At 37.2% G+C, this 576,716-nt stretch overlaps 3 protein-coding genes, 1 non-coding gene and 2 pseudogenes across 9 annotated transcripts; 2 read left to right on the top strand and 4 right to left on the bottom strand.

Moving 5' to 3' along the window:
- Positions 1-1,672: 1,672 nt before the first annotated feature.
- On the top strand, positions 1,673-5,054 carry FEZF1 (FEZ family zinc finger 1). Of its 2 annotated transcripts, XM_030825803.1 has the most exons (5): positions 1,912-2,414; positions 2,565-2,786; positions 3,044-3,178; positions 3,424-3,556; positions 4,006-5,048. In XM_030825803.1, exons 1-5 carry the CDS (start codon positions 1,986-1,988, stop codon positions 4,362-4,364), a joined length of 1,278 nt encoding a protein of 425 aa, XP_030681663.1. In that variant the 5' UTR covers positions 1,912-1,985; the 3' UTR covers positions 4,365-5,048. The 2 variants fall into 2 exon arrangements, with proteins under 2 accessions (XP_030681662.1, XP_030681663.1); XM_030825802.1 differs by having other exon boundaries at positions 1,673-2,786; positions 4,006-5,054.
- Positions 5,055-47,982: 42,928 nt separating this feature from the next.
- On the bottom strand, positions 47,983-48,361 carry LOC100581018 (annotated as a pseudogene).
- Positions 48,362-109,473: 61,112 nt separating this feature from the next.
- On the bottom strand, positions 109,474-131,782 carry LOC100580692 (annotated as a pseudogene).
- On the top strand, positions 130,996-199,871 carry AASS (aminoadipate-semialdehyde synthase). 2 transcript variants are annotated; one of them, XM_012512117.2, is made up of 24 exons: positions 130,996-131,119; positions 141,837-142,054; positions 146,034-146,210; positions 149,475-149,559; positions 157,288-157,355; positions 157,465-157,611; positions 158,952-159,030; positions 159,145-159,272; positions 160,696-160,844; positions 162,212-162,334; positions 162,707-162,818; positions 174,514-174,573; positions 174,755-174,822; positions 177,325-177,446; positions 177,615-177,741; positions 183,192-183,302; positions 183,399-183,507; positions 184,524-184,664; positions 190,197-190,364; positions 194,766-194,861; positions 196,643-196,758; positions 197,405-197,493; positions 198,341-198,517; positions 199,743-199,871. In XM_012512117.2, the coding sequence occupies exons 2-24, from the start codon at positions 141,845-141,847 to the stop codon at positions 199,859-199,861; spliced, it is 2,781 nt and encodes a 926-aa protein (XP_012367571.1). In that variant the 5' UTR covers positions 130,996-131,119; positions 141,837-141,844; the 3' UTR covers positions 199,862-199,871. The 2 variants fall into 2 exon arrangements, with proteins under 2 accessions (XP_012367571.1, XP_003261304.1); XM_003261256.3 differs by having other exon boundaries at positions 131,006-131,119; positions 141,830-142,054.
- Positions 194,586-194,647, bottom strand: LOC115838119. Its single transcript, XR_004033164.1, has one exon. It is a non-coding gene; the product is annotated as a U7 small nuclear RNA (small nuclear RNA).
- Positions 199,872-214,000: 14,129 nt separating the features above from the next.
- Positions 214,001-409,130, bottom strand: PTPRZ1 (protein tyrosine phosphatase receptor type Z1). 4 transcript variants are annotated; one of them, XM_003261255.3, is made up of 30 exons: positions 408,698-409,130; positions 351,357-351,422; positions 309,198-309,377; positions 304,647-304,798; positions 301,001-301,096; positions 300,410-300,476; positions 293,781-293,938; positions 293,486-293,636; positions 280,702-280,886; positions 279,272-279,398; positions 272,595-272,641; positions 263,454-267,009; positions 258,063-258,207; positions 248,848-248,939; positions 245,921-246,006; positions 243,376-243,396; positions 243,113-243,209; positions 239,720-239,802; positions 237,539-237,673; positions 236,840-236,974; positions 235,498-235,661; positions 233,731-233,866; positions 231,907-232,053; positions 224,836-224,929; positions 224,423-224,496; positions 222,317-222,445; positions 221,272-221,418; positions 217,089-217,231; positions 216,138-216,273; positions 214,001-214,956 (listed from the first exon to the last, which is right to left on the bottom strand). In XM_003261255.3, the coding sequence occupies exons 1-30, from the start codon at positions 408,753-408,755 to the stop codon at positions 214,816-214,818; spliced, it is 6,948 nt and encodes a 2,315-aa protein (XP_003261303.2). In that variant the 5' UTR covers positions 408,756-409,130; the 3' UTR covers positions 214,001-214,815. The 4 variants fall into 4 exon arrangements, with proteins under 4 accessions (XP_003261303.2, XP_004090259.2, XP_030681373.1 ...); XM_004090211.2 differs by having other exon boundaries at positions 266,034-267,009; XM_030825513.1 differs by lacking the exon at positions 243,376-243,396.
- Positions 409,131-576,716: the final 167,586 nt, after the last annotated feature.

Here is a 576,716-nt window from a genome sequence, read left to right as displayed (position 1 = left end):
TTCGCATCTTCGAGTGAAATTGCTCAGGGACTTAATAATGCCAGGGTTTCTAGTCCGCCGTTATCCAGCCTTCCGGGGCCAACCCTTTTCAGAGCTCTAGCAGAAGGACGCCCCCACTACACTTGGCCCAATACCTGACACCCGCCACCACCTGTCTCACAGCCACGTGGGGTTAACTCACCAGGCAGATGGCACCTTGAGCTGCTGCGGTCGGCCACTCACTTCAGGGTCCAGGCCCCACCGCCCTTTGCTTGCAGCTCTGCGCGCTCCTTTGGACTCCTCACGCCAGCTTACAGCTGCAGTGTCTTCCAATTCTGTGCAGCCCTTCCTGCGCGCCTTGCTCCGGGGTTCAGCTCTGCGTGATCGCCGGCTGGCAAGGGACTGGGCCGGGAAAGGTGCGCGCCGCAGCTTCCAGCGCGCTCCTGGTCGCTCTTGCCTGGGCGGCGGGAACCCGCACAGTCGGAGACGCAGCCATAGGCGTCTTCCGGGAAACCTCCACACGCTCCACCGAGCCGCCCCAGGAGTTTCGGCCGAGGTGCCACACCCGGCGGGTGCACGGCTGGGGGGCGTTGCAGGGGAAATGGTCTCTACGCGCGCTCTTTGGGAGGCACAAGTGTACCTGTGGACACAACTCTGGCGCCGGCAACTCTCCTTGATGCCCACAGACATCCAGGCTGCCGCCTGCGCTGCTTAGAGGAGGCTTGCAGACACCGGCAACCGGGGTGGGGATTAATACACTCTGTTTCCCTTCTCCGCTCGGCATTCAGTATTTAAAATGCTCCGGGAGAGCTCTAGCTGAGCGCAGGTACTTAAGAAAGAAATGCTCTTTCCAGACTCTCAATGGAAACTCGGAAGCGTGCGCGCGCGCGCGTCTGTGTGTATCCTGGGTGGGGTCCGATCGAGTCAAGGTTGCTTGCGGTGTGACACCCGATTATTCCTTGCAACTCCTCAACTTTGTGGATGAAAGTGCGACTTTCCCAGGCCTATTGCCGCGGGCATTGCCTTTATAAAACCACAAACACAGAACAAGCCTCCTAAGGCTTTTAATTCTAGGGGCGTTTTGGGAGGCCAGTTACCTGCCGGCGTCTTCTAAATGGTCCAGACTCGGTTCGGGCCGCGGAGACTCCGGGATTCCGGGAGCGGGCAACCCCGAGCCCCGGAGGAAGAAAGAGGTCTAATGAGGTGGCACAGATCTGACCCCGGCCCAGCCAGGCCCAGTGGAACCAAGCAGCGAAACCTCGGATTTCGCTGCCGAGGCTTCCAGGCCGAGGCTTTCTGGAGCTTGGCGTTTGATAAATATAGCCTGGCGTTTGCCCCTGAATTAGACTCCGTTTCCTTATTTAGCCCTTGCACAATGATTTTAGATGATGTCACTTAGAGCTAAACGAGAAAATTGATCTCAGATTTGCTTGGCCTCTAAAGCCTGGTTAAGCAGATTGAGAATTAGAAAGGCAGAGGAAGCAAAAGGGGGGTGGGGGTGGGGGGGCGCGGAGGGTAGTGAAGTGTGCGCGGCAGAGTGTGTGCGCGGAGGGGAGGGCGCGCCAAGCGGGTGAAAGCGCCCCCGCCTTTTCTGGGCGGGGAACCTCACTCACCAATGAAAAGTAGTTACTGACTGCAGATGAAAAAAAAAAGTTTTCCTGTTGACTGTTGGAAGCGAATTGAGCAATTATCTAGTTTACCTTCTCCTCTTGGAAGTTAACGATTGGCGAGATCTTGGCTGCGTTATTGACACAACACTTTCTATTGATAGAAATAAGTAGTGATTGTCCCCGAGTCATTGGTGCGCCAAGAACTCTGCGATGGGCTGGCAGGAGTCCATTGGGCTGGGCAGGCAGGTTCGGCTGGTGATGCTGGGGAGGAGGAGGAGGAGGAGGCTACTGGTGGTGATGGTGCCCGTCCCCCTCTCCGCAGGTCTGTGACAAGCAGGGAACAAGGCAACGGACGGCGCAGCCCAGCCCCGGCTGACGGACGCTGGCGACTCAGACATGGACAGTAGCTGCCACAACGCGACTACCAAAATGTTAGCGACTGCTCCAGCTCGGGGCAACATGATGAGCACGTCCAAACCCCTGGCTTTCTCCATTGAACGAATCATGGCGCGCACCCCAGAGCCCAAGGCCCTGCCAGTCCCCCACTTCCTGCAGGGAGCCTTACCCAAGGGGGAACCCAAGCACTCTCTGCATCTCAACTCGTCGATCCCCTGCATGATCCCCTTCGTGCCTGTGGCCTACGACACAAGCCCCAAGGCAGGAGTGACGGGCTCCGAGCCGCGGAAGGCCAGTCTGGAGGCCCCGGCGGCGCCCGCGGCGGTGCCCTCGGCGCCGGCATTCAGCTGCAGCGACCTGCTCAACTGCGCACTGAGTCTCAAGGGCGACCTGGCCCGCGACGCGCTGCCGCTGCAGCAGTACAAGCTGGTAAGGCCGCGTGTGGTCAACCACTCTTCATTCCACGCCATGGGCGCCTTGTGCTACCTGAACCGAGGTGACGGCCCATGCCACCCGGCAGCCGGCGTGAACATCCACCCGGTGGCCTCCTACTTCCTCAGTTCCCCTTTGCACCCGCAGCCAAAAACGTATTTAGCCGAAAGGAATAAACTGGTGGTCCCGGCGGTGGAGAAATACCCTTCTGGAGTAGCTTTCAAAGACCTGTCCCAGGCTCAACTGCAGCATTACATGAAAGAAAGCGCCCAGCTTCTGTCGGAAAAAATCGCGTTCAAAACCTCGGATTTCAGCCGAGGCTCTCCTAATGCCAAGCCCAAAGTTTTCACTTGCGAAGTGTGTGGAAAGGCAAGTACAATGCAAAACGGAGATCCTTTCCTTCCCTCCCTCCCTTCCTCCCTTCTTCCTTTCTTCCCTCCTTCCTTCTTTCCTTCCTTCCTTCCTTCCTCCCCTCGCTCCTCCTTTCCTCCCTCCCTTTTTAGTATTTTGGGGGTAATTATTTGTATACACTTTTTGTAAGATTCTCTTCCTCCTACCCTCTCTCTGCCCGGTTTGATTTCAGTTACTTGTGCAGCTAACCTGTTCTACGTGTGTTTAATTTTAAGGTCTTTAATGCGCACTATAACTTAACCCGTCACATGCCAGTGCACACAGGAGCCAGACCCTTCGTTTGCAAAGTGTGCGGAAAAGGTTTCAGGCAAGCAAGCACCCTGTGCAGGCACAAGATCATTCACACGCAGGTGTGTTCATCTGTCTCAATTTCACCTAGTTTGCTTCCGAACTATTTGCAGAAAAACAGCCGATAAAGCCTTGCTCTTTAGGATAAGGTTCGTTTAAAACGTGCTAGCTGAACAGGGTGAATGCCATGTATTGTTTGCTTTTGTTCTGCTTGAAAGTGTTTAAGCATTACTGTGTTTTGAGCTTGCAGAACTTCACATAATTAGAAAATATCGAAATGTCTCTGCTTTTCCTTTCTCCTGCTTAGGAAAAACCTCACAAATGTAACCAGTGTGGCAAAGCATTTAATAGAAGTTCCACTTTAAACACTCATACCCGAATACACGCAGGCTACAAACCGTTTGTGTGTGAATTCTGTGGCAAAGGGTTTCATCAAAAAGGTATGGAAACCAGGAAATGTTGTCTCTCATGGTTAGTCTTATGAAAAGCCATACTTAATATTTTCGGGGTGTTTTAGAAGACGATGTTTAAAGTGTAGTTATGTGGCACATTTGTTGCCATTCTAACCCCCTACTCGAAGTCTGATTAGTATTAGAGAAAGGCATGATTCATAAAACAAGGGTATATTTTTTAACTGCATATTCTCATTCTATGTAATTGGACTGATAAATGTGTATTAAAATTTAAGGAAACGGCATCACTGTTGATGTGATGCTTGAAAATAAACTTAGGGAGACAAGTGCAGGCACGGAGAGTAGCCCTGCACTGGTTGTGGGACCTGTGGCGGCTCTTCTGCTTGCCAGGCGCTACCTTCGACGTGTCTGCTCCTCCCTTTTTAAGCTTTTTTTTTTTTTTTCAGAACCACATCCCTGTCATTTGTGTGTTTCAGGGAATTACAAAAACCACAAGTTGACCCACAGCGGGGAGAAGCAGTTCAAGTGCAATATCTGCAACAAGGCTTTCCACCAGGTTTACAACCTCACCTTCCACATGCACACCCACAACGACAAGAAGCCTTTCACCTGCCCCACGTGCGGCAAGGGTTTCTGCAGGAACTTTGACCTCAAGAAGCACGTCCGCAAGCTGCACGACAGCAGCCTGGGGCTGGCCCGCACGCCAGCTGGCGAACCAGGCACTGAACCACCGCCCCCGCTACAGCAGCAGCCGCCGGTGACGCTGCCTCCTCTGCAGCCGCCGCTGCCAACCCCGGGGCCCCTGCAGCCCGGGCTCCACCAGGGCCACCAGTGATCGAGGCTAAGTGTCCTCCCAGCCTCAGCCGTGCCCCCACGCTGAGGCAGCGGCAGACTGGAGCTCCTGGTCCGAGTTCGTCTGCACCCCCCAGGGCATGTAGGGCCCCACACTTTAGGGCCGACCAGAAGCCTCTGCAGCCCCTGGCCTTTCGCCTCTTGCATGCACCTGCTAAATGGTTTTGTGTATTATATTCTATATAGGCACTAACAATTATGAAAAATTTGGAGAGTTTTGCTTGTTTTCTGTTTTTCTTTTTTTTTTTAATTTGGAAAGACTTTTCATCTTGGGTGGAGAGATGGTGTTTGTTTTGTTTTGTTTTGTTTAAGCAAATTTCTGCTATATTTATTGAGATCTGTATTATTCTACCCGGGAATGCTGCATCATTTTAATTTTATTATTGTATATATTTCCATTGTGTTGATTCTCCGGTCTCAAGATGTCTGCTGGATGTTGATCATTTCCTCTTTCCCCGAAGTAACAAAATACTGTGTGTATGTCATATATACACGCATAGATGTGTGCGCCCATAGGGGTACATTCCACATTCGTGAGCACACACACATACACATTAGATAAGGGTGGTTCATTATGGATGATTTTGAATTTTGGTTTTGATTATTGCACGTGAAAATTGATTCATTGACTGTTGGAAATAAATACTTGGAACATGCTTATTTAATCAACAAACTTTAGGGCTCTGTTCATACTATTCAGCTAAAGATCCCTGACTCAGACTCCTTCATCCATCCGCCTTTTTAAAATCTAAAACCCTGGATTAGTAATACTTAATGTTTTGGTCTGAAAATCTATCAAGTGCAAATAGTCTCTTCTAAATGGTTACACCTTTGGGTAAAGTTATGAAATCTGGTAAAGTTCAGAAGCAGAAGACATGGAGTTTTCCAACAGAAACATAAATTTGGCTTGGACCACCTGATACGTTCGTAGCGCACAGTTAAATGGGAACAACATATCTAGTAGCTGCATGCCATGTACATCTCCTCAAACGCATTACAATCATAGATAGACAGGTATCTATTGTTTGCATCCTGAAGGCACATACTGACTTGTACACAGCTGGCAAAAGGAGCCTCCGTGTTTTTACATGTGTATATATGTTTATAGACGAATATACTTCCATTCAAGGAGGAAACATGGATGAAAACCAAATTGTGGCGGGTGCCAGGTCCTTGAAATGCTTCAAGTGTTAATCAGCGGCTCCGCTGTGAGCTTGGGCTCTGGTGTTTCTAACTGCAAGTCTCTCCTGTTTTCTTGCCAAAACAATGAAACAACTGCTAAAGACTTTAATTAAGAGGGGTAATTAGTTCAGATTTATCAAAGCCGGGTTGTTATACTATTAGCTGCTCAGTAGAAGCTGCCAGACAAACAGCCCAGCACAGTAGTGCTACTGCAGCGGGGCCACATCCAGGGAGGGCGACTGGGGGGGAGCGGGCCCAGGGGTCCCCGCCTCACCGCCTCGGACTCCACCACCCCGCCAGGCCCGGGGCCAGTGCAGCCAGCCCCGCAGGCCTCAGGGGCCCCGTGGCCCCTCCCCCGGTCCACGCTCTCCCTCCAGGGCTGTTGTCGCGGAGAATCCACCATCGGTCCACACCGCAGGCCCAGGTTCTACAGAGTCCAGGGATCTCCTTTCTGCACCCACCGTAGCGCGGCCTCACCAGCTCCGGGACCGCCCCGACAGTTGCGGGGAATAAACTTAAATCTGTGGCCCCGCCTCACTTCTATGCGTCCTGCGGCGCCCAGGAAAAGGCGGCACAGAGCTGAGAAAGGCGAGACCGAGACCGGAGATGTGCAGGGGACACTGCAGGGGCGCGGCGGCTGCCACCCGAACTCACATTTCATGGCGGGGAAAGACTGACGGCTCTGGCCACCGAGAGTGGGTGACCTGAGTGCTTTTCAAGGGCCTAGGAAGCAGGGAGATTACTAACAGCCCCTGTGGGGTGATCGCGGACGGGTGGGTGACCCGGCCCCGCGGGGACCCTCACGCCAAGTCCGGCCTGAGCTCCTTCCGCGTTGTGGAGCGAGGTTGGGGGAATCTAGAGAGCATGGACCTGGTGTGGGCTGGGAAGGTCCCCAGAACCGGGAGGTCCTGACACTTCCTGCAGACGTCGGGTCCAGACCTTTCTCAACGCTTGTGCCAGGACGCACGCCCTTTGGACGCAGGGGACAAGCTCCAGCCCAGCCATTTTCAGATCGAATCCCGGTGTTTCTCCTTTCCTGACCTCCTCACGCCCCGACCTTGTCCATTGTTCATGCCAAATCCATGTTAGATTTGACTTCGGAAAGCGATGGAGCGTCTTGGAATTCCATAGTTGGCTGGAATCTATACGGCCCTAAGTAGCTCTATCTCTCACAGAATATCACAGCTGATTTGATAATCTTGTCCCAGGCTCTGGCCACATTCCGTGACAGCTGCCTGTCACGAAGGAGTTTTGAGAGATGCTGCAGAGTTTATGAATCACCCTTTCCAAAGTAGCTTAGTTGGATTTTTAAAGCATTCGGTTTGAGTAAATGAGAATGAGATCAGGAGTCATTATAATTTGCAACCTATACATTTCAGTGAAAAAGCAGGAAATGGCCTTTGTTTCTTGAACTTGTCAATACATATTTGAACTTATTCTCAAAACTCAGGGTGTAGATTCTTCTAGACATTCGAGACGACACGATCTTACTGGTGGAAAGCAAAATGAATATTATTGAGGAAGATTACTCAACCATTAAATACCCCAGGCCAGTGTACTTTGACATATTGGGGGTGGGGGGACTCTTCTATGGAATAATATAATTCGTTTGTTTCAATCCAGAAAAAAAGAGAGAAAGGAGCGAGGATAAAAGAGAGGAAGGTTGAGAGAGAAAGAGAGAGAGAGAGGAGAGGGGAGGGAGAGGGAGAGGAAGAGGAAAGGAGAAGAGAGGGGAGGGAGAGGAAGTGGAAAGGAGAGGAGAGGAGAGGAGAGGAGGGGAGAGGAGGGGAGAGGAGAGGAGAGGAGAGGAGGGGAGAGAAGATGAGGAGAGGAAAGGAAGAAAAAGAAAGCCTGAGAAGAAAAGATGAGAATGAATAGAATAAGAGAAGGAAAGAAACAGAAAAAATAGAGAATCAGTTATCATACATTCCACATTGTAATGTGGAATGACTTTGTTATAAGGTCTGATCTGGGATGGTGCAGTAGTTCCAGTGAAGGCAGGCACAAGCAAATTATTGTCTGCTCACATGTTTGAGCAGCTTGGAGTGTTGGTGATTAAGTTGAGGAGGCCAAAAGGAAATTCTCTAAAATGAAGCATTCAAGAGAACTACTTTTCAGGAGGTAAATTATCAATGAACTTTGATTTATGATAAAGCTGTTAGAGCTTACATCAAGGAGAATCTTCTTAAAGAGAGTATGAGCTTAGGGATTAAGTTTATGGGAGAAAAAAAAATTGATGAAGTGGAACACTTATCTAATAGTCAGGGAAAGACCTTACAATTCTCTCGCCTCAACTAATACTGAAAGGTGATTTTTTTCCTTCAACTGTCTAACCTCTGCATGTGTGTATGTCTCTGTGTGTGCATGTCTCTGTGTTACATGTGTCTTATATAGATTTTTATGCTTGCTCATGAAACAGCTTCCCTAAAAGTATGAATTGAAACTTCGTTTTGTCCCAGTCCACCTTCTTTTGATCAGACATTAGCCAGCAAACTCTCTCATGTTTAGTGAGGAAGAGAGGCCACTGTCCAGATTATCTGCTGAGGGAAATGGTTTACCTTCAGCTCCCCCCGTTGGAATTAACTTTTGGTATAAGGAAGATGGCCTTCCTCTGGAAAGAGCAGCAGAGACTAATTTTAGAAACTTGGTAATTCACTGAGACCTTATTTTAGTTCAGTTTTGGAAATCAGAACATAGAACATAGCTCACATTGTAAGTAGTGATTTCTTTCATGCGTGTCCGTGTGAAGAGACCACCAAACAGGCTTTGTGTGAGCAACATGGCTGTTTATTTCACCTGGGTGCAGGCGGGCTGAGTCCGAAAAGAGAGTCAGCCAAGGGAGATGGATTATCATTCGGTCTTATAGGTTTTGGGATAGGCGGTGAAGTTAAGAGCAATGTTTTGCGGGCAGGGGTGGATCTCACAAAGTACATTCTCAAGGGTAGGGGAGATTACAAAGTATATTGATCAGTTAGGGTGGGGAAGGAACAAATCACAATGGTGGAAATGTCATCAGTTAAGGCTATTTTTACTTCTTTTGTGGATCTTCAGTTACTTCAGGCCATCTGGGTGTACACCTGCAAGTCACAGGGGATGCGACGGCTTGGCTTGGGCTCAGAGGCCAGACATTCCTGCCTTCTTATATTAATAAGAAAAATAAAACAAAATAGTGTTGAAGTGTTGGGGAGGCGAAAATTTTTGGGGGGTGGTATGGAGAGAGAATGGGTGATGTTTCTCAGGGCTGCTTCGAGCGGGATTAGGGGTGGCGTGGAAACCTAGAGTGGGAGAGATTAAGCTGAAGGAAGATTTTGTGGTAAGGGGTGATCACATTGTGGGGTTGTTAGAAGAAACATTTTTCATATAGAATTATTGGTGATGGCCTGGATACGGTTTTGTATGAATTGAAAAACTAAATGGAATAAGAGAAGGAGAAAAACAGGTATAAAAGGTCTAAGAATTGGGAGGAGCTAGGACATCTGATTAGAGAGTGCCTAAGGAAATTCAGCATAGTCCTGCCAGCAAAGATTATTTATTTACTTCAAGAGCTAAGAGTGGCAGTTTGGGGATAGCACGAGGAGATATCAGCTGTGACGGCTTGGAGAAACAGTGTAAACCAGCAGTGTAAACAAGAGCAGGGCACGTATGAGTAGTTGAGAACGGTGAATAGGAGTATGACTAGACAGAAAATAGTAGGGATGACAAGTTTTTTGGGGACATAGTCTAAGTTGGTCTGGTGTCTGGAATGAGACTGGGGCCTAATAAAAAGAGCTCAAATGGGCTGTACCTTGTAGCATTCCGAGGACAGGCCTGAATTCTGAGAAGCGAAAGTGGTAAAAGTATTGTCCAGTCATTTTTAAGTTGGTGGCTGAGCTTGGTGAGGTGTGTTTTTAAAAGACCTTTAGTCTGTTCTACTTTTCCTGAAGATGGAGGACTGTAAGGGATATAAAGGTTTCACTGAATACTAAGAGCCTGAAAAACTGCTTGGCTGATTTGACTAATGAAGGCTGGTCTGTTATCAGACTGTATAGAGGTGGGAAGGCTAAACTGAGGAATTATGTCTGATGGAAGGGAAGAAATGACTGCAGTGGCCTTCTCAGACCCTGTAGGAAAGGCCTCTACCTGTTCAGTGAAAGTGTCTACCTAGATTAAGAGGTATTTTAGTTATCTGACTCGGCGCATGTTGAGTAAAGCTAATTTGCCAGTCCTGGGTGGGGGCAAATCCTCGAGCTTGATATGTAGGGAAGGTAGGGGGCCTGAATAATCCCTGAGGAGTAGTAGAATAGCAGATGGAACACTGAGAAGTTATTTCCTTGAGGATAGATTTCCATGATGGAAAAAAAATGAGAGGTTCTAAGAGGCGGGCTAGTGGCTTGTACTATAGCATAGCCTGCCTTTGCTGGTGTGTGGTGATTAGGCCTGGTGGAACTGACATCAATAAATCAAGCGTGATCAGGGTGAGGAACAGGAAAGAAGGAAATATGCTGAAATGGGGTGAATGTCAGGTGGATCAGAGAGATACAGTCATGGGGGTCAGGTGTGGTATCAGGAATAATGTGGGAGGCCAGATTGAGGTCCGGGCCAGGAACAGTGGTAATTGTGGGACTTTACAAAGAGTGAGTACAGCTGAAGGAGCAGGGGAGCAGGAAGTATATGTGTCAGGTGTGAGGAAGAAAATAGATTTTGGAAGTTATGAGAAATGTAGAGAGTGAGTTGAGCATAGTTTGTGATTTTTAGGGCCTCTAAAAGTATTAAAGCAGCGGCAGCTGCTGCACACAGACATGAGGGCTAGGCTAAAACAGTAAAGTCAAGTTGTTTGGACAGAAAGGCTACAGGGTGCTGTCCTGGCTCTTATGTAAGAATTCTGACCGCACTAACCATGCCTAGGAAGGAAAGGAGTTGTTGTTCTGTAAGGGATTGAGGTTTGGGAGATTAACTGGACACGATCAGCAGGGAGAGCACGTGTGTTTTTATGAGAATTATGCCTAGATGGGTAACAGATGAGGATGAAATTTGGGCTTGACTGAGTAATGGGAGCTGCCTGTGAAGCCTTGTGGCAGTACAGCCCAGGTGATTTGCTGAGCCTAATGGGTGTCAGGGTCAGTCTAAGTGAAAGCAAAGAGAGGCTGGGATGAAGGGTGCAAAGGAATAGTAAAAATAAGCATGTTTGAGATCTAGAATAGAATAATGGGTAGAGTAGAGGGAGGTATTGAGGATAGGAGAGTATATAGGTTTGGCACCACAGGGCGGATAGGCAAAACAATTTGGTTGATAAGGCGCAGATCCTGAACTAACCTGTAAGTCTTGTCCGGTTTTTGGACAGGTAAAATGGGGGAATAGTAAGGAGAGTTTATAGGTTTTAGAAGCCCATGCTGTAGCAGGCGAGTGATAACGGGCTTTAATCCTTTTAAAGCGTGCTGTGGGATGGGATATTGGCGTTGAGCGGGGTAAGGGTGATTAGGTTTTAATGGGATGGTAATGGGCATGTGATCGGTTGCCAGGGAAGGAGTAGAGATGTCCCATACTTGTGGGTTAAGGTGGGGGGGATATGAGAGGAAGACGTGAAGGAGGCTTTGGGTTGGGGAGAAGGGTGGCAATGAGATGTGGCTGTAGTCCAGGAATAGTCAGGGAAGCAGATAATTTAGTTAAAGTGTCTCGGCCTGATAAGGGAACTGGGCAGGTGGGGATAACTAAAAGGAGTGCTTAAAAGAGTATTGTCTAAGTTGGCACCAGAGTTGGGGAGTTTTAAGAGGTTTAGAAGCCTGGCCGTCAATACCCACAGCAGTTATGGAGGCAAGGGAAACAGGCCCTTGAAAAGAAGGTAATGTGGAGTGGGTAGCCTCTGTATTGATTAAGAAGGGGACGGACTTACCCTCCACTGTGAGTTACCTGAAGCTCGGCATCTGTGATGGTCTAGGGGGCTTCTGAGGCAATCGGGCAGCGTCAGTCTTCAGCCGCTAAGCCAAGAAGATCTGGGAAGGAGTCAGAGAGCTGTGGGCCAGAGTTCCAGGGCCTCTGGGAGTGGCTGCCAGGTGAGTTGAACAGTCCGATTTCCAGTGGGGTCCAACACAGATGGGACACAGCTTAGGAGGAATCCCGGGCTGCGGGCATTCCTTGGCCCAGTGGCCAGATTTCCGGCACTTGTAGCAAGCTCCTGGGGGAGGAGGTTCTGGAGGAATGCCTGGCTGCTGCGGTTCAGGCATTTGGAAGTTCTTGTGTGCTGGAGATGTGGCTGGGGTTTGTCTCACAGTGGAGGCAAGGAATTGCAACTTTTTTCTATTATTGTACACCTTGAAGGTGAGGTTAATTAAGTCCTGTTGTGGGGTTTGAGGGCCAGATTCTAATTTTTGGAGTTTTATTTAATGTTGGGAGCAGATTGGGTAATAAAATGTATATTGAGAATAAGAAGGCCTTTTGACCTTTTAGGGTCTACGGCTGTAAAGTGTCTCAGGGTTGCTGCCAAACAAGCCATGAACTGGGCTGGATTTTTATATTTGATGAAAAAGAGCCTAAATGCTATCTGATTTGGGATAAAGAACAAGGAGCATTAACCTTGACTATGCCTTTAGCTCCAGCCACCTTTTTAAGAATAAATTGCTGGGCAGGTGGGGGAGGGCTAGTCACAAAACAAAACTGTAAGCCGGACTGGATGTGAGGAGGGAAGGTGATAAAAGGATTATAGGTTGGAGGAGCGCAGGCTGAGGAAGAACTGGGACCTAGCTCAGCCTGGCGAGGAGGGGAGAGGTCAGATGGGTCTGTAGAAAAGGAAGATTAGAAAGACTCAGTGACGCTTGGGGTTGGGACTGAGGGGACAGGTGGGAGGGAAAGAAGGAAGATTTGGGATGAGTTGCATTGGGCACAGAAGCTAGGAAGGGACTGATGTGTAAAAGAATGCCTGCATGTCAGGCACCTCAGACCATTTGCCCATTTTACGACAAGAATTATTTAGATCTTGTAGGATGGAAAAATTGAAAGTGCCGTTTTCCGGCTATTTGGAACTACTGTCGAGAGTTTGTATTCGGGTCAAGCGGCATTGCAGAAGAAAATAAGATGCTTAGATTTTAGGTCAGGTGAGAGTTGAAAAGGTTTTAAGTTCTTAAAAACACAGGCTAAGGGAGAAGAAGGAGAAATGGAAGGTGGAAGCTTGCCCATAGTGAAGGAGGCAAGCCCAGAGAAAAGAGTAGACATGGAGAAGGGGTGGGGGGTTCTTGCCCTCCAGAAGACAGAGAAGGGGTCACGGCGCAAAGACATAAGAGGTTGGGGCATGGAAATAAGGGATTGGGGTGCAGAGATATAAGAGGTTGGGGCACGGAAATAAGGGATCGGGGCACAGATATAAGAGGTTGGGGGGCTGAAATAAGGGGTCGGGGCACAGAGATACGAGGTTGGGGTGCAGAAATAAGCAACTGGGGGGTTCTTGCCCCATAGAAAAGCGGGACTTGCCGCTAAGGGTGAAGGAGAAGGGGTTGAGGGGTACTTGCCCCTGCCCCAGGAAAGCGGGACTTGCCGCTAAGGGTGAAGGAGAAGGGGTTGAGGGGTACTGCTCCTGCCCCAGGAAAGCAGAGAAGGGGTAGAGACACGGAGAGAAGGGGTTGGGGTACTTGCCCCTTCCCCAGAAAAGCGGGACTTGCCACTGAGGGTGAAGGACCAAGGCAGGCGTCCCTGCGTGGTCTGACACCTTTGAAACATGGGTCATTAATCAGAGAGGCATCCCCGCAATGATTAAACACCAAGGGAAGGCTGCCTTCCCAGTCCGTGACCGGCGCCAGAGTTTTGGGTCCATGGATAAAACGTGTCTCCTTTGTCTCTACCAGAAAATGAAAGGAATTGGAATTAAGAGAAGGGAGAGATTGAAGTGTGGCACCAAGATTGAAAGGAGAAAGAGGTTGAGGGATAGTGAGGGAAGTTGGAGAAGAGAGTAAAAAGAGGCTGCTTACCGGATTTGAAATTGGTGAGATGTTTCTTGGGCTGGTCAGTCTGAGGACCTGAGGTCGTAGGTGGATCTTTCTCACAGAGCAAAGAGCAGGAGGACAGGGGATTGATCTCCCAAGGGAGGTCCCCCTATTCGAGTCACAGCACCAAATTCATTGGTGTCCATGTGAAGAGACCACCAAACAGGCTTTGTCTGAGCAATAAAGCTGTTTATTTCACCTGGGTGCAAGTGGGCTGAGTCCGAAAAGAGAGTCAGCCAAGGGAGATGGATTATCATTAGTTCTTATACGTTTTGATATAGGCAGTGAAGTTAACAGCAATGTTTTGCAGGCAGGGGTGGATCTCACAAAGTACATTCTCAAGGGTGGGGAGAATTACAAAGAACCTTCTTAAGGGTGGGGGAGATTACAAAGTACATTGATCAGTTAGGGTGGGGCAGGAACAAATCACAATGGTAGAATGTCATCAGTTAAGGCTATTTTTACTTCTTTTGTGGATCTTCAGTTACTTCAGGCCATCTGGGTGTATACGTGCAAGTCACAGGGGATGCGATGGCTTGGCTTGGGCTCAGAGGTCTGACAATTTCCTATCTTTTTATTTTTTTTATTTTTTTGAGACGGTGTCTTGCTCTGTCACCTGGGCTGGGGTGCAATGGCACACTCATGGCTCACTGCAGCCTCTACCTCTGATGCTCAAGCGATCCTCCTGCCCCAAGTAGCTGGGACCACAGGTGCACGCCACCATGACCAGCTAATATTTGTATTTTTGGTAGAGACAAGATTTTGCCATGTTGCCTAGGCTGGTCTTGAACTCCTGGGCTCAAGTGATACTCCTGCCTCCAAATCCCAAAGTGCTGGGATTACAGGCATGTTACATGTATCTTACCACACCCAGCCAAATTCCTATCTATTTTATTTTAACACAGAACCCAAATCCTGATTTCCAATAATCTCTTCCAAAGGTAACAATTTGTTTAGATTTCCCAAATTTTAGTTTAAGAACCAGTTATTATGCAAGAGTAAGACTAAAGTGTCAATTTTTAATAGTAAATGAAAGCATTGCATATGGGACTCATCAAAGCTGTTACTTGTTAGTGATATTTGAAGCTTAGTGAGCTTCTTGTGGAACTTTGCTCCTCTTCAAGTATGGAAGAAATTAATCTACAAGATGCAGTGAAGTCATAATTCCCAGAATCTGTGCATCCTGTTTGATAGATTTCTCCCTCATCAATATCAGAAATCCTAATTTTGCTAGAACTGGTAACAACTCAGAATTAACTAAAGTATAACTGTAGTGGGTATATTTTGCCTTGTAAAGTATTTATTTTAACACATGCAGTATAAAATACAGTGATCTCAAATTCAAAATTGGAGCAGAAACAAAAATGTTTTCTTTTTCACTTTATAAACCTACGTACTGGGTAAATCTTTACTCATGAAGTTTATGATTTTAAGGGCCCACAACTTATTGTTGTTACCAAAGACAGCACACTTTAAAAAGCATTAAAATTAAAAGCAACCTAAATTTCAGTGGGTAAGAATATGAAATTGTTGGCTGTTGAGATAAAAAGTAATTTTGAACCCAATAAAACTTTGTCTTTTTGCTATATTTTTTGCTAAAGCCACAGATTACTCTCACATAAGAAGTTATTTGTGTCCACTGGGTCAACTAAAATCTGAATAACAAACTGTATTTGTGAGTAGAAAATACCTTGCTATGAATTTCATTGCTGGCTGGGTGCAGTGGCTCACAACTGTAATCCCAGGTCTTTGGGAGGCCAAGGCAGGTGGATCACCTGAGGTCAGGAGTTCAAGACAAGCCTGGTCAACGTGGTGAAACCCCATCTCTACTAAAAATACAAAAAATTAGCCAGGTGTGGTGGCAGGCACCAGCTACTTGGGAGTCTGAGGCAGGAGAATTGCTTGAGCCCCGGAGGCAGAGGTTGTAGTGAGCTGATATTGCACCTTTGCACTCCAGCCTGGAAAACAAAAACAAGAACAATGCTCCATCTCAAAAAAAAAAAAAAAAAGAAGAATTTAATTACTTCTAGAAATTAATGCATGTGTCCATTTCAGCTTCACGACAAACTAAAGACAAATAGTGACATACTATTCAACACACTGGTTATTTGTATAATTTTGGTGTTAAAGAAATTGCCAGTTCAAGCTAGCCTAGGTTATCTCACTCCATGCAAAAGCGAAGAGGATGCGTAGTGTTTAAATGACCTTGATATGAAAACCTACCTCTGTTATTGTACTTTTCTCCATACATTGCCACATGTTGCCTATAATGAACTTAGAGAAAAAGTCAAAATTCGTCATGTAATTGAATGAGTATAAAGTTATTACAAATCATTATGCACATTTTCTGTTCAAGACTGAGGTGACACTGGTGTCAAATGAAGTCATGTCACTGTTGGTCTTATGGAGATTAAGTTACTAAGTAAAGATTAAATAAAATTCTGCCAATACAGGTCTCCAGGGTTAATATTTTGCTGTCAAACAAACAAATGTTGCTCCTGGGTACAAAGGTGTGGGAATGGAGAAAGAAAGCATGAGGTATCAGTTTCTAACTGGAGCTAGAAATCTATCACAAAATGTAGAGCAGATCATCAGTTTGATTTAACTTTGTTCTTCTTAGTAGGAATAATGAAGACATTTTTTTTTGTCTGAGAAATCTGAAAGTTTAGATCAATGCATGACTCTCTAGTCACAATAACAAGGTGAAGTCTTTTGACAAGCCACAATGGAAATGTAACTTATCAATTAAATATAATAAATATGATAACCAAATCTGTGTCTTAGTTAGCTCAGACTGTTGTAATAAAATATCATAGACTGGGTGACTTAAACAGCTGAAATTTTTTTCTCACTGTTCTGGAGGCTGGAAGTCTTAGATCAGGATACCAGGAAGGCCTTCTTCTGGTGAGAGCTCTCTTTCTGGTTTGCAGATCTACCTTCGTGCTGTGCATTCACATGACCTCTTCTTGTGCCTCCTGGGGAGAGACAGAGAAAGCAAGCTCTTGATTTTCTCTTTTTATAAGGGCACTAATCCCATCCAAGGCTCCACCCTCACAACCTCAACTACCTCTAGTTGCCTCCCAGAGGCCCTATCTCCAAACACCATCATATTCAGTATTAGGGCATCAACAAATGAATTTTGAGGGGACACAAACATTTAGTACATAGCAAACATACACTATGTTTGTATGTTTGTAGTGTATGTTTGTGATATAGCAGTGGGTGCAATATTCCAAAAGTATACCTTGTTTACACAAAGCTCTTAATAAAAGTGGACTTACATTTTTAAAATTTCAGCAAAATCTACATTTTGGGAATCTCTAAAGGATAAACAATGCAGCAACCCAGTTTCTTCAACAAATAATTGTAAGGAAGAGAGAGAAGTAGAGGCATAGAGAAAGGGGGGGAGAGAGAGAGAGAGAGACAGAGAGAGGAGAGAGAGAGAAAGAGAGAACAAGGAAACCTATTTTTAAAAAGACTTAAAAAACAGAATAACCAATTATTACATGTGAATCTTATTTTAATCCCAATTCAATGAATAAACTGTAAAAATAAAGTCACATATTACATCTAAAATTACTGGGAATTTGAACACCGGGCATTTAATAAAATTAAGGAATTATGCTTAGTTTTTAAGATGTGAAAAAGGTAGCATACTTGTGCGTTAGAAATAGTTTTTCAGAGCTCTGTATTCTGTTATTTAAGTGTAAAATGATAAGATGACTGGGATTTGTTTAAAAATAATATTGGAGATGGGGAATGGGTATACCTATAGATCAAATAAGAGCTATAACATTAATCTTTTGATAATCATGAAAGCTGGATGATGATAAAGATTGTATTATACATTCTGAATATTTTCAAGTCTTAAATTTCATACAACAAAAAGTTTTAAACAACTCTTCCAGCGAATTGTACCACGTCACAAAACATTCTTCCCTAAACACTCATAACCCTATAACCCTGAAGCATTACTTGTATTTTTTACGTTATTTTTTTAATCCGATTTCAGGAATAATACCATTACTATATAGAGCTTTGAACATTTGTGAAAAAGTTTAAAAATTAAGTAAAATGAGATATGTAGAAATATTTGAAATGGGAAAGGAGGTAGAGACATAAAAGTTGCCTTTCAATAATTATCAGTTAATGATATAAAGGAAGAGACCAATGGATCTCTTACTCTAGTGAGAAGGGAAAATTGAGGGCCGATGACAACAGAAAAATTATATTTATGAAAGCTATTTCAGATAGTAAGGAAGAAACATGTAGGTTCCACCCTATAAATATGTTTAAATATCTTGAGTAACCACCTAGAAGTGGGATTGTTGGATCATAAGGAAAATATATATTTAATTTTATAATAAACGGTTTTCAAAAGGGATTATAACAATTTATACTCCATCAAAAATATTTGTGAGTCCCAGTTCCTTTGCATTTGGCCAATATTTGATGTTGGCCGTCATTTTAATTTTAGCCATTGTGATGGGTTGTGGTGGTATCTCACGTCCTTGTTGACTAATGACGTTGAACACTTTTCCATGTGATTATTCGTTGTTCAAATATTCTTTTTTAAAAATGAAATGTTTACTCAAATATTTGACCTATTTTTTATTGTGCTGTTCATGTTTATATAATTAAATTGTAGGGGCTATTTATATATCCTAGATATATATTCCAGTCCTTTGTCAGATATGTTTTGCAAATATTTTCTTCCAGTCTGTAGCTTGCTTATTAATTTTCTTAAAGATGACTTTTAATAAGCAGTTTTTAATATTGATGAAATTTAACTTTTAAATCCTTTTCTTTTATTCATTCTCTCTAAGAAATGTACTCTTTGTCCCTAGTTGCTAAAGTTTTCTCCTGTTTTCATTTAAAAATAATATATATGTATATATATATACATATATATTTTTTTCTCTCTCATTGGATTGCTTTGGTGCCTTTGTAGAGAATCGAATAACCATATAATTGGGGGTCTATGTCTGGGCTTGGTGTGCTATTCTTTTGATATATTTGTATATCTTTAACACTATACTGTCTTGATTATTATAGCTTTACCTTTACTATTACTTTGCTATTTTTAAATATTACTTTTAATGATTTTAAAGGTGATTATCAACATTCTAAAGCCTTTGGATTTCCACACACATTTGCAAATCCACTTGTCAATTCATAAACATAATTCTGCTGGAACTATAATCGGAATTGCGTTGATCTATAGATCAGTTTAGTAAGAACGGACGTATTAACAATATTAAGTCTTTCCAAAATAAACTGATTGTAGATACATAGACAGGCAGAACAGTGAGTTGACTTGTTAATTACTATTAATTTGGGGGATTGTTCATCCTCGAGTTGAAACAAGTAATTATAGTATAATGACGAGGAAAAAAAATTCCTTATTTTGCACACCACCTACCATCTGGCAAGTTTTTATCTAATGTCTTCTAAGCTGATCCTGGAATTTGGGCATGAACTTAGTGGTTTTGAGAGTCCATGCAGTATGCCTTAAAATTGATTCCTTTCCATAAATTTCAAACATGAAAAAAGATCAGCAAAAGTCCCGAACAACTTTTAAAACAGCTTTAATAAATAAAAATATAAATTTCAGTAACTCCCAAGCTGGAGTTCAGTAGCATGATCATAGTTCACTGTAGCCTTCAACTCCTGGACTCAAGTGATTCTCCCACCTAAGCCTCTGGAATAGCTGAGATTACAAGCAGGAGCCCCTGCCCTTGGTTTAAAGTAGCTGAATTGAGATGCAATTCACAAATCATACAATTCACTAAAGTGTACATTTGTTTAGTAAATTCACAGATTTGTGTAACTATGACCAAAATCTAAGTTTAGAAAGTTATTGTTCCCATGGAAAGAAACCCTATCTCATTTTCTTCTTCCTCCCCCAAGCCCCAGCATTCTCACCCTTGTGGCACCTGAGGTGGAGCTTCCACCCTATGCGTCAGAGCTGCTTGGGGGATGATAGGCCTGATCCTCTCAGTCCTAGAATAGAGTTTCTGTAATATGAGGCTGGGCAGGGGCAGGGAGGGGAGAAGAAATGATGGCAGCTTGTGCCTTCTAAGGAAAATTGGAGCCTCAGGCTGGGAGCTGGAAAGAGAGGGAGACTTGTCTTCTTGGCTGCACCTGCCTGGAGTAGAGCACCCAGGGTAGAGCTTTGAGCTTTCCTAACATGGAGCTGAGAATGGGTGACAAGGGAGTGGGTCGTGATTCAAATACCACAGACTCTCACTGGTATTACAAGAAAATTTGGCTGATTTTCTTGAATGAGTGTTTCTCCATTTGCTGTATGCCCTTAAGGACAATTTCCAGAGATTTTAACCATTTTAAAAAATATACATGTATACAATTTTTACCAGTTCAATTGTTTTGCTGAAACATGGAGGCCTCTGAACTCCTTACTATGTGATTCTGAAGTCCAAAAATATTTCTTGGTCATTCTTAAAAGATTTCTCTGCCAGGTTAAAGGCTAACTAATCATGCCTAAGTCTTTTACTAAATCCCTGCTCCTTCACTCCACAACCCTCACAATGGTGTGTGTGTGTGTGTGTGTATATATATACACACACACACCCCATATATATACACCACATATATATACCATATATACACCACATATATATATCATATATATACACCACATATATATACACCATATATATACCATATATATACACGCCATATATATACCATATATATACACCATATATATACCATATATATATACACCATATATATACACCATATATATACCATATATATACACCATATATATACCATATATATACACCATATATATACCATATATATACACCATATATATATACACCATATATATACACCATATATATATACACCATATATATATACACACCATATATATATATACATACACACACACACACAGTTATGCGTGTTATGCTATGCAGTTAGCCAGTGTTGTTTAGGACTGATGCTGTCTTGGGTTAGTGAGGAATCAAGTGAAGGGCAGTACATTCTTCACTGTCAAGTTTTTTATTGTTTTTTTTTTGGTTTGTTCATTTGTTTTTGATGATGCTTGTCTCCATCTGCCTGCTTCTATTTGGTTTCCTACATATTTCAATTCCTATCAATCTCCTGCCTTCTAGACAGCTGCATAACGTTGAAGTTGGTCTGTCTTTTGATTTCTGTGGGCATCTCTAACTTTTGCCTGTCCTCCTTCACTAAGCTGAGCCTCTGGTGCATTCTGCTTTTCCTTCTCCTAGCTTCTTGCTTCCTTTACCTTGACTGGCAGTCACTAAGAGCCCACTTAGACAATAGCATTATGAGATCATCTGGCAGCATTTGGCCTTAGGTACGGAACAGGGAAGTATATCATGGTGGAGTGATGCAATGAATTGAACAAAAGGTCAGGTCACAAAATTGAAAAATCCTGGGGAAGTATAGTCAAGAATAATATTTTGTTTAGCATTACTCTTGCTATCTAATTAATGTCAATCCATATCAATTCCATTAAAATGGTCCCCCATAGGCTAGGGGACAGAAATCCCTAGCTGAATATGGAGAAATCTTTAGAATTATTTGCTGCTGCCAGACCCTTTTTCAATCCCTCATTTACTTCCCCAGTATTTGAATTAATGGATGTGATTCATCAATTCTGGCATTTTGAATTGGCAGATGTGGTTAAAATTAATAATCTGAAGCTCTCCTACTTTGAGTCTAGTTAGCATTGACTTCCCTTTGGACTATGCTTCTTAACTAGTCTTACTTATGGTTAGCAATGATTTCAAACCTTCTTTTAACGCACACCCCTATTATTGATTAACGCTAAGATCTGCTTAGTTTTCACTTATCGGTGATCGCTTCTGTGGCCTGCAGTGCTGAGCAATATTTCTTGAAAATTTATAATGGGAAGGATCAGACTCCTGAAGGATGCTAGGCAATTCTAGAACCATATTACAGTACTTTGATCTGCAACTTCTAGTGCTCTTGGGAAAAAGTGAGACAAGTGTGTCATTTCCAATTCCTTTATTCAACATATACTTGGTGAATATCTATGACTATAGTAAAAACTAAAGGAAATAAAAATTTGGACAAAATGTGAGTTTTGCCTTCATGAAAATCACAGCTTAATATTATATTTATGCAAAAAATTTATAATGGTATGTAGACTGTGTTCGATTCTATGATAGAAATATAAACAAATGCTTTATTTACCAGCCTGGGCAACATAGTGAGACCCCATCTGTATTAGTTCGTTTTCATGAATAAAGACTCCGAGACTGGGTAATTTATAAGGAAAAAGAGGTTTAATGGACTCACAGTTCCATGTGGCTTGGCAGGACTTACAATCATGCTGGAAGGTGAAAGAGACGTCTTACATTGGCAGCAGGCAAAAGAGAAAATGAGAGCCAAGCAGAAGGGGTTTCCCCGTATAAAACCATCAGATCTTGTGAGACTTATTCACTACTGCAAGAACAGTATGAAGAAAACCACCCCCATAATTCAATTATCTCCCACCTCATCCCTCCCACAACATGTGGGAATTATGGTAGCCACAATTCAAGATGAGATTTGAGTGGGAACACAGCCAAACCATGTCACCATCTCTACAAAAAAAAAACCAACTGGGTATGATGGTGCACATCTGTAGTCCTACTTACTTGGGAAGCTCAGATGGGAAGATTGCTCGAGCCTGTGAGGCCAAGGTTGCAATGAGCATGATTACCCCACTGCACTCCAGCCTGGATGAGAAAAACAGACTCTATCTCAAAAAAAAAAAAAATTCATTCATTCAATAAAAATTATTGAGTGTCTACCAGAGTCTGGAGATACTACTGTGAATAAATAAAAGTTTTGTCCATGAGACCTATTGGTAAGGGAGAGATTGCTTACATTTGCAAAAATTAGAGAAGACTTCTTTAAGAGGTGGCATCTAAGAGGGTCCTTAAAGAACAAGTAATATTTATCCATGTAGAAAGGCATTTCAGGAAAAGTGAATAAAGATAGGCATGAAGATCAGACAGGCCAGGAATGTTCACCAAATGGCTGCCTGGTTTTTGAGTTTGAGTTTAGAGAAACAAAGAGGCAGAACAGGAGGAAACCCCAAGAAATTACGTTGAGGTCAGAGTATGGAAAGACTTATTGTCTGTCCATTCATCTATCCACCCATCCTTCCATCCATCCATCCAGTAAACAACCTGATGTGAAGCTGCCATCAAAGAAACTCAGATTACAAGCAGAAAAGGAGCCAAATTTGTAGTGGAATATGTGAATGTTTTAGAATATGTAGCTTGAATTAGATGTGGCTGAGCAGTGTTCATTTTCAAGGGGGTGAGATGTCTTACCTTTACTACTTCAGCCTGTGTCCTCTTTGGGGAATGGATGTTCTTCACGTTTGAAAATGAAAGACTCAGACTCATAGTCAATGCAGGATGTTGCCAGTGTTTCTGAGAAATAATCAGCTTTTCTCAAGTGGGTGAAAAATGGGCAGTCTCCAATTTCAGACTCTCAAAAATGCCAAGTAGTTTTTCATCATCCTTTAATTTGTGACACCAAACAACAGAGACAACCTGCTTGGTGAGATTTAAGGTGGAGAGAGAACAGTGGCTGATATCCTTTAAGGTTTACAGTGACTCTGCTTAAAAGCTCAGACTCAAGGCCGTTCGGCCTTGCTGTCCTCCATGCTTCAATCCCCTGCTACACTCAAAATGCAAACTCCCCCAGGCAACACTGCTCTTACACCAAGTCATCCTCATCCCTTATGCCACTCTTCAATTCTATTGCTGGCCCCCCTTCGATCTATTTTTCTGAGACCTGTTTTACCTTCTTTTCATCCGTGTCATTGCATTCTTATGGCCTTGTATTAGTCTGTTTTCACACTGCTATAAAGAACAACCTGAGACTTGGTAACTTAAGAAGAAAAAAGATTTAATTGACTCACGGTTCTGCAGGCTTAACAGGAAACATGACTATATGGTCTCAGGAAACTTACAATCATGGCAGAAGGCAAAGGGGAAGCAAGCACCTTCTTCCTGTGGTGGCAGGAGAGAGAGAGAGAGTGAAGGGGGAAGTGCCACACACTTTTAAACCAACAGATCTTATGAGAACTCACTCACTATCACGAGAACAGCAAGAGGGAAACCGCCCCCAAGATCCAATCACCTCCCACCAGGTCCCTCCTCTACTTCGACATGAAATTTGGGTGGGGACACAAATCCAAACCATATCAGACTTCAACTCTTTCCCTAGCTAGGCTACACATTCTAATGGCTTCTAATGTATTATGTCAACCACTCGAGTGCCACTGTGTTCAGCATCCTAATTTCCTTCTATTTCGCCTGCATCCTTACCTCAAACCTTAATCTTCAATCAAGGCATATACTTGCTTTCTCTCTTTCTAAAGTGCTGATGAGAAAAATCACAAAACTGGGTGGATTTATGCCACTGTATATATCTGGTTTCCAGCCTTTAGCTGGGGAGTTCCGCTTTCCTAAAGGTAGAGTATCAACATAAATTATTTGAAATTCTGCTTAGGAGATTTTTCTTTTCTCTTTTGTTAGTTTATTTATTCAACCATTTATTTATATCACTATAGACCCATGGATGTTTGTTTTGCACTTTGGGTGATAATCCAATACTACTTAATTTTGCTCAAATTGTTCTGGCTTTGGCCATTGTGAGCTCTTTTGTTTAACTCCTGGGTCCCTTTGACATACACCCATAATTGTGTGTGTTTGTGTGTGCATATGTTAGAGTGCTTCTTTACATACTGGTATTACAAGATGTTACAGATTCATCTGGCATATTTTCTTCCTTACTCCTAGATTCAACCATTTTTCCACAAGGAGCCATTTTATTCTTCCTTTTATTGGAGAATTGTATTAGAAATCAAGATTTGGGCAGTTGGTGTGCTCTCTGCTACTGGGCTATCATGGTTTCCAGGCTCTCTAATCTGACAGAGCATGGGCGCGTGCGCACGCGCACGCACACACACACACACACACACACACAAATTGGTGTATGTACACATACTTATAAATATTTCTAACGTATCCGTATGTATCTATGTTAAGGTAAACATGAGTTCATACTGATAGTCTCCAAGGAGCCAAGTACCACATGGTTAATTCCAGTCCTCCCCCTTTTTTTCTATAATCTCCCACTCCAAGAGTGAAAAACCTGGTTTCTGCTATCCATCATCTATTTATTTGTTTTTGTATAGTGGTTTCCAAACTGGTAACCTATACGCTGGTTGGAAAAAGCTTTATCCAACTACAGCATGGTGCTTGTGTACCATTTATTTTGCCTTTTGTTTTACAGCATCCATTTATTTTCAACATTACTTAGGTCAGAACCTTTTCCCCATCCTATTCAGTAAGTTTTTTTCATTTATTTGTAATGCAGTTTGATTCTCTTGTCCCAATCTGCCTTCTTTTCTGAAATTCCAAGATCTTCTAAATGAAATTTTTTTTAAAAAATTGCACAAATTAAACTTTACTACTTGTGCTATGAAGTCCAGTGTGTTTTCATGAGTGCATGATATCATATATCAACCATTATAGTACTGTACAGCATTGTTTCACTACTGCCAAAATCTCCTGTGCCTCATGGATTCAACCCTTTTTCCCCTTGAATTCCTGGCAATCACTGATCACTTTCCAGTCCATGGACACAAACTAACTTTCAATTTGTTTAGGCTTCTTTAATTTATTATGCCAATGCCTTGTAGTTTTTTTAGCTACAGATTCTGTATCTATTATGTTATGTTTTTACTTAGGTGTACACTTTTTTGGTGAGATTGTAAATATTTAAAAAAATTTAGATTACAATTGTTCAAGGCTGGTATACAAAAAAAAACTTCCCTTTGTACACTGACCTTGTTTCTAGTCATCTTGCTCCCCTAGCTTATTAGTTCCAGGATTTCTTTGTAGATTCTTTAGAGTTTTCTCATAGACAATCATGCCATTTGTGACTAAAGACAGTTTACTTTCTTTCTTTCCCATCTCTATATCTTTTAATTCTTTTTCTTGTCTTACTGCACTTGCTACGATGTTAGTACAATGTTGAATAGAATTAGTTACAGAATAGCCTTGCCTCATTCTCAATCTTCAGGGAAAAGCATTTAATCTTTACCATTAAGTTTGATGCTAGCTGTATATTTTTTGTAGACGTTATTTGTTAAATTGAGGAAGTTCTCTACTCCTAATTTACTATTAATTTTTTTTAATCAGAGTGAGGGTTTTAAATATTGCCAAATGGTTTTTCTGCATCAATGGCTATGATCATATGATTTTTCTTCTTTAGTCTATTGACATGGTAGATTCTACTAACTGATTTTTGAATGTTCAATAAGTCTTGAATCCTTGGAATAAATCTCACTTGGCTATGGCATATAATTCTTTTTATACATTGTTGGATCATGACGCACTGTTAAAAAATTTGGGGGATACAACAATGAATAAAACCATCTCCTACCTTAAACAATCTTATAGTCAATTAGAGGGAAATAAACAGATAGACACACACACTTAACTATAATCCAAGCCAGAGCATAGCAAGTGTTCTAAAAGAGGGAAAAAAATCTTACAAGTTTTTAATGGAGGGGAAGATAACATCTTGTTTGGAGGAGTTAGGAGGAACTACTATATATTTCTTTCTTTCTTTTCTTTTTTTACATTTCTCTAACACTAGACCCTAGGAGGCACTGATACATAAAATGTGGCTAATATAAAATCAAAAATTGAGGCCTGGAAGCAAACTCTAATAATTGAATTCAAACCTTTCTCTTCGTTTATTTATTTATTTTTTTGAGACGGAGTCTTGCTCTGTCACCCAGGCTGGAGTGCAGTGGCGCAATCTCAGCTCACTGCAAGCTCTGCCGAGTAGCTGGGACTACAGACGCCCGCCACCACGCCCGGCTAATTTTTTGTATTTTTAGTAGAGACGGGGTTTCACCGTGGTCTCGATCTCCTGACCTCGTGATCCGCCCGCCTCGGCCTCCCAAAGTGCTGGGATTACAAGCGTGAGCCACCGCGCCCGGCCTTCTCTTCGTTTATTAATGAGGCAGCACACAATCTACTTCTCTGTAGAACCAGAATTTGATCTCAGATACTTCATCCTCTTGTCATTTAGCTTTACTTTGCCTCACACAGTCACCCACTTAAATTGGAAACATGAATCTGTTTTACTTGGTTTTTAAATTGCTTATTTAGAAAATGAGCATAACTTTTCCTTTGAATTTCCTCATTCCTTCAATAAAGAGAAAACTGGAGTTACTAGGTGGGTATGGAATTGCCTAATTCTGCAATTGAGTAACTCCATCGTGTTCTGGTGTCTCAGACCCATAAAGCCAAACAAAGAAAACATAATCCCCATCTGCTACAGTCTGTAGTTACCCTGCTCCCCGCGAGGGAGGCGATTGGCGGCTGATACAGTCATTACTGTATGTTGTCTGTATGGACTTGCTTTTAACATGTGAGTTACCTTTCTTTTCCCAGGATTTGAGCCACATTTTTTTTTTCACAGAAAAACTCACAGAGGAACTTAAGTGGAAGTTCGCCTGTGTTTGTTCTTTGCAATTTCAAGAGATAAAATTCACATTGCCCTAAGGACATTATAAATAAGAAATTTGCAGTGGCTTATTTCAACAAAGGTGTGATTTTTAAAGTTGTTCAAGATGAAAACAGCAGGTGTCAAAGTTTATTGATGATAATCAGATTTTTATATCATAGCCATGTACAATAGTGGTTGGATATTTCTATTTGTCTCATATAGAGAATGCATTTTCTGAAATTATTATAATAATGAAGATAATAATAGTGGCTAGTATTTATACTTTATCTAAAAATGGTCGTGTACTTTATATAGATAATTTATTTATTTAATCCCCTCAACCACCGCATGAATTGGCAATTGTTAATATCATCCCTATTTTAGAGAATTAACTTTGCGTTAAAACAGATAAGTAACTTGCTAAAGGTTGCACAGTTAGTAAGTAGCAGAGCCAATATTTAAGCTGTACTCTGTCTGACACTGGTCCTTAGGTTTTCATCATGGTGCTCTAACTAGTGCCTCTTATTGGCTATCCTTGGTTTTCCCAAGTCCTTGGACAACACTCATCCATTTCAAACACACACACATACTCTCTCTCTCTCCTCTCTGTCTCTCTTTCTCTCTCTCTCTTTCTTTCTCTCTCTCTCTTTTTCACTCTCTCATCCTAGTGGCTTCTTCCAATTTTCCTAATATTCAAATGCCTTTACAACCTGCCTCCTCTCTATGATGACTTCCCCACAGGAACCCTTCAAACCAGCCAAAGGACTCACTTCATTTCTTCCCTCTCCGTGAAGTTTACCTTACCTTTGCTCAAAGAGCTCCCTTCAGCTGCAATGCCCACCCCCACCTCCTCACCAACTGTCTATATTTTAGTTGGGTCAGATCAAAAGAAAAATTTCCAAGGATAAAAAGAAGATAGGCAGTGGGTGGCTGAGCCCAAGGTGAAATACAATAATGTTTTCTTTTATTGATTTACCAATGTTTGTCTTTTAATTTCTGGAGAGCCTCTATTGCATGCAAAAATGTTAATAGGAGTTGAAGGTCTTTTATTCATACAGTTCCAATCTATTCGGCAAATCAAAAGCAGTGCAAATGATTCATACATGAATAATTCCCCCAAACCTTTGCTTATTGAAATGGATCAGAGATAATTACTAGGTTGGAGAATTTGCATCCACACAATTTTCTGGTCTCACAAACATAATTTTCTTTAGAATGAATAGACAATATTTGCTCTTTTAAAAGCTGTTGTGAATTGTGAAACTGTTTTTCCTGTATCTGCAGAAATGTGGCTGTACCATCTGCAGCTGCTATTCCTCATAGCTGGGGATTTCTGTCTCCCCCCCGGTCTCCACCATTGTGGAGTTTAGCTGGTTTGTTTTAAAACTCTTATCTCTATTCATCTCAGTGTGGAGATCTGCATGTTCTGTTGCTCATTACATCCACTAAGATGAAATCAGTGAAATCTTAAGTTTGGGTGTTTATAATTTCTTCCTGCAAAATGACTTCACATTCACACGCAAGTTGGGAGGATAAGAGTAATCTGTCACACCTCAGGGATTTATTTGACTACTTAACTTTTAGTATTTAGCCGAGAGTCACAGGAAATTTTAATGGGAGTTGCTCTGAGAAAGGGGTGGGGACGAAGGCTTTTTGTGTGTGATCCTTCAGAACCATCTGGAATACACATGAGATTTGTTTTCTGCCATTGTCTCTCCAAACCATCAGGCTGTTGTTCCAGGTGTGTGAAGTGCCTGTGTGGCTTAGGTTTAATACTTGCTTTTCTTTATGCCCAACAGCTTGGTCCTTTATTCTCTGAGGGATGTGTTTTCAATACCGCAGGAGATTTCTTTATGCCCAACCAAATGAATCTTTACAAACAGCTCAACTGGTGTAAGGCCTCAGGTGGGCTTAAGGGACCCACAAGAACAAGGTTTATGTGTAGGCACAAGGGGTATTCAAATGCGGCATTATATTAAAGGCATTTTGAATTTCTCGGTTCCAGTTTTCTAGAAAAGGAAGCACTGCTCCTTCTGAGAATAAACAAGAGATTCCAGGGTTCCTTGAACTGTGCTGGAGAAAGAAAAAGCTAGGCGTGTGAAAGACATTAAATAATGTAAATATGGAAATTGTGGAAAAAGAGAGGAGGAATAAAGAAAGCATTTTGTAAAAAAATTAAGAAATAGATAAGGAAAAAATAGTGATGTCTATTTTTGATGAATTTCCAGAAATTGATGAAATTTTTGTATTGCTTAGGGTTAACATATTATGTTTAAAGTAGCAAGAAAAAAAGGCACTTAGCAGAATGAATGAATGAATACAGCTGCATATGACCATATGGGTGAATTTTAGGAATATAGTTTTATGTGAAAAAGTCTCTATAGCTTATATCTTACATGATACTTTAAATAATTGTTCTTTACTGTGAAATATAACACACTAAAAGTAGAGAAAGATACTCTTTTTATAAACTTAAAAATAAAAACAAAAGTATATATTATTAATAAATACATATAAGTGTAATAAAACTACATCAAAAGAACAATGAGGCAACAACAAACACAAGAGTTAAGGTGGAAGATAGAATAGGATGGACAAAGATGTTATATGGATGTAAGTTGCTGTCATCAGTTTTGTTTTCTGTTCAGTGATAATTTTACAATTGTTCATTGTATTATTAAAACCAACAAACAACAAACAAAAGAGAGCCTTTTATGTACAAGTGATGGAAGCCTGTTATGAATTTGGGATTATGATTAATGCAGTTCTATGCACTTGAGAACCAATAAGAAATAATTTGTCAAATAAAACAGGAAAAGAAATACTTGCTTTTTGAGAAACATCCTCCAGGTGTGGTTGTTCCTATACTGTGTATGTCCTTTCCCCTCAATGTTGGATGTTGATTACCCTCCTTGCCTTTAAATGCAGGTTTATATAATAAGTGGATCTCTAGAGAACTCTTAATTCCACCAGCAAGCATTAGCCTTTTGGGAGCTACTCAATCCTTGCTGCAGAAAAATATTGAGAAAGTAATTCGTTCTCACATGTTCCAGGCGAAAGTGCCCTCTGCTTTCAGGTAGTGGAGTGGCAGGTCCCACTTAAAACATCCCTATCTATGCTAGAGCTCAAGGTGCCTGTTTCCACCTCCAGAAAGAGGATAATGAAAAGAGCAAACCCTGGAATGGATAACTTGAATTTACAAGCAGGATTAACATTCCTCCCTGCCTCCCCACAAACTTTCTAAACAGTAGAACTTTTAATCCTCACTCATTACATTGATTATTTTTATTAATTTTTGCAGGTTGGGTTTCCTGGGAAAAAGACTGAAATTGAGATTTCTAGGCAGGTAGGTTACTGGGATGTGCTCTTGAGAATACTGTCTATAAGGATGTGAGAAAAGCAGGATTGGGCAGAGGGAGAGGCTGAACTGTGATGTAGTTGCAACAGAGGCCTCAACCAATCTCACAGTGCACTGTGAAGCAGGAATAGTTCCTCAGAGATGTCCCAAACTGAGGCAAGGGGGCAGAGCTTTTGAAGATTCCTTCTTGCAGGGCTGTCCCTATCCGAGGCTGCTTTCGGAGGTGATTTTCCTGTCATAATTTTCTTTCCGATCTCTTCTCCCTACACCCTTCCCCTGGGTGAGGCAATAGTGCAATAGCAGCCAATTTTTGGCTGGCACACACATACTGAGCCAGCACACCTGTGAACTAAGCTTGGACTTTTTTTGCCTCTGTCCTCTGGTGTATGGCACCACCTGCTATAGGTGTGAGCTGAAGGAGAGGCACGTTTGCAACACTGGTGAGCTATGATCATGCCTCTACACTCCAGCCTGGTGACAGAGCAAGATGCTGAAAAAGAAAGAAAGAAAGAAAGAAAGAAAGAAAGAAAGAAAGAAAGAAAGAAAGAAAGAAAGAAAGAAAGAAAGAAGAAGGAAGGAAGGAAGGAAAGAAAGAGAGAGAGAAAAAGAGAGAAAGAGAAAGAAAGAAAGAAAAAGAAAGAGGAAAGAAAGGAAGAAAGAAAGAGAAAGAAAGAAAGGAAAGAAAGAAAGAAAGAAAGAAAGAAAGAAAGAAAGAAAGAAAGAAAGAAAAGAAAGAAAGAAAAGGAAGAATTTCTGTGACCTCAAAACAGGTAGGGATTTCTTCCCAGCAAGCAAGCAAGCAGTTTTGCAGTGTATGCCAGCTGAGTGTCCTCTAATTCAATTGCAACATTGTCTACCTGGAGATAGTGTCAGATCCCACAGGTTGAGAGCTAGGTCCCCAAGATTGCCACCACCTTCAGAAACATGTTGTAAATCCAGCCCTCTGGAACTTCTGACCAACAGGCTTCAAACTGGGGTTCCTATGACCCCTACTCTGGTTTTGATTAATTTACTGGAGCAGCTGACAGAACTCAGAGAAACACTTATTTGCATTTACCAGTTTATCACAAAGGATATGAAAAAGGATACAAATTAATATATGCATATAGTGAGGTATGGGGGAAGAAGCACAGAGCTTCCATGCCTGCCCTGGCCACGCCACCCTTCAGGAACTTCCACTTGTCCAGCTGTTCAGAAGCTCTCCAAACTCTGTTGTCTTGGGCCTTTTATGGAGACATTATAGGGTAGGAGTGACTGACGGTCATATAGAAATATGACTGGACAAAAAGGTATGACCTAAACCCAGCAAGATCTGTCTGTACAGATTCTTCTTGGCCTTTCTGTGCAGTATTCCTTCCTCCAAGATATGGAGCAAGACACCCTCTGGAATGAGGGTCTTATGACCCACAGTCAGATTAGAGTCCTGCCTTAGAGAGGTAACACGAGGGCAGGAAAAGGTCACAGAGAGAGATTCTGTTTCTGAGACCTGCTTCTGATGCCTCAAGTGCCCCAACATTATAAAAACCTATACATGTATATAATATCACACTGACCTAAGGATCCCTTGATGAAAGATTGGAAGAACTATTATCATATTTACTTGCCAGAGTTTGCAAGGCTCTTTCTCACCATATTCTCTCTAGGCTACATTGCACTTTAAAATTATAATAAAATGGGAAATTCCTAAAACACGTTAAAGAGTTTCACAGTCCATTTATTCCCTATCAAATAGAATACCATGCAATATTGAGATGTTTTATTGCTGCTTCAGCCCTTTGCCTGAGGTGGGATCCTTTAATTGTTGAAGGATGCTGGGCCATGAAGTGATATGATCCTCTCAGGATTGGGGATAGACTATCACAGAGATTCCTGAACCCTCCAACTGAGTCTCTGCTGTCTTGAAGTGCTTACCTCCCAAAGGAGGAGATTTATGACCTCTTTTTGTTAACTTTCCTTGGGCTGCCTAATTCAAGCAAATGCTTTATGTAACCTAGTAGTCTATGAGCACTTATTTTCTTTGGATAATTTTTATTAGATAGGACACTACAGGCAAAGTTTCTAACTTTTCTCAAGAAGAAACCCAAAGACTAGGTTATTGCATAATTTTAAAAATATGTATAAAAATGTATAAAACAAAGAAAGTAATAGGAAATTTGCAAACATATATTCTCTTCCTTTGTTGCAATATGTAGCTTATTTCCTGGAAAAGAAGCCCACAAATCTTACAGCAATAAATCTTAGTCCTGTCCCAATCCATTCATTCCATTTCCTTCTCATGCATGGAATGACAGTTATATGACTGTCAGAAGACATTCACTCATTAACAAATATTCATTGAGAGTCTACAATCACCTGTGCATTTCCCCAAGTGTTGGGAGATACTTTTGTTCACAAAAAAGTTCCAGCTGTCATGGAGCTTACATTCTGGTGAGGGGAGGCAGTCAACAAAAAAGCACATATGTGAAAGGGTGATAAGTGCTCTGGAGAAAAATAAAGCAAGGATGGAGGAAAGAGCTTTCTGGAGCTGCACGTGGTTGTAATTTTAAGTAAAATAGTCTGGAGATGACTCAATAAAAATGTAATGTTAAAAATTCTCTGTGTGAAGGTGTCAAGGAGTCTGAAGGTCCCATGAAGAGAATTCTTCTAAGCATCTCCCCTAATACCTAAATTAGTAGCAAATTGGGACCAAAACCTAGGTATTGAGATCCTCTGTCTCATGCTTTTCCCATTTTGTGACACTGTAAGAAGGACTCATAAGGGATTCACCGAAGCACTATATCCAGCAATGTGGTGAAGCTGCAAACTGTTGGCAAACAGGAGTGGCAAACAAATTAGCCTAACAAGTCCTTATTGATTACCTACTGTTCAGAGAAGATTACCAGTCCCCCAGGGAGCTCAGAGGAATACGCACTGGATTTCCTGCCTCCAAGAAGCTGACAACATGGGGTGGGGGTGGGAGTAAATCATAAACAAGTAAAGCAGATGTTTTGAGGATACCAACTGAACAGTGCAGATGCAAAAATACAACCAGGGATGCTCTTAGGACAGTGTCTTTTGCCAGAATCCAAATGACATTCTTCACAGTCTTGCTGAGTAAAAGAGAATCCCGCTCAGTCACTTTCTTTTCAGCATTGCCCACATATGTGGATTATCATACTGTCAATGGCATAATCTAATAAGAAGGATGGCAATATATTGTCTTTTGTTAGCTGGCTGAAACCCAAGGACTGTGGCTGTTGAATACGGAAGGGCAGACAGAGAGAAGTTTCATGCTGTCCTGTAATTGTAAAGTGGCCTTATATTTGACAGTCCTTTACAGAACAGCATCTATTACCTGTGGATAAGTTGGGATGGTACATTTTAAAATAATATGGAACAGACCTACTGGTACAATGTGTTACTGATTAGATCTAGCAGAGGGAGAACTTACATCAGGCACAGTGACTTAACTGATTGGACTACAGAAATAAAACTGTCATTATATTCAGAAGTGGTAAGTCTGTCAATATATTTGGGAAAGCAAGTAGTTGTTTTAGAGGTCAGGTTTTACACTGCCTGAAGAATAGGGGCTAGAAACCAGGCATTGTATCACCACCCTGTGCTGTGTACCACGGTGCCAGAAATAACACATAGACAACTCCAAAGATATTAAAAAGTAGTTCCAGCTAAAAGCAGAAATATTCAGAAATACGTATATCTATTCAGAAATAGATATATCTAGTTTGCAGCAAACCAGGCTGTTAATTTGATCAAACAAGTCATTTAAGGAAATTTTCAGCCAAATCAGCTATTTATCCTTGTATTGTCATAAAAACTTATAATTAAGATGCCCTGGTATTTGTTTTTGATACTTTAAAAGAACTCAGTCTCAGTTTTTAAAATATATTTTTGTTATTTTAGCTTCACTTTCTTCCTCAGTTTTAAAGAAAATATACATTTAAAATATTTCATGATTTTATTGCCCATTTGAACAATTCCCCTTTCATCATGTTTCTTGTCTAGTAGGAATTATCAAAAGAAAAAAGAGAAGTGGCTATATTCAAGCTTACATAAAGCATTTGCTGGAAGGTGTTAAGAAACTAATATTTGGGATTTTAAGCTTAACTCCATCTTTGATTTTGTGCTTATTCTCCAATAACATAAAATGAACCAATTGGGCATTCCTACAGAAAAATAAATACATTTAATTTATATATACTATTTGTACATATTATTATATATATTATATATACAGGTATATGATTTTACATATGCATATACATGATTTTTTACCATATCACACATTACTTACTTGTGATATGTCTATGGTCTACTAGGTTTTCCTATTATTAAATTATGTGCCTGCCTTTTAAAGTCTTTTTAAAAAGTCTTCTAAATTCCTGGAACTGTTCATTTGAATTAAGTATAGCATGTTGGACTTTGGAAACTTTAGTTAATTGTTTCAAGGTAATCTATTACAGGTCTCAGAAAAGGTGATTTCCGACTGCATTCAGATCCGGTCAGCTTCAAAAAAGATTTATCTATGTTTTATGGAATCAGATACCATCAAAAGACTCGGTTTATTCTAATTCCCTATAGGCTTTGGATTTGTAGGTAATCAGAAAGACCAGCTCTACCACCTCTAAAATTGTCTTAATTAACCATGGTGAGTTGAAATAAAGGATTGTTTTGGCCTCTCCTGTTGAGTCACTCTCTCTACTTAGCAAGTAGAGGGAGGTAGCTTGGTGGCCAAGTCAGGGGCTGGTTAGAAGCAGAATTAGGCTGTGTTGTAATTAACAAGTCATAATCAACATGTTTAGCTGTGGCATGTTGCTGGTGGTGAGTGTGTTATGAACTGGAAAAAACTGTTGTTTATGGTGGTGGTAGTGTGGGATCGGAGAGTTGGTTAGGGGAAGACACAAACATCAATCCTAAAAGTGAACTGTCCAGCAATTCCTCCCTTCCTCCACCCCCAAATGCCTAGAATGGAGTGATGGGCGTGGGCATAGTATAGGGCTATGGCATCACAGCCAAGTAAGAAACTTTTTATTTTTTTTTCTCCATTCTCTTTTATTAAGGCTTTGGAAAATAAGTGGTGGGTTTCAAGTTAATCCAAGGAACCAAGAACCCTGCTGAGGGCTTGAAAACATGATGTTGTAGTTTCCTAAAAGAAAAAGAGGTGAACCCAGGGAAATGCATGAGGGGCTAAACAATTGCTACTAGGACAGACAGGAAGAATATTCAGAAGAGGGAGATATTGGTGACACCGGGAGTTTTCACTTCTGATGTCAATAGCTTAGTTAATGTAATTTGTATTTTCTCTTAAAGAAACTTTCTTTTTCTCCCTAGTGGACCTGGAATAATAGTGGTAACAGGAAGATTGGGTAGGCTCTTCCTATCCCATATTTTAAGTCTTTCTGAGCTGGCAGGGTGAAGTTGGAGACAGGAAAGGGTTTGTGAAGTTAAACATTATAGCTCCACAGAGCTAATTAATTTGAAAACTTGTAGAACACACTTACGTGATTGTTATAGGAGAGTGCTAGTCCACTAAGCCAATGAAGAAGTATCATCACCAGCATCACCAGTGAAAAGTTGACAGAGACAGAGACAGAATGGCATACGTGTTTCATCACTAATTCTCTCCCAGAATACTATTTTACCAGCATCATGCTATGGTTTAGTTCAAGAAATCAGCCTTTGGAAACTTTGAACTTCTGTTATTTATAACATGCAATAGGGGAAATTGCCTAGATGAAAGAATAACACAGAACAGTCTTAACCATATTGTGAGTCTCTCTTCCATACTCACCTAGTCACAGCAACACTTTGGTTAAGATTGTGAGTGGGCATATCGTTAGGGGGAAGGTGAGGAGAGTCAAAATCAGGCAGGGCTTATGGAAAAAGTTAGTGACTTGGGAGAGGAAGGAAAGAATGTACGAGAATAAGTTAATAATTGCTAATGCTTGCTAAGCACTATTCTCAGTGTTTTATGCATATTAACCCATTTCAGCTTTCTAACAGCAATATAGTGGAGACACAGTAAGCAGTATATGCATAATCTCCATTTTCCATATGCCAAAGTAGGCACAGAGAGGATAACAAACTTGCCTATAATCACACAGCTTGTAAATGGTAGAGTCAGGATTAGAAGCCAGGAAATCTGGTGCCATAGTCCAAAGTCTTAGCCACTACACTACACTGCTATGAAGCAGCAAGGTAAGGATGTGGGTGAAAGGCTAAGACAGTGGATCTGTCCTAGGGTAGAGACAATGGAAGATGGGTCAGAGACGAGCCCAGCAAGGGTGCAATATATATCCATCTCTCAGGGCTGTCATATACAGGTTTCTTGCCCAGGCGAAAAATTGCATCTGAGGGCCCCCCAGGTCCCTCCTGACCCCAAGGTCCTTGGACCCTATAATGGACTGAGAAGACAAAATAATGCAATCTAAAGTGAACAGGGGCTGGTGAAGTGGGTGGGAAGTATGTACTGGAGGTGTCAGGCAGAAATTATGGTCAGGAATGAGTGACTTGCAGATTTTATATTCACAGAAGTCTTATTCTCTGTGCATGAATCTTTTCTCAACCACCCCTGGCAAGGAGTTAAAAGACCCTGCTGAAAATGCCAACTCCAGGGAGAGCTCTGTGTTTTCTGTTCCAGGTATTTTGCATAGCTCCAATGGCCACCAACTGCCTCTTTGATTTTAACAGTGATTGGTCTCTCTGAAACCTCTAGCTGCTGGTTTTGGCTCCACTTCTCAGGATCATCAAAACAAGTCTAATTAATTTTCTATGTCATGGCCTTTCAACCTTTCAGTTCTGTTTTTTCTGGTAAATTCTTCCCAGTTTCTTGGGTTTTCTTCCCCATGTGAAATGATGTAAGGTCTTTTATCATTCTGGTAGTTTTCTTTGGAATAGTCTCTAGTTTGGCAGGAGTCTTTGAGAATGTGGTACCTGAATTGAACTTAACACATTAAGTGTGGTTTGACCAGCATGAATTAGAGTGAGACAATCACCTCTTTCCATTTGGACTTCATTAACGAAGGCTGAGGTCTCATTAACTCCTGGACATCTCTTTACACAGTGGACTTCTAGTGAGCATGAGGTCAATGAAAACTCACAAGTCATGTTTATTCATGCATTTCTCATCCTACACTTAAACTTCTTTTAAACTAACGACATGACATTACCATTTTGTGTGATATATTTCATCAGTCAGGTTTTAGCCCATTGTTTAGTGTGTTTTGGATATTGATTCTGTCACACACCAATTAACCTTCCTCCACATTTTGTCTTTTTCAAAGTCTGGTCAATCTGACATCAATATCCTCATCTGAATTATTAAAACACATGGTGAAGAGGCAGATCAGAGCCTTGTGATATGATTCCAGGGAACTTTCATCAGAAGCTTCTTTCCTCTCTGTTCTGAAAGATGAAGCTCTCTATATGCCAGAATAAACAGTTTTTTCTTAAATTTTAGCTTTTTCCTGAATTTTAGCTAAAAAGAGTCCTTGCAGGTGTCTAACTCCTATGGCTTCTCCATCTTACCTCTGTGCCTGTGGATGAATGTGACCCTGGGATGAATCACCTAGTTGTATGTGGGTTTGTGGGTCCTGGGTAAGGTCCCTTTGGTGGTGTGTGCCTTTGGGCCTCTGGATGAATAATCACAGCTGCTAAATTGATGGGACTGTGGGTCTTAGCTTTTCTTGCCTATTTGTGAGTTCTCCAAAGGAGGGTTGGAGGGCAGCCCCACAGGAAAATCTCTTTAAAATACACTCTCCCCTTTGCCATTCCTGGGCCCCCAGCACTTTAGTGCCCCCTGAGAATGCTCAATTACCTTAAAATCATTTTCAGCCTCAGATGCCCTTGGGCATTGACACTCTTGAAGGCAATAGCCAGAAATTTCCCTCCAAACTTTGTTCGGGGCTTTCTCACATTCCTCCTGCAGCGTCCATTAGAAGAGGGTCCCTTAGCAATAGTGACAAAATACTTCTTGCTTTGCCACCCAGCTTTTTTTTTTTTTCAACCAGCTGGCAGCATGCTGAGGGGAAAAGGGGAAGAAGAAACTTTGTTGGGCTTCTGTGTTTCCAGGCGCAACCCCACACTGCCCCGTCCAGATGTCCTTTTGGCATTTGTACTCCTTGTAAAGACATTTTTTCCCTCTGTTTTCCATATCCATTAATGCAACCTGGTTTCCACTAAAGTGTCTTGAAATATATCACTCTTGTCAGTTCTTTTATGATTCCCCACAGGAATCTTTCATTCCAAGCAAATCAAGAGATGTATACAGACCTCTTTTCAGAACACCAAGTATTCTGAGACATATGTAGAGGACTCATCTTCCCAGATTCTAGAGAGAACCTGTAGATGGGCACTGTCCAGTAGAAATATACTGTGAACCACAAATGTAAGGCATGTTGATAATTTTAGGTTTTCTTATAGACACCTTTTAAAAAGTAAAGGTAGAAAAGTGACATTAATTTTAATATTTTTATTTATCTCAAATACCTCAAATGGTGTCATTTCAATATGTAATCAGTGTAAAAGTTATTGAGATACTTTGCCTGATTTTTTCCTCTTTTTCTTCAAAATTCAGTGTATATTTTACAGTTACCACGGATTTTAATTTAGATCAGCCATATTTCAAGTGCTCAGTAGTTACAAGTGGCTGGGAGCTACCATATTGGATGGAGCAGCTCTGTACTGTGGTTTAACTCAGTTTTTATCTATGCCCTATTTATTCAACTTCCAACTGATTAATGAAGAATCCTAGAGACTTCTCCCAAAGTGATGTACTTTTTCTTCTTGCTGTTTATCCAAATTCATTTGATCTAGTCCAGAATTCCATCTTTAGGCTCAGAGTTTTCAGGTAATCATATCTTTTGAATTTCCATCATAATGCCATGTCACCTTTCTCCATATGTAAAAAAGAAGTCTTTCATTGCTCTTTACAACCAATAATTTCATACCAACAAATATAAGTTTGCTAGGGTTGCTGTAACAAAATAGCATACACGGAGTGGCTTAAACAACAGAAATTTATTGTCTCACTGTTCTGGAGACTAGATGTTGAGATGAAGGTGCTGACAGGGTTGGTTCCTTCTAAAATCTGTGAAGAAGAATTTGTTCCTTCCCTTTTCCTAGCTTCTGGTAATTTTCTGGCCCTCTTTTGTGCTCCTTGGAATACAGAAGCATTACCCAGATCCCTGCATTCATCTCCACATGGTGTTCCCTCTGTGTGCACCTGTTTCCAAATTCCCTCTTTTTAAAAGGACATCAGTCATATTGAATTAAGGGCCCACCTTACTCCATCTTCACATGGTGTTCCCTCTGTGTGCACCTGTTTCCAAATTCCCTCTTTTTAAAAGGACATCAGTCATATTGAATTAAGGGCCCACCTTACTCCATCTTCACATGGTGTTCCCTCTGTGTGCACCTGTTTCCAAATTCCCTCTTTTTAAAAGGACATCAGTCATATTGAATTAAGGGCCCACCTTACCCCAATGTGCTTTCATGTTAATTAATTACATCTGCAATGATCCTATTTCCAAATAAGGTCACATTCTGAGGTACTGGGGGCGAGGGCTTCAACATATAATCTTTAATAGAATACAACTCATCCCATGACATGTGGTGAACATGTGATGTGCTGCCCAGACCCCTGTTACCTGCTGGAAATAGTGCTGGGAAAGGGTCTGCAGCTATCAAACCTCTTTGGGATTAACTCAACTGAAGAAAATTGCCTTGCCAAAGATCTGGGCCCCTTCCAGAGCAGCCTGTCTCCAGTGACTGATCAACCAGGAGGTATAATTTCTCAGCCCCGTTGTCACAACTTGAGATAACACAGAAGGGCCATCCCAGCTCCAGAGCTCCCTGTAAATTCAAATGAGGCCTTCATTGGGACTGCATCAGAACCACCAACTTCTCCCTTTGCCTAATCTTGCTTTCTTCCCCTCCCTTCCACTGGTGTTGATCCTAAGAGCATTCCCTGAAAAACCCCCTGCAGCTAATCACAACCTGAGTCAACTTCCAGTTTGTAACACAATGTAGCATATGTCACAGACTCCTAAAATTTCAAAAAATCTTGCTCATGAGTCATTATCTGAGCATAGCTATAAAGCTAGTCTGGGCCACAGATAATTTTTTCTATTACTTTACTTGGTATTTTCCACTGCAAATTGCCGACTATATTAGTCTCTTATCCTGCTTTCCTAAAGTACTTCATAGCATTAGGTTTTATCATAAAAGTGTGTGGATAGTTGATGGAAAAACACTGTATAAGGAGAGTGTACAAGTCCATTTTCACACTGCTATAAAGACATACCTGAGGCCAGGTAATCTATAAATAAAAGAAGTTTAATCTAATCACAGTTCTACATGGCTGGGGTGGCCTCAGGAAACTTATAGTCATGGCAGAAGGAGAAGGAGAAGCTAGTACATTTTTCACAAGGAGGCAGGGGTGGAGGAACTCCCTCACACTTTTAAACAATCAGATAGTGAATGAGAATTGCAAGTCTGAAAACCAGCTGGGCAGTCATTAAATCTTAAAGCTCCACAATAATCTCCTTTGACTCCATGTCTCACATCCAGGCCACACTGATGCAAGTGGTGGGCTCCCACAGCCTTGGGCAGCTCCACCCCATAGCTGCTTTCACAGGCTGATGTTGAGTGCCTGTGATTTTTCCAGGCTCACCATGCAAGCTGTTGGTGGACCTACCATTTTGGGGTCTGGAGGATGATGGCCCACTTCTCACAGCTCCACTAGGCAGTGCCCCAGTAGGATCAATGTGTGGGTCTCCAACCGCACATTTCCCCTGTGCATTGCCATAGTAGAGGTCCTTCATGAGGGATCCACCCCAGCACCAGACTTCTGCCTAGACATGGAGGCATTTCCATACATCCTCTAAAATCTAGGTGGAGGCTCCCAAACCTCAACTCTTGTCTTCTGTGCACAGGCCCAACACAATGTGAAAGCTGTGAAGGCTTGGAGCTTGCACCCTCTGAGGTAATGGCCCAAGCTGTACCTTCGTCCCTTTTAGCCATGGCTGGAGCTGGAGTGGCTGGGGTGCAGGAAACCATGTCCTGAGGTGCTGCATAGAGCAGTGGAGCCCTAGGCCTAGCCCACAAAACCATATTTCCTTCCTAGGCCTCTGGGCCTGTAATGGGAAAGGCTGCTGTGAAGATCTCTGAAATGTCCTTGAGACTTTTTCTTCATTGTCAGGTTACTTATGCAAAGTTCGGCAGCCAGTTTGAATTTCTCCCCAGAAAATGGGTTTTTCTTTCCTACCACATGGTCAGGCTGCAAATTTTCCAAACTTTTATACTCTGTTCCCTTTTAAACATAAGTTCCAATTTCAGATCATCTCTTTGTGAACATATATGACTGTACGCATTCAAAAAGAGCCAGGTCATCTCTTGAATGCTTTGCTACTTAGAAATATCTTCTGCCAGATATCCTAAATCATCTCTCTCAACTTCAAAGTTCCACAGATCTCTAATGCAGGTGCAAAATGCTGCCAGTCTGTGTGAAAGCATAGCAAGAGTGACCTTTCCTCCAATTACCAAGAAATTCCTCATCTCCATCTGAGACCACTTCAACCTTGTCTATATCACTATCAGCATTTTGATCAAAACCATTCAACAAGTTTCTAGGAAGTTCCAAACTTTCCCACATTTTCCTGTCTTCTTCTGAACCCTCTCAACCATTCCAACCACTGCCCATTACCCATTTCCAAAGTTGCTTCCACATTTTCAGGTGTCTTTATAGCAGTGCCCCAAATTCCCTGTACCAACTTTCTATATTAGCCTATTTTCACACTACTATAAAGACATACCTGAGACTGGATAACTTATAAACAAAAGAGGTTTAATTGACTCACAGTTCTGCATGGCTGGGAAGTCCTCAGGAATCTTGCAATTATGGTGGGAGGAGAAGGAGAAGCAAGTACCTTCTTCACAAGGTGGCAGGAGACAGAGGGGCACCGCCTCACACTTTTAAACCATCAGATCTCATGAGAACTCACGCACTGTCATGAAGGCATGGGGGAAACCACCCCATAGCCAATTACCTGCCACCAAGTCCCTCCCTTGACATATAGGGATTACAGTTTGAGATGAGATTCAGGTGGGGTCTGAATCAAACCATATCAGAGAGAAAAGGTAGATTGGTGGAGAGCATGGCAGGAAGAAATAAAAATACCAGTTTGTTAAAAACTGATCAGCTGGATCACTTTTTTAAAATGCCACTGGTGAAATAAAGTGTAATTTTCTTTCTAAATTATTACACAAATTACATTTTAGGCTGATTTTCAACCAAGATGAAAAACTAAGATTTATACACCAAAAATGGTGGAGGATGCATGGGACAATAAAAAGACTTTTGAGGTGGTCAGACTCAGGTTCAGAAAGCAGCGCTGTCATTTTCCAGCAGTGGAACTTTCACCAGGTTACTTAATTTCTCTCACCTTTCATTTTCTCATAAAAGAATTGTAATTCTATTGTGCAGACTAAAGAAAGTGTATACAAAACACCTAGAAGAGTCTTGGCTCATGATATCCTCAATAAATTTTATTTCTATAATAATAATTACTTTATCTGGAAGTAGAATGATTATCTTAAGTGGCTTCTGTGTATATTTAATATGTATTCTAAAGTATGAATGTAACAATGTATAGATTATTCCAGAGACAATATGATGTTATAGCTAGTTAATACTTTTAAGATCCTTTTGCTGAAGTCATATTGATGCTAGCAGTGCCAGGATTTTGCTGAAGGATTTAAATTTTGTGGAGTTTTTTTTTTTTTTTTTTTTGGAGTGTTTCAAATAGCATCTTCACATCAAATTTCCTGAATTTTTACTTCAACAGTTTGCAGTGAAAGAAGTAAACTGTCACTTGAAAATAATGTATTATACAAAATGTATTTCTAAGAAATGTGGATTTATTAAAAATTCTGTTAGCACTCCATCCGCTAGTAAGAAACATTATTTCATGTAAGTAGCTGTCTCAAGAATGGAAACTTTTCCATTAAGTGCTAAAGATTTTATATAGTACCAGAATATTAAAAACGGATTTCTAAAAGAACACCTAAGCACCAGTGACACAGCTTATTCTGCCTGTGCGTTCAGAATTAGAATAAAGCTTTTGATAATATCGTCAATGTGCTGAAATTATTATTAAAGGTCCTTAACCTTATTGTGGAACAGTTGAACAATACTTGTTTGTTCATCACAGAATTATGTAGGAAAGATTGTTGGGTTTCAAGGCTTTCAGGTGCATTTTTTCCCTTTTTCTTTTTTTAAGCTAAAAGTGATGTTGGCAAAGACAAAGAGTAGAGTGACAAAAGCTGATGGCACCTGCTAAGTTCTGATGTTATCGTTAATAGTGATAAGAGTCTCTATCCATGGGTAAAATTTTTTCATACACATTATTTTTAAGTGAAGTACTTGCATAAAGTTGCTTTTTTCCTCTTGGAACTCACTTACCCTTTGAGAGGTTGTACAATAACCTGTTATATAAATGTTCAGTGGATATTTCAATAGTGTCTTACATTGCCTTAAGTGAGACACATGTGAGTTTCATCAAGGGCATTGCTGTATATAATGTGTTGTCACACCCCTGTGTGGGACTGGGACTCGTAGCCATTATATTTTTGGGAAAGTCACATTCTGATCCACCTCCCCACTTTACCTTATTTTTTGGTTCCTTTAAAAATATTTAGGAAAACACAATAATGGTATAGTTGTATCAGCCAGTTGAAATTTTTAATTAAAAAATAAGTACAACATTCACATGTTTTGAAGTTTATAATGGAGTATTAATATAGATGTAATAGTATTAGCAATGTTTATGTTTTTAAGCTGAGTAATTCTCAGAGATTTATTTTATTGATATGCTTCAAAATGTACATATAGTCCTTTGTATGCATCCAATAACACATAAAAAGCAATATGTAACTCCCTCCCACTACTAAATAAATAACAAAAAAGAAAAATAAAAACTAAAATCCTCTTTTCATTCCTAGTCATTCTCTGTAAAGGTAACTACTATTTTGATAATTTCTAGTGTATCCTTTCTAAAAAAATGTTCTGTGCAACTAAAATTATGCATTTTAAATAGTTCTTTTTTTTAACTGTAAAGACAGAATATTGCTGCTAGACAGGATCTAGAGCTAGAAAATTTGGGTTGGAATTCTGTCTCCTCTGATGACCAGTTGTACAACTTTGAATAAGTTTTTAAATCTCTCTGTGCTTCAGTTCCTTTATCTGTAAAATGTGGCCAGTATGCTTCAGAGGGTTGTTTTTAGGATTTAACATATCGTTCATGTAAAGCACACTCCTGGCACACAGCACTCAGCAAATGTGATCTCCAATTAATATTTATATATTAAAAAGATTATATTTTAACTCTTGTTTCAGTTAGCTTTGTGTGACTGTATTTATATATTCTTATTTTTAATCTTTTGTGAATCACATTGTTTTAGATGTCTCATATACACAATATATAATTTAAAAATTTTACCTAATATGAGAGTTTTTCTTTTAGTAGATGAGTATATGCCATTTATATTTTTTGATACAATAAATGTATTAGGCTTTATTTCTTGGTGACAGGGTCTTGCTCTGTCACCCAGGCTGGAGTGCAGTGGTGTGATCGTAGCTCACTGTTTCTAGGCTCAAGTGATCCTCCCACTTCAGCCTCCCAAGTAGCTGAGACTACAAGTGTATGTCACCATGCCCAGCTATTTAATATTCTTTTTTTTTTGGTAGAAACAAGGTCTCGCTATGTTGCCCAGGTTGGTCTTGAACTCCTGGGCTCAAGTGATCCTCCTGCTTCAGCCTCTCAAAGTGCTGGGATTATAGGCATGAGACACTGCACTCAGCCTTGGATTTTTTTTTTATGTGTGCAGTTTTTCTTTTTATAAGTTCAACAATTTTTGTCTGTTTTTAAAGCTTCTACTTAACTTTATAGCATTTTATATATTACCGTTAATCTTCTATTTTTTAATTTAGCAAGTTTAAATGGTTCTATTCCTTACAGAAATAAATAAGTAAATGAGCAATTCACACCTTCTCTTAGCTCTTTCCTTATCCAATATCAGCTTGACCAACCCGCAGTCCACAGGCCACATATGGTCCAGGATGGCCTTGCATGCAGCCCAACACAAATTCGTAAACTTTCTTAAAATATTATGAGATTTTTATTTTATTTTATTTTTTGCAATTTGCTTTTTAGCTCATCAGCTGTCATTAGTGTTAGTGTATTTTATGCATGGCCCAAGACAATTCTTCTTCTTCTAATGTGGCCCAAGGAAGCCAAAAGTTTGGACACCCTATCATACCTTAAAAATGTTAGTTACATGGTGAAACCCCATCTCTACTAAAAATACAAAAAACTAGCCGGGCGTGGTGGTGGGCACCTGCAGTCCCAGCTACTCAGGAGGCTGAGGCAGGAGGATGGTGTGAACCCGGGAGGCGGAGCTTGCTGTGAGCCGAGATCACGCTACTGCACTCCAGCCTGGGCAACAGAGCAAGATTCCGTCTCAAAAAAAAAAAAAAAGTTAGTTACATTCTTATTTTCAATATCTTTTGGTAGTTTCTTATATCTTTTATATATAGTTAAATCTTGATTTATCAAAATAGGTATGCTGAAATGATAGAATTTCAGTTTGTTTAGTTATGTATATGAGTAGATTCAGTGAACAAAATATTCTAACTCACAAGTCACTTAGAATTGTGGTTTAAATGATTTGAGATTTTATTTACTTTTATAATCTTTTTCAACTTTTTTAAAAGTTTCTTTTCTAGTTTTCAGTTTGTTTTATTTATTTATGTTTTTATGTATGTATGTATATATTTAATAGAGACAGGGTTTCACCATGTTGCCCAGGCTGGTCTTCAATTCCTGGGTTCAAGCAATCTTCCTGCCTCACCCTCCCAAAGTGCTGGGATTACAGGTGTGAGTCAAAGTGCCTGGCTCAACTTTTATTGTAGATTCAGTAGTAACATGTAGATGGGTATATTACATGATGCTGGGATTTGGTATACAAATTATCCTGTCACCCAGGTACTGATCATAATACTTAACATTTAGTTTTTCAACCCTTGCCTCCCTTCCTCCCTCCCCCGTCTAGTAGTCCCCAGTTTCTATTGTTGCCATTTTTATGTCTATGAGTACCCAATGTTTAGCTCATACTTATAAGTGAGAACATACAGTATTTGGTGGGTTTTCTGTTCCTTTTTGAATTCTCTTGTATTAGTTCATTCTCACATTGCTATAAAGAACTGCCTGACACTGGGTAATTTATAAAGGAAAGAGGTTTAATTGACTCACAGTTCTGCATGGCTGGGGAGGCCTCAGGAAACTTGAAATCATGGTGGAAGGTGAAGAGGAAGCAAGGCACCTTTTTTACAAGGTAGTAGGAAAGAGAAATGCTGAGCAAAGAGGGATGAGCCCCTTATAAAACCATCAGATCTTGTGAGAACTCACTGTCATGAGAACAGCATGGGGGAAACTGTCCCCATGATTCAGTTACCTCCACTTGTTCTCTCCCTTGGATTAAGGGGATTATAATTCTAGATGAGATCTGAGTGGGGACAGAAAGCCTAACCATATCAGGCCTGCAGCTGCATCCATGTTGCTGCAAAGGGCATGATTTCATTCTTTTTATGACTCCTTCGTATTTCTTGTTGTATATGCACCACATTTTGTTTATCTAATCCACTGTTGGTGGGCACCTAGGTTGATTCCATGTCTTTGATATTGTGAATAGTGTTGCAATGAATGTGTGAATGCATATGTCTTTTGGTAGAATGATTGATTTTCTTTTGGATATATACCCAGTAATGGGATTTCTGAGTTAAATGGTGGCTCTGTTTTAGGTTCTTTGAGAAATCTTCAAACTGTTTTCCACACTGACTGAACTACTTTCCAGTCCCACCAATAGTGTGTAAGCAGTCTCTTTTCTCTACAGTCTCACCAACATGTGCTGTTTTTTGACCTTTTTAATAATATCCATCCTGACTGGTGTGAGGTGGTATTTCATTGTGGTTTTGTTTTGTATTTCTCTGATGATTAGTGACGTGGAACTTTTTTCATGTTTGTTAGCTTCTCGTATGTCTTCTTTTGAGATGTGTCTGTTTGTGTCTTTGGCCCATTTTTTAATGCAGTTGCTTCTTCTTTTTCAATTTTTTAAGTTTTTTATAGATTCTGGATATCAGAACTTCGTCAGATGTAACTTTTTGGTTATTAATTTATAACATAATTGCATTGTCATAAGAAAATATAGTCTGATAGCAATTTTTTAAGTTTTTTTGACTTAAAAGTCAAGAACCTTGCTTGTGGCCATTTTTTAAAAATTGTTTCCTATGTGCTAGAGAAAACTTTGCATTCTCTATATTTTAGGTGGAGGGTTCTGTACATATATAGCCTATTTCATTGTTCAAATCTTTTCTATCCATTGGCCTCTCAATAATAGAGAGAGCTGTGTTGACATCTCTCCCTTTAATGGTGATTGTCCATTTCCTCTTTTTGTTTTTTGCAATTTTTGCAATTTTTTTTGCAATTTTGCAATTTGATGATCAGTGATTAGTTCTCATCCACATTGACTGTCTGTAGATTTTTGAAAGTGGTAACAGGTATGTAGGTAACCAAAATATAGAGCTTGTTTGGTGAATCTTCATCCTCATTACGTTTTCTGGACAACCACATGCGGATACGGTATGGGTCATACCTTATTCCTTTGGCCCAGACCACTTTGTTGCACCTGGTATCAATAAGCACATCTGGAGTTCCCATCTCCTTCACGGCAAATTGCCAAATCTCTTTGAGTTCCCCAGGGGCACGCTTCTTAAGCCCACTCCATGGATGCACTTGTGAATATATTGATAGTGTATTCTCGGGTCACAACCTCGTTGATGGCAGAATGGCCCTTTTTCTTCTCGCCACCCTTCTTTGCGGGAGCCATTCTCCCGGGTCAAAGTTGGAAAGCTGTCCATTTCTTATTATAGTTTTAATTACCTTTTCCTTGAGTATTTTGAAGCTATTTAACTATATGTATACAAAGTTAAATGTTTAAACAACCTTGATTAATTGAACTCATCTTCATATAGTGATTTTTAAAAAAATTAATGACAAATAAAGCTTTTCTTTTGTCTTAAAACAGCTGATATTAAAACAGCTATCCAGGTTGTCTGATTATTAAAACAGCTCTCCAGGTTGTCTTTTGCTGATATTATTTGCCTGTATAATACTGAAATATTTTACCAGTTTCTACCACGTAACTTTTTGCTTTATATTTGTCTCATTTATTTTTCTTTTTTTCTTTCCCTTTGGCTTATTTTGCTTTTGGTTTTTTTTTAATCACATATTTTTTGTTTACTAATTTGGAAGTTATATGCCCTATTTCTATTTTATTGGTTAATATCTTTAAAATTTTATAGTGTACTTTTAACGAAGTCCAAAATTAATTAATTCCTAATCCCCATTTGAAACCAGGATCTTAATTCTAATCACATCTTAATTCTAATCAATACTTCTTTAGATTTACTACAATTATATATTTTTTCAATTTTCTTTCCTTCTTGCATTCGAATCTTCTTTTCTGGGCTTCTTTTTCCTCCTGAATTACATCTTTAGGAATTTCCCTAGTGGAGATCTATCATTATGTGCTCATTTTTTCTTTATCTTCCGACAAAGGTGAGAGCAGGGGCCGGCATTTTTTTGAGAAACTCCTGAGGTCTCTACAAATCCAGGTTGTAATTTTTTTTCTCAATAAGCTCTGCATATATTATTCTATTGTTCTCCAGCATCCATGTTACTGTTAGTTTATTCATCTTTTCTTCCTCCCTAGCTGTTTGACAATTACAAAGTTTTAAGTTGAAAACGTTCAAGCCAGGCATGGTGGCCTGTGCTTGTAATCCCAGCTACTCTGGAGGCTGAGGTTGAAGAATCGGTTGAGGTATGATACCACCACTACACTTCAGCCTGGGTGGCAGTGTGAGAACTTGTCTCTAAAAAAATTTTTTTTAAAAAAAGAAAAAATGTGTGGTTCAATCTTCTTGTTCTCAGTTTCATTATAACATTTTAGGTATGAATTTCTATATAATTGGCTTTGGTTTTATTGGGTTTTTAAAATACGATGCTTGATACCCTTTATCAGTTCTGAAAAAAATGTGAGTCATTACCTCTTGGTGAGTCATCACCTTTTCTCCATATTCTCTATTGTCTTTTTCTTAGACTCCATTTAGGCCACCATATTTGAAATTTCTTATCTCTTAAATTTCCTTTTATATTTTCCTTATTCTTCTCTCATTGTCTTGGAATCTGCTCTCTCTTTTGATTCTTTAATTCTCTGTCAAATGTGTTTAATATGTTGCTAACCAATCCACTGAGATATTATTATTATTGTTGTTGTTCTTATTGGTAAATGTTTAAGTTAACTGTTAGTATTTTAAGTTCTCAGGTTTGGTGATGAGCTGAAGTTTGGTAATGAATTTCCAAGTGTTCATTATATTTTAAAGATAAAATAAAACAGGCCATTCTTGGGTAAATGACTCTACTGTGTCATAATTCAAGGGTCATGATTAAGCCAGTTTTATGCACCTAATTTCCATTAAAAAATAAATTTCAAATAGTCTCAAATTTTATTTTATTTTTTAAGAGATGGGCTCACTCTGTTGCCCAGGCTGGAGTGTAGGGGTGTGGCCATGGCTCACTGCAGCCTATAACTCCTGAGCTCAAGTGATCCCACCTCAGCCTCCCACTATCATGCCCAGCTAATTTTTAACTTTTTTTTTAGAGATGGGATCTTGCTTTATTGTCCAGGCTTGTCTTGAACTCCTTGGCTCAAGAAATCCTCCCACCATGTCCTCCCAAAGTGCTGGGATTACAGTCATGAGTCACCTCCCCTGGCCTATTTTTTAAGTATTTTCCATCTAGTAATTTTATCTCACATATCTTAGCCTATGAAGCCCTTAATTGTCTCAATCTGTTGTTTGTTTCTAATGTTGTTACTCATGTGGCTTGTAAATAAAAATGAAAAAATTGGTAAATTAGACCACATTAAAATCAAGAACTTCTATTTATTTAGAAAAGACATTAAGGAAGTAAAAGACAAGGTTCAGAGGGAAAAAATTTACATCCGTATATCTGATAAAGACATCCAAAGTACAACATATTTAAAAAATAGCTGGGCATGGTGGCTCACTCCTGTAATCCCAGAACTTTGGGAGGCCAAGGCAGGCAGAACACCTGAGGTCAAGAGTTTGAGACCAGCCTGGCCAACCATGGTCAACACAGTGAAACCCTGTCTCTAGTAAAAATCCAAAAGTTAGCCAGGCGTGGTGGCGTGCACCTGTAATCCCGGCTACTTGGGAGGCTCAGGCAAGAGAATCACTTGAACCCGGGAGGTGGAGGTTGCAGTGACCTGAGATCGCACAACTGCACTCCAGCCTGGGTGACAGAATGAGACTCCATCTCAAACCAAAACAAAACAAATCTACAAATCAGTGAGAAAATGATCAACTAATAGACAATTGGACAAATAAGTTAAACAGGTACTTCACAAAAGAGGATATCGAAATGGTCAATAAGCATATAATAAGGTGCTCAAGATCATTCCAACCCAGAGATATTAAAATTAAACAATTAATTTAGAAGTCAGAATACTGATTACCTTTAAGAAGGTGGTAGTGACCGGGAGAAAGAACAAGGGAGTGGGCTTCTGGAACACTGCTTCTAGTTCGTGATTTGGTTATGCGGGTGTGTTTATATTTAAAGAATTTATTGAGCTATTGAGCTACGTGTGGTTATGGAGTTACATTTATGACTTGTGTGTTTTACTGTATGTATTTCTCAATCAGAAACTTACTTGAAAAAATGACCTGCATATTCTTGAGTCCAAGGTATGATATTAACACATTTAACATTTGGTTTCAATTTTTATATGGCTCAAATTGACCATTGCGGGTTATATTCCATCTCACATTCATTCTTTGCTAGGTAGTGTACTAAATATGTTATATTCATTATCTTACTAAATCTTCACAATAATCCTGTAAGTTGGAAATTAGGTCCATTTTGTATATGAAGAATTAAACTCAGAGAAACTAAATCATTTGCCCCAAATCACACAACTGGTTATCCTGCTCTAGCAGTATTTATCTACAGATTAATTTTTAGAACACAAGAAGTTTGCGGATTGGAGTCTTGCCTTATGCCTATTTGGAAAAAATGAGAGGGAAGAGAATGCTGATGACAAATCACAATTGGATGGTCATGGAGACACAGATAAGTCACTTAATGGGTGTCTGTACTTACTAGCTATAATATGGAATACCTTTGACAAGCAGAGGAGTACCTATTTTCCTCTCTTTGAGTTTTAGAGCTTCGAAGAATGAGAGAAAAGTCCTAAATAACTACTAATAATGATAAATATTTTACTTGGACATGCTCACTTTGAATTGCATTCTAAGTAAAAAACCTGGAAAATGAACATTACTCTGCACATGTCCTTTGTTAAGCAAAGACTTCCATCTAACATCTAGGCTTCTGAGGCTGTGATAAATAATTGCTATTGTTTGTATTTTGAAGTCTTATACAGAGAGGCAAACTGCCTAACACTCCAAAGGGATTCTCTTTCTATTAGGAAACATATTGTCTGACATTACATTAAATAGCTTGAAAATACTGTATCCACCGATGCACAGTTGTTGTTACAGTATCTTAGAATCAATGAAAGAAATTAATAAATAAAAAACCCAGTCTTAAGACTGTCTCCTGGTTTTCTAGCAAAGAAAAAATAAATTAGCACTCTCAGCAGGGGGAAAGCAGTAGATTGTGTGGAACTCTTTTGAAAAAGAAGAACTCCACTCTCAATGTTAATTTAATTTAACTGAAGTTCTGGAGAAGTCATTTATCACCTTATTAAGCATGTACCTTGGATAATATTTATGCTTCGATATAAGCTTTTAATAAAATATGTTACTATCTCTGGAATACCAATTCGGAACTGGTTAATATGGGAAATATCTGAAGGAAAAGTTTGGTAAGAGTTTGGTATAACCGCCTCACATGTCATCTTAGGGACTATTCCATTAGTGTTATGGTCAAAAACTGCAAACAAGGAATCTTTGATTGTATTTGTCCTACCCTTGTGTTATTTATGATGCCCTGAGCTTTTCTTTCATTCCCCAAATGCATGCTGTTATCCCTACACTGACTCTGTTTTCAGTAGTCATTAATTTGGATGCTCAGATGATGTAAAAAGAAGACTAAAGCTGATTTGCCACGCAGAATCTGAGCAATGATACTGATGACAACATGAACGAGGGTTTAAATATTCTTAGTTTAGCTCCAGAATGGATGTGCTGAGGAAATAATCATATCAGAAATTGAAAACCCCTCCACATTCTTATCATTGTTTGTTTCACCCCTGACTGGGACTTGCTGTTGTTGGGATGCCTCTCCTGTCTTGCTCTCTTCAAGAACTTGTAAGCACTCAGCTCCATGGTGCTCTTTGCTTAAGCACAGGGATCTAGTCTTTGCTAGACATCTTACTGCTTTAGTCTCCTCTCTCATGTAAATTGTGCTCCTAGAACCCACCTCATCATAATACTCTCAATCAGTAGATCAGATTATCAAACTTACTTCCATATTTTATAGGAAAAAGGTGAAGACCAAATATTATATTTGAAGATTAAAGGGACTGTGTATGTTTACTATATACAAAAATAACAGAAGACTGGCCGGATGCAGTGGCTCATGCCTATAATCCCAGAACTTTGGGAGACTGAGGCAGGTGGATCGCCTGAGATCAGGAATTTGAGACTAGCCTGGCCAACATGGTGAAAACCCATCTCTACTAAAAATACAAAAATTAGCTGGGTGTGGTGGCGCACACCTGTAGTCCCATACTTAGGAGGCTGAGGCATGAGAACGGCTTGAAGCTGGGAGGCAGGGGTTGCAGTTAGCCAAGATTGCACCACTGCACTCCAGTCTGGGTGATGGAGTGAGACTCTTTCACAAATAATAATAATAATAATAATGATAGAAGACAAATAATAGAAGACAAAGAGAAGGCTGTGACATTGCTGTCAGAAGCACAGTTTAACAGTCAAGAGGGACTTAGACCACCTAGGTTTAGCTCTCAATACCTCCACTCATTGGCAGTGAGACCTTGGGGGAAGTTACTTAACTCTTTAATTCTCAAAGTTATCATCTATAAAGAATAATACCTAACTATCGGGGATGATGTAAGGATGAAAAGCAATCCTATAGGTAAAATGCTTACTAATTATAGCGCTTGGCACATTTTTTTAAGTGCCCAATAAACATATTAGTTAGTTTTCTTTTCTTTTCTTTTCTTTTTTTAAGTTAGATATGTTTTAAGGTTTGTTTAGCAGCCCTCTCCCTTCATCTGAGGGGGCACATGACTTTGGCACATGATTCAGGCTCAGTCAATCAGAGTGTCCCATCCTGGGCCAAAGTGATTAATTTAGGTTGGGCAAGTGACTACGGGGCTCTATTATTCTGGATCTTTTTTTTTTCCGATTAATCAATGTAGTTGCTTTATACAGCTTTTATCATTAATAAGTTACCTAGTGTATGCCATAGCGATGAATAATTAGCTTATATTTTTATAGAAAATTCTGGTAAATAACAGTGAAGTAATGTATCACATTTTATAGGTTAAAATGACAGAATGGAAAAGCAGGTCCAGGATTAAGTGAACATTAGTTTCTTAAGACACTAATAATTATATGGATTTATATAATTCCTTTTGTTTTATTTTTTAAGCTGGTTTGAGTCAGAGTTCTGACTCTTACTAATAGAAGAGTCGTGACCAATATTAATAAATAGTAGTTGTAGTTTATGTCGAGAGACATTCTTCAATGGGCATTGGGAACAGTGCCCAGAACAGCTTAATCACAGAGTTGGGTGAAAATAAACTGAGGGACAGATCTGAGTTTGTAATAAAACCAGATAAGATGACAAGTTTGGGCACTTCAAATTGGAATTGACAGTGTTTCCCTTGGGATTTTAATCACTTTCACAAATCAGGTATAGAAAATATCAAATGTCAGGATGCCAGGATAATTAATAATAGAGGTAAGATATTGCAACTCCTTCCTTTTATTGTAAAAGAGCTGCTCCCTGCCCCCCTTCCCTTGCGGCAGGCCTCAGATATTACGGGAAAGTGTCCTCTTTGATACAACCTGAAATTCATCATTTTAGCGTTCCCCAGTGTTCCTGACAAAGGTTTTAAAAATTCTGTCTCACAATCAACTGTAATGTAGTGTTTGTCAGTTCCTTAATTTTAGATCTTGTTCATGTTTTTGCATCTAAAGTTTTAAAGAAAAATATAACTTCTAATTCCAGTTTTTAAAAATTCAGTGGTAAAGCAGTTTGGGCTGATGAACTGATTGACTTGCATGAAGAATTTTAAACCTCCTAAATTGTATTAATGTCATCTTTCACCCACTGGTGATCATCTTCATCTAATCTTAGCTTTTAGTACTCCATTCTTAAAACAGTGCTTGCAGGATATCTGATGTCTTGATGATCATGAGACTGGGCAGTAACATTTAGCAATTGTGACTTTACCCTTTACCAAGTTTTCTGTTACAGTCACGCCCATGTGGTTTCATTGGTCATTCCAATATCTAGTCCATTCGTGTTTTTTTCTCTAGGACAGAAACTTGCCTGTATTAGAAAATGCTATAAATAGCAGTGGGCTGTGGGCTCCTCACTGCCTTTTGAGTAAATAATCTTTTTTAATAAAAAGATTGTGTGATTTAAAGGTCACATTATAACAACTCACTTTAGTCTTTAACATCATCAGTGTTCAGAGATGGAGTTAACAGTGGGATCTGGATAAAAAAGATACACAGTTCTGTTTTTCATCTCTTCCCCTTGGCAATACTTCCTGAGAACAGTGTGAATGAAATTCCAAGAGTAAATAACCAATAGCGTAATACACTTTCCAACATGCTGTGAACTAGTGAGTGAAGAAAATTAGAGCTCCAATGGTTTCCTATGAAGGATTTAATAAATTATTTTCTAGTACAAAAATGAGGTTGAAATAGCTGTCATTGCATTTTTATACTTGTACCAGGTTCAGAACTATAACAAAAATCCAAAATTATGAAGGTATTCACATTTACAGAATACATTTAAATATGACTAAATATAATTTTAATTATAATTAACATGTATTGGATAGTTACTATTTTCCAAGTACTGAGTTGAATTCTTTATAGCTTAAATGAGTGAGTTAGCTGATGTAATTCTCATAATAATCTGTATGTGGTAGGTATTATGAGGGTTCCATCCCTGTTCTGCTGACTTCAGAACCCGGGCTTGTCTTAACAATGCTATTTTATGGAACTATTACATTTCTTCATTTGCTTTTCTCCTCTACAGGTACCCACATATTTATCATGTCCCACAACTAAACAGAAGCTTTGAAAAATTGTTCTGCAAATACCCACTGATTTATTTTTATTTTTTAACTTTTTATTTTGAAACAATTACAGATACACAGTAAGCTGTGCCACAAAATACACAGAGATACTGCGCACCCTTCACCCAGCTCCCACCAGTGGTAACATCTTGGGTAACTAAGGTAACAGTATCAAAATCAAGAAATTGACATTGGTACCTTCCACATAGCTAATTCTGATTTCACCAGTTTTACAAGCACTCTTTGTGTGCTATAGTTTGTTATAGGTTTGTAATTCTTTCCAACAAATGAAAGCTCCTTGTTTTATCTAGGCAAATATTCCAGTCTTTTTTTTATAGCTCTTTCATGACTTCCTTACAAAGAGTTTCCCCACCCCCAAGTTATAACAGTATCTTTTCAATATTTTCTTTTAGTATCTTAGTTCTTCTAGAGTTTACTTTTGCGTATAGTGTGAGCAGAATCTAATTTAGTTTTTTTCCCCAAAATGTATCATCAGGTTGTGATAACACTATTTATTGAATAGTCAATCCTTTCCTACTGATTAGAATGCCACTTTTATCATATACATTCATCTTTTTTCTTCTGTATTTTGTTATATTTTTCTTTTTGTCAGTGACTGCATCAATACTATGCAATTTAGATGTAATTTTCAAAAGTATAATTATTGTACTTTTAGCAAGAAAATCACACTCATGCAAGACAACAGAGCACAAATAATTTCTTCTTTCTCTAAATTCAAGTGTGCTCTTGTGCTGGGCCCAAACTCAAAAGCTTCTGGACACCGTGCAGGTATCATAAATGTATGATAAAGTCAGTGATAAGTCAACGAAGATTGGTTTTTATCATAAATAGGTGATTACATGATGCTCCTGAAAGCATGTCAATTCAATATTTTAACATATTTTTCTGTCCAAACAAGTCTCTAAATGTCCACCTCCAGTCTAGAAATAATTCTGTATTAGAATCAAACAGCTCCTCAAGCTTCATCATTTATTAACTGTGAAACTTTGAGCAAATTACTTAACCCGCTGAACCTCAGTTTCCTCTTTCGAAGAAATAAATAACAATAGTTACCCACAAGATTGGAGTAATTATCACATGAAATAATATGCATTACAATACTGAGTATAGTGCCTTATACATGACTTTTACTCAAGGATGTTAGTGTAAATTAAACAGCAACTTATTAAGGGAAAGCAATGTATCTTTTGACCTAGATAAAGGCCACCTTTAATACACTAAATCGAGGAAGCTAGAAAATGTGTAAATATGAGTTTATTAATGAGCTTTTATATATAGCATTGTTTTGGGTATTATTCAAGGAATAGATGTTATTAGATGTGGCCCTTGCTTTTGATAAGTTACAGTCTGATTAAGACACAAACATTGTAAAGTCCTTTTTTTTTTCTTCCTGTCCAGCCTTCTTTCTTACCTATTGAGGACTTGACCACTCCACTCTCAATTCATATGCTGCATTGGGGTTCACCCACAGGCAGGCATACAAGTCATAGGCCTGGCCTTTTGGATGTGTTCACATTCTAGATACTGCGATTGCTTCAAATCTGGGCATGAGAACAGCTCAAGGAATTCTGAAACTTTTGCTAGAGCTACTGGGGAAAAAAATGTCCATGAATTGTTACACTAGCAAAATTTAAACCTGAGCTGCTCATCCCTTGGATCGTCTCATAAAAAATGAATGCTTGAGAAGGAAGCGAACACAGAAGGTGGCAGAGGTGAGAGATGGTAGGAGAGACGTATCCTGATGCCATCACTGGAGCCCCTGAATTCAGGTGTACCTGTATGGTCATCCCTTGAACTTCCAAATTATTTTTTTTTAAGTTAGTCTGAATTGTCTTTCAGTTATTTTCAATCAAGAATCCTGAACAATATAGAAATACAATACAGACATTAAAGAAACACGTGAGGGAGCTTACAAAGCAACATAAAGCATCCATCCTCAAGAAATATGAAAGTCCATTTCTCTTTCTAGGTAGAATTATTCCAAGTTAGATGCATACAAACTGGAGAGGACTTCTGGGAGGAGATAATAAGCACAATACAATTAAAAAAATCCTTGAAGATTGAGGTTTCATTGACCCTCAGTTATAATACAGGGGGAGGTCCTATTCATGACTAGCCTGCGTCATGTAACCTGAAGTTTCATCATATTTTCTGAACACTTCCAGCATATTTCTGGGGGGTCAGGAGATAAATGGAATTGAATAAAAACATGGAGTAAGAAAGTTGATTTTGGTGCAGTGCTTGGAGTAAGAGATTGATTTAGTGGGGCAGTGTTACAGCAAGGCAAGAAGAGGCTTGGGGTAGAAGTGGCCTGCAGAGGGGGGCTTTCTTCTGCTGTTTCCTCTGCCCCTGCTTCCTACCTTCTCACTGGGAATGTCTTTTGAACATTGTAAATCTGTCTGCCAGACATATCTCCTGGCCACAGAGCTGAAAGCCTCAGCACCAAGGCTGCATTTCTTACTTCAAGACATTACATGTCTTTCATTACTTCAAGACATTACATCATTACATCAAGACAATTATATCAAATACGTATAATTGTGTTTGAAGCAAACATTAGAATCACTAACTGAATACACTTGGGACCATGAGATTAGTTAATAAAACTTCTCCAGCCTAGAGCTAAGGCACAGAGCTGGCCAGTTCCTATCCGAGTGAAGTGGAAGGCATGGAGAAATCTGGAACATGGAGAAGGACAAGTCCTTGTGGCCTCTGGCCTCTTTGGGGGCAACATAAGAGGGCATTATGAGAACAAGGGCATTAAGAATCTGGCTGATTTAGATTTCAGTCATGATCCTATGTTTATCTGGGCAGTTACTAGGAACTCTGTATTCTCTTCTGTAAAATGAGGGTAATAATGATACCTGTTTCATATAATGTTAAGAATATTTGATAAGGTTATGGCCATAGACCATGGTGCCTGGGCATAACTATAGATGCTCAGTATATGTTAACTCTTGTTATCATCATCATCCTTATCATCATCTCGTGTTGATGCTGGTTTTATTATAACAGGAAATATATATACTTTAAGAAAGGGGCTGTGTTGAAGGCAGATTGACTCACTTTTTAGGTTTGCTCCACACGCAATACTGTCTGCTTGAGAACCACACGGGGATTGGATGGGTAAGGTTGCTCCAGACCACAGTGATTTCAGAGAAGAGTAATAGAAAATTTTGCCACAGAGAAACAAACTTCTGTCCTTGAAACATGTCCCATGTAACACAAGGAATTTCACAGCCTTATTTTTGCCTTATCACTACAACTATATTATGGTTTATAAGTATCAACAGTATCTGAGTGCTTTATCTGGCCCAAATAAATGAATGTTTCTATTGCTACCAGTTTTTCTTCCTTGAATTACAAATGCCACAATTAACAGAAACATCTCTCTTGGAGCACTGTATGTGCTCAGTCACATTCTGTTGTTCTCCACCACCCCCAAATATCCAGATGAAATGTAAAATATTCAGTCCATGGTTTATTACAAAAATCCAAATGTCCACATATTGGGTAAGCACTGATTTGTATTACTGTGAAAACAAAATATTTAGATGCAAGGGTGGGGACTTTCTCCTTTGTTCTTGCTCAGAAATGCACAAACTTAACCAGAGTCTAGATCCCGAGTCCCATAGAAGCCAATTAGCTTCCATATTCAGATGTTTTCAACAGAATTATTTATATATGTATAAAAGCAAAACACAGGATAATGAATGCAACTTTTGTGTTCATATGGACTTTGATTTGACTTTTATTTCATACACTCACTAAACATGTGGAATCTGTCAATTTACCATAGCGCTTTGAGACTCATTAATCTCATCTATAGGATGGAGAGAATCAACTCTGCCATGGCCAGGGGATATGAGGGGCATATCAAAACACTGTGATTTCCATGTAAAACCTGAGAAGAACTGGGAAGAAGAGGAGGTTTTCCTTACAAGAAGGACTGGAGAATAGATATGGCAACTAGGAGAATTAAGGCAACCACACTAATTTATGTCCCTTACACGCTGTGGCCCAGCAATTTCACTTCTAGGACTTTACCCACAGACATATATTCATGTGTGTAAAAAAAAGCTTATGCAGTGATGATCACTGCAGTATTAAAAAGCTTTCTAAACTAAATCCAATGTCCATATATTGGATATTGGTGAATTAAATCATGGCAAAACCATTCAATGAACCACTATGCTGCATCTAATAAAAAGAGTGAGGTAAGTGTGTGTGTGTGTGTGTGTGTGTGTGTGTGTGTGTATAGTGGCATAGAGCAACGTCTAAAGATATAAAGTTGAGCCAATAAAGTAATTTGTAGAAGAATATTACAATCCCATTTGTATAAAATGTATATCCATATCAATCTATCAACAGTAGTATTTACTAGGATGAGAAAGTTACCTGGGAATTTCACTATATTATCCATTTTAGAAATGATGGATTTCATTATAATGACGATGCATATTTTTGCCATAAGGAAATATAAAGATTTAACCTAAAAAGTCACATTTTTTCCAACCAATGAAGATGAGAAAGCCATTGGAGGACTTTGAACAACAGAGCGATACATCACATTTAACAGGATCACTGTGGTAGCTGTGTTGACAGTGGATGGGGGAAGCAAGGTGGTAGCAGCAAGACCAGTTATGACACCATTGAAATAACCAAGGCAAGAAGTGATTGTGGCTTAGACTGGAGTTATAGTAGAAGGAGTGGAGTGAAGTGACATGTACTGTACATGTTTGAAGACAGTAAATGAGCTCTGCTAGTGTACTGGGTCTGCAATGTGAGAAAAACAGAGGAGTCAAGGCCAATTACAAATATTTTTGGTCTACTTGCTTGTTTTATGTTTGTTTTTAAGACAAAGTCTTGCTGTGTTGCCCAGGCTGCCGTGCTTTGGCATGATCTCGCGCTCACTGCAACCTCTAGGGCTCAAACGATTCTCCTGCCTCAGCCTCCTGGTAGCTGAGATTATTGGCATCCGCCACAATGCCCAGCTAATGGTCTGCCCAATTGGAAGAAAGTAGTAGTCTCACAAGGTTCTTATCTTGCCTTCCGTTGTATTATACTCTTCTGCTTTTCTTCCTTCTCTTGCGCACTTATTTTTTGAGTGGTAGTATGTGCGAAGACTGGTTATGATGCACAATCAGCCAGCATATACAATTTGGGATTCAGTGTGTAAATTCCCTTCAGAGGGAAGAGGAAAGAGGAAGCCTGAGCCAGGAACAACTGCATCTTGAAGGCTTATTACCTTCAAGTGAAGGCCACACTGATATGAAAATTATAGACCATGGCAAGACTAGAAAACTCGCCAAGGGCATGAAACATCAGAGTGAACTCTCAGAGTAGATTGTCCAAGAAAATAGATGGTTGCAGTAAGCTTTAGATATTCTCCAACCTGAAATCTTGTGACTGGAGCATATTTGCATTACTTTCTTTGTCTTGATACTGCAAGTTTCCTAGCATTTGCTGTGACTCATGTATTTGAATAGTTTTCCTTTGGTTTACACAATTTCAAGTTTAAACACCCATTGATGTTATTACATACGATACACTTTCAGTCAGCACTTTAGAATTGTAATCTTCATTTATGCACATAATTTGTTTCTTCAGTTACAAACATGTGGCGCAATTATGTTGGTTTTCCCTAATTCATTGACTTGGGAATTAGGGTTTGTATTTATGTGATTAAAGTATTCAGTTTTTGAGTAAGTTCTGTAACTTAAATATTTACTGTGCACCAGTCTTAGTTTCAATGGAAAATCAACTTTAAAAGGTAAAATTTGGTGCCATCCAGTGTCATCATTGTGAATTGCAGCATAAGCACAATTGCGAGGAAAATAATTTCAAATTGAAACTAACTACAATTCACAGAAATACCAATAATGATTTTAAAATAGTATAAATTTGGAATTAAATTTAACTGCAACATGAGATAATATAGAAAAAACCATGGAATTAAGAGAATTGAAACATGTTCTGGAATTGTTTTATTTATAAAATGGGAATATGTTACCTACATGGTAGACAAGAGCTAGCAAATTTTTATTTTTATAAGGTCTAAATGCCAAACACATACTATACTTGACATCTACTACATTAGACATATTATCTTCATATTAAATAAAATATGTATTGCAAAGAAATTAATATTTGGCTCAACTTACAGGGCATTACACAAGTCTGAACTTTTGAAAGTCATTCACAGGACAAAATATGGGGCACATTTCCGTAGATGCTAAAATTAAGAAGGAAAATTTCTACTAAGTACAGACTTTTGGTCTTCTCACAGAAGTTTTCGGTCGTTCAGGTGCAGTAACAATGGTATATATTTAAAACACTTAATTGAATATGAGATATTCTGTTAGTAAGACTACCTGGTCATGACTTGTGTTAGTTAGGTAATAGGTTTGGCTGTTGAAAGAGACTCTGTAATAACTATGGTTTAAATGAAATAGATAAATTGTTCTCTTTCATTTTTTTTTTTTTTTTTTTTTGAGACGGAGTCTCGCTCTGTCATCCAGGCTGGAGTGCAGTGGCGCGATCTCGGCTCACTGCAAGCTCCGCCTCCCGGGTTCACGCCATTCTCCTGCCTCAGCCTCTCCGAGTAGCTGGGACTACAGGCGCCCGCCACCACGCCCGGCTAATTTTTTTGTATTTTTAGTAGAGACGGGGTTTCACCGTGGTCTCGATCTCCTGACCTCGTGATCCGCCCGCCTTGGCCTCCCAAAGTGCTGGGATTACAAGCGTGAGCCACCGCGCCTGGCCTCTCTTTCATGTTAAAGCCTGGGCAGGCAATTCAGGACTATGAGACCCACAAAATTATCTGGGACCCAGGCTCCTTCTACTTGTGGTTCTGGGGCCTTGAACATGTAGCTTCTCTCTCATGTTCCATGATGACTGCTCTGTTCCTCTTCTCATTCACAGCTTTATCTGCACCTACCATTCTTAAAACCATATGAGGCAAATGGGCAGAGGAGGGTGCTCAGAGCTGATTGTATGGTTCACATCTTACTCTGCCCCTAAAATTTGTGCCCCTTTTCTGTGAACATTTCTGCTTCTGATGGAATATCTCGTACAAAAATAATATTCATATATTCTTCTATCAATGAAACATACATACACTAATTTATTGGTTTATGCCAATATTAAGAAGAAACATAAAATAATACATCTTATTTAGTTAGCTATACATAGTAATATTAAGGGAAGTAAATCAATGCAATTTGTTCCATTAGACCAGGCTCCAAAGCAGTGGTTTTCAACTTTGGCTATATATTATAATCACTTGGGGAGCTTTAAAAATACTTGTACCTGAATCCAGCAAGCCAAGTTTCTGATTTAATGGATCTAAGATGCAATTTGGTCTGCAGCGGTTTCCTCCCCAGGTGATTCTAAGTACAGCAAGATTGAGAATCATTGTTGTAGATCGTGGTGCAGAACAGGGTCACCTGAGGAGCTTCTGAGCTTCATCTGTGCCTTCCTACATCCCCACTCCCCATTTCATTATGCCACAATTAACCTGAAGTGGGGTCCAGGCAGCAATAGTTTTAAAAAATTTCCCCAAGTGAATCTAATTGTAGTTGGGGCAGAGAACCAGTGCTAAATATGAAAGAGTTTATGTTTTTTTTTTTTGTTACCGTATGTATTGGCACTTATGCTTGAATTTATATAGCTCTTCTGTCAAATTAAATGAGCAGTTTCTGGTATAGGAAAACTACAACTATATTGAAATTTAGCTCTCCTCATATGAGCATCTCATTAAAATCTCAAATTTTACCCAGGTTTAACTGGAATGTTAAACTAATGTCAAAATAAAATTAACTATCATTTTACACATTTATGTTTAGATAGAATTTCCTAACATTTTCAATTGCTATGTATTTTTAAACAACTTGATTACATTTAAATGCAAAACTTTACTTTGTCATTTGAAGATCTCATAAAGAGACAATTTTATTGTTGGAAGGACTTCTCAGCAGCCATAGCCTTCTCTACTATTGCCAACACTTAGACTATTCTGGGTTGGGCCGGGAGTTCGATATTCTTTTTGCCACTCACATTTCTTCTTTACATATTCTTCTATATCAGATAGCCCAGATATAGTATCATCTGACTGTTGCAAAGCCAACTGTACTGTACTCAGAATCTTGACCCAATCAGGAGTTTAGCCACGAAGTTGTTGGCTCGTGTCATCTTTGTACTCCAGACAGGATTAACTTGTATGTTTGTGTGTTGCAATTATACAAACAAGGTGAGTCATGGATTACTTGGAGCATTTTCAGTTTTGGGGCTTTCAACTTCAGGCCTTTGTGTTCAAATTCCCTTGTACTGTAGCTCCAGCTCTATGTGATACCTAATATATGGAAGTGTGACTGATGAATGCATGAGGACAGTCTCTGAAGGGACCCACAAGGATGTGCTCCCTGCTAGTGACCGATGAATCAGGTAACTCCAACTGAGTCAAAAAACAAAAATTCAGATACATTTTTAGAAAACACTTACCAGAGCCTATGATTTCTTTGTGCCTTAGATTTGCATGTTGGGGACCAAGGATTTCTTTTTCTGTTACAATAATTAAAATGAATCCCGTTAGGGACTTTTGAATATTTGCATAAAATTGGATGGGTTCTTTAAGAACTATTTTAAAGAAATCCTGTAGTATGGTGTGCAGAATGCATATCCCATTGGGGGCTTATTAAATGATGCCACATGTTAGGGGAACACCTACCCCTCCTTTTCATGTTTTCGGAGAAGGAAGGACATATTCAACTATTCCATTCCTAAGGAGAAAAAGCCCAGAAAAGAGATACTTCCAGCTTTTCCCTGCCCTTTTGCTTTCTTCTCTGTACTGGAACTAGGTTGATTTATCTGACCACTTTCTTTGAAGAAGAAATTGAATATGGTTGGCTCTACTCCTTCTGTTTTGTTTGTTTGTTTGTTTGTTTTTCAGAGTTGTGTCCTGCTCCTCTCTGCAGTGAGATGTACTGAGATAGGCTTTGTTCTTAAATCCATGTCTACCAAACTCAAGTGCTTCCCAGCAATTTTACCTTTTTTCTAGTCCATCCACACTCCTACTCTCCTAGATGAGTATTTCTTTCTTTATCTTCTCTTATTAAACTCCCTTCCCAAACCACGTTATTAGCTGAAAACCTTGCTCCTTTCTTCACTGAGAAAATAGAATTAATCAGCAAAGAACTTCCACAGATTCCCATTACCAAATCTACTAATCCATCTATACCTAAACTCGTATAACTGCCTTTCTTTCATTTACACATAAACAGCCTACATTCCAATCCAAGACCTATCTACTTGTGCTCTAGATCCCATTTCATCTTTCCAAGGGCATTGCTTTAGCAGTTTCCCCCAATCATTAATTTCTTTTATTGATCTACTTAATCATTTATATCAGCTGACATACTTTGTACATTCATCCCTGCCCACATTTCATGTTGAATTGTAATCCGCAGTGTTGGAAGTGGGGCCAGTGGGAGGTGGTCACAGGGGCAGATTTCTCATGAATGGTTTAGCACCATCCTTTCTGTGCTGTTCTTGTGATAGTGAACTCTCAGGAGATCTGGTCATTTAAAAGTGTGTGGCACCTCTCTCGACCCACTGGCTCTCTCACTTGCTCCTGCTTTTGCCATGTGATGTGCCTGGTCTCCCTTCATCTTCTGCCACGATTGTAAGCTTCCTGAGGCCTCCTTAGAAACCTAGGAGATGCCAGTACTATGCTTCCTGTACAGTCTACAGAACCGTGAGCTGATTAAACCCCTTTTCTTATAAATAACCCCGTCTCAGTGATTTCTTTATAGCAATGCAAGAATGGCCTGATACATCAGCATATAAACATACTGTAACATTTCCCATCTAAAAATAAAGGTGTTTTATATCCCATATCTCCCACCAGCTTCTACCATTTTCCTGCTACACTTGACACTAGAATTTCTGAGAAAAGTGGACTGCATTTTTAGTCTCCACTTTCCTGTCCTCTCATTCTGTAATGAGTCAGCTCTAGTTAAGCTTTCACCTCTATCACTCTATTTAAAGTTGTTCCACTCAAAGTCAGAAGTGACCTCTCCATTGCTAAATTCAATGTTATATTTTTAGTCTTCATCTATCAGGAACATTTGACATAGCTAGATACCGTTTTCTCTACCGTATTGGCTACTCCTTCTTAATCTCTGATGAATCCTATTCATTTTTCTAATTCTTTTTCTTCTTTCATTTTTTCCTTCTTAGATTATTTTCTTTATTTTTCTATATTCACTTCCTAGGTGCCCGCATCCATTTCCACAACCTTAGCATTATCTATGATATTGAGGTGACTTCCCATTTTTCCTTTAGTTATGTGCTCTTCACTGAAGCCTCTAGACTTGTAAACCCAGGTGCTTACCTGAAACCCCCATCTAGATGTCTAGTAGGTATTTTAAATATAACATTGCTACACATTTTTAATTTTCTCCCTTAAACTCTTTCAATTTCAGCCTTCTCACTCTGTAGTTTCTCAGTCTTCTAGTTTCTAGTTTCCAAATGACACCTTGAAGTCATTTTTGACCTCTTTCTTTCTCTTGTACCCTAACTCCAATATGTTAGCAAATTCTTTTGGCTCCATATTTGGAATATATTATATCAGGGTTCAATTAGAGAAGCAAAACCACCACAAGATCTATAGATCTAAAAGGATTTGTTGTAGGATCTATAAATCTAAAGATTTGTTGTAGGATTTTGTAAAATCTACAAAAAAAGAAAGATTTGTAAAAGGATTTGTTGTAGGGATTTGACTGTATAGAACAATTGTGGAGCTGATCTGGTTAGGCAGTTTCTGTAAGACAGTTTTCATCACATTTAATACTAAATGTTGAGTTCATAGCTCTGGTAGTTAGAAAGGGAAGATAGATATAAATATATCTATATATGGATATATTCAGAGATATCTCTATCTCTGTTCAGATACATGAACTATCTGAACTATCTCTGTTCAGATATCTATTCTATCTGAACAAGGACAGAGATATTTCTGTCTGTATGTTTATCTATCTACCTATCTACCTACATGTAGATATTTAAATAAATCATTCTGCCCCATAGTCTTTTAAAAGAAGGTCTTTCTTCTGACCCTCCCTAATGGAAAACTTACATGAAATAGAATTCTGAAAAATGTAATTCAACCTAGTCAAGTTGACAAGATACCATGGTCCAATTCTTGCTAACTTGGCATCTATACATATCTCCTTAAACCATACTTCATATGAAATAACAATAACAAAGTCATATGTCTTCCTACTATGTTACAACTATCTCACATGCAACTGAAAAGCACACTAACCCTTTCCCCAGAAAAGACAATACATCCTTTTTTGTCTTTGGGTGTTATTCATTCTCCTCCTGGCTGGTTGACACTCCACTTTGATATCCTGTAACTTAAATACAGACAACCACTATTAACATGTCTTATGTTAAATTATAAAGGATTAAAGAAGCAATAAAACAAAAATATTTATATAAAAATAAGAAATAATTCATAGTTATGACAGTCCTCATTTCTACAACTGGTCACATAGCATAGCCAATATTTATAGTTATAAATTGTAAGCTTCCTTAGGCCTCTCTAGAAGCCGAGCAGATGCCAGCATTATGCTTCCTGAACAGCCTACAGAACCATGAGCTGATTAAGCCTCTTTTCTTATAAATAACCCAGTCTCAGGTATTTCCATACCTTCTTCTATGGTCCTTTCTCTATTTCCTTTGCCCTAACCAAGTCCCTCAACTGGTCATGATGTTTTTCCTGGGTGAGGTGGTCCTGACCATTACTCTTGAGGGGTCTGAGATTTTAGCAGTTCTGTTTAAATTGGGTTGTTGCAGTTTTCCATGGACTTTGCTCTCAGGAATGTACTAAGAGGTGTCCCAGAGCATCTTCTGTATTCCAACAAACTTCCTATTTGTCTCATTATATAAAGCAACCTCAATTCCTCTCTTTTCACCAGTCAGAAACTGACTTTTAGCAGTACAGTCACCCCCTCTTTCACCTGTTGATTCAGTGTCATGCAGAGTTGAAAGTGTTGAGAGCCAGTCTCAACTCCCAGTTTAATGGATTGTTTTATCTCCTAGTAGGGGCATTACATCCTTTGGAACAAAGACCTCTAGGCCAGCTAAACCTAAAGTCATGGGGGCAGGAAGCAAAAGTTTTGCTCATGGGTCACTAAGGCCATTAGTGAGAGGAGACAGTTCCATTTTCACCTCTTGATTCTTGGACCCACAAATTCTGTCTATGAGAGAAACAGCACCATATAATGGTGTTGATTTAGGGTGTTAATGAATCCTGGAGAAAAAAGCTTACAATATATCAGCTCACACAGTAACTGAGTCTTCAAAAGATCATTTTACTATTCTAACAAGTCAAGTTATTCAGAATAAAGGGGAACACGGTAAGTTTCACGAATTCCATAAGCATGAGTTAATTGCTATGCTTCCATTTGCCATGGAATAAATTCATTGGCTCCTTGTGATACTGTGTGGTCAGAGGTGATGCTGGGTAGAATACAGGAAATCCATGAATTGTAGTTTTGACAGAAACATTGCAGAAAGGAAGGAGGATGTCTATCAGAGTAAGTTTCTATTCTAGTAAGAATGCAGGGGAACATCAGCCACCTTATAGCTCACATGTGGTTTCGCTGGCTAGCTCATCTTCATAGTTGCTGGGCCTGCAACTGCTCCCCTTCCTCTGTATCTTCCTTTAGCTTTTTAAACTTGTATGCGGGTGCGTATGTTCAGAACACATCTTCCGAACATCTATATTATTGTGGTCAGAAGCAACAGGAGCTGTCAAGAGTTTTAGTCCCTCCTCATGGGTTCCATCTTGTGCTTTGGGGTCCAGCTTAATCTTGTTTGCCCGCATTTACATTTACTGTCCCTTCTCTAGTGACTGTCTTGCAGACTTCATACTCTAGCTTCAGATATGAAGACAACAATCTGACAGAGACTGTGTGTGGCTGCTCCCACGATTATATAAGATCAAATTCTGGCCGGGCGTGGTGGCTCACACCTGTAATCCCAGCACTTTGGGTGGATCACTTGAGGTCAGGAGTTCGAGACCAGCCTGGCCAACATGGTGAAACCCTGTCTCTATTAAAAATACAAAAAAAAAAAAAATTAGCCAAGCATAATGGTGCATTTCTGTAATCCCAGCTACTCGGGAGGCTGAGGCAGCAGAATAGCTTAACCCAGGAGGGGGAGGTTGCAGTGAGCCGAGATCGTGCCACTGCACTCCAGCCTGGCGACAGAGCAAGACTGTTTCAAAAAATTTTTTAAAAAGATCAAATTCCTATAACAAGTGTCTAGATAGATAGATAGATAGATAGATATTCAAACAGACAGATAAATAGATACATAGGTAGATGTATATATAGATACATGCCTCCAAGTGGGTCTGCTTCTCTGACTGAATCCTGATAACAGAATTGCATACTGAGAGTGGTTCCAGAGAACAGAATCTCAAGGATGAGTTATCTGAATTGGTTTTGGGTTTTCTAGCATTGGATCTCTGATCTAATTAGATTTAAAGGCACTAATGACCATGTCTCCAGTGGTAAAGGAAGCACAAGTAGTTCATGGCATGTGGTAGTTCATGGCCAAAAAAGTTACTCAAATTATCTCCTTTAGATACCTGCAATCAAATGCTTATAAAAGGCATTTCAGGTCTTCAAGTATTTGCTGCCAATAGAATATTTTAGTGAAAATGAGCAAGATAGAGTTGGTTGGTTGCTTCTAACAATACCTGAGAACTTAGGGAAAGAAAATTATAAGCTCCGGGCTTTAAATTCTTAGCTCAACATTCTCACAAGGGACCTGGAATCTTCTATGTCTACTCTGAAATAAACCAATATCTTCTGTAGGCACAGGGCTGAAGTTTATGAAAATGAAAGCAAAAAAGTCTCACCGTGTGGGTGGCTGAATTACAATGTCAACTGAATGCCCAACCACACAGGGCCCCTTTGTTAAAGTTATGGCATTGATTGGAAGGAATGGCATTCTCAAAAACTGGAATCAAGACATATGGGCAGATTCTGATGAAGCTGGTGTCTTAAACCTGTAAATGACACCAAGCCTTCTTCACCAGAAGAAACAACCTTACCACCTCTTCCTCAGGAAGTTAGTCTCACTTTGCCTAAAACACCTGCAATGGTTTCCCCTGAGGTAGTCGCCTTCCAAGATATTGTTGATCTTTTTTAGGACCTACCCCCCAAAACTCTGCTTTCCTCTAGATCTGCAGCCAAACTCAAGTCTTAGCAGACTCAAGACCTCCTCACGATTTAGAATTTGAACTCCCTGGGTGCAGTGACTTTTTGAGTTGTTCACTGTTGAATCCTCAGCACCAAAAACAGTATCTGGCCCATAGTTGACATTCAATAAATATTTATTAAGTGAATAATGAGTGTCTCTGCAGGAAAGGCATACAGTTGTTCATTACTGCCTGTAGGAAAATTCAATATGGAGCAAACTGTTAGGAAATCTATTGAGGCTGAACATTTAAGCCACATTCTCCATTCTAGCTTTTATCAATAATGTTCATGCTTTAATCTCTATCAGATTCCTGCATCTATTGTGGTAGGAAAGCAAGGAGTATTATTTGTTAGCTCCCTAAAGCCACAATCACATTTTCCAGAAAAATAAAATAAAGTATTTTGTTACATTTTTAAATTTTCATTTTCAATTTTTGTGGGTACAGAGTACATGTATATATTTATGGGGTAGATGAGATGTTTTGATATAGGCATGCAGTGTGAAATAAGCACATCATGGGGAATGGGTTGTCCATCCCCTAGGCATTTATCCTTTGAGTTATAAACTATCCAATTATACTCTTTAAGTTATTTTAAAATGTATGATTAAGTTATTATTGACTATAGTCACCCTATTGTGCTATCAAATACTATGTCTTATTCATTCTTTCTATATGTTTTTGTACCCGTTAGCCATTCCCACTGCCTTTTCAGCCCCCGCCCCACACTACCCTTCCCAGTATCTGGTAACCATCCTTCCACTCTCTATGTCCATTCTAATAGTGTGGAGAACACTGGTAGTCTTTGGTGTGAACTGTTTAAAGAGTTATGCAAAATAAATTCATTTGACATACCTGATTCACCACTCGTGAGAGGCAAGGAGTTTAGTGACTCTACACATAATACCTTTGACTATATGTGGAGAACCGAGGAACAAAATGATATTGGTTGGTTGGTTGCTTCCTTCTAAGTTCACTGGACAAGGTGATGAAAGAAAATGATGAACTCAGGGATTCTAACTCCCGGTTTCAGAAGCAGATACTGAGCCTCAAATCTGCTAATCTTGCCCTGAGTGAGTCTTATCTCTGTAGAGAAAGAGCTGAAATTGTGGAAAATCAGACACAAGCTCTTATCATGCTAGTGGCTGACCTGCAATGAAAGGTGCATGCACAGCCTCACCAGGTGTCTACTGTTAAAGTGAAGGTATTGATTGAAAAAGAATAGAACCCTGCAACTTGGAATGGATATATGGGACGACCCTGATGAAGCTGGGGACACTGAGCTTGTAAGCTCTGATGAAACTTTTAGCCAGAAGAAACAGAGCTTCCCCATCCCCAGTAGTGGCAACATCCCCTCCCTGATCCATGATGCCATCAGCCTTTCCACTTTTGCCTGAGGAGATAAACCCCGTGCTGCCTGAGACAACAATGATGTCCTCCCCTGATGCAGTTGCCAGGCAAGATAATGTTGATTCTCCTCAGGAGCCACCCCCAACACTTCTGTTTTCTTCTAGACCTATAACTTGACTAAAGTCCCAGTGGGCTTTAGTTGAGGTTCAGAGTATGACCCATGAGGAGGTGGACTACACTTGAAAAGAAAAGAACTGCTTGAGTTTTCTGATTTATGTAAGCAGAAATCTGGAGAACGGACATGGGAATGGATATTAAGGGTGTAGGATAATGGTGGAAGGAACATAGAGTTGGTTCAGGCTGAATTTATAAATTTGGGCCCACTAAGTAGTGACTCTGCATTTAATGTTGTAGCTCAGGAAGTTAAAAAAGGTTCTAACAGTTTATTTGTTTGGTTAGCTGAAATATGGATTAAAAGATGGCCTACTGCGAGCAAGCTAGAAATGCCTGATTTTCCTTGGTTTATGTAGAGGAAGGAATCCAAAGGCTTAGGGAGATTGGGATGCTAGAGTGGATTAGTCACTTTAGACCCATTCATCCCAGCTGGGAGGGTCCAGAAGATACAACCTTGAACCGTGCTTTGTGAAATAGATTTGTGAGGGAAGCACCTGCATCTTTGAAGAGCTCTGTGATTGCTCTTCTCTGCATTCCAGATCTAACAGTGGGAACCATAGTCACTCAACTACAAAATTTACATGCAATGGGAATAATTGGATCCCAAGTTGGCAGGGCCCAAGTGGAGGTACTCAACCATCAAAGGTAAGGTGGGCATAGCTACTGGAATAGACAGCAGAGGCAAAGCAGCAAGCAGAATAGTCTGACTCGTGTAGAGCTCTGGCATTGGCTAATTAATTGCAGTGTTCCTAGAAGTGAAATTGATAGGAAGCCTACTGCATTCCTACTTAATTTATATAAGCAGAAAACTTCCAGGTTGAGTGGACAAAAGACTAATTTGAATTATAAAAGCAGAGCATAATGGCCCCTCAATCAATTTCCAGACTTGAGCCAGTTTACAGACCCAGAACCCCTCAAACGAAAGGGAGGCTGGGTCCCCTTGAGGAAGGACACCCTCCACACTACTGACAATTTATGCTGTTAATCTTTCTCCCATCCTTTCCCAAGGAGACCCCTAGCATTTTACCAGGGTAGCAGTGCACTGGGGAAAGGGAAACGACAAGACATTTCAGGGACTACTGGACACTGGCTCTGAGCTGACATTGATTCCAGGGGACCCAAAATGTCATTGTGGTCCTCCAGTTAAAGTAGGGGTTTACAGAGGTCAGATAATTATGGTGTTTTGCTCAGGTCTGACTTACAGTGGGTCCAGTGGGTCCCTGGACACATCCTGTGGTCATTTCCCCAGTGCCAGAATGCATAGTTGGCATAGACATACTTAGCAGCTGGCAGAACCCCCAAATTGGCTCCCTGATTGGTAGAGCGAAGGCTACTATGGTGGGAAAGGCCAAGTGGAAACCATTAGAGCTACCTTTACCTAAAAAAAATAGTAAATAAAAAACAATATCACATCCCTGGAGGGATTGTGGAGATTAGTGCCACCATCAGGACTTGAAAGACACAGGGGTGTTGATTCCCACCATATACCCATTCAACTCTCCTATTTGGCCTGTGAAGAAGATATTATGGATCTTGGAGAATAACAGTGGATTATCATAAGCTTAACCAAGTCATAACTCCAAGTGCAGTTGCTGTACCAGGTGTGGTTTAATTGCTTGAGCAAATTACACATCTCCTGGTACCCGGTATGCAGCCATTGATTTGGCAAATGCATTTTTCTCCATTCCTGTCCATAAGGCCCACCAGAAGTAATTTGCCTTCAGCTGGTGAGGCCAGCAATATAACTTTACTGTCCTACCTCAGGGGTATATCAACTCTCCAGTTTTGTGTCATAATCTTGATCACTTTTTGCTTCCATAAGATACCACATTACATTGATGACATTATGCTGATTGGATCCAGTGAGCAAGTAGCAAATACACTGGACTTATTGGTGAGACATCTGTGTGCCAGAGAATGGGAAATAAATCCATAAATCTGACTAACACTTAGGGACCTTCTACCTCAGTAAAATTTCTAGGGTTTCAGTGGTGTGGGGCCTGCCAAGATATTCATTCTAAAGTGAAAGATAAGTTGCTGCATTTGGCCCTTCCTACAACCAAGAAAGAGGGACAATACCTAGTGGGCCTATTTGGATTTTGGAGGCAACACATTCCTCATTTTGGTGTGTTACTCCGGCCCATTTATTGAGTGACCCGGAAGGCTGCCAGTTTTGAGTAGGGTCCAGAAGAGGAGAAGGCTCTTCAACAGGTCCAGGCTGCTGTGAAAGCTGCTCTGCCACTTGGGCCATAGGACCCAGCAGATCTAATAGTTCTTCACGTGTCAGTGGCAAATAGGGATGCTGTTTGGAGCCTCTGACAGGCCCCCATAGGTTTATTACAGTGCTCTAGGATTTTGGAGCCAGGCTCTGTCATCTTCTGCAGATAACTGCTCTCCTTTTGAGAGACAGATCTTGGCCTGTTACTGGGCTTTGATGAAAACTGAACATTTGACTATGAGTCATCAAGCCTCCATGCGACCTGAACTGCCTATCATGAACGGGTTGCTTTCTGACCCATCTAGCCATAAAGTAGGTCTTGAACAGCAGCATTCCATCATCAAATGGAAGTGAATATACACGACTGGGCTCGAGCAGATCCTGAAGGCACAAGTAAGTTACACGAGAAAGTGGCTCAAATGCCCATGATCTCCACTCCTGACACCTTGCCTTCTCTCCCACAGTCTGCACCAATGGCCTCTTGGGGAGTTTCCTATGATCAGCTGAGAGAAGAGAAGGCTACAGCCTGGTTCACAGATGGTTCTGCACAATATGCAGGCACCACCCCAAAGTGGACAGCTGCAGCACTGCAACCCCTTTCTAGGACATCCCTGAAGGACAGCAGTGAAGAGAAATCTTCCCAGTGGGCAGAACTTTGAGCAATACATCTGCTTGTGCACTTTGCATGGAAGGAGAAATGGCCAGATGCGTGATTATATACTGATTCATGGCCTGTAGCCAATGGTTTGGCTGGATGGTCAGGGACTTGGAAGTATAATTGGAAAATTGGTGACAAAGAAATTTGGGGAAGAGGTATGTGGGTGGACCTCTTTGAGTGGTCAAAAACTGTGAAGATATTTATATTTCATGTGAGTGCTCACCAAGGGTGATGTGAGCAGGAGTGTTTACAAATCAAATGGATAGAATGACTCGTTCTGTGGACAACACTCAGCCTCTTTCCCCAGCCACCACTGTCATCACCCAATGGGCCCATGAACAAAGTGGCCATGGTAGCAGAGATGGAGGTTTCACATGAGCTCAGCAACCTGGACTTCCACTCACCAAGGCTGACCTGGCTACAGCCACTGCTGAGTGCCCACTTTGCCACAGCAGAGAGCAACACTGAGCCCTCCATATGGCACCATTTCTTGGGGTGATCAGCCAGCTACTTGGTGGTGGCAGGTTGGTTATATTGGATCACTTCCATCAGGGAAAGGGAAGAGGTTTGTCCTTCCTGGAATAGACACTTACTCCTGATATGGGTTTTCCTATCCTGCATGTAGTGCTTCAGCCAAGACTACCATCCGTGGACTCACGGAATGTCTTATCCACCCTCATGGTACTTCACACAGCATTGCCTCTGACCAAGACACTCACTTTATGGCTAAGGAAGTGTGGCAGTGGGCTCATGTCCATGGAATTCACTGGTCTTACCATGCTCCCCATCATCCAGAAGCAGGTGGATTGAAAGAACGGTTGAATGGCCTTTTGAGGTCACAATTACAACACCAACTAGGTGACAATACATTGCAGGGCTGGGGCAAAGTTCTCCAGAAGGCTGTGTATGCTCTGAATCAGTGTCCAATATATGGCACTGTTTCTCCTGTAGCCAGGTTTCACTGGTCCAGGAATCAAGGGGTGGAATTGGAAATGGCACCATTCACCATCACCCCTAGTGATCCACTAGCAAAATGTTTGCTTCCTGTTCCCATGACATTATGTTCTGCTGGCCTGGAGGTCTTAGCTCTGGAGGGAGGAACACTGCCACCAGGAGACACAATAACAATTCCATTAAACTAGAAGTTAAGATTGCCACCTGGACACTTTGAGCTCCTCCTACCTTTAAGCCAACATGCTAAGAAGGGAGTTACAGTGTTGGCTGGGGTGATTGATCTGGACTATCAAGATGAAATCAGTCTACTATTCCACAATGGAAGTAAGGAGGAGTGTATGTGTAATACAGGAGATGCTTTAGGGTGTCTCTTAGTATTACTATGCCCTGTAATGAAGGTCAATTGGAATCTACAATAGTCCAATCCAGGCAGGACTACAAAGGGTCCAGACCTTTCAGGAATGAAGGTTTGGGTCACTCCACCAGGGAAAAAACCATGACCTGCTGAGGTGCTTGCTGAAGGCAAACGGAATACAGAATGGGTAGTAGAAGAAGGTAGTTATCAATACCAGCCTACAACCACATGACCAGTTGCAGAAACGAGAACTATAACTGTCATGAGTATGTCCTCCTTCTTTTGTTAAAAACATGTTTGTGCATGTATACACTTGTACTAAGAAAATATTTTCATTTCATTTCCTTTTTCCTTTAACATGTGACATAATATTTATTGACTTCATATCAGCATTTAAGTGTTGTTAACTTTATGTAATAGCATTTGGGTTGGGAATTGGTGCGCTTCTGGTTGCATGAAAGATAGTTGTATTATGTTAGGCATAATTACGACCTTATTATTGTCTTTATTTGAAGATTATATATGATCTCAGGAGATGTGTATGGGTTCAAGTTGACAAGGTGTGGACTTGTAATAGTTAATACTGAGTGTCAACTTGATTGGGTTAAAGAATGCAAAGTATTGATCCTGGGTGTGTCTGTGAGGGTGTTGCCAAAGGAGATTAACATTTGAGTCAGTGGTGTGGGAAGGGCATACCCACCCTTAATCTGGGTGGGCACAATTCAATCAACTGCTGGCATGGCCAAAATAAAAGCAGGCGGAAGAATGCGAAAAGACTAGACTGGCTTAGCCTCCTGGGCTATATCTTTCTCCATGCTAGATGCTTCCTGTCCTTAAACATCAGACTTCAAATTCTTCAGCTTTGGAACTTGGACTGGCATCATTGCTTCTCAGCTTGCAGATGCCCTATTATGGGACCTTGTGATTGTATGAGTTAATGCTCCTCAATAAACTCCCCTTCATATATATATATATATATATATATATATATATATATGGTTCTGTATATATAAAATCAAATATATATATCATATTAGTTCTATATATACAAAATAGGATATATATTATATATAATAGGATATATATACACATATATAATGGGATATATATAATTGTTTTTATATAATGGGATATATACACACATATATAATAGGATATATATATATATATATACATATATATATATATATCTCCTATTAGTTCTGTCCCTCTAGAGGACCGTGACTGATACAAATGTCATTGGTATTTTGATAGAGGGTGCATTGAATCTCTAAATTGCTTTGGGTAGTATGAACATTTTAATAATATTGATTCTTCTAATTCATAAATATGGAATTTTTTCCATTTTTTGGTGTCCCCTTCCATTTCTTTTGTCAGTGTTTTATTGTTTTCATTATAGAGATATTTCACTTAGTATTTCATTTTAAAGTTATACCCAGTCAAGCCAGTGCAAAAACGTTTAATGTCAATGTTTAGGGAGATGTCCTTTTAGGACTTGTGCTTAACTCATTGAAGCTCTGAATTTCCAGGGAGCCCCTTGTTCATGTTTGTGTTCTTTATTTTGATCCAATCAAGTCCTTATGCAAACATAGCTGCTAAAATCTGTGAGCCTTAAACCCTCAAAATTGCCAGAACTCAAGTTCCTTGTGGCTGATAGTTGTAGTCTTTCCTTAACTTCAATTCATTACAAAGTGTTTTCTTGTTTAACACAATGTAAGGAATGTTGCCTCACCATACGTTATGCATAGAAAAAACATGATTTGTTAGGGAAAAAATGTACAGTGACAGCAGTCTTTTGAATTCAACCTATAGAGTATATACTATATCTGAAATATTTTATACCATTTTTTCAGTCATACATACTTTCTACTTTCAGAATACTTTGACAATTATAATCAGGGAGACAGAAAGGATAGAAATTTTAAAATAAAATTGCATTTATAAATCATTTGTATTAGAATATAATGAATTTCTACTGAAGTCACTTATTGTGTTGTTTCAAAAACTACTGCATATATTAATTGCTAATAACAAGCTACATGACTGAAACAAAAAGATTATCTAATCCAATCTAACTTCCTTTCCAAGAAAATCAATCAATGATGTTGCTAAGAAAATGGAATAGAAAAACTGTTCACCTTGTAGCCATTATTGCATATTCAGTGCTGAGACTTCTGGTCTAGTTGCCATTGAGGGATTTTTTTTTGAAAATGTGAAAATCAAGGTAACCGTTTATTGTCAGACTTTTGTTGCTATGGAAGTATTCATTATCTTGGAACACCTAATGCGAAGGAAACAAATAGAATTAGTGGAGGCATAAATGGAATATAAACTTGTGACCTCCTACATTGCAACTAGAGCAAGTCTCCTTCCTTATTTTGCTCAATAGATGGTCTGAAGCTGATCTGTGAAAATACCAGATGGTAGTTGGAGGGAGTGTCTGTTCAGCAATGTCTGGGATGGGGTGGGGGAGGTGCTAAACCAGGACTAGACTGCCTGTTAGTGCTCATGTAAAGTTTCCAGTCTAGAGAATGGAGAGGCAGAGGGACAAAAAAGGTGACAAGTTTGGGGATTTGGTTTGGCAATGTCTATGTGAATAGAGCCTGGCCGTTGTGTCTTTAGAAACTTTAAGCAAATGATCCAAGCTTCAGGTTTGGTCATTTCCTAGGTCCTTTAAATGGATCCAGGCAACAAATGAGACATGTCATAAAGATCATGTGAAAGCCTGATTGCTGTCGTTAGTAACTGTTTCCAAAATAATTCAGACAGCATCCCATTCACTCTTTTTAACTAACCACCTCCTTGTTATTATCTTATCTGACTCCTGGCCTTTGGGTCTGAATTCCAATCTCAGTACGAATCTTAGGTTTCACCTCCTGATTCTGAGGAACCATTTTGGTCATGCTTTTGGTTCTCTCTATTAAGTAGAATTTTGGAACTTGACTTTTAGCTTGTGTAGCTTCAGAATTTCTATATGGGAAAAGCACAGGAGTGGTAAGAGTGTGGGAAAGCAGGGCCTGAGGGAACTATAAAGAAATTGTTATGTGCATGGCACACATATTTTTATTCATCTTGTTTGTTAGAGAGTAATTAAGATGCCAAGTTTTAGAAAGTTATTTTAAGCATAGTTAGGATAAAATTGAGAAAATATTCTTATTAAGGAATTTTAATCTTTCTTAATTTTGTGATGGTTTAGAAAAGAACAATTAATGGAGATTTTATGGAGAAGGGGAATAAAGTCCTGGCATACTCCAGACTTTCATTTTCAGGTATTATAGCTTCTGGCAACTTGCTTTCCACCGGAATGGCCTTGACTCACCATCAGAAGGATCTGACACAACTACTAGCTGCACCCAGAAGTGGCAGGATATTGCCAATACCACAAAATCTTCTACGATGCAGTAGTTAGAGCTTTTATAGTTATGGGTGGCAGAAAACCCAATCCAATTGGCCCAAGCAAAGAGGAATTGGTCTACTATAAGAAACACATATAGGGCAGTGCTAACTTCAGATCCACTTGGCTTCTGGGGCTGAACATCATCTATCTCTGTCTCTTGGCATTGTTCTATTCCACAAGTTGATGTCATTTTCTGACAGGCCCTTATCTTGCAGAAGTGACATGACTACATCAGTTCTAACTTTACTTTCATATCCCGAAGAGACCAGGAACATTACTGAAGGTGGGAGAATCTGGACTTATCGAATATAATTGTGGTGATATTTCTGTAAGGATGGGGAATGGATGATAGATGGCAACTCTGCAACTGTCCACCTCACATGACTCTTTGAAACTCAGACATTGAATATTTTCCTACTTTTTATTTCTACCTTGCTCTTAATTTACACATCATCCATTCTATCACTTCCCCTCTCACTCTAAGTAACTACAATACATTAGATAGAATGCGCCTGGGATTCTATGCAGCACCTTAAATGCCTGTCTTAGCCTATCATTTTAAATTCAGTAAATGTGTATTAGGTGCCTTCATGTAGGGCATTGAATTACATAATGCTTGGCTGTGGAACAAGAAGAGCCAGACTATTTTTTTTCCAGATAGTAAGTGTTTATCTCTGGGTAATATATTAATTTGAGGAATGACATTCCTAGTTGGCTTTTACCCATGCAACAAATCACGTAGCTAGACTCCTTCCATCTTGTGGCATCATCATTCCAGAGACTTATAGTCATCTGACTCTAGCTGGTGGAAGGGAAAAAAGAGATAGAGAAGTTACATGAGGTTCCTAAAAGTCTTGGCTGCAAAGGAGGACTCTCCCTCTCATGTTTCATTGGTGAGAATTAGTCAGACAGCCACGTGTAGATAGGTGCAGGAGCATGGGAAATATCATTCTTAGCCATCTCTGCATTCTCACTGCACATATCACAGTGTGAGGAAACACGCAAAATATGCAGTCTCTGTTTCTTTAGAAGGGAAAGCCAATTCCTATAGATACATAGCAGACAATAACTCAGAGGAAGAAGTTTCACAATTCATTTTAGAAAACCAAGCATTTTGGTGTTGTTTTAGATTTTAACCCCCTGAGTGTTTGTTATATGATATGTTGAAATTTCTTGGCATACTGCCATTCCCCAAAATATGCACAGATGGAAGCTTAGTAAATGCTACTTGAAGGTAATATTCTTCTTTCTCAGGGCAGGATCTGATTTTTTTGAAACTCCCTATATGCCTGATACAACAGTCTGCTCACAGCAGGTACATAGGAACAGTTAGCAGGTACCTCTGGGACAACTCTGCTTCCAAGATCTTAATCTCCTTTCTGACCTTGCCCCCTCTTTCCTACTGGAGCTGCTCTTGGTTCTCACCATGAGCTTCATTCCAAAGACTATCACTACAATGCTGGGTTTACTTTCCTGCTTCTCAGAGCAGCCATTCAATGACACACAAAGTGGCACACTAAGATCTGTCACTCCCTTCAGTAAGCACTAGCATCAAAGTGATATTGCCTAAGTATTACTTAGAATAAGATTCCTATTGTGTGGGGATCTATCTCATCATATTAGAATAGGTTAGACTTTTTCAGTACCATATTCCGTTAACCACTTCATTATCTCCATGATCATATTTTTTTTAAAAAAAACAACAAACTTCCCTCCAAACCAGAGCAGATATCATTTCAGATTTTTACATATAGTAGAATGTTTGCTTTTTTTATTTTTTAGATCAGTACCATTTACAGGCGCCATTTGCCCAAGGCAAATTTATTCTTATAAAAATCTCATAATTCTAAAAATAATGACAGATCTTCATATTCTTTAGATGTGAGTTGTTTGGAATGTTATATTAACATAGCACACATTGAGGCTTATTTAGCTTTGAGTCTTTAGCTCAAACTGTTTTATAATTTCTAGCAGAGAAGATAACCCTAAAAGAATGCATATTAAAGAACAAGCTCTAGGAATTACAGAAATCTCGTTTCATATAATCAAGTCCAAACACCTTATCAATGCTGGATCACCTGATTGTGGAGCTCCCTTTTGTAATCATCTTTGCAATTCCAGCCCTGGAACTTTTGTTGCCATGAGGTTTTGACAATGGCATGAATAATGGCTAATCCTTCCTGTTTGGGGAAGAAAAAGGAAATGGGAATTAAGGAAGTCAGAGTATGTTCCCAGTGGGAAGCTCTGGACAGTGTGATGAAGCAGGGAAAGTGTTAAGGGACACCAAAACAAACACACACACAGAGGTGGGTGGGAAGATCTCGAATTTGTGAGAATTTAAGATTATACAATTTGGGCCAGGTGCGGTGGCTCACACCTGTAATCCCAGCACTTTGGGAGGCTGAGGCGGGTGGATCACAAGGTCAGGAGGTCGAGACCATCCTGGTGAACACGGTGAAAGCCCGTCTCTACTAAAAATAAAAATAAAAGAATTATATGGGTGTGGTTGTGGGCGCCTATAGTTCCAGCTACTCGAAGGCTGAGGCAGGAGAATGGTGTGAACCCGGGAGGCGGAGCTTGCAGTGAGCCGAGATGGCACCACTGCATTCCAGCCTGGGTTACTGAGCAAGACTCTGTCTCAAAAAAAAAAAAAAAAAAAAAAAAAGATTATACAATTTGAAGAGCTCTCTTTAAGGAAAGAAATTTGCAATTATAAATTCATGATTTTGTATTCACAAAAATGAATATCTATCTAGAATGAAAAAGAAATGACAAGTTACAAATTTTTGAAAGGTGGTAAATTCAACAAATGTCACAAAAATCAAGAAAAATTGCATAATCTTTCGCTATCTAACACACTTGTCAAATACTTTTTTGTCTGGAGTTTTGACCCTGTGATCACTTCTTCATAAGAAACATTTTGCAGAAAGAGAATGAAATGATAATTCAATATTTCCTTAGCATGATTAATTGAAGTTTACCTTTTTATTACTGACTGTTGAAAGGCAAAACATAGGAAACTTTAGACACTATTTACAGTGCTGCTACAAGTTCATACTCTATAAGCATAGAGATTATGATAAATTCTATGTATGTAATTTCCATCAAAAAAGAAAAAAGTTTCACTATGCACTCATGATTGTACATACAATGTGTTATTTAATATGTTCTTGTTTTCATAAAATGTTCATGAGCATCATCATCTCCTTTGCTTACATTTTACATGCCTGACAACTGGAAAACTTTTCCACTGACCAGCTCTGGCTCATGCATTTCAACTTTTTAAAATTTTCACTACCCACATATATCTGGCCCCAGATGCTCTAGGACATGTTCATATTCTGATATGATCTCTAGATACTTTGAATCAAAACCCAGGTGTATTTTCACAGTGATAGTAATAATATTTCTGGAAGGTATGGCTAGAAATAATTATTCATGGATATGACTGTGAATTATAAATAAATTCTAGTAAACTCAAACTAAATATAGCTCTAACTCAACTTCTTCTGAGCAAGATCCTCAGAATATCTGTGGCCACTGAAACACTACTGCACAGGTGTGGCAGGGGGCAAGTCAGAGTGGAAAGGAATAATCTCAATTCACTGAAATTAAAATATCTTACTTTTGTGAATTAAAAAAGGAAATATATTGACATATTGTTGGGCCTGTATTCATCAGAATTCAGCCAGAGAAACAGAACCAGGAGGAGATACAAATTAAGAGGTTTATTGCAAGGAATTGATTTACATGATTGTGGCAAGTCCAAAATCTTTAGGATAGACTGGAATCTCAGGCATGGGTAGCAAAATCTGCTGTCCACAGGTGGAATTTCTTCTTTATTAAGGAAGTATTAACTCCACTTTTAAAGCTCAACTGATTAAATCAGTCCTATTCAGATTTCCTAAGATAATTTCTCTTACTTAAAGTCAACTGAGTATGGAATTTAATCAAATCTACACAGTACTGTGATAGCAACATCTAGGTTAGTGTTTGATTGAATTTCTGGTGACCATAACCTAGCTAAGTTGATAAGTGCAACTAATCGTTATAGGGATGTTTCCAGGCTTTGTAAATGGTCTGTGCAATAGAAGAATGTTTAAAATGCACTTGTTTTAGGAAAATCTGCACCTGGAGAGGGCACAGGGTATGAAAGGGATAGTTTGGAGAATACCTAGAACTGCTTCTCAATTTTGCATCAGATACATCTTACAGGTTTCTCTTTCTTTCTTTCTTTCTTTCTTTCTTTCTTTCTTTCTTTCTTTCTTTCTCTCTCTCTCTCTTCTTTTTCTTTCTTCTTTCTTTCCCTCTCTCTCTCTTTCTTCTCTCTCTTCTTTCTTTCTTTCTTTCTTTCTTTCTCTCTCTCTCTCTCTCTTCTTTCTTTCTTTCTTTCTTTCTTTCCCTCTCTCTTTCTTTCTTCTCTCTTCTCTCTCTCTGTCTCCTTTCAGATGGAGTTTCACTCTTGTTGCCCAGGCTGGAGTACAATGGTGCTATCTCAGCTCATTGCAACCTCCGCCTCCTGGGTTCAAGTGATTCTCTTGCCTCAGCCTCCCAAGTAGCTGGGATTGTAGGCACAAACCACCACGCCCTGGCGAATTTTTGTAGTTTTAGTAGAGATGGGGTTTCACCATGTTGGCCAGGCTGGTCTCGAACTCCTGACCTCAGATGATCCACCCGCCCTGGCCTCCCAAAGTGCTGGGATTATGGGCGTGAGCCACCGTTCCTGGCCAGACCTATTTCTTTATCCTGGGTTACATGAATTTCAAAAAGTCTTCAGGGATTTCTCTACATTGAATTTATAGAAGGAACTAATTGGATTCCTCAGAAAGATTCAGTGTTTGACCCCTGAGGAATGGAAATTCATGGCTGTATTAAGTAGCACATTACACAATAGGAGCATAAAATTACTTGCTTCTATTATTATATATGTAAGAATAATAAGGGTCAATACCTATAAGTAACCTACTTATGAGAAATTGTGTTCAGTCCCAATGCTCACGAAGTTATCTACCTGGGTCTTAGTGTGTGTGTGTGTGTGTGTGTGTGTAAGGATAAAGACTTTTAGATGTGAAGAAAGCAGTAACAATTACCAGGTTTTTGAAACTAATGCTTTTTCAAAACCAACCTATTTGACAGCATTTTCTCAGAGTTAAGAAAAATATTCTTTTAAAATAAATACCAGAGACATAAATAATGCTTTTGAAACATTGGACATTGAAGGTGAGACACTTAATAAGGTTTTTTTTGTTGTTGTTGTTGTTTTGTAGATAGACTGTAGTCAGAGTGATGTTTTGTGAGAGCCACAGAAATATTTATAAGTGGCAATGTTAAATATATTTGGACCTTGGCTTTGAAATATTGGTAAAAGTGTTTGAAGGTTTAAATTTTGTGCCTTTCGTTCAAGGGTAAATATGCTCTGGAGCTGCTATGCATGAAAGGGAACAGCATCATTGTTATCTAGAGTATGTCACGGAATCTTTATGTGCATTTGTAATATCAATTCTTTTAGTTTGTCAGAGTTTGTTTTTGCCTTGGGTTCCTAAAGCAGGGTTAACTTTTTAAAAAACTGTTTTTATTTCCAATATTTATTAGCTTATTTGACTTTCTTTGCATTTAAATGTATATTTTGGGGTCGCTCGGTCAATTTCTGTAAAAAGACAGGTGGGATTTCAACAGGAATTGCATTGAATCTGCAGATTTATTTGTGGAATATTGTGATCTTGTCAAAATTAAATTGTGTTATCCTTGAATTTAGTTGTCTTTTCATTTATTTAAATCTTTGATTTCTTTTAGAATTTTTTTTTTTAACTTTACAGTGGACAAGTCTCAACCTTTTATTTTCTTCCAACTTTTATTATAGGTTCAGGGGGTACATGCGCAGGTTTGTTACATGAATAAATTGCATGTCGTGGGTGTTTCTTGTACAGGTTATTTTGTCAGGGTTAACTTTCTAATGTTAGGCTTTTCTTAAATCTACATGAACATGTATTTATTACTGTTTTGGGAGGAAAAAGTATCTACACACATGTGTCTCTAAATCCAGATTAAGACTATTACTACAACAAGATTCCAAACATTTCTTTAGTTGTAACTAGACGCATATCCCAGAATCTGCAAGACGGAAAGAAAAGGCATTGTTTGGGTCTATAGCTATTTTTCAGGTTGAAACTGTCAGGAAGTGAGATTCTCCCAAGGTGAAAAGATTAGAGTGGAGTGAAAGTGGTGGCAATAGGCAGTAGTATGCTGATCAACTAGCTCTCTCAAAAAACAGAAAAAAGAAAGAAAAGCCCTGATTTCACAGTGTTTGCCCATTTTCTTGATACAAATTTGATACAAATACACTCATCATAATGAATTTCAAGATAACAACCATTAAATATGTAGTCTCTCAAAAATCCTATTTAACAATCAGAGACAGCAACAGTGCGTTCCAGTCAGCTCTCGCACCACTACTCATTTCTTCCTCTCATTAATTCAACAAACATTAACTGAGTACATACTATGTGTTAGCCACCATCCTATATTTTAATGAGAATAAAAATACTAATTAATATGACCTTATTCATCAGGAGTTGTCACCCACTCTCTCTTGAAGTGAAGAAGTTGCTTAAAATTTGGGGCACAGAACTCAGGAACAAAAAAAGAGTAGCATCTTATGATATGGGAGATTTATACTAACTCATGAGATGGAAGATGGAAACCTTTATTTGTAACATTCAACAACAAATTGTAATAAACATCTGGTTACTATTTTTATTGTTCTTTTACACATTGATTTCCTTGAAACCCATGTTTGCTAACCTTGATTTCACTTTAAAAAGACTAGTACCCAATAATTAATTTTTATTATCTTGGTGCTTAAAATGAGCCTACACCCAGTGCTCTTCCTACTCCAGTGTACCTGTTGAAGTCCTTGGGTTGGTTAGCTGCTGCAGAAGAGTGAAGCATTTCTGCTTCTCCCATTTCTGCCTCTGTTTAAAGGCAAGATAGTTGTCTGCCACAGCACACCTCTACTTCAGAGGAATTTTGAAGCAAGCCCTTTTGACCTCTCATTTTGTTCACCCCTATACTTATTCCTTTCCGTAAGAGAAAGGGTTGCAAACTTGATGCACTGGAATTTGAGTCACTGTGCTAAATCAATGCCCTTGGGTAGCACAGTTTTTTGACTGTTTACATGCTGTTGGATTTAAATGATAATCAGAAAGATTGGTGGACATTTGTCCTCACAACAAGCAGAAGATTGTGAAGATGAAGCAGACATATGCTTCTCATTCATGTGGCTGGCTGGGTTAGTAAATTACATGTTTGATTTGCACATCATCCTTTCCTTCAATCATCCTTCCCTCCCTTCCAATACTCTTAAGAGAGTAGAGGATCTCACTTTACCTTTCAACTTAAATTGTATTTTCTAATCCACAGTTTAACATTGAGATATAGGACAAATACACTTGTATTAATAAAAATGACAATAAATTCTTGCTTAGCTATTGATTTTTAGAATATATTCTTTATTAGTCGGGGTTTTCATGATGCTGATAAAGACATACCAGAGGCTGGATAATTTACAAAAAAAAAAGAGGTTTAATGGACTCACAGTTACACGTGGCTGGAGAGACCTCACAATCATGGTGGAAGCTGAAAGGCACGTCTTACATGGCAGCCAGCAAGACAGAATGAGATCCAAGTGAAAGGGGTCTCTGCTTATAAACCATCAGATCTCAGGCTGGGCGCAGTGGCTCACGCTTGTAATCCCAGCACTTTGGGAGGCCGAGGCGGGCGGATCACGAGGTCAGGAGATCGAGACCACGGTGAAACCCCGTCTCTACTAAAAATACAAAAAATTAGCCAGGCGTGGTGGGGGGCACCTGTAGTCCCAGCTACTCGGAGAGGCTGAGGCAGGAGAATGGCGTGAACCTGGGAGGCAGAGCTTGCAGTGAGCCGAGATTGCGCCACTGCACTCCAGCCTGGGTGACAGAGCGAGACTCTGTCTCAAAAAAATAAAATAAAAAAAATAAATAAACCATCAGATCTCGTAAGACTTATTCAGTACGAGAACAGTATGGGGGAACCGTGCCCCCCCACCTTGATGATTCAATTATCTCCCACCAAGCTCCTCCCACAACATGTGGTAATTATGGGAGCTACAATTCAAGATGAGATTTGGATGGAGACACCAAATGGTCCCCACCAATGGAGGGACCATTCCACTCTGGTCCCTCTCAAATCTAATGTCATCACATTTGAAAACAAATGATGTCCTCCCAACAGTCCCCCAAAGTCTTAACTCGTTTCAGCATTAACTCAAAAGTCCATAGTCTAAATTCTTGTCTGAGACAAGGCAAGTCCCTACCACCTATGAACCTGTAAAATCAAAAGCAAGTTAGTTACTTCCTGGATACAATGAGGGTACAGGCATTGGGTAAATACAGTGGTTACAAGTGGGAGAAATTGGCTAAAACAAAGGGGCTACAGTCCTCATGCAAGTCTGAAATCTAGCAAGGCAGTCAAATCGTAAAGCTCAAAGATGATCTCCTTTGACTCTATGTCTCACAACCAGGTAACGCTGATGCAAGAGGTGGGTTCCCACAGTCTCGGGCAGCTCTGTCCCTTTGGCTTTGCGAGGTACAGCCTCCCTCCTGGATGCTTTCATGAGCTGGCACTGAGTGTCTGCAGTTTTTCCAGGTGCATGGTGCAAGCTGTCAGTGGCCTACCATTCTGGGGTCTGGAGGATGGTGGCCCTCTTCATGTATCTGCACTAGGCAGTGTCTCAGTGGGGACTCTGTATGGGGACTTCAATCCCACATTTCCCTTCTGTACTGCCCTAGAAGTTCTCCGTGAGGGCTCTGCCCCTGCAGAAAACTTCTACTTGGAAACCCAGGCATTTCTGTACATTCTTTGAAATCTAGGTGGAGGTTTCCAAACCTCAATTCTTGACTTCTGTGCACCTGCAGGCTCAACACCACATGGAAGTTGCCAAGGCTTGGGGCTTGCACCCACTGAAGACATGGCCCAAGCTGTACCTTGGCCCCTTTTAGCCATGGCTAGAGCAGATGGGATGCAGGGAACCAAGTCCCTAGGCTGCACATAGTGGGGATGCTCTGGTCCCAGCCCACAAAACCATTTTTCGCTCCTAGGCCTCCGTGCCTGTGATGGGATGGGCTGCTGCAAAGGTCTCTGACATGCCCTGGAGACATTTTCCCCACTGTCTTGGCAATTAACATTTGCCTCCTCGTTACTTATGCAAATTTCTGCAGCCAGCTTGAATTTCTTCTCAAAAATGGGCTTTTCTTTTCTATCATATCATCAGGCTGCAAATTTTCTGAACTTTTATGTTCTGTTTACCTTTAAAACTGAATGCTTTTACCAGCACCCAAGTCACATCTTGAATGCTTTGCTTCTTAGAAATTTCTTCCACCAGATACCCTAAATCATCTCCCTCGAGTTCAAAGTTTCACAAATCTCTAGGGCAGGAGCAAAATGTCACCAGTCTTTTTGCTAAAACATAGCAAAAATCACCTTTACTCCAGTTCCCAACAAGTTCCTCATCTCCATCTGAGACCATCTCAGCCTGGATTTCATTGTCTATATCTTTATCAGCATTTTGGTGAAAGGTATTCAACAAGTCTCCAGGAAGTTCTAAACTTTCCCACATTCTCCTGTCTTCTTCTGAGCCCTCCAAATTGTTCCAACCTCTGCCTGTTATCCAGTTCCACAGTTGCTTCCACATTTTGGGTATCTTTAAAGCAGCACCCCAGCCTACCAATACCAATTTACTGTAATTAGTCTGTTCTCATGCTGCTGATAAAGACATACCTGAGATTGGGTAATTTATAAAGAAAAAGAGGTTTAATGGACCCACAGTTCCACATAGGTGGGGAGGCCTCACAATCATGGCAGAAAACAAAAGGCACGTCTTACATGGTGGCAGACAAGAGAAAATGAGAACGAAGTGAGAGGGGTTTCCCCTTATAAAACCATCAGGTCTTGTGAGACTTATTTACTACCATGAGAACAGTATGAGGGAAACGGCCCCCATGATTAAATTATCTCCCACCGGGTCCCTCCCACAACACGTGGAAATTATGAGAGCTACAATTCAAGCCAAACTGTATCATATTCTGTCATCAAGGGGCCTGTGAGGGGGAAGCTATAGAAATTAAAATGCCACAGAAAACCCTAAGCTTACTTCTTACCACCTTTCATCCTAACCAGTTTAGTCTAATTTTTCTTGTGCATTCTACTCAGGTCTGTATCTCCTTGAAACTTTCCCCTGACACCAACTTTTCTCTTTCTTTCAATGGATATTCTCATGTCACCAAATTCCCAAACATTTCAACAGTCCCTTTACCTTCCTTATAAACAAAACCTTGGCTTTTGTCTGATGAAACCACATTTAGATTTTACAATATCCCATATGGAAACCATTACAGCCATTATACAGAATGATGAAAAAAAGAATATTGGGTAACTTTTGTTATTCCTCTTAACCAACTACAGCAGTAGTTTGCAACCCCTCATTCCATTTTTTTGGGAATATCATTTTCAAATAATAAATATCATTTCCATTTTTTTTCTTTTTTTTTTCTGTGATGGGGTCTCCCTGTGTCACCCAGGTTGGAGTGCAGTGGTGTGAACAGGGCTCACTGCAGTCTTGACCTCTGAGAGTCAAGTGATCCTCTCAACTCAGTCTTCCAGTAGCTGGGACTATAGGCACATGCCATCAGGCCTGGCTGTTTTTTTTTTGTTGTTGTTGTTTGTTTGTTTGTTTTTGTTTTTTTGTAGAGATAGAGCTTTATCACATTGCCTAGGCTAGCCTAGAACTCCTGAGGTCAAGTGATCTGCCTGCCTCAGCCTCCCAAGGTGCTGGGATTACAAGCAGGAGCCACTGCACCTGGCCTCAATTCCAATTTTAAAGGGTTTTCAGAACTTTCTAGGGATCAGGGAGAAACAGAAAAAATCATGGGTGTGATACATGAATAAAAAGATGATATTTTGGAATGAAATGCTAAGTTGGAAAAAAAGAAGAAGAAAACCATATATGTATGAACTCCACTGTGCTTAAGAGTGAACCCGGTTTATGAACATGGTATGTCTTTCCATTTATTTGTCATCTTTGCAAACTTATTTCAGCAATGTTTTGTAATTTTCAGCATACAAGTTTTTGCCTCCTTGGTTAAGTTTATTCCAAAATTTTAAAATGTTTTTTGAATTCATTGTAAATGGGATTGTTTTATTTCCCTTTTTAGATTGCTCATTGTTAATGTATAGAAACACAACTGATTTTGTATGTTGATTTTGTATCTTTACCACTTTACAGAATTATTTTATTAGTCCTAACAGGTTTGCATGTGTTTGTCTCTCTCTCTCTCTCTCTCTCTGTGTGTGTGTGTGTGTAATCTGGAGGGGTTTTTATATATAAGATGATGTCATCTGCAAACAGAGATAAATTTACTTCTTCCTTTCTGATTAGAATACCTTTCTTTTCTTCTTCTCTAATTGCTCTGGCTATTACTTGAAGTAATTTGAATAGAAGTAGAGAAAGTGAGCATTCTTGGATCTTGGAGGAAAAACTTTCAGTTTGTCACTGTGAAATATGAGGTTTGCTGTGAACTTTTCACGTATTGCCTTTATTATGCCAATGTAATTTTATTCTACTCACGACACATTGAGTGTTTTTATCAGGAAAAGGTGTTGAATTTTGTCAAATATTTTTTCTACATCTATTGAGATTATTATATAATTTTTATCCTTTATTCTGTTAATGTGGTGTATCACATTGATTAGTTTGCTTATGTTGAACCCCCTTGCATCCTGGTGACAAATCTTACTTGACCATGGTATATGATCCTTTGAATGTGCTGTTGAATTTGGCTGACTAGTATTTTGTTGTGGATTTTTACATCCACGTTAGCCAGTGATATGACCTATACTTTTCTTTTCTTGCAGTGTCTTTGTCTGGCTTTACTATTAGAGTGATGTTGGTCTCATAGAATGAGTTTCAAAGAATTCTCTCTTCTATTTTTGTAATTAGTTAAGGATGATCAGAATTAAATTTCTTTAAATGTTTGGTAGGATTCATCTAGGAAGCCATATTGTCCTAGGCTTTTCTTTCTTGCAAGGTTTATAAATACTGATACAGTCTCTCTATTTGTTATAGGTCAGTTCAGGATATTTATTTTTTCTTGATTTAGTCTTAGTAGGTTGTATGTTTCTGGGAATTTGTCCATTTCTCATTTGTCCAATTTTTGGTATATAATTGTTCATGATACTTTTTATGATGTTTTTTATTTCTGTGGGATCATTTGCAATGTCTCCTATTTTATTTTCTGTTTTATTTATTTTAGTCTCCCCTTTAAAAAATATTCTAGCTAAGGATTTTTTAATTTTGCTTATCTTTTCAAAAGAAAAAACAACTAGTTGAATGAAATCAAGAATCAACTACCTTAATGAAATTGAGAAAATAATGCAATTTACAATAGCTACAAAAAATAAACTACCTAGGAATAAATTTAATCAAGGAGGTGAAAGGCATGATGAAAACTACAAATAACTGATGAAAGTAGATGAAGAGGACAATAACAAATGAAAAGCTACTCTATGCTCATGAGTTGAAAAAATTATGACCATTCTACCCAAAGCAATCTACAAATTCAGTACAAACCCTATAAAAATACCAATGACATTATTCACAGAAATAGAACAAAATTCTAAAATTTTATGAAGCCGCAAAAGACCCTGAAGAGCCAAAGCAATATGGAGGAAAAAGAGCAAAGCTGCAGGTATCACACTATCTGACTTCAAAATATATTATAAGGCTAGAATAATGAAAACAGCATGGTATTGGTATTAAAACAGATACATAGACCAATGAAACAGAATAGAGAACCCGGAAATAAATCTTTGTATTTACAGCCTACTGATTTCCTTTTCTAAGCAAATTTTTAATTTTTGTGGGTACATAGTATGTGTATACATTTATGGGGTACATGAGACGTTTTGATGCAGGCATGTAATGTGAAATAAGCACATCTGGGGAATAGATTAAACATTTAACCTTTGTGTTACTATCCAATTATATTATTTTAGTTATTTTTAAATGTACTATTAAATTATTATTGACTACAATCACCCTATTGTGCTAGCAAATACTAGGTCTTATTTTTTCTATTCTTTTTTAGTCCATTAACCATCCCCATATCCCCCTTTATCCCCTCTACCCTTCCCTTCCTCTGGTATCCATATTTCTACTCTTGGTATTGATGAGTCCAATTGTTTTTATTTTTAGAGCTCACAGATGAGTGAGAATATGTGAAGTTTGTATTTCTGTGCCTGGCTTACTTCACTTAACATAATGATCTTCTGTTCCATCCATGTTGTTGAAAATGACAGGGTGTCATTCTTTTTTATGGCTGAATAATACTCCATTGTGTATATGTACCACATTTTATTTATTCATTCATCTGTGATGGACACTTAGGTTGCTTCCAAATCTTGGCTATTGTAAACAGTGCTACAACAAACATGGGAGTGCAGATAGCTCTTTGATATACTGATTTGCTGTCTTTTGTGAATATACCCAGAAGTGGAATTGCTGGATCATATGGTTGCTCCATGTTTAGTTTTCTGAGGCAACTCCAAACTGTTCTCCATAGTGGTTGTACTAATTTACATTCCCACCAATAGTGTACAAAGGTTCCCTTTTCTCCACATCCTCACTAGCATTTGTTATTGCCTGTCTTTTGGAAATAAGCCATTTTAACTGAAATGAGATAATATCTCATTGTAGTTTTAAATTCCATTTCTCTGATAATCAGTGATATTAAACACCTTTTCATATGCCTGTTTGCCATTTTTATGTCTTCTTTTGAGAAATGTCTATTCAAATCTTTTGGCCAGTTTTAATCAGATTATTAGACTTTTTCCTACAGAGTTGTTTGAGCTCCTTACATATTCTTGTCAGGTGGGTAGTTTGCAAATATTTTCCCTCATTCTATGGGTTGTCTCTTCACTTTCTTGATAGTTTCCTTTGCTGTGCAGAAGTTTCTTAACTTATGTCCATTTTTGCTTTTGTTGCCTGTGTTCATAGGCTATTACTCAAGAAATTTTTGCCCAGACCAATGTGCTAGGGATTTTCCCTAATGTTTTCTTGTAGTAGTTTCATAGTTTGAAGTCTTAGATTTAAGCCTTTAATCCATTTTGATTTTATTTTCGCATATGTCGAAAGATAGGGATCTAAATTTCATTCCTTTGCATATGAATACCCAATTTTCTGAGCACCATTTATTGAAGAGACTGTCTTTTCCCCAGTGCATATTCTTGGCACCTTTGTCGAAAATGAGTTCACTGTAGGTGTGTGGATTTGTTTCTGGGTTCTCTATGCTGTTCCAGTGATTTATGTGTCTGTTTTTATGCCAGTAATGTGCTGTTTTGGTTACTAGAGCTCTGTAGTATAGTGTGAAGACAGGTAATATGATTCCTCCAGTTTTGTTCGTTTTGCTTAGGATAGCTTTGGCTATTTTGGGTCTTTTTTTGTTCCATATACATTTTAGGATAGTTTTTTTCTATTTCTGTGAAGGATGTCACTGGAATTTGATAGAAATTGCATTGAATCTGTAGATTGGTTCAGGTAATATGAACATTGTCACAATAATGATTTTTCCAATCCATGAACATGGAATATTTTTTTCATTTTTGGAGTCCTCTTCAATTCCTTTGATCAGTGTTTTATAGTTTTTATTACATAAGTCTTCCACTTCTTTGGTTAAGTTAATTCCTAGTTATTTAATTTTACTTGTAGCTATTGTAAGTGTAATTACTTTCTTGACTTCTTTTTCAGATTGTTCACTGCTGGCATATAAAAATGCTACTGATAGTAAATATTTTGAATGTCTTAAGACTTGTTTTGTGACCTAACATATGGTCTATCCTTGAGAATAATCCATGTGCTGAGAAAAAAATGTGTATTTTGCAACCATTGGATAAAATGTTTTGTAAATATCTGTTAGATCCATTTGGTCTACAGTGCAGATAAAACCCAGTATCTCTTTTTTGATTTTCTGTCTGGAAGATCTGTCCAATGCTGATAGTAGGGCGTTTAAGTCTCCAGCTATTATTGTACTGGAATTTATCTTTCTCTTTAGTTCCAATAATATTTGCTTTATATATCTGGGTGCTCCAGTGTTGGGTGCATATATATTTATAATTGTTATATCCTCTTGCTTAATTGATCCCTTTATCATCATATAGTGATCATCTTTGTCACTTCCTTATAGTTTTTGTCTCAAACCTATTTTGTCTGATATAAGTATAGCTATTCCTGCTCTTTTTGGTTTCCATTGGCATGGAATATCTTTTTCTACTCCTTGATTTTCAGTTTATGTGTATCTACAGGTGAAGTGTGTTTCTTGTAGGCAAATCAATGGGTCTTGTTTTTTTAAAAATCCATTCAGCCACTCTATATCTTTTGATTAGAGAGTTTAGTCCATTTGCATTCAATGTTATTATTGATAAGTAAGGACTTACTCCTGCCATTTTGTTATTTGTTTTCTGATTATTTTGTTGTCTTCTCTTCCTTCTTTCTTTACTTTCTGTTTTTCTTTTAGTGAAGATAATTTTCTCTGGTCATATGATTTAGTTTCTTCATTTATATTTTTTATGTATCCATTGTATGATTTTGTTTTGAATACACCAAGAGGCTTGCAAATACTATGTTAAAACATATGATAAAACTATGATAACAACTTAACACTGCATAAACAAAAAAGCAAAAAAAAAACTAATAACAACTCACTTTAACTTCATATCCCCACTTTTGAACTCTTTGTTGTTTCTATTTATTTTTTATTGTATTCTCTATGTTTTCAAAAGTTGTCACAGTTATTATTTTTGATTGATGGATTCACCCTTTAATCATTCTACGTAGGATAAGAGTAGTTTACACACCACAGTTACAGTGTTATTATAGCCTATGTTTTTCTGTGTACTTACCCTTACCAGTGAGTTTTGTACCTTCAGGTGATTACATATTGCTCCTTAACATACTTTGGTTGAAATACTCCTTTTGGCATATCTTGTATGACAGGTCTGATGTTGATGAAATTCCTCAGGTTTTGTTTGCCTGAGAAAGTATTTATTTCTCCTTCATTTTTGAAGGATATTTTTGCCAGATATACTATTCTGGAGTAAAAGTTGTTTTTCTTCAGCACTTAAAATATGTCATGCCACTCTCTCCTATCCTATAAGGCTTCCACTGAAAAGTCTGCTGCCAGACATATTGGAGCTCCATTGTATGTTATTTCTTCCTTTTCTCTTGCTGATTTTAGGAGTCTTTCTTTATCCTTGATCTTTGGGAGTCTGATTTTTTTTTTTTTTTTTTTTTTTTTTTGAGACGGAGTCTCGCTCTGTCACCCAGGCTGGAGTGCAGTGGCACCATCTCAGCTCACTGCAAGCTCCGCCTCCTGGGTTCACGCCATTCTCCTGCCTCGGCCTCCCAAGTAGCTGGGACTACAGGCGCCCACCACCGCGCCCGGCTAATTTTTTGTATTTTTAGTAGAGACGGGGTTTCACCATCGTCTTGATCTCCTGATCTTGTGATCCGCCTGCCTCGGCCTCCCAAAGTGCTGGGATTACAAGCGTGAGCCACCGCACCCAGCCGGGAGTCTGATTATTAAATGCCTTGTGATAGGCTTTCTTCTTCTTTCTTCTGCTTGATCAATTCTGCTATTAAAAGACCCCAGTGCATTTTTCAGTATGTCAATTACATTTTTCAACTCTAGAATTTCTGCTTGACTTTTTTATTATTTCAATTTCTTTGTTAAATTTATCTGATAGAATTCTGAATTTCTTCTATGTGTTATCTTGAATTTCTTTGAGTTTCCTCAAAACAGCTATTTTGAATTTTCTGTCTGAAATGTCATATATCTCTATTTCTCCAGGATTGGTCTCTGGTGCCTTATTTAGTTTGTTTGGTGAGATCATGTTTTCCTGGATTGTCTTGATACTTAGGGATGCTTGCTTATGTCTGGGCATTGAAGAGTGAGGTATTTATTGTAGTCTTCACAGTCTGGGCTTGTGTGTACCTGTCTTTCTTGAGAAGATATTTGAAGAATGTGGGTGTTGAGATCTAAGCTGTATCAACTTTACGGGGAACCCCAATCCCAATTACTCTATGGTTTTTGCAGACTCGTAGAGGTACCACCTTGACAGTCTTGGACAAGATCTGGGAGAATTCTCTGGATTCCCAGGCAGAGACTCTTGTTCTCTTCTCTTACTTTCTCTCAGACAAATAAAGTCTCTGCCTCTGTTCTGAGCCACCTGAAGCTGGGAATGGAGTGATATAAGTACCTCTGTTGCCACCACCAGTATGACTGAGCTGGATGAGATCTGAGACAAACAGAGCACTGAGTTTCACCCAAGGCCTGCTATAACCACTCCCTGGCTACTACTTAAGGTTGCCCAAGGCCCTGGGGGCTCTACAATCATGATGTGGCAAAGCTATCCAGGCCTGTCTTTCCTTTTGGATTTGGTGAGTTCCCTTGGGCCCTGGGCATATCCAGAGGTGCTGTTCAGTAGCCAGGGACTACGGTTAAAATCCTTAGAAGTCTACCTGGTGTTCTGTTGTACTGTGGCTGTGCTGGCACTAAAACTACAAGATGCAGTCCTTCCCACTCTTTTCTCCACTTTCCAAAGGCAGAGGAGTCAGTCCTTGGCCACTGCCATCATAGGCCCATGGGGGTGCTGCCAGACTATTGCCATTGTTCCCTTAAGGCCCAAGAGCTCTTCATTCAGTTTGTGGAGAATATGGCCTGCCCTGGGACCCACCCTTTAAGGCTTTAGACTCCCCTCTAACCCCAGGCAAGTCCAGAAATGCTGTCCCAGAGCCAAGGCCTGAAACTGGGGACTCTAAGAGCCCACTTGGTGCTCTACTCTCCTATGTTCAAGCTGATACCTAGGTGCAAGACAATGTCTCCTTTACTTTTCTCAAATAGAAGGATTCTTGCTCCACAGTCACCACAGCTGGGGAATGTGCTGAATCGCAACTGAAGTGAGGAAGTCTCAGAGTCTCACCCAAAGCCCTCAGTGGAGTACTTGGGTATTGCTGCTGGTTATTCAGGGCCCAAAGGCTTTTAAGTTAGCAGGTGATGAATGGTGCCAGCACTATGTTTCATTCCCTTTAAGGCTGAAGGTTCCTTTCTGGCCCAGGGTGTATCTAGATATGTTGTCTGGTGGCTGAGGCCTGGAAAGGGAGCCTCATGACTCTGACCCATTTCCTATCTTACTGTGTTTGAGCTAGTATCCCAGATGCAAGACAAAGTCTTCTCCAGTTTTTCCCCTCCTCTTCTCAGGCAGAAGGAGGTGTCTTTTTTGGAGCTGTGAGCGGTGTGGCTTGGGGTTAGGGGAGGAGTGATGCCAGCACTTCCTTAGGTGCCCAGTTGATGTGTCAGTAGGTCACATGCCCTCCCATCATCAACCCCTGTGTACTAGCTATGAACCCAGTTCAACACGAGAACTCACCTAAAAATTGCAGTCCTGTGGCCTAGACCACCTTTCAAGTTTATTTAGAGTTCCACAGCACTTTAGCCCACAGTGCCAACACTTGCAAGGACTCAAGTTCTCATTACCTCTATTGGCAATTTCCCTCTGGCTAGTGCCGGTTTAAATGCTCCCTCTTTGGGTGTGTGTTAGCTGAATTTGGTCTGTTTTTCCTTTCTGCTATAACCAGACAGCACTGAGTTCAATCGCTTCATGATTGCTGTGCTCTCCCTCCCCCAGTGCTCAGAAACACTCTCTGCACCATGATGCCACTGGAGAGGAGGTTGCATCAGTGATTCATGACTGTTTTTTCTCTACCTCTTTAGTTCTGTTTCAGTGATATGAAGTTAAAATCAGGTACTGTGATTGCACCTGATTTTAGTCCTTATGAAGGTGCTGTGTGTGTGTGTGTGTGTGTGTGTGTGTAGATAGTAATTAAATTGCTTTCCTTGTAGGGGGACTATTAGTGAAGTCTTCTATTCTGCTGTCTTGCTCTGCCTCTAATTTTCAGCCTACTGATTTTCAACAAAGTTTCCAAGAAAATACAATGGGGAAAGAATACTCTCTTTAATAAATAGTGCTGGGAAAGCTGTATATCCATATGCAAAAGAATAAAACTAAACCTCAATCTTTCACCATATTAAATAAGTCAACTCAAAATAGTCCAAAGACTTAAACATATGACTGGAAACTATAAATCTACTACAAGAAAACATAGAGAAAATGCTTTAGGACATTGGTGTAGGCAAAGATTTTCCAGCTACGATTTCAAAAGCGTAGACAACACCACCAACAAAACTAGACAAATGAGATGATATGACACAAAAAAAGCTTCTAACAGCAAAGGAAACAACACAGTGAAGGAATAATCTGTAGAAAAGGAGAAAATATTTGCAAACTATTGATTCAACAGGGACTAATATCCAGAATATACAAGGAACTCAAACTACTTGACAGCAAAAAAAAAAAAAAAAAAAAATTCCATTAAAAATTGGGCAAAGTATCTAAATAGACATTTCTCAAAAGAAGACATCCAAATGGCCAACAGTCATGTGAAAAAATGCTAAACAATACTCATCACCAGGGAAATGTAAATCAAAACCACAATGAGATATCATCTCATCTCATTTAGAATGGCTGGTATAAAAAAAGAGAAAAATAACAGATGTTAGCAGGAATGTGGAGAAAAGGAAATTCATACATGCTGTTGGTGGGAATGTATATTAGTTTAGCCATGTATAGTACGGAGGTTTCTCAAAAAACTAAAAATAGGACTACCATACAACCCAGCAATCCCACTTCTAGGTATTTTTTGAAAGGTAAGCACTCCAAAGTTTACTGCATCATCATTCACAACAGCCAAAATACAGAATCAACCTAATCAATGGATGAAAAATAAAGAAAATTGGGCATACATGTATATGTGTGTGTGTGTGTGTGTGTGTATGCCCAATTTTTGGTATTGTGTTTATACATATATGTGTATGTGTGTGTGTATATACATATATATACACACACACACACAATGGAATACTATTTATCCATAAAGAAATAAAATCCTCTTACTTGCAGCAACTTGGGTGGAACTGGAGGTCATTATGTTAAACTGATAAAAGTTGGGCACATAAAGACAAATATTACATGCTTCCAATCATACATGAGAGTTTAAAAAGTTGATCTCATGGAAATAGAGAGTAAAATGGTGGTTATCAGAGGCTGCAAAGGGTGGGGAGTAAAGAGACAAAGAGAGGTTGCTTAATGGGTATAAACGTACACATAGATAGAAGGAGTACTTTCTAGTGTTTGATAGTATAGTAGGGTGATTATAGTTAAAAATAATTTTTTAATATCTAAAAGATTTGAAATGTTCACAACATAAAGAAATGATAAATATTTGAGGTGACAGATATCCTAAATATCCTGATCTGATCATTATACCTTGTATGTATGTATCAGAATATTACGTGTACTCCATAAATATGTACAATTATTATGTATTAATAAAAAATGAGGGAAGCAACCATTCTCCACAGGATTTAAATAAGACCCAGAGTTTTATAGTTTAGTACTCAAACATTTAGGATATAATTCAAAAGTACTTATCGTATAAATATCTAGGAAAATCTCAAACTGCACAATAAAAGAAAAATAACCAATGTCAATGCTGAAATGACATAGATGCTAGAATTTTCTGACAAAACCTTTAAAGTAGGTATGATAGGAACACTCCGAAAACTAATGGGAGAACTGTCTTAAAAAGAATTGAAAGAAAGTCTCAGCAAAGAATTGAAGTTACAAAGATGAACCAAATAGAAATTTTAGAATGAAAAATGTAATAACCTAAAAGAAAGAAGTGCAAGATAAGATCCATAGCAAAATGGAGATGCCAGAGGCCTTATAAGCTTGAAGCAATAGCAATGAAAATAATATAATCAGAACAGAGAGAAGCACAATTGAAAAAATAAAAAAGATATAAACCTATAGATTCAAGACAGTTACTCAGTGAATGCAAACAAGATTATGGGTTAACTTTTTTAGATGTCGTTTGAGTGTTTCATTCATTTTCTTGACTTCTCCTGAGGATTGTGGCCTCCAGGCGCAGTGTAGGTGATATTGTATGCCTAAGGCCTGGGATACTCCTTGGGTTACTGCAGCCTTGAAAGTGGGGCAATTGTCACTCTGTAAGCCTCGGGGAAGTCCGAATCTGGGAATTATTTCATGAATTAGTGCCTTTATTACCTCTTGGGCCTTTTCTGTCCTACAAGGGAAGGCCTCTGCCCAACCAGTGAAAGTATCTACCCAGACTAGTAGATACTGAAATCCCTGAGATTTGGGCATGTGGGTAAAATCTAGTTGTTAGTCTTCTCTTGGGTAATGGCCTGTTCTTTGTTCTGCTGAAGGAGCTTGGCGATAAGGCAGTCAAAAATTATGACTTATCACTCCGTATATATAATCATACCTAGAACTCCCAGTCAAGACACAATCTTCCAATCAGCGTTCATTGAGTTGCTTAGCATTGATATGACATTTCATTTTTATCACATTTCCTGGAGAACAGGGTTAGAAAGTTTTAAAACAGCAAATTCTCATGGAAAAGAAAATAAGAGGTTTTAAGCCATTTACCCACATCCTTGAAGCATCTTCTTCTCTTGAAGTCCATTGTGTTGCGCTCTCCTGGTGCGCCTTCTCTTTACTTCTTGGTCTCATCTTTCCCTCCCATGTAGGCTTTTACAAGGCTATGTCCTTAACTCTCTTCATTTCTCCTTCGTGCTCTCTCACTATCTTCACTAGCTCTTTTGGTTTGTGTCATCTATGCAGACAAATGCCAAATCCTTACCTGTAGCCTTAACTTTTCTAACAACTCTAGTTTTGAATTTCCCAGTTCCTCCTGTGTGTTGTCATTTAAATATCTTGCAGGAACACTCAATTCAATTTATCTAATACAACTCCTCAATACTACCTATTGTATTTAATCACCATCTTCTCATTCAGTCATTTTCAATTATACCATTTCTCTCTCCCCTGTTTTTCAGGCATCTTCAAAGTACTATAGATTCTACCTCTGTACTATTTTTCTTATCAATATGGTCCCTCTTTTTCATGTCTATGCACTCTTTTTCTGCCTCTGAAATGCTCCAGGCTCACCATGCTGGTTGTCATGAAAACTGTAAAAAAAAAAGAAAAAAAAAAAAAACAAAAACGTATGCTTTGCTTTGCTTTGGAAACTTCATCAGACCCTCTCTTACTCTTCTTACTTCAAACATTCCCTTGTATTAGCTCCTCTTGGTTTAGGATTGCTGTGGTTTGACTATTTGTGTCTCCTTCAAATTTCATGTTGAAACTTAATTCCCAGCACAACAGTATTAAGAGGTGGGGCTTTTAGGAGGTGTCTGTGCTCACCAAACACCAAATCTGCTGGCACCATGATCTTTGGCTTCCCAGGTTCCAGAATTGTGAGAAATAAATTTCTGTTCTTTCCAAATTACCCAGTGTCAGATATTTTGTTATAGCACATAAAAAATAGACTAAGACAATGATCATACTTTCCTTGTACCTTTTTTTTATTCTCCATTACTCCAGCATGTGCTGGTGTTTCCCCAGAATTTTATACTATCTACACAGACTTTAGCTTCATGTCAATACACCTGTTACTAGGTGATTCTTAACAGGTATCTATACATCCCAAAACAGTTCCAGAAAATTAATTATTATCACTAGGCAACTTAATCACTTGCTTCAACAATAAGAATTATGTCAGTCAACTTTGAACATGTGCCAAGGAATGGAATAAAAGAAGCATTGAGGTAGAAGCAGGAATATGGTTTGTACGCAGTGCAAGCCTGATGTTGTAGTATAAGCCTACCGTCTATTACAGGCTGAATCGTGTTCCCCACTCCACAAATTCATATGTTGAATCTCTAACCCTGAGTATCTTAGAGTATAACTGTATTTAGAGCTAGGCCCTTTAAAGAGGTGATGATAGGGAGGCCATTAGTGTGAGTCCTAATTCAAATGGACTGTTGGCCTTATAAGAACAGGAAATTTGGGGAGCTGGGTGCAGTGGCTCATATTTGTAATGCCAGCACTGTAGGAGGACAGGAAGGCGGATCACTTGAGGCCAAGAGTTCAAGACCAGCCTGGTCAACATGGAGAAACTCCATCTCTATAATAATAATAATAATAACAATAGCAAAAATCAGCCAGGCGTGGTGGCATGCACCTATAATTCCAGCTACTTGGGGGTGCTGAGGCATGAGAATCACTTGAACCCAGGAAGTGGAGGTTGCAGTGAGCCGAGATTGCACCACTGCACTACAGTCCAGTCTGGGTGACAGAGCGAGACTCTGTCTCAAAAAAAAAAAAAAAAAAAAAGAAGAAGAAGAAGAAAAGAAGAAAGAAGAAGGAGGAGGAGAAGCAGAAGAAGAAGGAGGAGAAGAAGAATAAATTTGGGCACCCAAAGAGAGAGACATCAGGGATTTGTATGCACAGAAGAAAGGCCATCTGAAGACACAGTGAGACATTAGCCATCTGCAAGCAAAGGAAAATGGCCTCAGATAAAACCAAACTTGCCACCACCTTGATCTGAGGCTTCCAGCTTGCAGAAGTGTGAGAAAACAAATTTCTTTGTTTCACTCAGTCTGTGGCATTTTGTTATGGCAACCCTAGAAAACTAACTCACCATCAATAAAAATGCATTTATGGCACAAACTGTCAACCTGTGTAAATGCTAACAATAATGTTTAAGTGAAAGAACAGACCCTGAACAAATTTTGTAACCACAATGAAGTGGGAAAAGAAAGAAAATTCTATTTCTACAGTTTTATCTCTTTTCCCCATTTATTGATATTAATATTTATTAATATTATGTGTAATTTAATAATACACATAATATTTATTAATATTATGTATAATTTAATAATACACATAATATTTAGGTCATGCTAATGTCCTTTAAAATATACATACATTGAAATAAAGCTAAGTTTATATCTTTGTAGCAGCAGCAGCCTCTGAACACAAGCCCCCTCTTTCCTTTTCCCTCTCCTTCATCTAAAATGGACAGTTACGAGGAACGAGCAGATGTTGCTGGTGAGATGCTAGTAGAAAGACATGTAGGAGATAAAGCTTAGGCTAGGTGCAGTGGCTCATGCCTGTAATCCCAGCACTTTGTGAGGCTGAGGTGGGCAGATCACAAGGTCAGGAGTTCAAGACCAGCCTAACCAACATGGTGAGACCCCGTCTCTACTAAAAATACAAAAATTAGCCGGGCATGGTAGCATGTGCCTGTAATCCCAGCTACTTGGGAGGCTGAGGTAGGAAAATCGCTTGAACCCAGGAGGCAGAGGCTGCAGTGAGCCGAGATTGTGCCACTGCACTCCTGCCTGCGCTACAGAGGGAGACTCCGTTTCAAAACAAAAACAAACAAACAAACAAAAAGCTTTGTGTTTACTCTTCCTCAAATTTCTCTTTGGCTCTATGAAGTGGATATAAATGGATGAGAGTAAAGGCACCCCTGGCTGGGTAGTGGGAATCCTCTGCAATGCCTCAAGGTAGTTATTAAACCGTTAAATTCAGCTGCATGAGAAGCTGACAGCCAAGAGCTAAAATGTACCCAGACATTGCTTATTCTATCCTTTATTTCTGAACTATCACAATCAGTCTTTGATTTTTTAAACTAGTGATAGTTTCTTATTTTTTAAAAGTCAAAAACAGCAAATACTCCTGCTGGGGATGGCAGTTTTAGTGAGGGTGAAGGAATAGGGAAGTGGAGTATGTTGGCAACTTACTTCTATAGCAAAGAGACTATTTCTTATGTTATCTGCTTCCCCTGGCTCCTGGAATCTGACAAAGATTTTTTCTTTAGATATTGTATGAAACTAGCTTTCCATGTTGTGTGGGATTTAGAAATTAGATACTTGAACAAGTTGTATAAAGGAAGTATATATGAACACTGTTTAAAATGCCAAGATATGTCAGCATTCAGCTTGGAATCAATTACAACCTTAAAGCAGGTCTGCCACACTGCCAATTTGCTCCTCATTCTTTATGTCAGTAAAACTGGACAGCTCATAGAGGTAGAAAGTTATGGACATCATATCTGGGGAGATAATTTGAATTGAGCAAATGCATAGCTATTTTTTAAAATAAAATGCTATATTTGTAGACTCATATATTCTGTTACTTCAGACACCCTGATAAAAAGACAGACAGACAATCTTTTAATCATTTGAGAAATGAGAATTTAAGAAAAATTATTCTTTCTGATTATGAGAGAGTGACTTCTTCCAACTCTATGGAAATCCACTCAAATGATAGGAATATTCCATCCTATAAAAAATGTTGGTCTGGGTGTAAATTGTTAATTCATTATTTCAAGAAATATTTATTGAGTACTTCCTCTAGGTACTGGCTGCACATCAAGATAGACAAAGTTTCTACCATATGGAGCTTATATTCTAGCAGAGGAACACAGATAGTAAACAAGCAAATAAGTTCAGATACTGTTAAGGGCTAAGAAGAAAATATAACAGGATGAGAGTGGGTCCTCACTGAAGACCTCAGAGAGAAGGTAACACTGAAGCTGAGAACTTGGTGACAAAAAGAAGCCAATCTTGCTCAAGTCTTCTAGGGGAAGAGCTTTTCTGGAGGAGGAAATGGCAAGTGTGAAGGCCCTAACATGAGAGGAACTTGGCATGTTCCAGGACAAAAAGAAGGCAGTGTATCTGGAATATTGTAATAGGAGAGATGCGATCAGAGAGGGTGGTCAGGGACCAGCTCTGGTAGGACTACTAGGTGAAGGTAAGGTCAATGAGTTTTACTCTAAGTAGGAAAGGAAGCCCGTGGTTTCAGGCAGAAAAGCAACAGGATCTGATTTATATTCTTAACACGTGATTCTGACTACTATGAGGAAAATCAGTTTTACACAAAAAGAGAGGTCAACCAGGAGGCTGTTGCAGTATCCAGATGGGAAATGATGGTACTTGAGATAGGGTGGGCATAGTGGAGATGAAGAGAACCAGACTGATTCTGTATGTTTTGAAGTTGAGACTTAATAGGACTTGCAGAGAGATTGGATGTTGGAGATTAACGAAAAAGGGAAATCAAAGATGACTCCTGGATTTGGGGGTTTAACTATCGATTGACAGTGCTTTTATTTTCAGTGAAATATGAAGGATAATCATTAGATAGATGACAGGGTCAGAAAAGGGAAAGGAGAAGACTTATGGGAGGTTTGAGGAGAGAGGAAAGGTGTAAAAGAGTTATGAAGTATAAGAGAGAATATAATAGTAAGTAAAAAAGAATTGTTGCAAATAGTTTTATCTCCCATTTGGGATTAGCTATTAGACAATACAAGATTTCCTAATGGGATCCTTGTCATTGTGACTGTCTTATCTAAGAGAAGGGATGGTCAGAAGACAGAAATACAAATAGAAAATGTCATTTTACACCACTGTGCCTCTGACGTGTAGGGTGCTCAGTCTGAAAACCAGGTGGCCTTCTGCCAGACACAAGAGAAACATTATTTTAGAAAAAAAAAATCTTCCTGTAACATGGAAACATTCATATGAGTCTTACTAAACCTGAAAGAATTTACAGCAGAGATAAGCCAAACAAGTTTACTAATAGTGGTAAGAACCTTCAGCCTAAATGTACCATTTCCCACATTCCAGAATCTTGTTGAATCTAGGAAATGAACCTAATCCTATTTACCCATCTCTCCATCCATTTTTCCATTGATTCATTGATTTATTTAATGAATATTTACCGAATGTCTGCTATGTGCTGCTGTGTGCTAGTAACAAGGTAGATGCAGTCTCTACCTTCATAGAGCTAATATTCCAACAGAAGAAACAGACAAGAAACAAGTAAAGGAAATGAAATGATGAATGGTCAGGGAAAGTCTCTTTGAGGAGATGAAACTTAAGTCGAGGCATGAAAGATAAGTGTCGATAAGCTGTACAAGAACCTGGGCGGGAGCATTCCAGACAAGTGTTAACAGGAAAGAATCTGGCATGACCAGAGGGATGCAAAACAGAGAAGAGTGACAGGGGATGTGACACCAGTGCCAGGCAGGGGCCAGCTCACTTAGGAGAAATCAGAAAGATCTTGTAAATTTTACTCTTGCTCCTCAATCAAATTTATCCAAAAGTTGCCAGAATAAGCTTCTTAAAAATGTTGATCCCAGCAATCATTTATCTGCTTAAAAACCTTCAGTGGTTTCTCATTGCATTTGAAATTGCATCTAAATTATCCAACTTAGCCTACAGGACATGGAATGAATCGAGGATACGGCTTAGATTTTTGTCTTCTACAACTGTATGGTGCACCAATGATAAACTGGAGATGACTAGAAGAAGAAAAGTTTTTTGGGGGGATTGGGGAAATCCCATTATATAATACTTTCAATTCATGTGTAAAAAAATTCTATGAGTATAATTAATTAAGAAAATCTTTGGTGCACTTCTATTGTCTACATTAAAGAATTCAGGGCCAGGCACAGTGGCTCACACTTGTAAACTCAGCACTTTGGGAGGCCGAGGTGGGAGGATTGCTTGATGTCAGGAGCTTGAAGCTGGCCTGGACAACAAGGCGAAACCCCATCTCTACTAAAAATACAAAAATTATCTGGGCATGGTGGTGGGTACCTGTAATCCCAGCTACCCCGGAGGCTGAGGCAGGAGAATCGCTTGAACCTGGGAGGCGGAGGTTGCAGTGAGCTGAGATCACACCACTGCACTCCAGCCTGGGCAACAGAACGAGACTCTGTCTCAAGAAAGAAAAAAAAAATCATATTTGTGAGAAGTCCTATGATCAAAAAGTATCGTTATTCAAGACTTCTATTATGCATACTTATTATGCATACTTATTACCCATTGGCTATATTCGTTTAGCCTATTGGAAAGTATTGTTTTTTTTTTTTTTAACCCAACTCCTCCAACTGCTTTGCCAGTCCCCTGTCTTCTTTCCAATCATTCCACCTCTCCATAAATTTCATATTTGATATGCCCTAAGTATAACCAAAGCTATTATCACATCTGGGATTTCTCTGCACCCCTCCTTAGCTTTTTTTGTCTCTTAGAACTTTAATTTCACTTTGCTTTGTGCATTTTTTGTGATCTTCAAAACCTTCTACTCTTTCCCCGCATGTTTCTCCAAAGGTCCTTGTTGCCAGTTCAGAATTTCTCTACCTTTTTGTATATCTATAAAATAATTCCTTCAGAGTATTCTAGGCACATTCTTTTTTCCATCCCTGATCCAGGGCTGCCACTTTCTTTTAGTTTAGAGTATAATGTCTACAACTAAGCCTTGGGAATGAACAGACTATCTTTACACAGAGGGACTGTATTTTCCATTGATTCTGAAAGTGAGAGACACAAGAACCCACAATCAAAAGGGCTACCACCTGTATAGGATAAAGTCTCTCGTGTTGCAGGACCATTTGTAGTAGGCAGATTCTACGAAGGATAAAAATTTCGTAGAGGCCGGGCGCAGTGGCTCACGCTTGTAATCCCAGCACTTTGGGAGGCCGAGGCAGGCGGATCACGAGGTCAGGAGATCGAGACCACGGTGAAACCCCGTCTCTACTAAAAATACAAAAAATTAGCCGGGCGTGGTGGCGGGCGCCTGTAGTCCCAGCTACTCGGAGAGGCTGAGGCAGGAGAATGGTGTGAACCCGGGAGGCGGAGCTTGCAGTGAGCCGAGATTGCGCCACTGCACTCCAGCCTGGATGACAGAGCGAGACTCCGTCTCAAAAAAAAAAAAAAAAAAAAAAAAAAATTTCGTAGAAAAACATTTCCTTTACTAACACAACAACAAACAAAAAACAACAAGAAGAAAACACAATCTACTCTCTATTCCACTAATTATTTTTCCGTGAAAGAAGTCATAGCATAGTGGTTAAGAGCGCGAGCTTTGGAGTCCACCAGAGTTGACCCCAGCTTAGGCTTTAAGCAGGGGTGTGAGTGCTATCACTTAACCTTTTTAAGCCTCAGTTTCCTCATGTCAGTGGAGACTATTTGTATCTATTTCATGGATTGTTGTATGGACTACATAAAATATTATTGGTTTATCACTCAAACCTAGCATATAGACATTTAAGTATGGTAAGTTTTCTTATTTTATACTATGTAATTAGCTTATTGTTTGTGTTTTTGCCGTTTCATCGCTGTACTCACATATAATTTTAAATCTCTTCCTTAGAACTTTCTAAAATATGCACAATATTTTTAGATTCTGACCTATACTTTCCAGCCTTTTATTTCACCACTCTGTTGCTCATACTCTCTTCCCCCTAAGAAACAGTTAGGAATATGGTTTTGAAATATTTTCTGATCGTTTGCAGCATATTTTTCACTGTCTATGAAAAACTTTTAGGAACTCATTGATTTCCTATAAATTTTTTTGTGCTTATATACATACACATGCAAAAGTTATACAGATAACTGTATATTTAAACACACATACAATTTATATATTAAAAATAAATATGTACATTCATTTTCATGATTTTTGTGCTTATATACACATATACACACAAATTATACAAATAACTGACATATTTAAACACATAGAATTTATACATAAATTATATATGTGTTATTATATATATTACATTCCTGCTTTTAGGACCTCAGCACAAAAATCAATCTTCCCCATGGAATGAAAGAAACATAAAACAATCATCAAAATATTGTTAGGAATACTATACCAAGAACTAAAGTAAAATAACTCAAATCCCTAGTTACACTGAGGTATTTCTACATATCTATATACTTTCCATCATGTTTGAATTTCCAGAAGCAGATCATAAAGTTATCAGTGTCATCTTGTGATGATCTAGATAAACTCTTTCAAATGGGAGTGTTGGCTTTTAGGCCAGCAGATTGAGCCTCAACAAAATCCTATCTTGGTGCTCACACAGCTCCTCCAATCACAGTATCCCTTTTTTACCCAAACCCTTCATTCCCTCACTCCTCCACTCTATGTTTATGCTTAATATAATCAGTGTTTTAAGCTTGCTTTTCATTCAACAATGGCAGAGGTCTATAAACTCTTCAAATGAAACGCATTAGCAACCATAAATATTATTTGGTGTTTATACTGCATTGTATTTTTTTAAAACTCTTTGTGTTATTTAAATGAATATTCCATACTTTTGGTTCATGGTTTTGCATGCCATCATGACAGATCCCACAAATTCAACAAAAAGAAGAGTATCAGTTCCAAGGTCTGCTACCAGTATAAGGATAAGACTTGAGTATTCATCAATGTTAGGAAATTTTTAAAGTCCACACACACTCTGGTAATTATGTCTGCTCCAAATGACACTAGCAAACATGTACAGTATTATTGAAGAATATTTGTAGTTATAATTATATTAACTATAATTTATAATAATTTATATTCTAAATCTAATAAATTCCATTTTAACAAAATAACATCTGCAAATTATTCAAACTCATTAAACCCCCAAATGAAAATATAATCAAAGTAAAATAATTATAAGGCATGTTGGCTTTTGCCAAGTAATGTTTCCATTTAGATAGTGAGGTCCCAGTCTCTACAACACAGAGTCTTACATACTCATGTTCATATAGTATTTTTTTTTTTTTTTTGAGACAACGTCTCACTTTGCCACCCAGGATGGAGAGCAGTGATGCAGTCATGGCTCTCTGTAACCTTGACCTGCTGGGGTCCAGTGATCATCCCCCCTCAGCCTCCTCAGAAGCTGGGACTACAGGCACATGCCACCATGTTTGGCTAATGTTTAAAAACAATTTTTGTAGAGATGGGGTCTTGCTATGTTGCCCAAGCTGGTCTCGAACTCCTGGCTTCAAGTGATTCTCTGCCCTCAGCCTCCCAAAGTGTTGTGATTATAAGTGTGTGCCACTGCACTTGGTCATATAGTCTATTTAAAAAAATAAACAACTGTGCAAAAATATTTAATATTTGAACTAATGATACACATAAAATGGTATTTAAAAACATTAAAACATATAATCACTTTCAAAGGCTTAGGGTTTTAAATTTAACAGAAAAGACAATGAAACAATGTTTGATGAAAATGATGCAAGTGTTCATGCACAGATTAATTTTCTCTCAAACAGCAGGATACCTTGGACCCAGTATAATGGACTCTGGTACACCATCATACAATGAAGAAACAATACTTTTAGATAATTATCTTTAGGTGAAGAAATTAAAAATGTCAGAGTAAGAAATATACTGTACATAAACATACACATGAAAAACCTAAAAATCCAGCTGTGACAAGAGACTTACAGCTGAATCAAATGCAATTTGAGAAAAGCTACAAAACACTTGCTTTCTGTAATCTCTACATGTAATTTTAGAAACAGATTTTTGCCCTGGACTGGTATAACTAAAACACCCAAAACTTTTACTAACAGCATTTAGCGTAAAGGTGCTGATTTCCTTGGCATATACATTTTTTGTCTTATTTTCTTTTTCTTTCCCAAATCCACCTATCTGATTAAATATAATGAGTAAATTTTAATTTTTTTTTAACGCTGCTTTCTGAGTGTTCTTAGCTATAAGTCCATCTTGTTCTGGAACCTCTGTTTTGATATCCTGCCCATAATTGTTTTCTCCTTCATATTTTCCTTGATTTGTATTTAATCAGTATCTTAGCTCATGTCTACTGAAATCACATGATCTAGAATAAGTATGTTTTTTGTATCTCTCAACTGACCTCCAGGAGTGATCTGAGCTTGCTGGTGAAGGGAAATACCTCACAGAACCTGGCTTTTACCTTCTCTAGAGCTCTTTTCTTCCCTCCTACAACCACATCTCCTACAACCATATCCTGTACAAATCTACAACCATAAATTTTTGTCTTGTTTCTTGAATTCCTACGGAAGGAATCTGAGGAATTTCTTCTACTGGAAAAACGTCTTTCTGATTTATATGGCTTTTCTGCTTTGCTACTACTTGCCTCGGTTTTATCAGTATTACAAAAATCTCTTGGCTCTTCAGGCCTGTCTCCAAAATAATACAGTATTTCACCAGAAGATGGAGAGAGTATCTATCTTTCTCTTTTACTCATGTTTTTTGATATTGTAATTTATCCTGCTTTTCCAGTAGTTTTTCCACTTCTTGCTTTTGCTTAAGAAAAGATGCTAAAGTATTAGTTGAAACTGGGTTTCACCTTTCCTACTCTATCTATCTGGTTTGAGGATACCCTAAGTGAACGTCTCTTCGAATTTCAAGCAGACTTTGAACAGTTCCTCTTATGTTTCTTATGCTTTTTGTGACTAGAAGAGAATGAGGACGATGCAGAAACAGATTCATCAGCAGAAGAAACAGGAAGAGGAAGTAGTTGATTTTCTTTTCTTCTTTGGCCTTTCTCGCTCCCGCTCTCTCTCTTTTTTTTTTTTTTTTGAGATGGAGCCTCACTCTGTTGCCCAGGCTAGAGTGCACTAGTGCAATCTCGGCTCACTACAACCTCCACCTCCTGGGTCAAGTAATTCTCCTGTCTCAGACTCTCGAGTAGCTGGGACTACAGGTGCACACCACCATGCCCAGCTAATTTTTTGTATTTTCAGTAGAGGCGGGCTTTCACCATGTTGGCCAGGCTGGTCTCAAACTCCTCACCTCAAGTGATCTGCCCGCCTTGGCCTCCCAAAATTCTGGGATTACAGGCGTGAGCCACCGAGCTTTGTCACTTGTTCTCTTTTAAGAGCTTGTGTAACTTTCTTCACGTGTTTCTATTTTCTTTGTTTTCTGCTTTTCTTCCTTTTCAGCCTGTTTTTCTCTGAACTTATTTATGAAGTTTCTGCGAAGCATTTTTTACGTCTTTCAAAGTCTCTTCTAAAGCCCAAGCTTTCTTCCAGTGACTTTCAGCATTTAAAAACTTTTCTTCTTCTAACTACCCTCTTCTTTCTACAAGTGTCTGTGAGTTGGAGAGTTTTGTAATGCAAGCTCAAAATCTTCCGTTGCTTTGGTCAGGCTTCCCTTTGGCGTATTTAATCCTCCATGAACTGCCATTGTTTTGTTTGTTTGTTTCTAGAGCTTTATTGTATTCATTCACAGCATCTACATGGCACCCAATCTTAAACTGTAATCTTCACACATTTTAAAGCCCAAGTTGCATATTGTTTCTTTCTTAATGCAGAAACAAAATTGTCTTAAGAGAAATTATTGCTCTGCAGGCCTTTTATTAAAGATGGTGGATGGTTGCAGCAACACGAACGGAACTGGAGTACATTATCCTAAGTGAAATAACTCAGAAACAGAAAGTCAAATACCGCATGTTCTTCCTTCTAAGTGGGAGCTAAACAATGTGTACACATGTACATATAGAGTAGCATAACAGACATTAGGGACTCAGGAGGGTGGGATGGTGGAAGGAGGGTGAGTAAAAAAAAAGAGAGAGAGAAAAAAATTACCTATTGGGTGCAATGTTCATTATTTGTGTGATGAGTACACTAAAAGCCCAGACTTCACCATTGTGAAATATATCTATGCAACAAAACTGCACTTGTATCCCCTCAACATGTTTTTGGTGGTGGCGTTTTTTTTTTTTTTTGGTGTTGTTTTTTTTAGATGGAGTCTCGCTCTGTCCCCCAGGCTGGAGTGCAGTGGCACACTCTGGGCTCACTGCAACCTCCGCCTCCCAGATTCAAGTGATTCTCCTGCCTCAGCCTCCAGAGTAGCTGGGATTACAGGCATGCACTACCACACCTGGCTAATTTTTGTATTTTTAGTAGAGACGTGGTTTCACCATGTTGGTCAGGCTCGTCTTGAACTCCTGACCTCGTGATCCGCCCACCTCGGCCTCCCAAAGTGCTATGATTACAGGCATAAGCCACCATGCCTGGCCCTAAATATGTTTTTTTTAAGGTGGTGGATTAGATTAGTCTATTCCTACCTTTTCTAGAAAAAAATTACTCCTGGATTAACAAATCCCACTGAACTCTGCATGATATTTTTATTGGCTCCAAAGAATTGTTATTTAGTTCAACACGCCTCCTGTAGCACAAAGGAAGTTCTTCAGGGCTAATTACACCTAATTTAATACCAGATAGGTGTGGTGGAAGAGACGAGGTATCCAGAGACAGTGCAAGCTTTGCATGGCATCTATCAATATCCTTAATTCCAGCTTGAATGATGTCACCAGTTTGATAGTAAGATAAAGAACCCCTATGGTTACTGCGAGAAGACACGTTTCTTAATGGACAAAGACCTGTGATTTCTAAGTGGAATGTATCTCCTATGATGCCACTTCATCAACAAATCAACACCATGAAAAATTAAAATTCCTGTATAAAACTAGTTTTTCCAATCACTAAGTCACCATGCTCAATAGTTTGGAAAAACAGCTCTCTCCAGTCTATACTAGGTATCTCCATAAATAGTTTTAAAGGCGGCATGGCTGCATAATAATCTTCATTGTCTTCATTAATTTCAGAAGTTGCAGTTGTCTCTGCTTTCCAGGGGTGCAAAAAGCAGATCTGCCTTTTTGAAGAAGAATTTTTGCATTTTATCGTTGTCAACTCTCTTCTCTTTTCTGCTCTATAGTTGCTGCTGGGGCAGAGGGCCCAGGCAGCCTTGGCAGCTAATACCAGGACGCTCCACCAGTGCAGACTGTCCTGCTGTTTGCTCTGGAGCAAGGATAGCAACAATGGCCCTGTAGCAAATCAGAGACTGCCACAGAAGGTCTCAGCCAATGGCTAGAGATTGCTGGGCCTGACAGCCAATGGGAAGCTGAGGAGGAAGCCTGGAGACCACTGGAGGCACAGAGCACAGTCACTTAGATGATCTTTCACATTGATTTAGAGGGATAAGTATTGCTATTTTTACTCTGTTATAAAGATTTGTCTTCTCAATCTTAAAATTTCTAATTCAGGAGTTATAAGATAAAAAAAACAAGCATTTTTTAAATGCCAATGTGGCCAAGTATGCTGATTATTATCTAAGTGCTCTATCACATCCATTCTCCAGGTTTCTCTGCCTTGTTCTTTGTCCTGGAGGCTAACCTCTATTAAGTGCATCTGCATAATTTGCCTTAGAATTTCCTGTTTGAAGTTGAGTTAATGAAATGTTCTGGCCAATGTTTGGAGTACGGAAAGAAAAGATGCTAAGGGATCCTTTGAATGAACCATCTTTTTCCTGCTGAGACCTTGGCTGATGTTTGTCCTGGAAGTGGCCTCACTAGGCAGACTCTCAAAATAGGATTCCAGGATTACGGTGCTCACAATATTTACATATTTGAATGCATAGGTAACATCTTGATGCCTCACTAGGCAGACTCTCAAAATAGGATTCCAGGATCAGGGTGCTCATATATTTGAATGCATAGGTAACATCTTTGCTGGGAGGAAATAGTATGCAATGTATCATGCAATGGCATCACGTTACTCAAATTCCTACTGAAGGTGACAAGTGATGAAGTGCAGGGAGAGGATAAAGTGATGCCAGATCAAATAGATGGGGCACTTAGCAGTTATGGCAACAATGTGGTGGATTGTGGGGGTGGTTCTGGCTACTCTGGGGAGTGTATATAAAGAAAAAAGATAACCTTAAAGTCTAGAATACCCAGCTCAAAGCACATCAATGGAAAACTAATAGCTTGAAAATGTCAGAAGCACCTAGGAAACATATTTTGTAGGAAGGAAGGCTTGAGTAACTCTACCAGGTAAAGAATTCTGTGCAGATAATGTGCTGGTGAAGGATAAGAGAATGGATGTTGAAAGTAGGAAGCTATTGTTGTCAGTTTAGGTCTTGTGACCAGCTAGTTTTAAGTTAATTGTTCTTCCCCTTTTCCATCATACATTTTTTAAAGAGAACTAATGGTAGCTAACATTATGATTTAGGTTCCAGTAGGAAGTGTGACAGAACTGACAACACTCAGCAATGACACTGTGGCTGATAAGACTTTATGCTTCTCCTGTGTTGAGGTCAAAAATTTTTATTCAGGCAAAGGTCAAGAACGGATGCTGAGTGGCAGAAGAGGTGAACTGTGCTGGTTATTCTGTTTGCTTCCCCTTACTCATGCCTTGATTCATAGCATGCCCTTTACCCTGGGTATCCCAGGACACTGACCTCTATAAATTCCATTACCAGGGTTCTCTTGCCTTTTTGCTTCCAGTTGGGTTTGACCAAAGGGACGCCACAGCAGGTTATTGGATGGCAGGAGGAGAAAGAGGATGGAGTATTTTCCTGTAACTTCTACCTTTGCTTGGCCACAGTTTTGGCAGTGGCTGCATTGTATGTTCACAGCTTCTATCGAGCAATTTCTCTTCTATGGCTCCAAACTTTTTCCAGGCTCTGGAAACACTATTTCCAATTCTTGCCCCTTTAGTTTTGGGGTGACAATGATTTCTCGCTATTGCTAGTCCCTAAGTGTTACATCGCACGTTTTTGTTTCCTTAACCTTGTCCATAACTCTTTAGATAATATTTTTATTAAGCTCACTCAGTTACAGCCTTTGTGTTTGCCATTTATTTCCTGCTATTCCATTGACTGATACATTATGGAAAGGAGGAGAAATTGGGAGGGACCAGATGAAGGCAACCATTGGCATTGGGATGCAGTTGCAAGTGGTGGAGCAGATGCAGCTAAGAAGGCAGAAAACAGAATTCAGAAAACATGGGCACAGGCTCGGTGCTGTGGCTGATGCCTGTAATCCCAGCACTTTGGGAGACTCAGCAGGAGAATCACCTGAGGCCAGGAGTTCAAGACCAGCCTGAGCAACACACCAAGACCTCGACTCTACAAAAAATTAAAAAATTAGCCTGGTGTGGTGGCACGTGCCTGGAGTCTCAACTACCTGGGAGGCAGAAGCAAGAGGCTGAGCCCAGGAGATCGAGATTGTAGTGGGCTATGATCACACTACTGCACTCCAATCTGGGTGACAGAGAGAGACCCTGTCTCAAAAAATAAAATAAAATAAAAATCTTCTTGAGAAGACAATAGGGTCTCCCGAAAGAGACCTGGGAAATTTCTTAGTACCTTCAGTGATTGATTTAAAAACAATTTGTAAAGTTGGTCATTCTTCCCTCTATTTTGTTACTGTTCATCTGTTTCATTTGAGAGTGATATCTTTTGACTTTTCCTTACACTTTGGAGGTTTTTGGGCCCAGTGTACCCTGCATAATAATGACAATTATGCTTCAAGATATGTTTTCAAGATAGTGTTTACCGACTTTTTGATAAGCTTTTTGTCAGCCTATCTAATGAAGAACCACGAGTTACAGACTTATCAGGAATCAGGTAATCAAGAACAAGTTTATTCCCACTACTTTATTTTCACATATTTATCGTGAGATACTTTTGCTAAATGGGTCTGTAGAAATTTCAGGCTTTGTGTCCCTTTCTGTCTTTAATAAGACATGTTCAATAGATTTAGAGCTCACCCAAATCCAGTATAATCTCACTTAAAAAACAAACAACAACAAACAAAAACAAACAAACAAAAAGAAAAGGTCTTGCTATGTTACTGAGGCTGGAGTGCAGTGGCAAGATCATCGCTCACCACAAACCTTGAACTCCTGGACTTAAGTGATCCTCTTGCCTCAGCCTCCTGAGTAGCTTGAACTACAGGGATTCATCCAGCTAATTTTTTATTTTTTGGTAGAGACAAGGTCTTGCTATGTTGCTCAAGCTGGTGTTGAGCTCCTGGCCTCAAGCAATCCTCCTTCCTTGGCCTCCTAAAGGGCTAGGATTACAAGCATGAACCACTATACTCGGCTCTATAATCTCATCTTGATTCTTATATCTGCAAAAATCTTATTTCCAAATAAGGTCACATTCTAAGGCTCTGGGTGGGCATGAATTTCGCGGGCATGGGAGGGCAGGGTTCTCTATGAACCTGTTACAAGGCCACTGAACTTCATGAGGTGCTAGGTACAGGGTTGCCTTCCTGTCAGGGGAGCTGGTGTGGGCTCAGCAGGTAGTACAGACAGGCTTCCACAAGAAGCAGAGATGCCTTTTCCTTTGTAGGGACATGGATAAAACTGGAAAACATCATTCTCAGTAAACTATCGCAAGGACAAAAAACCAAACACTGCATGTTCTCACTCACAGGTGGGAATTGAACAATGAGAACTCATGGATACAGGAAGGGGAACATCACACTCCGGGGACTGTTGTGGGGTTGGGGGAGGGGGGAGGGACAGCATTAGGAGATATACCTAATGCTAAATGACGAGTTAATGGGTGCAGCACATCAACATGGCACATGGATACATATGTAACAAACCTGCACATTGTGCACATGTACCCTAAAACCTAAAGTATAATAATAAAAAAGAATAAAAAAAAAAAAAAAAGAAGCAGAGATGCCAAAGCAGCCAAGACACTGGGGACTTAAGGAGGCAAGGGCAGCCTGTGTGCAAGAGAAGCAGAAGCAGCAGACGTTGTTTTTAGCTGTGAAAGATTTTCTGAAGTGAAAATTAAACAGAGGTATTCTAAGATTTTGGTGGGGTTTTTTTGTCTGTTTGTTTTGATTTTTTTTCAAAACCTTTGACTTCTTTCCCCTTTTGAAACACTTTGTTTTCTGTTATCTATTGAAGCTCATTCTCCTTGCTTCTCTCACATTGGATCTCAGACTTCTTTCCTGGCATGTTTGCCTACACCAGACTCTAATGGCCGCTGTCCTGAACCCACCTTCCTCTTTTCATGATTATAAATTGTAGCAGATGACACATTATATGAATGTATCATAATTTACTTAGCCAATATCCTACTGAGGGTCATTCATATGTTTTGAATTTGGGGCTATTGCATATCATACTCTGGCGGACAAACATATATGTATACACACACACTGTACAGATCATATATATTGAAAATAAATATATTATTACACATGTAATTATTTTCTTACAGTGAATTCCTAGGAACGTCTACAGACATTCCTGTTTGTCACACCTGAGTTGTGATCTAGTAGGTAGAACCTAGGGAAGCTGCTTAACATTTTGCAATGCACAGAACATCCACTCCCCACTCCGCCCACAATCCCAATGAAGACGTTCAGGCCCAAAATATCAGTAGTGACGAGGCTGACAAATCCTGTCTATATCCCTGCTCTTGACAGGCACTAGGGGAAGCCTAGGAATTTCAGGTCTTTGTTTCTGTACTCTAACGCACATATGGTTTTGCAAATAACCTTTTTTGCTCCATCTCCTGCCACTGCCTATGTCCTAAAACCCATTCCCTGTGTCTTCTGGAATTCATCAATTATCAATAAAATACTCCTTTCTTCAAGATCTTTTCTGAATGGTGTCTTCACCTTCTTGCTCTCATTAAACCTGGCTTCTGGTAACACTCCTAGCCCTGCAACCCTCTTAAGCAGTGGCTGTTTTCTCAGCTACATCCGTTATACCACTGGGAATGGAGTAGTGGCATGTTACTTGCTGTTCTCTGAAGCTTCCAAACCCGTATCACTCTATCCCTAAAAACACACAGCTTTTCATCACACATCATTACATCTTAATATTTACTGTTTCTTTTTGGGGGTAGGCTCTACCTCAACTCAAGTCATTGCCCTTAGTCTATTAAAGATTCTAGTTCCTGGTTCGCTGTAATTCCATGCAATAATATTCTTGTTACAATTATTGGTTATTTTAGCACCTATGCAGATAATCCTTTTCACAACCTGGTGTCTCATTTCCTTGACCTTTTCTCCTCTCTATCTCAGTTACTCACTCTCTGAACTTTGTCATTGCCAATAACAGCGGCTCCTCCATTATCTTCCTTATAAAGATCCCACTGTCCAACCCAACAGTCTCTTTTCAGCATTTTTTTTTCTCCAGTACTTCAGCTCCAACAATCCTTTGGCCCCACTCCACCAGAAAAAAAGCCGCTCATTCTACCAGTTGTCTCCATCTCTTATCTCTCTCAGGTCCATATTTCCTTCTGTGTCTGGCTTAAATTGCATAGTGAGTCATTAATATCTTTCTTCTGCATGTACGCTACACACCCTTGTTCTGCTTAATATTTATCTTCATCTACTCTATGCCAACATCTGAGAAGCTGAACATCGCTGAAGAAAAATCATACTGTTATGATTGGTCTCATCTTTATTTTTTTTTTCTTTTACCAATACCTCCAATGGGCCCCATAAAGCTTTCTAGGAATTTTGCTATACTTTACTAATTTATTCATTCCCCTATACTCCTAGGTCACTGATTCGCAGCTATGGCCTGCCCCATGACTTGTAGCATCGGCTTTACTTGGGAAGAATGTTAGAAATGCAAACTTTTTGCCCCACCCCAGACCTATTAAATCTGGGACTCTGGGTGTGAGGCCTACACATCTTTGCTGTAACAAGCTATATCAGTCCCTTTTCACATTGCTATAAAGAACTACCCGAGACTGCACAATTTATGAAGAAAAGAGGTTTAATTGACTCACAGTTCTGCAGGCTGTACAGAGGCATGGCTTGGCAGGCCTCGGGAAACTTACACTCATGGCAGAAGGTGAAGGGGAAGCCAGCATATCTTACATGGTGGGAGCAGGAGGAAGAAAGAGCGAAGGTGCAGGTGCTACACACTTTTAAACAACCAGATCTCATGCGAATTCAGTCATGAGAGGGCACTAGAGGGATGGCACTAAACCATTAGAAACCACCCCCGTGATCCAATCACCTCCCTTGAACATTGAGAATTACAATTCAACGTGAGATTTGGATGGGGACACAGAGCCAAACCATATCACAAGCCCTCCTGGTGATTCTGATGCACACTCAGGCTGGAGAACCCAAGTGCTAGCTCCTACCAGAGAGTTAAATCTGACTCATCACTGGTTTTGCTTGTTTTAATTTTTTAAGTAGTTGAATTGAGACATAACTCATATACCATAGAATTTACCTATTTAAAGTGTACAATTCAATGGCTTCTAGTATATTCACAGACTTGTGTAAACATTACCAAAACCAATTTTAGAACATTTTCATTACCAAAAAAAAAAAGAGAAATCCCATGCCCTTGAGCTGTTATCTCTCAATCCCCTCATCTTTCCCATCTTTAGGTCTAAAGTTGATTTTGAATTAATTTTTATGTACAGTGTGGAGTAGGGGCCCAAGTTCATTCTTTGCTTGTGCTATTCAATTGTTGCTGCCTGTTTTCATAAACAATGTTTTACTGAAACTTAGCCACACCCATTCATTTACATATTATCTATAGATGCTTTAATACTACAACTACAGAGTGTGTAGTTGAGACAGAGACTGTATGGCTTAGGAAGCCCAAAATGTTTGTTAGCTAGTCTTCTGCAGAAAAATCTTGCTGACACCTGTCCTAAAGGATGACTTTGTATTTTCTTGTTTCCTCAAACCTCCAATACTTTCTTTGCACCTAACTCTCAGCTGAAGGCTCTGCTGGTGACTTTGTGAAATTTAAAATGATTATTAAATAGAAGAGCATTTCCACACGTTCCCATCACTAGATGTATCAACTCTGTTACATCTGAGCTCATATTCTTTACCTTCTTCCTTGCTTCTACTTAAGACCAACCCTCCACTTGCATAGGAGGTTGCATACCATTAATTTTTCACTCTCTTGAATCATTCCCATCAGCATACAGACATGCTATAATATTAATCATCATTAAGAATAACTTTTCCTGATCTCACTTTTCTTCCTGCAGTAACCACTATGTTTATCCCCCTTTACTATAATACTCCGTGGAAGGGATGTCTCTATTTACTGTGTAATTCTCTTTATATCTCTTTTTAAAACTTATGTAAGTTTTATTTCCATGCCTGTTGATTGAAACTACTCAACTCCACACCTCAAAGCAATAAAAGCCATCTATGACAAACCCAAACCAATCATATTGAATGGGCAAAAGCTGGAAGCATTCCCCTTGAAAACCAGCACAAGACTGATGCCCTCTCTCACTACTCCTATTCGACATAGTATTGAGAGTCCTGGCCAGAGAAATGTGGCAAGAGAGAGAGATAAAGGGCATCCAAATAGGAAGAAAGAAAGTCAAAACATCCCTCTTTGCAGATAACATGATTCTACATCTAGAAAACCCAATAGTCTTGGCCCAAAATCTCCTTAAGCTGATAAACAACTTCAGTGAAGTTTCAGGGTACAAAATAAACATACAAAAATTACTAGCATTCCTACACTCCAACCACAGTCAAGCTGAGAGCCAAATCAGGAATACAATCCCATTCACAATTGCCACACACAAAAAATAAAATCCTAGGAATACAGCTAACCATGAAGGTGAAAGATCTCTACAATCAGAATTACAAAATTCTGCTCAAAGAAATCAGAGATGACACGAACAAATGGAAAAACATTTCATGCTCTTGGATAGGAAGATCAATATTGTTAAAGTGGTCATACTGCTTGATATGGTTTGGCTCTATGTCCCTACTCAAATCTCATCTCCGATTGTAATCCCCATAATCCTCACATGTCAAGAGAGAAAACCGGTGGGAGGTGATTGGACCATGGGGGCAATTTCCCCCGTGCTGTTCTCATGAGAGTGAGTGAATTCTCATGAGATCTGATGATTGTATAAGTGGCAGTTTCCCCTTCTCTCACCTGCTGCCATGTAAGACATGCCTGCTTCCCCTTGTGCCATGATTGTAAGTTTCCTATCACCTCCCCAGCCATGCAGAACTGTGAGTCAATTAAACCTCTTTCCTTTATAAATCACCCAGTCTCAGGCAGTTATTTATAGCAGTGTGAGAATGGACTAATACACCCCCAAAGCAATTTATAGATTCAATGCTATTCCTACCCAACTGCCAATGACATTTTTGACAGAACTAGGAAAAACGATTTTAAAATTCGTATGTAACCAAATAAGAGCCTGAATAGCCAAGGCAATCCTAAGAAAAAGAACAAAACTGGAGGCATCACACTACCTGACTTCAAACTATACTACAGGGCTACAGTAACCAAAACAACATGGTATTGGTACAAAAACAGACTCATAGACCAATAAAACAGAATAGACAGTCCAGAAATAAGGCCACACACCTACAACCATCTGATATTTGACAACGCTGACAAAAAGCAATGGGGAAAGGATTTCCTAGTTAATAAATGGTGCTGGGATAACTAACTAGCCCAATGTAGAAGATTGAAACTGGACCCCTTCCTTATACCACATACAAAAATCAACTCAAGATGGATTAAAGACTTAAATGTAAAACCAAAAACTAGAAAAACTCTGGAAGACAACCTAGGCAATACCATTCTAGACATAGGAACTGGCAAAGATTTTATGATGGAGACATCAAAAGCAATTGCAACAAAAGCAAAAATTAACAAATGGGATTTAATTAAACTAAAGAGATTCTGCACAGCAAAAGAAACTATCAACAGTGTAAACAGACAACTACAGAATGTGAGAAAATTTTTGCAAACCATGCATCTGACAAAGTTCTAATATCCAGTATCTGTAAGGAACTTAAGCAAATTTACAAGAAAAAAAAAACCCATTTAAAACTTGGCAAGCCATCAATAACAGACTGGATAAAGAACATATGGTACATATACACCGTGGTATACTATGCAGCCATAAAATCAATGAGATCATGTCCTTTGCAGAGACATGGATGGAGCTGGAGGCCATTATCCTTAGCAAACTAACACAGGATCAGAATACCAAATATGGCATGTTCTCACTTATAAGTGGAAGCTAAATGATGAGAACACATGAACAGATAGGGGGAATAAGACACACTGTGGTCTTTTGGAGGGTTGAGGGTAGGAGGAAAAAGAGGATCAGGAAAAATAACTAATGGGTAGTAGATTAATACCTACATGATGAAATAATATTACAACAAACCTCCATTACACAATTTACCTATGTAACAAAGCTGCACTTGTACCCCTGAACTTAGAAGTTAAAAAAAAAATGGACAAAGGTCATAGGCAGCCACTTTTCAAAAGAAGACATATGTGCAGCCAACAAGCATATGAAAAAAAGCTCAACATCACTGATCATTAGAGAAATGCAAATCAAATTTTATTTCTTCGTTAGATTTCCAGGAAACTACATTTTCCTGAAAATGTGGTTCTAAAGCCTCTTAAAATAAACTTCTACTCTTGCTCTGAAACTTGCTTCCGTCTCTTTTTATTCCTGATGCCTCTCAGTTGAATTATTTCTTCTGAGAAGGCAAGAACTGAGGTTGCTGCAGACCTATAAGGATTAGCCACTGGTAACTTGGATATTATTTACTGGTTAACATAATGAGAATCTCAAACCTGAGTTGTTTCTCCCACCCTGCCCTTCAAATGTCTTCGCCATTTTAGTTAAAGGCAACTTATTGCTTCTAAATCGTTGAGGCCTAAAATCTTAGTGTTACTATTGACTCCTCTTTCTTTCAAATTCCACATCTGAAAGTTGGCTGGGAAAGTTTTAAGGAGAAAATGTTTTTTTTTGTTTTTTTTTGTTTTTTTAATTTTCTGTCTGGAGGGCAAAGGCCTAGCTGCAGGCATTCTGGAAGCAAAGAAAGGAAGGAGTTTAAGGTTCCCTATGCAGTAAGTAAACTGGCTCAATCCTCCTATTGTCAGCCCCTCATCCTCCACTCACTGTATTTTTATCCACCTTCCCTCATTTTGTTCCTTTTTCATTTCTCTGTTTTCTCCAGGTCCAAATCTACTTCTCCCCATAACTGCACAGATCCCTCAGACCCCCACTGTGTGTAGGGCAGCTAGTTGATCCTGGTGGATTTCAAAGACACAGAACTCAAGTCTCTGACTTTTAGAAATAAAAACATTAGGGCTGGGAGTGGTGGCTCAGGCCTGTAATCCCAGTACTTTGGGAGGCTGAGGCAGGTGGATCACCTGAGGTCAGGAGTTTGAGACCAGCCTGGCCAACATGACAGAAACCCCTGTCTCTACTGAAAATACAAAAACCTAGCCAGACGTGGTGGCGGGCACCTGTAATCCCAGCTGCTCGGGAGGCCGAGGAAGGCGAATCATTTGAACCTGGGAGGCAGAGGTTGTAGTGAGCCGAGATCATGCCATTGCTCTACAGTCTGGGCAACAAAGCGAAACTCCATCTCAAAAAAAAAAAAAAAAAAAAAAAGAAGTAAAAATATTAGTGATTAGTGTGGTGTTTGTCTTGACACATCTTTGGCATATTAGGCATTCAGTTTCTTAGGATAGAAGGAGTATTTATCTTAACTATGTTCACAGAACAATTAACAAACATTTTGGAATTAACCTGTGTATATAGGTGCAGACAACACTCTGTTTATTAAATTCTTGCCTTTTGTGTATGTGTGTGTGTGTGGCTTACTGTTGTTTTGTTTTAGAATCTTGGGGTTGTTCAATAATAGTAAATAAGACAAAAACGTCTGTTTCTATCATGGGCAATGTCAACAGTTTACCATCCAATGAGAGCATCCTCCTCTGCTTTTCTTTTTCTGTCCTTTTTATATTCTATTATGTTTGTTTCTGAGGAGCTACACAGATGGCAGTTATCATGAGAGTCAGTTGAATGTCGGGGATCCTTTCTCCATTTTACTTTACATTTTTTTGCTGTGGTCTTGCCTATACTTCAATTGTTTTTCCTAGCTGCTACTTCTTACATGGCTGTATATATATATATAGATATGTGTGTGTGTGTGAGTGTGTGTGTGTGTATATGTGTGTATATGTATATATATATATATATTTATGTTCCCCCTATCTGTTCATGTGCTCTCATCATTTAGCTTCCACTTATAAGTGAGAACATGCCGTATATACATATATATATATATATATATATATATATATTCTTTTTATTTTCTTCTCCTCTCAATAGTGAAATAACTACTGTAAAAGGTTGCTTTCATTCAGTTGATCCAGACTGAGACTGGAAGGAAAAATCCTGACTCGTCTTTTATTTCCTGAGAAAAGGAAAATAGTTCAGAGCAGTCTGAGGAATGTGAGCTGTGCAAAATTTATCAGGCCCAGAGAGTCATGAGTATAGTGGTGGTGGAGGAGGACAATTATTTAAAGCAATTTTGTTCCTAACTAGCTGCCTTATCCATTATCTCCATGTTTCTGGGATTTGTTATACAAAGAACAATGTATGGCCAAACAATAGCAATAATGTAAATTATTGGTAAAGAACTTAGGAACTGCCTTTTCCTTTCCTTTAAAAATTTACTTGTACCTGCTGCTAATGGGAGTGTATATTCAGGGCAAGTTGAATATATGCCCTCTGGTTCTAATCCTCAAACTTCAACCAAATAAACTCTTCACTTATTAAGTTTGCCTCCGTTTTTTCCTTTAGGTCGACACTCCTAAACCTGTTCTGTTAGCTGTCTCCAGCTCAACCCCCAGAAAGATTACTTGTATGTTTTATTTGTGCTTTAATTTTTTCCCATCTTCTTCCCCAATTTTTTCTTAGTTCTTTGAAGCATCTTTTCTTTTGAGACTTTCGCTCAAAAGAGGATGGGGAAGGGAACTGGATTTTCTTCCTGGATTTGCATACATTAGATCCATTATGTCAGTGAGATATATCCTGAAATTTGCATTCCCCAAATTTGCTTACATTATTATAAAATATAACTGTCATGCATTCATTACAGTGAAGTGTAACTGAAAATTCAAAAGTCCTGATAGACTTGTGGTAACAGTTACTAAGCGGCCAGTTACGAGCAGCAAATCTGCTGAGTGAGGTGTACCACACCTGTAACTCTCAAAAGGAGCCACAGACTCTTGGGAAGTTTTTTTAAAACATTAGAAGCCGATAAAAGTTGGCCCTAAAATGTCAAGAAGCTTGGAATTTTCTTGAAATTTTTTCAAGAAGGATTCCCTAAATATGACTAATGACTAATGGCAGAGGAGGTAAACTAGGAATTCATTTTCTTTCCTTCTTTCATCTAAGGGTGGTGGTCGTGGGGAAGAACAGTCCCGGTTGCAGGAAGTGAGATTTAGATTTACCTGTGGGTGGTTCCTGCTCTTGTTTTACCTGAATTGATTTTTAAATTCTTTGCAGGTAAAAAAGGTGTATGTCATTTACAAGATAATATGGGAGTTAGGCAACAATAGTAATTGTCATTTAAAAACTTTTCTTTCCTAAATTACTTCTTATTTTGAATTTGCAATTTCTGCCTATGAGAAAGTTCTATTTACATTAAGTAGAATAATTTATTAGGGTGGACATATCATAGATGATATTGTAAAAATTGCTGTTCATTTAAGAAATACAATTAGTCTTGACTTGATGTCATCCATAGGTTCTTGGAAACTATGACTTTAAGCAAAATGACATATATATGTATGTAACAAAACCATTTTTTCTCATCAATGTTATAACAAAACTATATTGAATAAAATTATGTTATTCAATGACCTGCTGCATGTTGTTTTGCTTAAAGTCACAGTTTCCAAGAACCTGTTGATGATGTTAAGTGAGGACTTTACTGTATAAAATTTTGAGAAATAAATGGAACACATTTAGGAGCATGCTGGATTTCTTCCTCCTTCTCCTCTCAAATACCTACTTGTTTTATGTTTATAGAAAAACTTACTTAAAAGTGAGACTGGGTTCTGAATGCAATGAAAGGTGAGGGGATGATAAAACAGGACAAACTAGTAAGCTTTAACATTAGCTCACATATATTAAGAACATGGCTCATTTAACCTTGACAACCCTATGATGTTCTCCACTGTCCCGATGGGAGAAAGCGAGACTTAAAGAGACAAAGTGACTTGCTAGTGAGAGGCAAAGAAGGGATTAAATCTAGGTCCCATTCACTCCGGTGCTCAAGTGCCAAACCTCTACCTTTCAGGACCTCACAGGAAGAACCAGACGAAAGTAGAGAATGACTGGGGAAGAGAGAAAGCCAAAGTAGGTGGGAGAAAGAGAGGCAGCCTGAGTAGCTAGAATCAACTTTCCAATTTCAGGAGCATGGACTCAGCACCCAGTGTGGATGGAAGAGGTCTCCCTTATTAAAAACGTTTGAGGAGTTGACTGCAGGAGCTGACCTGAGGGGTATCCAAGGTTTGTTTTTGTCTCTCATCTGTTATCCCTTTTCATTATAAAGAAATTTCTGAGATCTGTCACACTCATTACAACAAATGTCACTACACTCAACAATGTTCAAAATTCCTCATTTCAAGAACCAGTATTTCTCATGTGCATATTTTGCAAAATTCCTAAAGTAAAGCAAGAGAGAAGCACACTGAGCCACAGGTCCTCGTTGGAGTCATGATGGTCCAGGGCCCTTTCCCAGCTTTTCCTATTTAGGAATTAAATGTCAGCAGTTTTTCCATGAGTGTTCAACCATTTGCAGTGAGATTCACAGTGAGCAGTCATACGATTCATTCATTTCAACAAGTAGTTGCTGAAAACATTTTGTGTTGAATATTCTCCTTTGAACCCTCTAGAATTTCTGTCCCTTTCTGCACGTGCTCTGCCCCCAGAATGGGAGATGACCTTTTTGGACTTCACTAACAATCTGGCTCTATTTATGTTCAATTAGTAGAAGCCACCAGCAGGAGATGAAGGGGCAGGAGGAGAGTGAAGTAAGATTATTCCTTCCCTATGGAAGAACAGGGGTCTGCAAACTATAGCCCAGCGGCCCTATCTGCCCTGCAGCCTACTTTTGTAAATTAAGTTTTATCAAAACACAGCCACGCACATCCATTTAAATATGGCTTATAGCTGCCTTTTACACTCCAGCCAGCAGAGTTGAGTAGTCATGACATGACAGAGATGGTATGATCTGTGAAGCCTAAAATATTTATTTTCTGGCCCTTTACAGAATAAAGTTTGTTGACCCCTGCCTTAGGTAGGTTCCTCTTCAGGTAGGATTGATCTTTTCTTGTTTGTTTTTGAGATGGAGTTTCGCTCTTGTTTCCCAGGCTGGAGTGCAATGGTGTGATCTCGGCTCACCGCAACCTCCGCCTCCCAGGTTCAAGTGATTCTCCTGCCTCAGCCTCCCAAGTAGCTGGGATTACAGGCACATGCCACTGCGCCTGGCTAATTTTTGTATTTTTAGTAGAGACAGGGTTTCACCATGTTGGCCCTGCTGGTCTCGAACTCCTGACCTCAGGTGATCTGCCCACCTTGGCATCCCAAAGTGCTGGGATTACAGGCATGAGCCACTGTGCCCGGCCGGCAGGATTAATCTTTAGGCAGTTTTATTCCTGCCAGAAACTACTACTGTTGGTTGAATGGCACTCTCTACAGCTAGAGCTACAGCTACAGCTACAGTACAGGTATAACTATTCCTAAGTTCTGGTAACTATTTCTTTTCCTGGCCCTGTTTAGGCTTACGAGTGATTGTCAGTGTTGCTAGTCCCAGGGACTACATGACACATATACTGCCACTTTCCTCTATCCCTGCATACACTCAGTCCTTTTGTGTCTCCTAATTTAGCCAGTTGGATTGTGCCACCTATTTCCTGCTAAGACCCCGACTGACTTATTACACGCATAGCATCGTACTAGAAGCAATGAAAAAAAAAAAAATAGAAAAGAAAAGAGGAAGTCCACGTACATATTCTTATTTTATGGTGGTGATGACAGGTGAGCTGAGCAATGTGGATAAGGTAAGTATGAATAACTATGATAAAAGGAAGACTGTGATAAGTACAATAAGAGAGGCCAATACACAAGGGAGAAGGGGAACAATCACATCTGGTTGAAATATGCAGGGAAGTTTTCATTATTTAAGTGGCATTTGAGCTGAACCCCAAAGGGCTGATTAGTTTTAGAATGGTGAATATTTTTGTAAATTAGAATTACAGATAAATGTACAACATGAGGTATTTGGAGGAAAATAAATAATGATTTCCAGTTTCTTCAGTGAGACACTTGACAGAGCACTTTGGCCATTATCTCATTTTGTTCTCATGACTCCATGAAGTAGTTGCTATTATTAACCCATTAACAGATAAAGGAGCACAGGCTTCTTTTGAAAACTGAGTAACTTGCCCATGATTTACAACTCGGAGGAGAAGAGTAAGGATTCTTACATTCTTACCCAGATGCTTAATCCTTAGGAAGATAGCAAGGCATAAATTGTGTTTCAGTGGTGGTTTCAGGCTAGTTCTGCTGCAGAAATAAAGCTAAGGTCATTGATTTTGGCCACATCTGAAGCAACTAACATTATGTGAAGAACTTTGGGCTAATGTTCCACAAGTACTGGGTAGCCTCTGAGGCTTTCTGCTTAGGCCAATGAGACAATTGGAGTTGTATGCTTAAAAAAATATGGTCTACGTTACACATATAAAAAGGGGTTTGAAGCAGGGTGATAGTAGTGGGGTTTTTAAAGGACAGCATCAACACCAAGGGTAAGGCCAAGGGGCCAGAGGAAGAACTGAAGTGACCGTGACTTTTTAAGTCTGGATAGGTGGTGAGTAGGAAGGCAGTGATATTAATAACAGAGCTGGTGAACACAAAAGGGAAGGCTTTTTTTTATTTTACTTTTTGAGACAGGGTCTTACTCTGTCATCCAGACTAGAGTGCAGTGGCATGATCACGGCTCACTGCAGCCTCAACATCCCCCGGCTCAAGTGATCCTTCCACCTCAGCCTCCTGAGTAGTTGGGACCACAGGGATGTGGCTTTTTAAAATTTTATTTATTTTTTGTTATTTTTTAGTAGACACAGGTCTTGCTACTTTGCCCAGATTAGTCTTAAACTCCTGGGCTCAAGTGATTCTCCAGCCTCAGTCTCCCAAAGTGCTGAGATTACAGGTGTGAACCATTACACAGCCTTTGGAAGACTTTCCAAGAATGACAAGGGATCCGATTTTGGAAACGTGAAGCTAAAGATACAGAAGAAAATTCCAATTCTACTTACAGATAAAATTCTAATTTGGGGTTGGGCACAGTGGCTAACACCTGTAATCCCAGTGCTTTGGGAGGACGAGGTGGGAGGATAGCTTGAGGCTAGGAGTTCCAGACCAGTGGCCTGGTCAACACGGCGAGACCCCATCTCTACCATAAATAAATAAATAAATAAATAAATAAATAAATAAATAATTTTCTTTGCAATTGGAGATATGAGTGGAGTCTCAAGAACGTTCTGGCTATAGATTGTTGACATAAGAGTTCAGTAGCTAAATACATCTATGGCAGGTATAAGAAGAGTAAGTGGTGGAGAGAGTTGTAAAAACAGGAGGGAAGATTAACTTCTGACCATTGACTCCTTGGGGGATCACAGCTGGGCTTCAGATGATTCTTCAGTTCTTAGTGCTGGGGCTAGTGTCTATGAAATACGTTTTCCCCCTCCCTCCAGGCCTCCTACGTAGTTAGGACTTTTCAGTAACATTGGACATTGCCATATGCACATGAACACACTCAGATTTAATTTCTCAGATTCTCCGCTTGCTGGCTTCTAAAACCGTTGTAAGAACTGTTATCTGGCTTCATAGGGTTGTGACAAGGCGGTGAAATGCTTTGAAAAGTGCCTATAGCTAAACAAACGTGAGGTACCGGCGTTCGCAACTTTTCCCCAGGAGATGTGCACCTCTATTTAGCGCGTAATGCCCAGACTATTTTCGTTGCTCTCCGTCCCCGCCCGCCTTCTGCCACGGACAGTTACAAACCTGGTCGATAATTATCTTGGGAGAACTCGACGTCCCAGCTAAGAACGCAGGTCAGAGATCGGAGAGACAGAAGGATCTTGGGGAGGAGCAGGGGCCGGGCATGACGTAGCAACTGGCAGCGCCTCCGACTGGCGGAGGAGAAGGTTGTTCCCTCAGGGCGTCTGCTGATTGGCTACGGGAGGCAGAGGCGTGACGCCCTCAGAAGTTGAGCAAACACCTCCTACTTCCCGGCGTTCCATCCCAATTTGTGCTAGGAATTCGGAGCCTCCCCAGCAGCGACTCAGAAGAACCGAGGCGGCGGGGGACAACTCGGCGCCCCAGAGCGGACGAGGTGAGGAGAGGAGAGGTCCCCGCGGAGAGCTGAGCAGACGCACGGGTGGGCTCAGCCTGTGAGATGCGCTGGAGATAGCGGGCGGGGCTCGGGCTGTAGCTGGGAGGGGCCCGCGAGCCTGGCCTTCGGGTCCCGGCGCCGCAAGGCGACGCGGGCCGGGCCGAGAGAGGGAGAAGGCGGCGAGCATTCGGGCCTCCCTGCGAGGAATGGAGGGAGAGCGGAAACGCAGAGCGTTTCACTGCGAGGAAGGGAGGGAGAGCGGTCAGCGCAGCTCCAGCATTTCTAAGTAGGAAGGCGAGGGATTGCAATTCGGATTTCTTTTCTTTCTTTTTTGGCGGATAGTGGTGGTGCTGTGGCTGGGAAATAAAGAACTGATGAAGCTGCGGAAACAACGCCTTGTTAATTTGTGGACCGCGTGTTTAGAGGGGACGGCTGGCTGAGGGGGCGGTGGATGGAGATTTCGGGGTGGTTCTTTCCCCCTTCCCTCCCCACGCCCAGCGTAGCCAAACTCATCACAAACTTCTCTCCTTGTCCATCTTGGGCTGCCCACTCTCCGAGACACAGACCCATTCTACAGCAAGGATCGGAGATGAGTGGAAGTTGGGCGCCTTGAAAGTCTGGGTTTCCTGAACTTTTGAGCCCCTGCGGGGCTATGCGGGCCATTGTCAGCGCTCGCGCGGGAGGGGGCGCGGGGAGAAGTAGTTTACCCACCCTCCTCGATTGAATGGGGCTGAATGTCTGTCTATCCTGACAGCTTCAGAAGAAGAAATGTGTTTTCAGACATTGATTTCAGGGGAATGGGGGTGGGGGGAGCGGAAGAGAGAGAGAAAGAGCGCTCGCGCGCGAGAGAGAATGAATTAGTTTAGTAACTTGAACAAGGATTAACATTTTTTGATGTTGTGGATCATCAGTGGGGAAGGTGCAGCTGTGAGATGTAGTTATACACAGGACGGAATGGTCCTTGACTGAAGCTGCGGCTTTCCAATACTATATTAAAAAAAATCCCAAAACACTGATGGCACTTTGGTGTTTCTGGCTTTGTCTATTTTGTCCCTTGCACTCCCCTCTTCTTTTTTTCCCATGAAGATGAGTGAATCTAGGGCTACATGACTTAACTGTGTAACCTGGTGGCCATTCTGCAAAACGAGTTAGGTGGACAAAAATTGAAGCCAATTTACCAGAATCATTTTCCACTCTTCAGGTAATCATATTTGTTATCAGTTTCACTTGTTATTGATGATGGCGTGATCAGAATTTTGGTTTATTTGTCATTGAATTTTTTTTCTCACTAGTCCTTTAACAGACCTTGGTCCGGAATTTTGGAAATGATCTTTGGTGTGTAAGAAGCCACCATTTAACAAAACATTTTCATTTTTTTCATATATTCTTTTATTAATTTTCTCATAGATATAACATTACAAACAGTGGTAAGTTTTCTTGGGAAGGCTAAAAAAGATTCTATGCAATCCATGAAATCATGGAAACAAACATCTGGAATGGAAAATAACCCCAAAACATTATTACCACATTCATCTGATCTAAGGTGCCATCTATTGTAAGATGCATCCCTATTTCACAGATGCTAAAATGTGTAAAAAAAATTGTCTTAAATTTGATTAAATACAACATTAAAATGGTAATTTATTTATATTGAACATCCATGCCTGAAGTTTGAAGTTAAAGAGAGGGCTTATTGGGCTCTAATTATTTTTTTTCCAAAATAATGTAAGGGTGGTGGGGGATTAATATGGAGCCATCGTGAAGGCCTTACTACGGTGTGACAGAGGAAAGAAATGTGAGTCTACTGTTAGCGGTGTGGTTGTGCTCGCTTTCCAGGAGTAGGCAAGCCTGGAGGCTTTTTCTTTTCTTAAAATTTATTGTTTATGACACACAGCAATGCTCAGCACTTTATGCATATTAGCTCAATTAAACGTCTCAAGAGCCCTAAGAGGTAGAGGTTAATATGACTCTCATTTTGCGCATGATGCACAGACAGGTTAAGTTGCCAGCCAAGATCACAGAGTAAGTTTGGCCGCCAAGGAACCCAGGAGAGAAACCGGTGTTCCTTTGAGGTATCCATCTTCTGTTGCAAGCTCTTGGTTCCTGGTCCATGCTATTAATGCAGGTAGCTTAGGTGAATGCCCACTGTTTCTTGATTGTGTTTTTGGTTTTTTGTTTCCCTGTTTGGTGTACTTTAGCTAGAAATTCATAAGTCAGAGTGCCTATTTATGTTCTACATTTCTAATGTTTTTGTAATTCTCAGTGTCCAGTCACTACTATGCTTAATAGAATCAGAATATCAGAGCCCGAAAGGGACTTTAGTATTATATTTTAGTCTGGGTAAGGAAACTGAAGTCGAGAGGAAGAACCCTACATCTAGTTATGTGTCCCAGCTCCCATGTCTAAGTTTTCCCACTATACTGTACTATATTTCACAACATTTGTTGATCTATGAGATCTTGGAAGAGAATCGAGATTTTTTTTTTTTTTTTTGCAGGGTTAGGGGGATGTGAGTCTCTTCTTATTAATGTGTCTATTTTGTTTGTTTGTTTGTTTTCTTGCTGCATAGGTCTTTATAATGTTTATTGAATTTGCGTTTTCATTTATTCATTCTTTCTTAAAACACTTGCTGTTTTCCCATGTGCCAGTCATTGGGAATACAGAGATGAGTAAAACAAAACTCATACACATTTACAGTTTAGCAAAGAGACAGACAAGTAAGCAGATAAGCATTTTGGACGAGAATCCGATTTAGAACTAACTTTGTATTCCATTTCAATGAAGCTAAAATTATGAGCTAGAGACCAGGAGAAATATGTGTCATGTTTATGGATGACTTTGAGTAGGTGATGGGCTGGAGAAAATATGAAAATTCTCAGACCGGATTAGTTAACACTAATAGACCTCCTCCCCCAAAGTCTACCATTTTCTTCTTAATCCGGTAAAGTATTTTATAGAGGGTTTAACATGGAAGCATTAAAAGAATGTACCCACGCACAGGAAGTGAAAGTATGACCAGTGTTAATGCAAGCCCAAGCCTAGTTCTAGCAAGCCTTGAAATGGGGAGGGATTTGGATTAGTTCTAGGCCATCACCTGGTGCTCTGTTAATTCTGGAACTCTTTTGAACCTCTCCAAAAAATATTATGGTTTGGATACCTAGCGTAGGCCAAGACTCATAGCCACAGAGCTGCCAGACTTATTTACAGACACCAGGGCTTCTTGGGAAACCATGGGTTTTAATATATACTTGTATTTTTATTTTTTTAGTTACTTGAAAGGGTGAATATAAATAATTAGCGCTGTTCATCCATGAACTTATTTTCTTCATCTAAAGACTACATTACCTCATTCTTAATCTCTCAATATTTAATCACAATATATGCCTGATTATTGCAAATAATTTGTCATTCAGAAATCCCCCGCGTGATTTGATAGTTTTGGTTTGAGTCATTGAATTATGCTGTAGTGAAATTATTTTAAAGATCTAAAATAGATGGACAAAGAGCACGTTCCTAACTGTGGGGATTAAAGTTGGAACATTTCGCCTTAATTTCTTCAAAAATGAATGTGTGATCCTTCATACATATCCCAAAAGAAGTGACAGAAATTAAGAGGAGCAATGCTTAGTTCGTTCTTTATTTTTTTTTTTGAGACGGAGTCTCACTCTGTCGCCCAGGCTGGAGTGCAGTGGCACGAACTCGGCTCACTGCAAGCTCCGCCTCCCGGGTTCACGCCATTCTCCAGCCTCAGCCTCCCGAGTAGCTGGGACTACAGGCGCCCGCCACCACGCCCGGCTAATTTTTTTTTTGTATTTTTATTAGAGACGGGGTTTCACCGTGGTCTCGATCTCCTGACCTCGTGATCCGCCTGCCTTGGCCTCCCAAAGTGCTGGGATTACAGGCATGAGCCACAGCGCCCAGCCGCTTAGTTCATTCTTAAGCTCTTGTAATGCTTGTGCATTGTTTTGCTTAGGTAGGTGGTCTATAAGCTTAAAAAGTATTCTGATTGGGTTGGTGCTATGGAAAGGGTTGAAGAGACTTAAAGAATTTTAGCTATTTGATGGAAGGGTAAAAAGCTCTATGAAAATCTCAGCTCTCTTCATCTACCCATTTCCCTTATAAAAACTGCAAAAATTAAATACATCATTTTTTGTTTGTTTTTTTTGAGACAGAGTCTCACTTTGTTGTCCAGGTGAGAGTGTAATGGCATGATCTTCACTTACTGCAAACTTTGCCTCCTGGGTTCAAGTGATTTTCATGCTTCAGCCTCCCTAGTAGCTGGGACTACCAGCATGTGCCACCATGCCCAGTTAATTTATGTGTTTTTAGTAGAGATGGGGTTTTGCATGTTGCCCGGGCTGGTCTTGAACTCCTCAGGTAATCTGCCCACCCTGGGGCCTCCCAAAGTGCTGGCATTATAGGTATAAGCCACTGTGCCTCGCCAAACACATCATTTTAAGGCATAAATACTGCCTGAAAAGTAGCAGAGAGAAAAATCTTGATCGAGTTACATTTAAAAAGTTATACCAACGAGAACAACAGATTGTCTTACTGTGACATCCATTATGATAAGTCATTATAAAAATACATAATAGTGGCTTGGAAAATGCTTTCTATAAAACAGAAAAAAATCCCCTATTTCTATGGGCCTCACTATTCTCATTTGTAATACTAGATTTTAGATTACATTCTGTCAGGCCCACTTTGACTCTAATATTTGGATATAATCAATAATTAATAATTCACTATCAGATATTGATCAGCACCATTTAATTAGATAAAACTAATCCTGAACTTGGGCAGGGACTGGATTACTGCTTCTTTTTATCTTTACCAAATGCATCATGTTGTGCATATCTTAAGTAGCCCCCAAATATTTTTTGAATTAAAGAGAATCAAAAGCATTTGTCCCATATTCCGTGTACAAAAGATTTTATTTTGATAACTCTATCAAGAGACTTTCTGGATTTCATTGTAATTTAAATATTAGAAAATATTTGTGCTATATGCAAATGACTAGCTGTTTTTATATTAATATATGTAATTGTACAAAAGACCACTCTGCTCACACTCTGAAAGGACCTTTCTAACCACACATGAGATTCTCTGTCCTGAGAGTGGCTTTTCTTAAATATAATATTTTATAAATACATTTTACAGAATCTGCTTTGCTTTGGTTACTCCATGTGATTTAGAATGATGGTGTACTCAGTGACCATAGGACAGCCTATGGTCGTTGAATGAAAATGGTGGGATATGTATGGAGTGCCGAGCTCTGTCTCTGTGTCCCTTTCTCTTTCTCTCTCTCTCTCTCTATCTCTGTCATTTTCCTTTCCCTTTTCTGGAAAGTAATAAAAAAATACAAAGAACATTCAAGCATGTTCTTTCTTCTGATTCTCATGTTTTTGTTGCAAAGTTAGCAAATTAAAAGATTAAGTCTTGCCCCCTTGAGAGATGGAAAGATAGGACAGTATCATAGAGTATGTTCTCCTATTGCTACTGGGCAACCTTCACTATTATTTTCCTGTATCAGTACATAGTAGTTCCTTCTTATCCAAGTTTTCACTTTCCATGGTTTCAGTTACCCACTGTCAATCTGGTCTGAAAATAGGTGAATAAAGTACCCTAAGATATTGTGTGTGTGTGAGAGAGAGAGAGAGAGAGAGACCACATTTACATAACTTTTATTACAGTATATTGTCATAATTATTCTATTTTATTAGTTATTGTTGCTAATCTCTCACAGTGCCTAATTTATAAATTAAACTATATCATAGGTATGTATGTATAGAAAAAGCATAGTGTATGTAGGGTTTGGGACTATCAGAGATTTCAAGCATCCACTGGGGGTCTTGGAATGTATTACTCACAGATAAGCAGGGGCTACTGTATCTCGCTGCAATTCACTATAATACTCCCATGACTTTTAGAGACATTTCAAATTCCTGATCAATTTTAGGTAAATAAAAGTGTATACCTTAGTGGTGTTCTGTTTTACAAAAACAGAGAAGAAATCTTTTAAGTTTCATTTTTATATTTGAAATGTTAACCTTCATGTAACAAAGGGAAGACTGTTAAAATTTGACAGAGGAAGGCTCTTGTATTTCACCCTTACCTATGTGACACTTCTCTTTCTCTATTTTCCTCATCTTTATTCTTTCTAACTCTTTTTTTCCCCTCTCTTCCTCCTGCTTTTCTACATCCTCCTTGCTTGTGTTACAAGCTGTTGTCAGCACCCGACATTGTCGGGTAACCTTACTAGAGCTGGTGGTGAGTAAACCCCGATCTTCCCTCCTTTCTTCATTGAAGGCATTCCAGAAATATACATTGAATTTACTTCCTGATATTCTTGAAAAATACCACAAAATCCAGGACAGAAAAAGCTAAAGCAGCCCCGGTTGGCATTTCCATGAAATACTAGACACCTGCAGTGCAATTCAGAAATTCTCACTATTTCCTATTTCTTGAAGACCTTAGAAGCAAATGAACTGCGGATCTTGAAAGTTCTATGCTGAGACCAAGTTTTAAGGTTCAAGCAGTAACTAGCAGTTATACTATAATCGAACCTTTTTTTTTCTAAGCACCCAGAAATCTAGAATTTGTCTCGGCAGGTACTCAGGAATGATTTTCAGTATAAAGCAGGAAAAGGGGTCAAGAGAGGCATGGCATGCTACGGGGAGAACTGCTAATTCACTGTAACTGCTGAAGGCAAAGCCATATGGATCTGATTTCTTTCTGAAACAAGAATTGGCTGGAGTTAACAGCATGTGTTGGATCTATATGGTGTGAATCTGTAGGCTTTGGCAAAGAAGAGAAAATTCCAGGTGTTAAACATTAAACTAGGAATCCTGCTTCTGCTTAAAAGCAACAGATCCAATATGATTCCAGTTCAGTTTCTTCATCTATAAAATGGGGATATGTATCTACTTAATAAGATTTTTGCAAGGAGGAAATAAGACAATGTCCATAAAGTGCTCAGCATAGAGCTTGGCAATGTGATGCTTAATCAATGGTAACTACTGTTACATTTGTTTAAATAATGAAAGTTACAGAAATTATGATTTAAGCCTTCCATGCAAAAAGTGAAAGTGAAAGTAGCTTCCCAAATAAACTGAAGCTCAGTCCCAGGCTCTTCTGTCTTTTTCCCTAGTCTTCCAAGGTAGTTGGCCTTTGCAAGTATATGTGTGTATGTTACAAGTGACTGTCTGTGTTTGTGTCTGTGTGTGTGTCTACTGCTTTCCCGCCCTATCCCAGACAAAGAAGGTGGTGGGAGAAGGAGCAGGGATTATTACTGAGTGAGGGATGAGTGAGGTTAACATTCAAGCTTGGGCTAGAGGGGAGGGATTAAATTATCTCCACATGTTCCTCTTGGTGGAGTCAAGAATTTCTACTCGTAATAAAAGTTACAGGGGTATGTAGTCACCTGTGAATTCATGAAACACAGCCCCTGCTGGGAAGATGGGACGGTTTCTGGACATTTGTGTATGTTCAAAGGAATCACTATATTTGGAATTGGTTTTATTAGAAACTAAGGGATTCAGGTTCTAGTTTTTCTTTGGGCTTCGAGAAGACTGAATGTTATGGGTTTGGGATTGAGTTTAATGCAATCTATTTTACAAAACAAAAGCACATGAATAAACGAAAAAATAGATGCAGTATATAAGTCATTTACTGAAATGTTGATAATCTATTTTGCATTCATATTTTGCCCTGAATAAAAGCCTGAACTCCTAATCATCAGCAGTTTCTCTTGCTGTGTGCAGCTTTCTTTCTTCTTGGCCGTCTTCCTAAAGCTTTCTTAGCTGGACTCTTCGCTGTTTGGTCTGTTCTGTGATTCGGTTGTAAAGTGTCCTATAAATTTACTGTCTAGGTAGCAAGTAGTTGTTTGCCCCCAGGAAATGTACTTGTATGCTTAATTGTTTGGTCAAGCCTCCCCCATCCATCAAGCTGGTGCTCTTCCAAGATTGCAGTCTGATATAAAAGAAATGTGTTTCATGCAAGCTTTTCTATATGTTGTTAGCGGTGATGGGTAGAAAATTTCTAGAAGGTATAAAAATCATTGAATCTTTATATTTTGCTGCCAACTTTACATGGAAAACTAAGTTTTAGCATTCAAATGATCCAGCAAATCATCATCTGAAATGACATTTGGCTACAAAATTGAAGTTGGATAGAATCCAATTGAAGTTGGATAGAATACTGTTAAACCTGGATATTTATGCTTTAAAAATTTACATAAGATTTATTCTGCATAGGAATAAATGAACCCGTATATAAATGAACCTGTATATAAAAATTAAGGAGCATCTGGGTGAAAATAAAATGTTTGCTAGTGTCACTTTAATTTCTTTAATTTGGTTTAAAGTATTATTTCCACCGTATTCTATGCTTCCTCCAGCTGAGGGATAAAAGAACTACTTCTAGTAGATGATATCTTTCAATCATTCTCTCCTTCAAGTGCAGCCCTGGTTCTGGGGCTAGGGGAACAAGACACTTCTTGTACTTCTTGTACCAAGAGAATGCTGCTTTGAGTAGAGTTTATTCATGAGAATATACCTTGCCTGCCACATTGAGAGAAGCCTGTTACATTCATCATAGTAAGCCTTTAGTAACTATTTCTTGATTGACTGAATGAGTGGAATTACACAATCTTCTCACTTGAATAGCAGTTGGAAAACTGGTTGAGGCAGGTCGGGGTTTAATACAACAGCAGGCGGCCATGTATGGAGAGAAAACCCAGGAAGAGGAAATGGCATGTTTAGAGCAACAAAGGTGAACAGTGAAGGTGAGCTGGACTCTAGGAAGCAGAGTGATTTAACTCTGCTTCTTAATCTTCTAACACCTCTGGTTAAAGAATAGGTTTGTTTGGTTGATTGGCTTTTTTTTTTTATATACTTTAAGTTCTAGGGTACATGTGCACAATGTGCAGGTTTGTTACGGATGTATACATGTGCCATGTCGGTGTGCTGCACCCGTTAACTCGTCATTTACATTAGGTGTATCCCTAATGCTATCCCTCACCCCTCCCCGCACCCCATGACAGGTCCCAGTGTGTGACATTCCCCACCCTGTGTCCAAGTGTTCTCATTGTTCAATTCCCACCTATGAGTGAGAACATGCGGTGTTTGGTTTTCTGTCCTTGTGATAGTTTGCTCAGAATGATGGTTTCCAGCTTCATCCATGTCCCTACAAAGGACATGAACTCATCCTTTTTTATGGCTGCATAGTATTCCATGGTGTATATGTGCCACATTTTCTTAATCCAGTCTATCACTGATGGACATTTGGGTTGGTTCCAAGTCTTTGCTATTGTGAATAGTGCCACAATAAATATATGTGTGCATGTGTCTTTATAGCAGCATGATTTATAATCCTTTGGGTATATACCCAGTAATGGGATGTCTGGATCAAATGGTATTTCTAGTTCTAGATCCTTGAGGAATCGCCACATTGTCTTCCACAATGATTGAACTAGTTTACACAGGTTGATTGGTTTTCTTAAATTTCCAATCTGTTGAGGACCAATACTTTTGTAAAATCCGGTAACAATAAATTACTAGAAAAAATGATCTTGTGGCCTGACATGGTGGATCACCCCTCTAATCCCAGTAATTTGTTATAAATTAAAAAAAAGAACTTAGCCAGGTGAGTGGTTGTGCACCTGTAGTCCTAGCTACTAGGGAGGCTGAGGCTAGAAGATCACTTGAGCCCAGACTGCAGTAAGCAGTGATCTCACCACTGCATTTTAGCATTGACAGAGTGAGTCTTCATCTCTAAAAATAAATAAATAAATATGATCATGTGATATTAAGGCTTCTAAATGCTTACTTTCTATTTATGTACACATCTCATTGTGAACCAGTTTTTTTGTTTTTTGTTTTTTGTTTTTTTAAAAAAAACAATTCACTGACACTAGGTTGTGGGGCACATTGAGAAACACTTGTTTTGGGAATGGTCAGAGATGAACTGGAAAGAGGTTGGCACTAAACTGTGAAGAACCTTGTATACCATTATAAGGATTTCAAACTTTATGCCACCAAAATTTAGACCAATCTGAAAGTCTTGCTCTTTATTATCTTCCTGGATTTGCATTGTGGATTAATTTGTTTAAGACTTTTGTGCTGAATAGATGTTTGATAAAATGTGTATTTAAAAAGCTATTTAGCTTAGCAGTTATTGGATAGTGTCACACACGTTGCTCTATACTTTTTAAAATTTTGCAGCTAAATAATCTTGTTTTTGAAAACTTGGCTTTAAAGGAACAGTTGACATCCCAGTTTTCCCTTCCCTCTTCTCTACCTTGTGTCTGTTTTCATAAGAGTGGGTTGTATTTTACCTCAGATTTCTCAGGAGACCAGAACTGATCTGCTAGCCCTGCTGCCTTTTGTTGCTCTGCTTTTTTTTTTTTTTTTTGAGACGGAGTCTCGCTCTGTCACCCAGGTTGGAGTGCAGTGGCGCGATCTCGGCTCACTGCAAGCTCCGCCTCCCGGGTTCGCGCCATTCTCCTGCCTCAGCCTCTCCGAGTAGCTGGGACTACAGGCGCCCGCCACCACGCCCGGCTAGTTTTTTGTATTGTTAGTAGAGACGGGGTTTCACCGTGGTCTCGATCTCCTGACCTCGTGATCCGCCCGCCTCGGCCTCCCAAAGTGCTGGGATTACAAGCGTGAGCCACCGCGCCCGGCCGCTGTGCTCTTTACATTGTCTTTACAGTCACCAGGTGTCAAGATGCTGCAAGTACATAGGACTGGACTGGGCAGGCTGGGAGTCAGCCTCTCCAAGGGTCTTCACCACAAAGCTGTGTTGGCCGTCCGGAGGGAGGATGTGAACGCCTGGGAGAGAAGGGCCCCTCTAGCTCCCAAGCACATCAAAGGCATCACCAATCTGGGATACAAGGTCTTGATACAGCCTTCGAATCGGCGGGCCATTCATGATAAGGTGAGTATTTCCAATGTTTTTATGTGAGAATAAAATGAACCTGCATATGAAAATTAAGGAGCATCTGAGTGAAAATAAAATGTTTGCTAGTGTCGCTTTGACTTCTTTACTTTGATTAAAAGTATTATTTTCACCCTATGCTTATTCCAGCTGAGGAATAAAAGAACTTACTTTTAGGAGATGTTATTTTTCAATCATTCTCTCCTTCATGTACAGCCCTGGTTCTGGGACTAGGGGGATAAGACTCCATTCTTGCACCCAGAGAATGCTCCTTTGAGAATGTACCTTGCCTGCCACTCTGAGAGAAGCCTGTCATGTTCATCATTCCACTTGCTCTTCAATATAATATTATGGTATAGGTTTGACTCTCATTCCCATTTTAGCAGTATACATATATATGTATACTTTTCCTTTCCTGAACCATTTTAAAGTAGATCACGGACATCATACCTCATTACTACTAAATGCTCCAACGTGCATCTCCTCAGAATAAACCATGTTTTCTACATAACCACAATATTATTTTCATACCTAAGAAATTAATAATTCATAATATCATCTTATATAGTCTATGTTCAAATTCTCTATTACCTCAAATGCCTTTTATTTTAATTGAGGCTTAATGAAGCTTTATTGCATTTTATTATTGTGTGTCTTTAGTTCTTTCAATCTAGAATAGCACATCCCTTTCTGATTTTGTTTCAATGATATTGACATTGACATGGACTCTTTTTAAAAGAGCCCAAGACTTACAGAGTGTCCTGCTACTAGGCACGAATAATCTGGTTGTTTTCTCGTGAATAGATTATATTCTAATTATATTCTATATGTTATATTCATGCCAAAAATGCTTGGCATGAATACAACATAAGTGATATATGTTCTTCCCATGGCATCACATCAAAGGCACAAAACATCAGGTCGTCCCGTGGTTGGCAATGTGTGGTCACTTGGTTGAGGTGGTCACAGTGAGAGCTCTTCATTGTTAAATTCTATTTCACCCTTTGTAATTACTGAGTTATCTGTGGTATGATATTTTAAGATCTGTGATGTTCCTGTTCCTCAATAACTTTACAACTAATCATGTTAGCCTCCATTGATAATCTTTGCCTGAATCAGTTTTTACATGGAGACTTGTGAAGTGATGCTTTTCTAATTTTATCACTCCCCTAAGTTTATTTGCTGACATTCTTCTTTAGAAAAGAGGTTTTCTTTTCTTTCTCTTCCACTCCTCCACTTTTTTGAGTTGTGAACTGTTTTATTACAGTGCATTGAACTGTTTACCAAACTGTGAATTCTGTAATTCAGTGTTTAAACAATTTCTTTAAAAAACTTTCTTACCATTTCATTTAAAGCCTTGTTATGAGGAGTTTATATATACATCTTCATGTTGACAAGATAAATCTTAGGATGTTGCTTAAAAGATGAGTTGTGAACTGTTTTATTACAGTGAACTGAATTGTTTATCAAAGTGTGAACTCCAATTTACTGTTGCATTGTTTCTTTAATTTTTGCTTTTTTGAGTATATTTTGGAAGCATGGACCTTTTTCATTCAATCCATTTACTATTATTCTTTTTAATGTCTGAATTATCCCAGAATTGGTTAGTGCGAGTCCTTCCAAGGGGGCTTCTCTGTCCTTTGGACGTGAATCCATTTATCTTTGGGCTTTCTTCTTTCGTAGAATAACAAATTGTCCTAGTCTCACCTTGTACCTTTCCTGCCGCACATCAGGAAATTAATAATTTCACCAAGATGACTTGATTTCTTTTATTATATAGAGACCAAGATCTGGTATCTGGTATTAAGCATGTTTATTGTTACTGAGATACTGTTGCTCCTAGGCTCTATTAGTGTACAGAGTTTAGAAATAAACACAAACAGATGCCCACACATATATATATATTATTTAATCATGAGTTAATACTGATACTAAAAGACCTCCAGAGGAAAAATTAATGTCCAGGAAAATTAAAATTTAACGTTGCACAACTTTTTACCTTTAAAATTTTATATTTGCATCTGTTTTCTCCAACAGTAAAAATCTTAATTCTTTAATATTAATGCATATTGTTTGCTTTATCCTATGATATGTATAAATAGTGTCAGGATCACAATACTATTATTACAACTAATAGTAAGCCCACTAAATGAAGTTTACTATTTCTTTGATTTTTTTTTTTGCCTTTAGAATATATCTGACAATGAATATTCAGAGTGTTGTATTAAAAAACTTATTTGAATTATTTTTTTGTGTGGTTTCGTCATCAATCTAATATCCATCTGGATTTATATATTATTGTTTCTATTCAGTTTTAATGTTTGCTTTCCCATTTTTGATTTAATTTTGTTTTTCAAAGTAGAACATTTACAAATTCCAGAAATTAAGTCATGTTTTCATTTTAATCCCCTACATCCAATTCTCACCCACCCCAAAGAGGTTACTTTTGTTTCTGATCTATCATTCTTTTTTCTTTTTTTTGCAAAAATAAACACCTGTGTGTGTATTTATGTATCTGTTTCCCTTTTGTTCTTATACAGAAGGCTGTCTACTATATATACTCTTTTAACCTTGCTTTCTTTCTTTAGTAACAACATATCTTGAACACTGCTCTATGTAAGTTCTTAGAGAGATTTCATTTCATTTCATGGCTGTGTGATAAGTACTCCATTGTACATATTTACCATGGTTTATTTACCAATCTACTACGAATGAGAAAATGGACTGTTTTTGAAGAAACCAGGGAGAAATTGTATATTCATTCTTTAACTATCTCTGTTATTCATCTCTACTTTCCTTTGAAGTAGATTCCTAACTAAACTTATCTTTTGTTCAATTGCTCTTTTAATTCTGCTTGGGTTATATTTCTTTATTTAAAAATCAGATATGTCTGTCTGTTGCTTCCATGTACTAGTTATGCAATCTCAATTAAGTTTGTAAGCCTCAGGTTTCCCATTGATTGAATGAGGATTATAATTGTACTTACCTCATGAGAGTTGTATGAAATTTCAGTGAGATAATTCATGCAAAGAGCTTTGCAAAGTACATGTAATTTATTAATACATATCAATGATTGTTATTTATTACCCAATAAAGCTCATATTAGCCATGATGACATTCAACCTACATTTCCAAATCGATTTACTCATATGCTGTAAATGTCTCTTTACTTCTCTCTCTTTGTATTTTTATATATGCCTTCAATGCCTCTTACTGATATTACCATCTTGTGTTTCCCATCTTCATTTCTCTAAATTTCAGGTAGCCTTTCAGATTAATTTAAATTCTCATATTTCTTTGGTATCCTACCTTTCAGATTAATTTAATTTTCATATTTTTTTCATCATCCTACCTAGGAATTATCTCAATTTCAGTTAAAGTAGCATATCGCTTAGGTACTGCTGATCCTAATGTTTTGTATTTTTCATTTACTCCAATCCAGAGTACTTTTTACTATATTTTGTGAGCTCCTTTATGGAAGGGATCTTGACAATCTTTCCTTGTATCTTGGCATCTCTTCTCTAGCACAGACTAATGTACAGTAAGGACAGTAATAAATACTAACTGGGTCAACACTGAAAAATAAATGTTATAATTATGTCTTATCTTTTAAAAATGCAACTAATAAATCACAATTTGGCATTTAATATTTCAGTGTACTGTTGGTACAAAATATACATTCACAAGTATGCTTAAGTCACATGTGCTAGTGCATATGACCAAATTATAAACTCTTCTTAAACATATATATATATATGCCGAGTTTTCTAATTGTTTAATGCTGTAAGAGTTGAACATGATAGATTTATCCCTAGCCAACAAGTACAAACTTTACAAGTAGTTGTTCTATTATTCGTTGTAATTCATACAGATTTTATTCCTTCAAAAGGTTTGTTGTGCCTTTGCTACACATTTTGCTCAAGAAAACATGGATATTACAAATCAGGATAATAACCTTTAATCATGATTACAATTTCAGGACTATGTCAAAGCTGGTGGCATTCTTCAGGAGGATATTTCTGAAGCTTGTCTAATTTTAGGAGTTAAAAGACCTCCAGAGGAAAAATTAATGTCCAGGAAGACTTATGCATTTTTCTCCCACACAATAAAAGCTCAGGAGGCCAATATGGGCTTGTTGGATGAGATTCTAAAACAGGTAATTAGTGATTCATATTTATAAATATTAACGTAGAAAAATAATATTTTTTACTTTTAACCCCCAAATGGAGTTTTAGTCTTCTTTTCTTCTTTAGTTTAAGAGAAACATTGCATTCCGTTTATATTCTGAAATGGAAAGAATGATAAAAGCTTTTTCCCTAAACAATTTACCAATTTATAAGGTCAATTGACCATATACTACCAAATAGAATTTTAGAGCTGAAAATAACCTCAGGGATCATATAATCTACTACCTTATTTTTCAGATGGGACCCAGAGAGGTAAAGTGACTTGACTGGGTTGCACACTCTGTGTGCTGGAACTGAACTAGAGGCAATTTTTTTTTTGAGACGGAGTATTGCCCTGTCATCCAGGCTGGAGTGCAGTGGCGCGATCTCGGCTCACTGCAACCTCCGCCTCCCAGGTTCAGGTGATTCTCCTGCCTCAGCCTCCTGACTACAGGAGCCAGCCAATATGCCCAGCGAATTTTTTGTATTTTTAGTAGAGATGGGATTTCACTGTGTTAGCCAGGATAGTCTCAATCTCCTGACCTCGTGATCCGCCCACCTCGGCCTCCCAAAGTGCTGGGATTACAGGCATGAGCCACCGTGCCTGGCCGAGACAATTTTTACATCTATTCACATTCATAAGGGAAAATGCATTTTTGAGATATAAATACTATGAAAAAAACTAGTAGCTATTTAAAACACAGGATATTCATTTAACAAATATTTATTCAGTGCTGATGCTGTGTCTGACACTGTTTGTTCCAATGAAAGAGCAAAAGAGTAAAGTATCTTTTTTTTGAGATGGAGTCTCTCGCTCTGTCGCCCAGGCTGGAGTGCAGTGGCGCGATCTCGGCTCACTGCAAGCTCCACCTCCCGGGTTCACGCCATTCTCTTGCCTCAGCCTCTCCGAGTAGCTGGGACTACAGGCACCCGCCACCGCGCCTGGCTGATTTTTTGTACTTTTAGTAGAGACGGGGTTTCACCGTGGTCTCGATCTCCTGACCTCGTGATCCGCCCGCCTCGGCCTCCCAAAGTGCTGGGATTACAGGCGTGAGCCACCGCACCCGGCCGAGTAAAGTATCTTTATTTTTACAAAGCTTACGTTCTAGTGGGAGGAGACAGATAATCAATGAATAAGACATCTAATATCCACTTGGGAATATGTGTGATGAAGATAAATATAATATTGAAGGAGAAAAGGAGTCCTGGGCACTGGGAGGTGATGATGCTATTTTAAGTAGGATGGTCAGGGAGGACCCGATTGTGAAAGTGGCACTGAGCGACAATCTGAAGGAGGTGAAGGACCGAGCCAATACATCTGAGATGAGTCTTTTAAGCTGACAGAATAGTACTGCAAAGGCCAGCAGGTCTTTTTGAGTGTGGGGTTAGAGTAGACCATGTTCAAAAATGCTCATTTTGTCTCTTGTGTCAATAATGGTTGGAGGTGGGAGGAGAAGAGCAACATTACTAAGAAGGCTGCTAACCTAGGCTGGTCTAGACTGCAAGTCACAAGTGATGGTGGCCTGCACCTGGAAGAAATGGTGGAAGAGAAAGTTGTGAAATGTGGACAAATCTTGGATATGTTTTAGAGGTGGATCCTATAGGATTCACTGATGACATAAAGGTGGAATATGAAAAAAGGAGAGCAGTCAGGAATGACTCCAGGTTTTGGCCTGAGCTACTCGAAGCAATTGCCACGGAATGACGTGATGCCACTACAAGAGAAAAAAAGGCTTGGGTGGGCAAATCAAGAGTTGAGTTTAGGGTCTGCCGAGTTTAATATTCTATTAGACATTTAAAGGGATAATCTAAGAGGGCTGTTGGATATGAGTCTGAAGCTCAGGAGGGTGGCTTCTCCTGACATACATTTTGTAGTTGTGAGAGGCCAGGTGGTGTCTAGAGCCACGAGACTGGATGAGCCTAGGAAGGGAGTATAGAAAAAGAATCTAAGGTCCACATCTTCAAGATGTTAGAGCTAGAATCCGAGATTAGGGCATAGGATTGGAGGGTTCATAAACAGTAAAAGCAATGGAAAATACCTATTATATAGGAGTGTAAAACACTTCCAATTGATTCCAAATACTGTAGACCAGGGTGACAGTTAATTTGTGGTGTTTCTAAAGAATCAGTTCAAAAGTAATTAATGGAAATTACACTATAGGGAGAATGTTCCACTTTAAGCAAATAAAGTATTTATAAATTAGGAACTTTTTTTGTTATTTTAACTTTTGTTCATTATTAAAAAATTAACAAAAACTGACCTAACAGGGCTGCTTTTGGGCAGCATTTTGTAACCAATTACTTGGAGTTGGAAGAATGATAAACATTCTTAAATTCACAAAGATGATAAAAATTATATGATCTTTGAGGAAATAAAATTACTGTTTAAAATAGTGTATAATTACAATACACTAATATGTTTTACGCATGAATTATTAATGCTTTCCTGAGAGAGGAAAGGTTTTCAAGGAAAGAGAAAGAATATGTTTTTAGTGAAGGCAAGGAATAGAAATGAAAAGGTGGAATATGAGAAAAGGAGAGGAGTGAGGAATCACTCCAGGTTTTGTCCTGAGCTACTTGAAGGAATCGTGTACTACTTTCAATAGGAAGGTTACCTGTAAAAGGAAGGAGAGGGAAAAAGAAAAAGAGAGGAGAAGGAGGAGGAGAGAGAAAAATATCTGTGCTTGGACTTGAGAGAGAGTGTTATTTTCCAGGTTGAGAGAGAGTGTTATTTTCCAGGTAGAAGAGACCTGAGTGTACTTAGAATGGTTGAGACACAATGTAAAAAGGGATGATGCAAGAAAGAGGTAATAGTTCAAGAAGGGTGGTCTTGGAGGACATGAGAGAAGCTGGGATCTAGGTCACAGAGATTCATCTCAAAAGGGATCTGTTTTCTTTGACCAGAAGGAAGGATGTAAGGATGAGAGGGGCTTTAGATATGTTTATAGATGGTGCTGGGTGGGTGGGGGCAGAAAGATAAAGGAAATTCTGCCTTTATTATTTCATTGCTTACCATCAAGGGGGGTATAGCACCTGCTACAAACATTTTTTCATTTCTAATTACAAGCCTACCATTGGTTTGCTACCTGGCGTTTTCTAAATATTTCATGGTATACCTGATGGTAACTTCTGTTAGCAAGTTAAGGGTATTTCAGAGGAAAAAATGTGAAATATTTACTTGCTCGTATATGTCTTTACTTGTTAAAATTAAGCTTAATGGGTCCAGCTGAAACTTTTTTTTATCCTCTTTCCAGGAAATTCGCCTTATTGATTATGAGAAAATGGTGGATCATAGAGGAGTACGGGTAGTGGCATTTGGACAGTGGGCTGGTGTGGCAGGTAAGTATGCCAGGGCTTACATCACCCACTTTCTAAATTGGCTTGGGGAATAACTGTGAGTTTTCTCTTTTCTGTGGCAAGGGGATAGGAGTGTTTATTTCCATGGAAAACATTAAAATGAAGGTATGCTGAAGGATGATGAATACAAGTGGAATAAAGTATGAAGATAAATGGTTAAAAATATTTCATTGCAAAAATTCAAAGGAAAAAGCAGGGAGAAGGATAACAACTACAAACAAGCTCTGATTTTTAGGTAGTTCCTTTCAAAAGGCTAGAAGGAGATACCAGTTCGGTAATGAGACATTGAGAATTAGAAGATAGGGAGAAATAGAAAGGGAAAAAACGTCCAGGGGCAGGAATTTTGTCCAGTTAATTCTTTGAACCTTGTTTGGTTAAAAAACACCACAATATATCATAGCTCTGTTTCAGATCAGACTACTTGCAGGTCTAATAAGGAAGGTCATGACTTTGGCATTATTTGTTTGACCTTGTTATATAAAAATAGAAGATTCCTTATGTAAAAAGTAAAAGTAGAGGTTCCTCTTCAAAGACTTTCCTCCCCATTTAATTTGGAATAAATAGTAACTTCTCTTAGAAGCAAAATTTATTCAGACCTGTGCTTCTAAATATTTGCCCCGGCAGGCTTATACTGGTCCAAGCAAGCATTAAGTCATAGCCTGTTTCTCTTCCTTATTTAAAAGTGTTTCTACCTTTCTCAGCATTACACAAGTTACTTCCTCCTTCCTTTGTTCTCCTCTACCTTTGCCTCTTTTAAAAAGTTCTAAGTTGCTAGCCAATCGGGACAAATACAGAACGTGAGGTCTCGTTGCAGCCAATGGAAACCAGACACAGCAGTAGGGTGGATGCATCAGGTTATAAATGACCCTGTCTCTTTTGTTCGGGGTACTCTTGTGGCAAAACTGCTGGCAAGTGTACCCTTTCTGCAGGAAGTAAAAATGGCCTTACTAAATAAATTAAATTTATGTTCATGTGCTGTTTCTTTATGGCACCAGGGAACAAGCATTTCCAACACTTATTATGGCTTATGTCATTCTGCTTATTATTAATATTATCTACCTGCTTTTTAAATAATAAAGAAATCTAAGCAAAAATGTGAAATTCAAAAAATTATTTTACTTAAAACCAGTTCAGGCAGGGCATGGTGGCTCATGCCTGTAATCCCAGCACTTTGGGAGGCTGAGGCGGGCAGATCATTTGAGGTCAGGAGTTTGAGACCAGCCTGACCAATATGGTGAAACCCCATCTCTACTAAAAATACAAAAATTAGCCATTGGTGGTGCATGTCTATAATCCCAGCTACTTGGAAGGTTGAGGCTTGAGAATTGCTTGAACCCAGGAGGCAGAGTTTGCAGTGAGCCGAGATCACGCCACTGCACTCCAGTTTGAGCGACAGAGCAAAACTCTGTCTTTAAAAATAAACAAACAAACAAACATTCATTGTTTTTATTCACTCACCTCATACCTTTCCTCACCCAACACCCAAATCAGCTCTATTAAACTAACAGAAAATTAAATTTCTTAGTATAAAAGCAGTAATAGAGAGACCTCTGATGATATGATTCCTAGGGCCTTTCAGGACTCATCCAGATGAGGGTTTTATTTACCTAGACAGAATTAATACATCGGAATTAAGTTGATTTATTTAGAAGTCACCATATTCAGAAGTAGGACCACATCCATGAATAGGATGTGGTTCATGTTCTTAGAGAAGCATTCAGGCAAGTAAACACAAATACAATGCTAGTGCTAATTGCTATAAGAAAGATATTTGAGGCTGGGTGCGGTGGCTTACACCTGTAATCCCAGCACTTCAGGAGGCCGAAGAGGGCAGATCACCTGAGGTCCAGAGTTCAAGACCAGCCTGGCCAACATGGTGAAACCCCGTCTCTACTAAAAATACAAAAATTAGCCGGGCGTGGTGGTGGGTGCCTGTAATCCCAGCTACTTGGGAGGCTGAGGCAGGAGAATCGCTTGAATCTGAGAGGCAGAGGTTGCAGGGGCCGAGGTCACGCCGTTGCACTGCAGCCTGGGAGACAGAGTAAGACTCTGTCTCAAAAAACAAACAAACAAACAAACAAAACGAAAGATATTTGAACTTGGCTGTTGCAAAAGCTTTCTTTTTAAAAGTGCCTTTGAAGGTGAGATCTGAAGAATGATTAAAAACTATTCAGGGAAGTAGGAGAGGACAGTACGAGTGTGCAAAGCTCAAAGCGAAGAGGGGAAAAAATAATAGTTTTGAGGAATAGAAATAAGTTCAGTATAATTAGAGTGTATATGGAAAGAACTATATGTGGTTCTTATAAGTATTTAGAAGGTGGAATTCACAGGATGTGGTGACTGATTGGATGTAGGGGTGAGGGGGTGAGGGAGACACTTTAAAGATGACATGCAGATTACCAACTTGGACAGTGATTCAGTTCGTTCAGTACCCACAGGAATGGAGGAAGAATTTGGGGGAAGAGAGTAAATGAGTTCTGTATAGGACAATATATTAGTAGATTACATACTAAGTTGCTATAATGGAGACTTCACAAAACAGAGCTTACATAAGCTAGAAGTCCAGGAGTGAGAAGTCTAGGGATGGTGGAATGAGAGGAAGCCTTTGCTGTTGTCAACACTTGGCTTTCATTTCTAAGGTGACCCTTCAGGTTGCTATTTTCCAGTCAGTGGAAAGGGGAGAAAGGAAGTAAAGGCAAGTAGCTTCCTTTCTAAAGATGTGACCCAGAATCTGAACATATTATTTCTGCTCATACCCATTGGTCAAAATTGACTGAGAAATGTAATCTATAACTGGGCAACTATGTCTGCTGCAAAAACCATGTGCTCTCCATCTGTGAAAGATTAACTGAGTTCAGACTTACTATGCTGTCATTAACCAACTAGAAAAATTGAATGAGATATAGAAAACAATGTTATCAGACATTGGACAACAGGCAGTACAGACTTGTGATCCTTGATAGATGGAAAATAGATGAGGTGAGCTCTATGTTCACCCTGGCTTTCTATCTGGAGAAATTATCAGATGGTATGAATATGGAAATGTGACGCAAAGCCTGGTGAACTTACTAAGTTGAGGAGAAAGGAGTTGGGGAGACTGAGTTGGCTGGAAATGACAACACGTAGTACCAAACAGTGGGGAGCTATGCAGAAATGGAAATATGCTTAGGGGTCTTGCTAAGTGGAGGATGAAAATTCATGAGACTGGCTTAGGAACAATTTGTGGAAAAGAACAATTGCCAGGGAACTCTATGGAAAACTGTTCTCAGAGTTTGTCCCATCAGCCAGAGTGGAGAGACTTAACTGAATATATAAGGCTTTCAGGGAAGCCCCGAAGTGTGTGGCTAAACCAGCTCTTAATAAAGCCTACTCTACATTCATTCCTATAAAAGCTTAAAAATGAGCCTAATGTCTAATTTGAGAGAGATGCAATTAGCACACGAGTAGATTAAAACAGCTATAATAAATGTTCAGTATATTCACGTTTTAAATGGAAACATAAACAAAATGAGGAGAGAAATAGAGGAAATCAATCCATCTACCTACCAATCAATAGACACCACGGAGGAAAATCTATACATAAGCAAAGGATTAGAGAACATATATAGATTTTCTTCTGTAGTGTCTATTGATTGATAGATACATGGTAGATAGATTGATTTCCTCTACTCCTCATTTTGTTTGTGTTTTCATTTAATCCTTGAGCACATTGACCAGCATCTCTGTCATTTCTTGTTTCTGGGATTGTTTCTGTTGTTGATTATCTCCAGGTTAATCAACAACAGAAATAAAAAAAATTATCATAAGTTTTTACTGAATGCCAGACATTGTTCATTTTACGTTGTTGATAGATTTTGTTGTTTTCCTTTTAGGAGCATTGGGCTTTATTCTAATAGGCAATTGTTTGTGGATTACATTGATTCTCTTAAGGCTTGTTTTCCTTTCACCTCCCTCTCTTCCTTCTGGGACTCCAAATACACACATATTAGACCATTTGATCACCACCTGTCACTTAAATTCTATTTTTTTCTCAGTCTTTTTCTCTTTTTATGCTTCATTTTGTTTAATTTCTATTGCAATGAGGAAGGAAAAAAGGAAAGAAATAATGACCAGAACATTCCCATATCTTGATAAAAATTATAAATACACAGATAAGTGAAGTTCAATAAACCCCAAATCAAAAATAGAAATAAAAAATCACAAAGAAAATGACAGTAGAACCATTATAATTGTCTTGCTAAAAAACAATGATCAAGACATTAAAAATAACGGGAAAAAGGAACCATATACATAGAATAACTAAGATAAACATCAAACTTCTAATCAGAAACAGTTTAAGCTAGCAGAAAGTGGAGCAACATCTTTAAAGTGCTGAAAGGAAACAAACCAACTTATAATTTTATGCATAGTACAGTATATTTCCAAAGACGATATCTTTTCAATATCTTTCTGGACATCTTTCTAGAAAATAAAGATTAAACACAGATTTTCTGGTCAAATGAAAGCTGATAAAATTCACTGACATAGAATTATTTAAAAAATTTCTCAAGCAGAAGGATATGAAGTCAGTTGAAAACATGGATTGAATTAAAGGAATAAAGAACACTACAAATGGTAGAATGTAAACAAACATAAAAAACATCATATCTTATTTTAAAACTTTTCTTTAGGGCTGGGTACAGTCGCTCACTTTGGGAGTCCAGGGCAGGCTGATTGCTTGAGCTCAGGAGTTTGAGACCAGCCTGGGCACATGGTGAAGTCCCATCTCTACAAAAAAATGCAAGAGTAGCTGGGCTTGGTGGTGCGTGCCTGTCGTCCCAGCTGCTTGGGAGGCTGAGGTGGGAGGATTGCTTGAGTCTGGGAGGTGAGGCTGCAGTGAACTGTGTTCATGCCACTACACTCCAGCCTGGGTGACAAAGTGAGTTAACTGTCTCAAAAAACAAAAAAATTCTTTAAAAGTTAATTGATAGTTTCAAATGAAACAATGTATTGTGATATTCATAACACAGGTAGAAATAAAACTTATGCCACCAGTAATGATGGACAAGTGAAAAGGAATAGAACCATACTTTTGTAACAAGGTTATTTTATTGTACCGGAAGTAGTATAATATTACTTGATAGTTGACTATAATAAGATAAAGATGCATATGGTAACCTAGAACAATGACTAAAAATAAAACAAGGATCTAAAGCTAATAAGCCAATAATGGATGTAAAATTTCATGCTAAGAAATACACAGTTCAAGCAAAAATACAAGAAAAAGGGCATTTAAAAAACAAAGTACAAATGAAATAAGAACACAAACAGCAACATGGTAGCTTTAAATTTAGCTATATCAATAGTTACATTAATGGCCTAAAAACTCCCAGATAGGCTATAGAATGAGTCACGAAACAATTTTTGATAAATTTAAAAGTCTGAAATCATACAATATGTATTCTGACTTTAATAGAATTGACCTAGAAGTTTTTATAGAAAGATATTTGGAAATTTTCCAAATATTTGGGAGATAGTAATTTTGAATAACCGATGGGTTAAGAAGAAATCACAGGAAAATTAGAAGATATTTTTAATAGAATAAAAATTTAAAGTATAACTTATCAAAATGTGTGGGGGTATAAATTAGCAATTAGAAAGAAATTTACAGCATTTAATTCTTTTATTAGAGAAGATAGTTTTAAAATTAATAATTTGTGCTTCCACTATAAGAAGCTAGAAAATCAAAGAGAAATTAAATCAAAAGCAAGTAGAAAGAAAGAAATAATAAAGATACAGAGAAAATTAATGAAACTGAAACAGGAAAAGAATAGAGAAAATCAATGAAACCAAAACCTGGTTCTCTGAAAAATATCAATAAAATTGATTAACGTCTAGGTAGACTGATAGAAAAAGAGAGAAGACAGTATTTACTAAGAAGGAATACTAGGGGGCCATCACTATATCTTATAAATATTAAAAGGATAAAGGAATATTATGAATAGGTCAATGAATTTGGCAACCCTGATGAACTAGATAAATTTTCAAAATGTACAAATTACCAAAATCAGCTCAAGAAGAAACTGAAAACTTAAGTATCAAGGTACAAACTAAATTCCACTAATAGGCATTTATTAAGAGAAATACAATATTTTATACAAAGATTTTTTTTATAGCAACTCCATTTATAATAGCCTGGAAACAACCCAAATGATGAGAAGAGAAATCAACTGAAATGGAAATGGGAAACTCTTCAGTAATAAAAGACTATACTGATACACACAAAATATGTATGAATCTCAAAAACACGATGCTGAGTAAAAGCCGACACATTGTAAAAGAGTACAAATGACCCTTGAACAACATGAGTTTGAACTGCATGAGTCTGCTTATATTCATGGGATGCAAAATCCACCTTTATGAGGGGCCACCTTTTCATACAGGCAGGTGTCACAGGACTGACTGTGGGACTTGAGTATGCCCAGATTTTAACATATGCAGGGGTCTTAGAACCAACCCCCTGCATATACTGAGAGACGACTGCTTAAAATTTCATTTATATGTAACTTTAGAAGAACTTAATCTATAGAGAGAGAAAGATTAGTAGTTGTGGAGACCAGGAGTTGGTGAAATACTCTGTATCTTGATCATGGCGGTAATAACACAGATGTGTATATTTGTTAACAGTTACCAAACTATACATTTTAAATGGGTGCATTATGTTGTATATAAACTATGTCTTTATAAGTTGACTTTAGAAAAACGACAAAAGAAAATTTGGTAGGGATGTGTGTTGGGGGTTAGGACGGGAATGGAGGAGCATGGAAAGTTCTTTCCTAAAAAGAATAAGGAAAGAATGGATGCTCAGGTCTTTGCTGCAGGCATGCTGAATTTTAGCTTTCTGAAGAACATCCAAATTGAGACAGACATAAAAAGGTGGCTGGCTAAGTTTTGAAATCAAAAGAAAGATCCCTTTTCGAGAGAGAGACTTGAAGTCATCTGCATATAGATAGTACTTGAAATTTAGGACTAGATGAGATTACCTAAGGGACAAATGTAGATATGGAAGAAAATAGAGCCCAGGACATAATCCTGAGGGTGAATAATGTAAAAGGAATTGCCACAGGAAGAGGATCCTACAGAAAGGTAGGATTAAAAATTTCAAGTTGGGATGCTGAGGGGCACTCTTCATTTCAACAAAGAAGAGGTCTGCATTGCCAAGTACTTCTGATCTGATCTAAAATGTGTCCACTGAGTTTAGCTATTTAGATCTCTAAATAGATGATGGGAGCCCTAGGGTTAATGGTGACTTTGTTTTTGTTTGTTCATTTGTTTTTGTTATGGGAGGCATGGGAGCATGTTTAAATGCTGATAAGAATGAAGCAATAGGGAAGGATAGTGAAGGGAGTAACTCAGTAATAAATTCCTTGGGTGACAGGAAGGGACGGGATCTGGATCCAAGGTGGAGAGATTAGCCTTAGATAAGAAGAGGAACATTCTTCCTATTTTATCAGGATTGAAGGTGGAAGGAATAGGTGGGGATGCATTTGGGTTAGCGCATTTGATGGCAGAAAGTTGAGAGGATGGATACAGTCTACTGAGGCCTCTTCTAAATCTGAGATGCGTGATCTGTGCTTCTGCAGGGCACCATGCAGATTGGAGAACGAGCAGAGAGAACAGCTTAAATTCTTCCCAACTAATAGTCTTTCTATTGGTCTGATTCTGTAACAGGAATGATCAACATTTTACATGGAATGGGTTTAAGGCTCCTTGCTTTGGGACATCACACACCTTTTATGGTGAGAGATGTTTATTTTGCTTATTGTTTTTGAAAACACATCTCACACCTTAATAATAAAAAAATGCTGAGCTGGTGGACTAACTTGAGTTGTGTATGTTTGTTTTCAGCACATTGGCATGGCTCATAACTACAGGAATAGCAGTCAGGCTGTGCAAGCTGTCCGGGATGCTGGCTATGAAATATCTTTGGGTTTGATGCCTAAGTCAATAGGACCCTTAACATTTGTGTTCACAGGAACTGGTAATGTTTCTAAGGTAAATTTTACCTGACTTCCTTTTGTAAAACAATCCAAAACTTTGAAACTAACCCAAATGATGTGGGCAGGCATTTTGTGGGTATTTCAAATTGACTGAAGATTCTATTTTAGGCAATTTTCTTACCAACATATTTTTCTCATAGTGAAAAGTAGTAATGATCTAAATATGTGTGTGTATGTGTATATGTATGTGTGTGTATATATATGTGTGTGTGTATATGTGTAAGTGTATATGTGTGTGTATATCTATACACACACATACACACATATAGCTTTTAGTTTATTGCTAGCTATCTGAGTCTTGGAATACTTTTTCATCCTTTCTTTTTCTTTTTTTAAAAGAGATAATTCGGCCAGGCATGGTGGCTCACGCCTATAATCCCAGTACTTTGGGAGGCCGAGGCAGGCAGATCACCTGAGGTCAGGAGTTCAAGGCCAAACTGGCGAATATGGTAAAACACCACCTATACCAAAAATACAAAAATTAGCCATGCATGGTGGCGCACACCCGTAATCCTAGCTACTAAGTAGGCTGAGGCAGGAGAATCGCTTGAACCCGGGAGGCAAAGGTTGCAGTGAGCTGAGATTGCACCACTGCACTCCAGCCTGGGTGACAGAGAGAGACTCTGTCTCAAAATAAATAAAATAAATAAATAAATAGATAAATAAATAAGATAATTCATTGTTAACAGTGTAAAGGTCTGTTCTGAGGGTGATCTGTTTTACTTCCGTCACCAAAATGTCCATGAGTTTGAAAGTGACCTCACGATGTCCATTTTTTAAGACTACTTGGAGTTTTGCAAACAAGATGTTAGGAAGATTCATTTAAGACTGGAATTCATGCTTTCTTCCTTCTCTGGTGGTTTTAAGAATGTGTTTGTAATCTCCTACAGAAACTTGTAATTGTAAAATAATTCCTTCTTCAAAGAAAATATTTTGCAAATAGGATATCATTCTTATTATATTGTGAGGTAAGCATCCAATTATTTCTTTTGTAAGAAATATAATTTCCCCATTTGAAATAATTTCTGCAATGGATCTAAAATAAATAGAAATATTTTTTCCCTCATTTCTAAACACTCTTATTGATACTCTGAGTAGCTTAAATAAAAAAGAAAAAAATTAAAGCCCCTTCTAAGTGTGCTGTTCAAACAGGAATAAAAGCTAGCTAGCAGGCTGGTTGTAAGCAACTCATCTGTATTTCTGTGTTGCAGTCCTGGCTGTAGGCAAGGCAAGTGGAGCTATGTAATTGTTGGGAAAATGATCAGATCTTTGCAGAAAACCATGTTGGTTCTTTTTCTATTGATTTTTGGATTTTTACTCATGTGTTATTTGTAGGGAGCCCAAGCAATCTTTAATGAGCTACCTTGTGAATATGTGGAGCCCCATGAATTAAAAGAAGTTTCCCAAACTGGAGGTAAGGGACAGGAGATGACTTTTAATGTTTTTAACAGTCTATGTTATAATATTTTGTCACCATAAATTTTTATTATTTGTCTCCCACTTTACTAATTTCTTTCTCCTTTGCAAGACCTCAGAAAAGTGTATGGGACGGTGTTAAGTCGTCATCATCATCTTGTCAGGAAAACAGATGGTGTGTATGATCCTGCAGAGTATGACAAACATCCTGAGCGCTACATAAGTCGTTTTAATACTGATGTGAGTATCGTATTCACCTTTTAAGTTGGTTGCTTATGATACAGTGTAGGTAGGCTATTTTCAAGGAGAGAAATTTTGAATTGTACATTGGCTTTCAGTTTTCCTGTTGTGAGTCCTTTGGGTATCATGAGTTGGCCTTTGGAGCTATCATCTTTTAGGGTATTCGGAGTAGTCTTGCTTAGTGCTTTTGGTGGTTTCTGTGGATACACTCTTTGTTTTACTGTCTCCATTTCTGCTTCAGGTCTACATGTGCCCAATAGCTCTAAGCCATTTCCTGTGCGTTATTGTTTTCTGTATTTATCCTGGACTTGTTAGCACTGTGGGCAAGAGCATAATGCCTATGACGTTTGGTCTCAACATGGCCACAAATTGCAACTGTAATCTCAGCCAGCAATCTTGAAACGCATGCCATTGATTGTTAGGGTGAGGGTTAAATAGTGTGCCTATATAAGTGCAGACCATCCCTACTGTATGAAAAAGCTATTATACTTACAAATCAAATCCTTCGATGTGACACACTGGCTATATCTTATAAGAAATAAAATATATTTGTGTCTTCTATAGTCATTGGCCATGCAACAATCTTCCCCCAGATAAACTAACAAACCAAAAAATAGATAAAACAAAAAATGCATGCATTTATTGTAAAAAAAGAATGCTTTAAATAATTTTAAATATGTTTGACCAACATAGCATTTTCAGATTCTGGTATGAAGTTTAGCCCTTATATCATGCAGGGCATGTTAGGGAAAGGAACACTTACCTTCAGCTTGAGATGTTTGAAGAAGAAAAATTATGAACATAGTTTCAAACTGAAAAATTTTGAATCTAAGAAATCTTTATTCCTTCTCATTTCCCCAGTCACAGAAGTATTGGTGATTGGATGCATCCTAAAACTGATACTGACCTAGTTGTCACGTATGCATGTATGTAGCACATTGCTCCATAGAGCTTACAGATGTTATCCGATTTAATCTTCACAGCATTCCTTTGAGGAATGGGGTGTGTGTTATCCCCATCTGGCAAGTAAGAAAAATAGAGCCCAGGGAAGTTGAGGTAGCATGATTTAGGTCATACCCTACTGGTATTAGAGCTGGAAATATAATTTTAGGTCCACTGTTTTTTGTTTGTTTGTTTTGTTTTTGTCCTTTCATTTTTCTTCGGCATGCAATACATTATAGAATGAACATATTAATGTATTTATAGTCATATATTTCTCTGTCATGGGGTAATTCTACACTGAAATCTGGGTGGCTATTTATTATCTTTGCCTCAAAAGATGGACACTGACATGGACAATAAGAAAATCAATTAGAAGTTACATTTAATTATTTCTCATAGAATTTACTGATAGCTCTCTTTCAGTATACTGTATTAAAATAGGCTATTTTCTATTTTCTTGAACCTGGAACTTGCATTACAGATTGCACCCTATACAACTTGCTTAATTAATGGAATCTACTGGGAACAAAACACTCCTCGCCTCCTAACCCGCCAAGATGCTCAGAGTCTCCTGGCTCCAGGCAAGTTCTCAGCTGCTGGTGTGGAAGGCTGCCCTGCATTACCACACAAGTAAGGATTCTACTTCAGCAATGATAGTAGTTTTGACCAGCTGCTTCCATTATTAGAGGATCAAATATCACATATCACAGGACTTGATTTCTAATGACTACTTCTCCGCCTTATCTTTCTTGACCTCTTGGCAGTACTCAACACTGTTAACCATCCCTCCTTCTTTTTTTTTTTTTTTTTTTTTTAAATTTTATTGTATGTATTTATCTTTAGAGATGGGGTCTTGTTATGTTTCCCAGGCTGGTCTAAATCTCTGGACCCCAAGCAGACCTCCTGCCTTGGCCTCCCAAGGTATTGGGATTATAGGCATGAGCTACCATGCCCAGCCCACCTCTACTTCTTGAAACATTCTTCTTTTGTCTTCTGTGATGCCCCATGCAGCTCTGAAACTATTTCCTCAGAGAAGTCTTCTCTTGTTTCTCCATTCTCATCTCTATCTCTAGTCTGTTACTCTGTTTTTTGTTTTGAAATTCCTCATTTATTTTCTCGTGTTTATGATTTTTCTCCCTCTTCCTAGAACTTAATCTCCTTAAGGATAGGGGGTCTGTTTCTCTTGGCCACAAGCACCTAGTACGTTGCCTGATATATAATAGGCATTGAAATAATTATTAAATATTGAATTAACTAATTAATAAATATTTGTGAAAGAGTAAAAGATATGTTTGCTTTTCTAGGCATGTAACTGGCATCAAGTAAATGCCAAGGGAATGCTAGGAGCAACAACATCACCGGGGTTTAGAAGAAAGCAGAAGCATTGGGCGCAGCAAACCTTAAAGGGAGGAATGAGGAGAACAAGAATTCCAAGTGAAAGGATTGGTGCTTAATAAATATGGAGCTACCAAAGCATATTTAGGGTGCTGAATGTGTTAGTCTAGCTCTACATTGGTTCATGTATGCAAGTGGTAATTGGAGATTGGGCAGAAAAATTGTAGTCAACTTTTTGAATGCTGGACTGAGACTTTTGTTCATAATTCTAGAGATTTCTGTGTAACCACATGTAAAACTATACAGTACTAAGCAGGGTGGAGGTAGCATAATTGAACCTTTCTGAGTTATTTAGAGATAACTATGTTAACTTTAGTCTGTTAATGATTTCTCTAGGAAAGCAATTTTCTGCTTTTGTTTCCTTTTTTCTTTTCTTTCTTTCTTTCTTTTTTTTTTTTTTGGAGACTAAAATTCATACTTTGAAGATTCTCTGTATCACAAAACAGTGCAGAGTCCTGAAGAATGAGCTCTAGGAAAAAGACCCCAAAAGCCTGGAAAATATTTGGGATCCACATTGAAAATTGTTCCAAACTCCTTTTTATTAGTCTTGTTAGACACTTCAGAATTTCATCCTCTCATCTAAGTATTGATGTTATTTTCAGACTTGTGGCAATATGTGACATTTCAGCTGACACAGGAGGGTCTATAGAGTTTATGACTGAGTGTACAACAATAGAGCGTCCCTTTTGCATGTATGATGCAGACCAGCATATTATTCATGACAGGTGAGTTTGCTAAAGTTGTTAGATAATATTCCTCACTTAGTTACATTGATATACCACTCTAAAATGCTCAGTATTTCACATCTTTATGAAGTTATGAAAATTTGGAGAGATATACTCAAACATACTAAAATTTGGCAAAAGAACATGCACATATGAACACACACATATACACACACAAATATATTTAAATGTGAGACGGGTTACTGAAAAAAGGAAAACGTTTTGTTTGAAAAGTTTTGTTTATTTTCGCGTATACTTTTATACAAAATTACAAATGATAACGAGGCAAATATAATGGAGTAGACATCTGGAAAAGTCAGAACTTACAAATAATGTTTCGTGCTTCTGAATGAACCACATTGCTTCTCTTAGTGTTGAAGGCTCGGGGATCCTGATGTGCTCCATTGACAATTTGCCGGCACAGCTCCCAATTGAAGCTACAGAATGCTTTGGAGACATGCTTTACCCTTATGTTGAAGAAATGGTGAGCAGACTGGTAATATCAGTAACAACTCTGTGGCTTTAAATTGAATAATGGGGTAATTCTGTGAATGTTCTGGTCTTCTGTATCTAAGAAATCTGTTGTAAACTGAAATGCCAGCCCTTCCCTGAAATACATACTGATACTATTTTATTTGACATAATGTGCTTACTTGTCTCTTGGGGTATATGATGATATCACTGCCTTCATGCTTAATTACAATTACATCTCTTTCCCATTATAGGTCTTTTATTAAGAATGTTCACCACGTATGAGATAAAACATGCTTTATTTTTAATTCTTTGCCATCTATGTCAGTTCATATTGGGGCACTCTTATTGTGCCATAATAACCAGATCTGAAAAATTAGAAATAGAGAACATTTTTATTGGGTTCTGGTCACTAATAGTTAAGTGGCAGCTTATGTTGAGGTCATGTATTTTTCTTCTGTGATCATTGATTAGCTAATGAAATACCATGTTATCTAAATTCCATTTTCTTTATCAAAGAAAATTTTTCTTATTTCAATTTTTATCCTAAGCATTCATAGCCTTCCTGCTTTATTTTTATTTCAGACTGTCTGCCTCTGCCAATGATTCCAATATAAAGAATGGCTCTTGCTCTTTTCATCTATATATTCCCTCATAAGCTCTCACACTAAAATAGAACAATAGTTAGTGGGGCAAGAATAAATGAAATTTCCAGTCTGTGATCTTCTTTTCTTTCAAATAGTATTCCATTTTGACCCTTTCTTTTTCCTATTGGAATATGTCAACAGGGAGATGTAGCAGGCTTGAGAAACTGTAGGTAGCAGGCTTGAGAAACTGTAGGCAGCAGGCACTGTCATGGTTAGACATGATATTGCACCTACTATGTGCAGGAAGTGCTCAAAGTACTAAATATATTTTAATTTTAAGTACTCATAAGAACCATATTAGGTAAGTACCATCATTAAATCCATTTTACACATTATAAAACAAATACAGAGAATTTAAGCATGTGTTGCTGATGCAGTCAGTGCTGGATCTGCAATGTGTCTGGAGTTGGTGCTGAGGGATTAAAGAAGCAGGAGAAGGAGAGTACAAATGCCGGGCTTTGCTGGAGACATCAACTTGCTTTATGGCCTTGAGCAGGGCACTCACTTCCTTTCTGAGCCTGAGATATTTCATCTGTAACATGAGGTTGTAATGAATACATAATCTTATTTTATTTTATTTTATTTTTTTTGAGACAGAGTCTCGCCCTGTAACCCAGGCTGGAGTGCAGTGATGCAATCGCGGCTCACTGCAACCTCCACCTCCTGGGTTCAAACGATTCTTCCTGCCTCAGCCTCCTGAGTAGCCAGGACCACAGGTGCATGCCACCACGCCAGGCTAATTTTTGTTGTTTTTAGTAGAGATGGGGTTTCACCATGTTGGCCAGGCTGGTCTTGAACTCCTGACCTCGTGATCCACCCGCCTTGGCCTCCCAAAGTGCTGATATTACAGGCGTGAACCACCGCGCCCAGCCATGAATACATAATCTTAACAGTTTCTCTACTTCTAAAATTTTATAATGGTAAATGTTTAAGTGGCCAAACTGTATGAATGTAAAAAATGCAATAATATATTTACCAAGATGTTTACCATTTTTGATGTTCTTCATTCATTTCCCTTTGGCATAATTTCCTTGCAGACTGAATAACTTAATTTATCACTTCTTACAGTACAGGTTTGCTGGTGACAGATTCTCTTAGTTGTCCTTTATCTGAAAATGTCTTCATATTCTCTATTCTGCTAATCAGACTTTTCTGTGCATTTTTAATTTCCAATGTTCTATTTTCAGTTCTAGAATTTCTGTTGGGTTCTTTTTTAAAAATTTTGTTTTGGTATTTTCTCTTTCTCTGCAGACAGTTTCTATCTTTTCATTAATTATGACTGTATTTTTCGTTATTGCGTGGGACATAGTTATAAAAACCACTTTACAATGTTTATCTCATACTTCCAACTTTCTGGGTCCATTTGCAGTTGAACTTTATTGATTGTCTTTTCCCTTGAGAATTGGTCATAGTCTTCTGGTTTTCATAGATTGAATAATTCTGGATTATGGCCTGGATGATGTGGATATTATGTACATTTATCAAATGCATTTTCTGTATTCATTGAGAAGATCATTTTTTCCTTTTCTCTGTTAATATGTGAATTTTGTCAATTGGTTTTCAAATATCAAACTAACTTCACATTCTTAGGATAAATCCAACTTGGTTGTATGTTAACCTTTTATTTATGACTAAGTTCAGGTTGCTAAGGAATATACCAAAATTTATTAATCTATTTTACCATTGGTAGACATTTGGGGTTGTGGAGATATATATATATATCTCCACATTATTTTGTTGAGTTGGTACATAGATTTATCTTGTTTAGGATTATTAACATCTATGTTCATTAGAGAGCTTAATCTATAACTTTATTTTATTATAAGGTCTTTGTCAGGTTTGGATATTAAGGTTATGTTGGACTTAAAACAAGTTAGAGAGTATTTCCTTATTTTTGGTCTCAGGAACATTTTACATGAAATCAGCGTTAGTTCTACTTGATACAATTCATTAGCAAAATGATTTGGGTTGGTAGCATTTTTGTTTGTTTCTTTTTTTAGTTTTAAGGGTAAGTTTTAAAATTATAGATTATATTTTATTTAAAAACTTAAGAATGTTCAGATTTTTATTTTTCTTTGTCAATTTTGGTATGCTTATTTTCTAGGAATTTATATTTCATCTAAGTTGTAAACTTTATTGTCATAATTTTTTTTAGTAATAATCTTATTAACTCTTTAATAGATTCTGTAGTGATTTCTCTTTTTCCTGATGTTGGTTGGGTATGCCTTCTGTTTTTTCTTAATTGTTTTACCTGGAATTGATCAATTTTATTAGTCATCTCAAAAAATCAGTTCAACTGTGGTGATCATCTCTATTTTATATCATTTTCTGTTTTCTTAATTTATAACCTTACCTATACTATATTCTTTAGTTTACTTTATTGAGAGCTTAGTTAACCTTTCTTTTCATAATTTCTTGCAATAAGTGCTTAGGTAATTATTTTCCTGTGTTTCTCTTTAGCAATACGTGCATTTAAAGCCATTAGATTTACTTTGAGTACAGCCCATTTTTTATTGTATTATTTGCTGTTTTGTTCTTTGACTTTCTTGTATATTCTGGGTATTACTTCCTTCTGAGACGTATAGTTTGCAAATACTTTCTCCCATTCTGTTGTTTCTTCACTCAATTGATTTTTTGTTTGTTTGTTTGTTTTGCTGTGCAGAAGCTTTTTAGTTTGATGTAATTCCATTTGTCTGTTTTTGGGTTTTGTGCTTGTGCTTTTGAGTTCTTATCCAAAAAATTCTTAACCAGGTCAATGTCATGAAGCATTTCCCCTATGTTTTTTTTTTTTTTTTTCTTCTAGTAGTTTCATAGTTTTAGGTCTTCTATTTAAGTGTTTAATCCATTTTGAGTTGATTTTTTTATATGATGAGAAATAGGGGGTCTAGTTTTATTCTTCTGAATGAGATATCCAATTTTCCCAGCACCATTTATTGAAGAGACTCTTCTTCCCTTAATGTTTGTTCTTGACACTTTTCTCCAAAACTGGTGGATATAGATGTATAGATTTCTTTCTGGGCTTGCCTTTCTGTTCCGTTGGTTTATGTGTCTGCTGTTATGCCAGTACCATGCTGTTTTGGTTACTATTGCTTGTAGTATATTTTGAAGTCAGGTAGTGTGATGCCTCCAGCTTCATTCTTTTTGCTAAAGATTGTGTGACGATTTGGGGTCTTTTGTGATTTCATACTAGTTTTAGGATTGTCTTTTTTATTTCTGGGAAGATTATCTTTTTTTTTTTTGGTAAGGATTGCCCTGATTTGGTAGATTGCTTTGGGTAGTATGGGCATTTTAACAATATAAATTCTTCCAGTCCATGAACATGGGAATATCTTTACATTTGTTTTTGTTTTCTTCAATGTCTTTCATCAATGTTTTACAGTTTTTAGTATAGAGATCTTTCATTTCCTTGGTTAAATTTATTCTTATGCATCTTATTTTTGTTGTGGCTATTGGAAACGGGATTTTTTTTTTCAGATTGTTCACTCTTGGCATATAGAAATGCTACTAATTTTTGTATGTTGATTTTGCATTCTGCAATTTTACTAAATTTATCAGTTCTAACAGTGTTTTGATGGAGTCTTTAGGGTTTTCTATATATAAGATTTCATCATCTGCAAACAAGGACAATTTGACTTCCTGCTTTCCAATTTAGGTGCCTTTGTTTTCTTTTTTTTTGCCTAGTTACACTGACTAGAACATCCAGTACTATGTTGAATAGTAGCATCCTTTTCTTGTTCCATATCTTAGAGAAAAAGCTTTCAATTTTCCATTATCAGTATGATGTTAGCTGTGGGTCTGTCAAATATGGCTTCTATTTTGTTGAGGTATGTACCCTGTATGCCGAATTTGATGAAAGTTTTTATCATAAGGTGATGTTGAATTTGTCAAATACTTTTTTCTGTTTCTGTTGGAATAATCATATGGTTTTTGTCCTTCATTCTGTCAATGTGATAAATTATGTTTATTAATTTGCATATGTTGAACCATTCTTGCACCCCTGGAATGAATCCCATTTATTATGGTGAATGATCTTGTAAATATGCTGTTTAATTTGGTTTTCTAATATTTTGTTGAAAATTTTTGTATCTATGTTCTTCAGGGATATTGGCCTGAAGTTTACTTTTTTTGTTACGTCTTTGTCTGATTTTGGTATCACATTAACACTGGCCTTGTAGAATTAGTTTGGAAGAATTTCCTCCTCCTTGATATTCTGGAATAGTTTGAGAAGAATTGGTATTAAATCTTCTTTAAATGTTTGGTAGAGTTCAGTAGTGAAACCATCAGGTCCTGGGCTTTTCTTTGATGGGAGACTTTTTATTACTGATTCAATCTCGCTGCTTGTTATTGATTCGCCTATTCAGATTGTTTTTTTTTTTTCTGGTTCAATCTTGGTAGCTTGTATGTGTCCAGGAATTTGTTCATTTCTTCTAGGTTTTCCAATTTTTTGGCATATCATTGTTCATAATGCTGTCTTATGATCCTCTGTATGTCTGTGGTATCAGTTGTGATGTCTCCTTTTTCATCTGTGTGTTTTTTTTTTTTTTTGAGTTGTGGGTGATTTGTTATGCAATATTGTTGCAGAAGCTAATACATACTTAAAAAAAACTGGTAGGTTCAGGGGTACATGTGCGGGTTTGTTCTATAGGTAAACTTGTATCACAAGGGGTGGATGTACAGATTATTTCATCACCAGGGTATTAAGCCTACTACCCAATATTTATTTTTTCTGCTCCTCTCCCTTCACCCTCAGGAAGGCTCCAATGTGTGTTGTTCCCCTCTGTGTGTCCATATGTCCTCATCATTTAGCTCCTGCTTATAAGGGAGAGCATGCGGTATTTGGTTTTCTGTTCCTGCATTAATTTGCTAAGGATAATGGCTTCTAGCTCTATCCATGTTCCTGCAAAGGACATGATCTCATTCTTTTTTATGACTTCATAGTATTCCATGGTGTACCACATGTTTTTTATCCAGTCTATCATTTATAGGCATTTAGGTTGAGTCCATGTCTCTGCTGTTTACAATAGCGTCCAATGAGCACTCTTTACAACAGCATGTGCATGTGTATGTGTCCTTATGATAGAACATTTTATATTCCTTTGGGTATATACCCAGTAACGGGATTGCTGGGTTGAAGAGTAGTTCTGTTTTTAGCTCTTTGAGGAATTGCCACACTGTTTTCCACAATGGTTGAACTGATTTTTACTCCCACCAACAGTGTATAAGCATTCCTTTTTCTCCACAACCTCACCAGCATCTGTTATGTTTTGACTTTTTAGTAATATCCATTCTGACTAGTGTGAGATGGTATCTCATTGTGGTTTTGATTTGCATTTCTCTAATGATCAGTGATGTTGAATTTGTTTTCATATGCTTGTTGACTGCATGTATGTCTTCATTTGAAAAGTGTCTGTTCATGTCCTTTGCCCAGTTTGTAATGGGGTTGTTTGTTTTTTCTTGTAAATGTTTTTTTTTTTTTTTGAGACGGAGTCTCACTCTGTCGCCCAGGCTGGAGTGCAGTGGCGCAACCTCAGCTCACTGCAAACTTCGCCTCCCGGGTTCACGCCATTCTCCTGCCTCAGCCTCTCCGAGTAGCTGGGTCTACAGGTGCCCGCCACCACGCCCGGCTAATTTTTTGTATTTTTAGTAGAGACGGGGTTTCACCGTGGTCTCGATCTCCTGACCTTGTGATCCGCCCACCTCGGCCTCCCAAAGTGCTGGGATTACAAGCGTGAGCCACCGCGCCTGGCGTAAATTTAAGTTTTTATAGAAGCTAGATATTAGACTTTTGTCAGATGCATAGTTTGCAAATATTTTCTCCCATTCTGTAGATTGTTTACTCTGTTGATAGTTTCTTTTGCTGTGCAAAAGCTCTTTAGTTTAATTAGATCCCATTTGTTGCAATTGTTTTTGGTGTCTTCATCATGAAATCTTCGCCAGTTCCCATGTCCAGAATGATTTTGCCTAGATCATCTTCCAGGGTTTTTATAATTTTGGGTTTTACATTTCATTCTTTAATCCACTTTGAGTTGATTTACACCATTTTATATGCTGTAAGGAAGTGATCCAGTTTTAATCTTCTGCATATAGCTAGCCAGTTATCCCAGCACCATTTATTAAACAGGGAGTCCTTTCCTCACTGTTTGTTTTTGTCAGTTTTGTTGAAGCTCAGATGGTTGAAGATGTGTGACCTTATTTTTGAGCTCTCTATTCTGTTTTATTGGTCTTTTTGTCTGGTTTTGTGCCAGTCTTATGCTGTTTTGGTTACTGTAGCCCTGTAATATAGTTTGAAGTCAGGTAGCATGATACCTCTAGCTCCGATTTTTTTTCTTTAGGATTGCCTTGGCTATTCAGCTTCCTTTTGGTTCCATATGAATTTTAAAATAGTTTCTTTCTAGTTCTATGAAGAATGTCATGGGTAATTTGATAAGAATAGCATTGAATCTATAAATTGCTTTGGGCAGTATGGCCATTTTAATGACACTGATTCCCCTTGAAAACTGGCAACAAGGATGCCCTCTTTCACGACTTGTATCCAACATAGTATTGGAAGTCCTGGCCAGAGCAATCAGGCAAGAGAAAGAAATAAAAAGCATTCAAATAGGAAGAGAGAAAGTCAAATTATCCCTTTTTGCAGATGACATGATTCTATATCTAGACAACCCCATAGTCTTAGCCCAAAAATTAAGCTGATAAACAATTTCAGCACTTTCAGGATACAAAATCAACATACAAAAATCACTAGCATTTCAATACACCAACAACAGTCATCTAAAATTTTATTTATTTGAGTCTTTTCTCCTTAGGCAGACTTGGGGTTTGTTGATTTTGTTTACCTTTTCAAACAAACTCTTTGTTTCATTGATCTTTTGTATTTTTTTAAGTCTCTATTTTGTTTATATCTTCTCTAACCATCATTATTTCTTTGTGTCTATTAATTTTGGGTTCAGTTTGTTCCTGTTTTTCTTGGTCCTTGAGGTACAACATTGGGTTATCTGAGATCTTTGTTCTTTTTTGAAATAGGCATTTCAAAATTGCTATGAACTTCCTTCTGAGTACTGCTTTTGCTGTATCCCATAGGTTTTGGTAGGTTGTGTTTTCATTTTCATTTGTCTCTAGAAATTTTTAAATTTCACTTTTAGTTTCTCTATTGACTCCTTGATTGATGAGGAGTGTGTTGTTTAATTTGCATGTGTTTGTAGTTTCCAAAGTTTCTCTTGTTATTGATTTCTAGCTTCATACCATTGTGATCAGAAACAATACTTGATATGATTTCAATTATTTTGAATTTGTTAAGACATATTTTGTGGCCTACCATATGGTCTATTCTGGAGAGTGTTCTATATGTACTAGAGAAGAATGCGTACACTGGTGCTACTGGATAAAAAGTTCTATATTTATCTATTAGGTCCATTTTGTCTAAAGCACAGATCAATTCCAGTATTTTCTTATTAATTTCTTTCTGGTTGATCTTCCCATTTTTGAAAGAGGGGTATTGAAGTCTCCTACTATTATTGTTTTGGTATCTATTTTTTACCTTCATGTTGATTAATTAATATTTGCTTTATATGTTTAAGTGTTCCAATGTTGAGTGCACATGTATTTACAATTGCTATGACTTCTTAATGACTTGAGCTCTTTAATAATGACTTTCTTTGTCTCTTGTGAGAGTTTTTGTGTTAAGTTTTTTCTATCTAGAATAAGAATTGTCCCTGTCCTCTGCTGGTATTATTTGCATGGAATATCTTCTTTCATCCCCTTTGAGGGATGAAAGCCTATGTGCATTCTTAAGGTGAAAGTGTGTCTCTTGTGGGCAGCATATACTGAGAGCTTATTTTTTTTTTTTTCCTCCTTGCAACTTTTATTTTAGGTTCAGGGGGTACATGTGCAGTTTTATTACATGAGTAAATTGCATGTCACTGGGGTTTGGAGCACAAATGAATTCGTCACTAAAGTAGTGAGCATAGTACCTGATAGGTAGTTTTTCAGTCTTCACCCTCCTCCCATCCTCCACCCTCAAGTATACCCTGGTTTCTATTGTTCCCTTCTTTGTGTCCATGGGTACTCAGTGTTTAGCTCCCACTTATAACTGAGAACATGTGGTATTTGGTTTTCTGTTCCTACATTAATTTGCTTAGGATAATGGCCTTCAGCTGCATCCAGATTGCTGCAAAGGACATAGTTTCATTGTTTGTTTGTTTTTGAGGCAGTCTTGCTCTGTCACCCAGGCTGGTGTAGTGGCACCATCTCATTTCACAAACCTCCGCCTCCTGGGTTCAAGCAATTCTCCTGCCTCAGCTTCCCCAGTAGATGGGATTACAGGTGCCCACCACCAAGCCTGGCTAATGTTTATATTTTTAGTAGAGACAGGATTTCACCATGTTGGCCAGGCTGGTCTTGAACTTCTGACATCAGGTGATCTGCCCACCTTGGCCTCTCAAAGTGCTGGGATTACAGGTGTGAGCCACTGTGCCTGGCCAATTTCATTCTTTTTTATGGCTGCATAGTATTCCATGGTGTATATATACCACATTTTCTTTATCCAATTCACCACTGATGGGAATCTAGATTGGTTCCATATCTTTGCTATTGTAGAGCTTTGTCTTTTTAACCCATTCAGCCACTCTGTGTTTTAATTGAACAATTTAATCTGTTTACATTCAGAGTAATTATTGATATGCCAAAGACTTACTACTGCCATTTTGTTAATTGTTTTCTGATTGCTTTATAGCTTATTTGTTCTTTTTTTCCTCTCCTTCTGTTTATCTTTGTGATTTAGTGATTTCCTTTAGTGCTAAATTTATATTCTTTTATCTTTATCATTTGAATATCTGCTTTAGTATTTTGCATTGTGGTTACCACGAGGCTTACATAAAATGTCTTATAGTTATAATAGACTATTTTATACTAATAACAACTTAAATTCAGTTGCATACAAAAACTCTAGACTTCTACCCTCCCACCAGTGTGTGTGTGTGTGTGTGTGTGTATTCACATTTCTTTTTTAACTTTCCGAGTTGGGTGCAACCAGTTAATATTTTTTGATGTCACAATTTACATCTTTTTAGCTTACATATTTCTTAATACTTTATTGTAGCTATCATTATTTTTGACTGTTTTGAATTTTAACTTTCATCCTAGAGTTATATATACCTATGTTTTGCAGAGTGCCATAGTAGTATCGGGGTATTCTGGATTTGATTGTGTATCTACCTTTACCAGTGAATTTTTAAATTTTATATGTTTTCATGTTAGTAATGTTCTTTTTTCTACTTGAAAAACTCCCTTAAGCATTTCTTACAGAGCAGCTCTAGTGGTGAAGAATTCCCTAAACTTTTGCTTGTCTGGGAAGGACTTTATTTCTTCTTTTTTTCTGAAGGACAGCTTCAGTGTATAGCATTTTTGGCTGGCAGTTTTCTGTGCATCAGCACTTTGAATATATCATCCCATTCTCTCCTGGCCTGCAGGATTTCTACTGAGAAATCTGCTGATAGTCTAATGGAGATTCCCTTATATGTAACATGATATTTTTATCTTGCTGCTTTTAATACCATTTGTCTTTGGTTTTTGACAGTAATTATAAAGGGACCTCTTTGGGTTAACTCTGTTTGGAGATTGTTGAGCTTCATATATTTGGATGTTCATCTGTCTTCCAAGGCTTGAAACATGTTATTTTTCATTTATCAAAAATTTATATTCATTAATTTTAAAGTTTTACATTTTTTAAAAAAGTTATCTATATTGTCCTTTTATTTTTTGAACATATTAATCACAATTTAGAATCATTTTTGTTAATTCCATTACACTTCTTGGTTCTATTTATGTTCCCTGTTTTTTTCCTTGTTTTTTATGGTTTTCAGTAAATCTTACCTTTCAATATATTTATTTATTTTTGGTTGAATGCTAGACATTGCGTATTCAAAATTTTAGAGATGACTCGAGGCTCTGGATGTTGTGTGATTTTCCTCCAGATAATATATTCTTTGTTTTGGGCAGTGGGATAGACAAGGATAAAGGTTAGGAGAAATTCACCTAAATTCAGTTAGGATGAAGTAATTTAAATCTAGGTTTCAGTCCTTTGGAGAACTGACCTTTTTCAAATTACCATTTATTTTAGATACATGAAAACCATTTTCTATTTATTTTAATACAGTAAATAAATTCTCTGTTACCAGCACTTTCTAGGAACATTTTTCTTGTTCTTAGTTGGGTGAGTGAGCTAGATCTTAACCTACAGTTAGGGAGGAAATATTGTCTCATTGGCCCTCCCCTGTCCACCAGAAACAGCAATGCTAACTTATATGCCATTACTTCTTGGCAGTATATTCAAGAATTGGGTTCTTTGAGAGGGACTAATTTATATACCCATTACTTCTTGGCAGTATATTCAAGAGTTAGGTTCCTTGGGAGAAAGGAGGAGGAATAGAAGGTTTCTGAAATGTTAATATGAGACATCTTACTTTTTTTGTTGTCTCTGACTCAATTTTGCAAGATAATGTGAAGAGGGTGTGAATGACTTTCTAGGTCTACTCAGTCAAGTCACTTTTGCTACCACCTTTGAAATGCTGATGTACCTATACATATAACTACTAATACTGATACTGATCTGAGGGAGACCCCTTACTGCAGGGTTGGTGGGCTTGCTGAGTGGAAAACCTCATTCTCTACTCCTAATAGAACAGTTTGAACTTTTGGAATGGAGTAGAGGCCCTTGAAGGGAGGACTATAGCTATAAAGCTTGTAAAGATATTTGACAACATGCTTAATATGATACATTTAACTGGTTGGAAAGGATAAGCTTTTTTGTGTTCACAGCAAGCAAAGATGATTATAATCCAATTTTAGTTTTAAAATTGGGACTTGTGCTGAAACACCATAGTCTTGTGGGCAGAGTTGATTGCTTGTAGAAGACTTCTATTACCAATCACTTATACTTGGTGATCCTCAGAAAACTGTTTCTTAAATTCTTTTTTTCCCTTGATTAATATTTTAATATGGATACAAACACCAAGAGGCCTTCTTTGCAGTGTCATTTATCTCTTACAAATCTCATTTTCCTTTCAGATATTATCAGACGCAACACAGCCTCTTGAAAGTCAGAATTTTTCTCCTGTGGTGAGAGATGTAAGTTGTGAGAAGAATATTTTTTCATAAATGTATTTTTTCTACTACCATTTTTGCTCCCTTCTCTCTGTTTCTCTCTCTCCATCTTTGTCATTCTGTCTCTTCTCTATCAGTCATAAGACCATGTTTGTAGGACTAAAATGTGGATACTAAAGAAATGTCTTGTGTCATATACATTTAGGCAGTGATTACATCCAACGGTACATTACCTGATAAATATAAATATATCCAGACACTCCGGGAGAGCAGGTAAGTATTGTTCAAATCCTCTTGTTTTATACATTTATTCTTATCTTGGAATTCATGAGTATTTTTTAATGCTTCAGTGGGAGTTCTTAATATTAGGTTTGTAGAATATATGCATTTTGATAATGTTTGAAAATGTAGGAAATCCAACCTAAGTGGCTGGCTGAAACCACTGTGACTGTTTCCCACTTAACAGTAGCGTAGCATCATTTTGGCTTTCTAATAGCCTGTGTAGACGTATGGGTAAGCAAGCAAAAATCCAAAAGGATTATCCTTCAGGTAACTTCTTGTTTTTCTCTAGCTTTTGATACATGGTGATGCCTCAGTTATTTTCTCAAAGGAAAATGAGCACACTAGCCTTTCTGTGGTGCTTTCAGTTTGGGTTTTAGTTGAGGATTTGGACTCTCTTTTTTTTAGTATAATGTTCAGGAAAGTGAATTCGTGGTTACAAATTCAGAGAGTTGTGAATAAACGATTGATGAAAATAAGAGGTAGTTTTCTCCAGGGATTCTTATTAGGGGGAAGGTGCCAAAAAGTAATGTAGCAAATCTACTCAAGAGAATAGTTACTTTAGAAAGGTCTTTAGCCAAGGCCTTTGTCTCCTTAATTGATTTTACTACTTAAAGTTTGAAAACATTAATTTTATTTTTTTGGAATATTCTGGTCTCCTCCAGCTAATTGCCCTTGATCTGTGTTTGTATCTACTCTGCTGGTTTTTTCACATTAAAAAAGGAACCCATATACTGAAGTCTCAGGAGAAACCAGAGTTGGGAAACAACACAACACAACTGTTTTATCTTCTTTTTCAGTGGTTCTACCTACAAGTAGTAAACAAAGAGATCTGCCCAGATCAAGTGTACTATAGTTAGGCCTTTTCCATATGTGCTGGTTTGATTATAGTTACTTTTTAATGTGTCAGTGAAATATACTGGCATAAGACATTAAGTATTTACTTTTTTTCTTTGTGAATAAGAGAAGCTAACTCCATAACCCTATAGGAGAGTTTCTTACAGGTAAAACTTCACATCTGTTTGTTTTTCATAGCTTTATGTTTTGGTTCTCATCATCTGATGGTCTTTTACACTACTGATACTAGTGACATGTCTAACATGACTGGTCGTGATGATATCTTCTGTCTTATGTGTGATATTTCATGAAGCAGCAGGTTTACTTGGCTCCAATTGCTAGAACTTGCTGCCCTCTTTCCTGATGGAAACTTGTGCTAAGATACTGATAATAAAGGTTGCATTTTGAAAGGAAATTTACTTTATATTGAACCCTGCCTTATTCTTCTGTTCTTTTCATCACTTAGCATGTGATTATTAACCTGGAGTCTGGGGTTTGGGGGTACTGATGGGCTGGACAGTATTAGAATCTAGGAGTGAGTTTCTGTTTTGAGCATTTGGTATTTGGAATGTTTTAATTATACAAACTATAGAAAATATTGTTAGACAGAATATATAATAACCGAATAATAGTGGTTCTCTCTGGAAGGTGAAATGGGAGACAGTAGTAGTTAAATGAGACCTCTTCACATGAGTAATATGTGTACTGGGGTACAGAAGGACAGGAATTTTTTTATACTTATATTTATTTTTATTTTTTTAAAATTAATGAAAAGTTTTTTGGGTTAGTGTTCAAGAGACATTATGGCCTAAAGATTCTAAATTACAGAGCCTACTTCAGTCCCTGGCACTAGGCCATTTCTATGGTTTCATGTTGATAACAGGGAATTTGATTCAAAAAATATTTAATGAGTAAATTCCATATTTAAGACAAAACGTGCTGAGCATTAATGGGTTTATGAAGATGGGTAAGTCTTAGATGCTGCCTTGGAGGACATAGTTTGTGGGAAAGACAGAAAGTCATCTGCCTGGAAGGTATTAATATAAATTCCAGCAGAATAAACTGTTCAAGAATTTAAAAAATGCCTAACACTAGTCTTTGGTTTCTATATTTAACCCATGGCATGTGTGACTCAAAGTCATGGTTTTGACTATTTTCAAGTGACTCTAAAGATATATGACAAAACAATTTCTAATATGGATAATAATATTCTCTTCCTCAAATTGTTGTCTTCTGTGATTGTTGTGAGGAATAAATAAGGTTTCCAAGGTAAAACCCCTTCCATGATTTTGAATCACATCTTCTGGAATGATAAAATGTGAGACCAAGTTACTCAATCACGAGTAAGCCAAGAAAAGGTCCAGCATCTGCACCTCACTAGTAATACTGGGAATTCATGAAATACGTCTACACATCTATAGATATATATCCCAGAGATGTCAGGTCTATTGCTCTTCATTGTACAAAATGTAAAATAATTTAAAAAAGTGTTGATATAGGGAACTCATTCATGTTGAAATTCTTATTTTAAGTTATGTGAAGAGAAAATGTTGCTTCATTATTTAGGTTTTAGTATGATTTGTGGACAGCAAGATTCTGTTATTTTAAAAAAAAATTTTAATTAGCCTTTTCCCTTTTTTTTTTTTTTTTTTTAAATAGGGAACGTGCTCAGTCACTTTCAATGGGCACCAGGAGAAAGGTTTTGGTTCTTGGATCTGGCTACGTATCTGAGCCTGTATTGGAATATTTATCAAGAGATGCCAATATAGAAATAACAGTAGGTAAATAAGCCCTAATTTTTGAAGAAGAAAAATATGTTTTATAGCATGTTGACTTCTACATTTTAAAAGACTACTTTGTTTCTGAAATTTGAAAATTTATTTTTGGAGATGTTAAAATATATTTTACTCTGATATATCTAAAAATGTGACTTTTAATTCTTGAAATAGGCTCTGACATGAAGAATCAAATTGAACAGTTAGGCAAGAAATATAATATTAATCCTGTTAGCATGGACATTTGTAAACAGGAAGAGAAGCTGGGCTTCTTGGTGGCAAAACAGGATCTTGTCATCAGGTCAGTATCTGGCAAGAAATGAGTTTCATATCTTGGTTGTTGTTATTTCTTTTCTCTTATTTTTCTCTTTCTGAAACTTTCACTTCTCCTCTCTTCATACTCTTTTGGAGTAAAGTTTTTAATTGAAATATGGGTCCAGAAGGTGTACAAATCGTAAGTATATAGCTCAATGAATTTTCACAAAGTGAACACACTCTGTGATGATTATCTGTGTCAGGAAACACAGTATCAATAATTCCTCAGAAGCCCTCCTGGTTCCTCTTTCTATTATTCACTTACCCTGTCCTCTAAGGGTAATCACTATCCTGGTTTCTGACATTTAGTTTTTGCCTGCTTTCAAACTTCATATGATTGGAATCATTCAGTATATCCTTGTTTGTGGCTGCCTTCTTCCATTCAATGTTGTGATTATGAGAGTCATTTGGGCTATTGTCTGAAATGATAGTTTGTTCATTCTCATTGCTGTGTAGTATTTCATAATGTGAATATACTATTATTATTTCTTTGACTACTATAGATATTTAGGTTGTTTCTGGATTTTGGCTATTATAAGTCACACTGCTATACACATTTCAGTATTTGTCTTTTAGTGACCATTTCACCAAAACAGTAATTATACATTTCTGTTGGGTATATACTTAGAAGTGGGATTGCAGGTCATAAGGTATTAATGTTTTATATACTTTAGTGTCTATTTTATCCTTTGCAGTCATAAAGCTTAAATGAAATATGTAGATTATTTAGCCTTATGACCATTTTAAGTCTCATCATAGCACCAGATCTTGAAATACAGTATTACTAACTAACAAAAATGCAGATCTAACATCTAGATACAGAGTTACATGAGATTACATGAGATTTACTTTATAACTAAATTTGGTTATGATATTTGAGATATGTACGAAAGGAAAGAAACAACAGACATCAGGGCCTGCTTGAGGGTAAAGGGTGGGAGGAGGGTGAGGATCAAAAAACTTCCTATTGGGTACTATGCTTATTACCTAGATAACAAAATAATCTGTACACCATACCCCTGTGACACAATTTACCTGTATAACAAACCTGCACATGTACCCCTGAACCTAAAATAAAAGTAATAAATAAATAAATAAATAAATTTGGTTTGGAAATGTCAAAGTGATGAGAATAGTCATTCATTCTTAGAATTTTTCCCAATATGAGAGGAAGAAAGTTATCTGTTCCCTTATAGTGATTACCTAATCACTTTCACAGATCAGATTCAAATTATATCTTTGGAGGAAGTTCTGTGATGTTCTGCTTTAAAAAAAAAAAGTCTTGGAAAACATAATGAAAGGTAGTTCTGTAGGTTGGCATTTTTACATTTCTCTTGATATGTTTAAATATAGGCTAATTTCATGCACTTAAAATGTTACTCAATTTATACAAATTTTATGAGCATTAATTTTTATTTAGAAAAAATTGACTAATGACCAACTGAACCTCTCTGGTATTATTATGAAAAGAAATCCTGATTCAAAATAGAATGATCTAGCCTTCTGAGTAGAACAATAATTTATTTTGCCACACATAGGTACCTAAATGTATCATTTTTAATTAAAAGTAAAATAACACAATAAAATCCATTTGAAACAAAATCTGAAATAAAATGTGACAAGATAATGGACAAAGACATCAATCTATTAATATGTCCAAATTTTAAAATTTAGCAAACAAGTGGCCTTCAATAAGATTTAGCATTAGCAAAATCTGTTTTGTATTTAATGTTTTCTCATTTGGTGTATTTTCTATGCTGAATAATGGTAATGCCATTAAACAGTGTTATCCTATAGCATTCCTTAAATTTTCTTTTTCTTTTTTTTGAGACAGTCTTATTTTGTCACCCAGGCTGGAATGCAGTGGCACAATCTTGGCTCACTGTAACCTCCACCCCCCAAACTCAAGTGACCCTCCCATCTCAACCACCCAAGTAGCTAGGACTACTAGGACATGCCACTATGCCTAGCTAAAGTTTGTATTTTTAGTAGAGATGGGGTATCACCATGTTGCTGAGGCTGGTCTTGAACTCCTCAAGCGATCTACTTGCCCCAGCCTCTCAAAGTGCCAGGATTACAGGCATAAGCCATCATGCCTGGCCAAATGTTGTATTTTTTAAGTTGGGGAAGGAATGTTTTGATATAAACACAGTAATAGGGACTACCAAAAAAATGAGTAAAGAATATGTTTCACAAAATTTTTTTAGTAATATGTACAATTCTCATAGTTTTAATTTTTCAAATTTAGTTTTTAATAATTTAATACAAAGTAGTAATTGATTTCAGTGTTTCTTTGAAAATTCCACATGCATTTTGTGTGTATTTTTCACAAGTGACATTTTTGACCTTTTGGAGTAATTGGGTTGGAGTCAACTTAAATAATTTATGTCCCACTGAGTGCTTACTATATCATATTCGAGACGAATTATGAACTCTAATCCCTTCGTCTTAAAAAGTACCACCAGGCAAAGTCCTATCATTCTACTTCTCAGCCTATTATAAGGCCAAAGTTTTAAAATATTATTAGATCTCAGTAAAATTTTGATTGGGCAAGTTTAATATGAAGAATGTGATTTAAAAATTTCTGCTTAACCTTTAAGATAATGACATTGCACATTTTCTATTAATATTTGGTTCTAATAGTTTTGCAAGTATTTTACTCAGTGGCTTCTAAAGGTCTACCAAATTTGTTAGCAGTAATTCTTTTTGGTTTAAAGAAACAAAAACATAGAGACCAGGAAATTTTGATACTGATAAAAGACATACACAATTTTATTCTGCATTATAATAAATTTAAATAGCAATACTCTATTGACCTGAGGAGGAATAAATGCCTGAAAAGTAGTTTTATTGTTTTTTTTCTATGAAGTAGAGAAAATCTGAAGTATGCAGAATGAATTTGACAAGTACAATGATACAGTGTGATATTGTTTACATTGGTTTTTATTTTTTTTGTTGGTACCGTAGACAGCTTTACTAAATAGGCATTAAAAAACAACTTACATATTGTCATGTAATTAACAGGGTATTTTATTATTCCTAGAATAGAATATGGATATACTCATTTTTATAACACTCATATTTATGAAAATTTAATTTATTGTGATTATGCAGTCCCAGAACCAAATTACTATACCACAGCCAAATTTGTTGAAAATTGAATCAAAGTTGAGCTTTGAGTACAGCATCATCGTTGTTCACCATGTGGATTTTTAGCCATTTTGATAGCCTTTACACTGGTCAACACCATCAAAGCCTGTCTCCTCCTTGGGCCTTCCTGGAGTCTACTCAATAATGTAATACATGAGCTGTAGAAATATAGGGATGAATGGAACAAATTCTATTAAATTTTATAAAGATATAACTGGATGCATGCAGAGGAAGGATATCTGGCTTTGGGGGAATCTGGGAAAGCTTTATGGAGGAAAATAACTTTTTGGAAATTTCTTAAAGGGGCAGGTATAATTTGGATTGGGGTTTTCTGTCTTGGGTTTTCCACTAAAATAGGGCTGCTGTTCTTTTTGCCTTCACATCTTCGAAATGGCTGGCAGGAAGTGTCAAACTAGGTCAAGATGGCCCATGTATTACGTTATTGAGTAGACTCCAGGAAGGGCCCAAGGAGGAGATAGGCTTTAATGGTGTTGATCGATGTAAAGGCTATCAAAATGGCTACAAATGTTGTTCACCGCATGGTGAACAACAGATGATGCTGTACTTAAAGCTCAACTTCGATTGGGTTTTCAACAATTTTGGCTTTGGGATTATAATTTGGTGCTGGGACTGCATAATCACAAGCAATCAAATTTTCATAAATATGAGTGTTATATTCATATAAATGACTATATCCATAGTCTATTGTAGGAATAATAAAATATCCTGTCAATTACATGACAATATTTAGGTTGTTTTTTTATTGACTATTTGGTAAAGCTGTCTACAGTACCAACAAAAAAAAGGGGGGGGGGGGGGGGGGGGGGGGGGGGGGGGGGGGGGGGGGGGGGGGGGGGGGGGGGGGGGGGGGGGGGGGGGGAGTGAGGAGATGGCCTGATCCAGTGGGACAGACAACAAAAAAAAAAAAAAAAAAAAAAAAAAAAAAAAAAATAAAAACCAACATAAACAGTATCATACTACATCATTGCACTTGTCAAATTCATTCTGCATACTTCAGATTTTCTCTAGTTCATAAAAAAAAAATAAACAATAAAACCGCTTCTCAGGCATTTATTCCTCATCAGGTCAATAGAATAGAGTATTGCTATTTAGATGTGATAACAGGGTGAATTTATTCTGTGGCCCAAAGGGAGTCATTGATCATGTCCAAGGGAATATTTATTTATTTTACTTTCAACTTTTATTTTACAATCAGGGGTTACATGTGCAGGTTTATTACCAAGGTATATTGTGTGATTCTGAGGTTTGGAGTATCAATGAATCTGCCACCAATTAGCAAGCATAGTACCCAGTAGGTTGTTTTTCAGCCCCTGCTTCACTTCTTACCTCTTCCCTCTTGTAGTCCTCAGTGTCTATTGTTTCCATCTTTAATTCCATGTGTTCCCAATGTTCAGCTCCCACTTACTTGTGAGAGCCTGCAGTATTTGGTTTTCTGTTTCTGTGTTAGGTCGCATAGGATAATAGTTTCCAGTTGCACCCATGTTGCTGCAAAGAACACGATTTCATTCTTTTTTATGGCTATGTAGTATTCAGTGGTATATACGTACTACATTTTTTAATCCAATTCACTGTTTTTGGTGTTTTTTTATTTTTGTTTCACTTTTGTTTTGTTTTATTGAGACGGGGTCTCACTCTGTTGTCCAGGCTGGTGTGCAGTGCTGTGATCTTGACTCACTGCAGCCTTGACCTCCTGAGTTCAAGTGGTCTTCCCACTTCAGTCTCTGGAGTAGCTGGGACTACAGGCATGCACCAACATGCTGGGCTAATTTTTGTATTTTTTGTAGAGATGATGCTTCACCATGTTGTCCAAGCTTGTCTTGACTCCTGGGCCCCAGCGACCCACCTGTCTTTGGCCTCCCAAAGTGCTGGGATTACAGGCATGAGCCACAGCCCCTGGCCCCAATCCACTATTGATGGGCATGTCAGTTGATTCCATGTCTTTGTTATTGTGAATAGTGCTGTGACGAATATGTGAGTGCATTTGTCTTTTTGGTAGAGTAAGCTATTTTACTTTGGATAGATACCCAGTAATGCGATTGCTAGGTCGAATGATAGTTCAACCTTTAGCTCTTTGAGAAATCTCTGAACTGCCCTCTAGCAGCTGAACTAATTTACATTCCCACCAACAGTGTATAAGTGTTCCCTTTTCTGAGAGAATAATTTAATCAGAACAGTACCTTAAGATGCAGCTTTAATACAGTTCAAATACCTTGGAAGATAGGGTTGAAAAAGGGAGTTTCTGATTAGTTTCTTCCTGTTTTTAAGCTTGTTGCCTTATGTATTGCACCCTCTTGTGGCCAAGGCCTGCATCACAAACAAAGTTAACATGGTCACTGCAAGCTACATCACACCAGCACTAAAAGAATTGGAAAAGAGGTAAGTTTTAATCATTTTAAACAAACTGAGTGGATCCATGGCATTGTTTTTATTTTATATCCAAGTTTTCCTTTTTCCTCTTTCCACCTGCTGCAGTGTGGAAGATGCTGGCATCACAATCATTGGTGAATTGGGATTGGACCCTGGTCTGGATCACATGTTAGCAATGGAAACAATAGATAAAGCCAAGGAAGTGGGAGCCACGGTGAGCCCAATTTATACCCAAAGGGAACATTAAAATGTCTAACTTCTTGTGTACACAATCAAAGTATGAGTTATAATATAGCAACACCTTTAATCAAAGTTAAATTTTTTTTTTTTTTTTTTTTTTTTTTTGAGACTGAGTTTTGCTCTTGCTGCCCAGGCTGGAGTGCAATGGCATGATCTTGGCTCACTGCAACCTCCATCTCACAGGTTCAAGCAATACTCCTGCTTCAGCCTCCCAAGTAGCTGGGATTACAGGCACGCACCACCATGCCAGCTAATTTTGTATTTTTAGTAGAGATGGGGTTTCTCCATGTTGGTCAGGCCAGTCTCGAACTCCTGACCTCAGATGATCTGCCCGCCTCGACCTCCCAGAAATTTTAAATAATATCTTATAACTGCAAAATATCCATACAGGAAAACAATGTCCAAGTCTTTGGTAGCAACCAATTTTTGGAGAAACATATGCTACTATAAAATTTTGGCTTAATACAAATTTTAGATTACCTTGAAGATTCTGTAATAAGGTTTGACTTTTAAAAGTGAGAAGAATCTTTGGGTATCATCAATCCGTTGATATGAAATATCTTTTATGAAACAGTACCTTTGACAAGGTGTAAATGGGTGTAAATGGGATGATTCAGATTGTTTTAGGTTTTTTGAATGTGTGTGTATATATATATATGTATTAAAATTATATATATGTAAATTTATAATTTGAATACAAAAGTTAGTAGGAACTGACTAAGCAGAATTGAACTAAGAGTTGGATTTTTAACTGAACAAAATGTTAGTCACTATTTTTACAGTTTTTTTTTAAAAAACCATATATATAAAATTAACTGTTATTTAACCAAATGGTACATGCTTTGAAGATGTATTTTCGAATGCCTTAGTAACTGTAAGAATGAAAAACTGTAGCAAGTTTACTCCATTCATATCATTGTCTTCAATTAATTACTTAGACATTCTCTAAGTTGTGAATTCTTCCTTATTTATTGATTCTTTAACTTATAGATTGAATCATATATTTCCTACTGTGGTGGGCTTCCAGCCCCTGAACATTCAAACAATCCATTGAGATATAAATTTAGCTGGAGTCCAGTGGGAGTTTTGATGAACGTAATGCAGTCTGCCACCTATCTGCTCAATGGAAAGGTGAGGAATCTCATCCGAGCATAGTGATATCAACCTGCAATAATGGCCTGAGACAGTCTAAATACTCCCTGATCCCAAACCCTTTAATAATGGCAATGCTGCCTGTCTCCATTATCTCCTCCTGTGTTGTTTCCCAGTGTATATTTTCTGTTCTGTTTAGCACGGTCTCCTTACTGTTCCCAGCAAAGCCTGTGCCTATTCTCCTCCCTAGGCCTTCTTGCAAGTTGTTTCTGCTATTCAAAAATTCACTTCTCTATATATGTAAACAACGGTCATCTCTTGGTTTATTTCAGCATATGACAAACATTTTCTGAGTATCTACTATGTGCTGGACTTTGGTCAAGTTACCCAAGACTGTCACCGAGAATGAAATTCATGACCTCAGAAAGCTCACAGCTGGATTGGGGATGGGGTTTAGCTCTTGGAATGGAGGGTTTGATGTGCTGGGGAAAGAAACTACAATTTCTTCCCCAGCTGCCATGTAACAGAACATAAGAACTCTCCAAGTTTAATATTATTTTCATTATTTTATAATAAGAAAGCTATGGCTCAGAGAGCATGTCCAAGGTCATTTGGCTGAGATTCAAACTCAAGTCTAACTAACTCTTAAGGCTTTTTTTCTCCTTTTGCCAGATTGCCTAATGGCTGGAAAGACAGACATGGGAATAAGTAATTATAATTTAATAGGGAAATTTCCAAAGTATGTTAAAGTGGCTCAGAGGTACAGATGGGATAACAGTTTAATTGGCCTTGGTGAAGGGGTTGGGGGAAGGAGGATGGGGAGAAGGAAAACTAGTGGAGAAGAGGATGTGCTTGGCCTTGAAGGATTTGAAGGTGCCAGCTAGGTGGGGATGTTAGCACTAATGGTGTAACAGTTTTATAAGGGGAAAAATCAGGTTTAGGGAGTTAAGATAACAGCTACACTTAAAGAGATGTCAAATGACAGAGCCAGTATCCAAATCATGTCTATCTGACTTCATAGTTTATGCTCATAGTTTGGAGAAAAACGAAATGAGACTCAGAGTGCCTCTTTGAGTTGTGTGTTGTAGGCACCTCACTCACCTTGCCCTAGTCCTGGCCCTGCAGGCAGTGATGAGTAATATGATCAGATAGATGTGTCTTAAAAAGATTATTCTAGCATCAATATTTTACATTGTCAATGTATTTGTGAATCAAAACGTATTTCAGGAGTAGAGGGAAAGAATTTCTTAAGCTACAAGGTGAATGCTGTTATTAGCCGTGGTCTTTTGTGCCTGTGATATAGAGCATAACTCATACTTGGCTTGGAATTACAAGGGGAGTTTAAAAAGTACCTGGGCCTCATCCCCAAAGATTCTGATTTGCCTGGGTTTGGGGATTTTTTAAATCTTCCTAGTGATTCTAATATGCAGCTGAATTTGAGAACAACTCATTTAATGATCAGAGAATCACAGCTGCACTTAAAATAGTACTAAACAAGCAGGACACTTTAGCCTGATGCTGGAATGATGTGTGACATGTTTCAGGATAATAAACAGGATCAATGAGTTCTGGTCTAATTCCTGGCATCCCTCATAACATAGCCAAAGACCAGGCAGTTGAAAAGATCCACTGGATGTCAGTTTCCTGATGTGTAATGTGAGCACTGATGTTCCATCCAATTCTTTAATTCTATGAATCATGAAGGTTTGCACCAGAATCTTAGTCTGATGTTTTACCAAGCACACATCCTTTTACATGCTACAGCCTGTCTGCTATTGCATTCCAACAGCTCCTTTTACCTTCTGCAATCTTAAGAGACTGGCCTATGTTTGGTATAAATTAACATGTGAAGGCAGGACAAATTCTTGCCTCAGTTGAGTAAAACACTTATTTTTAGGAGGCCTTATAAATGCTAAAAATGGTAACAATGAAAGGGTCAGCAGAGTGCAACCATGTAAAAGAAAGAGCAAGGAACTTGGTATCTGTGGGCCCGGCTTTGTGCTCTGGTTCTGCCATTACTGGTTGTGAGCTTTGGGTTCCTTGTCTGAAGATAAAGACAATCATGCCAGCCTTCCAGGGTTCTTAGTCAGTGAGGTCACAGAGATGGCAATCTGCCTAACAGCAGATTGTCAGGCATGTAATCAATCTAGCAAATATTAGCTACATAAGGAAATTAGTGGTTGTGAGAGTCTAAGAAAAACAAGAGGTTATTTTCAGGTAGCAGAAGTTGTATTTGTTGAATTTGAAGTTCTCCTCTTTCATCCTAAATGTCTTTTGTAAAAATGAGTGCTTTTTGCATCTCTCTGACACTGTGGAGGATACCAAGAGAAAACATGACACTTTTCTTTTCTTTGCTAAAATGAGACTTTTTCAAGGTCCCACTTGCGTTTCCTCTTGTGAATGAAGCTTTTTGTGACCACTCCAGCCTCTGTTCACTATTATTTTGTCTGAACTGAATCAAAGAATCAGACACTTTGTTTGTCTGTGTCTAAGAATTTTCTAGGTGCTGCATTATTCAGTCAGTAATTCAAGTGTATCAGTCTGTTTCCCAAGCCAGATTGTTGAACAACTTAAAACCTCTCTCGTATTCTTGCCCTTCACTCCCTCTGCTATCACCACCCTCCACCATGCAGCGGGTCTTAAATAATTCACAGAATCATAATGGGAAACCAAGTCACCTCTCTGACTTCTACTTAAATTTGAAGACTTAAACTTTTCCAGAAATTGGGCAGTGGCCTATGAATTTGAACATATCTCATTGTCTTACATCTTTGCAGTAATTTCTAGCCACTTGTACTATTTCTAACTTCTAATTTGATTCCTAACAATTCTGATTTTCTTCCACATATTCAGAGTCAGTAATTTCATCTTCTCTTAGTTTCATTCCCCTCACACTGGTGGTGTACTTTTTTACATTGGTGGCATTTGGGAGTGACATGGCAGAGCTTTGCCATCATCTTCTGCAGTGTTTCCCAGTCTAACCTGGCAAAACATGTAGTCTAAGTGAGAAGTGTGCTTGCTCTGCAAACATCGCTTTAAGATAAGTTTTCTAGCCCTCTATCCATTGCCTGCCACCACCTTGACTGCAGCACCCAGCCCCTTGGAAATCAAGAGCTACCATTCTCTTCCTTTGCCTGTACCAATTCTTTATGCAACTTTCAGTGCATCCCAGGTGGCATAATCGGGAATGCTGTACTTTGTCAATATCCCTTTCAAAATACTGATCCAGAAATAACCATGATTAAGGGGACAGTGCAGTAGAAGGAACACAGACATTGCAGTCAAATAGAACTGGGTTCAGATTTGCCTTTGGGTGACTCAGCCTCAGTTTTGAGCTCTGAAAAATGAGTTATTTCATGGATTAAAGATAATGCCCAGTACAAGGCACTGGGCACATAGTAGGCCCTGAAAAAATGATTGTATATTTCCTTATTAGTTTAGTGATCAAACTTACTGTGATTATTTGAATATATATGATACATTTATTCAAATATAGCAGTGATTCTCTCTAGTTGGGAGATGTGTATTTGTGTTTGTCTGTGTGTGTGTGTGAAAGAGTTGGACCTAGACAAGCTTGCGACAGCAGTGAATAATGAGCCTGAGCATTGTCAGAGCAGAAAGAAATGTATATTCTCTGCAAAACACACAAATATGTTTCTGTTGTCATTCAAATTATTAATAAAATAATAAACAACAAAGAACTTATTGTTGAACTACATTATATACCACTAGAAATACAACTATGAATGAATATCAAATGACAGTAATTACCCAGTAATTTTTGGGTCAGATTGCTCAGCCAACTGCCATTCTCACTAAATGAATCATTGCCATTCAGCTGACATTTCTTCATCTTCTTTGTAAGGATTTCATGATAGACTTAGGAACTTGCTGTTTTATTTATGATTGGTAAGCTAGAATATTGTGGTCATTATTGAATTTTTCTTTCAGAGATTTTCCTGACCTTCAAACAAGCAAACGAAACTTAAGAATTGTCATAGATTATAGAAATGAGATGGGTGTGAAGACCCTAAAGGTCAACATTTGCTTTTTTTATTTTTTAAGAGATGGTGTCTTGCTGTGTCGCTCAGGCTATTCTCAAACTCCTGGGCTCAGGCCATCCTCCTGCCTCAGCCTCCCGAGCCAAGTAGCTGGGATTACAGGTGGGCACCATCATGCCCAACATTTGCTTTCTTAGATTTTTTCAAAAATTTAGAATTCTATTAAATAAACTGGTTTTAAAGAAGTAGTTCAGAAATCATCCCCCCCTTTGGAAATGTTTACTCTGCAGTCTAGTAGGCTTCACAAGAAAATTAAATGAAAGGCATTCCTCACATCCTTCATTCAGATTTTCACTTTTGAAATTTTAAATGGTGCTTGGCACTCTCCAAAGTGAGCCTCTGAACTGAAAAGACTCCAGTGGTCCTGACATTGCAGTCAGCATATCCCTTTTCTTTCTGGGGCTTCATCCACATATAAATGAGTTTCCATTTTCTCTCTCATACAAAGGCACGTTCAGAACCCATCTACTAATAAGGCATGAGAATCATTAAGTTTAGCCAAAGGCCTCTTCAGGCAAATCCTGTGAATTCACCTTAAAGTACATTGGCAGCTCCATGGTACAGTGTTATTTTGTGCAGCTTTAGAGAAATTGGTCAGAAATTGTTTCCAGTGGTACAAGAAGGATAAAATTCAGTTCCACCAGCAGCACCAACCAGAATTCTCAGACCTAATTTTGTCACTCCAGAATGCTTTCCATTATCTCAACGATAATAATAAGCCAATAAACTAGAAGAAAATTTAGTCCTTTAATTAAAATTAGAGACAAAGAAATCCTTCATTGCATTTTGAGTATGTGTGATGGGGGTAGGGGTATGGGAAAGAGAAGTACTGAGATATCAAAAGATTTTTATTTCATCCCTCATGTTATTCCCTTCACAATTTGTGTGATCTTCAACGCATAGATAGTAACTGCTCAATAAATTTAGCTGTATGAATGAAATGTATGTGACTGATGCCTAATGTGGCATTTAGAAGGCTCATGAAAGTAAAAGAATGAGAATATTGATTGTTGTTTGAGCATAGAAGCCATTTAAATAATTATCTGTTGCTTTTAGCTTATTTAAGTTTCTTTTTTAAACACTTTTATAGAAAATAATTTTGTTTATTTTTTAAACATTTTTTTATTTTTAAATAAACATTTAGAAAATAAATTTTTAAAAAATTAAAACGTTTATTTAAAATTTTTTTTCTAAATGTTTATATTTTTTAAAAAGGCAAACTCTAGTGGGAAATAATTTAGTGCCATTTTATCCAGGGGAGGGAAAAAATTGAAAATAAGACCTTATATTTAGAAAAACTAAATGTTTTAAAGTCAAATTTTAAAGCTTGAGAGAAGAATTGCTTTGTGAATTATATTAGTAGAACAGCTTAAGTATGGGATGATGATTATGGTGGTTTCATTATTTTTTTTTTCAAATTTCTGTTGCTTTCTTTGTTCGTATAATGCAGATAAGCCCTAAAAGAAAGGAACAGCTGTAACCTCATGTGTGCCTTCTCAATGTTTCTCAGGTTGTGAATGTTGCAGGAGGCATCTCCTTTCTTGATGCCGTTACGTCCATGGATTTTTTCCCAGGACTAAATTTGGAAGGCTATCCTAACAGAGACAGTACGAAATATGCTGAGATTTATGGCATTTCTTCTGCTCACACTTTGTTGCGGGGGACACTGAGATATAAGGTAAGCAGTTGGACTTTAGATTCAACATGTTGCCAGTTTTGATGTAAGTGATGTGTACACTTAATTTTTCTTAGTAATCAAAATAATTAAGATGATAAACCAAGTTGGAGTCTATTTTTTCAGGAATCTTATGATTGATTGAATATTTTAGGAGACTCACCTCAAAATAAAAAGATAATTAATTGACTCATTAGGAGTTGGGGACAGGCAGGGCTTCAGGCTTAGTGAGAGTTGGAGGTCAAGTGACTTCCCCAGGACCTGATTTCTCGAAATGTCTCAGCTCTTCTTTCCAGTATTCACAGGAGTTTCAAGTGCTGTGCGATGGCAGAGTGGTGGCAGCACCCCCAGCCTCTCAGGATCAAATTCAGTGGGAATAAAAAATGATACCGTTCTAATAGCCAAAAATACGATTTTTGTCTCATTAGCTCCCTAAGGTCAGTGCGATAAAATGCGCCCATCTACTTTGGCCTATGTTATATGTCCTAGAACTGGAGATGGAATCAATATCATTAAAAAAACATGGACTGGGGCTGGAGGAAATGGACGGGATGAAAGGGGCTTCCCCAGAGCAAATCCAAAATGTTTTTAAACCACAAAATGGGGAGTACATTCTAGGAGCATAAATGCAAATGTCCACTACACGTTTATTGATCACAAAAAAAGCATTTACAAGTGTGACCAAATCAAGACAACTGGTGTAATAGTTTTCTAGCATAATATCACAAATTGGGTAGCTTGAAACAATAGGGGTTTATTCTCTCACCATTCAGGAGTCCAGAAGTCTGAAATCAAGATGTGTGTGAGTAGGGTTGGTGCCTTTTGGAGGCTTGACTTTGAGACACATCCATCCAATTTGTGCCTCAGTTTCGTATCACCTTCTTCTGTGTGTCTCACTGTGTTGCCTCCTCTTCTTATTAGGGCACTAGTCATTGGACTTAGGGTTCACCCTAAATCCAGGTTGATTTCATATTGAGGTCCTTAGTTAATTCTATCTGCAAACATTCAAGTGAGGCCATATTCTGAGGCTCTGGATGCCCTTGAATTTGGTGACAGGGCACTAAACTCAACCTAATGTAATCAGCATACCTAAAATACATGCATCTCTCAGGATCAGAGACCTGATTGCAAATCTGTCTGTCTTGTGAGATTTCCTGGCCAAGGCCAGGGAGGGGATTTGTCTCATGTGTGTTATCTAGTATTCTCTATCTTTTTATCTGGAAGATGTAAGGCACATGGACCTGTCAGTGATGACCCTTCAATCTTGTGCCTGCTTTTCTGTTGCTCTCTTATCTTTTTTTGCTGGCTGTTCCTTTTGCCTGGAACTTCTCCTCCAGGTATTTGTATCATCCTCCTTGGAGCCTTGTTCTTTTCTTCTCTGCAACCCTGCCCCTGGTAACAATGGTTTTATTCTCTATCTCTGCATGTTTTACTTTCTTAAAAAAATTCTGCATGTGAGTGAGATCATGCAATATTTTACTTTTTGTGTCTCACTTATTCCACTTAGCATAATGTCATCCAGGTTCACCTGCCTATCTGTTCTTAAAAAGAAAACAACCACTATATTTCTTACTCTTGAGAGCTTCTGTTACATTTATGGGCACTTAGCACTTACTTCTCAGCATTTTAAGTTATAATTTTATGTATATTTTTCTTATCTTCCAAAAGAGATTGTAAGCTCCTAGAGAGCAGGTGCTTGTACTCCATGAATATGATTTTTTCATTGCCCAGGAATCAAATGAGACATCAGTGATAATGTCCTACTGAGATCTAGGAGCTGTGACTCTTCTACCAGCCTTTAGGCACAGTAGAAATTCTAGTCTGAACTCATGCATACTATCCCCAGGTCTGGCAGATTTCTTGATCTATTTTCTTCAATTTGTTCAAAGAATATGAATAGTAACTTTTTTTTTTGGCCAGCAGTTAGGATATATAGCTTTCAGTATAGTCTTTTGACAAACATAAGATCCAGGAATGAAGGATTTTAATAGATTTAAACATTGAATAAAGGTCTCAACAAGGTGTGCGAGTGGGAGACATCCCCACAGATTCCCTGAGGATGGAAGATGTCACAGTTTTCATAATCATGAGGGCCACCATCCTGGGCAATGCCAGCAACCCATTGGTAACCCTAACATTCTTTCCAGTATTGGAGATGAGATACCATCATTCAAATATGACAGAGAGGCCTCGACTACTCTCCTTCTCTGCCTGCCTATCACCTGCTTGTCCTAGACGCAGTTTAATAGCACCTTCCTGTGGTATCCTCCCTAACTCCTTCCCCTTGAACCACCCACACCCATCTATGTGATGGGTATCTTCTTTTGTGTTCCCACAGCTATGTTTTCCTCTAACCCAGCACCTATTAATATAATACTCTACTACAATTCAGTCATCAGTGGTGATGCATTTTTGCTTACCATGGACTGGGCATTATTTGCTTGAGTTATCTGACCCTTCTGTTGACTGCAGTTTCTACATGGATGAGACTGCAATTTTTTCATCTCTGTGGCCTCAGTCCCTAGCACAAGTCTGACATACGGCAGCAGTTTGCTAAATGCTTATTGATGAATGAATACGTAAAATAAATTCATTTCTAGGGGTCAGCATAAAAATGTATTTCTGAGATTAATAAATAGCTCAGAAATCAGTATTTTAGATGTTGGATAAAGGGATCTCTAGCACCTATCACGTCCCAGAAGCGAGCTAAACAAGCTAGTGATATTACTTTTCTGTTTCTCCTCTTTGAAGTATATTTGCATTTGAATTAGAGCAAATGAGAATTCTTTTTTTAGTAACCTTTGAACAGTTTGAACAATATAACCTTTAGAAATGGGAAAATTGCTAGTTCGCCAGACATTCAGTAGTGAAATATCTGATGGTTACAGGAACTATTTTATATTTTAAAACCTCTGTTGCTCCCTAGAATTATTTCCCTCTCTCTCTTTTCTTCTCTCTCTCTCTGCTTGAGCAGTAATTACAGATAAGACAAATTTTTTATCTTAGCCCTCTCACCCTGCTTCCCATTTGCACACTGGGGAATAAAGACCATTGTGGTCTTTCTTTACTTCATCAATTATTCAGAATCTATTTATCCAGGCATTTGTTCTCTTTTAGGGATTGGAATGCTGAATAATGGATTGGAATGTTGAATAATGTTGAATACCTTCCTATGGTATCCTCCCTAACTCCTTCCCCTTGAACCACCCAGCCCCATCTATGTGAGTTCCCCTTCTTTTGTGCTCTCACAGCTATGTTTTCCTCTAACCTAGCACCTATTAATATAATACTCTACTACAGTTTAGTCATCAGTGGTGATGCATTTTTGCTCACCATGGACTAGGTATTATTTGCTTGACTTATCTGTCCTGAAGTGGGCATTGGGATGAAGAATATGCACACAAATAAAATATTATATAACATAATATAATATAAAGGTATAATTTCCCTGCTTTCAATACCTACAGTACAGCAGCTGAATAGACAATTAATTACGAGCTGTGTTAATTGCCATGATAAAGGTATATACAAAATGCTCTAAGAAGGGAGTGCCCACTCACCTAGGGGACTCACAAGCGGTGCTAAACTGGGTCTGAAGGGAGGAGAAAACATTTCATAAATGAAGAAGTGTGGCCAAAACATTCCAGTTACAGGAGCAGCATGTACAGAGGCCCTGGTTTCTGGAAGAACACAGCACATTTGGGGAATAGTGAAAGTGGAGATCTGTGAGTTAGGCTAGATGAGCATATTGTGATGGGTTTTATATAATATACCAAGGACCTCAGGTTTGCTTTGTAGACAATGAAGGACATATGAGGAATTTTTATCAGAGTGGTGATATTATCATATCTTAGAAAAATCTCTCTGATTCCTACCTCTTTTTCTGCTCTCCATATATCTTGGGGGTAGTGGCTCTAATCAGTAGATTGGATTATCTGCTTTTGAGGAGGATATTCTTACAAGTTCCTCCTTCCATTATAAGAAAGAGCTCAACTGACTGTTCTAGTAAATAATATTCTGCTGAGCTGACAGCATATAACACATACGAAAATTTGCCCTTATGCTGCCAGAAAATTCCATTCACATGTTACCCAGAAACAGAAGACCTAAGTTTTGCAAAGTCTTTTATGTAAACCAGTAGAATTGTTATGACACTATTGATCTCAGTTTGAGCTTGAAATTGGTTGTATCTATATCCTCAATACTTTTTTGGTGGGCTGTGGGGAGGGGTTTCTAGTAAAGACGGGAAAACCTGCTAGGCAAATTCTAAAAGAGCTGTAGTACCATCAATGTAAACAATTTTCTAAATTAGTTACAAAGATAGATCCCTCTTTTCAAAAATATTTTGTATTTTTTCATTGGAAGAGAAAAATTTTGTATACTGCTTATTAATTCTTGTTTCAGGGATACATGAAAGCTTTGAATGGATTTGTAAAATTAGGTCTTATAAACAGAGAAGCACTTCCTGCCTTTAGACCTGAGGCCAACCCTCTCACCTGGGTGAGTGACTCCGGAATTACATTCTAGCTGCTCCTCTTCAGGAATACCTTCTGAAATGGTCGGGAGTGAACTCTGCTTTGGATCAGCAAAATAACCCATTTTTTAGCTTATGAGCAGGAAGATAAATCCTAACTCCAAAGCCCCCTTTCCCTTCACTGTTGTGGAAGAATGGAGAGGGTGTGGGGCTGACACATATCAGGCCTGTTTCCTGCAGCAACTTATACCATTTGACTGCTCCTTGAGCTGTGATAAGAGGTGTATTTGCTCTCTGCATTAAGCTCTGAGCTCTTCCAGTTGTCTAAGTGGTGACCCAGTGATGGGAGTCACTTGGGCTTCCTGAAAGTGAGAATCCAGGAGAGTTACTAGTGTATTACAGAACTGGATTCCCAACCTCCAAATCTTGTCAGTACTCTCATTTGGTTACTTATAACCATGAGTGATTTGATTTTCAGTTATACTGAGCTTATGCATCTATCTGTTGTTGTACCAAAATCTTAAGGCCTCAGAGTTGGAATGAACTTTGGAGGCTTAGAACTGAATGTGAAGTAGAGCTTCTACTGACTGCTCAAAATTAACTCATTACCAGCTGGTTGTTCAACTTAAACTAGTGTGCCTGTATTCCAATAGAAATGCCAGAAGTGTATCACAAGGAGAAAAGGACCAATGTTGCTAATTCCATTAAGTCTCAAAAAAAAAGTTGCTAGCTAGTTTCTTAAAAGAAATTATTTTAAAATTCTTTATGGGTGCATAGTAGGTGTACATATTTATGGAGGACGTGATATATTTTGAAATAGGCATGCAATGTGTAATAACCCCATCTGGGTAAATGGGGTATCTACCACCTCAAGCATTCATCATTTCTTTGTGTTAGCCAGTTGCTTTTACATTCATTTTTTTTGTGTGCATTTGTGAACCTTTCCAATCTTAAGTTTTACCTTTCATAAATTTACTTGTTGGATAGGAGTGAATAAATATCTGCAGAGAGAACCTGGGGTTGAGGCAGCTGGCTTGGGAAGGTTGGTGCAGACATTCTTAGGGATGGTCTTTTTTGTAAAGGACCAGATTATAAAGGTTTTAGACTTTATGGGCCATACGGTCTCTGTCAATACCACTCAGTTCTCCCATAGACGATACATAAACCAATGAGCATGACTGTGTTTCATTATAACTTTTATTTAATAAAACAGACAGTGAGCCAAATTTGGTCTGTGAACCAGTTTGTTGACTCCTAATCTAGAGCATAGCATTTCCTTTGGGAGCCTAGAAAAAGTCTTGTTTTGAAAGTAGAAAAAACTATTGCTACTGTTTAAGTGTTCTTCCTTTGAGATTTTATTACCTGCAAGGACTTTCTCATCTCTTGAACCTACAAAAGAACCTGGGTTGCTACTGGCAACCACTGCAGTAAGCCTTTTCCACTTTATCCTGGTCAAAATGGACTGCTGGAGGGTAGGGGGAGAATGGGTAAAAACATAGTGATAGAGAGGGTATACAAAGACAGGGAACGTGCTGGTAAGAACTGCACCATCTGTTTTGTATTGAGTTGATCTTAGAACCCATTTTTATTGGTGAAATATCATTTTGGAATAGCAGCTATTTATTGATGTGTAGGTATGCAGATGTGTGTATGTATGTGTATGTGTTACAATTTGCTATTTCCAATTATTTTTAATTTTAAAATTTGAGGTGTATTTGAAGTTCAGTGTTTTAGTAGGATAATTTTTCAGTTAATTAAAAAAAAATTGTTAGGGACTTAGAAATATTGTCTTTATTTTTCTAACCAGAAGCAACTCCTCTGTGACCTAGTTGGGATTTCACCCTCCTCTGAGCACGATGTGTTGAAGGAAGCTGTTCTTAAGAAACTAGGAGGAGACAATACCCAGTTGGAGGCTGCTGAATGGTAGGCACCCACCACTCAACTTAGAGCAAAATATACTGGATCAATGATTGCTAATTTCTACTCAAAAAAAGTTAAATATTTTACATTTGTCTTTGATTAATTTGTTGCTCTAATTTGGGTAGAGAGATTACCATGTGCCATGTTCATGTGGGCATAAAGAGTAGATAAACAGAAGAGCTCAATGGCAATTAGAATTTGAGAAATACTTATCTGGAAACACTTTACCACTCAGTTCCTAAGCATAGTGGGGTATTTTTGCTTTCCTGTAGGAGATTCTGAGTAGTCAGAGAATATTACATTAAAACATTCTTTCATGTGACTGCTGTGGCATCCTGCTGGTATACTTAATGTTGGAGAACTAACCTATAAATTAATCTCATAAAGAGCTTTGTAAGCACATGGGATTACAATCCATCATCTCTGCCCTGCTCCAGGGAGCAGTGCCTGGGTGAGTCTGGAGATGATTCTGAAGGTTAAAACATTGCTATTGTTATTGTTATTTTACACTTTAGGAGAATCCTACAACTTGAGTTACCATCTTGTAATTCTGCCCCTTCAAGATTAAATTCAAGGAGCTCCCTTTTGCTTCCCAAATGAGAACATGTATAGGACTTGAACTAATGCAGCCATCTCCTGTGCTTTTCAGGTTGGGCTTACTTGGGGATGAACAAGTCCCTCAGGCAGAGTCCATTCTGGATGCCCTCTCCAAGCATTTGGTCATGAAGCTTTCCTATGGTAGGCCATGAAGTATTAGCTAAATATACCTGAAGAAGAATCATAAGATAGAGTCAGTGCAGATAATCGTATTGGAGGGTTGGCACTAAGCAGCAGGAATGGGAAGATGTGATATGATGAAAAGGGCAATTGGACTATTTTTCCAGGGGTAGGAATTTGAGAATTATTAGGTAAAATTAAACTTAGTTATTATGGGAAAGGAAAAAATAGTTTTACTATTTATTTATTTATTTACTTATTTATTTTTTGAGATGGTGTCTCGTGCTGTCACCAGCCTGGAGTGCAATGGCGCGATCTCGGCTCACTGCACCTCTGCCTCGCAGGTTCAAGAGATTCTCCTGCCTCAGCCTCCCAAGTAGCTGGGACTACAGGCGCCCGCCACCATGCCCAGCTAATTTTTGAATTTTTAGTAGAGACAAGGTTTCACCATGTTGGTCAGGATGGTCTTCATCTCCTGACCTCGTGATTCGCCACCTCAGCCTCCCAAAGTGCTGGGATTACAGGCATGAGCCACCGCGCCCGACATTACTTTTTTTTTTTTTAATGCATTAGGCAAATGCCAAAGAAGCATTTTTGGAGCGTACTAAAAGGCCTGTACAGCAGTGCCTTTGTATCTGTAAACAGGATATGGTGACATGAACCCGGATAAAGGAATGAGATCACAGTTCTAATTTCCTTGAGGTTTTCACTTTGACTTTGGGCTAAAAAGCTGTGTAAATAATTGTCTAGTGATCATATATAAAAGGAGGGAAAACTTTTAAGACCAGAAGGGCAGGAGGAGGAGATGACAGACAATATTTGAGTCGTATTGATGGTGGCATTTTTACTTATCTTTATTTGTTTTAAGGTCCTGAAGAAAAAGATATGATTGTGATGAGAGACAGCTTTGGAATCAGACATCCTTCTGGACATTTAGAACACAAAACGATTGATCTTGTGGCTTATGGGGACATCAATGGCTTTTCAGCCATGGCTAAAACCGTGGGGTTACCCACTGCCATGGCAGCCAAAATGTTGCTTGATGGTAAGTGTGTTCATGTGAGGCGTAAGACTGTTTCCATATCACCTCCAAGCCATTTGGTGCCTGGATGTCAAGTAATTGCTCTTGAGCATAACACAGGCATTTGCTAAAAGTGAACCATCTTAGAAGATCCAAGCGCAGACTGCCTGGGAGGTCCCCTTTTGGTGAGTAAAGCATATGGGCTTTGGAGATAGACCTGATTTCTGCTCCAGCTCAATTACAAGGTGGCTGAGTGACGGGCTGCAAGTTACTCAGCACCTCTGAGCAAGAGTTTTCTCATATTTAAAGTGGGTATTGCCATCCCTATTTCACAGAGTTGTTGTAACACTAACTGATATAATACATAAAGCTGCTACCACATAGAAGGGTCACCAGGGAATGGTAATTTCCTTCCTTTCTTTGGTTTTTGCAGTGTTGGGAGTGATAACTCTAAAATAGAAAAAGATATTCACTCCAGATTCTCCAGAATATAGGTTAAGTTTTATTAATCTTCATATCTCAGCGTATTATTAGTACTCAATAAATATTTTAGACTAAATGAATACAAATTTCAATCCTCCACTCTCCCTAGAAGATCACGTAGACATTCAGTAATCATTGCCTCTGTTTGGCCCTCAAGAAAGAATGAGGGGAGTAGAAAATATCAAAGCATATAAATGTGAAATAATGAAAAAAAAATGTATAGTAGCATATCAGCTAATGTCAAATTAAATGACCAACTTAATTATTGAGGAATCAATGAAGAAGTAAGTGACAAAAGTTGGGGTCATTGTGGCCTCTAGTGAGAGTGCCCAGGTTCTATGTTTCAGTCATACTAACAGGTGCCTGTGCCCATATAATCAAACTTGTTACAACTCACTCTGTTGGTGTCTTGCCTTTTTAAAAAAATGACATTAGCAAGTTAAGCCGACCAGTCAGATTTACTTTACTTCTTACTTTACTTTATTCTCTGATTGTCCTGGCAGTAATTAATGCAGTTAAGTGTACAAGTTCTGACAATATCCCTAGGTCCGGCTGTGCTTTCAATCTAAAATCAACTCCTTTTCCTTACAAAGTGTTGACTAAGTAATAATTTACTAAGGGACATTTTTAAGCAGCTACTTAAAAAATGCCTAGGCCTCCAAGAATTCATTGACTCTGAGTTTGCTTCTTTGTGGAGACTCTTGATCGGGAAATTAACCTCTGACACAACCTTTAAAATGGTAATTACACATTTATTTTCTTCCAGGTGAAATTGGAGCCAAAGGCCTAATGGGGCCCTTTTCAAAGGAGATCTATGGACCAATATTGGAGCGAATTAAAGCAGAAGGCATTATATATACTACACAGAGTACAATTAAACCATAATTGGGAATTATATTTTGTTTTTTTCTTCCCAGGCAATACACTTCTGAACATGTGTGTGATAAATGGGTTTGCTAATGTGCTGTTTTAAAGTATAAAGCATAATATGTTTTGGTTAACACAATGTACTTTTTGAACTGTACATCTTTATTTTAATATGGAAATGTTTGGAACAGGAGATGCCAGCCACTAACAGAGAACTTTAATAATTCTACCCTGTATTTTATAAATATGTATGTGAAAGTGATGATTGTGCTATTTGTTAATTTATTGTGCCACTTTTTTCTCAAAGAACATATTGTCTCATAACCAGCAGATGAAGTTTTACTTTTTTAGTCAGAAAAAATTTCCTCATAAAGCTATATTTTTATATTTTTAAAATTGATACAGTTAGATACCTTTAGATTACCTATCTGTAAGTTTTTGCCAAAATGCTATTTTATGCCCTTTTTGTAAAGTTATGATTTATTTTGTAAATGTAGTTCCTTATAGTTTTCTCTTGAGTGTTTGGAAATGAGAATAGATAAGATTAAATTACAATTTACAAGATCACTTCATTAGGTACAGGAAAAGTATTTAACAAAATTCAACACCCTTTCACAATAAAAAATAAAAAATAAAAAAACCCTCAATAAACTACAAATAGAAGGAAACTTCCTCAACCTGATAAAGGGCATCTATGAAGAACCCACGGTTAGCATCATGCTTAATGGTGAAAGACTGGATTATTTCCCCCTGAGATCAGAAACAAGACAAGGATGTCTGCTTTGGCCATTTCTATTCAACTTGTACTGGACAGTCAAGACACGGCAATTAGACAAGAAAATAAAATAAAAGTCATCTAGATTGGAAAGGAAGAAGCATAACTAAATAGAGATGGGAGACGATATGGTGGTTTTGTGCATAGTAATCCAAAGGAAAAGTATAGAAAATCCAAAGACATGATCTACTAATAAATAAATTCAGCAAAGTTACAGGATACAGGATTAAATATGCAGAAATTGGTTATCTTTCAATATAGCATCAATGAATAAATCAAAAATGATATTAGGAAAACAATTTAATTTTCAACAATGGTCAAGCTTGGTGGCTCATGCCTGTAATCCCAACACTTTGGGAGTCTGAGGCAGAAAGACTGCTAGAGGCCAGGAGACCAGCCTGGGAAACAGTGAGATCCCATCTCTACAAAAACAAACAAACCAACCAACAAACAAAAAACAACAAGCAAACAAAAAACAGCTGGATGTGATGACACACATCTGTGGTCTCAGCTACTCAGAGGCTGAGGTGTAAGGATGGCTTGAGCCCCAAAGTTCGAAGCTGCAATGAGCTATAACTGGGTCACTGCAATCCAGCCTGGATGACAGAATTAGACCCTGACTCAAAAAAAAAAAAAAATTGACAGTATCAGAAAGAGTAAAATACTAATATAACTGAGGGTCCAGAAATATTGATCACATTTATGGTCAACTGACTTTTGAAAATGGTGCTAAGACAACTCAATGGGGGCAAAATAGTCTTTTTCATTAAATGGTGCTTGGAAACACGGATATCCACATGCAAAATAATGAAATTGGACTCCTACCTCATATCACATATAAAAATTAACTCAAAGTGGACCTAAGATCTAAATATAAGAGCTAATACTATAAGTATCTTCGAAGAAAACATGGCATAAATCTTTCTGACTTTGAATTAGGCAATGATTTCTTAAATAAATGACCCTAAAAACAAGCAACAAAAGAAGAAAATAGGTAAATTAAAATTAAAACCATTTGTGTTTCCAAGGACAATATCAAGAAAGCAAAAATACAACCCACAGAATGAGATATTTTTTTAAATCATGTATTAGTTAAGGGAGGAATTTGTATTTAGAATATATAAAGAACTGTTACAACAATAATTAAAAGGCATATAATTCAATTTTTAAAAATCAACAAGAGATCTGAATTAACAGTTCTCCAAAGAAGATACACAAAAGGCCAATAAGCACACGAAAAAGTTCTCAACATCATTAGCCATCAGGGAAATGCAAATGAGATCTACAATGAGATATCACTTTACACTCACTGGAATAGATATATAATCAAAGTGATAATATCAAGTGTTGGTGAGGATGCAGAGAAATTGGAACCCTCATGCACTGTTGGTGGATACCCACGAGATACAAAAACAAATGTCTACACAAAAACTTGTGCACAGATGTTCTTTGCAGCATTATTTATAATAGCCCAAAATTGAAACAGCCCTAATTTCTATCAGCTAACAAGTGAATAAACAAAACGTGGCGTATCTATACAAGGAATATTATTCAGCAATAAAAAAAGAGATGAATTACTGATATGCACCACAACATGGAAAAACCTTGGAAACATACCAAGTGAAGAATGCCAGACATGAAAGGCCACATATTATATGATTTCATTTATATGAAATGTCCAGAACAGGCAAATATATATAGAGAGAAGGCAGATTAGTGGTTGCTTAGGCTGAGGGGTTGGGGAGGACAAAGGGGTGACTGCTAATTAGTATGGGATTTCTTTTTTGGGGTCATGTAAACGTTGTAAAGTTGATTGTGGTAATGGTGGCACAACTCTGAATATACTAAAAACCACTGAATTGTATGCTTTGAATGAACTATGTGGCATGTAGATTTTATCTCAAGTTGTTATAAAAAATTAAATTACAAATACAATTTGTTTATTTGCTTCTTGGGGGAAAAATCTCTTGCCTTTAGAGATACAAAGTAAGCACCTGTTTAACCTTCACAAATTGTGCTCATATCCTGGTACGTGAAACTAATTCTGCCCTTGAAAGAAGCAGGTACTACATGTGAGGTATATGACAGTTGAGAAAACATCTCCTGCTATTTGAAAACAATCGAAATTGATTAAGGCCTGGTCCCACCTGTCACAGATAATATATGGAGATCAATAATCTATTAATAAGTAAAAACATTTTGTTGTGGAATTTTTCTTACCATGACATTCAGTTCGACCCAATTGATTAGGAAATACAACTCGTGTCATATTGATTTCACTATCTAAAACAGCGCCCAGATTAATTGGGAACTGAGAAACTAGCACTTTGTGTAAGAACTGGGATCCAGTTGAGCTCTCAGTGTAGTTAACTGGTTTGTGCTTTATGATGACAATGAGAATTAAAGGGGATTTGATTTGAAGAGCTGATTTAATGTTAGTGTTAAACGTGGTAATAGAAAAGGCAATGTCAGTACGCTTGAATACAGCTATATGTAATTAAACACTACATTATCCCTCAATAACAAATTTTCCTGCAGTACCTTTAATAATAAAGGTGGTGGTGCGCATGTTCTCACTCATAGGTGGGAATTGAACAATGAGAACACCTGGACACAGGAAGAGGAACATCACACACCGGGGACTGTAGTGGGGTGGGGGGAGGGGGGAGGGATAGCATTAGGAGATATACCTAATGTAAATGACGAGTTAATGGGTGCAGCACACCAACATGGCACATGTATACATATGTAACAAACCTGCACATTGTGCACATGTACCCTAGAACTTAAAGTATAAAATAATAAGAATAATAAATGTGGTGGTGGTAGGATTTGGGAATGAATGAGCAGGTTATGGTTATAGGCATATCAACATATAGCTTCACCAGGAGTCCACAATTATTTTTCTGTGAAAGTCAGATATAAACATTTTAGGCTTTGCTGACCAAAGATATCAAAACTGTTTATTTCTGCCTATGTATTATGAAAGCAGCCATAAACAGTACATAAATGAATGGGCATGGCTGTGTTTCAATAAAACCTTATTTGCAAGAACAAGTGATAGGCAGATGTGACCCTCGAGCCAGTTTGTGGACCCTTGGTCTAACCATTCTGGTAGACTTAATGCTCACATCTTTCAGATCTTCCTCTTTTGTTCTTTTTTAGATAATACCAATATTTGTATTATCCATTTTTCTTGTTCTAGGTTAATGAGACGGTAGATCATACTACACAATGTGAATGGTTCTACAACATACTAGCTCTTCTTTATGAAAGGGGGATAACAGTAACTCCCAGGATGATTATAAAAATTAATGAGATAATGAGAGAGAAATGCTTGCCACTTAGTAGATGTTAAAAAACACAAGTGGGTTGTTCTTCTCTCTTTTACAATACACTTTTTGCCTGGAGTTTATGTTTAGTTAATATGATCTTAACTTTGATATATATATTTTTTCAATTTCTTGGATACCTTTGGAAGACTCCTCAAAGATCCATGCTGCTTAAACAAGCCATAGATTTATCTGCTGCATAAAGTGGTTGAAGAGATGAAAAAGACCACAACAATCATTTGGCCAAGCCACAGAAGAGAAGATGTGCCTCATAAAGTTAAATGACTTGCCTCAGGTGATAAGACTTAACATTGAAATTTGATAATCACTTGGAGACACTCAAAATACTTGAAACAATTTGGGAGCACCCTGATTTTTAAAACATCTTCTAGGATGGATGACTTAGGGCCACCACTAGCCCATATGGTGTCTTTTTGAAAATTAGAACAAGGCATTCCTTCTCAAGACACTTCTACTCGTCAAAAAATTGTTCCTAAATATACAATTTATTAGAGTCAAACACTTTACTACCCTCTAATGGAAAATTGCCATAGTGAATACAGAAATCTTTAACATCTGTGATATGATTAGTTCTCCCTTAGATGCAATGCATAATTTACACATCTGTGCAAAGTAGTTAATCTTACCTTTATGTTTTGTATAGTGTTAGTGGCTTACATTTGCTGATTGTTTGCAGTGGAACTACATCTGCCAGATCTGAATTCCACTGGAAGGAATCCAGTGAGAAAAGCTGGCTGTTCTGGAGTGATACTTGTTAGTTACTGACAATTAATCTAATAACTTCCTTTTTCCAATCTTGTTTTAGTCCTAATACCCATTCTTAATTTTCATTAATTAGCAAGAATTACAAAACACAGTCCTAACTTCTTAGATTAAGAGGTTACATCCTCCCAGTTTAAGTTGTCAGTGTAGTGAAATCGAAGGTTTCTAGTACCTTCTAGTTTCATGTTAATTGACAATGTGTGCTACATCACCAGCTAACAAATTCATAAACCCTGGGAATCCCACTCCCAGCCTGAGAGCTCATGAAGCTGAATTGATATTGGGCTCCTCTTTGTTATATTGGAGATGATTCTGGGCTGTTGCCAGGCACAACTAACCAGACCCTTGACTTCAATAATCTGAGCCTGATTCACAGTGAAGCTGGCACAGGGTAAAACAAACCCCCATAGAAACCTCATAACCTTGACAAAGAAAAAAATCGTGCTTGCCTTAATAGCAAACTATTGATAAAAGATTTATTCTCCTTGAGAGAAATAATTAATAGGAGGTAGAAGTCAAATAGGAGCTGGGAAAGAAACTGAAATAGGTGCTGTAAAACCTGGGGAAGACCAACAGAAAAGATGAGAGAATAGCAACTCCCAGGGGCGTGGATTGTTAATACTTTTGCAATGTTAGAAAATATTTGGCTGGCACAGTGGTTCTATTTAGTTCTGGACTATGAATCTGGTGAAAATTGTGCAAATGGTCCATCATGTAAGATGCTTAATAAAGATGATGATGCTTTGCATCCTCTTATTTATCTGTCCATATGGTAATTATTGATGTTTTTCGGATTTCTTCCCTGGCATTTTTTTTTTTTCTCTCTCTCTCTGTGTTCTTTCTGGGTGCATGTATCCTACCCATGGCATTGGATGCCATCTATGTCTTAAATCAATCCCAATTTTCTCACCTGAGCTTCAGATTATCTGTGCTACTATCTACTTGACATCCTTGTTCAGATATTTCCAAGACTTCTTAAACTCAATGTAAATTTAAAAATTTATACTATAAATCAGTGTTTCTCAATGGGGCCAAGCTAGGTCTGCTAAATGAATCCTTTACGTGATTACTCGTTTCAGGAACTGGCAACCACTATCACCCTAGTTGCTCTCTATATAATCCTTGATGCTCTCTTTTCTCTCACTTCCACATTCACCAAAATCAGGACTTTCTCTTCTCTATTAAACATATTGGCTCCAAGTCTTTCTACCCACATACAACTTGTCTTCGTCAGGCTGCTATTATATTTTTACATGGATTGTTGTGACAGTCTTTCACCTGGCCTCCCTCTCTCCAGAATTACTCCCCTAATGACCATTCTCCTCACAGTAGACGCATTAATATCTTTCAAAACTGCAAATATGGTCATGTTCTTACTCTCAGCTGTCTCCCCGTTCCTCCCAGGATAAAGTTCAGACCTATTATAGCCTCCAGGGCTCAGCATAAATGTACCCCTGTATATCTTTATAGTCTCATCTCATCATCACCCACCTCCTTACAAAATATTATCCAATTCCTGAACTTCCTCCACCTCCTTGAATAGGCTTGCCCTTTCTTGTTTTTGAGCCTTTTCTGGTTGTGTTTTTTTTTACCTTAGATATTCATCTCCCCCTAACCTTTTACTTGGTTAATTCCTAGTCCTCTTTTTAGGTTGTAGCTTAGAAGTTACTTTCTTGAGGATTCGCAAGTGTGAGTTAGGTATTTCTAAAGGACCTTATACTATTTTTTTCATAACACAAATTACTCTGTGATTTCATTGACTGTAGACTTTTGAAAATATGTGGAAGATTTTTCATTATTACAGACTCAGGGCAGGGTGTTGCTGACATCTGGTAGGTGAAGGTGAAAAACAATAAATCCCCACTGAAAGAAGCCACTCAGAGCAATCAGTTTCCTTAATTTATTAAAGCATCATATAACTGTAAAGCCATTTCAGATACCTTTGCATTTTAATTTGCTTTGATGATAATGATTATGTTAATATTATCATCCCTTTCAAATCATGGGTGGGTCTATTTGTGCATCAATAAAAGCAGTCTTTGATTTCCCTCTCCAAGGTCAATAAATAAATAAATAAATAAATCCTCGCTGAGTCATACACCATATAGACAAAACTATTTCTAGCACACAGTTGCACTCACATCTTGGCCTTACCATCACACTGCACACTTTTGGACTTCCAACAGTCAGCCTCTCTTTGCCTGAAGGCTTTCTTTGACAGTGAAAGCTCTCTTTGCTCATAATCACAGCAGCCCAGAAATGCCAGGAATTGTGACCCTCCTCACTTCCATTCTCTTCAGCCAACCAATGACCCATGGGAGCTGATATATCAATAGGCTAGCTCGTTAGTTTTTTGGATGGGATAATTTGGATGTGGATATCTTCTACTGGCTCCCAGAATTCTACACTGGGATTATATTCCAGTTATCCACTTGAGGAACTTGACTGATACTACATCCATTATCAACTGTCTTTCCTTCCCTGACTCATTTTCCTCCTGACAGGCATTAAACTCTTGTCACAGGTTCTGCTTCTATAGCAATCCAAACTAAGATTCCACTAGACTCCTAAGTATCCTCAATACCTAGCATGGTGCCTAGCACATAGCAGAAATTATATATACATAAATATATAATACTGTATAAATTTGTTATATATATATAATTTTAATTGTACATAATTATACCATATATAATTATACCATATATAGCATAATTGCTTGTTTTATATATATATAATTATATATAATTTCTGAACAGAGATGTCAATTGTATGTATAACTATATATAATTACAATTATATATAAAAACAATTATGCCATATATATGGTATAATTATTTAATTCTGGCATATACAAATATTGTAGAATAGTATTGACACCTTTAAAAGCCATGGTACGAAGATGTGTTGAAGGTGGAGGTGGAGATAAGGGAAAGTTGTTACAGGCTTGGCTTGTATGTAATGCAGCTTTAGGTTATGTTTGAACATTGGATAGTAATGCTAAAGAGACACATTCTTCTCTATCATTTCTTCCTTCTTGGAGTTCATGTGAAAATTTCCCCAAAACTTGAGGGTGGGTAAAGAGCATCAGTATGAGTTTGAGCCAGCCCTGACTATCAACATCATTGTGTAACCATAGGTTTAGGTCACTGCATGGTTGACAATACAGGGGGCTGATAGGACCAGCTTTGTGCTTCTGAAAGATTTATTAGACTGAATGTTGAGAATGAATCAGGGAAAGGGGAAAGGGCCAGAAAAATATATATTCTGAGGCTACTGCAGTGTCAGAAGAAAAGATACTTGAAAAAAATGATTGGATGGTCATAGCATCATTTAGACCATTATTCTCCAGTTTGCTGAATTTGGAGCAGGGAGAGCAGAAACCACTCTAGGTATTTTAAAGAAAAATTCATACAAGGCACGAAGATCAAGAGTGTATACACATAGCTAGGGTCCCAGGATTGGGAAGCTAGAATCAGAAGCTACTGCCCTTGCTGCCATGGTTCCAAAATTAGGTACTAGAACCCTGTAGCAGAAAAATTATATCTTTATAATCTTCTTACCAGCAGGGTCCAAGAGGGCAAGAAGAGGGCTTCTGTGAATTTCTGTCTTCTAAATCTGTGTAAGGGCATTTACAGGGTAGCCAGCAAGTCAGAAAGCATGAGTAAATATATGATAAACCATTTAATATTACATTATAATGCATGGTAAAATAACATTGTGCTTCCAGACCTGTGACTCCTGTATGTGGTGGAACATACTTCATCCAGGACCCTAGCTGCGAAGCAGTCTGGGAAATACAGTTGCTAGCATTTTAGGCTTTGAAGTGTAGGAAGTGTTGTAGTTACTATTGCTGTGTAACACACTACCCCAAAATGTAGTGTCTTAAAACAGTAGTCACTTATTTTGCTCATCAACCTATAATTTGGGCACGGCTCAGTGCAAACAGCTGGTCTCTGGTCCATGTAGTGTCACGTGAGATGTGTTGATACAAAGTTGGAGAATCCATTTCATGACAGCTTGCGTACATAGCTGACAAAATGGTTCTGCCTGGAAGCTCATCTGGAGCCATGGGCCAGGGCCTTGGTTTCTTTGATGTAGGTCTTTCCATGGCTATGCAACTTTGACACAGCATGGTGGGGCTGCTCCAGGAGCGAACATTCCAAGAGAATCAGGCAGAAGCTGATTCTTTTATGACTTGGGCTTGGAAGTCACATAGCATCACTTTCACCATAGATCCAAGAGGAGGGACCATAGACCCTGCTTCTCAATGGGATGAGTTTCAAAGAGTCACATACAGGACAGAAGATACTGTCCGGCTGTTTTTGGAAAATATTATTTGCTGCAGAAAGGTTCCCTAGAGGGTGAGTGGCTGTGAATATACAGCGATTACCCTAATTGTCAGTCTTTCTCACTGGCCTTGTCAATATTTCCTCAACGGCCTTAATAATTTTTTAACAGTTCGTTTTCTTCTCTAGGTGCTTTATTGAATCTTTTTAAGTATCCCCTTGGACATAAAACTAGAATGCCATGTAGACAAAATGTGGAACTTTTTTCATTTAACATTCTCTAAAAATCCCAGGAAACATACAGTTTTAACTTCCTAAGCCTCTTAAGTTACTTCCTTGAAGTAAAGGTGTTATAACAGACTTTGCTATTTTAATATTTTTCATAAAGAACTTTAATGCTGATAGTTTTCACTACAAGCCTTTATTAAATAATTTAGCAATGAGGATAACAATTACTTTCACCAGTTCATTTCTTTGTATGGATAATTCAGAACTAAAGCAACTCTCCTAGGATTGAAGCAAGATAATAGAAATCTGAGAGATACTGGGAATAGCTCATGCAAAAGTAAAATATTTCAAATTAGCATATTTGGAGCAGTTCTCTAAGGTCAGTCTGTGCTTCTTGTGGCCTGCTTAGAATGTGTCACAGCTGATGGACTGATGATAATTTTTTGTATGTAACAAGAAGTTTCAATTTAACACCTACAGTTTTTCTTACTCCCACTTCCAAATCTTATTTTTTAAAAAATGTTTTTCTTAAAAAAAAAAAAAACATTGGTAAGTACAATTTAATGTCAAGGATGTTTAGATTCTTAAAACTGGTGCAGTGTCTTACATTTATATGTCTTAACATTTAATGCCACCCTAACACACCCATATCATACTAATGAGGAAGAGATCTCTAATGTACCAGAATATGTTGTAATTAGCAAATCAATCATGGTTTATAATATTAAAAAGCATGTTTTGTTTATCTTGACAAATGTGCAGATTTTCCATTTTCCCTAAAGAATTCAATTCAATAAATCCTTAATATTTCTGATGCACTATTTGTAAGCAGAATTCAATTCTAATATCACATTTTAAAATTTATCTGCTAGTAAAGAGATCATAGTTTCCAAGTTTTGTGTATTAGAGAAATAGCCTGTCATAATAGGTACTAAGAGATTTGAGGCTTTCAGATAACAAACATTAAAATTCAGTAAGATTTTCACTGTATCATTTGAGCAGAACATGCATCTGTTAAATGTTTGCGTTGATTTTATATGAAGAAGCTGCTGTCATAGTATCTCAAGAAGTATCATATTGGAACTATGATGGCCTCTGTAGTCCTCATGCAGGTAGCTACAGAGATGGATTGCGCTCTTGATTAATACTACTTTTGAGGTTTCAAAACTGCTCTTCATGATTTAAAACTGGAGATGCATTAGAACTTCCTTTTTCAACTGGAGTAAGTTACAAAGGTGTTACCAAAGAAAAAAAGAACAGATATTTTGCCAAAACTAGTAAATTTATTATGTTAAGTAACATTGCCTATACAGCGTCAGGTTTACAAGGAAAGGACTATTAAAGAGAGTATTTTCATTTTCAGTAAAAATCAATGCATTTTTTTTCATTCACCTAAAATACTGTGACTGCTGTTAGTGTGCCAGGCACCATTCTACCTATGGGGATATGAGGTTAACAAAAGAATCAAGACTCTTCTTCTCATGGGGCTTATATACGAATGAAAGGGAAAAATAACAAACAAATATAATGTCAGAAAACAAGAAGTGTTATGGATAAAAATAAAGCATGATAAAGAGACAAAGAGGGCCTGGTGGGAGTGGCGGAGAGACAGGCTGACATTCTGCTGGTGTGCATGACTCAGTCTCTTCTGATGGTTACTGCTAAATATTTTGAATCTCCTTCTTGAGAGGAGAGAATGGCACTTCAGACAGGCGGATCAGAGAACGCTTCTCTGAGGAGATGATATTTGAGCAGAGACCTGAACCCATGAGTGGAACAATAGGACTCTGATACCCTGCCAATGGAGGTCTCAACAGCCTAACTCTTGGAAAGTGAAAGAGTAGTAAGGTAAAAATGTTCATACTATCTGCTCCCCCAAATAACACAACAATTGGTCCTGAGGAATAATCCTAAACCTGGTGAAAAGCTTTTCTGCACAAATAAATGTTTATCATTGTATTGTAATAGGAAGGGTTCGAAAGAGCCTGAAGAGCCAATATTAGGGGCTAGGTGCTGTGGCTCATGCCTGCAATCCCAGCACTTTGGGAGGTTGAGGCAGGCGAATCACGAGGTCAAGCGATCAAGACCATCCTGGCCAACATGGTGAAACCCCGTCTCTACTAAAAATACAAAAATTAGCTAGGCGTGGTGGCCAGCGCCTGTAGTCCAGCTACTTGGGAGGCTGAGGCAGGAGAATGGCATGAACCTGGGAGGCGGAGGTTGCAGTGAGCCGAGATTGCGCAACTGCACTCCAGCCTGGCATCACAGTGACACTCTGTCTCAAACAAACAAACAAACAAAAACCAATATTAGGAAAATAATTACAAGAGCCATAGTATAAGAACAGGGTTTCTCTGTCTTGGCACTATTGACATTGTGTTCTGGGTGATTCTTTGTCATGAGGACTGTCCTACGCATTGCTGAATGTTTGGTGGCATCTCTGGCTTCTACCCTGTAGTTGCCAGTAGCACCCCTCACCCTCTGGTCAGTTGTAATCATCAAAAGTATCTCCAGACATTGCCAGACAGTGTCAAATGTCCCCTTCTTTGAAACTACTATACTGAATGAAATATTATATAGCCTTGGCAAAGGCTATATAATATTATATATTATATATTATCCATATATTATGTGTAATAAAAAATGCCTGTATCACTATAAAAAGAAGCATAAAAACATATTCACAATGAGACCACAATTATAAAAATAAAACAATATATGGAAAAAAGCTGTGAATGTGTTAAACACAAGGAATGAAATTTTGGTGTTTGATGGAAAAATCGAGTGATACTTACCTAACTGACTTACCTGGCTTCATTTATTTTCATTTGTCTCATAACTGATTATCGCCTCAGAGTTAAGGATCAAGGAAGAGAAAATGTTGCTGTATCTGACAGGAATTTTCTTTTTAATCTGTTTCAGAATATATTTATTAACATTTATGTAAGAATGCATAATTGATATGATATACATGTTACTGCATAATTATTTTCTGTTGGACAAGACTCTGTAAGTCACATTACTACATAAATGACCTTAAAGGGTAAAAAATTCTGTATCTCCTCAAAGGCTGCTTGTTCCTGGGACAAAGGCTAAGGGAAAAATAGACAAAATAATTGAGGTGACATGTATTACTGATTCAGATCAGCTCATGGTTAGACATTGTGGGTGGTGATAAAACAAAACTGTAAAACAAGAGGGCAAGGAGATAAGGTTAGAAAAGCAACAAAGGAATTCAAAATTAACCTTGTGTCCTTCCTCCCTGGGAGGAGAAATAAGAAGTACATTAATTCTTTTTGTACCTTGTAGAGTGGTGCTTATACCATTTGGGGATTTGTCACACTATTTATGAGACTTTTTGTGTGTGCCTATTTCTATTTCATATCTCCCATGACTATTGCTTTAAAAGAAAAGCTCCCATAAAAAGGAAAGCTAAATAACTTTAGCTCGATTTTAAAGACATGGTGACAATTTCTTGATATTGCTTGAGGTAACTGGAGGCTCCCTGAAGTGTTGTTGCTATAGAGCAATGGTTCTGAAACTTTAGCATGCATTAGATTGTTGGGCCCTAGCCCCCAGAGTTTCTGACAGATGGGAATCTGAGATTTCCATTTCTAACAAGTTCCCTGATTTTGTCGATGCTACAAATCTGGGAATCATATTTTGAGAGCCACTGGTTTAAAAAAAACTTCTCTGGCTTCCTGTTCTGGGCCCTGAGCCGAGCATTCTTAGGGATCAGTGAGCTCCTTTGTAGGTAATATTATAAAACACTCCTAGCCGAGGCAGGGGACCGCTGCAAGCATCAAAGTCTGCCTGATACTGATGATTCCATTTTCCTGCATTTCAGTTCCACATGGCTCTTGGATCTTGATGATTTGCCTCAACATGGGACCTCTTCTCTTTTTCCATTCTGGAATATTTTTTACCTCCTAATGCTTGTCTGTCTATGCCTTTTCCAATCCCCTCCTTGACCTTTGCTTATACTGGAGTCTCTGACTAGCAAATCTGCCTACTTCTAACCCCCAGCTAGTTTCTAAACTGGAAGTTCCCAACATTTCTTGGTACATGATGCTCTTAATTCATCAGTAACATTTTCATAATTCTGTGTCTTGGTCCATTCAGACTGCTGTAACAAAATACCATAAATGTGGTGGCTTATAAACAAACATAGATTTATTTCTCACACTTCTGGAGGCTGGGAAGTTCCAAGATCAAGGTCCCATAGATTCGATGTCTGGTGAGGGCTTGCTTTCTTATAGACAGCTGTCTTCTCATCGTAATCTCACACAGCGAAAGGGGTGAGGGGTCTTGCTCAGGCTTCTTTTATAAGGACACTAATCTATTTATGAGAGCTCTGCCCTCATGACCTAATCACCTCCCAAAGGTCTTACTTCCTAATATTATCACCTTGAGGGTGAGGGGATAAATTGTCGGGAAACATAAACATTCAGATCATAGCACTCCCTAAGCCAAAAGAAATACATAATTGTTCTGTTCATTAAGTAGTAAAGTTCAAATAATTTAATAGTAAAAGTTTGTGCAGTGTCTGCACATGTTGCTGTGTTTTCCTCACAAATGGAAAGTTTTGTGATTTCCCTTTGTACCTCAATGCACAGTTTGGGACCCACCACTCTAATTCCTGTCCCATCCTACTAGCCATTTTTTTTTTGTGCCATCATCATAGGGGGACCCACATCCACAATTTTCTGCCACACACACTTCAGCACAATGCTCCACAAGCAAACACAAATTAATGGCAATATTTATATTTATTTTTGCAGTTCCTTGGATAAAAACCATTTGAACAATGTTTGGTAAGGTGTTATTCTCATAAAAACTTCTTTCAAAACAAAGGTATTTCTATTTTCCACAAAAGTTAAAATTACATGCTGAAACAAAGTTAATGACTTAGGTAACACAATACAATGTCAGAAAACTGGTAGAGTAAGACCAGATAACGAACTACGTCATTAAACTAAACAATTACACGGAACTAGAAAACTTGACTCAGTAGTAAAATATAAAAATCTACAATTATAAATATAAATTTGGTCCATGGAGACACTAGGGCAGTATTTACAATAAGTAACAGATTATTTCTACTTTAGGTGAATGCTGCAGTTGTAAAATGTTGAATATCATAGGGAGGAGTGTTTTATTTACAGTCTACTGTATTAAAAGTTATATTTCTAGCAAACTTGATAATTGCTACAAATACACCTAAAAATTTGACACTAAAAACAAACATTTTCTGTAGTTTGGAATTCCTAATCTCTATAAATTGAAATTTTCTGTTAAAATCAATACAGAAAAAAATACCACAATTCCATTCTTAGAAATACTGTAAAATTCAATCATTTTAGTTCAAACATAATAAGTAAATTACAAGTCTTGCAAAAGGCACACATTGTTAATGATATAAATTTGGCAGCAGAATCCTATGTCATGGAAGTTACTGTCAGGTGATGGGAAATCAACAGATAACAGAACTAGACTGATTTTCCTGCCTAATTTTAGGAAGAGGAAAACAATGCTCAGATGTGAGTTCCCCCACCCCTTTCTGTGTTAAACTAAAGACTCTAAGCTCTCAGCTATATTTCCATCAGGCAATGCTGCACCATTACTGTCCAGAGAGGTGGATGGATTCTCTTCCTGCCTTGTGCTTACGAGGCTGAGGATCACTTTGTAGAGAAACTGATATTGCTCCTAGAGAACAGAAGATGGGAGGTTTTTAAGCTCGGTGAAGACATACATTTGTAAAAAGAAGAAATATTTTTAGACACATTTCAGCACTGTTCATTAAAGGACAATGTGTTAAGGGCACTGTTATACTCAGCAGATGTGCATAACCTATACTGATGTCTCTTCTGATTAAATTAATGTTGCAATTGGCAGACCATTCACTGACCTGAAAAATTAACCTACATACATTTGCCAACAAGTACTTAATTCTTGAAATCAGAAGGTGATGAGACAGGGTTCTGTTAATTTGTGGGGGAAACCGTTTGGCACTGGGCCCCTGTAACTCACTCAGAAACAAGTTTCTTCTTCTTTCTCTACTTGTTAGAAAATCCACTGAGTCTGCCTGTTTATGGAAAGATCTCAGGAATGACTGTACTGTTAGCCCAGGGACCCATGTAGAAGGCAATCCTTCACTGTTCACCAATAAGAAGAATTTCACATTCTATGAGCCCCACTGGTCCTATGCCCTGCTATGAGCAAAGGTAAGCACCTGCTCTGCTGTGGTCTCAGAGTAGTGGCACATAGAAGAATGAAACAGTTTTTCTCTTACAAGTGCCATCTCAGACAGTTTGGGGAGAGGCAGCTACAGAGAACCTGAACCAGTGAGGAGCATCATAGCGGAAAACCATTAGGCCTACATGTGAAGCAGTGCATAATTAAACGCATTTGCGAACTGTGCATCTCCAGAAGGGAGTTTCATGCAGCACAAGCTTGATACAACTCAGGGGCCCTGAATGAGACTTAATAGGGGCTCCTCTGCAGTGCATGTGCATGAAGATAACCTTGACCTCCTGCCAGCTGGTCTGGGCTGGAGCTTTGAAGAAGGTCCCTTTACAAGGCCCTTAAACAGACCAAAGAGCTGAAGATGAGCCTATGACTTCTACATTCACCTAAGCTTATTTGCATTGTTTACTATTGTGCACAAAGGCAAACATGAGATTTAAAAGTTCTTATCCATAAATTTTCTGAAGTATAAATTTTAAATGACTATTGTTCTATGGATTGTGGACTTGCAATTCAGCTTGAAAACTACATACTAATGTTATCAGTTAATAAGATCTTTCTTGATACATGATTTCGGCAGCCTCTAGGAAGTTAGTCGCACTCTATCAGTGAAAAATTTGGTTCGCTGCCTTGTTACTTACAATGTCAGCAAAGACTCCTGGCCTCATTAGATTGATCATCTTGGCTACCTGGTAAACATCCACAGAATTTTCTTTTTCTAGTTGGTGCATAAGGGTTGTCAGAGCACAGAAAGTTCCTGCCGTCACTCCTCCGTGCCTTGTAAAAAAAAGAAAAGGAACAAAGACTCCATTGAGATGCACCACTCACATTTAGAACTCACAAAGCATATAGCATTGACAACTTTGCAGTGAAAACACTGAAACTTTTAATGAATTGTCTCTCTTCACTTTTTGCACAAAGAACTATGATTTAATCTGAAATATTGCCAAGTGCTCATGATATTAATAGTGGAATACTTTACAGAAGTTTAGTATTTGCTTATGGTTTATTATTTGTATACTATGAAAGGAGTTGGCAATAATAAAAAAATAACCTGAGAGTATCATATAAAGACGTGTATAATATACATATAATACGAATGCATAAATACATATATAACAAACTGTATTTTATATATTTATAACATAAGTTCAGCATATGCATTTTTTATTTGTTTATGATGGAGTCCTAGGAAGATTTATTGGATGAAGTTTCTTGTTCCTGAAAAATAAAAATCGTATCAATTTCACTTCTATGCCAGGAAATCAATGACTGAAAATGCCTCTCTGGTTGGCTCCTGTAAAATTTCGCTGCTAAAACACTGACTTAGTATACAAAGTGTTCTCAGCATCAAATGCAAGAGAAGATACTTGTGATCATGACCCCATTCTCTGTCTTCAACAGGGACTTCAAGTGAAGTAAAACAAAACAAAAAACTGTTCTGTGTTAACTTTATTGATAAGATGCAGATAATCCACCATGGCTGAATCATCACAGTGGGTCCTAAGCATTAGGTTTGTCTGAAGACAACAGAAATATACATATGCCCAGAGAATGAGCAGGTGTGAAACAATCTAACACATGGAACTTACTCATCATGAACAATCATGGGCCCATCCCTATTGGCAGCTTCTTCTTTTATAACACTTATAAGTTCAAAAGTTTTACTAATGGGGCTATCTGGATTTGGCCATTTAGGACACTGAAAGTGCCTCACTTCAAGTACATAATCATCCTATAACAAGAAAAAACAAAGTAATGTTAGTGGCAGTTTACCAGGAGTGGAATCATTGGGGAAAATCAGGAATTACAGTAAGGTAATAAAACCCAATGGCAGGCATGAGTGAGCAGCAGTGCAGCACATTCTTCATTGTAGAAGGAAGAAACAGTTGTGATGCCACATTTACCACGCATAGATTTACTAGTAGAATCAAAAAACATAATTTCTTTTTTTATTCTAAAAATAAACTCTATCTGTGGGTAAAATATGCCAGTGCTTACAAACCATGAAACTATGTACCAAAGATGTATTTGCACTGCTTAATTCAGATTTATAAAAGGAAATCATTGGTGTTAAAATTTGTTTTGAAAATAGCATACACTTTCTTCACATATCAGTAATCCTCAGGCTTAAGTAAAAGGAGATTGCATGACACAGTGGAGAAAACGCCAACAAGGAGGTAGAGATCTAGGTTCAACTCGGATCCCAATTCTGATTCTTACTTAAGTGACCAACAAGACTGTGACTTGATTAAATCCCTTAAACCTCTCACCCCCAGCTTCCAAAAGTGTACTTTTTTAAAAAAATGTTATGTTTAAAAACAAGTAGCAGAACCTAAATTTTACGTAAAAGTGCAAAGGGCCAAAATAGCCAAGATACTGGTAAATAAGAAAAACAATAGAGGAAATTAACTCATCAGATATCAAGAATTACTCTAAGCTATAAGAAGTAAAACACTGCCAGTGTGGCTGAGGGATGAACAAAGTGACCAGTGGAATAAAATAAATGTCCTAGAACAAGCACATGTATATATATACTATATGAATCACATAAACTATATGATCATATAAACTACATGAATGACTGAACTGATATTGCTAATTCATAAATAATGGTGGGACAATGGGTGTCACATGGAAAATAATGAAACTGAACCATTGTCTCACAAAATATAATACAAAAAGTCAATTTCAGGTGGTACATTTAGAAAACAATGTAGGAGAGCATCTTCATGATTTCAGGGTAAACAGTATTTTTTAAAGATACTAAATGATGGTTTCCTTTTAAAGGCCAGCAATAAAAAAGATCAATAAATTCATATAGATTAAACTTCAAAACTTTTCTTTCACCAAAAAACAAAGAAAAAAAAGAATCACAAAGAAAGTAAAAAAGTCAAATCCCAAACTGGGAGAAAGTATTTGCAATATATGTAGCTGACGAAGGATTAGTATCCACAATATGAGACCTCTGATAAATCAGTAAGTGATAAATAACCTAACAGAAAAATGGGCAAAAATCATGAACGCAGTACAAAAGATAAAATCTGAATCATCAATTAATTTATATAAAAATATATTTATGTAAAATATTATTTACAAAACATATTTTATGTAAAAATATTATTTATGTAAACAATTATGTAAAAATATAAAGTTACGTTGAAGACTTCATTTTCAACAAGAGAAATGCAAATCAAAACCAACAAGAGATGCCGTTTCATTCCCAAAACAAGCACTAGTGAGGATGTAGTGATTGCAGATCACTCATACATTCCTGATGAGAGGATACCTTGGTAGGATGACTTTGGAAAACAATTGACTTCATTTAGTAAAGTTAAAGAAAGTTGAAGATGATCCAACACAATAACACAGCAGGGGAATTCCCAGGGTATCCCCAAGAGGAAATTTTGCATGTGACTAAAAATATTCATATCAGCACTGTTTGTAATAGCAAAACCAAACTAAGACAAAACACAACAAACAAGTAATAATTTGCATGTAAAATATAAAAAAGGATATGTATTATCTGGAGTGCTAAGCAGCAGCAGTAAATGAATTTGAACTACACCCAAACACATGGATAAATCTCAGTAGCATAATACACATAATTTATATAAAGTTCACAGATATTTAAAAGTAAGCAACACACATGTGAAGGAAAATAAAGACAAGAGTTAAATGACAAAATAAGTCAAGAGAGTAATAAACACTAATTCAGGAAGAGGCTACTTCTGAAGTGAGGAGACGATGAAGGGGATAGGGAGCACATGAAAGACTTGATGGTCAAGGCCATGTTCTATTTCTTAAAGTCAATGGTGGGTAACAGTAATTTAACATAATTGTTAAACCTTGCACATCGAATATAAACATCTTAAATATATTCAATATTTAATAAATTATTAAAAATAGTCCTCACAACAAATACATAAATAAAAGGCCCCTAGCTTTTGAGCTCAGTAGCATAGACCTTCACTTGTCTACTAATCTCAAATGTTGTGATATTTGGGTAAAGTGCTTGAAAATGTCTGAAATTAATGAAACTCTCCACTTTAGTCTTTCCTTCTTTTTTGATCTTTGTTATAGAAATACTGTTGATCCCTGGGTTGGGCTCCTGGATTAATAATAGCTGATTTACATAGATGAGACATACTGAATTGGGAACAATCAGGAACTTCCATTATCTAGTTTATTTTCTGTATAATACTAGGAGAAAAACAGTGCTAATTTCCCAGTGCCGAGCAAGATATTAAACATGATCAGTGATCAGGATAATGGGTGTGACAAGATAATAGGTATCTAATGATTATTACTCTTGTAATAGGCTTTCTTACTAACTAGGAATAATGAGAAGAAGGCATGAGAGATGGAAGATCTAAATGGATGCTACTAAAGTGATCAGGGAATAATCAGAGGTAGAAATTAGCATGGAATATTAAGAGCTCTCAGGGACCTTAGGAGCTTTCTAGTTCCTGCCCTTCATTTTACAAATAAAGACCTAAGTCTTTTTTGTTTTAATGAGATAGGATACTATTCCACTGCTATGCTGTTTACATTATTAGTTATTTGTATTATCAAGTTTATATGTATTGGTCATTTAAATCTTCTAGAGAATAGAGAATCTTCTTGTATACCATATATGTACTACTTTTCAGAACTAGAGAAAAGTGAAACATTCAAATTATTTGGAACATGATTTAACCTTTGTCAGATTGAGAAGGTACTCTGAATCTCACATTCCTTAGACATCATTGTTACTATCTTTTAGTATTTTACTATAGCTCTACATAAATCATTATTGACAAATAATTCAATAATAGATATTTGCATATAATTAAGAGTTTAGTAAAAGAATGTATTATCTTGTAGATAACAGCAGTATCTGGTGTAATAGATAACCAAGACTTTAGTAAAATATTCTTTTTTTTTTTTTTTGAGGCAGAGTCTCGCTCTGTCGCCCAGGCTGCAGTGCAGTGGCCCAATCTCGGCTCACTGCAAGCTCCACCTCATGTGTTCACGCCATTCTCCTGCCTCAGCCTCTCCGAGTAGCTGGGACTACAGGCGCCCGCCACCACGCCCGGCTAATTTTTTTTTGTATTTTTAGTAGAGACGGGGTTTCACCGTGGTCTCGATCTCCTGACCTCGTGATCCGCCCGCCTCGGCCTCCCAAAGTGCTGGGATTACAAGCGTGAGCCACCGCGCCCGGCCTGACTTTAGTAAAATATTCTTAGTTTATTGTCCTGCATGTTTTCAAAGCACTTCATTTATCAACTTATTACATCACTATCACTCATCAACTTTTTACATCGGTAGAGGATAGTAAGTTTCGGTAGGTAGTATTTTTCCCATTTTACGTAGGAGAGTAAAGGTAGATAGTATTTTTCCCATTTTACTTAGCAGAGTTTAGGTGGGTAGTATTTTTCCCATTTTACTTACAAGGTAAGGGCTTACATTAAAACATGAGAATTAAAATTAATAAATTTATTCTTTTACTGTGTTTATTTTTCACCTAAATTCTATCAACCACTAAACTGGAGTAAATAAGCTTTGATTTCCTGTGTGTGTAAAATTCAGGAATGATGTAGTGATGACTAATTGTTTAATGATTCTATACCATTTTGAAAATGAAAGTGACAAGGTAATTTGATTATTTGTGTAATTGTCTCAATTGGGAAAAAATCAGAATCATGCTTTTCCTTTCTAGGAAAGATCCTTAGGTCAGAATATGTTTAACATGTGTTTAAGATAAAAAGTTTGTCATTTAACTTATATCCTTACCTGTGTAGCTTCTAAGATAAAGTCTTGAATTATAAGTTTTTCCTCATTAGATAGACATTTGTGTTCTTCAGCCATAAGAGTGACCTTAAAGCTCTCACAATTTATAGGCTCATCTTTATTTGGCCAGTAAACAAATTCATCTTCTGCCTGGAGAATTGCAAATGAAAGAAGAGTCTAGATTTTAATAAAATGCCCAATAAGTCAGACTGTGAAATAAAGTTAATTGGTTGGCACAGAAATTTCAACTCCAATTTTTCTTTGAATCTGAATATTTACTCTTAAAATCTTCCTAGTGCCTTCCACTAGATTGATGTGCTGAATAAAATATCACACTTAGGAACCCAAGCTATTGCTTTATTATTTTATGCTCTTAGCTTAACAACGATAAGCTTATTGCTTCTGTAATTGACAACTGAGTAGAGAAGATTCAAGTGATTTTAAGAGCTCAGAAATTTCCAGCCTCATGTGTAATGGTCACACAATAAATTTGTAGACAAGAACTGAATATCAAAGCTAAGTAAACATGTAAAGCCTAAATGAAATATTTATTTTGCTCGTTGGGTTCTCCAAACACATATAAAGAGGGGGATGGGATATCGCTGCTTTTCTTATACTAAAAACGTCCTTCCTATACTAGGAACTCACATAATTCTAACTAAGTCTTTTTTTAAAGAAAAAATTAGGGACCTCCTTAAACTCAGGGAATCTCTAAATATTCTAACACATTTTATTTTAAAAATGTAAATAGAAACATATAGACTGATTTCTTTCATGGCTGTGATTCTAATTTTCTTAAGCAATGCCACAAAACACATAGATTTAAGTTCATTTATATCTACTTTCATTTAAAACTTTTATTCATCACTTTGACCTAGGAGATTGTATAATGAAACCAAGCCCAACAGTAGAAGAGCATGCCTTCAACGACATTAGTTTATTAGTTGAAAACAAAATTACTTTGCTTGTGTGTATGCTGGACTTTTCGCTATTTGTAACCTGATATTCCCCTGTAAAGAAAGTCCCAAAAGTGGTCTAAGGGACTTACCATGTTTTGGCCATCAGGAATCATAACCACCAGTTGGGCATTATGGTCCCATATCATCCTCCAGAAATCCTTGATGGTATGGAGGAGAGGGTGCTGGGTAATGATGAATTCATTGCTCTGGTAATAGCCCTACAAAACCAAAGAGAAGACAAAAACAACACTGGCGTATGCCTTTAAACATTCAGATAAACATTTATACATCAATGGACCTTAAGTCAAAATAGTCTTTTGAATTGCGGATTGTGTCTATATGTAGTAATATGATTATTATAGCCAATGCTTACTGGGCACTTTGTATGTTAGGTGTGACACTATGTGTTTTTTTTCTCTTAAATTATTTGTTCCTCATAGCAGTACTGTGAGATAGGAACTGTGATCCCCATTTTACAAATGATTAAACTGAGGCTTTAGAAGTTAAGCGTTGTGCCCAAGTTTGCTTTAAGAAGTCAGACGTAGTATTCAAGGTTACCTACCATCTTGTAGTGAATGTTTATGATTTTTATGTTGCCTTGGCATTCCTTTTAAATATAAGTTGGACTTTGTCATGCCAGAAGCAGAATTCAGTCACCCTTGATACAGTTTCCAGTTCTACATCGTCCCATCCACCAGTTCCTTAAAGTGATCGATCCGGGTATCTAACTTACAGAACTGCTCCATGGTGACCATTTCACTACGGAACAGCCTGCTTGGCTGGCCTTGCTGACCCTCACACCTACATGGACTTTGCAGATATGCCATAGTAAATACCTCTCAGTCATTATGTGACCTCCTGGGACTTGTGCCTGCTTGCTTTAAACCCATCAAGTAAAACTCCCCATGGAAAACCTACTTGGATTATGCCCTGGACCTGATAAAGGCATTGGTTCATGGGTCCTCTTCTCTCTTTCCCTGCTTGCTCTGCCTAAGCTCTATGCATGTGGCCTCCAGTGCCATGAACTCCTCAGGGTCCATAAATACTAAAAACTCTAAACTTTCACACTGTGCTTTTGTCATTGAAGACTTCAGGTGAGACTGCTCAACGGAACCCATGCAGGTGAATCCCATATTGGTGCTCTTTCATCTGGGCCTCTGGTGGTCACTGAGGATGGTAGCTATCAGCTAAGCTGATAGAGAAACGAACAGTTTCATTAAAAACACACCTCTAGCTGTAGACTTACCAAACTGCTTTGTGGATACTGTCTCTTACTCCACAGAGAGTGAGAAATCTACAGGAGAGTTTACATTTCCCACTTTGGTGTCCAGACACCTTGGTTGCCTCTACAAGGGAGGAACCAGGGAGACACCTTGCATATTTTGCTACAGATACCTAGAAGCTACAGCTATTGGATTAATTGTGATATTTATACTGTCACTGAAGTCCTGGCTCTTCTAGCCCCTTCTGCTTTCAGTTCCCATTCCTATTACCCAGTGGCTCATTTGAAATGTGAATGTATTTAGATGCCACTACCACACATCCCTGTGTTTCCTGCATAGATATTACTTCATATTTTCTTTGCTGGATAAATAGAACAGAGGTTTTGGAATAAGAATTAGGAGCTTTTCATCAGAAGCCAAGCTCTGTGACTGATCGACCTTAAATGTTAATGAAGGTCACACAACAGCTACTAAAACATTCATCCCTCACACAAAAGATGTAAATGCAGAAGAAAAGCATTGTATCTTTAGAAATCCAGGTCCTAAAATGAGCCCAGTTTGCAGGGTAAGAATCATGCTGCAAACCTGGAGTAGTGATGTCAGTGAGGTTAGGCTTTGCTGAAGCCGGTGAATCCTGAGTTTGCTCAGGGGTTCTGCCTTAGTGAAGGAAATAAAGCCTTTTAGATAAGCAGGTGTAAGTTTTACACCTAGTCATCAGCTCTGAATGGTGAGTTTGTGTTCCTGCATCTACTAATTTGTCTTGCTTGAGGTTTCTTCAGTCCCAGCACACATAAAAGCATGCTGTTATTACAATTGTTGCTGTGGACTGTGGGCTTGCAGTCAACAGATTTAACTTAAATTTACCATTCATATTGCCCATGCCTGTAGTCTTTGCTTCTGGCAGCCCATTCTGGTTTTGATCCCTGTAACACAAGCTGGCAGACAGTCTCCTCAGTGACTTCTCTGACTTACCATGATATAGGAGGCATTGATGTAGTCTGTGCCTTCTCCACTGAGGGATGAAATGCCAACCCTTGATCTTTCCACTGGAACACAGAACATTCATTGTAAAACAAAACAAAACAAAACAAAACAACCCATGCTCACAGCACTGTACCATCTTTTCCCCATGCCAGATGTAAAATACAGCTGCATTTTTCAAGTTGAAGCATCTCTGATTCGTAAGCTAATTTTTCTATATATTTTGCATATTTAGATAAGACTTCAAGGATTTATGAGTCCTTTGGAACACTTACATATTGGACAAAATTAAAAATATCTGAATGTGCTCCATTTGCTCCAAAGGTATACATATATTGCCAAATTTCCTACAAGGCTCTTATCATTTTAAAAAAGTTGTTTTTTCAAGGATCAACACAACTTACCAGGGATGATAGAAGAAGTTCGATTCTTTTCCCTGTTGCATTGCTTTAGGGCTGTAGAATAGTCACTCTGCTGTATATTTGACTGACTCAGGAGCTGGGCAAGAAAGTAAAAAAATATATAGGTTATTTCATTTAAGTCCCCCAAATACACACACACATACACACACACATACACACACACACACACATCAATCAAGATAAGATACTGACTAAAAATATATATGAAATATTTTCCAATAAGTCCTTGAATTTAACCTTGTTTTAGTGAACTTCCTGGAGCTTCTGTGTTTTACACTGGGGGAATTAGAAGAAGCAAAGAAATCTCTAGTAATTCTTTTAGCATTGAGAGAATCTTCCTCATGGCTTCCACTATAGATGTGCAACCTCTATTTCCTCTATTTAAATCTCACACAGATGTTTGGAGGTAAATTACATCGTGTGTGTATATACATATATATATGTATATAATTCAATTTTATTTATTCCTTCTGTTACTGCTCCATTACATGAATAATCTACATTCTGTTTATCTACTCCTCAACTAGTCAATGTTTGGGTATTTGCAGTGTTTTGCAATTGTATAGCTTTATAGCTATGAGCATCTCCTGTATGTCTCTTAATGTGCACATGTGTGACGGTTTCCATAGAGCATTAGGAGTATTCAGTTATTCAGGGTTTAATTTTTGACAGTCAGATAAATGAAAAATAGTATATCATGGTTTTGATTTGCATTGTCTTAATTTCTGTGAAATTGTGAATTTTGGTGCTCATTAGTCATTAAGATATCTTCTTTGATGATTGCCTTTTCATATTTTTACTTCATTGCCACTTATTAATTTGTAGGGGGTTCATGCTGTCTTGAATGTAAATCTATAGTGTGCAAAAAGTTGGAAACGTCTTCAGTTTCTTTAATCACACAGAGATTTAGAGCCAATTTATTTTTCTTATTTAATAGTTTTCTGCAAATTATCGTTTTACGTAAGAAGTCCTTCTCTATCCTGAAGTTATTAAGAAATACTTTCCAATACATGCCCTGCCATGCGTTTTCCTCTCCTCCCCTCCTCTCCTTCCCCCTCCCCTCTCTCCTTCCCCCTCCCCTCCTCTCCTTTCCCCTCCCCTCCCCTCCCATTCCCTTCCCTCCCCTTCCCTCCCCTCCCACCCCCTTCCTTCCCCTCCTCTCTCCTCCTCTTCTCTTCTTTTTTGAGACAGGTGTCCACTCTGTCACCCAGGCTGGAGTGCATGCAGCTTCAACCTCCTGTGCTCATGAGTTCCTCCTGCCTCAGCCTCCCGAGTGGCTGGCACTACAGGCGTGCATCACCACACCTGGCTAATTTTGGTATTTTTTGTAGAGAAGAGGTTTCACCATATTACCCAGGCTGGTCTCAAACTCCTGGGCTCAAGCAATCCCCCTGCCTTGGCCTCTCAAAATATTGGGATTACTGGTGTGAGCTACTGTGCCCAACCCAATATTTTCTTTTCTAAAATGATCTTACAATATTTATAAAGGTTTGCTTTCACCTTTAGGCAGTTAATCCATCTTGCATACATTTTAGTGTTTGAGGAGTGGTAGAGATACAATATTACTTTTTTTGACATGAAAATTTTCCCAATGTTATTTATAGATTAGTCTGCTGTTTCTTCACTGATATGTAATGTTATCTTGGCCACATAACAGATTTCCTCAAATACATCATTCCTCTGCTAGATTCCTCCGTTTTCCAATACTATTATATCACATCATACGTTTTCCATATACAGTACAACAGAATTCTTCTATTATTATTTCCTTTTCAGTATGGGTGAGATATGTTGGCTCTTTAATTTTCCATGCTAAATTAAAATCTGTTCTACAGTTTCCATGAAAAATCCTGCTGTAAATTGGATTGATACTGCATTGACTTCTATAGTCAATGTAAGGAGAAGCAATATCTTAATATTTCCATGTATCAACATTATATTTTATTTGGGCCAATTTTATGCTCTTCAATTCACTTTTATAAATTTCTCTATATATTTACTGCACATTTTGTTAAGTGTCTTTTTTGAGATGATGAAGTTTTGCTACTGTTTTGTTACTGTTTTTGTTAATGATTGGGTTCTTTTTTGTTCTAATACGTTTTCTAATCACTCAAAGCTAACAAATAACAATGCTATTGATTTTTACGTATGTTTATTAAACTCTAATTAAAGATAATTATTTTCTCTTTTGTTTCTCTTGATATTCTTTGAAGGTAGTTATATTACCTATCTGCAAATCCTTTTCTACCTTTATACGTCTATCTAGTTTAATTCTATTTCCAGAATAATGTTGAATAGTAGTGCCAATAATTGACATTCCTTATCTTTTCTTGAATCTACTATGAGCATTTCCAATTTTAATTTTTATGTATGATGTTTATTGTAGTTTTATGATAGATACTTTCTGGAAGGCTAAGAAAGCTTTCTTCTATTTCTGGTTTACTAAGAGTTTTTTTTTTAAATGAACAATATAGAATTTGATTGACTACTTTTCCTGTATTAATTGACAGGGTCATAATGTTCCTGTATGTAAATCTATTCATATTTTCCAGTGTTAAACCATCATTTCATTTTTGGAATAAACTCTATAAACTCTACTTGCTCATGATATTAAAGTAATACACAGCTGGATTTGAGTTGCTAATATTTTAGATAAGATTATTGATACTGGCCTGTAAGTGTCTTATTCTGTCTTTGTTCAGTTTTGGTATCAAAGTTATATTTGTCCAGTAAAATAGCTGGGTTAGTTTTCCACCTGGATTTTTTATGCTAACATTTGGAATTTTCTGTTCCTTAAAAACTGGTGAAATGTGACATTAAATTCTTTTGGGCCTGGTTATATTTTGAAGGTGGGATTTTAGGCAGCTGATTTGATTTCCTTAATGGCTATTGGCCTAGTTAACTTTTCTATATATTTTTAGTGAATTTTCATTATATTTTTCCTTTAAAAATTCCTTTTATTTTTCATTCCTTTGGGTACATAAAAGGTGTAATATTTATGGAAAACATGAGCTATCTGATACAGGCATACAATGCATAATAATCACAGGAGGGTAAATGCGGCATCCATCACCTCAAACACTTAACCTTTCTTTGTGTTACAAACAATCCATTGATATGCTTTTAGTTATTTTAGAACATACAATAAATTACTCATTTCATATAGGTTTTCAAATGTATTGTCACAAATATGTTCAAAGTATGCTTTTGTCTTTAAAAATGTTTCTAAATTATATCTCTTTTTTTAATCTCAATATTATTTACTCACATTCTTTCCTCCCTTCATCAATCTGGACATAGGTTTGTCTATTTTAATAGTTTTTTGATAGAACCTGCATTAGGTTTTGTTAAATCTTTATTTAATCATTTTAATTTTCTATTTAATTTTTAAAACTTTTAAAATGTTATGTAGTGCTTCTTTTGACCTTTAATTCTAAAGATTTTATAATTTCCTCTTAAATATGTATATTATTTAAAAGGGTATTTTTAATGCCCAAATATCAAAATTTTTATGGAAACTTTTCATTGTCAATTTCCAATTTTTACTGTATTACATTCTGAGAAAATGACTGATATGATATAGATTCCTTAAAATTATCTCCCTTTTCCCTCTGCATCTATTAACAGTTTTATTTTAGAGTATGTATGCAATAGGCCAGGCGCAGTGGCTCATGGCTGTAATTCCAGCACTTTGTGAGGCCACAGCAGGCAGATCGCTTGAGCTCAGGAGTTCGAAACCATCTGGGCAACATGGCAAAACCCCATCTCTACAAAAAACATTTAAAAAATTAGCCAGGCGTGGTTGTGTACACTTGATTTAGTCCTAGCCACTCAGGAGGCTGAGGTAGGAGGATCACTTAAGCCAGGGAGAGGAAGGTTGCAGTGAGCTGAGATTGTGCCTCTGCACTCCAGCCTGGGTGACAGAGTGAGACCCTGTCTCAACAACAACAAAAAAAAGGAATATATGTACAACACACCACACCACACACACACACACACACACACATGCACGCACACTCACCTTCTCTTCACAGAGAATAGAAACCACAGAGTACTTCCTCAGCCTCCAGTCTTACAGCCTATACGTGTACTACTGTAAACATGCACATAGGTTTTACTGCTTTTGAACACTAATTCCTTTACGTGTGTCCTGAATCCTGCCTCTTTGTACCACTCAGGGTCTCTGTATACTCCAATTATCTCCCTTCCCATTAGTTTTTAAAGAAGCTCTCATGTCTCATATTAAAACATAAGCAAAGAAACCCCAAATAAACACCCCCCAAATCTTACTAACTCAAAGTTTTCTTATAGTTATCTTAATCATTCTGTCCAGAGTAAACAATTTTTAAGAGTTATATAATTGTCATTAATTCCTCAGATCCATTTACTCCTTCACTCCCTGTAATCTGGCGTCAATGCTAATCCTTTCCAAATAGCTCTTAGACAAAGGTCATCAATGACTTATGTCTAAATCCAATGGCCTCCTCCATTCCCAACATACTTGATTTGTCATTAGCACTTGCCATCTCTGTTCACTTCCTCTTTCAAGAAACATTATTTACTTTGGATCCTAGTATATCCCGCTGTCCCAAATTTTCTCCTACCTTCTGATGTCACTTTCCCCCCTTTCCTTTGTGGGCTGGCCATTCACTGGTTAATTAAAATCTTTTCTTAAGTAATCCTTTCTAACCTTTCTTAGACATTTCATTTTTAATTGGCTATCTTATCCAATTCCAAGGCTTCAAGGAACCATCTCTAAGCTGATCACTCCCAAATCCATTTTTTCAGGCCAGACCTCTCTTATGCTTCAGACTCAGTATCCAACTGCCAAATATACATGTTTATTGGGACATCTCCCAAGAACCTAAAAATAAGGTAGATTTGGAAATATCTCACCGTCTTCTCCCTCACCACACCTCTCAAGCATGTACCACCTCCTCTTCCTGAATTTTCAATTATGGTGAATGACATCACTACTTTCCCAGTGCCGAAGCAGAATCTGAGTAGTTATGCTTGTGTCTTTTCTCTCCTCTCTCTCTTCAATGTCCAATGAATCACCAAATCCTGTGTTCAACTCTTAAACATATCTTACGCAATTCTCCTCTGGTAAGTTGCATCCCTACCTGTACTCCTACAGCATCCTGTTTTACCTCTATAATGGCATTTTTAACACTATTTTGTTTATCTGTTTCTTTCTTTTTTCTTTTTTCTTTTTTTTGGGGACAAGGTCTCACTCTATCTCCCAGACTGGAGTGCAGTGGCACAATCATAGCTCACTGTAATCTTGAACTTCTGAGCTCAAGCAATTCTCTCACCTCAGCCTCCGGAGTAGCTAGGACTACAGGCTCATGCCACCCACCCAGCTAATTTTTTATAGAGACAGGGTCTTGCTCTGTTGCCCAAGCTCGTCTCAAATTCTTGACCATGGTCTCCCAAAACAGAGGAATTACAGGTGTGAGCCACTGCACCTGGCCTGTTTGTGTTTTCTTACCTGTATCTTCTATTAGACTGCAGGCACCATAAGACTAGGAGCTGGGTGTGCTTTATTTATTTTACAAATTCATGTTTGCATCCTAATAACACAAAAGCCTGGCATCTGGCAGATGTCTGATAACTACTTGTTGAATAAACAGATATTCAACTTATTTCAAGGAAATTTTCTGCAGACAAACTTGAATAGATATCTTTTTTATGGGATGGTACACACACATACGCACAAATACATTTCCCTATTTATGATGTTAACAGGAAAGAGAGTAAAATATCTCTCTTTTCAATTGAATTCTGACCTTATAGTTAATATTTTCATTTTGATCCTGGATTATTTAGCTTACCATATCAATTTTTTTATGCAACTACACAGGGGTAAATAATATTTAAATGACAGTTTTGTTGAAATGGGTAATATTGTGTGTGTGTGTGTGTTTGTGTGTGTGTGTAATTTATTTAGGGAAAGGATATCTTTACAACTTAATTACATTTTAACATTTCTTTATTATCTGAAACCCAACTGCATACTCTTTTCCCCCCTAAGGCATTCCTTTATGACTGAGATAAGCTTGGCTGAGTAAAATATGTATGACTTTCTGACAACAGGTTCTAAACTCAGTATTGACCCCAATCTTTCTTTTACACCTCCAAAGGCACACTGTGCAGTAATTTAAAAGGCAAACAGCCCAAAGGAATTCATGGTGGCTAACATCCTATGCTGTAGACTGGGGAACAAAGCAGGAGAAATAAGTGAAATCTCAACATTTGTTAACCCTCCTGGGTTTTTCTAAGGTCTTCCAAATTTTCCCTAGATATTCATTCTTCAAAATTTGGCCCTATTTCTCCAGGAACTCTGAGAAGCAAGCGGATAGCACAGGAACAATGTGGAGAGAAATAATATAGCCCCCATTCCTGTGGAAAGCTACGATTCTGCAAATGCTTTGGTCTCAGCTGGCAGGTCCAGTAACACCTGCTTTCTGAATTCTTTGCCTACTGATTTCTGAAAGTCAGAGAGCTGGTATTGTGGGAAGTACAATATGGACAAAACATGCTCTTGTCTCTGGCTTATGGCCTTGAGACAGTGTGAGGGGGAGAAACTGGGGTTGAAGAAGCTATTATTCCAGTGTGTACTACTCTGGTCCAGGGGTTTCAAGTGAGACACAGATTTTTCCAAAGAGTATCAGGAACAGCCTGAGCCACAGCACTCATATTTAAGTGGTCTGATTTTTTTTTCAAAGTAAAAAGAGCACTTATATAGTCTGTTTTACAAGTTCTTTCTGTTCATTCTGTTATGCTCTGTGCCCCCTCTTTTCTCCACAAAGTTTGCATTTATAAAAGTTAGTTTAAGGTTTCTGAGAACTTTTCCTCTTGCTACTCAGAATTATGTTTCTCCTTGAAATTTACCATGTGGCACTGTAGCCCACAGTAAGGAACAATGATGGCTCAAATACAAAGTCATTGTACCCACACTGCCCACTCAACATGACCCTGTCAACTCAAATGAGAAGACGCAGGGACATTCAGTTCTGTAGTGACATCCAAGAGGCTTCCAGGAGGACTCACCTGGAATTGTTTCTCTAGCTTTGTTTTGCCTGTTGGTCCAGGAATGAGGAGTGCATTAACATAGGCATGAATATGACTGTCCAGCACCTCAGTTTCTTTACTAAGTATGGCCTCAACCAGTGTATCATGAATGAAGACATATTGCTCCTGGCAAAACAATGATAATAAGAAACATTACTTCAAGTTTTCCTCGTATGTATCTACCTACAAACACAGTACTTTCCATTGACAGACAAGGAGAGTTTTACAGAATGGGGGGAGACCCACAAAAGATTGCTTACTAAACCTGGAAGGAAGTCAGACAGAGGAAAGGAAGTGGTCACAGAAGCAAGAACCTCTTCTCATTCCTTACCTTTTCATTTATTATGTATTGTTGGCAATACACAATAGGGTAGGAGGCAGGAAGAGTTAGCAAGGCAAAGGAATGTCCTCTCTGCCTATCCTTCCAACTTGACACCTCTACACTTCATGAGAGGGCTTTCTTGACTTCTACACTTCTGGTGGGCCTACCCCTTCTGGCAACGCCAACTCTCCTTTTGGCTTGTCATATATAATTTAACTCAATTTTATATATAGTTGTTAATAGTTCTCTGATATTTCACATACGGGACTCTTCCTTGGTCTTATATGACCAGAATGTTATTTTTTAACGTTTCTTTAAAGTTCAGTGGTACATGTGCAGGTTTGTTACACAGGTCAACTTGTGTCATGGGGGTTTGTTGTACAGATTATCTCATCACCCAGGTATTAAGGCTCATACCCATTAGTCCATTTGTTATTTTTCCGGATTCTCTCCCTCCTCCCATCCTCCACCCTCTGAAAGGCCCCAGTGTGTGTTGTTCCCCTCTATGTCTCCATGTGTTCTCATCATTTAGCTCCCATTTATAAGTGAGAACATGTGGTATTTGGTTTTCTGTTCTTGGGTAAGTTTGCTCAGGATAATAGATGGAAGGAAGTTTGGTATGGTTTCGTTTTGAAGCCCACTCAGCCATGTGTTTCTGATTGCTTTCAAGCTGCCATTCATAGGTTTCCACTTAAGTTCATTTTTATTTAGAAACAGTGAAGGTAAAATGCAGATTTGCTGACGCTGCTCTGTCACTTACAGGTAAACTATATGGGCTTAAAACGGACATAATTTAAGCATAATTTATATTTTTTAAATAATGAATCCATTCATCCACTATGTGTGTGAAGACCTTGAGATTTTTGTTAGCAAGGATGTGTGTGGATCACTCTACTTAGACTTTTGCTGTATCTTCTCTGTGACCAGCATTTTAAAGGATATTCCCTATTTGGCGTCACAAAACAGATAAAATTTATCTGGCTCATTCATGACATAGCTGCAGTTACTGGTGTCATGGGTTGAATGGTGTCCCCCCACAAAGATATATTAAAGCTCTAACCGCCTGATAACTCAGAGTGTGATTTTATTTGTAGAAAAGTTTGTTACAGATGTAATCAGTTAAGATGAGATCAACTGGAGAAGGAGGATAACTGGTATGCTTATAAGAGGAGGAAGATTTGGATACAGACACAGACACAGAGGGAAACAGCCAAGTGAAGACTGAGACTGGAGTTGTGCTGCCACAAGCCAAGCAATGCATGGGGCTACCAGGAGATGAAAGAGGCAAGGAAGAATCTTCTAGAGGCTTCTGGAAGGGCATGGGCCTGCAGATATCAGAACTATGAGACAATAAACTTCTGTTGTTCTAACCCACCCAGTTTGTATTACTTTGTTTTGCAGTCCTAGGAGATGAATACACCTACATTTTAGTGACATTTCCATACCTTAGATGAATAAAGTCATCTTTTTAAAAATCATACCTCAGTTTGTACCAAATAATTTCTTTGTGAACGGATGTGTTTTAAGAAGCCAAATATGTTGACAGTTCCTTCGTGTTGAATCTGCTGCAACATACTGTCTAGCACAATATATGTGCCTGTTCTTCCAACTCCAGCACTGAAGAGAAGACCAAGAAATTAATATTTCAATGTTAAGCATAAAATAAATTTGAAAAATAGATTACTACTGGTTGTCATGTTGATTAAAATAACTTCCTTCTTCAAGCAAGTGAGCCACACAATAAATTTGGCAATTCAATATTGTAAACAGTTTAGTAGTTAAGCATAATGCTTTAAACAACAAATTTAGAAGTACCCTTTCTAATGTTTTGTTATGTGTCTAATTGCAAAACAACCTCACTATTTCTGTTGGAGATTTTAAAACTTTTAAAAACCATATTTACTATTCATTGTATATTGTAAGATGAAAATATTATGAATCAGAGTGTGGCAAATAGACATTTAATCTGACAAAAATGAAAGCTTTAGCTTCACCAAATTCTGAAAAGGAAAGGTCCCTAGGTCTGTGTTTCCAGGTAGACATGTTTGTAAAGGTTTCCGCGTTAATGGGAAAAAGAATTTGATAAAGCTTTCTGCTGAAAATATCATTTCAGTGAGATTGTGAGGAATAAAGCATGACTTCAGTTATTTCTAAAGGGCCATTATCTATCGACTTCTTCAAAGCCTCTAGCAGAGGGACAGAATTCACAGACAGGGATTCTTTTCAAATGTTCCGACAAGTAGGAAGTGCTAGAGTGGAAAATTAGCACCTGCTCTGCACAATAGCCTGGTCCTTCTCTGTCTGCTAGGAAACAATCCCTGACCTTCAGCACTATTTTTCTTGCATCTTCCTGTTTTCCTCAGTTTATAATCAGGCTAACAGATTAAAAAACCTCAAGATGGGTCTCTCAAATTTAACTCCTGAGATGGTAATTAGAATGTGTTAGATAAGCTATATATCAAAGGCAAACACTTGCTTCTCTAAAAACACACTGCTTTGATAACAATACTTCACATAGAAACAAATTTGATTTTTGTGATCACAAGGCTTGGTACACAGTCAGCACTCAATAAATATTAACTGCTATTATTATTTTAACTAAAAACATTAAATAAGGATGTTTAACATATTTTTCCTCTTTCATTGAAACATCATTATTTCTATTTATCAACCTAGTCTTAGAAATTAAAAAATCTTGGCAACGATGAATTGACAATACATTCAATGTAATGTATTAAAACTCAAGAAAATGAAAAAGGGATTCTGGTACCAAAATGTTTAAAAACAACTTAAATATATTTTGCCAAATTTCTCACAATCTATGTGCTTTGGCTTCTGTGATGCAAGCCTAACATAATAATTCCTAAACAGACTTTTAACTCCTAGGGACAGGGGTTGTAGTTCCAGCTACATTATCCCATGGTGTTATATGTTGAGGTAAATATTTGTTTAACAACAAAAACATTGTTCCACCTGCCTCAAATAGTTAATAAGCTGAAATGCAATTGAACAGTCAAATAAAATAATCAACATCAAAAAATGTGTGGTGCTTAGAGATATTCAGCAATCCAGTTCTGAGTCTGGCATGTTCATTTCCTAGTGATCAATACTTATGAAAATGAACATATAATTTCATCACCCTCGCTTCAAGAAATCATTCCCATTTTGGCAAAAGCTTTGTTCCATCGATTTCCTTTTTGCAAGTATAAGCAATTCTATGGGTTTAGAGGCACATCTCTGAGACTCACCTGCAGTGGACGACAACAGGCCCCACTGCATGGCGCTTGGCATAGGCTGCCTTTCTCACAAAGGTCAGCACCGGCAGGGAGTACTCTGGTACTCCCATGTCAGGCCACTGCGTGTAGTGATACTGTGTGACCACACGTCCACTGGGTCTTCCTTTCTGGGAGCCCTGGAAAAGTTCAGACAGTTAATAACAGTCACACACACACACACACACACACACAGTTCTTAAACAGCAAGTCAGGAGTCATAGCTTGATTTGATGTTGAGGGTCCATAATGAATGAAAAAAAGTAGAGTGTCATTTGTGATGGTTAATTTTGTGTCCACTTGGCTATACTCTGGTGGCCCATTGTTTGGTCAACACTAGTCACAAAATGTTGCTGTAAAGGTATTTTTTTTAGACGTGATTAACATGTAAGTCAGTAGACTTTGAATAAAGCAAATCATAGTCCATAATGTGGGTGAGCTCCATTCAACCACTTGAAGGCTGTAAGAACAAAGACTGATAGGATAGGTTACCTGAAGAAGAAAGAATTCTTCTCAACAGTGCAACGTAAAGATCCTACCAGAATTTCTAGGCTGCCAGCCTGTCCTACAGATTTAAGATTTGCTAATGCCCATGATCATGTGAGTCAATTGTTAAAAATATAAATCTCTCTATCTCTCTACTCTGTTGGTTCTGTTTCTTTGAAGAACCTGAGTAATACATTATTCTTCGTGTTTTCTTTCTTTTTCTTGTTTCACTCTCCACTCTTTTTATTTGAATGCTGGGATTGTGTCAGGGCCATCCTATGCAGTTGCCACACAAGGTAGGAATTTCTGTTCATGCATCACATTCACTTTAAACATCAGCAACAAAACCAGTGTGGCTCCAAAGCCACAGCAGTCATCTAGAGACTTGAAAGAAACCTTTAGGGCTGACAGCAGCTGTGATAAGAATTCTTTTTTTTTTTTTTGACAGAGTCTCACTCTGTTGCCCAGGCTGGAGTGCAGTGGCATGATCTCAGCTCACTGCAACCTCTGCGTCCTGGGTACACGCGATTCCTGTGCTTCAGCCTCCCAAGTGTGCACCACCACACTCAGCAAATTTTTGCATTTTTAGTAGAGACAGGGTTTCGTCATGTTGACCAGGCTAGTCTCGACCTCCTGACCTCAAGTAACTCACCCACCTTGGCCCCCCGATGTCCTGGGATTACAGGCGTAAGCCATGCACCTGGACTGTTATAAGAATTTTTAATGTCTTTAGTTATATACTTTTTACCCTTTCTTGGTTCTATCGCTTATTCACTTAAAAAATGACCAAATGCATTGTTCACTCGATTATGTCCATCATTTGTTGATTCACCTTTTTTATTTTTGTGTTTCTTAGAGTAAAATTCCTCACAGTATAATAGGCAAGAACTTGCACACTCTTCTGAGTGACCAGAAAGTTCCCATACTCCTCACTCCCATCGGCAGGCCAGTACTGATCACATTTTCTCTGCAAAAGAAAATGTAGATGTTACTTCCGTATTTCAAATGCTCCATGTAAAAGTCATTCCCTGAAATCAGTAAAGGTCTGAGATGGTGACAGGAATGGACTCCTTCATTCTTCTAAATGTGTTATTTTCTTTATAAGTGACTGAAATTAGTTGTGGAGGAGGCTAGGGATAGAATCTGAGAGCTGAACAAGACTGAGATGAGGTAGCCTAAATTTTTCCCTTTCAGATAAGGCGAGTGAGTCAGAAGATTCAGGTTACACAGCCAAGACTAAAATCCATGTCCTGTGAATTAAAATCGATTTCACTCTACATTGCTTTTCAGTGAGTCCCATTTACTTCTCTCACAGTATGAAGAATGCATTTAAAAGGCAGATAGCATGACTCGTAATGAAACTTTTTGACTAACAGTATTAACAGTTTCCCTTTAGCTGTCATATTTACTAAAAAATAATCCCAAATAACTTTCAAAACTTTGGCTCCTTCCTAATGCTGACTCTATTAAAACTAATTTAAAGTACCTCTAATTACTTTTTTGGGGATGACATAACAGATTATCTACATACCCTTCCTTTCTCCACGAGGTTTGTTATCATGACAATAACTTCCACGTTATGTTCCCATATCATTCTCCAGAAATCTTCAGCTGTGGATTTCAGTGGGCCTTGGGCAGCAATATAAGCTTTTGGTCTGTTGTAGCCCTGAAGAATTAAATGACAAATGTTTTCTACTAACTGATTTATACGTCACCTTTAACTGTACAATACCTAAGTTTTTAAGGTCAGCATACTTTTTCATAAAAAATAAACTTTGCAAAGTTGGAGAAATTTGACGGTACTAACTAAGATAGCTGCTCTTGGTTAGAAAATACTCTTGGTTAGGAAGCAGAAGGATCCCTGTCATTTCTGTAAAAAAAAAAAAAGAATAGCTCTCTTTGCTTTGACACAACTATAATTCTGTGCATTTGTATTCCAAGTGTATTTAATCCATTTGCAGTCTACTTGCTATGCTTAAAATCAAGTCTTTAATAGCACTACTTTGAAATGTATTTTAGGCAATGGGCTCAGATGTCTACAACAGCTAAAAAAGCATCTGGAATGTAACCTCCTTACTCTACTTCAAGGTACTGAGAAGTGCTAATCATTATTAGCAATTCGTCACTGTGTCCGATTTTGTAAAAGATGTTTTATGAGCATAATATGGATTGGCTGTTTTCCCACCCAAATCTCATCTTACATTGTAGTTTCCGTAATTTCTGTGTGTCGTGGGAGGAACCAGGTGGAAATAATTGAGTCATGAGGGTGATTTCCCCCACGCTGTTCTCGTGAGAGTGAGTAAGTTCTCACGAGATCTGATGGTTTTAAAAGGGGATTTCCTCCTTACTGGGCATTCATTCTCTCTCCTGCTACTCTGTGAAGAGGTGCCTTTCACCATGACTGTAAGTTTCCTGAGACCTCCTTAGCCATGCAGAACTATGAGTCAATTAAACCTCTTTTCTTTATAAATTACCCAGTCTGGGGTATTCCTTCATAGCAGTGTCCTTCATAGACTAATACATAAAGTGAACTTTAATCTTTCATCTATGCAAAATGGAAGCATCAACCCTGATGTGGAGATGAGGAACCTAAATCTCGACGAGTTAAGTGGCTTTCCAAAGTCCCATAGCTAGCCAGTGGCAGAGATGGGATTCAAAATCAGTTCTAACTCCAGATCTCATGTTCATTCTGACATGCATATTTCCTCCTCAGGAAGCATGAGATGGTTGCCTGTAACAAACCCACTCTATACTTATGTACTCATTTATTTGAATTCAGTGTTCCACACAGTATTAACCTGAAGCCAGCTAGACTGAGAGGTGCATCTTAGGGAAATAATTGAGTTCTGCTGACATTCAGGTGATCACAGTGAAAAACCAATTAAGTTAGTGAGCGGTCTACAGTCTCTGGAGAGTCCCAGTAAGTTCCACAAAGCTGGGTATCCTGAGGAATACCCAAAATTATAAAGGTTGATAACTGGATTAATAATCATGTTTGCCTTTTAATCAGTACTACTATGGACAATTTTTGTTCATCTGCTAAATGCACATCCTTGTGCCAGGAGCTATGGGAAACTTAAAATAAGCATTGGCTCTGCCCTTCACATTTTTTTTTTTTTTTGAGACGGAGTCTCGCTCTGTCGCCCAGGCTGGAGTGCAGTGGCGCGATCTCGGCTCACTGCAAGCTCCGCCTCCTGGGTTCACGCCATTCTCCTGCCTCAGCCTCTCCGAGTAGCTGGGACTACAGGCGCCCGCCGCAACACCCGGCTAATTTTTTTTGTATTTTTAGTAGAGACGGGGTTTCACCGTGTTAGCCAGGATGGTCTCATCTCCTGACCTCGTGATCCACCTGTCTCGGCCTGCCAAAGTTCTGGGATTACAGGCGTGAGCCACCGCGCCCGTCCCTGCCCTTCACATTTAAAGAGTTAGAAACCTATCTGAATCTACCTATTCTACCCTGAAGGTACACTCCCATCATAAATTCCTTTCCTCACTCAGGAGATAAACCAAGTAAAATAGCTTGAGTGTCATTAAATATGAAAATTTTTAGTCAGAGGCTCTCTTAAAAATTATTTACTGTTAATTTACCATTTTTATTCTTTATCAAATAACATGACATTAAGCACTAGTATATGTATGCATGTCTGGCATTATGGTATAATAATTCCGTCTAATACAATTTCTATAGAACTTTCAATTAAAACATGCTTACATCAACATAATTGGCATTGATATAATCAGTCAGTTTGCCATCTTTTTCAGCAAGCTGTGCAAGCTTAACCCTGCTATGATCATCTGTAATATAAAGAGAATATATTTCATTGTAGCACAGACTACTTTTCAGCATAAAGATCATTCATATTTGCATAATAATTTATTTCATACAATTAAAATCAACACAAGCAATCATTTACTTTAATAGGCTTTTTGGGGATACAGAGACAACAAAGATAACAAAGACAAATATTACAAAAATCTCCACCCTCAGGAACATTTCTAAGGTAATAGGTGAAACTAGGGTATATACACAGGTGTCAAGTGAGAGGCGCAATGCAGTAGGGGATAAAAAAACAGAAATTGTTTTGGTTTGAGATAAAAGTTTCTATAGAGGTTGACATCTGAAGTTGATCTTTTAAATGGAATTTTAAGGTTGGTTACAAGGGCTGTGAACAGTGGAGAGCTTCTCAAAGAGATGGAAACGTGATGGGTGGGGGAGCTCACAAAGCTAGGGAAGGATGAACAGGAGGCTGATGAAGGAAGAAGAGATAGAGAAGAAAGCCAAAGGTTCCCTAGGAAGTTTCTGTGAATGGTTACAGCAAACAGCTCTTTCAGGAGGAGCCTCAAAGAGAAACTGCTTCAAAAGGAGGCAGGAGAACAGCTGCTCAAGCACAGAGGAGGGAGATAGCACACTGCCAGTGAAAACAGGATGGATGCAAAATCTGGTAAATGATATAAGGTATAACTATGGTAATTCAAAGTATGATTACAGGAGTTTGAGATTAAATTCAGTTCTACAGAAAACCTACTTATTTGGAGAAGATACATATGAGAAATAAAGTATTACTTGAAGGAAACATGGGAGTTTCACTCAGAAGATTATTCTTTTCAAGGATGAAGAAGTGAATACAGACCAAACCAAAACAAGTTAAAAAGATACTCTGGGATATGAATACTTCTATGATGGTAACAGGTCACACCGATACAGGAATGTAGGTGCAAATAGACGTATGGCAACTGACAGATGGGTCTCAATGTCAGGGTGACCTATTTTTGTAGTTTGGTTTTAATAGTTTTGGAATTTCTGGATTGTTTTTCTTTATCTCTAAAATTGGACAATTTCCTATCTTGCCTGGTTGTTTCAGGGATTAAATGAAATAACTTATTTACAGTGCCAGCCACATAGTAGGTGTTCATCAAATGTTAATCTCTGTCTCCTGCTTAATTACCTGATGGGTATGTTCTATTTAGCTTGAAGAGGAAAGTCTAATAATTTTATCTCAAGAAGCAAATGAGTTTCATGTGTAGCCAGGATAGATGCAGTTCAGGAAGACAAACATAAAGCCCTCTACTAAAAAATAAAAATTAGTGTAAACTCTGTGGAAAGAAAGGCAACTATACAAACTACATAAGAGATCATGACAGTAACAGGGAGAAGAGCGCAGCTCCATTGGCTTTCAGAACTAGAATGAAACCAGAATTTAAATCATCTCATTGGTAATACCATGCTCCTATGAAGCCAGGAAAGGCCACACCACTGAATATATAGAAAGGGTATGAGTAGAATATTTATTTGTTTGTTTGTTTGTTTTTGGAGTGGGGAGGGAACATGAAGATGAATTTTAGGAGATGAAAGGGAATATAAACAAAAATACCAGGGAACAAAGGCAACCAGAAGTGCTATAAGAAGACAGAAGAAAGACAATAATTTCATAGAGAAATATTAGGTAAAATTGAACTAATGAAAAAAGCCAGATAGCTGCTCATTGAGGAGAAAGGGAGAGAGAACGGCTAAGAAAACAAAGAGAAAGAAAGAATTAAAAGAAAGAATCCAATTAAGTCTTTCTAAGACCCCAGGAAGAATGCCAAGAAAGGGAGGAAACAGGTAAAGGTAGAAGAAAAAAAGAGAAAGTTTAAAGAAAATGTCATTCAGTTAGTAAATTCACATAAGAGTAAGCAAATCCTAGGTGAAAATAGGACCAAGTCGTATAAATGATGACAAAAGCCACAAAGGGAGATGTACAGTCCATGAAAGAAAGAACAAAAGAAAGAATTGGATTAAAATTCTAAGTTTGTTTTGTTTAAATGAAACAGATGTTATTAATTGCAGAAGGTATTTAAGTCAGAGTGATATAATGCTACATATTATCTAACACAAGTCTTATTATTCCCTGATAAAAAGGCTCCCAAACAGCCACACTAAGGTCAGCTCTCAGATGACTTCAGGACACTTTTTTTAATATTTTTAATTTTTTTAATTTTTTATTTTTTTAATTATACTTTAGGTTTTAGGGTACATGTGCACAATGTGCAGGTTTGTTACATATGTATCCATGTGCCATGTTGATTTCCTGCACCCATTAACTCGTCATTTAGCATTAGGTATATCTCCTAATGCTGTCCCTTCCCCCTCCCCCCTCCCCCACAACAGTGCCCGGAGTGTGATGTTCCCCTTCCTGTGTCCATGAGTTCTCATTGTTCATGGAAGAACATTCCATGCTTATGGGTTGGAAGAATCAATATTGTGAAAATGGCCATACTGCCCAAGGTAATTTATAGGTTCAATGCCATCCCCATCAAGCTACCAATGACTTTCTTCACAGAATTGGAAAAAACTACTTTAAAATTCATATGGAATCAAAAAAGAGCCCGCATCGCCAAGTCAATCCTAAGCCAAAAGAACAAAGCTGGAGGCATCACGCTACCTGACTTCAAACTATACTACAAGGCTACAGTAACCAAAACAGCATGGTACTGCTACCACAACAGAGACATAGATCAATGGAACAGAACAGAGCCCTCAGAAATGATGTCGCATATCTACAACTATCTGATCTTTGACAAACCTGACAAAAACAAGAAATGGGGAAAGGATTCCCTATTTAATAAATGGTGCTGGGAAAACTGGCTAGCCATATGTAGAAAGCTGAAACTGGATCCCTTCCTTACACCTTATACAAAAATTAATTCAAGATGGATTAAAGACTTAAATGTTAGACCTAAAACCATTAAAATCCTACAAGAAAACCTAGGCAATACCATTCAGGACATAGGCGTGGGCAAGGACTTCATGTCTAAAACACCAAAAGCAATGGCAACAAAAGCCAAAATTGATGAATGGGATCTAATTAAACTAAAGAGCTTCTGCACAGCAAAAGAAACTACCATCGGAGTGAACAGGCAACCTACAGAATGGGAGAAAATTTTTGCAACCTACTCATCTGACAAAGGGCTAATATCCAGAATCTACAATGAACTCAAACAAATTTACAAGAAAAAAACAAACAACCCCATCAAAAAGTGGGCAAAGGACATGATCAGGACACTTTTAAAAGGCACCAAAATGGCAATGATATTGAAGAAAGAGCTGACTTAAGAATATACTTACAGGCAACGATATTTATGTATCGATTCTTGTGCTTGTTGTCTGGGTGGTTTGAGCTGTCTGCCGTAATACCTAAGTCAACAGTACAGCTCTGCACTTCCTGTAAAAAATTATATGTAAATTATTTTAACACACATTCTTCCAAACAACGTGCCTTAAAATATAATAACGAAGACAAAACAAACAAAATAATCTATCAAATGAAATTTTTTAAATGTTACAACTACTTCTTGGCTAAAAGAAAATGCAGTGAAATAATGCCTTACCTGGTAAAACTCTTTCAGTGTCTAATGAGGGAATGAATGCCAAAAAAGTAAAGAAATCAAATTCCACAGCACACGACAAATGAGAAAAAAAAGCGTTCATATTAGGTTTACAATGGAAAACTATGATCATGCAATAAATACATTTGTCAAATACTAACACAACAGAATGTTTCAAACAGTTGCATGCAAATCAAAATGTCTAATAATTTGGAACTTTAAAATTATGTAAAAGAAAAGATAACACTTTTAAAAGGAGATAGTGATGTCATAATATGATGATTTTAAAAATGCAGATGAGAGGAGCCACATATTCCATGATACATTTTGTCATATTAGTCAGATTGGCTAATATCCAAATTTTATTTTATTTGACCATAGTAGCACTATTTGAAACTCTGAATTAGTGATACGCTTTTTTGTTTTTATTTTTTGGGGGGTTACTTTAAAAAGTAAACAGCTTCCTATTAGGTGGTTTGTAACAGATTTAAGGCTGTCAAAACATTAATCATTTCCTAAAAATTTTAAAAATCATACACACTACATCATTTTGAAACAAAATTTAGATAGCATAACACTCTGAACATTTAATTAGTAGACCTCTTTTTGTTTAAACTTCAGTAAGTACAGAAAATTTATTTCTGCCTTTTTTTATTAAAAATGAGTTAATATGCTTTCAGAAATATTTTCTAACTAAATATATGTTTAGAATTTATAATTATTTAGTATTATATAATAAAATAAAAGCCTTATAATTTCTGAGAAAGTAGATAACCAAAATAAAAATCTGATTCACCAGCAAATGGCCCAGTCTCTCTCCACATAACATTTTAACTTCTTTTGCAGCAAGTCATTCTGAACAACTAAAAGCAATTTGATGTATGAACCACTTAAAAGGTATAACACTATTAGTTACTAAGCTAGTTATTCAGTTAATGAAAAATTTTCTTGAATCAGGCAGTAAGTTAAAAGAGATGGAATTAAGAAAAAACTTTAAAAGTGAAAACATGAAGTTATTTTATTAATTTTTTTGGACTGCTTAATAATATTCAAAATGATTTTATGGTTATGAAAACCATGAATTTGCATATGTTGTCAGTGACTTATATTATAAATTGTCTATTTTGTCTTATTTTGTTGGATGTTAGCCTGATAATTTCTATTAGTTAACACTGAAATTAACATTGAGTTAACACTATAGCATGTGTAACCTCTAGCCTATCAAAATAATAAAAAATAATTTGATGTTTTAGACATGTAATTCTTTATATTATTCCACCCTACTTAGTACTGCCTCACACTGCTTTCTTATTCAATGTAGCTATGATTTAGATTTCTTTTAGAATTAAATAAATTGGCTTCTATTATTTTTAAATTAGTAAAAACATATCATACCTCTCTTTCTTTTGATTTCTTAAAGCTTTCTAATCTATAACATTTTGCCTCCCTAAATAAATAATGATGGGTGTGAGTCCTGGGAAGCAATTGCTGGGTGCAGTGGGGAAAGAAAATCAGGAGAGTGGATTTTGTGATTAGGCTCACAGCTCAAAGTACTTCAAAGAGGGAGGTCCGCAGAGCCACTGGGGTTAGGGAAGAGGGAAGCAAAAATGCAATATGAAGCTGTCTAGTGGGGAATGGCCAGAGGGGAGGCTGAAGACTGCTTTCCTGCTTACAGCTACAGTGGAAAGGACATGAGTTTTTAAATCACAGACTTAGGTTTGATTATTTATCAGCTGTTGATTAAATTCTATGAAGTTTGATTTCATCAATAATATGGATAGAAATAATAACAAGTAATTCCCAGAGATGGGTGAAAGTTGAATGTGAAAGCACGTAGTCCAGTGACATATAAGAAGGTGTTCACAAAGGGTAGCTTTTATTTTTTGTGGTTTTTATTGTTACCTTTGTGCTTATAGCTCTCTGTTTTGAAAAATCTGCTTAGCTGATAGTTCAGTGGGCCATGATAAATTTGCAGTAAATTTCTCTGCCCTTCTATCTAAGAGTATTTTAACAGAATATCATTGGAAAAACTTACTGATTTTGAAGTTCAAATGTTTTTTTAGAAACGCATATTTTCTTGAAAAGAAGATACATTTTTACCTGGTATAATGTAAGTGTTATCTAAATGCTTTTGCATTAACACTGGTGTACAACAAACCACAGTTAAGAATTTTTATGTAATTTGGCTGGAAATCATTAAATTTAGTAGTTTAGTATAATTTATATAATTTAGAAAATTAAAAAGAATCACTGTTATTAATTCAGATTTTTAAAAAGAATATTAAAGATTTGTACTTTATGGAAGAAAATGAACAATGTTTTTTATGTTTCCACCAGTACAACTTGGCTTTTAAAATAGAAAACCAATTTTCTAAATTATATGGTAACTATAACATATCTCCTAAACACATATGTAATTATGCAACTCATATTTTTACTAGAAGTGCAAATGGTTTCAGTGTCTTTAGGTCAAGAAATAGCCTATTGCTGAATCTTTTAAATTTTACTATTTTCTATATTATTTGAAGTAGACATATTAAAATCATACCTCAAATTCTTCAGTAAACCCACTACTTGCATGTAAGTCTGCAACATGCTTTGGAAAGTGCTTTATTGGAATTGCTCCAACATCATCTATGTGAATAAAAAAATTGTGTTAGAAAGCATAATTTAACAGAAATAAACGTACCTATCATTTATAAAGTAGCTTCTGAAACAACTTCAAAGTTCAATTATTTGTATAATTCTAACTAAATCTCAGCATTCAATTGTTAAGCAACAATTACCAATTTTCTCTACATTTATTATCAATCAAAATCTGTATTTCAGAAATCCGATTTGTTCAGCAATCTCTTTTCCGTCTATACCTAAAGATAAAATCATTTATTTTCAATGTTAATTTATAAATACCACCATAGCCCCACTCCTTATCAGTGGACTGCATCTTTTGATGGACAACTTTCTTTAACATGCCTGGATGTTGCATGTCAATTCTGAGAAAAAATGCAGAAATAATATAGTTTCAATTTTACTGTGGACCAAGCATAATAGATAGTGCAATTTCAGTTTTATAAAACTGTACAATTTAATGTCTTACAGTCAAATAGGCAGATGTTTACATTTGAAAACATTTTTTCCTTCTCTCTATAAATAACAGAAAACATTTATGTGGAGAATTTCATTAAGGATAATGTCAAAAGCCTTTGGGACTTTTAATCTGTAAAATTTCAAGAATCCTAATGAAAATATGCTATGTAAACAAAGTCACTGGATCTGTTAATTAGTTGTGAAGGGGCCAAATTATTTTAACTGGTTCTGATTTTTTTTTTCTTTTCCTGGAAATACTTTCTTAGACTGAGCATATTACTAGTTCACAGTATGTAATTTTACAAGTGATTTTTCTAACAAGGAAACATCAAACACATTTCACTAGAAACAGTTATTTATATCAACAGATGTTCAGCATTTAGGCCATCTAATATTTTAAAGCTTCAGTTACCAAGAATTTGCTGATAAAAAAAATTGGAATCCATCTGTTCTCTCTCTTAGATGAGTGGCTCTGAATACTAAAATTGAATTAGTCAGTCAAGCTTAAGAAACACTAGGCAAAGGTGTAATTCTACCTTCACACTTATAGAAGGATCTTGCTTCAAAGAAGCTTTTATAATTAGATAAGAAAACAGAAATGATTTGTCACATGTAAGTCATTAGTCCTAGTAAATGTCCTTCAAACCCCTTGGTGATATCCTGCACAGCCAACCTCCTTTCATAAGTAGACTACTACTTTTTATTGACAGTCAGGTATTTTGGTAATTTCTTTTATTAGCTGGTCTGCAAGTAAGTGAGACTAACATTCATTTTGCTTTCTGATTTTTACATGAAAACATGCATATTCGGGTGATCAAGAGGGAATCTTTGAGAACTGAACAAGTGAAATAAGGAGATGCCCTTGGACCACCACTCTTTTGACACTCAAAACAGGGGAGTTTGGATCTCCTGGACTAGGTTCTGATTTTGTATTATTTTATTTGTTAAAAATAAACCACGTTGGACTTTGGATAAAATTTTAGTTAATTTGCATACCCATGCTGATGGGGTATGCAGAAGAGACATGTTTGGAAGTGAAGGGAATCAAAATGTAACAGATAACTGAGAGGTGTTGGTCTAAAAATTCTAAATATGGTAATGAGACACTGTGGTACTAAAATAATAGTATTTTAATGTAAACTAGAAAAACAAATAAAACAGTGGTGCTTAAAGACACAGACTTGACAAAAGAGGAAAAATAGCAAACACAATTCCTAAGTTTATAAGGCACAAAAAGAAAATATCATAGTTAAATATATATAAATAATATATATAATATCTGACATAAACATATAACAAACATCAACATATAAATGTAACATATAAATAAAATGTGTGTCTTTTTTTCTGTTTTTTTAAGTCATAAGATTTCAGAAGATAACATCCTGTAGAACTTGAGCCTCTAGCAATGAAATATGGAGCATCATTCGGAGAATTTAAAAAGTGCCATCTGTGAAATGATCCCATAGATGAATTTCTCCTTTTGTATCCCTAGTTTCTTAACTTCTCTTTCCTTTTATTGTCCTCTATTTTCCAGATCACACAATTCTAGACCACTGTTTTTTGTTGCCACTTTTCAATCTAAGATGTTATAAAATGTTAATTAAATAAGTGGCTTGAATTTGCAACATGTCCATGTAGCAAACCTGCACATGCACCCCTTGAATTTATATTAAAAATGAGTGGTTATGATTTTACTTATAGCGTAAACTCTAGGGTTAATGGATGTCTCTATCAAAATGACCCTGGCTACCTTTGAATACTGTTATTCAGATAAAGTATGATAAAAATAGCTAAAGTCTTCCCAAATATTCAACTGTTCAACATTTTGAGAGATTATTTCAAACAACCATATATTGTTTGTGTTCATGGCTTTTCCTACTATTACCACCACAATTTTATAGATCTTTTCTTCTAATGTAGGTTAAAAAAAAACCTTTTCTCACATAAACTCAAGTAATCAGAAAGGAACAAGACTTTATCCTTACTTTTGTCATTTTTTTTCCCATCCACATTTTCTGCATTGACTTAATCTGACTTTTGTTGCTTGGGTTTCCATTAACATAATGGGAATAAGTAAAAGTCACCATTATTCTTAACTAATATTTTATTGTTATAAATGTTTATGTTTTTAACACAATACACCTGAACAATTATAAATTATTTTTGCAATATCATCTGTATGATTAAGAACGTTTAAAATTAATGAGGACAGAATATAAACCTGAGTACCTGAAACATGATGTAATAAATATTTGGGGCAACACAAAAATTTACTAATCTACATTATAGCAATTTGCACAGTGTCCTAATAAAAACAAACCTTTCAACATTGTGCTTTTTGTTCAACATCTACCAGCTACTCATGGTCACACTTTAAGCCATTACCTGAAATTGGAAAGATAGGTGTTGGTGGTGTGGATATTACTCTAGGGGATGTACTGTCCTCTAAGTAAAAGTGTGCAGTCTGGAAGCATTTCCTGGAAATAAAAGAAAACAATTTATACTACTAGTTGCTATGGATAACAAGACAATTTCTGAGCTGCTTGAAAATTTTGATAGAAATCTCTAGAATTAAAACAAAAGCAGGTATATACCCAGAAGAGGGATTGCTGAATCTACATCCATTTTAACAAGTCACAAGATATTAAATTATAAAATTTATCTCAGTTTTACCTGTAGCAGATGCAGAAGAGCAAGTAGATATCAGGCATGCTAAAAGCACAGACAGAATTCGAAGTTGTAGCTGGGTTCAAAGTGATACTTTGTTACTATAGGAAACCTCAATGCCCTACATATTCTTCCATTGTGGCTGTAATGCCCAAAATGTCCTGCCATCTTGGATGGAGCCAGAGAAGAAAAGAAATAATGTCCAAAGCTATTTTCACTCAACATTTAAATGACCATGTTCTTCTGAGCATATACAGCTGCTGGCAAAAAGCAGCAAGCTATGTAGAAATGAACTATGTAGAAATTAACTACACAGTGCATTGTACATAGAAATGAACTATGAACTATGTAGAAATGAAACTACACAGTGGTAACATTTTGATGAAAAAAGAAAGTAGCTTCATGCTGTAATAATGCAGGAGTGACAGAACTTAAATGAGAAAATAATGAGCCATACAACCAAAAATAGGGTGATTTTCTTTCCAACAGATGCTAGCCTTGTTGATGAGGGTTTCGAGAAGGAATATATTCAGATTCAGTGACAACTATGATCTACAATGTCACCTGAATCTACTTTCATTCGGATAATAAGAGTAACATCTGGTAAGAGCACACCACAAACTATCGACAAGAGCAAAGAACCAACTACTGCTGTAAAGTAAAGCCAACCATCTTTAATTTTAAAAATTGGATAATTAAAACTGCTAATGACACTCTGATGTAGGTCCTTTAATTTATTTGGAGCAATATTCATAAGTGGTTAAATTGAAACACTTGAGTTCTGTTTGAAAACAACGATCTCACTTTCCATCTAAACCTTCAAGCTACAAGGCATTTATCCTAATGAGTTTTAATGTAACATTTGTTCTTGTATAGTGACACACCTATATCTTTATTTTTTTCTAGTAAATTAGTTCCTTTAGATAAAATTCTTGAATGGCTTCTCACTGCAATTAGAATTACATTCAGTTATGTTAGCAAGGCCTTTAAGACCTTTTTAAACCCTGACCTGGCCCCCAATCTACTTCAGTAGCTTCCTTTCCTGCAACTCTCTCCCTCACCCACCAGGATCCAGCCCACACTGGTCCCCTCCTTCACCTCTGAAGAAGCCCTGTCAGTAGCTTTTCAGGGCCTTGGCTCTTGCCATTCCCCCTAGCTTCCTGCCTCCTTCCTATCACTTTTGCATTGGCCCAAATGCCGCTCCCTCTTGAGTTCTCCCCTGATCATGACAGCTAAGTGTCAGGCTATCTCACTAAGTCACTATTCTTCGCCTTTTTGTTTGCTCTGTGGCACATCACTATTTGAAATACTATTATGTTTTCATTTGTTTTACATGTTTATAATTGGTCTCTTCTTATCAGAATGTAAGCCCCACAAGGAAAACTACTTTGTCTCAATCATTGCAGTGTTAGTCTTTAGTGTTCGGGAGCATGTGTGTCATGTTGGAGGTAACCCCGAAGCATTTCTCTGATGAATGAACTTCTATAAGTAGGAGTGGTGTAAAATTACATAGTTTGCATATAACCTTAATGTCACAAGCAAATAAACAAAAAACTTAAAGCAATGATGTACATAGCAAAATCAGTCATCTGCTGTGGTAGTATAAGACTTTGATAATCACACCTGAGAGAAGATATATTGAGAGAACACACAAATATCTTCAAGAGAGAGCAGGTCGCATAACAGAAAGGTGAGTGGATACAGAAACAAGTGTCAAAGGGACCCTCCTAACTAGGTTAATATCCTGGAAAATGGAGAGTATGGCAGACTGATGAGGAATGAGAGACATGAGGGCCACAGAAACTATCCTACAGAAGGCCCGCATGAGCAGAATTGAAACCAGATCGTGGCAGAAACTATAGAGAAAGTTTGGCTTATCTGTGCAACTATGAATGGAGCATGTTCTGACATATTGATATGGAAACACTGGACTTGCTACGTGCATTTGAGATCACATAATTAAAATCCCTTTGATTTCTCCAAAATATAGTTACACAAGCTGGTGAAATGTTTTAAAAAATATTTCAACGAATCTTAACATTGTAAAATGCCTTTAAAAAGCTAGTGCAATATCACAGCTGATACAAGAATCCCTTCAACAGCATCTCTAACCTATGGTTAGGAAGGTCCAGTTTGAACACCTTCAGTGAGAAGATCACCCCTTTTGGATCCTCCTTATTTCCTAGATTTTATTTTTTCTTCTACTAACTCAAAAGTCATTCTCTTCTAAGTATTTACAAATGGTACTCAAAGAACAGGTCTTTTTGATCCATTGTTAACAGCTCTAACGGGTTCATATCTATCTCCCTTTTACTTTTGCCCATATATTCTAGTTATATATTTTACAGATATTTAGATTATAATATCCAAGGTTTTTCAATACTTAAACCCCACCTGTCTGTGGTTCACACCCTGTTAGACTTTTCTTATTGAAGTTTATACTCTAACAATATAATCACATTGTAGATAAATAAACCTGCCTTTTCTCTCCTGACTCAGTATTTATCTATTCTGCTTTAAACATTCCTCTACTTCTAACCAAAATATCTCACTGGCCAGTATGCCAGGCAAACACTGTCTTCTTTCAAGACAGCTCAGAGGTATCTTCTCTGTGAAACAGCCTTTCATTTCCTGGGCAGCCTTTAGCACCACAGCTTCTCCTTTTCCACTGCACCTAACCCAAATTTCTATTCACATAAGCCTACATAAAGACTGTTTTGGCCGGGTGTGGTGGCCTGTAATCCCAGCACTTTGGTAGGCCGAGGCGGGTGGATCACCAGAGGTCGGGAGTTCAAGACCAGTCTGACCAACATGGAGAAACCCTGTCTCTACTAAAAATGCAAAAAATTGGCTGGGCGTGGTGGCACAAGCCTGTAATCCCAGCTACTCAAGAGGCTGAGGCAGAAGAATTGCTTGAACCAGGGAGGTGGAGGTTGTGGTGAGCTGAGATAAGACCATTGCACTCCAGCCTGGGCAACAGCAGTGAAACTCTGTCTCGAAAAAAAAAAAAAAAAAAAAAAAAAGAAAAGACTGTTTTAAAAAATACACCTAATCAATCAAAGAGTAATCTTCATTTCCTGGACATTATTCTACATTATTTATTTTAAATATTGTTCTTAATTGGTGGTTAGTGTAATTATTTTGTATTATATTTGTTTTGTGCTTATATCTGTACTACATTTTTAAAAGATGGGGCCATATCTCTTGATTTTATGTAAAACCAACTCTTAATACTGTGCCAGGAGTAGAATAGGTGTTCAATATTTGTTGAATGATTAAATGGATTTCTAGTAGCAAGTAAATCCCACCAATCATATGTTGTTCAGCTGCATCCTGGATTCCCTTACCTACCTTAGTCTCAATTGGGATAATTTGAAATCTCAAAACATTTTGGAGGGAGAGATGAGATATATAGGTAGAGAAGGATGGATGAATGGGTGGCTGGATGGGCAGACGGATCGATAGAGGATGTACCAATAACTATGACTGAATGGGAAGAAGGCAGCATCTCATAGAATATAAAATGGTAAATTAAAACACGTTGGCATTGAGGTTGAATATGTTGTTAGTGTTCACTGTAGTGTGGGTAAACACCAATTCTACTCTTGTCACAAATAAACAAACAAATCTGTAATCAAATCTTTGTTGGTTCTAGAAGATAAGTAGCCCAATAACACTACTTGGCATTAATTTCCCTAAAGGACCTTATAAATAATACCAAAAAGCTTGTAAGTAAAAAAAAAATTAAAACAGTATAGGCTAAATTACGGATGAAGGTCATTTGCATATTGGTTAGGTATACTTTGTAGTGCAGTTTTATATAGCATGTGACACTACACTTAAAAGGCAATCGGGTACCAGAAGGCCTCCATTCTGGGTTAGTAGCCATCTTCAATGACCCACAAATTTGAGTTTAATATCAAGAGAGAATTCATATTGCTTTTCTTCTCCCTAGCCCCAGCCAAAACAATTGTGTCTATGTGAAGTCCTTTTCTATACTGCTTTTGATAGTGTGCCATTTGGTTGGGTATAACTTTGGTACTTTTTAGGTTCTAACTCTTAAAAAAGCTTTCAAAAATTTGCCTTAAAAAAAAAAACTTTCGAAAATCTTCCCTGTTGAAGTCATTTTTGCATCTTAGAAACTTACGGTATGGCTCATGTAACTTATACCATAAAACATCTGAAAAATGATTTCAAGGCATATTATTTAATGTATGACAAGATTCAGTATCTGTAGTCCATCTGTTCAGTATAAGCAGTGAATGTCTTCACGTCTATGTGCTAAGTGTTGATAACTACGTCACCTGCTAATTATCCATCAGGCATGATGAAAAAAGTGATGACTGTTCTAAACTTGTAGACATAGGTCCTATCAATCAATGGTAATCTGATTATTTGATTTATGCCTTTTCATCACAGTATTTATAATGAAGACCTAGAAATGCGAATTATTCCATTCCTGGGTCTGGCTACAATCTTTTTTTTTTTGAGATGGAGTTTCGCTCGTTTCCCAGGCTGGAGTGCAATGGTGCGATCTCGGCTCACCGCAACCTCCACCTCCCAGGTTCAAGTGATTCTCCTGCCTCAGCCTCTCAAGTAGCTCAGATTACAGGCATGTGACACCATGCCCAGCTAATTCTATATATAAATATACATATAATTATATACAAAATTTTATATATATATATATATATATATATATATATATATATATATATATATACATCCCAAAGTGCTGGGATTACAGGCATGAGCCACCATGCCTGGCTGACTACAATCTTAAAGATGATCTAGTGAACCTACCCAAATGGTAAACAGGAGAAACCAAGTCCTGGGTGGGTAATTGACATGCCCAAGGCCATATAGCAAATGCCAGGCAGAACTAGGAAAGAGATCTGGATTTTCTCACTTTGAATTTGTTCTGTCTTTTGGCTAAAATCTGCTTCCTCTGAAAGTCTATGTAAAAAATAAGGGGAATATCTTGAATTAGGTAAATTAGGTGAAATAGAAGATTTATTATAAAACTTTGAGATTAATTTCTCATGAAAATAGGTTAGAAACATACTTAAATATTTTCTTCTAAGAATTTTATAGTTCTTACACTGATGTCTATGGTCCCTTATGAGTTCATTTTTGTGTATAGTGTTAGGAAAAGGTTCAATTTGACTTTTTGTATGTGGATATTCAATTGTCCTAGCACCATCTGTTGGAAGGACTATTCTTTGCCCATTGAAAAGTCTTTGGATCCTTGTCTAAAATCCATTGATCATAAACATAAGATTTCTGGTTCTCAGTTCGATTCCATTGATCTATATGTCTATTCTTATGGCAGTACCAGACTCTCTTGATTCCTGTAGCTTTTCATTAAAGTTTTGTAACTGGGAAGCATGAGACCTTTAATTTTGTTAAATTCTTAGACAAAAATCTAGGAGTAAATCAATGTGGTGCTGGGTTAGGCAATGCCTTCTAAGATGTGATACTGAAAGTGCAAGCAATAAGAAAAAAAATAGATGAATTTGGCTTCATCAAAATTAAAAACTTTTCTACTTTAAAAAAGATACCATCATGAAAGTGAGAAGATAACTCACGGAATGGGAGAAAATGATTGCAAATCAGATATCTGATAAGGGACTTGTATCTAGAATATATAAAAACACACAACTCGGGTTCTCCTCTTTCAGCTTTGGAGGCCCCCTCCCTCCGTCTCTGTACGGGGAGCTTCTTCCTTCTGCCTTCTCCCCTCTTTCTTACCTATTAAACTCTCTGCTCCTTAAAACAAAACAAACAAACAAAACCACAACTCAATAATAGAAAGACAAATAACCCAATTAGAAAATAGGCAGCAAAGGATTTGAATACACATTTATCCAAAAAAGATATACAACTGTCCAACAAGCATACGAAAAAACACTCAATATCATCAGTCATTATGGAAATAGTAGAACACTTTAAAAACCATTGAATCATACACTTTAAAAAGGTGAGTTTTATGATATTTTAATATTACCTAATTAAGCTGTTTAAAAAAGTTTAAATATATAAACTTGGAAAAATTCTTAAGGACTTCATTACTATTAGGACTGATATTGGTACGACATTAGATTTTTAAACCTTTTCTCAGGCTGTAGCTTTTGCAAAGGTCTGAAATGTTTATATATTGGCTAGTGAAATCATATTGTTTACATATGTAGCTTCACTGGAATTTGAATATTTCACATAAACCTTGAAGAATGAACTAAAACTATCATCTTGTGATTTAGCACATAATACCACTAGCATATGATGATATAAAAATTTATATTTTTTAGTGAATTAACTTCAAACAGATGTTAGTAGGTCAGATATCTAACACTACTTAACATTTCAAAATAGTTAAGTAAAGATTGACAATTTTTATCAGAACATTTAATAGATATAAAACTTATACATAAAACCATCAAAGTGATTTTTTTTTGAGACAGTGTCTTACTTTGTCGCCGAGGCTGGAGTGCAGTGGCATAATCATAGCTCACTGTAACCTTGACTCCTGGGCTCAAGTGATCCTCCAGCCTCAGCCTCCTGGGAAGCTAGGAGTATGGCATGCCCTACCATGCCCAGCTAAATTGTTTATTTTTATTTTTTTTGTAAAGATGGAGGTCTCACTATGTTGCCTGGGTTGGTCTCAAGCTCATGGCCTCAAGTGATCTACTTACTTCATCTTTGCAAATTGCTGGGATTACAGGTGTGAGCCACTGTGCCTGACCAAAATACTCATATATATTTTACATTATTACACTCTGCATTCAAGGTACATAAAGTGTTATTTGTGAAGAAAAAAGAAATCTCTTATTGAAGGTCAAATTAATATACTTTTGACTGGTAATTTTATCTTTTCCCCATATAATGCAGATGAAATGACCCATTATTAATAGAAGATAGAAACCTCTCCAAATTTTAATTTTCCATGAACTATCAAATTGTATTAAATAAGATACTGATTTCCAAATTTTCAGAAAATAGACTTGAAAAGTAACAGAGATTAAGAAACTAATTTCAATCTTATAATTATAAACCATCTGACATCTTTACTGGAACTTTATACTAGCACTATTTACTATGAAGCAGAATTGGTCATATTCTCCATCTTATTTTCAATTCTTAACACTGAATCCCATTAATTAAAAAGGTAGTTTGGCAGGGAAAATCAGATTAGACAGAAACCTGTAATCTGAATACACATATCAATGTGGCAAAAAATTTGGTCAATAAGTTCAGTGGGGAACGGGGAGAAAAGCAATATTTATTTTTGTTGAACACACATTTATGGATTATGGATTATGTTCAAAGCACTCTGCTAAACATGAAACCTTTAGCAAAAAAAAAAAAAAAAACTTTGGCAATTATTGGAATCACCGGGATACAGACTAAAGAGACCAGGTTTGTTTATTTCTTGTTATGAACAAAATAGACTCCTGACCCATGTAGGGTAACAAAAGCATGATCTGTTCTCCATAGTGTGCAGTCTACTCTGTTCTAGTAAAGGAAGTCAGATATGAAATACAGTTGATCGTGAAGACATTCTACCCTAGCCAACCAATGTCCAACAACATGCAACTATTAATACATGCTCCAGGCCTCACTGTGTCTGAAACATCCAATAGCTTTTACTCAAAAGAGAGCTCATTTCTACTTCCCGATCTTTGCACCTGCTGTGTCCCTGCCTGGAATGCCCTTTTCCTTTCCTTTCTGACTCCCACAGAGCTTGAGTCCTATATTTTAGTTTACACTTGCCCTGAGCATTCTGGCCTACCAAGCTTCTTTGTTCTCTGACTACTTTTATCACTAGATTTCAACTGCTATGCATACACTTTTGTGTAATATTTTATACATTTTTATAACAAATTCTTCCCCCTCAATAAGCATAGATTTCTTCAAATCACTGACTCTTTTTTCATTCATTTGTTCATTTTTGATATTTCCTGATGGTTAACACAGTACTACGTACGTGGGAAACAGTCAATAAAAATGGTAAATATTTCAGAATAAACCACGAGAATATATTTTGAGAGAACACATAAAGAGTGCTGATATAAAGTTATAGAATGATGTTGCTAAACAAAAAAAACTATTATGTATCTTCTGAACAAAATTCTTTTTTAAAATAAAAGTATGCTATACTTTATAAAAGTACTATGCTATGCCCTTTCTTGGTTTACACATATGATTCCTTACATATTCATAAAGTCTTTGTTTTCTAACAGACACAGTTATACTGACCTATGTTCCTAATAAATACACTAATTTGCTGTGTGTTCTGCTTTCCACAGGATGGAAAGTTTATGATGGGTACAATTATTCTTGTCCTTTAAGGGACTTAATAGATTATTGAGAGCAAAGCTATATTTCATCCCCAAAGCAAATTATAATGTATCTTAAATGCCTGTGCATCTTTAGATAGTCATTAGCTGTATTCTCTAATTTTATTTACAGTTTAATTGCTTGATTTTACTTTTATGCACAGGTTATCATTTTTATCAGTATGTACAGTTAATACACATCTTGTACAAACTCTTCTGTCATTGAAAAACAATATTTGTGAGTATATAAAAATGTTTTCTTAATTTTTGGAATTATAACAACTAATGAGAAGCTCAGACTTATGTTAAATGCTATGATGATATCTATTAATTAGATTAACATGAAAGTACAACTGTCAAAATACTGTGTTAAATAGTAACAGGTAAAAGTTCCTCCATTTTACCTTTAATTGGTGTATGAAGAACAATTAACTCTTTCATTATTGTGCCTTTGGATTCACAAATTTACCTTGAATAAATTAATGGCAGCTCTCAAGTAAAATAAATTTTGAATATGCTTTGAAGACCTTTCAGATGAAATATGGGCAAAATCTGAGTTTTATGAATTAAATTTTCCAAAACAAATACTCAACTTACCTCCAGTAGATGAGAATACCCACAAGAACCACTAGACAGATAAAAGTCAGGGCTGACACGATCACAAGGGGTATAACTGCCTTCTTCTCGGATTCCAACCCCTCAGCTAGACCAATACGAGACTCATGGCTACTATTACTGGCCTCTGTAGTCGGAGAAAATTGAGAGAATTGATATTTAAGGTGAAGGAAAAGTCACAGCATTTTTCAACTGATTAATTGCAACCTTCATTGCTGTTACTTACCTTTAAAATTCTGACTCTTTGATGCAAAGACTGTCTACAATTATAAGCCAATTTAATTAAAACAAAGTTCAAAATGTAAGGCAGGATATTAGACAAGAAGAACTACCACATCCCGGCAGAGACTGGCACCCAGATAGGGGTGCCTTGGCAACAGGTAAGCATAATACTGCCTTGAAAAGCCTTGCTAAATAAGAAAAATCAAAGTAGTGAAATTTAAAAAACACTACTGTTTTAAAATAGAATGGTCAGGAAAAACAGCACTACTTACTGAATCACCATATATATTAATTTTCTAAAATAAATTTAAATAGGATTATTTTTAACCCTGCATTAGGTAAATAGTTAGAAGCAATTAATAATTTCATGAATAAAAAAATCTTGAGATAACTCTTCTTATATTAGGATAACCTTTCAATACAGTAATCTATTTCAATTTTAAATATAGATTGTTTTTAAATGTTATTTTGAATGCTCTTCTTATCCGTTGTTTTATTCTACAAAAAAAATAAAAATGCAATTTCAGGTGAATTGGAGGAATATGTAGATCTAAGAAATTCTTCTGAAACATGCAAGTGTAAATAATTAAAAGTCCGACTTTGGTCCTTGAGTTAATTTTAAAAGATGACACATGATTATTTTGGGGGCCAGTGAGGTACATCATTGTACTAGCACTTTGAAAATCACTTTAACTAGAGATTACCTTCCAAGTTGTTAAAAAAGAGTTTCAGAACAGTGAGTGTTTGTGGCCAATAACAATCCTTCCTCTTTGCTTTGAGGTGTGTTCAGTGGGAAACCAAGATGATTGAGCATGAGAACGGTTCCTAACATTACAGCATGCTGACAGTGCTACAAAAAGCCCTTATCTACCTGCAGACATTCTGAAAGAACCACATTTGAGTTTCCCATCAAAATCTACATGCCTTCTTATGCACTTGGCACTTCTGATGCTTAGGTAATAGGAGACAGAGAAACTTCACTTAACTTAAATATGTATTTAAGAAAATTGAGACTAATATAAGTGCACATATATAGCATTAAAATATATCTAATTGGAGAGAACTTAAGATTTAAAGTAATAGCTTTCTTCTGTTGATCAAGGATGATAGCAGAAAGGGCCAGGAATTTAATCCACTAATAAAGGAAATGTATCAGGCTGGGTGTGGTGGCTCACGCCTGTAATCCCAGCACTTTGGGAGGCTGAGGCAGGTGGATCACTTGAGGTCAGGAGTTCAAGACCAGACTGGCCAACATGGTGAAACCCCATCTCTACTAAAAAAAATAAAAAATACAAAAATTAGCCAGGCGTGGTGGCACACACCTGTAGTCCCAGCTACTTGGGAAGCTGAGTCAGGAGAACTGCCTGAACCCGGGAAGTAGAGGTTGCAGGGAGCCGAGATCACACCACTGCACTACAGCCTGGGCAACAGAGTGAGACTCTATCTCAAAATAAATAAATAAATAAATAAATAAATAAATAAATAAATAAATAAAATGTATCACAGGAATATAAATGGCACACACACTTCCCAAGATGTTTGGTCTTATAACTATAAATGCATTTACTAGGAAAAATGGAATTCAAAGGTGTGATTAAAAATCATAAAACTGTATAAAAAGTGAAAATATTCTAAGCCAACTCAGCCCTGAGTTGTAGCTAATATTCTTGTGAGAAAAGCCCAAGCCTCCGTTTTTTAAAATGTTGATCCTAAGCTCTGGCCATTATTTTGTGGAGACTCATCTAGAATCATCTAGTCACCTAAATAACCTGATGGTGAATGCAATGAGCATTTCCTTATAAAGTTTAGAAAAACATCTTATTTTATACATGGTTGTCTTCACAGTTTTTTCTATTGTAACTATTGTTACCTAGATGGAAAGTAAGTGTGTCAGCAATAAATGAAAACATTCACTTAGCAAAGTCCTTGGTACTTCATTTAGTACAAATGGTGGTTAATATTATTATCTATATCAGTTTTTCTTGACGTGTGATCCCCAGAATAGCAGCATCAACACCACCATAACTTAGAAATGCAAATTTTAGGCTTCACACACCAAATCTTCTGAACCAGAAACTCTGTGTGTAACGGTCAGCAATTTGTGTTTTGACAAGTCCTCCAGTTGATTTTGATTTACATTAAAGTTTGAGAACCAGTGATGTAGATTAATATATGTACGAAGTAAGCTTATATAATTATGCAGGTCTTCAATGGCCACAAATTTTCAAAGCAACATGTATATGGGTATATATATATAATTACATATTTCATTTATATATGTATAGCATACATATATATGAGATATGTCCTATCATATATGTAATATATATGTAAGATATATAATGCATTATATATGTAAATATACCATATACACATATTTATATACAGGCACTGTATACACACATGCACACACATATAGTCTTGCGTATAAACTTTTCTCAAAACTGCTCTGGGATATTTGATCTTAAATCCTTTAATTAAGAAGTCAGAATGATCAAACTATGGCATGAAACCTATCTCTTTTACACAAGATAGGATATCATATGAAAGCACAGACAATCAGTTGGTTGCTTTGTGTACTATAATGAGGAACTAATTGTACTGATTTTATTTTTATTTATTTGAGACCAAAATATCTGTTTGATATGGCTCAGTAGTATATATGAGTTACCTAAATTAAAAGATTTAATTAATAGGTAATTAAGAAAAAACTAAGATTAACATTTTAAAAGATGTTTTGAGACTAAGATAGTATAATTTTGGTATTACAATTTAAGCATTACATTTATTTAATTGGCCCCTAACATGAAAGCACAGTCTTTAAGAGATAGACACCAAGAACACATTTCCAGGCTCACTTTTGTGTTTACTCATGTGACCTGGATCAAATAATCTAGTATCCTTGGGTCTCAGTGTACTCATTTATAAATTGTGGATACTAATATTTGCCTTACCTATAGTATTTTGAAGAACATATCCTATAAATTGTTCTGCATTCTAGAAATACACCATAAAATTTTAAGTTTCAGAGCTAGTCTGCATGCATTTGATAAAAGGATATATTCAATTATTGGATAAGACAGATTACATACGATTTTATAGATACAGTTTTAAAAATAGGCCAGAATTTTCCCCTAATCTTGTTTGATCTTATTTACTTCACTAAGTATGTTACTTGATAATGTTGGATGTCATATTCATATTGTTTTATCCTAATTAGTGGGAGAACATACACTTGATAATTAAATAAAACTAATTAGTGCACTGAAGAGAAACTTGCTAAGCTTTAGTCAATAATTTTAGGTTTAGCATTTCATTATATATATCCTTCTCTAATAGTATAGTCTAGCAAGATCATATCAATGTCACTACCTGGTAAGATAGATAGATGGATTCCTGATATTTTCTTTTAACATAAATCTAATGAAAACTAAAAAGCAACTACTATAATTGAGAACAGATAACAGTTCATACATATGACAGCACTAATGACTATAGTGACCTATGGATTCATTATTCATTCTCACATATCAGCATTTAAGTGTTTAAAATGCAATGTTAAATAGGTATCAATTCAGAATACAGAAAAAGTTTTCTATCAAAATGTACAAACTTTTAATTGCTGCTGCACTGAAGAAAAAATATACAACTAATTAAAAAGATGAAATAGCAAAGAGGAAAAATATCCTAATGAGACTGATGTCTATGTTCTGGATTACAAATATTCACTTTTATACAATGAGTGAATCTTGTTACATTAGCCTATGATTTAACTTAATGTTAAGATTTAAATAGTTTCATTATTAAACTTCAAAATAGCTTCACATTTAATAAAAGCAAATTATAAAATTCTTATGACCAATTCAATGAAAGTATTACTTTTCTATACTTAATAGAATTGAACTTCCCTCTTCTTTCCATTGGCATTTAAAGCAGACATCTGTGTTATAAACACTGCACATAATCTGCTCTAAGAAACATCTGGTCAGTAAACTAATTTGCATAAAATACATTCACAAATGAAATTCATTTCTACAGAAAAATGTTTAGTGTTTTACATCTTGTCATACAACACCTATACATACTGTACATATTAATGCCCATTATTTAACTTAAAAAAGTGTGTAACAGCAGGCATAAAGTAAAATGTATTTTGATGGTTTACACTGCCCTCTTTAGGCAACATTAAGATAAAGACAAAAAATTAAAAAAAATTTTAACTTCATTATTAACTCTCAAAACTTAGTAATAAAACTTAAAAAACAACAACAACAACAAAAAAAAAAACAAAAACCTCCCCGGCCTGGTGCAGTGGCTCACGCCTGTAATCCCAGAACTTTGGGAGGCCGAGGCAGGTGGATCACGAGGTCAGGAGATCAAGACCATCCTGGCTAACACGGTGAAACCCCGTTTCTACTAAAAATACAAAAAATTAGCCTGGCGTGGTGGCGGGTGCCTGTAGTCTCAGCTACTCGGGAGGCTGAGGCAGGAGAAGGGCGTGAACCCGGGAGGCGGAGCTTGTAGTAAGCCGAGATTGTGCCACTGCACTCCAGCCTGGGCGACAGAGCGAGACTCTGTCTCAAAATAAATAAATAAATAAATAAATAAAATAATAATAATAATAAATAAAGCTCCCCAAGCTGATATGAATGTGGAAATTAACTAATTCCTTTCTATGGGGGTGTGTCAGAGAGAAGTGCTTATGTCACATTACTCTCAGATTTAATAATTCATTTTATAATTAAATAGAATTAGTCTACAACTTATTTTAGAACAAAAGTATGAAAATTAAAATCATCTAAAATAGCATACTCTGATCTTATTTTAAAAGCAGTGTACTAAAAATGTATTATGCAAACAGAATTGCCCCCACCCATAAAAGGCATCCTGTAGAGTATGAAATATTGACAATAAATAAAAATTGTTTTGTCTATTTTGGAGAGAATTAAATTAAAAACCAAAATGTGTTAAATAATTGTTTGAAATAATAAATAAAATTATACTTCAGAAACTGGAGACTGATTTGTTGAATGTTTTGATTTTAAAAATGATGATGTACCATTTTACCAAATTTCTTTCTATAATTTTTGTTTTACTTTTAGAGCAAGCAAACCATCACACCTCAATCTGTCCTTCTGATTCATAACTAACCTGCCTCTGAAACGTGGAATACTTCTGAGTTCTCGCTAGTAACAGATGGTGTTGGGGACTGTGGGAATCCAGGAGTTATTTCTGAGTCACCTGCTGCCAGGATCCCATCAGCATCTTTTTCATTAGCGTCTGCAAAACTGAAATCTGTGGAAGTCTCATTCTCATTAAGGCTATCTGAGGTACCTTGCCCTGATCCACTTTCTTCATCACTTGTCAGAACTGCCCATGCTTTAGATTCAGGGCTGAGAGGAAGCAGAGCACTACCAGTCTGAATGTCATTTTCCTCTTTTCCATCACTGTGCTTTTGGGATAGCCCATTTGCTGATGGTGATTTACCAGGACTTCTGTCCATACCAGTTTGACTGTCTGAGGATACACTTGTGACTCTATTATCTTCTTCAGAATTCTCAGATAGTGAATATGAGATTGGATTATTCTGATCCATAAGACTGTTTTCGTGGGTGTCTGAATCATTCATTACCTTTTCCTGTGATTCTCTATAGGATGAGCATGACATACACTTATGTATGGATAAGCCATCACTATCTCTGTCATCATCATCATCACCATCATCATCATCAGTGTCACCATCTTCACCACCACCCACTAAATCGGTATCAGATTTGGCACTATGACTCAGCTCAGAAGTTGCCTTAGAAGGAAATAGCAACTTGGTTGAGGTTACAGAACCATCTCTGTTGGGAGAAACAGCTGTAATGGCAACATGCCCATTTCCTATTGGAATAGAATGATCAGTAGATACAAATGTATCAGAAGCAACTGTTGGAATACCAGCAAATACCTTATCAGTAACAGAACTTTTGGTGGAGGTTAAAATTTCATCGGAATGTATAAACTTATTTATTAATGTATTTAATGGTTCCTCAATTGATAAAACAGGTGTAGCAAATGCATGCCTTCCTTTTGGGGGATGGGCCTGGTTAATCTCCAAATTGGCCGTTTGGAACAACTCATCATTACTGTACAAAGAAGGTATCACTTGGTGGGAACTTTCACTTTTAAACAAAACTGGTTCATATTTCTCACTTGCATAGGAAATGGTCAAACCTTGAAGTGAAGCAGAGTGCATATGAGAAGTAGGCGACACATCAAAAACTGGTACAGATGTAGAGTGCAGCATGTTTTCACTTGAAGCAGAATTTGATACAATGAGATGCAACATTGTAGAACTAATTTTATCAACTTTGGGGGTTTCAACCAATATTGGATCACTAGGCACAGCTGGAAGAACAGTTTTAAGCAAGGTGTCAACATCAGAAGCCTGAAAGGAAGGTTGTAGCAATACTTCAGTACTAAAAGAAGCTGAGGTCTCATAAAATAAGAGCTGAGTTGAAGGAGATAACATTTCACTAGAAGCAGGGTCAGAGGATGCTGGCTCTGAGTTTGCACTAAGCACAGGTTTAAGCGAAGTGTCACCAGATGCTTGAGAGACAATATGTGTAGGTTGAACTGAAAAGTTATTTTCTGGAACTTGACTAATCTCATGATCAAAAACCTTAGTGGTGGTATGAGCAAGGGACCCTGGAAACATGCCCTTGGTGCTAGAAATGGAAACAGAGGTTTCTTGTAAAGATGCATTCAACTTATTTACATTATCATACATGTTGGGCATGACTGTGCTTTCAGAAGGGTAAACCATCTCATTGAAAGAAGGAATTTGCAGTTCAGTCTCATTTCCATATATTATTTCACTTTTAGAAAGCTCCTTATTATCATCACCAAACACAGATGTTGTGTATGTAAATTCAGCTACAGAAACAGGTGAAGAAATGTTAAGGGCTGTCAGCCCATCTGTGTCAGGTAAAAGCAATTCACTATCAGAAGAGGCTCCAGACCATTCCCCATCACCAGAGAGGGCATGAGTAGGCTGCAGTAATGATGCAGTTGGGGTTATTAACGAAGACTTAGGTATTGGTATATGGCTAGGGCCGCTAAATAAGGAACCCTGATAAGTTACACCCACAGAATCATGCACAGGTATTGCAGAACTGTAAGAAACAGTGAAGATGTGTTGGGAGCCCTTGTTATCAGACAAGGCATAAGAAGGTTCAGGCCCTGAAGAACGTGCATGCATCATGGCATCACTGCTGGGTGGTTCAACTTGAGAAAACATAAGCGTTTTATAAAGAACACCAGATTCACTACCAAATTCCAGCGTCTCTGAAGCAGCATGAGTAGTGGACAGCACATCAGAATACTGAGCAAGGCTGGGCTCTAATAGCAAATCACCCCCAGCCACTGGCAGAGAAGCATGCAAGGGCACCTTATCACTCTCGGAAGCTGAAGTAACTTGTGGAAGGATTTGAGAAACTGTATGCAGATGGCGAAACAATTCACTACTGAAGGAAGCAGAGGAAAATGGAAGCAAAGGTGCACCATCATAGGAAGACAGGATGGATTCAAATGACACATCGACACTGGGAAATACAGGCGTAGCATGCAAGGCCGAATCACTACTTGAAGCAGCAGGGGTAGTGTTGAGGATCTGATTGTCAAGCAACAAAGGGGTGACTAGAGGAAAGACTTCACTACTGTAGGAAGGTTGAAGAGGTGTCTCACCATTGTATACCGGTTGGGTTGTCTGCGAGTGTACCACATTGACCGTGGAGACCAAATCCTGTTGTCTGGAGGATGGGGTAAAAGCATGAGGTGTTACCTCAGTTGGGAAGAAGGCAAAGGTAGAATAATGTGGCATTTCCAGATCTGTAACTGAGGGACCCTGTGACATCACTGGGCCTGCAGAAAAGGACTTGGTTGTCTTCTCAGATTCATCAACACGTATCTCAGTGTAATTAGTCTGGAGAAAGCTCTCTCTGCCTGACCCAACATCGGGCTGTGCTGTTACATCTGTAGAACTAGGAAACCACACATTTCCCTCCACAGAAGGATCCTTTAGTGATTCTTCTGAACCTGATGAAGTTGAATCTTCAGAAGCATTTCTAGCAGATTCTGGTATAAGGACATCATATGTGATTGTCTCTGGGTTTTCGGAGGAAAATATATACCCTTGGGATATGTTCTCAGAGATGAATGGGATAGCAGAAGTTGCCGGACTGGAGCCTGAAGAATCTTCAGCTCCAGTATCAAGCTTGAAACTGGTCAATAAACTCTCCTCCTCATATTCTGTTATAGAAATTGTATTTAAGGATTCTGCAGTCCCCGACAAGTTCATATGTGGAGATCTAAGAACAGTTTTAGAGCCATCATTTAAAGAGGCTGAAGTACCTTCCACAGTGTGAGGTGGCAGTTCAGTCACAGTCTGAGAAGTCAAGGAAATATCTTTTTCTGTGGCTAATTTAGTGACTGGTTGGGAAGTGGAATTTAAAGATGTGTTGGGAACATCACCCTTTCCAGAGAATTCACTTCCTCTGGTTGGGGATCGGTTAGTCTTGGCTTCATTGTATTTCGTCCCTATGCGATTGTAGTGTGTTGTGGTAGAAATCTGGGGTTCCTTTTTCCTGATTTGGTTTGTAGCACTGTCTCTACCAGGATTCACAATAGCGCCTTCTTCAATGTCTTTTCCCTCTTCCTCCTCCTTTGAAAAGCAAACAAGATTTAATGAGTAATGAGGAAATAAGAGAAAAAGAAAATCTTCATATCTTACACTGCCAGTTATCACTTGTGGTATCTTGGGAACTTCTTATCCTCATAAAACACCATTCTGTACAATGCATACCTCTAATCTACAACCTTTACCATCCGCTCTCCAGGGGAGTAATTAAACATAATGAAAACATCTAATTTATGGCTGCCTTTATTTTAATGCTATGGAAAGAAGTGGTTAAATGAATAGATACCACATATTTAAAAGGAAGACACACTGTAGTTATTTATTGACAGTGTTATTTAACATGGCATTTATTTTATTGTTTTTATATTTCTTTGTTCATCAGGCATCAAGGTAAATAGCCATTAGCTTATTGTAATAAGAATTGGTGATGAAATTATTTTAAAGACCAAAGTAGTTGAACACTCAGAATATTTAATTATATCATTTAGAGCAAATCATAATTTTAAGGTCATAATAAGGGGAAGATTTAGAACTAAAAGAGGTGTTTGGTTTTCTTCTCCTTTTGTTTTTTAATATTTTCCACTTAAGACTTAGGCAGATATTTCAAAGGCAACTTGTCAAAATATGATTCTACTCCTAGTTTTTCAATTTTGTGTTTCCCTTAGAATCACCATTCAGGAGGCTGAATCTTCCATGCAATGACCCAGGAAGAGACTTCTGGGTATATATATATATACACACACATAAAACTGGGCATATTCTATCTAATTATATACTTAGAAAACTCAATTGCCAAAGTTATCAGTTTTTTTTTTTTTTAGTTCATGTGGGACATGATTTTGTCAGTAGCTTTGTACCCAACAGCTTGTTAGAATTGTCATTTATCTGATCATCTATTAGATATTTTAAGGCCATGTTCCTTAAAAGAAGAAAAAATTACTGAGTACAGCCATTGAGAACTTGACCAATATCAGTAGAAAGAATCTGAATCTTAAGCCATGTGTGCTCATGAGCATGTGTCATACACATGGAAATCTGCACTGTATGAAACACACGATTCCAAGCTTAATGGCAGCCTCATTATTTACAGCTTAATTATTTGGCTGCTTGTATTTTCTGAAGCATATGTGACAACTTTAGGAAGTTAGTGCACTTGATCTGAATTATATTGAGTGCTAAAAATGGCTACTCTCTCAGATTCCCTTGACACACTTCCTTACAAGTAGTCAGTATTCTTTATGAAGTTTTACATTGTGTGTGATACCTTGTTCACAAGGACCACGCGAGAGACTCTGCCAAATAATTTCCTAAATAAAATATTCCCATAATCTACAAACCTAAAAACTTAATGCAAAACGAAATGAGAATAATTTGCCTTGACTTGCTTTTAGGGAAAATTGGTTGGTGCCAATTATCTCTTCTTTCCTTAGAAGTTCTCATAAATATTTGTTTTATAATTTGATCCAGAGTTTTGCTGGGGATCAGTGTTAAGCTTGGCAGTGTGGAGTTTCTAAACTCTTCCTTGTTTTTGCAAACCTAAATATTTGCCTAGTTTTCTGGTATCACTCCACACTCTTTCTCTCTACCAAAATTCTGTCAAACCTTCATTTTCCTATCCTTTCCTCCCATTCTCAGCAGATGGCCTTCCTGTTTTCAGGGAAAATAGAAGCCACCAGACAAAGACACACTTCTTCTTAACATTAAAAACAGGGACCAACCAAGTTACCTCTGCCCCTCCTGTCCTGTTATAACTAAAGAGTTGTTTTCCTTCCTTTCTAAAGCTAATTCGCACTTCTGTGTTTTAGATCTAGTCCCTATCATGAACCTGGGAATAGAACATAATTGAGTAGTTCAGTCTATTTTGTGTTTCTAATTTGTTTTCTCAAATTCTCAAACAGATCATTCTCATCAGCTTAAATTAACTCCGATCTCTCTTCTTTAAAGGGAACACAAAGGAAAACCTCTAATTCACCTTCCAGTTATCATTCTACTTCTCGTCTCTCCTTCACAGCAAAAGTTCCCCAAAGATATGTCATCCATTTTCTCTACGTGATCTAACAATGTCTATTGACTTCCACAATAATATTACATTTCTTTCTCTTTGCTTATATTTCCACATAAACATCCTTTATCATATCCTCCTATAAGCAATGTAAATTTTCATAAAATTTTTATTATAACATAAAGCTACACACCTCTTCTTGTTACATAGTTGGGGAAAAAACTATGCACACATCAGATACATACGCGTTCTATAAACTTTATGAGGTTCAGAACCTCTCAGAACCCGGTGAGGGTGATTAGACTTTCATTAATCCTACCCTGCCATATCTTGTTGATCTCTGTAAGGTCACATTGGCTATGTCAACATTTTAAGAAGAACATATCATTCATGCCCTATGATTAATTTATTCATATCTGACTACAAATATTTTAACAAATACTCTTTCCTACAATTTCTTTATGGAGTTATTGTGACTCTTCCACTGTAGTTTCGATCTGTGTCATATGTTATCCTTCACAACTTCATTTTAAAAAGTTAGTGTAAAGCCATGATCATGCTACAGATACTTTGTCTTGCAAAATCATACATTTCTGTTTGGAGAGGATCTAAGAAATATTCTTCAAACTCTTTATTTCTATATTCAGGGATTAAAAGTCATTACGAATATATTCCATGCATTTTCCAGCCTGTCATTCATTCCTGCATGAAGCAAAGGAAGTGAATAGTGGATTGGTTAAGCAGTGTTTTCATCCCATCTCATAATCATGCATCAGGAAGACACATTATGACACGGGTCTCTTTTGATTTGACAATATATTATTAATACAATAGTTAATTTCAATAGCAAGAACTACTACCAATTTGCCAAGCCAAGCTTACCAATCATTGCTCCTGTATCCTTTATTTTAAATCCCCATCTGTGTGGTGGTAGCTGCCTCCCTCCCCTTTGGCAGTGCCAAGGATTCTTCCAGCTCAAAGAATTAGAGCTGCTGTTTCTTTGGGCACTACCACCATGGGTAAAGCCCCACAAACCAAATAAGCCTAATGTCATAAGAATTCTTTCTCTTCCTCATTTTCCTCTAGATCATAGCCGTCTACCAACAAGTAATGACACTGATTTTTAATTCTACTCTGCCTTCTCAGGTGACTCCTTCCTCAGTGTGTTGTATATTCTCATTTTGCTTTCCACAGCCTCTCTCCACCCATCTCCATTCTATTTTAGGTGGGTGGCCAGAGAATGTGGTGATTCCTTGGGAGGTTCCTTACCTAACTGGTCACCACAGGATGGTGCTGTCCCATTACGGAGGCCACGGCATCTGCTGTGCCATTCTCTCTGCACCTTCTCCTTGCCTTCTTGCCTTTCAGGTTTAGATGTAACAACGAGTCCCTGATATCATTCATACCAAATGTACAATGCCACCTCTTGTTTATTTGCATTAAGACTTCCCACACCTGTGAATCGTCCTTTTTGATTAAATTAACCTCCATGACTCCACTTGAGTGTGACATCTGTTTCCTGTTGGGACCTGGGCTGATGTACTGAGGCTTTTTTTTCCCTCCTATCTAGGAACTTTTCTCTGACTACAACAAGCCAGCCTGCTCACATATCTTCACATTCTTCTCTAACAGGAAGATCTGCTTGTGTTTGTCATATATGTAAATGGCGAGACCAGAGGCACCATGACAGGCATAGCTTTAGGGATCCTATTGTAGAGTGTATGACAAAAATAAAGATATACTTCCATTATGTAAGTGGAATAAGCCAGGAACAGAAAGATAAATACTGCATGTTCTCACTCCTATGTGGAAGCTAAAAAAGTTGATTTAATAGAAGTAGAGTGTAGAATAGTGGTTATTAGAGGCTGAGAAATGTAGTGGGGAGGGGGCGACAGGCAGAGATTGGTTAAAGGATACAAAATTACAGCTAGATAGGAAGAATAAGTTCTAGTGTTTGATAGCACTGTAAGATGACTATAGTTAGCAATAATATATATTTTCAGATAGGTAGAAAAAAGGATCTCAAATGTTTCCAACACAGAAAAATGGTAAATGTTTGAGATAATGGATATGCAAACTACCCTGATTTGATCACTATATACCTCATAAATATGTAGAAGTATTATATGTCCATTAAAAAATGGAAAATATTTAAAATTGTATATAAAGTCACATGTGTAGCCTATTCACACAGCTAAATATTATACTAAATACAATATTATAGTTTTATGTAGAAATTTACTAGTAATTAACATTGGAAGATTTTAAATAACTTTTGTAGGCTTATGGTAAAAGTTGCCTTAGGGTTAATGGCAATAGAGAAGAAAAATAACTAAACACGGATCTTGTAACTAAAGTAACTAAACATGGATCATGAATAATGGTAATGGGAATTACTATGAAAAATAATTGATCATTCCTTGGCCCTTTCTAAAAAGTTTGTGATGTGTAATACTTATTATGTGAGATGGAACTTAAACAGAATATCATTTAGTACCTGGCACCAATTACTGAAAAAAGGGCTTACATCAGTATGTCAGACCAATTATTTGAATTAACAACTCAGCACAAATATAATTTCTTTTCTGACTTAATTCTGTTGATCACTTGTAGGTATATATATATATATATATACATATCTCCATATGCATGTGAACATGTATGTACATATACAAATAAAGATATTCTTAGCTGAAATCTGCAAACTCTTGTTAAAACGTAGACTGGTCATTTTGGCAAAATAGTCCCTTGTAAGGGAGACTAGCCATAAGATACGTAAAATATCAAGATAGTTTATACCTATGAAAGATCTAATTGTTATTTATTGCTAGATAACAGCACTAGTTATCACACTTTTATCAGCTCCTACACAATCTATACACATGTACACATTTGTACTATCATCAACAGTAGCACCTGAACTGAAAACACAACTTCAGTTATGATGAACAGCACATTAATGCATATGATGAAATATAAAAGATATTAAAGAATCATTTTCTATTTAAAAAAATAAAATAATGTTAAAATTAATAGTCTCAAATACCTATAAATTTTATCTATAAAAAGTGTAGACTACTCGTAGTATAGGTGTCTGTTGTTAGCACGATGTTCTTCGAGTAGATGAATATTTATCAGCTAAATAACAAACAATTTAAATGGGCAAAAAAATATATATACAATTTATATTTTGGGCCATATTTATCGTTAATCTATCAATCATTGGTTATTTATATATAAACTGTAGAATGTTAAGAACTGGTTAAATATAATTTTAGTTTTTCAGAAAAATTTGGAGACTAAAAAAATTCCAGTTTATAGCTGTAGTGCATAGCTATAATTATTTTTAAAGTTCATTGTTTTTTCTTCATCACCATTTATATTTCTTGTTTTTTAGTACTATACCAATCAAAACATCTTTCAACTTCTTCATAAGAGAATCATGTATATAAATTATGTGACTATCTATAAAGCTTAGCAACTAACCCCACAAACAATGAATCATACACACAACTTTTATTCATGTGGCAATACCTAACACCTAAGCAACAATTCAAAATAGACCACTTAATATTAAAACATTTGAATATAAAAACGGCTATGATACCTTGATTATTTCTTCAGTTCCAATTAATTCAGGGAAAAGATCAAGTTCTACAAAATTAAAAACAAAATTAAAGTTTTTATTCAACTATTTCAGCCTTTGTGGATTTACCTTTGGGTGAAAGAGAAAAATTAAAAAGAATAAAAAAGTTAATGTCAGCTTTGAAAATACAGACTTTCTCACAATAAAAATTCCAAATTTTAGTTTTCAACATTACTGAACACTACAACACAACACTATATGAGCTTATATGTAACTCTACCCAAACCTTGATCTCTACCTACCACTCCACTCCCATCCTCATTCTCCCTGCCCCTAAGTCTGATTGAAGCTAAGAATAGAGAGGAGGTCAGTGAAACCGATAAAACTGAGTGTAAAGAAACGCAAATAATTTTTCATCAGTACAGAGTTATTTCATCCTTAGCAGGGCTGATGAAAACATGGTTGGGGAAATGCCAGGGATTTTCTGGAGAATTGCTAGAATTTATTTTCTTATTCAGCTACCTCTTCCTTAAGTTTCTATTTTGACTGAGGGACAAATAATTATCTTCACTCCTCAAATCTGGCCTCATACCTATTTCTATACATGGTGCTGCACCAGGTAAAATGAAGAGTGTTTTCCAGCAGGTTCCAGCCTTACGGTCAGTAAGAAGAACTAACAGAGTGAATCTTGTGCATTCTCCCCAGGGAAACTCAGCTAATGCCGTCTACTTAAAGAATCTGATGACCAGGATCATTCAAGTCTGCTTGTCCTAACAAATCAGAATCGACATACGAATATCTCAGTTCTAAAACAGGACCTGTCAGGGAATGTCAGGAAAGACTAAGCTGGTTCTTTCTCGCCTAAGAAGGAATCTAGTCACTTTACCACGTTACTGAGCGGCCAGAGGAGAATTTTTCTTTAGTCTTGGTCTGAGCTGCCTGGGTCATTAGGAAGATGGTAGACAAAGTAACTGTGAGGTTTGAGCATTATTATAATGATGTTCTTCAAACTCCCACGCCTTTATGGAATCTCAGGCTATCGCCAAAATTTACGCTCTGCACTATCCTAATGCTGCTTATGTTCTATGTTTTATGTCCTCAAAGGAAATGTATACTCTATAGAAATTTCAAGGTATAACTGAACCAACATTAAATGTTTATTATACCCAGGTCTGTTTTCCAATACAAAGTTTCTTGACTTTATTTTTATCAAGACTCCTGGGTATTAATATATTGAAAACCATAAAATGAGAATTCATGTAAAATCTGTTAAGCATGCCTAGCTCCCAAGAAGATTCAGATAAAGTTCATACTCTTGACAACTTAGCTGTTTCAAAATTACTTACTCTAAACAACTGCTGTAATTTAAAAAGGAAAGTACTCACTAGAAACAATCACAATCTTACTTTTAATTCTCACTTTTTTTCTTGTTAAAACTAACCATGAAGGACTTTGGAAATTTTATTTCAATCATTAGTGGTCTCTTTCTTCTATTTTTCTTCCTATGAAATCCTTTCGTCACCATCTGTTCTTCATGCTCTTTACTCTTTATGTTTCCAAATTAAAGTGATTTCAATTATCTCAAACACTTGTGTCTTTGTAATCGCCATGCAAATTAATACATGTGAATTTAAAAATGAGATGCAACTAAACTGTGACAAATGACCTTTCATATGACTTTCTAAAAGCTATGACTAAAGTTCATGCATGTAAAAAATCTTCAGATTAAGCCCATTAGACAATACTTAGTTTTATTGAAAATAATTTGAAGTGTAGCCACTCTTTTTCATAGACTGTTGAAATATTTAATGCTCATAATGGCAAATCATAATCAAATACTTGTTAGTGGTACACAAACTGTAGGTTTTTCCTCTGCTAAGCGGATATGGAAAAAATATCAACTATTTTCCATTTGTTTCAACATGCTTAAGAAGGTGTTTAAAATTTTTTAAAAATGGTCTAACTCTACCTAACTTCATACTTTTAATGGGCAAATATAATTTTCTTATTTAATCGTAATAATGGTTGGGGAAGTGTATGTATGTATAACTATCACATTGAGGATTTATTCTCCTTTTCTTCAATATTTTGCAATGAATTGCAAAAGTATTGCATTTGACTTATTTTTATCATTTTACCAGAGCATCAACTAACTATAGGGATTATGGTTTCCATTCTAGTAAATTACAATACAGGGTTTTAATCCAATCACATCCCCTAAAGAATATTAATGACTTATACTAGAATTGGATTGCTGTTTACTGTAGTAAAAGCAAGACTTTTTCTTTGGGCCTCCTTAGCTCTGGGGCAACATGTGTGGGCCTAGGCAGGTCTCCTTGGCACTCTCATGGGTGAGCACCCCCAAGTGTTGGCACATTCATATTGCTGCGTATAAACCCACCTTGAAGGCTCTTTATTCTGGTTTCCAACTGGACTGAGATCATTTGAACAGACTGAAATTCCCAGGAATACTTCAATACCTCTATTTCTTAGAATCCAGAAGTCTTTTGCTGAGTCTCTTCATAACAATTTTGAAATAAAATAATTTGGAAGATTGTTTCTATCTTCCTAAAGATTTTGAAGCCATAATTCTGGATCTGTGAATTCAACAACCTGAACTCAAAGTTTAGCTCTGCTCATGGGCGCAAGCTCTCATATTGGGTACCCCTAAACCTGCTGCTTTCTCACAAGTAATAACTGATACTTTAGTAACCACTGGTTTGAGTCAGGCACTACTGATATGTTAAATATTTCAAAAATTATACTGGTTTATAGAATCATCTCCCTTCATCCAAATAGGCTCCATAAAGGCTAGAAAAAAGTCTGATAGTGAACTATCAGGACTTTTGTTATGAGTGAACACTTAAAATTCACATTTTTGTAATAACTGAACAAAAACTGTTGACTCATTCTGGTTTTGTTTTGGGACACATGTAATGTTAGATTTAAAAAAAACACATTAGGAACACATTAATTTTCTATAACACAAAAAAGCAACACTGATGTAGGTGAGCAAGCAAGGCTTATTTAATTGTTTGAAGATAAGCCAAGTTTCACAGTGCACGAAATAAAAGCAATGTAGACTGCAACTGCTTCAAACTATAATTCTGCATATAATAATGTAATAACACTAATAGGAAGGATGGTACAGGTAGAGTAAGGACAGATGTATGGTGACTTAACAAGACAATTGTTATACAACTGAAAGCACACAGTAACAAGAAAACTGTTGATTTAATTCATCATGCATTTAAATTTAACACTTATAATTATCAAGGCCCTAAAACATGTACTTAAATAATCCCTCTATAGCTGTATGTTAATTAGCTTTATCTTCTATATGAGAAATAAACATAATTATCTTAGTAACAATAAGATAAACATATTTATGAAACTATTTATTCATAAATATAATTAAGAAGTCTTTTAAAAGAATATACATTCCTTTTTAACATTAAAAAGGTTCCTTGATAAATTTAAATTAATTTCTGAATGCAAACTTACACATTTTTTTAAACGACAATTTGAAATAAATACTTAATGAGCATTAGTTTATGGTGATACTTTTGTACACAAGTGTAATTAAAAGGTACAAAGAATAATGTAAGCAAATTATTAATTTAAATGCATAGTTTTATCACATTTAGGAAGTTAAAGGCACTATTTAGAAGACTGAGTTGTTCTTCAGGGAAATTGATTTAAATATTTGAAATCTGGCCAGGCGCGGTGGCTTACGCCTGTAATCCCAGCATTTTGGGAGGCCGAGGAGGGTGGATCACAAGGTCAGGAGTTCGAGACCAGCCTGGCCCACATGGTGAAACCCCGTCTCTACTAAAAATACAAAATTAGCTGGGTGTGGCGGTGCATGCCTGTAATCTCAACTACTCAGGAGGCTGAGGCAGGAGAATCGCTTGAACCCGGGAGGCGGAGGGTGCAGCAGGCCAAGATTGCACCACTGCATTCCAGCCTGGGTGACACAGCGAGACTCCACCTCAAATATATATATATATATATATATATATATATATATATATATATATATATGAAATCTATCAAAGAATGACAGCAATTATAAATTATCTTTTCATTTCTTTTTAACAAAAGCAATAAACAATACAATATTTAGTAAACAGTTTATCCTAAATAACAATAGAATTATTAAATAGGCTACATTACAGTTACCAAGCTAATAAAATAACATGACTAACAGAATGAAGTGGTATTAATAAAAACCATGAAATAAGCAGCAAACTCAAAAGCCACTTACATCTATATTAGTCACACAAATAATAAAATTCACAAATCTTGTAGGCACCAAATCTGTTTTACCAAGCCACAAGATAGTATTACTTTCAAGACTTTCATTGGGATACATTTACCAAAGAAACAATATTTAAGACAATGTAACTTCATTACTAAATTGTAAATATGTGGATAAACATGCCATTGCAGCCTTTCAGATCAGAAAGAATAACTCCTAAGAGAACCAATATTTTCTTTATAAAAAATAGGATAATCTCAAACTTTGGAGGAACAGGCTTTTGATGCAGGAATTTTTGGTAGAAATAATAGGGAATAATCTACCTAAGTTTGTAACCCTTAGCTTTTAAGAGGCATAGCATATCAAAACATCCAATCAAATACCATCTTTTACTAACACATCATTACTATACAAAATGCCTTAAGAGACTGAGGCATCCATGGAGATTTAATGGTGTATCCAAACAAGCATCTCATTATTACAATGTTCAATAGTGTCCTGGTCCTTTAAATAAATAGAAATTTAAAGTTTTAATAATATTTATTATTCAGTACAAATGTGAAAATACAACAAATGATAGAAGAATATTATACTTTGTGCCAATATAGAGTCAGTCTAACAGGATCAGTCAGAAATCACTTATGGAGAAAATACATATTTAATCTGTTTCTTTCATATGCAATAAGTTTCTCCAAAATAAAAAAGCACAAAAAAAATTCAGAAGGTTTAAATCTTTGACATAGCGAAGAAAATAGGAAACAGTGTAAAAATAAATGGGTAAAAGTAGTAATTTTTTGCAAACTCCTGAGAAATTGTTTTAGGTATGAAATTAGAATAGCATAATTAAACCAAGGTAACAAAATTAAGTGAATGTGTTCAACATACTTCATACTCAAAATGCATAAATAAAGGTAGAAGAGATTTTTTTATGTGCTGTATTTCAATCAATTCATATATGGTGTTGGCCAACATGATAAATGTTGTATGGCTAAAGGTGTCATTTTTCTGGGTAGCTCATTATGAGGAACTTTGGTGAGGGTTGCCATGCAATGGTGTAGTGTGATACGGCATAGTTAAAATCATGGTCAGTTACTTTGATACTCACCTTTCTACAAGACTTAGAGCTCACATTCCATTAAAAAATAACCTGATTTTGAAAAACAATGCTAAATAAAGTCAATAAGAAAGATGGTAATACCCAGGCCATGAGGCAGGTCATAAGAAATATTAAATAATGATATTGCCATCATGGTAGTAGTAATATTCATTAGTTGTTAATATCAAGTTGGGAGATACCTTGGCAAGTTTTGTAGCCTGTAGTTTGGAATGATGCATACTATAATATCTGATGCTCTCATATATAGTCTTTAACTTAAAAAGTCAACTAGTAAGAACAGATAGAGTAAGGTGAGCAATGAGCAAGTACTTTATTTAAACTCATGTTGGATTAAAGTCCCTGCTACAGCATTTAGACAACAATGCAAACCGTGCACATCAGTTTTCCTGCCATAGGTAAAACTGAAATAGGCTATAATTAGTATAATTTGTAACCATTCACTTACATTAAAATTTGTAAAAGTTTCAATGAGTAGCCTCCTAATATGGATGACCAAAGAATATATATATTTACATATATATGTATGCAGATGTATGTGATTATACATATGTATATATACATATATACATGTCTATTCTATTATTTAAAATTGCTTATGCTAACAAGAGGGAAACTAACTTAATTATGTAAACTTGTAAATTGTCAAATTATGATGGTCAGCATTTGATTCAGTTATTGCATATGCTCTAAGATCAAAAGATTTTCCCATATATTTAGAGAGAAGGTGCATGCAAATAAAACACAAGTAGAAACAACTTTTGTTTGTCTTGTTTTTGAGAAAGAGTAAGGGCAATCAATCAACCAAGAGGAAAACACCCCACTCCCCATAAACAAACTATAAAAAGTAGAAAAATAGATCTAAGAAAAACTCTTGAGATGCTTTGTATAGATATTTGAAAGTACCTCACATGGTCTTAGGATCATGTATATACTCACTACGTAATGCTTTGGGGGCTGAAAAAAGGAAATAAATACAAATTAAACCAATTCTTAATTATCCAAAATAACAGTCTCAACATTTACATAGCAATTTTCATTTAATGATCATTACAATATCATAAATATGTTTAGTCGCTCTTACTTAACAAATGGTAAACTCCAATATTAAGGATAAATTTACTTATTGTCTGGCACCAGACCTGCTGAATGAGAAATGGGTCCCACGCCCCAAAAAATTACCTGGCAATCCAGACTTAAGAGAAAATCACTTTGCCTTTTGGCCAAAATAATATAAAGTTAGAGAGAAAGCATCAATGCATACAGTAATTAAACTAACCTCATTTATTGAATTAATATATAGATGTACCTGGGGGCACTTACCAGGATTTTCAGTAGGCATGTCGACAATCAGTTGGTCGCTGTATTTTCCATATAAGCCATTAGTGCATATGGCTACTATTTGAAGAACATAACTCATATTGGGTAGCAAATTATTGAGAATAGCACCCTAAAAGAAAGATGTTAGTAATTATACAAATGTTATTCTCATAGGACTACCAACACACTAGGTATCTTTCCTAGAAAACTTTTTCTCCCTGGTCCATGGAAAATACTTCTATTTTGTTAACCTAAGGGAAAGTTTATGCAATGTTGCCTAGTTAAACTTGTGGTGTTTGTGAATTATGAAGAACTGGAAAACTAGGTTTTTTTTTTTTTCTTTTTAAAAATCAGATTTAGTTTTAGGAAGTTTCATTTTTAGCCAGAAAGCATCAAATTCATAAATGAGTACCACAACCTAAAAATTAATATTTTAGACAAATAAATGAGGAGCATTTGCAAATAAAGAGCAATGTAAAAAAGTGAACAACTAAGTTATCTTTTTCTTAACTATATATGCAAGAACAGTAATAGAATTATCTTCTTCACATAATTATGAAATAAACATATTTATTACTATTTATTTCACAATTTTCCCAGATCATTGTGTCTCCATATTCTAGGCAACTGAATTAAAAGGTTACTAAAATTTTATCCATTTTGTCCACATGATATGAAACATAATTAACAGTGAGTTTTTATTTAAATGCAGGTTCCCAGGACTTGCAGGACGCTAGGTGCCTGAGTGCAGAGTCCAGTGTCCTTTAACCTGCAGTGGGGACTTTCTGGACCTACATCCAGATGAAGGTTTGTCAACTACACCCTAATCTATGGCCAACACTTCCCTACCAGAGCAAAGTTTAATACTGACATGCTCAGGCCACAAAAGGAATCTGTACTTTATTTGCAAGCGCTGGTGGAGGGAGGCAGGGGTGGATCTTTTTGTAAGAAATTTTGTCTTACATCCCCAAAGTTCTGACGCAATCATGACTTCCCAGCTGTTATCTGAAAATTTTTTGGTGCAACAAAGAGGACTTGTATGTCCCCTACTCTACTTTTCCTGTGCTGATATAGCGTAATGGAAGACACAATATAAAATGTACCAGGGCACTGAGATGCTGGCCCTGTTCTACAGCTGAAATCTTATGAAAGGCCACACTGAATGATCTCCAGTTCATAAGTCATATATATCTACTCTATAATGTTATTGTTGGCAAAGTTATGATATCCATTTAATTAAATGTAACTTTTGAGATAATTTAGTATAGCTTCTAATTTTAATTTTTTTTTAATTTAAAAATACTCAGCCCACCCCACCTTCACACAAAATCTAAAAGTAATGGAGGAAAATAATATATAACCATTTGTAAGTTCTTACCTTGGAAATTAAATTATAATGTTACCACATGTAAAACAACTGATCATATAGTTACCAAGTCTTGATAGCCATCTGTCAAAAATTCATGCTTGGTTTGGTCCTCTCCGTCCAACTGCTGGTACAAAACTGCAAACTTCTCAATCATGGTATCATAAACGACTCGAGGTCTTTCCCATGTAACAAGAAGGCTGGTATAATTCTCTGGGTCAGCCTGAACATTTTCTGGTTCTGAACTACAAACTTCAGAGAGAAAAAAAGTACAGTTGTTGATAGAACTTAGCCTTGAGGACTTGAATAAATAAAACATATTCTATAAACATTTTATTGTGTTTTATTTCAATATAAAGTAAAAAGTTACACTTTCTCACTGTGGAGCTATTGCTTATTCCATTTCGTATATCTAAAATTTCCCTTTCCTCCCCTCTTAACTCTATCTGTTCAAATCCTAGCTTTCCATTCTGGAAAGGTCTTGGTCAAATGCTACCTCCTTCATTACGCACATTAATCTCTACTGAAGTGATCTCTGTCATTGTCAATCGCCTATTTTATCATTATTACTGCATTATTTGCATACTTTTGTGTTATATTTTTCCTGAATGAATCTTGACTCCTCTAGTGGGTTATAAACATAAGAACCATAGCTCTGTAGTTCTATATTGCCTAGAACATTGTTTTGAATATATTTGGCATACAGATTCATTTTTAGAAATAAATGAACAAAGAATATCTGCAAGCTCATGGTGACTTAATTTCTCTTGTTTGATACCTGAAAATATATTCAGTTCAGGATGAGGATAATTTCAATCATGAAAGACTTATTATTGGGACATTTTGTTATTAGAGAATCCTTGAACTAATTTAAAATTCCCAACCAAAGAAAACCAAAGAAAACCTAAAATGGCCATTTCAGTATTTTTCAGACGTGCTGACAAAAATCCCATTTTGTTATCATAAGTAAATTAAGAAAATAATTTTAGGGAATTAAGAGACTTGTTTGTCTCATCTGAAAAAATAGTATTATGAAAAATCATTCAGAGACTTCTTAAAATGAATTCAGGCCCATGCTGGTAATCATGCCCCAAATTTAGTCCCATCAGAGAGTGCCCTGGTACTTTCCAAAATGCATTTATAACGTGATAGTTTGGACTAATTTGGAGAAGAAAAACTATAACATTTTATGATATTTTACTAATGAAGCAGAGTAATAAATATAATCTCCTCACAGGCTAGACAGATTTGCAAAGCAGAGGGAGAGAAAGATCTCTCAGGCTGAATATTAATTAATATACTCACTTGTTTCAGGTGATACCTGAAGTTACAAAGCCACTCAATGCGAGCATGCAGTAGACTTAGGTAAATCAGTCATCACTGATACAACAACAAGTACTCAAAAATATGTTAACAACTGCCGCCGATTGTGACCAAAATGACTTGTCTCTGCTAGTTTGCAGTTCACCTCATGAACACAGGAGGGCACCCACAACTAACAATTGGTCTTACAAATGGCAACAAATATTACATATAATAGTCGTCACAGTTTTAGCATATGTACAATATGCTAGCAATGGTATAGCATATGTACAGTATGCTAGCAGTGGTACAGGAGTGATTTAGAAAATATGAATATATATATATATACCTTTTACAAATAAATACATGTATAGCTTTATATCAGTTAGAAATTATTTTTCACTGCAAACCTTTGATGTTATTTTTTGTTTAGGGAGGGCTTAGGTTGGGGTGTTCCTTTAGAAATAAAAGAAAAATTATTTCATTATCAAAAAACATGAATTCAGAATAAGAAAATGTATTTTAATTTAGGTGTATACTGCATGTTACTCTACTGAGTGAGACTTCTACTGATGTCCACCAGATGGCAGAAGACCTTCAAATAGTCTCAAGTGAGCTATTCACGTTTCTATCAATGGAGCAACAAGCTCGTTCTTGCTTCTAACGAATCCCAAGTTCACTTTTAGAAAAGTTGGAAGTGATTCTGGACAATATCATTTGTAGATTTCGTCCTCCAAAAATCAATCCCACGTTTTACAGAATGAGAATGATTTAAAGTGAACTATACTCTTCAAGATGAAACTGTTTTGAAATGCATTAATTTTGTGCATACATACAAAGCATAACAATCTCTTGAGAAAAAAATAAAAGGATTCGTTGCAAAATATCCAAAGGACTACTGCCTAAGTAGCAGAAACGACTTTAGTTGGATGTCTATGTTTGTCTCGCCTTAATAGTAGCAATCAGTAGATGTGTCAAAATTTATGAATCGACATTAATATAAAATAGAGCTCCAAAAAGAAAGTTATATTTTCTTGCCCATAGGTTTTCACTTCTTTGTTCTCCTCCTTGTAAATCTGTAAGAGTTTGTTAGCTATTTGTTTAATAGTTTGAGTTTATATTTTAATTAGAAATTTATTTTTTAAATACTTGTGTTTATTGATAATCAACAATATAGTTGTATGCTATCAAGCTTCAGGTAAATCTTTTCTTGTAGATGTGGAGACACAGGATCTTATGGTGACAAAAACATACATACTTTAGAATGTTATTAACAGAAAAGCCTATATTTCTATATGTAGTTTATGATCTTGCCAAAGGATTTCCTTTCTATAAGACAGAGCTGAATCTTTTAAATAAGAATTTAGTTAATTCCATATACACTATTTGGCGCTCAAACCATGGAATGACCATAGAAGAAGTGATTAATAGACACTAAATTTTCCAGGTTTTGCATATTGAAATCAGCCCAATTATCTTTTTTTTTTTTTTTTTTTTTTTTTTGAGACAGCGTCTTGCTCTGTCATCCAGGCTGCAGTGCAGTGGCACAATCTTGGCTCACTGCAAGCTCTGCCTCCTGGGTTCACGCCATTCTCCTGCCTCAGCCTCCCGAGTAGCTGGGATTACAGGCACCTGCCACCTTGCCTGGCTAATTTTTTTTTTTTGTTTTAGTAGAGACGGGGTTTCACCCTGTTAGCCAGGATGGTCTCAATCTCCTGACCTCGTGATCCTCCCGCCTTGGCCTCCCAAAGTGCTGGGATTATAGGCATGAGCCACTGCGCCCGGCCAGCCCAATTATCTTATTAGAAGCATACGTACTCTGTAAAGTACATTTTCTGGATTGAAAATCAATAAGATTTTTCCAGATCAATATGTACTCAGACATCAAATACAAGCTGCTATAGAGTAAAATAGTAACAAAAATATAATTTTCCTGATCATGAGGAGTTCGAAACTGTTGAAGCTTCATTCCCTCCCTCAGGATTACATCTCACACACTGATTCCTTTCCACATCTACGTATGATCTGGGTCATAGTTACTGATTCTTCAGGGGACACTGGCTAAGAAGGAGAACCTAATTACTGGTTAGTGCAGGCTTCTGGCTGTGAATCTGGGGCCCATGTCAAGTCACGTAGAGTACAAGTAAATGGCACTGTACCATACATGAACAGTGAGCAAAGAATCCTCACTATAAAGAATGAGAATGTAGTCTCCTTTATCAGGGAGCTATACTTGTTCTTGCTTTAAAAACTTATTTTTAGTATTCCACTCTCATCTGCTTGGTTCTAGGCACTCTAGACATACAGAAGAAGATAGTGTCTCAGGCTTTAGGATGCTCATTCCCGTGATAGCTTTCAAAGACTTAGATTTGGTAAGCTCTCAGATGTAACAAGTGGTTTTAGATTCTAAATTCTGCACTCCATTGATAGAGGAATGTATAAAAAACTTGTGAAAAATTCTGCCATTTAGGCCAAATTGGGTAATTCTTTTCAAATTTATACACATTTCCTACTAAAAATGGTATAAGCTTCTTAAACTTTTAGCTGACACAAAGTCCTATGCTTTATCATTCATCCTCTCATTACTTAAATGAAGGTGATCTGTGGAACCAGTGCCAAAATATTAATAAGCAAAGCACTGAGTGATGAAGAAAAAAAGAAAAAAACAGAGACAGAGAAATGCAAATGCATTCCTTGGCTGTGACAAATCTTTGTTAATCAAGAAAGTTGATGCAGATGACCAAGGGGAGATAGGAGATTCCTTCCACTTCTGTTGCTCTCTAGCCTGCCTTGGAAGAAGCACAATCTGCCCTGAGGGAGAAGGCGCAGTCTTAGCTTCAGGTATTATGAGTAAAATGTGGATTGATATGAAATGGCAGGGAGGTGATTCTTAGGGAGTGGCAGAGAAAATGTCATAATTACCCAAGACTATACAAGGACTCACTCAGTTATTTCCCACTAATTTGAAGTTCTGTACAGTATAACACAGCTCATGCCAAAAGTGCTTCGTAAATACATGCTAATAAGTCTACCACTTCCCTATTTGAAGTTTATCAGCCTCATTCTTAAAAGTAGTAAGACAATGATTACTGAGAGAAAAGCTGAATGACTTACAGACCCAGAAGGTAACCAACGAGGTTGTGACTTCTTCTCGGGCAGTAGCAGATCCTAATACAACTAATGTAAACATTGACACAAATGCTGAATGTAATTGGAAAACATGTATCTCTGTTTTGTACTTCTGAATGATTACGTATTCACTTTAGATTAATAGCCAAAAGAAGTCTTTCTAATTCTACCTCTTTCACTCAGTCTTTAGGGACCCAGAGTGACTTCATCAACAGTTCAATTTGTAATATATAATCTTCCAAGAAGTAAATATTCATTTCACTTTTTAAAATATAGTTGCAGTACAGTGTTTACATACATGTGACCTTAACAAACGCTAGTAACAACCCACTGACCTTCAAGAACGTAAGTCTACTAATGTATAATTCATCATGACGTTTTTCAGGAAATTGTACAAAATTTCTCATAGGTCAAAATATTATGCTACAAAGACACTCCCTTTATGCTACTCTGCCTTGACAACTATTTTATCTTTTATTGTTTTGGTTTTTTTAAGTTTGTATTAAATATATTACAGTGCTAGCAAATGAGATTCGAAGTGCATCCATAATTCTATTCAACAATTATTTAAAAATACCTTAAACATGAAAAACTTGAATAGTATACCATACTCATTGTGATATCTTGGCTCTTTGTACATATATACACATGACAATGATACTAGTTATGAGTCAGTAGCACATTATATTCAAGGGACTGTACTGCTTTGCAAATTTTAGGTCATTTAAACCTCACCACAACCCTATAGGGTGACCTTTTTTTTTTTTGAGACGGAGTCTCGCTCTGTCACCCAGGCTGGAGTGCAGTGGTGCGATCTCGGTTCACTGCAAGCTCCACCTCCCGGGTTCACGCCATTCTCCTGCCTCAGCCTCTCCGAGTAGCTGGGACGACAGGCGCCCGCCACCACGCCCGGCTAATTTTTTTGTATTTTTTTAGTAGAGACGGGGTTTCAACGTGGTCTCAATCTCCTGACCTCGTGATCCGCCCGCCTCGGCCTCCCAAAGTGCTGGGATTACAAGCGTGAGCCACCGCACCCGGCCAGGGTAACCATTTTTAACTTTTCCATTCTATAGGTGAAGAAACTGAGGCTAGGGGAGGTTAAGTAAGTTGACAATTTTTATACCACTAATAAGGATTGGTGCTGGAGATTAAAATCAAGTCTACTGAACTTTAAAGTCTGTTTTCCCCCCCTGTGCTTTAGCAGGTCCCTGCTTCTTAGCAGAAAAACCTTGTAAGGTGATAAGAAGGCAGCATGAAAGCATCTGATGCCTGGAAGGCATGGATACAGTTGAACTTAATCTACTTCATACTTTTGCTATGTTTGTACTGTTATTCACACATAGTACTCATTATTTAAAAAACAAACAAACAAACAACAGTTTTTATTGGCAGAGCACAATGGCTCATGCCTGTAATCTCAGCACTTTGGGAGGTGGAGGCAGGTGGATCACCTGAGGTCAGGATTTTGAGACCAGTCTGGCCAACATGGTAAAACTCCGTCTCTGCTAAAAATACAAAAATTAGTCGGGTGTGGTAGCACGCGCCTGTAGTCCAGCTACTAGGGAGGCTGAGGCAGGAGAATTGCCTGAACCCAGGAGGTAGAGGCTGCAGTAAGCAGAGATCGAGCCACTGTGCTCAAGCCTGGGTGACAAAGAGAGACTCTGTCAAAAAAAAAAAAAAAAAAAAAAAAAGACAGTTTTCACTAACTCTTTCGAGATCAGATGGGTCTATTAAATTCTGTGATCCTTAGAAGAGCCAGTGTCCATTCCATGATGCCAAAAAGAAATGCCTTCCTAATAAATGGCACGCTTCATACAAATGGAAATACAGAGGTTTGAAGTTCTGATAAAATATGCATTAATTCACAAATAATCTATTGAGCGCCTGCTGTGAATGCAAAAAATGAATAAGGCCTAGTCTCCAACCTTACAGAGTTTATATGAATATATAAATCTCACATGGTTTTTGTGATTATTTATAATGTATTTCTAAAAATACATTTTCCTACAATGCATTTATTGAGAGCAAGATTTTGACAATTTTTATGCTAGCTTTTACTTCTCCTCTTGGTCAAAATGAGGATGTTAGATATTTATAATGGCAAAAAATATATGAAATGAAGGTCCAAAATTGCAGAACTGGTTAAGGTTTAATATACAGTTATAACTATATGATGGGATACGACATAAAAATTAAGAATGATGTATTAAAGGTATAATATGAAGTAAAAAAATCAGTAAACAGACATGGTATAGTCTCATTTTTTTGTGAAACATAATAACATTCTTTAAAAATTTCATAGAAAGATCTGGATGGATATTTACCAAAATCTTCATAATAGTTATCTCTGGGTATGTAAATACAGGGTATTTTTATTTTCTTCTGTGTGCTTATCTATATTTTCTACGTTTTATAAGTTCATGTAATAAAAATTTTCAGATTGAATTTAATAAAGATCAAAACTGAATATAAATACAATCCTCAATTCTTACTCTCAAATTCAGTTCCAAAGGAGATAGTATATCCATTAAGAAAAAAACTTTCGGCAGAGTGTGGTGGCTCACGCCTGTAGTCCCAGCACTTTGGGAGGCCGAGGTGGGCAGATCACCTGAGGTCCGGAGTTCGAGACCAGCCTGACTAACATGGCGAAACTCCGTCACTACTAAAAATACAAAATTAGCTGGGTGTGGAGGTGCATGCCTGTAATCCCAGCTACTCGGGAGGCTGAGGCAGGAGAATCACTCGAACCCAGGAGGCGGAGGTTGCGGTGAGCCGAGATCGTGCCATCGCACTCCAGCCTGGGCAACAAGAGCAAAACTCCAACTCAAAAAAAAAAAAAAAAAAACTTTCATAAGAACACAGTATTTCTATGCACAGGACAAATGATAATAAATGCTCATTGAGTGTAAAGACTCGAGATGGAAAAACCAAGTCCTAGTTTGTGAAGAAAGAAACAACTAATTTCTGTGAGTCTAATCAGATTCATTTCTCCTCTTTTTTAACTGCAAAAATAAAAGCAAGTAGCTCACTTCTTTATAATGATTTCAGTAAATGCAGACTGTTATACAATGGGCATCTATAAAAATTATTACATAATAAATCTTGATATGCTAGGTGTTCATTATTGTTAAGTACAATAATTTTACAGAGGATTAACAGAGTCAAAATGAAGAATGTAAATTATTTAGCTATTTTTTTCAGTGACAGAGGAAACTATTTCTTAACAATTCTATCACAATACTGATACTATCTTTTTAAAATTAGAATCTTTCTTTTCCTGGAATGATCTTTAATTTTGAACATGAATTGTACACACATGCTAATCCTACTGTACTGTATTCTTCTGAAGGCTTTGCAAATTTTTAATTATTTAAAGGATGTTCAGCAAGAAGAACTTGGCTCCAACCTGTCTGGAAATCTAAAGCCAGTCATTCCTTCTGTGTTTGTTGCCAATAACACAGATGCTCTTTTTAACCCCAGAGGGTTAGACATGAGTAAGCTTTTGCCAATGTTTTAATTCATTCACTTATTCACCATTCATCAAGGAATCAGAGAGCTCTTACTACCTGCCAGGTACTTTATCAGATGTTACAGGTAATAATACTGAGATCAATCAGACAGGGATCTACTAAGGAACTAAGGCATGCACATAAACACCCCTGAAGCAAGGCAAGAAAGGCAAAGTGCCACAACTGCAGGTCAGGGATGATGATGGTTCAGAAGAAAGAGAAATTACATTCAGTTTTGGGTAATCAGGAAGGCCCTATACTACATAGGGGCATATTAAGTATTTGACAGTGGTTCGTATTAAATGCAAAAAAAGAATTGACTGAATATGTAACTGTGTGGATGAGACTCATCCAACTAACATTACCTGACTTTTCTATTTCATTGCTGTCTCAAAATGATATATTTTGACAATGATAGAAACTTTAAAATCATAAATGTGCATATTAGTCTATCTAACTAGAAAAAAAGTTCTGTATCATCTCTGATCCCCCCTAGAAGGGTATATGTTTTGGCAAATGAAGGGCCCCTTTTAAAAAATATTTATGTATTTATGTATTTATTTATTTTTTGAGACGGGGTCTCGCTCTGTTGCCCAGGCTGGAGTGCAGTGGCATGATCTCGACTCATTGCAAGCTCCGCCTCCTGAGTTCACACCATTCTCCTGCCTCACCCTCCTGAGTAGCTGGGACTACAAGCGTCTGCCACCATGCCTGGCTAATTTTTTATATTTTTAGTAAAGATGGGGTTTCACCGTGTTAGCTAGGATGGTCTTGATCTCCTGACCTTGTGATCCACCCACCTTGGCCTCCCAGAGTGCTGGGATTACAGGCGTGAGCCACCACGCCTGGCCGTATTTGTTTATTTTTACTTCAACTTTTATTTTAGATGGAGGGGCACATATGCAGGTTTGTTACATGAGAATACTAAAAGATGCTGAGGTTTAGAGTACAAATCCCATCACCCAGGTAGTGAGCATTATATTTGATAGGTAGACGTTTTAACTCACCCACCTCTCCACTCTCTCGTAGACCACAGTGTCTACTGTTCCCATGTTTATGTCTATGTGTGATTAATGTTTAACTCCCACTTATAAGTGAGAATATGAGGTACTTGGTTTTCTGTCCCTGCATTAGTTCACTTAGGATTATGACCTCCAGCTCCATCCATCTTGCTGCAAAAAAACATCATTTCATTTTTTATGACTGTGTAGTATTCCATGGTGTATATATACTACATTTTTTTAATCTACCACTGAGCACATGGGTTGATTCCATATCTTTGCTATTGTGACTAGCACAGCAATGAACATATAAGTGCACATGTCACTTCTTTGAAGAAGGCATACAACTGCTAAGAAACATATGAAAAAATACTCACCATCACTAATCATCGGAGAAATACAAATCAAAACCACAGTGAGATACCATCTTACACCATTCAGAATGGCTATTATTAAAAAGCCAACAAACATTGCATCTAGTGAGGCTGCAGAGAAAAGGGAAAGCTTATACACTGTTGGTGGGAATATAAATTAGTCCAGCCATTGTGGAAAGCAATCTGGAGATTTCTCAAAGAACTTAAAACGGAGCTACCATTTGACCGAGCAATCCCATTACTGGCTATACACCCAAAAGAAAATAAATCATTCTACCAAAAAGGGCCTTTTTTGATTGCTGAGCTCATTAGGATGAGCACGGGTAGGCAAGTTTGAAGGACCTGGGACAAAGCTGATTTTTCTGCCTTAGGAAGACGTGAAGACTTGGGTGGGATGAGGGTAGCAGCTGAGACTCTGTGAGGGGAACTGATCAAAGAGCAGGGTCAAACAATCTGAAGGCAAAGACTGTAAGACCCAGCAAGGAGACTGCAGAAGAGATGTGTTTCTGCTAACATAATTTAAAATAAAAACTGAGGGCCATAAAGATACAAAACACTAATAAAAACTGGGATTGTCTTTTGGGCACTTTTATTTATCCTAAGGATATATAATAAAAGGGAATAATACTTTCTAAGCAATATTGTCTAAAGCTATAGGCAGATATTTTGATGAGATACTGAGTTTTGTAACCTCTCCCCATCACTCCACAAATATTTAGTCAAAAATACAAACATAACAAAGTAGTTGGTGCGATTGGATTTTCCTGAGGAAGCTGGGGAAGGCGCACATATAGGATAAGGACACAAAAAAAACAGCCTGTAAGTGTGCATTTTTATTGTAAAGCTTTCTAGTTTTTCCTTAAGTATTGCATATATAAGTCCCTTCAATTTAAATGAGTGAGTCTATTTTGAGATGTTGTTTTTCTAGTTAGTTTTACCATTTATTTTGGAACCAAACCACAGACAAATAGGTGACAAATAAATTATTATTACTATGGCAGTCATAATAGTGTTGCAGCAGGGATGTGAAATTCTGTGACAATATATACATGTGGTCTAAGGGAATAAAATCGATTCCTAAAAGCTCCATTCAAGAAAATTACTTTCCTTACTTTATAGGTCCTATCATATATTTCTAGAACCCAGAACACCAAGTAGTTTAGAAAATGTTGTTTCTGTATTTGACCTTAAGATAAACAAAACACTCAAAATCCATTACTATTGTTTTGAAGCTTCATGTCTTTAAAGTCATCAGTTTTTTATGCAAGCAGAAATTATGTTCCTGTATAAATGTAAAGTACGGTGGACAGAACTTTGCAAAGCTTTAGATTCAGGGAGACTTAGGTTCAAATACTGACTCCATTCCTTTCTAGTTCGGTAAACTTGGGCAAACCATTTAATATCAGCTTCCCAAACTGTAAAATGAAGACAATGAGGCCAACTTCATAAGAGTGATGTGAGGTTTAAGTCAAATATCATCTGGTTCCAATGCCTGGTAGAGTCACACAATACACAGTAGCTATTACTGTTTTTGTTATTATGGATTATTACTTTGGGCCTTTAACACTTAACTGTGAAAGCAATGTTCTACATTAAATCAGAATTATATACAGGCTTACACATTAAACAGTGCAGGAAGCACCCATCAAGTATAACTTGCTGTGTTTTTATTATGTGGCAATGGAATCTTTCAGCCCTGCAGTGAATATTTAGTGAATGAGAGCTTTACTTCAGTTTGGCCACGGAGATAAAGAGATAAAAGACTTATTTACTTCCATTATGGGGCTCAGAGATTGCTGGCAGAGACAAATAAGTAAATAGACAATTACCATAATACGGCAACTGCTATGAAGTCTGGAGAAGCTGAGCACATTGTACAACATCCAGAGGAGCACCATTTACCATCTATGGGTATGGTGTCTCCTTGAGTGTGCAGTCCTGTGGCCATTGCCAGGGCCAGACTTAGGGGGACAGAAGTAGAGTCAGAGATGGCCTCCCAGTGGATGCAATGCTCAACTTGAGTCTTGAAGAATGAGGAGGCAGGGAAATGAAGACAGTGGAGAGGAACATGCCATCAATGGGGAAGCCAAATGTATAAATGCACCCTGGAAGAATGTGGTCTTCCATCTTCAGGGGACTTCCTGGAGTTCAGTGTAAGGGAAGGATGCTAGTTGGGGAGGCTTAAGCACTAAGACTAGTAAACTTACACAGAGCCTACCATGCAATAACAAACAGTTTGAATTTTATTCCAAAGTGATGCAGAGCCACTGAAGGGTTTTAATAAAAGAGAATTGATAAAACTGTGTGAAAAAAAATCATATTTATTTAATTTGTAATTTGGTCTATTATATTTAAGAAGAGGGGATGGTTAAATCCACTTTCTTTTTTCTAATCGATTGTCTATTATTTACTGAACAGTATGCTAGAGTATTTAGTACTACTGATAGAAATATAATTAAATTTCCTCACTTTAGGGCAATTTAATTTAAAATTTAGTGTCACAGTAAATATAGCTATTCATCACTGTTGTCTTGAATTCTAATTTTTTGTTAAAGGATAAATGATTCTTGGAAATATCACATTAAAACAATAAAAGCTTGTTTTAATGCCTAATCTTCCAAAGCAGATGATTATTAAATTAATATTATACATGGCAAAAAAAATCATTGAATTCACTGCAGGACTGATATCAAAGAGGTCCATCTACTTGGAAAGGTTAGAAGTCCCCAGTGCAAAGGTCACTTCAACAACTTCTTTAATGAACAAGTGACAACCTCAGTAAAAACTGAAAAGGACAAGTCAGCAGATGTATCTGATTGTGTTCTCTGGACATTTAAAAATGCTTTTAACTACCGTGTCAGCTTCAAAAACAGATGGCATTCCAGAGACACCCCTCTGGTGTCATTTCCCTTGGCTGTACCTAACAAAAGCAAATTTCTTTTCCTCCAAAGAAGGAAACTGGGAAGCAGATTCACTTCTTATTCACTAATAACTCAGTACATTTATTTTCAGTACCGATTAGGTGCTAGGCTCCTTCTTGGGGGCTGCCAACACAAAGATGAGCACTTTAAAACCCCAATACTGTGTCAAGACTCAGTTCAAAGGCGGTTCTCCCATGAAGGTTTCGTGATCATCCCAACCAGAAACGATCTCCCAAGCTCTGAACACCTCAGCCTCTTATTCATTCCTGTCTCATACCTCTTAGTCCAAGCAAATACCAGAAAGTGAACTTGGAGGTGTGTACTTTGCTTTGCTACTTATTACTGTGTATTCTGGAAAAATGATTTTCCTTATTAAATCTCAGTTTTTTCTCATCTGTAAAATGGGGCTATTCTTATGGGAAGAATAGATTTTTTAGTTGCCATTTTATAGATGTGGTATCTGATATTCAGAAAATTAGACAGCTTACCTAAAGATACAAAATTAATAATTAAAACATTTCTAAAGCTCTAAGTCCTCTATATTTGTCATTTTACCAAAATTACCTCCTATAACATTGCATCTATGACAGTTGTAGATTACATTTAAATACATACCTGCTTCATGAATCTCTTCCTTTCCAGTATATGAGGAAAACACCTGTCTAGAGAACTTGTACTGTTGCTCTCGAAAATTGTTTTGTAAGTAGTCCATCAGCATGACATAACCAGATTGTTGCATTGTAAGAACTTCACAAAAAACAGCCAACTGAAAAAAAGATCAAATAATTTAACATATCTGCTTCAAAGGCATTGGTAAATGCTTTAAAATGGATATTTTATAGCAAAGGTAGAACATAATGTTTTTTAAATGGCTTTGAATTACTGGATTTGTTTGAATTTCTAAGATTACCTGGCTTTCGGAGATGCTAACTGTATCTTTAAAAACAATCCAGTCAACTGTGTCTGTGCAGGGAGGAGATGTCAATGAGCCATTGTAAATGTAATACTTGTCAGTTGAGTTTGGCAGAAGGTTCAACAGTATGAATGGATCTAAGGCAGCCTGCTTCCCTAAAAAGGAATAATATACATCTCAGCTGGAATCTCAGCACTGGAACTTAGCTGTTCAAAGCTTCTATGAAACAGAGACACATGCTTTGTTATGTATTTAATCAAAACTGAGATTTTGAAACATTTTAGATATATTTTTAAATGGTAATAAAGCTGGCATGCCCCAAACTGTATTACGCATGTCACTATACAGTGTTAGATGTCTTATCTTTATATCAAGATGGTGAACAGAATATTTTACACATAAAAATACTCAGAAATCATATGATCATCTCAATAGATACAGTTATTTCATAAGACTCGATACCAGTTCATGGAAAACAAAAACAAAACCTTATTCCGGTGAAGAATGATCATCAAAGCCTGTACTAGTCATCATATTTAAGAGTGACTTATTGAAAGTGTTTCCCCTAGAGATCAAGAATGACACCAGGATGTCCTGCCATCACCACTTCTATTTAACATTGAACTGGAAGACTGAGCGAGTGCAATAAAGAAAAAAGAAGCGAAAATCTTAAGATTGTATAGGAAAAAATAATACCATCACAATGTGCAAATAACATGATTGTGCATGTAAAACATTGAAAATTATTTACAGGCCGGGCGTGGTGGCTCATGCCTGTAAAAAGGCCAAGGTGGGTGGATCACGAGGTCAGGAGTTTGAGACCATCCTGGCTAACACAGTGAAACCCCATCTCCACTAAAAATACAAAAAATTAGCTGGGCGTGGTGGCACGCGCCTGTAGTTCCAGCTACTCAGGAGGCTGAGGCAGGAGAATCGCTTGAACCTGGGAGGCAGAGGTTGCAGTGAGCCAAGATCACGCCACCGCACTCCAGCCTGGGTGACACAGCAAGAATCCATCTCAAAAAAAAGAAAATCATTTACAGAGTATGAGAAATAATATGTGAAATTAGCAAAGTCACTGCACATAGACCAATATACAAAAATCAATTTTATTTCTGTGTACCAGCATCAAACAACAGAAAATAAAATTTAAAGCAATATGATTTAAGATAGTAAAACATTATCAAATACAAATAAATCTAACAAATAATGTGTAGAACATCTACACTGAAAATTACAAAACATTCTTGAGAGAATTAAATAAATATTAAAATGGTAGAAAGACCATGTTCATGGGCTGGAAGAGTCAGTATTGTGAAGGTGTTGATTTTCCCCAAATTGATTCATAGATTCAATGAAATCCTAATCAAAATCCCAGAAGGTTGTGTGTGTAATTGACATATTGATTCTAAAATTTCACTAAAAATCCAAAGAAAAGTTAAGACAATCTTGAAAAATAATAAAGCTGGAGAACTTTCATTACCAGATAGGAAGAGCTGTCATACTGTTATATATAAAGCTGCAGAAATTATGATAGTGAGGTATTTGTGCAAAGATCGATGAAGAGAACAATGGAAGAGAAAATAAAAGAGAAAAATATGATCATTTGATCTATGATAGAAAAATTATTATGGAATGTGGAATGGATGGTCTTTTCAATAAACAGTGCTATATCAATTGAATATCCTCATGGAAAAAAGTGAATCTTGATTCCCTACTTCACATCATAAGCACAAATCAGTTCTAAACCGATTGCAGATTTAAATGAACATATTCATAATGCTTTTAAATGAAAACATTAAAAAATTATCATCATAACCTAATGGTAGGTTGAGGTTTCTGAAATGGCACATAAAAATATTACTCATAAAAGGAAAAATGATAAAATTTAGTATATGACAATCAAGATCTATTCATCAATAGTCATTAAGAGAGTTAAAAGGAAAGCCAAAGAGCGAAAAAAAAATTTTTTGATACAATATACACATATGTGTTTGTGTGTGTACACACACACACACACCCCAATAAATATTGATTTATTCTTATATATAAACTTGTATACAGATTATAGAATTTCTATCCAAAAACTGGTAGAGTTTTCTTAGGTGGGCCATCTGGCCTTCAAACCCTGAACCAATCCAAATATATCTGTCTCCTTGAATAGTATCATTTGTATCTCTCCAATAGCACTTACCAATAGCAATACCTTGGTCATTTAGCTATTTGTGAACCAGTCCTCACTCATGTAGGCAGCAATCTACTTACCAGTGAGATCTGTGTCTAATTTGTTTTCCTATCTCCTGAACTACCCAGCCCAGTGCAAGTCCTCTGCCCTCTCTATGAGATTAAGGCCATTATGAAATAGTCCCTGAAGCCAATCCGTGTAGTCTAAGTGAGGTGGCAGAGTGTAGAGCAGTGGTGTTAATCCTTATGTGAATAATCCAGGGAGTTTTAGAAAAATGCCAATGCCTCAGGCCCCACTCTAGACCATTTGAATTAAGATGTCTAGTGGTCAGGCCTGGGCATCTAGATTTTTAAAAAGCATTCCCAGGTGATGCAAACATACAGGCTGGTGTAGAAAATCCCAAGTAAAGTGAAGCCTTTTCAAGGTTTTAGTCTTTCTTAACCACATTTTTCACATTAGAACATGAAATGACTAGCCTATCTGATCTTAAAAGTCTATTCCAGCTCTAACCTCTATGAAGACTGAACATATTCAGAAAGCCTCAAAGAAAAAAAAGTTATTTAAAAGTTAAATTAGTAAATGTTAACTTTTCTGTAACACAGAAACTTCTGAAGGGAAAAGGAGTACTGTTACTAACTAAAGTTAGAGACAACTGCTTCAGTCTGAATTAACAACTGAATCTTAGAAATAAAAACATTTTCTTAACTGAATTGGTAGTCATGTCAATATGGCCTACATGTAGTTTTAATCCATTAGAAAGTTCAAGTTTTGTTTGATTTAACGGATTCATTAGTAACTTCTAAAAGTATGTCCTCCTCTTCTCCAATGCCAAGATAACATGATCAGAATTCAGATTAGATTCAAGTTCTTAGGAACTGAGAAGAATATTTATTTTTAATCTGTGAATGTTTTTTAGATTTATGTTTTCAATACTAGAAAATTGTTGTAGTTAAATTACCTCCTTAACTGACAAGTGGACTGTAATTGTTCCTTTTCCCACTGAAGACTAAATTTATCTTACAAATATTTCACGAAAAATGTGTATGTTGAGAATACTAATTAGGTAAGGAGCCAGAAATTGACTCACTGCTAAGTTATGTGGAAATGAATTGACCCCAGGAGAGCCAGGGGCCTGGAAGGGAAAGCAGAGGTGAGACCTGAGTAAGGAGAGTGAGATAGAGAATTTTCCTATTATTGGGAAAGAAATTAAAGGGCAAAAAAGTTAAAAAGAAGCAAAATAATCAGAAGAAGTTTTTTTTTAAATTTTCCTCTCCCTGTCCCCAGTGTGGAATCCATTCTTTCTGCCTCTGGACCTCAATAGCAGTCACCTGGTCTCTTTTACAGATGTGGTAACTAGATATCACAAGACTTTTAAATTACAGAAGTGCTTTTCAGTTACATTTTCCTCTAACAAAATTTCACTACAGTGTTTTTCCTTTGTTTGTGTTTGTGGTTTTCATTTTGTTTTGTTGGCTTGAGAAAAAAACACCTGCTTCATCCAAGTAATCTCACTATTGTTAACACAAGAGAGAAGCACACCAGAGCCAGTGGTGCTCTATTTGGGGTCAGTCATTCATTTATGCAGTCATTATTTGCTTGAACATATAATGATGATCAACCAAGCAACTAATCAGATCCTTCCATGAGAAGGCTAACAGTGGAAGAAAAAAAGATGGGGAGGAACAAAGATGAAGATGAAGAAACCACAATAGGGCCAAGCACTGGAGAAAGGCTGGTAACTACATAAAACCAGCTCCTATTACTTAAGACAATGATATTTAGCACGGGGCCACACCAACGCCTATGAGGACTTTTCAGTACAGAAATTTTTGGCCTGAAATTGTGATTAAGAAAGCACTATAAATCATTCTGATGAGAATTTCCATCAGATAATCACTGATGATGTTACCTGGGATGTGTCTCTTCCCTGCAACTCGAAAGATTGCAACTAACGTCTTTTGTGGGCTCTGCTTGGAAAATATTAATTCATTATCTCAGTATTGCTGCAACATCATGCTCTCTCTCTCTCCACTCCATGGATAGGATAATGCCTAACATAGAGTAGGTATGGTGGATGGGAGGGAAAGAAAGAAAGAGGGGTTGAGGGGAGGAATGAGAAATGGGCTTTGTCCTTTAGAGAGGAAACAGGAAATGAGCAACCAGCCCACAGCATAATAAGATAGATCTTAAAATCTGAATAATGGTTAAAAAGGTGTTTTTTTTTAAATAACTTACATTATATGGCGAATACAGAGCCAAATTTGGGGGTTTAGCTGTGATTCCAGAATCACTGCCTAAAGACAAGTCCCACCTTTGATCCTCAAGGTTGCCAGCAGCAATGTCTGATGGCCAATATGGGGAAGCCTGCAGTTTATTGGGCAGTAGGGGATTTTCTAGAGTCAGAAATAAGACTGGATTTAATTCAAGAACTCTCAAAATGGAAAAGTTTGACTTTAGAAAGACTTAACTTATTTGGTTTGGGTAGTTGTCCTTGCTGAGTATATTGAAATACTAAGTATCCAGATGAATGAGTGGATAGGCATGAAGGATTTTGGTTTTTGGTAAATGAGGAAGTTGGTGCACAAATAGTGGTGATATGGTTTAGCTCTGTGTCCCTGACCAAATCTCATCTTGAATTGTAATCCCCATGTGTTGAGGAGGGACCAAGTGGGAGGTGATTGGATCATGGGGGCAGTTTCCCCCATGCTGTTCTCATGATAGTGAGTGAGTTCTCACGAGATTTGATGGCTTTATAAGTGTTTCGCAGTTTCTCCTTTGCTCACACTCTCATTCTCTCTCTCATGCTGCCATGTAATACATGCCTTGCTTACCCTTTGCTTTCCACCATGATTGTAAGATTCTTGAGGCCTCTCCACCCATGCAGAACTGTGAGTCAACTCAATCTCTTTCTTTTACAAATCACTTACTTTCAGTGTGAAAATGGACTAATACAAGTGAGGTAGAGAGACAGAGAGAGAGGGGGTAAAGGACTAGAATCTGTCCTCAGCTAATCCAAGAACTATTCTGCTTTCAAATTAAGAGCCAGAATATAGGCAGAATAATGCTGTTAGGGAATCTATATTCTCAGAAAGGGAGAGAATATGCAGTCACAGTGTATCTGACAAAGTATCTTCCTGAATGGCTTTCAGATGGTAGATATTAGAAAGGAAATTTTAAAGAACACGAGCAAGTTTATTCTCAAGCTCATACGAGTGCCTTCCAAGGCACCCCCAAAAAGTAAAGTACCCTGGGAAAATAAAGAGGCCTTAAGAGAAAGTCTCAAAGGTCCCATAGTTACACAAGTCAGGGTTAACACCCCAGTGTTAACATCTCTTTCATTGTCCCCACAGGCTGGTGCAAGGTCTGGAACATTCAGAATTCATATCTTTTACATTTTTTTAAGTATAAGAATTCAAATAAGTTGCTTTATTTCAGTCTGGATAGATTCCACTTTGTGACTCAAGAAGGGAAAAATTAAATGTGACTTATGGCACTCAATGTTGAATTTTGCAATCTGGGTCGATTGAGGGAGACAACAGCTTCATCTTGTGTTTGATTGTGTCTTTAAGAAGTAAAAATAAAAAGCTGCACTGCAGGAGTTCACATATTCCTGACTTCTGAAAAGTTGGGTCAATTCAGATCCCCACATGTAATTGACAATGATAAATCAATCCTAGGCCAGGCTTCTGCTTTCAAGAAAGGATCTACATGAGTTTTGCTTCTGATTTCAAATTTTGCAGCTTCCCAGAGAGGAATAATCCTCATTTTATTGGCGACTCAGGGCAGCATTAAGATCCTGTGTGTGAGTGCTTAATAAAAATAAAATAGTAATATTAACAGGCTTACACTCCACTGCCCATATGGTTAAAAGCATTTGTTGTGACAAATTACAAGATCTATGAGATAGCAGGCAGAACAATGTCAAAGCATATTGCATCTTCTTCTATGTAAGTGTTGACCTTCTTCCAAAAATCTCATCTCCTCATGTTGATAAAACAAAGGATTTATCAAGGAAACCACCAGGGAATAAATTTTAACTTGAGTAACAATTCTTTTTCTACTTTAAAATATGATATTTATAAAATTAGCTGGTTTCAGATTAGGAATTAGTCCTTAAGGGATGTATAATGCAGAGACATAATAGATAAATAGGCTTTAATTGCATGATATAATTGGATTATTTTCTAGAATAAATTTTAAAAACTTCAATTTCCTATATACATTAATGTTTCATGCTTTTGATGTAATAAAATTTTCTGATAAATTGTTATTTATTTGGTGAGAAATGTATAAATTATCAAGTGTGGAAAGTGAGAGATTGCTCCTATTTAAAAATGTAGTACTTTCCACCTTTTGGAACAAGTGATTTTTGTCGTATTGTCAACATTCATATCCATCCAAAGCAGAATCTTGAAGAAAGATATTTCCCCAAGTAGCTTACCAAAGCGACTAACACTCTCGACTCCATCAATAATCGCTTTGAAATCCAAATTTTCTTCTGTCCCAACCTGTTAAAGAAGAATCACATTCTAAAAATAGAATAAAACATTTGGATAACTATTCAATAAAAATGTGAAGATTAATGAATTCCATTTTAAATATGTGCATTAAAAAATAGTAAGTTCCAAAAACACTTTTTTTATAGCTAGTTGAAAACAAATAAAGCAAACAAAAACCAGATAACTTACACATTTCACTAAGAAAAGTAAATTTTAAAATTTTGAGATTCATAGTTACTGATAATAATACATAATCATTAATATGATGCTTTATATGTACTAATAAGCAAATCTGTGTACTTATAGAACACTTTGCCCCAGCTAGAAAAGATTCACCCAATTAACAAACACAAGAGTCTCCTTTTAAAAATACCAGGCAAGAGTCAACATCTTTTTTTGAAAATGGCCACCAGTTTTAATTTTACTTGTGAGCTCCTCTCTTAGTTAGAAACTATGCCTTGATATTTCACATCAATATTTAATGTGACTTAAAAAGGAATTACATTAGTGTAAAATGTATATATAATTATTACCTCAAACAAAATGGATAAAGCTCTTAACTTCCCTTTTCCTTTAACTGCTTCCTCAAAACTTGAAAATCGGTCCGCATCAAAGCAGTAGATTTGCATCTATAAAAGTAACAATGATAGTTTTATGATACACAAAGACTTCATAAAAATCAGCAGAGACTTAATAAAACAAGCAATTCAGTAAGTTCTATTTGTAAAACTCTATAAATTGTGTAATTCTACATTCTAAGTATTTCCAAAATCTTTTATAAATTACATGTATGCAACTACATTTACTATCATTTACCATCCTTCAATAAAGAAGGGAATAGAAAATTAGACATATCTAAAACCAAAATGACCATTTTGAGATTATCAGGGGACTGTGCAGTAAAATTTATTAGAACTATTACATGAAATAAATAATCATATATTACTTTAACTGCTTTATGGAATTATTTTAAATATAAGTTTCTCTCTTTCTTAAGAGTGCATGCCTTTCTTGAGAGTCCAGAGTTACCATTCTTTGATATTATCATATTGTGATCTATTAATATTGAAACTCTCAAGGACTCTCAGCTTCTACCTAAAAAATACCAAAAGAGTTTTAAGTTTCATATTTTGACTCTCCTCTCCAGCTGTGAAGCTATCCCTTGTTAATTTCTGATTTAGTCCATATATGTATCTCTCTGTAACAGCCTCTATATAATTTGGTGCTTCTCCTGTCTGGGTTTGGAAATCAGGTGTATCAGGCTAGATAGAAGTAGACTTAAGGTAAGAGTAGGAAGCCTCTGAGAAAGTAAAGCATAGTTAGTGCTCTGATGGGAGAAATAGAGGGTGTGCAACAGAGGATGGCAGTAGCTCCTGCTTTGGGTGAGTCACCAAAACCTTTTCAGAGACAGGATTTCTAAACTGACCCTTCAAGAATGAGCAGCTTTTAGCCAGGTGAAAGGCAGAAGAGAAGGGCATGTGTTCAAGTCAGAAGTACCACCTGGGAAAGGCCTATTAGGCAAGACAGTATGACAAGCATGGGAAATTGAAAGAAATACAATTTAAAACTTAATATTTGTTAATTTAATAATACAAGTAAGCAAACTTTTTTCTGACCTCCCATATGACATTTAGGAGAAGAATTGATATGGCTTTTGTTTGTTTGTTTTGAGAGGGGGTCTCACTCAGTGACTTCCTGTCACTCAGGCTGGAATGCAGTGGCATGATCATGGCTCGTTGCAGCGTTGACCTCATGGGCTCAAGTGATCCTCCTACCTCAGCCTCTGGAGTAGTTGGGACAACAGGTGCATGCCATCGTGTTCAGCTATTTTCTCTTTTTTTTTGTAGAAATGGGATCTCACTATGTTGCCCAGACTAGTCTCAAACTCCTGGGCTTAAGTGATCCTCCAGCCTCAGCCTCCTAAAGTGCTGGGATGACAGGTTTGAGCCACCATGCCTGGTGAATTGAGAAGACTTGATTGTGAGATGTAGGAGATAAGAAATAAGGAGCAAGCCAGGGATGATCCTTGGATTTTCTGCTTACACAATTTCATAGAGAGTGTTTTAAAACAACAAACAAGACTGGGCGCGGTGGCTGACACCTGTAATCCCAGCACTTTGGGAGACTGAGGCGGGTAAATCATGAGGTCAGGAGTTCAAGACCAGCCTGGCCAACACGGTGAAACTCCGTCTCTACTAAAGATACAAAAAATTAGCTCAGCCTGGTGGCATGCACCTGTAATCCCAGCTACTCGAGAGGCTGAGGCAAGAGAATCGCTTGAACCCAGGAGACAGAGGTTGCAGTGAGCTGAGATCATGCCATTGTACTCCAGACTGGGCAACAGGGCAACACTTTGTCTCAAAAAAAAAAAAAAAAAAAAGAAAAGAAAAGTAAAAACAACCCAATACCACTGAGAGACAATTTGAGAGGCTTTTGCATTAAAATAATTGTATTAGGTTTAGTGCATGGATTCTGTACCATGTATTTTGATTGCTCAGGGCTCTTGTTGATAGAATTTTTCTTGATTTTCATCTTTGTTCTAAATAGGTAATATTGTGAGTAAGCTAAACTCTCAGAAGTGATATGTTGCTTAATGAGTTGACTTTGATTACTTTGACAAATCAAATTTGATAAATGTGCTTTTCTTTAAAAATATTGAATAAAGAAAAAAATCCAGATTATAAACTGTAAATGTGAATGTGGATATCCACCTTTTTAAAAAAGCTTTTTAGTCTTTTAAAAGGTAATTCACCCTATCTTATTTTTATTATTAATAACTGTTTTGAATTGTAAAATGAATAGTTTCATTCTAGGTATCTTAGAAAATATGGGGACTTTAAAGGATAAAATAAGAGGCACCTATAATGCCATCACCCAAAGAAAATCATTATTAACATTTTCTTGAATTCCATCAATTACTTTTTTTTTTTTTTCAAGACAGAGTCTCATTCCATCACCCAGTCTGGAGTGCAGTGGTGTGATCTTGGCTCACTGCAACCTCCACCTCCTGAGTTCAAGTGATTCCCATGTCTCAGCCTCCTGAGTAGGTGAAATTACAGGTTAGTGCTACCACGTCCAGCTAATTTTTGTATTTTTAGTAGAGGTGGCATTTCACCATGTTGGCCAGGCTGATCTGGAACTCCTCACCTCAAATGATCTGCCCGTCTTGGCCTCCTGAAGTGCTGGGATTACAGGCGTGAGCCACTGCGCCTGTCCCCTCAATTACTTTTATGAGTAATAAGTCAATCCCTCATTTAATTTCCATAATAATGTTATAAGGCAGGTGCAGCTACTATGTCAATTTCACAGAAGAAAAATGGAAGCATTGGTAAGTTAAATAATTTATACATTTTTATGTCATGTAACCAATAACCAAATGGTGGAGCCAAGATTCAAAGCTAGTCCATTTGACTCAGACTCCACTCTCAGTCAATATTTAATCAATGTTCATGTATTAAAAAATTGCAAAAATTATGCTGGTTATACCATTTAACGTGTTTCTTTTTAAAACCATTAATATCTTATGATGAACCTTTTTTGTGTAAATATATCATTCAAAAACACGATTTTTGTGATATCTGTAATATCCATCATAAGGTATTTAAATAATCATTGCCTTTTGTTTCAATATTATATTATAAATAAATTTTTGCAATTTTTTTATTTTTAGACTAAATGGCTCTAAATTTAAATGTTGGGTATTGAGTATAAATCATTTAAAATTCTTAATAAAAACAAGCAAACTGCCTCCCAGAAAGTCTACCAATTTAGACTTTCTCTAGACATGTAAGAAAACATTTTACTACACACTCATTTTTTATAATTATTTACTTTGCCAATTTTAAAGCTGAAAATTTTTCTCATTTTAATCAAAAGATTTAAATCAAAGGATTCTCCAGTATGTTAATGAAATTGTCCCCCTTTTCCTTCCTTCATTCATTAATTCATCAGCATTTATTGATTACCTATTATGTGGCACTTTGGGTTGTTACCAGGAAGTGGTGCATCAAAGATTTAAGTCTTATATTCATTTAGCTTAATCTAGTATATTAATCAAGTAATCAAAATATCACTTTATAAATTATAATATTTGATTTTAAAATTAATCAAATTATATGCTAAATAAAAACATCCATTATTTAGAAAATAAAACAGTAAACAGTGGATCTCCTGACTTACCTCAAGTGGAAATTTTTGTCCTTCTAAACTATGCTCTGATCCATCAGATGACATATTGCATTTTCCCCAGTGAAAAGTTATCTTGCTTGCTTTAAACACCATTTCTGAAACTCCTCCGCTGACATGGTAGTCATTAGTGAGATTAATTTCCACTGAAAAAAGAAATACAATTGCACCTAAGCTTCTGAAAATCAAAATTTTAAATTTCAACTAAATTTCCATCTACTTAAGGTACATTAAGAAAAATCATTTATTTGATAAATTTACAAAATATGAAGTCGTCATTTTGGAAGCCAAACTTTGTAGGTCTACACAATATACTTATATCTTATTGCCACATATGCAAACTAAGCTGAAGATATTGACTAGTGTATGGACTTCAAGGGCAGAAGACAGCCAGTCCACCTGCTCTGTTTGTCTGGTGTCCTAAGATAGCTGTTACTTGAAAGCTCTGCTTCCCTAAGATGTCAGATGGTAATAAGAAGACAGAGCAAAGGGAGAAGGAACAGAAGGGTTAAAAGACAAAAAAAAAAGTCTTCTCGGAGTGCTCTCACCTTCCTATTTTCAGCCCATTTCTACTCCTTATCAGGCTGCTGCTTATCCCTCCATGTATCTCCCAGGCTTCATCAGCAAGGTCCAGAACCTGGGTCCCTGGCCGTGGCAGGAAAGGCAGGAAACTCATTCTTATGGAGGAGTTTTGGCCATCTCATGTTTGAACCCTGAGTGGCAAAAGCTTAAACTCCCCTGTATGAGTTCCACAGCAGATATTATCTGACTATATTTTAACAGTTTTCTGGAGAGTTCTCTTGAGAGCCCAGGGAAAGATTTTGATGTCTCTCAATAAAGTTTAAATAGTCTCTGTTCCATTAGGGAGAAATCACTGTTGTCATCAGGGACTGAATATAAAATATTGGCCAGCCAGCTAGGGATACAAATTCCAACTAATAATAATAATAACAAGCATAATAACAATGACATCCAACATTTACATATCACTTACGATGTACCATGAACTATACTAGTTACTTTACATATATTATCCATTGGATCTTCGCACAACCTTGGGAAGTAGATATTACATAATCTTTATTTTACAGATAAGGAAATTGAGTCACAGAAAGGCTAAGTAGGTTGCTCAAAGGTTCCCCACTGTCATTTCAAGAGCCCAAGTAATATGGCTCTATTAGCTCAATGTTCTAATAACCACTCTCTCCTAAGAAAAATAAAACCCTCAGCACTCTCCATAAAAATAGCTGCCTTCAGACCTACTGTCACCCTCTGTCATTGAATGATTTGGTTTAATTACCATCTGTTTGGGATCTAATTTATAAAAACATAATCATCAGGCTATCCTTGAAATATCTCCTTCCCATTTTTCTCTGGTCATAAAGCCTAGCACATTTTATTGTTTAACAATAAGAAAAGCAAAACAGGGATTTCTATAAAGATTTTTGCTTACAATGTATAATAAAGCAGAGGTTCCCAAAACAGTATGGTACTGGTACCAAAACAGAGATATAGACCAATGAACAGAACAGAGCCCTCAGAAATAATACCACACATCTACAACTATCTGATCTTTGGCAAACCTGACAAAAACAAGAAAGGGGGAAAGGATTCCCTATTTAACAAATGGTGCTGGGAAAACTGGCTAGCCATATGTAGAAAGCTGAAACTGGATCCCTTCCTTACACCTTATACAAAAATTAATTCAAGATGTATTAAAGACTTAAATGTTAGACCTAAAACCATAAAAACCCTAGAAGAAAACCTAGGCAATACCATTCAGGACACAGGCATGGGCAAGGACTTCAGGTCTAAAACACCAAAAGCAATGGCAACAAAAGCCAAAATTGACAAATGGGATCTAATTAAATTAAAGAGCTTCTGCACAGCAAAAGAAACTACCATCAGAGTGAACAGGCAACCTACAGAATGGGAGAAAACGTTTGCAATCTACTCATCTGACAAAGGGCTAATATCCAGAATCTACAAAGAACTCAAACAAGAAAAGAACAAACAACCCCATCAAAAAGTGGGCGAAGGATATGAACAGACATTTCTCAAAAGAAGACATTTATGCAGCCAACAGACACATGAAAAAATGCTCATCATAAGTGGCCATCAGAGAAATGCAAATCAAAACCACAATGAGTTATCATCTCACACCAGTTAGAATGGTGATCATTAAAAAGTCAGGAAACAACAGGTGCTGGAGAGGATGTGGAGAAATAGGAACACTTTTACACTGTTGGTGGGACTGTAAACTAGTTCAACCATTGTGGAAGTCAGTGTGGCGATTCCTCAGGGATCTAGAATTAGAAATACCATTTGACCCAGGCATCCCATTACTGGGTATATAACCAAAGGAATATAAATCATGCTGCTATAAAGACACATGCACACATGTTTTTTGTGGCACTACTCACAATAGCAAAGACTTGGAACCAGTCCAAATGTCCAACAATGATAGACTGGATTAAGAAAATGTGGCACATATACACCATGGAACACTATGCAGCCATAAAAAATGATGAGTTCGGGTCCTTTGAAGGGACATGGATGAAGCTGGAAACCATCATTCTCAGCAAACTATCGCAAGGACAAAAAGCAAACACCGCATGTTCTCACTCATAGGTGGGAACTGAACAATGAGAACACCTGGACATAGGAAGGGGAACATCACACACTGGGGCCTGTTGTGGGGTGGGGGGAGCGGGGAGGGATAGCATTAGGAGATATACCTAATGTAAATGAGGAGTTAATGGGTGCGGCACACCAACATGGCACATGTATACATATGTAACTAAACTGCACGCTGTGTACATGTACCCTAGAACTTAAAGTACAATAAAATATATATATATATAATAAATAAATAAATAAAAAGAATAAAAACAAAAAAACAAAAGCAGAGGTTCCATGCCCTACTGCTTTGTAACACCCTTCAAAACTGAAAATAAAAATGTCAAGATTTGGGACAATATACTTTTAGGTAATTATTACATGTAGCATAATAATTTTAAAAATTATTCATTCAAGAAATACTTAGTGTTTATTACATATCAGGCACTGATGTAGAAAAGTCTCTACTTTCATGAGTTTGCTTTTTTTTTTTTTTGAGACAGAGTTTCGCTCTTGTTGCCCAGGCTGGAGTGCAATGGCGCAATCTCAGCTCACTCAACCTCCAACTCCTGGGTTCAATCAATTCTGCCTCAGCCTCCCGAGTAGCTGGGATTACAGGCATTCACCACCATGCCTGGCTAATTTTTTTATTTTTAGTAGAGATGGGGTTTCGCCATGTTGACCAAGCTGGTCTTGAACTCCTGACCTCAGGTGATCCACCCACCTCAGCCTCCCAAAATGCTGGGATTACAGGCATGAGCCACTGCGCCTGGCATGAGTTGTTTTTTTTGTTTGTTTGTTTTGTTTTGATTTCTTGGATAGGATCTCACTCTGTTGCCCAGGCTGGAGTGCAGTGGCATGATCTTGGCTCACTGCAGCCTCCAACTCTTGAGTTCAAGTGATTCTTGTATCTCAGCCTCCTGAGTATCTGGAATTACAGGAGTGTGCCACCACACCCAGCTGATTTTTGTATTTTTAGTAGAGATGGGTTTTTGCCATATTGGCCAGGCTAGTCTGGAACTCTTGACCTCAAGTGATCCGGCCTCTTTGGCCTCCCAAAGTGCTGGGATCACAGGCGTGAGCCACAGTGCCTGACTACTACTCTCTTGAGTTTTGAAATTAAATTATTACATTCAAATAATTATATTACCTAAATATAGAAAATATTTAAAAATTCACTAATGATAAAGCTTACCCCCATAGAGCTACTATTATAATTTTGAATATTTTTCTAATCTTTGTCTTACGTGTATATTTGCCTTTATATAATTTCCCAAAATACAACTTTAAAAAAAACTAGAATATCAAAAAAGAAAAAGTGTCACTTTTTGGAAATTATTTATCTATGTATAGTTTATTAGAATTTGTATTTAAATTTTAATGTATTATATTTCTCTTTTTTTAAGAAAAAAAAAAAGATAGTCTCAATAAAAAGGCACTTAGAGAGGGTTTCCTAAGGATGGGATACAACTTTAAACCTTCTATATAGAAGAGCTAGGAATTTATTTTCTTAAATTTCAATTATAGTCAATTGCTTTTTTCATATCCAAATACTGACTATAACATGAGGCTAGGCAGAAAAGATCAAACTATAATGCTCAAGAAAAAGAAATCCTTATTGACTAAGTAATTGACTAAATTATATTAGCTGTAAATCACATTATCACATCTTCTAGAGGCAGCATCATTATTGTTACACTGTAGGAAAACATGACATGATGACATTGGTCATTTTATTTTTTTTTTGTACAAATTGTCAAAATATTGTCTAAATTTCCCATTTTCTCTGCTCCATTTGGTTTCTTCCACATATAACTTCTATCTAGTTCATAGTACACTATTCAAAGGAAAATGAGATGAAACTAGTCTAAACATACTCCAGGTATGAAAAATATATTAAAGGCAAAGAGAATGCAAATATTTTACCTGTTTTCCCAGTGTTATGAATGAATGTGTTTTCCAATGATGTTTTATCCCAACCCTGAAATTTAAGTTTCTTAAGATTCACATTTACTTGTGTAAGATCTTCATCAATATTGATAGGAGACTGTTTTGGGCTATTACATGTTGGATATTTCTTTCCCCAATTTTTTTGATTCAGTGCACCTAGGGAAAAGAAAGAGTAAGAAATTTAGCTTCTTAAATTACCATGCAAAAGTTAAACTTTATATTATAGTTAATACATTGCATAAAAATAGATACAATAGTAGAAAAATGTTTGACCTCTTGGAACTAATATATGAAATAATTATGCCTATATTTAGATTCTGGATTTCAATACGAAACACTATAAAAGGTCTACAGAACAACCATGCCACTATAAAAAAACAAGTCTATAGAACAACAAGCAAGGTTTGATACAACTTTGGTCTACAACATCTTCTTTTTGTGATAAGGGAGTCAATTAGAACTAACTTTTATGCAAGCTTGATCTAATGGCCATCTCTCATAATGTGGCAAGTTCAGGGTTCAACAATGGCTTTGTCCAGTCATCACAATTCTTTCAAATCAACAGAAAGCCTAACTGTCCTGTAAGGTAGTTAGTCCTAGCCCAGGGTTCCAGATTGAAAGGAGTCCAGATATAGGAGTACAGTTTTGACTTCCTCAACACTCTCCATAAATGTAGCTGCCTTCAGACCTGCTGTCACCCTCTGTCATTGAATGATTTGATTTAATTTCCATCTGTTTGGGATCTTATTTATAAAAACATAATCATCAGGTTATCCTTGAGATATCTCCTTCCCATTTTTCTCTGGTCATAAAGCCTAGCACATTTTATTGTTTAACAATAAGAAAAGCAAAACAGGGATTTCTATAAAGATTTTTGCTTATAATAAACTGAATTTTCACACGTTCCACAGTATGAAGTGTCCTCTAAACCCAAACTGCCCTTTGTTGCCTTTATTTCATCCCTACCTGAAACCATGAACCACCTCCCGTAATCTTATTTCACTGCATGTTAACTTAGCACCCAAGCAGTGCTAAGCACAGGTATGTTCTACTTAAAGTTCTTTTAAAATATTTGAAATGTTGAGAGTCCAGGTCTCTGGTTAAACGCTAGCATTTCCATGGCCATCACAAGGAGGAAAGGAGTGGCAGTGTAGTTTTCAGTTTATATTCTTCTGAATGCTTTTTTCCTGAAAATGAGAATGGGTAAGGCCAAGATTTTACATGATTGAGGTTGAGGGGATTATAAGTAAATTTATCTTTGATACAATCCTAGTCTACACTGTCTTCTTTTGTGATAAGTGAGTCAGTGAGAACTAACTTTTATGCAAGTTCTATCTAATGGCCACTTCTCACAATGCGATTAAAATAACATTGCATAATTTTGCTCTGAAAATAAATAATAGTCATACCATGAAGCTGTCTATACAGTCATGGAAAATCTGGTAATACATCTCATAGTGAGGCATCTACCAGAATCAATAGGTACTGAAAATCATCTTAAAGTTTAGGTCTATACCTAGAGAGTGTTTGAATACATTGTGTTTTAAATATGCACAGTGATGTGTATTTTGGATTCTAGGAACATTTTTAATGATTTGAGTAATGATGTTTATTTCACTGTAAGGAACTCTGGCATAGGGACAAGAAAACACTGCTTATTTTACTAATGTCAATGCAAGAGAATGAAAGAGAATCTGCAGCACAAATCAATTAGGTCCTCTTCATTGCTCACATTTTTAATACAATATAATAAATTCTAAGCACACTTAGAAAGAGTTACATAGTTGTGGTGCACAGAAACATAAAATTTTAAATCTTCAATAACACTGAATATAATGTATAAACCTGCTATTTTCCAACGCATTTTGTGATTCTCTCTACTGGGAACCTAAAAGGCATCTTATACTTAGCATATCACAAATTGAACTCTTTCCTGCTCTGAAATAAGCTCCTTCCACATAGTCTTTGACATCCCCTGAAGTGAGAAGTTATCCTGATGCCTTTGTTTCTCCTTCAGCAAGCTCTTTAGGGTCTGCCTTCAAAATATTTCCCTAATCAGACCACTTCTTATCTCTACTATTATCACACTAACCCAAGTCACTGTCATCATTTGTCTGTACCTTGCTACCCTGCAAGCAATATCGCCATCACCTAGGAGATTGTTGGGAGATTCAGGCCACTACTATAGCCTTATGAAGTCTGAATCTACATTTTAACAAAATGCCTAGGATATTGATATACACATTAAACTTGGGGAAACACTGGCTTAGACTCCACTAGTGCCTTCTATCTGGTTTTCAGAATCTTCTCTTGCTCCTTCCACAATTCTGTAGTAGTACCACTTATGTAGTAAGTGGAATTATGACTTGGCTCCCAAAATTTCCAACCTATGGTGTAATCATCCTGTACAATTCCCTCCAATTGGGCATGAGCAGGACTTATGAATATGAAGAGAGAGTCGCTTCCTTGATTAGGTTAAATTTGTTGGCAAAGATGATGGTGGATCACTGCTGTGACTGATTACATTATGTTATAGAAAGCTCCATTTCAGCAAATTGGAGAAAGATTCAAAATGTGGGAGATTTCCTTGCTAGTTTTGGAGAAGTGACCTACCAGGTTGTGAGCTGGCATGTGGCTAAGAACTGAGACCTGCCTCTGGCAGCTGACAGCATAACCAGGCTTATAATCACAAAAACAAAAAACACCCAACCAGTGAAACAAACAAACAAACAAACAACAACAACAAAAACCAGGGACTTCAGTTCTACAATCTCCAGGAAGTGAATTCTGCCAACAACCTAAGTGAACTTGGAAGAGGACCCCAGGCTTCAAATGAGACACCTTAATTTCAGATTTGTGAGACCCTAAGCAGAAAAGCCAGCTAAGCAGCCCTTCCTCCTCAGCTCCTGACCCACAGAAACTGTGTGATAATACATATGCAGTGTTATAAGGTGGTAAATTTGTAGTAATTTGTTATGCAGCAAAAGAAAACCAATTCAACTCAGTAACTAAAGTACGCTTTAAAAATATATGCCAGATCACACTACTCCTTGGCTACAATACTATTTCATCTCACTCAAAATAAAACATGAGCTCCTTGTTATGGCCAACAGATCCTATATGATGTCCCCACTCATGTCCTCTCTGCTCTGGTTCTCTACCATTCTGCTTTGATCACTCTGCTCCAGCCACACTGGCTTCCATTCTGTCCCTTGAGCATGCAAAAGGTTGACACTGGCTATCACCTATTCCCGGAATACTCTCCACAGATGTCTGTAAGGCTCAAATGACTTGCTTTCTAACTTCAATCAAATCTCTCCTCAAAAGCATGTACTGGAGAGACTTTCTCTGAACCACCCTGTTAAATAGTATACTTTCTGCCTTGGTAACTCTCCATACCCTCTCCCTACTTCATTTTTCTTCTTTTAACATATTAATTATGCTTATTCATTGTTTCTACATCCCAGTACCTCAGAAAAAAAAAAAAAAGACTAGCACATAGTCAGTGTTTGATATGGTTTGGCTGTGTCTCCACCCAAATCTCATCTTGAATTGTAGTCCCCATAATCCCCACATGTCATGGGAGGGACCATGCGGAGATAATTGAATCATTGGGGCGGTTTTCCCCATCCTGTTCTCATGACAGTGAGTTAGTTCTTATGAGATCTTCTGGTTTTATAAAGGGCTTCCCCCTTGGCTTGACTCTCATTCTTCTCTCTCCTGCTGTCTTGTGAAGAAATACCTGTTTGCTTCCCTTTATGCCATGATTGTAAGTTTCCTGAGGCCTCCCCAGCCCTGCGGAATTGTGAGTCAATTAAACTTCTTTCCTTTATAAATTACCCAGTCTCAGGTATGTCCTTATAGCAGCATGAGAATGAACTTTTACAGTGTTCAATAAACATTTGTTGAATAACTGAATCAAACCAACAAGAAGTGGTGGCCTTTTGTTTTATGAGTTTGAGCTCAGAAGGATCAAATATAACATGGCATGAAAATGAAAAAATAACCACACAAATTTGATCAATAAAAGAAGCATTTCTTTACTCAGCTGTAGGTCTCATTTGATTGCTACATGATAATTTAGTTGAGTAGTCCCTACTAAACTTTTATGGCTAGGTATCAGAGATACCTGAAGTCTGAACTGTACGAGGTTAGGATAACATATAGCACAATGACACCAGGTAACTAGATTATGTTTAAAGTGCATGGAATGATTACACTGAGTGTGGACCAAATTTAAATCACCTACTAGATCATAATGAGGCAGGATAGGCAGTCAAGGAAGTGACCATGTTCTTGGGATGAGGCAACCATGGTGATCATACAGTCAGCACAATAAACCTCAGTATTTGCATTGTAACTGAGCTCATTCAAGCAAAGCTATCTTCAGTAGGGCCTTTCCCTTCCAGACAGCATGCATATTTTGATTTTACCTGTCCCCAAACTGACCCTATGCTCATTATAATAGTAAAAACCACACCCCTGGGTGGAGTTTTAAGATGCTAATGAGACATGCAACATATGAACAAGCATGTACAGTTACTGCACATGTGCACCAGAAGACCACCCAGAACATGCTTACTAGTAACACCTCTTCCCACCTTTTTATGAATCATCTTTTAAAACTCCCAAAAAGGGAGTCTTATGCTTATTCATTATTTCAACATCCCAGCACTGAGGAAAAAACGACTGGCACATAGTAGGTGTCTGATATGGTTTGGCTGTGTCCCCACCTAAAACTCCCTAAAAGGGTGTCTCCCTAGTGCCAGTTTTTGCTGTCTCACCCTTACAAGCAGCCTGTCCTGAATTCTTTCTCTCTCAGGGTATACTGTCTATTCTGCACCTAACTTTCAAAATGTATTTATCCATAGTAATAAATTACTCTATGCTACACCTCCTTTGCTGTGTACCTCTTGTTTAAACTATTTTAAACCAAGAAGAAAGAACTGAGGTATCACTTCAGCTGTCAACAATAGTACTCAGTACATTGCGGGCTCAAGATGCTTTCTTAATTTTCATGATTAAAAAGCAAAATAAAAGAAGCCAAAATAAAATTAAAAAATGATTTTTTTTAGTGGAAAAACCAACAAACAGAAAAATAAACAGAAGTTGAAAAAATAAGAACTTGAGTTTCTTCATGCAAAGCACTCTAAAAGGAAGACTGTTTCAAATCACCATGAGTAGAAAACCAAACTAAATAAACTAATGAAGTGTTAAAATTGTGCACAGGGGCCGAGTGCAGTGACTCACACCTGTAATCCCAGCACTTTGGGAGGCCGAGGTGGGTGGATCACGAGGTCAAGAGTTCAAGACCAGCCTGGCCAATATGGTGAAACCCCATCTCTACTGAAAAATACGAAAATTAGCTGGGTATGGTGGTGCGTGCCTGTAGTCCCAGCTACTCGGGAGGCCGAGGCAGAAGAATTGCTTGAACCTGAGACGTTGAGGTTGCAGTGAGCCAAGATCGCGCCACTGTACTCCAGGCTGGGTGACAGAGCGAGACTCCATCTCAAAAAAAAATTGTGCACAGGAATAAAACAAAGACAAAGAACAATACATCTTATCTGTCTTTAATAATGAAACATTAGACTAATCTTATTCTAAAAAGTTGTTATTATTATTATTATTTTGAGACAGAGCATCTCTCTGTTGCCCAGGCTGGAGTGCAGTGGCACAATCTCTGCTCACTGCAACCTCTGCCTCCCAGGTTCAAGTGATTCTCCTGTCTCAGCCTCCCGAGTAGCTGGGATTACAGCACATGCCACCACACCCAGCTAACTTTTTGTATTTTTAGTAGAAACCATGTTTGCCAGGCTGGTCTTGAACTCCTGACCTTGTGATCCTCCCGCCTCAGCCTCCCAAATGCTGGGATTACAGGTGTGAACTACTGTGCCTGGCCTTAAGCATTATTTTTTCGAATTCCCAAATTAATACGGTTAATGTGGCAACTGGAGACAGCAGTTCACATAGTGGTTAAAGGCCAGGATGATGCATCTGAGAAAGCAGGAATACAGAATTCACTATATTGTATCCACCTGGGTGTTATTAGGAACTATTGTGAAGGAAGAAATTAGGACACTGACTGTAGTTGCAGCAGATTATCAGGCTGATTAACCCATAAGAAGGACAGCAGAATACTAAATAGGAGCTCCAGAGAATTAACCTAAGTTATTCATTTACATATTTATCCATGCTTTCATTCATTCATTGACTTACCTGAATTAGTAACACTCCTATAAATTTCCCATTCTTACCTCCATTGAAGCACTTAACGTACTGTATTTTGTCTGTTAACTTGCCTATTTCATCTATATGCCATTGCCAAACTCTGAGTCTGGCATATGCTAGAAAGAAATTAAATGCTTGTGAAATAGCCTTTGTGCATCAAATGAATGTATTCAGTATTTGCATACGTATGCATCCTCTATTCCAAGCGGAATGGAAAGCAATTCTAGGCTCCACAGGGGATACGCATGAGTTCAAGTTTGTTAGCTTGCCTGTGTGTTTATTATTACATTCCAGAAGGGTGGGGGGGTCTGTTAAATAAATAGACAAATGCTTAAAAGGAGTAGATGCAATGAAGGAAAGTAAACATGGATAACAAAAGCACAATAATGCAGGCCTTGAAGGATGGACAGAATTACGACAGGCAGAGGAGAAACCAAGAACATATCTTGCTGAGTGACGAGCCTGAGCAAACTCATGGTGGCAGAAAAGTTCAGGCAATGCCGAGAGCAGTGAGCAAGCCAGCTTAGTCCAATGAGCAGAGTGAATGCAGGGGTATTCTACAGAGGGAGACGGAAAGGCAGACTATGATCAATGCGCCTGGGGAGATCAGTGAGAGGCAGGGAGGCTTTAGAAGAGGAAGGAGCTCATAGATTTGTCATCAGAGAAACTAAGCAGGTAGGCATGCAGGATAGGCAGCAAGGGAGAGGCTGCGTAATGACCATTTTCATAGACATCTCCTATTTGTCTTAATTTGATTTTTACAGCATCACTGTACTTACTTAAACTACAATATGTCTGTCTCTTATTTATGTTTCTTTAATGGAAGAAAATGTTTCAGTACCTTTCTTAGAGCCTGGCACTTAAGAATTAAATCAACATTTGCTGAACGACAAAAAAAAAAAAAAATGCTTCAGTGAGATAACTGTAGTTAGCACCCTTTAATGTTCATGTGCTATACATATTTGACCAATTAGTGTTCTAGATAGAAACACATCTTAAAAAACATTCTGTGTGAGGAAATGTTACTCCACTAGCCATTAACACAAGAATATGAACTAAGAAAAACTAAAGTCTAACAGGGGAAATGTGTCAGAAAAAAATACCAGTGCGGGTTTTTGAATATTTGAAGGAAAAACTGATTAAATTATGCAGATGAAATAAAACTCCCCTCCCTCCCTCCCTCCCTCCCTTCCTTCCTTCCTTCCTTTTTCTTTCCTTCCCTCTGTGGCCGAGGCTCCAGTACACTGGGCTCGCTGCAGACTCCCTGCGTCCGGCTCCCGTGATTCTCCTGCCCTGGCCTGCGGGCTGCCTGATTAAATTATTCAGATGAAATAAAACTTCCTTCCTAACTTCCTTCCTTCCTTCCTTCCTTCCTTCCTTCCTTCCTTCCTTCCTTCCCTCCCTCCCTCCCTCCCTTCCTTCTTTCCTTCCTTTTTCTTTCCTTCCCTCTGTGGCCGAGGCTCCAGTACACTCGGCTCGCTGCTGACTCCCTACGTCCGGCTCCCGTGATTCTCCTGCCCTGGCCTGCGGGCTGCCTCGGATTGCCCGCGCGCGCCACCACCCCTCCCTGGTTTTTCTCCTTTGCCTGGAGGCGCGGTTTCGCCATGTCGGCCAGGCTGGTCTCCAGCTCCTGACCTCCGGTGGTCTGCCCGCCTCGGCCTCTAGAGGTGCTGGGACTGCAGACGGAGGCTCGCTCACTCGGTGCTCGGTGTTGCCCGGGCTGCAGTGCGGTGGCGTGGTCTTGGCTCGCTGCAGCCTCCGCCTCCCAGCCGCCTGCCTTGGCCTCTCAGGGTGCTGGGATTGCAGCCTCTGCCCGGCCGCCGCCCCGTCTGGGAGGTGGGGAGCGTCTCTGCCTGGCCGCCCAACGTCTGGGTTATGAGGAGCTCCTCTGCCCGGCTGCCCCGTCTGGGAGGTGAGGAGCACCTCTGCACAGCCGCCACCCCGTCTAGGAAGTGAGGAACATCTCTGCCTGGCCGCCCCGTCTGGGAAGTGAGGAGTGCCTCTGCCCGGCCGCCCCTTCTGGGATGTGAGGAGCGCCTCTGCCCGGCCACCCATGTCTGGATGTGAGGAGCGCCTCTGCCCGGCGCCCCCTCCGAGAAGTGAGGAGCGCCTCTGCCCAGCTGCCCCGTCTGGGAAGTGAGGAGCGCCTCTGCCCGGCCGCCCCGTCTGGGAAGTGAGGAGCGCTTCTGCCCGGCCGCCCCGTCTGGGAAGTGAGGAGCACCTCTGCCCGGCCGCCCCGTCTGGGAAGTGAGGAGCGCCTCTGCCTGGCCGCCCCGTCTGGGATGTGGGGGGTGCCTCTGCCCGTCTGCCCGTCTGGGAGGTCTACCACAGAGGCCAGAAGCAATGTGGGGGCTGGACGTGGTGGCTCACGCCTGTAGTCCCAGTACTCTGGGAGGCCGAGGCAGGTTGATCACTTGAGGCTAGGAGTTCGAGACCAGCCTGGCCAACATGGCAAAACATATGAAAAATACAACTGACAAACCAACCAACCAACCAAGCGACAACAAAACAGGGCTACCCTGGAGTCATACTCTAATTTTTTCTATTTTCCTCCCTTTCTGATCCTTTATCCCACTTTCTTTTTCTTCCTCTTCCTTCTCCTTCTTCTTTGTCAAATAGAGGATTGAGTTATTATCATTGATCCATACAAAGTCCCTCTCTCATTTATTTTCTTTAATTCCCACCCCCCATTTCTATTCCCCGTCTTCCCATGTGCAACCTTCCTAATATGTTTGATATGCATCTTTTTGTTTGTATGTACTTTTAGAAAATGTTTATTGTTTTGTGTGCAAAAATAATAACAATAAAAAAAGAAAGTAAAAAAAAAGAAATAAAAGTCAAAGAAAAAAATTAATGTTTCCCTCTAATTTTCTCTCATTTTTGCATTGTTCTTGTTGAGTCTTACCTTCAAATATCAGATTAATGGAAAAATAATTATAATTTTTCGTAAGGTATTCAGCAGAGATCCACTGAAAGTTAATAGATATATAATAAAAATCTCAACATTGATTTCTTTTAAAGGTTCCTATAAATTGCTATTATTTAGTAAGATTTTAATAACAGTATACATAGAACTGATTCTTTAAAGATCAAGATATTATTAAGAAAAAATATATATTACTTTTATTCTTAATGAATTTCTTGTGTAGTCCAGGTTTTGATGTAAGAACCTGTAATCCTAGCACTTTGGGAGGCCAAGATGGGCAGATCACCTGAGGTCAGGAGTTCGTGACCAGCCTGGTCAACATAGTGAAACCCCATCTGTACTAAAAATACAAAAAAATTAGCCAGGCGTGTTGGCGCACGCCCGTAATCACAGCTAATCAGGAGGCTGAGGCAGGAGAATCCCTGGAACCTGGGAGGCAGAGGTTGCAGTGAGCCGAGATCACACCACTGTACCCCAGCCTGGGTGACAGAGCAAGACACCAACTCAAAAAAAAGTTTGTGTCTCCACATATTCACATACAAAAATATTATGAAAAGGCAAAATAAGTGTAATATTGAAGTGAAGACTACAGTAATCTTCGTAGCATCTAGCACCAGTTGCCCTGAATAAACTCTACTTAGTGCTCCATACACTGTAAGTCATAGCTTTATAAATTACCTTGGGCTTGCTTTCTACATGCTAACAAACATACCCAAACACCAAAGTTAAAAAGTCATTTAAACAGTATAAAGCTGTCAGTGGTGAGTGACTTGGATTCAAATTTTAGTTTAATAAAATAAAAAATGAAGTAATTCAGTATTTTTTCAATGATAAGTAGCATAAAATTTAGAATTCCAGCAAAATGGAAAGATGATATACTTAAGAAGACATTTTTTAGATGCAAGAGTTAGCTGCTTGAAAAAAGGGGCTTCCTCAAAAATAAGAAATTAAAACCAAAAGTTACTGAATAACAATCACTAAGAGATTATATGTCTTAATGATAAATGCTATCACATAAACTGACTCAAAGCAAAGGAAGAGGGATGTCTGTGACTTCTCATGTTGAAAATAAGAATGAGGATGTGTTTCCATGCACAAATCAGTGTGCCTCTTTGTGTTTTTGGCCAGAGGTGTCTGCAGCTAGAAAGAGCAAAGCAGTTGCCCAATGTTGATTATAGCTGCTATTAAAGCTGAAATAAAGGCAGATCAAATGCAAACAATTTCAGAATGAGAACCTGTTTCATCAAACTACATTTTCCTTTGTTTTCTGTACTAATGGGACAATCACATCAGGACAGCAAAAAGTCTTTTCAAGTCTGGCTGATATATGCAATTGGCTGGGGGTTACATGTCAGAGAAGGTAGTTATCAATTTATTTAGGAAAATTCTAGCACAAATTCCTTTAAGCATCATGATATTTAAGAAAATCATTAACTAGGGGCCGGGCGTGGTGGCTCATGCCTGTAATCCCAGCACTTTGGGAGGCCGAAATGGGCGGATCACGAGGTCAGGAGATCAAGACCATCCTGGCTAACACAGTGAAACCTCATCTCTACTAAAAATACAAAAAATTAGCCGGGCATGGTGGCGGGTGCCTGTAGTCCCAGCTACTCGGGAGGCTGAGGCAGGAGAATGGCGTGAACCTGGGAGGCGGAGCTTACAGTGAGCCGAGATCGCGTCACTGCACTCCAGCCTGGGCGACAAAGCGAGACTCCATCGCAAAAAAAAAAAAAAGGAAAATCATTAACTAAAGTCCAGCACAAATAGGCAGAGAAATAGACCAGAAACCTTTTGCAAAGTTCCTGTTTAAAATTTTAGTGCCTTTGCAAGTTGAAAAAAAAATCTAAAACGAACAAAAACCCTACAAAACATAACAACAAAAACTACTGCTCTATAATGCAATAAACTGAAAGGTTTTTTTGCAGACCACAGGGGGAAAAAATAAAAAACACAAGATGAAAAAAAGATCAAAGGACACTGATGTAGTAAAATACTATTTCGTTGAGGATAAGTAATCAAGACCTTATAATCTGTGGTGGGCATAAATTAAATCCATAAACAGAACAAATATAATGTTCATAATGGTTCATAATTAACTTATTGCTTTAATCAGAAAATGAAACAAATATTACAGAAAAATAAATAAAATTTTAGTTAAAGCAAGAAATTATGGAAGTACAAATAAATACAATAGATTTGAGGACAATAAAAATGTCAGCTGGGCACGATGGCTCACGCCTGTAATCCCAACACTTTGGGAGGCTGAGACCAGTGGATCACCTGAGGTCAGGAGTTCAAGACCAGCCTGGTCAACATAGCAAAACCCTGTATCTACTAAAAATACAAAAATTAGTCAGGCACAGTGGTGCGTGCCTGTAATCCCAGCTACTCGGGAGGCTGAAACAGGAGAATCACTTGAACCTGGTAGGCGGAGGTTGCAGTGAGCTGAGATTGTGCCACTGCACTCCAGCCTGGGCAACGGAGTGAGACTCTGTCTCAAAAACAACAACAACAACAATAAAAAATGTCATTTTGAAGGTTAGGAATGTTTCAGAGGATTCTTATTTGGGAGTGAGGAAGGGAGAAGGGCAAAGGATGACTTCTAAAATCCCGACAGGGACATACCTGAGTGTATCATGGTACCAGTCATGTTGGTAGAGAGTATGAATAGAAAGACTTTGAATTTCGTTTTGAACCTGCAGACTTGGAAATTTCAATGGAAGTTCATTAAACAACAAAAAATATGGGTCTGAGAGGCAATGGTCTGGGGAAGATCAGTGTACAGATAGCATACATTTATAACCACAGATACGGGTGAAATACTTCAATCAAAGTTGACAAGCAAGAAGAGGATCAATGATAAGATGGTAGAGAGCATTAACATTTAGGCAGCATAAAAGGGAGCAGTGGCACCAAATGGACTTTGAGTGGCCTGAAAAGGAATTGCAAACCCAGGAGAAAATGGTATCATGAAAGTCATAGAAACATGGTTTCAACAATGAGTATCCCAAAGTGGGTGTCATACACAGCAGAGATCCCCCAAGCGTCATGAGTGAAGAGTGAGTTTGGATTTGGTTATTTCCCAACTCCAAACCCCACATTCACAGAATAAATCAATTTCCGTGAAATGATGGACTTGCAATTCAGACTACAGAGTGAATTAGAGGGAAATGGTAGAATTAAAGCACTTTTTAAAAAAAGTTTGCTGTGAATGAAAGAAGAATGATAAGGTGGCACACAGAGACAGATGCAAGGATGAGAAATGGATTTTTTTTAAGACAGAGGGAAACATAAGTATGTGTATATATTGAGAGGAAAGAATTATTAAAAGAAAGAGTTTGAAGTTATGGAAAGTTGATGATCAAATATCCCAAAAAAGAAAATATAAAGCATGAATAGACTATTATTAGCCTAACGGAGGAAAGAAGCGCAAGAGAGTCATGGAATATGTATTCATATGGATTTAGCTATATTTAGAATAGGGAAGTGAGAAATCTGATGTTCATGCCCTAGTATTTCTGTTTTACAGCTGCATCCCATCACATGGGAGGAGAAGTTTGGCAGTTGAACTAACATGAGCTCAGTCTCAGCACCACCACTTACCTGAGCCTCAGTTACCTTATCTGTAAAAGAAAGAATAGTCTCCACATCTCAGACTGTGCAAATTAAATCAGATATATATGTAAATGGGCAGGCAGACAGTACAAATTTTTTCAACCCCTTTCCCTATTTTATCAGAAAAACTGCAATCAGTATCATTCACTGCAAGGGAGCAGCAGGTGTGAGAATAGGCTTGAGGAAATAGTGAAGAATAAAATCGTGGACTTTTAGGCTGAGGGAAAGCACTGAGGGCTCTCCTGATGTGGGAGACCATGAACCTGTAGAGGCACCATTTAAAATTGTGTATTGGAAGAAGCAGTGGCGAGAATGACCCACGGACAGACCAAAGCTCGTGCAACGCTGCATCCCGTGCCCAGCCGCATCCCGCACCCAGCACCTACGTCCTGCCACCATTGCCGCTGCCATGCCCAAGAGAAAGGCAGAAGGGGATGCGAGAGGAGATACAGCCAAAGTGAAGGATGAACCACAGAGAAGATCCACGAGATTGTCTGCTAGACCTGCTCCTCCAAAGCCAGAGCCCAGGCCTAAAAAGGCCCTGCAAAGAAGGGACAGAAGATACCCAAAGGGAAAAAGGGAAAAGCTGATACTGGCAAGGAGGGGAATAACCCTGCAGAAACGGAGACCAGGCACAGAAAGCTGAAGGTGCTGGAGATGCCAAACGAAGTGTGTGCATTTTTGATAACTCTGTACTGGTGACTGTACAGTTTGAAATATTTTTATCAAGTTTTATAAAAATGCAGAATTTTGTTTTACCTTTTTTTAAAGCTATGTTGTTAGGACACAACATTTCATTATTGATTTTGGGGGGAAGGAGCATATGTCACTAATGAATGTCTCCAAATCTGGATTGATGTGTGAAACACCTTTCCCTTCTAGTTTTGAGAGACTTCCTCTTGGTTCCCAGGAGGAAAGACTTCCTGACTGACACACATGGCCACCTTGGCGCAAAAGCCTTGTGGTATGGAAAACAAATTATTTCTTATGTCTTCTTCTCCCTTTCCACCTTCCAGCATAGACTTAACTCCCTTAAACCCAGACATCTGTTGGGACCTGACCCCCATTAATTGGTTACCAATGAGTCAGGCAATCTGGACTTTCCAGTGGTGCCACTGAGATGGTGTGCCTCAAAAGAGCAGTGGTTATGTTTCTAGATTGTGAATCTTCAAATAAATTCTGCCATTTTCATTTCATTTCTGAAAGTCAGGGTCTGTTGTGAAAAGTTGTTAAAAACATGCTAAATGTGAAATTTCAACCCTCACTCAAAACTCACCCTGCTCAGTGCATCAGATGAAGACTTCATTGAGTTTTATATTGGCTTTCTGATTTTTGGTAGTCCATTAGAGAAGGATTTTTGAAAGTTGTTGTATACTGTTAATAATTGTCTGCCCATGTCCTGACTGAAATTCCAGGATTGTTTATGGAAAGTGTCTTTAATAAAGCTGGATACAGTTTGGCTCAGAAAAAATAAAAATAAGAAAATAAAAGTGTGTGTTTTTGGCTTAACTTTTCAATTTTTAAGAAATGTTTGGTTGCCTGTTCACTCTGATGGTAATTTCTTTTGCTGTGCAGAAGCTCTTTAGTGCACACATACCCTAAAACCCAAAGTATAATAATAATAATAATAAAAGAAATGTTTGGGAAAGTCAATATTCCTGATGGACAAGCAGAGAGGATGGGTAGTTGCAGTCCTCAGTGGAAATCAGTAGGAAGAGTGTGAGTAGGATGTATAAAAAGCTAGAGAACTGGAAGTTCTGGCGAGACAATGCTGAAGCTCTCTCCCCACCACCCCCATCTCTAATCTGGTATGGGGAAAGAAAAGTAATTTTTAAAAAGCTATCAAACCGTCAGAACCACAGAGTCCTCCTATCTTTCACTTTAAATTATAAGATGACAGAATGATAGTGCTGAAACCCAGTACTGCAGTGTTTCTGTTGCTGCTGCGTGGTATCAAATATTTAATTAAAATTGGAAAAATCGCAGATAAAATTTAACAAACTCCCAGAACAACAGAGAGTTCTTGTTGCTCTATCCCCCTACTGACAAGACACCACTTCAGAAGAAAGAAAAGGCTCAGAAATAAGGTGATACTGTGACTAATGTTGTGACCTTTATATTTGCCTGATTCTGTCTAATTGCACCCATTGAATTTTAATACTCAGATTCAGACTGAAGGCAATGCAGGTTGATTAATTATAGGACTTTTCTGTAGCTCTTGCTGTTAACTAGCTGCCCTCAATGTTAACTAACTGCCCTCAATGAAAGGCAGGCAAACTATTTATGGAATTATGAGAGAAATAGAGTGAGATTTCTTTCCTTTGTTGCTGCAGTCTTGTTATTACCAATGAGACGGCAAATACAGGAAAAAAAAAAAAAAAAAAAAAAAAGCCCTGGTGGAAATTACCCCTTGGTTTGGGAAATAAAAATCTCTTCTTGCAGAATAGCTCTGAAAGTTGCCTAGGGTCATCGTAAGCCCTCTTGTGGTCATTAACTTTCCCCCTTCTTCAATAACTGATGAACTAAGTTCTCATAGCACAGAAATAGCGGTGCAATGGAAAACAACACAAGTCTCTGACAGTGACACTACCATCAGGGCTGTACTCGATGCTTATTATCCACATACTTATTATAGATATGGGGCATGACTACGGCTCTGTTTCCTACCTTTGGTAAAAGGGTCAACGACACAGAGTTAAAGTCTGAGACACAGCGGCAACCTGGTATCCTTCTATTCATGGTAGGACCTCTGCTAAACCACAGCACTGTTTCATTGTTTTGGTTGAAGCCCATGCTGCCCATATGGCAGAAGCTTCTGGCTTGATTCCTATTTGAGTCATTGGTTTCTCCTTTCTGTATACACTTATCACAGAATACTCTTACATAAGATCTCCTAGGTGCATTGTTACTGGTCACATTCAAGGAATAAGAAAGAAGCTGTGGATCCATTATGAGCAATAAATCTGCTGCCACAGCTAGGAATTCTATATTTTATATTATCCACAGATCCCATCAAAACTTAATGCTGCCGATTACAGCTTTTATTTGTTCATTTGTTTACTAATTTATAAAATATTTATGATGTGTCTAGTGTGAGACAGAACATATATCTGGTACAAAAGATTCAAAGATGAATAAAAGTGCCATCATCAAAGAACTCATGTTCTAGTGAGGACCAAAGATATAAAAACTGTCAATTATAATATAATTTAATGAATATAATAGCAGAAATATGCATAGGATATTCCAGGGACACCAAAGAGAGGTACCTAACCCAGATGGGATATGAGACAAGTAAGGCTTTCTAGATAAAAAAGGTACTTGAAATAAGACTCAATAAACAGGTATCTAACTGAAGGTAAGGAAGAAATTCATGGCTGAAGGCATCTAGGAAGACAGAGTGCATGGCTGTTTGGGAAGAATAGTAGGAGGTTTTATGTGCTCAGATATGGAATGCAAGGCAGTGAGTGGAGGGGCTGTAAGAATAAATGGAAAAATTTGGGAGCTTTGCATGCCAGAACAAAGGCTTTAAAATTTTTCCAGTAAGCTATTGAAGGTGTTTAAGATGCAAGTGTCATGGTCATATTTAAATTTTATGGAAGTAACTGTGGTTACAGATTTAAGGAAGACAAAACTGAAGGAGATAGGTCAGTTAGAAGGTTCTAGCAATAGTTAAGGTGAAGATTATTATGGATCTAAACTAGGGCAGAGATAAGAAGAAAGAGATGGATTTGAGAAAGATTAAAAGTTAAAATTTAATATTTGAGAAAAAATTCAGAACTGGTTAGTTGATTAGCTGTGGGGTGGAGACAGAGGAGGGAGTGAATGGGTGAATGATCACTTTGATGACTCTGACTGATGACTGAGGATGATGGTGCCACCAGCCAAAAGCCACAGCATCAATTCCTCCAGGAACTGGTTGCCGACTCCCTAGTCATCTTTTATGGCCATTGTACAATGATGCATTAGGCTCAGGTGGTGAGTGGCTGGGAAGAAGGGGAAGAATCACTGTTTTCTTTGATCTACACCGTTTTCATTGATCTACACCGTTTTCTTTGATCTACACTGAGCTCTCCTCAATGGCCCTGACAACCAATGAGTAGCAAAAAATAGCTGAAGTGAACTATTCCTTAGGTCAATTATTTGTTGTCAGTGTAGCCAGAGAGGTACCGCTGGCATCCCAGAATCTCTCAGAGGTCTCCAGGGACTGAAATAATGCCAAAAATCTAGCCTGATGATTCTGTACACAAGAAAAGTTAGTCTTCACCTTGCTTTCTTTGTATTGCAAAGTGACAATAAAGGCTGACATAAAAAATAATTTAATGACAATAGATCTTTTCAAGTATGTACATAGCTGAATAATAATAAACATTATGTGACACCAGAGATCATCTGCATTGTTTTTTATAAAGACCTGTTTGCCTTTTCCATTCATCTACCTTTTCCCAGTCTGACTATTGCATCATTGTCTTTTCAAACCAAGTGAAAGTTTGATAGACACTCATATAGATAACATTTGAGGAAAATTATGACACCTAAAATTTATTTCTTCACAAGCAATTTGTAACAAAGTCTAATGAGAGCAATACAACCTGTGAAATATAAAATAGATGAAAAATTAATACCCAAATTAAAGACCTAAAATGAGAAAGTAAAAAAGTGCTTAAGTGATAATTAAACCAAACTCCTATTTAAAGATAGCAAATTTATGGCTTGACTTTTGAAAATCTTAAAAGTGACTTCAAGAATTAGAGATAATTTTTTCAAATGTGACATTAAACAGCTTGCCTATTGCTGCCTCTAACCTCTTTCCTGAATTTCCACTTATTTTTTTTTAAATTAGTGTCAATCAAGAGACTCTTATAAGCTGAGCAGAAGCCTGAATACTGACCCTTTTCCTTTTTTCTATCTCATTTCTTAAGGATGACGTTTAAATTATGTGTTTTAATATAAGTAATTCTGGTACATGACAATTTATAAATCAGCTAAAACAAGCTGATCATCAGCTTACATTGCAAATAGACTCATTGCAATAGTTGATTATATTAGCATGTGCCTCTGCTCTTTAAATGTATACATAAAAAGGCTGAGAGAAAAGCTTTAAACTAAAATGTTAGGAGTCATTGCCAAGAGATTATTAATCTCAAAGTAAATTATTAAACTCATTATGAAAGCCAACTATATTTGATTTTTAATAAATTGATTCTTCAAAACTTCTTTTTTTTTTTTTTTTTTGAGACAGTGCTCATTCTGTCACCCAGGCTGGAATGCAGTGGAGTGACTGTAGCTCACTGAAGCCTTGAACTAGGCTCAAATGATTATACTGCCTCAGTCTCCCAAGTAGCTGAGACTACAGGCATGTGCCACCACGCCTAGCTAATTTTTAAAATTCTTTTGTAGATATAGAGTCTCTCTACGTTGCCCAGGATGGTCTTCTACTCCTGGCCTCAAGCAATCTTCCTGTCTTGGTCTCCCAAAGCACTGGAATTACAGGTGCCAGCTACCTTCAAGTCTTTATTATGCTAAAAAAAAAATAGATAAAAAATACACTCACCGGGCGCGGTGGCTCGCGCCCATAATCCCAGCACTTTGGGAGGCCGAGGTGGGCCGATCACGAGGTCAGGAGATACAGCGCATGCTTGCTAACACAGTGAAACCCCGTCTCTAATAAAAACACAAAAAATTAGCCGGGCGTGGTGGTGGGCGCCTGTAGTCCCAGCTACCCGGGAAGCTGAGGCAGGAGAATGGTGTGAACCCGGGAGGCGGAGCTTGCAGTGAGCCAAGATCGCGTCACGGCACTCCACCTTGGGTGACAGAGAGAGACTCTGTCTCAAAAAAAAAAAAAATACACTCGCATGGATTTAAAGGTATCTAAACTTGTGTCTACTTTTTCAGCCCAGGGGAAGATTCTCTAACAGTCTATTCAGTGACAATATACTTAAGTAGTTTCTCTTTTTGGATGAGCAGGTTCCTTGCCTTTGTATAACTGGACAGAGAAGGTTTATCAGGAAGCTGGGGCAAAGGAAGTGAAGCAGGCACTGAGAAGCGAAAACCCCTGAGAAGTCACAGAAATTCTAACGAGGGCTTAGGACTTCCACAGGCAGTGGAATTTGAGGAGAGTAAGAGGCAGGCTGGCTTTTGAGCATAACTCACTTCTTTGAAAGGTTGAGAACGCCAGCTGACACCTGTTTGAGACATTTTTAACTAATTAATACTGAGGAAGGGTCAAAATTAAGGACAAGGTAAAAATCAACAATGCACTTACAGGTCAGCAAATTCTCTGTTCACTATAGTTTAGTGAATGCAATGCCTATGTTTTCACATTTGCCACTACCAAATAATAAACACCACACTTCTGAAAGGTGTTCACATCAGAGTCATACATATTAGGACATTTCTTCAAATAAATCACTCTTTTTCACTACTCAAAATAAAACTTTTAAAAGTGATACTAGTAATATCAAAAATTATTACAAAGTATTTTTTCTTCTGTGGTAAAGGTAATGCTAGTAGCAATGAGGTTGTATCTCAGCTCCAAGAAGACAGCAGTATCCTGTGTTTAAGAAATTGAACTAAAATTTTGGAAGTTTCAAATAAGTTGATTCGAGATCATATCTCTATAAAAACTGACAAACTGATTTGGAATAAAACATTTATTCTCAATTAATTCATTGTGATTTCACCTGGTAGAACTCTAGAACATAAAATGGAAGAAGTCTTCCAGATCTAAAATCTAATTTGATCATAATTCCTCATGCCTTGTATTGACTCATTTGGATCTTATAATCTTCTAAATCAAAATTATATTTTATGACTTAGTCTTCTGATGCCGTATTCAAAGCATACATATCTATAACTTTGACGGGTAATTAGAAAATATGGCCACAAATATGTTCTGTTTCTAAATTTGACTTTGTTTGACCTTCTCTTATTCCCTGGATATTCAACAGTCTGCTACTTGTTGTATTAGTTATTACATATTTTCTAGTAACACTCCTAAGTCTGAAAATACAAATATGACTTTTCTTTCAGTGAGACTAAGGGCTAGAAGAAGAAGACATACAGATAAACAAATCACTGCAGCGAGAATTACAGGTAATCTAATAAGGATTGTGCACATGATCACTTCCCTGGGGTCTCAGAATAGGTTTTGAAGAGGAGATAATATTCAGTGTAGAAATTTGCATACATACTTACTAAGGCAGGGCAGGGCTACTCCCGCTTTCTAGTCTGAGCCAGATCACCAGTCCCCTTGATAACTAGAGAAGACAGGGCAGTTTCTGTATTTCATTGCAAGCCTACTATCTTGGATTTTACTTTGCTTCTTTATCACTATCTGGCATCAGGTTTCTATTCCATGCTCTGTGAAATCAAGTATGTTAAATTCTGATTATCCTGTCTTCTGATGATAACTTAGAATATCCATCATAGAATTTCAGGATTGGGAAAAGCCACATTAGTTCATGATATGGTTTGTCTGTGTCCCCACGCAAGTCTCATCTTGAATTCCCACGTGTTGTGGAAGAGACCTGGTGGGAGGTAATTTAATCATGGGGGCAAGGCTTTCCTATGCTGTTCTAGTGGTAGTGTATAAGTCTCATGAGACCTGATGGTTTTAAAAGCAGGCATTCTCCTGCACAAGCTCTCTCATTTTTTGCCTGCCACCATCCATGTAAGATGTGACTTGCTCCTCCTTGCCTTCCACCATCATTGTGAGGCTTCCCCAGCCATGTGGAACTGTAAGTCCAATTAAACCTCTTTCTTTTGTAAATTGCTTAGTCTCAGATATGTCTTTATCAGCAGCATGAAAATGAGCTAATACAGTTCAATTACCCATTATTGCTTGAATTCTCTATAGGACACTCTCAATAACAGGTTTTTCTACCTAGATTTAAATACCTTTGATATTGGAGTCTCTATCTCTCCCAGAATACTTTATTCCAATTTTGGATTTTTCAATGTGAAAAAAATTATTTCCTCTATCAAAGTAGGTTTCTGTAGCTTTTATATTTCTCTCCAAATTGTACCTACTGGGGGCCATCCAAAATATTTAGTTATTTTTCCATATGAAGGCCCCATAAATATATCAATACTGGCATTGATGTCCCATGTCTCCCTAGAATGTATAAAGCCAAATTGTGCTCTGACCATCTTGTAGTTTCCTGAGCCTTATCTTTTTCATGATACAGTCAAAACTGCTCCTCATATATCAAGACTCTACCAATCAAGGGGCCTTCTACCAAATACTCTCTGATTTGTCCATAATCTTTTTAAAGTTTAGCACCTAGAGTTGGGCACAATATTTTGAATGGAGCAAAATATGATAATATAGATGAGTTTTCTAGGCTACAAAACATGCCTTCAACTTTATCATTATAACAACAGTAATTCATATGTGCATGGTACTTTCTTTGGGAAGTGTGAAAGGAAAAAAAACTTGGGGCCCCCAAATCACTAAACTAAAGGGAAAAGTCAAGCTGGGAACTGCTTAGGGCCAACCTACCTCCCATTCTACTTAAAGTCACCCCTCTGCTCACTGAGATAAATGCATATCTGATTGTCTCCTTTGGGGAGGCTAATCAGAATAATGCAGCCATTTGTCTCTTTTCTACCTATGACCTAGAAGCCCCCTCCTTGCTTCCAGTCTTCCCACCTTTGCTTCGAGTTGTCCCGCCTTTCCAGACAGAACCAATGTTCATCTTGTGTGTGTTGATTGATGTCCCATGTCTCCCTAGAATGTATAAAGCCAAACTGTGCTCTGACCACCTTGGGCACGTCAGGACCTCCTGAGGCTGTGTCATGGGCTCGCATCCTCAACCCTGGCAAGATAAACTTTTTAAATTAACTGAGACCTGTCTCACATTTTTAGGGTTCACAGGAAGTAACATCATATAATGTTTAGAATGCATGGATTCTCAAGTCACACTTTCTGGGTGAAAATACTGTCTCTACCATTTATCAACTAATAACCTTGAGTAAGTCACTTCACTTCTCTATTCCTCAGTAATATTACCTAAAAAATAAAAAATGGATTGTATGAGGACCAACCTCACAACATCACTGTGAGGTTTAAATAACAAAATAATGGCTGCTAGACTCTCCATTTTACCACACTCTGCTTTCTCTTCCATAAGCAGCCACTCTTTTCTTATCTCAGTGCCTTTGCACTTTCCTTGCTTGCCTGAAACATTCATCCTCTACTTGTCACCAGATGGCTACTTTTCTTTCTTCATACCTCAGATGAAATGTCTCCCATTTGGAAAGGTCCTCCCCACCTTTGCTAAGCTATTGCCTATCATATCAACATGTTTATTCTTATTTATTTATATTTCTAAAATAGACATGGGGTCTCACTGCATTGCCCAGGCTAGTCTTGAACTCCTGGGCTCAAGAGATCCCGCTGCCTCAGCCTCCCAGAGCGCTAGGATAACAGGCATGAGCCACCATGTTTGGCCAGGTTTATTCTTTTCACAATAGCGATCATATGCTACAATTATTTATTTATTTGCTTTTTTTTTTTTTTTTGGTCTTTTTCTTTCTAATAGAATATAAGCTTAATTAGAGCAGGTACTTCCTTACCTGTTCTGTTAACAGATAGGTGATGCCAATTTATTCATTCAATATTAGTCCCTGTAGTTAGCATTGAATGAATAAATTAGTGAATATCACCTGTATTTGTTGTTGTTATTGTGCTTATCATCATTTCCCTTAGCTCTCATGCCTGTTCTCTGAACAGGCAGGTAAATGAATTCACATTTTCAGAATAACTAAAATAACAGCAAAATGCATTTCACAAATGTGAGGGGAAATATGGTCACTAAAATGGATAAATCCACTAAAACTCCCCAAACATTTCACAGCAGCTACCGAGAATTCAGTTCAATAGTGCGTGAAATTCCATTTCATGTGTCCCAGTTTGTCATATGAGAAAATTTCAGTATGCACATTAAAAGGAATCACTTATTTAGAACCCGAAATGATATGTTACCATGCCAGATCTATTTAATTTAGTCTGGATTTGGCCTCATAAAAAAAAAAAAATTCTTCAAATAGAGGCTAACAAACTGGTAAAGAGCTACAAAGCGAATCCTCAGTGCAACATCCTGCTTCCATTTATTGTAGTTAGAAACGCTGGCAGACATGAATAAAGGGAAGCCCATATTAAATGATATATTTCTTAGACTTTTGTATTGTTTTATAAGCCAAATAATTTTTATGGAAAAATCATTAAACTGGATATAGAATTACTAATTGAATTATCTTTGTTTTTCAATTTAAACTACAGGGTAATTCAATAGTTGAAACTAGTATAATCTAATTTCTGCTTTGGTAGGCTCATATTTGTGAGCTCTATGATATTATCTTTCCCTTTCTTTCTTATTAAACAATTAAAATTTTCATGCATTGTCAGCATAGCAGAGCAACACATAGGACTATGGAGTAAAATATTAAAAGGCTTCATTTTAACCTTCTCCAACTTGTACTTCTCTTTTAAAATGCAAGTCCTATTAAGTAATTGTTGTATATTTTTTTCATAATTTTAAACTTAGAGAAAAAGTTCAAGTACAGAACATAGACTTTTTTTTCTTGAACCACTGGAGTGCGTAGTGCCAACATCCCACTGACACTGAGTACTTCAGCCTGAGCTTCCTACGGACAAGAATATTTTCCTATATAATCACAACATACTCTTCGAAATAAGGAAATTAACATTGATAACATTAGTACCATGGAGTCCTTATGCTTCATTCAGATATTGCCAATATAATAAGCTTTAGGGAATAAGTTTCCATTCAGTAACACATGTTGCCTTTACTTGTCCTCTCTCGTTCAATCTGACACAGTTCCTCCATCTCTTCTTGACGTTCATGATCTCAATCCTTTTGAAAACTACAGTTATTTTATAGAATGTCCCTCAATTTGAGTTTGTCTGATGTTTCTTCAGGTTACGCATTTTTAGTAGAAACATCACAAAAAATATGCTCTTTTCTTCTCATTGTATCTTAGTCAGTGGTACAGGATCTCTATAAAGATAATTTTTGCTGACGTTTCTTTGATCACTTGATTGAAGTGTCTGTCAGGCTTTCCACTGTAATATTATTCTCTTTGTCTTATAATTAGAAAGTATTTTGAGGGGAGGTATTTTGAAGTTATATCAATATTTCATTCTTCATTAAATTTATTTTTTTCAACTCTCAATTTATATTAATTTGAACTCAAGATTTCCTATTTTGGTCAACAGGATACAAAATATTACTATCACTATTTATTGGAGCTCTAAGGGACCTTCTCTCTACTTTGTTATCAGTTGTCTCTTTTCCAAGAAATGAATTAAGAGCGATGACAACTGTTTTTAGGATTAGTGTAGGGAGTAAACCAGTTTTTTACATTTCTCAGGCTCCCAGAGGAACAATTTGAATTCCCTCTCTGACTTATATTCTCTCTCATTACATTCACTGGGGTACAGGTCTTAGGATTCAAAAGCTGTTCCCATGTTTGTGGTTATTACCACATACAGGAATACCTAGGGATGTGTTAAGATCCTCCATGCGGCCAAACAGTGGCTCTATATAGTTGAACAGTTCCTTAGGTTTTTGTAGGCAATCACTAAATCCTTTCCCATTTCTCTGGTTGAAAGAAAATTCTTGTTTCAATTTCAGGAGCACTGAACAACTATTTCCCACTCAGTTCAGAGCATGAGTACTTCTCAGGCTTCTCTTACTAGCAACCAAGACTCCTTAGCAACTTCCAATACTATATACAGTGTGGGTGTGGTGCAGAACTTTTAATGAGTGAAGGAGATTTACACTTAGGGAATGGTGCCTCTGAAGGTAACTTCCTATACTAAATGGTAATAATATGACCAAAATGACAAGCTGCTTTTTTACAAACTTTTGAGAAAATTACCCCATCACTAAGTCTAACATTCATCCTAGGGAGGTGGAGAAGAGGCTGTCTTTAAACTAAGAGGACTATTCCATGGCTTTAAAAAGACAGAGAATTCCTTCTTGCATTGGGTGTAGATTAAGATGTTATGCTTGGCACACTGTCTCTAGGGTGTGTATGAGAAGAGGTACAGAATTTAAAGGAGAAGTAGGTATGACTGGTTGCAAATATTAGTGAGAACTGGGATGAGCTCAGTCATTTTTCAGGGGTTCCCCACATGAACTAGTTCATTATTAAGCATGGCTTGAATGGAGCTACTCATGTAACCTGGAGGTATACTGTGAATCCTCCTAAGCCAAGGGGGAATGTTGAGTCTGAGGAAATGAAAAAAAAAAAAAATGAATTTGCAAAACTTATAACTTTAAAAATGTACCAAAAAAATTACCTACTTAAAAAAAGACAATGGCTTGATCTTCAAAATTTAGTAGTTGTTGATCTACATGTATCAATGGTTTTAATCCCTATAATTCTAGAATATCTCCAGAGGATAATAGTCTAAAATGACTGTACTCAATATTCATGAAGGAGATTGCATCTTACGCAGTAGAGTTTAATGTGCCACCATGAGTCATTTCCTTTACCTATAGATATTTGTTCTCTGTTATTTTAGAATTCAAGCTCCATCTGGGGCACTTAGTCTTTTTTATTTTCTGCTGGCAGATAGGAGTGCTTAATTAAGATGTGTTGAATATATGAATAAGTGAATGAAATTATTACACAACAAATGCAGGCTCTACCATTCATTATGAGATTTTCAAATAATTCCTCTGCTAGAGTAATGGGAACTGACAGATAACATTTTTTGGACAACTATTAAAACTTTCAAACATATCCCCCAGGGTTACAGACTAAATTTCAAGAAAAATGGAGCCCAACGACAAAAAACGTAATCTGGGCCGGGTGTGGTGGCTTGCGCTTGTAATTCCAGCGCTAAAGGAGGCCAAGTCAGGTGGATTATCTGAGGTCAGGAGTGAGAAACCAGCCTGGCCAACATGGTGAAACCCCATCTCTACTAAAAATATAAAAATTAGCTGGACCTGGTGGTGCCTGCCTGTAGTCCCAGCTACTTGGGAGGCTGAGGCAGGAGAATCGCTTGAAACTGGAAGTCAAGGTTGCAGTGAGCTGAGATCACCCCACTGCACTCTAGCCTGGGAGACAGAGCAAGACAAGACTGTCTTAAAAATAAAAAATGTAATCTGTATGTATGGCACTAAAATAATTTGTCCTGTGGGGTTGACATTATTGACTTGAAAAGTGACAATTACGAGTTGTTTAACTCCAAACAGCTACTGAAGCAAAGAATGAATAACAACCTTTCCTGAATAGAAATCCAGAAATATTTGGATCCTATTTCAAAAATTTTGGATGTACCCATAAATTGCATTACAACAGCCAAAAATATTAGAAGGAAATTATTATTGTTAGGATTATTAACAACGCAATTTAAAAGGACTCTACTACCGGGCTTTAAAAACTTAAAAATATATATATAAGAATGAAAAACACAATCTTAATATTTTCAGGACCCAGGATCTTTTGGGGTCAGGTAAATAAAAAAGATTATAAAAAAGGAAATTTTCTTGGAAATTGCTAGGGATAAATGTGTCAAGAGTAGTATAAGGTAAAGATAACTTGCAGCCAGATTCACTAACGAAGGATTCGCTGGATCCACCTAGGCCAGGAATTTCCCCACATAGGTAAAGAGGCCCCATCCAGATGGGGAAATTAATGCAAGGTGCATTAAAAATTGTCCAAAAACTTAACTCCTCTATTGATGCAGACAGCAGGTTTTGAAAATAGCATTTTCAATGTTATTACGTGTTACATTGAGGCAATACTGCTACTTTTTAAATGTCAATATACCTCATCCAGAGAGCTGAAGCACTTTTACACAAATAAATATATTCATGCATGTGCTTCCTCTTTTTCACTCCATCATTCATTCATTCATTCCCCAAATTAAGATAACATAAGCTGAGATTGAGCTAGAGTCTAGACACTGCAATGTTTGGCTCCTCAGATCTGCAGTATCAGGAGCACCTGAGAATTTGTTAGATATTAAATTTGTGGCTTCTATCTCAGATTTACTGAATCAGAAACTCTAAAAATCAGGCCCAGCAATCTTTTTTCAGTAAGCCCTCCAGGTAATTCTGATGGTCTCTAAAATTTATGAACCACTGGTTTAAATTCTACGCTATTGGCCTGGTGTGGTGGCTTACACCTGTAATCCCAGCACTTTGAGAGGCTGAGGCGGGCGGATTACAAGGTCAGGAGATCGAGACCATCCTGGCTAACACTGTGAAGCCCCATCTCTACTAAAAAACACACACACACAAAATTAGCCAGGCGTGGTGGTGGGCACCTGTAGTCCCAGCTACTCAGGAGGCTGAGGCAGGAGAATGGCGTGAACCTGGGAGGTGGAGCTTGCAGTGAGCCAAGATCACGCCACTGCACTCCAGCCTGGGCAACAGAGCAAGACTCCGTCTCAAATAAATAAATAAATAAATAAATTCTACACGATTTATGGTCTCATTCTTTATCATTGTGATTGCTAATTTGACAATTCCATTGTCAAAAAAAGAACATACTGTAAAAGTTTAAGAATATTCCAAATAAGGAAATAAAATTCCTCACTAACACAATATTTAATTATCTTTAATGTTATTTAAATACAAAGCACGCTTGTAAAGATAGTCACAGGAGTTTTTATTTGATGTTTCTTCACATACTATGAGCCGGCATGCATAGATAGTATACAACTATCCATGATATTTTAGCATGAGTTTTAACAATACCAAACAGATAATAAATAATCATTCAGTAAGAACCTGTAACATACAATCTTCTAAAGTATATGATGTCAACACATTTTGTAATCTATTCTAATACATTCCAAATATGGTTAAAAAAACTTGCATATATCTACTTGGCAAAGTTTAATATTTATCTGGCCAACAGCTGCTAGCTGTTTAATTGCTTAAAATTAGGAAATTGGAAAGTGGTGTGACTATCTATTTAAGGCCAAATATTAATTAGGATCAAATAAATACAATTCCTTAGATCTCTGTGGTATCTAATCTATATAAACATCTTGCAGTGGTAACTCCAAAATTATTAAATGAAGGCCAGATAAATTAGAGGAATTTGCATTATATGCCAAAATTAGCTTTCTACTAAATTTACTTTTAAAAATGATGGTGGCATAAAAACTCATCAATGAGACTTAGGTTTTAAATCAAGCCTTCTCTCTTGTGCTTAAGCATGAACAAGCAGTCACCATAAATGAAAGTAAAACAGTTATTGTAATTTATCTAAACATGTACATTTTGAGGCTAAAGAATCATATTTAGAAGTTACAGAATTTTCTCCCCAAATATACTCTGAAACCTCATAAACATACCCTAAACTGGCTTTCTTCATTATCTCCATAGAAATTAAAGATGTAATTATTCTGCTAAAAAGCAAACAATTGAGGCTGCTCTCTAAAGATGAACTGTTCTTTCAAAAGAGAATGAACTCTTTCATGTCAATAGCGACTCACTTAGAAAATGGTGAACTGAAATGGGGAATCCTTTGATTTACAGGTCAGTAACATTGTCAATCAATTTGCAGAAGACTTTGAGTTTCAGGGCTGGGTGACCACTCTGAAGACTATTTTGAGGGCATATTCGGGTTATGGGTTCCCTGCATCATTGTTCTGACTTTTTAAAAACTATACTTCCTGGTAAATGATGTAAAAAATGTGGCTGAGCTGGCAGTGATTCAGGCAATCATCTATGAGAAATTGATTCTCACTGAGCTTGGATAATGATCCCAGATTGTGAAACGAATGCAAAGTGAGGCTATTGTGTCACAGCAGAGAAGAAAATCAAGTTGTGTGATCCTTTAAGTGCCCTCAGTGGAATTCTGGCTAGATCAACTCCAGATAAAATGCAAATGTATAATATGACCATTTTCCTAAGAGAATATATTTTCACACTAATTACTATTTATTATCACTCTTTAAGGATATAGATGATTAGTATACCATTTCTGACTTTATTGCTTGGTAAAGAAGTTCACCTGGTACAGTGAAGTAGAAAAAGGCCCAGACACAGGCCCCTCAGATACATAAAAGGACCATTATAAAATGAGGAGATATCAAAAGGCAGAAGACATTCCATGATGCAAAAACAATCTCTTAATCATCCTGGAATAAAAATTAATTTAGACATTTAAGCTCCCTTTTCCCATACCTGATTATAAAACAAATATATGTTTAGTCTAGAAAAACTAGAAGATGCTGGACAAGCAAACAGATGAAAATAAAGGGCATTTGCAATTCCACTTTCCAGAAATGACTGCTTTTACCAGTTTCCTAAGAAGACATGCATAAAGGCTAAGAAGACGATACACAAGGCTTTGGAACCAGAAGTTTTTATATTTACACAAGAACACAAAGCCTAACAGCTTTATATCTTATATTATTTCCCACATCACTTAAACAAAACAAAAACAAACAAACAAAAAATCAGATGTGGCCACAGAAATTCTCAAGCCAGGGCCCTAGGAGTCAAAACCCAGGTCCAAGTTTCCAGTCTTCTGCTTACTTTGTGACTCTAGGCAAATGACTACATCGCTTTATTTCTCCATTTGTAAAACAAAAGCTCAATCCACGTAGCTTTGTCCATTCATGCCATACACACTTCCTAAGCACACACGAGGTACTACATTCCGAACAAGGGAAGATGAGTGAGACATGCAACCTGCTATGTCGCTGCACTGCAACAAAGAGAGAGGGACAGAGACAGCATATGAAAGCAAGGGATGTGCTCTGGCCTGCAGAAAAGAAGAGTCAAGAAAGAAGGCTTCACTTGAAGAAGGTGCATAGTCTGCTATTCAGGCAGGATTATAAACAGAATCAGAGAGACCTGCGTTTGAAAAGGCTGGTATAGCAGCAGGCAGGGGGAAGGTAATGATGAGGAATGAAACAGGATAGGTGGGCCAGCTTATTAAAGCCATAATATGCCAAGCTAAAGAGCCCCTTTTTTTTTTTTTATTTGGCAGGTGATGGGGAGAATCATATAATTATATCTGTACTATTGAAAGATAATAGCGTGATGGACATAAACCTGTCAGAAGTCCTGAATATGACAGAAGATTTATCTGACTTTAAATAATAATTTCATTGAGCACTTTATATGCATCAGACACTATTCTAACTGCTTTGTATATACTTACACATGTAATCATTGCAGCACCTGCTGAGCTTGGTACTAACATTACTTCTTTTTACAAGTGAAAAATTTTGGGACAAAAAAGATGACATGTAAGATGGAGTCCAGATTAGAAGGAAGGAGTAGGACTGTCTCTGGAGCTTGTATTCCCATCAGACAAACTAACAAAAGAATCCCCACTACAACCTGCTTCATTAAAATACGTCCAAGTCCATAGTTTTTATCTCACTGTGAACTCCCCAGAACTGTGTGACAATGTTGATTAATCCTATCTACTTGAAGCTGTACCCCTCTTGGAGTATGTAAAGCTCCTTTTCTCATACCCGTCTCTTTTGGACTCTTTCACTAGCCCCTTTTCCTTTCGTTTCCTAACTAGTGTGCTGATGTAAAATCATGCCTAACATCTCTTAAATGCAAAGAAGTCAACAGTTAAGATGTAAGCCATTGCCAATCAAACTATGGCATAAATCTTGTTATCCAGAATTTTCAATAGGGTAAGGGTACCAGAATTAATTCAGTGGGCCCCAAGAAGCTTGTCTCATCACATTCCTAATTTTCTGTCCAAAAGCAGGAAGAATGCGGTAGAGGCTGGAGCACAGTGCTTTCGCCTTCACCTACAGATCTTAGGATAGCTGCTCCCTTTGCCTGGCACAATTTTTCACCCATGTTGACTTAACTCCTATTTATGCTTTATCTGAATCTAAAGTCGCTTTCTCTGGTAAACCTTCCCTGAACCTCTTAGGCCAATTAGGATTCCCTACCTTACATTAACACAATCTCCATGAGGTATTTACCATGCTTAAAAAAAAAAAAAAACCACGCTTGATCACTATTGTTTGCATACTTGTGATTACTTACACTCATCACTGCATCTCTGATGCCTAGTACAGTGTCTGGCTTATGCTATACAATCCAATGACTATTGATTAAACTAATAATATCCATACTTTAAATTTTCCTTTGTCAGTAAGTTTATAATATCATTAAGGTAGAAGGCAAGCCAGGGAGGTGATGAGAAGTTTACTCCTTCATATTCTAACACAAGTTGACTGAACATAAAAATCTGAATGATACATGAGTACGTTATATGCATAAATACAACTGATCTTCAAGAACAAACTTTTAGGGTCTTGGAAAAGAAAAACTATATGTCATTTTTTTTTTTTAAAGTGCTGCAAGTAGATCTTACTTCCTAGATATGCTCATGAAGTATGAAAGAATGGAAACTACAGAGTTTAGAGGTAATATATTTTGGCATATGCCAAGTTTTGGATTTGCTTTGGCACTGGTTCTAGGTGGCTCTGCCTTTGTTTCAATTTCCAGGTGGCAAAGCGCTATAAAATGCAGCCTTCCCTGTTTTCCAATTCATTAAGATTTTTAGCTACTTCTTATATGCTAAGCCTTGCTCTGAACTCACTCCACAGTATTTATTTTTTGTATCATCTATTTGTTGCAAGAAGGATTTGGGATGATCCCCTGAAATTATGTTATTACTGGTCACAATTCCTCTCAGGCAAAATTATTTCTGTTCCCTATCAAATATATCAAATATATATTGGGCTATCAAATATTTATTGGGCTCCTACTATGTGTGAGTCTCTGCTTCAGGCACAGGGATAGTGACAGTTTTGCCCCGGTAGAAGCTTATTTTTTCTGTTGCCCTCACACTGATTTAGTTACAATACATTTACTTAGAAAGATATTCACAAACTACTTTAGAGATAAAAGCAGGTTACAAAGCAGTACATCTAGTAAGAGGCCATCAGAATTCAGGATGCATAATTAGGAAGTGTAAGGACAAATAAAAATTAAAAGTAAGAGGCTTAATTCTCCCCATTGAAAACCAGGATGACACTTTTCTCTCCACCCCCACCCCATCCTTTTTTAAAGAGCATTTACTTTAGAAAAGAGATCATTGTAAGTACTTTCTCCTTGTTTTGCAATGTATATCAATCCTTTTGAAAGCTAGATAGGCCCTTTGTCAGCTTCATGATCCAGGATGTTTTTCTCAAGGACCCGGGGCCATCCTTGTGAAATGCAAACATCAAGGAAGATAGTGCCCCACTCTCCCAATTTCTATGGGAAGGCATTAGCTTAACTTCCATGAGTCTCTGGCTCCAATTTGTAAAGCTACCTCTTGTCTCAAAAATGTGAGGTTTATTTTCCCTCTGGATGAAGCCAATAGGGTAACACAAATAGTCACTCCAATTATCAGTTAAAGTTTAGCTGAACCATGTGTGACAAAGTTGCTGCCAAGTCCTTCTACTTAAAGACAAGTTATTGTTTATCTTGAAAACATGTAATGGGTTGTATCTGTTTGGCTATATGAAGGGATGAGATTTCTTCCTATCTTGGCAATCTTTCAGTGATTGCCTGTGATGTGTATTACATTCTGGTTTAATGCTTGTTTGATAATAAAACTGCTTTTTTTGTTGCTGTTATTACATTTATGGAGAGGATTTCTGAGGTGGGAGAAGATTTTGTTTTTAATTATATTTCCCCAACAGAAGACATTAAGAGTAGTTATCTCTGGAAGGAGAAATTACATAGATAAATAGATAGATACAAATACATAAGTAGATAAATATATATAAACATATTAAACATGAAATATATGATACATGATTTTCTTAAATGAACACGCTTTTATAATGAGAAATAAAAAAGTGTTTTCCTTGTGGGGAAAAAAATTTCAGATTGGCACTTACTATACTTGTGAAGATAATGGTTCAGATCTCTACACTTTACAGATCTTGGCATTAATGGAATCCGATCAGAAGGCATCTACCATCTTACCACACTAAGTCTCCTCAGCCTGTGTGTATATAGGCTCCTTTTTATTGGTCATAAGAAGTTATTCTACTAAATTAGGGAGCTGAATAGCATCCCTTAAGGGAATGAAGTTTAGCTTGCATGGACCAGAATCTGATTTTGTTGTAGGTTGCTGCTCCTTCCTCCAGACCATCAGCCTCCACCCTGGCTCTGGGTGCCTGTTTAATTGGACTGGATGCCTGCACCACATGCACCTCGGCTGCTGAACCCCCAGCATCTTCCTCTTCTCATTTCTGCCTCTTTCAGAAGCAGCCCCACTATGGAGTTGCTGGGGCTCTATTGTTTCCAGGACAAAGCGTGTAGGCATTTGAGAAAGAGGAACACTGGGTGGGGAAGGCCCCAGGGGAGCCGCCAGGTGCATCACAATGAACTGGGAACCTGCTCCTCCTGGTGCCAGGCTCCACTCTGCACTCAGTCTCTGCTGCCATGTTTCTTCCTCAGTCCCCCAACTGTCTCTTGTCTCTCAGGGGCTCCTCCTGGCCTCTCCCTTGATTCTGGCTTCCATCAGGCCCACTGTCCTGAGGTTATCAAACACGGCTCTACTGGTCTGGACCCTACCTCTCAATAGGGTTCAAGTTTCCCTCTCTTCCAAAGAATCTTTAGGCTTGTGCAATTGAAGAATGAATATGTGCAGCTGTTGTAAGAGTACCAGAATATTCTGTGATATTGGAAGCTCTATAAAAGTCTACAACAGTTTGGATGCTGGTGTGTTAAGGGCCACAGAGGATCTCTAAGATCCTCTGCATCCAGCCAAGAGAAGGCCCAGCTCTGGTCCAGTCAAGGGGTTATCTCATCTGAACAAAACACTGTGTGGCTTAAGCAGAAAAAGGTATGAGACAAAATGGTAAATGTAGGAAGGCATGTTTGCTCGTTTCTGTTTGCCACTATAATTTCACAAGCTCCTGACTCTGTGACAATGTGCAGCTCTCTGGAGGGATGCTTTGAAGACAAAAGATACAGCACAAAGCCCTCACGTCTCTTGCCTAAGTCACTGTATTCCCTAGAAGACAAATGACCCCAATCTTTGCCTTTTCTTACACATAAGATAACATCTGATGGAGTTAGTGGTTATGCTTCTATAATCTATAACCAATGTACTTTAGTAATTTGTAGTTAGATGGACTCTCACACCCAAACCTCGATGTGTTTCTACTTTAACGTAACTTTTGAGTGAATCTGATGTGATTTTGCACATACTGAACCTCCACAGCCTGTGTAAAAGCCATGGCTGCAACAGTGTGCAGCAGCAGTGCTCCCGGCTATAGGCCTCAGTCTATAGTCCTCAGTCAGGCTTCGGAATAAAACTAACTTTAATTCTTTAAAAGTTTGATATTTTTATTCTTTAGTTGTCACATGGTATTCATAGATAAGAGGATAAACAGCCATATACACATTCCTCCTAAGGGATAACGGAAATAAAATCCCTAAGTCCAAAATGTGTCTGACTATATTTCAAAATAATTTTTGTAATTCTGTGCTTCAGTCATTAAAATATGCTTCACTTAATAAAATTTTTTTCTGAATAATAGAAATGATTTTTCTATCTTTTTGCTCCTTGATAATGATATTTTATCTTTTTGCTCCTTGAAAATTCTTGGTTTAAAGAGTCAGAATTACCATACAGAAAACAAAGGAAATTGAAACTAAATAAGCCTTCCACTAGGCCCTTACTAATGCATAAAATTGGAGGGCAACACAGGTCAACATAAAATTATTATAATGGCATTTTTTTTTGCCTAAAAGTGTAACACATTTAAGTGAATTTTGTGTGACATTACAAATTGCAGCCTAGACTTAGATTTCTTTTAATTAGCCATGTAATTTTCTCTTCCCTTTTTCTTTAATGAAATGTATCTACTTCACGAACTAGAGCCCTCCTGAGTAAAGAACACAGAGAACGGGCTCTGCGAGGTGGCTCACGCCTGTAATCCCAGCACTTTGGGAGGCTGAGGTGGGCGGATCACGAGGTCAGGAGATTGAGACCATCCTGGCTAACACGGTGAAACCCCATCTCTACTAAAAATACAAAAAATTGGCCAGGGTGTGGTGGTGGGCGCCTGTAATCCCAGCTACTCAGGAGGCTGAGGCAGGAGAATCGCTTGAACCTGGGAAGCGGAAATTGCAGCAGCAAGCCAAGATTGCGCCACTGCACTCCAGCCTGGGCGACTGAGTGAGACTCCTTCTCAAAAAAAAAAAAAAAAAAAAAAAAAACCACAGAGATTGAAGTAAAGGAGGCCCAGCAAGGGGAAGAAGCACAATGCGTCCTACACAAAGCCCACACAGTTCCAGCTCAGCCAGAAGAAGAAGGGGCCAAGTTTCCTCCTTCTGAGCTGCTAGGACTTGCCCATCCCATTGAAGCTTCTACTAGATGCTACCAGCAATGATACTTGTGAAGCTGGACTCAATAAAGAATCTATGCAATTTTAACTTTTTTTTTTTAATAGGGGAGACACATTAGCATTTAGTTTTACTAGCAGAGATAATAAACAATGATTATCTAATTGTGATGCTCTTCTGCAGCCACATCTTAATTTTTTTAAGTCTATACTACATGAGAGTTGCAACCAAATAAAATTGTTAAGCATATTTATTTATTTATCTTTTAATCAGCAAATACACATTGTATATATTTATTGTATACACATGTTGTTGTGAAATATGGATACACGGTGGAATGACTAAATTGAGCTAATTCACATATACGTTACCTCACATCCTTATCTGTTTTGTGTGTGTGTGGTGAGAACACCTAAAATCTGCTCTTAGCAATTTTCATGAATAGAGTCAATACACAGGTTCGGAGTTTTAGATCACTTAACCCTGTTCAGCCTCCACAACGAGGCTTGCTTTAGTCATCATTATCTAGCATAGAAAAGGTTTGACCAGAATATAAACCTTAGCTAAACTTTAAAAAAAATCTACAGATGATAGGAAATATCTGTCCATAATATCCATTCAAGCAAATCAACCCCTTCTAAATCCTCTTGTGAGATTATCAGATGGGCCCAGGCTTGCTCAATCTGTTTGGGATCAAGTTAAGACACTGTTCAATAATAATTACTTGGATTCATAATGTACTTGCTCAAAGAGCTTTCCTGCAACAATGTGAAGCATCTATTTGATCTGCACACAATTAAGTTGGGCATTATTAAGAAGTATTTTACAAACGGGAAAATTGAAATGCAGAGCTCTTAATCAGCCTAGTCAGTCTGTAGGTTAATGATGATCAGAAAACCTGCACTGAGCACTGTCCACGCTCTTATTAGGGTCTGTGATATCCCCTCACTGAGATTCAGCCAAGCAGAGGCCCTACATTTTGACAGGTGAATACAGAAAGCTGTGGTTCTTGTCCAACTACCTTTGCCCTTCTTGCTAAAACTAATTCATGTTAAGTTGAAAATATTTTGTGTCAACATATTTGTCAAAAATTATTTTTCCCCCAATATAAACAGTATACAGTAAGAAGTGAGGCTCCTGTCTCCTATGATTTCATCCACATCTAGAGATTCACTCTCCAGGGGTAACCATGGTCAACAGATTAGAGTATATCATTCCAGCCTTTCATCTATGTCCATATAAATACATTTTTTTTAACAGAAATGAGATAATTCTATAGTTAGAGTTCTGGAACTCTCTTTTCTACTGTTCAGTTGGAAATTAGAAAGGAACAGTCTGTTTATATAAGAAGTGGTGAATGAAAGAGAAAAATATAATATGTTAAAAGGATATTCCAGATTATAGAAGTTAAAGGCCAAAAATCCGCCATTATTCTACATGGATTCAAATTTTCTTTCTGAGTTAAATTTGGCTTACTTTCTCCTGGGTCAAAAGAAATAAAACACTAAACCAAAAATAAAAGCCAAACACCAAACTATACTATACACAACCTTAAATTATGGCCTTTTTGTTTTCTATAAGTAGCATTTTCTATATACAGTTATCAAAATGGAAAGACTATTTAGACTGTTTAGAATAAAGGATATTCTATTTACAGAAATAGAATCAATTCGGTATTTAAAGACTCCCTCATTCTAGGGTATCTAGCAAGGTCTAACAGACTTGTGTGTGGCCAGAACAGCCACACTTTCTTATGTGAATCGAACACATTCTTTAACTAAAATTTTAAAGATGTTTAGGTTTTAAGAATGCTTGAGAATGTATCAATATAAAATTTTCAATTTCAAGTTGCTTTAAAGATTGGTGAAAAAGAAACAATATAATATTTTTAAAGTCCAGAAAATAAAGATTATATTTCTGTCGTACTACTTCTAAGAATAAAGCAGTTAAAGTACTACCATTTCTGATGATCTTATCATTGCTGGAGGTTGCAATCAAAGATCTAACAACTTGAAGAGAAGATTTTTAACATCTTCTAGGATAATCTTGGGCTATGTGTTCATGAGATTAAAAAAAAAATGACTTCACTTTATCTTTTTTTTTTTTTTTCACTGAACTGTCTTTGTTTAGGAATTGTCATAGAAAATTTAAGGTTACTAGGAAGAGTGACATTTATTTTCTGAAACCCTTAAATGAAATGAAGTTGTTACAGAAAGAGTTAGATTCTTAGTGCTGACATTCACAGATTTACAATTCACTCTTTCATCACAAAGTGACAAGCAAGCCTTGCTCAACCTCTTATACTAACTTTTAAAAATGAGGCTGTCAACTGTATTTACCAACCCTGTCATTTCTTAGCATAATTGTAGCATGCATCCTGAGTAGAAAGTTGTTCTTAACCTAGGCATAAAACACAACTAAAAGAGTATTACCTCTCCTCCCTTTCTCCACCCATCTGGTAGCCAGCGGGGATTTACATTGTTACTTCATATATCATAATTGTGTAATTTTTTTCATAATGACTTTAGCTCAAGTGATTCCATTTAAATAATGTTTGATGTGTAATGTAATATTTCTAAATGGCTTATTAGTTCTTTTACAGACAAGCCTTATAATGTACTCAGTAATTTTTACTAATAGAATCCTATATGTTCAGACACACTCAAGGGCAAGTCATTTCTTCCATGATTGCCACTAATTTGATAAATTTAAATGATGAGACAATATGGGAAGGAACACAAACATACAGCTCAATAAAATAAACTGTTAAGATGAAACTAGAACTGAATGTGGTCAAGTCCAATTTCCTCAAGCCATTCACAAAATTAGTTACATTTAAGAATGATAAGACTAACATTTCATTCTTTTCATACAATTATTTTAAGCAGTTAGCATAGTCATTCATTTTCTAAATGGAATAATAGCATAGAAATTAAAAAATAATATCAAACTTTAAATACTTGTATTAAAAATAAAATGTGATAATTCATTTTATAGTGAATAATCCATGTTAAAGGTTTGGGTTTAATGTAATTTGCTTGGGTGAAATACATTCATTTTGATAAAGAATTTCGTTTGTTTTCTCTTTGATAGTCTAGTAATTCAGACAAAATAATTATGTCATCCAGTTTTGAGCTAAACAAACAGCTGTAAAATGTCCTCATCTTTAGTTTCTTCCTAGGATTCTCAAATATTCTAGGAATAATTTTCCAAACCAAAGGGAAGCACTAATGTAAATAAAGCAATTCACTCTTTAAAAAACTTAGGTAAGCTTCCATCCTTACCCTGACTCTGGAACATCCCTTTTTGAGATCTGCCACCCTACCCCCTACAACAAATACCATATTTTAATGAGTCTATCCCTTTGATCACTAGACTTTCCTGAAAGAAGCTAAAGCCAATAGGCCTTAGGTTATGAGCAAGATGATTCATCTTGATTTTAAAGCAAAGAACTACACATTATTTCTGCAAAGACCCATATGTCAAAGCCTAGTCACTCTATAGGTGCCGTGTCTATACTCAGCGCATTAAAAGGAGCAGCTCTGTGGTTGCCTCCTAAGATAACAGGATATTGCACAATGGTATGTGCTGTTGCTATCATATCTGCTGAAACCCTGGTAAAACTGTTGTCTTCTCCTAACCTGATGAGGCACACCCAAGATGCATAGGGCCCCTGAGCTGCTGAAAACACACACCACCATCACTCCGTTAGTCAACATACATCCACCCTTGCTTGGAGCTGAGAACTATAATTTTCTTTTTCCCTAGGCAATAGGCCCTCTGTTTTCTAACTCTGGGTTTAGGGAGAGTAGAGTGTGCATTAAAGTTTGTTTTTCATTTTACTCATACATACTTGGTAAATATCTGAGTTTTCTGTTTGAAAATTGATTGGTTAGAGGAAAATAACCTCCTTCTGGTTTCGCTTCTGAAACTAGAAAGTTAGCTGTTAACAAAACTGAACCAGGCTGACTTTTATTCTGTGATAATATCTCTATGTATCATGTTTTTAAAACAGTTATATATTACTCTTAATGGAGCAAACATTACCTTAAAAACAATAGAGTAATGAATTTTTAAAAGATGGCTTGTGATAGTCTTAGGAATTAAAAATAAAAACAAACATAAAAGGCCCAAACATGTAGAACTTTAATACTCATGAAGAACTTCTTGGGGAAAAGCTTATCCTGGAAGTAGCATTCCCAAACCACAACAAGCAATATTTAAATGAATCATTTAAAAAGATGTCCTGCATTAAATATTGCCCAGATGGTGACACTGGCAGATATTTTCCAGGAAAACTAAGGATTTCCCCTTGTAATGTCATCTTCCATGGTTAGGGATGCACTCTAAGCATTCTTAGTCCCTCCTAACATGTTTTTCATAATTATTAGGGGCATTAAAAAACAGTTGTGATTTTTATAAAATACTAGGATTTCTCTTTCATAGGAAAAGACAAAATGAATTACAATTGTCAGATGTAAAGTTATAAAGTATATAAAATTATAAAGTTTTTTAAAAGACAATACTACATTAGTTAATAAACATACACCCAATTGGTAGTACATACAAAAACATAATAGAAAAATTTGTAGGTAATCAGGGAAATACAAATTAAAAGTTAGATTCCATTTTTGATTAATCAAATTGTCTAGGTTTTTAGAGTTAGTGTTAGTGAAAATGTGGGGAAATAGATAATTTTAACACAAATTTCTGAAATTAATTTGAACATTATCTGTTAATATTATAAATAGGTAGGCCCTTTGGTCCAACAACCCTTTTGATTAAACTTCATGTTTTCTGAAAAAAGAAATTCCTCAAGTAAATAGAGTTTGCTGATGTTTATTAAATTGGGTATAATTTGTTTACATAGCAAAATAAAAAAGAAAATAATTCCATTTAAATAATTCAAAATGGAGTCAAATTATGAATAATTTTTGCTTTTGTGTATTTTTTAGGATTTAAAATATCAAAAGTAGTATTTTATAGATGTATGGGTCCTTATTATAAATGAGTAAATCAATAGCAGGTCTTTCTGTACAATATTACAGAGGTCTACCTCATACCCATCTGCAGAGTACTCCACAGTTGAGATGTGCCTTAATTTGTTCACTCTTCCTGCTCTGACAGACATCTTGATTGTTTTCCAGGTTCTAATTTAACTTATTGCACTGAAGAGGTATAGTGCAAATGGCTAATAAAAAATTAAAATCATGACTTCAGTGGTAATAAAAAAAAAGCAAATTAAAGTAACAAAACATGATTTTTAAAAATCTGTTGAATTCATAAAGATTTTCAATATGACAATCATCAATCTTAGGTAGTATAGAGTGGGGTAGAAATTTATATGACAGATGAGTGTAACCCGTCTAGGAAGCATTTAGGCAGTGTGCATCACAAATTTATTTATTATTTATTTATTTATTTATTTATTCATTTATTTACATATATATATATTTTTGAGACGGAGTCTTGCTCTGTCACCCAGGCTGGAGTGCAGTGGCGTGATCTCGGCTCACTGCAACCTCCACCTCCGGGGTTCAAGCAATTCTCCTGCCTCAGCCTCCTAAGTAGCTGGGATTACAAGTGTGCACCAACATGCCTGGCTAATTTTTTTGTATTTTTAGTAGAGATGGGTTTTCACCATGTTGGCCAGGCTGATCTCGAACTCCTGACCTTGTGATCCACCCACCTCAGCCTCCCAAAGTGCTGGGATTACAGGCTTAAGCCACCACACCCGGCTTGAAAGTTTTTTTTTTTTTCCTACTCAGTAATTGCGTATCAATAATTCTATAGCACAGAAGTAATAAAAACACACATATCTGTCAATTCATCTATCTGTCATTGCTTATAGATGCTTAAATATACAAAAATAGGAAGTGGTTACATAATAAAAAAATTATTCAATGGATTTGTAAGCAGATTATCATGACCAGCAGGAATATTAAAATGAGGAAATAAATATAATTTTAAGAGTAAACTGGATGCATAACTCTATAAATAAAATATATAAATTTTGGATAATAAAAACTGTCCTAAAAGGACTATAGCAGTTTTTTAAGTGGCTATGCCTGAGGGAAATAAAATAATGATTTTTATGTTCTTCTTTGTACTTCAACCTACTTCTAAATTTTCTACAATGAACATTTACTACTTTTAAAATAGCAATTAAAAAGAAGAAAGAAAATACACCCTTATCTACAAAATTCAGCATGCTTCTGCACTTCATCTATTAAGTAAATTGGCCAGGCTCATGGTAAAGTCCTTGTAATCTGATTTTATCTTATCAACCCAAGTTTATTGCTAATGAGTACCCAACTCTAATGCTCAACTCCATCCCACATGGTTACTAGGCATGTCATGGTTCACCCAAATTCCACTCATATTCTTCCACTCAGGGCTAGAACTTTCTCTCCCAGAGTTTCTGATAATGATTTTTGGTTATAACTATTTCAAGCCAACTTCAGATGTTCATAATGTTCTAAGCAAAGTCTAGTAATGTGATAAAATCATTTTATACTCTAACGCCAATAAATTAACAACAGTAATTCAGAAGAATGCCCCTTCTGAGAGAAAGAATCCCATCAATATTTGTTAAATGAACAAAAATAATCGTTGGCATGATCATAACAACTCCAGCAGCTAACATTTATTGAGAGCTTTCTGTTTAGAAGCAGGCTCTGTGACAAGTGCTTCACACTTTATTTATCTCATTTAATGCTCAGAACAGCCCCCCATTTCCCCGTTGAAAAAAACAGAGCCCCAGGTTATGCTATTTCTTGAAGGTATATAGACAGCTTGGGCCTGAGCTTCAAATACAGTTTGGGTGGATGTCAATAAGCCCTACACTACCAAATTTGTTTGTGGAAAGCCCATAAGATATCATTTTGTATTTTATATATCTATTAATTAATCTAACTATCCATTTAGCTAAGTTGACATGATGTGTTGTGCTACAAAGCTTCCTTTTATGTATAAAAATAGATACAAAACAATGAAAGTTTCTGCTAAATCTCATTATATAAGTAATATGTTTACCTGTGTAGGACCAGCCAATCTCTTCAACAAGTTTTCTCTGTTGTCTGTAGTATCCATTAGCCCAATCTATAAAAAAGAAAAACCAAGTAATCAGTATGTAGAAAAATATATGTCCAAAAATAAAAGATGCCCAAATTATTCATACCATAAATAGTTCTTGATTACTCCTTTCCATGTCATCTTCTCAATATGTTCTCTCAACCTCAACCACCACGATTATATTATACACTCCAATGCCCTTGTTCTGGTAGCTAGTGTAAATTTTAGAGGGTGTGTTTAAAGGAGGCTGACATTCAGGCAGAAACAAGGTACATATTTAGGTAATGAAAGAGCAGCTTAGAGGGGTTCAGCCCCAAAGAGGGACTGGAGTCAGAAAGGACAGCTTGTCATGCCTCCAAATTTTTGTTACCATTCCCTAAGTCTAATGCCTGAAATCCTACTGATTAAAGATACCTTTACATTTACAATCCAAGTTTTATCTGAAAATGCTTCTAGTGTACCCAGAGTTTATCATGCTTTCAAAATTTGCCTCCTTCCTAATGCAAAACAAAATTAGCTGCTGTCAGAAAGTAGAATTTAAATGTGCATATGTTGTTTGGGAGAAATGTTATGTCAGATAGCGTGAGTGAATTTGTCACTTGGAGGAACAGAGATGCTTGAGTTAGGTAATGCAATGGGAAACTTATGGCCATAAAGATAGTCAATGCCCCATGACCCAGAGAGACAGTCTCTAGATCTAGAACATGGGGCAAGGGATAGACAAAAGAAGAGGATGAAAACCAGTCTCACTCTGCATAATTCAAAATTTTGCCAGGAGCCATGCCTGCATCCAATAAATGGGAGTGTTCAGATTCATTCTCCTCCTTCCTGTACGATTGCCCCTTAATCCCTGACTGTACTAACATTAATACTTCATTTCAGCTTCATTGTGAGTAAAATAAATCTTTGCAGGATAGGTTTGGAACCTGATTGTTGATGGCAGAACTGTTTCTGTAGAGAAAGCTACAAATAGCTAGTTTACAAATGTATTTGTAGAACATTATTCATTCATACATTGGCACTCTGTTTATATAGTATGAAATTACTTCTTATTCTCTTTATATGTTAGTTTTCTCTATTGGATGCAAATATCTCAAAGACATTTCAGAATTTATTTTTCTTTCTTCCATGTTATATACTATCTGATTATTACAACATGGTAATAAATTACTATTTTATAAAAACTAAAAGGCAGGCCAGCTATCAGAAATGCACACTTAAAATTCATAGGTTATCCAAAGCCAAAACCTACTTTGGAAAAATAAAGGTTTTGGTTGTGTTTAAATTTTTAAAAATCTATATATTAAGTAAATATTCTATTGGCTATATAACACATTTCAACATAAATCTATTTTTTACAACAGTTTTATTAAAATATAATCTACGTATCACACAATTCATCCATTAAAGTGTACAAGTCAATGGCTTTTAGAATATTTACGAAGTTTTGTAACCATTCCTGCAAACAATTTTAGAACATTTTCATCACTCTAAAAAGAAATTCCATACCCTTAGCTGCCACCCCACACCCACGCCCATCCCCCAGCCCTAGGAAAACACTAATATTTTTGTCTCTATGGATTTGACTATTCTAGACATTTCCATATAAACAGAATGATGGGGCCTTTCGTGACCACCTTCTTTCACGTCACATAATGTTTTCGAGGTTTATACATGGCATAGCATGTATCAATACATCATCCTCCTTCACTGTCCAAGAATATTCTATCATATGGTGACCAGGACAGCCTGAAAGTTCCCCTTGGTTTGACTAAACTTTAGAAAGGGTTGTTCCTGACCATAGGCCCTTGGTTTCCCTTTATTATAGAATTTACTTTATGAATATTGTAATTGTACTGTAATTGTAATCTTTTTTTTTTTTTTTTGATGGAATCTTGCTCTGTAGCCCAGGCTGGAGTGCAATGGCGTGATCTCAGCTCACTGCAACCTCCACTTCTCGAGTTCAAGCGATTCTTCTGCCTTAGCCTCCTGAGTAACTGGGATTACAGGTGCACGCCACCACGCCTGCCTAATTTTTTTGAATTTTTAGTAGAGACGGGGTTTCACTATGTTGGTCAGGCTGGTCTCGAACTCCAGACCTCGTGATCCGCCTGCCTTGGCCTCCCAAAGTGCTGGGATTACAGGCGTAAGCCACTGTGCCCGGCTTGTAATTCTTCCTCTACTCCTGTGAGATGTAAGTCTTTTTAATAGCCACTTGGTAACTTACAATCCAGAAATGTACCTCTCAAGGACCTGGGAACCACCTCTTTGAAAAATAATCAACAAGAGAGACGGAACCTTTATCTTCCAGTTTAGGTGGGAGGGTAGGAGCCTAACTTCAGTAGGGCACTTTGCTCCAAGTTGTAAAAACTACTTCTTGTCATAAAGATACGAATTTATTTAGATAAACTTAAATGTAGTTAGATAAACTCATATCTTTATGACAAGAGGTAGTTCAGATAAAGCCAATCAGCAAATACAGATAGCTTATGGCCCTGAATGTCCTGCAGTTCTTTTCCACAAGCTCACTCCAGCCCTTAAAAACCTGACCCAGTTTGCTTCATGTGTGTTGAGTTCAGACTCAGATCTAGCTTCTCTCCCCTACTGCAACAGCCTTGAATAAAGTATTTCCTTCCTGTTTAACTTTGGTGCAATTTTTGTTTTGACAATTGAATATACCACATTTTATTCATCCATTCATCAAGTAATAGATACTTGTGTTGTTTCTAATTTTTGGCTATTATGAATAATGCTGTTATGAATATTCATACATCATTTTGTTTCACTTTCTACTTACAAATGAAATCTTAGGCTCACAATTTATTTTTCAAATAGGGTTGTTTCATAAAATGCTAGTTATTTAAGACTAAACTGATTTAAGTTAAATTCCGGGGTTAAGAGTTTCTTTATTACAAATGAATATATACAAGTGGATATTAGAAAGGGCCATAAAAGGTTACTGACTGAGACTTTTAACAGTCTAGAAAAAAGTAATTCCTATTTTAGAGATAAGAAGATTTATGCCAAAAAACGTAAGTGGTTTGTACAGGCAGCAAGTGATAAAAAATGGAAACCATAATGCGGGGCCCCTGCCTTCCACTTCATTTACCCTCCCTCAATATCAAGGATTCCTAAGAATCCTGAGCTACTGGTTACTCTCCTAAGGTGCTCTGCCTCGGCAGGAGCCTCGATAGCATGCTTGCCTTCAAGAGACACAAAATAGTGTAAAACAATACAGCGGGCTACAGGTTCATTAGCAGGAATTACTTGGACAAATAAATTATAAAGAATTGACTGTATACGTGATTTAACCTGGCAATCAATTGAAATTTTCTCTGAAACTTTACACTAGCCATAGGAAAAAGATTCCTCGACATTTTATATATATTTTAAATATAAATATTTTAGCAATGTAAGACATTTTTGTTATGCATTGTGGTGACTTCAGGAGATCAGATACCATGCAAAACCTGTATTTAACAAGCATTTTACTGAAATAAATAAAACAGTAAGCTCTTGTTTTAATGATTCCTTCTAAAGGATAACAGCAAAACATGAGCAGAATTTTAGCTTTCCTTGTAGAGTTTTATCCCTACACAATGAACATTTATCCTGGGTTTTTAATTACTTACATTAAGAAAGCTTTTTCAATACAAGATTCCCAGGTGTTAGTAGCTCTCTTCAGTTCCTTTATGTATTGTTCCCTTAATTGTTACTTCAAACAATCCGTTACACATTCATATGCTAATTACATAGTGCTTGGGCGTGAGAGAGTACCCCACTTTAAAAATTCTACTCAGAGGTCTGATAGATGAGATGTGATAGCTCCAATGAACAAGAAAAAAAGAAGCTGGGTTCACTTTTTTGTTGCATTATATACTTTGAATACCAGGAAATCCTATATAAAAAAGAATCTATCAAAGTGCTGACGCATTTTAAGATCCATTAAAATAATGAAATGTAGAATTTTTTTTCTGTTTCTGTGGATTTCAGTTTCTTTTTAGTTTTTATATTTTGTTTCTTTCTATTTGAAATCTTTGACAAGGCTGTTATGGTGTGACTGTTTTGTAGTGATAAAACTAAGAAATTTCAGGAAGTGATTGTTCACATGACATACAACAAGAAAATACATATTAGCAAATCTTTTTTAACGTTATCTTAAAATTTGTCCTAAAAATATTCTTCACGAAGCAGCTTTCTAACCTCCTAACAAAATTGAGAGAAATTTGGTTTATATTATTTCAGATAACCTAAACATTCTCCTTTCAACCCATTCCACCTTGAACTCACCTTGAGCACTCACATATATGCAAACAGGTATATATACAAGGATTATAAAAATACATATATTTATTTAGTATATGTATTATAAAGACATGTTTCTTCATTTCTGTTTACACTTATGTAAAGGAAATCAAAGTTTTGTTTTCCTTGATAACTTCCTATCAAGGCAACCATTTTTTCTCAAAATTTTTAAACCCCCCCGCCAAGTTAAAATAAGGGTGCTCATTTTCTACTAAAAAAAAATCATTATAAATATTTTGAATTCCAAAAATGCTTCTGATTGTGGCCTTACCCTAAAGAAAGTCTCTGTTTCATGTTGATTAACAATTTGTCACCTGCATTCTACTAAAAATTCTAGCAGCAGTGCTCTGAGAAAATACACACACAAACACATATACACATGTTCTTGCCATAAGTGACCAAAATATTACTATAATAGGGAGAAATACAGTGCTCCTAAGAAAAATAACTTTCGGATAGAAAATAACCACAGATCTAAGTTTGAAGTCTAGGATTTCATATCTCTTAAAGTGAATTTGTCCAACTTCTTGCATATTTCACATCCTTTAAAGAAGTTACTAAAGAATTTCCGAGGACATAAAAAGGAGATCAGTTGGTAGCAGAAGTTTAGAAATGTGGCAAAGAAATGATAGAATTAGAGATGAACCGTTAAATACCTTGAAGAAGACTGACAAAGACGAGACCTGAGGAAAGGGGCTGAATGTTCCAGGTAGAGGAAAAGGCATGAGGACCAAGAAGTGAGAAATCACAGAACTCGAGATTTGAGACGCCAGGGAGCGCTCATGTAGGATCTTCATAGATCACTAGGAACTTATTTTTGGTAACAGATCATTATCCATCTTCACACTTTTAACTTTCATCCTACTCTCTCTTCTTACCTAGATTTCTTTTAAAAGCGAGGAGTTGACTGAATGGCATTGAATGTATTTCATATGTTGCATATATTTTGAGGAAAAATTTCAAAGAAGAGTATGAAATAATCCAATAAATATTTTAACTGAAATGAAAGGGTTGGATGTGTGCTCGTGAAGAAAGATAGGTGGTTTGTGAAGGCTTGAAGAAGGACTTAGAACCCTCTGGAGATAGTATACTGTCATCAGAGTGGTTATCGTCCACTAAAGAATTTGATAGCAAGACATGATTAGGACTGAAGTGGCATTGATAAACAATGGTTGATAGTGACAGCAGTCACAATCATCTGTCACTGGAAACAAGTCTTTTCTCTGAGAATAAAATAAAAAATAGGAATTCCTTTAAGAAGAGAATCAACTTTTTTTTTTGAGACAGAGTCCCGCTCTGTCACCCAGGCTGGAGTGCAGTGGCATGATCTTGGCTTACTGCAACTTCTGCACCTCCCCCTATGCCTATGCCCTCGGTTCAAGCAATTCTTCTGCCTCAGCCTCACGAGTAGCTGGGATTACAGGCGTGCACTACCATGCCAAGCTAATTTTTGTATTTTTAGTAGAGACAGGGTTTCACCATGTTGGCCAGGCTGGTCTCGAACATCTGACCTCAAGTGATCTGCTCGCCTTAGCATCCCAAAATGTTGGGATTACAGGCATGAGCCACCCACCGTGCCCAGCCAGAATCAACTTTTGATTAAAGAACACCTATGAACACATCACCTGGTTATTAAATACTTTGTATCTTCAGATGTTCTATTACTGTTGTCTTTCTCCATTTGATAAGAAAGCTGAGTTTATGACCCAAATGATCAAACCTAAAACCTTGATTTGCTAAGACAAACTTTCCAAGTAAAATTAAATTTGCCCACGAGTACAGAGTCTACAATATTATACATGGCAAATTTTCTCTGTGGATCTTCCTGTCATTCAATGTTAAGGATTGGCTTGCTGTCAAGTTAAATTATCATATAGCCTATCTTTACCCATCTGGAATGTAAACTTTTATTCAGTATACGTGCAACGACATTTATGAAACTTAATTTAGCTAATTACGGTAATTCAGATAGTATGGTTTGTTTAGGCTATAGTACTAGTTCAAACATTGCACTTACTGTTAACCACTTCAGGTGTAACCAAAAGACCTAAAAAATACCACTTTTTAGAGTATATATATCAAGTCATTTGTTTTCCAATTTCAGCTACCTTCCAGTGTTAGGAAGCAGAGTTTTGGTTTCCTCCTCTCTTCAAAGGCTTCAAAATAAAAGTACTTTTGAATGTCTCAAAACTTAAATAGCAACTTTATGCAAAATAAGAGGATATTTTAATTTACATCATTAAAAAGAGGTAATTCTGGAAAAATATGAGTTATAAGAGTCCAGGTAACCACTTTATTTAAGAATAAGTTTAAAGAGATAAAAAGTAGATGCCTGAGGCACTATATAATCAAAATGGTAAAATCATTAAAGGAGATGGAAAGTTAGAACGTAAGGATAATGGAAAAGAACAAAGGGAGTCATTTCTTACATATGCTTATTTTGGTAGTGAGACATCCAATTAAATGCATATGTCTCACAGGACCAAGGAGAGGCTCAAAGGTGAGCAATTAGATTTTATTGGACATGCTTTCAGAGAGATAATTTCTATGTTGGTAATTTGTTGACTATTCAAACTTTTCAATGAAAGCTCAAAATATTCACAAGCTAATCTTGGTAAGTAGTTAGTATACTTTCCTATTCTTAGATGCATTTAAGCTAATGTAATTTATCTATATTTCTAAAGTTGAGTTATTTTTTGCTAAAACATATTAATAATTTTGATCTTTATGACATAATAATGCATGCCTATTTCAAATAAATTACAAAAAATACAGGTAGGCAAAAATACTTTAAAAATCACTTGTAATCCTATGTCCTATAAATAACTGCTATTAACAGTTTTGCACATGCACATATGTTTCTCTAGATGTTATATATTTATATATAATAAATTTGGACTTTACTTAAATTCAATGACACTATTTGGTAACCTATTTCTTTACATGATAATGAATCACTGACATATTCTCAATTTAATAAATATTATTTTACAGCATCATAACAGTTCACTTAAAGCATTCTCTACTTTTTGGATACTAAAATTAAAAGTTGACAATGTCAGAAGGTTTATTTCTTGAGCTTAAATGATATGCATGAGGATAGCGTCTATTAAACTAGCTTTGCTTGAGCTTCAGGTATAAAATAAAATCTGTGGATGAAGTATCATATTTTTTTCCTGTCAACCTTCTACAATATCAACAAAACACTAAGCACAAACTCATTGCTATTGTACTATAATCATTATAGTTACCTAGTTTTATATCTATAACTAACAGTGAATTTGTTCCACCATAAGAGAAAAACCCAATGTTGACTGCTCAGTGATAATGGGAACAGAGACAGAAATATCAACCTATGTACAAATAACAATTAAAGGAACGAGCTAAAAATAACATTAAAAGTGAGAAGAGAACCCAATCTGTGTAAGAAAAAGTATGTAAAAGGGAGTATCAAATGACAAAAATAATGTGTTATTATATTTATTTATTATGTTATTATATGCTATTAACTTATCTTACCATAATAGTATTATTTAGCAATGGTAAGATTGCTGTTTTGAAATCTTATGCCCACGTACTTTCACTGAAATCTGACGCAGAGCAAGAACATCTGCTGTGCCCCTTTCCGATTGGGGTTGCTCAGGAAGTTCTGGACAACTGGCACACTCAAATAACCAATTAGAGGATACAATGGGATTCCATTCACATTTACCATGAAAAGCACAAAACACCAAGCGAGTTCATAAAGGAACAAAGATATGAACTATTTTTAATATAAAAGAAAATGTGAATAAATGAAGAGATCTACTACATTCTTCAATGCAACAGTGAATTTGGGGAAGTTGTGATTTTTTTTTCCATATTAATGAATAGGTCAAATCTCACTAGGATGTTTCTAAATGGAGAAATTTTTTGAAAATTTATATAGAATAATAAATGGAGAGTAATAATTGACTAGAACATTTAGAAAAAGTGTGAATTAATAAAGGCTTGGTTAATCAATTACTAAAAAAAATGAATTGACAGGCAGATCAATAGAAAAAAGCAAACAGCACTAACATAGAACCTACTATAGATGCAAATTTAACATATGATAAAGGAAATGTCACAATTAGATAAGGAAAAGTATGAAGGTTCAAAGGTTGGGAACACGATTCGTGAAAAAAATTAAATTGTATTTGACACATACATAAAAATAAATTACAAGTGGAATAAAGAATGTTTTTAAAAGGATGTATAAAAACTATTTACAAAGTGAACATTAAATTAATCATAAGATGGGGGATGCATTTCTATGTATGAAGAAAAGGATATTATGAAGAAACATTTATAGTTTTGATTATATAGCATTTAAAACTTGTATAGAGAAATGTTTAATGAAATACAAATTGTAAAATTAAGCTATTGATAAATGTTAAAATACATTAAACAAATATTACAATATATTCCACACATACAAAATTATTACAAATAAATAAGGGCAAAATATGAGCACAGAAGTTTTAAGAATGCAAATAAATTAATAAATTTATAAAGAACTGTGAGATTTTACTGGTATCAAAGAAACAGAAACTAAAATAACATGAAGATAGCAGTTTTCCAGCTAACCAGTTGTCAAAGGTTTATTACTACTTTTTAAATATTCAATGATGATCCAGAAATCTTGAGATGTTTCTTTATATACAGGTACAAGAATGAACTACTATAAACTTTCTGGAAAGTGAGTTGACAAGGGTCATCAAGATCCTTAAAACTCTTCATATCTTGGACACAATAATTCTGTTCCAAAGAACATATTTTAAAAGATTAACAGAGATTAACATGATGTACCAAGATGTTTACAACATTGAAAATAATGGTGAATAACTATAAAACATGTTAATATACAAAAAGTGGGGGAAGTTTAAATAAATTATGTAATGTTCCTAATATGAAATGATGTGAAGCCATTATAAGTATATTTTCAAACATATTTATTGATTTTTAAAAAATATACATGATATAAAACATCAACAGTTATGATACAACTTTATAAATAAAAATATAAATTTCTTTATGTGGTGCCATTGGGAGTGATTTTTATTTTTTCATATGTTCTTACGTTTTCCAAATATTTGATGAGTTTTTGTTAAATATTTAAAAAATTTAAAGTGTCTATGCACTGTAAAGAATGTCTGAAAGAACGTCTCTGATTCTACAACTAGATAAGTTAAAGATAAATATGTAAATATGTTTTAAGACTGTAAAGAAAAAATTGAAATCCATTTAAAAATCTTCTTCCAAGAGACTGCATGATAGATGCAGCATTAACAGCATTTTAAAGTTAAGCTTATGAAATAATAGCCAAGTTGACACATAGTAGGCAAGTTAAGTACTTCAGCTACGAAGATAATGAAAAACAAGAACCATAGCAAAACAGGAAATGCAACAAACTCACAGGTCATCTTATTGGCCATGATGATCAGATGTACTCGGTCTGCATTTTGTGGGTAAACCCTGAAATAGTCTTATTTTAATTTTTATCTTATTTCTAAAACAGCACATTTTGCTTAGATAAAATTAAACCCAAATGTCACTGTCTATCCATTAAGCAGGACAATCTGGCAGCTTTATGTGTTAACAACCTGTTCTGAAAGAGGTGTGGGTCATGTTAAGTTGCTGCCAGGATGCTGACTGATTCACTGTGTGGTTATGTCTGGACAAGGCAGAGTTTCTTGACTCCTTTCCCACTGTATTGACTGAAAATTCATTTTTGGCATGAATTCCTTTTTTTTTTTTTAACTGGTCTAGAAATAAAAAACCTTTATTCCCAAGAAGCATATTTGCTATAATAAATTGATAATTTTTCAATGGATCTTTAATGATTTAAGACATTTTCAATTTGCCGGTATCTTTTATAAGCCACTTGCTATTGCTCATTAAAACTACTTAAGCTTGGGTAATATTGCAAAAGAAATCAGGATGAGCAAGGGAGATCTGTCTAATTTTAACTATAAACACATATATTTTTTATGCCTCTTTTCACTTCATTCTTAAGATCGGAATCTTACATTCTGCCTTTAAGTGATGACCTTGGACAAGTCATATCTCTTTGCTTGTATTTCCACATTTTAAAACAGGGGTATATATCTCTTTAAGTGATGACCTTGGTCAAGTCACATCTCTTTGCTTGTATTTCCACAGTTTAAAAATAGGGGTATATATCTCTTTAAGTGATGACCTTGGTCAAGTCACATCTCTTTGCTTGTATTTCCACAACTTAAAAATAGGGGTATATAGCTCCTGTTTACTTACAATGATACTGTAACAAGAGATAGGGCATGTATAAAACCATTTTGAACTCTTTGTAAAAAATGTGCTTATAACGACACTTATCATTTCCTGAATTTTATTTTTCAGGCATTTGGGTTTTTTCTTTCAATAGTGAAGCAATTTTGTTTTAAATGCAACAGCAATGTGACATTTATCTAATGTGCATAGCATGTTTTTGTTGTCATAAATTATTCACTTGTTTTCTGATGCTCTCTGATTCTTAGTCTGAAGTGCTCTTTAGTTTTAAGGGTAAGTATGGACACTCACTGCACATTGAAAATACAAATCCTGATATTCGAGGGTGAACCGTTTCCCTAGAGAACAATGTGAACACTGAAAAACAAAATATTTAATTTAAATCAAACTTGAGGAACTACCCTTATGTAATCTAATTCTGTCTTTGTATTGTACAGAGGCAAAGTCTCGCTCTGTCGCCTAGGCTGGAATGCAGTGGCGCGATCCATCTTCGCTCACTGCAACCTCTACCATCCTGGTTCAAGCAATTATCCTGCCTCAGCCTCCCAAGTACCTGGGATTACAGGCACCCACCACCAAGCCTGTCTAAATTTTGTATTTTTAGTAGAGATGGGGTTTCACCATGTTGGCCAGGCTGACCTCAAGCGACTTCAAGTGATCCACCCACCCCAGTTTCCCAAAGTGCTGGGATTACAGGAGTCATCCACTGCACCCGGCCTGTATTGTAAATTGAATACATTTTTTAAAGCAAAATTTTTCAGAATACTTTCCTTGTTTCAGAAAAGACTTAAGGCAGCTTAAGATCACTATTTATTTAAAAGCTTATATTGTTTACATTTTGAAGAGTTCTTCATTTTAGAACCACTTTCTCCACTAGCAATTTAAAAAAATTAAACACTTTGATGACATCTCTAATTAGTAGGCTATTAACTGTTGAGCACCTAGCTATATTCATCACTGATTTTGCTCATAACTGTACAAAATGATTACATCTACTGCTTTATTGGTACGTAAAAATCTTCCATTGCCAGTAGACTATGAAGTGATAATTACTATTTATCATTTTATTTCCTTGTATTGTAAAGTTTATTTGAAGTGAGCGGAAACTGTGCAAATCCTATTGTCTCAATTAGTACAGCTTAAGTACGGTCTAGCTGGCTAGCAGAATCATTTTATTGGCTTCACATTCATCTGCTGGATACTTTTGGTCCCCATCTCATGCCTCTACTCTTTGCCAAACATCTCACTTGTACTCTCTTTTCTTTCTCACTTTAATAGTTGCATTCTCCATGGAACTTGGTGTCTCCACAATGCTCATTCTGTGAATCCCCAAAGTCACGCCTTAAGGAGAGGGGATTCACTTCAACCACCAATCACAACATGCTTATCTTCAAGTCTTGTAATTGGTGACCTATCTTGACCAATGACAGCACTGGGTCTTACTGGCCCACTGCTGCAACAGCATTTCCCAAATTTTGCCTGAAATTTGAACGCACTCTGCAGTGGCAGATGCTCAAAGATGCTCATTAGGTTGCCTAGATTACACAGGTTTATTGCACTCAGAGGAACAACATTTAAAAAGCATTCCTGTTCAGTACATAATTAATAGTCTTGGAGAATACATCCCATTAGTTACTTTTTATACACAATTACAAATTGTTGGCCAGGGGTTAGATATTATTTATTTTGGAATAGTTAACTCATTTGGAACAAATATGTTTTCTCTCCAGGTTTACTGTTTTGTTTGTGAGGGTGTCAAGAGACTGAACAAGTTAATGTAGTGCTTTTGGCCAGGACTCTGCTGGCATTTTGCCCTGGACTTACTAGGCCACTGGGACACCTAGAGATAATTAACATACTCCTGCACTGTCTAATGTGATAATGGTAACGGTTAAATAAAAATGAACATTTTTTTTTTTTTTTTTGAGATGGAGTCTTGCTCTGTCACCAGGCTGGAGTGCAGTGGCGCGATCTCGGCTCACTGCAACCTCCACCTCCCAGGTTCAAGTGATTCTCCTGCCTCAGACTTCCAAGTAACTGGGACTATAGGCGCATACCATGATGCCCAGTTAATTTTTGTATTTTTAGTAGAGACGGGGCTTTACCATGTTGGCCAGGATGGTCTCGATCCCTTGACTTCATGATCTGCCCGCCTCGGCCTCCCAAAGTGCTGGGATTACAGGCATGAGCCACCGCTCCCAGCCAAAAAAGAGCACCTTAAAACATATCACAGGTAGCATCATTGCACATCAAAGGAGCTAGCTCTGTGGGCAAGTCAATATTTCTAAGTCTAGGAAAAATAAAAAAGTGTTCTTATGAAAGGATTTACACCTTGGAATTTACATATCATATAACACAAAGACAAAGATATTGAAATGTAACCTATGTTTTCCTTAACAGATATTTTAGCATCTAAGTGATCATACCTTTCTGAAGTTATACTTCTGCCATTAATTTCATTAATGGCAAATATTATTTTGACAGAAGATGTTTATCAGATAAACTATTATAGATCTAGCCAAGGATACACTGATTTAACCTTGGAAACAAGATCACATAATATGCATTTTGTGTTCAAGCAGATCACAAAACTAGAGTATAATGCATAAAGTTCTTTAATATGTCATTCAAGTTCATTGGCAAAGTAAGAAAATAGTGACTGCTGAAATACAATTTATTTTAAACTACCTTGTTTTTTAACTTCAGAAATGGCTTACAAAAACTGTCAACTCCTACCATCTTAAATGATACGCACCTCTAACTAACTTAAATGTCTTGCTTCACATACTATTTAAATGAAATGAATGTTTCTTGTGAGGATAAAATTCCCAGGAGCCTCTCCGGTCTCAGAGCAAGGGGCATTAGTAGGCAAAGAAGTTCTGCATTTCCCAAGAGGACCTCCACCAGACCCCTTGAGGCTATGCACTCACTTCCTACCTGAACCTCCCAAATAATACAGTGGCTGGAGAACGTGATGCTCCCTCCTGATCAGGGAGTGTCTGGTGATTTGGGATGGTGATCCATTCCAAGGAATCATGATAATACCATCAGCCTGACACAGCTTTCTCATCTCACACAAAGCTCCTGTCATTCAGAAGTATGTGTGCAGTATATGGCGGTGCTCTAGTGGGTCTTGATTATCAGGGAGAAAGACTACTCCCATCTCCCTGACACATCTAAAAATAATTGATGCAGTTTTCTAAGCCCTTCATTTAATTTTGCCCTCGTTTCCAGTCCCCCAAATTACTTACGGGAAACTTAGCCGTAATTGTAGACGTAACAAGAAAACCTTGGAAACTTTTCACATGTAATGTCAGCATGGTGCCTGGCACATGAGTGAATAAATGAAAGTTACACATCTCACATCACGTTCAGTTCTGTAGTTAGGAGAGGTATAGGTAGAGCAAGTAACCAGTAAAAACCCTCAAGAAGAAAAGGCACTGGGGATATTATTTCACGGTCTTCAACAATCCCATTATGTTGTTATTTTAACTACATTTTTTACAATTTTGGTCTTTAAAATACCATGGACCACCAAGGATATTTCAACAAAATAAGATTAATAGATGATTTATGATTTTAATGAACTTGATTCTTTAAATTCAAGGCACGTCCCAAGGATTTTTCACAAAAACAATTGATCCTTTTCATGGCTTAATGCCACTGTAACTTCCTCCACACAGCTAGCGGATTGCCATGGACACACACTCGGACGCCTTTCATTCTCTCCAGGTCTCCAGAAGTTTACGTTTGAGGACAAAAAGAAAGAGCAGAGGAATCTTTCCTATACATAAAGCTTACTTGGGACCTTAAACAATATGCACCTTTGTAATACAAATTACTACCAGAAATTTATAGTATGCTAAAACATTACTTCTACACCAATTAAAAAAAGAAGTAATGTTTTAAAAATCCAGAAAATATCAAGTAATCATAAACCAGTGATTTAAGACAGTGGTAAACACCTATGATTTCACAGAGGTGTAGCAACCCATAGCTAAAAAGAGAAATGTCTGGTTTCTGCTTCTTTCTTTCATGTATTTATTTAGAGACAGGGTTTCACCATGTTGCCCAGGCTGCTCTTGAACTCCTGGGTTCAAGGGATCTGCTCGCCTCGGCCTCCAGAAGTGCTGGGATCAGAGGCGTGAGCCATCACACCAGGCCAGGTTTCTGTTTCTTTTAAATAGGTGCTATACACAGAGGTAAAAAGGATAAGGTATGCAATTAAAAAATGAATACAGACTGTGTAGCTGGATAATTCTAGGCAACAGTTCCAGTTTTTTTCCTGGGAATTAAGTTAGATGGTTTTTGTCTGAACTTTAGTAATGATTTTCGGAATTCTTTACTTAATATATATGTGTGAATAAGTTGAGAATTCTTTTGGCTGAATGGTAAATAATTTGAAATTTCACTCAATCTTTTTATATTTTACTGATAATACTCAATGGAAAAGAAATGAGAAAAAACTTTCCCCCATACCTGCTAAGGTAAGATAATTTTTTTAATCTTTTCATAAGAAACCCCAAGATAAACTTCCATATTGTGGACAGTCTCTGTGTCAATTTGTAATATTTATAAAACTAGCACAGGTTAAATGCAGCATCACTTTATCAACTACCTATTTGCTGAATAAACCAATTAATTCAATGACTATAAACACACAAGAAGGGCCAAATTAATAAAACATCCAGATATCTTATTTATTCCATGCATCTTGCTGGTGCTACAGATGAAAACTTTCTGAGGTCAGTTCCCCTAATGCAAAGCTTCTCAAACTATTTCATATCATGTCTCAGTTAGAAAGTGATAATGTTTTTTGTGCCTTGGAATAACACATAAGAGCTGAGCGGATGAATATTTGGCACACATGTAATTCATGAGTGGCACCATAGCACACTGAGTGGGAAGCCTTGCCATCCTCAAACGCCTGGTCTCAGGGCCTTTGCTCAGCCATTTCTCCAAGTGGGTATCTCTACTTTCTCCTTTCTCTGCCTCCTCACCCAATCCCAAGCCTTCTTATGCATCATATGGTATCTTAATACCATTTCTTTAACTCTTACGGTCTTTCTCACAGTTATAATTGAGTAATAATTTTTTAAATTTGTTTACTGTGTCATGAAGGCATGAACTGCTTTAGAATTCAAAATGTGCTATCTTGCTCCCTGCTGCATATTCAACACCTAACCTAGGCAAACGTGCTCTGTAAATACTCATTGCATGAATAAATGACAAATTTAGGATTTATAATCTCAGAGGAATGTTCCCTGCCACCCATAATTCATTTACCCGTCTCTGTTCCCCAATCTTTTTCAGATCAGTGACTGCTAAATCCTTCCTTTTATGATCAGGAGCAGACTGAACATTCTGTTCTCACCAAGAAAACAGAAAACGGGAAATTTTGCAAGTTCCCTCCTCTTCACCTTTTAACTAACTTCTATTTTCATCACCGTCTTTCTCATTGCATCTCATAGAGACAGATGCCACCACTCTTTTCCCATCCTCCTACCTTCTCCAGGATTTTCTGGACTTCAATCTCTCCTTCTTCACTGAACTGTTCTTTTAAGCCCCTGTAACATACTTAAGCACTGCTACCCTAAAAATTCCCCTTCCCTTAGTCTCACCCCCTTCTTTACCAAATGCACTAAGCATCTGTATTTCCATACATTTTTCAAATGGCAGCTGTCATATTTCAATGAACATACACCTGTATGTCTCTCTTCTGTCTATGGATTACTTTAAGAGCAGAAACTAGTAAAGCCTTAGATCCTCTATATCATAGTATCAGGCACAGAATAAGTGCTCATGAATATTTAACACAATGAATAAAAAGAGATTCTTGGATACAGAATGAGTACAAAGCAGTGCTAAACACATTATCAACTTCATAACCATCTCTTATATTGTGTTTCCCATACTTGACTGCTAACAAAGAACAGTGGATAGGGACAATAGGGACACTATATTGATAATGAAATGTAAACTTTGCCTTGTCATAATTTTCATATAAAATGGTGGCAGTTAACAATAAATATATGAAATTTATTTCTAATTCCCTCTAGGATTTACTGGGCTTTCTTGAATTTATCTAATACTTCCTGCTGTTCAATTACGGACATCTTCAACTATACATTAGCCCCTTATGGATAAAAGAATCTTAGTTTCATACACTGGAAAATGCTTCATCATAATTTTTTATTTCAAATATAATATGGAAACAGACACTTCTGTTTTCAAAATAGGTCTACTTTTATTAGAAACTCATTAACAGAACTTAAATTTTTCCCCATTAAGTTCTTACACTGAAATAAATGTAATGACTGATCTTTTAGTTATCTAGGTGCCTGTAATACTGAATAGCTTATTGAGATATTGAATAGCTTATTAAAGTGAAATGTATTTCATATGAACATATTTCATATATATGTGTATAAAATTAAAAAGTTTCCAATATACAATGCATTTTCTTATATGATATGTGATAGATTATATGACAGATGTAATGCTTTTACAACCATACCTTCCTATCTCCCATCTAAGTTTCAGAAAAGGAAGAGGCTCTGAAAGGATAAGAAAAGGAAAGAAGATAAGATAAGGAAAGGGTAAGAAAAGGAAGAAGTTAAGAATCAGAGACAGTGGCAAGGTTGCTGTTCATATTTGCTAAAGATGTGCATCAGAATTAGACATGAAAAGTTATTTTAAATGTATGCAATCTAGAAACATTTATATGGAAGAAAACCACAATATACACGTAACTAGTTATGACTACTGAGAAAAGGAAAAAAGGACTTTATTTCACAAAAATGGCCAGTTACAGTGCAATAGATTACTGTGTCATCAGTATTTTCAAATATACAGTCAAAATGAAGATACGGATTTTTAAATTATGCGAAAGCTTAAATCCATGCAGGTCAGAACTGTGCATATAATTATTAAGAAATGTAATTTATTTTCAAATCAAACTTTATAAATGTTAGTGAAATTGGTTTCCATAAAATTATAAATAAGAATAGAATACTATGTTTTTAATAGAAGAAAACACTATTAAATAAGCACAATATTAAACCTCTCATTACTCTTAGGTATGAGCTTTTATAGTTCAAAGCACGAAAATCCTCATATTTGTAACTTACAGGCAAGCTAAACTGTAAAGCTTGTAGAAAAACTCTACAAAAGCTTTTATTGTTGTCATTAGCTAAGTTATTGTATCATTCTTATTTTTATTCGATGTCTAGAACTTCTGTGGGTTTAAATAGCATTTAATAATTTAACTTTATTTTCCATGACTATGAATGCCATTCACTTCTAATAACATATACTAGAATCTTGACATTCCTTATTTTCAGGTATTTCCTGCTTATAAAACAGATGAAATATTGGTTTTAGAAATAATCATATTTTTCATTATAATGCCAACTTTATGTTCAAGCCTATTTCAAATTCATTCACTTCTCTCCATTTACGGTGCCTCTACCCAAACTCAAACCACCACCATCTTATGAAATAATGCATTTGCCTCCTCACTGGTGTCCCTTGTTTTGTCCTACCTTCTCTTTTTTCTTCCCTTCCTTTCTTTAGTCTTTTCTTTCTTCATTTAGTTAATTGATACCTTCAACTAATATATACTGATTACATACTGTATGCCAAGCACCATTTAATAGCTTACTGAAATACTGAATAGCTCATTAAAATAAAAAGTGTTCCACATATATGTTTCATATATATAGGCACTTGAGATGCACTGGTGGACCCCTCAGCCATCCAAACCACAAACATATTGTCCTTGTGTAGTTCACATTGTAGTAAGGGGAGATAGAAAGTTAACAAAAACCACAATAAATGACTTAATCATGCAGTATTTAAGAAGGTGATAAACACTATGGAGAAACGCATTAGAGCGGAATAAGGCAGATGCATGAGCAGGTGCAATTTTAGACTGAGTGGTCAAGGGGAACCTTGCTGAGAAGTGACATTCAAGCAAAGCCTTGAAAGAGATCAGCGAAGAAGTCTGCAGACACCTGAGGGAAGAGCAGTGCTGGCCCAGGCGCAGAGTTCCTAAGACAAGACCAAGCTCCATGTGTTGGAAAAATAGCAAAGAGGCCAGAACGGCTGAAGCTGAGAGCAGGCAGGGGAGATTACCAGGAAATGAGCTTCAAAAGATGAAGACAGCCACTTCCATTCTTTTCTACATTGCAAACTGTCAAGAGTTATCACAGTATTTTTTGCACTTTTAAAAATATTTACTTTTTTATTAGGCATGCATGCAGTTTAAAACTTCAAGGACTACTGCATGACTCATAATGGAAAGCAGCTGTACCCTGCTTAATTTCACTCCACCTCTCTAGTCCAGTGTCCCACAGGTCACATATTCAATTCTTTCAGCTATCTCTTCTGTAATTTAACTCCATATTTTCAGATAACATACTCTTATTGTAATTTCTTGACTTATAAATTTTAGATACTATATATTACCTTTTTACTTTCATGGATAAGTATTTATGCTCTAACTTAAATAGTTCTATTGTCTCCAAACCTAGAGTATAAATATCATATTTTAGAGGTATTCAACATTATCATTATGTAAATATTCATGACTGTTGAGCAAAGTAGTGTATTATGATTATACTTTCTATTCAACTTTTTCTTGAGTTAATTAAGGCCTTTTAAATTTGATTATTTTCTCAGGACCAATTGCTAATTTTCTCCAAATCTGTAAAACACTTCTAGATTTTCAAAACACATATGGATCAATATATTGTCTGATTCAGTCAATGAATAACTGATACAGAATTTCCACTTTCCTCCCTGAAATCCTCTCGTTCTAGTTGGACTGAGGGCAGCGGAGCCTGCTGCCTAGCTTGTGTGCTCAAGTCATTCTGATTGCTGTTTTACTGGCTGCAACTCTGGTTTCCTGAATCCCATGAATCCCCTTTATTGGTTTATTCCCTTATTTTGGTGAGCACTGGAGCATATACTCCAGCAGCTTCTGAAAAAAGAGTCACAAGATAAAAGTTTTTAGATTGTCTTATCTTCACAATTCTAGGCTAAAAATAACTTTGTCCTCCAGTTTTTTAAGGCATGTATTGTGTTGTGCCATTATACTCTAATTTTAAGTTTAATCTGAAGGTAGAAGAGAGCAAGCAAATTGATTCCAAAATTACATTAGCACATATATTTAATACATCGAATAATCAGAAATAATCCAAAATGTGACAATACTAACGTCTAACATGTCTGCTAAATATTCTGCAAATCCTAAATAAATTCCCATGAGATATTCAGGCGCCAATGAATATTCAATAAAAAATCCCACACTATATATTTTATATATATTGCCATATACAAAACTGTATTTGGACTTTCCCAATCCTTATCCAAGAGTGTCTCACATTTATCCCAGAAAGATGAGTAGCACTATTAATAAAGCGTCATTAGTGATGTTATTCTAGCCTGAAATGTACTTATTGAAAACATTTTTAGATTTAAAATTATTCAATAACCCATTTTGAAATAGCAATTTATTCAAGTTTTTAATTTTTAAAAGCTGCTTACTTGAAGTATGGTTACTTATAATTAAAGGGTAATGGAAATACAGAGAACATTACAGACGTAAAAGATACCATTCTAGAGGAGACGACCAGTAAGACTGGAGTATGAACATCTGAAACCTCATTAGAAAGGCTAGGTAGGCCGGGCGCGGTGGCTCACGCTTGTAATCCCAGCACTTTGGGAGGCCGAGGCGGGCGGATCACGAGGTCAGGAGATCGAGACCATCCTGGCTAACACAGTGAAACCCCGTCTCTACTAAAAATACAAAAAATTAGCCGGGCGTGGTGGCGGGCGCCTGTAGTCCCAGCTACTCGGAGAGGCTGAGGCAGGAGAGCGGCGTGAACCCGGGAGGCGGAGCTTGCAGTGAGCCGAGATTGCGCCACTGCACTCCAGCCTGGGTGACAGAGCGAGAATCCATCCCCACCCCAAAAAAAAGAAAGGCTAGGTAAAAAATAAATCTTATGCAGAAGCTAAAATATAACACAAACAAAAAGTAATATAAAAGTTGGATACATTAGTATTCTTAAAAGAAAGAGAAAAAATACGATAAAATTAAGTAATACAGATGATGTATAGTTGATATTCTTTTCCAAAGGGATTGATCTACACATTTTATAAAATCTGCTACTTACAATGCATATAGCTGCTACAGGAGTGGTGGAACTAGAAAGATATGAAGTTGACAACAGGTGACCTGTTGTATAACCTGACCATATAAGGTAACTATGTGGTCAGGTTATAGTTAACTAACCATCACTAATACATTTCACTGGAACCTTGAAGAGAAATTATTCTACAGACAAATGATTAACCCTTCTCAATATAAAACATGGTATCCTCTTCCTCTATATTTATTTGGCAACCCTTGACACATTTGGTTAGAGCTTAGTATGTTCAAGATTAAAATCATTGGTTCAATTTTCACATCAGCCAAATAACTTCTTCCATTCTCTACTCAAAGTCTGAATATCTAAATTTGATTATTATTTTGCAGTTGGATAGCTATATTTGCAAGTGTATCAATTTAAGCCAAAAGCATATAGCCTTCAAATGGTGGCTCAGTTTCATTTTCATTTGAAAAAATAGTAACTTTTAGAAATGATCAAGGTAATTCAGAATCTCATTAAATTACACATTGGAAAAAGAAAGGTGTTTGATATTTAATTAGCTTTTATTAATTTTATTTGTGAAGTTTACTTGTGAAACTTATACATTGAAAAGCTAATGTAGATATAAAATAAGTTAGATCCTGAATGTACTAATTTACATAATTTCAAAACGCCCTGACTTTAGGCCTTTCCACAGATTTTAACATATAAATATAAATACTCTAAACCATGAAAAAATTGAGGATATATTCTAATCATTTAAAATATTCTCTTAATCCTATGATTAAATGAAACCATGTGAAAATTTAGATGGATACTGAAATCACTGTTTAATATATGGTCCTGGGCCATCAGCAAATAATAAATGGTAAAAGGCATTAGTATATACATGTCCTAATAAAATGTGTCTTATGGTTTTCACTTGTAAAATATTTGTTCCTAGTTGTTCAACCACATATAATAAAGTAAAATAAATGTGTTGGAATTATTTGCCACATTTAATTCATTTTGAACATAAGTAAGTTATTTATTAGGGTGTGTAGTTGTTCAGGAAAACTATAATGGATTTTAACAAACGTGCCAATCAGTTTAAAGTTCTTTTCTAGACTTGTCACTACACATTTAATAAAAGCAACATAATATTACTCCAGTTATTCAGTTAATGTGATATTTGTAAGCAAAAAACATAATTTAACTTATTCTTTTTTATCATGTATTAGTCACATTATTAATTATTGATGAAATTGAACCCTACGAATAGTGTTTATTTTGATAATAACAAATATAGATAAAATATTCACACATAAGAGACTTGTTTCTAATTCCAATATCACATTGTAGAATTAAAACTGAGGAATCTTGTTCTGTGAAAAATCTATCTGCAAACATAATATAAAAGTATACCATTGCATCATTGTCATCTTTAAAATGTAATAACTTACTATTCCATATGTATACTGAATACAACTCATTTATTTTACAAAATTATGGATCATAGACTTCATTTTCAAAATAGTGTGAGCAAAACCTGACCATTTATTATTTTAATTGATACTAGGAAACGAAGAATAAGCAAGCCACTGTCCACATGATGTCAAGCCAGTGAATGTCTTTAACCTCTTTGACGTGTAGTCAGAACCCACTGCCCTTTCCCAAGCCCCATCCAAGACATAACCTTGAAATTAAGGGAAAAACCCAAGCCCCTTCAAACAAGTCTTATTTTTTGAAAACCTGGTGCCAGTCAGGCACCTACCAACAAACAATGCCAAGCTTCAACTTAATTATATTTCTTATGAAGCTTAATTGGAACTATGGAAGCCTACCTTATGACATTGGTTCTAAAATACTGAACCGTATCTCAAACTGATACAATCAAACTAAATGTATAACATTTGATGAAAAATTTCTTTCATTTAGCCTTTAGTACATTAGTAAGAAGACAATATAGTTTTATTTTAACAACTACTACCAAACATAAAAGTAAAATAACCATGTTGTATATCAGAGAGTGAGCAATACCACACCCACATGCCTCCTTAAATCTAAAATTTATATTTTGAACACAAAATCTCATAAGGCAGGAAATATTCCAGACATAATCTTTCATCCTCGATACAGTCTTTAGTCAACCAGAGATCTTGTGCTTTTGGAATAATTGCTTCCTTTAAATGGAGGTAGAGACCTTTTAAAACTGTTACCACTAGGCTAAGTTCTAAGACCAGAGATTCCTGTATAAAATTAAGTTCTCCAGTTTCCTAGAAAAAAAGTACCACTGAAACATTACAGGGAAGGTAAGAGTATTACCATATACACAGAAAACCACAACTTTTATTTGAGAAGCAATCTCTCATGCAGTCAAGGTTTTTTTGCCCTTTGTGTAGTGGAGGCAGTTGAAACAGAAACAAACCTACTTGTACTCACTATCATCAGTACCTCTTGTAAATTATGCCAAAAACCCAGGAAAGGGGTACCAACAGGGTGATTGAGCAAAACTGTAAAAGAAAGAGCCAGTGGTAAAATGACTAGGTGATCTATCAAAAAAATGCTTCAGATTTACTTGCGGCCCAACCATACAGAAAAGATACTGTATTTTTACAGCAGGTCTAAATTTGAATTTATATCACAGATCCTTCTTTTTCTTTCACCTTTAAAGCACAGATGCCCACCATTTGTGTGTGTGTGTGTGGTGTGTGTATGCTTGTGTGTGTGTGTGTGTGTGTGTAAAGAATAGAACCCAGAAATCGGCCGGGTGCAGAAATCACTGTTGTTACATGTACTTCAGATTAACTTTCAGCAAAATCCTAGATTTGAATCTCCCTATGGATGTCAATTTCCACTTGTTGCAGATATTTTAGATCTTTCTGAATGATTCTCATGCTCATGCTCCAATTTCATATCTGCATGGCCTTGTTGAAGCTGAAGTGGGAAACTGGGGACAAGACCCTTTACCAAAAGCAAAGCATTGTGTGAGGCAGCTGTCCTTGATGACTCTCCTCATCTCCTTTGTCCATGACTCTTCTCATAAGACCTAGGGAGAGGTGTGAGGGATGCTAGGGTAAAAGCTGACAGTAGTAGGATCTGTTCTTTGAGTAAGACCTGGAAAAGGTGCTGCCTTTTACTATGGTTGGTGGTTTACTATAAAACATGGAATTCTTAGACATCATTGTGTTCTCCCAAGGACCAATAGCAGTGATTCCAAGGCAAGAGAAAAGTCTTCCTCAACATCCTGCTATGGAATCAAATTATCTAGAGTTTCTTTGGCCAAATAAATATGAAAGCATATCTGAAGGTTCAAATCAGTAAAAGAGCACAAGTGTTTTAAAAGCAGACATAAATCTACATAATTATAGTTCATTTACAATATCTTTAATTAAACAACTTTCGTAGACAGCAAAAATGTAATTACTTTAAATTTACCAAAGTCAAGTTGAAGACCCAGCTTTAATTCTTAGGTTCATGTAAAAGCTAAAAGATTGTAGATTACCTAATATCATTATTTTTCTAGGTAGCTGAACAAAATTGTGCTTGCATTTATTAAAGTAGCGCTGACATGAAAGGTTATGTTTTCTATGCTAAGTCAAGTTCTCCTTAATTTTTGCAGCCAAACAATAAAATTTAAATTCTAGAAACTCTCGAATCTATCCTTTCAAATCTTACTAAATAAAACCATCTGAGTCTCTTCTGATTATAAGGCCCATAACATTTTTACAAATAAGGAATTCAAGTACATTTTCTGCTTCATGAATATGGCAAAAAATGTTGAGATATCTTACTGCGTTAAAACAAAAATGATCAAAAATTAAAAACTCAAAATAATTGTTACGTAATTATGATCATTTAAGAACATGAAACCAGAACAAGAAGATGCAGTTCCACAAGGTGAATTTCTTTGGGGGCCTATGTCTGCTTTCTTTGAGTGAGGCTGTGAGTGCCCCCATTGCACAGCTCCCTGATATGGGAGACCTGGTTCCAGGCTGCCGTTTGCGATCCATCTTAGTCCTCCTCACCATGATGTGCCCTTCACTGTCTTCCTTCTGGGGTGTCCTTGATTGGCAGCCAGCCTCCTGAGTGAGATACTTGAAAAATGGCTCAATCTGCCTTGTCTCTCCATTCTCTTTTCCCCTACTTGGAGGAACTGGAAGTGCATGCACTCTTGCTAAGCACATGTCCAATCAGAATGGGAAATTATTTGGAGATCTATCAGTGAAGGTTTCAATACTTACTCATTTCACAGACTAACACAGAAAAAAGTAATTTATATTCAAAGGCAGTCTTACGCTGTAATTTGAACTTTTTGCTCAAATTTTATTATAGTCTAAACACCTACTATTGTGTGTGTGTGTCTAAGTGTGTGTGTGTATCTAAGTGTGTCTGTGTGTGTGTCTGTGTGTGTGTGTGATTTAAAGACTGGAACAGAATCCTGCATACATTTCAGATTAACTTTTAGCAAATCACTGAATTTAATTTATTCTGCTATTTTGCTCATTCATGCTTTCAGTTGATATTTAGAGAATGTATACTATGTGCCATATCTTTCTTCATTTCTCAACCAAAGAATGAGCAACAGTAAGAGGCTTACTAGGATTAACTCTCTTCTCCTTGTTTTAGGACTCGAGCTAAGGGATGGGTAAAAGATGAAGTTTGAATTGACCTGGAGATTAACCTTTTAAAAAGAAATGGACTTTTAAAAACCAAAGTGAGCTGAAAGCACAAAGAATGCCATTGTAGGATAGAAAAGTAGAATTCAACCTAGCCTGGTTGGATACAATGGCTGGGTAAAAAATAAAAATCTTCATATTTATATTCCATTGATTTGATGTGCCTTAATGCTTACAATTTCATTCAAAAGTTAGCAACAGAACCCTGGATTTTCTTTCAATTTGTTTGATAAACTAATAATTTTGAACAATTCAAAGTGGAAAAATCCAGTGCTTTAACAACAGTAGAAGCCTGTAATAAAATGCATCCCTCCCATTTTTTCATTGTACAAATAATGAACATGACAACAGCTTTTTAAGTGAATAAATGGTATTGTGGTTGATACAGTCTAACTAGAGAATTTCTAGCAAATTCATACCTGCCAACAAAAATATGCATTTTTATCAAATGAGATAAATTCATTTTAAAAATCACAATGTTACATGATACCTAACTATAATAACACAGTTGCCCAACCTTAATTAAGTGATGCTATCATAATTGGTACTGCTTTAGTACTAAGTGCAACAGCAGTATTCTATGCAGGCAAGGGACTGGACAGTCTTGTTCTCCTCTATATTCCCAGCAGTCATCCCAGTGCATGACACATAAATGTTCCATATTAAACAAATACATAGAACTTTCAAAATAGGAAATTTGTGGTAGACAACTGTTACCTCTGTTTTGTTTTTTCTTTCTCCTACATCAAAAAGTAAATCTGCTGATTTTTCAACATTACACTGCATGGCTATGGAATCTTGAAGAAATACAGAAAGCAGTATTATAAGGTTTTGCTTCATTGTGGTCATGAAGGCAGATATTATCAATAAATATTGATCAATAAACTAAATAAAGAAATTAATACACTTTCTTCTTGACACTGGATTATAATAGGCAAAAGAAAGTTCAGGAACTCAACTCAGCAGTAAAAATAATAGTAATAATAATCATTTGATTAAAAAATAGGCAAAAGATCTGAATCGATATTTCTCAAAAGACGACATACAAATGGCAAATAGGTATGTGAAAAAAATGCTAACATGACTAATTATCAAAGAAATACAAATCAAAACCACAATGAGATTTCATCTCATCTCAGTTAGGATGGCTATTATCAAAAAGACAAAAAATAACAAATGCTGGTGAGGATATAAAGAAAGGAGAACTCTTATTCCCTGTCGATGGGAATGTAAACTAGTATAGCCATTGTGAAAGAAAGCATGATGTTCCTCAAAAAATTAAAATTAGAATTACCATATGTGTCAACCATCACACTGCTGGGTATATATCCAAAGGAAATGTAATCCAAAGGAAATGTAATCAATATGTCAAAGATATATCTGCACTCCTATTATTGCAGCACTATTCACAGTTGCCTAGATATGGAATCAATCTAAGTGTCCATCAATGGATAAACGAATTTCAAAATGTGGTCTATATACATAATGGAACATTAGCCATAAAAGAATGAAATACTGTGATTGTGACAACATGGATAAACCTAGAGGATATTATGTTAAGTGAAATAAGCCAGGTACAGAAAGACAAATACTGCATGATCTCACTTACATGTTGGAACCTAAAAACGATCTCATAGAAGTAGAGAGTAGAAGAGTGACTACCAGAGGCTGGTAAGAGTAGCGGGGACAGTCGGGAATGGACAGAGATTGGTCAACAGGTACAAAGTTACAGTCAGACAGGACAAATAAATCCTGGTGTTCTACTGCACAGTAGGGTGACTACAGTCAACAATAATGTATTGTATTCTTCAAACTAGCTGGAAGAGGAAATTTTTAATGTTTTTGCCACAAAGGAATGACAAGTGTTTGAGGTGGTGGGTATGCTAAGTACCCTGATATGATCATTACACAATGTATATATGTATTGAAACATCATATTGTAGCCCATAAATATGTACAATTGTCATTTAAAAACAAAATAAGACTTTATTCAGGATAGCAAAATAATCTTCCACACTCTGATATGCATTTATGAAATAACTCCTAGAAAAAATTATTTCAGGAAATAGCATCAAAGGCCAAGTAATTGTTATATTCTAAAAACACTCATCTGTAATAAAATATCAAAAAATTAATTATAAATAGATTTGACTTGTGCAATACTTACTTCATAAAATTTTAGAATATACTAAACAGTGAAGATATTTTTGGTAACTCTGTAATTCTGTAATATTCCTTGAATCATTTCTTTAAAAAGTGACCTATATTTTATATCCTGAAACAACATACAGAAAAGATTTTAAGGCCATTTTAACAAAATACATCTTTTCTGCAATAATATTTACCTAAATTTGGCTTTTATTACATTTTTCCTGAACTTTACATAACATTGCCTCATCCCTATTTTTAGCTCTGTTTTCTCACTTTGAGTAGGTTGTGAAGACGAAAATGAGATTACTGGCATGCATAATGTTTTTGCTTGAATTATGGAAGGGGCTTTTTATAACATTGCTCTCTGTTACTACTTTCATTCTCAACAAAGAATCACTCAGAATCTAAGGGCATTCATGGTGTTAAATATCAGAAACAGAAAACGGGGTACATAGATCAGGACACATATTACTAAAATTATTTTTCTTTGAGTTCAGACACACTAATCCAAGCTCACCTACTTAGCAGCTACATGATATTGAACAAGTTATATGACCTCTCTATGCCTTATTTCATTTTCAAAATGGATATAAGTCTTACAGGGTTGTTATGTTGAATTACTTGATAAATGGCAGTTAGCAGTGATTGGCACATCGTTCAAATACAAGAAACAGTGGTCATCATACTTATTATTAGACTTTGAAGGTAGAGATTTCATTGTTTTTTTTGCATCCGAAACACTGATCACAGTGCCCTTTACAGTGCCTACTAAAAGAATACATAAACATATTCTGGGTTCAGGTACATCCTTATGGTCCTATGTCATCCTCCCAGTGCAAAGATTTAGAGCCAGGCAGGAAGAGGCATCTGAATAAATTGGGCAGCATGACTTACCCTTTTCTATATCCCAGAGGTGAACCACTATATCAAAGCTGTTTGTTGGTGGGTTCCCCCTACAAACAGATACAGAGACTCTCAAGATCTCTTTGCCAATTGCACATCATTTACATGTTATGTGGTAAGTTAGTCTCTGGTGCTGAGGACTTCAAGGAGTAGAATGGGAAGAGAAATGTATAAACAATTACCATATAATGGGATCTAAACCATCAATGGGACCCAATCCAATAAATAAAAGAGGCACATCAAAACAGCACGATTTCACAGAAGGAGTGAACTTTCTGGGACAGACAGAAAGGTATCAGAGACGAAACAAAGTTTGTATTCTGTTGTGAAGGGTGAGTGGCCTCTCCTGGGTTGAGCAGTTTTCTTGAGTTGCCAGGGCTTTGATCCTTGTTCACGTTTATGACCTCGTGTCTTCAGCATCTAGTTTCAGTTCACCCCTTCTGCTTACTTTCTCCCTGGTCATGTTTCTTCCTTCTTCCATCTCCCAAACTTGACCTCTGCACTCTGAAATCCAAATACAGGCTCTCGACCTGTCTCTCAGGTTTCAATACCTATTCTCGTGCCCCGTTCTGTCTCAGTAATTGACCCTCTCACATCTGCTCAGGCTTCAGCCATGAGTGTCTATTGACTGGGCCAGAATTTTCTTCAGAAAACTGATCTGTGTCTGTTTCAATAGCTTTGCAGGCCCCTACGTTTACCCACTGGAAACAGTGATCATCACTATTAGAGAACTAGTTCCTAAGCACAAATACTATTTCTAGAGTTTCCCTGTACTTTAAAAACTCTTTCTTGTCCAAGGCCCCAAGCTTGGTCTCCAATAGTCCACAAAAAGAACTCTCAATTCATGAACATCATGTAATACTCTCTCAAGGGATTTGTCAACCTCCAGTTGAAGGCTGCTCCATAGCCCCAATCTGACTTGCACAGAGCTATAGGGTCTTCCAATCAGATCTGGTCCTTTCCCCAGGTCTAGGGCATGAGTATTCACCTGTCTCAAGTCCCCATCTTCTCTGTGCTCAGCTGTAATTCCAAAGAGCTCCAGGACTCAAGCTTTCTAAGGAGAGAGATAGCCTGAAAGAAACTAGATAATGTCCCTACATTACCATTCTGTTCAAATGAAATCTGAGCTTTCAGTAACTTCAAAGATAGATAGAACAAAACTCCTGATAACTTAAAAAAAATATGAACTTGTACAGTTAGCAGAATTTATCTTCCACATATTTTATGTTACATATAAAATATTACAAATATGACAAAGCAAGAAAGATACAGAAAATGTACTTGAGAGATCTTGAAATCACATATGAATATACTTCCAAGTATTAGAAGGTAGAAACATTGTGAGTCATGACTGAAAATAAATATAATCAATTTGAACTGGGTGATAAGCTTTAATGCCTAGTGGAATTTGCCCCAAGGAAGAAAATAGAGATATGTTCTCATAACTACAGTTTCATTGAAAACTAGTTTAAAAAAAATCCATTAATACTGAAGGGCTTTTGAAGCTACAAAATGTTTACTGTCCTGGGACTTGAATATTAATACCAGCTGAGAGATGGAAAAGAAAGCAGTGATGGAAAAACTTTATCTAAGATACTTTAAATTATAGCAATAATATCAGGCTTTATATATGAATAAATAAAAGTTTACACTGGACTTGCTGAGTTATTTCTGTAGTCTCATCTCATATCAATTCCTCACGCACTGCCACCATTAGTGATTCCATGCCCTATTTTACTTCTTGAACACACACTCTGTTTTAGCTTTTTTCCCCTGAAGCTAAGTAACCTCAACTACTAAGAGCTTCCCTGAACTTTTTGGTAGATTTTAAGTAAGTATATGAAATACTTCTCTTTGTAGCAAAATGTACTTATTCTTAGAGCAGCAGATATACCACCTTGTTCTGATGTATAGGTTAGCAAGCAAAGCATTCAACAGTACTCCCTGAGCAGACTTCCCAATTTCCTCAAAAGAAATGTATTCAAGATAATTCCCTCATCTACCTGAAGGAAGTGTAGACAACATACATGAAGTTGGCATTATTCTGGCAGGGAAGAAAAATAGTATATTTAAAAAAATGAAGGCTGACATCAGACACCATTTTCTCATTCTCTAGAAAATACAATTTGAATACAGTGGAGACAATATCTATTATATTTATACTATAGCTATTCAAAACAGCAGATAAAAGTTTTCCAAGAAATTCCTTTAACAGCAGACCCACTTCCTGGAGCACATGCAACAACAGCATGTTTGGATTGTGAAAACATCACATCCCGCTTCTTCTGAATTTCTTCATTGAAGGCTGTTCCACAGCATAGAATTATGCATAGAACATGAAAAAAAAAACCCATCACATTATTCTACAATTAAAAGAAATCTTCTCTGAAGTGAACTCAGTGAGTAGGATGAAACTTATGAGAGCTGCACATATTCCTGAATGTCTCTAAGTACTTACATGGTCTACTGTTTTGTTTTTGCACTGAGAGGACTGATACTGCTCTATATGCATTGTCAGGTATCATTTTCTGCTACTGTAGTATTTAAATGTACCACCGAAGTGGTACATTCTACATTTGGTAGGATGTTATTTTCCTCCTTCCTGAGGGCAAAGTTCTTTTTTCCTTCTTTTAATTTAAACTAGATTATCTAACGGACCCATTATGATATAATAAGGTTTTAGGGAAAAGAATCAGTGCTTAAAAACTCTAGTTGAATGGCCAAATAAGTAATGAAGTTATCAGTGGGTAATTTTGCCTTATATATACCATGATGTCCTCTGCATTTCTGGCCACCACAATCGCTTAGTGTTTCTTGATCACTTACTCTGCCCATGGAGCCATAAACATATTCACTACATGCAACCTTGGAAAGGAGGCAGAGAAAGCTGCTGTGCATAGTTCTGGGTAGAGTAATGCTGTGAGATTGGCAGGAAGACCATGGGTCAGGTTTCCCTCTTAGTGGAGAAAGCGAACAAGATCTTCCAGCCAGCAGAAGGAGGGATTTTGGTGAAATAAGTACATTAAGATGGGCAGTGACAGAGAGTGCAGACTAACCAACCAGACAGCATCGTGCATTCATGGGCTGTGGGGATAGAGGAATGCATAAAACAAAGTAGAAAAACAAGAACAAATGTCCATACTCTGAAAGCACCATGGCAGCAAAAAGCCTTGAACCCACAGTATCAATGTAAAAAACCTGAGATTCTGGCTTTGAAGAAGTCATGTTACATTTTTTTTTTCCATGGAGGCTAGTTCTTAGGAATGTGTATGCTAAATCTATGTCAAACCTATTTCAAACTGTATCTCCACCATTATTATGAGTAAAGCCCATTATCACTGAAGGGTATGAGGTTAAAAGCAGAGGCTTTGAAATCAGCAGACCTGGGTTCAAATCCAAGTTCTGCTACCTTCCACTTATGACTTTAAGGAAGCTAAAAGACCAATAATAACAAGGAAAACAACAATAGTGTCTATCATTGCATTATAAAGATTACATAAGAACACAAATACAAAGTGTCTGGTACTATGATTGTCTTGAGAAATGGTTATTATTAATAAGGACAATGCAAACCAAGCTAGTTTCTTTCTTTGTACAAGAAATGTTGATTATCAAATAAACCCACTGACAGTTTAGAGATTAAGGCAAATTGCCAATTGAGGGAAAAATAGATTAAAGCCATAAGGATGGAGCAATGAAAAATATCTCACCCCAGAAATATCTCACCCCAAGCCCTCAAAAATATCTAATCTATATAAGTGGAATCATACAGTATTTATTTTTCTGTGACTGGCTTATTTTACTTAGCATAATATTCTTGTTTCTTTTTTTTCTCCTTTTTTTTAAATTTTATTTGAGACAGAGTCTCACTCTGTCACCCAGGCTAGAGTGCAGTGGCACGATCTTGGCTCATTGAAAGCTCCGCCTCCTGGGTTCACGCCATTCTCCTACCTCAGCCTCCCCAGTAGCTGGCACTACAGGTGCCTACCACCACGTCCGGCTAATTTTTTGTATTTTTAGTAGAGAGGGGGTTTCACCATGTTAGCCAGGATGGGCATAATGTTCTTAAGGTTCATCTATGTTGTAGCATATGACGGGTTTTCTTTGGTTTTTCAAGGGTGATTAATATTTCATCGATACATATACCACATTTTCTGTGACCATTCATCCATTAATGGACATTTAGGTTGTTTCCATCTCTCAGCTATTGTGAATAACGCTGTAGTATCTAAAGTAGGCAAACTCTTAGACACAGAAAATAGAATGGTAGTTTCCAAGGCTGGTGGAGAGGGAAAAATGAGAAGTTGTTCAATGGATACGGAGTTTCAGTCATACAAGATTAAGACATTCTAGTTAGATCCTGTACAATGTGCACATAATTAACAATTCTATACTGTACACTTCAAAATTTAAGAAGGTAGATTTCAAGTTATGTGTTTTTATCACAATAAAATTTTAAAACATCTACTCTATATCAATTACAGAATCATTGCTGTTAATGTGTTGCTTTTTAAAAATGTACATATGTCCTTATTAAGGTTGGAAATTGAAAGTCCAGCATAAATTATGTTGATCAGATAATCAGTGAATATATCTATAAATGAATACTCAAAGAAATGTATATTTGATTGGGAAAATAGGCAGAATGACTGACTAGGGAGCCTGGTAACACTTGGCAAGAAGGAGGACCCAGACAAAGGGCAGAAAGGGTGATTCTAACCTTCCAAGTGCAATGAAATAATATGTATCTGGGGAGCATAGGAGAAGAATACATCAAAGAAAGGGAAAGATGCTAAGCCAAACTTTTATTTCTTTGAGATCTGCCTGATATCTGAAGGATCTGGTCTTTTGCATTTCACTGACAATTATTTTCTTAACCTGTTTAGTGTACAGACTGTAGGCTGCCAACGCCTTTTATATCCTTTCCTCATAAGGCCAATCTGAGTCATCATGAAGACTCTCAAATGATCCTTTACGAACGAGAGATCTTTATTTCTAGTGTGTAACACTAGAAGACTCATAAAATTGTAGCAATGTTTACAATAAAATAATTTATAAACTAAGCCTTTACAACTTGTAATAAACAAAATCTTTACTTTCTCCTGTAGTTCACATTTCCTTTAAAATATTGTTTTACATCTCTCTCAATAAAAATCTAAGAAAAAGGGCATTGCTATTTTTGTGGCAAATGGTCTACAAAAATTCTAATTAGCTTATGAGATCAATTCTACCCAACACTATCAACTTCCTGGAAGTCCCCTTATTTCTTAAAAGCCTACAATTCAATAATCTATCTCCCAAAAAAGAGAAATAAGTATGATTATCCTACACCTGCAAGACTTAAACAAGGTAGGGGAAACAGTACTAGAAGAGAACAGACAGGAGAGACAGGTCATAGCTATTTTTCTCATTAGGGTCACAGCCAGACTTTCAGGCCAATGCCTATTTTTATGGGCTCCAAAAACCAGGGGTACATCCTCTGTTTTAGAAGAGAAAGAAATAATATACCCTTTTAAAGCATTTGGATATCAAAATAGCTAAAGATTGTTGAACAAAAGATATAAACAATTTATGCAAATAAAAGCCTTCGGAGGACACATTTTCCTTCTGTCTTCTATTCTAAGAGAGGGATTATCATTTTTAAAATTAAGGTGATACTCTCAAGCAAGAACTAACTATGATGACATTTAGCGTATCTTTCACTTTTAAAATCTATCCACTTCCATAGTTAGAAATCCCAAAATTATCTAAAAAGTTATATATGACAAAGACAATGAACATAATACACCTTCCCCCAAATCCAATAAAGCCTATCAAAATCCAAGGAAATGGTCAGGGGGAATCCAAACTACATATCCTTAAGACAAAGAATTCTAATAATCTATAAGCAAAAGAGCAATGATTGAATGGGATAAAAGGCAATTTAGGACCAGACGTGGTGGCTCACACCTGCAATGCCAACATTTTGGGAGGCCTAAGTGGGCAGATTGCTTGATCTCAGGAGTTTGAGATGAGCCTGAACAACATAGCAAAATCGTGTCTCTACAAAAAATATAAAAATTAGCCGGGCGTGGAGGTGCATGCCTGTAGTCCCAGCTAAACAGGAGGCTGAGGTAGGAGGATCAATTGAGCCTGGGAGGTGGAGGTTGTGGTGAGCCAAGCAAGATTATGCCACTGCACTCCCGCCTGAGTGACAGAGGCAGATCCCTTCTCAAACAACAACAACAACAACAACAAAAAAAACAACTTAAATAAAAGATTTGTACAAAAAGCAATTCGCAAAAGAAATGGAAACAATAATAAACACTAACGTAAATGTTTAACCATATTATTCATCAAATAAATGTCAACTAATGTATTAGTTAGTGGTGTATTAGAGTGGTGTTTCTGTTCTTTTGATATGTTAAGCATTTAATGCTGGGAAGGGTTTTGGAAAAGAGGTCCTTCTGTATACTGCTGACAGGAGCACCAACTGGCACCTGCTTTTCAGAGTGCAGTTTGACAATGTGAATCAACAGTCTTAGAAATATGCCTAACTTTGTGGCAGAACTTTTCCTTTTAAAAATTTTTTCTAAAAAATGATTAGATAGTAGGCGTTAAGGACTTGGAATTCAGACATAGATCTGAGTCTCATGTCAATCAACCATTTACTAGCCCTGTGCACACGATCGGGTTGTTCAACACTTTCTCATTTAACCTATTGTAAGTCTAGACTTCCTCAGTCATATCCCTGAAAGAGGATAAAGAAGTGTAGCTACCTAATAATATCATTATATTCAGTTGAAAAAATATATACAAGATAATTAAAATACTATCTGGAACCCTATAAATACTTAGGAAATCTTGGCTATCATTAAGAAGTTGTTACAGGGGAACCAAATGTAAGAACATTCATGAATGCATTGTGAATAACAGAAAAAAAAACTGTCAAAACATATGTTAATGAAATACTAGTTTGACAGTGATTGCTAATTGCTCCCCAATAACCATTTCCCCCTTTTTCTACAGTCACAAATTGTTTAGCTGAGCACCTGGCCATCCAGAATAAATGCTAAATTTTCCAGTATTCTTTGTGGACTTGCGGCTAAGTTCTGGCAAACTGAAGAGTGCAATTTCTGCATTGTATCTGTAAAGGGAATACACAGGCTTTGCCATTTCCCCATTTCTCCATTTCACTTGACAGAATACTGACAGGATTGTGAACTAACCAGGAAATATGGAAGATCGTAATACTTCCAAGACAGTGGAACAAGGTAAAAGAATCTTGGATGTCGACACCACGGTGCAAACCATCTTGACTGACTTTGTAAAAGAGAGGCCCACCAGTCTGGACTGACAAGGAAAAGAAAAGAGAAACAAACCTATTCTTGTTTGAACCACACAGCCATTTGGGGTTTTTTTTTGGGCATGCAATCAAACTATATTCTAACTGATACAGTGACTAAAAATGATGTTTAACGACATGACAAAGTTTCAGAATATTTTACATTCAAAAGGCAGATCACCAAGCCATTTGTATAGGGCAATCATTGTTAAAAATGTACACCTTTCTCTTCCTCTCTCTCCCCCTCCCTCCTTCCTGCCTCTCTGTCTGTATGTATGTGCATGTAGAAAAATGCCAGGAAAGAAGTTAAATAAAATGTTAAAAGTTTGTATCTCTGATGGAATTGTGGATAAATTTTATTTTTATATATTTTATGTTATTTCTGAATATTTGCAATGATTGTGTATAATTTTCTAATCACGAAAATATTTTTCAAAAAAACAAAGATACCCACTACCATGCAGAAAATGATATATATGGTTGAAAAGCTAGCATATTGCTAAGTCTTGATATATTATCTTTATTTTCAGGTAAATTCCAACTGCCTTATTATGGAGAATTGATTATTTTCTTAAGAGTCACTGCAACACATTTATATAAACATTACATATATATATATATATATATATATGAGATGCTTGAAGAACTCTAAGATATATCAGGCAGAATGACTTTGCCCTTTAAATGGTGAAATTGAAAAGTCAAATTTAATACTTGTGAATAATCTTGTTACATACTTTAAAGTTCATATGGAACCAAAAAAGAGCCCGCATCGCCAAGTCAATCCTAAGCCAAAAGAACAAAGCTGGAGGCATCACGCTACCTGACTTCAAACTATACTACAAGGCTACAGTAACCAGAACAGCGTGGTACTGGGACCACAACAGAGACATAGATCAATGGAACAGAACAGAGCCCTCAGAAATGATGCCACATATCTACAACTATCTGATCTTTGACAAACCTGACAGAAACAAGAAATGGGGAAAGGATTCCCTATTTAATAAATGGTGCTGGGAAAACTGGCTAGCCATATGTAGAAAGCTGAAACTGGATCCCTTCCTTACACCTTATACAAAAATTAATTCAAGATGGATTAAAGACTTAAATGTTAGACCTAAAACCATTAAAATCCTACAAGAAAACCTAGGCAATATCATTCAGGACATAGGCGTGGGCAAGGACTTCATGTCTAAAACACCAAAAGCAATGGCAACAAAAGCCAAAATTGACAAATGGGATCTAATTAAACTAAAGAGCTTCTGCACAGCAAAAGAAACTACCATCAGAGTGAATAGGCAACCTACAGAATGGGAGAAAATTTTTGCAGTCTACTCATCTGACAAAGGGCTAATATCCAGAATCTACAATGAACTCCAACAAATTTACAAGAAAAAAACAAACAACCCCATCAAAAAGTGGGCGAAGGACATGAACAGACACTTCTCAAAAGAAGACATTTATGCAGCCAAAAAACACATGAAGAAATGCTCATCATCACTGGCCATCAGAGAAATGCAAATCAAAACCACAGTGAGATACCATCTCACACCAGTTAGAATGGCCATCATTAAAAAGTCAGGAAACAACAGGTGCTGGAGAGGATGTGGAGAAATAGAAACACTTTTACACTGTTGGTGGGACTGTAAACTAGTTCAACCATTGTGGAAGTCAGTGTGGCGATTCCTCAGGGATCTCGAACTAGAAATACCATTTGACCCAGCCATCCCATTACTGGGTATATACCCAAAGGACTGTAAATCATGCTGCTATAAAGACACATGCACATGTATGTTTATTGCGGCACTATTCACAATAGCAAAGAGTTGGAACCAACCCAAATGTCCAACAATGATAGACTGGATTAAGAAAATGTGGCACATATACACCATGGAATACTATGCAGCCATAAAAAATGATGAGTCCATGTCCTTTGTAGGGACATGGATGAAACTGGAAAACATCATTCTCAGCAAACTATCGCAAGGACAAAAAACCAAATACCGCATGTTCTCACTCATAGGTGGGAATTGAACAATGAGAACTCATGGACACAGGAAGGGGAACATCACACTCCGGGGACTGTTGTGGGATGGGGGGAGGGGGGAGGGACATCATTAGGAGATATACCTAATGCTAAATGATGAGTTAATGGATGCAGGAAATCAACATGGCACATGGATACATATGTAACAAACCTGCACATTGTGCACATGTACCCTAAAACCTAAAGTATAATAAAAAAATAAAAAATAAAGATTCAAATACATAATTTTTAATATATTTAATTATTTTGATGATGGAGAGAAAATTAAAATACTCTTATGGTCTAATACCTCAACTAATCAGAATTCTGTGTCTCTTCCTTTTACCAGGCAGGTACTAAGTTTTGAAGATTTCCTATCCCACCACCCCACCTCCTCTTGCAGCCATTAAATATGCCAAATCTGGCATAAAAGAAGTGACCTTGAGGTGGAACTTTCTGTTCTTTTCTCAGTAACACTAAATGCCATGACATAAAAAAGCAGGGACCATATGTTTTGTAAGAAAAAAGGTTGTAACCCAATAATTTTATTTGCATCCAGGTTGTCTTGAACATGTGAAGAGAAAAAAGACATAACATATATGTCTTACACAGAAAACAAGTTATCTAACAACACTTTAAACAATTACGTCAAGGAACAGCCCAACCCCAAATGCTAAAATTATGGTATAAAGCAACAAACTATAAGCTCTAAGACATAAAAAATACAAATAATTTTTGTTAGGCTGGCTGCTGTATGACTATCCAAAGAAAATATAAAAATCAAAAAAACTTAAGAACATTCTGTATTTAAAATAACAAATTAGTATTTACAATACTAAATGATAGTGACAGAGAAGTTAGAGGGAGCTGGAAGAAGGCTGCTGGTGGTGGGTGGTAATGCATTTCTTCTCTGCTGTAATGCAGCACTCAAAAAACAGTTTCACTTTTGACAACGACAGAAAAAAAACTTAAGGCATTTTACTAGTTAATGTCCAGAATAATTAAAAATGTGACCTAGAAATGATAAATGCAAAGACTAGACAATGCGAAAAGCAAAAACTGGAGAGTATGTAACACAATTCGTATGGATAAATATGAAAAATCAAACAAGATGAAGAAAGAATGTTGAAAAAGTATACTAAGATTTCAGACAAGGTCAAAAAATGTGATTATATGATGTTTTCATTTATTTAACATTAATAAAAAGTTATATAAAATGTCAAAAATAAAATGACAATGCAAGTTATATATGACAATACAAACCAAAAAAAGAAGCAGTGATATCAGCCCAAACAGGATTCAAGCAAAACCAAACTAAAAAAAAAAAAAAAAAAAAAGAGGTTGTTTTATTCAACAAATATTTACTAAGCACCTATCATATACCAGGCATTATGCTAGAGTCTGGAGCTCCATGGTGAACGAACACAAAAACCTTCACGGGGCTTACATTGCAATGGAAAGAGATAGAGAATAAAATAATTTAGAAAAATGCATGAGTGATAAGAACTAAGGAGAAAAATAAAGAGGGGAAGACAGAGAACATTTGAGAAGAGAGGTGGTTGCAATATCACTGCAGTGTGTCCAGGGAAGTCCTCAGTGAAAAAGTATCATTGAACAAAAACCAAAGGAGGTGAGGAAGTGGATCATAAATAATTACAAAAGAAAGGCATTCCAAATGGAGAGAATAGCAACAACAAAGGCCTTGAAAAGAGTGTGCCTTGGTGATCCAGAAAGGCTAGGAGGACAGTGAGGCCAGAAGAGGGGAGTGAGGGGAGAGTGGAGTGGGAGGTCACTGAAGAAGTAACAGGAGAGCTAAACATGGTGGCTCAAGTTTGTAATCCCAAAACTTTGGGAGGCTGAGGCAGGAGGCTCACGTGGGTCCAGGAAGTCAAGACTAGCCCAGGCAACATAGATAAATTCCGTCTCTACAATAAATTTGAAAAAAAAAAAAAAAATAGCCAGGCATGGTAGCACATGCCTGTAGTCCCAGTTACTCGGGAGGCTGAGGTAGGAGGATTGCTTCAGCTTAGAAGGTCAGGGCTACAGTGAGCTCTGACCATACCACTGCACTCCAGCCTGGGTGACAGAGGGAGATCTGTCTCTAAATAATAATAAAATAATTTAAAAAAAATAAAAAGAGAAATAATAGGAGGCCAGAGCATTTGGGGCTTGATGGACACTTCATGTGTAGAGATTTTGGCTTTTATTCTGAGTTAAACAAGAAATTGGAGAGAGACATGATCTGACTTATATTTGAACAAAATCACCCTGGCTGATTTGTGTGGCAAAATAGGGAGACCAGCTGGGAAGCCAGTGAAATAACCCAAGAAGACGTGATGCAAACTTGGATAGGTGGTAACAGTGGATGGAGATCATGAGAAAAGGTAACCCAGGGGCAATACTGACGTTTGCAATGGAAGATTATGTGTAGGCTGTAAGAGAGATGGAAGAATTAAAAGTGGCTCCAAGGTTTTTGTCCTAAACAACTGAGTGCAGTTGTTATTTATTGGGATAAAGAAGACAGGGGAAGTAGGAGTTGGGATGGGAGGAAGATCAGGAGATCAAGTTTGAACATGTCAAGTTTGAGAACTGTGTTACATATCTAAATGGATAGTTGAATATATGACACTGGGGTTCAGGTACAACTTCTGGTCTAGAAAGACAAATTTGGGAGTTATCAATGTAGAGAATACAGGGATGAGATAGCCATGCAAATAGTGTAGATGCAAAACAGAAGTAGCCCAAGGAAGAACTCTAAGGACTACAATGTTTAGAAGTTGGGGGGATGAGAAGGAACTAGAAAAAGAGATTGAGGAAGACAGTGGAGTACAACATATGTGGCTAGTGAGATGGCAGGAAAGCCAGAAAAGTATGGCATCCTGGAAGTCAGGTGAACAAAGCATCTCCAGAATGACACAATGATAACAATCGAAAGCTCTTGGTAGGTCCATAAAGTGAGGACCAAGAACACTGACTATTGGGTGTACCAACGTCAAAGGCACTGGTGAGACTGATAAGGTATTTTTTTTTTTTTTTTGGCATGGTGGGAGCAGAACCCTGTTTAAAGTGAGTTCAGGAGCAAAGGACAGGAGAGAAAATAGATAGTGACTATAGAAAACTCTTCTCAAAAGTTTAGCAGGCAATGGAAGGGGAGAAATGTGGCAGAAGTCAAGAGAGGAGTTTTTGGTTTTGTTTTATTTTTCTCTAATGGTAGAAATAACAGCATGTTAAGAAACGCCCATTATTTTAACCACATTTGCTGATTAACTTATCATATGCTAAGGTAGTAATTTGAAATAAAACACCAATGTTTCAATTATGAATGGATATAATGCAAAAAACCTGAATTTTGTAACTAGAGATGTGATAGCTGTAAACATTCACACAAAACCTTGCTTTAGGATGGCAGGAAGTCCTTCCAAAGTAATTTATGGTACCTTTGTCTACATTCTCTAGTATTTTACATCCCTTTCTCCTTTTGCACAGAAGATATATCCTTATCAAAAACTGCAGAAGCCAAAGTAAACTTATCCTAATACAAAGACTAAACATAGTTTTATGATTAATACTGCCTCCAAAGGACCATAACTACAATAGCTAAATTTTGTGCAAGGCTTCTCATACTGAAATGTTTGACTCAGGCCTCACTTTAAATACTTTTTTAAAAAAATAAAGCCTTTTGAAAGTGGGATGAAGGTATTCATTCTTAAAAATTAATTTTAAACCTATATAATTCCTTTCTGTGCTCATAATTTTAAAATTTCAATAATTTAATTCATTCCCTATATAATCGTGTTTTAAAACCTGATTTATCAAAATTAAGTCCCACAGAAGCCTTAATCATTGCTTATAGCTATTTGCCAATTCTTCATTAGATCAAATGTTGCTTCTTTTAGCTATTATGTAATAAAATAATGGATTTTAAACTTTTAATAACATAGCTAATATTCTACCAAACATCAGTATTTCAACAAGTAGTCTGTTTTTTAGTGTCTCTTAATTAACATCTGAGCCCTGTAATTACTTCCCTCAGATGTGTTGCTTTCTCTTAATTATGTATTTCTTAAATTATAACGATTACATTTTGTCCTGGCATATTAAAACAAACATTTCAAAATAATTTCTTAAATCACCTATTATTCAATATTAGTCAAATTCACCCTAAGTTAAAAGTAAGGGCTATTCTTTCAGTGTAAGCGATCACATATTTTGGTGGATCCATTATCCTAATTCTAATTCTGATAGGGATGAGTGTTTTCTGACTTGGATTTTCCTATTGTTTTTCACAGAACTGGGCAGTTACAGAAGTTTGTGTAAATAATTTCCATTTGTCTATTAGTCTCATAACGATTTCAGCCATCTTTTATTGAACATAACACTACCTTTGATAGTATTCCCCTAAACGTTTGCCCCATCTTGATAGACTTTTATTTTTCACAATCTATTTTTTTCACAGTCCCTTACTGTTTTACCTGTCTTACTGGGGAGTCTTCATCTATACTCTAATGTCAGCAGCCCAAAGAAGAGAAACCGATTCTTGACACAAAATGTATGGTCTCAGAATGTCACTCAAAACCCACCAAGCAGGGCAAGGCATAACTCTAATATTCCTACATTTTTTAAGACTTTGAAGCATCAAAAAACACTGTCTCTCATTTCTAAGGAAAATAGCTTTTCCTCTACAAATCTTTTATGCTGCTCGAAAATTTTAAAGCATTCCATGATAAAATGCTGACAATACAGCTATTGACAGCAACAGGTAACCAACGGCTGTAAAATATACAGTGCTTTCTCCAAGCTTGAATCAAACAGGATCTCACATATCTCAGATCTTGTTCTTGGTAGAAAGGGATAAAAGGAACTGAGAGAAATGCTCTTGGCTGGCATTGGCTGGGGTGTTGGAGGGATGAAGAGGTGTTAGCGAGAGGGATCCGGTATCTTTTTGTTTCATTAAAACCCCGGCTTGACAGGAAACATAGGGAAAACTTACCCATAGAAATGGTGCATCCGCTGTGCAGGCCAAAAAGTAGATTCTCCCACCGCTACTTAGAATAAAGAAACTTATAGTTCTCTTTCTCTCGTGTTTCTGGCTACAGTCATCTTTCTTCCCTTCTTCTGCATTCACTATTGTACTCTATTCCAATCACTTAATTTTCTTTCTTAAAACTCTGAATGCCATGAGTAAAAGCCCTTAGGAAGTTGTCCATGATTGTGTGCCAATTCAGTTCAAAATCTATATAGACTCTTGGACCTGTTAAAATGAGAATGTGATTTGATTGACCTACTTTCTGTTTACCTTTTTTTAAAATAAAAAAATTAAGAGGGATTGAGTGAATTTGAGGGTGAATTGAATTCTAATTCCAAATGCTGCAAATGTGATCTCCAATTGCTTACTCTGCCAAATGGGGGTACAGAATTAGTTGAGGTGGTAGCAACGTTTAACATTTGATTGGGTAGAAATTATTGTATTTTCCATTTTTCAAGTGATAACTTTTGAAGTAATTTCACTCATTTATGCCACAAATATTTACTGAGCACCTACTATATGAGCAAGAAGTCTTTAGAGCCCAGTGGCTATATCCCACGAGGGGACCAGACTCCTTGAAGATACAGTCATGGAAACAACAGACACGCAATGTGAGTGCTGTGCCATCATGGGTGAGATGATGTTTCCCCTCCTGTGGAAGGGGATAATGATGTGTTAGAGAAAGTTTCACAGACAAAGTAAAAGACAACAGGAATGCATGGGGTCGAAATCCACCCCAAGATGAGGAAAAGATTGAGCCAAAGGGAAGGAGCACACGTGTGGAGATTCAAGTAAAGCTGGACAGGTAGCTTGAGTTCAGGTTTTGATGCACTTTACATGCTTTGGTAAGAGTATCACATGACATCAAAACTCAAAAGAACCTATAGTTCCTTTCCCCTGATGAGTAGAAAAAACACAAAATTTCATTCATTATTTTCTCAAAGGTTTCCATGGATGGGGACCCTGGCATACCTGTATTGTGTTTTGTTATTAAAGTCAGTTGTAGAATTGCTTTCTGAGAATTACAGAAACACATTATATAAAAGGAAAGTCCTAATAATCTGATTCCTTAAATCATTTCAATAGTCACGGCTACAAACTTGCAAAGAGTCTCTTAACATTGGCCTTAGGCAATAATTTATGTCAAATAAGTAATAATTATAAAGTGTTTATTGAACAGTATACATCTTGGCAAGAAAGTAGGCTGGTGAAGATTTCCTACTTTGATAGTAGATGGGTTTGTTGTTATTTTAATGGCTGTGTATGTCTGTGTGCGTGTGTGTCACATTTAATAGAGTGGAATGTTTCAGCTGTGTTTTTGATGAACTAACATATGTGTTTGGGATTTTTAAGTGAATGAACAAGAACATACATGATATACAAAAAACTTTCCATTCTTTATTAGTGAATACCAGACAAAGACCCTGTGAGGATTAATCAGTAGGAACTTAAACTCCAGTCTACAGATCCTAGGTAGGATTATATGTGCACATATTAATATTTTCTCACTGAAACTGCATAGTCTGGCATATTGGATTGTAACAGACTGCAATAATCAAGCATAATTACTTCCACACAAAAAAGTCTATATCAATCTTTTCTTAATGACCTATTTTCAGTGCGTTTTCCCCAGTAGCGCAATCACCCAAACACATCTCCAGCAAACTGTGTACTACAGTCTCAAAGCCTCACATTTTAAAAACCAACACTCCCCTTGTATTTAAGAGGGAGAACTCATTGCATAAAGATACACTTTTTCTGCCAGTAGAAGACCCAACCCATGTCACCATAAAAGGGTTTATATGTCATTATCATTAGCAGAGAGACTATTTGACTGAATATTTGATCTTTGCTTGCCTGAATGCCATCAAGTCTAATACAACTTAGACTCTTGTCATGTTTGTAAAAATTATAAGTGTTTTTTTCCCTCTCCAAATTGACAGATGCTATAGAATTCTAATTTTAAAATGTGAAGTAAAAGAGGATGTCTTGAAAAGCTCCTTCCAAATAGGGAATTGAAATACTTTCTTATGGGCATTTTGCCATTTTGGGGGTGGGGAGGGGTTGGTATAATATTTTGAATAATTTATTGAGAAACATGGAAACATCTTGTGTTTTCTTGATTTCTTATGCCAAGAATACTGAATAGTTAAAAAGTAATGATAAGTTAGGAGAAAATAAGCTGGACTCACAGATAAGACAGAAGCATCATTGGATAATTTCTTGTGGGATGGACGGTGCCCAGATGTGCTGTAATTTAAAGGATTTAATGGCAACATACACTGGCCACTCTTGGCTAATTAAATGTGATTTCACTCTTTGTGCTTCTTTCACAGGGATCCATTTTTCAGACAGCATTGCCATCTACGTTCAAAATTCTCCAGAGTGGCCAAAAATCATATGCATCCTAAATCATTCTTGGAAATTTTGGCAACAAGAGTTTACCTTTGTCACAAAATAGCAGCTGCTACCACCAAAAATTAAGGCTCAAGTCGGGATAGACTTAACTGTGGAAATTATGTGACATTTTTCTAGTGGTAGGTGTTGAACAGAACATAGAAGAAGAGTGTTTTAACATACACATTTTGCTGATATCTTTTCCTACTTACCCAATTATTTTGAACGTGATAAAGTGGAATGCTGGGGAACCCTAAATGCATTTTGGAGACAAAAACCAACAAACTTCCATATTCAAGCTTCTCTTTAAGCAAATAACTGAGTAATACAGGCTTATTGTTTTGTTTTTTGAATGTAGCAAAAATGACGGGGAGGGGCACAAAGGAGGCTCGTAATACTGAATGCAACTGCAAATGGTCCATCCATGTTCAAAAGGAAGAAGTGCTGCTCACATGCTCAGAGACTTATTTTTTTATTTTTTATTTTATTTTTTATTTTTGAGACGGAGTCTCGCTCTGTTGCCCAGGCTGGAGTGCAGTGGCGCGATCTTGGCTCACTGCAATCTCTGCCTCCCCGTTTCACGCCATTCTCCTGCCTCAGCCTCTCCGAGTAGCTGGGACTACAGGCGCCCGCCACCACGCCCGGCTAATTTTTTTTTGTATTTTTAGTAGAGATGGGGTTTCACCGTGGTCTCGATGTCCTGACCTCGTGATCCGCCCACCTCGCCTCCCAAAGTGCTGGGATTACAAGTGTAAGCCACCGTGCCCGGCCCAGAGACTTTTTTAAAAAAAATGAATTCATGTCTTTGTCTTTCCTTTTTCTGAATTTCCACAGACTTAAAATCTCATCCAAATAGTCTAGCATTCACATTATTATTCTCTTTTCTGGTATGCTCCCACCAGGGTACAATTCATATCTGTAACCAGATTAACTCTTCAAAGACAAAAAGAATTTATTAAAAAAGACCAAGGAGAGTGTGGAATACACAGTAAACGTTCAAGAAACATGTGCTGAACTGAGTTTCACTGCTCTAACTGGGCCCAAACCCTTTGGAGAGGGCCGACAGTGCATTCAGGTCACAGGAAGAAGCAGCATTCTTTCTGTCCTTTATGTTGGAGGCAGGAAAATGTCAGGCTCAAAATATCCAGGATATATGCTACAATTAAACATAATGATGTTTCCAAAGGATGTAATCTTTTAACATTCAAAATAAAGCAGTATCAGTTTTTAGCAGCAGGAAAAAAAATGCATATATATGAAATATACACGTGCATTTGTGTATATATATATGCATTTATATGTGTCCTTATTTAGGTGTGTATATAGATGCATATATGCACATATACATATATGTTTCCATATAACATACTTATATAAATGTATTTATATATATAAACCATTACATGTCATTTCCCCATCTGAAAGCCATCAAAGGAAACTTTACAGTAACCAAATACTTCTATTGAAAATCAATTCAGTCATACTTTTAAAATAGACAAAAGTTTGGCATTCAACTCGTATATAGCACGACATGTCTATATTTTTTCATTACATAAGGAAAAAATATGCTTACATTTCAGTCTTGACAGCTGCCGCCTTCTCTCTTTCCTAAACTTAATGATTGATTTACCAATTCATGTATCTTAATGTATCTGAAGAGATATAGAGTAAATAATCCTATGTATTTTTCATGAATTAAAGAAAAAACTGGTCAGGCACAGTGGCTCACACCTGTAATCCCAGCACTTTGGGAGGCTGAGGAGGGTGGACCACCTGAGGTTGAGAGTTAGAGGCCACCCTGACCAATATGGAGAAACCCCGTCTCTACTAAAAATAAAAAATTAGCTGGGTATGGTGGCTCATACCTGTAATCCCAGATACTTGGGAGGCTGAGGCACGAGAATCACTTGAACCCAGGAGGTGGAGGTTGCAGTGAGCCGAGATCGCGCCATTGCACTCCAGCCTGGGCAACAAGAGTGAAACTCCATCTCAAAAACAGCAAAAACAAAAACTGCCAAGTCAATTTTTAAACAAATTCTGAGAAGCCTAATCTATGCATTATTTTCCATTACACCATTTTTATATAAAATACAAGTTGTAAGCAATTTACAAAGATGCTAGTTTATGGACATAAATATGATGGCCTTCAAGTAATCTGAACTTGTGGTTAAGAAAGCCTGTGTACTGGCAGAATGCTGGCTGAAATGTCACAATAGTACATGTGTTCACTGTAAAAAGGACAAATACAAGGGTTTGAAAGGTGAATGAAGTAAGTAGTTTTCATACTGGCATTTGATAAGATTAACCTAAAACTATAAATATGCTAAAATCCACCCTTTAAAAAATGTTTGCTTGTTTTAGTTAAGTTGTGACTCTAATCTCTAAAAAAAAAATCATTTTTAGCAGCACTATTTCCTATTATTTCTACTCAAGGCACTGAGTTAATCCTTTCAGAGAAAATGTCTAGAGTCAATTACTGCCTTGTCTTAACAAATTTAAGAATTTCACCATTCAATAAATAATCAGGTTTCAAGCAACCATCCTCTATTTCTCTCTTCTTTCTTCCCTCCAAGTTATCAACTTCTGTGGACTTGCATGTATTTGCTACCTTCTCATTTCCTTCCTGGATATTTCTCTGATTCCATGTGTTCCATGCTATATCTTCACCTTCCCAGAGAAGACACTCCCTTAAGGATCACCAGTGACTCACTCCAGAGAATGGCACAATGTCCTACCAATTATACCAATTACATTCATATCAAGTGAGATAATGTATCTGAAAGTGCTTGTTAAACATTAAAGAATTCTATAAAGAGGATGATATTATTATATCCCAAATGATCTATACATTTCCACTGTGACTGCCACCGTGTAAGAGGCTTTTAACCAAGCTTCCTGATTCCCTGTCTCCCTCGGCTTCAATCCATCCTATGCTCTGATACCTGAGTTATCTTCCTAAAATAAAGAGATCTATTCCAGTCATTTCACTGCTCAAAACCCTTTAGTAATTTCCAATTGTATAATGAATAGATTTCAAACTCAAAACTCTTCAACTGGCCATTGTAAATCCTACCTACCATTTGAGACCTTTGACTGTTATACTCCTCTTTCCACTGTCCCCTCCCTCCAATTACCACGTTCTCACTTTCAGACCATGTTTCTCTGAATGCCAACCTTAATGCCTCTGATGCTTTCTGGTCCCATGGTGACCCCTGAAGCTCTATCCATTTATCCTGAATGGTCTATATCCAATCCCATCTCCCACTAGAAACCTTCCAAGAGGTGAATTTAAGACTAAATATATCTCCACACAGCTCACACTCTCATATGCCAGAAACTCCATCATGTATGAGACATACTTATGTATGCATCTTTCTATCTTGTAAAAGTTCAGCTGGCCATGAGAAGTATAGTCTCTCTGGAGGAATATTTATCCCAAGGAAGATGCTCCAAAACGATTCATTAAATTAATTTGTACTTGCATCATCACTAATAAGTATATTAAAGGAGTTATTTGAAGCACCTAGAAAAGTTCATTGTTAATTTTTAAATGGAGTTTTTGGTGCTTTTCAAATACAGTAAAAAGAAATAGCCTATACCTGATTAATAATTTCACAAAAAACACAAATTGCTAAAATGAAAAAGCAATAGCTAAATCTTAATATCTGTTTCATAACAGTAAACAAAAAGCCAAGTTCTAAGAAATTATGCATGGAGAAAGAAAATAAATAATGGAGAACAAGAATATGTATCATTGATGAAATGAACGATATTATGTGACTGTGTCTGGATAAATGTCACTTGGAGTCCCCATCTCAGAAGCTGGTTCATTTATCCTCTTACCAGCTGATAGACTTGAATCTTTGGACCCACTCCAAGACTGCCTGGCCTCCTAAAGTATCCCTGGCTTTCAAAGACTATGAGGTCAACCACCATAGAGCATACTCCTCCTTCTAGGGTTACTCTGAAACTGAAACTGCCTTAAGAAGAGAGAGAGACGGGAAAATTTCCAGGACCTTTGTCTTGTGGCACTAGATTTGTTTTAGGACAGCATAAAACCTGCCAATATCTCCACCTTAAGAAAAATGAACTAAGATTAGTAGTGTCATGAACCTGGCCTAGATCTGTGGTTTGAGTCCCAGGCTGTGCTCTATAATCACCTGGAGAGTTTTAAGAAAATGTCCATGTCTGGGCTCAGCACCCATACATTATGAAGTACTTGATTTGATGCCCAGGCATCAGTATGATTTAAAAGTCTCCTAGGTGCATAGTCAGCTTGGGCTGCTATAACAAAATACCATTTACTGGGTGGCTAACATAACAGATATTTATTTCTCACAGATCTGGAGGCTGGGAAGTTTAAGATCAAAAGGCCAGCAGATTTGATTCCTGGCGAGGGCTCTCTTTCTGGATTGCAGATGGCTGCCTTCTTGCTGTGTCTTCACATGGTGAATAGAGAGAGGACTCTGGTCTCTTTCTCTTCTTACACAGGCACTAAACCCATCAATGACAGCTTCACCCTCATGACCTAATTACCCTGCAAAGGCCCTATCCCCAAATACGATCATAATGGCAAGTTAGGGCTTCAACATGAATTTTGGAGAGGACACAAACATTCAGTCCATAACACCAAGTAAGTTCAAAATGCAGCCAGGATTGAGAATTATCGACCTAGATAAATGGTTGTCAGCGTTTTTGTGCACTAAAACACACATGACAATAATATCCCACGTGCTCCTCAAGGATATCCTTATGCTCCTTTGGGCAGATCATGATTTTGCACAACTCCGTGGCAGCTGAGACAACACCACCTTGACATATCCTATTCAAGAAAATGTGTCAGAATGCAAGTGGGTAAAAATTTAATAATAGAAATAATTTTTAATCTGATGACAATATGAATAAAAATCATTATAAAATCTAGAAACTTCCTTATATCTGGCCAGCATGTTCTAAGCATGTAATGAAGACTCTGGTTATTACCATGATCTCTGCTTAAAGAGCTCATTTTAAAAATCAATATTTTATTTTATTCCTACTCAAGGTACTGAGTTAATCGGTTCAGAGAAAGGAGCTCATAGTGAGACCCATCCTTAGGTAAATACATTAGAGCTTTAGGATTCAAGAAATAGGCAGTTCAGTCAGTGACAGTGAAAAAGTAGAAAATTTATCCAGTAAGTGCTAAAGGGGAAGGCAGAGAGAGAGGGTAGAATGTTTCTCCAAGAACAGGAAGATACCTGTATTCTCATCATAGTTCTGGATATTCTAACAGAAAATCCTTCTTTCTTACTAATGAATAAATTATTTCCAAATACCCAAGTACTACAGTTCCAAGGAAATTTGTAAAAAAATCTATCCCCTGTTAGTGTGCACATAAATTGACTTGTACTTATTGAATAAGGCCAAAAACTTCACATTAACCAGTACCCAAAATAACTGAGTTTACTTTAATATCTGTGGGCAAATATCAGAAGGGGAAAACAAAGACAATGAGCCCATTTTACCACACTGGAATATTTAGGCAGAAACATCTGTCAACTCATACTTTAAAAATTATGTTAACTACAAAGACCTCCAAATGATATTAACATAGTAAAAATATTTTTAACTAATGATTTCAAATAGCATTAATCTCTTCCCTACCAAACTTTTCATCAAGGTGCTGAGCAAACTTAAGTTTATTTAATTATCTTAAACTCATGCTAAAAGAAAGTGAAGCTGAAGAGGAAATAGCAACAAAAAAAGAAAAAGAAAAGAAGGAGGGATTAAAGGAATGAAGGATAAAAGGAGGAAGGGAGGGAAGAAGGGAGGAAAGGGGAAGGAAGGAAAAATAGAAGGAAGGAAGGAAAGAAAAAAGGAAGGGAGGAAGGTGGCTCAGAAGAAAATAAAGCAAATGTCCTAACAAAAGATCGTCTCCTTTTTTTCTGCTTTTGACTTCTGTGAAGATTTTTAACTGATCCCATGCCCCATTCCATTTGAATTCAACTCAGTACAAATATTTGCTATGTGCAGAGTTAAACTTGTGTAGCACATCCTCTCTAGGATTAATGATAAAACTATTGACAAACTCCAAAGGCACGTACATCCATATGATGAAACTGCACTTCCCATCATTTGCCTGGTTTTCAAAACTGTTTTGTGCCATTATCTCTTATGGCCTTCTTGACTAGAGAAGACTTAAACCAATATGATAGCTTTTGGCTGACTGAAAATACAGTGTTCATGGGCTCAAGATACTTTATTTACTGATTACTGACCATCCTGCATCCCCCATTGCCCTCTCCTCCCCAAAACCAGAGCAGCACAGGCACATGCACTTGTACACATACAAAGTGGCACACTAGCTGACCATGTTCTGGCCCCCTGGGATGTATCCAAAACTCATTGGTGCCAACTCATCTAGAATTAAAAGCTCACTCAAGACTGCTTCTGTAAGTACACATTCAGGATCAATCACAGGAGCTTTATTTTCCATGCACAGATAGTGTCTGGATCTATGTGATGCTTGTACAGGCATTAATCACATTCATGACAGCTCCAACCGCATAGAGGATGCTTACATGCTTACGTGTATTTCTGGGAGAATCAACGAAAGTGAAGTTCGCGTACCAGAAGTGACATTAAAGATGGACAGGTCAAGGTGAATGCTGACCTTACTCCCAGACTGAGATCATAATCAAGAGGGAAAGACCAGTGAAAATTGGCCAGTGTCAACAACAAACAACTATTTTTTTTTCTAAGAAGCTTCATTGTACAATCTTTCTATAACCTTAAACATTAAAGATTTATTGGCACCTACTGTAAGTGCTAAGTTCAAGAATGCAATGTTGATTGAATTTTTCATTGAATTCTTCAATGAATGAATTTAACAATGAACGAATGATGAATGTAAGAATGAATTCTTTACCCTCAAATAATGTAGTCAAGTCGAGGAGACAGATAAATTGAAAAACAATACAGTGGATAACATAACAAATTTTGGAAAATGTACTATGGGAGCAGAGCACTTACTCCCGAACCAGCGGTTAATCTCTTCTGTTCAACCTCAGTCCATAAAGGCTACAAAGTGGCCATTGAACTCTTTTCACCTATTGCTGCTCTACCAAAGGCCCCATCTTGTTTCTAGGATGTTTGCAGGCTAACACAGTACAAACCATAACTAACTCACATGCATGAACACCTCAAACAATTTCAATGACTTTAGAAATTTTTCTAGTTGAGTTGATGACTCCTCATGAGTTCTGTCAATCATTATTTTACCAGCGGTTTTTGTTGTTGTTCCAAAACAACACTGCCCAGATGGAGATGTTCCATGTCTGCACTGTCCCATGCGGTTGCCACTAGCCATACAGACTACTGAGCACTTGAAATGTGGATAGTGTGATTAGCAAACTGAATTGTTTTATTTTAATAAATTTTAAATTACATAGCTACATCTGCCTAGTGGCTATAATATTAAACAGGACATTTCTAAAATATAAGTGTTTTAAGGTTGTGCTATATGATACTTTCTCTTTAATTTCTATACATTATGCTATACATGTCTCTGACACTGCAAACACAGAGAAAAATTGGTTTGCTTTTGTAACCTGAAGTTACTTCTAGGAATTAATCTCAATAAGACACTAAAATTTGAAATACAATTTAAATATTTTTATATATATATACACAAACACATAAATATATATATATACACTTTTATGTATATGCATATATCTACATTTATATATGTATATACACACATATCTCTCTCTTGTTTAAATTGGCTCTGACTTTTACCATTGGAATTCTTAATGGAGCAGGAAGCATTTTAAAATATTTGAGAGTTAACCAACACATTAAGAGATATTTGGAAAAGACTTATTTTCAACTAGTTGTGAACAGAAAAAGTATCTTTAAAACAAGATTTAAAGAAAGTTTTCATTGTGGGATTGAATCAGATTAGCTGGGTTGTGAGCATCATGAGTTTTAAGTCTCTGTATGTTGATGCATGGTTGAATTATTAGCGCCTAGCATGGTGCCTTGCAGATGTCGGGCACTTAGTGAACATCTAGTGAATGAGTAGTTAAAGTAGCATGGCTGGAACGATTCTGTATCTGGATCACAGTGATTGCTACATGACCATATGCATTTGTGAAAACTTTCAAAATGGTAAAAATGTAAATTATACCTTAATTTTCAAAAAAGGATAAAAAAGTAATACAAGAGTACATGGGCAAAATCATGAAAGGGATCCTCAGAAAAGCAAATGGGACTGTGAAATGTACCATCACGTCACATGTAAGCAAGCTGGTGAATGCCAAACAGCAAATTGATCCTGGGAAGGAAAAGAGGAAAAGCCTCAGGCTCTAGAGTGGGAAGGAATACACAGGCTGAATCAGGATGTGTAATGTTAGGCAAGTTATCTGAGTTCTCTGTGCCAGGTTCCCTCATTTGTAAAAGGTGTAAGATGAAAACACCAGTATCAAAGGCTTTTGAGGAGAATGAAATGAGAAAATGTACATCAAATGCTCAGTGCTGAAACTACACCTAGTAGACACTTGAGTAGATGGTAACTGAAAATGAAACACAGGCTCATCTTCTTAATTATGCCTTCCTTTGAGATCTTCTGGTCCTGACTGAGGGGGTTCCATTTCCCTGCAACAGTCTGAACGGTCAGCAAATGGGTGGTCAAGCAAATCTCTCACATTAGACAGTACTCAAATCTTTTCGGAGTTAAAGGGAATGAGAAAACGCAGCTCACGCTTCCAGAAAAACCTGATTTTTTGCCAGAAGCAAAATTCCCACAACATAAAATTTTAAGCAAGATCTTGAATCTCTAGTGCAGACATGAGAGTAGAAATGAATTCATCAATGAAATGATTTCTCCTGGCAAACTTCCCTGACTGGAAGCAACCACAGTATATGTAAAAAGGTGAAAGAAATGAAATAACGAAAACTGCAACTCTGCAATCAAAAGGAATTACTTTTCTGAATAGAGGCTAGTTATTATTTGGGAAAAAGGCATGAATATTTTTTATATGTGGTTACAATTTGTTTTCAGAGGATAAATAGACCAAACTGAGAGTCACAACATATTGAATTTCACGGACTCTATAACCAGCATAAATTAAGAAGGTAATTCTTGCGGAGGAGTTGGGTTTAATTTATTGTTAATGTGGCTCTTAAAGCAGTAAGATGTGACTAAAAGGTTCAGAATCTGATTCATTACATATTTAATAATAATACTTAAACATTTGAACTTAGTGTACCTTGCAGCACCATAATTCACTTAATTCAAAGATCCTGAATTCTCTCATTAATTGGAAGAAATTATTCCTTAAAAGCTCTTAAAATATCTACCTCTCCTCCATGACTCATGGTTAAGCCTCCTTACAGGAAAGCCACTGTAGTTTTTCCCATAAGATATACCTGTTCAGTGGGTCAAGAAAAATTTGTTTTGGTTCATGTATTCTGATAATTTTTTTGTCTGGAAAGTTATTTGAAAGAAGCAGTTGGTCTATTATGTCCAGTTCAAAACATCAGGACATTTTAGATACAAAATGATATGATCTGATCACTAAGACATTCTTAATTGCCAATAATCAATATCTTAGTGAACTCTACAACTTGTTCCTGGATAATGGTAAGAACAACAGCCTAATGTTCAAATTGTATTGAGCTGTTCTCCTGTACAGCAAGCCTTAGTCAGTTGACAGACCCTTACTGAGCACTTATTACATATGCCAGGCTACCTCATTGGCTATAGGAACACTGAAGATGAGGGTAAATGCATCCACACACACTGAAGTAGGTGCTGAGTGAAAAATAATTGAAATGGAGCCTAACTTTTTCATTTGAAGATAATGTGCCTCACTTTTTCAAAACATGCTGCCCCAAGATCAAGATATTTATGTTACTTGATGTCGCCAATGCCTCCAGGTCAGCCTGTTGGCAACTGTGTAAAAGGCCAACTTTGTTAAAATGGTGAGGAATACAAAAGTAGTCACCTTCCAGTCTCAACAAAACTCATTTGGAGTTCCAATGCAAGCTTACATTCAGTAGCATTACATAAGCTTGTGATAGTCTTTAGAAGTTAATTAAATTCTTTACACTTAAATTTTACGGCACCAAAGACTTAAAAAAAATGTCCAACAGACTGAAAACTATACAACCAAAAATAGGCTACAAATAATGCTTTACAGAGAAAAACCTTTGCAAATGTGGTATATTTAGTATATTGACATAATGGAATATTACTCAGCCACAAAAAGGAATGAAGTACTTATACATACAATAACATGGATGAAACTGGAAATATTATGCCAAGTGAACAAAGACAGACAGAAAAGGCCACAAGTTGCATGATTCTATTTATATGAAATGTCCAGGATAGGCAAATTTATAGAGACAGAAAGTAGATTAGTGGTTGCTAGGAGCTGGGGTCATGGAGAATGGGGAATGGCTGCTAAGGAACATGGGGTTTCTTTTGGGGGTTATTAAAATATTCTGGAATTAGATAGTGGTGATGGCTGCACAACTTCACGAATATACTAAAAACCACTGGATCATTTTAAAAAGATGAATTGTACAATGTGTGAATTTTATCTTTTTTTTTCAAAAGGATCCACAACATGCTCTGGGCATGTGGTTTTGAAGACATACAAAGCAATACTCTCTGGTTTATTTCCTTGCTATTGTGATATTTACTTAAATAATTTAACTACTAAGAGGACCTGGCTTCAATGTTAAAATAGATCTATAACAGAAATGTGAATTCAACAGGTGTGTGTTTGATGACCACGTACTTTTTAAAAATGTCTTCCCCTCTCCAGAACTGACGATAAGGTTTTAGAATCAATGGAGACCAGAGATTCCCCTGCATGTCTTATGTGTCAACTGTGCATCACACCACCCCTGAGAACTTTCATAAAGCCTTTGAAATTTAAATTACGTCCATGCGTGTGGGGGTCTATGGGGAATTATCACCATATTTGCAATGTAATTCTCATTTATTAGAACTTAAAAATAATTTCTGTTTGTAAAGGTTACAGTGCCAAGAGCAGCACCATCTATTGGATGAAAATGTACGCTTAATATCTACTCTATTATGAATCATCTAAAATTTAAAAATTGGGAGCCTCTGAAAAGAATTAAATATGTGTACTCACAAAGCGAAGTACAATACTTTGTAACTTTCAGGTTAATGCGTAAACCAATCATTATATTCTATCGCGATAGAAAACCATGAAGGAAAAAAAGCATTTCTTTAATAAAACGCAAAAGTCCAATCTTGCACTTCTAGAAAATGACCGGAAAACTTGAGTCTGCAACGCAGGTAAAGCGAATGCTTAAACTGGCTATTTCAGAATGCAATTTCGGTTTTAAATGTAACCTGGAGGGTGTGGATGAAAAATGAAATCTATAAATAAGTATATCAACCTGCAGCTCTCCTCTGACTTTGGCGGCACTGGCAAAACCTAGAGATTTTGATTGAACTTTTTTTTTTTTTGGTAAGTAATTGCCCAGACTTGAATATGACTAAATTGAAAGTAATAAAAAACCCTGAAAAGTCAGGTTGGTGCTTGTGCCTGTTACTACCTTTCAGGTGTGCGTGTGTGTCTGCAATTCACATCAGACACGTGTACTTTCCATTTAAGCCCATCATACCTGTAGCATCAAAATGAACAGCAAAAAAGACAGTACAGTACGCAGCCCCGCACCACAGCTGTATTTCTGGTCATTTATCTTCCTATGTATATCTAAAAGGCGATTTCTACACTTCGCAAAAGGAGGAGAGAAGAACGGTGGCGGCAGGGATCCGAGTAGCCCCAGCTCTGTCTCCTGGGGCCCGGGGCACTAATGCCGGCGGGCCGATGGAAGGGGCGAGGGCGCGGGGCGGGGAGGGGGCGAGCAAATCCCACGCAGCTGCCTGCACAGCGCGGCCGCCCGCTCAGTGGGAGCCCAGTTGCCTGTCCCTTTTTCCTCCTGGCTAGATGGCGGCGGGGGCAAGTCGCGGACACGCTGAAATGCTCCCACCCTCATCCCACCGATTCCGGAGCTGAAACCCCACCGAGCTCTTCTCACTCACCCAGGCGGCAAACACAGAGGAGCTGAATGTAAGCGAGGAAACGCTTTAGGGTTCGCATTTCCAGACGGTTTGCGGCCCCTCGCCGTGCGGCTCCTCTGCTTCTCAGAGTGGAGAGGGAGGGGGCGCGAAGGAAATGTTGTTTGTTTGTTTTTAATCCTCCAGTGTATAGATCGAAGTGAGATCGTGCGTGCGTGCGTGCGTGCGTGTGTGTGTGTGAGAGAGAGAGAGAGAGAGAGCCAGAGACAGCGAGAGAGGAATAATCTGGAGAAAGCCGCACGGTGGTGGGGCCCGGGGCCGCTAGCCGAGGCGCATGTCCTCCGGCGTGCGGGACTTTGCCTCTTTCGCCGGCTGAGGCGGCCGCGGTCTGAGCGCTCCCAGCGCGGCGAAGCCTGAGTGCCGGGTGCGCGCTCCGGCCGGGCTGTGCGCGCCGCGGCTCCTGGAGGGGGCGGGGGCGCAGAACCGCGCCGCTGGGAGCGTGCCGCGGACCCGGGGTCGCGCGGGGGGCGGAGGGGTGCGGCTGCCGCTCTGGGTCCGGATCCCAGAGTAGCAATTCACACAGCGACAATCCTCCCCCTGTCCGCTGCCAGTGGTTTCGCTGCCCTGGAGTTAGAGGGATCCGCTGGGGTTTCCAACGTTCGCAGAACATTGGAACTCCTTCATCACTTCAGAAGGGAAGGGAAGGGAAGGCCAGACATCCCGCACAGCCAGAGGTTGACCTTTGAGTTTCACCTCTAAGAGTTTTTTTCATTTTATTGTTCTCTGCAGGTGCTTAAGTGGGTCCAATCAGAATGTGGTGAGGGCGCCTGGGTACATTGTTTCCCTCCCTTTTTTCTTTCCATTTTCCTAATAAAGTAGTAGACCCCATTGCCTTTGGGAGAGTTGACTCCAAAAAATCTCCAGCCCTGATTGTGACCAGTCTGACCCTGCCCTTTCCCTAGACCCCAACGAAACTGCCGTGCTGGGTACAGCTGTTTGGGGGAACTTTCAACACGGCGGTGGTCCCGCCAGACCGAACCACACAAATGCCTCCTCCCACAGGGTCGAACGGGAAGATTTTTTATTACTTGATTGAAGGGTATGCAAAAAATGTATAATACATACCTTCTGCTGCCTTAGAGCTGGAAATGCCACCTTCATGTGCTCTTTTCTTTGGTGGTGTTCAGAACTAGACTGTGAGCGCCTTGATGGCAGGGAGTTTGCCTTTATTACTATAACCCCAGATCCTAGCAAAATGGCCTTAAAAAGAAAATCAATAGGTGTTCCCTGAATGTTTGTTGAATTAATTTGAAGCCAAAAGGAAACAATGAGAAGGTAATTGGTGGTAGTCTCTACACTGAAAATTTATGAGATTTTCATTTATATGATATCCTTTAACTATTAGTACATGTTTTTCGTATATGAGACCCACTTTAGAGCCTTTTAGGAGCCCCATCTAAGGCACAGAAAGCCAAGTTGTGGAATTATCCCATGTATTCTTAGTAACAATCTGATGTAGGTATCTGTACAGTGTGTACTACTGTGTCCTGTTCTTGTCTCAAAAATAGTATTCTAGCTTTAAAAATTTTAAAGAAAACTTACTGCACATAAAATTGGGTTCTGAATGTATTTCAAGTGTTACTACGAGTTCTTGCTAATATCCCAGCCTGTGAACACTTGGCTAAATGTGTGAGCTAATGGCACTTTGCTGTTGCTTCAGGAATAGATTGTAATCATGTCATAACAGATTTTGAAACCATTTAGTGTTTATCCAGAAGCACATACCAATATTAAGAAGTTGATCCTTGATCTTATTCTTACCATGAACAGAAATAGAAATGCTACAACTTTTACAAGAATTATGATGGAGAGATTGATGGCTGCTCATACGGGTTTCCATATAGAAAGAAAATTTGGGGGCCTTTTTTTGCTAGCATTACAAGAAGTTTGCAGGTGTATAAACTGACTGTGCACTGAGAGTTCAGAGACAGTTTTATTTAATATTGACTAGAGTAGGCAAGAAAGGTTTCCTAGAGTTGTGTAGTTAAACAGGAAAGACTAGCAGGAAAAAAAATCATGTCAAAGTTAGTGAGGACAGGAAGGAAAGAAGCAGATGTCATATGCTATTAAAAAAACAGTGTGAATTACATTTGAGCAGATTGAGTGGGGTCAGACTGTGACAAACATTGATTTCCCAGTGAAGCAGCTTATATGTGAAATACAACACAGGAGGGACCACAAAAGAAACTCCTAAGAACTTCCGCTATTTAGAGGAAGCTTGGTTTGCTTAGGAGAATTATGGTGTTCCAGTAGGTTCCAATTATCAAGGATACCCCACTAGCCTGCAAGAATAATCCAACCACCACCATAACCCTGACTTTTCTCTTACTGGACAAAAAAATCACATCACTTGTCAATCTTTTGAATTAGATCACCAAACAACAACACTGTTGAAATAAGTTTCCCTAGTAAAAAGGGAAGGGGAATATGTGATTTCTACTAATTTTGTTCTGATAGTTAATATTACTGTCATTCCCTGGGAAGGCACAAAAGCCACCTTGAGGGAGTAGTCATGTTGCTATTGAGCTTTGTATGGGATTCAGGATAGAGGCCAATTCTGTGAGACTGAATGACAGCTGTGGGAAACTGACTGGAGGACCAGTGAATGTGGTTCTGATGATCCCCGGGAGGGATGTTGGAGTAGAAGGTTGAGGTCCTTGGAATATAGGTCACTGTAACAGCCAAGGCGTGGGAGAAGAGAAGGCATCAGCAGAGCAGGAACATCAAAAATGTACTGTATCTCACAGTTCACAGTGTTACTGGGGTCATAGTCATTTCTGAGACATGGTACCTGATTAATATGCATTAGCCATTGTGAGTTGAAGTTATAAACTTGCAAAACCACACACCTTCATTCAGAGTATACATATATATATATATATAAATTTACGTATACATGTATTCAGAGAGAATATACATAGAAAAACAGACAGAACAGAAAGAGGCAGAGACAGAGACAAACGGAACCTATATCTAAAACATTAGCTTGGTGAACTAGATCCATTTTATCCTCACCTACATACGATCCTGGAGCATTTTGTAAATCCAAACTCATGTATAAGCCAAAGTTCTGGGAGTCTTATCACTCTCAATAAATATAATATACTATTTAATATGAACAGTTTAAACAAAGAGATGAGAAGAGATCATATTAGTTGAACCTACAAGGAAAAGGAATAGGAGGTAGATAATGGTTGCATAATGGAAGATTTGACAAAAATTTCAAAACTCAAGAGTTTTCTAAGAGAGAACAAATTTGAGGATCTTTAAAATTTGTCCTCTACATTCAGTTTTTCATTTAATACAGTTATGTTGTGTGTGTTCATTATGTATCACACACTGATACATAATGAATTATTTCATCTCTGCCATAAAGGGACTCACATTCTAATAGGAGAGAAATCATCACTACTAAAATGTCTCTGCATAGTATTGCCTGATAAAAGAGAGGATGCCCAGTGAAATTTGAATTTCAGATACACAATAGATAATTTTTATGTACTCTCTTGCAATATTTGGGACATTCTTATATTTTAAAAAATTAGTGTTTATCTGCAACCCAAGTTTAACTAGGTGCTCTGTATTTTTATTAGCAAAATCTGGCAATCTATTTTGTTGTGTCTGAGAATTTTCTAATATCAGGGTTGGTCACTTGTGATTATAAAATGTCCATAGTTTTCCATAAGTTTCCTCACTCCACAGATTATTTCCAAAGTGTCCCTAACATAAATATAGGTAGATGGAAATGGGGAAAAGGAGATGTTTACTTTGCACAATCTGTTTGACTTTTAAATTTGGTGGAAGTGCGTCTTACAACACTTCCATGTTATAACACAGTGACTATAGAATATTGTACGGTCACTGAATAAACTATGAAATTAAATGGGAAGTGAAATATCTTATAACAATAAATTGTTCATGTTAGGCTCACATACATTTTTGCTCATTTTTATCCATTGTCATTGAAAAATCTATTTGAACAGATGTTAAATATGAACAGAAGTCACTGAACTGAATCAAATGTTTACAAACTGAGAAAGTCATAGTTAACTTCTTTTGAAGTAAAATACAGTTTTGGTAATTATAAGGTGTTTGTCAGAAATAGATCTCATTTTACACGGAACAATGTATTTCAGACTATGAAGCTAGATTTATCTTGTGTTTTACACCTTAAGAATTTTGTTCACATCTGATTGACACAATAACATCTACTTAGTATTCTTGTAATGTGAAATTTCTGAAAACATTAAAGACTAATTTTACTTCCTGTAGCATAGACAAATCTTTTATTTGGATTTGTCCTACTAGAACTTTCTGCTTAAAAAGAAGTTCATTCCTACCTGCCTGAGCTTTGCATCTTTGTTCCTAGTGGCCCAGATGGCCTGTTATTGCATTTTTCCAGTATCAGGCATAAAACAAGTAGGAGGGTCGTCACTGATAGCTCCAGAGCTAGGAGTGATGTGGCACCCTGAGTCCATCTGAAGGAGGCATAATTATGTTTGAGAGGAAAACCACAGCATGTTACATTCTTAGCCTTTTAGTATCTTGTCAGGATTGACAGTAAAGTAATTTAAACCTGTTATATTCAATAATTCAGTGAGAACATTATATTAAAAAACACAAAAAGGTAGGAATCATTTTTTCCATTTCAGGAATATTTGGTACAGTACGAGATTCAAGATAATTCTCTCTCATTGTATCAGTAGAATAATATTATTCTGTATTTTGTATATTTTCAATGAAACAGTGGTTATAAAAGATAATCATAAACTTTGAAAATTACTTCTGGATGAATATTACTTAGATTTCAGTTTTTTCTCCCTTAAAAAGAAAACGCGTCATCATGGCAAAGATCTTGGGTCTATTCTAAGTTCATTCAGGCAGCTAAAACAAAATACTAGTCTGAGTAGCTTATAATTAGGAATCTGTTTCTCACGATTCTGGAGGCTGAGAAGTACAAGATCAAGGAATTGTTAGATTTGGTGTCTGATGAGGGCCCAATTCCTGGATCATAGATGGCCATCTAATCTCACGTGTTCAAGGGGCAAGGCAGTTCTCTGGAGCCCCTTCTATGAGACATTACTCCTGTTCATGAGGGCCCCACCCTCATGACCTAATTATCTCCCAAAGGGCCCACCTCCAAATACCACTGCAATGGGGATTAGGTTTCAACATATGAATTTTGGAGGAAGGACAAATATTCAGCCTGTAGAAGCCCTCCCAAACACAGGATTTGTTAAAATGCTATCTTGAGTTGAAATTTTTCATTTGTTGTATGGATAAGCTCATTTGTGTATTTCTTAAAATTAAGGATATTAAGGTCTTTTTGAGGCTCTATATTGAACTAAACTGTTTAATTGATTGACTCATTTTAAAATATTTTGATTCTTTTCAATAGACTTATTTTTTAGAGCAGTTTTTGGTTCACAGCAAAATTGAGGGGAAAGTACAGACAGTTCCTGTTACCTCCTGCCCCAAGACATGCATAACATGCATGGCCTCCCCTCATCATCAATATCCCACATCAAAGTGGTACATTTGTTACCATCAATGAAGCTATGTGGACACATCATTGTTACCCCAAATGTAGAGTTCACATTAGGACTCAACCTTGGTGTTGTGCATTCTATGAGTTTTAACAAAAGTAACATGACATGTATCCACCATTATATTATCACAGAATTGTGTCCTAAAAATCCTCTGTGCTTTGCCTATTCATCCTGCCCTCCTACCTGACAACCACTGATCTTCTTACCATCTTCATAGTTTTGCCTTTTCCAGAATGTTATATAGTCAGAATCATACAATATACAGCCCTTTAAAATCAGCTTCTTTTTTTTTTTTTTTTTTTTTTTTTTGAGACAGAATCTCGCTCTGTCACCCAGGCAGGAGTGCAGTGGCGCAATCTCGGCTCACTGCAAGCTCCGCCTCCCGGCTTCACACCATTCTCCTGCCTCAGCCTCCCGAGTAGCTGGGACTACAGGAGCCTACCACCACGCCCGGCTAATTTTTTGTATTTTTAGTAGAGACGGGGTTTCACCGCCCTAGCCAGGATGGTCTCAATCTCCTGACTTCGTGATCCACCCGCCTCGGCCTCCCAAAGTGCTGAGATTACAGGCGTGAGCCACCGCGCCCGGCCAAAATCAGCTTCTTTCTTAATAAGCATTTATGATTCCTCCATGTCTTTTTATGGCTTGATAGTTCATTTCTTTTCAATGCTGAATAATATTCCATTGTCTTGATGTGGTACAGTTTATTTGTCTATTCACCTACTGAAGGACATGTTGGTTACTTCTAATTTTGGCTGTGATGAATAAAACTGTTATAAACATCTGTATTCAAGTTTTTGTTTGAGCATAAATTTTCAGCTCATTGGGGAAATACCAAGGAGCTTGATTGCTGGATCATATGATAAGAATCTGTTTAGTATTATAAGAAACTGCCATTTTTTTTTTAAGTGGCAGCACCATTTTGTATTCCCACCAGCAATGAATGAAGGTTTCTGTTGCTCCACATCTTCATCAGCATTTGGTATTGTCAGTGTTTTGGATTTTGACTCTTTTAATAGATATGTTGTAGTAGTATCTCATCATTGTTTTGATTTGCAGTTTGCTAACGAATTATGATTTCAAGCATCTTTACATATGCTTATTTGCCATCTGTATGTCTTCTTTAGTGAGGTGTCTGTTCAGGCTTTTTGCCCATTTTAAAATCAGGTTATATATTTTGGGTTTGATTTTTTTTAACTTTTCATTTTGAAATAATTTCAGACTTACTGAAAAGTTGTAGAACTAGCACAAAGAAATTCTGTATACCCTTTATCCATACTCTCCAATTAATATTTTACCTTTATTATTCTCTCTACTCTGTTCTTTCTTCATTCTTTATGTCTATACCTATATCTATGTCTCTAACCACATATCTATCTATCTATCTATCTATCTATCTATCATCTATCTATCTATCTATCATCTATCCATCCATCTATCCATCCATCCATCCATCCATCTGTATCTATAGCTATAAACTTAAAAGACCTTCTTGGCAAAGTAATTGGATTCATTTAACCTTCTTCACCAACCACTCCTCAGGCTGTTGTTCTTCGGTGGCTTCTTGATCTTATCAAAGAAGCTTTTGTTGATTCTAGAGTGTTTATTGAAAACCCAATTTATAATCACTTAGAAGAGGAATTAATTATTATTAGGAACCATCTTGGGTTATTTAAGGATAAGCCTTACTAGAGTCATGTTTCTTCCTTAGAAAAGTTGCTCTTAATCTTGAAGATGTTTATTCTCAGGTACAAATCCCTTTCTTCCAACTCCCATTCATCTTGTTTCTGGCTGTGTCCTTCTTGGATAAAACTTTGCATGTGCCTTCCTACTGAATGTGCTGCCATTAGTCTTTTTATGTTTTAGTCCATGCTCAATACCAGAGTAATCTTTATAAAATGAGTATCTAATATGGAGTATATACCAGTAAATAGGGACCAGCATTAGTGATTGTTTCCAAAGATTCAAAAGTATTACCCAAGGAGAATTAATCTGATTCTATAGTGGGAGCTTTTATTTGAGGAGATTATGTAAGTCAGCAGTGTGCTATATTATTCATTATTGGCTGTGTTAAGTATTCATTGTACTGATAGAATTGTATATTTTAGAATAGGAGAGGTGATTCCTCTTCTACATTATGCTGGTCCTGAGCTAGTGATGATATTTCAACACAGGCACAACTTGCTCCCTTCTCTTTGCCCCACCAGCACCTTTATTATAGATGATGATGGAAGAATCATATTTTTCTTTTCTCCAAACACCCGTGACCTTAACTTCATTATTGAAATAACTTGCAAGGCAATGTGTCCTCAAATTTGTATGAAATTACAAAGATCCATATGACCAAATATAGGCTTATTGCTAATTTCATTTATTTGCCATTTAAAGATTAAAAAAACCACCCTTCTGCCTATTATATCAGAGACAAACATGAGATTTAAAGTCTTCCTACAAGCTTAATTTAAACATCAATATCCGCCTGCTCACTAGGCCTTTGAAAAATGTCCAGGATATTTTAGATTAGAAAGCATATGTATAAAACAAGATCTATAAATTAAAGAATCAGCACTGGGTGGGGTCACTGGAATGAGTTGCTCTATTTCAGATTTACAAACTTTTCTGATAAATGGTCATTTTTGCTGTTTTGTTTTTTGTTTTTGTTTTTTTGCCTATCTCCAAGTAAAAATAATTCACAATCACCCTACATGATCCATTATATTTTTGACCATAGTAAAAACCATTCACCTTTATATTTAGCCAAAGTATTTTTCTCTCTATTCCTGCCATCCATTTAACTTTAGGAACCCGGAACAAATCTTTCCCCTCTATTTGTAAAGGGAACTTTCCTTCTAATTCCAATGTTGTAATTTTTTTTCTCTTGCTGAATTCTAATTCTTCCAAGCTTGATCTGAACTCCCTGACTCTTCTGGAGGCAATAGTCCATCAGTTCTTTCTTTTCTTTTATTTATTTATTTATTTATTTATTTATTTATTTATTTATTTTTGAGACGGAGTCTAGCTCTGTCACCCAGGCTGGAGTGCAGTGGCACAATCTCAGCTCATTGCAAGCTCCACTTCCCAGGTTCACGCCATTCTCCTGCCTCAGCCTCCCGAGTAGCTGGGACTACAGGTGCCCACCACCACGCCTGGCTAATTTTTTGTATTTTTAGTAGAGATGGGGTTTCACTGTGTTAGTCAGAATGGTCTCGATCTCCTGACCTTGTGATCCACCCGCCTTGGCCTCCCAAAGTGCTGGGATTACAGGCGTGAGCCACCATGCCCGGCCTATTTATTTATTTTCGAGATGGAATCTCACCCTGTTGCCCAGGCTGGAATGCCATGGCATGATCTCGGCTCACTGCAACCTCCGCCTTCTGGGTTTAAGCAATTCTCCTGCCTCAGCCTCCCGAGTAGCTGGCATTACAGGTTCATGCCACCACGCCCAGCTAATTTTTGCATTTTTAGTAGAGGCGGGGTTTCACCATGTTGGCCAGGCTGATCTCAAACTCCTGACCTCGTGATCCTCCCACCTTGGCCTCCCAAAGTGCTGGGATTACAGGTGTGAGCCACCGCACCCGGCCCATCAGTTCTTTCAATCTCTCCCACTCCCTATTTATTCTTTTTGCCAAGCTATCATTATCTTTTTCCAAAAACAAAACAAACAAACAAACAAACAAATAAAAAAACACCTCTCTTGTCTCATTACAGCTAGAGTGCCAGATGCCTTTCTTCATATTTTATGGTAAGGATAGAGTTTAATCATTATCTCCACCTCTTAATTTCTCTTCAAGCCACTACAATTAGGTTTCTGCCTTTCTAATTCTATTAATAGTGGTCTTTAAAAGATAAAAATATCACATTTAATGGCCTTGCACATGCGGGACACTCAAAACAAACTCATCATTCCTCTAAAACTGGTGCTTTCCACAAGACCAAGAATTCTCCTAGCCCCTTCTTCCTCAACATTCCCATTTAATCAGTCACTAAACCCTACAGTTTACTCTTAATTTCCAGTCTGTTTCTATATATTTTTTTCTTACATAATCAACAGACCTGGCATATATTCAGTGCTTTAAAAATATTCAAATATATGAGTGAATTTATTGAAGAAGGGCAGCTGCCAAGCCAGTATTACCAGCTCCTCTTGCCTGCTTATAACAAGGTTCTGGCACATGTCTCTGAAGTTTCTGTCAGTTTCTGGACACTAGATTAGGCCCTTAGATTAAGGCATCTTCTTTGGCTTGACTTACTGGCTGGTTTCCTGTAACAGTCTTAGACTGTTCGTAACCTACTTGCCTTGACTTAGAACTTAGTGGTTTTTGAGTTTGCAGTTCTTCAACTGATAGTGTGGGCTAGCAGACCTAGAACACCTCCAGAGAATTTCCTGGCTTATTTTAATCTTACCCTCTATTTTTCTCTTCACAATTAAATCCTCCTCCCCTGATTTTGTTCAAGCAAAAAGCCAGCCAGACCTGAAGACCGTGAACTTTCCCTGAAGTGTTGGCAATATTTGGCCTTTAGTTATTTTAAATTTGAGAGTTAAGAAATATTTCTATTTCTAGGCTGTTTCAAAACTCTGACATTTGCCATTGGTCATCTTCTCTAAGCGTCTGTTTCTCCTACATTATTTCTAGACAGCTTCTCTTATTCCTTAAAATAAGAACAGAAGCTGAGGAGGCCTACAGCCCTAGAAAATTCTCTCATTACTCTCATAAGAAAGAATATAACTCAAATAGAAAATGCGCAATTGAGAAACTAGTACAAACTAAGGGTTCCAGAAAACTAATTATCAGTCCTCTACTTTATCTCCTTCTGTCATAATAGTGACTGTAGCCACAAATTCATGGCACCTATTGGGTGCCAAGTTTTGTTATAAAAGCATCATATATAACTGCTTAATCTCTATAGCAAACCTATGATGTGGGACTTATTACAATCTTTCCAATCTCATAGGAAAGCAGAGGCAGAATGATTTGTCTAAAGTCACACAGATCGTAAGTGACAGACCTTGGATGTGAACTCATACTGAATCACTAATCTACACTGCTTCTCCTTGAGAACGCTTAGGGGGTTCCACACCAACTAATTTGTTGCCAAACTCAGACCAGAAAATGTGTGCCTACTTTGTTTTCCTAATATGTAGTACATTTTACAAAGCTTACCCAATGTCAAATGTCAGTAACACGTGTGTGATGTAAGAAATAAACACTATTCTGGGAATTAAAATATGCTGTCTGCCCAAATAAGATTATTATGAGCTTGAAAAGGATTTCTGGCTTTTCTCTTCAGTTATCCAGTAGACATATTTTGGAATATGATCCCTGAAATGACTTGGGAAGTCAATATAACAGATTTGAGCAGAAAAAGACATTGCCTCTCTCAGGGATGGTGAGACAGTGCAGGCTGTCTCCTAGTCCTTGCCTCGTGGCTGAAGTTACTAGGGACTGAGAGTAAACACAAGAATAGACATAAAACTCAAGTGATATTAAAGGATTCACTTATAGGACTGCTCATGCCTTTAAATTTTAAATAAGAATACCCTGAGATACCACGCTGTGTGACTGCAGAAAGTCGTTGCACAGCTAGACTGTAGTGATTATAAAATTCACTGAAGACGTGAGGAGACTGTGAGAGAATTACATTGCAGAAAGGAACATGTAAAGCATGATATCACTGAATGTTCTATGTAGTTTTATAGGGAGGGTATTTAACTTGCTGGTCACCTCTTTAGATTGCAGCCTAACACCTTTCATTCTTGCAATTCATTCATTCTACAAGTATTTTTTCAGCACTTATTTGTGCTAGACATTGTGTAGACAATGGAGGAGTTTACAATTTTGAAAATGTTTTCATTGTACTTAAATTTAGAATTAATTGTCTCATACTCTCCTTTCCAGACTAGGGCATCGACCTTAACTTTATAAACCAAAAGTCCCCTAAAATTGTTTTACTTAACTAAAGACCAATCAGCATCCAAAGATAAATTCTAGCTGTTGTAGCTGCTGAACAAATGTTTTGAAATAGTCTCTGTGTCCCCACCAAAATCTCATCTTGAATTATAGCTCCCATAATTTCCATGTTTTGTGGGAAGGACCTGGTGGGAGATAATTTAAACCTGGTGGTTTCCCCCATACTGTTCTCATGGCAGTGAATAAGTCTCATGAGATCTGATGGTTTTAAAAGGGGAAACCCTTTTCACTTGATTCTCAATTCTCTCTTGTCTGCTGTCATGTAAGTTGTGCCTTTTACCTTCCACCATGATTGTGAGGCCTCCCCAGCTATGTGGAACTGTGAGTCCACTAAACCTCTTTTTCTTTATAAATTACCCAATCTTGGGTATGTCTTTATCAGCAGCATGAAAATGAATTAATAAAGTCTCTTGCACTATGAAATCAGAATTACCCAAGGTAGAGCCAGGACCTGCTACATAACAAGGTAAACAATTAAGACACAAAAGATTAAAGGTGGGCTGATTAACACCAAATGTACTAAAACATAATAAGAAAAAGACTTTTAAGACCTTTCCATTAAAGTAACAAAAATGCTAGCACTACAGTAAACAAAAATAAAAAGCACATATTAATGCAAACATTGAGATAAATATATTATATAAATAAGTTCATATTTATAGAGGTAATAAGAGGAAGTTCTAAAAGCTAATAAGAACAAAGATAAAAGGAGAAATATTTTAAGAATAAGTAGATACCAATAATAAGGGAAATATAATTAATACATAAATAATAAGGGATCTACAAGGCCACAAGTTACAGAGGTGGCAAAAGATGAAAACAAGAGTAGCTTTTAAAAAATGCACAGTATGCTAAAAATATTTTAAAACTACATAGACAGTGCCAAGCTAAAGATTTTAAAAATAAAATTCTAAGAATGTGAAGGAGATGAGTAAAGTAGGCAAACTACCCGAGTGTTTCACATGGGTCTCTGATCCTTTACATCTTGCAAAGCTTGGGTTACCTCATTCAGGTCCTCAAGGCTGGAGAACAAAGGGGCAATATTGGGACCCTTTTTTTCTACCCTGAAGCTTTGAGCATCTGATTAACTTCCAAAGTCTTATCAGAAAAACATAATAATAGTAATATTTATCCTTTATTGACTACCAACTCTATGCCAAATACATTAGCATCTGTTATCTTTAATCCCTCCCAAATTCTGCCAATGAGATAGATCATTTCCCCATTTCATGGATGTTCCCCAGGGCTCAGAGTTTAGCATTACTCAGAGCCAGAGAAAATGTAGTGGTGGAATTGTAATTAAAACTCGAGATTCTCTGATTCCAGGGTGTATCTTCTTTCTATAAATACACCTTGAATTTAGTTGGCCATAGGAAGCACCTTTCTTAAGCAGCAGTACCCAGTTCTTACCATATCACCGAGTGAACACCTGCAGTTCAAACTGAATTGGCAAGTTTCCTGCTAGCTTTGTATTCCAGTGATACTGGCTCTTCTTAGCATTTATGTCTTTATATTTTTAGATAGATAGATGGATGTACATATATACTTATATATACATATATTCATATATGTATAGAGATACATATCTTTATATGCTTATATGTATAAAGACAGATATATCTTTTTATATATAATATGCAATTGAAAAATTAAAATTTGAAGATAAACCAAGCATGTTTAACAACATGAAGGAGTGCCTAAAAATGAAGATAAATTAAAATAACAAAAAATAAAATGAGGGCCAGGTGCGGTGGCTCACGCCTGTAATCCCAGCACTTTGGGAGGCCCAGGTGGGCAGATCATGAGGTCAGGAGATTGAGACCGTCCTGGCTAACACGATGAAACTCTGTCTCTACTAAAAATACAAAAAAATTAGCTGGGCGTGGTGGCGGGCACCTGTAGTCCCAGCTACTCGGGAGGCTGAGGCAGGAGAATGGCGTGAACCTGGGAGGTGGAGCTTGCAGTGAGCCGAGATTGCTCCACTGCACTCCAGCCTGGGCGACAGAGTGAGACTCCATCTCTAAATAAATACATTAATTAATTAAATTAAATTAAATGAGGAAATAGGTCATGCAAAGTGAGTATGTCAGTCAGGACTGACTATGTAATGTTGCAGTAACAAGCAGTGTCTTGCTCACTTGAAGCCTGTTATGTGTTCAAGTAACTCTGCAAGATACCTGTCTTGGATGTGCTTATTCAGTAATGCAAGGGGCTTTCAGCTTTTGGCATTTTCTTTACATGTGTTGTCATCATTTCAGAGAAACAATGTGCTGGTTGTTCTTGCACTGTCAACTTAAATATCTCCACACAGATATGGCATATATCACTTCCCTTCCAACCCATTGGCATTCCAGTGTGCCTAGGAGAGGAGAAAGAAATATGGATAGGAATAGAGAGTCTCCTACATAGAAAAGAGAGAGAGAGAAGAGGGAGGCAAGGATAGGAGAGAGTGAGAGAAAAGAGAGAGAATATGAGAGTACAAAATAAAATGATATGAAGAAACCCCAAATCAATAAAGTACACTTTGTGATTGCATAATGGTTTGATAATTGCTTTGCTATCTTAGGTTTTGAACATAAAAGAATTCTAAAGTCTTTCAGAGAAAAAAACATGAACAACTTCTTGTGTCAAAACTGAAACAGCTCACAGAATGTTAACCCACTTCCTTTATTAATCTTTGAGATGTTGCTCTATCCCAGGCTTCTGTAGGAGTTTGAAGAGAGTGGATGAATAAGGGCGAAGGGACTGAAAGTGACAGCAAAACAAATAGCATGTATTAAAGAAGCAAATCACTTCTCTATTTCTTGCTTTTTTCACTTTTGAGAAGAAAAAGTTGATGTCATTTATATAATTTAAGATCATGAAGGCATGACCTGTTGTCAGCTTGTATTTATAACAGCATCAGTCATTCTTTACTGCTTAGAAAAATTTAAAAAATGCTTTTGCCACTTTTAACTGGAGCCACATTTTCTTCATTCTACAGTCAGATTACAGTTTTAAAAAAGAACTATTGCTGGAAATAAGAACTACTGCTGGAAATAAGAACTACTGCTGGAAAAAGCCTGAGGAAAGAACATGGTGCTTCAGCTCAGTTGAGCAACATGGTGTTCTTATTGGTTACCTCCCAGCACTAATATGATCTTGGTTAGATTACAAATTGAAATGTCTTTCCAGATTTTTATATACTTGTAACAGGTTATTGAAGAATATAGACTCATAGAGCTAAAAATATAAGAGAGTTAATTTTTTCCATGAACCGTTCTCTATAGTTACCAAGTTGCAAATTCCTTTTCTCATCCCTTATTGCATCTTGATCAGAGTTGGTAAGGTTTCTGGGCACTTTCGTTTTAAAGAAAACTCACTCCAATAAAGTCTGCAATTTCAATGTCATAAAAAGTCAAACTTCTTCTTTCTCTCCCTACCTGCCTTCCAAGGGATGAATAGAATTAAGTGCCCTCGTCATGGAGTATTCTTCTTAACAGGATTTTCTAAATTCTCTAAGAGCTCTGACTCTTCTGGACTTGGAATAGAGTGTCAGAGAAAAATGGCCCATATCTCCTCACTTATCTTTACAATGACACAATCCTCTTCTTATTGATTCTTGCCACTTCTCTGTCACTGATTGGCTGTCTGTGTCTTTTGGAGGTATTCAAAGTCTAACTCTTGTGGGTTGGGTAAATATGTGGATTCTTTAGAGCTTCTGTACTGCAACATTTTCCCATGTACATGATCCAGAGTTGTCTCTGCCTTTCCCCCTTAAAGCCTACAACCATTGATCCATCCCAGAGACCCTTGTGGCTGGCTACCCTGTAGCTTACCATGGGAATCCTTTTTGGATGAAGTACTAGGAAGATGACTGAAGCCCAGTTACCTTTTCAGCTGTCCATTCCATCCCTAGGAGTGTTAAGCAGAATAACGGTTCCCTTCCACCCCACCAAAGATTTCCACATCCTAATTCCTGGAAGCTGTCAATAAGTTATGATATATGGGAAGAGTTAAGGTTACAGACAGAATTAAGGTTGCTAATTAGCTGACCCAAAGTTAAGTAGATTATCCTAGATTATCCATGAGAGTTTCCTCTACCTCTAACAGTGGTAGAGGAAAGCAGAAGCATGTTAAATTGATGTGATGTGAAAAAAATTCATCCAGCTGTTGCTGGCTTTGAAGATGAAGAGGATCACCAGCCAAGGAATGTGGGTGGCCCTTAGAAGCTGGAAAGGGCAAAGAAATGGGTTATTTCCTAGAGAGACCAAAACAGAGGGCAGTTCTATTGACACCTTGACTTTAGCCCGGTGAGACCCATGTCAAACTTCTGACCTACAGAAATGTAAAATAAGTCTGTGCTGGCATGGCAATTTGCTATGACAGCTATAGAAAACTAACATACTAGATATCCCTTGTATCCTTGCCATGCCCAATGCTAGTGTCTGCTCCACTTGGCTGCCTAATGTTCTTTTACCCTTGTGTTTACTTTCCCTACCTCAAGTAAACATACAGACTAGCAATTCTGCAGCCTGGGCAGATATCTGAGCAGGGAACAAAATGCCACTTTCTCATTCATGTAGGCAGTGCCCATCTTTTTTATTCTTGAGTTTGCTTTCCACTAATGTGTAAATGTGTAGTTAGTACAAATGTTCTACAAAGTTCTTTACAAAACACACAGCGACCTCTTTCCATCAATGCCCTTCACCATTACCTGCTTTCAAGAGGCAACCAACTTTAATTTATTTAGCTCACTCTTTTGGTAGTTGATTCTAAACCTCTATGTGGCATGCTCATATGGCTACTTCTTAATCTTTATAAATATGCTGCCTTCCCCAAATGAAAAACTTAAATATGCTTTAGCTACATCTTTGTCCACCATACACAAACTTTCCTCCCTCCCTCCCATTCTTCAAGAGTTACATTAAAATTTTCATTTGATCAATGTTAAGAATTTATATTTTTATGAACATGAAAATATCATTCATATATGATTGTTTTCTTTCTTCATCATTCCTGGAATAATTAATACCTTTCCTGTTTATTTTTCCTGATTTTCTATCTCTGTGTTATAATTCCACCCTGGATTTTTGCTCAATAATTCAAATCCTTTCTCGATACTTTCAGACTCAATAGATGTTCTGATTTTTGCTACTTCTGGAGAAAACGCTTCCATAAAATTCTGTTCTGCTTCAATCTGGACTAGTTGCTTCCAGGTGCCTAAGACTTTTCCCTCTGGGACCTCCACCGACCTTCCTCCTGGAGATTCTTGTCACCTCCTCCTTGTGCCAGATTACCTATTTCCAGGGTTCACTACTGAGAAAGTGTGCACCTAAGGCGAATTCTGAGGACTTGGTCTATTTAGAAACATCTTTACTCTTATCTTGAATTAATTTTGGCTGAGTGTTGAATTCTAAGTTTAAAATCATTTTTGATTAGAATCTTGAGGTAATTGCTCTATTTTTTTTCTGGTTGTCAAGCTATCGATGTTTCCAAAGCCATTCAGATTCGTGGTATTCTCTCTCTCCCATATCAGCACATGGGAGTGATAATATCTCTTCAGTAATCTTATTTTAATTATTTGAAATAAATATCCAGAAGTGAGACTCCTAGATGATATGGTAAGTCTATTTTAAAATTTTTGAGGATCTTCTCTACTGTTTCCCATTGTGCCTGCACTATTTTGCATTCTCACTAACAGTGTGCAAGGATCCTTATTTCTTCACATTCTCTCCAACAATTTTTCCTTAATTTTGTTTTTCATAATTGCCATTCTGACAGATTTGAAACCATAATAAGTTGTGAAGTGATATATCTCATTATGGTTTTTATTGTTTGTATATATATATGTATATATATGTGTATATATATGTATATATATGTATATATATATGTGTATATATATGTATATATATATGTATATATATGTGTATATATATGTATATATATATGTATATATATATATATATATTTTTTTTTTTTTTTGAGACACAGTCTCATTCTGTTGCCCAGGCTGGAGTGCAGTGGTGCAATCTAGGCTCACCACAGCCTCCGCCTCCTAGGTTCAAGTGATTCTCCTGCCTCAGCCGCCCTAGAAGCTGGGATTACAGGTGCACACCACCACGCCTGGCTAATTTTTGTATTTTAAATAGAGATGGGGTTTTGTCACAATGGCCAGGCTGGTCTTGAAAACTCCTGACCTCAGGTGATCCACCCACCTCGGCCTCCCAAAATGCTGGGGTTACAGGAATGAGCCATCACTCTTGGCCTCATTTCTTTGATGATTACTGATGTTGAGCATTTTAAAAATATACCTTTGGCCATTTGTATGTCTTCTTGTAGAAATGTCTATTCGAGTTTTTAGGCCATTTTAAAATTGAATTATTAGTTTTAGAGACAACCTTCTAGTTTTAAAATCATCTTTTCCCTTACTTCCAAAAAGCAGCTGGTAATACCCATTACTGAAGAATTTTCAGGGATCTGCAGTGCAAACTGTGTTGCTTATTGGCTTTTATCACAGTCATTTAGGATTCAAGTTTCTTGGGATTGGTAGATCAGTCAACATTATCCTGATTTTCAAGTTATGATTTTTCTTCATTTTTCTATTTTTGCAATGATTTTTCTCATTTTCTTTGTTCTTGTGATAGCATTTTCAAAAAATTCATATTAAGTATTAACTGTTGTTTAAGTAGGCCTCTGTAAGGAGGAGAGATAAATTTATATATTAAATCTACCATATTTGTTCATTTATTTGTATTTTTAGACACAGGGTCTTGCACTGTTGTCCAGGCTGTCTAGAATGTAATGACATGATGATAGCTTTCTGAAGCCTTGAACTCCTGGGCTCAAGCGATCCTCCTGCCTCAGCCTCTCAAGTAGCTGGGAATACAGGCTCATTCCACCACACCAAGTTAATTTAAAATTTGCTTTTCGTAGACAGGGGTCTCACTATGCTGCTGAGACTGCTCCTGAACTCCTGACCTCAAGCAATTCTCCTGCCTTGGCCTTCCAAAGTGTTGGAATTACAGGCGTGAGCACTGTGCCTGGTCCATATTTAATATCTTTAATTGGGATAGCACCATACATCTTTAGCCATGATTCACTTAAAATTATCCTTCCCACACTAATCTCTTGGCTTTGGAAAAGAAAGTCATAACCAAAAAAGAAAACCCTCTCAATACAAACACTGCACTCCTTAGAGAACTAGGCACTGTGTACCTCTCCCCAGTTGGTGGTCCCAGAGCTGGTTTTATAGCCTCTTAGAAAATGTTAAAGGTCTCACCTCAGTTTTGTTTTGAGATGACTCTCATTAGAATGCAGCAATTAATTTTTGGCATTGAACCTTAGATAAAATTCTGTGATAACAGAAGAAATTCCATTCAATGTCCTATTATATACTGAACTGAAATGGCTATTATATATCAAACCCTCTGAAAGACCCCAATGTATGTTGTTCCCCTCTATGTGTCCAGGTGTTCTCATTATTTGGCTCTCACTTAGAAGTGAGAACATGAGGATTTATTATGTATTTCCTCAACATGGCCTTAGTGCCTATCTGATTCCATGACTGTGGGAACCATCCCTACCTTAACTAATACACTTTTTCTTTTCTGATAATTTTCACTCACTTCCAGTTTTCATTACTACACACTCTATGCACACCATGGAACTTTGCCACTTCACCTCCAAAAGTGCTAATTTAAACAATCCACTCTTTAATCACAATTGATATTCCAAATTCCTTATTTAACTAGTTGTATTGGGATTGTGCTTCCACAAAATTATGATTTCTAGTCCATTTATCTTTATATTTCTTTCTGTCTCTAAGACATCTCCTGTCTTCACTTCCCTTCCTTTCCTTGGTCTCTACAATCTATTATTTTAAGTTTCCTATTGCCAATATTCCAGTTTACTTCCCCTTGTTGGGGAAAACTTCAAACCAGGATTAACCCAATTATCTCTTTTATTATGCCTTTGGGTGACAGATACTACAAGAAAAACTCAAAGCAGGGTAAATAGGTTTCCCTATTACTTTGTATTAATCAAATTCAAATGTATTCCAACTATATCAGAAGCCTGATTTCATTTTTCAAGTCAGTTTGTTTTTCCACTATACATAATAACTATTCCATTTCTTTTCCACTCTCCTTACTCACACCCTTAATGTTCATCAGAAAACTTTCAAAGAGGAAATTGAAGCCACCATCTGGAGTTTCCTCAGCTTTGTTCCACTGTATTTCCAAATGTAATTCTGGTTTATCTCATTCTGTCTTCCATCTTTCTTCTTTTAATGATGGAAATTCATGGCTCTGAACTGCAGGTGAACCTTCCCTATTTACCTGGATCACATTTCTTGCTCTTTGTCCTCACTTCATCAATTACTATCTAGCTATTCTGGTTTTCCACATCTCTCTCATTATTAGGTTTTGCCTTCAGTATTATTTTAAGTCTGGGATATTTTTCTTGAGTTAAAAAATATTAAACCAACCCTTCTTGAACCACATTTCTCTTTCATGCATGATTTTTTCTCCTTTATAATTTTCTATTTACACTCACACCTCATCCGTTTTCCTTATAATTGGATTTTGCTAAAATTAACAGTGTCTTCTATGTTACTAATTCCAATGAACACCATGTTAGTTTTTCTTAACCTCTGTCAACTCTCAACTCAATTAATGATTCCATCTTTCTTGAAATGCTCTTTTTCCTTGGCGCAATAATATTGCATTTTTTAAAGTTTCATTCTTATCTTAATGGAAATTATTAATCCATATTTTGGGGGCTCTTTCTCCTCTACTATCTGACTATAAAGCGTTAAAGTTCTTAGTTCACTTCTCTTCTCTCTCTACAATATCTAGTTGATCTTAATCCCTCTTGACAGATTAAGGTGATGAAAGCTTCTGTAGCACATAAATCCCAAATTTCAATGGCTTGTGTTAATAACCATTAATATTTTGGTCACATTATGTCCCATTATGGGCACTTCCAATCAGTAGGTCTTCTACATATTGATCCAGAGATTCAAGCTCCTTCTATCTTAAGGATTTTCTCTCTTACAAATACGAGATGTTTCCATTCTTTTGGCAGATGACAAATAAATATTTGCGTAAGACTGTATGCTATTTTTAAAATATATAGGGATCTCATTCAAATCAATAGGAAAAAGACTAAGAACTCAATAGAACATCATGCAAATGATATAAATAGCCTTAATCCGAGCTCCAAAGACCGAGTGGCTAAGTGGACTGAGAGTTCTGGGCAAGAAGTCAAGGGAAAAATATCTTCAACATTCCCAAATCTCAACTGAAGTCAATAGAGGAAGGGTTGAGGAGAGGTAACTGGGCATTAATTTAGGATGTCACTGTTGACTTTTGACAAAGAAGTGTAGGTAGAGCATTTGAGAGTGGAAGTCAGATTTCAGTATGCTGGTGAGTGCTGCAGAGTTAAGTAAGCAGAGGCAGGAATGTTGACCATTGGCAATAACTTCACCTTTTAAATAAAACAATATTTTATTTGATAAAATTGCTTTGTATTGTATGAATTTTTAAGCTTTTTTTTTTAAGTTCAGGGATACAAGTTTGTTATATAGGTAAACTCATGTCAGGGTGGTTGTTGTACAGATTATTTTGTCACTCAGGTATTAAACTCATTAGTTATTTTTTTCGTGATCCTCTCCCTCCTCCCATCCTCCACCCTCTGGTAGGCTGCAGTGTCTGTTGTTCCCCTGTAGGTGTCCATGTGTTCTCATCATTTAGCTTCCACTTATAAGTTAGAACATGTGGTATTTGGTTTTACGTTCCCGAATTAGTTTGCTAAGAATTATAGCCTCCAGCTCCATTCATTTTCCTGCAAAGGATATGAACCCGTTCTTTTTTATGGCTGCATAGTATTCCATGGTGCATATGTGCCACATTTTCTTTATCTGGTCTATCACTGATGGGTATTTAGGTTGATTCTATGTCTTTGCTGTTGTGAATAGTGCTGCAATGAACATATGCATGCATGTATATTTATAATAGAACAATTTATATTCCTTTGGGAATGTACCCAGTAGTGGAATTACTGGGTTGAATGATAATTCTGTTTTCAGCTCTTTGAGAAAACACCACACTGCTTTCCACAGTGGTTGAACTAATTTATACTCCCACCAACAGTGCATAAGCATTCCTTTCTCTCTGCAACCTTGCCAGCACCTGTTATTTTTTGACTTTTTAATAACAGCCATTCTGACTGGTGTGAGATGGTATCTGATATGGTTGGCTTTGTCCCCATCCAAATCTCATCTTGATTTGTAATCCCCATAATCCCCATGTCATAGGAGGGACTCAGTAAGAGGTAATTGAATTATGGGGGCGGTTTCCCCCATGCTGTTCTCGTGATAGTGAATGAGTTCTCATGATATCTGATGATTTTATAAGCATCTGGCATTTCCCCTACTAGAGCTCATTCTCTCTCCCGCCACCCTGTGAAGAGGTGTCTTCACAGGAAACCATGATTGTAAGTTTCCTGAGGCCTCTACAGCCATGCAGAACTGTGAGCCAATCAAACTTCTTTTCTTTATAAATTACCCATCTTGGGTATTTCTTTATAGCAGCATGAGAAGGTACTAATACAGTATCTCATTGTGGTTTTGATTTGTATTTTTCTAATTATCAGTGATGTTGTGCTTTATTTCACATGCTTGTTGACCACATGTATGTCTTCTTTTGAAAAGCTTATCTTCATGTCCTTTGCCCACTTTTTAACAGGTTTTTTTTTTCCTGTAAACCTAAGTTTCTCATAGATGCTGGATATTAGACCTTTGTCAGATGCATAGTTTGCAAATATTTTCTACTTTTCTGTAGGTTGTTGGTTTAGTCAGATGATAGTTTCTTTTGCTGTGCAAAAGCTCTTGTTCAGTTAGATCTCATTTGTTAATCTTTGCTTCTGTTGAACTTGCTTTTGGCAACTTGCCTGTTTCTATGAACAGAATGATATTGCCTAAGTTGTTTTTCAGGGTTTTTATAATTTGGGGTTTTACATTTAAGTTTTTAATCCATCTTCAGCTGATTTTCATATATAATGTAAGGAAGGAGTCCAGTTTGAATCTTCCACATATGGCTAACCAGTTATCCCAGGACCATTTATTGAATAGGGAATCCTTTCCCCATTGCTTGTTTTTGTCAGCTTTGTTGAAGATCAGATAGTTTTAGGTGTGCAGCCTTATTTTTGGGCTCTCTACTCTGTTCTATTGGTCTATGTGTCTGGCTTTGTATCAGTACCATGCTGTTTTGGTTACTGTAGTCCTATAAAGAAAGTAAGAAGAGAGTGAGACTAGGAGAAAAAGAGGGAGGTATATTTAATGAAAGTTTTTTGTTTTTTGTTTTTTGTTTAGTACAGGAACAATTAAGCATTTTTGAAGATGGAATAGAAAGAGTCACCAGAGAAAATGAACCTGAAGACTTCAAAAAATAATGGATGATCCACGAAGCGTATCATCATTGTGAATTGTGGAATTCACAATTCCATCATCCACTACTTACAAGCCTCTCCTGGGCAAGAGGCATAGGAAAACCTTTGAGTTTTAGGTAAAGATTAAGGTGGTATAAGTTTAAAGCTCTCATTAAAAATTAGAGATGTGCAAATTCATGATTTAACCTAAGGAGTTACAACTAAATTGGTACTTCTGCTATGTTCTCACAGCACTCCTCACCTCCATCTGTCCCCCTTCTTTCTCCTTTACTATTCCGAACTGTGGAATTGTGACTATTTACAAGCCTATCTCACCAGCCTCCTACATCGCCCTGCTGTTGAAGGAGTGTCTGAATATTGGGAAACAAATAGGAATCCTTAACATGGCTCATAACCTTAGCAAGTGTAGTTGTCCACCTATGAGGCCAGGTGTTATGAGTGAAGTAAAGCTGAAAAGGCTCAAGGAGGAGTCAACAAAAATAATGCAGTCTGGGAAAATAGAACTTATGTGAGATTTTTTTAAAATCCTGAAACAACCCACCCCACCCTAAAAAGAAAAAAAGTGAAGTAAGGCAGAAATGTGATAAAACAAGGAAAGAAGTTGAAAAGTATATTAACAATTACTAAAGATAAAGGCTTCAATATAGAAAGTTAGTGAATATAAATGCTTGGTCTCTCAAGAAATATTTCTCAAATTATTAAAAACATTGGCTTCTGGCTCAGCATGAGGGTTCCTCTCTTTCTGCAGCAGAAGGCATATTAAAATGATTGCTACACCTCTCTACTTGTTATTTTATAACACTGAGTTAGTTTAAAGAAATCTCATGGGTTCTATTTATTCTTCAGTGGTGTGACTGATTTTACCACGGGGAAATAGCCTCAGGAGACAAATAAGAGGTGGTTATTTACCATGATGGTAAATTTGTTTTAATTTTTTTAATTGCTTTTTCCTCCCATTGACTTTGAATGAAACAGATGGGAAAACTAGAGTTGAGCTCGGCAGGCCTTTTGTATGTTCTGCTATTTGTGAATATATGCACGTGTGTGTGCATATGGGTATGTGTATGTGTTGAGGGAACAGGCTTAACGACCTCCTGCTACCATATTTTTCTCATCATTCCCCAACTTTCTGGATTTCTGATCTAGGACAGTTGGTCAATGTTAAAATACAAAGCTAGCAAAGACACAATATTAAGAATCTATTAGGTGGGTTTAAAATTAAATTATATTCATAAAGGCTGACAATGTTCATATTTGAAAAAGGCAATGTGATAAAGAAAAAATATGAGATATAATGAAAAAAAGTGAAAAAACTAGAGAAGCACCTAAAATAAAACAAAATGTCAGCCTAAGTGGGGAGGGTTTTTGGAAAATATTTGCAGTCAGTCTAAGTCAGATCTAATAAAAGCTTTGAGGCTTAAGTTCTAAAAACAATTGATATGGTGCTTGTTTTTAGTATCCATTGAAGAAAAATGCTCTATTGAAGACAATCAGAAGAGGTAATCAACTTGTAAATAATAGTGATGCTTTGCAAGGCTTGTTTTTATTTTTTGTTTCCTGATTTTACCTTTCCCCCAATATCAACATTTTGAATTCTGAAAAATTAATATTCTGTCAATAGATCCATAATTTACGCTGAATGGTTTTCACAAAAAATTGTTGTAAAATAAGTGATGAATACTCTTAGAAACATTTTCCATAAAATTTTTAAAACTAAAACAATCCAGAGTTGAACTTAAGGAGACAGGTAAATTCTAAGTCCCAGAAAAAAAAGAAGTTAAAGCAAAGCAATAAACAAGTGCTGATACAAATGGAACTTGTGGGAATTGAGAAGCATGGGGCATGAGAAAGAGGGCCTGGGATCAAAGTGAGCCGGGAAGGGAGAACTGATCCATTCTCTAAAGCTCACAATCTAGAAAAACAGACAGTACTACCTCTACATAGTATCCAAGAGGAGCCTAGTAACTAGTAGGTTTATTATTCATTATTATGTAAAGATAAACCAATGTCCATTATTAAGTAGATTTTTTTTCTTTCTAAAGGAGAGGAAACTAGTTTAATGATACAGTGTTCACAGCAAGAGTAGCTCTCAATGTAAGGCCATATTTGTTCCATGGAAAAAAATGATCAAGTTCTTCTTCCCTCCCTCCCTCCCTGCCTCTCTCCCTTCTTTCCTTCCTCCCTTTTCTCCCCATCCCTCTTTCCTTCTTTTTCTCTTCCTCCTCCTCCTTCTCCCCTCTCTCTTTCCTTTTGTTTTTCGTTTTTCAGAATAGCACATTTATTTGATTGAATATTATAATTCAAACTCAATTTCTGGGTGGCACAAGCTTGAACATGAATAAAATCAAATGTGGAGATAGTGATGTTTTTTACTGAGCAACTGAAGGAACAGCAAGAGTAGCCCCAGTAGAATATTAGAAATAAATAAAATTAATACAAAAACTGGTACAGGATTTATTAATACCCAGGTGTTTGGACAGCTTCACAATTCAAGTTCCATAGGATATACACTTTCTCTTACACATATGCATGCACACACACACCCATGCACTCAAGTTATACCCCCAATTAAAAAATACACACAATAGAAAAAAACAAACAACTATAAAAGAGAATTACCAAAAGTAAATAGAGGAATTTTGCCACAAGATCCAGAAATATTAGAATAATTCAAAAGACCTTAAGAATCATACTTAAGTACTTTATAGGGGCAGTTCGTGTGACTCCACCCACTAAGGACCAACTCTTTGCCTGCCAGGGTGGAATCCTCTACACTCACTTATGGAGGTGGATGTACTGCAGAGAGAGGGGACAGTGTCTAGAAATGTGGCTGTGAAATTCAGCCATAGCAAACCAGGAACACCTGCTGGAAAACTGGCCAGGTTTGTGGATGGCTCTATTGTAGTATAGTCAGATGACACTGCAGTGATGGTCACAGTGATCAATGAAACAAAATCTTCATGGTCTCTGTTCATACCTTGATGGTCACAATAGAAAGAAAGCTGCTGCAGTGGTGGAATCCCCACATACTCTCTTAGAAGATAAGTTGCTTTCTCTGATAAAGAAATGGCTACGGCCGGGTGCAGTGGCTCATGCCTGTAATCCCAGCACATTGGGAGACTGAGGCGGGCAGATCACGAGGTCAGGAGATCAAGACCATCCTGGCTAACACGGTGAAACCCCCTCTCTACTAAAAATACAAAAAATTAGCCGAGCGTAGTGGAGGGTGCGTGTAGTCGTGAAGCCAGGAGGCGGAGCTTGCAGTGAGCCGAGATCGCGCCACTGCACTCCAGCCTGGGCGACAGAGTGAGACTCCGTCTCAAAAAAAAAAAAAAAAAAAAAAAAAAAAAAAAAAAAAAAAAAAAAAAAAGAAATGGCTACAAGTGAATAATAGATGGTTCAGTCAAAACATTTCTTTCCAGCTGACTAGTTCTAAGATACACAGTTCCTTTGTAATTTTTGTTTGCAGTAGATGGTGTTAATGAACTGATGTCCTAGCAAACAATGGAACTTCTGTAACCCCTTTATAGGAGGTATTTCTTGGAATGGGCATTGTTGGGGCAATACAATTAGGAATGACTAAAGGAAAATGTCTTAACACAATATACGTGCAAAAAATGTCATCTCATACTTTAAACTTGGTGGATGCTGAAGCATCCAAAAAGTCAGACTGTGATATTACAATGCCTGCAAAAAAAAAAAAAGTATTACATCAGGATTTCTGCCACAACATTAATGTGGGAGTGAGGTTTACTGAACAAATAGTTCAGGCCATACAGTAGTGAGTAAAAGAAATTGGTGTTACCAAGCAGACAAATTAGGCATCACTTTCTTCTTTATAAGAGATTGTGAAATACAGTCACACATTGGCTTTGGAAAGATTATTCAGCTTTAATTTTTTAACATGTCAAAATTTCTAGAGATAAAGTTATTAACAAAGTGATATTGGATAATGTAGTGGTACTAAATGAAAAATTTCTAGAGATTATTCCATATTAATAGAATCTTTCAATACCACTTTAAAAGAGGCTTTAAAAAGTATTATTTTGAATGACTACAAAGGTATGATAGTTAAGATACGACTCCATTTAGGAATGTATTGTAAGGCTGACATATTTCAAACTCTTCATTGGATCAACACTGCTTTAAAAAAGACAATTGCTAGTACTTTGTATGATCACACCTGATTCATTAGAATTCACTCTGAAGTCTGATTTTATTACAAAAGCAATAAATGGAACAAGATACAAACTTTATATTGCACTGTTTCCTACTTACACAACTAATAAAATTGACTAGGTCATATGTATAAATAGAAAAGAACCTGGGCATGATGATCTGACAGATTAAGCTTTTTGAAGTATTATTTACACATATTTTGCTTTCACTGTGAGAGTTACCTTGAATCGAATGGGTCTTATCTATTCAATAAAACTCTCTGCGGTGATGAAAACACTCTATACCTGCACTGTCCCATATGGTAGTCATCAGCCACACATGGCTCTTGAGCCCTTAAAATGTGGCTAGCATACCTGAGAAACTGAATTTTTAATTTAATTTATTCTGGTTAAATTTGAATTTAAATAGCCACATGTGACTAATGATTACATTATTGGACAATGCAAGTTTATAGCATAGATCAATAGTGGAAGTTTAGAATTAATAGAACCAGGGGCTCCAATTTCACATGCTTTTGCAGAGTAGGAATGTTATCATTTACCAAAAATAATATTGAGGACTATAAAATAGATTATCATTTGTTGACAGAATTCATGAGAATTAGAGATTAAGGCACTAATTTAAAATAGCTGACATCAAAAAAGAAGTAGCTGTAATACAGCCCAATATTAAATTATCAAGGACACCAATAAAAATTTAATGGAGGCCATTCAACAAGCCTCAGGAGTAAAGGAGAAGCTATAACAGGCAATGAAAAAATAACTCAAAAGCCTCCAGCATCTAGAAAATAAAACAGACCTGTTGTAGAAACTGTCCTGATTTCATTATACAAAAATGATCCAAGTATCTCAGACCAGGTAGATGTAATTTTTAAAACTTCAGGTAAAAGGAGGAATAACTATTCATCAGTTGGGGGAAGAGAATTTCTTTATATTTGCATTACTTTGTAGTGCTATGCATGAAGCTAAATACCTCATTCCTAATATCTATAAAGATAATTAGGGAATGCAATTAGAATCAGCAGCAGTGTATACTGACACAAGAAGTGATATTGGAGACACTGGAACAATGGTAAAGCTGTATTAAAGCATGATTGCAATATACCTCACAACATCCAGCCTGATCAATGAAAGGTTAAATATCACACTTTCCTACAATTAGCAACTGCCCAAAAAATATAGGTGAAAGGTTTCAGATATTATCTAGCTGATGAAAGAATGAGGTATTATTATCAAGTAATTCAGTTGTCTGCTACAACTCCTGTCAAAACTTTAAATGATAGAAGCAATATAGTAATAGCAGAGGCAATTCTTCAATTATTGTTTATTTTTTCCCTGATTTCTTAAATAACTGCAGAGTAAAATTTGCCTCATTGAAAGAGACAGCAACATTTTAAGAATTCCAGTGTGTATATTTATATATATATAATAAATATGTACTAATATTTTGTTCAAAATGCAATAAAGGAATTTTTAAAACAATAGAAACAAAACAGGCAGTGTGAAAAAACATAGGCAGTGTGAAAATAGAAGTACTTGAAACATAATCAATGAATTTCTATAAATGAAAAATAAGTTATTTAATTTAAAATAAAGAAGTCCAGGTCCAGTGGTTTGTGCTTGTAATCTCAGCACTTTGGAAGGCTGAGGTGGGAGGATTGCTTGAGGCCAGGAGTTTAAGACCAGTGTGGATGACATAGCGAGACTCCATCTATACAAAAAATTTTTTAAAATAAAAGAAACTAGCTTGACATGCTGGCATGTGCCTGTGGTCCTAGTTACTCAGGAGGCTAAAGTAGAAGGATCCTGTAAGCCATGAGTTCAAGGTTATAGTGAGCTATGATCATGCCCCCACCACACTTTAGCCAGGGCAATAGAGTAAGACCCTTTCTGAAAAAGATAATATAATATAAATATTTTATATAAACATAATATATAATATAAGAAACTCAGCGGGTAGTTGGAGAGCAGATTAAATGGCTGAAAAAAGAATTAGCAAATTGGGAAATAGATGTAAGGAAATTAGTGAGTGACTAACACAAAGAGTTAAGGGATAGAAAAGTATGAAAGATAGGTTATGAGAAAGATAGGCTGACAAGAACTTTTTATTAAAATAATACATCCTCATTTACAGTCCAACCTAATTTTCTTAGATGCAGGCCAGGAGGAAAAATGATCTAACAATTTATCATTTCAAAACACAAGAGGACATAAGCTACTATGAACAAGAGTCGGTAGAAGAAACCTAGCAAATTTAGGCCCCAGTGACTCAGATAGTCTCATGATCAGAAATGAATTACAAAATAATTTATGAATGGAAAGTTCAAAATATGAAGCCACAACATAAACAAGTAATAAGATTTAAAATAACAAAACAAATCTGAAGAACAAACCAGGATATTCAGAAAAAAATCCCTGAAACTGAAGGATAGATTTAAAGAAATTTATTTAGATTCAGCAAACAGACACAAAGAGAAGGAAAATAGAAGACATGTTAGAACACATGGAGGCTATAATGAGAAAAAGTTGCACACATCTACTCAGAGTTTCAGAAGAATAGAAATGCAAACATGGGAAGAAATAATATTTTAAGAGTGGCTGAGAATCCCAAGAATTAAGATTGTTGGATTCAGAAAGCATCCCAAATCCTATAAGGATAAATAAAAACAAGTCCAAGTCTACACATTTAGCAAACAGCAAAACTCCAAAGATAAAGAGAAGATAGTAGAAACAACCAGAGAAGAAAGACACATTACCTATAACGTACTGTCAGCTGGATTCACTGAAGGTGTTTCAAAAGCAAAAATAAAAGCCAGAATATGTTACAGTGTTATCTTAATAGAACTTAGAGAAAATAACTACAATCAGGAATTGTTTACTCAGCAAACTCACTCTCAAGACTGAGCAATTCCAACAAACAAAAGCAGTTAATTATAAGTATACATTCTTATGAGGAAATATTACAGATAGAAGACAAGATAAATTGACCTCAGACTAAAGAAAATTTAAGATCCAAATAGAAACTAAAAGTTAAGAAATGAAAAACATGTTGGTTAGCATTAAGTGATAAACCATAATAATTTCTAACTTGTGGGATTAGTAGACAAGTTGTTTTATATATATATATATATATATATATATACATATATATATACACACACACACACACATATATTATATATATACACACACAGATATTATATATGTATATATATATATTAATATGTATATATATGTGTGTATATATATATAAAACATGTTACTGGAAACAAGTGTTACATTACATAGGAACTGTGCTATAGAAGTTAAACCCTATGTATTAAGTGTGTGTTAAAAAGAAGATAGGCACTGATTATCTTTGATCTTATTAAACTAAATATGCATGGCATTTTTAAAGATTACCCATTAATAATAAAAACAGAGTACATAACATCCAAGTCTGTAGAGGAATAAAAAATGCAATAAAAAATGACACTAGAAGGCAAGAAGACAGGAAACAAATTAAGGTTAAATGTATCAGTATCAGTATTCCCAACAAATGTAAGTAGACTAACCTTCCCTTTATCTCCACACACAGAGTTAAGAGAAACTGTTGGGTTATATGTTGCCTACAGAAGATACACATAAAGACATAGAAAGTTAAATATACTTGTAAAGATGGCCAGGTAAGTTCAGGTATTTCTCTTTTTCTTCACCTATAAACCATTCAAAAGCAACAAAGAAAATAAAAAATGAAAATTCCAGGTACTAGGGATTTTTGGAAAATTAAGCAGCAACAAAACCCCTAAATCCCGAAAGCATTAGAGTCAAAACAGGGATAGAAACGGAGTGGACTCCACCTCTGCCAACCTCAGAAAATGGTGAATGGCAAACCTGTTCTAAATCCTTTGTCTGCAACAACTGAAATACACTATACAAACCGTTTTCATGACATTCTTTTGATCTGAATTTTTTCCAAGAATTAGAGGCAAGGTTGAACTAGGAATCATACAGTGAAGAACCCAAATGAGAACTTGTGTGATAAATATGTCATCTTAAATGGTAGATTAAAAAGATGAATTATTGTTCAAATGGTGTTGTGACAACTGGATACTCATCTGAAAAACAAACAAACAAACAAAAACAGAACAAGAAGGCTTGAATCCATACCTTACATCAGGGTAAATTTCAAGATAACTAAATATTTAAAAAAATAAAACCATTAGCATACTCTAAAAACCTTGGGAGAAAATTGTAAACATAATTTCAGACTGAGGATAGTCTTTCTAAATACAATACAAAACAAGATACAAAAGGAAAGCATAGAATTTTTTTCCATGTGAAAAAGACCATTGGTCAAATAAAAAGACAAATGACAAAATGAAAAACAATATTTGCAATTCGCATCACAGATAAAAGGTCTCTACCCACTCATTTTCCGTGCCACAACAAAATTTTACCTTCATCAGTGTGAGCAAAGAATTGACAGAATGAACATATGACCAGCCAGATAACAGAATAAGAAATAAAATGGCTTTTAAACATAAAAAAGGTTATCAAGTTTACTCAGTACAAAAGAACTACAAAGTAAAACGACACTGAGGTATCATTGTTTGACCTAACTGATAAGCAAAGATCAAGTTAGAAAACACATTCAGTGTCTTAGGCAACTGGAAAATAGAAACTCTCATACCTTGATGATAGGAGAAAAAATTGATAGTCCACACACTTAGAAACACATCAACTCTTTGGCAAGTTATTCCACGTGTAAATATTTATCATGTAGGTTTGCTTTTATAAGTGAGAAGTTATATTCACAAATTACACATTGCAGAATGGTTTGTAATGCCAAAGTTTAGAAACCACCATAATACTTAACAATAAAGAATGGATTCCATAAATAATAGCTTCGATTCACATAATGTAATACTGTATAGCTTTTGTGACTTGACATGGAATAATCTCCAAGCAAATGCAAAACAAGGACTCCTTATTGTTTATGTCATTTGTTTCAATCATTTATTCATGTATGCATTCAGTCATACATTCCTAGGAAGCATTTTTATGGTTGCTCATGTATTGGTCCTTATAGAATATAAAAATTTATATATATATAATATATATGTATAAAATGGCCCATATATTAAAGGCAATATAATTTAGTGACAGAGAATTGAACAGATGGAGAATGAAGATAACATACACAAAAACATTGAAAACAATTTAGACTCCAGAAGGAACTTTCTCTTCAATATAGAAAAATAAGTATCTCTATTAGAATATATAAATCAATTTTAATTTTATTTACTTTAAAAGCACATTTAATGCAGCCTTTACAAAAGATGCTATTTTTTTTTTCTGACATTAAAAAGTTAATTAGTAAGTCTGAGTGCCTTTTTCACTACCTAAAATGCAATCTGTTCGTTTGTGGGTGGAATATGTTATGATTTTATTGTGTCATGCACTGACCAGCTGCTAATTTATACTAAGCCAGGTATATTTGTTCAAAAGAGCAAAATATTCAAGGAATAATCAAAACAGTCCCTCCTAGTTCCAATAAAGTTTCATCCTAGAGCTTTCTGTCAATTGCCCCTGACTTTATAAATGACCACAGATGGACTCCATGGCTGAAAGGAAAAAAATGATGCAGTCTGTGTCAATTTTAGTAGAAATTCTCAAAGACAAAAAAGGCAGACATAAAAGGCACATTTGAAGACAAAACTGTATGAAATTTACACAATAGTATTTGTGGGTAAACATAAATATTTTAGAAGCATACAGACGGAAATAAATACTTTTCAAAGTTTTTGATAATAGAAAGAAAAGACAAATTTTTAAATCAGTAACTTATCTGTAGTTTCAGGCTTTTAAACTGCATTATATTCTTTTGGTTCATAGATTTATTATTCTGTTAAAACTCAATGTTTATTTGAGCTACATATTTTTGTCAAGGTTCTTGTTCTATGTTTGAGAAAAAAGGCACCTCTAGTGCAGTTCAACGTTTTTATATTAAAGGGTGACTAATCATGTCCTTCTCTTCTTGCTCACACTTTTTACTAGGCAGATGAAATGTTTTGCAAATTTAGAATCCATGTGCCATCTGGCTTTGTTGTTCATAATTCATGCACTGAAAGGCAGTGCAGTTACATGATTAAAAGCAACTACTTTGGAGTCAGACATACCTTCTTTTGTCACAGGCTGTGTGAATAGGAGCTAATTACTCACCATCTCTGGGCATCTACTATTGACATTAGGGCCACAGTTTGGTGGTCAAGCAACTCTGTCTAATATGATCCTCATACTTTCTCCCAGGTGAAAGAACCTCTGTGGACTGCATAAAACATACAAACTGTATTTGCAGCTATATTGACTGCTAGCTATATAGGGTAGCACTGTCTAATAGATACATTACATGAGCTATTGATGTGTAATTTCAAATTTTCTAGTAGCCACATTTTTAAAAATAGACAGGTAAAGTTTATTCTAAAAGTATATTTAGTTTAACACAACTTATTTAAAATATAATTTCAACATGTAATCAATTTAAAAATCTTATTGAGATGTTTTCATTATGTTTACATATTGCATCTTCAAATTTAGTGTGTTTTATATTCATATCACAAGTCAACTCAGACCAGTCACATTTGAGGTGCTCAGTAGCCTCCTGTTGCTAGCGATTTCCATATTGGACAGCACAGATAAAGACAGCTGCAGCTGGATTTAGAAGAAGCAACAAGAGAATGCACTGGCATAGAGACTTGGGGGAGAATAGAACTAAACTGATTAAGGAAAACTGTGGTTACACAAGGAAAGATATTCTCCTTATAGAATTTATGATTTGTACTGATTCTTATTTTAAAATAACTTTCCAAAATATACAAACTGGGCAGGGGATGTTTCATCTAGCACATGGTATTTTACCTCTTTAAAATTAAAAAAAAGTTACCACCTAAAGATTCATAGCATAGGACTAAATACCATAACATGTCAATGTGATTTCCATTCGAAATTGATCAGAAAGAAAAAAAATATATCTTAGCCTAAGAAGATTCAGGAAAATATATCCTTAAATATGTAAAGCAGTCTCAGAAGATGCTCCCCCCCAAAATGCCCTTTGTTTAAAGAAATGGCTCTTAAAATTTATAAACGACATTAGCAAATTTTCAAGATACAAAATTAATGTGCAAAAATCAGCAGCATTTCTATACATCAATAACGTCCAGGCTGACAATGAAATCAAGAACACAATCCCACTTACAATACCCACAAAGAAAATGAAATACCTAGGAATAGCGCTAACTAAGGAGATAAAAGATCTCTAGAAGGAGAGCCACAAAACAACTGCTGAAAGAAATCAGAGGTGGCACAAACATGAAAACATTCCACGCTCACGGATAGGAAAAATCAGTATCATTAAAATGGTATGATGTACAAAGCAACGTACAGATTCAATGCTATTTCTAGCAAGCTACCAATGCCGTTCTCACAGAATTAGAAAAAAAAAAACTATTCTAAAATTCATATGGAACCAAAAAAGAGCCTGAATAGGTAAAGCAATCTTAAGCAAAAAGAATAAAGCCAGAGGCATCACACTACCTAACTTCAAACTATACCATAAAGCCACAGTAATCAAAACAGCTTGGTACTGGTACAAAAACAGACACGTGGACCAATGGAACATAATAGAAAACTCAGAAATAAAGCTGCACACCTACAACCATCTGATCTTTGACAAGGTTGTCAAAAACAAGCAATGAGGAAAAGACTCTCTATTCAATAAATTGTGCTGGAATAACTGGCTAGCCATACACAGAAAAAAGAAGCTGGACCCCTACCTTTTGAGATATATATATATAAATTAACTCAAAATAGATTAAAGATTTACGTGTAAGACCTCAAACTATAAAAATCCTGGAAGAAAACCTAGAAAATACTCTTTTTGACATCAGCCTTGGCAAGGAATTTTTGTCTCCAAAAGCAATGGCAACAAAACCAAAAATAGACAAGTGGAACCTAATTAGACTAAAGGTCTTACGCACAGCAAAAGAAACTATCAGCAGAGCAAACAGACAACCTACAGAATGGGAGAAGATATTCACAAACCATTCATCCAACAAAGACCTGGTATCCAGAATCTATAGGGAACTTAAACAAATCAATCAGCAAAAAACAAATAATCCCATTAAAAAATGGGTAAAGGACATGAACATTCAAGTGGTCAACAAACATGAAAAAAAATGCTTAGAATCAATAATCATCAGAGAAATGCAGAGCAAAACCATGATAAGATACCAACTCCTAACAATCAGAATAGCTATTACTAAAAAGTCAAAAAACAACAGATGCTGGTAAGGCTGCAGGGAAAAGGGAATGCTTATCCCCTGCTGGTTACAATGTAAATTAGCTCAGCCATTGTGGAAAGTATTCTGGCAATTTTTCAAAGAACTTAAAACAGAGCTATCATTCAATCCATTAATCCCATTACTGGGTATATACCAAAAAAAAATAAATTATTCTACCAAAAAGACATAGGCACTTATATGTTAATCACTGCACTATTCACAATAGCAAAGACGTGGAATCAACCCAGGTGCCCATCAACTGTTGATTGGATAAAGAATTGTGGTATAAATATACCATGGACTACTATGCAGCAATAAAAAAATAAAATCATGTCCTTTGCAGCAATATGCATGGAGCTGGAGGCCATAATCCTAAACAAATTAATGCAGGAACAGAAAACCAATTACCGTATGTTCTTATTTATAAATGGGAGCTAGGCATTGAGTACACATGGACATAAATAAGAAAACAATAGACACTGTGGACTGCTAGAGGGTAGAGGAGGGAGGTGGGTTAAAAAACGAATAAAAAAAAAAAAAAAAAAAAAAAAAAAAAAAAAAAAAAAAAAAAAAAAAAAAAAAAAAAAAAAAAAAAAAAAAAAAACAAAAAAAGAATAAAAAAAACAAATAAAAAAAAAAAAACACATCAAAAAGTGGGCAGAGGAATGAACAGACACTTCTCAAAAGAAGACATTTATGCAGCCAGAAAACACATGAAGAAATGCTCATCATCACTGGCCATCAGAGAAATGCAAATCAAAACCACAGTGAGATACCATCTCACACCAGTTAGAATGGCCATCATTAAAAAGTCAGGAAACAACAGGTGCTGGAGAAGATGTGGAGAAATAGGAACACTTTTACACTGTTGGTGGGACTGTAAACTAGTTCAACCATTGTGGAAGTCAGTGTGGCGATTCCTCAGGGATCTCGAACTAGAAATACCATTTGACCCAGCCATCCCATTACTGGGTATATACCCAAAGGACTATAAATCATGCTGCTATAAAGACACATGCACACGTATGTTTATTGCGGCACTATTCACAATAGCAAAGAGTTGGAACCAACCCAAATGTCCAACAACGATAGACTGGATTAAGAAAATGTGGCACATATACACCATGGAATACTATGCAGCCATAAAAAATGATGAGTTCGTGTCCTTTGTAGACATGGATGAAAAAAAAAAAAACGGACCGGCTATCGGGGGGGCTGGGGGGACGGGTGGACCTCACGCCTGGTAATCCCCAGCACTTTGGGAGGACGAGGCGGGCGGATCACAAAGTCAGGAGACTGAGATCATCCTGGCTAACATGGTGAAACCCCGTCTCTACTAAAAATACAAAAAATTAGCTGGGCGTGGTGGTGGGCGCCTGTAGTCCCAGCTACTCAGGAGGCTGAGGCAGGAGAATGGCGTGAATTCGGGAGACGGAGCTTGCAGTGAGCCGAGATCGCGCCACTGAACTCCAGCCTGGGCGACAGAGCAAGACTCCGTCTCAAAAAACAAACAAACAAAAACAAAACAAACAAACAAACAAACAAAAAACGACCTATCGGGTACTATGTTCGCTACCGGGGTGACAGGATCCCTACTCCAAACCTCAGCATCATGCAATATTCTCATGTAACAAATATGCACATGTACTCTCTGTATCTACAATAAAAGCTGAAATCCAAGAAAGAAAAAAGAATTTCTATTGGCAATGCTTTTGCTTTCATCTAAGTCTAATACAGATTCATGTCTGCCAAGAACTGACTTCCTATGTCTCCATCCTGACAGGGAGAAGCCCCAAAGTACCCAATTCTCTCATTCTGTTCTTGTAATTTTTGTGTCTCAATCTCTTTCTGGAAAAAGCCCCCACCAAAATGTTAGGAAGCCATTAAGAATTCATCTCCATTCAATCTTTCCAATCTCTGCCAAAATTGAAAACAGAGTGCCAAACAGCTCTAAGTTGTTTGTAGATCTGAGCTGAACTGAACAGATGAATTCACACGGAGTCCCCTATTTCTCATTACAAATTCTGAGTTATCTGACTTCCTATCAGATTTAATTTTGATTACTTCTACTGGTTTCATTAATGAAAGCAGTAGGAAAAAATGAGTAATCATATATAAAACAGCCTATAGTGTAATCACATTACGAATATAGATATTTCATTTCTCAATGGTTGTCCTGGTCACACTTTGCAACTTATTATCAGCTGGTTACTGAATTTTCCAACAAATATGCTTCTCCCTTTTGTGATGCTAGCTGCCTCTGTGATTTTGTTTTTTTGGTAAGTGTCAAAAGTATGGAAGCATACAATCTATTAAATAAAACAAATTTTGGTGGCTTTATTTTATTTCTTCATTAAGATGTGCAACATCAGTAAAAAATTAGACAAGTTTGTGTGTTTGCACAATATAGAAGATCAATTGATATTAAGGTATAAAAAGGGATGCTTTTCATTATGAACAATCACTGTGCTTTCTAGGGTTTTGAAGAATTGTACCTATGAGCATTGTATTATTCAAAATACAACTGTGAAATCTTTCTGCCTAAAAAAACAAGTCATTACCATCAAGTGGTGCTTGCCCTATGGGTTTATCAAGGCACATACACCGTAATGATAGATGTACAGGTGAGTGACAGTTCACTTGAGGGAGCTGTTTAGAGTTAAAAAAAAGACACAGCTTACTACAAGTAATTACTTAACTTCTCTTTAATTCCTATAAAACATCAACATAAAAATTATTTCAATGAATGCCACAAGGGTTATAGTTAAATATGACATCTGCTAAACATTTTACTGCCGAAAGTAATGCAAAATTGAAATGACTATGAGGATAGCTTGTATACTAGGAAAGTATCTTTGAATAAACACAGGCTTCTTCTGAATAACCCCTTTTTGCTTTGTATGTCAAAATACAAGAATTCAAATACACCTTTCCATCATATCAGACCCTAGAGAGTGGATATTAGGTGGCCTGAATACACTAGAGAAGAGGTTAAAGAAATTGAACAGCTAGCTTACAGTAGTACTTTTCTTGTGGTGCTTTTAAAAAGAGAAAAAATTCATTGGATAAGAAAAGAGAACCACTTAAAATGCCCAACAAAAAATGGAAACAAAAACATATACGTATATATGTATATGTGTATATATTAAGGGAAAAAATCCACGTATATATGCTTTTGTGTATATATAGTATATTGTATTGCACATACATATATGTATCACATATATATAGACACATACAAAGGCACACACATATATGTAACAATCATCCATTTTAAAAATTCATAAATGCATCATGGGCCAAGTTGAGCACTTTATGCCTTGTACGGTTACTTTTTATGCAGATTACTTGGAAAAGTACTGTTTGCCTCTCTTGTGCGACTTCCATGAAATCAGCATTCAGCAAGTCTGTCTTCCTGGCAAACAACGGAACATTCAGCTCATATGTAAGGAAAGAGATCCCGCCAATGAGAAGGAAGGGCACAGAGTGGGAAAAGTGACAACTCTGGTACAAAGAAGCAAAGAGCGATGATTCAGAAGGAGGGTGGGAGAGCGAAGACTGCCTCCATGCCTGCCACGGTGTAGATTCCACAACTGGCACTTACTTGGCAGATAACCCGCCAGGGCGCCGACCTTGGCAGCTTTACAGAGGTAACCTTTATGTGAAGAGCAACTGTTCATAAACAATGTCTCCAATATACTTGCCACAAAATTTATTTATTTTTTCCCAGGAAAAAGGGAAAAATACACGGCAAGGCATATTTTATTTTTCCACCCCTCCCCACCCTTTATAAACTAAACCTCTTGTATCAGAGGAAACATTTATGGCTCACTATGGAAAATTTCCCATATGCTCCATCCGTCTTTCATAGTCCTTAAGGATGTGTAAACAACATTTAATTATAGGACACAGCAACAATGGCTTTTATGAGTTCACTGAATTTTCCTTTCAATTCAAGGCCATAGGATAACTAGTTCTCCTTAGTAACATTTGTCTGGGTAATTCTGTTAGGCGATTTCATTCCCAGGGAGGCAGTCTTCACCTGGACCGTTGCCTTCTGTCCTAGGGGTTCTTGTTTCATCCACATGCCACATTATGCAAGTGGCTATGGTGGCGGCTCTCTTCCTTCCATTTACATGATCATTAACTGCCTGCAATTTGTTATTTTCAGTGTTCCTCTACTGACAATCAAAGGTACTAAAATACATATAGTACCTTGTGTGTGAGAAAAAGAAAGCTCTTGTTTAAGAAAGAGTAGGAGGTAATTTTATACTCTGGCAGTATGAAGCATTAATTCAGTGGGAGCAAAAAAAAAAATGAGAGTCTAACCTTGTTTTTAAATAAACATAGAAAGACTAGGAACAGTGTCCTTTCTGGGGAGAAAAAGTATATCTGAAGACTTTACATGCCTGTGCATGCGTAGTAAGCTGCCAGCTGAAACTAGTGGTAAGTCCATTCAGAAATTTCAACTCATAGCTCCTCTGGAAATAATGTGCTATTGTGCCCGCTAGCTCCAAGTCAGAAAGGGCTTTTTCCCTTACAGCTGGCATCAGGCTTAGTGATGAATCACTTGCCTCTTAATGGTTTTGTTCCTCTTATTTTATTGGACATTACTGGCTTCGATTGATGGATCCATGCAACCGGTAAAAGCAAAAAACAGCTGCTCTAGAGTGAAACAACAACGAAGAAAAAAACAATACTTCTTCCTTAGTTTGGCGGCAAAACCAGTCAGTTTTGGTTGCTGATGACTGGAAATTTAGTTTCCTATTCTGTACCTCAGATATTATTGTCTTTACTCATAGCAGCCAGACCATGCTATAAATAAAGGAAAATAGTTTCTATTAAATAAGCAAGTACTGTTAAGCCAGAGTGAATGCACTTCTGTTTTGAAAGGGCATTTTGGGTAATAAAACAATATTATCTTATATATCTGCCCTCTATATCTCCATACAGTACTGTATACTTTATATATTTTTAGTATTTATCCTAATTTCAATTAATAAACTATGTGTTAGTTATTTGTTTATCAATAGTTTTCCATGCTATTTTATCAATACTGTAAGTGTGAGAAAGTAAAGACAAGCCCATCTTTTCATTACTGTGTCCCCATCACCGGTGCTCAATAAATATTTTAAATCAATGACTATATGGCTAATACAAGGATGTATAACGTAAGATGTCATCACATTAGGTGTGTTTTGTTATGAAAAATCAAACAAACTTATACATTCCCATGAAAATATGAGGGAGCAGTAACTATAACATGAAAGTGATGTGGAAGTTTGGAGGAGAAATTTACTTTTTGACTCAGGAAAGGGGAGATCAGAGCAGGCTGCAAGGCAGGGGTGGTGTTTAATTTACGGTCTGAGGGTAGAAGAACAATGCAAACATTGAGTAGCTGAAAAGCATAGACAGTATTTGAGTAGAACAAATTGTTTGAAGCACAGGGCTGATTTATAAAAGTTGTTGGAAATCATGCTGGTAAAAACAGATTAGGATCAATTTGTTAAAAGCCTTGTGCAACAAACCAGAAGATTTACCTTTTATTTAGTTCTAAAAGGAGTCAGGAATGATTTTTAGTGAGTAAAGCACAGTAATCAGAACGGGATATTGAGAACACTAATCTGGAATCAATGTGAAAGATATGTTGGAGTGTGAAGAGGAAACTGAGGAGCTAAATTAAATGCCATTATTATCATCTAGAAAGTAGATAATAAGAGTATGAAGTATGGTGAAGAGGGTGTGAATGGAGATGATAGTTTAAATAGAAGAGATGATGCAATGGCAAAAAGAAGATGCTTTTGTCAACAGAGCATTTGGATTTGGAAGAGAGATGACTTGGAGGTTTTAAACACCATTTAGAAGGCCAGTGATGGCATGGTAACCAGAAATATGAAAAAAATAAATCTGGATGACAAGATGATGAATTTAGTCTTAAGCATGGTAGTTAGAGGCATTGACAGGCCATTGGCTTAGAAAATTCAATTTAAAATGCAATTGGAATTTCAGTTTAGAACCTCCATGGGAGAGCAATCCATGATGATGGGACATGAATGTGAGGAGCAGCAGGCAGGTCTAGTGGATTGGAGGCAGATGTCATTGGAAATAAGAAGACAAAAAGTTCTTCAGTGCAGGGCAGTCTAGGGGGAAAGGGTGATCTAGAAAAGCATATAGATAAAAAAGGGTTATTTACTTAATTCCTAGCTCCTGGGCTCTTCCTCTAGCCATTCATAGAGAACTGTGATGGGCTATGAATGAAATATAATCAACTGCTAAATATCTTCTGAGCCTTCACTGTACACAAAGCTTGGTAATAGGCTCTGAAGGGACAGAAGGAAATACAGTTCATACTTTCCTCTCATAAAAAAGTTTGTAATCTAGTAAGGGAGATGTTATTTATTTAATTACAGATTATTCAAAACCATGAAATAAGTACCTACTTTGTACTAGGTATAGCTACACTTCTTACCCCTCAGAGATCTCTTCTCCAGGCTAGACATTTCAGTTCTCTCAACTACTGCTTTAAAAAAGGTGGTATCAAATGTTTTTCCTACTCCCATTCTCCTTCTAATTTATCAATGTTGTTCTTACAGCTGATGTCAGAATTGTGTGCCAAGGTAAGTAGATCACTGAAAGCTGGAGAGTGGCTGTTATATCCAGTGGTAGAATTCCTCAGGTCAGGATATTATATTTCTGTCAGTGTAAGCAAAGACCCCTTTTTGGCCATTTGATGAAACTTTTTCTCACATAGAAAAATTAGGAAATACAGATAAGCAATAAAAGATGAAGGGGAAGGAGGAGGAGGAGAGGAAGGAAAAGCAGAAGGAGAAGGAGAAGGAGGAAAAGAAGGAGGAGGAGGAGGAGGAGTTGACGACGACAACGAAGGAGGAGGAGGGTGAAGAGGAGAGAAGAAGAGGGAGAAGAGGAGGAAGAGAATAAGGCAGAGGAGGAGGAGAAAGAAGAGAATTTCACACCCCCAAATTCTAGTTTTTAGATACAGAGTGATCACTTTAACATTTAACTCAGATATTTATTAGTTTCTCTGTCTAGCAGCTGTGTGACCATAGGACAGAGGTTCTCATCTTTTTCTAAGATACCAACATTTCTGAGTGGCACCTACCTTTGCCCTCTCTCAGTCTATCAGCTTCTTTTCCAGTTACCTTTGCCCCAGGTCTTAGATCTTGACCCTTCTCTCAGATGTAGGCCGCTGCCACTGTCTACACCAGCCTGCTGCTTGGAGCTCACCAGGTGCTTCTTGCTACTGCACTCGTGTCGTTTCCCTGAATTAGGGAAACTGCCTGCAACCCTTTCCTTAGTCCCCTTGGCAGTTGCTCTGTCTTCATCAGGGTTGACTCCACTGCCACTTCTTTCCAGAGCTTTCAGTGGATTTTCTCTCTACAGCATATGTTATCTGTACAGCTGTCAGAATCATCCAATGATGCTTAAATCATGAGAAAGATCTTAGGGGAAAACTAGCTGTACTCATCGCCATTGCACAGGGACCTTCAGTGACTGATACTTGACTGTATTTATCAGTTCTAATTAATGCCAATTTAAAAACAAAATCACCCTTCCAGGAGACTCTGACCTTGAAGTTTCCTCAGATCACTTTCTTGCCTCAGGGTCTTCCCATTGTACTCTCCCCTACTCCCAAGACCGCTAGTAGTGTCATTGGCTCCGGAGACCACCTTGAGATTTCTGTCCCACTCCCCAAATGAGAATATCTACCTTATTGGAGTCCCAGGTAACTCTGAATTATCTGGTGGAAGGAGCTGGCCACAGGACACATCAGTGTTCTTGATACAGAGCTCAATAGTAAACTCTAGACTTATTGTCAGTTCACTGCACCATATTATTAGAACACTTAAGGTCATAAAAACCTGAAAGTACCATTTACATGGGCAAAGCCAAACAGGAATTTATTGGCTTAAAAAGCTGAAAATTTTTGTTACCTTTGTGTGTGTGTGTGTGTGTGTGTGTGTGGGTGGGTGGTGAGAACACTTAAGTACATATGTAACAAACCTGCACGTTGTGCACATGTACCCTAGAACTTAAAGTATAATAAAAAAAATAAAAGATCTACTCTCAGTAAATTTTAAATATATAATATATTATCATTAACTATTATTAGTGATAGTTACCATGCTGTAACTGAAAGTTTGTACCTTCTGACCAAAATCCCCATATTTCTCCCACCTCCAAGTCCCTACCCTCTTTTTCTATAATTCTGACTTTTTACAATCCCACATGTAAGTAAGATCATGCAATATTTGCCTTTCCGTATCTAGCTTATTTCTTTTAGCATAATATCTTATATATTCATTCATATTGTCACTAATGGCAGAATTAACTTCTTTTTTAGGGCTGAAAACACACACACACACACACACACACACACACACACACACACCACATTTTACATTTTCTTTAACCATTCATCCATTATGAACACAAATTACTTCCACATCATGGCTGTTGTGATCTCTTCAACTGATTTTATTTCCTTTGGATATATACCTAAAAATGTGATGGCTGAATCAAATGGTAGTTTTATTTTTAATTTTTAAAGGAATATCCTTAAAATTTGTCTAGGATGGTTATTTTCCATAATGGCTATTTTCTATAATGGCAGCACCAATTTACATTCCCACCAACAGTGTATATGGGTCCATTTCCCCCATATCCTTGCCACCAATGGTTATCTTCTTACTTTTTTATATGGCCATCCTAACAGGTGTGAAATAATCTCTCACTGTGATTTCGATTTGCATTTTCTGATTATTAGTGATGTTGAACACCTTTCTATATACCTTAAATATCTACAATTTTCCCCTCAATCATACCTCAATAAAGCTGTCTTATTCTGTTCTGTGCTTCCAAAATAGACTACCTGAGACTGAGTAATTTATAAGAACAGAGATTCATTTCTTATAGCTCTGGAGTCTAGCAAGTCCAAGGTTGAGGGGTCCACATCTGGCAAGGCCCTGCTTACTGTGTCATCCATGGCAGAAGGTGAGAGGGCAAGAGAGCACACACAAGAGAGAAAGAAGGGGAGGGGGCCAAATTCATTCTTTTATCAGGAACCAACTTTCAAGATAACTAACCTGCCACCTCTACAATAGCATTAATCCACGTATGAAGTCAGGGCCCTCATGACCTAATCACCCCTTAAAGATTCCCCTCTCAACACTGTAGCACTGAGGATTAAGTGTCCAAAATAGGAACTTTGAGGAACACATTCAAACCATAGTAAAGTTAAAAAAATAAAAAAAAACCTGAAAATTTGGGGAAATGGGATAAACTGATTTTAAGTAGAGCTGTATACACAGGCTTAAAGGACAGGTTTAGTATCTGGATTATTTCTGTATATTCGTGCCCTACTTCTCTGTTGGGTTCACTTTTGGACAGATTCTATCATATCAGTAGAAATATGGCTGCTGTACAGGTCGAAACAGCTTCCTTTTAGTTTCAAATGTTAGGAAAAAGAGGATCTTTCACCCAAATTCAGCTAGAAAGTTAATATTTGACTCATATTAGTCCAGTGACAATTTCTGAACCAAATATTATGGCAGGGGAATGAAAGGTACTAATTGATTCAGGCTGAGATCACATGGCACCTCCAGATTGGGATAGAGTTGACCCCAGTAAAAACTGGATCACTTTTACTAAAAGAACAGGAAATGAATGCTGGATTGCTCAAACCCAACAGATAACTGCTACAACCTGCCATTGTCCTGTGGTATACTGGTGAAAACACAAATTAGTGGGGTATTGCCAGTGTATACCTGGAAAAGTATTCCACATACACACACATGGATTTCTGAGACAATCTAATAAATACACATATTTGTTTTTTGAAAAATGAGTTCATACTAAATATACTGTATTGTAAACCTGTGGGGTTTTTTTTCAGTCATATATGAAGATCATCTTTCCATAGGGCTATATATACTTTTTGGGTTTTATGGGAATCTGTTGTATGGGTTGTCACAATTTATTTAAATATATGTTCTTTTTGTTGCATATTTATGTTTCCTTTTTTAATTTTAAGTGATTATAAGTAGTTCAGCAATCAATTTTTGTAGCTGATACTTAGGGACATATTTATTCGTCATTGCCTCCTTAGACAATATCTTACTTTTTTTTTCCTGATAGTTCAATTCTGAACTATCAGAACTGAAAATTTGTGGTTAAAAGTTATGAAGCTTTTGGGCCAGGAGCAGTGGCTCACGCCTGTAATCCCAGCACTTTGGGAGGCTGAGGCGGGGTGGATTACGAGGTCAGGAGATCGAGATCACGAGGTCAGGAGATCGAGACCATTCTGGCTAACACCGTGAAACCCAGTCTCTACTAAAAATACAAAAAAATTAGCCGGGTGTGGTGGAGGGTGTGTGTAGTCCCAGCTACTTGGGATGCTGAGGTAGGAGAATGGCATGAACCCGTGAGCTGAGGTTGCTCCACTGCACTCCAGCCTGGGTGACAGAGCGAGACTCTGTCTCAAAAAAAAAAAGTTATGAAGCTTTTAAAGCTCTTGATGTATATTGACAATATGGTGCAACTATATCTCTCTCATTCTCTCTCTCTCCCTCTCTGCACTCATATTAACACTGTTGGTTCATGCTAAATTTGTGATCACATTGCTTTCTGACATGGATAAACTTGCCAAACTAGGTATTCTCAATTCTCATTCGATTACTAAAGTAATCTATAAGCTTTACTTTATTGAGGCTTCTTTTCAGATCCTGATTCTTCAGCATGCCATTTGTGTCACCCAATCCATATTTGTGTTATCTGTAAGTTCCATAATTAGGCCTTCAATATCTTCATCCAAATCACTTATAAATATCTTGAACTGTGCAAAACCAAGACAAGATCTTGTTGTAATTTATTGGTCTCCTTATATGTTGATATCAAATTGTTTGAAACTTTACAATCTTTAAATTTTGGAGTAGGAAATCAGCTCAGAATTCAATAGTCTGACTGCTTACTTTTGTTTTTATCCAATTAGGAAACAGACCCAGAGAAATTTAGTCATGTTTGCAAGACTACACAGCTAGAATGATAAAAAGATATACTATTATTAAATTTAATTCCAATTACATGTTCCTTTCTATTCTCCAAGTGTTGTCTTATCCAAAATGATATCATTGGAGGATTAATCACACATTTTACTGAAATCAAGAAACTTTATGGTCAGTGACATTTCCCTATCAACTCATCAGTGGAAATGAAGTCAGCGTGACGTTAGTGTACTTATAGTAGCTGTTCCATTGAGTAATTCAATCTACTTTTTGTTCATTATCATGCTGTAATTATAATTAAAGCTCTTCATTATATATACCCTCCTTCCTAGGTTGAAGATCATTCTCTTTCATGAATATCAAAACAAAAATAAACTGGCAACTTGGTGTCCAATTCCTTTTCATTTGTTGAGGAGGCAGGAAACCGTGTCGTGGAAAGATAAAGTGACTTAAGAGCAATGTTGTGTCAGTTGCCTTTTCTTTGTAATCTTTGAACATTACATCATCTTCTCTGAGACTATTTCTCTTTCTTTTCATTTTGTCCACATCTATAAAGTTACTTTTGTTGTCAGGCATTTCTGAACCTCATCTTGCTCATATATCCTCAGTGAGGACTTTGGTCTTCCTGTCACTATTTATACAAGTTCACATTGATCTTTCAGCTTAGTCTTGGTCATGTGCCCCACATTTGGTTTTTTGCTAGTCCCTTTCGGAAGATTTCTTTAGTTGCCCCCTTAAAAATTAGAGGGTTTTTTTTTTTTTTTTGAGACTGAATCTCGTTCTTGTCACCCAGGCTGGAGTGCAATGGTGCGATCTCGGCTCACTGCAACCTCTGCCTCCCGGGTTCAAGTTATACTCCTGCCTCAGCCTCCTGAGTAGCTGGGATTACAGGTGCCTGCCACCATGCCCAGCTAATTTTTGTATTTTCAGTGGAGATGGGGTTTTGCCATGTTGGCCAGGCTGGTCTCGAACTCCTGACCTCAGGTGATCCACCCTTCTCAGCCTCCCAAAGTGTTGGGATTACAGACGTGAGCCACCACGCCCAGCCAAAAATTAAAGCATTTTAAAATAACTTAGGATTCTTTCCCCTAGGCCATTCTAGATTATCCCTATTATCAGAAAGTACATCTCTTTATAACATGTTTCTATAGCATGTTTCTTCCCTAAACATTTGAAATATCTTTTCCCAAACTCAAGTATATTTTCTATTCTCATAACTCACAGTTACCAAGTTCTGTATCACATTGTATCTTTTATCCAACATGTTTCCACTTCCACATTGTCAACTTTCTCTTCTGATAATTAAAATTAGGCAGAGAGTCTTTCTTTCTGTGAATGGACTCACAGTTGTCAGGAAGGGTTCTTTCCAATTTCTGATCTTATTCAGCAATGCCTGTTACTGGGTGCATAAATCTGTATAACTCACCGTCTCAGTATTGCAAACCTACTTAGGTGCTGACATAAGCTACATTCGCCACAAATCAGTCTTGTCGGTAATACAAATTTTTTCTCTCATTTTTCTATTTGCATTATTTCTGTCTCGCTCTTGTCTCTGTTAGCTCAGGAAGGGAAAAAAATGAGTTTTGCCTTTTGAGCTCCCTCAAACCCCAGACCTGGGAACTATGTCAGGAAACCCTGAATACAACTCCATGGCCTTGTGGTAAAAGCACGTTAGCCTCCCATTATGAAGTCCCCTAAAGATGATGCTGACTAGGGCCAGATGAGTTCACTGGGAGTAAGAGGCTGGGAGGCAGTAAACTGACCAAAGGAGGTTCTATGTTTAACGAAGAGACAATGACAAGTAATTAACAAAAGAAATAGATAATGAAGAAATAGAAAGTGAGAGGTGGCACAGGAAATTACAGATATGGAGATCATAAAATAAGTTTCCTAAATAGCTTCAGATGTAGTATAATTTGCACATGTGAGGAGTTTGATGGTAGAATAAAAGAGATTGGTGGTAGCTAGAAAAAACATTATGACAACAGAAACTCCATCTTATTTTTTTAAAGATAAATGATACTGATAGGAGAGAAGAAGTCTATGAAGAAAGAGATTACAAACATGTTAGGAAGAGAGAGGTGTGTGTGTGTGTGTGTGTATGTGCATGTGTGTGCGTGTGTGTGTGTGTGTGGAGAGAGAGAGGGAGAGAGAGAGAGAGAATTTTCTCCTTAAAGTAATTTTGAAATGCAGGTTTTTCTGCAGGCTCACATATCTGTATTGTAACACCCAGACGCTTTGTAAGCACACTAAAGATTAGAAACTATTATTTAAGCAGATTTGAAAGGGATGGGATCTGGTGTCTACAGGCGAGGGATAAGCTTTAGATAAGAAGTAAATCTCTTCTGACACCAGTTGGAATGATGAGAAGATAGACGTATGTTTAGTAAATGGTAAAGTAGAAAATTTATATAAACAGTAAGGTAGGAAAACTTGCATTGCTTGATGTTCCATGGTATTTTCACCTATTATTCACTTAGTGACAGAAATAATTTTCTGTGTGTGTTAGTCCCTGTGCCAGGTATTTTACTTTTGCTCTGTGATATAATGCTCAATGGTGAATCTATATAGTAGAAATTACTATCCCCTTTTTGTCTTGAGAAAATTGAAACTTGTGGAAATGGCGTAACATGTCAGGATGACATAGGAAAGGAGTGATGGAGCCAGAGCTTGGCTCCAGGTGAATCTGTCCGCACATCTGCAGCTTCTTTAGCTAGGGTGGGAGTCAGGAAACTTCTTCTGTAAAGAGTCAGAGAATAAATATTTTAGGTCTTGTGGGCAACTACTCAACTCTGCCACTTGCAGTGCAAAAGCAGCGATAGACAATATGTAAATTGATGGGTATGCCTAGTTCCAGTAAAACTTTATTTATGGACCCTGAAATTTGAATTTCATGTAATTTTCATGTCACAAAATTTTTTTTCTTTTGATATTTTTTCAATCATTTAAATGTGTAAAAACCATTCTTACCTTGCAGGCTGTACAAAAACAGTCAATGGGGCAGATTTGGCCCATAAGCCATAGTTTGTCCACTCCTGGCATAGGGCACTGCTTGTCAAATTCATGCTCATCAGTACATCTTTCCAAATGCAGGAACTGAGACTATCCAATCAGAAGGAAGATGAAGCCTTATATAGTTAAGTAAAAGTCTGAAATAATTATTGTTTTCCAGAGGAAAAATATGACTGTGCTAGTTCTATCTAAATTTTTATCCTTTGATCTCGGACCTGTGTATTAGGCCATTCTTGCATTACTGTAAAGAAATACCTTTACCATTTATAAAGTAATTTATAAAGAAAAGAAGTTTAATTCATTCACAGTTCTTCAGACTTTACAGGAAGCATGGTGCTGGCATCTACTCGGCTTCCAGGGAGGCTTCTGGAAGCTTACGATCATGGCAGAAGGCAAACAAGGAGCAGGCAAGTCACATGGCAAAAGCATGAGCAAGAGCAGGTGGAGGCAGGGAGCATGTCACACACTTTTGAATGACCAGATCTCCTATCAACTCAGAGCAAGAACTCACTCATCACCAAAGGGATGGCCCAAATCATTCATAAGGAATCTGCCTTGATGATGCAAACACCTCCTACGAGGCCCCACCTCCAACACTGGAGATCACAATTCAACATGAGATTTGGGTGGGGACACAGATCCAAACCACATCAACCGGATAAAGAGAAAGTACACTATAATGGAGATTATGCTGTAGATCACCTATTTGTCTTTCCAGATTCATTTTCCATGCTGTTCCAAGACTGAAGAGGCTGTTTGGCTGGATGCCTCCTTATATTTTGGCTTTTGGTGGGGCTGGCCAATGGTGAGCACCTGTAGAGATTGGGAAGGAGGGAGGATAATACAGTTAGGATTTTTGTTCCTCTGCTCCTTCCCTAAAATGTCCATGTAGGTTAAATGTGTGCTGTGATGTCTCAGCTCTTTTTCAAAGTGCCCCTCAGCAGGGCACCTTCTCCCCAGGTTCTAGGAGCCACTTCTCCCCTCCACTTCCAGTCTAATGGTAGTGAGTGCTATCAGCCATGAGGTACTGTACTATGCCTTGTGTTATTCCAAATCTTTCTTGCATTTTTGTATATAGTCCTTTTATTAATCTCTTCTCAAATTACAGAATTTGAATGTGTCCTCTTGTTTCCTGTGAGAAGCTTCTGATACAGAGAGCTGTGTGGTTGGGTTCAGCAATATCTGTTCAGGAGGCCTCTCTGGAGCATTGCATCCTCTACAGGAAAAATAATAACCATTCCTTCCTAAATGTCCACATTGTGGCCTAAAATATATTTTAACAACTTTACTGAGGTTTAATTTACATAAAATAAACCATATATACTTAAAACACACATTTTAATAATTTCTGATATATGTACGTACTATTGAAAACATCACCACAGTCAATAAAAGGAACATACTCACCACCCCCGGAAGTTTCCCTGTGCCCCTTACAAATCCCTCCTGACTACGCTCCCTGTTCCCTTGATCTCATCCTCAAGCAATCCCTGGCCTATTTTCTGCTATCACAGATTAATTTTTCTAGAATTATACATATCAGTAGAATTATATAATATATACCCTGTTTAATTATATAATATATACCCTGTTTTTGGTCTGGCTTATTTCCCTTGGCATAATTATTTCTTGTTTATTTTAAATCATTGCATCAGTGAATGTTTATTGCCTGCATGTGACATATCCATTTGCCTCTGTTTAAACTTCAAGTTCTTCAAGGGATACCACGTTTGCATTGTACTCCTAGAACCTAGCATGATACCTCTCATACAGAAGAAACTTGATGATTATGGAACTGACATGCCAGGTTATAGATTTTCAACAATGCTGCCTCCATTTCTTTATAATTGCACAGATATAATAATTTATCCAAGGATTAGATGTGTGAGTTACCCTGGAAACTTAACTGCCATATATAACCTGTTATAGAAGTTCCCTTCTATTCCATGATAAGAGTTGTGTTTTTTAAAATCAGAAATGGATACTGGATCTTTTTTTCTGAGTCTACTGAGATGATTATATATTTTTTCCTTTCTGTTTTTGATATGGGACATTACACTGTTACACTGACAGAGTTTTGAATGTTAAATCAACCTTGCATTCCTGGGATAAACGCATCTTGCTCATGAGGTATTATCCTTCTTACATTCTGTTGTATTTGATTTGCTAGAATTTTGATGAGGATTTTGTAACTATGCTCATGCAGGATACTTGTCTGTATCTATTATGTTTTTGCTTAGTTTTGGTATCAGGGTAAAACTGGCATCAGGGAAAAGTTGGAAACTGTTTACTGCTTTTCAGTTTTCTGAAAGAGTTTGTATAGAATAGTAATTCTTCCTTCAATATTTGGGAAAATTCACCAGTGATGCCACCTGGGCCTGGAGTTTTCTTTGTAGAAAGATTTGAACTACAAATTAAATTTCTTTAATAGACATAGGACATATGAGCTCACTTTTCAGTAAACTTTATTGGTTTTCTTTCACGTCATTTGTCCATTTTATCTAAGTTGTTGAATTGATTAGCATAAAAGTGTCCATAGTAGTCTCTTATTATCCTTTTAATATCATTAGAATCTGTAGTGATATCACTTCTCCTAGTTCTAATGCTAGTAATTTATATTATCTGTTTTTTGTTCCGGTTAAGTCTGGCTAGGAGTTTATCAACTTTAATGACCTTCTCAAAGAACCAGCTTTTATCTCTTCACTTTGTTGTTTCCTTCATTGTGCAGAAACTTTTGGTTTCACTGATTTTCTCTATTGTTTTTCTGTTTCCAATTTTATTGATTTCCATAGTGATATTTGTTATTTTCTTCCCTCTACTTATTCTATGTTTACCTTTTTCTTCATTTCTAATTTTTTAAATTAGAAGCTGAAGTCATCAATTTGACACTTTTTTTTCATTTCTGACATAGGCATTTACTACTATAAATTTCCTTCTCGTTACTACTTTGTAGGCAGACCGTAAACTTTTATATGTTGTGTTTTCATTTTAATTAGCTCCAAATGTCTAATTTCTTCTTCTTTTTTGACCCCTTAGAAGTGTGTTATTTAATTTCCAAATATTTGGGGATTTTCTAAAGATCTTTCTGTTATTGATTTCTAGTTTACTGCTATTGTGGTCAGAGAACATACTTGTATGAGTTGAATTCTTTTGAACGTATTGAGACATCTATTATGGCCTAGAATATGGTCTATCTTGGTAAATATAACTTATGGATGCAATGAGAATATTGTTCAGTATAATATTCTATAAATACCAATTATGCCAATTTGGTTGATAATGTTCAAATTTTCTATACCTTTGCTTATCTTTTCTCCACTTGTTCTATCAATTATTGAGAAAAAGTTACTAAAATCTTCAACTGCTCTTGTGTCTTTATCTATTACTCTTTTCAGTTGTACAGTTTTTGTTTCATGTACTTCAAAGCTCTCTTATTATGTGTAGAAATGTCTAGGATTATTATATCTTCTTCATGAATGGACTTTTTTATCACTATCTTATCATTTATTCTCATGAAATGACCTCTTTATCTCTGGTAGTAATTTTATTCTGAAATCTACTTTGTCCAATATTAATATAGCTATTCCTTTCTTTCGATTAGCATTAGCGTGCTATACATTTTACCATCTCCATACTTGTAACCTTTTTGTCTTTATATTTGAAGTGCCTTTTTTAAAGATGGCATAAAGTTGTGTCTCCCTTTTTTGTACAATCTTAAAATCTCTGACTTTATATTGGATTTTTAGGCCATTTACATATTTTGTGATTATTAATATGGCTTCGTTTAAATCTATCATTTTGGTACTTGTTCTTTATTTGTCTCACCAGTTCTTTATTATTTTTTTTTAACTTTTTCTGCCGCTTTGGGATTGAGTACTTTTTGTGATTTGTTTCATTTGTTGGCTTATTAGCTACAGTTTTTGGTTAATTTAGTGGTTGCATTAAAGTTTATAGTATATACATTTAACTCATTACACTCTACCTGTATATTATACCATTTCATGTATAGTAGAACCTTATAGTAATATATTTTCATTTTTCCTGGCCCAGACTTGGAGCTAATTTTGACACACATTTTATTTTAAAATATGTTAAGAATGCCATAACAGGTGGTTTCTACTTTTGATTAAACAGCTAATTATCTTTTAAAGAGCTTTACATAATAATAACGAATTTCATTTATTTACCCATGTATTCATTTATTTACCCATGTATTTCATTTCTGGTGCCCTTCATTCCTTTGTGTAGGTCAGGTTTCCCCCGATATCATTTTATTCTGCTTGAAGGTCTTTGGTTAGTATGTCTTACAGTGCCGGGGTAGTTGTGATAAATTCTTTCATCCTTTCTATTTCTGAAAAAAATCTTTATATCTTGCCCTTGCTTTAGAAAAGATATTTTAGGTTAAGTTTTTTTAATTTCAGCATAATAAAAATATTGCCTCACTATCATCTCATTTGCATTGTTTTTTGATGGGAACTGGTGTTATCCACATCTTTGGTCCACTTATAATGTGTCATTTTTCTCTGGTTTCCTTTATGTATTTTTGTTTCTCACTAGTTTTGAACTGTTTACAATGGGCCTTGGTGTAGTTTTCTTCACATGTGTATCATGTGGTTCATTGAGTTATTCAATCTATAGGATTATAATTTTTTATCAGATTTGGAAAAAAATGTTTTCTGTTCCATCCTCTTTCTCCTCTCCAATTATGTACAACTCCAATTCCATGTATATTTTGCTGTTTAAAATTGTCCTACAGCTCACTGATGCTTTGTTTACTTTTTGTTACTCTTTGTAAAAAGAGAAAAGAGTTTTTGTTGAGAGTTTCTGTTGCCATGTCTTCAAGTATACTAATTTTCCTTTTGTCATTTATTCCATCTAGTTGTATTTTTAATTCTAGAAGTTTAATTAGGGTCTTTATACATTTTTTAAAAATATCTTCTATGTCTCTACATAACTTTTTTTTTTTTTTTTTTTTTTGAGATGGAGTCTCACTTTGTCACCCAGGCTGGAATACAGTGGCACAATCTCTGCTCACTGCAGCAAACTCTGCCTCCCAGTTCAAGCAATTCTCCTGTCTCAGCCTCCTGAGTAGCTGGGACTACAGGTGCACACCACCATGGCAGGATAATTTTTGTATTTTTAGTACAGATGAGGTTTCACCATATTGGTCAGGCTGGTCTCAAACTTCTGACCTCAGATAATCTACCTGCCTCGGCTTCCCAAAGTGCCGGGATTACAGGCGTGAGCCACCACACCCAGCCTTTCCTTTTTATGAGTCATATTTTCCTACCTCTTTGAATGCTGGCAATATGTGATTGGATGGTAGGCATTGTGAAGTTTACCTTGTTGAGTGTTGTTCATATTTCTTTTATTATTTATTTATGTATTTATTTAAGACAAGGTCTTGCTCTGTTGCCAGGCTGCAGTGCAGTGATATGATCAATGCTCAATGCAGCCTCAAACTCTGGTGCTTAGACAATCCTCTTGCCTGAACCTTCCAAGTATCTAGGACCACAGGTACACACCACTACACCTAATTTTCCTTTTCTTTTTTAATTTAATTTTTTTTTTTTTTTTTTTTTTTTGAGACGGAGTCTCGCTCTGTTGCCCAGGCTGGAGTGCAGTGGTGCAATCTCGGCTCACTGCAAGCTCCGCCTCCCAGGTTCATGCCATTCTCCTGCCTCAGCCTCTCCGAGTAGCTGGGACTACAGGTGCCCGCCACCACGCCCAGCTAATTTTTTGTATTTTTAGTAGAGACGGGGTTTCACCGTGGTCTCGATCTCCTGACCTCGTGATCCGTCTGCCTCGGCCTCCCAAAGTGCTGGGATTACAAGCGTGAGCCACCGCGCCCGGCCCCTTTTCTTTTTTAATTTAATTTTTATTTAAGATTCAGGGCTACATGTGCAGTTTTGTTATATAGGTCAATTCATGTCACAGGGGTTTGATGTACAGATTATTTCGTTACCCAGGTACTAAGCATTAGTTCCTGATAGGTGTTTTTTTTCTGATCCTCTATTTCCTCCACCTTCTTTTCTCAGTGAGCCCTTTTGTCTATTGCTCCCCACTTCATGTCCATATGTTCTTGTTGTTTAGCTCTCACTTTTAAGTCAGAACATGTGGTATTGGGTTTTCTGTTTCTGTGTTAGTTTGCTTAGAATAATGGCCTCCAGCTCCATCTGCATTGCTACAAAGAACATGAATTCATTCCTTTTTATGACTGCATAGTATTCCATGGTATATATGTACCACATAGTCTTTATCCAGTCTACCGCTGATGGGCATTTAGATTGATTCCATGTCTTTGCTATTGTGAATAGTGCTGCAATGAACACATGCATGAATTACTCTTTATGGTAGAATCATTTATATTCTTTTGAGTATATACCCAACAATGGGATTCCTGGGTTGAATGGTAATTCTGTTTTGAGTTCTTTGAGGAATCCCCACATTGCTTTCCACAATGGCTGACCTAATTTACACTCCCACCAGCAGTGTTTTAGCATCCCCTTTCCCTGCAATCTCTCTAGCATCTGTTAATTTTTTACTTTTTAATAACAGCCATTCTGACTGGTGTGGGATGGTATCTCATTGTGGTTTTGATTTGCATTTCTCTGACAATTAGTGATGTTCACAATTTTGGCTGCATGTATGTCTTCTTTTGAAAAGTATCTGTTCATGCCCTTTGCCCACTTCTTAATAGGGTCATTTGTTTTTGCTTGTAAATTTGTTTAAGTTCCTCATAGATTCTGGGTATTAGACTTTTGTCAGATACATAGTTTGCAGATATTTTCTCTCATTCTATAGGTTGTCTGTTTGCGCTATTGATAGTTTCTTCTGCTGTGCAGAAGCCCTTTAGTTGAATTAGATCCCATTTGCCAATTTTGTTTTTGTTACAATTGCTTTTGGCATCTTCATCATGAAATTATATTGCCTAGGTTATATCCAGGATTTTAAAAATTTTAGCTTTCACATTTAAGTCTTTATTCCATTTTGAGTTTATTTTTGTATGTGGTTAAAGGAAGAGGTCAAGTTTGAATCTTCTACATATGGCTAGCCAGTTATCCCAGCACCATTTATTGAATATGGAGTCCTTTCCCCATTGCTTGTTTTTGTTGGCTTTGTCAGACATCAGATGGTTGTAGGTGTGTGGCCTTATTTCTGGGTTCACTATTCTTCTATTCCATTGGTCTATGCGTCTGTTTTTGTACCAGAAACATGTTGTTTTGCGTACCATAGCCCTGCAGTATAGTTTGAAGTCAAGTAACGCGAGGCTTCCAGCTTTGTTCTTTTTGCTTAGGATTGCCTTGGCTATTAAGCACATTTTTTGTTCCATAGGAATTTTAACATAGTTTTTTCTAGTTCTGTGAAGAATGTTGTTGGTAGTTTGATAGGAATAGCACTGAATTTGTAAGCTGCTTTGGACATTATGCCATTTTAATGATATTGATTCTTTTTATCCATGAACATGGAATGTTTTTCCATTTACTTGTGTCATCTTTTTTTTTTTTTTTTTGACAGGGTCTCATTCTATCACCCAAGCTGGAGTGCAGTGGCATAATCTCAGCTCACTGTAGCCTTGACCTTCTGAGCTCAAGTGATCCTCCCACCTCAGTCTCCTGAGTAGTTGGGATTACAGGTGTGCTCCACCACGCCTGGCTAATTTTCTGTAGAGAGGGGGTTTCTCACCATGTTGCCCTGGTCTCGAACTTCTGGGCTCAAGAGATCCTCCTGCCTTGGCCTCCCAAAGTGTTGGGATTACAGGCATGAGCCACTGTGCCTGGCCATCTCTGATTTCATTAAGCAATGTTCTGTAATTCTCACCGTAAAGACTTTTCACCACCCTGGTTAGCTGTATTCCTAGGTATTTTATTTTTGTGGCACTTGTGAATGGAATTGTGTTCCTGATTTGGCTCTCATCTTAGATGTTGTTGGTGTGTAGGAATGCTACTGATTTTTGTACATTAAGTTTGTACTCTGAAAATAGGCTAAAGTTGATTATCAGCTCGAGGATCTTTTGGGCAGGTACTATTAGGTTTTCTAGATAACCTATTGGTTTTATCCTGTGAGGAGTAGTGGAAGGTAGGCCTGCAGACTGTCACTGCTGAACTTCTTGGATTCAGCTCCTCTCTTAGGGGTGTGTGAGGGAGCCTAATCTTTCCTTTTGCTTGTTCAGCAGCCACTAATGCCAGATGTTCAGGGATCCAAGGCTCCTGGGACTCCACATGTGCCTGAGCAGTGGCTCTGCCTAGGTTCCCCGTAGCTCTGCATGTCGGTCTGATGGCCATGGTGGGGTGGGCTCACAAGGGGATCTCTTTAACACAGTGTTTAAAGGTCCATGGAGAAAGTGTGGATCCCTGGGGTCTCTCACTTACTCACCATTTCCCCATGGTTGGGGAGCCTCCCCTGGCTCCATGCCACTCCCAGATGGGTGATTTTCCTGTCTTGCTCCTCTTCACTCTCCATGGGTTGAGTTCTTTCCTTGATGAATCCCAGTGTGTTCACCTGGATCTATCAGTTGAAGACGTAGTATTTAGTCACCACTTTATCTTCTCTCCATGAAAGCAGCAAACACTTGCTACTTCTAGTCAGCTATCTTTGCCCTCCCCTCCTTAATTTTTATTATTATTGTTATTTGTAGAGTTGGGATCTCACTATGTTGCCCAGGCTGGTCTCAAACTCCTGGCATCAAGGAATCCTTCCACCACAGCCTCCCCAAATGTTGAGCTTACAGGTATGAGCCACCATGCCTGGCCCGTATTTGTATTTTTATAAATATTCTTGAAATTTGTACTGTGATGTAATGTTTCTCAAGAAACTGGTTTTTGGTGGTGTTACTTTTAAGATCTGTTAGGGACCAAAGCAATACTCATTCTTGGGCTAATCATTCCCCATTACTGAGGCGAAAAAGTTTGTGTGTACAGTACCAATATCCCCTGATTCTTGAGCTTTTTCTGTTTGATTTGTAGAAACATGCACTATTGACCTTGTGTAAACATCAGACATTGCTACCTTTAATCATTTGGGGTGTTTTTTCTGCAAGTCTCGTGTAGTTTCCTCAGTGCATACACTGATTAGTACATGGGTGAATACTTGCAGGGGATGCCTTACAGATTTCCAGATACTGTGATATTATGTGTGGAATTGTCTCCTTTATGGCACTCTTTCCTGAGAACGCTAGAAGCTCTCATAAATCTCAACTCCTTCTCTCAACTCAGGGAGTCCAACTCTCCACCTGGTTTCCCTCTCACTACTCTAGTCTGGAAATTCAAGTCAGTCAAAGAGCTTATTTCGTTTGTTTTCTATCTCTCAGGGATTGCTGTACGTTGTTGCCTGATGTCAGTGTCTTGCAATCCATTGTTTGCAAAAACTGACAACGCAAGAGACATTTTGTGTTTGGAAACAAGAAGGTAGTTCATCAAATGGTATTCATTTTCAAAATGTATATGTGTATATATATATACACACACATATATATACACACACACACACACACACACATACATATATATTCACATATATTATTTTTCCAGTTCTCTATGAGAAGGGTCACTGTTTTGCTAAGCAACAATTATCTGGATTACAAGGCAGGAACTTTTGTTCTCTTCCCTTACTGTCTTCCAAACAGAGTCTTGCTCTGTGTTCTGAGCCACCCAGGCCTGGATGGACTGACATAAGCATTCCTGTGGCCACCACCACTGAGATTGTATTGGATCAGACCTGGTGCCAGCACTGCACTGGGTCTCGCCCAAGGCCTGCTGTAACCATTCTTTGGGCCCTGGGGTTCTACAATCAGGAGGTAGCAAAGTCAGCTAGGCCTCTCTCATTTTCTCCAGGGTGGTGAGTTCCCCCAGTCCCTGGATGGGTCTATAGGTACCATCCAGGAGCCGGAGACTACAGTTAAAAACCTTAGAAGTCTACCTGGTATTCTAATACACTGTGGCTTAGCTAGCTCTCAAACCACAAGATGCAGTCCTTCCCACTCTTGCCTCCCTTTTTCAAAGGCAGAGGAGACTCAACTCATGGCCACACCACCACAGGATCACAAGGAGTACTGCCAAACTATTGCTGATGTTCCCTTAAGGCCTTAGGGCTCTTTAGTCAGCTTGTGGTGACCCTTTGGGAACTGAGCTCCCCTCTGACCCAGGGCAGGTCTAGAAATGCCATCCAATAGCCACGTTCTGGAATTCAGATGCTCTAACCCCCTGTGGCTGAGCTGGTACCTAAGGTGCAAGTCACAGTCCCCTTTACTTTTCCCTCTGCTTTTCTCAAGCAGAAGGAGTCTCCTCCCATAGCCACCACAGCTAAGAATTTGCTGATTCCCACCTGGAGTCATCATGTCTCAGAGTCTCACCGAGGGCTCTCAACATACGGCCTGGATACTGCTACTGGTTGTTCAGGGGCCAAGGGCTCTTCAGTTAGCAGGTGATGAATGATGCCAGAACTGGGTCCTTCCCTTCACAGTAACAGGTTCCCTTCTGGACCAGTGTGTGTCTAGAAATGTCATCTGAAAGCTAGGGCCTGGAACAGGGGCCTCACAACTGTGACTGGTACCCAATCCTGCTGTGGCTGAGCTGGTATATCATATGCCAGACAAAGTCCTCCGCACTCTTTCCTCCCCTTTCCTCTTTTGGAGCCATAAGCTGTGCAGCCTGATTCCCATAGATACCTCAGCTGATGCCTCGGCAGGTCATGTGCCCTCCCAGTCCACTGTCTCTGGATCCAGTTCAACACTAGGAATCACCCAAGAATTGCAGTTCTTATATCCTAGACTGCTTCTCAAGTTTACTTAGAGACACAGAGCACTGCAGACCACAGTGGTGAGGCTTGTAGGAACTCAAGTTTCAACCTCTGGGATAAGTGATTCCCCTCTGGCTAGGGCTGGTTCAAATGCTCCTCCATGGGCTGGTGTCAGCTGAATTTGGTCTGCTTTTTCTTTCTGCTATAACAAGGTGGCACTCTGTTCAATGCCTCACAGTTGCTGTGCCCTCCCTCTCCCAGAGCAGAGGAACACTCTTTGCACCACGCCACTGCTGCCATGGGATAGGGGAGAGGTAGTGATATGGTTTGGCTGTGTCCCCACCCAAATCTCATCTTGAATTCCAGTGGGAGGGATGCAGTGGGAGATAATTGAATCATGGGGGCAAGTCTTTCCTGTGCTGTTCTCATGATAGTGAATAAGTATCACAAGAGCTGATGATTTAAAAAAGGGGAGTTTCCCTGCACAAGCTATCTTCTTTTGTCTGCTACCATGTGAGATGTGCCTTTCACCTTCTGGCATGATTGTGAGGTTCCCCCAGCCACGTGGAACTGTAATTCCATTAAACCTCTTTCTTTTGTAAATTGCCCAGTCTCAGGTATATGTTTATCAGCATCATGAAAACAGACTAATACAAGTAGCATTGATAATTCAAGACTGTTTTTCATACCACTTCTTTCTGTGATATGAAGTTAAAACCAGTTACTATGAGTGCTTACTTGATTTTTGGTTCTTATGAAGGTGTTTTTTGTGTGTAGATGTTTGTAAATTGGTGTCTTTCCTGGGGGATTAGGAGGGGACAATTAGTGGAGCCTTCTATTCTGCCATCTTGCTCTGCCCCCGTTTAGAATACCTTAATTTTTGAAAATTCAGAGCTCAGTACAACTTCTTAGTTAAAACTCTAGACAAAAGTGTGAAGTAAAGTTAACTTTATATTGCTTCTATACACCTAACTCACACATAGATAAATAAACTCCTTTGTTCCATTCTGCAAAACCCAAAGTAAAAGCAAACACCAGATACTTAGTCCAAATACAACAGCTGTATTTGGACTGTAAGTAGCAAGAGTAGCAGCGGAAGTCAAATTTAAATATGAGTATTGTGTGTTTTGAGAGGAAAAACTCTGGAATATCAGTCAGTGACAGCAATAGATTGTGATGATGGCTGGCAGATATAAAATGTTTCTGCAGATGGATGTAGAGGTTATTATGTATTGGAAAAGATTTTTAGGAGGAAAGACAGTTCAAATGGTGACAAGCACATCTTCTATTGCTTTTGAGACTCAGGGAGAGATAAATATCTTGGGGGAAGTGAATAGAAAAATATCACCTAACCTCAATGTTATAACTTCTAAGAAAAATCACTTGTCTCAAGAGAAAGAAGATAAATCTATGGCAAATTTCTTGGGTGGTTAGGCTACAAGCTTGGAATACACTTTTGGGTCAGAGCTCAGGAACATATTCTAGGATAAGTGGTACTGTTTCACCTGATGCACTACTAGAAGCTGTTTTGTTCTCAGAGGGAGGTTGTCATTATATAAGAGAAAAAGCTCTTGAACTCTGGCTGGAGCATATTGCAAAATTTAGAAATGGTAATGCTTACTGGGGAGACTTGGGGAGTTTGTCATATGTATTTTTACATTTTAAACATTGATAAACATTTACCACTGTCCATGGTCACCTTTGGTAATTAGGTTCTCATGTTGAAAGCACTGAGAAACATGAACAGTTTTGTGGAACATTCCCAGCTACAATTCAAAATGAGGATAAAAATGACTCTAGAAAACTACAGTGTTTAAATGATACTCCAGAAATTGGTGCCTGTAACAGTGACTCTCAAGCTGTGTTTCAAAGAATCCTAGGGCTCTGAGAAGGAACCTCGAGTGTTTTCTGGAGGGGTGATCATTGAAGATAGGGCTTCAGTTCCTCTGTTTCCACCCTAATTAGGAAAATTCTATCAGTATATGTTTTATATACAAAGATTTTGTAAAAGCTTTTACTTTGAAATAAATTTTTGGCCTCGATTTTTATTTTGATGCAAGCTCTTTATCTCATCATATACAAGTAACACGAAGTTCACAGGTAGGAACTGGTCTGCAGGCCATATTTTGAATAGCACTAATGTAGAAAATCCTATAGGAACTACCTCTGACCCTTAAGTTAACCACAGATGTACATCTTAAGACTTTGAACAAAAACCTTGTCAGAAAAATAGAATAGTAAAGTGTTTCTTCCCTAAAAATTATATGAAGGCTTAGACCTTAGAGAAATATCAAGTCAGAATGAGAGAAATTGATGAATAATTAAACAAATGTGCTTAGTTAATGAGTCCAAGCTGGGTTCACCTACCTCAAGAGTACTTTCTGGCAATGGGGAGACTATTAGAACATTGAGAAGTTAAAGTGCCTGCCATCACATACTGTGTCTGTATTAAGGTTATAGAGATTCAGAATTAGGGGACTATCTAAAGGGAGACAGTGTGGCAACACAGTTAGATGCTTGAGTCTGGTGTTATATTGCCTAGGTTCAAAAACTGATGGTACCACTTCCCAGCTATGCAAATCAGGTGATTAACATAACTTCATTAAGCTTCAGTTTCTTTATCTATAAAATATGAGCAATGATAATCATACCTAATGAGGCTGTTATGAGGATTAAATAAAATAATTCATATAGAACACTCAGCATATAATATGATTGGTATATGTTAGCTATGTTATTTTTTGAATCAAATAAAGTATTTTTTACAGCATTTGAGCCAACACTAAAATGAGAGCATAATGGCAAAATAGGACTTTCTAGCACTAGTCCCCTTGCAGAAACAACAATTTGAACAACTATCCATCCATGAAAATACCTTTAAAAGAGCTAAGGAATCCAAGTGAGAGATTACAGCACCAAAGTGTAGGCATAGAAATAAAAAAAGAGGCATGAAATAAAGTAGGAAGATCACTTTCATGTTACCCACATCACCTGTACCCCAAGCCTTGGCAGCACAGCATGAAGAAATATACTTTGTGCATGAGAGAAGTAGAATTATGTGGGAAGACCCTGGAGACCCTGGCACGAGGCCCACCCAAGAGAAACATGGCACCAGAGAAGCACCTGTGGCCACAGGCTTTAGACTAGTGCCTTCAGACTCAGGCTCCAGTCTAATTCTGGGATCAGGCTGGTCTTCTTAGTCTGAGGTCCAGGCTCATCCCAGTGGACCCAGGTTACGGGACTACCCCTGCATATCCAGGACAAAGGCACATCCCTATGATCTGAGGCTTCACGTCTATCTACTCGCTGACCCACGCATTAGGCCAGTCCACACAAGGACTCTAGCAGCAAGCTTGTCCATTGACCCCTCCAGATGGTCCACCCAGAATCAATATGGACTGACTAGTGAGGGCTTTTCCTACCAAATCCACTTTATAAACACTGAAAGAGTTGCTTGTTTCTTCAAATGCACAAACACCAACACAAGGCCAAGAAAAAAGAAACAAGTAAATAGGACAGCGCTAGTGGAACAAAATAAAACACCAGCAAAAGAGCTTACAGAAATGGAGATCTGTGAACTGCCTGATAGATAATTCAAAATAATATTCTTAAAGAAATTCAGTGAGCTACAAGGAACACAGACAACTAAACAAAAATTTAAAAGAAATACAAAAACAAAGTGAGAAGTTCAACAAATAGACAGAAACCATATCAATCAAACATAAATTTTGGAGCTAAAGAACACAATGACTAAATTGAAAAATTCCATAGAAAGTTTAAACAGTGGACTCAATCAAGCAGAAGTAAGAATCAGTGAGCCCAAAGACAAGTCATGTGAAATTACCTAGTCAGAGGAGAGAGAGGAAGAAAGAATGAAAACAAGTTGACAAAAGCCTAGGGGACAAAACTGTATGATCATCTCAATAGATGCAGAAATAATATTTTATAAAATTCAACATTTTTAGTAATAAAAAACTCTCAACAAATTATGTATAGAAGAAACATACCTCAACATAATAAAGGCCATTTATGACAAGCCCACAGCTAACATCATACTCAACTGTGAAAAATTAAAAAGGTTTTCCTCTAAGATGAGGATCAGGACAGGAATGCCCACTCTCCCACTTTTGCCACTTTCATTATAGCCCTGGAAGTCCTAACCAGAGTAATTAGATAATAAAGAGGAAAAAATACAATCAAATCAGAAAAGAAGGAATAAAATTTTCCATTTGCAGATGACATGATCTCATATATAAAAATACCCTAAAGACTTCAACAAAAAATTGTTAGAACTAATAAACAAAGTCAGTAAAGTGGGAAGACGCAAAATCAACATGCAGGTCTGGCATGGGGGCTCACGCCTGTAATCCCAGAACTTTGGGAGGTTGAGGCAGGTGGATCATGAGGTCAGGAGATCGAGACCATCCTGGCCAACATGGTGAAACCCTGTCTCTACTACAAATACAAAAATTAGCTGGGTGTGGTGGTGCGTACCTGTAGTCCCAGCTACTCAGGAGTCTGAGGCAGGAGAATCACTTGAACCCGGGAGGTGGAGGTTGCAGTGAGCTGAGATTGCACCATTGTACTCCAACCTGGGTGACAGAGCGAGACTCCATCTCAAAAATAATAATTAAAAAAATCAACATACAGAAGTCAGTATCTTTTCTATACGCTCAAACTATGTGAAAAGAAATCAAGAAAACAATCCTATTTACAACAGCTATAAAGAATAGAAAACTTAGAAATAAATGAAAATAAAATACAGGTTGAATATTCCTTGTCTGTAATACTCAGGACCAGAAGTGTTTTGGATTTTGGAATATTTGCATTATACTTAGCAGTTGAGCATTCAAAATCTGAAAATCTGAAATTCAATATACCCCAGTGAGGATTTCCCTTGATTGTTATATTGGTGCTCAAAAAGTTTTGAATTTTGGAGCCTTGCAGATTTCAGATATTCGAATTTTGGATGCCTAACCTGTACTTACAGATAAATTTAACCAAGTCAGTAAAAGCTATATTCACTGAAAACTGTAAAGCATTCACGAAATAAATTGAAGAAGAGGCAAATAAATGGAAAGATACCTGTGTACAAGGAGTAGAAGAATTAATATTGTTAAAAGTGATCTACAAATTTAAGACAATCTCTGTCAAAATTGCAATGATATTTTTCACAGAAGTAAAAAAAATACCCAAAATATATAAGAAACTCAACTCAGCAGAAAGGAAACAAATAACCTGATTGAAAAATGGGTAAAGGAGTAGGCTTTTCTCAAAAAAGACAGTATCCTCTCTTAGTCCATTTATGCAGCTATAACAAAATACCATAGCATGGGTAAATTATAAACAATAGAATTTCATTTCTCACCATTCTGGGGGCTGGGAAGTCCAAGATCAAGGTGCCAACATTTAGTGTCTGGTGAAGGCCTTCTGGCTGAATCCTTACATGGTAAAAGGGGCAAACATCATGTTCTCACACTGAGGAAGCAGAAGAGTGAAAAGAGAGTGAGGCAGCTCTTTGCATCTCTTTTAGAAGGGCACTAATCCATTCATGAGGGCTCCACCCTCATGACTTACCATTTAAAGGCCCCACCACTTAATACTATCACATTGGTGATGAAGTTTCAACATAGGAATTTTGGAGGACACATTTAGACCATAGCATATCCAAAGAAATGAATTAAGTATATCAAATAGATGTCTGTATTCCCATATTCATTGCAGAATTATTCATAATACCAAGATATGGAATTAACCTGTGTTCATCTACAGAAAAATGGATAAATAAAATGTATACATGTACAATGGAATATTCTTGAGCCTTAAAAAATAAGGAATTCTCATCATTTTCAACAACAGTATGATAAGTAAAATAACCCAGGCATAGAGAGATAAATATTACATGATATCACTTATATGTGGAATCTAAAAAGCCTAACTCACAGATGCAAAGAGTAAAATCATAGTTGCCTGGGCAGGGGGAAGGGGTTGGAGGGAAGGAGGAGAAGATGTTGGTCAAAGGGTACAATGTTTCAATTAGATGAGATGAATAAGTTCTGGAAATCTATTATAATAGGGTGACTATAGTTAAAAACAGTGTTGTTATTTGAAATTTGTTGTATACTTGAAAATTGCTGAGAGTAGATCTCAAATGTTCTCACTAAAAAAAGTATAACTATGTAAGGTGATGAATATGTTAATTATCTTGATTTTGATAATCACTTTACAATGTATATGTATATCACAACATCATGGTTCACACCACTAATATATATAATTTTTATTTGTCCATTATACCTTAATAAAGCTAGGGAAAAAAAGAAGACGTCATGCTAATAATAATTTATAACACTAAAATGAATCATAGATATGTTAAATATTATTGAATTAGGAGCAGGAGGAAAATGCATTCCCTATGGGGAAAGGATCATATCAAGCATCAGAGTTTATACTTTGCCACGATATACATATATGAAAGGGTGATGAAATTTTGCACTTAGTTTTCATGAGCTGAAAACTGTAGAGAACAAACCAATGATTTCCAGATCCAGTGAATGAGTCCTGAAAACCTACAGAAGTAAATGTAAGTTCTTCCTCTGATATTTTCTACTTGACTGTGTCTGGAATCAGCTTGGTAAGGTCCTTCACAGATCACTTCCCCCAGTCAACGCCTGGATGCTTTTCTAAAGATCACTATTTCAGGAAAATAGTCTGTTTATTTTTAATAACAATTTCCTCTGCAAAAGAAAAGACTCTTACCTAAGATGCTAGTAAAACAGTGATAGAGTATATAATGCGTTTTAAGAGGTTAAACCATGGAAAAATTATCCCTGGACAGAAAACCCATGACATCAGAACAGTGCTCGGTAACTCTGACTGGGAAGATACTCATTCAAGGGCTTAGCATGAAATGAATAATTGCTGAGCCACTAAAGAAGAAAATACCAACAACATTAACTAGCTTTTGCTTGGTTCCATTAGAAGGAGCCTAATTGGAACCAGCCTTAGGCAGATACAACAGGTGCACTAAGGTCCTGGCTGCCTCACTTACACCCACAAAGAGAAAAAATGTTTCCCTCTTCCCACCATTCAGGAGCTCCTAAGACAGGCAAACAGGACTAATGTTCACAGGGATCAGCTCTTAGAGAAAGCATTAGCAAAACCAGGGAGTCAGGGATTAGAATGACACAGACATGTCACAGGGATCCAGGCCCTAGCCATGTCCTAATGCAACGAGAGAGGCAAGTTGCTCTAACTTCGGGAGCTGTCATCACCTATCAATACCTCCTGCTTACCATGTGACCACCATTCTTCCAATTATGCATTTTACCCTGCTTCCTCTAGTGAGTTTTCACTGTGGATGTTGTTCAAAAGGCATCACTTCTGTTCAAAATGCCACCAGTTCCCAAGAAGTACTGATTCTACCAAAGATATACGATTTCAAAATCTGGTGGTTTTTAAATCTTCTATAAACTGTGTTTCTTCCTCAGATATATGTTGTGACTATTTCTCCACTATATCTTTGTGGCAAACATCATAATATTTATTTAAATGGCTCTCTCTCTGCTCTCACTATAAATGGTGTTAGAAGAGACTTGAAAGGGAGATTGCTTGAGTTTCTGTGTCACTCTCCACAGCTGCTCCTAGTCGTTGAGGTTTCTACCACCATTTACAAAGAGCTGTTATATCCAGATACATCATATTTAGAGGCAAATGTTTTCTAAATCCAGTTCTACCTCTACTGACAAAGAAAAGGGTGTGCAGGAGTTGGGCTGGAGACTGGCTGCTTTCCTAAACTAAAATTGTCCAAATGGCACTTCCTGATGAGTCAAGGAGAGTCTATGGGCAGGGAGCTTGCATGTCATTACCAAGGTTACTGAAGCACTCCTTGGAGCATATTTTCAGCAGCATTGATTTTATGTAGAGACAGATGGGTTAGCTATTTTATTTAATTTGAGGGCTTCAAAAAGCTAGTCTCAATACAAATTCTATTCCTATTTATGTGATCTCAAGTTCTTGCCATACATACCTTCTAGAGATACATATCTTCTAAATAAATAAAGATTTTTTTTCTCTGAACACTAGGATTACAAATTAGCTAGCCAACACATTAGCAGGGGTTAGTTACCTAGTCAATAATTCATCATATCTCTCTTCAATCGGGGAGCATAGGTATCTGACAGGTGAATAAAAAGTGGCAGTTTATTATGAGAATTAAATAAGGCATTGCCTGTAGAGTACTGGGAACTTAGAAGATGCTGAATAAATAGTAGTTCTCATAACAGTTAGAAAAATAAAAACAGAATAAGTGATTATTAGGTTTCATAGTCAAGCTGGAAAAGCTCTTTATGATAGTGCTTCTTAAATTCTATGCAACTGCAATGAGAACCAGACATTCCTGCCCCATATGCCTCTGCAGTCCCGGGAGCTCCTGAAAAGAAGTCTGAGGTGGTTTTTTTCCTGTCATTTCTTATTCTAATGCCATTCACATGAGAACATACGTGATTAATATCAGATCGATGTTAGATATGGAGAAGAGAACACAAAAAATACCAGGTAAGATTTTGGAGGCAGGAGTAGTTTATTCTGTCTGTTCTAATTACCCTGGGTAATTAGAAAAGGAAAAATAATTCTATAAAGGCCACTGAATGAGATCTCATTTCCTATGAGAGATAAGATCCAGCTTCCTCTGGAAAATCACCAAATCAAACTTGCTTCATCACTTACTGCGGCCATAGGCTCTTTAGATGAGTTGGGAAGATAGGTTCTTTTCATCTAAAGCCCTTGCCCCTAGACAAATCACTCAACCTCTGTGAGTCTTGGTTTTCTCATCTATGAAATGAGCATAATGTCAACATTATCTACTTCATCAATTGTTATGAAAATCAACTGAGGTAATATATGACCTTTTATTAAAAAAAAAACTTATGAAACAAAATGTTTCAGGTAATCTACTGGGCACTGAAGGCACAAAACACGAGTAAGGCATAGTCTCCCCCTCACACAGGGAGTCACGCACATAAATAATGGCTGCTTATGGTAAAAAAAAAATACCATAATGGAGATATAACAGAAACCTACCTGTCCATTAAGTTAGGACTAATAGAAGAGTTGCTATCAAAAAGTTCATTTAAGTAGAATATCATATGAGTGATGTATGTGTGTGTGCATATGTGTATATATAAATATATATAAAGATGTATAAAGAAAGATATATATGAAGATATATATATATATATATCTTTAACTTAACCCAAACAAATACACATTTGTTGGTCAATTTTTTGTTCTACATAGTTCCCTGTGCATGGATCTACTGATTGGAGTGCTTAGTTCCATTTCTTCCATAAACCATACCTATAAGATACTATGCATGCTTCCCAATAAGGACAGTATTGTTAAAGTAGAATGAGAGCTTAAAAGAACCATGGAGAACTAATTTGCAAAGACACTTATACATCCAGTAGTTCGGAATAGACAACACAGAGAGCATGTCATTTTCAGTTGGATCATAAGGGAGTTAAACAACTTAAAGGAAAAAAGCAGCTGTTGAGGTGTTGGGGAAGGTAGAAGGGCTTTTGAGGAACAGGAAACAATATATGGAAATCAGAAAGGGATGATTCATGGAAGATATGCTTCAAGCACACTTTCCCAACACCCTTGGGAAATGTGGCCAAAGGATAGGTGCCTGAGAGAAACTGAACAGATAGGTATGATTTTAATCTGTTCAATTTTTCAACGTCTCTAACCTATTCGTGCTGGATCATCTAAGCTTTCTGAATATTCAGTTTATCTTTATGTCACAATGTCCAAATTTCTGAACGGGTTCATCTACCATACCTACTTCCATACATGGGAAAAAAGAGAGGTCAAGAAAAACGTCAATATAGACACATTTCTAGCCTATGGAATTGAGGCAGAATTCATCGACCTCACCACTAGTGGACTGAGAAAATGCAAGGCCCATTTACCTGGGGCAAGGCAAGCATAAACGTAAGCGTCCACCAGTCATCCTGCTGAAAAATTGTGATTGCAAAAAAGCTGTTGCATAGCACCTTGTAATGTTACAAGGCTGATTTTCACCACTATGCTTTCCCTTAGGGATCACTCCTTACCTGACTAAAGTCTTACTCCTTTTTCAATATGAGCTCAAATTCCACCTCTCCACAAACAGTGATCCTTGACCTCTATCTCATTGTCCCTTAGTCTGATGATAATAGTATGTTATTGACAATGAGATAGATGTCATGCTATGTCCTGCAATAACATATTTCTTGAACGTTATTTCATTCTGTCTTGGGATATATTTGTATCTGCAAGTGGACTGTAAGCTTCCTGGACATGGGATCTTTATCTTCTGGACTCTGTTTCTCCCAACAGTGTCTTCTACAGTGGAGTCAGTAGTTATACAGTAAGAACTAATTTGTTCAGCTGAAGAAAGAAAGGTATGAATAAGAGGTTTTGGTATCCTGGAAGAGAAACAGTTGCATTTATGAAACATGCTCCTAGAAATGATGGCAAGATTTGGGGGTAAATTTGGAGGGGGTCTAGTGTTCAGGCAAAAAGACATAAAGAGGGCTGGAAAATACGAACTTAGAGTAAACATCAGAGGAATTGGGATGGTTTAGCATGGAAATGGAGAGAATTTGGCATAGTCAATAGGAGAATATTATTATGTACATCAAGTGGTTAAGTAAAGAAAGATTCGTAGCTGTCTTATAGATCTACTGATGATGAAACTAACAGGAATATCACTCAGTTTATCTAATTTTCTTCTACATATTTCTTTTTTCTTTTCTTTTTTTTCGAGATGGAGTCTCACTCTGTCGCCAGGCTGGAGTGCAGTGATGTGATCTTGGCTCACTGCAACCTCTGCCTCCTGGGTTCAAGCGATTCCCCTGCCTCAGCCTCCTGAGTAGCTGGGACTACAGGCATGCGCCACCATGCCCAGTGAATTTTTGTATTTTTAGTACAGACAGGTTTTCACCATGTCAGGACAGTCTTGATCTCTTGACGTTGTTATCTGCCTGCCTTGGCTTCCCAAAGTGCTGGGATTACAGGTGTGAGGCACCACCCTGGTCATCCACATATTTCTTGACATCAGAATCCTTTCTTCATCTACCATGTTTCTGTGTCACTCTGTAAAAATAAAGGGAGCAATGATACTTTACAGGCCATTGGAATTTTATTAAGCTGGTATGTAAAAATGCACATTAGTCAGTGTCTGGGCCAGTGCCCAGGAGTCTAAATTTCGTCTTAAAATTAGTCAGTATTGACAATGTTTCTCAAAGATCCCCTAGAGTGCCTTTACCTGGTCTATTATGTTTACTAGGCCCCTATGAATATATGCTCTATACGTAAATGTGTTTAATGGCCATTAGACTGGCCAGATCTTTCTGCACTCTTGAAGACAGGGGCAGTGCTCTATCCAGATGACAGTGCTGGTTTAGTTGAGGAAAAGAGAAAGCCAACAAAGTACCACAGGCTTATCCAGAATGCAACAATTGGACCCTGAGAACTTTCTCCATCTATCAGAATGAGAAGCCTGGCCTATTTCTTAAAAGCTAAGGAGAGTTGGGGAAGCAGGTAGACTGATCCTTAGTTAGACATTCAATCAGCCTGTATGCATACCCTTCGAAGTAGATGTTACTTGAAAAATCACTCAGACCATCATAACATGAAAGACATTTTTCATATGAGCATTACTTTGTCTTACAGAGTGATAACTGCTAACAAATGCAGTTTCACTGTTATAAAGAGTGGGGGGAGTCCAGGCACATTTGTGTGTGTGTGCGTGTGTGTGTGAGAGAGAGAGGGAGGGAGAGAGAGAACTGCATCTTTATTTGTTGTCAGAAGACAAAACCTCACAGCAGCAAAAGAGATACACTGACCCCAGAGTTAGCTGAGTGCAGAGGAAGATCATTTGCATAAATACTTTACCCTACCCTGGGGAAGATTTGCAACTCATCACTAAGGAGCTGTAGTGGGAAGGATGAGGAGAGAGAGAGGATTATTTCTTTCACTTCCGCAGTCTGTTGACCTCACTCTTCCCTGAATAAGTGAGCCTGTGGTGGTGCCAGCATTCATGGTTTTCCACAACCTAAGTTATACAGAGAACCACAGCTATTTTCAGTAGAATCAGACCCCAGCTGAGTAGCATTCTGCCCTTTTTGCTTTTTTCCCAAAAGTGCAGAAATACAAAATGACCTGAAATTAAACATTAACAACAAATGCACTTCTTCAATTCTCTTTTTCCTCCCACAATCATATTAAAGATAACAACAACAGCCATACATTATTTCTCTCCTCATTCAAGACTCACTTAAGCAAAACATTTACTATCTGGATGATTAACTGATCATTTTGGGTTCTCTGACGGCAATTAAAGTTAACATTCTGGTAATTATTCCTTTTGAAAGGAAGTGGGGCTACCTTTTTAGATGAAGATCTCAACAACAATCAAAAACAAATAAACACATACACACACACAAACCAAAAACACCCTGGACTGATTAAATTAAAACAAAGGGAAATTAGCGTGACATTCCTTCTTGATTCAATTAGTTTTCAAAATGATGAATGTTATCCATGAATGTTTTAAGGTTCACTTTAATGCATATTTTATCAACTTTGAATGCATCACAAATTTCTCTTTTAATTTAGCCTTTTAAAAATAGTAAAATTAAAACTGTCTTGCCCAGATTTAATGGGATATTAGTTCTCTCCTCACATATTCTGTCTGGTCTTGTGAGAGTGGCCCATTGTGCCTAAGTACAACAGTTTCTTTGCAGTGCTGAATCTTAGACACTGAAGACAGCCTCTCTTCAATGGGGTTACTACAGGGGAAAAAAGAAAATTTCAGTGCCTCATAGAAGGGACAATCTAATCCTCTTTGCTGGTACATCTGCTGTGGCAGTTTTGCTCTGCAAATCAAAAGGCACCCCATTAATTAGAGTTCCTTTTCCTTTCATTTTATTCAGCTTGTGAAATGTGACCAGTATTCACCAAAAAAAAAAAAAAAAAAAATGTTTGGGCCACTTTAGTCACAAATATCTACCCGAAGGCTGTGCGCTTTGATTTGTTGTCTGATTTCCGCTTACTGTTCTTCCTCTATTTTCTTTTTTTTTTTTTTTAAAGAAGGAGGCCTTCTCCTTTGCCAGAGTGCAATACATTCAGAGAGCTTTACAAAACAAAGCTTTCAGCTCTGAGTCAGCAACAAACTCATCTTTGTTCATGTGGTTCTATTAAGGAAAGAAGGCCAATTTTATGCAGGTTTCTATGGCTGGCTTCACAAAGGCATCTCTCTGTGTGCAGGCTCTCTGGCAGGAACAGCCGACTCTGAGATCATCATTTTCAGCAATCACCAGCTGCAATGAAGATCTGAGAAAGAAAATCATAAACTGGTTTATATAGTGATTTTCCTGAGGAGACTGAAATATAGAGACTCACTGGTAGGCAATTAATAAAGGCAGCTCATTGGTTGTATTCACATGTACAGCCCAAGGTTTTCTCTACATTTTCCTTTACCTATAAACACATTTTGATAGGATATTCATGTTATTTGTCTTGAGGAGGAAGCAAAGCTCATTTGCATTTCCCTGGGTTTCCCTGGAAATTCCCAGGAATCCTTGTCCTTCGTTTGATGGTGTTTTACTGTGTTTGGGATTACATTAAACTATAATCTCACAGTGTGAGTCCAGGTATTTGGCATCTGTTTAACGATATAGTTAGGGCACTATAAGATACCCATTTGGCCCATAGGGAGATGGTTTAAGACTTCGGGGATATATCAAAAACATTAAGAATAAACAAAATAGTTCCAGACTCCTGATGCAAGCACTTTAAAAAACACCAAAAACATGACCTATTTGTCATGAAGTGTAACAGAATGAAGTTTGGAGACATGGACTAGTATAGCACAATCTGTGCTAGCGTTTCTTTAAGAGTATTCCAAGATAGGTTCATTCATACTTTGATTTAAAAGAAAAGTTCCACATTTGAGTAGGAAATGCTAGTCTTAACAAAATGAAACTTACTTTAACTGCAGGAACTTTCAGAATCTGAAATATGCTAATGTTCACAGTCATTTTCTAAAACAGATTCCTTCTAATCCCCCTACTGCCACAGGAGCATCTGCCTGGACTAATGCCCCGAAGATCACAATTTAGGGAAATGCTGACCAAAGCCAATGGGGGACTGGCAACTGAAGACATCAAAAGCACAGGCTATCATGGACGGTGATGATGTTTGCTAGAGAAACTTCAGACATATTTGTTTCAATATGGATATATAAAATATTTATAGTTAGATACTGAGACCAGCTAGTCAGAAATCAATTACAATGTAAAATGAGAGAGCGCTGTACCTTTCCTGCTGGCCCTGCTCCCAAATGTTGACTATCTTTTTACAGGTAGAGCCTTAGGAGATCTAGGTCGGTTTATGGATACATAGGTTTTATGATTCTCATTTCAGAGGCTTTGCAGCTTAGAGGAAGAGCAATAGTGGAATTTAAATAAGAAAACTGGGCTGCTTAAGTACATGGAAACCTAGCAGTTACCATGCTGCTCTTTCTTGATTCACGGCTACCAATTAGAGATGCCAGATAATATATTTTTGCCATATGTTAAGTGTGATGTATTCTTTGTTGTTATATAAGATCTGCTAGCAAATACTTCTGTTCCTCTTTTTTATTACTTCAAACAAGAAATATTTGTTGAGTGCCTACTGTGTGCCAGGTACAGTATAAATAAGACAGAACTAGTCCCTGCTCTCCTGGAACTTACTGACTAGAGGAGAGAAAGAACTAATTTCTAGTCATATAGATGATTTATTCCTTTTATAAAAGGGACTGCTGTACATTTAGAACTGAGTGGGTGTGGCAGAAATTGCTGATATTTTGAAAGATTACTGCATTAGATTCATCCTGAAACGTGCCTAGCCCAGGAGTGTCTGTCTTCTTCACAGGCATTAGGCTGATACTTTGCTGTTGCCAATATCTCACATTTGTGATGACTGTACTTTGGGATAGAAATTAATGATGGGCAAGGATGGGTCCTTCTAATTATTTGTCCGGAATTCCTGAGCAACTCTTTCTGTTTTTCAGTGACTGATGAGACACAATTCAGATGAGATACAATCAGTGTGCCGATTGATGCACAAAAACCAGGGTGATTTCTACTTTGGAATCCTTGGTACAAGTCTAAACTGATCTGGAGTTAGGAAATAAATCCTAAAGGCACATACCTCAGTACCTGATATACTACAGCACATAAAGGATCTTTCTGCACTCTTGAAGCAAGCTGGGGCTTGGTTTAAGGTTCTTTTTCTTATGAAAGAGGGAATTGTGGAACAATTGTGGAACAAGGCAGTGAGAGGGAAGCTATGATAAAATGGTTCTAATACAAAAGTTATAATACAATTTTTAAAGAAAACAATTATAATCTAAGTTTCTTGTTTCTCAGTTGGCCCTTGGTCTTTGGTCTTTCCCTTTCTCTTTCTACCTCCAGCTCCACCCTATAATTTGAGTGATTATATGTTTGTATGGATATGCCAGACCACCACATCCTAGCTCCATTCTCATTCCTACTTGGCTCTGGGGTGTGTACATCTGAAGTGAAGCCTGCCCCTAGAGAGAGGAATCAAATGGAAGAAGAGACTGCAGCCCTCAAAGTAGGCTTGTAAGCAGCTGGACAGAGAATTCTGAGTCCTTGGAGAACAAAGGCATGTTCTGTAAGTGGGCTTTGACTCTAGCTGTATATATTCCCTAGACCTGTAGACTTCCCATCTGGTGGTGAACTGAGTGAGGGTGGAGACTGCTAGTATGGCTGGACAGAAGCTAACACAGGGCCCTCTAAAGCATACAGTCCAAGCCTGGTTCTCAGGATGATGCCAGTTGGCCTTGTAGGCCTGGGTAAAGATTTGCTTTTTCAATTAACAGAGATGAGAAGTCATTGAAATGTTTTGATTTGCATTTCCAGAATCTCACTCTGGCTGCTGTATGGAGAGTATACTGGAAAAGAACAAGAGTGGAAGGAGGGAGCCAAGTTCAGAGGTGATTGTAGAGTTTTAGACAAGAGATGAACACCTTTGTGGGTTGCTGTGAACATCCGTTAGTTACTGATAAACAAATGCCTTCACACTCTGCGTTAGTTATGTCATGGTTCCCTAGTGGGGCAGAACTAATATATACATATGGGAGTTTATTAAGTAGTATTAACTCACATGATCACGAGGTCCCACAATAGGCTGTCTGTAAGCTGAAGAGCAAGGAAGCCAGTCCAAGTCCCAAAGCTGAAGAACTTGGAGTCCAATGTTTCAGGGCAGGAAGCATCCAGCATGGGAGAAAGATGCAGGCTGGGAGGCTAAGCCAGTCTAGCCTTATCTTTTTTTTCTGCCTGCTTTATATTCTGGCTGTTCTGGCAGCTGATTAGATGGTGCCCACTCAGAGTAAGGGTGGGTCTGCCTTTCCAAGCCCACTGACTCAAATATTAATCTCCTTTGGCAACACTCTCACAGACACACCCAGGAACAATACTTTGCATCCTTCAATCCAATCAAGTTGAAACTCAGTATTAACCATCACAAGTCCACCCCTTGTCAGCTTGAACCCATACACATCTCCTGAGATCATACATAATCTTCAGATAAAGAAAATAATAAGGTGATAATTAGGCCTAACATAATACAACTATCCTTTGTACAACCAGAAATGCACCAATCCCCAACACAAATGCTATTACATAATATGAAGTCAATAAGTCTTATGTCACATGATAAAGGAAAAAGGAAATAAAAATGAAGATATTTTCTTAGTACAAGTGCATATATGCATAAACATGTTTTTAACGAAAGGGGGAGGAAATACTCATGACAATTACACTCCTTGGTTCTGCAGCTGGTCATGTGGTCATAGTTGGTATTGATGACTACCTTTTTTTACTACCCATTCTGTATTCCCTTTGCCTTCAGCAAACACCTCAGCAGGTCGTGGTTTCTTTTCCTGGTGGAGTGACTCGAACCTTCATTCCTGAAGGGTCTGGGCACCATTCTACCATTCTATCAGTCCAGCTGCTTCAGGATGATGGGGACATACTCTTAAAAGCTCTTAGGGAATCTAGAAAACAATTTCATCTGCAGAAGCAGGTCTAAGTGAGAACCAAAAGCTTCTACTTTCACATTACTTACCATCTATGTTTAATGCAGCTTTATTATTCACTGTCTTCACTAACATAATTTTATTATTTCACCATTTTTATTAATATAACCTTATTATTTTAGAAAACTCTTCCCCAGGAAGATAGTGGTTGTAAATAACTTTATCATTTGCTCCAGGAACTTCCTGGCAATTTTTTTTTTAAATGAACATTAGGCTTAACTCTTCAAGCCTTTTTGAAACCTTCTTCTAGAAAATATCTTGATTCATCCATGTCCCTGCAAAGCACATGAACTCATTCTTTTTTATGGTCGCAAACTAACACGGGAACAGAAAACCAAACACTGCATGTTCTCACTCATAAGTGGGAGTTGAACAATGAGAACACATTGACACAGGGAGGGGAACATCACATACCGGGCCCTGTCAGGGGTTAGGGGCAAGGGGAGGGAGAACATTAGGACAAATACCTAATGCGCGCGGGTCTTAAAACCTAGATGGTGGGTCGATAGGTGCAGCAAACCAGCATGGAACACGTATACCTATGTAACAAACCTGCCCGTTCTGCACATGTATCCCAGAACTTAGAGTAAAATAAAATTAAATTTTTTAAAAAAGAAAATATCTTGCTGTGTTCACCAGTTCTAATCTTTAGATCGGAGACATACACAATTTCAATCAAATACTTTACATTTAAGACCATCTTAAACCAGTCTCGAGATCTCATAAACCTTCCAACTTTGCTGGAACACTTAAAGACTAATGGACACTACTAAGTAGTGTTCTTTTTTTTTTTTTCTTTTTATCTTTGTGAGGAATAAACTAAGCTTTACCTCATCGTCAGGTTCTTTTGGTGATATTTATGGTGAACTAGCATTTGACAATCTTGGAGGCCCACTGATATCTTATCAAGACCTCACATTACTGCAGCCCAAGACCCTCAGTCTGAAAATACTTCATTCCTCTGAGGCCTCTTGAGATTTCATCTTGCATTGGGGCCTTGTATTTTTTTTTTTTTTCTTTTCCTTTGGCTCTCAGAATTTTTTACTTTATTTCGTTTTCTAAAAATGAACAGTCTTTCTTTTTCCTTTTTTTTTTTTTTTTTTTTTTTGAGTTGGAGTCTTGCTCTGCCACCCAGGCTGGAGTGCAGTGGTGCGATCTCGGCTCGCTGCCAGCTTTGCCTTCTGGGTTCACATCATTCTCCTACCTCAGCCTCCTGAGTAGCCGGGACTACAGGTGCCCGCCACCACACCTGGCTAACTTTTTTGAATTTTTAGTAGAGACGAAGTTTCACCGTGTTAGCCAGGATGGTCTTGATCTCCTGACCTCGTGATCCGCCCGCCTCGGCCTCCCAAAGTGCTGGGATTACAGGCGTGAGCCACTGCGCCTGGCTAAGAGTGATAAGTCTTTTAAAGTAATACTTTTATTATCTAACCGTATTTGAAAACTTTCTATTCTTGCTGGAAATCTGCCCTATGACTAGTAATACAAAATTTGCCTCTGTACTTATCATTTTTGGTATGTGTCTGTAAATGTCAAGTGCATGGGGAAGAGGACAGGTGTAGCTCCCATACATCTGTTCCTGAAGCAGCACTGCAGACTGAGAACTTTCAAGGGTTTATATTCATGCTGGCTTCCCTTGGATGAAATTTGCTTTAGGTGATAGGTCACTTAGTAAAATCTCATGGGAAATTTCCTTAGTCTTGTTTTGCCTGGTTCCAGAAGACATCTCTTTTAAATCTTTCTACCTTCTGTAAAATTTATATCAGTCATGTTTGTAACTGGAGATTGTCTGGCCCTCAGGCTGGGGCCCCAAGACACAAGGTGTACAAGCAATATTTACAACCATCTATTACCACACTCTTATGGGTTCACTTCTGTCTAAACCTCTCTTTACTCCCCTCTTGGCCAGATTCCTGCTTCTTGCATTTATCTATGTTATCACTCAAATTTAGGTAATTTCCTTCATAAATGGAACCGATTTCACCAAGGATAACTTAGAATTACAGAAGTCACTTCACGGATTTTTTAAAAGAAATCAAAGATAAGTTTTATTGCGGATATTAAATGCTAAGAAATGTAATTACACTGCATTTTAAATTCTACAACAATGATGTGAATTTGGCACTTTTATTGTTGTAAGAGCCCTTAACATGAAGTCTACCCTCTTACATTTTTAAGTGTATATAACACAGTATTATTAACAGACATATAGACTAATGGGACAGAAAAGAGCACAGAAATAAATTCACGCACATACGGTCAACTGATATTCAAAAAGAGTGCCAAGAATACAAAATGGAGAAAGAATAGTCTCTTTAACAAATGATATTGAGAAAACTAGACATGCACATCCAAAAGAGTGAAATTGAACCCTTATCATAAACAAAACTAAACTCAAAATGGATTAAAGATGTAAATGAAAACTGAAACTATAAAACTCCTAGAAGAAAACATAGGGAAAAATCATGACAGCATTCATGGCAATGACTTCTTAGACAAGACACCAAAAGCACAGACACCAAAAGCAAAAATAAAGTGTGACTACATCAAACTAAAAACATGCACAGCAAGGAAACTATCAAAACAGTGAAAAGGCAAGGTACAGAATAGGAGAAAATATTTGCAAACTATATATCTGATAAGGGGCTAATATTCAAATTATAAAAGGGACTCCTACAACTCCTATAACTCAATAGCAAAGAAGTAAATAACCATATTAAAAAATGGGCAAAGGACTGGAATACACATTTCTCCAAAGAAGACAGACAAATGGCCAACGGATAGGAAAAGTGAAATTTTGATATGATCAAAGTTGTTCATTTAAGAGGCATCTTAGAACAAAAAAGGAAGAAATCCCAAATATCCAATTGTGTACATTTTTGATTGGTATAAAAATTCATCCAGAAGAAATTCAGATTCCCAAATTGCTTCCATAAGTGATTAATTGGCCAAGGCAAAAGAGAACTGTAAACAACTTTAAATTGTCTCTCACGTATTTCCCTCTAAATCACAAGTCACAACTCAAAGTCTTGATCCAACCACTTCTCTTCTTACATCTTATGTTTCTCAATTTCTCTCTTACTCTATTTCACCCTCTAATCTGTTCTTTTTCCCTTCCTGTCAGCCAGGAACCATTTTGCCCAAATTCAGTTGCTTCTTAAAATTAAACTGCTCTCAGAATAGGAAAATCCCTTGAGGCTGATTTTAAAATGTGGTCTCCCTTTCAATTGACAGTCATAGTCAAAGACTTTCCAAAATCCATATAGGATTGAAAAAATTTGCAGAGAAATTTGGAATTGTTGTAGGAGTGTGTAATTCAGGGGTCCCAAATTTATATCGATTAGATCATATGATAGTGAGAGCATTAGATGCAAATGATTGGATGGAAAAGGCAGTATGGGAAAATCCTGAGGGTATCTTAAAACACCTCAAATTTTATAGGAAATCAAGGAGATTTGCAGGGATTTACAGATGTTAGACAAAGTCTTTGGAGGTTATCTCTAAAACCTTGCCAATGAAAATGAACGGACTCTAACCCAGTTCTGCAAGCAAAGGAAGGATGAGTTCAGAAACTTTAAGAGATGGACTCTTAAGCACTCTTAGCATTCAAGAGTAGTTCCTCAAGCAGGTGCCATTTGACATCTCTCTCTACTTTTTATAAATGGCCTTGAGACTGAAATAAGGGATCTGATATATAAGCAAAAACTGGAGTCAAAAATCATCCCACTGTCATATATCCAGTATCTGAATAGTTTGAAAAAAATCTTTGAACAGAAATAAATGAGGATCAAAATAAATTGATGGCATTACAAATGAAGAACTAGATGTTCCTATCTCAGTCATTAAACCCTGCAAGAGAGAGTTTCATGACAAAGATATTTAAAAAGATAGGTAAAGTAAAACAGGCAGGTACCTTCAGTCTTTTTGAAAATTATTTTTAAATTAAATTTTATTTATTTACTTTTATTTTGTTAGAAACAGTGTCTCACTCTGTATCCCAGGCTGGGGTGCAGTGGTGCAATCATAGCTCACTGCAGCCTCTAACTCCTGGGCTCAAGTGATCCTTCCACTTCAGCCTCCTGAGTAGCTATACTCTCACTCTTTTAAGAAGAAAATTTCTTTACATATTAAAAGAGAGCCTTACATTTTTTTATTGATATGGGCATATGGTAAGTGGAAGAATACTCCCCCAAAGATGTCCACACCTTGATCCCTGGAACTTGCAGATATGTTATCTCACATGGAAAAGAGGGACTTCACACATTATAGGGTAAAGACCTTGAGATGTAGAGATTATCCTGGATTATCTGGGTGAGTTTGACATAATCCCATAAACTTTATCAACAGAACTTTCTCTGGCTGGAAACAGAGGAGAGATAACACAGAAAAGAAGTTCAGAGAAACCTGAAGGTTGAAGACTTAGCCTTCCTTACTGGCTTTGATGATAGAGGAAGGAGGTCACAAGCCAAGAAGTACTGGTGGCTTCTGGAAGCTTGAGAATTACCTAAAGCTCACAGCCAGCAAGAAAATTGCAGCCACACTCCTATAACCATATAGAAATGAATTCTAAAAACAACCCGCACGAGCTTGGAAGCAGATTTACTCTCAGGTCTTCCAGGAAAGAATGTAGCCCTGCCAACTGGTTGATTTTAACCTTATGAAATTGAGAGCACATAAGCAGCTGGGTTGCACTTTGCCTGGACTTCTAACAAAACTGTGAGATATAAATGGGTGCTGTTTTAAGCCTTTAAGTTTGTGGTGCTTTGTTATAGTAGCAATAGAAAGTGTATACAGGGTACTAAAGCATCAACCCTAAATCCTGCTACTGGTATACAGCCCTTCTGTCAGAGTCAACAAACTACCTGATGGGTAGATATCTTTAATAACCTTCAGATGTTTACCATGTCCCAGCTCATAGCTGTCCCTCTTGGACCTTTAACCAAGGAACATGCTTTCCTCTTTCATGACAAAACCCCTACTGATTTGATATGGATGAATTGAATGTACAAATGAAACTGCAAGATTAAAGTTTCTTCTGAAGGTTTCTTCCTGGAATCCCTGATGACTTGGCTATTTCCTCTGTTAGTAAAACAGTTATAGCTAATTTGGACATGAGTACACTACGTTCTAATTAAGCTCAAATGGAAGATATGGAGGAGATCAAGAAAAAAAAAAGAGAGCGAGAGGAAGGATTCATCATACTCTCTATCAGTTCTTACAACATCCACCTCCTTTCAGTAAAAAAATCTTTGTCTGGGGGCATACAGGTCATTGAAGATCTCAGGTTCATAAGTAGAATAGAGATTCTCCACTTTCCTGTTGTACCAACCCCAAATGCTGTTTTGTGTTTGGTGCCTCCTGATCCTACATATTTTACAATTGTAGCCCTGTGCTTCACTTTCTTTCTTAAGATAAACATAGTCAACACTTGTTTGCTTTTTTCCCAAGAAAATTAGCACTAAAGCTAGATTGTTATTCCCAAGAAGTTGAAGGAGGCACTTTCCAACTTTTGCAAGGCCTCAGCCAGAATATGAATGACATTATTTTTTTTCTGTGAGTCTACTCCTACCTTATATGTGGATGATTTTTGTTATATTTTAAAGATGAGGTGAGCTCTAAGATGGATTTCATCTATCTACTTACTATTTTAGCTTAAGAAGGGCATAGGTTTCCAAAGAAGAGTTTCACTTTTGTAGAAATAATGTCCAGTCCCAGGACATGACTTATCTCAACGAGATAAATTCCTTATTCATGATAGATTACAAGCAGTTCAAAAGTTTCCCAGGTCAATAGTGAAGAAACAAATAAAACGATTCCTGAATTTGCTACTCCTAGCAATGTGTTTCCAACTTTTCTGAAATTGCCAAGCCTCTATATGATTTAACTAAGTCCTAAGTAACTGGATCTAAACATGAGCAGACTTTTTTGAGGATTAACTCCTTAATGACCTCCCACCCTGGAATATCTAATTTTCCTAAACCTTTATACTTATTTATTCATGAAAGATATGGACAAGCCCCTGGTGTTCTGATTCAACTTCAGAGAAAATATCAAACTAATAGTCTCTTTCCTGACACAGTGGCAAAAGCCTACCCACTGAATCTAAGGAGAATTGTCACAGCTGAACTAATGGAGACTTCTAGCAACTTGATTTTTGGTCTTCCTTATAATTGATAGTTCACCATTCTGTATAACCTTTTCTGATCTCTGAAAATACACAACATTTATCAGCATATAAGCTTATATCCTACGAAATCCTTTTATTTTCTCCCTCACAAATTTAACTAATTGTTGAAATACTTCAAATCTTGCTATTCTTTTTTTACCTGAAAAAAATGCAATGACTTGCTAACCTCTGCTTGTTAACTATACATGTTCTTAATAGATTTATTATAACCTCCTTTAGAAAATTTAGACTTAATCCTGTATGTTGATGGGTCATATCTTAATACTATTCAAGAAAACATCAGGCAGGTTATTCTATAATGTCCCTGACAATGGCAAAATCTGCCCATATGGCAGAATTATTTGCAATCATCAGGGCCTGTGATTAGCTAAAGATAAGGAGGTTAACATAAATATTAAGAGAAGATATGTGGATATGGTTTTGGGTTGTTCATAACTTTGTAATGTTTTGAAGGCAAAGAAGTTTCTTGATTTCAGAAGGAAGCCTGATTAAGAATAATTCGCATATTAAAGAACTTTTGAGTGTTCTAATGCTTTCTAAAGAGGTAGCTATTAGGTTAGTGCAAAAGTAGTTGCAGTTTTTGCCGTTACTTTCAATGGCAAAAACCGCAACTACTTTCACACCAAACTAGTATATTAAAAGTAGGAACTCATTCAAAATTGGGTAACATGGAGGCTTAAGGGAATGCCCTGGTGATCACTATGTCAGACAAGCAGGATTATGAAGCTCCCTAACCCTCCTGAGATTAAATGTTTGGAGAGACCCGAAGTCAAATATTGGCTGCACAGTTAGAAGTACTGGGAGATACATGGCTATAAATTTTCTGAGGATATCTTGATAATCTTAGGATATCTGCCTCATAGCACCAGAGGACTTAAAGTGGAAACTTGGAAAAATTTTATAGGAAATTATCTACAACAGCAAAGATAAATTGGCCACTGTACTTAATCAACATTAATGGGGCAAGTTTACTAAATTGCTGAGGATATGTCTAGTTCAGGTTTTATCTGTCACTAGGCTAATGTTAATAAAAATATAAAGGTTGGGACATGGACAAAGACTGAAACTGCATGATCCATTTGTATATCTCTAAATGGATTTTATGAAACTACCCTACCTGATCATTTAATATGTCCGGGTCATTCAGATAGTTCTCAGGATTTCTGAAACATTTTCTTGCTGGAGAGCTAGGCTCTAATCATGTTTTTAAAAATGACTTAATTTTGTGTACCCAACCTGGGGAACTCCTGGGAAATCCAATCTATCTCTTCAGTAACTAAAGTACCCATTTTACTGAAACTATCATTTAAAAGCTTTGCAAATCCCTGCCACTTACTCAAAAACTTTGCTGTCAACAAAGTTCCAATCTCCATGAAAGGAAGAAAGAATGAACAGAACTCTAAAACTCAAATTAGCAAAACTCTCAGAAGCTCTCAAACTTCTAAGGTCTAAGGTATTTTCACTGAGATCAAATACTTCTAAGATTCATTGACTCCTCTCCTATGAGTTAGTAACAGGTTGATCCATGTTTCATGAAGTATCATCTGCAGTTCTGGACTCCATCTATTAAAAGTAGATATGGCCAAATATTGCAGGTAATTCATGGAACACATCCAGTCTTCTTATCAACAAGTTTAATTTCTCAACATTCTTTCAGTTTTTCTCAACATTCTTCCAAGCAATCTTTGAATGACCTAAAAGCTTTTGGAAAGAACCCAATTGTATACTGTTCACTACTAGGACAGTAGTATAACTCCATGGAGTTAGTCCCTGTATGTATGACTCTCATAAACCTTGCCTGGATCACTGGAAGATGGCCCTTACCAGAGATCTCAAGCTGAGAATTCTTGAGATCCCTCCCGAAACAGTCAATTTTCAGAAGGAGATAACTTCCATTAAAATCTTTGGACTAAAGATGACAAAAGATTAGATAAGATATAGCCAGCTTCTACTGAGGATCCACAGGAAAAGACTGTGGATTATCATGCTTTATACTGCATTATTCTGTTCTTTATTTTTCTAGATATTTTATTTCCTTGTTTGCTTTTTGCTTAAGGTTATCGTGACATTACCAATAAGGCCCCATCCCTAATTTTACTGTTCACATGTCTAGTCACTCCAATGTATGAGTTCTACAACTGGCTACAATTTACTAGTAAGCTAAAGTACATGTGTTTTTTTTTTTTTTTGAGACGGAGTCTTGCTCTGTCACCCAGGTTGGAGTGCAGTGGCGCAATCTCGGCTCACTGCAAGCTCCGCCTCCCGGGTTCACGCCATTCTCCTGCCTCAGCCTCTCCGAGTAGCTGGGACTACAGGCGCCCGCCACCACGCCCGGCTAATTTTTTGTATTTTTAGTAGAGACGGGCTTTCACCGTGTTAGCCAGGATGGTCCCGATCTCCTGACCTTGTGATCCGCCCGCCTCGGCCTCCCAAAGTGCTGGGATTACAAGCGTGAGCCACCGCGCCTGGCCTAAAGTACATGTTTAAAGTAACAGAAAGCCCACTTTCCGTAGGGAGCCTCATGGCTTTCCTTGGTACTAAATCCTTATAATGAATCATTTGTTTTCCTGGATAACTATATTAACTATCAGCTAACTTTATAGATAAAAAAAAAAAAAAAAAAACAGTATTACAATAGGCCAGACAACAAGAAATCTAAAACTCCACATCACATTGTATTCAAAAAGGAGGTTTCCGTTTCCACAGAAGCAACAAGTGGAGATCCTCTGGTGAAGATGAATGGCTTTTGAAACTGGGCTTACACAAAAATAGAATTTAAAAGCAAACTAGGGTACAGATGGCATATATTTGGAGGTTAATACTTTCATAGATCTTCCAAGTAAACACACTGCTTTTTCTTTTGCATTAGTTCTACTTAAGGATCTTCGTACTGCAAACTTCACTGCCTGGTACTGGACCATTCCTGACAAGTGGTGCTAAAATATTACAACACTATTTGTCAGTCTTTCGGGGCTAGATTGTCCAAGAATGGGTAATTGACTGGCTCCCAGTGACTGGCATTTGATACATGTACAAAAGCCTACTGGTTTCTTCCTGTCAACTGGACAGGAATTTGTTATATTAATAATCTGATCCCTATTTTCAGGGTATTCTCTGAAACATCCAGGGTCCATTTTGACCTATCAGTTTGCTCTTTCAGAAAAAAATCACCATGTGCTTTAAAAATAGGCCTGAAAAGCAGGAATAATCCTGAATACTATGTTTCCTAGAGGAGCAGCAGAACAGAAAGTGTCACCAAGGGGAAGTGTCACTTGAGAAGTTCATGAAATTGGACTGGTGCTCATTTCGAATAGATATAATATTGGCCTCTTGAGAGTGAGTAGATGCTGTTTCGGGGAAAGAGTGTTAGGCTTACATCTCTGCAGATCTCTTTGTTGTCTTTAATCTTACTAATCTTACATTTGAGAAGGAAAGATACCATGAGTTATATAAACCTATATCTAGCACTATAGACTCTCTGGATTGGGGATAGGATCTACTCTCTCAAATTTGGGTACTCTGGGCAGATAAGTAAATAACAAACTGTAATCGTAGTTCTTCTCTTGTGTTAATCTGGTTGTAGTGTTAAAATGTGTGATCTCTTGCATTTTGAATATTATTGAATAGCTACCATGCCACTAAATGATCCAACAAATGATCACCCAACAAAGAGAACAGGAAAATCTAACACTTGTGGAGGCTGGAAATGATAGTATCAGGAAACATCACACACTATCATGACAACTCAAACAGCGATGACAGTTTGGATTGATCACATTTCCAGATGCTAATGGACCATCTTGCAGCTCAGGTTGAACAACAACCACATGGTAGGACAGTGAGAGCTGAAACCATTTACACTCATGCTGCTTATGGTCTACATAAACATAACTTTATTATGTGATTGTCTTAATTAACATGACTTTATTATTCTTAATCAAAATGAATTTACTATTCTAGAAAACTAATGTCTAAAACCATAAAATATGCAAATAACTTGTTTGTTCTAGAACATCCTGAAAAATCCATAAAAACACCAAACTGTTCAACTGTTCAATAGATAGCATCAAACAACTGGTTACTACTCTCACCTCTTTGAAATTCATTCTTCAGAATCTTCACCTTGCTGTGTCTACCAGTACTCAGTTAAAATGATCTATTGCAATTTCATCAAGCTCCTGCATTGAATATCCACCTTAAATCAGACTCCAAATCCTCACTAATACCCTGATATTGTCACTTCCCTTCTGGGATGGTACTAAAACTCTCTCATGATTTTGCTCTGCCTTCATATGGTAAGAATACACACAGGTTTATCATATCCACAGGTATATATATATATATATAAAATTTACATATACACACATACATATACACATATATAGTGTATATGTTTATATATACATACATGTGTTTATATAAATTTGTGTATATTTATATACACAAGTATATATTCATACAAATTATATATATATGCACACACATACAGACACATTTAATGAACCATTATTTGACAAAAGTTTAGTTTTGAACACCAAAATTACTGACACTTGTGACTTGTGCCATCTTTAAGTTGAACAATAATTTTCTAAGTTAGGGTTTCTAGAAACCCACTTCATATCATCAACCTACTAAAAGTTAACACAGAAACACATTCAGTAATAGCTTAATTGTACATTTTAAAATAACTTGAGTATAATTGCATTGTTTATAACTCAAAGGATAAATGCATGAGGGGATGGTACCCCATTCTCCATGATGTGCTTATTTCACATTGCATGCCTGTGTCAAAACATCCCATTTACCCCATAAATACATACACCTAGTATGTACCCACAATAATTAAAAATAAAATATTAAAGATTTAAAAAATACATTAAAAATATAAAGCCCTTATAACATCTTGTAAGAATGTATGAAATACGTAAACCCAAATACAATATAAAAGCTATATTGAAAATATCCCTTCTTGGGGGTTTATATTTACCATTACAAGGTACTTTTTTTTTTTTTTTTTGAGATGGAATTTCACTCTTGTTGCCCAGGCTGGAGTGCAATGGTGAGATCCCAGCTCACTACAACCTCCACCTTCTGGGTTCAAGTGATTCTCCTGCCTCAGCCTCTGAAGTAACTGGGATTATAGGCACACGCCACCACGCCTGGCTAATTTTGTATTTTTAGTAGAGATGGTGTTTCTCCATGTTGGTCAGGCTGGTCTTGAACTCCCGACCTCAGGTGATCCACCTGCCTCGGACTCCCAAAGTGCTGGGATTACAGGTGTGAGCCACCACGCCTGGCCAAGGTACATTTTAAATGTTCAATTTGAATATTATGTTTATAATTAGAAAATTTGCAAAATGTTGGGGTAGAGTGGTGCCTTTAACATTATATGTCAAAGTTTACCTTAATAATAAATTTTAGATGCTTATCCAAACATGATGTTGCTGCCATTCATTTACCTATATTTATGTCTTGAGAACAATAGTCATTATTTTATTTATTCTTTTATTATCCAGCCAAGAATTGATTTAATATGTATCACAAGTCCTCACAGTGCTACGCAGTGTGGACACAAATCAAGTAAGACTTGGTTTCTACCCTCAATCAGCTTACACTCCATGAAGGAAAGCAGGTTACTAATTAACAATGTTTAAAGTGTGATGAGTGCTAAGATGGAGCTACTTATGGGACTCTATAATATACAGGATGAATCTATCCAGCCTGAGACGTGACAAAGTCTCCCCGGAGAAGATGAAATGAGAAGTGAGTTCTGAAAGATTAGTAGGAATTACATAGGAGTTCAAGAATTTAGCTAGACAGAGCTTCTCAAGGCTTAAAGTACATATGAAGCACCTAGGAATTTTGTGAAAATGCAGCTTTTCAGTCAATAAGTATGAGGTGAGGACTAAGACTCCGATTTCCAACAAACCCTCAGATGATGTCAGCACTTCTGGTCTAGTAAATACTTTAAATAGCAAGAGGCTGGAGGGAAGCTTCTTAAGACAATTTGCTATAAAACATCAATTCTACAAATTTCCCAGCAGCCAATTTTGAGTACTTATTCTTTTTTAAATTGGAGTATAACTTATTTATAGTAAAGTGCACAAATCTTAAGTGCGATGAATTTTTGTGCAGACAACCCCACCTCCCCCAGACAGACACACACACACATACAGAGAAAGAGAGAAAGAGAGAGAGACAGAGAGAGACACACACACACAGAGAGAGAGAGAGAGAGAGAGAGAGACCCCAATGTATCCACTATCCAGATCAAGATAAAGAACATTTTCAGCACACTGTGTCAGTTTCCTAAGGCCCCAACCAGTTAGTAACTCCACAAATGTAACCACTATTTTGTCCTATCAAAATGGATTAGTTTTGCCTGTTTTGAACTTCATATAAGTGGATTTACACAGTATACATTACTTTATGTTTGAGTTTTACTCAACACATCTGTGAGATTCGTCAATGTTGTGTTCAACAGTAGCCTATACTTACTCACTTCTGTGTAAAAGCAAAGTAGTATTGACTATATATTTTGTATCCTAATACATATTCCTATTTAAATATACTACAATGTTTATCCATTCTCTTCTTAATGGACATTTGATTGATGCCAATATCAAGCTATTGTGAATAAAGCTTCCGTGACCACCCCTGTGTGTATCTTTTGGTAGACATGAGTGCTCATTTCTGCTGCAGTAGGTCAGTTGCCAAGTCATAGAGTAGGCATACAGTTAGCTATGTAAACACTGACAGAAAGTTCTCCAAAATGGTTGTACATTTTATATTCCAACCAGCAATGGATAAAACTTCATTATTCCACATCTGAGCCAACAGTTGGTATTGCATTTCCTTTTGTTTTTAGCCAAGTTGATGGGATAGATATTATTCCATCTTGATTTTAACTTGGACTTTTCTGATTAGTATTAATATTGAGCTCCTGTTTATATGTTTATACAAACCTGCACCAATACAAACTATAAATAAAAAAACTGTAACAAAAAACTAATAATGATCAAGCAAAAGCCATTTTTAGCAAAAAACAAATTTAATAATACAGCATTAGAGAAAAAGGAATAGCAGCATGTGAATGCTATAATTAAAGGCTATACTGATGATACACTAACAATAATATATTATTCTACTAGAAAATTTCAAGAATCTCAACTATCTGAAGGGATGTGCCAGTAATAATTTTACAACACTGTCAAGCCAGTCTTCTAACAGAGTGCTGCATTAAGGCCTTTAGAAAATGTTTCTAACAGGGTAATCTTGATTTGTGAGTCGAAAATATTAATAAGGCTTAATAACTCAATGGGCCTCAAAATGGTGAAGAGATCCTTCATGTCAGTCCTTGGATCATACTTGAAAGATGCTGATCTAAAGATTGGCTTCCAAAAGGAAAAGCACTGCAATATTTTCTCCAAGGAAAGATTTATTAATATGTTTCAATATCTATACAAATATTTTCTTCAGAAAAAATATCCCAAGTTATCCAATAATAATATATCTTTAGAACATATTAGCTATTCGTATCCCATATACACTACTAAGAATGACACAGTTTTATATTCAAGGGGTTTATTAAAAACATGGTACAAAGAAAATAATAATAATAAGTATACCGTCAGCTACTATGCACTAGTTCTTACTGTCTAACAGATCCTGGGAAGGACTTGTTCATTGAGAAATACAAAAGAATATACCTGCCAAAGTGAGTGTTATTCTCCTGAGAGGCTAGTTTTTCCCAAAGTTTAGCTACTAAATTATTAACAATATATTTCCATAAGACAATTTTTTTACTCATTAAACTGTTTTCTTAATAGTGCTGCAAGCCTTATAGCTTGTCATTTAACAAAGACAGTTGGACATTATTTTAAATTTGCTAAAACTGAGGCAAACCGAAATTTTGCTTAAAAGAAAAATAAGCTCAACAACCTTTTAAATAAGCCATATCAAATTACTCAAACTTTCTTAATGAGCTTCAACAGAGTTGTCTAAAGTGAACTGCAATACTTTCTTTCAGGAGCCAGAAATACACACATGAGCCAAACTCCTAATTTCAGGGTCTGTCCTGGCTACTGTTCCTGAAACCAGATATAAATATCAAATCAAAATCTGTTTTAATTATCCCCATGAGATAATCCCTGACAGCAGCCTAGCATTACTGTTACTCCCTGAAGACCCAGTATCTCCCAATGAATAATGCGCTTAAATTAGTTATTTATAATCAGAACATAAACTTTTGATGTAACCCATTTTGTAAAATTGTTGGTACTAGAGAAAGGCAATGTAGGTTTGGGCTAAACTGGGCTATCTGACAAGGTGCCCTACAGTTCTCTAGACAGAAGACATAAGGGAATTTTGTTTTCTTTTACTTACACAGTCTGAAATATCTTTAGAAAATACTTCTTTCTGGCTTCAGCAGATGTCTAGCTGGTCATGATTGTCTCCACAGGAGCTCCGGGGAGCAGGAGGACTTTTCCAAGAACTTAGCTCCTTCATCTTTCCTAGTCCTGTGGGGATGTAGCCCTGAATATCATGCTGATGATGGACATAGAGAATCTCGAGGAAATAAAGAAGTCAAACAAAGAGTTCATATATTTGGATGCTAGCCTGGAAGATACAGGCAGAAAATGAGAGAGTACAAAATGTGGGCTCTATGGGTGTTACATCAACCTCCTCTGCACAGTGAGGCCGAAGAGAGAGCAGTGGCAGCTTTACAGAGACATGCATCCAATAGCCCTGGATACCATGCTCTGCATACTAAATATTGGCTTGTTGGACAAAGACGATAATCATATCAAGGAAACCCAGAAAAGGCCAGAAGCATAGTAAAAGAAGGCCAAGACTGGGACAGCAGAAACCATCTAAAGAGTATTATGGTACTAGTCATTTGTTTGTTTTAACTATACAGAAGTAAATTTACCATGTAGCTTATGAATTGAAGCTTCAAGGTGCCTCACCTGGTGAGTCCTGAGAATTTAGAGGAGTAATTGTGAGTTTTATGTGGACTGGAGAGGCCAGGATACCATCAGGTAATAGTTCTCTATTGGTATTTCCGGTTAATGGCCCAAGAGATTGCCAAAGAAAAGGACCTGAATTTGTAGTACTTTGTGATTTATTTCCTCATTCTAAATAATTATCCATTTTTGTAACTGATTTTTGTCTCCGCATTTTTGTATTTCTTTGTAGAGTCTTCTAATACTGTGTAAGCTTCAAATGCAACAAAACTAGGATCAGCCCTTGATTCTGTGTATTGTTCACAATTTCATACAGCCTGAACTCTTTACTGAGGTTTTAAACATAAACATCCTGAGAACATATAGTCTATTATGTAATATTTGCTTATCATATTATAGTGATTACCTTACAAAGACCATTTTCAGAGACAAGGTCATTAATCAGAAGAGATTGTCCAACATGAGACCACCACCTTTTAATAGTTTTCATTGCACAAATGCGGTTAATCAGTCTTTTTCCAATAAATACATAGCTATTGAGAGATGAAAAATGACCTGTTCATTATATATATTATGTGGGAGGCACTACACTAACAGGCAGCAGCTGGGGCCATCCAGGTCATTGACATTGAGCTAAGTGAAGACTTCGGGGTGGATGTGAAATTCATAAGTGCCTGGCTCTCCAGTTTATTGATGCTGGGAGACCACATGGCAAAGCAGACAAAGAAAACAACATGAGGAAAACCACTAGATCTGTACCAATAAACTATAAAAAAAAGAGTTTAGAAACTTACCAGAGTAATTAATTTGTAACAAGATACACTGAGGAATTGTAATATTTTTATTTTTATGAACATTTTTAGAACTTTAAGGATTTTTCCCATAATAATTAGTTGGAATTTTAATTATGGAAATAGCTCAATTATATAAAACAAATACTGCATTCTTGCTTTCAGTTTAAAGTATTTCTTTTCTTTTAGAAGTTAAGAAAACTGCACTTATGTGTTTCCAGAGAACTTTATGATACAAGGTTAGAAGGTAGGTAAGGTTTCAGTCTGCCTTTGAGGATAAAACCATTGATTAAATTTAGATACTTGATGTTAGCATAAGGATGATTTTTAGAGTTTTAATTACAATATTACTAAACATGCAGAGTAATTTTTAATTCTTCTGAAAGCAAGCATTCCATGTCTTTATGTGCTTCCTCATTTTAAAATAATGTAAAATGTATTTCCTTCGGCAGAAGGTGCAGTAAGATGAAAACAAATCCCCTAACTAGGGAGCTCATTCATTCACGTACTCAGAACCTAGAAGGTACTCAATAAAATGCTCGTTAAATGAATGAATTCTTTCAACTACCATATACTGTCTCCTAGATATCAAGGGTTCATATTTAAATGACCTAACATTAATAAAGATTTGAAAAATGGCTAGTGCCTGCCTATGAATGAGAAAATAATTTTTAAGATGAGTCTTTCAAACTATTGAGCACTTTTAGATTTTAGGAGGGTTTTACAATATCTCTTCTTATTCCTAGTTGCAGGCATAGTGATAGTCCCCGTCATGTGGCAATGCCCAATAAATGTTTGTTGAATTTAGGGATAAATTGGGACATTTTATGAGTTCCTCCTTTCATCTGAAGTTATACATACTTTGTTTAGGTTTAGGTTGACAATGTATTTGATTAATGACTTGGATTGTCATTAGTATAAAAAACGACCTTTGATGACTACTAAGCATGAGATCCTCAAGAAAAATTAAAAAAAAATAGAGTACATAAGAAGTAGAGGAAATTTTGTCATCTCAGGATGGACATAACCTATAGTCATTATATAGCCAAAGATAGAAATAATAAGCAGGCCAGTAATAAGCATGGCCAGTAAAAAGGACAAAGAAGGAATTTGAGGTTGTGATAAAAGCACATAGAGGAGATGATTAAGATATATGTGGGAGGTGATGGTTTCCTTCATTTAGCTAGAGCAAGGGTATATTAAAGGGTAATGAGATATTTGGTTAGAAAATATGGAGGTTGTGGACCCCATTGATGTGATGAAAGCAGTGTTTAAAAGATAATCCTGTCAGGTGTGTGCAGGATAATATGGCAGGCTCAGAAGCTAGAGACTTAGGATATGGCTAGGGTTTGGCCAGCCCTGGGGAGGAGTTTAGGGAGATGAAGAAAGTACAAATACATGAGGTGGAGCAGGGTCAGCGTGTAACTGATTGAATACAGGCAGATTTTGGGTGCTAGTTAAGGATTAGGGACATTTGGCTGGGTTTAAGTCTTGTTTACATGTCAGATGACAGACTCTTAAGGGACATGCCCTCTGAAATAAATTATGGGAAAGAATTAAAAGCTAAGACATAAGTTATAAATTTAGGGAATCACCAGCCTAGGTGTGACAGCTGAAACTGAGAGAATGGGTAAGCATAGAGAGTATATAGAAAGGGGGGGACAAAATATCAAATAAAACTTTGGTTGGCTTCACACTATGGGTCATAAAGAGGGGAGGAGATGGGAAAGAGTGAAACTGCAGCTGAGGAAATAGGAATATTATGTTTTAAGAAGAGAAGAATGATTTCAAGAAACAGTGGCCAACTGGGTCAACTGTAGTCAGGGAGACCAAAAACAAAGTTGGAAATGTGAACGCTTGGGGAGAATTCATTCATCTAGGGGAAGAAGAGGGAGAAGGAATAATTTTTGTTATTTTTTTCACAAACTTTTAAAAAATATTTCTTCCTGAAAAACATGAGAGTGGACATTAAACATTTTGAATGCTTTTGAAAAGATTAATGCAAATCTTAATATAAGGGGATTATACGGTGATGTACAGACTCGTTGCTTAACAATATTGCAGCTGAAATCTATGCATGAAAAAAGTAGATGATTATAATCCTTTGATGCTGAAGACAAATAGTTCAATCCAACTTCCAAATGGAAGAAATAGATATACCTTTACCTTTCGAGGGGATGAGCCACTTTTTAGACAGGAGTTCTTTGCTGGTTGTGGTATTCTTGGTGACTTCATACAGAAGTTGGTGGATGTATTTCTGTTCTTTTGCATAGTTTTCAGAGGATTGAAAAGGGAATAGATAAAAAGAATTTAAATTATTTTTTCTAAGCTCCCTCAGACTACATAGGAAAAAGATGTAAAAGCAAGTCAAAAATTGAAGTTGGAAGAAAGTTGTGACATATTCCTGGCTCTGTGACTTTGAAGTTTACAAAGATGGTAAAACAAAGATAGATTTATGTATCAAAAATATGAGTACATGTGTATTTGATGACAAATAGTAAGGGATATTTAGAGACATTTTTGCAATATGTGGTAAAACAGGGATCCCTACTAAAATGATGATTTGTAGTCCATTTTCTCACCCAAGCTTGTTGGTAGTTTAAGGTTAACAAGGCTGCAAGTTATTTGCAGTTAACTCTTTGTGGTTCCATCGTCAAATATGTACAGGATGGTGCTCAATATTTATAGAGGTAGCTTGTTTACTAAAGTTTCATCCTGGTAGAGTCAAAATACAACAGAGTTTTCTTTTGTCTCCAATTGCCCTTTCAACCATATTCCGTTAAATCACTTTTTCCAGGCTTCTTAGAATTATTTTAGGTTGTTTCCGTAACTCTCCATCCACTTCAAGGTATTAAAACATGGATTCCATTCTAAAATGACAGTTCTGTTACATGCCCAATTAGCACACTTCAGGTCTTTTTTTCTTGTATTTGCCTAATGGTCTAAGGAGTTTGTACTGTGTAGATCTGTGTTTTGGTTCTGTTCTTTGTTTCTTTTTTCCTTTCTAATTCTGTTCCTTTCCTTTCTGGGTTTACTTTTCTCCTACACTGGTACCTGGGAAGAGAAATGTGACAAAGAGCACTTGCATTCCAAGGCTGGATCTTTCCTGGGATGCAAATGTGAATTTTTAAGGTATTCCACTCAGGTTCCCACTCTAGGGGGCATCCCACATTCTCTTGTTATAATGTTCCTTTTGTTCATGTTAGTGAGACAGCTCAAACGTGGATATACCCTCCTGGCAATTTCCATCTGGGTAAATGGTGGGAGTACAGATTGCTCTAATAATGCTCCCTTGCTGCTATCTTTCCCCAGTTCTGTTTTTTTTTAAAACTTTATTATTATACTTTAGGTTTTAGGGTACACGTGCACAATGTGCAGGTTTGTTACATATGTATCCATGTGCCATGTTGTTTTGCTGCACCCATTAACTCGTCATTTAGCATTAGGTATATCTCCTAATGCTGTCCCTCCCTCCTCCCCCTACCCCACAACAGTCCCTGGAGTGTGATGTTCCCCTTCCTGTGTCCATGAGTTCTCATTGTTCAATTCCCACCTATGAGTGAGAACATGCGGTGTTTGGTTTTTTGTCCTTGCGATAGTTTACTGAGAATGATGTTTTCCAGTTTCATCCATGTCCCTACAAAGGACATGAACTCATCATTTTTTATGGCTGCATAGTATTCCATGGTGTATATGTGCCACATTTTCTTAATCCACTCTATCGTTGTTGGACATTTGGGTTGGTTCCAACTCTTTGCTATTGTGAATAGTGCTGCAATAAATATACGTGTGCATGTGTCTTTATAGCAGCATGATTTATAATCCTTTGGGTACATACCCAGTAATGGGATGTCTGGGTCAAATGGTATTTCTAGTTCTAGATCCCTGAGGAATCGCCACACTGACTTCCACAATGGTTGAACTAGTTTACAGTCCCACCAACAGTGTAAAAGTGTTCCTATTTCTCCACATCCTCTCCAGCACCTGTTGTTTCCTGACTTTTTAATGATGGCCATTCTAACTGGTGTGAGATGGTATCTCACTGTGGTTTTGATTTGCATTTCTCTGATGGCCAGTGATGATAAGCATTTTTTCATGTTTTTTGGCTGCATAAATGTCTTCTTTTGAGAAGTGTCTGTTCATGTCCTTCGCCCACTTTTTGATGGGGTTGTTTGTTTTTTTCTTGTAAATTTGTTGGAGTTCATTGTAGATTCTGGATATTAGCCCTTTGTCAGATGAGTAGACTGCAAAAATTTTCTCCCATTCTGTAGGTTGCCTGTTCACTCTGATGGTAGTTTCTTTTGCTGTGCAGAAGCTCTTTAGTTTAATTAGATCCCATTTGTCAATTTTGGCTTTTGTTGCCATAGCTTTTGGTGTTTTAGACATGAAGTCCTTGCCCACGCCTATGTCCTGAATGGTATTGCCTAGGTTTTCTTCTAGGGTTTTTATGGTTTTAGTCTAACATGTAAGTCTTTAATCCATCTGGAATTAATTTTTGTATAAGGTGTAAGGAAGGGATCCAGTTTCAGCTTTCTACATATGGCTAGCCAGTTTTCCCAGCACCATTTATTAAATAGGGAATCCTTTCCCCATTTCTTGTTTTTGTCAGGTTTGTCAAAGATCAGATAGTTGTAGATATGCGGCATCATTTCTGAGGGCTCTGTTCTGTTCCATTGATCTATGTCTCTGTTGTGGTAGCAGTACCATGCTGTTTTGGTTACTGTAGCCTTGTAGTATAGTTTGAAGTCAGGTAGCATGATGCCTCCAGCTTTGTCCTTTTGGCTTAGGATTGACTTGGCAATGCGGGCTCTTTTTTGATTCCATATGAACTTTAAAGTAGTTTTTTCCAATTCTGTGAAGAAAGTCATTGGTAGCTTGATGGGGATGGCATTGAATCTTTAAATTACCTTGGGCAGTATGGCCATTTTCACGATATTGATTCTTCCTATCCATGAGCATGGAATGTTCTTCCATTTGTTTGTATCCTCTTTTATTTCGTTGAGCAGTGGTTTGTAGTTCTCCTTGAAGAGGTCCTTCACATCCCTTGTAAACTGGATTCCTAGGTATTTTATTCTCTTTGAAGCAATTGTGAATGGGAGTTCACTCATGATTTGGCTCTCTGTTTGTCTGTGATTGGTGTACAAGAATGCTTGTGATTTTTGTACATTGATTTTGTATCCTGAGAATTTGCTGAAGTTGCTAATCAGCTTAAGGAGATTTCGGGCTGAGACCATGGGGTTTTCTAGATATACAATCATGTCATCTGCAAACAGGGACAATTTGACTTCCTCTTTTCCTAATTGAATACCCTTTATTTCCTTCTCCTGCCTGATTGTCCTGGCCAGAACTTCCAGCACTATGTTGAATAGGAGTGGTGAGAGAGGGCATCCCTGTCTTGTGCCAGTTTTCAAAGGGAATGCTTCCAAAGCAAGAGCAAACACATTCAAAAGCTAGCAGAAGGCTAGAAATAACTAAAATCAGAGCAGAACTGAAGGAAATAGAGACACAAAAAACCCTTCAAAAAATTAATGAATCCAGGAGCTGGTTTTTTGAAAAGATTAACAAAATTGATAGACCGCTAGCAAGACTAATAAAGAAGAAAAGAGAGAAGAATCAAATAGATGCAATAAAAAATGACAAAGGGGATATCACCACCGATCCCACAGAAATACAATCTACCATCAGAGAATACTACAAACACCTCTATGCAAATAAACTAGAAAATTTAGAAGAAATGGATAAAGTCCTCGACAAATACACTCTCCCAAGACTAAACCAGGAAGAAGTTGAATCTCTGAATAGACCAATAACAGGCTCTGAAATTGTGGCAATAATCAATAGCTTACCAACCAAAAAGAGTCCAGGACCTGATGGATTCACAGCCGAATTCTACCAGTGGTACAAGGAGGAACTGATACCATTCCTTCTGAAACTATTCCAGTTGATAGAAAAAGAGGGAATCCTCCCTAACACATTTTATGAAGCCAGCATCATCCTGATACCAAAGCCTGGCAGAGACATAACCAAAAAAGAGAATTTCAGACCAATATCCTTGATGAACATTGATGCAAAAATTCTCAATAAAATACTGGCAAACCGAATCCAGCAGCACATCAAAAAGCTTATACACCATGATCAAGTGGGCTTCATCCCTGGGTTGCAAGGCTGGTTCAACATATGCAAATCAATAAATGTAATCCAGCATATAAACAGAACCAAAGACAAAAACCACATGATTATCTCAATAGATGCAGAAAAGGCCTTTGACAAAATTCAACAACACTTCATGCTAAAAACTCTCAATAAATTAGGTATTGATGGGACGTATCTCAAAATAATAAGAGCTATCTACGACAAACCCACAGCCAATATCATACTGAATGGGCAAAAACTGGAAGCATTCCCAGTTCTGTTTAAACACACACACACACACACACACACACACACACAGACACACACAGAAGGCAGATCTCCAATCTTGTTGCCCAAGGGGAAGTTTGAAGCAGTTTCTATTTTTTGCAGATGACCCCAAATTCCAAAGAATTTTCTTCACTTGACTTGTGGGTGGTGACTGAAAGGATCGAATCAGCCTCTTTTCCCTTTTGCTCCTCAGGCAAGAGATGGCAATAGCTCCCTGCCAACTGTGGCTAACTCCCTAAATTCATAATCATCACCTGTTGGCTTCTCTTCACTCTGTCCACAGCCTGTGCATTGTTCTTTTAAACTCTCATCAATAGCCTGTTACAATGTGCCAGGTGTTTCCTGTCATAACTGAGTGAAATGAATTATAAACATAATATCTACAACTCCATACTATAAATATTTTAAGGTGAAAGTGTGATTTAAACACAGTTGTCTTAAGAAGTATGCATATCCAAATACTACTAGAGAGAGAAAATCTTTGGAATAAGATAACTTGAATTAAAATATCAGCTCTGACATGCATAAACTCATCTGTAGAGTGAACATATACATGCTGAATTCATGGAGTTGACATGTGATTCAATGAAATATAGGTATCACCTAAATAAATATTAGGTTAAACCATATGAAACTGCCAATAAGTGATCATTTATTTGGCTACAATAATTTTAATTTTGTGTAGCTCAGGCTAATAATGTTATTTGAAAGAGATACATATAAATCATAAGTATAGAGAAACACTGATGTTAATGAAGTAGAACAAATATACTGGGAAAACCAACCAAAATAAAGTTGTTTTATGTATATTAATATCAGACAAAACACAATGAAAACCAGAAAGGATCAATAGAGATAAACAGAGTCCATTAATAATGATCAAATTTTCATTTCACTGGCAAGATATCACGATTTAAAGTTTGTTAGCAACTAAATATGGTGGCTTCAAAATATAGGAAATGAATAATGAACAAAAATACAAAAATATATTGACAAATCCATAATCATAATAGGGTATTTTAGTATGAATTTCTCAGTGATTAAATAATCAAAGAAAAAAAATCACTAAAGAAATCTATTTAAATCTAAGTAGAACAACACAATTAGCAAACAAACTAAGGGATGGATATAGAACATTGCAACCAACAACTGCATGATGTATGTTTTTTTTTTTTGAAATGGAGTTTTGCTCTTGTTGCCCAGGCTGGAGTGCAATGGCACAATCTTGGCTCACTGCAACTTCCGCCTCCCGGGTTCAAGCGATTCTCCTGCCTCAGCCTCCAGAGTAGCTGGGATTACAGACATGCGCCACTACCCTGGCTAATTTTGTATTTTTAGTAGAGACTCTCCATGTTGGTCAGGCTGGTCTTGAACTCCCGACCTCAGGTGATCCACCCACCTTGGCCTCCCAAACTGCTGGGATTACAGGCGCAAGCCATCATGCCTGGCCTACTGCATGATGTATCTTCTATATTTAAGCACTTATGGTGTAAATGGAATAAGCTTAAAAGACAGCAATAGAAATTATCCAATTGCTTCTCAGCCTTTCATCTAAGATTAAGCATAGAAATTACCCAATTTAAGACACACAGAGAGAAGAAATAAAAAATGAACAGTTGACATATAAAAATGGAAACAACTTAAAAGAATATACAAGTGGTAGAATATAGAATACAATGTAAATGTAGAATATATAAAAGTCATATATTTATAAATGAAAGCTCTAGAAGCATATTTATCAAAGAGTTAACAAAGACTATCCATAAGAAACAAAATTTTTAAATTGTTCTATATTGTCAAAATTTTCTACAATTTGAGCAGATGCTCACTATTTGTTGGATAATTTTTGGAAATAAACTACTTATTTTTCACCAAAAATACAAAATAAGTAAAAATTATTCTAATAATTACATGAGAAATGATCTCTCCAAGTATGTACAAAAGATAATCTATACAATATTCATCTCAGATTTTAATTTTAAAAAGGTTATCAGGTTTTCATATGGAATCAGAATATTTGGGGGCTGTGATGGGATTCTGCAGGTTAATATTTTAACATTAAAGTTTGAGGACCATTGAAATAGAAGGAAAGTGAAGATGGTTAAATATGGAAAAGGTAGCAATAATCTCAATGATTGACAGTTATAATAAAAAGCCAGATGATTTCCTTCCATTTAGCCTACTGCCATGGCAAGATGATGAGTCAACTGTGGATATAGAATGTATTATTTGCTGTCATATTCACAGGGCATCAGAGCTCGATTTTGTGATTTTAGAAACAGAACCCCTTAATGGGGTTCATTTTGCCATTTACAAATAACGGCTATACACTTAGTTTTTACATACATATTTCTGAAGCTTTCATTTCAAAAGGCTATTTTGTTATTATTTCAAGCATATAGGACTGGACATTTGAGTGATGAAATCTTTAACTGCACTCACCTTAGATATATACCTGTGTAGTCCTGCATATACCTATCCAAAGACTAATTGCTATGATTTGGAATATTCTTTTGAGTGGGTTAGAGGGGATGTTAGTTTGAACAGGCGCTGTCAGTAATAGGCACTAAAATAGTTTATGTTTCCAATTTCTGAAAAAAAAGAAAGCTCAGAGATTTGATAGATGTCTATGAACTGTTGCCAAGATTTTCCTTTACTTCATACTAAGGAAATGCAGCCAAAGTCCAAATGGGAAATAGTTCATATTTTGCCATAAAGTTGTATAATTCAGGTGAATACGGTCCAATAGACTCAAGGACAGGAGGTTACAACACACACAATGTAGTTAAGCAGAAATAGTGTAGCACTAGACTTAAGAACATTAGTTCTGGAGTCAGAGAGACCTGAATTCAAATCTTAGCTCCCACGCTTATTAGCTGTGTAATATCGGACATATTCAGTTAAGCTTTCTTAGTCTTGGTTCCTCATCTGTGCAATAGAGCTTGTATCATTGAGCTCAAAGAGATGCTTACTATCTTGCAGAGTGCTGGAACATCAGTAAATCATTACTAAGATCAAGAAATCGTCCTGTTCTAAGATCAAAAAATATTCCTAGCACATCATATTCCTATTCTCCTTTTAGTGAAAGGTATGCAACTATATTTGTGTCAGTGTTTCCTAAAACCTGTCTTAAAAGCTCATTTGTCAGAATTCTTCATAGGGAAGAATATGCATATGCTGGAAAAACTATTTTGATGGGAGGCTTAGGGTGATGGTATGATCTCTGAGGGGCATCTCTTTTTAAAATTTTTAATTTTTATGGATACATAACAGTTGTATATATTTATAAGGTACAATGTGTAATCATCAAATCAGAGTAATTGTGATATCCCTCACTTCACATATTTATCATTTGTGTTAGGAGCACTCCAAATCCACTCCTCTAGTTATTTTGAAATATACAATAAATTATTGTTAACTATAGCCACCCTATTGTGCTATCAAACTTGTCTTTCCCAAGAACTGTATTCAGGTATCAGTCACATTAACCCTCTTCTGTTAGTTTCTCTAGCCATATCGGCTCCATATTTTTTCTTTCCTAAGCTTCACCTTCACATCTGCACTCCTAGCATGTGGCTTTTCTTATAAAGTGAAATTTGGCCAAAGCAGGCAGATCACACGAGGCCAGGAGTTTGAGACCAGCCTGGCCAACATGGTGAAACCCCCACTCTACTGAAAATATAAAAATTAGTCAGGCATGGTGGCGTGCACCTGTAATCCCAGCTACTCGGGAGCCTGAGGCAAGAGAATCGCTTGAACCCGGGAGGTGAATGTTGCAGTGATCCAAGATCGTGCCACTGCACTCCAGCCTTGGCAACAGAGTGAAACTCAAAAAAAGTAAACTTTAGTTTTCTTTTTTCTCCTTTAAATTTCATTTTCATACTCATCACCAAACTTGACAAAGTTTTGTCCTTGAAGATCATCCTTTTCAGAAGATCTGGAAATTTTAGAAATTTTAAATAATTCTTCTGTCACATGTGGTACATAAATATCCATGCTAACATGTTCATCTACACACATATAATATATATTCATGTACTATACATATATACTCACCTGGCCTTACAGACATGGGATAAGACAGGTAAATTTAAGAAGACTCTATAGGGCAAGACATTGCTCTGACCACCCTGATAAAGAACATTGAAACCACGGCAACCCATGGGGAGAATTAGATTTCATCAGAACAACAGTCTATAAAAACCTACCCTTTTTGTTTCAGTTCTTTCTTACATACTTCAACTTATGAAATTTGGTAGCTTACATTAAAGTTGATTTGTTGATTGTGAGAAAGTGAAACAAATCAATTAGGATTTTCTTCCTCACTGACAGTGACATGAGATGGCATCACCAGACAGGAACACTTCAAATATCCATACGGTTGGTGAATTAATGAAGATGCAATACTTACTACTATAATCGAAATGCAGCTGTTTTTCATCCACCCCATAGAGGCAAATCATGACACTTGTGACTACCAATTACTGCCAATTGCAAAGGTTTTAACTAATGTTAACATCTCCCAATCAGTAAGACATATTATAAATGATGACATCAACAACATCACTTCAGGGATTTCAAATGTCTCTTTCCTCTGGTCCTCTTTGAAGGCTCTGGAAGAGCTATTCTGAGGAGGACATGAAGCACTAAATATAAGCCTCATACATACAATGAGAGAGGGAGCCATCAAGTGTGGAGAAGTTGTGGATATAGAAATGAGATTGTTACACTTCTGTACTTCATTTTCCCTGGGATCTGTCCTGTCCACGAATATGCAAATACCATCATTCCTTGGGAAGAATTAGTCTTACTCAAGGCTTCTGGCAAGAATATGGAACCCTAGCTCAATTCTCAAGAGCTCAGCTGTGGTCACAGGATTGTAGAGAGCTGTGGGACTTTACCGACTGACTATATTTTTGATATTAAGGTCTTTCTTGCTGGTGTTCCTCTGATGATGCCTCTTCTACCACATTGCCTACCAAATAGTATACTCCTTGTCTCCTCAAGTGTACACCTAATCTTTACTAAAAACAAAGGGAGCTTAGAGTTGTCATTCAGACTGGTTCAGTGTCACTAACTGCTCATTATCTGTCCATGTGTGTCTTAGATGTGTTCTCATTGCATTTGATGGCCCCTGAGAATCTCTCAGGGTATCCTCCAATCCTGCTCATTATGACTTGCCTCTTCTCCATTTCAGCCTCTTACCATGAATACCCTTGTCATGACTGCAGAATTCTGAGACAATGATTTGGATTTTAGTCCCTCTTTACTCAAGACCAGAGATCAGCAGAATCTACTCCATATTTAATCCTACTCCAGAGGTTTGAGTCTGGGTGAAGTCTGTTCCAATCCCACTGCTGATCTAACTAACCCAAATTCTCATGATATTTTCTTTATTTCTCCTAGATATGCTACCATGGTCAGGATCTTCCAGACTCAAATTATTTTCATTTCTCTTTCAGCCCTCAAGTTTTGTTGTTTATTCACACTCCTTCTTAGAATAATCTTCTTTCTTTTTCTTAGCCCAGACCTTGGAGAAGCAGTGTCATACTGGTATGTTAGTGATTCACATACCTTCTTCTAGGAACTAGATCTCATAATGCTTAAAAAAAAAAAAAAAAGCCCATCAGCCTTAAGGTGGAGATAAAGTTAAAACTCCAATAGAAATCTCACCTCTGTGGAAGCTTGCCTATTTAAACGGGCAACTCTTCCTGCGGTTTTTACCTGGAGGACTCTGTTTTGTCATTAGATGACCCAGTTTGAGCTGGGCTGGTAACCTCTTTGTTTCATTTGTTTTTGGTTCTGACATTCAGGTTACCTCTTAAATTCCTGGTTTCTAGATCATAGGCAATAACTCATTTTTGGTTTTGTTTGTTTTTAAGAACATAGAAGATCATTTCTCACAATACGGTCCTAATGTAAGCAATCAAGGTTGTCAGGGTGGCTTTATGGCATGTGGTTTTTCAAGGACTCATTTTCTGTCTAGCATCCCCTAGGACATACTTTCCTTCATGACCAGAGGTGTGTTACAGGCTCTTTTGTGATTCAGTTTGCAAAAATGGAAGAGAGTGAGTGGGCCTGAAAACACTAAACATGCATTCATTTTTCATGGATGGAAATTCAGTCACATTGCCACCTCTAGCTACAACAGGGACTAAGAAATTCACTCCTTAGCAAAGAAATTGTGTGAGTTGGCCGGGTGCAGTGGCTCATGCCTGTAATCCTAGCACTTTGGGAGGCTGAGGCGGGTGGATCATGAGGTCAGGAGATCGAGACCATCCTGGCTAACACAGTGAAACCCCATCTCTACTAAAAATACAAAAAATTAGCCGGGCGTGGTGGCGGGTGCCTGTAGTCCCAGCTACTTGGGAGGCTGAGGCAGGAGAATGGCGTGAACTCGGGAGGCGGAGCTTGCAGTGAGCCGAGATGGCGCCACTGCACTCCAGCCTGGGCGACAGAGACTCCGTCTCAAAAAAAAGAAAAAAAAAAAGAAATTATGTCAGTTGCTAAACCTCTATTACTGTGCTGTCTGGGGAAATATGCTATGTTTTTCTGTCCTATTTTTGTGCCTATGAGCAGAGAGATTTAGAAAATTGATCAGACTCACGTTTCATCCATTTGATAAAACTGTAATAGGCATTGTGTTTTTTCATTGTGTTCTTTTATTGTGTTTCAAGAAAGAAACCCGATTGTCTCTCATTTTATACATCAATAGCTGGTGTATCAGCTATTTATGCCCAGTGCTTAGATCCATTAATTTATAAATATGAGAATATTCAAATTCTACATTTTACTTTTATTTATTACTTGGAATACATTTATAAACAGATGCCTTGTCTCACCTACTATTTGGTTACCGAGTGACACAATTTGTAAAAGAAAGGTAGCATAAATTTTTTACTGTTTATCAGTTTTCAAGATAATGAATTGGTTTCTTACTAACCATTAAAGGTATGCAATTAGTTATATACACACACACACACACAATTATAAACTCATAATGGATTCAACCTTTTTTGATAGCTTTTAATAATTTGTAATTTTTTGGAAGCTTAAATTATGCATCTTTTGGATAGTGGGAGCCTTCTAAAGTTTGTTCTGAAGTTCTTTTTACATAACTAGCCAAATGTAATAGCTGTTTTGTATTTGTCCTTTTACACCATAGCAAGATAGTTTTGTAAGATTCAGACTTACCTGGTTTCAAATTCACCCCCTTAGAAAATGTAGATAATTTAACCCTTATGAATTGTAGTTCCCTCATGTGTAAGAAAATGGTGATAATTGGTAAATTTCAGTATTTTTTTTTAGCTCATTAGCAGAAACTCAATAAATGGTAGACATTCATATTATAATTGTTGTTATTACACTCTGTACCTCTTTTGCTCAGTATCTCCAGAAACAATGTTAAATTCCTTTTTTGTCTCCATCCTTTCCTCCCTTCACTACTTACTCCTCACTGACCTCTACGCACCTTGAGTTATAACAAATAGTTTGGGGCTCCAGTTTGAGAATCTTGTCCTCAAATACCCTGACCTGCCTGTGAGAACTCATTCACAGGAGTCTTCTGGCTTGGAATTACTTTGTGTCCTGTTCCTGATACAGTCCTAGAAAATAACTCATATTTGGCATGATTATTAATACTACCCCTCTCATTGTCAAAAATATCCTACAAATAATGTGATCACCCAACTCTCTCTAGACATTGCCTCAGTTCTGAGCTCTGTATGTCTTAATGTTTACCTACTGAGCCTGCCACTTAATAAGCACATCTTGTTCTCTCTAGAATTCTTGCTGGTTTGTGTGAGTTGTATAAAGATCCTTGAACCATGCTGCAGAAGGTATGTTTTCCGATTCAATATCTCCCACCCACCAGCTACGGAACAATGTCTAAGGAACAATGACTTAAACCTCAATATTTGCATCTTTTAAAAATAAACTGATAAGACATCTTGGCTTTTTTCTCATAGGATAGTTGCAAAGCTAAAAGCTAAATATAGCATAAATATAACATACATAACTCGATAAATGATAAAACACAGTGCAAATATAAGAGCATTCCAGTGGGCTATGTCCTAGAGGTTCTTGACTCACTCAAAGAGGCAGTGCTACACACAAAGGAAAAGCTTCATGTTAGTCAATTTGTCATTCTATTCCTAAGACGTGCAATGAAAACTTTCAGTAAAGGCTATGCAGATACTTCTAGTTATTATATTTTGGTAGATTTTAGTCGTTTCTGAGAAAAAATGTCTCCTTTAAGCCAAGGAACTATTGTTATTGGTAGAATCATGAACAAGGAGCAAAAAGAATGGGATTTACGGAAAAGGGAAGGCCTAGAAGAAGCCAGGACTTGGATAGGGTGATGCTATGATTCCCTTCAATCTTTTGTTTAACTGAGTCAAGTCTCTGGAATATGATCAGCTGCCTGGGGTTCACACCTGACGAGAGTCATGACAGGAACCATAGTGTCAGGCAAATGTATACAGCTTTATACTTTTATCTCCCAGGGCTTAAATATTCTGCTACAGATCTTTTCCTTGAGTCAAATATACAACTTACGTAGAATTATATATAGGTTAGTGGTGAGCATTGCTTTTATGAGATAAGGAAGGATTTAACAATAGTCTCATTTTATTTTAATGCTTGGGATCATTTTATACCAGAAATAGAATTTTACTATGAAGGAGCAGTAGAATGCAAATAAATGCCTCATAACATAATTTTTTGATACATAGTATTCTGATCTCTAGGAAATTCATCTGAGAGTAGAAAAGTTACAAGGTTATACTGCATAGTGGTTGAGTCTGGGCTTTTAGTGTAACCATCACCCAAATAGTGTACATTGTACCCATTAAATAATTTCTCATCTTTCACCCCTTCCACCCTCCAACCCTTTTGAGTCTCCAATGACTATTATTTCACACTCTATGTCCATGTTCATACTGTATTTAGTTCCAACTTACAAGTGAAAATGTGATATTTGACTTTCTAAGTTTTTTCACTTAAGATATTGGCCTCTAGTTCCATCTGTGTTGCTGTGAAAGACATGATTTCATTCTTTTTTATGGCTGAATAGTATTCCATTGTGTGTGTGTGTGTGTGTGTGTGTGTGTGTGTGTGTGTGTGTGTGTATTTTTTATCCATTCATCCATTGATGGATACTTGGTTGAGTCCATATCCTCGCTATTGTAAATAGTAGCTTTAGCCATTATCTAGGTTAAAAAAGTACTTGTGAACTTTTTTGGTGAATGCATCTGAAGTTGTTGAAAAACCGGGCGTGATGCTCAAAGGAGTGGTCAGGCTTCAGGGATATGGGAGTTATCCACACAGCAGAGAGAGTGAAGCTATGACAATGAATGAATACATGTCCATCAATGATTTTAACAAACTATACTGTAGATAAAACCAGTTTTGAAAACTGGTTTAATTCTTAAAGTAAGTCACATCCTTTTTATTTCAGTTCCTGCTTAATTATCATTACTTCTTATTTTCTTACATATTTTATAATTGCAGTCCATGATTTTAGGTTATTTTTGTCTAATTCTCTCTTAACTCTCTCCTTTCTTCACACTGAATTTCTTTGTAATTTCTCTTCCTTTTGTCTCTCATTTTCTAATGTAATAAAAAATAAATTTCTAATTTTTAAGCTGTTAGTCCATGATACAATCTATGAGTTACTAAAATATTTTGAATATCAGCTATGAAAAATTTATTAATATCTTTTTGATATCCTTCCAAAAATCTGCAATCTATGACTACAGCCAAATTTACTCTAAAGGTATTTTGCTATTTCTAGAGAGGCAAAATCTAGCTTTTCTTCTTGGATGTAACAGATACTCAGCAAAAATTTTTTGGATATTGATTATGTTCCTGATACTAAGAATTTAAGCTGAATAGAATGTTCCCTTTCTGTAAACAGCTCTCAATGTAATGGGCTTTCAAGACAGAGTTTACTTAAAATCTTTTTCTCCCTCAGAACCTTCATTTTAGGCATTGAAATTATCAACTTATTGTATGCAAATGCACATGCTAAGTTTGTTTTCAATTAACGACTTGTAATTTGTTGGCTGTTTGGTCTATGCTAGCTTATTCTTGAAATGAATGACCAAGCCTTTCCTATGTTTTAAATGGCTCAGCACATATAATCTTATACAACTTAAAGCATCATGAAAATGGCCAATACACAGAAATTTAAAATTCCTGAAAATTTTTCTGTTGTATCCTTTTTATCTTAGCCATAGTACTTCTGGAGATTCTTCTTTGTGTGACATTAAATGATAAGTGGCTCTTTGATCATCTAAACTTTTTAAAAACATCATCATAGTGGTATTTGAGAAAGAGAAGGAAAACCTTGACTTTTCTGTGCTTTTGAAATCTTTACTAAAAATATCGTGGTGTGCAGAAAAACAGGTTCAATGTCAAATATACAGGCTAGAGATTTTGTCCTTGCTTGGCCTTTTGTGAGTCCTGGAGGGAACGCTGCAGTGGGGCTAGTTGTGGGCAGAATAAAGGTGGTTTCTGGAAATATAGATTCCTGCCAGAGTGAGTGCTGCTTAGGTCTGTTCAACGGACACTTGGTCATGTGTACCCTAAACTTCTTTGTGCCTGAGAGTCTCTCTCCTGCAGCTTCCAGATGCAGGGATTGGTGAGTCAGGCATCTTTCCCTCACGTGACTTCAAGAAATGTCAGGATTTAAAATATTGCACTTCATTTATAACAGTTACATTAAAAACCTAAGGTTATTTTCATTTCCCTTTTGACATGAGGATAGCCATAAAAAATAAGCAGCATGAAAAATTATGTGGAACTATCACACTTTGTAACTTCCATTAAAATACATAAAATCTGAGAATCACAAACTATGCCATGAAGTAATATTCGAGAAGAAAATGACTGTTCACAGCAGGGTGCTAACCTCTGCGAGAAGACCTTGTTAGCTTCAGCAAAGTCACTGAATTGTATCCAATTTACAAAAAAAAAAAAAAAAATCTCAATCTCTTTCTGGTCTCCTTCGAAACAACCCATTCTTGCTTGGCTGTAAAACCTGAGAATGGACCCCAAAATGCTGACTAGATTATAACTGGTTTTACATATTTTCTTAGCTTGTTATATGCTTCTGTCCATTACTAATAGGTAAAATATTATTTCCTGGTTGTTTCGAACTTGAGTTTGAATGTACTTTTATGTGAACTATATTAAGAAGTAATTTTAATTAGAAGTGAAAGTGGTAGATTTGAGAGAGAATAGGATTTAAAGCCCAGCAACAGTTTTCAGTCCTTCAATCCTTCCTATTCCATTTGCTGCCTGTGTGACCATAAACACATTTTCCTGAATATCAATGATATTCTTTTAAAAATAAGAACGATAATAATTCTTCTCCTGTCCACACAGAATGGATGGATCAAAGGACAATATATATGAATGCTTTTAGTAACCACATGAAAGTTATTGTTAATAATGACTGGAAAAGAATTCTTTAAGACTATTCAGAATTGAAATTTGAAATGGAGTCTACATTTAACTGTACATTAACTATCAAGAAAATGATTAAAAAAAGGAAATTAATGAATATGATGACATAATTTCAAAGTAAAGGTTTTAGCTAGAAAAATAATATTTTACAGACTTCGTCATATAGTTACTATGGATATGTAATACTACGGAATCTAAATAAGTCTGTAAATCTAAACAAACCTATTTGCATATATTTTCATTCATCAGTTTTTGGCAGAAGGAATCTAAATAAGAGTGGAAGACAGCTTGGTTTACGACACTAAAAACTTGTTCATTTGCTTGCTTGTTTGTGGTTTGTTAATTTAGCTTTTGGCCATTTGGTTCATTGTTCTCTGACATTATTAAAAAGATTCAAGAGAGAGAAAAAAAGTTTTGAAATGGTGTCATTTGGGCTAAAATACTAATGAATTAAAAGCAAATAATGTAAAAATAGTCTAAATATTTCAGTTTTCTTGCCTGTAAAAATCGTTAGTTCTTCTAAACATTCCATTAACTCAGCATTTCATGATTGTGTTTCCTGAAATATTGAATGAGAACTGCCTGGAATATTCATTTAAGATGTACGGGGCTCAGAGTTTTGAATCAGAATTTCTGGAGGTGGTATTAAGATTACCAGCATCTGCAGTATAAACAAGTATGCCAAATGGGTCTTGGGCATATTAGAAACTTTAAATCACCACACCATCTATGAACCTGTGTAAGTGTGTATGTGTGCACCCCACTTTTATTTCCATGCTCATGTAAGCTGGGAAAGCACTGATAGGAGGTTATAGGGGGCAGGCATTATTAATTCAATGTTTCTAAGACACATATTATATTACAGATTTGTCATTTTTAACTTGATGAATTTAAAATTAAGTCTATTGATAGTAACATGGAAGGCATTTTTCAAAAATATGTTAACTATTTGCATTTGAGCTCACTTGATAATGTGGCAAGTTGCACATAGATTATAACTTTTCATTAATGAAAGGATAGAAAATTCTCTCTTTGGCCATATTCCTCTAAGACTATCCTATGGTAGATTTTTCACTCTTCTGAGTAGACTTTATTCTCATCCTAAGTTACATGCTGGTGCATCTTAGAAGCTTGACTTTACCCTCTGCTCAATACTGCTGCCTTCTCACATCCATAGTGCTGATCGCCAGGGCACTCATTAGTTAATACCCTGTCCATTACTCTTAATATCAGAGTCTGCTTCCAGGAGAATCCACCCTGTGACAGGGTCCTGCCCATATTCTGTTGGTTCATCCCAGACGGCCCCTTCAGGCAGTTCCTGTCCACATAGGCAGCTTTGTGTGTGTCTCTATTTGAAGGTGCTCTCTAGTTGCAGAAGCCTGCTCTATTGCTATAGATCTAGATAGGAAAGCTGGAAGTGAACTCCCAACTAATGAGAATGGGAATAGTAGGAAACTGATGAACATGCATCCCAGCCTCCTCACCCCTCAGTGGAAAAATTGGGAGATATGTGTTTCAGTCTCATTCTCAGAGGTTTAACTCTAGTTGCCTGGAGCGATAACCTGTTCATTCATATGTCCTATACTGACTACCTTCCTTTTCCTGTCTTATTCTCTCTGCTCCTGACTACTGTCTTCCTGAGATCACTTACAAGTGAATAAATTGAACCCAATCCATTTGGGGCCTGTTTTGGGGAGTCCAAACCATTATAAAACAAGATGTTGGAATTTGTAGCCTTTGCTTCATTTCCATTTTGATTTGTACATATTGTTACTGTGTCTCTCTCAACACTCTTTTATGTTGGTAGAAGTTTAAATAATTTGCTATACATAATATTTTATCACTAAAAAAAGAACAGTACAGGATTGCACATGCAGATTGTTAGAATAACAATTAGGCATTCTGGGAGGGTTGTTTTGGTCTCAGTTTGGTCTCAATTGATCTCTACAGAACATATTGAACTTAGTGATATTTAAAGAAAATCCACTGTAGAAGTTTCCACTTAAAACTGTCAGTGGGGAGTGGTGGCTCACTCCTGTAATCCCAGCACTTTGGGAGGCCAAGGGGGCTGGATCACGAGGTCAGCAGATCGATACCATCCTGGCTAACATGGTGAAACCCTGTCTCTACTAAAAATACAAAAATTAGCTGGGTGTGGTGGCCCGTGCCTGTACTCGCAGCTAGACAGGAGGCTGAGGCAAGAAAATTGCTTGAACCTGGGAGGCAGAGGTTGCCGTGAGCTGAGGTTGCACCACTGCACTCCAGCCTGGATGACAGAGCAAGACTCCATCTCAAAAAACAAACAACAACAACAACAATAAAAAACCTGTCTAAACAACACTTGCACTCATTATCACAGCAGTATTCATAATAGCAAAGGCATGAAATCAATCTAAGTGTCCATTTACAGTAGACTGGATAAAGAAAATGTGGTACATATACACAGATATGGTTTGGCTGTGTCCCCGCCAAAACCTCATCTTGAATTCCCACATGTTGTGGGAGGAACCCGGTAGGAGGCAATTGAATCATGGGGATAGGTCTTTCCCATGCTGTTCTCGTGATAGTGAATAAGTCTCATGAGATCTAATGGCTTCATAAGGCAAAGTTTCCCTGCACAAACTCTCTATTTGCCTGCCACCATCCATGTAAGAGGTGACTTGCTCCTCCTTGCCTTCTGCCATGATTGTGAGGCTTCCCCAGCCATGTGGAACTGTAAGTCCAATAAACTCTTTCTCCTGTATAAATTATCCAGTCTCAGGTGTGTCTTTATCAGCAGCATGAAAACAGACTAATACATATGCCATGGAATACCATGCAGCCATAAAAAAAGAATGAAATCATGTCCTTTGTAGCAACATGGATGCAGCTAGAGGTCATTACCCCAAATGAATTAATGCAGAAACAGAAAATCAGATACCACGTGCTCTCACTTATAAAGGGGAGCTAAACAATGGGTGCACATGGACATAAATATGGAAACAATAGACACAAAAGACTCCAAAAGCAGGGTGGGAGGGAAAGGGAAAAGGTTTGGTAAAACTACATACTGGGTATCATGTTCACTATTTGGGTAACGAGTTCACTAGAAGTACAAATCCCAGAATTATGCAATATATCCATGTAATAAATCTGCACATATACCCCCTGAATCTGTAATAAAAATAAATAAATAGTAATAAAACTATCTAAAGAAGACCTCAAGTACCAAACACACACTTCCTTTGCTATTTGCGATAAAATGGTTCTTATGTTCTTATTGTGAATATTTTTATAACCATATTAGAAAGGGAAATATGGGCCAGGCGCGGTGGCTCAAGCCTGTAATCCCAGCACTTTGGGAGGCCGAGGCGGGCAGATCACGAGGTCAGGATATCGAGACCACCCTGGCTAACACGGTGAAACCCCGTCTCTACTAAAAATACAAAAAAAATTAGCTGGGCGTGTTGGCGGGCGCCTGTAGTCCCAGCTACTCGAGAGCTGAGGCAGGAGAATGGCGTGAACCCGGGAGGCGGAGCTTGCAGTGAGCCGAGATTGCGCCACTGCACTCCAGCCTGGGGGACAGAGCAAGACTCCATCTCAAAAAAAAAAAAAAAAAAAAAGAAAGGGAAATATGATGTATAGAGTTACAAAATTTCAAAGTTTATGTGCTATTACACTTGTTTTCCTTGAGTCATTTAATTTTATTTTTCCTTTCACTTTAGGAAAAGAAAAGAAAAAATGAAAATTACTCTTCCTTTCGTGCGGTCAAGCTAACAAATCTAAACAAGGGGAAATATATGACATGCCAAGAAATCTAAAATACTAGACTTTCTGTGATCTCAACTTAAATTACGTCTAAAAATGTTTTAATTCTGTCAGCTATGAGAAGTATAATTTGGTAAAAATCCATTTTATGTAATAAAAATATACATAACTATCCAATTAAAATATTCAAATCAGTTTCTTTAATCACGTGTTTACTTCAAGATGATGAAAAACTATACATTTTATCATTGTATGAGGTATAGTAACTGAGTTATTTATTCTAAAAGTAGTTTGGGAAATAAGGGAGATGCCATCAATCATCTTCCCAGTATTATATGCCCTGTTTTTTGTTTGTTTGTTTGTTTGTTTGGAGAAAGGGTCTCACTCTGTTGCGCAGACTGGAGTGCAGTGGCATGATCTCAACTCACCGCAACCTCCGCCTCCCAGGCTCAAGCAATTCTCCCGCCTCAGCCTCCAGAGCAGCTGGTATTACAGGTGTGCCCCACCATGCTCAGCTAATTTTTGTATTTTTAGTAGAGACGGGGTTTCACCATGTTGGCCAGGATGGTCTTGAACTGCTGACCTCAAATGATCCACTCGCCTCGGCCTCTCAAAGTGCTGGGATTATAGGCATGAGCTGCCGTGCCCAGCCCTTGCTTTTTAAAAAAAGTTAATAATTGAGTAGACATTCACATAACATAAAATTAACCATTTTAAATGTGCATTCAATGGCATTTAATACATTTACTGTTGTGCAACCGCCACCTCTATCTAGTTCTAAAACATCTTCATCACTCCAAAAGAAAACCTGTACTTGCTAAGCAGTCACTTCCCATTGCCCTTCTCTCAGCCCCGGCAACTACCAATCTGCTTTCTGTCTCTAAGGAATTACCTATTCTGAGTATTTCATATTAATTGAATCATATGATATGTGACTTTTTTTGTCTGACTTCTTCCACATAGAATGTTTTTGATGTTTCTTCATGTTGTAACATGTATCAGTACTTTATTTCTTTTTATGGCTGAATATTATTCCATTGCACATACACAGACACATGTAAACGCACACCACAATTTGCTTATCAATTTATCTGCTGATGAATATTTGAGTTGTTTCTACATTTTGGCTGTTATTCTATGAATGTAAGTGTGTAAATATTTGAGTACCTGTTTTCAATTCTTTTGGGTGTACACTTCAGAGTGGAATTGCTTGATCATGTGGTAATTTTATGTTTAACCTGAAGAACTGCCAGTGTTCCACAGTAGCTGAATCATTTTACACTCCTACCAGCAATTTGTGAGGCTTTCAATTTTTCTACCTCTTCCACACATCTTTCTCAACACTTATTTTATTTCCTTTTTATGGTGGTTGTACTCGTCCTAATACATGCAAAGTGGTATCTCATTATGGTTTTGATTTGTATTTCCCTGATGACTAATTATGTTGAACATCTTTTCATGTGCTTGTCCTTGTGTTCTTTTGGATAAGTATCTCACGTATTTCCTCCATTTTAAATTGAGTTGTTTGTCTTTTTATTGTTGAGTTGTGAAATTTATTTATGGAGTTGGAACACTAGATGTATTATTAGATATATTATTTGAAAATATTGTCTTCTATTTGATAGGTTGTCTTTTTCTTTTTCTTTTTCTTTTTTGAGACGGAGTCTCGCTCTGTCGCCCAGGCTGGAGTGCAGTGGCGCGATCTTGGCTCACTGCAAGCTCCGCCTCCCGGGTTCACGCCATTCTCCTGCCTCAGCCTCTCCGAGTAGCTGGGACTACAGGCGCCCGCCACCTCGCCCGGCTAATTTTTTGTATTTTTAGTAGAGACGGGGTTTCAGCGTGGTCTCGATCTCCTGACCTCGTGATCCACCCGCCTCGGCCTCCCAAAGTGCTGGGATTACAAGCGTGAGCCACCGCGCCCGGCCGTCTTTTTACTTTCTTGACAATATCCTTTGATGAACAGAGGTTTTAATTTTGATGAAGCTAACTTATCTTTTTTATCTTTTATTGCTTGTGCTTTTGGTGTCATATCTAAAAACACATTGTCAAATCAAAGGTCATAAAGATTTATCTAATATTTTCTTCTAAGTATTTTATGGTTTTAGCTCTTATACTTAGTCTAAGTGTCCCATTTACAGTGCACTGATGCATTTTGAATTACTTTTTATATAAAGTGTGAGGTAAGTAGGGCTCCAACTTTGTTCTTTTACATGCAGACATCCAATTGTCTCTGTATGATTTGTTGAATATTCAATCCCCATTGAATGGTCTTGGCACCCTTCTAGAAAATCAACTGGTCATAGCTGAATGGGTTTGTCTTGGGGCTTCCAATTCTATTCCATTGCTCTATGTCTATCCTATACTAATACCACACTATTTTGATTTCTGCAGTTTTGCAGGAAGTTTTAACATTGAGAAGTACGAGCCCTCCAACTTTTTTTTGTTTGTTTTTTTTGTTGTGTTTTTTTCTGAGAAAGAGACTCACTCTGTTGCCCAGACTGGAGTGCAGTGGCACAATCTTGGCTCATTGCAACCTCTGCCTCCTGGGTTCAAGCAATTCTCCCGCCTCAGCCTCCTGAGTAGCTGGGATTACAAGTATCTACCACCATGCCCATATAACTTTTTGTATTTTTTTAGTAGAGTCGGTTCTTTGCCATGTTGGCCAGGCTGGTCTCGAACTCCTGACCTTGTGATCCACCCACCTCGCCCTCCCAAAGTGCTGGGATTACAGGTGTGAGCCACCATGCCTGGCCCCAACTTTGTTATTCTTTTAAAATATTTTGGCGGCTTGGGAATGTTTGTAATAAAATATAAATTTGAGAATCAGCTTTTCCATTTCTGTAAAAATAGTCACTGAAATTTTGATGGGGATTACTTTGAATCTGTAGATTGCTTTGGGTAGAATTATCATCTTAACAATATGAAGTTTTCCAATTAATGAACATGGGATATCTTTTCTTTTTTTAGGTTTCCTTCACTTTCAGCAATGTGTTCTAGTTTTTACTATAAATTTTTATCACCTTGGGTAGAAGTGTCCCTTCTATGAAATTGAAATGTTTTTTCAATTTCATAGAAGAAAATGAAATTATTTTCTTAATTTTCTTTTTGGATTGTTCATTATTGACATATAGAAACACAACTTATTTTTGTATGTCAAAATGCATATATATTGACATTTTTTATGTCAAGTACAAAATTTTGTACTTGCAATTTTGCTGAATTTGTTTATTAGCTCCATTAGTTTTTCATGGAATCTTTGTGATTTTTACATATCATCTAAAATCATCTGTTTATAGATTCTTATTTTACTTCTTTCTTTCCAATTTGGATGTCCCTTCCTTCCCTCCCTCCCTCCCTCCTTCCCTCCTTCTGTCCTTCCTTCCTTCCCTCCCATCCCTCTTTCTTCTGTTCTCCCTCCCTCCCTCCTTTCTTTCCTTTTATTTTTTTCTTTCTCTCTTTCCCTCCCTCCTTCCCTTCTTCCCTTCCTTCCTTCTTTCTCCTAATTTTTATGGCTAGAACTCCAACAACAATGTTGAATAGCAGCAGTGAAAGCAGGCATCCTAGCCTTGTTTCTGATCTTAGGAGGAAAGTTTTCAGTCTTTAACCATTGCTTGTGATGTTAACTGTGGGTTTTTAATATATATCTTTGTTCTTTTTCATTTTTCATGAGTGAAAAATTGCATTCTATTCATAGCTTGCTGTGTGTTTTTATACCATTGGATTTTGTGATTTTTCTGCATTAATTTACATGGTCATGTTTTTTTTTTTTTTTGGTCCTATTAATGTATATTGAACCACTCTTGGATTCCTGAAATAAATCTCACTTAGTTATGGTACATAATACTTTTAATATGCTGTTGTATTAAGTTTTCTAAAATTTGGTTGAAGAATTTTTGCATCCATGAATATGGATGTGAACTGATATGTAGTTTTTTTTTTGTGGTGTCTTTAAAGGGCTTTGATATCGGGGTAATAGTCTCATAGAATGAGTTAGGAAGTATTCCTTCATCTTCTATTTTTTTAGAACTGTTTTAGAAGAATTGGTGCTAAGTCTTCTTTAAATATTTGGTACACATCACCAATAAAGCCCTCTGGTCCTAGACTTTTCTGTTTGGGAATTTAAATAATAATTATTATTGATTCAAGCTCTTTATTTTTTATATATATCTATTCAGATTTTCTATCTCATCTTGAGTCAATTTTGGTAATTTGTGTATTCCTATTTTTTTTTAATTCAACGAGTTTATCTATTTTGTTTGTTCATTTTATTCTCTTATAATCCTATTTATTTCTGTAGGGCTGTAGTAATGTCCCCACTTTCACGTCTGATTTTAGTTATTTGCACATCCTCTCCTTTTTCTCGGTAAGTCTAGCTAAAGGTGTGTCAATTTCATTGATTTTTCTCAAAGAACTAACTTTTGATTTTGGTTATTTTCCTTATTGTTATTCTATTCTTTATTTTATTTCTCTCTGCTCTAATATTTATTATTTCTCTCCTTTAGCTACGTTTGGGCTTAGCTAACACTTTTCTTTTTCTAATGTCTCATAGTGTAAAGTTGTTGATTTGATATTTTTCTTTTTTTTTAATTTGCAGCTAAAAATTTTCTCCTCAGCACTGCTTTTGCTGCATCTCACAAGTTTTGCCATGTTGCGTTTTTATTTTTATTGTGGGGGAAGGTAGAAAGAAAGACTATACATTTATCTTTGGATAGATTGAGTTTGAGCTACCTGTGAGACATTAAAGCAAAGGTGCTGATTAGGGAGATGTATTTGCACCTGGAATTCAGGAGAATGGTATAGACTACAGACACAGATTTAGAAATACTTAACATATAAATATAAGTCATATTGGTAGGTAATAGTTAAAACCATATAAGTGAGTGAGCAGCAGAAAGTATATATCAAAAGAGAAAAGCCCCTCATGAATACCAACATTTGAAAATTGGGTAGGGATGGAGAAGACAGCAAAAGAAGTTAAAAATATGTCTAAGGACTGGGAGTGAGGGTGAGGAGTAAAGGAAGGAGAGTATTTCAAGTTTTCTTACTCTGTAAGAAAATATGCAAAGATGTTGAGATGTAGAGAAAAATTAGGAGTGAAAAGTGTCCTTTGGATTTGGTGACCTGGAATAAATGGTAATGTCAGGGGGTGCAGATAGGTAGAGCAAAAGGAGATGTGAGCAGATTGGATGATATGGAGATATGGAAGTTGATACTAATTTGAGAGGTTTAATCACAAAGAGCAAAAGAAGCATAAAGTGTCAAATGAGTAGTAAAAAGGGTTGAAGGAAAGATTTTTGTTAATGGAATGACCTACAAAAGTTAAAAGTTGTTAGGAAGGAAGCAACATAAAGGTAAAAGTGAGGTGCAGGTTACAGGGACTAGTCAATATCCTATAATTCCTAAGAAAATATTAACTATTTACTGTCTTGTTAGATTGCATAATTTTTAAGCATATATATCATTTCTTCAGCTAAATTTAAGTTATTTGGTAATTGGTAGGTCATTTTCCTGTTTGGATTCACACAGTCTGAACTCAGATATACACACATATTGTAGACACACTATAGACACACGCAGGTATATGCACACATTCACACATTCCACAGTAACGATTGTACATAGTTGATACTCCTTATACATTTGTTTTTCGCTGATGAATCAAAATATTTAAAGGTTAGTGACCTAGGAAAGACATTTCTCAGTGACTCTACCAACAGCTTTCTCTTCTATCTTAATAGAAAATGATAAACCATGTTCATATCCTCTCATTAGTATTCAGCAGCAATAGAAGAATACTAAATCCTCACTGAATAATTTAGTTTGAAATGTTTACCCTTTGATGTACAAGTGCAACATAACTAGAAAAACACCATGTATTGAATTCATTTTCAGAAGTTAGCATTTTAGAATATGTAACACTTTAAATTCCAGTTGAGACCCTGCAAAATGCGAACAAAAAGCTTCAAAAGAGATTTCAAATTTCTGTTGATACATTTACTCTCATCTTCCCACCCCTGCTTTATGTCCATCTTTACACGTACTATTCAAAGCCTAACCAAAGATTCCTGGGCCACTATTTGTGCTCTTTATCCTGGTCTCAAATATTGAAGGTTGAGAAGTTTCTATTGTGTATTAGCTCCAGCTATATTTTTAAGACCCTACAGTTGCCCAAGCACTAGAATTCACCACCAAGTGGGCACTGACAGAGGTATTGCAATCAATAGGAAGAACAAATGGACTGAGGTTGCTTCTGCCATTGAAAAACTCTAAGGCTTAGTGAGACATTTAATTGAGCCCCATTTCCTTATTTTTAAAGTGAGACTAGATTCACTTACCTAACAACTTAACTACTTTCAGGATTAAAAATAAATGGCCTGGCAGATAGTGAGCCCTCAACGAATGGTTGCATTTTACTGGAGTAAGGAACACTCTTTCTTTCATCTTGTTCCCGTCTTTGCCTTTATCAGGAAAATTGCATAATTTCAGTTCCTTCTCTCTCCTGGATTTCTTATTTGGGTCAATTTATGCTCAAACCTGTGATGTGCTGGAGGAAGGACCTGGACCATTTTTCTTATTCCTACATATGGTGATAAATGGAGCATATTATTGAGATTCATTGACTGTAATTATGGCAACTTTACTTGGCAGCTTATCTTTTTCTGCTCTTTTATGTCTTAGAAAGTGACATTTATTAATATTTAACTTTTATTTATGTGCCTATTTAGTGGTGTGTGCTGTACAGATAATCCAAAAGTGCCCACTTTCTGGTTTTAAGAAGCTTATTCTCTAAAATGACAGACAGATCTATTCATGCCCTTGAGGGATAAAAAGCGGAGAACAGTTGCGTGTTGGCAGGGGGTGCCACTCTGTGATCCAATGTGCTTTCTATCCCTGTCCTATATATATTCTGTCTGATTTATGTGCACATTTCAGATTCCTGCAGGTCTGTATGAAAGCGTTAGGTCAGCCCACAGTGCAGGGTGCTGGCCTGCGGTTTTCCTTCTAGGCTCCAAATGCAAGGGTGGATGTCGGGTTAAGTGTTTTTTTTGTTTGTTTTTTTGTTTTTTTGTTTTCCTACCTGTGATTCCAAAAGGACATAGCTCTATTAGGTTGTAGGTTAGAGATCTTGCCAGGATCCCAGAATTAGGCAGAGTCTCTTCACAGCAACTAAACAGAAGGCAGAAGAAAGAGCAAGTCAGAGTTGAGGATTCTTGGGGACTTACAAGACAAGCGTGACTCTTAAAAGCCTGACTGTGGATACAGGCCAGCTGTTGCCTAGCAACATGAGACCAGCTAATAAGGAGAAGTTGGAGGCTTATTTTCCTAGACTGCAGGTAATTTTTCTAGGGGAGTTTGGAAGGTGTGTTTTTGTAACTTTTTCTTTTCTAGAGTCTAGCATTTGCTCTGCATGTTAATTAGAGAGTAGAATTTAGTGAGTTCTCCCTGCATGCAGAGTGATCTCTTTTGGTGATTCTGTGCCTTCAGCAATGAGAGCATAGATACTTTCAAATTGATGGCTCAGGAGTAAGTTGGTAAGCACTACTTAATGCAAAGTAGCAGTGGCGGCTGCACACATTTCTGAAATAACAAGGCAGATGGAAACTAGCAGCTGTGAGGAGACAGTGGTAAATAAAATATCAGCTGAACTTCTTAAAAGAAATATCTTTCCAGAGTGATGGCATCCTACACTTTGGAAACATTTATAATTCCTAGGTTTCATTGTCACGTGACTAAACAAACTGTCCAAAGCCAGATTAGGAGAACTGCTATAAAAAATGCGAGTAGTTCATTCCTATAACCTAGAGCACTCGAAGAACTGTCCACAGGCAAGTGCTGGCCTGCAACATGTTGCTGGTCCTCAATAGGTACAGAAATTGAAAGTAATCATTTACAAGCTTTTAAAAAGCAATTTGACAGAGTAGTTTTATATCTGTTTAATATATATTTCAAAATAGGGCTTATATTTTCACAGCATTTTTATTTATTTTACAGTAATTCATTTTTATTTTATATAAATAAATGTATTAGTGACAACGTATTGGAAATTAGAAACAAATAAAAAACTGATCTTTCAACACAGATAGTAAGAGAAACTGTTCTAGAACAAAAGTCAAAAAACTTTTGTAAAGATCCTGCTACTAAATATTTTATGATTTGTAGATCATATAGTTTTAGTTGCAATCAGTGCTTCAGCTGCTGAAAACAGCAATACATAGACAAATTGATATGGTTGTGTTCTAATAAAACTTTATTTACAAAAACAAGTGGTAATTCTTGCTCTAGAACAATACTTCCCAAACTGTACTGAGAAATCGACTCATAAAGATCTCGATTCAGCATTTACGGGGTGGGATCTGGGATGCGATCTGGGATGCTACGTTTCTGACAGTCTCTTAGATGATGCTGATGATTCTGGTTCATGGGTTCACTTTGAGTTTCAAAATTTGATGAAAGAATTGATAAGCTGAAATTTGAAAGACAAGATCAGAACCTGCTGTGCTATTTGCTTGCAGAGTAACTGAAGGAGAAGTTATTTAGCTTTTAAACCTCAGTTTTCTCATCTGAAAAATGGAGATGGTAATTTCTATCTCACTTAAATTTTGTTGAGTTTAAATGTAATTATGTATGTGAAAATGTTTTCTAAAAAATACAAAAATAATGCTAAAAGGTGTAATGTAGGAATAAGATTTGTCACTACCTTTAATTTTCTTTATACTACTTCAGTTTAAACCATGTGAGGAAGTGTATGCAGGTTAACTTGTATCCACACACTAGGGAAGTTCATTTTTATTTGAAGTACCCTAGTTATGAATATATACGCTGTCTGTGTTTAGTCAGGATCTGAAGGACCTTTACTATGAGTTCACACAGAGGTAGCTATGGGAAGTAAGTCAACAAGTGCTATGTAAACATACATTAGAGGTTTTGTCAATACTGATATTAAAAAACAGTATTTATCGTAAAAATAAGTGCAGTTCAATGAATGGCTAAAAGACAACAGGTTTGAACAAAGTACATGTAATGAAGCAACCAGTCCAGCAGCCTGAAACTTCAGAGTGAGCCTTATATGTAGAACGCCTGCTGGGTTTGTTCTTCACTTAACAAGCCAACTAGGTCCACCAGGAAGTTTACCTGAAAAAGCAGTCAGAACAGTCTTGCATTTTTTCATTGAAGGGACTCTTTCTCTCACGTCTTGCCAGAAATATCTTTGTCTGAAAGGACAAAGGAACCAGGACCTCACCAATCTTACAGAACAGGTTGTATGAGTCTCTTTTGTGTCTACCTGCAACTAAATATTTGTCTAAGGGGCAGGATAGAATATAAGACTTGCTTTCAGCTGCTTGGTACCGAGGTTGTTGGGGAGAAGATACACAGTTCCACCTGTCTCTGATTTCCCAAACCTAACAGTTGTGAATGGCCAATTGGCTTCAGAGAATTCACTGCATAAGTCATTATTATTTCTATAGCATAGGGTCCTGCTAAATATTAACATTTTCCTAAGTTTTCTTCCACTAAAGGAAGGTATGAGGAAGCCATTTTGGATTTACTGAGAGGAGCTAAACTCACCCTCTTAGGACCTGGGTGTGAAGGGCATCTTGTGTCTCTGAAGACAGTTGTGCTGAGAAGAGAAGGAATAGGGCAACTGATTCTTTCGCCTACAACACTGACTTGCAATGAGACCCTGTGTGCCTGACAATTGCAGAAAATAGCTTTATCTAAAACAGAAAAGAAGGTGGTTCTCCATTATCTAAAATAGAAAAACTGGGAGATCTGACAGAGAGGGATCTCTTGAGGAGACAGAAATGAAACTCAGGTTAATAAAGGAGAAGGGTCACTGAACCAATTCTGACAGTGTTCTCAGTGGCCCTGGGATGTGGCTTTGAGAGTGAAAACAAGGAGGACTTCTGCCCTGTGAGCATCAGCCCAGAAGGAGGAGTGCAGTTGAGGACTTGGCCTTGTCTTGGCATTCCAAGTCTGGATTTCTGGGTCCCCTTATGACATACACTCCAAACTTTTCCTTGTATTTGCAGCAGGAGACAAGTCCAAGCAACCTTAACTTTGGAGACAAAGTGACCTGTGAGTGCTAGACAAAAGTATAGATGCTTTTTAAAACACCTCTGGGTACGTGAAAGCCCTTAGTAAAAAATTCCTATGGAGGAACAGGAAGGTGGGGTTCTGGGCGGACACACGGTTGGACTCATCAGCCTTCCTGAGTCTGGCTGGTAACCTGAGGGTGATCGTGTAGGGCTTGAAAATGAGGGCAAAGAACTGCAAAATTGGGAGCTCAATAGAGGGGTCCTCTGGGCTAATTCAGTCTAAGAGAATGAGACCCTTTATCTACCGTGATGCACAACATCCTGGGAGAGATTCGCATGTCGGACTGGTTCTCAAGAGTGACACCATGTGGCAGTAAGAAAAAGAAAATCCTTGACTGAACGCAGTTTTCTCCCAGTTGAGGTAAAAGTCGGATTGATCCCGTCCCTCAACTACATCAACTGCATGACATTTGACAATTCATAAAGGAGACATAATCCTGAAAAGAGAGATTCCTGATAATAATGTCGATGGAATCTGCAGTCATTAATTAGAAAGTAATAGAGATGTGGGACTGGAGTCCCTCTTTTGTGAAAGAGTTCATAGGTTTATTGTAAGAATCAAATGAAATAACTGATGTATTGATTCCTTAAAAAGAACAAATCAAATTAAGGGTGGTAGTCATAAAGTTATCATAGGCGGTATTTATTACAATTCTTTTCATAGGCTGGCAATTTGACGTTAGATAAATTAAGTAGCTTAGGCAAATATTCCCCTTGCCTCTTTTTGTTCTTTTTACATTTCTATATCTGGAGAACTGTTATGCATTAAATTATGTCCCCTAAAAATACATGCTCAAGTCAGTACTTTTGACGTGACTTTATTTGGAAATAGAGCCTTGGCTGATGTAATCAATGTAAGATGAGGTCATTAGGGTGGACTCTAATCGGATGTGACTGGTGTGCCTATGAGAAGAGGAGAAGAGACCCAAAAAGAAACATACACAGGAAGAATGCTAAATGATGGTGGAAACAAAGATTGGGGTTATGCTGCCACAAGCCAAGGAATGCCTGGAGCTACAAGAAGATGGAAGATGGAAGGAAGGAACTTTCCCTAAAAGCTTTGGAGGGAGGGTAGTACCACCAACAACTTGATTTCAGTCTTCTAGCCTCCGGAACTGTGAGGGAATAAATTTTGGTTGCTTTAAGCCATCAATTTTATGGCATTTCGTTAAGGAAGCCCTAGAAAACTAATACAAGGACTAATCAATTTTAAAATGGAGAATGTTCCTCTCACGCTGAGAGAATGATGTCAGGAAAACACAGACAAGGTACTGATGAATGTAAAAATAGGATGACTTTTATATGTAGCTTAAAGTTGAGAAATGAGCTTTATTAGAGCTCGAATCTTTTCTGGAACGGGTGCATACTTCCAGGCTAAAGGAGCCCAACAAATGGGACACATTTCAGGCTTCTGAGGGAAAGAGGTGGGATATGGTTCAAGTTCTGCCTTTCTCAAGACTTTCTACTCTTTTTCCTATTCCCTCCATTTCCCCATCTTTCCTTTTCACTTTCTTCATCCTTTACCCAGTAGCCTCTAAAACAGTTTTCCCTTCTTTCCAGTATATTTAATATAGTTCTGGATTGAGAATTTTAGTTTATAAATCTTGCTAGCCGAAAGATAGCGAACAGTTTCCTAGAAAGCTGTTTTGGGGCCCGTTTGCCCTTGGGAACTGGCATTTCCCCTGATGTGTAAGCAAACATGGAAAATCACCAATATCAGAGTGATACCGTGGGACTTCAGCTAATGAGCTCAATTCCTTGTTGTTTCTCAACATTAGTGGATGGGGATACTAGGTAATTGATTTATTTTCCCGAGATAGCACTTAGCTTTGAGCCTGGGCATATTTAAAGAAAGGGGATTGAATAACAGGTGAGTCAGCACCAGCTTCTGCTTCAGTGATGGGTGATTTGGGACTTGTCTATGAAGGGAACATGGAGCCTCCTGGAAAGAAAAACGAACCTTACCCACCCGCCCCCAACACAGATATATGCATACCCCTCATAAAGCTGCTACTCGGATGTGAGAGGGAGAGGAAAACTGATACAAGTTCTAAGGCCTGAAATGGAAACACCAGCAAGGGACAATTTTGGATTAGTTTCCTAGCAACACAAAGCCAGGGTACTTTTAACATTTTGCTGTCATTCCTTGAAAATAATGACACCTGAAAGAATCTGAGCAATAAGAAAAAAGAGAGGAGAAAGAACTTATGGATGGCTAACATTCTATTCAATTCCAGTATCTTAACAACAAAAATAAATGATGATAATGCCTGTTTCCTCCCTAATCCATGCCTCTTCAGTGATTAATTAGAACAGAATTAGACTCTGAAATGAAAATTGTAAAATGGGCCTATTGTTATTTGGGGCCCTGGGGTTATGAACTGACCCAGGCCAATTCGTCCATTCGCGACTGAGATATCAGACGTAACGTAACCTTAGGGGTGAAGAGGATTCTAGGTTTCCTCTTCCGTTCTTTCACAACCAGGAGAAATGTTAAAATAAGGCAAATGTCAGAACAAATCTGCCGTAATGCAAATATTTATGAACCAGCATATTGTAAAACATCAACTATGCTGTTTTTTCCGCTCCAGAAAAGTTCCTGTTCTCTGTGTTTTCATGCACAACCAAGCATTTTGCATGAAATGCTCATTTAAGACAGATGTGATGCTATTCTCATAGCAGCATTCAGTTAACCTTTTAATCAGAATTCAGGTCCAGGATGTTTGAATGAGATCCATATTATCTTTAAGGATGGTATCCAGCACTAAATTAAAACCTTAATCCCAGGAATTCATATAGCTTAAGCAAGGATGGAGATGCTTGTAGACTATTTCTAGCCATATTCATAGCTCTTAGACACCATTTTACCAATTAAAATTATTTTTTAACATCTTTTGTACAATTACAATCACCTCTAGGAAGACTTAGGTATGGGAGTGTTGAAACTTTTGTAGAAGTTGCCTCTGAAATCTAATTTGAGTTTTTCAGATCTTAACAAACCCTCCTTGAAGCATGCATGTCTGATTAGCACTTAAAACATTTGCTAACTTACCCTCCATCCCCCTGATGTACATAAAGTTAACTTATATACATATAAATATGTTGTTTGAAATGCTTTACATTAAATATTGATAATTAAAAATCTATCCTCTTTGTTCTGTCAAGATGCTAATTATCCTCTGAGTTATTAAAATCTGCTCTCAAATATTTATACACAAAATAACAATAGATTTCAATATTTTCATGGAGCTAGAAATAAAAACCTTTTAAAATTTTAAAACTATTTTAAATATGGGACTGATCCTAGTAGGTCAGCTCCTTTAAGTCACTTATCCCCGTTCCCCGCTGACAGAGTTTGATCAATTAACCGGGTATTGTACGCACTATCCCATTAGCCAGATCAGGAAAAGAAACACATATCACTTTAACACACCTCTTTTTACGTTTGATATCAATGTTTAAAAAGTAACGTAAGTGATGGAACTAAGAAATGACTACTACTATATCTTACCAAGTAATATTTGCCTTGTTGAACTCAGTGAGACTAGAGACTGGTTATTAGCCTAAGAGGCAGAATTTGAATTTGCCAGTGTTCTGGAAATGGTTATGTTTGAGGACATTCACTTATGCTAATTACGCAACGAAGTGACTGACCAAAAGACCAGAAAAGTAACTAATTCACAATGAAAAACACAATTGCCAAGTGAACCTAATAGTAGCATTAATTTGACCCATCTACTTTCTCCCTGTAGGCAAACTACTAAGAAAATCAAATGATCAAGGTTCCAGTTGAACAAGGAATCAAAAAAGAGATTGCTTGTCTATATGAAATAAATTTTTATGCCATTCAGCTCAGCCAGACTGATGGGTCTCCATTATAGGGGTAGTTGATTTGACAGGTGCTCGTACTACCCACCGCCATAGAGCTTAGAGGGGCACTGACAACCATTATCTCTGGAAATCTTTTCCCATGTTTTCATGGCTAAAGCCACTCTTCTGAAAAACAAATCCCTTCTTTAAAGATGTAAACATTTTCACTCTGATTAAGATGAAGCCTCCTGGTTTTTGGAGTCTGTTTTATATTGATTTTATGGATCAATTCACATGGTAACTTTATTTCTGACAGAATGAGTTACTGTAGGCACCTTTTGTGGCCCCATGTACTACTTATAGCCAGTGGTTATTCTTTAAGTCAACACAAAAGAAAAGCACAAATGTGGTATTAGAAATGAAATTTTAGGAGAATAGTTTTTGAGTGGTGCCTTGTATGGGAATCAATAAATATCTGTTGAATTTATAAGTGAGTGAATGCTGCTCATACTAGTTATAAAAAAAACTCAAAAAAAACTTTTTCTTTCATGGTGAAAGAAAGGCAGGGATAACTTCATATAGCCAAGATAACCTGGCATTGCCATCACTGGCTCAGAGCCCATGTACTTGGTCCATACTTGCCATTCTGACTCGGTTTTTTTGCTGTCAGAGGGGAGGGATCACATCCAACTACCTTGTATGAATTGACCAGAGAATCACTGGGAAGGAGCTGAGGAACCCAAAACAATATGAAATATTTCCAACAGTCTCAGGAAGAAATGCTTCCTCTCTTCTTGCTTCTCCAGTGTTTCAGCACGAAGCTTCTCCTTTTGTTCCCTCTCAACAGGAGTAGATAGAATGCAATACGGTGTTAATGAATGAGAGACATCATGACAAGAGATAAAAGGGTAAGAAAATTTAGTGAAGAGAGCTTTGAAAATTAATTAGAAAAGAAGGGTAAATAGTTTTGTTAAATCCCAGAGCTGTAAGTAACCTACTTTTGAAGATGATGCGTGAATTTTTTAAAAACCTGTGCTAAATCAGTTTTATTCTACTGGGCTCTGATTATTTGCTTATCCTTTGATATATGATATTCTCTTTAGAGGCTTTAGCCCACTTGAAAAGGGCTTTACTACATTTTCAAAATGCATTATGACACCGTGTTCTTCTTCGCTTTACTTTGTTTTAAGAAAGAACCCCGGTATAAAAGGAACAAATCATTTTTATTGTTTCTTTTTTTTTTTTTACCCTGGTTCATTTTAATAACACTTTTTCATCTTCATCAAGATTATGCTTGCCCAAGATAAAAGTTATTTTTTTTTTGGTAATAAAATTAGTTTTTTTGAGATTAGCTGTGGTTACCTAGAGTTGTACATCAATAACAAAATTATTAATCCCATCAAAAAGGAGGCAAATGATATGAATAGACATTTCTCAAAAGATATATAAGTGGCTAACAAATATAAGAAAAAATGCTCAACATCACTAATCATCAGGGAAATGCAAACCGAGACCACAATGAGACACCACCTTACTCCTGCAGGGATGGCCATTATTAAAAAGTCAGAAAACAGCAGATGTTGGCGTGGATGTGGTGAAAAGGAGCACTCATACACTGCTGGTGGGAATGTAAGTTAGTACAACCTCTATGGAAACCACTATGGGGATTTCTTAAACAATTAAAAGTAGATCTACCATTTGATATATCAATTCCACTATTTAGTATCTACTCAAAGGAAAAGGAGTCATTATATGAAAAAGATGCATGCACATGTGTGCTTATTGCAGCACATATCACAATGGCAAAGATATGGAATCAACTTAAGTGCCCACTGATCAATGAGTGGATAAAGAAAATTTGGCATTATGTCCCATGGAATACTACTCAGCCATAAAAAAGAACAAAACAATGTCCTTTGCAGCAACTTGGATGAAGCTGGAGGCCATTATTCTAAATGAAATAACTCAGGAATGGAAAACCAAATACTTCATGCTCTCATTTTTAAGTGAAAGCTAAACTATGAGTAGGCTGTGCTGACAAGTGGCAGATTTCTTGACACATAGCTGAAGGCCCTGAAACATCAGGTATTTGTGGGTCTTGGTCCACATATCCATAGACATCAGCAGTAGAAGGTTGGCTTTAAAGAAATAATTAGGGACAATAGAGCCTTGGCAGACATGGGTAGCCTTGACTGGAACTATCGGCAGGAAAATAACAGGTACTACAGAGACACCAAGAGAACTGGTTGGTGAACATGTGAAACCTGGACATACAAAATCAATTTAAGGAGAAAGTTGGTATGCCCTTGGAAGTGGTGGTGACAGAGCCAGAGATGTTCTCTTCTGTAGCTGTTTTTGTGACATCATTTTTAACACTAGTCTGGGGCAACTTAGGGGGAACTATCTACTTGTTGCATATTTGGTATATATATTGAGAAGTCATGTTTTAACTTTCTTTTTAAAGGTAAATTTGATATGTTTCTATTTTAAAAACCTAAAGTCAATTACTTTTTAAACAATGTGGATTCTAGTTCATTAATCCTCAATCAGTGGTTTTAAATGGAAAAACAGCTTCTCTGCTTCCCTTTAGAATCAAGTAATATGAATTTTCTTTATTATAGTTATGTGATTATTTTTTATATCAGAGATAATACTCAACTGAAACAAGCCTCCCCACCATGAGTAAAAAGGCATATGGAGTGTTAAAATGGACTTTGAAGATTCAGAGGTAAGGGGAGCTGGAGAGAGATCATATAAAAAAAGATTATTTATAGTTTGCAAATAGCCACCCCTAGAAAAATTTAAATTGTGGTGAATTAACTCATCTTTACCTTGTTACTCTATATTTTGATATTTAAATCTTGATTTATGTGTTAAAAAAATCATGCCAGACTTGCTTGGCTTTTCAAAAACAAATAGTAGTTGCAAACCATTTTCTTTTTATTATAACTTAAAATTATGCTTTATAATTTTTTTGTAATCTGTGACACCTAAAAAGTAAATTATTATATATTTTTCAATCCTAAGACACTATTTTGAATGGAAAGGGAAAAATACTACCCCATTTAATGAATACACTGATTGTAAAACACATCTCAGTTTTAGAACATTAAATGCATACAAATGAGAATTTTGAAGTCAGCTATACCATGTAGTTTTTCTTCCTGTCAGAAATCAAGCCTGATTATGTGGCTCTCCTTGCTACACAAGTATTTTCACATTTTTCCACTTAAATGTCTAGAATGGACACAGAGAATTTCAGCTGGTTTCTAAATATGACTAAATGAAAGGCTTGATTTCTTTAGCATGAAGAAATGGCAGTACTTCGAATGACTCTCATCAAAGCTATGTTGGTTTCTTGTCTGCACATGTATAGGTTACACTGCCTCTCGGTTGTGCATTTCAGTATTGGTGTTTTACTGCCACTCCATCATTTGGCTCTGGTATATTTTATGTTATCTGTCATTTCATACAGAGGCATGTCACAGCCCAGACGTAACTCCAGAATGGAACAAAAGTATTCTCTTTGGCTCAATGTTATTAAGTATCATGTTAGTCTAAAGTCTAGCTTATTCTCCATCCATGCCATTCATTTTATGTAGTGATCAGACTAATGTTTCACCATTATCTTAGTCCATGTTTTTTCAAAGTATAGGTTAAGGATAACTTGCACAAGAATTCCCTAAGTCCTGGCAGAAATAGTCATTACTGGACCCCAACGTCAACTTCCTGTTTTCAAATATCAAAGGCTAGGCTCTAAAATACATGTTTAACAAGCTCTCCAGGAGATTCCTACGTACACTGAGGTTTGAGAAGTCTGTATAATGCACCATGGACTCAAGAGCAGGACTGTCTGGGTGTGAATTTTCTTTAAGAGCAGGTGACCTCAGGCAAATTGACTGAACTATTTGTGTTTCAGTTTCTTCCTCTGGAAAATAGGATGATATTACTGCCTTCCTTAGAGGGATGTTTTCAGGATTAAATGAGTGAATATTTGTACAGTACTTAGAACAGTGTTTGGCATATAATAAACGCCATAAATATATGTATTTCTGAATCTATAAAGACCTTGTAAAAATAAAAGATCTTCATTTAACAAATATTCAGTAAACATCCACTGTGCTGGGCATGGGTCTGAGTCTGCAAATGTTTGCATTCTAGTGGAGGTGTAGCATTGCAAGGACATATGCACTCAGAACTTTAATAAAGATCGCCTGATTAATTCTCACAGTACTAGGAGGTAGGTAACATTATCCTTCTCTTTTTACAAAGGAGTGAAGAAAACCACAAAGAGATTAAGGAACTTGGCCAAGTTTGGACAGCTACTTAGTGACAGAGCTGGTAATGAACATGGACAGGCAGGCTTCACCATGTGCCCATTTAACTTTGCTATCCTGAAGGTTGTATTCTATTAAAAGAAATGCTCAGGTGACCAAGGTTGTGTTGACTTGTAGTCAAATGAGAACCTATCTGGAGGTCAGAAAAGAACTGGAATAAAAAAGATTCAAATTTAGTAAGTGGGTACAGTCTTCTGCTGAACTTCTCAGAAGATGCCAGGGTGGGGAGGAAGTTTATTATACTTTGAGGGTTTGGCATGATTCTATTGTATTTACAATAAATTAAGAGGCTCAAAAATTGTACTTTAAATAGATACAAGTTTAAATAGATACAAGTTTAATTCGGTGTTAAATCTCATTTAAACTCTAGTAACTGAAAGATCAAACATTCTAATGGTGCCAAATAGCTAGGTTAAAGTCCTGTAGTCTATAATCAGTGTCCCCTGGTAGTCGAGCTGATCAGCAGGCTTTTGGGGTCGGGCTTTATTTCGTTTTCTTTTCTATTGAAAGAAGAAAGTCATTTAAGGTGTGGCATCTATGAATAGTACCTTGTATTTATATGAAACATCTCTCTAAGGTGTTGAAAGACTTGATTCATGCCCATTTCAGTTTTGGATGTGTGGTTAGAGGTGATGATTAACAATCAAGACTAGAAATAAATCAAGTATAAATTCCATGATTCTACTTGTTCAAAGAGGTTTTTCAATTATAGGCAAGAAGAGATCATGTGAGGTAATTCACTCCTTTGCTTCCAAAGAGAACTGTCTTTTTAGTGGCTGCATTTTAAATGATTTGTTAAGGAAAGAGAATGTTCAAAGTTTTGTACTATTGTGGTTGAACAGATAGGTCCCTGAAAACCAAATTGAGGAAAGGAGACAAGAGGATTAGAATTTGTATTTGCTGGGTGATATAGGCACTGAAGTATACATTTAGTACTCTTCAACTTTCTTTAGTATGAATTGCATTATCTTGAAGAATTCATAAAACAAACAAGTTAGTTTTACAAGAGGTTACAGAAACTTCCAGGTCTTTGTTAAAGGATATTTACCCATAAAACCCATGTAATTTTAAATTTAATGTAAATAAAATGTCTTTGAAAAGATCTTGAAACATGCGTACTTTTTAACTGATGAAATGGAGACTTAAAGATATGTTTATTGTGTGGAGATCATATATCTATGTGTATATGTACAATACGTTCTAATTAATTCATCTTATAAAACATCCAAAAGACATTTTAAAAAGAAGAAATAAAATGGAAAAAGCAATATTTTAAAATAATTTTTAAATGCTTAAAAACTATAATGCTATCACTAAAAGTAGCATTTGCTATTATTTTGATGTGAATGGGCACGTCTCATTTTAGGAAGTGTTCCGTGCATGGAGATAGAGCTGGCTTTAGACAGAAGCAGTTTGACTCCAGTTCCTACAATCTTCACTGCCTTTCTCTGCTTTCTCCTCAAGGGTGTCACCATGTGGACAAAGCTTCACCAGATTTCCACATTTTTAAAGAAGTTTCAGAAACTTAGATTTTTATGTGAAATCTTTTGAATTTTAAATTTGCCCTATTTCAAACAATGGATGAGCAAAATGATACATATTTGGAGCTGGGCAAGGCCTACTGATCAATAGTACATGACCTCTGGTTTAGCTCTTTGTCTACTTTATTCAAGATGAACACTTTTTAAAAAGTAAACATCATCTTTACTGCTTAACACACTCTCCCTCTGTAATCGCTGCTGTTTTATTTTTCAAGCGAATTAAAATCCACTCAGCTCTTCAAGTCTCAGTGCCCACAATCGCGTCTAACTTCCTTTAACAAAATGCCAGATCTGCCATTTCCTGCTCCGTGCTCCACCCTCCCTTTGCATGTGATTGTCTTTTTATGATCTGCGAGGTGCTCTTCTCCTTCTTGTCCTCCTCATTAGTGCCTGCCCATTATTAGTACCCACTGGAATGTTGCCACTGTGTGGAGCCTTCCGAGTGAAGGATGTGGTGGTTATACAATTAACCAGAATAGAGACGCGGGAGGAAAATCCCAAATAAAAAACTCTCATTATAATTGATACCTAGTGACCTGGTTTGACCTACTCAATATCTTAAAAGTAAATTCAAATGAGACAATGTCCTTCGCAGGGACATGGATGGAGCTGGAAGCCATTATCCTCAGCAAACTACCAGGAACAGAAAACAAAACCAAACACCATATGTTCTCACTTATAAGTGAGCTGAACAATGAGAACACATGGACACAGGGAGGGGAACAACACACACCGGGGCCTGTCAGGGAGTGGGGTCAGGGGAGGGAGAGCATTGGGAAAAACAGTCAATGTATGCTGGCTTAATACCTAGGCGATGTGTTGATAGGTGCCAAAAACCACCATGACACATGTTTACTTACATAACAAACCTGCACATCCTACCCATGTACCCTGGAACTTCAAATAAAAATAAAAATTAATAAAAGTAAATTCAACAAATAGAATTGAGCTCTTCTTATGTGCCACTCCAATGGGTACTAGAATTATGAAAATCAAAAACATGATCTCCACCTTCAAGTTGTTCACAGTCTAGAACAAACATGCCATCAAATATCGGAATACAGCAGTAAAAGTACTTTAATAGAGTTTGTTAGAATGTTCAGTTGGAGAACAGAAAAAGGAAAGGCCTGAGGAGCACATTTTAGAGGAAAGTCATGAGATGAACTGGGAGGATAAATAGAAGCTTTTCATCGGGCAGAATGAGGGGAAGGCATTTCAGGCAGAAGGAAGAGAAATTTCATGCAAAGGATGAACATGTTTACATAAGAAAACCTGGCATAGCAATGACATGTTGTTTCCTAGGATTAGAAATTCTTAACAATGTTTAGGTGACTACTATTACTGAAATGTTACTGTTAGCCTGTGCTGTAATTTATATGGAACTTGGCCATGAAATCATTTTCCCGAGGCTTCCTGTAATGAACTATGAACCTCTTAGCTGAAGCCCGTAATGACTCAACCGATAAATAATGCTTTTCAAGTCTCTGGACTGCATCCAAATTAAGGAAACATCTCTACCTATGCAAAGTCCTGTGTTAGAATAAGAACATACATTTTCTTGTGGGTTCTCTCTTGAGCAATTCCTTGGCTCAAACTATGAAAATTTCCACCCCACTATCCTCATAATCTGCTGCATCAAGTCTCAGCAATTCCTACAGAAAATTTAAATTAATTCAATGAAATTTTACTACAGATAATTTGTGGAACTGGAATATTTGTTCAATGTTGCTCTTTTTGCAGCATTTAAACTTGGAATTATTAAATTAGTAATGGTCCTTAGTACCTCATTATAATATTATATGGCTTGCGATTAGGTATGTGAAATATCCCAAACCATTAACAGCCCCTATAAATGAGTATTGCTGCAGCATAGAAAAATAACATCCTCTCTCCTGTTATACTCAAATAATTGAGTGAGAAAACTGCTATAAATTACAAACGTTTTGTCATATAAAATAATATTTAATTAAAATATAGATTAAAAACTAGGACCAGCTTTTAGTAACCGGTATTACAAGCATCACACGTCTTGAATTTTCTTGATTCTCAAAAGATATGATTTAACCAGCAAGGTGAACCTGCTTGGGGCAGACTGAATCAGCTCGTGAAAACTCAGTGAGCCATGCTGTTGCCATTCATAGTCGTCCCCATTAACTTTCCTTTTAGAATTAGGTCAGGTATGAGCATTGGCTGTGCAAGATACCAAATATCCTGGAAACAGTCAGGATAATTGTTGGTGAAGTGTTACTACATCCACTCTTGCCCCTCTCTTCTTTCCTTCTTTTTGTAGAGTGTGTTTTTTTTTCTCTCTCTCCACTGATATATTTGAGGCTTGCCTGTGAAGCCCGAGGCATTAATTCACTCTGAGAGTCAAGTTAGATTAAATATCCCTGTTATAACCTTACAACCCACTGGAAGCAGGGACCCTATCAATATGCCTTGACCACCTATGGTGGTATCTAGTGCCTAGCAGAAAGCCTGGCATATTAACACTCAATAACTCAACAAATATTTGTTAAATATGAATGAAAGTGCTTTTATTAGGCAGTTAACACATTTGAAACACTGGCTGGGCTCTGTGCTTCTTTTAAAAAATTTTGTAAATATGGCTGAAAATTTATACACTTAACTCAATGTGTATAATCATATCATATATATGTGTGTGTGTATATATATACACACACACATATATCTACTAGATATACTGTATCTTATATTTTATATATACTATATATTATATAAAGTAGATATGATATATAGTAGATATATCATATATGTGACATATATAGTAGATATATGTGTATATATACTATAGACATATACATATATTACATGTATAGTTGTGTGTATATATTTAAATAAAATATAGATAAAACTATTATATATGTGTATGTGTGTGTATGTGTATATGTATATATAGAGAGAGTGTACCATATTTGATTTCAATCTGTAGTAGGGGTGCAGGGTGGGAGGAATGAGGACAACTTTCCAAATAAAAGAAATTGCCTCACATAGTTATGATTTTTGTGATGAGATACTTTACATCACTCTCTTAGCACTTTGGAAGAATGCAATATATTATTAACTGTAGTCACCACGTCGCACAATATATCTCTTGAACTTATTTCTCCTATTTAACTGAAAGTTTGTATCCTTTGCCCAACCCCCATGCTCCCCAACCACCTCAGCCTCTGGTAACCACCATTCTACTCTCTACTTTTGTGAGATCAACTTTCTTAGATGCCACATCTGAGTGAGATCACACAGTATTTGTCTTACTGTGCCTGGCTTATTCAAAATATCATGTTGTATGCAGTAAATAGCTACAATTTTATCCGTTAAAAAAAGTTTAAAGCAAGTTAGTCTTTCCCACCATATTACCATCCCTTTTTGTGGAAGGTGTAAATACTTCATCTTTCCTATTTTCTTCTATCTCTTTCCTTTCCTAAATAAGGAAGTTAAGTTTTACGTGCCTTCTTGTGATGAAGATGGATCCTCACACTTATACTGTGCTTTAAGGTAACACAGGCTCTTATGTTGAAGTCCACAGCTGTGAAATATTGGCGAAGCTCCCATGTTGTTTGGCCATCTCTGTTGCCTCAGCCCAAACTTGCCTCTAACTGTGTTGTGAATCTCCCTATGGCTGGGCTGAAATTCCCACTCAGCACATTCATTTCAGGCATCTCATCTGCTAACCACCATTTTTATTCTGATGTGACAGCCCCATTTGTTTTCCTCTGAGGTAATTTCCTTCCAGTGTCTGAACAAAGAAGTTGGGTTGAAGGTTTCTCCATATCCCCTTTGACTCATTCTCCTTTTAAAACCTAATCCTCGCTCTCCGGCACATGCTTTAGGTTTGAATTGTGAGGTTTGGGGGGCGGGGTTGGAATTTAGGTCACTGCCTGACCACTGTTTTCACTCCCTGTTCCCTTTCCTCCTCCTCCTTTAGGTCCAGAAAAATTTTCTTTTTTTTCTTTTTCCTTTTTTTTTTTTCACCGTTACTGTATGTCAATGACTTCCCCTAATGTCATATCCTCCTCATTCTGGGGGTAGCATCAAGGGAACACGATTTACAAAGAGAAATAAGAACACATAGATTTAATATTTTCCAAGTATTATATATATATATGCTATTCATTTTACCCAAGAGAAAGCTAAAGCTGAAAGAGGTTAAAGTAACTTGCTTGCAAAATAACAGAGCCTAGATACAAAGCCTGGCTGTAAAGCATTATGATAACACTATGTAGTTTGGAGTTTCTGAGTGTTTTAATCCAAAATTAGGAGCTCATTTCTCTTTGCAATTTTATCTCCAGATATTGCTTCTTATCAAATTAAATCAAATAAAAAACTTAATTTGATAGCACTTTCTTTATTTTTTATTTTTTTAGACGGAGTCTCGCTGTGTCGCCAGGCTGGAGTGCAGTGGCACAACCTTGGCACTCTGAAGCCTCCGCCTGCTGGATTTAAGCAATTCTCCTGCCTCAGCCTCCTGAGTATCTGGGACTACAGGCACATGCTGCCACGCCTGGCTAATTTTTTTCTATTTTTAGTAGAGACGGGGTTTCACCATGTTGGCTAGGATGGTCTTGATCTCCTGACCTCATGATCCTCCCTCCTGGGCCTCCCAAAGTGCTGGGCTTACAGGCGTGAGCCACCGCGCCCAGCCAATTTGATAGCATTTTCTTAATCCCTTATAATGTTTGGCATGTGCGACCATAAGAAATTGCCCTAATTAATTAATTTGAGAGAACATAGCTTGTATGCAAAAATGAATTAATGATTAGATAAAATTAAAATCTAAATTAGGGACACACATCTTCTACTTTTCACTCATGGTAGGGAGATTAGTTTCAGTAGAGTATTATATCTCATGTGAAAATAATCACATAACTATAATAAAGAAAATTCATATCATTTGATTCTAAAGAGAGGCAGAGAAACTTTTTCCATTTAAACTACTGACTGGGTATTAATGAACCAGAATCCATATTGTTTAAAAAGTAGTTGGCTTTAGGTTTTTAATAATATCAAATTTACATTAAAAAAAGTTAAAACATGATTTCTCAATATATACGACAAATATACAATACAACAGGTAGATTTTTTTCCCCTACGTTGCCCCAGACTAATGTTAAAAATAATGACACAAAAAAAGTTGCAGAAGAGAACATCTCTGGCTCTGTCACCATCACTTCCAAGGGCATACCAACTTTCTCCTTAAATTGATTTTTTATGTCTGATTTCACATGTTCTCCACCAGCTAGTTCTTTTGGTGACTCCGTAGTGCCTGTTATTTTCCTGCTGATAGTTTCAGTCAACGCCACCCACGTCTGCCAAGGTTCTGCTGCCCCTGATTCTCTCTTTAAAGCCAACCTTCTACTGCTGATGTCTTTGGATACACAGGGCAAGACCCGCGAATGCCTGATGTTTCAGGGCCTTCAGCTATGTCTCATGAAGCCTGCCATTTGTCAGCAAAGCCTACTTAACTGGCACCAATGCTGCTGATGCCCTGATCTCAAGGCACCATGGGGCTTTGATTAAGGCCACCCCTTTAAAATATATTATACTTTTAATGCAAAAATTTTAATGTAAACCTATGAGAGCTCAGCTGAAGAAATGTGCTGAAAATAGACATTATGTACAGAGATACTCTTTTCCTACAATGTTTGCCTCATTGGTCCATTTTCCAAATTTAGCACTTTCTCTCCTGAATTGAGTACTTTCCTAGGAAGTTTTTAATTCCCTTATGCAAAATAGTATCTGGGAGCATATCTTAGGCTCAAGCAAAGGCCTCTGTTGTCTTCCTTCCTATCCACCTGCTTATATTTACAACTGCCTACTGGATATTTCTATTTCATATCCCACATTTTCCTTGAACCCAGCATGTCTGAATCAAACTCATCATCTCCTCCTGATCTTCCATCTGGTATTCTAGTTTCAATAAATAGAACCACCTTTAACCCAGTTACCTATATCAGAAACCTAAGCATTTCATGTGTCTTCTTCCCAACCTTGCCACTGCTCGTATCTGCCATCTCCCAGATCCTGTTCTTCTCCCTCCTAAATTCTCTGAAGTTCGTCCACTTCTCATTTTCACTATCTTGTGTCAGGGCATCATCTCTTGTCCATATTTCTACAATTACCTCCTAGTGGTTCTCCTTACAGTTTCTCCTGCCCCTCCTCTCCAATATGCCTTCTACATGTATAGCCAAAATAATCTGCCAGAAAATACAGTCTCATCATCAATTTCTTATTTAAAAATCTTAAATTCCTTCTTGTTGTTCTTAGTCCCAAACTGGTCTGGCCATAATAATGTCTTTTCCGTCTTGGAACTGCCACGTTATCTCTCATCCCCAGGCTTTTCTACTATTCTCTTCGCATGGAATATTTACTAAATTTTTGTTGGATAAATGACGAAATGAATGTTTTCCCAGAAGAGAGTAAATTAAAGAACTAAGGAATAAAGAGATTCCCTAAATTTATTTATATTCGACTGAACAATTTTACTACATTAAAAAATGTATGTAATGTTTTAGAAACAAAAAGTAAAACTGAAATTGGCATTTCCATATGAAACCTGTGGATCTGTTTTCAGATCCTAGCTGGAGTGTTCAAGTAATTCTGTGGCTGGGACTGCATTGTGGTCCTCTTCTACCTTGCAGTATTCCCCTCTTTGACTTGGGTGACGTCCTAAAGATGTAGCCAATCCTTATGGCAGGATGACAAATATGGAACAGTGAGGGAATCACTGGACACTTCACCAGCCAAGTACCTCAAATCAAATCTGGCATAAATGGAGTGACAGATGTCACTGTCAGATTGCTCTAACATCCTTGATATGACCTACCGCTAGATGCTCTAATTTCATTTCAAAAAGTCTGAGTAATCTTTACAAGTTTGAACAGTGAAAAAGAGAAAATAACTTTATAACTTGGCAAGGCCAGTGGCATGCAATTCCTTTAGAAACAGACCTAGAAACCCCATCATTTATAAGAGCATCTGGCTGCCATCTACAGGATGCTGGGCACAGGCCAACTTTGATAATTACATTCAGCTTGCCCACCTTCCCTAGTCACTTCAATTGGAAGATACATATTCAATTCTGCTTAAAAAAATGCCATACATGATTGCTAGTCAATTCTATAAGGCAACTGGCTCGCCCTAGAAACTGCAGCCTTTTATAGGTAAGAGAAGTAAAATAATTGCACAATAAATTCATAACTTTGGCTTAAAAATGGTAAATTATGAGACAATGAAACTGCTAATTATATTATTTAGGGAAATTTAAATATCCTAACTGGGATTGCCTTTGTAGTTTATTAAAGGAGAAAATATTCATTTTAACCTGATCTGACATTTCACTTTGGTTTTATGGTAATTACAGATTATAAAACCAGTGTAGTATTATGCACTCAAGTACATGCATACAGAAGGGATTTTGTTTGGTGTGAGTTGGATCCTATAAAGCCTACAATATAATTCAAATAGCAGACAAATGTTAATTACATCAGAGTATAAAAATCATTATTAAACAGAAGATGTCACTTTTACTCACATTTCCCTAGGCCTATTACATTTGCAGGACTTACTGTAATTTATTAAGAAATTTGACACTTTATTTGAAAGAGTTTGTGTTTCAACAATTAAAACATTTTTAAAAATTGGTTTTATTCTTCCATGCTATTTTGAGAGTTTTTGAGACTGGAAGGATGTTTTATGGTTGGCTGCTGTTTCAAAAGAATTCAATATTCAAGGGAGGAAAACTTAGAAAGTATGGTGAATAAAAATAATAAACACTTAAAGTTGGACCACATGCAGAGAACTGTTATGTGATTTGCCTATATTAACTAACTCAGTCTTTATATTGATTCAATTACATTGATATTTTTAATATTCCTATTTTATAAATGGAAAAAATGAGGCACAGGTAAGTAAGTATCCCAGGGCCATATGGGCAGCAAGCAGTAGAGGCAGGATTCAAACCCAGGGAATCTGGCTCTAGACTTCATGCTTTTAAACACAATCCTATACTGCGTACGTTTCCCCTAAACACCAGAAGGTGCCATTCTTTTTTTTTTTTGTTTTTTTTTTTTTAAAGAAAAGAGTCAAATATCACCTAGTGAATTTTATCTCAGAACTTTGATAATGTTCATTTAGCAGTATCATTAACGCCAGAAATGATATAAGGGATAGATTTGACCCACTGAAGACTCTCTTCTCCAGTGGACTTCATCTCCAGTGGGTTAGAATAGCATTAACAGATCAGTTCAACTTGCCCACTTGAATGAATTACAAAATAGCATGATCTACATATATAAACATCTAACCCACTTACTGAAAAATTTTGGAAACCTTTGCAGATTAGTTAAACAAGCACTCATAGTGCCTACAATGAGTAAGGTACTATGCTAGGCTCTAGCAAAAATGAATCAAGTCTAACTCACCCTTTAAGTGCCATATCGATTACTGGAGACACTAGGAATGTACATAATTACTTCTAATGAAAGTTATAGTGTGGTAAGTATTAAAAGAGGAGTAAAATAAAAATGCAAATAGAGCACAAGAGGAAACTTAGATGGGGGGTGGGGGGCTGACCATCAGAGAAGTTGCAGCAGACAGTGGACTTTTGAGCTAAGACCTTGGGATGATATTTCAGACAAAGTTATAAAAGGATCCAAGTCACAAGTCACAAGGCATAGGGGTAGTGGGAAGAATTTTGGGAAATGTAAGAAGATATGTATGTTAAAGCTAGATTATGAAGAACATTGTATATCTGTATTTTACACAGTAAATGCATATATGTACATTCAGTGTAACATCTCAATGTGTGCATTACATATTCACATAATTTTCAGTGGAGACACATCTTTGTGTCTATTTCTAAGGAAAAAAAATATTATGCTCAGCCAGGAGTGGTGGCTCACACCTGTAATCCCAGCAATTTGGGAGGCTGAGGTGGGCAGATCACGAGGTCAGGAGATCAAGACCATCCTGGCTAACATGGTGAAACCCCGTCTCTACTAAAAATACAAAAATTAGCTGGGCGTGGTGGCAGGCACCTGTAGTCCCTGCTACTCGGGAGGCTGAGGCAGGAGGATGGCATGAACCCAGGAGGTGGAGCTTGCAGTGAGCCGAGATTGTGTCACTGCACTCCAGCCTGGGCGACAGAGCGAGACTCCGTCTCAAAAAAAAAAAAAAAAAAAAATTATGCTCAATGTAGATAGCTCCTTATTCTAGAATAGTGCAAAAAAAAAAAAAGATAAAATTCTTTTTCAAACATGCAATCACTCTGTGACCTAAGTTTCCTTGTTAGAACATGGGAATAATAACATTTATCTCAACAGGATCTCTGTAAGCTGTAATTAAATAATGCATGTAGGTCTTAGTTCCTTACTAACAGGTTCTTTAAAAACATGAACTATTTTCTCAGTCCTGAATATTATTTATTCTGTCAGCACAAGGGAAAAAGAGAGACAACTCAGAGACCCTCCTGTTTGAATTAGCTTGCTAGTTAAGTGACTCAGCAAAGAGGGTCTAAAGTGACAACTTTAGAAACACAGGAAAAAAAAGGTAACCTGTATCTAATACTAATCCTCCATCTCTCATTTACCTTTTAGAATCCTTTGCAATGTGTCAGTGGAGCAAGGCTCCATAAAGAAGCCGTGCCACTTCACTGATGGGTATGCCATTAGGAGGAGGGATGGATTTTCTCCTCAAGGGAGTGAAATGGTGGCATGGTGAATGAATAGCCAGAGTTTCAACATCCTGACATGTCCCTTTTTGTATTAACCATTTGGTCTCATGGCGTTTCCCTTTCAATTGGATAAAGTCATGTGTATGCTGATGAGAAGACTACGAGACTCGTGGGAACATAACCTTTTCCTTTATTGAATCATTCCTGTCCCTAGCAGGAAGATGTATAGAGCAAGGAAAAGAGACTAGTGCGATCCTCTCTTAGCCCAAATTTTCCATGGGAAAGAGTAAACAATTCCTTCTTATCACAATGTATCCTTATGAATAAAAACAGTAAACAACAAGGAAAACAAAACCTTGCCCACATAGCTTCCTTGGGGAAAACAACGTATTCAAATTAAGTTTCTTTATCAAAACAAATGAATGTTGAACTAAATAATTTTAACATTTTAAAAATATTTTTAATTTGTTACACATATTGTTGACTACTTCAACAATGAATATGAATTTTGAGTCATTAACCTTTATATGGTGATACATCTTTAATAGGAATATTACATGGGAATGGAAACCAAGAAGTGGAAGCGCTTACTATCACAACCAATGTGCCACAACTCTGGACTCTGCAGAGAGTTGAGAGATCCTGGTTGCCAAGCAGGGAACAGGGTTTAAATAAGATTCCAGTGAATTATAAGCTATGACCTGGGCACTTCAGGCTCCTTGTGCCAAGGGACAAGCAGCAAAAGAGTAACCATCATCATGGCAGGGATAATTAATCCTGATCAACACAAGGAGGCAGGGCTGATGTGACACAATAAGGACAGAGGAAAATATATTTGGGTGCCTCTTGGTACTCCCTTGTTGAATTTTATGGTGAATGGGAAAGTGCAGAAACCTCAATCTGCAAAAAGCATGGTGACCAGGGTTGCAGACTTCTCAGGGATGAGGGTCTGGGTAATGGTAGTACATAAGGCATGTAGACCAGCAGAGATGCTAGTTGAAGATAAGAGGGATCTACAGTGGATAGTAAAGGAATGAGACAATGAGATCACTTGAGGTCCCAAGATCAACTGCAGTAGTGGCAGGTGTATTTCATCCTACTAACTGTACTCTTTTAGGTTCTTCCAAATACAGAATTCTGTGACAATCTTAGAGGAATTGCTGCAAAAATATATATGTAGTGAATCCAAGCAATGCAAGAAGTGGACTGTATATGCTTCCTCCTAAATGCTGAGGATGCTGTTGGCAAACAACCTTCAGTTATCTGTTTTTTCAAGGGTTGCCCCAGCTGTAGAGAGCCACCTTTCCCAAGCTCATGTCCCTTCCTAGTGTAGCTCATATCTAATGACTGTTCAATATGAGAATATAAAATTTTTGCCACTTTGACCCAACTAGGAGCAAACTTTAGCTCCCAAGATTGCTGTGGTGTCAGCTGAGGTCTACTTTGGGCCTACATCACAGCTCAACTTCCATCTTTGCTCAGTCTTACTTCTTTCTCCTCTGTGGTACAAATTCTGCATGTTAAACTCTATCTTAGAAGAAACCCAGCTGGAGACATTCTTTGGCGGTGGTGGTGCTTGTGATGGCAACGGTGCAAGTGGTGGTGACTTCCTAGGTGTTTCAATGTCAATTTTCTTGTGCAGAAATTGGACTGGTGGGCAAAAGCATTAGCAGCAGCAGTTTTATGTGGCATTCTGTGGGCGACCATTGTTCATGGTAATTTTGTCATTAAGACAATTCCATGGCACAGTTTTAGCCATTCTGCCTAGAAACTTAACCTCAAGTCTTATTCTCTAGGTCTTTCAACAATTATGTTAGCTATCCAATATCCTTTTAATAAACTTCTGCTTAATCAAACTAAATCAGCTTCTGTTGTTTACAACAGACTGATATAATAATTTATCTTAAATTCCAAAACATTAGACATCTAATAGTTTGTTGATACATTTCCCAGGATAGAACAATGACGTAAGTATTATGTGTATAAATTAAATAATACTCCACTGAAGAGATGTTTTGGGCTGGCAATAGTGAGGGAGGATTGGCATGTTAGAGCTGGAAAATAAAGACAAGCAAGTTCAGTGATGCAAATAAAAAAAAGATTGATGTAGCTGAAAAGAAATGGAATAACAAATGAGAATGATGAGAAAGGATTCTGACCCAGTTAAATTATATTTATATTTTCAGAAAGATGAAATAAAGACCAAATCTCTGGATATATGGTAAGTTTTACTTTCATTAAATGGATATTATTTTTAAAAATAGATATCTAGCTGTATTCCATGCCTAGCAGGGGATTAGGCTGTAGTGAATTTGAGGGATAGCCTACAGTTTTTTAATGATAAAAACTGGCAGTGGGTAGCGTATGTGAATAAATACAGAAAGTTGCTGTTTCTTTTTTTCATTTACCAAAATGATCTAATAGTAAAAATAAAAGATCATCTTATATATAGTCAAGTTCTGGGTTAAAATAAACATTGGATAATAATTGTGCTTTTACATTAAAATATCATCAAGGTGCAAAAATAATAAGCCTACAATAAAGTTAAAATAAAAACTCACAAAGTAGAACGACATCATTTTGAACTTAACTGTTTTCTTTTTCTGTTATATTTAAATGTCCCACACAGACACAGACCATTTTAGAGGATGTTCTATTTTCTCACTTGCAAATGTTTTCTTCTGGTTCATGAACCAGCATTTAATGGCATCCAATAGCAATAAAATAGTAGCTTTTAAATACCCATATTAGATGGTTTCCTAGGGAAATAGCTATGTGCTTGGATGAGTCTGGCACTATGCCTCAAATGTCAACAATATTCAGGGTGTGTCAGATTTCCAAAGATAAAATGTGTTCCAGACACCTAAGGATGGTTTGGCTTCCATCACTATGCAATTCAAACCTGGAAGTTGTCAATAGAGGTACCCAGCTGTGCTTGCCTGCATGAATGAAATGGAGGAACAGAAGTCAATTTCAAAAGAAGCCAAGGATCAGGACCTAAACAATTTTAAAGAATGAATACAGAAGCTTGAGTTATAATCAGAAATAAACCAATGGCTAGTATCAACCACTGAACATGGGTGCAACATGTTTCTCTTGGCAGTGGGTAGAAACACCAGTCCCCTAAAGAGTCTTTATAGCTGTGGGCCCCTTTAAGGTAGAAAGACCCAAGCTTTTTAAAATAAAGTAATACAGAAAGTAAAAGAAAATGAGATATGTTTTTTGTGCCCTTGGTGCTGCCGCAGCAGAAACAATAAGAGAAAGGGGTATTGTTATTCTTATTATTAGCAAAAATCATAACATGAAAGTAGAAGTAGACTCTTTTTGGTTATTATTTTATTCTTCTCCATAATTCTGAAAATCACACAATTCAAAGAAAGATAGGTATGTTGTAATGCTCTAATTTCCCTTATTATTTGGGGTAGACAAACGAGATAAGGACTTACCAGACAAATTTGACTATATAAGCTAAGCATTCTTTCCTCTAAAAATAAAATAATAACCAGGGGCCAGGCACAGTGGTTCATGCCTGTAATCCCAGCATTTTGGGAGGCCAAGGTGGGTGGATCACTTGAGGTCAGGAGTTTGAGACCAGCCTAGCCAACATGGCGAAACTTTGTCTCTACTAAAAATACAAAAATTACCCAAGCATAGTGGTACACGACTGTAATCCCAACTACTCAGGAGGCTGAAGCAGGAGAACAGCTTGAACCTGGAAGGTGGAGTTTGCAGTGAGTTGAGATGGTGCCGCTGTACTCCAGGCTGGGTGACAGAGTGAGACTCTGTCTCAAATAAATAAACAAACAAACAAATAAATAAAATAACCAGGAGAATTTAAGACAAAAGTAAAAATTCCATTTTTGGTAAAATTAGGAGATGACATCATTTGGCTGTTTCCCCACATAAATCTCTTCTCGAATCGTAATCCCCACATGTCAAGGGAGGGACATGGTGGGAGGTGATTGCATCATGGGGGAGGTTTTCCCCATGCTGCTCTCATGATAGTGAGGAAGGTCTCATGAGATCTGATGATTTAAAAGTGGCAGTTCCCACTGTGCTCTCTCTCTGTCTCTCCTGCCACCTTGTGAAGAAGGTACTTGCTTCCCCTTCACCTTCTCCCATGAGTGTAAGTTTCCTGATGCTTCCCCAGCCATGAGAACTGTGAGTAAATTAAACCTCTTTCCTTTATAAAGTGCCCAGTCTCAAGTAGTTCTTTATGGCAGTGTCAAAATGGACTAACACAACATATGTCTACAGGAAATTTACTTTTCGAGCAAAGAACATACGTATAAATTAAAGAAATAGATACGTTTAAATAAGCAAATACAGAATATTGGTACCAGGAGTGGAGTGCTGCTATAAAGATAACATGAAAATGTAGAAGTGACTTTGGAAATGGGCAATGGGCAGGGGTTGGAACAGTTGAGAGGGCTCAGAAGAAGACAGGAAGATGTAGGAAAGTTTGGAACTTCCTAGAGACTTGTTGAAAGGTTTCGACCAAAATGCTGATAGCGATATGGACAATGAAGTCTAGGCTGAGGTGGTCTCAGATGGAGATGAAGAATTTATTGGGACTGGGGTAAAGGTCACTCTTGCTATGCTTTAGCAAAGATACTGGCAGCTAGTGTTTTGCCGCTGCCCTAGAGATCTGTGGAACTTTGAACTTAAGAGAGATGATTTCAGGTAATCAGTGGAAAATATTTCTAAGCAGCAAAGAATTCGAGCAGTTACCTGGCAGATTCTGAAAGCATTCAGTCATATGCATTCACAGTGATTATCTGAAACTGGAACTTTTTTTTTACAAGGGAAGCAGAACATAAAAGTTTGGACAATTTTTAACCTGATCATGAGGTAGAAAAGAAACACCCATTTCCTGGGGAGAAATTCAAGCCAGCTCTAGAAATTTGCATAAGTAATAAGGAGCCAAATGTTAATAGCCATGACAAGGGGGAAAATCTCCCTAGGGCATGTCAGAGATCCTCACTGCAACCTCTCCCATCACAGGCCTGGAGGCCTAGGAGGAAAAGATGGTTTCATATGCTGGGCTCAGGGCCCTACTACTCTGTGAAGCCTCAGGATTTGGTGCCCTGTGTACTAGCTACTCTGTCTCCAGCTGTGGCTAAAAGGATCCAATGTACAGTTCAGGCCATGACTTCAGAGGGTGTAAGCCCCAACCCTTGGCAGCTTCCATGTGGTTTGGGGCCTGCAGGTACACAGAAAACAAAAGTTGAGCTTTGAGAGCCCCCATCTAGATCTCAGAAGCTGTCGGGAAATGTCTGGATGTCCAGGTAGAAGTTTGCTGCAGGGGGAGAGACCTCATAGAGAACCTCTACTAGGGCAATGCAGAGGGTAAATGTTGGCTTGGAGTCCCCACACAGAATCCCTACTGGGGCACAGCCTAGTGGACCTGTGAGAAAAGGGCCACCATCCACCAGACCCCAGAATGGTAGATCCACCAACAGCTTGTACCATGCACTTGGAAAAGCTGCAGGCACTCAACATCAGCCCATAAAAGCAGCTGTGGGGGCTGTACCCTGCAGAGCTCAAGGACTTGGAAGCCCACCCCTTGCATCAGCATGCCCTGGATGTGAGACATGGAGTCAAAGGAGATTATTTTGGAGCTTTAAGATTTAATGACTGCCCTGCCGGGTTTCAGACGTCCATAGAGCCTGTAGCCCCTTGTTTTGGTCAATTTCTCCAATTTGGAATGGGAATATTTATCCAATGCCTGTACCCCCATTGTATCTTGGAGGTAACTAACTTGCTTTTCATTTTACAGGCTCATAGGGGAAGGGATTTGCCTTGTCTCAGATGAGACTTTAGACTAGGACTTTTGAGTTAATGCTGGAATGAGTTAAGCCTTTGGGTGACTATTGGGAAGGCATGATTGCTTTTGAAATGTGAAAAGCACATGAGATTTGGCAGGGGCCAGGGGTGGAATAATATAGTTTGGCTCTGTGTCCTCATGCATATCTTCTCTTAATTGTAACCCCCATGTGTCAAGGGATGGACCTTGTGGGAGGTGACTGGATCATGGAAGCAGTTTCCTGCATGCTATTCTCATGATAGTGAGGGAGTTCTCCTGAGATCTGATGTTTTAAAAGTGGCAGTTTCCCCTGTGCTGTCTCTTCTGTTGCCTTGTGAGGAAGGTACTTGCTTCCCCTTCACCTTCTGTCATGATTATACGTTTCCTGAGGCCTCTCCAGCCATGCGGAACTGTGAGTCAATAAAACCCCTTTCCTTTATAAATTACTCAGTCTCAGGCAGTTCTTTGTAGCATGTGAAAACAAACTAATACAGGATAAAAATTTCAGGATATATTGAAGAGCTTCTAAAAGCTTCCATTAAATATAGAAGCCAATAAGGGAAAGTAGAGATAAGCTGAGGAAAGAATCCAGAAGCTGCAGAAAGTCCTAGAAAAAACACATTTCCTGTAGGTGATAGGTATACTTGAATGCACAAAAACAATGCCCTTTAACTGGGCCAACAAATGAGAAAATTAGTGAGCAGCTTAATCCAAGAAGTCACTCAGGATCAAGTTACAATCAGAGAAGCAAGGGAGATCTATGACATGAAAATGACATTTGCAGGAAGACGTCTGTCTTTGCATCAATTTATAAGAAAGCAATTAGGTTCTAAAAGCATCTTAAAATTCTACTCTGTCCCAGCAACAAAGAACTTCTTGCAAACACTATCCAACTCATTCAAAACAGAGGTAACAATAATAATTAGCAAAGAGCTGATGCAATTCATTTAAAGGCAAGCATAAAAAGTAATTAGCACATTATCCAATAAATAAGCTATAAAGAAAAAGGAAGACTAGATTAGCAAAATTTTGAAATAAATAAAGAATACTCCAGAAAAAAAAAATGTTGATATGGAGCAAATAAAGAGCTTAGACCAATCTTTGTCCCCAAATTAAAACAAAATAAGCAAATAACAAAATTTAATGAAACTATTGCTTCTATGAAGGAAAATGCAACAATATAGCAAAGATGCTGGAAATCAGGGAACAGATGGCAAGAAAACAGCGAGACATGAAATTATATTGACTAAACATAGAAAATAAAAGCCAAAAATAAAGAAATAAAAAGGATATGAGAAGGAATACAAAAGCAAAGGGACAGTGTAAAAAACATAGATGATAGAAACAAGAGAAAGAGAGAAGGATGGAAAATGAGATAGAATTAAAGAAATAATTAAATAGAAAAAAATACATAAAAAGACAAAGCTGGTGCAACATACACACAATTGGAATTCCTAAAAAACCTAAATCAAGATAAAATTACAGAACACATATTTAAAAATGATTCAAACAAATTTTCTTGAAATTATAAAGAAGGCTTGAATGTGTCTGTGTGTGTGTGTGTGTGTCCGTGTGTGTGTGTGTGTGTGTGTGTATGTGTGTAAGACACACCACATGCCAGGAAAAATTAACCTAGAAAAGTCAATACTGAAAAATAACCTGGAACACATGCCATATTATGCTTCTTCAACCTCCACAGCAACATTTGATGTCAGAAGACAGTGATCTAAACAATCCTATAAAGAAAAAAAAAATGTAACTGAAGGAATCATTTTCTGGCCCAACTGACTTCCAAGTATAAGAGCCATAGACAAAGAGTTTGCAATAGTCAAGAAACCAGATAACATTACTTCCACTAATCTTTCTTGAAAAAACTACTAGAGAATAAGTTTAGCTATTATGATATGATGCACATTGAACATACTTAACAATACACCTAAGGCTAAGACAAATGTGGGGTTTACAGTGACACATCAGTGTAAATATTGTATATCCTATAAATAAGAAATATCACTGACAAAAACTGCAAGGAGCAAGGAAGAAAAAGACAGATTAAGCATCCTGATTGCCTTATCTCAAATCACTGGAAGTAAAAAGAAATTAAAAGTTAACAAAGTAATAGAAGTATATGCATATCTGCTAGCATAAAACTAGGACATTTTAGTAGTCCAGTTAAAGATCAAATCACCTACAGATCCTATTACATCAAAGTGTACTTCAGAATAAGGCCATAATTCTCTTTAATTCTATTAAGGCTGAGAGATGCAAGGAAGCTGCAGTGAAAAAGCTAGCAAATGTTGGTTCATTTCATGAGGTCTAAGGAAAGAATCTAACTCCATACATAAGAGTACATGGTGAAGCACCTAGTGCTTATGCAGAAACTGCAGCAGGTATATAGCTAAGGTAATGATGAAGGTGGCTACACTAAACAACAGAATTTCAACGTAGACAAAACTGTCTTGTATTGGAAGAATATGCCATTGAAGACTTTCACAGCTAGGGGAGAAGTGACTGCCCAGCTTCAAAGTTTTGAAGGACAGGCTGACTGTCTTGGTAGGGGATAATGCAGCTGTTGACTTTAAATTGAAACCAGTCCTTATTTACCATTCTGAAAATCCTGGCACCTTTAAGAATCATACTAAATCTACTCTGCCTGTTCTCTATAAATGAAACAACTTAGCCTGGATGACAGCACATCTATTTACAGGATGGTTTACTGAATATTTGAAGTCCACCGTTGAGACCTACTGCTCAGGAGAAAAGATTTATATCAAAATATTACTGCTCATTGATAAGAGCTCTGATGGAGATGTACAAGAAGATTAATGTTGTTTTCATGCCTGCTAACACAAAATTCATTTTGCAGCCCATATATCAAGGAATAATTTCAACTTTCATTATTTAAGAAATAGATTTTGTGAGGCCCTGGCTGCCACAGAGAGTGATTTCTCCAATAAATCTGGGCAAAGTAAATTGAAAACCTTCTGGAAAGGATTTTCCATTCAAGATGCCATTGAGAGTATGTGTAATTCATGGGAGGAGTTCATGATATCAACTTTAAAAGGAGTTTGGAAGAAATTGATTTAAACCTTCATGGATGACTTAGACAGTTTCTAGATTCCTGTAGAGGAAGTAACTGCAAATATGGTGTAAACCACAAGAGAATTAGAAGTAGAGTCTGAAGATTTGACTGAATTGCTACAATGTCATGATAAAACCTGAACAAATGAGGAGATGCCTCTTATGAGTGAGCCAAGAAAGTGGTTACTTCAGATGGAATTTACTCTTGGTGAAGATGCTATGGACATTGTAGAAATGACAACAAAAGAGTTAGGATATCACATGAACTTAGTTACTGAAATATCTCTTCTGTCCTACTGGTCTTGCTGTATGATCATGCTTCATACAGGGCTATTTTAATTAAAAGCTTTATAGTATGCTTTAATATCTGTCAAGATTGTATTCCTCATTGTTCTTTCACAAAGTTTTATTGACACTTCTTGTTTATAGGTATACCTCAGAGATATTGTGGGTTTGGTTCCAGACCACCACAATAAAGCAAATAGTGCTATAAAGTATGTCACACAATTTTTTTTTGTTTCCCAGTGCATGTAAAAGTTATATTTACACTATACTATAGTCTATTAAGTGTGGAATAACATTATATCTAAGAAAATAATGTACATATCTTGGTTAAAATATACTATATTGCTAAAAAATTCTAGTATCTTCTGAGCCTTCAGTGAGTTATAATCCTTTTACTGGTGGAGATCTTGCTTCCGTGTGGATGGCTGCTGACTGATCAGGGTGGTAGCTGATGAAGGCTAGGGTGACTGTGGCAATTTCTTAAAATAAGACAACTATTAAGTTTTCCACATCAATTAACTCTTCCTTTCATGCAAGATTGCTCTTTGGCATGTGATAGAGTTTAATACCATTTTACCCACAGTAGAACTTATTTCAAAATTGGAGTCAATCCTCTCAAATCCTGCCACTGCTTTATCAACTAAGTTCATGTGATATGTAAGGCATCTCAAGTAATTGGGAAAAACAGACTGTTGAATTAATGGTGTTGTGACGTTGTGGGTAACATCTGGAAAAAATTAAATTATGTCCATATTTGATACTGCATACCAAGATAACTTCCAAATAGTAAAAATTTTAATGCAAAAACCAAAATGTTAAAAAACAATGCAAGAATTATTTTATAACCTCAAAGTGAAGATGGCCTCTGTAACTATGACACAAATTCCAGAAGCCACAAAAGAGTAGCCTAACATATTCACCTTTGTAAAACTTGTAACAACAACAACAAAAATCTTCTGTATCATGAAAACACTAAACACAAAGTAAAAACACATAACAAACTGGGAAATAATTCTTTTAATTTTTTTTGACAAAAGGCTAAGCTCCTATGTATGTAAGAGCTCTTATTGGTTAGTAAGAAAGATAACAACCCAGAAGAAAAATAAAGATTTTTATGAACAGATGTTTTCCAGAAGTTAACTGCAAATGACTCTTGAGCATATAAAAAGATGTTCTTCGCTCCTGATAACAGAAATATAACTGAAAACTATATTGAGATATATTTTACCTATCAGATTTGTAAAATTAAATTTCAAAATTTGCTAACACAGCATTGATGAGGAAGTAGGAAACAGATGCTTTCATACATCAATTGTGGGATGGCAGATTGGTACAATATGAAGAAGTGGCACTTTGTCAGTGTATATTGCAACAGTTTATATCCATCAATCCAACAAATCCACTTCTAAGAATTTACCTGAGAGGTTTACTTGCATATATGCAAATAAAGATGTACAAGGCTATATGTGTAAAACCGTGCAGCCCTATTTGTGACAGAAATATGTGTAAACAACCTTATTTTCATCTATACAGAAATAGTAAAATAAATGATATACCTAACCAAATACTAAACGTTTTTAAATTCTCATGTATTAACATGGGGAGATTGTAAAGATACACTTAATGGGGAGGAAAGGCAAATTCATAACAGTCTAGTACAATACCATAATGTAGAAGTGTGTGTGTGTTTTCCTTATTTAAAAAAGAATATCTGAAAAGATGAAGAAACTAGGTTGGAAGCAGTGGCTCAGACCTGTAATCCCAGCACTTTGGGAGGCTGAGGCAGGTGGACAGCTTGAACCCAGAAGTTTGAGACCAGTCTGGGCAACACCCTGTCTTTACAAAAAGCAGAAAAAAATAGGTGGGTGCTGTGGCACACGTCTGTAGTCCCAGCTACTCAGGAGTCTGAGGTAGGAGGATCCCTTGAGCCTGGGAGGCAGAGGTTGGAGTGAACTGAGATCCTGCCCCTGCATTCCAGCTGAGGCGACAGAGCAAGACCTTGTCTCAAAACCAAACCAAACCAAACCAAACAAACCAAAAAAACTAGCAGTGATTACCCACAGGAAGACAGATGAATGCAGATGGTAAACAGGAAGGGAAGAAAACTTTTCACCACTTATCTTTTATACTTCTTCATATTCATTTCATGCTTATTAAACAGTAGCAATTTATTAAATAAAACAATTTTTAAAACTGAGATATATATTCCCAGTTTGCCACAATATTACAAAACTTAATTTTCTGAAATGTAATCTAGTTTTGATATTCATTTATAAACCTGAAGTGGTGTGGCACACTTTTATATCTTTATGTTTATTCCTTGGCCCTCTGCGGGCTAGCTTCTACTGAATTTGCTCTTTCAAAACTCACCAACAGCTTCCTAATTCCCAAATCCAATAACAACTTTTCCATTCTCCTCTCATTTGAATTCCTTTCTGGGCTGGATGCTGCTGTCTACCCCCTTCCTTACTGAAACACTACCCCTTTGTTAGTACTTTATCACCTACTAAAGTCCTGGATCTCTTTCATAGCATTCACACTCCCTTGAGCTCTACAAATAGCAGGATAAGAATAAGATTGTTTTCAATTGTCTTTCCTGGTTAAATATCTTCCCACCCTTGACATTGGCTGGAGCTTGTAATACTTACTGGGTAAAGCACTTAATTATCAAAAGCCCTCTTGCCAAAAACTAAAGATTATCTTTGGTTGAAGAGACAGGAAATAATTAGGAGCTTTGTTATTTCATTTCCTTCAAGTTAACTATTCTCTGTTTTGAAGGTGGTACACAGAGTATTTAAAAGCAGTAGAATTGGAGCCCGGGACTTGAGAGGAACAGCCTTTGAAGCCAGATTACCTGGGCTCAAAGTCCGACCTCATTCCTCACTAGTGTGCAACCTTCAGCAAGTTATTCAAACTTTAGCTAAGTGAGTTATTACAACTGTGTCTGTGTTGCTTACTTCTCCCTAAAATGGAGGAGCCACGATAGTACCTAATTCATTGCACTCTTGGGTAGTATTTATGAGGGAATAGATGTAGAATCACTTTGAACCATTCCTGGCATCCAGGCTCTTGCATCTATGGCTAGTAACAGTCCATGTAGAAAATTGTAGAGTACTAATTCCAGAGTCAGTACCCTGAATTCTAGTCTCATTTCTACTACTACCTTGATCTATGTTTTGGATACATTTTCTGAGTTTCAGCTTCCCTCTTTATACAACAGGAGGCTAAAACACAATCTCAAAAATTCTTTTCTGTCAATATAATTCTAAACACCTGCTTTGAGGAACAATGTCTTAAGCCCATTACTTCAAAGTCTCATAGCTAAAGCACTGCTTTGTGTATGAATTGGGAAGCTTTTCTGAAGGTCAGGATTAATGACCTTACAAAATGAGAAACATACAGGCTTGTTTTATGAAGACATTTAGTATTTTACTTATTTTTAAACAAAGCCACTTCTGTTAGGACAAGAAAAAAAATCATATTCTTAAGAGATAAAGTGGCTCTAAAATTGAATATTTATCTAATCAACACAGGTTCCTAGAAATTTATAATATTGGGGAATAAAACCAGAACTGCACAGATTAGAAATAGGTTGATCAGGCAGGGCACAGTGGCTTATGTCTTGGGAGTCTTAGGCAGGTGGATCACTTGAGCTCAAGAGTTCAAGAACAGCCTGGGCAACATAGCAAGACCTCTGACTTTACAAAAAATACATACACACACACGCACACATGCATGCACACACACGCATGCATGCACACACAGCTGGGCATGGTGTGCATGCCTGTAGTACCAACTACTCAGGAGACTGAGATGGGAGGATCTTTTGAACCAAGATCATGCCACTGCACCCCAGCCTGGGCACTAGAGAGAGACCCAGTCTCAAAAATAAATAAATAAATAAATAAATAAATAATAAAAGGAAAGAAAGAAAAGAAAATGAAAAAAGAAAGAAATCAGTTGATCAACAGAAAAGCCCTTACATTAGAAATAAAATATTTATTGAATGAGGGGAGGCAGTTTCCAAAATGGCCAAATAGGAACAGCTCCAGTCTGCAGCTCCCAGAATGATCGATGCAGAAGATGGGTGATTTCTGCATTTCCAACTGAGGTACCTGGTTCATCTCACTGGGACTGGTTGGACAGTGAGTACAGCCCACCGAGGGTGAGCTGAAGCAGGGCGGGGCATCGCCTCACCCCCGAAGTGTCAGGGGTCAGGGGATTTCCCTTTCCTAGCCAAGGGAAGCCATGACAGACTGTACCTGGAAAAATGGGACACTCTCAAACAAATACTATCCTTTTCCCAAGGTCTTAGCAACCAGCAGACAAGGAGATTCTCTCCCATGCCTGGTTTGGTGGGTCCCACGCCCACAGAGTCTTGCTCACTGCTAGCACAGCAGTCTGAAATCAAACTGTGAGGCGGCAGCCTGGCTGGGTGAGGGGCATCTGCCATTGCTGAGGCTTGAATAGGTAAACAAAGTGGCAGGGAAGCTCGAACTGAGTGGAGCCCACCACAGCTCACTCAGCGAGGCTTACTGCCTTTATAGACTCCACCTCTGTGAGCAGGGCATAGCCGAACAAAAGGCAGCAGACAACTTCTGCAGACTTAAACATCCCTGTCTGACAGCTCTAAAGAGAGCAGTGGTTCTCCCAGCATGGCGTTTGAGCTCTGAGAACAAACAGACTGCCTCCTCAAGTGGGTACCTGACCCCCGTGTAGCCTAACTGGGAGACACCTCCCATTAGGGGCCGACAGACACCTCGTATAGGCAGGTGCCCCTCTGGGACAAAGCTTCCGGAGGAAGCATCGGGCAGCAATATTTGCTGTTCTGCAATATTTGCTGTTCTGTAGTCTCCGCTGGTGATACCTAGGCAAACAGGGTCTGGAGTGGACCTCCAGCAAACTCCAATAGACCTGCAGCTGAGAGAACTGACTGTTAGAAGGAAAGCTAACAGACAGAAAAGAATAGCACCAACATCAACAAAAAGGACATCTACACCAACTTCATCTGTAGGTCACCAACATCAAAGACCAAAGGTAAATAAAACTACAAAGACGGGGAAAAACCAGAGCAGAAAACCTGAAAATTCTAAAAACCAGAGCACCTCTTCTCCTCCAAAGGATTACAGCTCCTTGCCAGCAATGGAACAAAGCTAGATGGAGAATGACTTTGATGAGTTGACAGAAGTAGTCTTCAGAAGGTCAGTAATAACAAATTTCTCCAAGCTAAAGGAGCATGTTCAAACCCATTGCAAGGAAGCTAAAAACCTTGAAAAAAGGTTAGACAAATGGCTAACTAGAATAAACAGTGTGGAGAAGACCTTAAATGATCTGATGGAGCTGAAAACCATGGCACAAGAACTTCGTGATGCATGCACAAGCTTCAATAGCTGATTCAATCAAGTGAAAGAAAGGGTATAAGTGATTGAAGATCAAATAAATGACATAAAGTGAGAAGACAAGGTTAGAGAAAAAAAGAGTAAAAAGAAATGAACAAAGCCTCCAAGAAATATGGGACTATGTGAAAAGACCAAATCTATGTTTGATAGGTGTACCTGAAAGTGACAGGGAGAATGGAACCAAGTTGGAAAACACTCTGCAGGATATTATCCAGGAGAACTTCCCCAATCTAGCAAGGCAGGCCAACATTCAAATTCAGGAAATACAGAGAACACCACAAAGATACTCCTCAAGAAGAGCAAACCCAAGACACATAATTGTCAGATTCAACAAAGTTGAAATGAAGGAAAAAATGTTAAGGGCAGCCAGAGAGAAAGGTCGGGTTACCCACAAAGGGAAGCCCATCAGACTAGCAGTGGATTGGTCAGCAGAAACCCTGCAAGACAGAAGAGAGTGGGGGCCAATATTCAACACTCTTAAAGAAAAGAATTTTCAACCTAGAATTTCATACCCAGCCAAACTAAGCTTCATAAGTGAAGGAGAAATAAAATCCTTTACAGACAAGCAAATGCCGAGAGATTTTGTCACCACCAGGCCTGCCCTACAAGAGCTCCTGAAGGAAGCACTAAACATGGGAAGAAACAGCCGATACCAGCCACTGTAAAAAAAATATATATATATCAAATTGTAAAGACCATGATGCTATGAAGAAACTGCATCAATTAACGGGCAAAATAACCAGCTAACATCACAATGACAGGATCAAATTCATACATAACAATATTATCCTTAAACATAAATGGGCTAATTGCCCCAATTAAAAGACACAGACTGGCAAATTGGATAAAGATTCAAGACCCATCAGTGTGCTGTATTCAGGAGACCCATCTCACGTGCAGAGACACACATAGGCTCAAAATAAAGGGATGGAGGAAGATCTACCAAGCAAATGGAAAGCAAAAAAAGCAGGGGTTGCAATCCTAGTCTCTGATAAAACAGACTTTAAACCAACAAAGTTCAAAAGAGACAAGGAAAGCCATTACATACTGGTAAAGGGATCCATTCAACAAGAAGATTTAACTATCCTAAATATATATGCACCCAATACAGGAGCATGCAGATTCATAAAGCAAGTCCTTAGACACCTACAAAGAGACTTAGACTCCTATGCAATAATAATGTGAGACATTAACACCCCCACTGTCAATATTAGACAAATCAATGAGACAGAAGGTTAACAAGGATATGCAGGACTTGAACTCAGCTCTGCACCAAGTAGACCTAATAGACATCTACAGAACTCTCCACCCCAAATCAACAGAATATACATTCTTCTCAGCACCACAACACACTTATTCTAAACTTTACCATGTAATTGCAAGTAAAGCACTCCTCAGCAAATATAAAAGAACAGAAATCACAACAAACAGTCTCTCAGACAACGGTACAATCAAATTAGAACTCAGGATTAAGAAACTCACTCAAAACTGCACAACCACATGGAAACTGAACAACTTGCTCCGAATGACTACTGGGTAAATAATAAAATGAAGGCAGAAATAAAGATGTTCTTTGAAACCAATGAGAAAAAAGACACAACATACCAGAATCTCTGGGACACATTTAAAGCAGTGTGTAGAGGAAAATTTATGGCACTAAATGCCAACAAGAGAAAGCAGGAAATATCTAAAATTGACACCCTAATGTCACAATTAAAAGAACTAGAGAAGCAAGAGCAAACACATTCAAAAGCTAGCAGAAGGCAAGAAATAACTAAGATCAGAGCAGAACTGGAGGAGATAGAGACATAAAAAAGCCCTTCAAAAAAATCAATGAATCCAGGAGCTGGTTTTGTGAAAACATCAATAAAATTGATAGATTGCTAGCAAGAATAATAAAGAAGAATAGAGAGAAGAATCAAATAACAGCAAGAAAAAATGATAAAGGGGATATCACCATTGATCACACAGGGATACAAAGTACCATCAGAGAATACTATAAACACCTCTACGAAAATAAACTAGAAAATCTAGAAGAAATGGATACATTCCTGGACACATACACCCTTCCAAGACTAAACCAGGAAGAAGTTGAATCTCTGAATAGACCAATAACAGGCTCTGAAATTGAGGCAATAATAGCCTACCAACCAAAAAAAGTCCAGGATCAGATGGATTCACAGGTGAATTCTACCAGGAGGTACAAAGAGGAGCTGGTACCATTCCTTCTGAAACTATTCCAATCAATAAAAAAGGAGGGAATCCTTCCTAACTCATTTTATGAGGCCAGCATCATCCTGATATCAAAGCCTGGCAGAGACACAACAAAAAAAGAGAATTTTAGACCAAAATCCGTGATGAACATCGATGCGAAAATCCTCAGTAAAATACTGCCAAACCAAATCCAGCAGCACATCAAAAAGCTTATCCTCCATGATCAATTTGACTTCATCCTTGGGATGCAAGGCTGGTTCAACATATGCAAATCAATATACATAATCCATCACATAAACAGAACCAACAACAAAAACCACATGATTATCTCAATAGATGCAAAAAAGGCCTTCAACAAAATTCAACAGCCCTTCATGCTGATAACTCTCATTAAAGTAGGTATTGATGGAACACATTTCAAAATAATAAGAGCTATTTATGACAAACCCACAGCCAAAATAATACTGAATTGGCAAAAACTGGCAACATTCCCTTTGAAAACCAGCAGAAAACAGGGATGCCCCCTCTCACCACTCCTATTCAACATAGCGTTGGAAGTTCTGGCCAGAGCAATCAGGCAAGAGAAAGAAATAAAGCGTATTCAAGGAGGAAAAGAGGAAGTCAAATTGTCCCTGTTTGCAGATGACATGATTGTATATTTAGAAAACCCCATTGTCTCAGCCCAAAATCTCCTTAAGCTGATAAGCAACTTCAGCAAAATCTCAGGATAGAAAATCAATGTGGAAAAATCACAAGCATTCCTATACACCAATAACAGACAAAGCCAAATCATGAGTGAACTTCCTTTCACAATTGCTACAAAGACAATAAAATACCTAGGATTCCAACTTACAAGGGATGTGAAGGACCTCTTCAAGGAGAACTATAAACCACTGCTCAACAAAATAAAAGAGGACATAAACAAATGGAAGAACATTCCATGCTCATGGATAGGAAGAATCAATATAGTGAAAATGGCCATACTGCCCAAGGTAATTTATAGATTCAATGCCATCCCCATCAAGTTACCAATGACTTTCTTCACAGAATTGGAAGAAACAAGGTATTTATTTTGACATCACTAAGTTGAAATTTCACTGTTAGATTTCAACCTTATTTTTTAAAACAAGTCACACTTTAAATCTCATTCTTCTGGCCCCTTGGCTACAACTCTGGGGCTCTGTCTTTAGTATTTTACTGTCATTTACTCCTTAAGTCCAATATAGTCCTGAGCCTAGGCTGATCATTTGCTTCATTCCGTTGCCACAGTGTCTAAATTTTCTTCACATCTCAACCTGGTGGCTACAGACTGGTTGACTTTGGTCTTTTTATTTTTAAGCAATCATGAAGTCCACTGACAAGTTCCTTCTTCTTTAAAGCACTTTCCCTGAATACTTGTATCCCAATAATTCGTATTGATTTGCTACTCTCTCATTAGTAAGTCTAAAATTCTCTGCCAGACTCAGCGTTAGGCCTCCTTTAGCTGCTCTAGTCTCTTTTCTCACTGCTTTCTTCCCCTCTGTTTCCTCTGTCCCATGTATTTCAATTCCCTCATGGACTCCATACACAATGTCCTCCTCATTATTGATTTCATGCAGGTAATTAGCATGTCAAGTCTTTTCTTTTGGAGGTAGGATCTTGCTCTGTTGCCCAGGCTGGAGTGCAGTGGCGCAATCATAGCTCACCAAAGCCTTGAAGTCCTGGGCTCAAGTGATCCTCAGGCTTTAGCCTCCTAAATAACTAGGACTACAGGCACGCACCACCACATCTAATTTTTTTGTAGATATGTTGTAATTTCTTTTTGTTATGTTGCCCAGGCTGTCGAGCCTTATTTTTGATTGAAGCTTGACATATTTACTGATATCTTTCTATGCATTTGCTATTAATAACTCAATTTCATGACTCAAATTATTTCAGGTTTATGCATTACAAAAAAACTTAAATGGTCATCATAATGCAAAGATCTACTTACTTTTTGGGAATATACGACTTGAACTTAAAATTAGTTCTTTTACTGACCAGTTGTGTTTCTGCTGGCAAGTCATACTCTGAGCCTCACAACAGTGTTATAAATATTAAATGAAAAAGGTGCAAAGCTATTTTGTCAGCCCTAATTGCAATACCAGTACCATTGTTTTCAATATGTTATTTCCATGCAGAACAACACATCCTTAAAGTATTAGATAAATAGAAGGTCTGTTAGAAGGTGTTTAATAAGTGTACAAAATATGCTTCCAAAAGCCACAAAGTGAAGTTTCAAATTTTTAAAAAATTGGTGTTAACTGTAAAGCCACTGGTATTAACATAGTTTAGTTCTGAATATTGAATTAGATGGCAATTCTTATGGGAAGGAATTATAACAATAAAACTGATGAGACACTGTTTACTGAAGTGTTTGCTAAAAGAAACATTACTATCAGCTAACTACACCCACGACAAGTTACAAGAGACCTTTCGTAATTGCATTGTGTTGTCACTGATAAAAGATCTATTTCTATGAATAGAGAGAACCTAATTAGGGCCTCTTTGCAGAGTAATTCTGATTCTATATATTTTTTCCCTGTTACCATTCTTTGTGGTATTCACAGGAAACTACATTGAAATCAGTGTAGACTTGACCTACTGAGGAAGTTTGATGGGAAATGCTAATGACCAGGAAATGTTAATGAGCTGGGAACATATATCCTAGCTGAGATAAAATGCATCATAAGAGAATTAACGTTAGAACTCACAACTTGGTTGCTAAATTATTTTATAATTTAAGAATATAGGACTAAAAAGCAGAAATACAAAGTACTTTGAAAGATTATTTCGTTGTTGAAGTATCTTTTGTAAGAAGTGGATAAACTCTATGGATTCTTGAATATTGTTTTCTAAATTTTCTACACTACTTTAGCATACACTGAACACAAGAGTTAAAACTGAAGTAGTAACAAAAGTAGAGTTTGTGTATATCTATGGAAAGCTAAGACTGTTGGTCTTAGCAGAGACTTTTGAAAGAGATTTTTGTCTCTTAGACAGAGACAGCCAACTGACCACCAAAATCTGGGCTTCCTTTCCCATAGTTTAGAGTTGTGAAGAAGTAATTGTCCAGATAATGATTATATTTCCAAATTCTCTTTTCATCCAAGTAGGACCATGTGACCAGTTCTCCCCAGTGGGATGTGAATAGAAGTGATCCATTTTTGAGAGAAAGGAAGGAAGGAAGGAGAAAAAAAATACCAATTTTAAAAAATCTAAATTGGGAGTTGCTTAATGTGTTTCAATAGTACAAGTATAGATTATTTAACTGAGTTGTTATCTAATTCAGTGAAATGCCTAAATACTAGGATATGATTTAAAGGTATGTCTTGATTATAAATAAGACTCTCAAATATCCCTGGCCACTGGGGATGGAGCTTCTCTGCTAAATAAGCTATTATTAGTCTTAGATTTCCTTACCAGGGAGAAATTCATTACAGTTTCGGCCAAAGGAAGAAAGTGAAGAACAAGGAATTGAGCTGTACAAAATAAAAGACCCAAGCATTTGAGCAGGTGTCATTTCAGTTCTGATCAAAATAATTCGAGTTCAGTGTGTATGGTGTGTTAGTGGGAACGTGATTGGTAGTGGCCAGACACTGCTGAAAGAAGAGCCAGAAAGCTAGAAACTTCAAAATATTCTATTTAAATCAAAGTCCCAGGTAGGTAACCATAAGAATGAGCTTGATGACTTCAAAGAAGTTTTAGGTCAGAAAATAGACAAGTAGCCTCTGACAAAAAGGAGGGTTTTGAATAGCTAGGTCAGAATTGTATCTTTTTAAATTTGGGCCCTTAAGGGAGCAGTTAATTGGTTATTAGAGTGGATTCTGAAGGATAGATGCAAAATTCACTAGGAAATCATTGTTTTTCTCATCCTTTTAAAGTAATGTTTAATTAAATTATGTAATAATAAAGCAATACAGCCAGCATAAACACTTTGGGGAACACAGTGACCATTGAGACATCAGCCATTGCTTTATTACAAACTGCCCTCAAAACTTAGTGCTTCAAAACACCCACCTTTTAAAATTTTTAATTAACAAATAGTAATTGTATTTATATGGGGTACAATATGATGTTTTGATACATCTATACATTGTATAAGTTAAATCAAGACTAAATCAAGCTAATTAACATATCTATCACCTCATCTACTAATTGTTTTTTGTGGTGAAATATTTAAAATCCAATCTTTTAGCAAGTTTGAAATATCCTATATTATTAAATATGGTCACCATGCAGCACAATGGACCACTAAAATGTTTGCTAGAACTAAAAATAGGACTATTTTTTGTCTAACTGAAACTTTGTATTCCGTGACCAACATCTTCTCTTTCCTCATCTCCAGCCCCCAACCATGGATAATCACCATTCTACTCTGTTTCCATGAGTTCAAATTTTTTATTTTTGCATTTCTGAGAATACAATAAATATATGGTTATCAATTATAGTTATCATATTATACAAGAGATGTCTTGAACTTATTCCCCCTGCCTAACTGAAATTTTATATCCTTTGACCAACATTTTCTCAACCCCCTCTCTTCCCACTGTCCTAGCCCCTGATAACCACCTTTCTACTCCCTACTTCCATGAGGTTAACTATTTTAGATTCCACATAGAAGTGAGAACATGCTCTCTGTGCCTGGCTTGTTTCACTTAACATCATAGCCTCCAGAGTCATCCATATTGAAGGAAATAACAGAATTTCCTTCTTTTTATGGCTAAATAGTATTACATTGCATATATATATATATACTACATTTTCTTTATTCACTCATCTGTTGATGGACACTAAAGTCAATTCCATATCTTGGTTGTTATTCATAAGGCAAAATAAACATGGGAGAATAGATATCTCTTTGACACACCAATGTAATTTCCTTTGGATATATATGCAGTAGTGAGACTAATGGATCATATGGTAATTTTATTTTTAGTTTTTTTGGGAAAACTTCATACTGTTCTCCATAATGGCTGTCTAATTTACACTCCCATCAACAGTGTACAAGCGTTTTTTTTCCCTTCACATTCTTGCCAACACTTACCTTTCTTTTTTGATAATAGTTATTCCAACAGGCATAAGGTGATATCTCATTCTGGTTTTAATTTACATTCTCCCAATGATTAGTTATGTTGAACATTTTTTATATACCTGTTTGCCATTTGTGTCTTCTTTTGAGCAATGTCTATTTAGGTCTTTTGTCCATTTTTAATTGAACTGCTTACTTGCTATTGAGTTTTAAATATATTTTGGATATTAATTGACTCTTTATTTGATACATGGATTGCAAATATTTTCTCCCATTCCACAGGTTGTCTCTTGGTTTTTTTTCCCTTGGTGGTGCAAAAGACTTTTAGTTTGATGTACTACCATTTGTCTATTTTTGCATTTGTTGCCTGTGCTTTCAGGTTTATATCCAAAAAAATTATTACGCAGACCAATGTCATAGAGATGTTCCCCTAGGTTTTCTTCTAGTAGTTTTACAATGTCAGGTCTTTTGTTTAAGTCTTTAATCCATTTTGAGTTTATTTTTGTATGTTGTATGAGATAAGGGCCTAATTTCATTCTTCTGCATGTGTATATGCAGCTTTTCCAACATCATTTATTGAAGGGGCAGTCTTTTCCCCATTAGTGTTCTGGATAACTTAGTCAACAATGAGTTGGTTGTAAATATATTAATTTATTTCTGGGCTCTCTATTCTGTTCCGTTGGGCTATGTATCTGTTTTTATGCCAGTACACACTGTCTGATTACTATGTCTTTGTAGTATATTTTGAAGTCAGGTAGTGCAATCTCTGTAACTTTCTTTCTTTTTTTGTTTGAGACAATTTTGCACTTATTGCCCAGGCTGGAGTGCAATGGTATGATCTTGGCTCACTGCAATCTCAGCCTCCCGGGTTCAAGTGATTTTCCTGCCTCAGCCTCCTGAGTACCTGGAACTACAGGCCTGCGCCACCACGCCCAGCTAATTTTTGTATTTTTAGTAGAGACAGGTTTTCACCATGTTGGCCAGGCTGGTCTTGAACTCCTTACCTCAGGTGATCCGCCCGCCTCAGCCTCCGAAAGTGCTGGGATTACAGGCATGAGCCACCCAGCCTGGCCTGCTTTGTTTCTTTTGTTTGTTTTTTGTGGGTTCTTTGTTTTCTGTTCAAGATTCCTTTAGCTGTTTGGGGTCTTCTGTGGTTTCATGCAAATTTTGGGATTATTTTTCTGTTTCTATATAAAATCTCATTAGAATTTTGATTGAGATTAACATTGAATCTATAGATCATTTTGAATAGTTTGGACATTTTAACAATATGAATTCTTCCAATTCATGAACATGGAGTATCTTCCCACTTATGTCGTCTTCAATTTATTTCATCAATGTTTTATAGCTTTCAGCATATAGGTCTTTCACTTTTGATTAAAATTTATTTCTATGTATTTTATTGTTTCTTTTCTTAGCTATTGTAAATGAGATTGTTTTCCTGATTTCTTTTTCAGATACTTAGCTGTTAGTATATACGAATGCTATTTATTTTGTATGTTGATTTTGTCTTCTGTAAGTTTACAGAATGTGTTTATCAGTTCTAACAGTTTTTTGAGAGATTCTTTAAGGTTTTCTGAATATAAGATCATGTCATCTACAAATAGAGACAATTTAACTCTTCCTTTCCAACTTGGATGCCTTTTGTTTTTTTCTGTTACCTAATTGCCCTGGCTAAGACTTTTGATACAATGTTAAATAGAAGAGGTAAAAG

This window comes from Nomascus leucogenys, chromosome 13, assembly GCF_006542625.1.
Source record: "Nomascus leucogenys isolate Asia chromosome 13, Asia_NLE_v1, whole genome shotgun sequence".
Taxonomy (NCBI): domain Eukaryota; kingdom Metazoa; phylum Chordata; class Mammalia; order Primates; family Hylobatidae; genus Nomascus; species Nomascus leucogenys.
The sequence above is the reverse complement of the archived record's forward strand: the minus strand, read 5'-3'. Positions and strand labels throughout refer to the sequence as shown.

Bases quoted from the DNA above. Each gene is read 5' to 3' on its own strand.
- PTPRZ1 (XM_003261255.3), bottom strand. From the start codon at position 408,755: ATGCGAACCCTAAAGCGTTTCCTCGCTTACATTCAGCTCCTCTGTGTT. The intron at 300,477-301,000 runs GTAATAATTATA...CTTCTTTAACAG, and splicing joins CTTTATCCATTTTGTTTGAG to GTTGGGACAGAAGAAAATTT. The intron at 293,637-293,780 runs GTAATCTTAGAA...TCTTTTTTTCAG, and splicing joins TTAGCATCTCCGAAAGCCAG to TTGGCTGTTTTTTGTGAAGT.
- FEZF1 (XM_030825802.1), top strand. From the start codon at position 1,986: ATGGACAGTAGCTGCCACAACGCGACTACCAAAATGTTAGCGACTGCT. The intron at 3,179-3,423 runs GTGTGTTCATCT...TCTCCTGCTTAG, and splicing joins ACAAGATCATTCACACGCAG to GAAAAACCTCACAAATGTAA. The intron at 3,557-4,005 runs GTATGGAAACCA...TGTGTGTTTCAG, and splicing joins CAAAGGGTTTCATCAAAAAG to GGAATTACAAAAACCACAAG.
- AASS (XM_012512117.2), top strand. From the start codon at position 141,845: ATGCTGCAAGTACATAGGACTGGACTGGGCAGGCTGGGAGTCAGCCTC. The intron at 160,845-162,211 runs GTAAGGATTCTA...TGTTATTTTCAG, and splicing joins TGCCCTGCATTACCACACAA to ACTTGTGGCAATATGTGACA. The intron at 197,494-198,340 runs GTAGGCCATGAA...ATTTGTTTTAAG, and splicing joins GGTCATGAAGCTTTCCTATG to GTCCTGAAGAAAAAGATATG.